The 506,496-nt window shown below is 40.8% G+C and overlaps 5 protein-coding genes and 2 long non-coding RNA genes across 10 annotated transcripts; 4 read left to right on the top strand and 3 right to left on the bottom strand.

Annotated features, from left to right (window-relative positions):
• Positions 1 to 452: 452 nt before the first annotated feature.
• Positions 453 to 40,340, top strand: LOC143177149 (uncharacterized). The gene is made up of 8 exons (XM_076374958.1): positions 453 to 619; positions 13,468 to 13,651; positions 14,896 to 15,166; positions 37,302 to 37,524; positions 38,321 to 38,517; positions 38,698 to 38,915; positions 39,013 to 39,316; positions 39,569 to 40,340. Exons 1-8 carry the CDS (start codon positions 453 to 455, stop codon positions 40,090 to 40,092), a joined length of 2,088 nt encoding a protein of 695 aa, XP_076231073.1. The 3' UTR covers positions 40,093 to 40,340.
• Positions 40,341 to 44,871: 4,531 nt separating this feature from the next.
• On the bottom strand, positions 44,872 to 46,366 carry Oaf (BRICHOS-like domain-containing protein out at first). The gene is made up of 4 exons (XM_076374959.1): positions 46,134 to 46,366; positions 45,828 to 45,941; positions 45,429 to 45,747; positions 44,872 to 45,192 (listed from the first exon to the last, which is right to left on the bottom strand). The coding sequence occupies exons 1-4, from the start codon at positions 46,248 to 46,250 to the stop codon at positions 44,885 to 44,887; spliced, it is 858 nt and encodes a 285-aa protein (XP_076231074.1). The 5' UTR covers positions 46,251 to 46,366; the 3' UTR covers positions 44,872 to 44,884.
• Positions 46,367 to 79,416: 33,050 nt separating this feature from the next.
• Positions 79,417 to 447,806, bottom strand: LOC143177146 (zwei Ig domain protein zig-8). Of its 3 annotated transcripts, none has more exons than XM_076374955.1 (7): positions 447,163 to 447,806; positions 440,890 to 441,016; positions 227,180 to 227,370; positions 173,091 to 173,313; positions 91,955 to 92,082; positions 81,673 to 81,841; positions 79,417 to 79,641 (listed from the first exon to the last, which is right to left on the bottom strand). In XM_076374955.1, exons 2-7 carry the CDS (start codon positions 440,951 to 440,953, stop codon positions 79,550 to 79,552), a joined length of 867 nt encoding a protein of 288 aa, XP_076231070.1. In that variant the 5' UTR covers positions 440,954 to 441,016; positions 447,163 to 447,806; the 3' UTR covers positions 79,417 to 79,549. The 3 variants fall into 3 exon arrangements, with proteins under 3 accessions (XP_076231070.1, XP_076231071.1, XP_076231072.1); XM_076374956.1 differs by having other exon boundaries at positions 79,417 to 79,638; positions 447,163 to 447,802; XM_076374957.1 differs by lacking the exons at positions 440,890 to 441,016; positions 447,163 to 447,806 and adding an exon at positions 370,875 to 370,910.
• Positions 99,061 to 227,259, top strand: LOC143177148 (uncharacterized). Its single transcript, XR_013001540.1, has 4 exons — positions 99,061 to 99,125; positions 147,487 to 147,581; positions 186,059 to 186,167; positions 227,195 to 227,259. It is a non-coding gene; the product is annotated as an uncharacterized LOC143177148 (long non-coding RNA).
• Positions 241,424 to 242,325, top strand: LOC143177188 (uncharacterized). Its single transcript, XR_013001544.1, has 2 exons — positions 241,424 to 241,584; positions 242,094 to 242,325. It is a non-coding gene; the product is annotated as an uncharacterized LOC143177188 (long non-coding RNA).
• On the top strand, positions 242,234 to 329,326 carry LOC143177186 (uncharacterized). Of its 2 annotated transcripts, XM_076375010.1 has the most exons (3): positions 242,234 to 243,383; positions 276,430 to 276,491; positions 276,575 to 276,911. In XM_076375010.1, the coding sequence occupies exons 1-3, from the start codon at positions 242,353 to 242,355 to the stop codon at positions 276,658 to 276,660; spliced, it is 1,179 nt and encodes a 392-aa protein (XP_076231125.1). In that variant the 5' UTR covers positions 242,234 to 242,352; the 3' UTR covers positions 276,661 to 276,911. The 2 variants fall into 2 exon arrangements, with proteins under 2 accessions (XP_076231125.1, XP_076231126.1); XM_076375011.1 differs by lacking the exons at positions 276,430 to 276,491; positions 276,575 to 276,911 and adding an exon at positions 329,169 to 329,326.
• A 47,563-nt stretch (positions 447,807 to 495,369) lies between the features above and the next one.
• On the bottom strand, positions 495,370 to 499,704 carry LOC143189009 (uncharacterized). Its single transcript, XM_076393597.1, has 2 exons — positions 498,531 to 499,704; positions 495,370 to 496,263 (listed from the first exon to the last, which is right to left on the bottom strand). Exons 1-2 carry the CDS (start codon positions 499,127 to 499,129, stop codon positions 495,780 to 495,782), a joined length of 1,083 nt encoding a protein of 360 aa, XP_076249712.1. The 5' UTR covers positions 499,130 to 499,704; the 3' UTR covers positions 495,370 to 495,779.
• Between the last annotated feature and the right edge of the window lie 6,792 nt (positions 499,705 to 506,496).

Below are 506,496 nucleotides of genomic sequence, written 5' to 3'. Positions count from 1 at the left end.
GTTATCTTTCTTAGATACGTTATTTCGAAAATAAACTGACTAAAGTAATTAAGACATGTAACTTCATAATATTATTTTTTATTTTCACATCGCAAACTCTAGCCTACACATATGTGTCTATTAATCGTTACTAAAAATTCTACTTTCTCCATCGATTCCTGCCATTTCTAATTTCACGCACTAACATAAACTGTTCTCTGTTTTGTTGGCATCAAAGCTGCGGTGACGGCGTTAGAAGAGGACCCAGGGGTACCAATTCGAGTGCAATGTTTCGGGTTTCGTGCGACGATCGCGCGAGTGTTCCTCTTCGCGCTGGCTCACCTGTGACCGACCGCACCGAGAAGTGAATCGAGAAAAAGAAAAAACGTACGATAGGAGGAGCAAGAAGAGGGAGTGTCACAACGCGTGTGAAATGGATGGTACGCCAAAGAAAAGCGAAGCAGTGTTAATATATGGATGCCCATGGGTGGAACTTGGCCGAAATGTGCCAGCGCTACCATCACGCTGTACCGGCAGCGCAAAATTCATCTCCGGCTAGGGATCCCTCAGCTGCCATCGTGCAAGGCTTGTCGACGGCTACGCACATCGAACAGGCCAGCCCTTCTTATTCCCACTACACGTGAGTACACGACTTTCTAAATTCTAAACATTCTATTTTACTATATAACGATATTCAGTCGAACATTGGTGACTATACTGTAGGACGTAGGATGACTATTTAACCCTCGGAACGCGATTGGTTTTCAGCGGCCGCGGGAATGCAGGGTCATTTTGACCCATAATAGAGTTTCTGTTGTAGACTATTTTGGGGGGTATATAAAAATGTAGTTTGAACTTCATATACTTCATTTTTGTTTAGTTTTCTGTACATCTGGTACATGAAATAAGCGTATTTTTTTGTATGATTCTTGTGAATAAATTTATTACAGTTTTGACATCTTGTACTCTATTCAGGGTTAAAGTGACACTGCATTTGTCGTGTGAGGGTTAACTCCTTGGGGTTTTCATTCCGTTTGCAATACGGTAAAAATATCGCGATTCAGACGTGTCATAGAAATTCAAGGGGTGAAGTGGTTAGGTTTTTAACCCTCTGTGTGCAACTTTGTTTTTAGTGACGCCATCTATGTACGATATTTGAAAAAAATCCAAAATGATTCTTCACCCTTTTAATGTCAGAGTCAATCAGTAATTTAGCATTGCGACTTAATATCGATAGATCGATGTCTTGATAGTAGAAGGATTAAGTAGTCTTCCAAGTTCTTAGTATATCAAACAGTAGTGTTTATTGCTGTGTGTTATCTTAATTATTGGAAACAAGGCAGGAAAAAATTTTAAAATAAGAATGTTCGGGATCTTAAATGGCATAGATTGCTGGCGAACGGTTAAGAAAAATGAATATTTGCGATTAGATAGTGGACATTAAGTATATTTCGACTGTTTCGTTTGGAAAGTTGGTGTAGATTACTATAAACTAATAATGACTCATTTCCCTCGCGGTTCCTTCAGCTGATGATAGTGTGAAAGATGTCTTTGGAAAAGGGAGAGGAGCTGTCTTAAGTATCTTTGATGAGTTTATGCAGGCGATTCGTTATGCATAACCTCTATAAAATACAGATTCCTCTAACATCTCGTCAAAAGATTATGCGTAGAAATAAACGCTTCTGATGCTACACGCGATTTCTTAATGCTAACTACGCAGTGTCTTAGGAAAGTGATTAAAATATGTGGGTTAGAGGTGGTGAATTTATACGCGTAGGTTATGTAGAATTAGAAGTAGAAGCAAGTAAAACTGGAAATTATATTATTGAAGAACTTGTATTTCCTAAGTTATACAAAAAAATTGTACTGTATAGAACTGTGCCAGAGTGTATTCTACATTACAATGATACATAAAAAATAGAAGTTGTATGACACGCAGATAACTTCCTTGGAAGGTTAACGATTTAATGAGATCTGAAACTTAGTTAAATCTGAATCAGAATTTCAATCTGAATCTCTTTTCTGACATTGGAAAGGAAGAGATTAAGTATTTTAGGAAACTTTAGTAGAATAGAGAGAAATTGGTGTTCTCAATTTCGCTTTATGTTGAAATATAAATGCGTTGATAATTTGACCAATCGGAGGAATCGAAAGAACGCGTGGAACCAATCAGAGGTTACGTTACTATTCAGCAATGCATTTGCAATAGAGCGTGAGGTATCTGTTGGTTGACTTTACCTTCTGTTTTTACGTGTGATTCGTATAGTTTCTTATAGGTGCAAATATTGTAAAGTTGTTTAGAAAATAACTCTAGGTGTGATTTGTTTTTAGTCTTATTCCTCTTTTCTTGAATAAAATATGACGAAATGAGGTTTTTGTGAAGCTTTTCTGATGAGTAGTTTCATTTTTTTGGGATTCTATTAATATGAATGACTAATGGGAAAAAGTAAGCAGTTTTTTGTCACAATCTCGTGTAAGCTGTCTATTAGCGATGATTTGTGATGATTTTTTTATCAGATTTTTGTGAAACTGCCCACAAAAGAAAAGGTTCTTATTATGATCTCCTCAGTTTTAGAACGATAATAATCTATTCCACTCAGTGAACCTCCAAACACTAATTACTTGCACGAAATATTCGATCCAAACAACAATATCCAAAATGATCTAAAATATATTCTACCCTGTGCAACTTAAACACCATGCAACTCTACTGAACCTACAGAATCAGATTAACTTGGAAAAAAAAATCAATCAATCCCCGTTACGAATCTCGCTCATCGCATCTCGCTCGCTTATTGATTCGTAATTGCAAAGAGAGCGGTACGAGGATCGAGGTCTGAAATTCGCGGAAAATTGATGGCCCGTCTCTCGTGGTCTTTCCAGTGTTTTCGCACGTGCCTCTCGACCGCGCGCCGTCATTTTATCGCAGCACGAGACGTTCTCAATTGTATTATATATATTAATAACGATACAGCGAATTAGGGATAAGTATACGATTCGTTGGCCAGGGCTCGGTAATCCTGTTATTAGCGCGGCGATTAGGGGAAGATGATCCTCAGGCAAATTGCAGGGGCGTATACCGCGGTGTTTGGTTAACGTAATCGCCAATCGCTATCGTTGATCCGCGGCGCAACATTCACGAACAGGGTCGATGCGTTCTTCGGAGGGGACCCCTCGGCGTATTTCCCTTCTTCGAGAATTTTCTCGTTTATACGGGCCTTCTAGCGCGGTTATAGATCCTCCTGTAACGTATTCTCGAGACGTTCATGCGGAGAGCCGATTAAATTGCAGTTTGCGCTCGGATTCAATGTTTCACTATTATTACGTGGAAGTGGCGTAACGAAACCGGAGAAAAGTCGACTCTTTAAACATTCCTGACTGACAGGGGGACGATGGGATATTCTATTCTGCTCGACGATAAGACAGGGATAATTTGACGATACTTTGCTGGCTTGGCTTCTACGCTTCCACGTCTTTGACCATCGAGTTCTCGCAGAGTTGGGTGAAAGATAGTTTCAAATAAAGTGAAGTCCAACGTTTCTAGCCCTGGAATGGCTCACTGGGGTTTTTCATAACTTCAGTGAAATACTGATTTCTGTTACTGTACTGCAAAATAATTGTAAATTATTTTCAAGTTGCATAGCTACGTGGCTGAACATTTTTTATGCATATTGTTTAATTTATTTAGCATTCTTTCTAGGTTTCAATAATTGTGGTTAAAAACAGACTGAACGTAATATATGAATATTTGGCAACGCTATGCCTGCATTAGATGTACGTTTGGCATTTCTGCATTTATATAATCTGCCATTATTGCTTTAGGTAATGACTCCTACAAAAGTAACTAGGAATCTTGAACATGTACTGCTCCCATGAGGAGAACGGGCAGAAATGATTCATAGAATATTATGAAAGTATTTACAAAGTCAGAGAGGTCACACACGAGGAGTGAAGCATTGATAATAAACAGCTGAGTGAAATCGGCTACGCTAGATTAGTTTGAGATGAGAGTTATTGAAATATAAAAGTGTCAGCACTTCAAAAGTGAAATGAAATACGTAGAAACAAGTTTTATAGAAACTTCTCCAATTATTCTCCTAAACCCATTGTAGCCTCTTTAATGATATCCATATATTTTGAAACACCAAGTGCTTCAACAGACTGAACAAATAAAAATTTCTAGGAAAATTACTGCCATATAAAACTCGTTATAGGACCAAGATTTTAGCTTACGATTTAGCATCTGCGTAATAATTATCTGGTTCAAGTTGCGGAACCTTTCAGAAGTTTTTGCAGCTCTTTTAAGAGTTTTTAAAAGTAGAGGTTTTTTAACGCGAAAAAAATGTGAGAAAGAAATGAAATTATTTCAAGATTGATATTTCAAGTGCTGATGGCGCTTCCTGGCGGCGAAAATCATCTTCATTAAAACTGTTCCGGTCGGTTCCATCCGTTGCTCGCGGCCGTCGCACGGATCGCAAACCATGTCACGATATTCAGTCACATGTCTCGGCGAGTAACCCTCGTAGCCTAGATTTAAAGTGTCAAGAAATGATGGCATATTTTCATCGCCTCGTCTTTGACGCATCCCTTTCGAAAATATATTCCATTCTCCGTTAATTATACCAACTACACGTTCTCGCCACTGTGTACTTGGATAGCTAAGGTTAGAAACAGTATAATTTAGTTTCAAATACTTCTGCTGTTTTTGCAATCATATGATGTATTTAATCTTTAGCATAGTAATTTTCAAATCTTAAAATATTATAATACAAACTTCTCATTTCTTAAATTTTTGAACGTTCAAACGTCAAAAGATTTGAAATATTCAAATATTTAAATATTCAAATTTTCAAATATTTAAATTTTCAAATTTTCAAATATTCAAATTTTCAAATATTTAAATTTTCAAATATTCAAATTTTCAAATCTTCAAATTTTCATGTCTGCAAAATATCTGTACGTATTTGTTCCTATTTCTGATTTCTAATTTTCAAAATACTCTCTATCTGAGCTCTGAAAGCTTAATTAAGGTAACTTCACCTTGATATTATAAGGGTTAAACATGTGTACGTGATTCATTGATAACTCAATTTTGAGAAAAATAATTGATGTACTCACGTTGTTTCCGACTTCCTCGACCCAATTGTATTCGGATTCATTACTACAAAAGAGGTATCAATACCGTCATTACAGTATTCCCACATTATAAGCTCGTAACTATCCAATGTCTTTTGTCCTAATTATTACCCTATTGTCATAGTCCTCGTTTTCATAAGGCAAATTCGACTTAACATTTCACTGACGTTTTACAACTTCATCTTCACAAATGAGTCACGAGACTACAATGAATACTAACAGTAAATCAAATCAATTTTCTCAAATTTCTTTTTTCTCTTCTTCATCCATCCCCCTAGATCTTCTACCACACAGTAACAAAAATAGCCTCAGTATCGAAAAATCACTCTTAAATTAGCAGTTTTCTTCTTTCCTCATTTTTTTACACATCAATTTACCATTATTACATTGTCTCCTCAAAGTACCGTTATGGGAAAAAAAAGAGAAAAAGATTGAGCATGTCTGATCAACCTGAAAGATAGTCAGAGTGGCTGAGTCGGCGAGCTTGATTTGCAAACATCAATTATATCGTCGATACGTCGATAATTCTGTGAACGACACACTACTCGTTGCGCGTCGGTTTTTCTTGGTAGCCGAGTCGCGTTCAGCTCCGTGAAGCTTCTCTATACGCTGCTGCGACGGACAATACCCAGGTTTCCCCCGAATTTCGAACGGTTCCTGAAGTCTTTCGACGAAGCTTTCCGAACGACCAACTCGCTGAATAAGCCAGGAGTTTAAATAAGACGACACATTGGACTGTTCCCATGCGTCAGCATGGGCCCAGTAATTTCTGCAATCGCAGTGACTCAGATCAATGATTTGACGAGTGGACGATGACTACCTGCTAATTACGGATAAAAATCAATTATGGTAATTTCAAGAGAAACCCTCGTGTCGTGACTCCTGCGGGCACACTTTTTTCTTTTTTTTGTATGATGCTTCTGTGAATCGTATTTCTAACGTTCTTGAGGAGTTTCGGTGAATCTATCGATTTAGTTTCGTAAGAGGATTTTGTGGGAGCTTGTATTGGGATTGTTAGAGAGGGAAATTTGAATAGAATCATGAATTCTGGAAATTGTTAATTATTTGGAGTGGTTAAAGAAAATCGATATAAGCTCATGACTGTATTACGACTACTATGAACTCTACCATGAGTACAAGTTAATTCAGTATAGACTCTTCGGTGGATCGTGAGCAAATATCGAGAAGACACTACATTTTCTCTTCTTTAACAAAAAATTGAAAAAAGTCGTTAGCCAAATTTAATTTCATCCTTTTTTTTCTTCCTTTTATATTCCATACTTCAGAATCAAAAACAGATTTCCGCAGAGTCATACTCACGTCCATATTCATAAAAAAATATTTGCAAGAGTGACAAGCACTTAAAAAAAATTATTCAATTTTCCTGGACTACCTGTTACAGTTGACACCAAGTTAATTCTTATGCGATTCGAAGCAACAGTGTACGCGTCATCGTTTGTCCGATTACGTGAATATGGATACGTGTACGCGTATAATAATTACGAAAAAAAAAAGAAATCGTGCATTACAGGCGAAAGAGTAATTCGCATACGCGACGGTGGTGGCTAGGCCACGCGAGATTCAGGATAATTTTAAAAGGCCGACGGTGACGCGGTCAGACAGTGACAGCGATTTATTAACGAATCAAAATTCACTTGTGGAAATTTGCTTTTATTGAAAACAATGGAGGTGAGAGCTAATGAATTGAAGTGTTTAAACGTCGTGGCCGGAAACCGGATATTACTTCTTGCGAGCGTTCCTTTGACAAAAGACGTGGAAGTATGCGGACTGAGGGTCTCGTGATAAACCTCTCTCTGTATAATTTGTTTCTATGCTCGTATAATTATTTTTTAGTTCCTCGCGTGGAGAACTGAACCGTCTTGCGAAGTAATGAATACCAATTTTTTACTTTGGGTGGTGATGTGTTCATAATTTAAATTTCCCGTATGAATAGTTACTGCGAATATGTTAGACGAAGAGAGAATGGGAAGACGTAATTAACATTTGGAAAAGTAAAAATCATCTTGAGATATACTAAGTTGAAACGAGACATTAAGTTTTTTATTGACTTTTTAGTGTTCGATATTGGTGAAGAGTTGAATACTTTCAATATAAGATTATTTTTTGTTTAAAATACTCGAATGATAGTGTTAAAATTTAGAAAGCAGTTAAAAAAATAGAAAGAAAAACACATACAAAAATTACAAATACACAAGGAATATAAAAGAAATATCTAGTAAAATTTGCCAGCAGAATTTCTACATTTGTCTAATGTTTACCTACTAAATATAATTCTTTACTTGTGTTCAAAATGACACATAATATAACTTAGGCCAAATGGGCCAAACATGAGCTACCCCAGCCTTCTAATGCCTTTGATATATCACATAAGGTTAATACCTTCATTAGCGATCATATTCCTCGCATTAATCAGTTAAGCTTAGAAATACTTTATCTCAAAATACTCCTACATTTAACTGAGAAATATTTAAGTTTCATTACAGAAAGAAGGACTCAGTTTTCCACGAAAAAAAAAAATCAGGAAAATCGTTCCACTCGTCAGTGGACGTCGACTAGCCAGTAATGGCGAGAATCTCGCGGCAAGAAGTTTTCGATTCCTCTTTTACTCGGGCGCAGGAAGTCGTACGTAATGGCCGTACGGTCTGAGGTCAGAAGAAGGTGTATAGCGGGGTACAACGCCGACGACGTCCGTTCCGCAGCCTTAAGCCCGTAAAGGTTTCGGGGATGCGCTTTCTTCGTTCTCAAATCTGAAACGCGCCGGAGCGTTAGTAGTGCAGAGGTGAGCGGTTGGGGTCGTCACTTCCGCTTACCAAGTGAACCGCGTTGGCCATTTGATTTAAAAGTTTAATCAGAGGCCTATAAAATTACGAGTTCCTCCGTTCGCGTTTCTCTGTTCGATCGATGGCCCAACGCAATAGCTGCCAGACCTTAGATGCACACCGTGTGCTTAAAATATCTGATTCGTATTTCTAAAGTTTTGTCTTTTACGCGATATCGTCTGTCCCTTCGTTTAGTGTCCATTTCTAATATGGCGGTGGGTGAAGTAAGGTTATATATAGAGATATCTCTGAATTTCACTTCATTTCTTTCATCTTTTATAATATCGTGTAGAGGAGGAGGTAGAAACGTGAGATACCAAGGCTTTTACTTATACACGATACTGATACTTTAATAATTATTGGAAACTCAGTACGAGGAAGATTATTATGCTCTCCTACAGCAACTCTTTTGTTATTTATCATTATTCTTTTGCTTTATTCTTTGTTTAGGCCGCAACAAAAAGCTTCTGCATGTGATAATTAAGTACAGCCTCGAAATATCAGTGAAATCTTAACCTTTTCAATACTACCAATAGATATATTCGTCAATGTGTATTATTACCCATTTCCTAAAAGGTTAAGTTATTATTCTACCTATATTGGGCTTTGAAGTGTGATTCAATGACAAAAAGTAAAATGTCTAGTTGGTAGTATATCTAATGAGACGCTAACATTTCATTAAAATATTCAGATGTTCGATCGTCCGTACAGGTGGATTCACAGGTGCATAGCGAAGATAAATACTCCAAGTCTCAGCCAGAGCCATAGAAACTAACCTATTTAATAGCTTCAATATGCTTCAAATAATACACAAAATCTCTAACCAAATGCCTCATACGTCTCTAAATTGCATGAAGCAATGCCCTTTCGATTTTTCCTTATATTTTCCCCCACGGCTATAGCTTAAAGGCTTCAATAATTTATCGTCCATCTACGTGCTCCCAGCGGGCTCTGTTTCGCCTGACGCGTGCAATCGCGGTGTCGCCACTTTTAAGGTCGCGGCGCGGCGTTTCGTCGAGCAATGCAAGGGTGTGTTCGGTCGTCGCGATTATTTGAATAAAATGCGCCACTACGTCAACCGTCAGGCGTGCGTCCGCCACGGCTCGAAAGCTTTCTCCGCTTCTCTGCCAGCGGCTGCCTCGCCGTGGGGGGAAAGAGGGGGGGAATAATTTACTCGGGGGAACGCAACAAGTGTGTCGCGTTGACGGAGCCCCGATTCTTTCGTCCCATTGCCCGGTTGCCTCATGCCTGTTCTCAGCTTGCCCTATACGTATCGAACCGTGCATGGATTTTCTCTGTTTCGCCCGAGATTCATGAGCCTCCGATAGACGGGCCGATTTAGAGGACCTTTCGTTCGTTCGTTCCCCGTGTCCTTTGTCTCGGGCCAGTCGCATGTCTCGCCACTGACCGAGCTTATGTGTGGAACTGTGCAGTGCAACGAATATTTGGATGGCGCCACTGGTCGTAATTCGCGTTTTCGATGTGGCTGTTGGAAAATTTAGGGGCTTGTAGCGAAAACGATGCTTGTCAGTGTTAATTTCTGCTCTCTTTTAAGCGAGTGAAAGAATACTGTAGTATCTGGAATTCGTGTACACATGGATTACAGGTTTTTTAATGGTATTAGACGTATTCAGTTTTGGATGGTGTAGGCTTCACTGTGATGTGAGTTTTATTTTTCATTACTAGAATTAATGTGTTTTAATAGAAGGAATTGTAGAGTTTTATGGGGATTATTTTTGTTAAATTTGATTTGAAATGAAGGTAAAAATGATTTTGAAGTAATGAAACGTTTTAATTATATTACAGTATTTTTATGTAATTTTCAAATACTTCTTTATTTGAGATAATTCATGGAAATGAAATAGCAGGCAATCTCAGTATAATCTCTCGCGGTGAGATTAGAAATACGAGTCGCTAGCGCGGATTGGATCTTACTCTGGCCAGGAGGCTTGATCGAGTGAAATCTGCAATTGGTACTACACGTTTCCAATCATGTGATTGGTTGTATTCTAAATAGGTTAGGTTTCTGGTGGTACAACATTATTCCACTGTAGATTGCTCTTTACCAGTGACTCGTTTTAACCCTCATGCCGTGGTAGAGTTATCTTAACTGAGATCTTAGAATTTAGATATAGAGTTACAAAAATTGCCAACTAGAAATAGAAACAAATACATGAAAAGGCTTCTAAGTCTTCTAACCAGTGAATAGTTATAAAGCTTTCAGTGAAATATCATTTCGAATGAACGATAATAGCTTCCTTCTGATGGTATGGCTTTGAAATGTGCGATTCACATATGTTAGGCAGACAGAGGCCTTCGATGACACCGACAGGATTAATATTTCCGATACGGCAGAGGCTCATTGCATTTTCAGTTGGAAACTGCTTCCTCTACTCTTGATACAATCACCCCATATGAATCATTAAAGAAACAATGCTGAAAGCAGTGGCGTATCTATCATATGCGTAGGTGTTGCAGCTGTACCGACGCGGGTTGAACCCTTTGGAATCTTGACCGTGAGTTTTAATAGCTTTTTCGATACTGTTATGACCATCCTACTCCTTTACATAAATGTTCGCAATACAAGCGGGGAACCATGTCTGGTGTCTTTCAATATCTTTACTTATGGACTTTGTTGCTTTGTACGTACATATATTGTGAAATTCCATATTTCATTGAAAACAGTGGATATGCTATAAATCTCAAAGAAGTTTTATTAGCACGTTCACTGCTATGATAGTTATCCATGAACGCTAGACTATGAATATTTTTTTAAAATATTGTACCTCAGGGTTAATTACTACCCAAAATAATTAGCAAAAATTGTCCATTCAATTAGTTTGAAAGTAAGTTAATTCACTAATCTGAACAAGGCACATCCCGTGCAGGTACTTACATTCGATAAGAATATTTCTAATACAGCTAAACTTTCATAATTAAGCACACGAAATTTTTCGGTATTAGTTCCACAGAATCGACTTTCCCAAATATCAATTCACTCGATCACAGCGATACTTATTACCGCGGCTCGATTCTTGATAAACGTGGAAGGAAGTCCATTCTGTTTGAACGGAACTCGGTCGTTGCCTCGGCATCCTACATGGAAACGAGCCTTCCCGCCGCCCAGCTATTTATCGCGACCGAAGTACGCGATATTAAAACGACACCTCGTATCGATCTCACTTATCGATGCTATAGCTCAGACGGCGAACAGTAGCGCGTTTCGAGCGCGGTATCGCGAGGTGCTGTGTGCCCTGAGTAACGGAGGACTACTATACACTGTGAGTTACGCGATTGGGAAGGGTTATAGCCCTTGTTTCACGAAAAAAAAAATTCACAGCAACTCTCATCTCGTCATTAGATTGTGAATCTACTAAAGTGTGCGGATGTTCGCACATTTGAAATGTAGAAAAAATGTAGAAGGCACATAATATGTGAAGTATTAGAAATATCTTAAAGTAATTATATATATATATATAGAATTTAGAATATTCGAAAGTCAAAATAAATCTCTATTTCAAGGTCTAGTTCCTTAGATAGTTGGGTTTAGAAAAATATAAATTTGTATAAACATAAGCTGTGGATTTATGTTCTTACTCAAAGAAATCGAGTGTTCGGGACAGTTTCCTGGTTGTCCTACTGGTTCTAGATGCATAAACACTCATAGTGAATTTATCATCTACTCAGAAAATCAAGTGTATAGAACATTTTCCTAGTTGCCCTAGTTGTTTTAGGTGTCTTAGTTACCCTTGCTGTTCTAGTTGTCCAAATTGTCTTACTCGTTGTAGTCGCCTTAGCCATCCTAGTTATCCTAGTTGTCCTAGTCCTCCAAGTCGTGTTGTTTGTCCTAGTTATTCCAGCTAGTCTACTTATCCTAGCTATCCTAATCATCCAAGTTGACTCAGGTCACGTCGTCCAGTTTCCCCTCTACTACTTCTTTTTCCATGTTCAATGAAACCACAGAGCCACAGTCCCCCCGAATCGCGTGACTCAGGCCGCGTGGCAAAAAGCCAGCTAGTAGCCAGGGCGAACTTTATTGAATGAAAATGCCGGTGCGTTTTTGCAGGGCCGTCAGCATCCCAGCGCGGACCGAATGAAACAATGGCCATTATGTGGAACACTCGCGTGTCCATATACATATATGCATGTGGACACGTGTGTATTACATGTTTTTCAATTTATACACGTACACAGAAACGCGCGGGCGCGCACCGCCGCGCAGTGTGACGCACGCGTCAAACACACTCACACACTCACACACAGGTACACGTACACGCATCTTTACTATGCGCATCTCCCTGTATACGCCTGTAAATGTATAAACATGTGTGAGGCTTGCACGGGGGACAGCTGTTCGTACTATTATACCTGGTACAGTCGCATTATGCCTTAAGGACAATCGTGGGAATTCCATTAAGTGGCCTTGAATGGTTCATTCATGTCGATCAACTCTCTTCCTAACGAGGTTGACAGATCAATCGGGCTCGGGCACGAGCGACCCACGGGATTTCTCCCGCTGCGTTCCTCTCCCGTTGCTCGCCCCATCCTCTCCAGACGAAACAGAGACGCCAAAGTCAATTACCTCCTGTGCACGCCGTACGAATCGATCTTTTGTTCTTGCCTGCTGCTCTCTCGCTGCTTGCCCCGGTATCGAACCGATCGAATGCTATTCTATCCGCATCGTTTCGAGCCCTCCTCGCGCGTCCCTCATCCTCTCCTGGCGTCGCGTCGCGGCTCCCTCCGACGGTGTCATCGTGCAAAGGGGGAATAATTGACTTTTACTTAATCGGAATATGTATCGCTCTGAGACGGTCGAGGATGCACGTTTTTATGGAGAACTTCTTTTTACTGGGAAATAGTCTCGTAATTGGTTGAATTCACGGATCACTATGGTATCGCGGAGTTTGAGGTTCGAGGTGGTAGGGATTTGTTGGTAACGTGAAGGGAAACTTATTGATGGGATTCTTGGTTTTTGGTTGGAAACTGATATCGATTTCGATTTTTCAGACAGCTATGAAGAACTTTTATTGTGAATTAACTGTTATGGAGAACATTAGAATTCATTAGCTGTAGGAACGTTTGGTGTGTTTTGATGCACTTCGGTGGAGTGGAAACTCGGTTGTCTGTTTAAAGACGGGGCTCTTTCACTTGCAGAGACAGTCTGCAAATTGAAATTAAAATTACTGAAATATTATTTGGAAAAATTCTTGTACACAGAGCCTTAGTGCAATGCATGGCCATATTTTTATTTGAAGCTGGTGCATGAAAAAATGAATGTCACAGAAAATAATACACCTATTACCTATGTGTACCTATTTACGAATGAATTGGAGTCTACGAAATAGTGTCTGTATTTTTAATAAATTAAGAAACCTTCTTTGGGCGTTCGCGAAAAACGATACACTGCGCCTTTTTATTGCGCGCGTGCGAATTCGACCGGATGCGTATCGATTTTACCGTTAACCAGGCATAAACGGCGCTAATGATTAATAAATCATCGTTGAATTTATAGGATGCTGGATAATTATGACAGGGGTGAGGTAACACCACCACCAGTGAGCAGTTATGGCAGTTCCCCTGGACTCTTGGCACTTCATTCCTCGTTTTATGCGACTCCCACGTCGAGGGCCTACGACATCGAGTCGAACATCGACGGCAATGACAGTTCCATGCCCATCGATACTCAAATCATTTCGGTGAGTGTCCCCGTTTGGCTTGCGCAGAAAATTCCTCCTGCAATAGGCTCGCATATCTTTCATTTACGGACGGTTGTCTCCACTTCAACGTGACATGGACACCTACGTTCCGACTGTTTTACAGCGTTCCACGCGTTCTCCGTGTGACCGTAGGAAATCGAAGGGAAGAAAGTGACGCTGTGCAGGCGACGATCGCGGGGACTGGAAACGAAGTTGAATGTTTGGGGTGACATGACGGTCTTTTTGGGGCATTTTGATCCCTTTTTACAGTCTTTAAAAGTTATTTATAGACACAAGTAGCTTTCATTATCATACGGGAGAGTTAGAGTCACTTGCAGTTATTTTTTAGTTATGAGGCTTTAAAAGTGCTTCAAGTCTGCTTTAAGAGACTGAGATGGAATTTATATTTTTGTCAGAAGCAGATTAAATGAATTAGTAGTAGGAGGGAAACTTTTAGTTCCCTCAAGGTAGGATCATTCAGATATCCTAGAAATCTTTAAACATTTATATCTCTAATACACAAAATTTCAAAGTCTTTTTATATATTTATCTTCTACCCCTTGCCCTTACAATTCTTCTAAAAAAGTACAAATCAGCTACATGAAATATAAATGAATAGAAAAGGGTCTTTCTATTTCTCCCTTTTAGTCAAGTTTTATTACCACGACTCTTGCCTCGATAGTTGCACCACAATCTCCCTTACCTTAATTCACCAAACTAAGGTGCTAACAAATAGACACACTCATTCACGATCATGAGTCATTATCACATTACACAAGGCAGGGGGTTAATTCCAACTCACTTTATCTTCACCTACACGACTTTCAACGCCACCACCAAGAATCTTCCACCTTTTTGCCTCTCCTTGAAAAACGACTCGCTTTCCTGATCATGTTTCAGCTCATCAGACGCGTCTACTATACGCATCAATCCCACGTAGTCGTAATTATACCGCGATAAATCATTTCCACGTTTCCACCGATCGCTCGGGCATTATTCATTTTATTATATTACAATATAAGCGTGCCAGTCTCGGCTTTTACCACAGCCATTGTTGCCGTGCCCCGTTCCATGCCACTACCGCTCATTAGCCAGCCGATTAATATCGCCCAAGTAATTACGTATTAATGGAATCGCAAGTATCGAGTCGTAACTTTCACTCGTTTCGGGCTAACAAGCGGTTAATTATCGGGAACGATCGTCGCTTGGCTGGGTGGCGGCTGACCACGTATGAAATGCTTCAGATACCGGGAATGTTGAGCGGTCCTGCGCAACAGCGGCTGGAGGACATGTCTTGGCTGGCTTCTGGCCCGTCACTCGAGTATCAACAAGGCATCTCGCCCATCCCCGCCGGAGTAAAGATGTGCCATCCTGGCAGCACGGCCCAGAGGAGCCTCAAGGAGCAGCGGATACGTCGACCCATGAACGCGTTCATGGTTTGGGCGAAGGTCGAGCGGAAGAAATTGGCTGACGAAAATCCTGATCTTCACAATGCTGATCTCAGTAAGATGCTGGGTGAGTCTGCTGACGATGCTTCTTTTTTAAGTAGATCTGTTTTTGGTCTCGTTTCTTGAGTTATGTCTTCAGTGAAGTAACGAGGAACTTTTTGTGGCTGTTTTATGGGACTTGCAAGAGTCGCTGGAATAGTGAAACGAAATGATTGCTCTTTGGATGATGTTGCTTCAGCGTGGATAGGCGATAAGATTGTTCCTCGTTGTTGCTTCAGTGGAGATGTAACTTTAGGGTATGTGTCCATCTGGAAGTTTTCTACCAATTTTTTGCTCTCAAGAGTAATTTTATATTGTGTGTCAGTTTGTGTGATAGTTGCTCTCTGTGAATAGTTTCAATAGTTGTTGTGTACATAGATAAATTTGATTGTCAAGACACAGAGTGATAGTCGAGGTCCTAGGTGGACATATACCCTAATTATGAAATATTACTTGTTATAGAAGGTTCCTTAAGGTTTCTAGGGTAATTTAAATATCAATTAAACGTAGCTATATTTATTATTCATACTCTGAGGAGTTGTATCATGAATGAGTTAATAATATTATAGTCTGCCAAAATGTATGTCTAGAGAAGAAAGGTTTTGTAATAGTGGGTCTAGTGTATTGTAGAGGTGACTCATTTGAGTCTGGTATGATGGCAGATAGACAGAACTTATCCTTACTTAGGTAGGTGTCGACTTCACAATGATGCAATTTGTCGATGCTGTACAGTACCATAATCTGGAGCCATCTAATAACAATTATACTATGCTATTAAATGGCGACTGAAGTGTTTTTTTTACAAAATATTAAAGAAATAGAAAGATTTTTGACTCTTTTATTTCTTTAAATTTCTGGAACAAATACGTAAGCCACATTTAACGATACCACAAAATTATCTATGACCTTTCTTGCATACATCACTATGCAGCTGGTATAGACTGTTCCTTGTTTCGTACTGTTTCAACTCAAAACCAAATAGATACTATGCACTCTGCGTGTATCTATGTGTTTAATAATTTTACAATATCAATACCTCATCAACTGAGCGTGAACATTTGTTTACCCGAGCGTTGTTGAACGCCTCGAAACCGGGTTAGCACGTATTAACAAGTCAGAGAATCGTTGCAAATAGAAACTAAATAAGCAGACCGGCAGAAAAACCTTTTCCACTTGAAAAGGGGTCAGGAGACAGCCCTGGGAATAAGAAAGTCGGAAAACTCTCTTCTCGCTGTTATTAGTTTAATTACTCCGTGTCACGTGATCAGTGTGAACGAGGAATCGTGGAGAAACGGAAAGTTAATCAACGGCCTACCAGCGAATTTTCTTCCTTGCTCTCTATTAAGAAGTGCGTGGATCATGGTTTTAATTCGTCCGTCGTGATTCGTTAATTACGCCGCGTGAGAAGTTCGATCGCAGCGACAGCATACTAAAATAGTCGAGCGAAGAAAAAATTAGGTCTGTCGGATGGTCGTACCATCAGGTTTAATTAGAACCTTGAAAGTCGAATCCTTCCGGTGGTGGCACCCTTCCATCGTAAGCACGTAGTTTTAATGTCTGTCTCAGAAAATTACAAAGATATCGAGTAGCGCAATTTAATACGTCGTAAATTCACCGTTGCGACTCGGGGTACAGTCACTTCCTTACGTAGGTGCCAACGCAGTGCATTAATATTAAAAGGCATATGCACGATTGAATGTCAAGAGGTTGAGTCCTCTATCGCCGTCGCCGTTTTCCGATTAAATCGTTTGCTGATATTTTGTTTCTTTCTTTCTATGTTGCTTCCTGAAGGGAAGTCACCAATGTCAGTACACATGCTGCTTGGTAATACACGCGAAGTCGAAGTCAAGGCAGTAATTGACTAAGGACAATCCCACTGCGTCACTTTTTGAAGAAATGATTGCAAGCTGGTGGTGGTGGTTCAGTATTAGTCAATTTTGAGTGCAGTAGAGCTTTGATTAATGGGCTTTCAAGGGTAACATACTGTTTAGGTACTTGGTATTATGAGTGGACACTGGTTTTGGGGTATACCCCTGATGCTCTAGAGAAGTGACTTTGCTTCTATTTTAATATTCTTATTAATAAATTGTAATAAACTCTTTAATAAATTGTACTCAACACTTTTTTTTAATTGAGCGATACTATTCCTCATTAGCTGAGGTCTTACCATTTGAATATTTTCATATCTACAAGAATGTTATCAGCCACTTGGGAGTGTTTCCAGAAAAACATCTTTCTTAAATGTGCTAATCCCATGAGTTCACAAAAGAACTAAGAATATAGAGAAGCTTGCATTAATTTCACTCTTTCAAGTGAATCCAACATAAACTCCCCATTAGAGCTACACGTATGCATACTCAGTCAATCTACTCTGACAAAATTGAACCTATCTACTACTCCAAGATGACTGCTACCAGCATACCAATTTTTCTACCCACAATTTCGCTAGATTCAATAGAACAACCAAGATCATTTTCATAACCGGTCACCTATCATCGACATTCAACATTCTCCAACCAGGACGACTCAAAATATTGACCCTTGAAGCATACCCTATGTTCGAAGCGCAGTTGTATCAGTACCCAGCAATCTGTCAGCATCGTACGTTATATCGTGGGTAGGTACATCTTGAATTATCGTCAATTGGCATCCGCAACGTTACTGGCATTCGAACGAGCGTCGTGTAGAAAATTGTAAACTCTGTCCGTGTAAGCCACCTACCCGCGCCCGTTTTAGCACGGCCATTCGCGCGCGTGTTCGTACTCGCCACACGCGTCTGTCTCTGCACCCTTCCTCTTTCTCCTGCAGCTCGATCTTTTTTCCTATCAATCTATCTCTGCATCTCTTTCCCTCTTTTTCTATCTCGCGAAACTTTGAAACGCAGCGCGACTGCGAGTGAAGATCTAAATTGGGCTTGATAGCGGTCGAGAAAATGTGATTTGAAAGATGGAGGATTTTGGGAGGAAGGATTTGGGATTTTAACTGTACAGTGTTAGTTTTGTATTATATTGTTGGGACCAGAATTCATTTAGTTAAAGAGAAAGGAGTAGATGCGTATCTAGACACGAAAGGAATTAATTTTGAATAATTTTATGATGTCTTCCTTGTAACTAGTAAGTACTTATGTACTGCTAAAATCCAAGTTTTGTTGAAAATTGTAAATATATCGCAGCCCTCAGAAATGAATCCTCAAATCCTCAATTCTTCAACTCTTCCTGTTACATCAGTGCACTGGCAAGTCACTATAAACTCCTCTCAGACTCTGTTACTGCTCAATGTCGAACTTCTTTCAGCAGGAGTCTCTAGTCTCGCTTCTCACGAAGGTAGATCTCGACGTTCCAGGTTAAGAAACTCAAGTACTCTCTAAAAAATCAACATTTAGCATTACATTTCAGGTAGCAATTTAAGGATCTGTACATGAAAGGGTTAACGAACCACATACTTGCATCTACACCGCAGCGCTCCTTCTCAGAAGACACAATATCCCGACGTTTCTCTGGCAACTCAATTTCGCTGAAAGCGCGCTCCAGGCCCTCGTCCCGCGGTTGCGCTTCATTATCAGCGAAGTGATCGGGCGCTTATCGCCATCCGTCCAACGGAAACTCGTCGAGGTTTATCGATCGAACATTAGGCGATCGGTGCACGATGTTATTGGCATGACGCGGCTCCGATTACTATGCACGTCGAGTCTTTGCCGCCCCCACTTTTCCTCGTCTTTTTTTCCAGACATCCTACATATTCATGCGCGCGTGCTGTGTGTCGATCCGTCCGTCCGTCTGTCCATCCATCCGTTGGCCCATCCGTACCTCAGCACGGGGCCGTGGATTGCCCATGCGAGCCTGTTTTATGTCCGACTTATACATGTGGTCTTGGACGCGCGTCCACTTCATTGTGTATACGTATTATTCCTCGGGATAGAGAGAACGAGAGATGAACGAGAGAGAAGGAGAGAGAGGATGCCACGAGCACGCGTCCCAACCGCGCACACCGGTTCACCCACCGCGGCCCTATGCTCGTCTGCGTCGTGTTTTCCTCTGTAGTTGGCGAGAATAAGGTGATACAGGGACGCGATCGTACGTACACGTCGGGCCCTGGGCCTGTATGGGTCTTATATCCGGTGGAGCGCGTGCCCGCGCATCTTTATTAATCATTCCCTAACCGTTAGTCTCTTTTTGGACCTCGTATGTCAACAATGGAAATTGACGCGACTGGTCGCATTGTTGAGGGAGGTTTCGCGGGATTCTTGGGTTGGATAAATGTCCTAGTTGGTGAGCATGTCCTGGTGCCTGAACATTGATGCTAATTTTGTTTGATTTTGAGGTTAGATTCTTATGTGATTAAGAAAACAGAATAGTATCAGAGCATGCGTTATTAGGTGTATTAGATTGGGTCTGCAACTCGTCAGTAGTAGTATGGGAAGTTAGGAAAGAGGATCGAATTGAAACTGAGAAGTGAAGAACCTAGTCGAGGTAAAAGTCAATTAACATTGATTTATATTTCCTTGCTTGCTATTCAGTAGGTTTAATATGAGAGCGGAGTATCAAGTATGCGATGGTATTTCATCTCAACACTAAAATCATTAAGGATCTATAATTAATACTGACAAGACTATTCTGTGAAGTATTATATATCCTAGTTATTCAGCTATATCCAGAACGTACGTAATATCTTCTTTCACAAAATAATTGGTTCAATGAGAGTTGAACTTCTAGTTGCCAATTTTTTGGAATTCCTTAAAATCATCTGTCTGTTCAATGAAACCAGTCACAACTATAACTCGATCGATCACGGGAGAGGGTTCCCAGCGTCTCGGCTGTAGCTCGAAGCGGTCAAATACTTAGTACCTGACTCAACGGAAGATCTACTTTCATCGCGGCTTGCGAAATAGTTCAAGCTACGTAGGAGTTTCGCGGGAGGAAGCGTGTTCGATTGTACGTAACCTCCACTCCCATCGACGCTCTTTACTCCGCCATCAATCTCGTCCAGCAGTTATGACGGACGCAGCGATCCGATACCTTCCGCTCATCCATTATCATTCTCAACCTTCGAACCCTATACCTTCCACGATAACAACCTCTGCATAGCCTCTATACAAAACTTCAAAATTCCACATATAGAACTTGGATCCAATTTCACTGATTCCTCCACCCTTCCCTTAGTGTGTCCCAAAACAGATACTGTTCGAATTCCACAAGATGTCTCGGGGAACAGTACAAAGACAAGGCTTTCCAGGGGACTTTTCATGAAACACGAAGAGTGCACTGTCTTCTGGCTATAATCTCATGACTCGTTAACTGTTAGCCCACTCTAGTCTTCCTAACGAAACAAATGACGACCTATAACAGAACAGAGCTCATTTATCCTAAATAATGTCAAGCTAGAAATGAATATATCAGCGAGCTTACATCGAAAAGCCGCTACACCAATTCCCCCTGCAAAGTCCATAATGCAGGAATTAGTTACCACCGATAAATCCCCTCGTGGACGTCCCATAAGCCTCAATCCTCGTTAATTTTCTCGTTAATCAGTCACGGAGTCCGCCAACGGGAGTCGGTCATGGGGAGAGAGGGGATGCCGAGCGGAATGAAGGGGGACCCTCTCTCTTTCTCTCTCGGTGTTCGTTATCCGCGATCGCTGGCGGCGGAGAACCACGGTGCTCACCGTCTCTCGACGGCGTCGTTTACACGGGCCGCGCGACGCCACTGTCGCAAGACCACCTACGACAAATGTGGCAGCCTGCAAATAATACCGGGCGTGTTGTACCACCAACGACAGAAGAGATAGAGGCCTCTAACTGCCAGCCACGGTATCGTGGTTTAGTGCCTCTGATTACCTGCACCCCCTCCTCCGATCTCCTCTCCCTATCCACCCTCGGACACGGCTCCTCCCCCGCGATATGCCGCGACGCGCGCGTGCGCTCATTCGCACGGAGAAAATGCGCTTCGCGGGACGCGCTGTCTCTCTCTCTCTCTCCTCTCCTCCACTGACTGATTCATTCGTTCTTTCTCTTGCTCTTTCACTCACTCACTTACGTATTCGTTCATTCATTCATTCATTCGTTCATTTATTTATTCAGTCACTTTCATTCTACTTCATCTATTTGTTTATTTTTCACCCTTTCCCCCCCCTCAATCCCTTACTCACTGACTCACTCGCTTATCTCTCTTTCACTTGTTCACTCACTCATTCACTCACTGTCGTACACACTCACTCATTCATTTATTCACTTATTTACTGACTTACTCTATCATTGTCTCATTCTTTCATTGAGTTACTCACTCTTTCATTGTCTCATTCCTTCTTTCATTCTCTTACTCGCTTTCTCACTGTCGCACTCACTCATTGTCTCACGCACTTATGCTTTCTCTCTCTCTCTCTTACACGCTCATTCACTCATTGACTCACTCATTCTGTCTCACTCTATTTTGCTTGGTTCTCCTCCTATGTTTTATCCTCTGCCTTTTCCTTTCTCTCTCTCTCTCTCTCTCTCTGTCTCTGCATCTGTGTCTGTATGTCTCTCCGTCTCTCTGATTCTCTGACTCTGGTTTCTCCGTCTCTGTCTCTTGTTGCTCTCGCGCAGGAAACGGAGAACCGCCCGCCGAACGCGTGAGATTCGCGGCCTGGATAGGGCTCTAAACGGCGGATCAGGACGTACAGTATCTCACAATAATGGCGCACGGTGGAAGGTCCCCGATAAGGTCGGCCTCGTTGCTAGATTTAAGGGACACCGCGAGCAGGGGCCCCGTTGCGAGCGCTCCACACGGCGATTGAGAATTATTGGGCCGTGTACGGACCTCTACAGGGTGTAGCAAATACACGGTGAGGTATTGGCGAGGGTGCTAGGGGAGCTCGTGTGGAACGTACTGTGTTCCACGCTGGAATGCTCGATCTGCCTCCGTTTTGCGGTAATAACGGCGCGAAGTTGGTAGCAGGGTCTTGAGGCTCTGTTGCTTGCTTGTATCGTTGGGGATATGTAGCGTTTGAGAAAATGTATTTCTAGGCGCTTGGTTTACTATTGAACCCCATTAGAGACGTGGAAGTACAGAGCCCTTCACGGTTTTCAAGGGTGATTTTTATGTAAAGTTTGTGATTGCATCTTGCGTCCTTTAGGACTTCCCTGAGAATTTGAAGGTGCTATTAGTATACAGTGAAGGAAAATCGAAGATTGTGTCATAGAATTTCTATTTTTCTTTTGGAGATCTCTACCATTCCTAAATATTTCCACAAGTGTATGTATTATACGTGTTCTATGAGAAGTCCCCTGGAAAATATTACTTTCAATACGTTCCCAAGGATTTTCTCATGGGACACGAATAGTAGCTATATTTACGACTTGGAACTCCTCTATTCCACGTATAGATACATTTATCAAAACCTTCTGTACACAAGAATCTTATTAAACATACAATACCTACATGACAGAGTACTCTCACCAAGTGTTCCTAGAATCAGAGAGTAACTTACATATTCCTTAATTTACAAAATCTATCCAAACTTTTAGCCAGTAGTACACACACTATCGTTTTACAAAATGGAAGAGATATCGAAAATCCAAGAAATAAAATTTCTAATACCTTTGAACAGGGGAGTATGTAATTATACCTAGGTATGTACACACGCACACGTATCGTCATTCGCGATTAGTGCACAACCTTCCGACAGCACGATGCCTCCCTATTGCACGATGCCGCACAGTGTACATGTTCATACAGATATGTAGGTTCATCGTTCGATTGGTTCTCTTGTAAATCATGGGGCGTCGTTGTGCCAGCAAACGACGAAAAATCGCCGGACAAAAGGCGTTTCTTGTCCAGCCTGTTGCTCGTTACACCCGGGGCGAACGATCGGTTTTGATAACCGCGGCCCAGGTGGGCGTGCGATGTTCCTTAATCGCCGGAAACAGGGATATCCGGGCCGACGATGATTGTTATTGGATCGTTCGGTAAATCGACGAGTACGATTGACGCAGGGCTGAAGGGGAGGGAATCTAGTTGGTATCGCAGCTGGAGAAAGCGGAGGTTGGGCTATGGGCAACGTGCTTTCACGCGGTGCGCCGTTTCCGTGGCCCGAGTTGATAGTCACGGGTGAATCGTGGACGAGCGGAAGTAAAGGGAATGGGTTACGAAACTGGAAGAGGCGTCTTTGACCCTTCGTGGTAGAATTCTGTAATCAGATGGCGAAACCTGATACGTCAGGAGTTTCGAACTTTTTAGTGGAGTGATTTTAAAATTGGGTAGACCCATAGGTGAGCTTACATGCTACGAATTGACAGTTTGCTTTTTTTTTTAAAGTAGCTTGTGCGATGTACAGGTATCATTTGTAAATTGATAAATTTCGTCTAGATATGCATGGAGAAGTAAATATCTCGAGTTTGGAAAAATAGTCACATTTCGGGTTTGGTCATCTGATTATAGAGTTAGAGGTTTTTGTAATTAAAGAGCTTCATAATTTTATTTCTAGTGCTTCCCTTTTGTTTTCAGTCGAAACAAAATTTTCTCAGGTCTAATCTTAAGAAACTATTCATTTCCTATACATAATAGGTAAGTGCTTTCTACTCTTTATAGGTACCTAATGTTTTTCTTAATTCATTTCACCTATGTTTTTTCCTGAAGTGATGCTAAATGAATTATTATATTTCGTGATTTAATGGTCTGAAATGAGGCAGTTGAATTTAAGTGCCCATAAAGCGGTACTATTTTTAGAACTGGATACTTAACTTTTTACATTAGGTTTGGTTTAGGTGTTACATTAGGTAGTTGAAGTTTGAGTGGTGTTTACCAGGTCGTGAAACGAAGAGGTCATGTACCTTGTGTCAGTTTTCATCCATCATTGACACGCCTAGTACATACCTTATTGACCTCACTGACTATTTGTAAACACTTACATAGTATCTATTCCATGAGTCATTTCAATCCATTCTCTTAATGAGAGCAGTTCACTTCGTAACTATTATGTATATAAATACAAAAACTTTTGTACAACTCGATCAAGGAGGTATAGATACATGTATACATTGCCCATTTTTATTATCTTAGCATTCTAATCTACTCTTCAGATGATGTCCACATTTTCTGAAATATTCTGTATCACATAGTTATTTGAACGATTCTTCTAAATCAAGGAATGACTCAACTCTTAAGTCAACTCAATGACACTATAAGTAACCAAGTTGAAACAAAGTTCATCTAGCACCTAATTTTCCATTTCTTGTATGTCCACCTTTCAAGACACCCTGTACCTAAAATATTCCCTCACTATAGTCTCGCATTCTAATCGAAAGGAAGTCTCCGAGACCAAACATATACACGTGTTCCACATAAGAGCAAATCTCGTCCAATCGAACTCGACTCAAGATACAGAATATATAACGAGCTTATAACGAGGGAATACAGTACAATTCACAATCTTCTAATCCCCCTATCGCAATCCAAAAAGTGAACGACTCCAAAACATAAACCTCCATTAACCATCGCTTAAAAACGCGAGAACGATAACGATCTCGATAACTATCGCGAATCTCGCGAGATAACCTTTGCATCTTGCGAAATAGACTGTAACGAAAAGTTTGCACCGACGATTGAAATTAACTTGCACGCCGCCGGTGCGTAAGGATCGTTCGAACTCCAAGAGAGAAAGGCCCGCTTTTCTTCGGTGCGCGCACGCACACACACACTCTCTAAATATACGTGCGCGCGTATATGTAAGTACAGCTCTTTCCCGATACCATCCTCCTCCACCTCGTCCGCTGGCTCTCCTCCTCGTCTCCGTCGGCTAGCTCTCGAACAATAGCACCTCGGCCATACAGCGGATGAACTTCTGAGGCTGGAATCGGGCTCTGCCCACTCTGTGAATTTCGTTTCCGTAAAAAATGGCCATAGAGAAAAGAGGTCGGTCCGATCTAAAAGGCAACCTACATCCTGCGCCGTGGTAAGTCTACTAAAGTACAGGCCTCTTCGATAATGCATCGCTTGCTCTGCCGCGCGCGTATTGCTCAAAAATAGAATGTAAATAAGCGTTTTCAGCGGCTACGTCGGAGGAAAGGAGGGATACGTGCCTGGGCTCTCGCGGTGAAATGTCGAACGTGAATTATTCGTACCGCGGCCTCTGATAAAGTCTAGATAATCTCCCAGGAACTTCAATGCCCGAACGGTGTCCTAGACGGTGGTCGCTGGGCTGTCTCGATGAGATACTGTCGCGAATTAATGCGTATTAAGTCTTCCTGGACGGGAGGACTGATTTTTCGAGCTGACTTGAAACTCGATGCATTGTTTATGCACTTGTTCTCTGGTGTGGGAACTGTGCTTTCGTTTGGAGGCTCAAGAGAGAGTGGAAGAAATTATAAAATTGGCTTATTAGGTTGCAATAAGATATATATACATGTTCACGTGTATGATCCTTTATCTTTGTTTTTAGGTGTTGTATCAGTACCTAAAATATCGCCCACGTGTTATGGGACACCGTATACAGAATCCCATTTCGATAGAATCAGACATGTCTCACGCTAGCCTCAAAAGTGACACAACTCAGTAATCATGATTTCCGAATTATGACCATGAAGTATAGTTTTTGCGACGTTCAAATGGGGTCAGCAAGTGACCACCAGGCCTATGCCCTGTTCAGTGTTACACAGAGTCAGGGCTTACACATTCCCCTAGAACACTTCTCTCCTTCCATATCGCGACGCCCAACCAATCCTTGTCTACCGATATCGCGTCAGTCCCCCATGGTCCCCCTGTCCCATGTTTCCACCGCGGAACGAATATGTATATTCTCGTAGCTGCGAGCACAATTCTCGCGGCCTCTTACCTCCTCGTAAACAATGCATTGGCCGTGGAACGAAGTCTCGTACAACTTAATCCCATCACGATAGAAAAGGTCCACGGAGGGTACCATTGGCGTAGCGAAAAGGGTACAGGGTACGGGGTGGGGCAGGGTGTGAGCGTGGGGGGACGAGGAGGAGGCAGGCGCACGGTATACTTAGCATAATGCAAAAGTTTGTCCTCTGACTCTTCAAATCGGACGCGTAACATCATTCACCCTTGTCATTTTTCGTCCCGCACGCGATCGACCGCGGTCGATTCACCCCGCGAGAGACAGCTAACCGTCTCCTTCTCTTTCTTTCTACTCTCTTGCTTTCTCGTTCTGTTCGTTTTCTGCGGCGTTGCTCGATTAACCTAAGACAAGATCGGGCCCTGGTACGATCACGAAACTCATTTGTTCCTTTATATCGTCTGCACACTGCGCCTTCGCCTGCATTACTTACGTCCGTTTAGATCTCTACCTGCTGAGCCTTGTTTCTCCTCTCTATCGGAGCTTAGGATCTTTTCGGGGAATATAGCGATTATGCGTTCGTGGAAACTGTTATTGACAGAAACGTTCGCCACAGTGACTGGTGGAGACGTGGGTGGACGAAGTCTCTGGGGGACAAAGGGCTCTATTAAAGTGGAGGTGGTGTTTTGGGATATGCATACGAGTATTGAAATATCGCGGAGGATTGTTTAGGGATAATGGCCTGTGAGGGAGAGCGCTTTAATGGATGGAATTTAGAGCTGAGGCATTTGCCTTGATGACAGAAAGTTAGTTTGCGTGGTTGGCGCTTGTCGAAGGAGATTTTTAAAGTGTCTGGAATTTATTTGTTAAAAATTACGTAGGGGAGTCTTTATACGAATACATTAAATACGAATGAATTGTCACTGAAGCTCACCTCACTTAACCATTAATTTATTCATTTATATTGCCACAGCGGCGGCAGCGCAGCCCAAAGGATCAAACTGCCACAGAATAATGCTAATTGTAAGTTGTTATTTCGAATGAGCCGTTAATCGTGCAAGAAAGACTGCTTGGGGCGATCTTCAGCGCAGGGAGACCTTCACGATATTCCGGTGGTCGCGATATCGAGGGTTAAATCTCCATTGGTCCTGTTTTTACCGAGCCACCAGGCGTCCAGCGAGCAAATAATACCGACAAAGTAGTACCAAGGGCATTACGCACAACCAGAGACGCACAAGCACAGTGAACACGCCTGGTACCTAAGCGAAGAAACGTAACGAACCTTCAGACAAGATCGGGACCCAATAATTGCGCGCGTACATACGAAATGAGAACCGAAGGTGGGGATTGATGCTGCGCGGACCGACGGCTGGGTTGAATCGTTGAGAAAAAATGAATCCAAGAGCAGATTCGAATGGGATATTAAAACAGAGGGATTTTGAGCTTGATATATAATTTTCTAAAAAATGACGATAACAAAGCAAATGTAGTATCTTTACTCTACAAGAAGTTCCCTGGAAAGCATCGCCCCTAATACTTTCGAGAGGATTTCTCACAGGACCTATATAGTCCTATTTTAAAACGACCATTAAATTAGTCCTCCAGAGATGGCAAAGTGAATGGTTCAAGATTATCAGCCAGGTGCCTACTTTCCCTATTGCTCTTGAATATTGCAAAAAAGTTAATAGCTGATATTCGTATTTGCTGCAGGCTATTATTAACTTAGAGCTCGAATTTGATCTAAACTCTGCTATACTCTTATTATTAATATCAATAACTTGAAAAACCTGACTACGAACGGGTATAAAATCATAAGTAGCTACACCTGACTCGATCAAAATTCTACTGTACCTATATCCATATAAAATCTACAGTACGATAAGGACAAGTAATATCACCGACAGAAATATCACGAAAAATATCATCAAAAATCACCTTCCAATAGTCATTAGCCCCGCCCTCCCCGCTTAATAAACCAGCCTCCAAATTTCCACGCACTTCCCCCCAAAAACTCCACGTAGGTGTCCTCGCCGGATATTTCTCCCCCTCCCCACGCCCTCGTCCCCAATCAGCGCCTCATTCGAAGGCAAAAATTTCCATAGGACATTTTTTCCCCTCGTCACGGCAGAAAAATCGCGCGGATCGTTACAATGTTCGTCCCGTGGCCATGTCGAGGGCCCCACACAATCGGAAGACGGTGACGGTGCCTCGTGTACGCTCGCACGCAGACACGGGCTCGCACGAAGAGCTGAGGAACCGACGGGTTGGCTAAGCTAAAGCAATAATAAGCCATAAGCGCAGTCTCTGCATAGAATGCCGGGTAATGAGGTGGAGTCGAGAGCGGAGTCTGGCCGCACCCTTACCTTACCTTACCTTCTGACGAGTGCGCTCTCGCGCCCGACCCACCTATCTCCGAACGACGAGCGCGCGAGGACAGGACAGGATGACGACGAGGACGACCACGGGGATTACAACATCCTCCGTGTGTGGATTTACCTCCGGAGAGAAATAAATTATTATATTTATGAAAATACACGCGCGAGGGAGCGAGAGAGCGCGGCGAGGCTGGGCCTGCTGGAGGATCGGGCCCAGGTTGTACGGAGGTGGGACCCCTCGAGCGTCGACGACCACGTTCCACCGACAACTCCGACTTTTGTCCCTCCTGATCGCCGGTCTGCATTGCACCACGCCTGTACAGCTCCGATCAGAAGTGACGGGTGCGATCGACCCGTTCGAAGGAAAGTTTCCGGCTCGGATCGAAGGGGACGGGGAGATTTTGTCGGGGTTTGGCACTGATCTCTATATAACAGTCGATAGGGCATAGGTTCAACTTGGTGGCCCCATTTCAACGTCGCCATGACGGGCAGAATTGAGGATTTGTGTCGAAGTCGATATGGCGATATGGGTCAACCTAGGCTCACGATAGCGGATTCTTTCTATTTGTATATTGTCTAGTTATACAAATAATAATAATACACGTAGTGTAAATTTTTAATTGTAAACCTTGCATTTGGTATGTCAAAAATTATGATTATTCATGCTGTGAACTGGAGCACAAGATCTTTGGTTTTAATTGCAATCTTTGAGATCTGGAATATTACGCATATTTTTTCAAATTTTTTTGGCAAGGAGGCTTGGGTGATTGAAATTTCGTGCTAAACGTGGACGCAAGTCCTCAGTTTTAGGTGTCGTGGCTATCTTTCAATTGGGGGTCAACCTCAGTATAGCGATGGGTGACTATGCCCTATCCAGTGTTAAGTAGAGATCGGTGGGGCTTGGGATTGGATCGATGATAGGGTGAGATAGAGTTTTGTGATTAACTTTGGGTCAGTTGATTAGTAATGAGTGAGTAGACAGAGGACCTGATTGTGGAGCATGTTTAGAAGTTAATATTAATATTAGTATTACTCTATCATTGGCGGCATTCTAATTTACTTTAAGTCACTTTTGGGCAAATGACCAAGTCAATCCATCTCACGTTGATCAACTGAAAGTATTACACTTGACTGAAACGCTGTTTCGATAGACTTTACACGACTTGGGCTTACCTAACCCAGAACTAATGTAAACATGGTATTAGGTAATTTTTGTCGGATGACTGATTCGGTTCACCTCAACTTGGCGAGTGACTTTGAATAACTCGAGGTCGGTCAAGTCGGTCATCTGATTAAGTTGCTTAATGTAAACACGGTTTATGTGTACAATAGAATATCCAATGAACATAAAATTAAACTATAATTCAATCATCGTCTTTAACAAATAATAAAATTAAGTATCAAAAGGATTCTTTAAGCATGAGTCTCTTAAGCAGCTGGTTAACCTTTCAGCTCCCAATGTTGCTTTGGTGCAACATTCACTTTAAACATGTCTCAGACACTGTTGCTAGTGAATATCCAACTTCTTTTGGGAGGAATCTTTAGTTTCACCTGTTATGGAGTAGATCTCTGCACACTTTACATTAAGAAACTAAAGTATTCTCTTGAAAATCAACATTCAATGTCATTACATTTCAGATAACGATTTAAGAGTCTGATGGTTAAAGAACTAATCAAGTATCAACCCCACTATGTGTTCATTGTATTCTTAAACTATAATCAGTCTACAAGATTCCTCACTCGGGTTTCCAATAACGCTGGTCAGCTCGATAATAATTAATTTCCCAAGAATCTGTCCCAGATCCAGACGCGACTATTCCCCCCAAAGATAAATCGTTCAAGCAGTCGCCAGTCCTGGTCGCTTTTAATGAAAACCATTGTTTTGTTTCGTTAAAATTCCTCGACAGGACAAGAGAACGTCTCCCGGTCGTTCGTTACTCGAACCAGTAATATCTCGTTTTTATCCGAACCACCCGTACCGGACAGCATTGTATTACGTGAGAGAATTTTATTGGCTAGTTCGAAATAGGTTTTCTCTTCGTAGGTTTCTTGCCGCGGCAGGACGCGTTAGAGAAATTGACAAACGCGTCGCCTCCTATTGTGAATTCTCAGGGGACTGTTCAGAAAGCGAGGAACGACGTCCCCTGCAGCCGAGGAACAGTTTTCGTCGTGCAATGGTCGCTTCTCGCGCTTCGAAGATATATATGCATGTGGAAGTACAAGCATAACGCGGTGCAACAATCGCAGTTTCGCGCTGCGATATTTCTCGCTTCGAGACATTCAAGGTAACCAGTGCCGACTGTGTCAAAGAATGATTTTCTAGAATCGATTTTCTAGAGAAGGCACTCGATGCTGCACCTTAGCCTGCTGGGTAATTATTCATGGTCTCGATGTTACATTTGTCACGAGGAGTTTTTATTGCATGGCCATCGAGATCTTGGAAGCAGTCTTTTGTTGTAGTTATTTGTAACGAGAGGTGCAACAGAGAGGAAAAATGGTTGACGTAGGTATATCACATCCCAGTGAGAAAACAGTCATAAGTCATGCTTTGGTAATTTTAAGTGATCAATTCTTTAGTTAATTTAAGCTAACGCGTATTTTGTGATGGTGCAGTTAAGAATTTTCTTTTCAAGAAGTTTCAAGAATTTCGTGTTTCTTGACCTGTAACAGGTTTATACAGGAGTATGATACTGTCTGCAAATAATGTCCAGAAACTTCTTCATTGTCATACACAATTGATGCACAAAAATTCGTCTTACTGTCCATAATCCTACAATTCTTACTGTTCTAAATTCTATCCCATACAAATGGCAGTGCATAGAAGCACTCTTCAGCGTGAAAAGAATCCCCAGCGGTTTGTCCCGAGTCATTCATAAGCTACCACGAAACCGATTGCAGCTACCGAACGAATTTGAACGCATCAGATAATCCATTAAGATCAAGGGAGCTCGAGGAGAGCTGGCTGATCGCCGGGGACAGATTACTTTTCCATCGGATGAAACACGGGAGCCACGAATCCATTCGACAAGATCGTCGAGGGGCACACACGAGGGTCCACTCGTTTTGTCCACGTGCCTCGGTGCTTATCTAGCTGACGTTACCAGACGCCGAGCCAAGTGAAGAGTTCGTATTTCTATCGACACGTTGCGACGGCCAGACTGCTGTTTCACAGTCTTGTCACAAATGTTCTCCTGAGTGCTTGACAAAGGTTCTTTTTTCAGAGCTTCTGTTGGTAGAAAATCGTAGGTTCTTTTATAGGCTGGTATTGAGATATGTTCAATTAATAGTAGCTCAGTAAGGGTACTGATCACTGGTTCTTAGGTTCTGACTAATGACTGTAGCTAGTAGCTAGCTGATCATGTTCAAAATAAATTAGTCGGAACCACTCATAAATCACAATTATACATAAGATTCAAATATCTACTGATTGACAATTAATCACCCTGTAACTAAGAGCTATTACTGTCATCTTCTGCACCCCATTAATGTGAATACCTGTGGATTATATTGTTTAAGTAAATAGAGTTCATTTACTCGCAGTATATTAAATGCTCAACGAAAACGTGGCGCTGTCACAACTGAAGACATCTTTGTCCCGAAAAGCGTCATTCTGCGTATCGACACGCGCCGTGTCATCGTCATTGCACGCGACATGCATCGACATCTCGATGATCTTTTGTGCGCGTACAACCCTTGCCAGGATTTGCGCGGGTGTGCTCGCGTGAATACCAACACGCGCGCTTATCCACGTGAACGTGTTACACTGGCGACGAGACCGAATAAAAGAACGAAATTATGACTAGAAAGGATAACTGTATAATTAATTATAGAAGTATTTAATAACAATCTATTTTAACACATTCGAGTCCGACGACCCCACCCATTGGGCCAAAGGATAGCTCCCCTCATTAGCCAAGGACACAACATGTAAGTCATTTTTGTGCTGAAAAGACTGTTGCCGACTGCTGAGGACAGTCTTGGCAGAATACACTAGTCTCGAATATGTAAATCTCTTGAGTATAGAAATGAAAATGTTCGACACCTGAAGGGTTTGGAAATTGTCTTCTCATATTTTGAGTAAAATAAGTAGCTTAAACTCAAATAACTTGATTAATCTGAAGAAGCCTCAGCGTACATACTACTACATTTATACAGCACATAAAATTATGAAAAATCAATTGTGTAGCTACTGAGGCAAGAGTGAATAAAAGAAAGTTGAAACAAAATAATTAGGACCAGACTATTAAAATTGAGAAGTAAAGAAAAATAAATTACACTGCAAAGGATTAAGTACTCAGCGTAAGGGTTAAAACTGTGCGCCAGTTCGTTTCGGGGCCCGTTTTGCGCGCGCGTGAGCGTGCGGGTCGCGCGCACAACGATGGCTAAACACCGACACGACAGGACACAGGGCATAACGCACGACGCCAACGGAGATGAGATACATCACGGGACGGGAGACGTATTATTAATGGTGACAGTGGGCGACCCAGGTTGGGCGGGGTGCACGATGCGGTCCCACCGATCCGTGGGCTCCGCTTTCGACCCCCTCTCCTCCTCTCCCATCTTATCCGTTCCCTTCGTCCTCTTCTTCTGGCCGCCGCCTATATTAACTATTATGCTATGCAGACACGCTGCATCAAGGGAGAGAGTAAATGAACGGATTTTCTGCTTCGTAACGTTGATCGGCCGAGTGTATCTGATTCGGACGATTCGACGCGGAGTTTCGGCGTTTAGCGCTAATCCGTTCCTCGATGGTAACGAGAGCTAACGAAAGTGTTGGCTTTCGATGAGTCATGGGTCATGGAGCGAGATTTGTGGAAGGAAGGATATTGGGAGTAGGTTTCTCACGTTTGGGGTATTTTTAATTATTTTTTGGAGGACAGAGGGTTGAAAGTTGGAAATGGGATTCGTGTCTGGATTACTTTCAGATGTAGATTAGTGTTAGATGGAGACTGGACTGACCTGTCACATGTGGGTGACTGTTTTGTGAAAAATTTGATTGTGAATAACAGTAAGTTGTTATATGGGGCGATATTAATGAAAGCGTTATTAATGTCTTGAAAGAAGTCTTGTGAAATGTATAACAAGCTATACTTTCCAGGAGATTTCTTTTGAGACTGGAACAGTACCTGTTTTGGATAAATCGTGGGTCATGAAGGTAAGTTAGTGACTAGGAGCTTCTATTACAAAATTTTCAAAATTTTGAATTTGAAAATTCAAATATTTAAATATTTGAATTTTCAAATATTCAAAAAATATTCAAATATTTAAATATTTGAATTTTCAAATCCTTAGACTTTCGAATTTACAAGTTTTCAAATTTTCAGTTCCTCATTTCTTAGTATCTACAACACATACAAAGTTTCTTAATAATTATAACCCCATTTGACAATAACGTTTCACTAACTATTGCAAGAACGACCTGACCCACTCCTGACCTTCTCGCCCCAAGACACCACCCTCTCAACACCTCCTCCAGAAGAATCTCATTCCTCTCCAAAGAATCTCCCACAGATCCTCGAAAGGGTGAAAACGGTATAGATCCCAGTGGCGTGCAGAGATTTATCGCGCATTCTACGCGCAATTAAAGCTGGTCAGGCGTTAGGGCGAGGAGGGAGGGGGCACGTGGTAAGTGCTAACTAATTCCCGATGGTATTCTAAATGCCGGGGCGAGCGGTTTCTCGCTCGATTCTGGAAATGTCACGTTCCAGAGACAGCATATCTACGAGCGCAGCGAAATTCCCCGAGTGCCTCGGTCTATCCAGCTGCCGCGTATCGAGGGGGAGCCCGCGGTTTAATCGACGATCGGGATCGGTTGAATCGGCAGCGCGAACAGCCACGTGCGTAAATCACCGCGGAATCGTTAATTAGCGGGACGATCGAGCTTTCTTGAAAATGTCACCGATCCTCGCCGCCGTACCTCCTCCCAGTGACAGACGCGAAAAGAACGTTTTGGCACGAGCCGATCCCCGTTGGTGGGCAACCGTCGATACGCGCGACGTAATTTGTCGCGATCTCTCTTCCGTTAATTTATCACGCTTCGCAGAATCCACCGGTCGCTCGAGACCGCTGGCCACAGATTAGGCGGCGAGGATAAGGCAGCCTATTAGCATCGGTTCAAATGAGATTTCCGAGTATGCACCGAGAGCTGATCGGCTTATTGCGATTCGCATGTGTTTTGCATATACAGTGGGTGATTAAATTGTTGTGAACGCTTCGAAATTATCATTCATTTGAAGTTTGAGCAAGAATGGAACTTAAAATGATAGCTTTTTTATTGTGAAATATTGTTGTGTAATGTTGTTATGTGTTAATAACATGTGACAATGATTACAAAGCTTTAATCGTTTCTTTAAGGATATGCATGTGCATGAGTATTTTCTTTTATGAGGATATATTTCACTAAAATTATTGAAGCTATAATACCGTCAAAAACGGAAAGTTTTTGTGCCTGTAATAATTTAAGCATTCACTGTATTTCAACGTGGTAGATCGCAACTTGTGGTTGGAGGGCGTTTTTTGTGAGCGGGATTTTGAGATTAGGTTTTCATTTTTGTATTCGTTATGGATAATTATGATGATAGAATTAATATTTTTAATATTATTTTAGAATTATGAAAAGGCGGAGTTTTAGTGCATTAGAAATTAAGTATGTATGTTAAAATTCTTTGAGTTTATAAGACATTATAAGATCTTTTACTTACACTTAGGTTAGTACTCGCTTTTTGCAAAAGAGGGCGCTTTGCTTCTTTGGTGGGCGTAACTTTGAGGTTAGGTTTCGCTTTTATGGCCCATTTTAGATAATTATACTAACTTAGAGTTATGGCATTTATGAAATGTGGTATACGAACAGTGGGCGGCTCATAAATATGCATTCCGATACAATTGCAGATTTCACTCTTTGAAGTTCCTATATTCGATAGACTTTCGACTTGATACTAGCAAGTTCATGAAGCATAATGCACATTTCTGAAATTCATTGATTCAATGAGAGTTCATGTTTGTATTTTTACAAGTGAAGCTAAATAAAAAATAATATGTGAGTAATGTTAACAAATGATAATAATAGCGATGAATTAATAACTGCAGGACCAGCAAGTATTCCTGACAAAAGTCGAAGATAATTTCTCGATAGTCAATCCTGTTAAAATCCTGGACACTACTGGCCCAAACTCTGACTTCGGACAGAAGCATTGAAATTAATGAAGTCGTCGGACTAGGGCCCAGAGCAGGGTAAATTAGAGATACATGGCAACCATTAGAATACTTAACGAGGACGTCATGGTGGGAAGCAGTGCGCGGGTGTGATGATGAATCACTGTCGGCTAGCTCACCGCGGAGCGCGCCCAAGAATATTAAATTAAGTTTACTTATTGTTAACCAAAAAGTTTTGGGCGCCGTCTCCCTGTCTTTTCCTCTCTTCCCTTCCTGCGGCTAACATAGCCTTGGCTTGATGATTTCACTTTTTTCTACGAAACGCACGGAAGCAGTTGAGGATTTCTAACCGCGGCGGGGGTAGAAAGTTCGAAGGATGAGTCAAAGAGAATTCGAGAGATACTTCTATCTTCCTTTTTTTATTCAATCGGCAAAAGCTTTCTTTCTGTGTATAGATATACATGCATGTATATGCATTTAAATTTGCAACCTGTTAAAATTGAAGATGAGAACGAATTGTTAATGTGGAGATCATTTCAGTTCAAACACTAATTTAAAAACTCCCATTTATGAGAATCATTTGTAAGTGTCAAAGACCATCTCCCAAAATCCAAACGATGGAAGAGATTCCTCGGTTCATTTTAACGAATTGCAATGAACAAATTTCTATTTCCTACATCCCCTGTACCTTCCTCGTAGTTAAAAAAAAAAGAACAGTTCGAAAGAGGAGCAGAGCGAAAACATACCGTAGAGAACGCAAGAGAACTCGGGGCGACAAAAATGGACTTTCAGGGAGATAGAGGTCCTCCACCTCTTTTTTCCCCCTTTCTCTCTCTCTCTCTCTTTCTCTCCACCCGCTTGTTTTCTCTTATTCCCTTCCTCTCCCCCACAGCGTCGTCGAAGTCCTTCGGGTTAACGTGTCCTCCGGAGTTGAAATATACAAAATGAAATATGAAATAATGGTTCGTGCCTTGTGGCTGGCTGAAGGCACGGGCGCACCCATATCTACGCCCCCATGCGCCTATGTACCTATACGAGCCTCGTTGTATGTACGCCGATTCCGCATACATATGTACACGGCCATCATATACGTCTGCTTCGCTCAAGTTTTTCGTACTTGCCCTGAACACTTTACGTTCAGGTATTAACCATTCCTACTTGGCTAATGACACTGCTTATAAACGAAGATTGACTATTCAGAGCAATTGTTGAACGTAACGGTCGGATAATGGAAGTTTTTTGGGTTGCGTTTGAATTTGCTCGAAGTATTTTATTAGGGTTAATAATAAACGGGAGTGAAAGTAATGTTCTTGTTTTCTTCTCTTTTCATGAGTTTGAAATCTGAAGCATTGTAACTAAAATTGATGGAGGAAACTAAGGTGCTAACCACTGCATACTGTATACTTAGTACTTAGAAGTAAATACTGAGGCAAAACTAAAACCAAAATTTTAGAGACAAGTGACTCCGCTTTTTAATACGTCAAAATTGGATCTTGTACGATGAATTCTATCGTATCTCTAGTAATTAACCATACTCTCTCACAATTCTTATCCGCGCCATCCTTTCACTCATTAATCCACTTTCTCCAGTCATAATAAAACAAATATCTCCACTACTCCTCGCATCCCCCAAAATAAGACTATCTTAAGTCTCTCACATGAAGGTAAAATTTGTACTCATCAATTTCTCCATTATTCATACGATTCTTCTTCCTTTTCACGCTGCCCGTTAAATCCAGGAGCCCTGGTAAGCATTCGATCACCTTAGTCGTTCAGTGTGTGCCACTTAGAGAACGTAAAAGCGGTTCCGTGGAAAAACTGTGGAACGGTCGCCCACTAACAGCTAGGCCACGTGCATTTCAGGGAAAAAATGGCGAGGTTTGACCCCGCAGGACAGGAGGCCGTACGTCGAGGAGGCCGAGAGGCTCCGAGTCATACACATGCAGGAGCATCCGAACTACAAGTACAGGCCACGGCGTAGGAAGCACGCGAAACGGACTCCGGGGGCACCCTCTTCTCCTCCGTCCGCAACCAACACCACGGGCAATAGGTCTAACCCCGCTGGTACCCCGATTAATCATTCCATGTAAGTCGATATCTTCTCTCGGTTCGTATCGATTTCTCAAGATCATCCGGCCACAGCCAGCGAATTAATCGCAACCACAAGGCGTACGCTCGAACGAGGATCCGGCGAGGCTGATATTCAGATTAATTCCGCGCCGCGTAAATTTTACGGGGTTGGTGCTCGTCTTATCACTGTGTTCGATGATAGGTGGGGTTAATTCATGGGGCTGGTCAAATATCGAGAGAAAATGATATTTGGCGTTAGGTGAAGTACAGAGACGAGAAGAACTAATGCAGGAGGACACTTCGTTTTGATGGCAAGTTGAGAAATGGGCTATGAGGAGATTGTAATAGGAGGGTAGCTAGGATTATTAGGGTATTTAGAATAACTAGGATGATTTGAGTATCTAAGTTAACTAGGGTAATTGGAGTAGCTAAGGTATGTAGGGTAACTAGGAGGGTGTCTAGGAAAAGTGAAGTGACTAGGACAACTAGGATAACCAGAGTAACTAGCATGACTAGGGTATATAGGATATCTAGGGTGTTTAGGGCAATAAGGGTATCCAGGATAAATAAGGTAACTAGAACAACTGGGGTAAGTGACGTAACTAGCTCGGCTAAGACAGCTAGGATAATTAGAGTAACTAGCGCAACAAGGGAAGGTAGGAAATTAGTGCAACTAGAATAACTAAAACAACTAGGACCAATCTGACACGCATTCTTCTCGCTGGACTTCTCATCTCTGTACAGTACATGAAGATATAGGTTCTCGTAATTACTTCCTATAGGAATGACGAAATGTTCAATGCTCATTTTAGGTCCAAGATGGATAACTACCAAGGCATTCCTCAGATCCCGTGGGGTGGCCATTCACCGATCTCATCCCTGTATCATCAGCAGCAGCAACAAGGTATTCAGGAATACAAATCGGAGAACAATTCCTTGTACGGTAGCCCTTACACACCAATCATCCACACGCCGGAGATATCACCAGTTGCCAGTCCAGAGCCTGATGGTGAGATCCTGAACTTGTCTCATTAGTATGCGAACAGATATTCGTCTCTTCAGCACTTCAGAAAATCAGACCTCCAAGCTAGAAGTCTTAAATTACATTTTACAGAAAATTATGATCTTTTAGATATGTAGCGATTGTGTTCAGAGATTCACATGTGAATGAAAAATTTCTGTTAATCAGGCGATGGAACGCATTTGTCATCCAACCAGAATCCAGATCCAGAACGAGACCTGCTGGAGGGTACTTCGAAACAGCATGGGGAAATGAGCGAGCAAACGAAACGGTACTCTTTCATGAATACCGATAATCAGTTGCATACGGGCCATGCTAGCAGTACTAACATATCGTCGTGTCAGAATTCTGGTGCTTACACGGATACCCTGACATATAAGAAATCAGTGAGTATCACATAAATACAAGCATTCAAACCCATAGAAAATGCTTGCACAGTGTTCGATTTGTCAAAATGACTCGTTTGTCTTTAACACTTTTCAGGTGAGTTACTTAAACTTCGAAAGACAACCTTCAAGCATAGCAGCGGTAGGTATCGCAAATGGTATGATGGTGTCATGTAACAAACTGCGCTCTGGATTCGAAAACGTTGGCTCCGTCACCGGCACTTTTTACCCACCTGTCGCATCTCCACACGATCAGTCGCTGCAGCATTATACTAGTGCTCAAACCTCGAAGACTGCCAACTATTCAATGCAGTCCACCGTTGAAGGCAACTACAACCCTGTCCAGTGTGCCAATCGACAGCAGTCCATGGGGATTCGCGGGGCTGCTGAAGGCTGTTCTGGTAATGCTGCATTCACTTCTACTAGCTTATCATCGATCCCACTCTTTCTGCTTATTTTCTTTTACCACTTACGTTTGTAGTAATAGTGTACCCTTTTACAGAGATGTAAGTATTTAAGAGTAGTAATAGTTTGCGATTTTTTGCATCCATATTTTTTCCCCACTTTGTCACCTACCTTTTTTTAGATCAGTTTTTGAAGCTGAGTTTGCGGAGTGAACTTTGCTTTTAAAATAACCACCGACTACCTTCCAGGTGTCTCACACCGGTATCAAATAGGCCATCACCAAGAGTACCAAACCGAAACAACCGCCAACACGGGTCAGCAGCATTCGATACTTGGACACATGGACCCTGGCATGACCGCAGAAGAGGAGCAGCAGCAGGCGATGCAGCTGGAGAAGTACTTTAAATACTCGCACCCCACAAGCGTGACCCACACGAGCATGTCCTCGCAGAACTTGCTCGACAGTAATCACAATTACGCCAGTGACCTGCGTTACTATGCCCCTCAGCAGACGCAGATAGACATGTCGAACTCTCAGTGTATTGTCGACGATCAAAACAAAGACACGCGATGCTCCAACGTGGGCATTGGACACACGATGGAGCAGTATCATCAGGGTATGGATGTCGCGAAGTATTCGGAGCATTCGTCGCAGCAACAGGCCCAGCAGCAACAACCTCAGCAGTCTCAGAGCCTCGAACACGTGGCAAAGGCCGAGGACGACTTCAGTGTTATACTTGCCGATGTGCGCAAGACATGTTACAGTAGCTAGTGTTCCCTTTAGACAGTTTTTTTTCGATAATCGGCCGACTTACTTTATGGCTGTAGTACCAAGAACGTTCAGCGTGCGATCAGGGGCGGATTTAAATTTTTTATATCCTAGGCTATCATATTTTTGCTGCCACGTAATGAAAGGAGAATAGAAGGAGTAGAGAAGAGGGGGATTATAAGTACTTAAGGTACCAAAGTCGAAAGTGTTTTTTATGAAAGTTGAATATACAGGGTGATCAAGGACAGATGTCAGAAATTGTAGGAGGTGATTCTACACGGTAAAATGAGACGAAATTGTATTTCAGCTTTCGTTTTCGAGTTATTAATTCTTAGGAGAGTGTCTAAAATACGAGTGGATTGTGTCTGACTGAGGACTTACTCTACTGACTTCGCTGTGTACAAGGTAATGCACATTGGCAGTAGAGTAACTCTTAAATCAGACACTTCACGCGATTTTTAGATATTTAAAACTCTGAAACGAAGTCCCAAACGCAATTTCGTCATTCTTGATATATTCTTTTAAATTTTTTATATTTATTACTTATTATTTTAAATCTTTTTAGGTCTACATAAAATTTTGCAAGTTTATTGACGAATTAATTTAAATGAATGGAATTTAAAATGCCAATGCATTTAAGCACTCTTGATTTATATATTTGTACGTATATAATTTTTTATATAAATTTTTCCCTAAAAATGCCGCCCCCTAAAACTTGCCGCGCTAGGTTATAGCCTATTCAATTTATACATAAATCCGCCTCTGCGTATGGTAGCGTTTTACGGAAAATTCTGTGCTTATACACATTTTATACTGTGTATATGTTTCTGGTGCTAATGTCCAGAGCTTTAGCGGATTTTTATAGATAGTGATCTTTTTTAAAGAATTTTAATCGTGGACTTTGAATACCATGAGTTTTATACATAGTAGAATTATTTAATTTATACCACGGTTATTGGCGTGTTCAGTAACGAAATCATTGAGACCAAGAACTTTACTGTTAAGCTACTTTTTATCCACCTTTGTACCCATGGTACGACATGGCACTGTATACTTAGAACATATCACTACATATCTATCCACGAGAATAGATCGTTCGAACATGTTTAGTAGCGAATTAATATAGTATTGAGAAATTTTATTCTGTCTTCTGTCGGTGATTATAAACATGTGTATAAGCACGATTTCTTTTATTTTTCTCTGTTCAGCTGACTGAATGAAATTCATTGTAAATGTAGCGTAAATAGCGAAACGACTTCTCTTTATTCTTTACTCACATAAGCTTCTATTTTCATAGATCTACTATCCTACCTAGCATACAGTTATGTGTAGCGTGGCAATAAACGTGGATATTTTATCGTCTGATATTAAATTTGGAGTACGTTGTAAAGAACACTGGTGAGTACTAAATTATTATGATTATTGTATCGTACTTAATAGAGACAATTATGAACGTTCAGCTGAATTGTCGCGGATATTGTCCAGTCGAATTTCCGTTTAATTGTTACTAGGTTAATTAATTATACTTGTTATGGTGAACCATTGGATCGTGCAACAGTGATTCGTGTTTGAAATATGTTAATTTAAAGGTATGAGCGATTACTGCTATGGACATAATCAAACATGATTATTATTTATTCGTTCTTTTTATTAAATATATATAAAAAATATGTGTATAAGTTACAATGTCATGTGTAAAGTTGAAATTATACACGATGAGTTACGTAGAGTTCCGATTCGAAGTGTCGATAGAAAAACGTCTAAATCTTAAAAGTTACGTACACCTCTCCTTTCATTCTTATTATACAATCCTTATCCTATTCTTCAGAAACAAAATCTCACGCAGTAACGGGTCACGTGTTGGTAAATCAGTCCATTTGCTTTTTGGGAGTAGCATCCCAGCATTGAGTGACACTGTTTCGAACAGGAACAATCGTTTCAAATACTCCCCACATTTTGGACCATATTAGAGTATTAAACTATACGCCCTCCTTGGTTTTTGTGTACAGGATGGCTCGTAAGTCATGGTTCAAATGGATTCAAGGAGATTCTAAGATTTAAAGTAAGACGAAATTGTATTGGAGGCTTCGTTTTCGAATAAAATATATTTGAAAATTAGTCGAGTACGTATGCACCTAGTAACTGATGCTATGAATTTCACTACAGACCGCTGCTTAATTTGTGATACAATCTTAATACAACGATATCATAAAAGGACTTATTTACTATCAGAATACTACTATTGCCGACTCGTATCGGTCATAGCAGCGATCTATGTATAGTGAAATTCGTAATATCAATTATTGGTTGGGTGCAAGTGTACTCAACTGATTATCAAGTGCATTTTTTTCAAAAATTTCATTATTCTTGATTTTCGTCTAATTTCGAGTCGTAAAATTGAACCATCCTGTATAGTAAGCTCTTAAAAGTATTCGAATACTTGACTGAAACGTTATCAACGTTTTATTAAATTGACTATTTAAAAACTGACTATATTTCAACCTAGTTTTCGAATACTTTCACGAACTACTGTATGTTTCCCATAGCATTTTGTACATGCACGTATAATGACACATATAATTCATCGAAGTGCTAAAACGATAACGTCTCGTCAGCGATTTGCCTATGCTCTGTAACTATGTATACACCTATTTCGTACTTATGTACAGATGTACAAATGTGTCGGTGTTCCGTATATCTGACTTGTTACAGTCGTACAAGTTATTCATTCAAGTGTCGTACTTGCTTACACGTAGATGTTTCAACAAAGTTCGAGACAAACTGTATGCCGTTTCATTTTCTTTTCTATTAATATGCGTAACTGTTAGTAATGCAAACGTATCGGCAAGCCAGTGACATCAGTGGCTGCCTTTTTGACGCTTGTACAGTATAAATTGCATAAATATCTGACGACAGGCGTAAGTATGTGCAATATTTTTTCCTCTACGTTAAAGGTCTCGTTTACATGCGATCTTTTGTTCGCGAAAAAATGCAGAGAACTGCATTATGTGCGCGCACGAGCATACACACATACATACACGCGATACATTTCGTATTAAATTGGACAGATATTGCAGTCTTCTTTATAGTGATTCACCATTAAATATATACCCTCATTTCGTTCTCTTAAATATAAAGCAATCTCTTTATACAAATTGATAACTTCATCCACCAGGTATTTGCAAAACTTATGCTACATACTGTACACAATTCGATTGATAACTAGAGTATATACAAGTATAATTTAATTACACTTCACTTTTTGCATTTACAACATACCATGGAAGTATTTAAATGCTTGTGATTATGAGTTCCAATCCATAAAACATAAAAGTCAAATAAAAAAGTTCAGAAATCTATTTCAAAAATATTTGAAGTTGTGTGCGATGTTATATAATTGTGAAACACTTGTTTGTTGTTCGCAAAGATAAATTATGCGAAGATCACAAAAAATTATATGCAAATGTTTGTTCTATATTTGAATACGAGCATTTGGAATACTTTCATGATTAACTATACATCAGAACGTATTCCCTACATTATGTACATTTAAATTTCACTTATGCTTATAATTGGCAGCTTTACAAAGTCATGTACAAAATTCTTCGTAGACGCACGTGTCATTATACACGAGTAAATTACATCCCGAGATTTTCACGTTACCCTGCCTGGATTATTTGCAACCCACGATGCCTTAACAGTGTACATACGGACATTTATTATCGACTATTGCCAGTTCCATTTTATAAGTGTAAGCAGGAAGAACGAGTGTTGATTTTCACCGAGGAACTATACTTTTGACAAGGTATGTGAATTTGATATTTTGCTTAAATTGCACGTGTACTGCCTGTGACAATATACGTATGTATATATAAATTATTATGCGTGAAATCAACATTAGGGATGGTTTCGTACTCAATATTCTATACATATGTAAACAGAACTGAATAACCGTGTTCAAAACTCGGAAACGAGCTCGAAATTTGAGAAAACTCGAGGCACGATGGAATATGATCCATACCCATGTTGATCTGCACATTTTATGTTACATTCTGTTAACAATTTGACGATACATTGTGCATTTTGTGAGCTACACCAGGAATTATTAAATGCATTTTTAATAAATACAGTAAAGTTTGAGAATTCGATGACTGAGGCATCAAAGTGGAACATAAATATTTTAAGATATGATTTAGATCTCTCAGGATTATAGTTCCGTTTCCCCAAATTTTTTTTTTGATTTGCTGTATCTTTTATAATACAATATTTAAAGTGTTATATTAAGGGAATATAAATATTGCTGTTATCTATAAAATCTATAAAAATGAAAATATATCTAAAACCTTTAACTTTATATTAACTAACCCAGACCCATGCTATACAGTTCGATTTGTGAAGGTGTCAAGATAAAAGTCCAAGTATATTGATAATTTTTTTAAATATTTTTGTGATAGATAAAATAGTTTACCTTTTTAAAATTGAGCACTGTGAGAAGCTCGTAATTATTACAGTAAATTATGTGCATGTATGCAGCGGAAGAATCTTGGAAAGTTTATAACATCAATAATACCTTAGCACGTGCGAATAAATTGTAAAAATATTCTGAGCAAATGCTTACTATTGCAGCATTGAAAGATTAATTTCAAATAAATATAACTTTTAAAAAGAGATGAAATTTGAAAACATTATTAATTATGTGCTATTCATGGATCTTGTGAGTATAGAAATTTCTATATTGAATGACAATATTATTTTTTATAAATCAGGGCCTACATATCTACAATGTTCTCATATGTCATTCATCCCATATACAATTTTGTTTCATTTTAGAGTAATATGTGAATATAAAACATTTCCTACAAGTTTTAATGCCACATTTATATGGAGTGGCCACCTTTTTACCATCACTTTTACTTTTACAGAATTTTAAACCACATGGATACCACCCAATGCATAATTCTAAAGAGCATGTGCAAGGTGTCCACATGTTAGATGTGTCTGCACATCTTGTTCCAAATAATGATTTAGAGTCATTCGTACCTTGTACTATTGAATTTGTGCTGGTGTTGTATACAGCTGCCATAAGTGCAAGTTCTGAAGAACCTATTGATATCACACCAATTATAATATCACTCTATTATATTATATACAGGGTGATCCTCTCGCTTGGAGGCTCAAAGACAGTGCCACTACAAAAATATTGCAGTAGGATTCTATTGTGATTTAAGAGGCTCACAACTTTCTTGTGCATTTCTTGACAGAAAATGTGGTGACTGTCTTTGAGATTACAAGCAATAGAATTACCTTACATAATGTTATTATTAGTTCGTAGAACTTACCAGGCCTCTGAATCCACTGTTTTATATCTTCATTTCTGGTGTACGCAGATCCAGCTGCTTCACCACAAAGTGTGGCGATGTGTTTAGAGATATCCTTAGATTCTGACACATCCAAAAACAAGTCCATAGTATAATTCACATGACCCTTGTCTTCTTCTGCCACACGAACAGTGCCTGGATTTTTCTGCCTCAATTTCGACATTGCATCAGAGGATATAAAATCCACTTTGAAAAAGTGATTCACAAAGCACAAGACTTGATACTGATTCTGCCCACGTTCTTCTTCACCAAGGACCAAAGCTTTTATAATTTGTACTTCCTAAAGGAAACATCACAGTCTTATCTCACTGTTCTCAGAATATATTAATAGGACAAGAAATTTAAAAAGAATATAATTACATTTTTGAAGTCAATCAGCTGTGTAACCAAAGTACCATCTGAGCACTGAAATTCCAGGGTAATTACATCTTCCGTAACATTGGATGAAATTGTTTCCGATAAAATATCTCCACCCTAAGAGGGAACAAAACAATAATGCTATATATAAACATCTATTATTAAATTGTTATCCAGCATCGTTTTCTTTTCTGGAGGTTAGTGTAGTGAATTGTCACGAAATGCAACTGCACTTTTGGAATGATCGTTCTCACGATTATACACTATGTTTATTATTAATGATGAAATGTACGCGAAACTGGTTCCTACCTGATTTCTGACATTTATGAGCAAATGAGTTGTACAAACACCGTACAAATATTGCAACAAGAGGCAGATAGAGAGTAATTCGTTGAGTTTCTTCATTGTCGCATGTTGTAATTGCATTTATGCTGATATCAACCACTGCTGCAATTAACTTCGATGAATCGACATTTGCCTGGTTGATAAATATTTTAAATATAACCTATTAAAAAGAATCTCCTACTCCAGAAGCTCCATCATGGCCGAAGTGTGGTTGGCTCACTGACAACGAGACTGATCTGTATATGTGTGTTGGATACAGTATGGTCACAGACGAGTATACAGGATAGACTGGACAAGAAATGCTTTTTTCTGTCCCTCGCTTTTGGGGCTCTACAGCCCCATTACCATTTTTGTGTCACGCCCAACGTTAGCGGCTGTGCTTGAAATAAGAGCGCAGCGCTACAAGTAGTAAGAATTAAAATTATAATACCGACGGGAAATAAATACAGGGTATCCTGACACCAACCAGATAATAATTATTACCTAGTCAGTGGTGGGACACTCTGTGTATTGGATGGTATGGTAGGAATATTTTCTCGTCTGCTGACATTACCAGCGTCAGTGATTAAAACAATGCAGTTCCTACATTCACCGCCTGAAGTTGCTGAGGGCGCTCGAAGGCAGTGATTTTTTGAGAAGTCGGTATTACAGAATGTGAGGCACGAAAGTCCATTACATGTCCGGTCTATCCTGTGTATTTGTTGTGTTCAGACTGTTTAACAGGTTTAACTCATGATTTAACTAATTATTATTTTTTATCACACTACTGTTGCGAGATGCGAGTATCATATCACATGTTCCAAAATACCGTCTCTCGATAACCTCCTTTCAAAATTGTCACCATAATTTAGTTCTAATATTTACCGCTGGGGGCGTAAGAATCTTTTTTCAAGTCAAATTAAAATTGTTTCTGAACTCATATACTCTCTTCGAGTCTTCGAATTGTAATAGAAGTTAAAGCAGAGAAAGTCCTCAAGTATTTCAATTGAACGATTATTAATATAGGTATATTTTTATTCTATTGAATCTATATTCAATCATTTCGTATACATGCACACATGTATGTAAAGAAATATACACATTTGTACATCGAATCATTTTTAATGTATCGAAGCTTACAATCAGTCTATACCTTGTAGTAAAACATAGAGTTATGAATTCGAACTATATCATGTGATTCGCTGAAATATATGGGAAGGTTTGTTTCAATCATAGATAGAGATCGTGTCATCAAGTTATACAGGGAGCACGTGAAATTGTGCGTCAACCGCTCGTGATAACCTCGTCAAGTGGAATGATTCATCCAAGTATACACTAGGTATGTACACCCAAAACAATGCTGCGTTATGGCTGTAACTAGAGACATAACTCATCTCGTATCCGTAACTGATACAAAGGTCTCGCTGCGCTACTATTGAGGTTTTGTTCCCACTGGTAATTTATTTCTGTCATTACCGAAAGCTGTAAACTCATTGTTAAATACTAAGATCTACAACTGTTAACCCCATATCCCATTATAAGTTTTTCCGTAGAATATTATAGTACATATATGATATCCTAGGCATGGTTATCAAACGCAGAATCTACTATAATATTCTACATCTAACGTTGTAACAGTACACGAGTAGTGCAGTAGCTATCGTAATAAGGAAAGGTGATAACAGGTGCTGTAGTTTAGGATTGCAATGCGAGCTTTAGGGGGAGTTGATATCTTACATCAACAAACTACTGTGACCGTCTGGCGTGTAATAGATACATTCTTTCGTGCATTATTGTTTGTATATACGTATCAAATGATAAAATTTATAGAATTTGCTCGATTCTACATTTATTCTTTGATATCGAATCTCGAAGTCTTATCTACTTTTATTGTCACACTGCAATTGAAATATTTTATTAACAAGTAACGACTAGACTAATATAGAATTATTTTTCTTATTGAGTGAAAATTATTTACTATGCTAGACCTAATTAACTTTCTATAATAATCAATATGCAAAGTGTTCAAATTGTGGAATATGTAAACGATATCAACGGCTCCTAGCGTAAAACGCAAGAATTTAGGTTAGTCGCCATTTTAGTTACTCATATTGTTTTAGTTAGCGACCCTTCTTAGTTATTTCGAACGATTCAAATCGAAAGTATCGCGCGCCATTTAGTGGTCAGCGCCATGAAGGAAGACGCCTTATGCGTCGACTGCCTAGTAATCATTTAAAAGAACGATATTAAAGATTCAGTGCAAGTATCTATATCATTCACAGACGCAGCGTGGTTATTTAAGTGAAGAAGGAGTGAAATAAGACGAGACAGTAGAACTGATATGCTAAAAACAGAAAATGATGGTAGGGGACGAAGGTGCAGCAAGAGGGATGTAAATCAGTGGTTCTCAGTCGCCCTAATATCGTGTATGTACGTACTTTTAACCTTTCTAACGAAGTTTAAACATTGCTCAGATTACTAAATTGTTCTAAATAACATTAACTGTAACACAATTCTACTTTTCTTAAATAATTTCATATCTAAGCGAAACTTAAGGTTATCAAAGAGCTGTTATATTTAGTATTATACATATTTTAGTTTCAGGGTTAAGTGACCGATCAGTAACAGTTCATCACAGTACTCCACCGCGGGCAGGAAGGCTGCACAACTTCAGGACACGAGCAGTGAGCGGGATCTCATCATCCAGGTGACTAAAATAAGCTTTCAAAGTTTGGCTGCTCGTTTCTAGGACAAGCCGCGTACAAGTGTCATGATTACTCCCGTTACCTGCTTTGGGAACCGCTTGCACAAAGGGTCAGAGAAAGAGACACGGAAAGAGGGAGGGAAACGGGCAAAAGAAAAGACACATGGCAGAAGAGAGAGGGAAAACAGTTGTGAAGCACGAACAGGGAAAAACGACGACAGAGTTGGAGGTCGCTTCGGGGTGGGGGGCTGCACACGCAAGTATGAAGAAGAGGACGGACGTTATTAACACTATGCATCATGCACCCGGCCCAGACGGGGGCGTAGCGAGGCTTTTTATTGCTCTGTAGATAAATCACAACGAAATACTGCAACTTGACGACTCTCCTCCGCACGCTTTATTCTGATTAAACTTCGGTACATCCAGGTGTCGGGTTATTTCCACTTTAAGATCTCGTCGAGCTCCTGTTTTGTTCGGTTCTCGTCCGAGCCTTGAACCAATCTAGGGCTGGGATGGTCTCGTTTGGTATTCTTTAAACTTTTTCCCCGTGGATGGGGAAATATGACTCATCGAATTCTTATAATGACCAGAAACATTGTGAAAAGTTTGTGCCCAGTCTTTTTGTGAGAATATACATGTGTATGTAAAACTCTACATTATAATCGAAGTATCAACCTACGTGACAAAATTTGCGAGAGTGAGTAGACGAACGCTCGTTACGAGGACACGACGTGGAGTCGCACATGGGATACGCAGGATATGTGTGCCGATTTTTTCCTAATGGGAAAAGACGAGACGGTTAAAAAGTAGTTATAAAATTCTCGCTACAATTATTCTTTTAGTTTACTATAAAGTAGTAAGACTGCATTTGTATCATATATGCACATTATCTGACTGCACATCCATTGTGCCGTGTGTTCGATCCAAATATATTCTACACTTTTGTATCATCAAGTTATTTGTAAATTCTAATGATTGAGCATAGAGGAATTGAGGAAATCCTGCAGCGTTTTAAAGGAGAAACAAGCTAGAAATTTTTAACAGAAAGAATTTGCGCTATGAATTGAGCTCTTGAAAGGGAATTGAAAGGTTCTTTCCTATATGAACTTTCAAAGTACTCTCGACGTATTTCAGACGCTCAATCTTCTTTTATCGAATTCTCCGATTTTCTTGGGCTATCCTCGTATTCAATGTAAATCCTTTTCATGCTTCGCGATGCCTTCTGTTGTTTATTTTAACGACTTTAACGGGACGGCCAATAGAATTGTATCTGTTTTTGTGAACGTTGCGTCCGTACCGAGTCCCCAGTGTCTACAGATATTCCAGCGACCGTAAACATAAATCGGTCCTCGCAGAATCGATCGCCGTGCCGGCACACAATACATTTCTCCTCGTTCAGCGGCGTAACGCGTTAGCAGCTGCTAGCCTCCATTTGTACGTCTACCAAATTTCATTTCCAATTCCAATAGCCGCCAATCTCCGAATTGATCGGAATAAGGTGAACAGGGACACCAGGAATCGCTGTCTAGTCCGAAGTTACGCTGTCGCGAATTTTAGGATTCGCTACAGAATCCCTAACGTAGCTACAGAGAAGGTAGTTATCTATTCAACCCACAGTCTTGAAATATAAACTTTGACTGGGATGGAAATGGACCTGGATTCGAGGGATCCAGTTAGAGTATATATTTCGTTTCATTATTGAACACTTCTGAGTGTACTTCCTATTCTACTGATCATTACAGCAGCCAAGAAATTGAAGCTGCGATTATTTAAGTAGATAGAATAGTATTAATACATTTATTTCATTCCTTTCTTTCAATAACTATATTCTTCTTGATACTTGTACGCAGTACAGCTTTTTCTACATTTTTAACACTATCTTTAATTATCTAGTTTCATGTGTAACAATATGGCACCAAAGAAATTAAGCAAATCTTTACTCATATGAAAATTCTAATATTTTTTATTTCGCGTGGAATAACACAAAACAGCAATCAACTCTTGGAATTTCCTAATGTACATGCATCTTAACGTCTGTCTAATTTTTTCCAGAGTTTCCATTACGACGACAAATCGTTGCATCTGTGACTTCAAGTGATCTATCGACTTCATAGTCAGACGTTCGGAAAAAGGGTCACAGACAGGAGTCCACGTCTCTCCATGCGAGTTTCTGTTGGGTACAGCTGCGCCTCGGTTGACAGGAATTGTCCAGGGTATCGCGTTCCGTTTGTTAGCAAGCTGAAACAGATAAGGACGCCGTGATCTTCCACTGGCTTCTGTGAGTAGGCAAATGTAAATTCGAGGTAAGTCACTTTGGAAGTTGGTATACTGGGTGTATGGGGGCCACGGCAGTTTACACGACCGCAGCGGCGCAGCGTAGAACAAAATGGCTTAGTCCTGATATCTGACTGTACGGTTCTGTCGCGTTATCCTCCTCGGAAGTTGGCTAATTTCGCTTTAAACCCTGTCCCATGGTTGCGTCTCTACGGTCACGCTGAAAGTTGCTGAGCGCATTAAGTGACGGAGTGAATGTGGATTAATAAGAATCGAGCTTTCGATTACAATTGCTTACCATCTATTACATTGGGAATTGACTAACCCTCTGTTAAGTAGAGCAATAGAACATGGTAAATTCTGGTTCCCTACGTGGGAATATGTAGGACTTCATGTAACAAAAGGTTGCAAAATTAAAATGGATAGACGGATGTTGCAAGTTTTTTAAAATATGAATTTTAAAGGTTTCCACCCAGATAATTATTTCGGTAAAATATTTTTGTAGTATGTTATTATACAGTTCTGTGATCGTTTAATTATTTTTGCCTTATGAACACTTTTCAATGTTTTATATTTAAAATGCTTTATCGAAAAATTTTTAGTGAAATTATTGTTGTGGTATAATTAAAAGCTTCCAAAGAACGTAATTTCTAGTCTAGTTTTTCTATTAAAAGGAAGTTTTTGTATACTGCTCAATTTCGGATTTTAATTTTTACGTTGGCCTCAAGCTGAAGTTCTCATTCAATTTTCCATAGAAATTGTATGGTTTAAGAGCAGTCGCAAGGGTGGACGGCGCTTATTCATTCTTTTCAATGAATTTCGCGCACGCCCGCGCGCGAAAGCGACAAAAACATTGAGAGAGCAGTAGACTACATTTTAATTTACTCCGTACTTTAGATAGTGAACACGTACCACTGTGGAACAAGTTATTTCGACCTTGGTACTTAGGACTTCCTTATCGCGTCTCGCTTACATTAGTGATAGTGGGGGTGTAAATTCGTGTCGAGATAATACTCGAGCATTTTATCCAGTGCAACTGCGTACCTTCGTTATTTTCTGTTAAAGGGCTTACCTGCACCATAAGCAGCAATTTCTCATTTCACTCTAATATCATTTCACATATTTTTGTGAAAAAAAAGTTTTACTCCGATAGCTCGTGAAATCATTTTGCAAATTACTATATTTGACATTAAAATTAAAGCTCTGTGACATTTTCCATATCTTTTGTGAAACATGTTACGCTTTTCGATATAACGAGCATAGGATTATCAAGAAACAATTTAATTAGTAAATTCCGCGTTGCTTTATTACTTTGCCTCGCATAAATATGAAGTTTTTATAGGGAGTTCATATGTAAAACGAATCTTACGCTGATTAATTCCATTCTGTACATCCCCTCATCGGGGGTGAAGAGGGTCACCATTGTGATGGTCGAGATAATACCGCGGTGGAGCAAAATAGGTTAGTCTTCCCGATATTCCAGTCGACTCTATACTGCAATAACCTGTCGAGTTTGCTAATTTCGCCTTAGGTATTGTGGTATTTACAGTCCTGCGCTCGGTCAAAGTTATTTCGTCTCTCTCAGGCATTACAGCAGTCCTTATCGTTTCACGTAGAAGTACTATTAGACACAAATGATGGATTCGTTTAGTAGTTAGTGAAATATTCTTGTTCACCCATATGCACCTATGAGATCCATTCTTATAGTCATACTAAACATTTAATTTTTTCGCTACTTTTCGATTTTTACGAAGATAGACGAAATTGTGTTCGAGGCTTCGTTTCTAAGTTATTAATTGTTAAAGAAGCACTTGAAATATGAAGTGTGTCTGATTATGGACTGATTCTACTGCCTGCATGCATTAGACAGGTTAGATATAGCGAAATCAGTAGATCAAGCCTCAGGATCAGACATAGCGAAGTAAATAGAATATGTTTTGTGTCAGGCACAGCGAAATCAGTAGAATAAGCCCCAGGCTCAGGCATATCGAAGTCAGTATAATACGTTCTATGTCAGACACAGCGAAATCAGTAGAATATATCCCCAGTCAGACACATTTCACGCGTATTTTACGCGTCCTCTCACCAGTCAGTCATCCAGGAATAAAACCCCGAACGCAATTTCGTCTATCTTCATTTTCATCTTATCTTAACAGGTAGAAATCACATTTTAAAATTCCTGCCATCTGTCGTCGAAAAGCCTCTATATTCTAAAAGTAAATCCTTTCATAAGGATAATATTTCTAAAAGAGTAACAAGATTATTTAATCTTAAATTATATTTTTATGATCGTCAGAAATTCCACGGTTTATATACGATAAAAAGAAAGCATTAGGGATAATTCATATACACTGATTGATAGCAGGGGCACAGAATTTCAAGGCACCCAGCTTTCAGCCAAGCAAGGATACACGGTCTCGTACAGCCATTAAAGTATCCTGAATATCTCAAAGCATCGCGCAGAGCAGAGCCACTTAAATATGAAACGCGCTGTCAGCAGTCTCGTTTCGGTTCATCGTTTAAAGGATCCCGTAAAACCGGTTAAAACTTAAGCCCCGTGGGCGCGAAAATCCTACGCTTAATAGCATCGCGAGCATAACACGAATTATCCATACGACGGTATCTATTATGCACAGATTGTAACCGCGGCGATAAATGACGCTGATAATAGCGAAAGCTTGTCCCGATTTGATATTTATAACGTCGCGATGCCGGCCCGCCAGCTGTCTCCGCGGATCCGAAGAAAGTCTTCAGTATGCACGCGTCACGTACACGTATATTTCCGCTGCCTTTTTCTCACAGACGATCGTCTTGGGGAACATGTTGTCAAATATTCTGGGAGTGCCCCTTGAGGCCTGTTCCTCTTCAGTCAGGAGTTTGGATTCATCTCTCGACCGCTCGTTTCCTTCCGTCCCCGAAGAACTTTCGCGACGGTCACGATGGCCGCGACGACAACGACGACAGACTTTTTGACTTGGGCAGACGTTTCGCTCAGCCATTCGCAGAATATCTTAAATCTTGCCTCGTAAGATGTAGACATGTCTGTAGAATATCTAAAGTCTTGCTTCGGCAGATGTAGCACAGTTACGTTTTAACATGACTGATGACATCACGCGTTTATTTTTTGGTTATCAGATTTGGGTATCTGCGTAAGTAACAGAGTTTTTCTTACTGTAAAAAGCGGAATTAACTCTAGGAAGGGATTAGTGTAGTGATATTACAGATGTCAGCGTTGTTTTTGTTACATAATTTTATTAGGGGAAACTTGTATTGAAAATATATTTAGAAGGTGTTTGACAATAGGTGTTAGAAATTTTAAGGGGTTATTTTACAAATTTAAATATGATGAAAATGTTTGATAGCATTGTGGAAGAAACGTCTAAAATACACTTAGAATATGTCTGACTTGGGGACTTATTCTACTGGCAGTACTCTGCCTGACCCAATGAATTCAGTATAATAAGTCTTCAGTAGAACAACACTACCAGTAGAATAAGTCTCCAAGTCAGACACATTTCACTCTCCCTGTATCTTTAACAAGTAGTAACTAGAAAACGAAACCTCAAACACAATTTTATTATTCTTGATTTTCGATTTACTGTGGCAGGTAAATTCACCCTTTAAAATTTCGGACACATATTATTAGCATTCTCGTAGTAAAACCAGTTTCATTTTAACGAAGAAGTTAAAACAAGTAGGTGGAGTAACTTTTAACGTGAGCATGGTGTCAAGTTCTCTAGTTTGGCTAGTTAGCAAATGTTATATCATTTCTGAAGAGCATAAAGGTTTGACCTTATTTGAGGATAATTTATCCAGCGCGGAAGAATAAATGTTCCTTTCAGAAATTCAAACAGAAACTGGTGTCGACGGTGGAGTTCAAAATTACATATCAAGTAGAATAAAGTCCGTCCGAACAATTTTTCATAGCAACGTGAAATTTCGATGGACCAAAGCACCACAGAGGCAACGCTTCGAATATCAATAAACAGTTTGCTTCCTTTCTGGAAGAATTGAACTTCTGCGCATCGTACTTTGATCAAAGATGACCTTTGATAAACTTATTACTTTGAAAAATTGTTCTGACGGAATGTATTCTGTTTGATCTCGAGTCTCTGATTCTACTCTCGAAGATGCTTTTCCTACTTAAATTTTTATACTGAGTAGAAATAATATTAAGTGCAATATTAGCGAAGTCATCGATTTCCCTCTTTTAATTACCTACCTTGTTCCATGGAACTTCATTCAGTAATTTTTATTCGATGCGATACGATTCTCAATTAAATGGTAGTAAGTGAAGACAAACCCGAAGTTGAAAGCAATATGTCAAGTAGCATCAGGAGTGTAATTAGCACAGAGTAAAACAGATTAGCTAAGGAAGCCAAGAGGATTCGATCGTTTCGCTAACTGATTGAACCTGGCATTCAGTGATTGCAGAGTTGATGTTGCGGTTGTCTGTCATTCGCAACCGCGTACGATAGGCGATGATGTATCGAGCACAACCGCAAAGACAGCCAGTCGCTGACTAGGACAACGTTTGTGTCATAGGTTCTAATAGAATCGGAACTTGTTGTGATTTGATGCAGTTAAACAGTTCTGAAAAAGGAATACGAGATAAGATACTTTAACGAGCTATTAGGAAAGTTTATTTCATAATGAATACAGACTAAAGTAAAGATGATGATATCACTGCAAATGGGATTTTATTCCTTTATGTTTCATCTACTTCTGGGAATCAGGGATCCTTTTATGGATGATTTCATTTCTTTTATCGACGTTATACTTTGTTCTTTGTTCTTTATAGACTGGTACATCATTTCATTCCAGTGTTCATTACTGTGAGTTTCTTTGTGCGAGGGATCGTCGAACTCATTTGAAAGAGACTTACGTTTCCGTAGAGTGGAAGATATATCGTTTCATTTAAAAAGCGAAATTAACTTTAAGAAGTTTTTGAAGCCTCCGCTTACAAACTTTCCTGCGCGAAATTATAATGGCTCGTTTAATTCCTCGTACTGATCGAGCATAGTTACTTGTAAATTAAAATGAGACGTTGCGTATACGTGTTACTGGTAAATGTAATGTAACATGTTTTAAAGCTTCAATAGAATGACAAACTACTGTAATTTTTATTATACTTTCATGGTAATCTGACAGGCGATTAAAAAACACAGAAACAACAGAGACTACAGCTTCTACATCAAGGGGGGATTTAATAAAAAACGTTATGGATAAATTGATTTATCCATAAATTTATTATTTTAACTTTAGTAAATATATTATATAGAAACATTTACTGTTTAAATTGTAGATGAAACAAAAATTCGAATATACCTGATATTGTATTTTTCTTGCTGCTTTAAATTTTACTTTTTTGCTATCGATACGCTTTAATCCATTGGCTACTCCGTTACATCGATTTTTTTACACTTTTTGTTGCATCCCTCCACCGTTCAACATCACGTTTTATGTTCGTAATACATCAGCTGAACTATTACTGACGCGAAAGTGCAATATTCGAATTGAACGCATCCATGTATACAGCTATGTAAGCATCGTTTCTGTTTAATACTAACTTTACTTACATTTACGTTTAAATATTTATACTCAAAATATGATATACGCGTGGATATTACTCTACAAGCCATCACAGGATACAAAAAGCAGCATAGGATATTTATATACATCGATTATTGAAATTTCAGAAATTTCTATATATATAAAAATTTGAAAATTCGAAAATTATGAACACTTCTTCGAATTCACTCCATACAACTGAACATCCTCGCCATTTTGAACAATGAATCTCATAGCCTCCCTAAATTGCCAATAGGGTTCGACACCCTTGTCAGCCGCCACTGAAATAGCGCTAGATTGCCCCGCTGAAAAGGAAAGACGACAGACGTCAGACAAAGATAAGGAATAAGCAAGGACCTGTGAGAACCCATGACTAAGTATTCGTGGATAATTGGTTAAGGCCTAACGAGTAGGGCGCGCGTCGCGTGGGAGAAGCACCATGCACGAGTTACAGAAGCGACAAAATCGCAAGTTAGAGGACCCGATTGCCAGGTCTCAGCTCCAGAAAATCGGACTGTAATCAAGTCGTTTGACATCAATCTTAACCTGCAGCGATCGAGGGATCGTTTTTACGCGAAACCTCGACAGCTGCGAGTCAATCTTTCTAAAACTGAAGCATAAAAAGCCGTGTGTCGGTACATAATCAACGAATGAATATTTAGAAAAAAATGGTGTCACATCGCATTGAAACGCTGGCTAAAAATTTAACCCTCGAACGTATGTCGTCTCGGCCGCGCAGAAAATGAAGCTGCAAACGGAAATATTGATCGGCCTCGAAATTTACTCGGTGCCATTTTTTCATTTGCTCGCCCCGACACTTGTACGTTATCTGTTCCCCAATTTTTTTTTATCGCGCGTTTGAAGAATCGGCGACATCGGTGCATGCAAGGTGTGCGAGGGGTTGCAACGGTTGCGTGCATCGGTGTCGTTGCCCGTGTGCGCGTGTGCATATAAAAGGAGAGTTCATAGAGCGGTGAAAAGAAAGACAGAGTGGGGCTCGCGGAAGAGAGAAAGCACGATAGATGAGTGGGAAGCTGAAAGAGCGGTAGATGGAACGGGCAAATGGTAAATATTTCAGTCGGCAGCATACTCGACGAAACGAACTCTGGAGCTTAGGTGGCATAGGTCAGGGTTCGGCTTAACCAGACTTCGCTAGAACTAACGGTGTAAAATATACAATGTGAGGGAGCTCAGCTTCCTGTTTTCTTTCGCCCCCGATATCTCGATACCTTCCTGCTGCTTCTGCAGCATTATCAAGTACTTGTTTGCATATTGTAATTCTAATAATCAACAGTCGATGCCTTGTTATGAGACTTAAGTAAATACTCGAGTTTAAGTTACGTCGATTGGTATTCTGATGATATTATTGATAGAGTTAAAAATTTGTCCATAGGAATGAAAGCATCGTCTAACTATTCACAAAAGAAACTTTATTGGCGGGAGTAGTTGAATTAAAATAAATATCACAGTAATTAAACATGTCTCAATACCTAAACACTCACGTTAATTTTATCCAATCTTTGACTTAAATTTTATTTTAGTGCCATAAGATAGTATTCTCAGTTTCTGAGACCTCCTAATTAAAGTATCGAGACATATAGTTTAGAGTGTTTACTTACTAGCGCGTTTGACATCTTAAGCGTTTAAGTATTGGGATATTTACCTTGAGCACACCTTTCTCGCATTCACGTTGGTCCTATCTTTCTCGTACTGGCGCCCTGCGCTCACATTGCTCGCGGCATTAGTTTCGCCTATGGCGGGGGATCCCCACCCCAAATCTGGTTTCCTTCGCGTACATCTAACACTATCCTGCTTCCTCTCGTCCTCAAGCTCTAATAAGGAAAGTGGATGGGAAAGTATGAGATTTGACAAAACCAAGATTGTAAGTTCCATCCTGGGGACTTAATAACCGTTGCATTAAAGGAAATCGACTTTGGAGGAACGTATTAAAGTTGGAAGCCATTAAAGAAATGAAGTGGACTGTCGCAGTCGTTAAGGTTGCCCTGAGAAGTTTGAACTCTACGTTTGATTAAAGGTAGATAGAGGACTGTGCCACTGGTCGCAGATATCGCGAGTGATATCGAGCGTGAGGCGATGTGTTCGTTTAATATGAATGAGAGATTTTTCTCTTAGCGCACGTTGAAATATTCACTCACCAAATACCATTAGTTTCAAGAATCTTCTGCTTGCACTCCGAGTATAACTTTTTCCGTCCCTTTTCTGTACATCAAACGAAGTGCCGCGTATCAGGAACGTTACAGTCGATATAAAAGGATTAGAGGAGTTTTCTTTTCCAATCGTGAAATCCCAAGAATCAGTTACTTCTCGAAAACCACGAGCACAGATATCTTTCCTGTCATAGCCCGACGTTGAGCGATGTATTCGGGGATTGACGCGTTTCTATTGTGCCCCTCGGCTCAGCACCGTTATTTTTTAACCCGTTCCTTTTTTTTTCCCCACCGCGAGCTCTTAATTTATCGGGTGCATTGACGTGGAAGCCGGAGGAGCGTAAAATCACTCAACGTGATGCGATGCTATTACCTGAGGGGCCACCGTCGCCATCGCGTCGAAGAGTGGAAAGTGCAAAAGTGGTGGGCGCATCTACACAGAGCGTTATCCGCGAAATACACGCCCCGAGCGAACGACCCGTGTTGTTGTCGATTCCTTGGGCGACGATAAGGACAAGGGTTTCCGCCCGTATAATCTCAGACGACAGGAAAATGAATAATTAACGCGGCGAAACGGAGAGGGAAAAACAACATCGAGTATTTCCATGATTACGTTGCATTTGGCGGGTGGAATATTTGTTAATTTTCTGTAACCGAGCGTCGAAGCGTTCGCAGGTATTTTCGTTAAAAATTTTTAAGCGACAAGCGCTACGTTTGTGGAGAGCAAAGAACGACGATGATATTTGTACGATGATACGAAGTTTTGCAATGCAAATTGGACAGAAATTTCCACTTTATATTCCGTATTTTATAAATATTTTTAGTTCGTCCTTTTTTTTTTTTTTAAATAAGTATATGTATTACCCCCTGCTCCTTTCGTGACGATCCTTACAATTTGTACGGACAAAGAGCGAAGGACTCGTTTGCACGAAAGGAAATTCATAATGTACACTGTGTGTAATTAAACTCCCTTATGTCTCCAGCGTCTGGAAGTTTGCTTAAAAGGCGCGCTTCTGAAAGTTCCATTTCATCTCTCGGGTATTTCGTATTTTTCTTCTTTAATGAAACAGCCCCCCGTTACGTTTCTCGCAACATTGCTGCCTTCCATGGCTTTCGCCCTTTTTCTCGCATCAAGTTCACTTTAACGTTCGGAATCCAGTGTATCGTTCAAACACAATTCTGTAATTCAATTTCGAGATGGAAAATTTTGCAAAATCCTCAGTTCAGATATCGAAGAATGTATCACCCTTTACCATCCACGTGTTATTAATTTCAGCTAAGTTAGAATTGCAGCGCAGGCACAGTATTCATTCGCATTGGCTATCGATTTCCTTTCCTACCTAAAAACACTTGCATTGAAATTTTAAATACCAGGTTGTTCAAGGCTCGGCAAAAAATTCAGGTTACAAGGGAACGCGCGAGCCAGGTTAATATCGCGTTTCACTGACACAGAATTAACGGCAACAGCGCCGATATTTTTTCCCAACTTGAGCACTGGTATAATAAATCCCGCGTTTCGCGTCGAGCGGTCTCTAAAGAGAGATACGCGTGATCCACTAGAGTTGTTTGCATTCCCAATCGATAGCTCGTCGAGGATGCATCGAGTGGAGTTTTGGTAATGTTTTCGGCGATGGGACATTTTCATAGCGATTAAATAGATCTTCCGAGGTCGGGAGTAGGATTCCTGTCTCGAGGGCAGCTGGACTGCGCCTCGCCTGGAAATAGGTCGACCGAGGCGGGCCAAGATAAAATACAAAGAGCAGAAACGCGACACAGCGGCGGTACATCAAAAGGCATATGAATCACGGTTGCTAGTAGTGCATTGTCTGAACGATAAATTTTGTTGACATCTCGACGTGACGAATGGGTACCTGGTCATCCCAATTTGCCCTATAGTGATACAGCATCGCTCGATGACTCACTGAGTTCCCGTGGTGGACGACGAGATATATCGAATACATCCACTTGAAAATGCAAAACATTCCAGGTGTGAGGGTTGATGATTCGATAGAAGGCACACTAAACTTAATAGGGTCATGGCAGGAATTTGTCATACTCAGGAGACTCGATACATGGTACGATTACCACCATCTATCCCATTACCAGAGACGATATCTCGGTTTTGGTTACTAGGGGGATAATATGAATCGATTTAGGATTAAAGCGTGCTATAGCGAGCACTCTTGGCTAAATTTGTGGTCACTTAGAAAATTCTTCGACTCTGACAATACGCTAAGCTAACAATAGTCAGGATATGACAATTCTCGTACACGACAAGTGCTTTCTAACGTTGAAGTCTTTGAGATTCGGTTACCTATACATCCCCATGGTCTCTGGAGCATTCGTGGATTCTTAGCTCATTGTAGTCATTATCTCGCGGATTTTAGAGAATGCTAAACACCTGCGGGCTCTAACCACTCGATGACCTCAAGAATTCTGTACACCTTGATAACCTGAGGGATCTCATCTCCCCCAAGAACGAAGCAAGGTCTTCAGAGACCTCGTCGACATTGGGTACCAAGCGACTCTGCATGCTTGAAGAACCTCAGCGTCCGCATTTACTTCCGAGTCCCAAAGCAACTTGTGTCGCTTCTGACGAGTTCGATCGTACCTGTCGAATTCAACGTCATCCGTATTGCATGACTCGAGCTCGCAGGCGTCAATTTCAGTCCACCCAATCCCTAGACCATCGTTATGAGGACCCACACCTGCTGCCGTCTTTATCGAATTTTACGAGGTCAGGATTGTCACTATGAAATCTCACGAGTTCGATACCATTCGTATTAAGTTTCACCCCCCGGAAACTGTTGGTATCGTATTGTACACGTGAGTGTCAGTTGCGTTCGTGTTGAATTCTATATGTCTAGAATCCTTTGTATAGTATACAGGGTGTTCCATATCAAAACCGACAAACTTTGCCAACATGTTTGAGAGGCCATTCTAATACCATATTATAAATTTAGTTCTAATAGTTTAAAATTTAGGCAAAGTTCGTCAGTTTCCACCTGGGACATTCTGTATAGAGTTCTTTGAAATCTCCACCGTTTGTACACCTTATCAATTATTCTATACTAGTCATAGGTGGACTCGCCTATCAGACGTCATAGATAAACTCTGCGACATTAATTTCCCATTCAGACTTTTCTTCGTAATTGAAGACCCTCAGAGGAACCTATGACGAAACAAATCCGAAACGTATTTTTCGGGAGGTTATGCATTATTAACGATGCTTGAGCGCTGCTTTCGTTTACGAGCAACTTAGCCCCGCCTTGTACCCAATGGGGATTTCCGTAATGGGAGAAATAGAACCCAAAGGCACTGTAACTGTTTCCCGCAGGAAACGATGTTATCGATTGTTTGCGGCTCGTTCGGGTTTTTGCAGCACGCTTAAACCGCTCGTTTGGCCACGCTAGATCGCGTATCGAGCGAGCCATTATGGTCCTATGGTTGCAAGGTAAATTGCATTTGCCCGCCGCATAAATTGATTTGCACCACTTGAAGTAATAATTGTCGCGCGATCATAGATACTATTTTATTCGGGGAAAATTACTGTCTTGCCGTTTCTAGTGATCCATGGGAGAATCGACGTGCATTTTTGGGGTGCAATGGCAACAGGGGTAGGGTGTCGTATCGCTGAATTCGACGGACACGCGTATAGTATAATGTGATCATTAATATTGGACGTGCTTTGCAGTACAATGTTCTATCGATTATCTCCTTGTTTATAATACGCGATGCACTGCGTACATAGTTTGTAATATTATATCTCGTTACCATGTTATGTACTCGAAGTCGTATTAAGCAAACTGCTGGCTGTAGGATAAACATTTCATTAATCGTTAGCAAATGCACAATGTGCGGTCATGTAGTTATGTTGCAAATATTGCTGTTAAACTAGAATGGCCCCAAATGAGAAACATATTTGTGGAAGCATCTTTATACTTACGAGAGATCTTTGTTGCTCTGATTATGGATAAATTGGAACCAGATGCAGTTATTTTAGTGTTTATTTGTAACATAAAAAAATAGTGGTTTACCTTGAACTATTTTTTTTTTAATATGATTCATAACTTGTCTGACTATTGACAAGTAATTTCTACTGACTACTGAGAGAATATGAAAGTTAGATAAATATTTCGATTTTCATAGCATTTTTGCATATATATCTTTCTCTAGTGACTACAGTAATTTACAAAATATGACGAAATTAATTTTTTATCGATTTAGTGGTTATTTTTGGGTCTGTCGCAGTATTCATATGGTCGTTCTACTCACGATTGGGAAGTTCAATATTTCTGGAAGACTATAGTCAGGTAATTCTTACTAAATGACAAAATTTATTATGAGCACTGTACGCAATAACTTTTAGCTTAAAATGTATTAAAACTCCTAAATTTTCCAAAAACGTCCGCCTAATTACAGATTACTTCTACTGCCTGTCGCGCTGGTCTATAGAATGTAATTTCCGTACTTATTTACAGAGTATAATTACATGCTTAAGTACTGGAAGTATAATTATGAGTCTACTGAATGAAATATTACGAACAAAAACTGGTAGTATGCGCGTAATTAACACGCTATTTTCTTTACTTGTTACTTGCTACGGTCTATTTAACTTCTACGTATACTTACTCATTAAAGCAAAGTAATCAGGTCCTTGTCTGAAGGCTATTATCAGTCTATTATCGCGTTACACAGTAGGACTGCATTCCATTGTCTGCGCATTATTAAAATTTGTAATCCATGTAGAAACTATCGAGTAACGCAGCCTCGATGCAATCAACGTATCTGATTACGTGTTGAAAAGCGACGCACAAGTTCCTATCTTCGTGGAGAGCCTCGAGCTTTCTCGCCGCGTTAATCCATGAAAGAAGGTGAAGGGATACCATTGAGTACGGTTTAAGTGGCAGCTCGACGTCGACGAGTTGCAGGGGTACCGATCGATCCTGTTGAGAATCAGGTGATCTCGGTACGAAACGAGGACGAATCGATTGACTCGTCCTTGCTTGTCAACTTGACTAAGAGTCCCGAAAACGACCTTGCCGCTGATCCAGATATATCGCCCTCTGCGCCAGCAGCCCTCGAATCACGAAGATTTAGAGAAAAAAACGGGGACGCTGTGCCGGGCCGACGTATCCCATTGTTTCTGCGATGGTAAATCATTAGCTTTGTCGAAAGCAGGCTTCTATCCTTCACCGTCACAGCTTCACTTATTCCTATTCCTCTATTTTTCAAATCTGTCGAACGATGAACCTGTGATCAACTCGTTAAAACTGGATTTCTCTGAGAGACGAAATCACGCTGTGAACCCAACTAGGTACAAGCTCTTTTCGTTCCTCCTGTACGCAATTATCGGGAAGTAAGGTGGGTTAATACGACCTTCGTTTTCGCTTGCCGCATTCATGCGAGTCCACAGGAGAAGGTACCGCGAAGAAGTAACAGAGAAGGAAAGGGGAATGGAGGACGTACTAACAGAAGGAAGAAAAAAACGTAGAAATGAGATAGAGGGTGAAAACGGGCAGAGAGAGAAGAGAGGTCGTTGGCTAGGGAGGGCAGGAGGAAATGGAAAAGGGAGGAAGGAGCAGACGTGGCGGTGGAGAGAGGGGTAGGTTTGACCCTGCTTGTGCACCTGGATAGGAGGCTGTAATCAATACCACAGAAAGCGCGCGCTGCGCCAGGCTCACCCCTTATCCGCCTACCGATACCTGAATAACGGTCGCGTAGGTCCTCCACAGGTGCATATCGAAATCTCTCTCGTCTCCCTTTCAAGGAGACCTTTAGCCTTGTCTCGAATATTACGTACGCGCTGTTGATCAATTTTTATGAAATTTTTTATCTTCCGTAGACCTGTACAGGGTGAGTCACGTAACTGTATCACCTGAATTTTCTCGTAAACTGTTTATTACATTAACAAACGTTTGAAACGAAAGTTGCTTTGTACCTGGAGAAGTATACCAGAAAAGAGCATACCCTCGACACTAAACAACTTTTGTTTGAAACATCTTTTCATGCAGTACGTAATTTACAAGAAAATTAACGTGATACAATTACGTGACGTGTACAAGGCTCTGCTCGATATTCTAAATATATTAATTTTCTGTACAAAAAATGTTATATTCTTCTGCAGTTTTATTCCTTCACAAGGGAGGAAAGCGATTTCCTTTCCTTTTCTATTGAGACGACAGATTTCAGGGGATTTGTCGTAGAAATCGACGGCTCGTTCAGAGTGTTGGTGGCTCGATGCTCCCAGATATTTATATCTATCGCGTTCCATTGTATCACCCTTCCACTCTGTCACTTTGATTCTTCCCACAAGCGGGAATTTCGACGTACTGTGCTGCTTGTTGGCAAGTGGTCGGATATTATCGCGCTACTGTCGTTCTTTTTTTCGAACGCTACTTTTGTGTGGCGCTAGAGGAAGAAAGTCACGGTTGGTGGAATTGGGCGTCAATGAAGTTTGCATACTAAGGAGCTTTTCAAAGAAGTTTTAACCGCGGCATAGCCTTTTTACAACAACTGCCGTTTCTTCCTTCTCTACCGAGTGAACTTCTTTTACTTCTTGCTTCGAGACTGTGGTAGATTATTTAGGGTTAGGTAACAGCTAGTTTTAATTAGAAATTTGGTCAGAAAGTTTAGTTAGAAAAGTTAGCATTAACTGGCATAAGATACTATGTAAATTAGATGCAGCAATTACCGTGGATAATGTAAAATAACTTGTCTTTAATTATCTTTAAGTGTACAGTTTCTAGCGAAGAGATGACCTAGTTAATACAAGTTTATTCAAAGAACTATGGTCTCCATTTTTCCTGTATTTTATTCACAGAACTTCAATTGTTCTACGTATCGATAAAATCTCTCAAATGGACGACAAATCACCACTTGAAGACAAATTGAAAGGTTTAGGAGACCTCGGCGGAGGTGGAGCAGATAATCTCGAAGATCAGCCGAGGGCAAACCGCAGGTGGTCTAATTGCAAGCAGGCTTGGCTTCGGTAATCGAGGGGTGGGAATGTCACATTACACGTGTAGATAATGCATCGTCCATGCAAATTCGTATGTCGCGTGTCTAACGTTTATCCTTCAACCAGTCAATCCCAGAGGGTTTCGACCACCTATCAAGCTTTGTAATTCTGTCCACTTTAATTAGGCCGTGTCCATTGGTGGCTCTATTGTTCGCTGATTTACGTGTCTCGTGCGTAGGAAGAATTCCTTGGGGTAAACAATCTATTACAGATAGCTGTTTCTATTATAGATACCATTATTTTATACATTATTTTGAAGACATGAAACCAAGAGTACTCCTGGGACACGAAGATTTATAGGATGTCACTGGATATCTAAGGAAAGAGAGGAAGAATCCCATTTGTTGAATCGACAGTTTCGCTATGAAGCATCCATATTTTGTTACAACATTGAAAACACAATTATCAACTTTTTCGTGTTCCACAGATATTATTTTGAAAACATGAATCTGAGAGTACTCCTGGAACACGAAGATTTATAGGGTGTCACTGGTTGCCTAAGGGAAGGAAAGGAGAATCCCATTTGTTGAATCGAATAATACAAAAAAGTAATCCCACCGATATTGGAGCGCTGCGGGTACACTGAACCGCCAAGTGCTGGCAATAAATAGTACTCTACTTACCCTAAGCCCCGTGATTATCAATAACCTGTCAAAGACGCAGCGTTCCCTCGTTCGATAAACGATATCACCTTTGTCCCGCGTTATTCCATGGAATAGCGCCTTCTTCGGTCAAAGGTGGAACGCTGAAAATTTCAATATCATCCAACATTCCTATTCCGATTATATCCCCGCTTGTACCGACTGAAAACGCGATCTTGTCGTACGGTCGATAATTTATTTCTGATTATAGATACAATATACATCGTAGTCTAGACGAAACACTTATTAGGTATATTTTAGCCTATCTATGAAACGTGGTACGGCGTGTCTGGAACGCAAACAGTTGGGGATGTAAAACGGGGTGCAGGTCGTATCGGTGTGTCATTTTAGTCGCCGTGCCTAGGGTTGGCAGTCGAATGAGAGTAACGGAACATAAAATGATAGATGCACGAGTGGATTCTCATCCTCCATATTTCTTCTCCCGGCTGTTCGACGTAGTTCGACCGCATTGCGTCGTATCGCTTAGTCTCGTTACACTTAAGTGAATGGGTTGCTCGATCGAGCCTTAGATAATCGAAGTAATTCGACAGTATTTACACGCGCGCACACTTTTCCTCTCATCCCTCGTCCCCTCTCGCTCGTCTGTCGCTCGCTCGCGTCCATTCTCGCGTCCAGATGCGGCTCACGTCGAATGGGACTGACAGTCGGACGAAATTCATACAATACGGTCGCTCTTTATGCGATTTATTGGCTATTCAAAGACACAGACTCGCGCAACACCAACGCCGAAGTTGAAACGCGTATTTCAGAGGTTAGGACGTGTTTTGACGTTCCTCGGGCATCGCTGCCGCCATAAATCCCGTCTCGCTGATCGATATCAACTTAATGCCAAATGCAGTCGCGGCACAAAGGGTGAATATAATGTAACAAATGCTGAGAGGCGGCATTGTGAGGGGGCTACAAAAGTTCATTCTTCGCTTGCGGGAGGAAAATACGAGCGCATCGGAGCGTCGGTAATAAAAGGGCTCAGTACTTGATTCTGGTTCGGTCGTTTCAAAGTTGACCTATAAATAATTATGACTGGACAGAGATTGATACAGCACTTTCTCGTTGCAAAACTCTCGTTAGCCCCTTCTGGAATTATTCCTGCCTTCCGTTCGTTTGTGAGATAAAAATTCAGAAAGGTCTTCTTATTTCCTATAAGCTCATTGCTTGTACCCAGTCGGAGTATCACAGCGAGGAAATGCTCTATCTTGGTATGAAGTCGATCGGTGGAAAACGAGGTATGCTCGAATAGGAATCGCAAATACAAATAGATCGTTACAATTATCGATTGCACTATCAAAAGTACAGTGAAAAGATTCGGCGAAAAGATTGCTCGTTTTGAGAGACAGCAGTGGCCTTGGGGGAAAAAATCGTGGCGGTCGAAGACGCGGCCAGAGCGTGGAAAGTCTTTAGAAAGTTTTGCACGGAGGGTCAGTTCGGTTCGCTTCTCTCCCTTCTTCGTTCCCCTCGCGATCCCCTTTCGTTTCTCTCTTTATTTCACACTTTCCCTGCGCCTCCTCCAACCGCCGCCTGTTTCTTTCTACTTCCTCGCGTTTTTTGCACTTGAAAGCGAACGGCGCGATTGAACGAATTAAGTCCGCCTCTCCAGGCTTTCTTACTCCTCGTAATCCTCCCGATCAAGCCCCTTAATCCCCTCGAATAAAATTCACTTTAACGCGCCGCTTTCCTCTACTTACTTACATATTCACAATTATAACTCTATTCGAGCCGGCGGGAAAAGCTGTCGCGTCGCGATGAAAACTTTACGCCGCGGCTCGATTTCCTTTCCGTCGCCCGACGATCCATTATTCTCTCTAAAATCGGCGAAACTTCTTCGCGGGTCCGCTCGGGATTCAACCCCGACTTCTCTTTCATCTCGACGCGTCAAGCGTTCGTTTTAACGACTATATACACGTGCATCTTGCTTCTTCGCTTTCCTCAGACTATACGGGGCGTTTGTTCACTAGAGACGATGTCTCTTCACACAATTAATATTTTAATAATTGAAGTCTTAAATCAACTTTAAAGCTACTATTGATTAATGCACAATTTTCATTCAAAATTTCGAATTCTCAGTTTTTGTTAAATATGTACTCTTTGAGTTAATTCTTTCACCAATTGAACAGAGATTTGAAAAGTGAAATAGTGGGAGTAGACTCTCATAGTCCTATTACACAGTTACTTTTCTTCTGATTATATGTATACGCGAGGAACATATTTATTCTTTTTGTATTTGGACTTCATGTGCTTAGTATGAGTGTGTTCTCCCACCTTTTTTTATATCGAAATCAAAGTACGTGTTCATACAGAAATATTTTGCCCTGTACATCACGGGAACCCTGCGATCTTATACTCGTACGATACCAACGTAGCAACACGATTTTTAACTAGTTTTAATATTACTCTTCTCTCGAAAGATTTTTCTGACCGTATCCGTACATAGTTTCACGAAGGATTGACGAAAGCCACGATCACAGACACGCCTCTCTTACTCCTTCCTCGTAGAATTACTCTGGATGACGTATCACGCATACTCTCGCACACATACGCATAAACAGGCACGCGTGCACGCAGAAAAGTCGATTGATATACAGGTAATATATTCACACTTCCTCTGAAATTCGCTCGCGATTAGGTTCCTCTCTCATCACTTCTGTTCTCCCTTTTTTTTTTCTTTTTTTTTACACTGACTAGGCGATAACGTTACAACGACAGTAATGTTGCGTTACAGTAATTTGGGGTGTATACTTTACGCATATCGATATAATTGTTAGACGTAATCTTTTACACTCGATTTATCAAACTACTAGGGCTCTTATGTTACACGGTATCGTGGTTATACTGTGACGCGACGCAAGTTGTTCTCCTCTCGTCGACGTTTAATAGTTAATAGTATCCTTCGTGTTTTTAACGTTCATACTGAATTCACGTATTATGTATAATATCATCCTTTTTCTTCAACGATTATGATAATCTCGTCCGTTGGTCAAAATATACATGTACAGCGTATGATACAAAATGAATCGTCAGTGTAACGGCCATGCAGTTTGTGTCATCGTCGTTAGATATTGTCCGAAGCCAACTAAACAACTAAACGGTATTTTAAATACATATTTACACTCGAGGAAAGTACACTGATCGTTAGTCACCGTCGGTTAGACTAGTTAAAATCTCGTCGATACAGACGCGAAGTAAGTGGAAGTGAAACATCTCTGTTTTATCTGCAACCCCTTCACGTGTGTGAACGTCTGGTCACCTCAGACCTGGGCATAAATAAGGAATAAGAAAAAATACCACGACTAACACAAAATATATTTGAATTCTGAAATAACAACTTCGTTCTGAAATTTAATACTTACTCCAAGGAAAAATTCTTATAATCACTTGAAAATGATTTTTTATTAAATCATATATATTGTTTCCTATTCCTATAATCATCTGTAAATAATCGAATTGAAATGATACCCAGGTCTGTGTGACCCAAACTTAGAAAATCCTAAATTTCAATAGAAGCATTTATTTGAAGTTAGTACTCGAATGATATTCAAGAATAAAAAGTGGAAATCACGATCTCGATGAATTTATCAAAATTGTGCTAGTATACGATCCTTAGTAATATTTCCTTTATTACGCTTTCCTGCACGTGAAGGTTCGCATCGTAGGAAGTGGTACGCGTCGCGCGATGCAGCACGTTTCGCACGACGATTTATAAAATTAGGAAGGAAGTCACACGGCCTGCCGTCGCCGTTTACATTTCACGCATACGCAGGCAGCGTCGCCGATATCGCTATCGTTTGCTGAAATTTGATTTTGGAACATATTCGACGGCAAGTTGTCCCGAAATCGTATACGATCGATCGTGTTATTACGGCGCTGGGAACGCATCCCCTTCGAAACCGTGGAAATTCTGCACGCATTCTCGGTACAGAAAGGTTAATGGAGAGTAATATAAAAATGTAAATTACGATTATAAGCTGCGGTCAACAATGGATACAGAAATTCCATTGGCGTTTTGATGCAACGAATTGTAACTTTACAATAAAACAGGCTAATTGCTTTGGTGCTACTATAAAGTGATGTTCGATGAATATTTCAGTCACTTTCCATTCGACGCACGATGCGCGGACTTCATAAAACGACACGTAGATTTCTCTTGCCCGCTCCTGTGGCGCGGTGAATACTAATCCACCCTGGGAACACATGTGAACGAGCACATGCACGTTTGGCACGCCACTCTCTCTCTGATTTACCTATTGAAAGTGCAAACCAAAATGTACAGAAAAAAATTTGTATTTCAGATCGACCTGCATGCGATATTAAAAATGTTTCTGAGCTCAATATAATTCGTTATTTTCCTCCGCGTACAGGCACTTTTGCTTTTTTTCTCGGTTGGAAAAGTTCATTTGGGTTGCTTGAAAATTTGTTGCATTCGCTTGCGGAGAAAATTCTGTTTAATGAAGATGTTAATTGAGTGTATCAAATACGGGGCATGGGAAGTTATTCGCAGGGGTTTTCAAGATTGAGGGCTCGCGTAATTTGTATTAATGCTTCGGGAGTAAGTAGTTATGGTCGTTTATGGCCAGACACTGACGGATTTGACACTGAGAAATGGATGTTCATAGCCCTTCAGTTTCATGGAGTATTAAAAAGTATTTATGTTGCATTGAATAGAAGGTTCCACTCAGACATATCAGAAATAATACAAGCAATTTTTCCTTGACATTAAATTGTTATATGTTTACTAAGTAGCATGTGCTTTAGCGAGTAATGACATCAATGCATACTGAGACCTACAGAATTTACATCAATTATGTTCACGACGCGACGCTTTTTTCCATTGAAAATAATATCGTTAGTAGCTATGACGGTCTGATCTTGTCATGGCAAAAGAAGAATTTAAATTGAATTACTTTAGACTACGAGACCACACTAGAATTCGGGAGACGTTTAAAAAATATTTAAATGAGCTCGAATAAAGAAGTAATTAAATGCAATTATATTTGTAGAAATAATTTAATGTCTCTTAGTCAATATATCGGTCGTATAAATTATAAATTATGGAATATCGATCCCAGTCCAGAGTGCAAAACGAATTAGTATTCATTCGATGGCAGTTATGGATGCACATTGAGCTACTCATTAAATTAAATGTCCCCTCGAATATTTGACTCATCCCAGGTTCATTAAAAAATATTATGTCGAGTGGAATACTAAATTTAAATATTGAAAATAAACAAGATCGAACATTGAATTAAAATGTCAGTAAAACTTTATTTCACGGTAAGAATCTAGTCTTGACAAGACATCTGTTTAACTTCAGCACCCTATTGCACGAAATAAGTGAATTCTCTAAATTATCTGTATCAGTGAACAACTGTCCTGAATTTCGTTTATTTCTTGCCAACTTATCGCAAAAAATTTCCTCAGCCCTTGTCTCTCAAAAGAAAATTCAACCTCTCGGTTTGCAGTATCTGCAATCATGTTTCTTTATTAAATTACTGATGTTGCAAATTAAAACTTGACATATTTGTAAATAACCAGCAGCTTCTGACGAATGTGCGCAAGAGAATTGCAAGTTGAATTTCAATTTTTATTACACGATTTCTTATGAGGCTGATTTTTCCAATTACGAGACCTCTTTTATAATCATTGTTCTTTGAGTTTGAAAACACGATCTTCAAAGTTTTTTAATTAACCTAATATTCAATTTATTAATTTTTTCACAGACTTTTTTCACAGAAACCCTGTATACTAAAATCCATAATTAAGAATCAAGTTTAGTTGTTTGGGCCTGCTTTACAGGAAATTGTCAGGAAGACACGAACCCAATAGAATAATTGTCAAATTTGTTTTACATTCACTGTCCTTTGCTTCTGCCACCATATTCATCGCCAGCAAAATGATCATCTGGCATCTTCGCTGTTCGTCAACACTGTTTACAATTATTTCTCGGAGCACAACGAAAGACGAATATATTTCTTCTGTGCTATCTTGCTTCTCCGTGAAATAAATGATCCGACGAGCGTGACGCGGTGAATGGTCGTTAAGCACGGGAAGCGTTATCTTTCTTTCTTTGGACCAGACATCTCATTTTCCTACGGTTTCTGTACTTTTCTGTCTCTGCTCCGTATCGTTCCTTTTACGAGTAACGCGTTTTCGACTAAGATTTTTCAGCTCTTCTTAATCCACCTCGCTCTGTATTTCAGAACTTCTTTAAAAAAGGTCTCGATATCAAATCCAATAGAAATGGAGACATTTGCAAGAGTCTACGTCTTGTTGTTAGCTTTTATATTTCAGCTGTTGCAGAAGTATCTTTTTTGATACTATATTTCAAGCTGAATTTTATATAGTTTTAGTTATGAATCAATTTAATATTTATACCACACTTGAGAAGCCTCTGTATTTTCTAAAACATTTCAATTTGTGATATCTGTGTAAGCTCCTTCAGAACTTATCGTAGATTGCATTCTCTATCAAATGACCTGCTATCAAAATTCCTTTTCACGGATGCTCCCAGGTTCTATTTTTCAGAGGTATACTCGAAGCTCATCGTTCGATTGACGTAAAGCTTTCACGATCGTTCACCGAGAAGATAAGTATTCTGGTCGCTGTCGCGTTAACGAGAACCGATCAATAAGGGTTCGCTCGTATTATCTTTGTTTGTCCAGCCGACTGTCCCTCTCTCTCTCTCTCTCACTCTCTTTTCCACTCTTCCATTATTTTCTTTTCCCTTTCCATCCTGCCGAGCTTCCTTTCCTTCATATTTGTCGCTGACAGAAATAAATGTTATTTTTAGTATCAGCTCGCGGGAACAACAATCTCGAGCCACGACAACGCTTTCAATATTAATCCTCGCGCAGCCTCAGTTATTCCAAAGCTCGGAATTACAGGAACGCAAAGTTTAGACGTTCTCGTATGATGCACGGGAGTGTATATAATTGTGGTCTGACCGTTCTCCCACAACGATGATTAAAACTGTATACATAATTCAAGCTGGGAGTCCGATGAATTTTTATTACGAACCAACTCGAACACCGCGAACTGACCGTCGTTAAACGAAGGGAACAGAATAATCTTCCCTCAGAACGATATCCTCCTCGTATTTATCTACTCGTTTTTTCTCGCGAAGATCATCCTCCATGTTTATACCCTTCGACCAGCAAAGGTACGTTCGTTTTCGAGTTCGGTATCGTAGAGCAAATATTTTCATTGTAACTTCAGCAAACTAGATCTACCTCTCAATTAAAACGAATTCCGTGACGCTGAAACGAGAGGAGCGTCCGCGTGCCAGAAATTGTGTCGTTTAATATTCATGAAAAGTGGTGGCGATGTTTGGAAAAAGGGAACGCGAATGGAAACATCGATGGATGCTGGTTGCATGTCGTGAATCATTTTATTTCTTATCGCCGCTGTTTGATCCCCCTTTTATCGGTGGAATCTCTTACTCTCCAACGAATGGAATTATTCTTTTCGATATTGCGGAGATATTGTAATAGTTAAATGAGAGCGAAATAACTCGAATATCTGGCGGTGGTGAATTCTTTGAAGTAATTACAGTATTGCTGCGAAGGGCAGCTTAAAGTGTGACGGGGATCAGTAAAATTTTTATTTTATTCATGACATCGTTTGTTGGTCGTTGGCACACGAATTTCATGCATAATAGATCGTAGATTTAATTGGGAATTTATGATTATATCGTATGGAACTTTAAAATATCATTTTTGCAACACTCGAAAACATGAATTTTAATATTCGTGGAGTGTATTTTGCTTTTAGTATAATTTTTTTAAAAAGCAGTCAATGATAAGTAATATGCAGAATTAATTTATGCAATGTTGAGATATATCCATATCTGATAGCACGGAACGACATTTTTTCACGGTAACGTGATATCCCGCAATTTCACGAACTGTGATATTATACTCCACATTACGCCATCTGTTTAACGACCATAACAATCAAAAATTTATCAAAGTACATATTTTTATAAAAAAAAGGTCGCCCCCTATTTAGCATTATCTTTGAAAATGGCAGCAATTAACTGATTAACAGAATATATGGTATAATTGTCATATTCATAAATCTCTTCTAATATACAACATGAAATATCAGTCATACAATTAAAATGGTAAAGATTATCTGATACCAATAGAAAGATATTCGCTATATTTGGTTATATTATCTTAAATCTATATACTGTGAAATATTTGTCAACGAGAAGTTTTATGAACATACATTTGTATGTGAGTATTATAAAAAATATATTTAAATTACTACAAAAATTTTACTGCTTTATAACGTATCCTGTTACGTTAGCTGGAAAATATTGTCGGAGTTTTCTGTTAGAAATTACCACTCATTTTTTAGAACTCCTATAGAAACAAATGAACTATATGAAAAGTTATAAAAGACTGGCATAAAAAATCGCGGAGACTATTGAACAGATTAACCCTGACAGCCTCCATATATCGTGCAAATTTCTACTTTTTTTTCCTACTTTTTCATTCCATATAGTCTATAGGTATAGTACCCAGACACTGTTTAGAATAATTTTTGCCAATTATTTCTTCAACAATTGTAAATTGCATTTGTACCATTCAAATTAGAAATCACAAACTTTCTACTGATATAATTTTCATTTCCCTTTACACAGTACTTCTGCAGATAAAACTGCGCCTTCTTCGAACACCTAAGAAACATTACTATTACCAATTATAAGCTGACTTCTCACTAAAGAATTCAATCCAATTTTCTTTCACATTACATCACCCTCGTGCTGCCTTTTAATTTTAACACCAAAAGTACATCTCACCACAAATGCAATCAAGAAGATAAAACTTGAACAATCACAACTTATCCCCAAAGCCCCTCCTATTCACCTAGAATCAACTCCACAGTTAAAACATCAGAATATACAACAGCTAACCGCCCCATAGCAGTTAATTAATTTACGAGAAGTTGACCCATATCGGATCTCAGGAAACACCGACATCGATGACAGGCAGCTAACGCGACAGAGGACGAGCAATCTCGAAGGGGTCAACACGACTGTCAAAGGTGCAATCCTAATCGGTCACTGTTTGATCGGCCGTAATCCAAACGCTTTTGGGGAAGTCAGAGAGTGAGGGGGACAGAGAGTCAGAGGGAGGGCAAGGGAGAGACAGAGAGGTAGTCCTAGGGCCACCGAGATCGCGCAAGGGCGGTGGTATAGATGAATTTCTGTGGCGATGCACGGGGTGCAGCGCGGAACGCAGGCGCTTCTACGGTCGAGGGTGGAGAACCTCGGCGCGAACATTATGCGGTGCACCTCGCGTTTAGCTTGATAAATGGCGGCAGAGCAGTGGCGAATGCTCGCGTTGTTGCACCCGTCTTTGCCCTTGTTCTCCTTTTTCCCCCTCGCGCCTTTTTTTTTTTTCGTTCGTTTATTTCGACCGCTTTTTCTCCCCACTCTCCTTCCTCTTCTTCGCAGGGAAACCAGATTTTCAGCAGGAGAGGGGACAGGGTGAAAAAGTGCGCTGCGATCGCGCGAGCCACGCTCTGGGGTGAGTGGTGGCCCAGCGTAAAGCAAAAGGGAAGGAAGGATCATTATTTCCTTCGTGGTTTCCCTAATGTCGCGGACGTTATGGGGATGCTATTATTCACACGGCGAAGAGGTGCTTTCTTACGCGTAATCGGGACCATTGTGTTAAACCCCCTCCACATTGGACCAGGGGAAACTTTTTTAATCACGTTCGCTCGCTAGTAGATATTACTTCGACTTCCGCTCGCGGTCGCGTTCGCATCGAGTCTTTGGATTAAAGTGTTCGCCTGGTTTTCATTCATTATTCATATTTCCGTTTGTTTTTTCTTCCCCCCGCGTTTACTGCCCGTCTGAAGTTTCATTAATCGTGGCGGAACCAATGGTATGGAGAAGGATACCGCGACCCTCGATATAATTCTTAGAAGTTTTTGAATTTACGGGTTTTTTTATCTTGTCTTTAGTTTATGGTGCTCGAAGGAGATTAGATTTAGGGGTCGATATGGAGTGGTGAATTTTATTTGTGAATGGGAATGGGGAATGTTGGTTTTTGGTGACATTGTGATATCTTGTGAGTGTGTTAAGGATACGAATACATTAGGGTGCGAACATATTATTATTACGTCGCGTGAACTCACGTTACATGTTATAGTAAAATAGGTCTAAAACAAGGGAAAAGCCTTGGCTCATACTATGGATTTGCTATAATGTGTGATGTGATTTTGCATGACGTGAAAATAATCTGTCTGCACTCTTAACAGTATAATCAAATAGTATTACATATATATTTTTGATAGTTGTGTGTTTTTAAGCGCTGCGAATATACAGTAGTTACACGCATTATATGTGTATTGAGATCGTGAAAGTGTGAAGAGTGGAAAGAAATTCCTGGTTCGAGGTTTAGCATGAAATGAGGGAAATCTGTTATATTTTCATTTTTGCTCTTCATACTGCCTTTTAACGTTAAAAGAACGGATCTTCTCGCGGAGCCCTTTCACCCATTAAATTGCCATTAAATTCAATACACTCGTCAAAGGAGATATTATTTGCATGGAATTTATTATTCCCTGCTTGCATTGCAAACGATTTCCAAAGGCTTCCTCAGCAAGCACCGTTTCCAATTTATTTTGCATTTCTTTAGAATCGTTCGATTGTTCGTTTCTAACTTCAGTGAAGAGGAATCGACGTAAAATCTGCCTTGCACGAAAATGGGAAACCTGTGAAAGTTTACGGGTATCAGAATTGAAAATAGAAACAGGAGTTGGGGTCTTCGAAATTCTTATATGCCTCTGCTTGTTTAGCCAATAATTTTCCATTACCTTATAGAGTATCATAACGTGTAAAATAATAAATTACTAAGGTCACGGTACTAATGATTCCTACATATATCTTTATTATTAATTTCTCAGTTTGGAGAGTAGGGCGGCCAAACGTCGGACTATACTACTGCGCGGAGTTCGCATTGTTCTCCCTCAAAAGGTCCCGCATTCCCACGAGGATATTAACTGGTGTTTGACATCACAAGCATCATTACGCAAAGCACTATATACGAAATACAACATACAAACGTAATCTCTCCACGTAGTATTGTGAATAATGCATTATGATTAATATCATGATTCGTTACTGTTAATCGTATACTGGACATAATTTCCTGAATTCGTATCTATTTAACCCTTGACTAATATGATGCGGGTCATAGCATTTATATTAACCCAAATTTCAGTTTTCGATATGAAAAATATTGTGGGATAATTTACAGTAAATTAATGAAGCGAAAGCTGTGACTTTTCTATACACTTGTATTAGTCAGTTTTTATTGTAGAGTCCAGTGATTTTGTCAGATTATGTTGCAACTAGGCTGCGCATGTTTACGCAAATTCCTCTTTTCATATCTTTACAAAATTAAAGAAGGAACATAATTAAAGTCTTATTTCAGCTTTTAAATATTAGAAACTGTATTTATTTTTTTTGCAATTTCTGTATTTTTCCTTATTATGTGAATTCTGTATTTTCTGGAAAATTGGAATTTCCCACGAATGCAAAAGATTCGCAGTCTAGTTATAATATTAACACTAAAACTACCGTGGTTAATCTCCGTCCATTTTTAACAATGTGCCCCAATCACAAATGTCTGAAAAGGTACGTAATTTACAGAAATAACACATATTCATTTTCTATTCCTGAACATTAATTGAAAAAAGAATAAACTTTGTAAAATATAAAATACGTATAAGGAACAATCATATCTATCATTTTGACAAGCACGATAGTCCTAGTGTTAATACCGCACCAGTCAAGGGTTAAATCTCAACATCTCCATAGATCAAGGCATACCAGAAAGAATGAACCTAAAACCCTGAAAGCAACACGTGGAAACGTCCTAGCGCCGTAATGTTCCCGACACGAAACGAAAAAGTCCCCGAACTCGTAGATTAGAAAAACGGTAGATCCGCGGCGGGAAGTGAGTTAATTCGAGACCGACCTTACGCACCTAGGGTTTACTTATCGCCAGGCTTCCTTACGCAAGAGATCACGAGCTTGCCCTGTCTCCATCGAAAGCGTCGTATAAATACCGATATTACGAGGGCTAGGGTTCCGAAAGTGGGTGGCGCGCGGTTCGCGCGAGGATCGAACAGTTATTTTCAGTCGTTGGTCTAGAACGGCGAAGGGGATCATCGGGTCCAGGTCGTCGCGGCTCGACGAGGCACGATCGAAACGGGCGACTGCACGGCAACTGTGCCTGCCCTTCTCGGCGCCGCGACGTATCACGCGTCGCTCCACGGAAAACGGATCCGGCTGTCGATCGGTGTTCCGGTTTCTCCTCTCTGTGTCACCGCCCCCCGTTCCTCCGCCTCGCGTCCCGTCGATGTGGCTGAATAATTGCGGAGGAAAGGCGATCCTTTGTACTCTGATCCTCGCCTTTGTCCCAGGCGTTCCGTGCTCCCTGCCTTCCATCGCCTCGTCTCCCCCCCGCCCTTCCCTCTTTCGCCGTCTCAATTTCCGTTTGTCCCGCGACCGTCTCGGGTTTAATCGTCGCTCGGCAGCGACGCGCGTTATTCCCGCGCTGCGTCGCCGCGCTTTCGCCGTGTTCACTCGCGATTACGATCAGTCACTTTGTCGCGTCGCTGAGCAACGCTGCATCGATTTCTGCTCCCTTTCGGTGGCTCCTCTTCGCGGTGGATCCAGCGCCGCCGTGTTTTCACGCCGACTGGCTAATTGGCAGCGTGTCCGCGTCAGTTCGGCCGAACGATGACGCGAATCGCTCGCAACTGGCACAGGTTCTCTATTTTTTTTCTCTTTCTTTTTTTTTTTCGGTACACGCGATCACTGGGGCGCGCGCGTTCTTGCGTGCCGCTGTCACTCGCACTACCGTCATTTCCGCTCGCACGAACGCGCGTACTTTTCTTCGACGCCGCGTCCAGCGTCCCACGAACGCTCGATACCGCGGAAGTTGACGCTCGAGGGGACGGGGTTCAGGTGCTCTCGGGCGAGACGGTTAGTAGAGCAGCAGACACAGGCAGAGTAGGAGGGAGTACAGCCTCGGTTGCTTGGCTTGACCGCCGTGCTGCATTGCCGCGGGATACTCTCCTGAAACAGGGGACAACACTTAAATTTTCTGAAGACGCCGCGGCGAACTTATAGTACCGCTTGGGAGTCTTCGAGCGATTTTAGAAGTTTGATGAGTTACAGATTTATTGGTAGTAACCGATATTTTTTTATTAGATCAGGACTGGGAGGAGTGTCTACTTTTCGCTATACTTTCGCCTACTGTTGCTCGTTACTCGAATTGTTTTGCAGTATTTTGGCTTCTTGCGAGGATGTAAGACGATCGGAGCTTGGGGGTGATTAGATAAAAATCGTATGGGTGATTTTCAGCACGTAAAATAAGAGAAATGATCGAGCAGAGTTTTAAAAAAGGTGGATCGAATAGTACCTCCAGGATGATGCGGAAATATATTGCATTTAAGTGTAGTATACACTGCCTGATCGTTTCTCTTATTTATTACGACAAAATATCGCTCGTGTGCATTGATCTTTACTCGCTGAGGAATCTAGGGAAATTGGAATTATGGTTTTGCTATTCGTAGCGAGGTGTTTGTCGTAAAGTTTTTACGAGGCGAATTCGAAATTAAATTTTTTATGGGTAATGGTGAAAAGAAAGTTCGATAATGAATATACGAAAATATTACTGTAGAAGCGAGGGTATAATGATTTGCGTGAAACAGAGAGTATACTGTACACAACTTTGCATATTTGTTCGAAGAATTAGTAAGTTTATATGTTCATTTCTCGGCATAGTAAATGTTTTTTAGAAGAATTGAGAAGTAGAGGTAGTGAATAAGAGGGAAAGTTATTGAAATATTGAGTAAATCAAAGTATACATACAGGATATTCGATATAGGACAATAGGTTCAGAAATTGTAAGGAGTAATTTTACAGACTTAAATAAGTTGAAAATCTAGAGGGTTGACATTGTATTTGAACCTTTGTTTGTGATTTATTAATTGTGAAAAATGTGCTTCACAATTCTAGATTGCGCGTGAAATATGTCTGACAATGCGTTGAGTTATACTACTGAAATGACTGTGTCTGACTTGGCTCGTGCACAGCGGCAGTAGAATAAATCCTGAGTCAGACACACTTCTCACGAGCTATACGTGATCTATAACAATAACTATTTTGGCATATCTAGTATTTAGAATCGCTTCTGGAAATTTCTGAGACTTGTCTGGAGAGCACCTTGCATATTAAAATTTTTACCTACACTTATTTTTATTACTAGGCTACAAATTCCTTGTCTTTAATTTTTTTCATTTATCTATACTCTCCTTCCTTTCTTTTGTAATCAGAGGGTCTTCACCCATGAAATAAATAAATAAATAAAATAAATTCTTCAAGCCATTCTCAATAACTCAGCCTAGTCCAAATCTGAACGTAAATCGTACAGACTGAAAAGCCTTATTCTAACTAACCTCAGAAGGAATTATACCCTTGATTCCAGCATGTATTTGAGTTGAACCGCGACCCGATCTCTTCCACGACACAAAGACGCACGACTGGAGTTAGCTAGGGCCTTGGCCGCGCTTTAATTTCACCGAGCCGAGCTAATTACGGTAGCAAACTGGCTTTACTGCTACACCAGAGCTACTATGTCGACAATTCAATGTACAGGGACACGTACGTACGCATACACATATTTGGACATCTGAATTGCACGTTATACAGGAACATCATGGCATACTGGGAACGATGCCTCCAGATGCGTTACGGCTTTACACGGGAATTCTGTTAATCAGCGCGATGAAGGGGATCCATTAATTAAAATTGTGCATCGAAGCTGCATTGTTCCATTTGCCTGCCCGACTTTGTTCCCTTTATTTGCTCTACGTCAATTTAAAACTAATATCCAAGAAAGGGGTCGCCCTTCCCCGTTGTTATATTAATTTTAATCGTTTCGATAAAGAAAAAAGTGCTTTTGAAGAGGCGACGCGTATATTAATTTTCCCGCCGTCGTCAGCAAAACCTGATAATGCCTCGTTGAGAAAAGAACGCTCGGCTGTGCCGATCTGATAACGAGGCGGCGAAGAAATCGGTCGCAATTAAGTCGAGACCACTCACCATTGAGTACGTGCACGGTGATCGATTTCGGTTGAGCATTACTGGGATTACAAGTGTACCGTCCAGAGTCGGAGGGTTTCGCTTCCTGGACGAGCAGGAAGCTCGTGGTGCTGTCGCCCTTCTCCGTGACCACAGATACGCCGCCTCTGGTCGAGTCGTAGCTGATTATCTGCAACAAAGATCGGAAGAGCGCTTTGAGTGGAGCTGTGCGAACATCACGGCTGCGGTATCCTCGAGATGAGAAGACAGACGCGAGGGGAGGGCAGAGGACGAATGGAGGACGACCTTCGCTAGGAACGTCCCCTTTATTCGCCAGCTGCAAGTTCGAGCTGGCTCGAGGACCGAGGGAGATAAGCCTTCGAGACTACGCCTCGACATCCATCGCCATTGAATGAGCGTCTATACGAGAAAAAAGGGAAAATTCTCACTCTTCCTCTCGGCGGATCCCCTTTTTCTGCGACTGGCTTCCGCTAATCGGGAGCTCGTAAAATGTAGAGGGTTACACGTGTGCCAGCTAGGTGTACGCACGAAACAATTTCTGATGTGCAAATGGTTAATACAGTTTATGTAGTATGTGTGTAGTGTTCTGTCAAGAGTCCTTTGCTTTAACCCTTCAAGGATGGTACAAGGAGATGGTCCCTCTCTAAGCGAAGGGAAATTAAAATTACATTAGAGGACTTGGGTTTTCTAAGTTACATTCATGTGTATTTTATATTTACGCATCGGAACATTTTATTGAAATTCTGTCAAATAGAATTGTGGTGCGTTGTATAGTAGCTTCATGCATTCGGTAGTCGTGTAGAAAGAAATAGGAGTTAGTCGCTGAAGGGTTAATCCCAAGGATTTTTGCTTTGAATGGATTCGCTGAGTTATTAAAAGTGTCTGTTGTTTTTTTAAATGTTTTAACTTTGAAAAATGTCGAAACTTGTGTAGATTCCTTTTATGTCCGACGTTCCAGCAGAGATTACTGCCTTTATCTCTGAAAATAGTGAAATTCCTGACTCGAGGAAAATCTATTAGTGTATATCCTGAAGAAGTCTGTACTGAATTGAGACTTCCTTAGAATGTGGTTCCTCCTAATTAGGTCTTCCCTAGAACTGGGCTTCTCTTTGTTAGGATATTCTTGCAGTTTCTTGCAGTTGCATCACCTAATTAGAATTTTCCTGAAACCTAGTCTCCCTTAATTGGAATTGTTCCAGAATTTGTTTTCATAGGGTTGATGCATGGACGAGCGGAAGGATAACCGTAACAGGGTTTAGGATTAGCAAGTTAGTCTTTCTTTAATTAGGACCCTGAGCTAGGTTTCTGCTCTGCATACTTGACCATTAGACGAAGCAGGTTTTATGCCAGGAATACGTAATACACAAGCAGTTTCTCAAAGCTTCTAACTACAAGTTTATTGGATTCTAGTTTACTTGTACGTCTGAAACTTTGAAAGATTATACAAGGAGAGACATTAATTTACTTTAATTACTCTACCCGCTTAGTGCTACGCAGAGCTGGTAAGGTTGCACTCGGGACACACTTTGACATTATGAGTGACATGAGTAGTTATGATTAGTTTGGCCAATAATACGCTACATCAGAAAGTGTATGTGAAATCAGACGACTCTATCTACTGTAACCACTTGGATCCACATTTTCTCCAGATACAACCTCAGTTCTGTACAGTAGGTACCTACTCAACAGTAGTCTGTCACAAAAAATTTGGCAAGACAGTAATTTCTAAACACCCATGTTCAAGCCCAAGCTAATTACCCACTTTGATCACCTCCGCTGAAAAGAATCTTGCACGAAGATAACGCGCAAGGACTCGCAATTTGGAAACGAGGCTAGACGGCGCGTTTACACGAATCTTTTTCTATTATTTTGGAAGGTTGAATTCATCCCCGGAGTTACGCTCGCTAATGACGAAACGCCCTGTAGATTCAGAAGGGGTGACACGGAGCAACGTCCGAACGTGGAACGGTACACAGTGTCGGCCCCTGCGAACGTCGTGTTTATCCTGTGCCTGTTCCACTTGACGTTCCTCGCGAGTGTCTCTTTAGCAGGGGTCGTAAAGGGTCGACGTACGCTCTGGAGTTGGAGGGAGCCAGAGGCGGGAGCTACTGTCGTCAGAGTTGAGACGGATTTCTAAATAAATGATCTCGCAGCTGGAGCCTTCGGTCCGTTGGTCTTACAGCCGTCTTGAAGTCGCGTTAACGGAGGACACCCTTCGCGAAATTTCGAGAAACTCAACCCCTGGGTTCCTTCTTCCTCTGCGACCTCCCTACAATCTTGACCTTTTTGGAATTTCTCATTAAGAGGGTCTTCTAGTTGAGAGGTCGTAACACAGGGACTTCTTTGAGAATTTTTTACAAAAAAACCAGGAGACTGTTTAATACAAGGGTTTCGCTCACTTCTTTCCTTATGTTTAGAGAATAATCGACAATTTTTTCAATACGCAATAATAAAAATTGCAAAAGTTATGTAATAATACATTGTATAGGCAGTTTCGATAATCGTGTTCTATGAGAAGTCCTCTGGAAAGCATTAGTGGCAGTGCTTTCCAGGGGGCTTCTCGTAAAACACGAATAGTACATGCTCGTAGTCCAAGCCTAGGAGAATCTTAACGGATTATCTTTTAGTTTTGAGTAATATGAGTAGTTATAAGATCATAAAAATGATAAAGGGATAAGTTTGCACAACTTAACGCGAGCTTGTTCGAACGATTCATGACGTGGTTAGTTAGACGAGAAAGTTGAGTTTGATAAGCGGTCTCATGCTTTCCGGTTTGTTATCTACTCTAAGATGTGCAGAATAATATGCGAAACTTTCATCTCGAAGTATACGGCTAAGTCGAGCACAGGAGTAGGATGACCCATATGTCTTCCTTTTGCTTCTGCGTTTGTGGAATACTGTTAAATTTTCGTCTCACAGGAAAGTCACGACAATGTTTTGTAATCATTTATTATATAATAATTCACGAATTGAAATCTCTATAAATTCGTAATCCTAGGTGTTCTTAATTTTATAAGCAGCAAATATACTTATCTGTTCTTAATATAATACATTAAAAATAATTTGAGGAATTATAGAATCATTTGTCCTATTAAAACTTATTTTCATGTTATAAGAGATTTCACAGGCAATAGTCGACTTATTCACTCATTCTTGAAAGGATGGGAATTAAAAATATAGATACACAATATAAGTAATATATATGGACATGGATTTTGTAATAGCAACACTTCTTCCACTTTCATATATCTAGATTTGCAGAGTAACCTCCGTACAGAGATTGAAACTGCTAACAAAAAGAAAAAACCCAATGTCTCACATATTTCGAAGCATCCTGTGCATAGCTCATATTTAATAACTCCAACGTACGAGGTACGAAATAGAATAAATTCCAAGAAATTTCGCTTCTCCTTTACCAAGCGCATATAGACGTCTTTCCACTCTAATTTCCTCAAAGACTAAAGCGACATAAAATTCACATGGCGTTTAAGAAAACGGCTCGGCCCGTATCGCGTGGAGGCAATAAAAACGGAGGCAAAAATTTCGCAATCGGTTCGCTGGAGATGGGAAAAAGAGCGAAGTCGTAAGGCGAAATCAGGATTTCAGTGTTTCGGAACCGCGGCACTCGGATTTCCCAAGATCTTAATTCGCTGGTGGCGAACGGAACGCGGCAGTTCACCGAACTAGATAATCTCGCTGCGTTGTGGAGTTCGTAATTTGGCCAAGTTTTAAACGCGAGCGCGCGCACACCGAGGAGGGTTGCACAGGAACGGTTCGAGAAAATGGAAATGGGTGGAAGCGAGGAGAGTCTCGTCAGCCTCATTACGCGTTCATAGGAGAAATCGGCGTCCCACGGGAACCCTGGCGTGCCCGATGGAACATCTTGGACTCAATGGCCCATCGGAATGGTTTCCACCCAGCGCGTTACTACTTTTGTCTTATCAGTCTTTTCCCGTGCCCCGATAACGACTCCCTTGTCTCCCGTCTTTCTACATTTTTCCCTCGACTTATGTCCCCGCCCCTCGCGTTTCCGATTCTTCCTCGCTTCCGACTGATCTTAATTTATCTACTTCGTTCAAATCGATAGCCCTTCAGCTTTGATTGAATCCTTTAAGATCGCTGAACGAGTCGCATTATTATAGGAGCTCGACTTCGAACGATGGAAATCGTGCCACTTGAGGTTCCATTTCACTTGACACGTATTGTACGGAATAAACGTTATTCAAATTGATATACTATAGGGAGTTTCGAGTACATGGTGAAATACAGGGTGATCAGTTTATATAGAAACCCTTTCATGAGTGTTGGTAGCACTTATGGTGCTAACAGAAATTGAAATAAATTCTGCCAACACTCAGAAGGGTTTCAGATGAACTGATCACCCTGTGAAAACTGTGATAAAGTGTTTAATATACTTGCTTGGATTTTTGAAATAATTAGGTGTAAGAGTTGACGATACAACAACAGTTTGTGTATATTGATTAGTGAAATATATTGTAGTCATTTATAATTTTTGTGGAGGGTGAAAAAATTGGAATGTCTCAAATATATGTAGATACTCTACAAACTATAATAGATTATACCTGTTAAGATTTTTCTGTTCTATTATTCTACTTTACTGAATCTAGAAAAATATATTTATAATTTTTCGATAATTAATACAGCATATACTCAAGCTAACTTTAAGGTGTTATTACACTACAAAGCCAAAGTAGATCATCGCATCAAAGAAGACTTTAATTTGACTAAAGTTTCCCCGCTATCCTGATAAATATTTCAGCATCTACCAAAACCACACAGCACATAAGAGAAAGGATAAAGTCGTGAATCAATTGAAATTATTCAAACAAACAGAGAAGATCCTGAGATCCATACATTAGCATTTTCGAGCATCTCATTCTCTTACGCAAACCGTGGAATGGATTTCTACTTTACAAAAGCCTCGTATGGTCCTGTAAATGATGAAAACCAGGTCGTTCTCTACTCTGGCTGCATTTCCCTCATGCTCGTTTCATTTTCTACAAAACATGTTTTCCAATTCGAGCTTAGAGATATTCTCGTTCCGTGGTGCAATTGTTTCCTCGTTTGCTACTGGGGAACAGAGATAGCTGTCCGCCGTTGCGCTGCGAAATTGGCATTTATTTCGCGATTTCTCGCTGGCCTCTGAGTATTGTTCGCAAAGCGAACGTCGAACTAAAAAATACGATTTTCCTGAAAATCGACCGCTGCTGGTAATGTTGTTATCGGTACGGGGCTCTTATTACAGTTACAGCCGTGTTCGTATCCTAGCAACGTTCCAGTTACGAGCATTGTAGTACCAGCACAACTCGCCATTAATATAAAAATGAGTCTGAGATTTTCTGTCCGCGAGACAGGGCATCTTTTCGAGTTCTATACAATGTATGGATCGACCTATTATACCGAGTACGTACAGAATAATTTCTATCTTTTTCCTCCAGCAACATGATTAAATGAAACATATTATTCAAATGAAATAATCGATGATTTTAACGAATATAATATCGGGAACGTTTAATTCAAATTTATAATGCAACGGTAAACAGGTATCCCATTTGAATTTTTCTCCGCAGGGGATATGCTAATACGCATGCAAGTCAATGATCGTATTTTGCGTTTAATAAGGAGTTCCATGATACTATTCGCATAATGCCAAACGATATTACGAAGTCGATGTTTACGAAGGCAGATATGTAACCGTCACCTCGGTACGCCTGAGGTTTCGTGCCCGCGAGTCGTTTCGTTTCCCGAGGAAACTCTCAATAAACCTTGTTAACCGTGTTATTTGGTGCCCACATATGTTTCGACCTCGTTGCTCCTTCTTTTTACGTGTTCAGGAGTTTCAGTCCAATCTTCGGTGCTCAGAGAGGAGAACTTTCGTCTGGACAACGCCTGGGAGCTTAAATAAACGATTTCCCTCGGTTCTATTGCAAAATTTCACTCGCCGTTTAAACTTCTGCCACTTTTTGTTTAACGACCGTGAAGTCGTCGTTTCCGCGGAATTTTACGTCGTCACGAGTAACGCAGCACCGTCGTTACGACGTTTTTCCTGGGGAAAATTGAAGTTAAAGTTACATCATCGCGGCAACAAAAGCAACAAACTGTGTCCATCGTTGCTCGCGAGAAATGGCAATCCTTTCGCTCGAAATCGTACGTAAAGGTGACACGTGCTTTGATATGGTCTTTCGAGGACTTGTTTGCAACTTTATATGGATCCATGGGCTGGAAATAGTAGCTAATGAACAAAGGTAGTAAATAAAGTAGATCACGTGTTAATATAAGAAACGTTATATTTTTTAATAGATATAAATATTGTTCGCTATGCTTCTTTGAAGTCGAAAATATATTTATTAAATAAGTCCTCTTCACTAAATATTTATTTTAGTGAAGAATGTTCTATTTTGCTTGTGCTCTTAAAAATCCTTTTTTGCGAAGGGTTAGAAATGTTAAAATAGTAATAATTTTAAGCAAGATTGTTTCATAGTGAACGTGACATCGATATCCTAATTGCCTTAGTCATAGAGAACAAGTTGACAAAATTGAAAGTGACCTGAAATTAACATTATGTATCTACTCTCTGAACTGTAGAGTTTTAATTGCGGATAAATATTGTAAAAGTCAATATTTATAAATGACGTCGAAACAGATCGATTTCTATTATTCATTGATCTATTATTCATTGACCATTGATTTTGATGTCATGGAAAGTGGATATTCCAAATTTACTAATTCACATGCCTAGGTATATTTATATAGAAAGCAAACATTAGACGCATTAACGATGCAAATCGGGTTTACATTAAGAGGATCAACAAGTTTCTAATACTGGCATGCAAAATTTACCAATAAAAGTTGCACGAAATCGAAATCGCAACGAGCTTGAAGTTTAATCACATTAATTTAAGTTTTCCGAGCTCTGGAGGTGTAGCGAACCAATGAAACTTAAACGATTAACAAATATTGATTGCAACAGTCCAGGAAGTTCGTATTACTTCATAGCGTGTTCATTCGCTATGTCGATGTAATAGTTGAAGCGGTTTCCTTAGCAGTTACATCTTTGAAAAACCATTTCGCTTGTAGAACACTTTCATTGGTTTTAGTAACTTCATCGCAGGATATGAAAATTTTTTTCTTTCAAAGTAGTTAAGTCGTCAAAGTGACACTGACTCTTAAAGAGGCTTGACGAAGTTACCCATTTACTAAAGGAATGTTTCGACAACAGAGGTTAAAACCTATTGACCAGGATTGGTTCACTGTAACCGTTATTGTGAACAAATGGGGGTTACAAATCCGCGAAATGTGCTTTTATTTCTGTCGTCGTAATGCCGTGGAAACCGATTTGGCAACGTCTTCGCCTCGTCCTTCTGGCAACCGTCCATGATCGACACATAAATAAGGCTCGATATTGTATCTCGTTTAACGATTCCTTAATAGGATTTCATTCATGTAAACCCGCTGATCCGATCAGCTTGGATCAATCCCTTCATCTTTACTAGGTATAGTCGAAGATTATGTCTACTATAACACAAATAAACCCAATTATTTCACAAATATACTTTTGAAAAATTAAAATAAAAAGAATTTTTCAAATTTCGTGATACTATAATAGCTCACCAAGTGGAAAAGTCGATGATTGTACCGACGATATGAAGGATATTACAAAAATACTTCAAAAATTAATAAGTAACTAATTCTCAAAGTAAATTTATTCTATCGATACAATATTCCCCATAAAAACATGAAGAATCATTTTAGTTGAATAACAAGTTTATTACTAGCTGAATTATTTCTGGATAGCAGTGCTACCTCGTAAAGTGAGAAAACTAGAGATCAGACCGACGACACAAAAGTAACGCGTCACGTCTCGGGCAGGTTCGAGTGAAAAGGCAACCGACAAATTGTTGAGTCAATTTAATTGCGACCAGTTCGATCTTCTCTATTTACAAACGCCTACGTATACAGAGAAGTATACGGACCGGATGAGGCTGCACACTTACACGGGACTGTCGCGCAGGCAGACAGATAGTGAGGGAGTGGAAGAGGGAGATAAATCTGCAGGTACAACCCGGACAAAACACACGTTCCTGACTTGCACGCGGCACGGAACAGAGAGACGCTGTCTCGAAATTCAATCGAAATCAAAGGGATGAGGTTTATTGGAGCGTAAGGGGAAACCCCAGCAAACTTCGTGGATTCCTTGCGGCTGGCGAATGTTTCGTGGCGTGGATCGATCGATCCAGCGACCTTATCATCGAAGGATTGCAATTTCGGCTCGTTCCTCCCTTCTTCAGCGACGATTCGAACTCGCCCCTTTATCGGTCCAACCAGCGACGACGTAGAAAACTTTCTTTGCCGCTTTTCATGGAACTGCGCCTTTCTCTCCATGCTACGAATCATTGCGTCTGTACGGATTCGTGACTTTACCGAGTGCCGTTTTATTTTTTCCCTCCCTCGACTGCTACCCCGAGGGATTCGCGGATTGAGATGCGGATGTTGATGAATTTGGAGGTGATTGTAACGCTCTGGGTAAGGGACTTGTGTGTAGGGAATCGAGGAGTCTTTTGATGGACATGGAACAGTTAGTCAAATTTTCAGTTAAAGAATTTAAAATTCTTCAATTTTCAAATTTTCAAACTTTCAAATTTTCAAATATCCAAATTTTTAAATTTTCAAATTTTCAAATTTTCAAACTTTCAAATTTTCAAATTTTCGAAACTTAAAAAGGTCAAGTTTTCAAATTTTAAATTTCAAATATTCAGAGATCGTTTCGTTACAATACATTTCCAGCTTCTGTCACCCACTACATATTACCATATTAACTGAGAATTACTTCCAACTCTGTATCTTAGAGCCTGACTAACTCAAATCCATTTTTGTTATTTTTTAAAAGAGCCTATTACTATTAAATTTCTTTCACTCATAACGTAGCTTCACTAAATTCCTATTATTCCAATAAAATGAAGAAAAATCAATAAGATCCTTTAAAAAACTTAATTAAAAAAGAATAGACTTTTAGTCTGGCTCTGAGGTACAGAAATGTTCTATGACAATACCAGCTGCCTCATTCAAGTCCTCAAGTTCTGGAAGTACATGAAGTCGGTAAGGGCTGGATACACCATTCATTTAAATATCTGGAAATGTAAGGGAACGTTGCTTCAATTAATGTGCAGTCACGCTATCGTTTTGCAAATTACTTGAGTCCCCGTTGTCTCATTAACAGTTCCAGGGTGTTTAGTTTGCGCGCGTTAGTCACGTGCCATGGAATTCATCTTAAGGCTCGGCTGGTCCCGTTTCGTATTCGCGGCAGGGGAATCCCAAGGCTCTTGGTCAGACTTAATGCGCCTAATGGTGTCTCCCATGCGCCATTATCAGCTGCGCTACCGCTGACAATTTAGCAGTTGTTAACGTCGACATTATCAAAATTTATCGGCCTTTCCTACGCGAACGTTACACAGCACTGAGGTATTTTATAGCCTTCTTTTACAGCCACGCGTGCTTAGTTATCTGGTAGAGGAAAACACTTTCTCTTGACATGGGATGAAACCACGTGACTAAACGAAACGTTAATTGCAGTCAATATTTGTTCTTCTGCGATGCATTAGAATTACCTGCATCGAGATTATTATTTATTCTAAATAAATTAGAGAATATTCTTCAGTGTAGTTCCAGGAAGAAATGCTGAAAGGTTCAGTCTTCCTGTACCTGTAGAAATTAATAAAACTTCGTGATAGCTTTTCTCGAGAATGAAGAAGACGTGGTAGGAAAAAGATCGAAAAGGTGATCGCAGGAAACAAAATACGCTTCAGACGACGTCGAAAATTTCGAAGTAACTTCATTAGACGGGAAGCGGAAATTTACCCGACGAGCGGCCAGGATGTAAGTTTCATGATATCATACAGCAAGACTCTCAAGAACTACTGTCGCCATCAATTATCCTCGTACAAAGTTGACGCCGGTGCAAGCTGTCCTCAGTTATGAATTACGGTTTCTCCGCGTCTTCGTATTTGCACTTGTTTGTGCAGCTCGAAGCTCGTACGTTTTATTAGACATTTTTCTGGACTAGCAGTGAAAGAACGTCTACAGTGGTTATGAGTTAGAACTGTATCATAATTTATAAGATGCAATATCTGACGAGATGCTCGAGAATTTTATCTAATTTACTAACTGACGATAAAATTCTCAGTGTAACATTTTGTACGATTTTAACAAATGAAGAATATACCTTGTAAGATAGCAGGCATTTTAAATAGATACTGGTACTTACGGCATCATTATGATTCCAAAATATGTAGGATGGAGGCTCTGGACTTTGCAGGACTACGCATGTGAGGTTAATAGTGCTGCCTCGATTAATATACAAATCTGGCGCACCTAGGATTTCAGTTTTTGGTTCTGCAACAGAAAAATTTCGAACATTCTTTAGCTACATTCTGTAGATTGTTTCATGGTAGCAAATACCTCAAATATTTGCTTACAATCTTTCATTTTATTTGATACGATAAATATGAGTACAATCGACTTATGAAATTAATATTAAAAGTAATAGAGCTTCATACAACCCTGAAGATAACAGAATAAAACTTAAAGAAACGGTTCCTAAGTTACTGAACCAAGCTCCACGATAAAAAACCTAATAAAATCCAGGGAACAACGCATATACCCTGGAACACGTGACGCAACTCATTATCCATAACTCCAATAACGCACAGCAGTATCATATTCCTCTGAAGCATCTCAAATATATCTCAAACAGGCAGTGCCTCAATAGCCCCGAACAGGAACACAGAACTTCTCTTCCCTCGATAAAGGATACTCTGAATAATTCTCGAAAATCTGCTCCTCACCACGCTACCTAACCTAGACCTAAAGAATGCACCCTTTGACCAAGTGTCCCACGCGTGGATCGCTTCATGAACGATCTTCGAGCTTCCCCCTTCGCGATAATAGTCCCCGTCGACGAATAATCGTCGGGGACTATATTTATCACGTCGAAAAATGTCAGCCCCATGGACGAGGCGGTATTTATAGTCGATTCGGTTCGCCGATCCGTTTTGTGTCCTTTCGCGGGGCCGAAGAGCGATGCGGTTGACCTGGCTCTTATACGCGGTTCAAAAGAGCACTTTGAGGTGGCTCATATAGAGTATCCACTATCGTGTGTGCCATCAAAGAGAGAAAAAGAGACACGGGAAGAGCGAGCTACGGGGGACAGCGGTGGTACGAGACGGGATGAAGAGGAGGGAGGGGGGTGAAGAGGCGGCGAGACGAGGGATGGAAGGGGAATGCAGGAAGTAGAAAAGGAAGAGAGCGAACGAAGGGAGTTCGACGAAAAAGAGAGACTCGCGAGGGATGCAGAGGGAAAAAGAGTTTTTGGTCAGGGTGAACGAATCTGTAGGATTGTGTAGGGGGTGCGTGTGTGCATGTGCGACCGTATGTTGTGCGACTAGGGGAAGATAGGAAAGTGAGGGAGGTCACTCGGTATAGATCGATGTGAATATTTTCCGGACGGCCTCCTCTTCGAGGATTGACCGAAATAACCGGGCACCGTACTTTACGGGCTTTGTGCAGCAGATGATACCAGAGACGACAGTTATGCCCCCGCTGGTAACCTTTCGCCCTCCTTTCTTCGTTCACTCGGTTGCTCCTATCGTGAATTCACTTTTGAACGCTCTCGCCCGCTCGCGTTCATCTGCTTTCGTTTCGTGCGCGATTCTCGCGTTTCAACCGTGGTATTGATTTGTTTAAAAATTGCTTCTGCCGATGGAAATGCCTGATACAAATCGACGATGGTTTTGTAAAGCCGACGGATGTGTTTCGACGCGATTTAAAAGTTTGATTTTTTATTCATAATTCTGTCGGCGTGTGTTGCTCTTTGAGTATGTTGAAAGGTTGAAACGAGGAAAATGGTTGTTTGGCGTTCCAGTCGGCAAGGTAATGAAGCTTGAAGAGAGCTCCATTAAGAATCATTTTTTCATCGATCGAAATAACTTTGTACCTTTCAGGAAAAATACTGTCACGTTAATGTAACAGTTAGAGGAGAGTTATCTGCTCATCTAAATAAAGCTTCTCTGGACAATACGAATTAACTTGTGACAGTTTAATAATTCAGGCTGCACAAAAGGCTAAATATGGCATTGTGTCAAATATAGGTAGCATCTACTGCGAGCACAATATCGTTCACCTGTATTCATTTGAAATACTCAGGGAACGTTCCAGTTAGCTATTATTATTAATATGATTTACGTCGTATTTGCTATTCTTTCTTCAAAAGCGCTGCATCTGGGTTCATATTGTATTTTGTTCCTTTTTCTTAAACAATTACTGACATGAATGATTTCATATTTACTCGGCTTACCTATTATATTTAAAATCATCTGAAACTTGCAAAAAGTAATATAAGTCCATTATTCTGACTCATTTTTTTTCTTTCAATTACCACGTTTCTTTCACCCACTCTTTTCCTTATTGTTTCATCTTTTTTTTCTTCTTTTAGTTCACGTAGATTTTGTCTTTCCATCATTTTGCTCGACTTTTTGCCAACGAGATCGCTCATCGGGCTTATAGCAAAAGCTGGCCAACGCCGCCTACGTGTCGATCGATATCAGGAATATACGCGAAACGCTTTAACGTGGGTTAACCGCAGATGAAAGCCGAACTGGCTGGACGACGCCGACCGTTCGTACTGAAATCACGTATTGGCTCTCCAATACGGTTTCAGCCTTGGAAACGTGTACCATCCCCTTCAAATTCTAATCAGTGGCTACGAGTGCCTTTGGAAAGGCGAACTGTACGTCCACACGGGACGTCAGGTACCACTGATCTGTCCTTTAACTTGTTATCCAGCAAAATCACAGGAGACCATTATTGGTACAACGAACGTTCAATATTTAGGAACTTCTGGTCTCTGGAGGAAGTATTAACGATGAGAACTGCATATGCATTATGCAGAAGTATAAAGGCAGGGGATGAAGATTGAAAATTGATCATTATCTGAAGCTCCTTGTTCGAAGCAGCAAATATTTTTCCATCTCTGTAAGTATATGTTGATGAACCTCAATGTACGAATTTCCATCCACGCGAATACCTTCTGTTCGCGCTTTATTGATACAAATCTAGATGGGACATTAATCTTCCCGCGACATTGAATAATCTGCTATAATACAGCGGCGGGGTGGCCAGCATTGGCACGAGCGAAATATGGACCTGTTCCTTTCCAGAGAATAATAATCACGTCGGATTTTCGGCAATGACTTATTCTATACATTTTCTGTTCATTACATTTAAGATCCCTCCATTGTAGCAAATACAGTTTTGACTTTGACATACTATCAGGTAATTAAATATGAAGATAGTTATGCTTTAATATTCGAATCAGTAGATATGTGTACTAAAAGTACTTCAGATCCTCAGAAAGCGCATACACCGTAACCTCAGCCTAAATAAAAACCTTCCCAAGCCGAAACTAAGCATTATGAGCCGCGCCATAGAAGAAGAAGGGGTTGGACCGCTTTGGCATAGTTCGCCGCTAGGGTTTCGACCACTTCCGGATTAATTTCGTCGAGGGGTACGCTGGAAAGGAGAAGAGGCTCGAATGTCGATCGCAGAATTCCGGTTGCGCTCGACGATCGATCGGTCGTCAGGCTTGTATCGGTGATCCTTCGAGTTTCACGGCACGGTGCTTTTGTAGTTTCCCGTGGTATTTGTTGAGAAATCCACAAAGCATACTTGCACGCTTCCCTGTTGACACTCGACCTAAATAAACCGCCGATCACAATGACGGCGATACCTATACTTACCTCCCGTTCCACGCGACACGCTTTCTGGCTGTCACGCAGGGGAAGACTGGACACACAAATACGAGCAAGGAAGGGAGTGGGGGGGATGGAAAGAGTGGGATCAATCGGACCGATTGACGATTGTGCCCTGGTCTACACGGTAAATTGCGTCAGATGATACGATTCTGCGACGGCGTACGTACGCGCCTGTCCCGAATACGGCTATTTGCTGGGAATACAGACTGATTTCGAGCGAAATGGAAACTAGAGTCATACGAGAAGAAAGAAAAGACCATTGGGAGGCGCGCGGTTCTCGGTGCCCGATGTGGCATCCACATACGAACAAAACGATCGCAATTTCAACGCGGCAGGTGATTTCTTTCGAATGACCCACCAGGGGAGACATGTTAAGCGTCGTGAGTTCGTGTTTGGAAATGTTGGCGTTGAATTTTGTATGACAGGGTGAAGTTACTTGAATCCAGAACGTTTATAGCGTTTCATTTAGGTGTTGTATATTAAAGGGGGATCTATATTACATGTTATGTAACGAAGTTATAAAACAGAAAAGAGAGATATCACGTAATGTCACTTTTCTGTTTTCTACAAAGTCATATAACTTTGTTATACTTTGTTATATAATATGTAGTGCAGACCCACCTTCAATTATATAAGTTAAAAAGAATTCTATGTAACCGGGGAATATCTGTAACTTAACTCGAGTCTAATTTCGAGGAGACTTCGATCTTGTCTTACTTTGGTCGGTATCTATTTTTACATTTGAGCTCGATTGAATTTTGATTTTATTCTGATACGATCACGATTTGAACTTAAATGGGTTCGAGGTGATTATGACTTAATTCAGAGTGCTGAAAATTTGCCAAGTTCAACATACTTAATATGGGGGTAAACTGAAATTGGATTTGGAGTAAAAAAGATTTCATTATTCATCGTTCATTTCATCCGATGAACATCTATTGATATTTTACATAATCAATAGTTTTGTAGTTCATATGCATAAAAACAGCTTAATAAATTTAATCCTTCATGACGAAGCTAATTGGAACGAGATGGTGCTTATACCATTACACATAACTTCAACTTAATTAACGTTGCATTAATTTGATATAAGTTCAATTAACATCCTGTTCGTTATGCTTTCCACGATGAAGCCACTGAAAATAATATTGCATTAATAACATTATGAATTCTATGTGCGTTATCCCGACGCAGTTAATTAAACTAATTTAGTTTAGGACATTACGCGCGATATACACTTACCGTTTCGGACATTACATTGTTATTATTGTTGCCATTACTGTAATATAAAATTATCCTCAATGATGTCAAAGATCTCCGTATGCAAGCTAAACACGCTATTAGTATTAATACTTCCCCTAATTTCGTTTCGAAATAATCTAAACAACAACCCTGCATTTCACCGTAGAAAAAAATCGAATTAATTCTTCTAATCGCTTAATAGCTTAATTTCAATGCTAGTTTTGCTTTTCACGAATCAATGCCCTTGCACACCTAAATACATTTTCGTCCCAACAATCTTTGTCAACAGACACACACTGTTATCGCCCTGAATTCAGCACGATTACAGAACGAGGGATAAAAATTTACAGTAACAAATAATCCCGTTGATAAATGGCAGGAACTTCGGGTATCTAACCGAAGGTAATTTCTCAAGAAGAATAAAGTTCTGGTTCGGGTACGTCGCGTACGAGAACCCACCGCGCTTCAATGGATCGCATCCATCGCTCGGAATCGCTTTAAGATATTCCGTCCAAGTATCGTGCTGCCACGGAAACGCGGGGAAGAAACATTCGCGACTACCCGGTTTGAATAAAATTTATTAGTCGAAGTATAGCCCTCTCCAACATGATGGAGGATCTTATCCTAAGGAATATCTCGCGAGAGAACTCTCGGCTCGGGAGAACTGGGTCACCAAGATTTCTCTCGGGCAAAGTGATTCGAGGAAGCGGAGAGGGAGAAGACGCTCGAGGAGACGCACAAAAACACACCCGGATGCAAATTGCTGTTCTTCTTTCCCTGTTTTCCCCGCGACTCTCGGCGTGAAAGTTTACTCTCGAGCGATCGTAAACGTTCCCGCCTTCGCGCGCGCTCGCACGTGAGCGCGCACCACCGAAAAAGAACGACCTCTTGTCAGTCGGTTTGCCTCTGGCGCGAATGGATTGCAAACCGGACGCTTCTGCATCTCTCCCTTTCGGTTCCCTCGCGGTGCCGCTGACAAAGCATCCGCCAACTTCTCACGAACTTTTTTCTCATGATCTTCCGCGTCTTCTATGACCACAAGGTCACTTTTGAAATCAGCGGGACAGATTTTGCGATTGGTTGCGTCGAGCTACTGCTTAGAGAAGGGTAGAATGCGTTTGAAGGGATTTCAAGTGTTTTCTCCTGCTTCCTTAATGATGTTTTTCTGTAATTACTGTCTCGTCGTTTAACGAGTAATTCGTGTTTCCTTGCAGTGGTTCACACATTGGCACACGAGCGTGACGTTGGCTCACTGTTTTAATTTATTTAACTCAAATATGAATCTCGTTCAGCAGAACGACTGATTTTGAACAAAAAATTGATTCTTGATGATGTATATTAACGTGTCCATGTCTCTTGGCGTCTGAGGGGCATAAATACAAAAGATGAGAGCTCTCATCGAACGCACCACGTAGCGCTGCGTATCCAATTGCCACTGGATTGGCGGGTCGCTCAAATGAGTACAATGCCAAGCAATTACTATTATTTATTCATTGGAGAACAGTTATAAGCATAGTACTGCTTCGCTTACAAGATAAGTCTTGGCAATAATACAGACCTATTGCTTTTGGGGCTCATCTTATCAGTGTAACAGTACATTGAATGCAAAATAAATTCTGCCTATAAATGCTAGATAAATGTAAGAATTTATGTTTAATACTTTCTACCTTATTACATTTTTTGTGTTAGTATGTTGTAGAGAGTCAGGTATCTCGGAATTTTTGGGTTAGCTAGGAATGGTAGCGTAGTTTTACAAATTTTAGTAAAATATGTAACGAGTACCTACCCACGTAAACTGAAAAAATATGTTATCTCTGGAAATAAATTTATTAGAGTTGGAACTATGTCTGTCGTTTGTTTGGTGAGAAATTTTGCGAGGAATATATTCTCGACTCCCTTACGGTTGATTATATTTCTCCCAACAATATCTGAACGAGGAAGGAAACGTAAATATTGAAAGAAAAAATATTTAGACTCTAGACAGAGTTTATGTAATAATAAGATACTATAGAATAACTTAAAAATTATTTACAAAATATTTACACCTATACTTTTTATAAACTCGCTGTCATAATGTTCCCTTACCTCCTATTATGTGTGTAACATTACCTGTCCAACCTCAGGTCATCAACAAGGCACGTTATTGCGGCTGACAGTTCAATCTTTTCTAAGAAATTGCGGTTAACAATTTTTTGTGCTCACTCGATTAGCCTGCACACTGTCCCCTACCAATAAGCACTCCTAATGTTTGACATATTTCCCTTTCAGTATTAACTCGACATTCGCGTGTGACGGACTGCTTTCGTGAGTGCTGTGTGTGATTAACCCTTTGGTGACTCTGTTGGATGCTTGATGGATCGTCGAAGATTTCTCATTCCCCTATATGTAAGTAAAAGTCAGTAACTGTAACTGCGCTGTTATTATCTACGCATACAGGCTAGCACTGGGAATTAAATTTTCTCGTAAGAACTGTTTACATTTACCTTCTAAGTTATTGTTACAAAATGTTATTACTGATACTCTCATAACTCGTGTGATAGTTTCACTTAAGAGACTATAAAAATTGAAAAAAGAAGAATTTTTTCTTTGACTTCGGTGTGGATAGAATTAGTCTTCCTGTTTTTCTATTTACTCTGCATCCTCTTTCTCGTACTGTGCCTCTACTGCATCATCTACACGAGAGCAATTTAAAAAGCCTCGATCTGAAGCCTCTAGCTCAAGTGCCTAGACGACCCTTATTGCCTCTTGTTTATTGTCCAAACGATTGGAGTCTGCTATGCAGATATAACCGACACAATTTTCCACCTAGAGACAGAACACATACGATCGCTAGAAAACAAAAGGGTTCTTTCATCTTTCCCTACCACTTCGCTCAATTGATCCTGAACTCTGAATCACTCTGTATTATACGCAGAATTCGAGTGGAACGTCCACGTTAGTACCTCTCCAGTTCTAATCCTAAAGTAAATGACTGAATTGAGAAACGTGGTTGCATTAGTTTCCATTTCGTTGAGAGCATCGCGATTCATTTCCTTCGTACCGCCCTGTTTTGATACTTCTCGCATATACTTCACTGTCGAACCTGTATACAGGGGTCCCGCGAGGAAGCTCGAAATTTCATTTGGCGAAAGGTATCCCGAAGTCAAAGACGTGTTTGACTCTGGTAAATATTATGATCACAAACCGGACAAAGTTTCCAGCTCTCCTGGTTTTGAACCGGATAAGATCTTCCAAAGGAAGAATGCTTACCCGTATAAAGGCAGCTCCTCGTTCGGCATTGGTCCCTGCGCGAGCAAAATATAGGGGGAAGTAGTTACCTCTCGTTCGTGTCCGCGAGCTTGCGCGATTGAGAACGCGGTCGAACACTTTCCCGCGAGTTTCCTGCAACTTTTCCCGTTTATGTATGTCATTTGCACCGGTAGCTTTTTCCTTGGTCGTCAGGAACCGAAGCAAGACGGCGTTAACGCGAGGGGTAAGGAACGTTTCCTTTTTGTTGGGGGCTGGTCGGAGAGATGTGGTTCGAGATTAACTGGGAATGGAAAGTACTAATTTCGCGATAGATTAATGGTTATTTCGTCCTGGTAAACTTGGGAGTTCCAAGAAGTCTAGAACCACTTATGGCTACACGTCTCTCGTTCTATTGTAAGTCTGATGTCTTAAAAATTGTAGGTTCGAGGTAATTAGAAGTAATTGTACTTTTTATTACAGAAGCTGCCTCTCAATTTATATAAATTTTAGAATATTTATAGTAATTCTGTACCTGAGGACCAGACGAACCCAAGTCTATGATTTTCAAAATTGACCTCTTTACGGGATCTTACTGCTTTTTATTTTTTATTCCTGAAAAATAAGAAAAAGAACTTGGGTTAGTGTGGCTCTCAGGTTCAGAGTTATGAAGCTTGTTCTGAAATGTGTAGTAAGTTTCATTAACTAATTGTCTTTAGAAATTTTGCAATAATCCAATATGAATCTTGCAGTGTTGTAACACTGTTTACAGTGTCCTTAAAAATGTAATTCCTCTCACTATCGCTTTAAACTACAAGCCACGAAATTATGAGATTAGAAGATAGATCTCCGCGCCAACAGGACGACAAATAGGTTCATTGCCAAAGTTCCTGTAGTTCTTATCAGCGAGTCGTCGCGTTCAACTAGTTTATCCGCGTTGCACGAGCACGGTGTTCATATCTCATCCAACTTCTTATTAGTTTTCCCGGGGAATTTATCACGTTCGCCGCGCTCTAACCATCGTCGTCGGGCCCGTTTCCACGCTTCAATTCCGAAAACACGCAAACAAGCAGGAAATCCTGACCCCCGGGAACTTTGATCTCGATATTAACTTTATTCGTCACGGAGTCCTCCTTCTGCTCCTCTTCGCTCATATCGTAAAAACGTTTCGCTTGGGAAAATATTTGCTCGAGTTTCTCGACGACTGCCGGTTGGAGTGTCTCTACGTCAGTAATTCGGTCCTCCATAAAATCTACACGCTCGTGCAGGTCCCCGAGTAAAAATTCTGTTTCGCGAATTACACTTTCCGTTTTACCCCTTTTTAGTCTACAGGCGCACTTTGAGCCATAAAATGAATTTAAATTATTTCTGTTTCTGTTGGCTGGTTCTAGGAACTAAAGCGTGCGACAGTAATCCCAGAGAAGAGCTTATGCGATTAGGAATACTGATTTAGTAACAGTGATAGTACTCATTGTTATCTTTGTTATTCTACTGTAGTACTTACTGTTACTGTCACTAGTTTAGGTTTTAGTATCTAGTATACGTGTCCTAGGATAAGTCCCCTGGAAAGTATTGTCTTTAATGCTTTCTAGAAGACTTCTAATGAGACACGTATAGTACTGCGTAGAGCTAGTAAGGTTGCACAGGAGACACAAGTTGACGTAGTACTTTTTCATATATAAGGGATACGTCGATTCAATTGATAGCTATAATCTACAGTAACCATATAGACCACATTTTTTCCAGACGCCAATCTTACCAGCTCTGTACAGTACGATCTCGAAACTCAGTGGCAAAGTATTTTCTCACGCATCTAGCGTTAACTATTTATTCCACGAAGCTTCAAAGATTCAGATCAGCGTCAGTATTAAAGTCACTTCATCGAAACACTATCCACAGACGATTTGTATTATCCCCAATATTATTGACCATGGAAAGCCCTTTTCAGAGTTTCCTAAATACCAGCAAATTTTGTCCTAGTACCTCTCGATTCAATCCCTGATCGCCTTCCACTCTGTCAACGACATCACATTCTATTTACTCTGAGTTATCGATCATCAGAAAATTCACCTATCTAAGGAGTCCCCGTCGGTTTCCGATAATCGACGTTCCAGCGCATTTCGACGTACAATTCTCGACGGACGTCTCCCTCCGAGCGGCAGAATCCCTTTCGATACATCGCGAGAGGGCTAGACACAAGATCCTCTCTGCGTTCAGAAGACGATTTGCTTCTTCTCGGGCATCGATGGTGCTCGAGTATCCGAGCATTCAGAATAACGCTCCCCAATGACCGACGGTCTTTCGCTTGGACGGCCAGAATTTTCAAGCGCGGAGAGCTAAGCACATCCTAGACGCTTCGCGAAGCGCGAACGATCGCGATGAAACAAAATTATATGGTCGCGTCAATATTCTCGGTTGATTGTACAGCCGAGCGTGACAGCGCGGGATCTCGTGGAAACTGTAGCCGAGAATAGGTGCCACACGTGGGTTTCTATGGCGAGCACTTTGCATAAGAAGCGGTAGGGTGCTAGTATTGGTTCAGTGTCTTGAGAAATAGGCTATTTTGTTTGTTAGACAAGTTTATTGGAGAATCTTATATATTTTTTAATTTAAACGAATGTCCTTTTTCTGGGCCTGCCATGTGCAACACAATGTTGTATAGTGTTTGGTGATCATTTGTTAGGGTTAAAATTGTGATATCTTGTATCATGGATAACAGTAGCGATTACCATTCCAAACTGTTTTAGAAATACTTGAAGCTGTTTCATTAAAAAATATGATCACTCTATTTTAATATAAATTTTGTTGTATCGTGGCAGTCAACGTATTAAAAAATTGTAGCAACTTGTTCTGGAACGTATCATTTTTATTGTAATCATTTAGAAGCTAAGAAATATTCACGAAGTACCCTCTTTAGATGCAAATCCTGTAGCAAGAGAAATATCGCACTACTTAAGTAGTATAAGTACATCACAGTCGCCCATTTAATATTCTACTGTTCTAGGTTTCTACGTTCAGTTTTCCCACTTTGCCGATCCTGTTTTTTATATTTCAAAATATATTCTATTTCAGTCACGTGTGACTCTGAATGGCAAGCTCTGTACCCTTTTTTCTGCTAGAGTACCATGATTCAAACTCCATTGAAAATTTTCCCTCGAACATGTGACCCACATCCAGCCACCCATTGAACTCTTGCGAAGCCTAGAACAAACTTCCACCCTCGGCGAGAAAACCGTGGCACTTTTTTCAGGAATATATACGCCAAAGTGATAATCTTCTTTCAGGATATTAGATATAAATTCCCCAAGTGCGGCTAGTTCCGATGGAAATGTAATAAGATCGAAGTGCATGTATCTATTCTCGGTCGCCTTATATTTTTGCCAAACTGTAGGCAAGGGTGCGAGCGAAAGGAATAGGGGATCGCATTTTACACAGGCTTTCTTGAGTCAAAAGTTCCGTCGTCGCATATGGAAATACGAGGGGACCCTCTACATCGGGCGGCTGGTTATATTTCAGGAAATTGAAATTTGCTCGTCCTGCTTTTATCGAATCAGGAGATTGAACGTAGCCTCGATTTTTGAACGAGCGTGATATCCCGTAATCTTTCCTGAAAAATATATCAGGGTCACGTTGCGCAGGCGTTTCGTCCGCGAAATTGTTGCTTCCTCTATCACGTCGGTGTACACAGAGTGACAAATATCTTTTATATTTTTTTCGCCAACGTTTCAATGGATATTCTTGCTAGCCCTCGGTGGCAGGAACGCGAACAGGAGCGTTTAACCGAGTCAGATCAATTGAAATTTTTATCGCGTTGGAAGTTTCGCGAAAGTTCGAAACGGGCTAGAAGCACGGGAAACGAGCGTAAATTTCCTATTTCCGTCTCCTTTAATTCTCGTTTTATATCAACACAATTTGCACGATTAAATATCCAGGAAATCAACTGGCTTTTATTGGTTAGAAACGACGAATGGTTATTAACGAGCAACTGCAGCCATTGTAGAACGAAAATGTGGACTTAAAGTAGCCGTAACTTTGATGTCCATAAACAGAGCCTTCGTTGAATCAAACCGTGAAAGAGAAAAGAATTATACTGAGCTTCTAATTAGGCATAATTCACTCCTTTTATAACTAGCATCTATGGTAACCTGTTATTCACAAGTTGATTCTTCTTAAAGCGAATGTTTGATGAATTATTAAAACGTGTTCTGTTATTTGTTAACCTTTGTTTTTCGAGGTCCATTTTTCATTCTTTTTTATTCCGAAAAAGTTTACTCGATAAAGAAATACTCCAATTTTAATACACAAGGTTTTTATATACCATTAACAATTTCATTAATATAGTTTGCGAGAGTAATTGAAATATTTCTCGGATTTATTTCAAAGCGTAATAGCTTTCTCCACGCTTTCAGTATAATTACAAAATGTTCTTGCCTGTATAAAGAGCACAACTTTACCAAGGCGAGAATATACTAACTTCTCCATTCACTTGCAAATTTCAACTCTTACACCTATGGATATTCGCGTCTAATGTTTCAAGAAAAAATGTATCAAGAAACAATACGCAGGCTGTCTATACATCTTTCTCTGCACAATACGACCAAGTTTAATCCAGAGCAAACGGGGAGGAAGGGTACGTTCTGGTATACAGTCTTTTCCCAGTTTAAAGCGAGGCCCTCTTTGAGCTCCGACGACACGTATAGAGACGCTCCTGTCGCGAAATCCCCGAAGGGCAGTTACGTGGGTGCATACCTAATCAGAGAGACGTCCCGTAGAATGCTTGAAAGCCTGGAATCTCGTGATTCTTCCTATCTCGTGCCAAGACATTCGAATACTTTTGTCAGACACGTTTCTAGAGGACAACGCAGGCTGCCATTCTACTCTGGCACTTAGTACAACTTCTTGCAATTCATGAGGAACAAAATTTAACTCCTAGAAGTACTAATTCTTCCATTACTCCATTTTTAAAGTATTGAGTGCCATTGTGGAGTCTTTAAATTTCTAATTTCTTTTGCAAGTTACTACTTGTAATTTTTTAGCTACTATCATAGTCTTATTTTGAAAGTATTGAGTGTTATTATGGAATTCTTAAATTTCTAATTGTTTTTCAAGTTATTATTACTAATTTTTTAGTTGTAATCTCAAAATTAGCAATAGGGAAACCTGATTGAAAACGAAACTCATTCGCTCGAAGTATATGATTATATGAAATAATTGTCGGAGAACAGCTAGCTTATGACGCAGTTTATACTATCTATTCTCTACTATTATAATGTTCGATGGCAGGATGAGATACAATCTGCTCTGAATAATTGGAGGATTGTCTATTTGATCTACAATTCCGTTCAAGCGCAGATATATTATGTTTACAATATCCTGTGTAATGATCCGAAATTAATCCTGGCAAATTACGCTATTCTAATGTTACTATCCAGTACTATTATTAGTTTGATTCAGCGAAGACAACGTAGAGTGAATTTTACGTTAAAGAGGTTTGTAAACCGAAAATCTGATTGGAGGTTTTTCAGCCATTGCATTTTTACTATCAGTCTGCAACGTCAGTAGTGATATAGTAGTAGTGATATGCCTCGAAGCGACTGTATCCCCTTTTTCACGATTTTCGCGACTTGACAAAAGTTTTTTGTTCGGGGTCACGATTGATGGTGCTCGAAAATACTGCCTGTGAGGTGCAATGATACGCATAGAAAAATAGCCTTGGGAAGATAAGATTCTCGGATGACGTTGACATGCATATCTAATGGAGGATATAGACGTACCTATCTCGAGAGTTTAATCTACTTACTATGTTTGCGCAGCTTTAAGAACTGTCAGATTATTTTAGCAAACAAATAGTGAATATCTCGTTTGAAAGTCGCTGAGAGCTTAAGATGACACTAAATTCTTTAATACTTAAATAATACCCTAAATGTGCCTGTAAAAGTTGGCAGGAAACTTTCATTACTTACTATCCTTTTAGTAAGTATGTTCCTAAAGAGAGAGAATGCCATTTAATATTATAATTAAATATTTTGAATCCAATTAAATCCTGCTCTAATTACTGTTAATATTTTTCTCCATTTAGTATTTTGATACCGTTATATAAATCGCTCCTAAAATATTCAATTGAAGTTTATTGTTCCACGCAATATTCATTTAATTGTACGTTTCTTTCTGAAAGAGAGAAACGAGTCAATTTTTGTCCTGCTGGGATATGGAATGTCACTAACACACTCCGTCAATCTCGCTATTTAACGATCAACGCGATACTAACGGGGATCAGCGCGATGGAATGCAAACGTTGGATTACTATTACGCATAATTGACAAGCGGATGGTTTTGGTTAAAGCTTGATCACAAAACAGAAATCACGTGTTCTCGAACAGATAATGATTTCGATCAATAATCCACGTCACTTTGAAAATGTTCCAATGACGTGCACTATGAATGATGAATTAGATCATCGACCAGGATTATATGTTATTACTGAAAAAACTAGTGGAAAGAGAATTGAGTAGACAGACAGAAGGATGTTTAGAAAAACAGAAATAGAAACCAGTTTTGCAGGTAAAAATCGGTTAAGGACCTAGAAAAGAGGTTAGGGACCAGAGGAAAAATAGGGACTGAGAGAAAGAACTAGAAAGTCGGACCCGTGGGTCGTGCGTCAGAAATAGAGGTCAAGTCCCCTGGGATATTCCTGGGGTCGACAGGTCGCTGAAGTACTTACCTGAGGCTCTCCAGGGGAGATCCGTCTTTTCACCAGCTTTGCACTTTTTGTTGCATTACAGATATCATCTGCCTTGTAGCACACATTTACCTCTATACTTCTTTCTTTCTCGAAACAAAGTCTCCCATCGAAACCACTCGAAAATCGTACTCTACACATTCATAGGGTGACCAGATCGATGGAACTAAAAAACATGACACAGAATATGACTATAATACAGACTATAATAAAAAGTAAATTTGGTCACCCTACGCTATCAACCCTAATTTTTCTCGATAAATCCAAGCAAAAGTCAAACTCGCCGCTCCCTCGCGAGGAAACAACCACGAGTCCAGGTTCAACGAACGCGATACGAATCTGGCGTCGCAAATTTCTTTCCGCGAGCCGTTTAACCGGAAACACGACAACTTAGTAACTTGGGTTCGCGAGTTGCCTGCGCATAAGGGGAATTTAATATTTGTCAATGCGGTTAAGAAACTTCGTTCATTAGGGCGAAAGCAGCACGCCGCCGCGGCCTAGTCACGCATAAGAGGAGTTAGGAACACTTGTTACCAGCCTCAGAGAATTCGTTTCTGTTTGACAGCGCGGAAGACAAAGGCCGCGTTTCCTCGTGAAATGTTACGCGAGGAGAGGGAAGGTTGGATGGCTATCGCGATTCTTCTGTTTAGAAAAGGTCTGAAGGAGAGCGGGTTGGTAAGTGGAAATCGCGAATGACTGATAAAGCTGGACTGGCTCGTTCTTTGTTCGCAGGGACGCTCTACTCTTTCTCCCCAGCTTTGTTGCCATCGTCTCTTAGTCGTCTGAGTTTGTGAAGGTTCGTCTTATCAGCGGACGTGCTCATCTTCTAGTCGTTAGGCATTCTTCTCCGCTTGTAACCGCGCGTTCCTTTTTACGTTCTTCTCGCTTCCCGTGCTCGTTACGCCTTGACTGGATTCAAGATTTCGTCAGTGTACATTGCAAAGTATGCGCGGCTTTTGTGTTATAACACACTTATCATTCTTAACACGCTCGAGGGAGGGAGGCTGTACTGCGATAATGCAAAGGGCGGCTTCGAACGAGTAAGAAACTCACTATTTTTCGACTTCGTTGTGTTTAACACGTTCCGTGCTGGAACGAAACTTCAGGTTTATGGTAGAATATGAGAAATAACAGTGAAATATTCGTTTAATAAGGTAGATAGCGTGTAATGAGGTAAAGGGTGTTAAATTCTTCGTAATTTTCATCTTGGATCTTTCATCTTATATCAACTTGGGGTACTTACCAGAATGTGTTTTGCCAATCGATAAGTTTCATCATGTTTCATGAGCTTCATAAATAGGTGGCTAGTAGCTCATTGAGCACCGAAGGTGTCGAGAAGTATCTTCGAACCAAAAATACCGCGACTTGAATAAAACTTTCAATAGCAGTAATTTAAGATCCTTTCGAATTCAAGATAAGCTACGGTCGATTTAATTCGATATTCCCCTAATCGCCTCATTGCTCGTTAACTAAATTAATTAACTAAACTTGTTCGAGCGGAAAATAAGGAACTTCAGTAAGTCACTGAGAAGAATTCAGACTCTCTGAAGAAGAAATAATTTCGCGTTACACTGCGCCACGTGGCTGTAAAACATCCCCTCCCCAAGGTGTGACAGAAATCGTGCTCAACTTCAATTAGGGCTCGAGATCTTCCCGAGGACTTCTAGAAACAGAGCAATCATTGCTTTCAGAACTTTCGCGTATCTTCGCGAAGCGTTACTGAATATTTTCCTCTTTCAACGATTTCCTTCTTTCACCCTCTGCTTCCGGATTCTATCGAAACTTTCCCATTTCTTGCAGTCATATCCCATGCCGAGCTATTTCCTGAGGAGGGAACAATAACACGAGAGAGCACAGGTTTCCAAAGCGTTCAAAGACTCGAAAACAAAAAATACTTGAACTACTATGTACTCGAACTTTTACTTCTCCTTATGCAATTAATAAATCTGTCGTCGATCATCACCTCGCGATCAGCGCCTTAGACCATATCCACAGAGTGATTCTTTCGCTAGTGGACTCAAAAGCGGTGCAACCATCTAAACATAACAGAGACCCTGGCTACTGCAGCGAAGACTGCGCGTGAGTGTCCTGTAAACATTTCTCAGTGATTTCTTCTGTTTCTTAAACATTTAACATTTGAAACTTTACACATTTGATAGCTTATCGAAATGAGGAACAGAGTCTCTGTTTAGGCGGCTGCACCGTTTTCGAGTCCATTAGCGAAAAAATCACCCTGTGCTACTAAACGCGGCCTGTGTACAGCGTGTGTACAGGAAACTCAGGAATCGAGTGGAGCAAAGATAACGCAGAGAATGTAATGTCACATTCGTTCACAACTTCGTTCGACTTGCCCTCCTCGAGCATTCCAATTGCACAGGTGTAATTGGTTAGTTCCACGTCGAACACGGCCGAAAGTGGCGGATAGTCGTCAGCGACTATCGCGACGCTGCGCTTCGCTTAATCGGCAACTATCATCTCGTGGAAAGCGTACGGTCCACGGTAATTGCGTTCCTCGCTGGTCGAAGTTATTCGCTCGATAAGACAAAGCGGACGGTCCCCCTAATGGCGGTACGTGTCGCGATATCTGTGTTACGATTAACTCGGCCACCGGTGTAATTGTTTCAGAATGTTGCCTCGATAAAACCCGAATCCTGGCCAGAACTGTTGCACGAGTTCGTCTCGTACGCTATATTAAAGTTTTTTCCTGAGGTATAAACGAATATTAAGATAATCGGATAAGTTTACACAGCTTTTTATACCGAAATTGAAATATAAATTTGAAATGAGTTTGTTTATGGAAATACGTCGCTTCGTATTAAAGTATCCTATTTTAACGAGATGACGATTCACGTGTCTCATTTTTAAAAACGTTTGATACTATATTTTGAAAAAATTGAAGATCTTCTAGTCTTATAATTAATACAGGACCATATCGTTGGCCCTTAATTTGGTTTTGTAGACATCCTTGGTGAAATAATGATCAACAAATTCTATCCAATCCTTTTTCAAAATCGATCTCCGCCAGAAAAATTAACATCGACTACCCTCTCCATAAAGCCAACCTCAGTTGAAGGGTTAAAGTATTCAGAGGAATATTCATATCTTCAGAAGAGTTTCTTTTCACAGTTGGCTCGTTCTTTCAAAGTGAAAATTAATTCATCGTTTGAAGTTTAAACGAGTCTTTTCTCTGTACGGAAGATTATATCGCAGTCTGGATCGCAAATTTTTGCAGAGCACTGGCGGTACTCGCGTGAACGTTATTGTACCGTAGCTTGTCGTTAACCCGTGGCAACTTGTACACGCAAGCGTACCGAACTTTGTTGCTGTAAAGTTTGATGGATCCGTCGACGAAGAGAGTATTAGTGTAGTTTGCCAAGACACGAAGTACCGCAGCATAAGTGGTGCATTAATGAGGGGAACAAACCGCATTGTTCGCGACACGGTTAACGATCAAATTGCTAATTAGCAGGGACCCGTGTAAACGTCTGGATATCGTTGATCCGAGCGTGAGTTATGTTAACGATCCCGAAAGCTCGAAACGTGAATTCTCCGCGATCCTCTCCCCTTGTTCCATTATTCGGGAATTCGATTTCACGGAATTCACGTGATCGACGGAATTTTTCTCTTCAGCTCGTACGAAATGGCACGGCAACAGTAGAAATTGGGGATCAATAGTACCTGCTTCGTAGACAACATTCGTGATTTCTGTAGAATATTCTTCCACGTTTTAACAGCAAGCTGCACGGCAGAAAGTGGAACGCATCAAACCCTTGCTCTCGATTTTTCGCTCGATCGGAAGGATCCCGGAACAATGCTGGCAATAACATTTCCTGGGGCTTCGTTTGATACGAACAGTGACAGTGCTATGCGATGACTAAATTCCCTTCAAATTCAGGAATTTATTGAGCCATTTTCTGAACCAATTTCTAAACTAAAAACGCGAAAAGTGTATTCTATTTTTGATATCTAATTCTTTACGAGCAAATGTTGTTAACTAAAATATGCTTTCCACAGAATCTTTCAGAGAGGAAACAAGAGGACTCGTTGGATTGCAAAATCAAATCATTTCGTTCGAGTTTTATCTCTGATGGGGTTAACAGCATGAACATAAAAATACCTATTTCGCATTTAACTGATTGTGAGGTTTATAATATTGAAATGTTTCGCTTTAAAGGCTTCCGATGGTATCATCATTTTATTGTCATTTTATCTTCTTTGAAAAAGTCCTGGCCAGCATGCTGATACTTTGACGATCAACATGTCGATATAATACGCAGTTTCAGCGATAACATGTGGACATATTGCAATAATGGTAAACGAAAAAACGGAAACGATGGTCGTATCGACAGCTTCCGCGCAAATTAATTCTCGCCATAGGGGAACAAGAAGGCGAGGAATATTATGGAAATGAAAAAGCTGAGCGAATTGATAATTGAAATTCATCAACCACGAAGCGAATATCCAGCAAATATTCGCTCCATGGATAAATAGTTGCACACTCACAGCGTATGCCTGTTTTATTTGAAAAAGTCAGCGAGTATGGTATCAGTCCTGTCTGTCTTCTATTGGGAGATCGTGATGGGGATGCTCCTCCCTGTTAGCTGAATGCCGCAGGGCCCTCTTCTCGTCCATTTCATGTTAAATTTGAACAAAGTAAAAACTTGTAATAAATACGCTTATTATCACAGACCTGTGGTAGTGAGGAAAGATAATGCTGCAGCGTTTCACGCAATGTAAATTTGATAACTGTCGACTGTACGAAACACCCTCATCCCTCTGTTTAAAGTCGCTTCAATTCCTCGAGGATTTAATTAGAATTTTAGCAGTGGCTCGAGTTAACGAGTAGCAGGAGTTCGTGCTATTTCGCGTTTAAATTTTCACTTAATTACCGAAAGCAAACGCTAGAATTTACGTGAAGGGATTTATGACAAGTATTCTTGCTCCCTAGCGGTCTGCCTCGATAGATTCGCGATGTCTTTTAAAATATTAAACTGCTCTTCGTTGGGCTGCCTTAGACAACGGTAGACTCGATCTACTTTGTACTCTGCACGATAAAGCTTGTAAGAACTTCACCCAGGTAGGTTTGTCGTAAAGCTGAGACATCGCGTTTGTCGACGTTTACGTCCTTTGTATGGTTTGCAGTTCGCGTTGCACAACCGCTTCTTGAACGCGTTATACGATCGCGATGAAGCTATAAAACAGAAAAAAGGAGAGAGGCGATAGAGGTGGGAATGGAGCAAGATGATGTATAAGAAATAAACCAAGGACATGAAAATGGAGGAATTTAATTTGCTGTTTGAAATTGTCTTGGAACCCTAAAAAACAGTTTCTCCGAATTGAAATTGTCTCGAATCCTTAATAATAACGAGATGAAGCTAAACATAAATGAATTCACTTTGGAACGAATTTCGGAACGTTTCTGGCGACTTTGTCAAGAATCAAGACACATGGGTTCTCAGAAATCCCAAAGACTCGAGAAGCACATTGACCCTAGCAACCCTTAAGATCCACCGACCCTAAAAATGTAATGGATCACAGCAACCTCGGTAATCCCAGGGACTCCAGTGACTCCGAAAACATCGCGATTCATGGGTCATAGTAATCCTAAAAAGTCTAGAGATTCCACTGACTCCAAGTGTCCTAAGAACCTCACAAACCCTAGAAATTTCACGATTCTTGAAAATCTTGAAACTGAGAAAGTCCCTGGGTCGAAATCACTACTTTCTATGGCAGTCCCATCCAAGCAAAGGCTCGCGATCCCTATGGACTCTCCCACTTCAGCTTCTGTCATCAAGGAAATCTTGCGACGCTATGAAGTCCCACACAATATGTTAATATCTCTGTTTATAAGAAATCTCCAATACTACGAACGACGTATGTGTTGGCAAAGCACACCAGATCGATCGAAAGGGAAGCAGGCAAGTGAGAGGTCCCTATGCTGGACAGCGCTGTTCCACGGTGACGTTCATTTAATCAAACACCCTTCGTGCTACATCCATAGAACACATTACTATTTCTGTGTCTGCCGGCAGTACAATCAAGCTGCCTGAATAGGCAATCAAGTTTCGAGGGATTTTACGCGATCTCCCAGCGTCTCGCGAATGAAATTGTTGCTACCTTGTCAGGTGGTTTTGCGTGGCTGGTTCCGCGGCACGTATTAATCAAAACCAAAGGGAAGATCCCGCGTCGCGAGGAAGCCACGTCACGAGTTTCGAACGTCGCAGTTTCCCGAGGCGCGCTTATATCCGCTCGCGAGTTGTGTGCTCGCGAGTGACGGTACGCTCTCGAGAGCAGGGCAATATAGAATGAACGGCGAAACGAGCACACACAGGCCCTCGAGAACGAGGATGGCGACGTAGCAAAAGGGGCAGGCCCGAGGAGGACGAGACGGAAGTGCTCCTCGTACGTGCGCAACCCTCCCCCCCCCCCCCGTGCCTTCGTCCGCGGCGTTTTATCTTTTTGGCACGGAATATAGGTAATCGCGCCTTATATTACTCCGAGAAGCTCTCGTAAAGGCTGGTTTAAAGTGTTTTATCATCGTCGGACCGAGAGAGTGCTATTACTCCGCGACGAGCCCCCTAAACCCCTGTTCTATCTTGACCCGCTCCCTTGCGACTTTTCTCCCCCTTCTTCCCTCGACAAGCGTGCTCGTTTCGCTTTCAGGGACGTTCGACGCTAAGAAGCTCACGATGAGAAATTGTCTGGCTATGTTCTGTCTCCTTCCACTCGGTCAACCGTGCCTCACCTCGCGTTACGTGTCCCGTCGTTGTTACGTGTTGGATACGCGGATCACTGTAAACAGGGGACCCTAACGCGGGCGCCCTGATCCCGATCGCTTTCGACCCGACGAGGCGGAGATTATTTCGAGCCTGTGCTGCTTAACCCTTCGTTCCGTGAAACTGCTGATTTATCGAGCTCGTCGCAGCTGGGTCGGTTCGAAGGATTTCGATTCTCGCGGAGGATCTTTATCTCCGCTTGACCTTTCTCTGCTCTCCTCGACGCTGTTGCTTCATGTTTAAAACATGGCTGGAGAGGAGTGGGGAGTTTTGTTAACAGCGGAGCTTTCGTTGATCTGAGTAATTTATTATCTTAGGTCGACGCGCGGGAATCGATGCGCTGGATTGGTGCACGTGAGTTTGCCCTCTTAAGAGGGGAGTTTGGGGCGAATGGGATTGCTCTGTTTTTGTGTCAGTAATTGTTAATATCGGACAGGTGTATTACCTGGTGGAGGTTCTTATCTTTTGATTAAGCAAAGGAATTCTACTGTACTAATAACTGGCAATTTTGTATGCACGAATCTAATGGAGATTATTATAAAAGCTGTAAAGTTGGATCCTGTCGCTGATAATTATTGTTAATTAACTCTACTCGTGGGCAGCCCGCACGATAACTCGCAGTGTAATTGAATAGCCTTGTGATCACATAAAACGAAGGGAAATCATTTATTGCGACTGTATATCCATTAGTAATATTCTGTATTATCAGTCGTATTCGAAGTTGATTAAAGATATCGACGTTAAAACAGTTTCTCCTCTGCAGTCAATTTTACGTTTATTCTTCGTAACAGTTTTTATCTCCTTCGCGATGTAAAGCCTAAAACATCTCGGCGAAGTGAAGTGTCTTCCATTTACAAAAGTATACATTTATATTCGCCAATAATACGCAGAAACACGTGCATTTTTCATCAATGGCGTTATCGATAAGTCTTCCAGAGAATTAGGACAGGGGTCTTATTACGATATCGAAAAATCGTAATCCGTTATACAGAAATTGATGAAAATTGTTATTTTCCAATGAAAAGATTTTTTTCTGCTCAGATTTAAGGTAAATGTCTCAGTAGTTACACACGTCCCAATACTTGAACACTAACGTTAATTTTATCCAGTTTTAGGTTTAAATTCTAATGTATTAGGTAACATTATTCAAAATAAAAACTAGTGTCATAAAATAGAATCCACAGTTTCTAGAACCTCATAGTTAAAATATCAGGACATACATAGTATGTATAGGACATAGTTTAATTACTGGGACATTTGACATCTTAAGCGTTTAGGCATTGGGACATTTACTCTACGTTGGACGAGCGTAAGCGCAACTGAAAGAAGATAATCTAAAATGGGACGATCTTATGGAACATCTCCCAACACGCTCGGTAGACCCGTCGTAAGTGGAGGACAATTTAGACGGTGTTATCGCTGACCTTAAAGCATGCGTTTTACTGTTTCGGCGGTCAGGGGAAGAATTTTCAGCAATACCCTTTGGGGACGTCGGATGACCGCTATTTAATTACGTCGTGGTATCTCGCGCACACCTAAAGAAGTCGTTTTTACAGGATTACGCTTGGCAGATTATAGGCGTGTAAATTTGCGCGCGTTAGCTGCCTCATGGAGCGCACAAAGTGCTCTATTTTCAGGTATTTTGTAGCGGTTGGACGGAGACGCAATATTACAGTCTAAAATATTCTCTAATCTGGCGTTCCAGCTTGCAACTATGGTGTCTTATTCTCTTGCTTTTTGATTTTAATTTTTTTAGTAGAATTCCGGGGAAAGATAAACTTAATGTTTCAGAAAGAGATAATAGTGGAAAGGAGTTTTATTATTGTTAGTTTTCACGCTATATTTGTTATATTTTATGTCTATCTAAATCTTTAATTCCTTCTCAAGCCGAGATTCACCTACAGAATTATTTTCCATTAACTTCTTTATTCCTTCCTCTACATTCTTCGTTCTCTTCTAGTGACTAACATTGAAAATTCTGTCTAATATTATCTGTAATATTATAATTTAATATTGTTCATATTCGTGCAAACGAGATTGTCGACCACGAAGTAGGATTATGTAACATGAAAGTTCATTCAGTTTTCAGCTTCTCAGGAATCCACAATTTTCTCAGTCTTAATTTTATATTCATTTTATGAAAGTACATCGGGCTCCATGTTCAACTACTCGCCAGAAACTCGACCCTCTGTTATACTTTCCATATCATACCAGAAACAAGGGAAAAAGGTCGCATTATTAAATGCACATCGGTGATGCGGTGGCTCAGACTAGATGCAGAATATTCCGCAAAAGTTCACACGGTGCAGGGAAACCCTCCTGGCGGGCAGGCTGCAAACAGATTTTGCATATGCAAAAGCACGTAATTGCTGATTCTGCAAGCAGTTTACTGGTCGACCATAGATAGACCGAGTATCAAAGTATTCATTCTGGTCCCGACTCGTAGACAGTTCGCGTATTGTTTCCCTTTCAAGATAGATTGAATCGTTCTCAACGTTTCGTTAAATAAATTCTTAGTGAATACCCGCTTTAAAATGTTTTAGCACACGAGCGAGAATAGTCCGCCACATTTTCGCGTGCACTTAATTACGTAGGACTTAATGAAGAAAGCACGCGGGATAATTACTAGAATGCAGAGTTTTTTTTGTTGAAAATTATGGAATGAATTTTAGACATGGACGTAGCACAGTTATTTTGCAATTATGTAATGGACGCCAGCTGACCTTTGCCTCCGTGCCAGTGAATATTGCAAGCATGCCTCCAGCTATTGTCGTTAACAATTAGACATTTATCCACCATAGCTCGCAATAAAAGAGCGATTCATTTTAATTTACAAACCGTTTAACTGCCATTGGATTTAGGGGTGGACGTTGCACTACTAAAATAATTAACTCCATTATATTGCACGTCACATTCTAATAAATAAAGAAAGATATCCCGAACAGAAATGAAACAACCGAATCCAGGAAACGTTCGCTTGTTCGTTACAGTGGGACAAAGTTTTCGCTTTACACTATTGACTTCTGTTGTTCCATTATGCCATACATGTTTCTGTCCAGCGTTTGTTACATAACAGCAATTACGTCAAAATACGTCACGTCGTCACCACGGCTTTTGGGGTTCGTTTTGAACGTTTGTCAAAACGTGATTCGAAAGCAATTGTCCCAAATGAAGTATCGTTCATTTGATATGCTCTATAATGTCCAGAAAAGCGTGCACAGATTGTCCTTTTACACTCTATCCATCGAATTTGCTTACACAGGTACAAGGTGTTTCATAACACGTCGGACCATTTCAGGGGTTGTTTGTATGCCTGCTCGTTCTTTGGATTTGATTCCATTAGATTTTCATTTGTGGGGAATGATAGAGTAACCAGATCGATGACAAGACGAGTGCAGCCTTCGAATACAAAGTAGTCATTTTGAGCATCTTCTCTAAAGGTAATTAAAACAGAAAATTCATTATATCTCATAAACGAAGACAGATAGAACATGTGTTTACACGACCCTTTTTCACTGTTTTTAAGCATACAATTAATTCCCGAAGTGAGTTCCACATGTTATGAAACACTCTGTAATTACCAACTCTGTTATAACACAGAGTCCATACAGTTACAAACAACATCGTTTTTAAACCCACGTTGAACCTCTGTCTGACATATACGCGAAGCTTCTACTTTGACCGCGGTTAAGCGCGCTGCTGTTACGTCTTTGTAAACGATTCATGGGGATCGTTTGCCCGCTGTGTTAAGCCAGCCTCTCTGGTTTAATGCCGTATCATTGTAACGACTCGTGTATTCTGAATAAGTAGAGGATTTGTCTTAAACTCCAACTGCGGCAGGGTTTGTTCTTACGTCGTTCCACGGGCGTGATTAACGCCAACTCACGATTTCTGTTAATATCACAGAGAGAAATGAAAATTCTCCCTCCCTTTCCTCTTCTCCGCAACGTTTCTTCGCGCGTTGCCCGCTTTCAGCCATAAACTTCCGCGAAACAGGGAACGTTCGAATCCCGACAAAGTAATAATTAATCTCTACTTAGTTTAACGCGCCGCTTCGACCGTTCTTGGACTGGGAAAGACGTTCGGCTGTGTTATAGCGTCGCGTTATAGGTGTAGGGAACGCAGTGCCGCGAAACTTGCGTTATTAAATCCAACTACGCGGCGCGGAACGAAGCCGAGTGCAGGCCAGAGCGACCGACGCTGAAGATCCCTGGCTGCCACCGCTGGCAAAGCTGACTTCGCGAGCGAGGATGCGAGGCAGTCTGCCAGATATCGTCTTGCTTCCTCCGAAACGCTCTACCCGTAACTTTGCCCGCCTTTGCGTGGCCTGTGTGCACGCCATCCCTGTTTACAGCACTCCGCGATCTCACCACCACCAGGGGAAAAGATATTGCGTCTGTGTGGAGCGAAGGCAGCGCGCGCTGCAGTGGCTCTTAATGCTTACGTAAATATTTATTTATTGGGCATTATTTATTTGTTGGTGTGAGATGGATTTAGAGCAATGTAGGTGAGTGAATTTTTGTATAGAGTGAGGCTGATGCTGTATAGTGTGATTCTAGAGTGGGTGATTGGAATTTTCAAATTTTCAAATATTTGAAATATTTCAAATTTTCAAATTTTCAAATATTCAAATATTCAAATATTCAAATATTCAAATATTCAAATATTCAAATATTCAAATATTCAAATATTCAAATATTCAAATATTCAAATATTCAAATATTCAAATATTCAAATTTTCAAATATTCAAATATTTAAATTACTAGATTCTAAAATAACTTCTTATTGTGGGGTCTGATAAAAAACTTGGTGCCAGTGAAGGCATCAAAGAAATAGGTAATTCCAAGAACGAGTAAAGTTCACGATTCTTAGCTCGTTTAACAATTGTTTCACGAATTCCCACCGTTGCCCTGAAAGGTGCCCATACGTACATTCGCGTGATCCACAGCGAAGTTTCGATGGTCCAGTTTCGTTATATTTTAAGTAGAGAACGTTGCATTCGAATCGATCGGGACAATGGACTCTGGAAACTGGAACAAGGTTTCCGCGTAAAGGCCGACCGATTCCAGCCCTAAATTGTAGACTGCATTGAAATTTCATCGCTACTTTGATACGTGTCAAACAGACGAGGCATTTTTGCGCCTAAAAAAAAAAGCATAAAGGGAAGAAGAAATAAAGGAAATATCCGACTTGGTACCGCGATATCGTGCGATGGAAACGTTTCATTCGTTTATTCTCCGGACAAAGAGGAAACGAGAACGGCGTATCGCGGAACAAAAGCAACGTTCCGCGATTTTTCGTGCAACCGATCGCAAAAGCGGGACCCGAAGGAAAGAAGGGGGGATGGAAAGAAAAATAATATTGTGCCAGCCCGTGCAAAGATCCGGTCCGCTTTCGTTCCAAGCGGAATGCTATTTAGTCTGACTACGAGGTCCCTATTATTGTGCCCTCCGTTCGTTTTATAATGCTACGATATTTCTGAATGCCTTGCCGACCAAGTGAGCAGCAATTGTTCCAGCGGCTCGCGCTCTCGCAATTTCCTTTTGAACACGATCGCCGGACATATATCGCGATCGCAGGAGTGGCGGCTGCTAAAACGATGCGGTTCGTGTCAGTAATGATTCGGGTCGGTAGTCACGCGATCAGCGATACCTACGCTGCTGTTGCACGCGGCTTTAATTATTTTTACCTGCCCTTTGTCGTGGCCAATTCGCATCGCGGAACTCCTAAGTTAATTCCCTTCCTCCTGCTCGTGAATTAGCTTGTTCACGGCTCGTGTTCAACATCCATCGCCGAGAGCGTTTCGTGTCTCGTTAAATGGAAATCTATCGGTGTGATTAGCCACGAAATGGGATTGCTTTTCGAAAGGCTGGAAAGCTCCTTGCCCGATCGCTGGGATCTAGTCGAGACTATTTCTGGAACGAAATTGATCTTCCTTCGTGTGTGGGGTGGTTTTAGCTGGAGTCTAGAGTTAAGAATTATACCTACTGTTTCGTTATACTATTTATCTTGAAAGCGGGTGCGAATTTTTCACTGGAGTTCAGGGAGAATAAAATGATACCGAACTGGATAATTTATAGGTGATACATCAAGTTGCACTCTTAAATCTCTTAAAAAAGAAGAGATAGGTATTTTGTCTTTGTAATGCATAAATAGTGTTGAAAAACAGAAAAGAGTCGTATGTATTACATTCCTCATTTCTGTTTTCTAGAAAGTTATATACGTTGTCCAAGCTTAAATGGTTTCGAAAGAGATACATCATAGAAGAATAATCTTTTGCGTACAATCATCTTTTTCAGTTTTCTAGATTTTCGTGTTATTAAAAACAGAAAAGGTATTTAGGTAGCCTGCTTCAGCTTGGACACCCTGTGTAATTTTGTTACATAAGATGCAGTATAGATCCACCTTCATACGTCATCGTTAAAAGGTAGAAAAACCTCGTTCTCCCAAGCCACAGCTACACAAGATTCAAATTACAATTACGGTTAACTATGCAGATCAACAAATTCGATCTCTATCGCAAACCTTCTGTCCCATAAACTTAAACAGCCCTCACCTCCCACTAAATACACATTTTTCGTCGCGTTAGTCGACTGAAGGGAAAAAAGGAGTCCTCGCTGCCAGAAGTAACGTGCACGAGTCTCATATTTTTCTGACGTGGAACGTGGCATAAGTGACGGTATCGCGCGGATGCAAATCCGTCGCAAACGCCTTCAGCACACTACTCAGACCCTATAAGCACAAGCTACCTCTGTTCCATAAAGGTCTCGTAATACTCTCGGACTCGCGTTCGACTTGTTCACGTAAAACGCGTCATCGTCTCGCCAGCGACGCGAGTTCACGCGGCAGTCTGTTCAATCGGCCAATGCACGCGCGGCAACATAAAAAATATCGTTGTAATTTTATTACGATCGCGTGAAAGAAATGTATTGTTCAGATACGTCAGTTCAATTCGCAGCAGCACGAAGCGAGACCTTTAACCAACTCGGTGGCTTTTAGATCGCCTCCTTTAATTAGACACGGGACGATAATAATTGTTTCCGTGCCACATTTCACGTTTCTATTAGCAATAAATTCAGCTGAACCGAGTTATCGCGAGATCGTACTGTTTCGGTGGAGAGAAAAAAAGAGACCAGTGCACATACGACGTATTATCGAACCGAGATCAACGAATGCAAATTCACGGGCCATATTGCTTAATCCTGGCTTCGTCGGAACGAGCAATGCTCGGGCAGAACATAATTAGGCGAACGAGAAAAAGGCTGATGGGACATGCACTCAGCGTACGTTTGTTCGCGTGCTTTCTGTACATTTTTTGGTATTCTTAAATGGGATTCATGAATTCTTTTACTGTTTTCTACTAGTTACGTTCGTTTGGCACGTAATAGTGGTACCTTCGTGAATTTGGTGGTCAGGAACTCGTTTGCTGGAACGTAGAACGGTAGAAGTGCTTCGCGGAATCTTGTTACGATGCTGGTCGAGACTTCCACTGATTTTCCTGTTTCTTCCTTGTACAGTTGGAAAATTGTAAACGATCCCCGTAAATTCTTTGGACCGAGGGAGGCGCGTAGGATCGCGAAGCCCTGATGACCCGTGGTACGGTTTGTACACAAGTACGAAACTGGCAAAAAGGTTAGCCCGACTGGAGTTCGAAAGCGCTGTCGTCTAAAAGCCAACGAAGTCGTTTGGACGAGTGCCCGATCGCGAGGATCGTCTGGAATCTAACGTTTTGTCGAACACAGAACGAGAAAGTTAGGAAAGATTCTGAACGCTCGGTACACCTGCCTTAACGATCGATTCTCTTCGTGTAGTTTAAGCGTAATCGGTTCGCGTAGCCTGCGAGTGACGCGCGAAGAGAGCACGGCTCAAAGTTGATTGAAACGATGATCCCACCTATAAAAGTTTGATTTGAATGGTCGTCGATAGAACTTTCTTTCGATCGAAATAAATGGTGACAAATGGCAGACATTTGAGCTCTGTCCTCGATGATCCGATCAGTTTGCTGCACTAAAATTCGAATCCATATTTTTCGCCTATTTCAAATTTTTCAACTGGAAATTCTGGTATGTAGATTAAAACGTTGTTACGTGATCTCTTTTCACATTCCTCTTATTTGTCCATCTATATGAAAGTATTTCACTAAAAATAACTATTTTGTGGTTTAATAGTGCAATTATTATCCTCTCTATCGTCTTTTATAATATCGCCGATTATGTAACATTGATAATTGTTCAGATATTTAAAATTATCCAGTTTTCAAATTTTAAATATTCAAAATTTCAAAAATTCCCTTCACGAGTCTCTGAAATCCTCAGAATTAATGATCCATATTCGATATAGTCAATACATTAAATTTCACAGGGCAAAATATAACAATTTTTTCGAATAGTTTATAGTTTCATGGATATGTGTTTTACAGTATACTTAATACGGTTACTTATTGCAAGTTCCATGTTGTATGTGTTTGATGTATAGCATTCCCGTGAATTCATGACCATGCGAATTCCATACAATGGCGTAAATCATTCCAAAATCTGTTTCACTGCCAGATTACCATAGAAATCGATCGATTATCTATACACCGTTGCTGGTTGATTATAATCTAGTTCCTCGGCATCGGATGCTGAGGCACAGGGGGAATTTAGCCTGCGATCCAGTCGTTGGAGATAGCGTTATGACAGTACGACGGGGATCACTCCAGTTGGATTGCTAATTGCTAATAGAACTATGACCGAACTACGGAACAGTGTCACACATACGTTCACGTTGCAACATGCTCAAAGGCATCAGCTTGGGCCACCTTGACCACTTGATAAATATTTAACGTCCGATTAATATTCAATGTTGCAGGGAGTAGAAGAGTGTTTCACCCTTAATAATGTAACTGTTGCATTAAGCCTTCTTCAGATTAGTCAAGTTACTTCATATCAAGCCACTTGTATTCAAGCAGCCCGATGTCAAGTTTGCATTCACAGAAGTCAAGTTACTAGGATTCAAGTGGTTCGAATTCTAAAGTAACTTGAATTCAAGCTGTTAGACAAAAATAATAGAAATGGTGTCGAAAGCAGGGGTGCATCCTAATTATTTGGTTATGTATGTGTACTCTATGGCATACATCAATCAATGTGTATTTCAAGGCAAGGAAAAGTTGGGAAGATGTCAATTTTACTTGAACCTTGAAGGATATTTCAAGTCAAGTAATATAATACATTCAAATTCGTCATATTACCCCAAATCATTTGCATTCAAGCCACTTGAATTGAAGTAACTCGACTAATCTGAACAAGGCTTTAGCCTTTTTACCAGAATACCACATTCAATTAAAAACATTCTAAAGCATATATAATCCTATTCTGTCTGATTCTACACTTCTACTTATGTAGAAAATCCTTTAAGACCCACAAATTCGATTTATCTAAAAGTTTTTGGATTTACAGTTCCGCCACACTTTCCTCCTTCCCAATTCACAAACTTCGTAATCTCCTTCCTCGAATTCGTGTCTCCACGAGTCCAAAAATTACGTCACTGTAAGCTACCGAGGAGCGCTGCTCGTTACACGAATAAATCGAGCGAGTGGGAGAAAGGTCAGGTCCACAGGAGGCAGGGGAAGCACAGTTAATTAGCGCCGACACGATGAAGAGACGCTACTTTCTGATGTCACGTGGCGCCGCGTAACCCAATTTACCTTGCGAAAGATAGAAAAGAGACCGCTTCGGGGGAAGCTCGGTCACGCGGGGACGAGACGCGAGGGTATAGAACGCGAAGGGGGTCGAAAGAGGGCCGTGAGGGGGAGAGAAGAAAAATGAAAAATAAATGCGCCTAGGGCAGCACGCTGCACCGAGCTTGCGATGCTTTTAACTTTCCCCATAAATTTATTTACCCTCTCTTTCTCTCTCATCACCTCGTTCTTAGCTTATACTTCCTTTCCTCTGTTCCAGACTACTCGCTGAACTTTCGTCAAGAAACAGTGTTTCCTCTTCCCTCGACCCCTTTTCCTCGCTTCCCTTCTATTCTGTTTATCTCTTGACCATCTGTCTCCTCTCTCCATCGCCTCGAATTCTCATACTTCTATTGGCCTTCCTCGCTCCACGGGGGGTCCCGAACACTCGAATTAACCTGGGATTCTTCGACACAGTTGCTCGAAAGCTTAAAGCTGCATGGACTAAGACAACTCTGATAGTCGCTCCGTCCAAGATAAACAGAATCTTCTTGACCGAGCGGTGACGGCCACGCTGGAGGTACGGCATGGCCACGTGGTCTGAATTGTCTCTGGGATATTCTACTGAAAGCCGTGCCAGATCAGTAGATCAAGTGCCTTTAAACACAGACAGTGTACAGTGGCGGGGATCTCAGACAAGTTTGGCAAACTTATGCACTGCTGCATTTGCTGTACATTTACATAGTTTACTGTACGTAATATGTCATAGAAGTTGACTATTGATTTTCCACTAGGCATTATAATACCTAATAATATTATATCTAAGTACAGGAGACGCAGTAATTCAGACCTGGTTGGACGAGGTACTCAACGCAATTTTTATGGGAAGTTAAGTGTACGTAGATTTTAGTGCACGTGATTTCGAGTATATATGGGCTCTAGTAAGTACGTATGCGCTGATAATTACGAGAGTAGTCTAAGTCAATAATCGAAGAAAACTACAAAGTAAGTGATAAATTCAATTCCTTTAGTTCTTTTACTTAGACCACTTTCATTACTAAACCCAACAATACGAAGTCTACGATACGAAATACTATCATACCAAATATATTCTATATGTGTTCTATTTTCTATGTTCTATATTCATATGATAGCATTTTTCATTTGACAAATTACAATATTTTTACATAACTTCACACAGTTGTCTTTGATCGAAAATTTTTTGCCAGGGTTAGTATAACATGAAAACTTAACCATACATCTTCGAACTTCAGTACAAGTGAACTTTTGCACACATAGACTTCCGTGCTCATAAACTTCGATACAAGTAGATATCACTACACCTATGTAGATTTCTGTACATGTAGACTTTGGTACGCCTAGACTTCAGTACAGATGAATTTCGGTACACAGACTCAAGTACACACGTAGTTATACTAAGTACCAATCCACAAACCCTACATGTCACAACTGAATTTCGTCTCACAGAATAACTCTCTCTAGATGCATTAAGACACAAGCATTTTCCACGCTTTTAGATCCATTCTCTTGAGCGTGGTCCGATAGGAAGCCAGTTGCAGCCGGATCGAAAAGTTCAAGCTGTCTATTCTATCCCGACGTGGAGGCTTCCGCGTAATTTCTAGTGCGAATCTTTCCGTGGTGCCTTTTACACGACTTTTCACTTAGCTCGAAAACCGAGGAAGTTTAAAAGGCCAGACGTTCCCCGGTCGTGGTCGCTTCCGCACGCTCGCGCTCCTTTTTTCTTGTATTTCGTTCGAGTAAACCGAGGGGCATACGCGAGGACAGAGGTAAACCCGCACCGGATTACTCAGGATCCCGTCCCGTTTCCGGCTGCGCCCTTCGTGACCGGAGAGATCGCATCGGCGCGAGGAAGCTCGCTCGGCTGCTTCCCCAACCAGGTCACGTCCGCCTCTTCTGACGTCTGCGATACCACTCTAACGCAATAAAGCGAATAGCTTCCGAATACAATGGTTTTTTATCAAACCCTTTCGAGAGGATCAATTAAGTCTCTCTTGCTGGATGTCACGTTTTATTTGCTGTCCGATCACGCGTTTCGTACGCTGATGTCTGGTCACGTGTAAGGGAGAGCTGTATAGTTGAGTGAAACTGTATACCGTGCTTTTTTCAAGAAGTAATTCAAAAAATTCGATGATCACCTGGTAATGGCTTTCTTCTTTATTTAAGGCCTGCTACAGATGAAAGGTTTTTTAATACACAGTGTGATATTTCTATAATCTAGGAGAATTTAATTCCGATGTTGAATGTTGTTGGAAAATTTCCTGATCATTCTTCATTTGAAAGCAATAACTCAGTTATCCTATAATGAGTAGTATCTTTAATATTATATTATAGATCAAATTTGAATTTTACAATTGTACAAATTTACAATTAGTCGGAAGATGATGTGGAGATAATAAAAAGTGTACAAACATAAAATAACAATGAAATGATAATAGAGACGTTGTATGTATTCCTGAAGAGATGTAGTTGACGTTGAAGAAATTATATTCATTTAAAAAGAAGTACAAATTTAACCGCCAGTGTCAATACTTCTAATTGGACGCTCTACGTTTCGACATCCTAATGTGATGGGCCAGAGGAAGAGAGAGCTCTTGAAGGTTTTTCAGGCCTTGAGGGAGTAGCTGCGTGTCGAGATGATTATATCGTGGATGGTAGCTATTTTCTTGTTCTTCCTCTTCCTTTTCGTCTTCCATCAGAAAGTGTTTCTTTTTGAGGGGAGATACCGAGGTACAGGGCTGGAGGTAGGACGCTGTTCGATCTTCCCTGGCGATGCACCCGCTGCTCTTACGATGGATTAATATCGTAAGAGCTTTCAGGTTCTATGTGTTATAACGATGTTTGGTTTGAGAGTCCTGTAACGGGATTCGTATGTGTTCGTGGGTAACGAGTAAAGGAACGAGGCAAGAGTGTGGTCTTAACGTTTGATTGTTCGCCTAATTACTTGTTTTAGTATATGGATCTTCTTTCTATTGATGTTTCCTTTTATTATAGCCGTGAAGTGTTAACACATTTTTAAAAGCACTTTCCTCTTATTACGGAAATATGCAAAGTAGATATGGAAGTGATTGGAAAATACCGAGAGACTGAGCGTGTTTGGTAGACGACCTGAATAGCAAACTCTTTTCAGTGCTTTCAAGAATACGACACGTGCTCCGAATTTTTTCTCGGGAAATTTGGCTCAAGTTTAAAAGTTGCCTACAGCAATTAAGACACACTTATATAAGAACTCCACTCGTGTCTTCGTCGTATAAGCAAGTTCTACATCCCAAGTTTATTCAGAGTAATCGATTAGCCTGCTTATCGTGCTGTGCTTGCTCATCTTGTGTAATCTCGAGCATCGTCCCCAAAATGAAGGACTCTCTGGCTCATTAAAATTTCCACTTCCAAGTGACAAAATTTCGCGAGTATGTGAGAACTATTAATATTATATTCGTATCAAATTTGAGGCACACGAGAACAATAAGAATCATGTCTCCTTAAAATTAGAAAAAAGAAGCCTCGATTAGGTAACACTGTCTCAACAATAGTCTAAAAATACTACACATAAAATTTTACTACCTTCATCAGCATACTACTTAATTTGCTAATTAACTTTAGCATGTCATTCATACAATGTTGTCACCATATTGGCCATTGTATTTCAATCCCCTCTCTTCACAGTCAGTTCGAATACTTGCCATTTTCACTTATTGATTTCAAGCTCGAACACTTTCAATTTTTCCTAGTAGTGAGTGCCTTTGAAATACATTTCACACCTGAATGATTAAAAAAGTTTAGTGCGTTTCATTCGACGAACGACGGTAAGCTGTAATCCTGCGGCACTTCGCGCGACGTGTTTAAGCTCTTCAGAAGTTACTGATTATTTTAATATTCATGAAGACGCGCTGGACAACAGCGCGAACAGTCGTAGCCTCGTGACGGAATTACCGCGCGTAAAGCTGCGTTTCATCCGCGCAACGTACAGGTAAAGCATTAAAAAATCATGCGGCTAATCCCAGCTGCTTTCGTTACCGCGCGCAAAGTAGCTTTCCTCTCGCTTATAAGCGCCTGCCATGCTCCCTGCTACGCCATAACGATTTTCGTCGAATCGTTCCACTAAACCGTCGAAACGGTTGCAATATTTATTCCCCTCTTTGCAGCGACACATTTCTCGCAGCCAGGGCTTTTTCGAAGAATATTAAAATGGACGAATGTCACCTAGCATTTAATGCTATGGCATTTAATGTTTCTTGCAACTGTTTTTCGAGTTTCGTTTTTTGCTGTACTTTATACAGCGAAATTATCGTTTGACCCATATCGCTATAATTACGTTTTCACTTTTTTTATAGTGTTAACGCTATCGTGTTGCTGGCTACTTTAGAGAACACGACAGGAAATTCGCCTTTGAATTTCAGTGTGCGACCGTAGAAGGTTATGGACACATAGAAGTAAAGGAAATTAATTTTTAACACGATTCTTTGTAAGCTGGGCGGTATTTATTAAGCTTATGCCAACGCTCTGCTGTGAGATGTTTTTACGAGAGGGTTGCGATAGCTAAATGATTTCCTAAAAGGAATATTAAATTAAACAGAATCTTATATACATTCCCCTCTAAAAATAATAGGACACTTGCTCAGTCACATCATACACATTTGGGAAAAGTTCTGGAATCAGTAACGAATTGTCCTTGCAACGCTTAAAACTTGTCCGAAATGTGTCTGATTTATTCTATTACCGACGTGGACTAGACTAGTGAAACAGAGCGAATTCAGTAGAATCTGCCCCAAATTGGACATAGTAACCCCAGTAGAATAAGTTCTAAGACAGACATAGTAATTTCAGTAGAATAAGTTCCAAGTCAGGATACAAAAGAGACAAGTAGAATGAGGCTTCGGCTAGATACAGAGAAATCAGTAGAATAAGTCAGACACAGCGAAATCTCGTCTTATTTTGGTATGTAAAATGATCCCTTAAAATTTCTGATCATTGACTATTTATATTGTAAAATGAAAGTACATTGAAGACAGTAGGCGTCTCAATACTTTTGGATGGACGTGTATGTATTTGATCCATACATTTACGAATACAGACGCTTAGTCAACATGACTTGCAAACTCTAAGGAGATTATCCTAGTCACTAGCATGACTTGCAAATGCATCTGAAAATACTTTCCAATTTTTTCATCGTTTTCCCCTTAACTGGCTCCAGATTAAAAAATATATTCTTATTTCACCGAACACGAAATGTGATAACGATGGCTCGAAAAGTGCTTTGCCTGAGTCTTCTTTCAAATTACGCGAGTTTCGGTCAATTTCGCGCATCACGATGCCGCATAAAATCACTTTCGCATAATACTTTATTTCATCGTTACTCATCAGACATGAAATATCAATTTTTTGCCCTGCGGGGGATATCGTTCGATATCACCCCGTGGCGCTTAAGCTTCGAGTCCCCTCATACGTCGTTGTCGTAAATTCGACTCTTGAAACGCCTTCGTCGTGATATCAATTACCATTTCTGACCTTCGATCGTCGTACATATGGGGCCTGGCCAGCTGAATGAGATTTACGATTGCTGCTTGAAGGAACTGACTAGCTATGTACACGCGAATAAAGGCTTGCTGTGTATTTACCATTTTCCACTTAAACGTACACCTGCTACAACGCAGGGTATTATGGTTGGAAAGACGCTGCGCGCTTTATCTTTGTTAACCCGACAGCGGAGGTCGCAATGGGCTCAGGTGGTGTCGATAAAGTGGTCGATATGGTGCTGCGAATTTCTCTTCCTTTCGTGTTTGCTCGTGCCACCTGAAGGGTGCTCACTGGGATCTACCTGCTGGGCTTAACATTTTCAATGGAGGTGGACTTGCGTTGGTGATAGTATAAGGTATTTTATAATATTAGCTTATTTGTATAAGGACAGACGAGGAAGAGTGACATCTGATCACTAAATTGTGTGTCGTTGATTTATTTCGGAATTTTTGTAACTTTTGGACGATTTGTTTGGGTCATGATACTTCGCCAATGTGATTTTATTGTACTTTTATGTTTCTTGTAGGTGTGTATTGGGTTTGCCACTATTTTTGCTTTTTTGTTTGACCCATATAGTGTTGATCAATACCCCTCAATAGACGGCACCTTCATTCTGACCTTTGTTTGCTGTCCCTTTCTGCGTTCGTTCAGTAATTCTATAGGGTACGTTATGAATCTGGTTAATGTACCTATTATTTTCCTTTGGGAACCTTTCTCCTGAAGGATACAGGTCTTCTGTATTGACTGTAGCTGATAAAATACAGAAAATAGGAGAACAGAAATATTAATAACTTCTGATCCATACACCGTACGTCACATTGATTTCAATAAAAGCCTTCACATCAACTTAGATTAACATCATATCGCATGACCCAGAGTCCTAACACAATCAGAACAACATCTGAAATCCAATTTTCTCCAGTGTCACGGAATAAGAACCTTTCAGACACCTCTGTCCTTATTTCCCTAATTTCCATGCCTCGTCACTTGACTCCCGTCGTCAAAGGAATTACAAAACCGCGCGCAATTTTTCCCCCAAAATCTAATAACAATAATAGTCTCACGAACATTTAAAACGAGCTCCCTGGATATTGTCCCCTTGTTCCACAAGGGAAAAATAGTCGAAATTAGTGGCGTAACGGATCCCAGGCTTCGTTACTCGCGAAATTTACGCCGATAATGGGACGAGTCAGTTACGCCCTGGCCAATTCGCCTCCCACCGATAAGCTAATTAAGTGGTGTCATTTAATTTTAATCGAAATCATTGTTTCTTGCCCGTTTCAGTCGGCAGCGCGCTAATGACGGACGTTTTGCTTATTAAAGTCGGCTCGCTCAGTTGCCGACCAATTATACGGGGGTGTCTGCTCGTTTATTGGCTTATTGTGAATCGACTGATACAATCATGACGGTTGTTACACGTGCATTGAACGTGCATCGCGTAACATCCAGCCATTTGCATTCCGAAAACAATCGGGTAGATTGCGCACAGTGTTCTAGGCTAGCTCTGCTCGCGAAGATAACATTCGCCATTAGCCCCGTGTCTGAGGATGGTCAACGCTCAGTCCGACGATATTAATTAATGATAGAGAGGGAGGGGGCAGGAGAGCTACAGCGCGATCAAGCAACCCAATTTCCGGCGAAAAATCAATAGCGCGCGACCGTGTCACAGTGGTCTGAAGTCAATATTTGGAGTTCCAGGTTTTTAAGTAATTCAAGCAATATTAATACTTTAGGATACTCTGTGTGTCCACTATTGTAATTTCGCTTTGTTTCCTGAAAAGTTACTCGTAGCGTAATGTTGAAAATGAAAAGTTATTATAAACAGGCAAACAGATTCCACTTACGAAAAAGGCGGAAGCACTGCATAATATGACCCCCTAAATCATGCAATTTTCGTATACAAAATTTTTTCCTACAATGTATACTATAGAAATTGTAGAGGTGTGCAAGTTTCGTGATCCACTCTGTAGAGTTTCAAATCCTAATCAGTTTGTTTGTTACTTATTTGACCAAAACTTACTAACCCAGAGTTTCGATTTATTTGGCTTCAAACCATGTGGACCATTAAATCCAGATTTGGGACCGCTGTGCGTGCATGGTCGAATCGTTCCGCGAGTTCTCGCGCTTTTTCGAAAATAATAATTTTAGCTCGCTTCAAAGCGGAATCTTGGCAGCCCCATGTTCTCCCCACCTCCTCTACCGATCCTCCCTTGAGCGGCAGCTAACGAAGATTTAATTGCTTTTACGGCCGGAAGGTGGTCGGAGCTGACATATTTTTTATCCTCGACGAATGAAATTCCCCTGAAAATTTATTCCACGCTCCCTTTGATACGTTGTGTCTCGGCTACGTGTAATTTTCGTCGAGCGCATATTTCGCCCTCACGATATTAGCGGTCGGCCGCGTTCCGCACGCCAGTCATCGTCTGCTGCCTCTCGACTGGCTTGTTTCTCTCTTGGATTCGCCATACGCACTATCTCGTTCGCGAATTAAACGAAATTTTTTCTTATTACCTTCGGGGATGAAATCGTTTTGGGGTAATGCGCAACTTTGCTATGATATCGCGCTCGGTGAGTTACGTTTTATCGAATTGACCCTCTTGCTGTGGAGCACGTGTGTACAGAAGGTTCGACAACAGGTGGGAGACAAGTTAAGGAGTGATTCTGTGCGATGAAATAGTTTTCTATGTGATACAATTTGTTGGTAGTTACGTTGCAGAGTTTCGCGCGAGTTCTCTAGGTATTAGTTGCTTTATTTAGAGTGTAATTTCGGACAATGAAAGTAGTTAGAGCTCGACCAGAGTAACTACCCGTGAAGAGAGAATCAAGCATCTCTTAAAGACCATTTAACACGTTGAGTTTCATGGATGGTGATGTTCGTCCTAGTTCCTAAAAACTGTGACTTCAATTTGCATGCATCTGTGCATACGTATGTGCAATCCTCTATGGAAATAAACTACGACAAAATAAACTACTGCATCAGATACTTGACAGTCAGTGGAAAATGTGAATACGAAAATACTCGGGCGTTGCTGCAACAAATATTCCTATTCGTATCTTTTGTATCGCAATCACTGAATTTTACGGATTGTAAATCCGCGAGGGAAGATAGGAATTCTGCCAAAGTTCTAAAATTCTAAGTAACTTTATAACTTCGTGCAGTTCTCGAATAAGTAGTCATGATCCAAGTTTAAATGTTCTCTCAATCATAATCGCGAACGTGTTAATATTTCTCTCCTCCAGAATTATTGGCAATCCAAAGCAACCGCAGTTTCGAAGTGAAACCAAGCCCGAGCGCAAATCATTTCGAATTCCCCGTCCCAGGAGGTTCTCTACGCCAAGTCCACATCCACCGAAGTTAACCAAGTTAGATCGTCTTGTCTGACAAACATATCTCAGTGTTCTCATTAACCGATCCTTTCGCCCGACCGCGCGCTAGTCACACGGAGGAACAAATAACCATAATTTTTCGGTAGAAAAGGACCGCGACGGCAGAGCAGAGGCTAATTAAGGGCAACGGGAGGTAAAGACGTTCCCAAGACGCGGGCGTAACCTAATAGTCCGCGTGAGTAATGTCGCCTCGTAGGCACGATTACGAAGTTTCCCTTGACGAAAGTAGCCGGTTAAATAAATTACGTTTCGCTGCTTTGCCGCGGGTTGGCTGGCGGGCCGAGGTACGCGGAAACAAGATTGCAGCAGACAGTGGTATCGGCCACGGAATTAGTTTCGTTGGTCCGCCACGGGGGCGGAGATTTTACGTTCTCGCGGAAGCGTGTCTCCGCGCGGGATAGCGCTACGTGACCGAAATTTGCGATGCGGTTCGCTCATAAATTTCCCCACGATTATTCAGTGAATCCTCCTTTGTCCTGCCACCATCGTGGACGTTGGAGCTGGTCGGCTGGATACTGATAAAATAAAATTGTTTACCTATATGCCAAAGAGTGTTCGTTGGAAAAATAAGAGGTTCTATTGACGAGGTTCATCGATCCAATATAGATGTATGGTTGCTGCAGTCATTTTTCTTTTGGGTTGGTGATTTAAGAGGTGAATTGAAGACATTGGCTGAAAGTATCTTTCATTTCATCACCTGGTATCTTTTATTTTAGGATATAAATCGTCAATGATCAGAAATTTTAAGAGTGATTCTACAGGCTAAAATAGGAAGAGATTTCGTAGTATCTGACTTGGGACTTATTCTACTGATTTCTCTGTGTCTGGCTTAAACCTCATTCTACTTATCTCTTGGTCCGACTCGGAACTTATTCTGCTGAGTTTGTTGTGTCTGACTCGGGATTTATTCTACTAGTTCTATTATGTCTGACTTGAGACATGTTCTATTGATTTCAGTGTGTCTAATCAGGCCAGTGCACATCAATAGTAGAATAAGTTTTCAGTAAAACATATTTCATGTAAATTTTAAGCGTTTTAAGTCCAGTTCATTACAGATTTTAATAGTTTAACCTAATACATATGATGTGACCAAGCAAGTGTCCTAATACTGTGTGCTATACTGTGTACTGTGTATTTAGCTTGTCTTCTTTGGGTACCTTAAGGTTGAAAACGTTACTGTTGGTAGATGTGCACATTAAAGACCAATTTACAAGAATTCTAAAGGCAGCCCAAAGTGGAAATAGAGTTCCTGTAGTTTGGCACATTTGGGTACCAAATTCAGGAAACTAACGAATTACCGCGAAGTTAGCAACGAAACCACGGTTACCCTACATTCTGTACATTCTGAACACATTTACACTAACTCATGGATTATAGACACTTCACTGGCTCATAAATTACAGATATTTCTCACATTCACGAATACTTGAGCAGAACTTACTTGTGCTTACCTCGGACGTAAGGACTAGCAAGAACAGAATTCGGAATAAATTATCACCTCTTGAAATCATAGAAAGAAAACAAATAAAATTCTCAATAGCACAGAAATTTAACTAGAATCGTTTAAAATAATTTTCTAATATGTCAAACCAGCTAAAAACACATTCGTAGTATACAGAAGTCACTTGTAATGGGTTTAAAACATATGCAGATTATAATTCAGTGTTTTTTACATGTTTGTGTTGGTCATTGTATAAATATGCATACACGCAGAGTAATAAAATGAATCTTTATTATTTATTAATATACGTAAAGCGGTTAATCCTTAAATTACAAGCTTAAAAAAAATATGGAAAACAACAGAGACTCTGTAGCCTTTTGTTTCAACTACTATTTTTTTTTTATCATACCAAGGAGAGTGACACAGCAGTGAGCACATGTCGCCAGGATTAATTCGGTGTTTGAGTCAGTACAAACGTGACAGGCAGGCGAAGCCAGCATCAGATATCATTTCGTTGCTCAAACGAAGTGCTTCACCGATCCAATAAAAATAACTTGGTCGCGCACGGGAAAGCTTTTAGCCCGAAGAGCTTTTTGCTTCCGTGCCGCGATATAGATTTCTTTGTGCGGTGGTCAGCCGCTGTGATTCGTCTCGAAGCCAGCGCATAAAGCTTTTCAGGGTAACCACGTTGAACTTCGTTCGAACTCAGCCTCGATCTTTGTACATAGAGCTTTCTACAGGGAGGTAAATCTTGCGCTGTGGGAAACGCCCTTTATCCAAGCTTAACCCGTTAATCCATTATTACGAGAACAATAGCATTTAGCACTGGCAATGCAAGTATTCAGGCCAGCGAAAAACAATTTTACTCTTCTTACGTTACTCGAACCTCCATTTTTGGAAACTGAATGTGGAGTACTGCTCATAAGTAATCGAATGATTTCAGAAACTTGGAAAAGTACAGATTTATTTACTGCTAAAATTACTGTAATTATTATATACTTAATTTTAAGATGTAATAGAAATAGGAAATAAATGTGAAGGATATACATCAGTTACTGTAAAGAAACCTGTATTTTTCCAAACATGTGACATCGTTCGAATACTTATGAGCGGTACTGTAACTGTTCAGTGTGACACGTGCTCTATTTTAGCGAATGTCGGTCATAATTTGCTCAGAAAGATTTCTCCCCTCGTTTCAACTGTTTTAATTGCACGTTTTTCGTGCTGTCGGATCGTTGACGGGAGTTCTCGGTGGACATGGGAACAGGGACAGTAGTTTTTGGGGAAAAATGTGACGTTGAAACCGTAAACACTATTCGGCACTGACAATCGTTGTAGAGGGTACACTGTTTTAATTTTCCATGAGAATTTCGCGGGTAAAAGTAATACGAAGTTTCTAGATAAAGATTCATACAATATTTGCTTTTCTACGGTTGAATAATCCCGCTGAATTCACTTGTGCTTCTACCATTCTACTCTATAATTCTCTCTACATAGATATTTCAAAGCTATTTCCCCGTTGCGAAAATCAAACGAGTTGCCAACGTAAAATGATAGAAGCAGAGCATCAAAACTGTTATAATATTGGTTTCAGTTCCTGAAACAGTTATAAAGTATTCTTATTCTGAATAACTGCTATAAAGAACCGAAATTTCGGACTACATCTGTTTCAATTATAATAATATTCTAAAAAATACACTTATGTACTTGTAGATTAATCTACATCTAGAGTCGTAACCTGCAACACATGATTTCATCTACTATAATTCTATAGAGAGTTACACAGCTTAATAAAAAAAGAAGAAGAAGAAGAAGACACAAGTCCATAAGACAGCGCTGAAGCTGAAACCTTCAAACGCCAATATTTCGAGAACAGAAACATGTGACTGAAGTCGTTCCGCCTTACAACCGCAGAACTGTTTCCGTCAATACATCTATATAACAGTTTAAAACAGTTACTTCCAGAATGATTTCAAGCCCTGGATAAAAGCTCTCTTAGGGAAAGATTTTCGTAGCTCGATATTGGATTCCAAGTACCTCGGGGACGGATGTTTTACACTTCACCGTCTCGAAACAACATTTCTCCGAGCGCCTAAGGATGTTAATAACCCTCGACGTGGCTCGACTGATAACTTATCGGATTCGGTCGCGTCGTCGTTCTCGGTTGGTACGGATCTACCCTTTCGATTCAGCCACGGCACGTCAAAGTCGACATAATTTCATCGGTTCGGGGAAAACTGCGGAAGCACTCGAGACAGAGGGAAAGAGAGGGAACTCGAAACCCGGTTATAGGAGGAGGTTTTCACTTAGTAAATTGAACTCCAGGAAAGTTCCCGTCTAAAGCCGCCATTCCGGGACAGTGGAGAGGACTGTTTCGCCGAGCGCAATAGGCGTCGGTGGAAAGGGGACAGTGGTATTTCTCGAGGATGTCCAAATCATTTTATATCGAGCCGCGGCAACCGCTCGACGATGCGCCTTTGAATTCCGTATCAAAAGTATTTCGTTACGAGATGGGGCTGCATAATTCATTGTCTGAATGTTTCATCAGCGGGATTACTCATCCCATTCGCCACAATGTTCCCGTGTGTGTACGCGATGCGTTCCGCCCGAGTCATTAATTATTCATTCGGCTCGAGGAATTTTTGATATCGCGTCCTCTTTTATCGCTCTTATGTTTCGCTCCCGCTTTTCACGTGATTCGAGGGCTCCGTCAAGCCGACGGTAGGAACAGGAGGGACGAGAGAACGGGGGAGGGCGTGACGACGGGTCCAACTTGAAATTTCCAGCGTGGCAATCAGGCTGTTGCGATTTCTGATTGTGCGGAGGGCGTCGAAGGAGAGCGTCCCCGAATTTAAGAGGCGCGGGCACGAGGCGGAGAGGCGAAACTGCCTTCCAAACTTCCACTTGTCCCGATGCTATCTTGGGAACTGTCTCGAAAGCGGGGAAACTCTTTTCAGACAAAATGTTCTGCTTCCCTTCTTCATTATGTAAATCAGCCTACGGGCGCTGATGTTACTTCTGGGAGGCTTGTATCCGCTGTGTATCACGTGAAAACAGTGATATTATTGCTAGGATCTTCTTAATTAATTCTTCTACTGTTTTTACGCGACTCGCTGGATGATGAATGGTTCTGAAAATATTTAGTGTTTCTGACGTGGTAGGAATAAGGGATGCTTGGGGAGGATTTGACAGTTCTCCATAGGTTTACTGTAGGGACCTACAATGGAAGAGAGCAATGGCAACGTCCACGTGGACGATGATGGATCGCTGGAAGCGTGATGGATTGCTCAGGGTAGGCCTATTCAACGATGTTCCTATGAGTAAGTAGCGTCGCCCAGTATAAAAGAATTAGGTGGATACTATTAGGTTTGAGGGGTTCCAGTCTCATAGAAAAATACTTCTCTAATTCACAAGAATAACTCGGTGTATCAAACACCGCCATATTTTAATTTTTCAAGTATTCTAGTCTGGAAACTTAAAACAGTCGATTTCTTTTAATCTCATTCTCTGAAAGTATATGCCCTCGACAATATCTGATACAAAATCTGATATAAAAATGTGTAAAAATCTGATACAAAAGAAATATACCAAAGAACACTAAAAAACCTAGCGGTCTAGACTAGAACACCCCTTCGGAATTAAAAGTTCCAGTCCAAAAGAATTTAGTCATAAAGTAAAAATATCGAGAGTGCCTTCTAATAATAAGAACCACGAGGTCGAGGTTTAAAGCATTTCCAGGAACATTATTTATACTGCCACGTTCATTGGACGCGAACAATAAGTGTTCATTATTAATTGTCGCTATAAAAAGCGGACACAGGGCAGCAACGGCGTTGAAACGAAAATTTTATTTATAAGCGACTGCTCTCGAATAGCACCTCCCCTGGATCGCTGACCCGCGCAATTTATTTCCTCGAGGACGACGAAAACAGAGAACAATTTACATCTCCTCTCGCGGAATGATACGCCTCATTGGTAGCGACAGGTGTACCGTGAACTTTTCAAAAGAACACCAGGCAGAACAGTGTGCGGCTGCTTTCCAAGCAGCCTTTGTGCTCGTTCCCTGCAGTGTCCTTCCGCTGCTGACACTCTGGAAATGAAATTTAAAGAGAAAAAGCGCTTATTTCATTAGCACGGGCACGCGTGGAATCGTAATGCGTGTGTTTCGCCGGCGGCCAGCGAGAACTCTCGTACAAACGAAACAGCAGACTGTTTCCAGAAAGTAAGGGCCGGCCGAGTGTAAAAAGCGCGGGCAAAATTTTTTCAAGGAAACCTTGTTACAACATGTTGCTACATATTTTAAATTATTCCGCTACTTGAGAGGAACATCCGCCAAGTGTCCTTCATAAGGGACACGTATTCTTTCCAGCTAACTCGAGTTTAAAAGGTGAAACTACCCTCCAGAATTTCGCTCTTTTAATAATTGTTCAAGATGGCAGGAAGATTAAAAAAGAAACGGTTTAAGCGCCGTTTAAAGGAATAGTGTCGAGAACAGTTTTTGGAAAATTTAATTTACCGCTTTTCTTCTTCTATTCTCTCGTAGCTTGGAGTTTTCAGAAAATAGTTCTGAAGAATTTCATTGAAATTCCCTAGAATCAACGAACCTGCATTCTCATACATTCTGCAGCTTATTTTGTTAGAATTAGTAAGTGAATCGTCGTCTAATTTTATATTCTTTATATTTTATATTATTAGATTTCTTTTTACAACTGAATTTACGGAAAATATGTCATTTTTGCATGTACCTACGTATTCTGTAAGCATTAAAGTTAGAAACTACTATCTATGTCATAAAATAGGTACGACTTCCTTGAGTCTCTGCAATAGTATTAATTTCTTATACATTTCATATTTACCTGGTATGTCATCAAATTTTAACGCATTTTCTCTTGTACATACATTGCCCTATCCTCTCAGGAGTCTGTTACATCGATTTTTACTTTCTATCCATACTTCGCTAGGCTCGCTCGACCATCACTGTAAAAATCGTTGGCAGTGATCATAAAATTGGAAAAACTAGAAATTACTGGCGCAGATAGGAAGAAAAAACATTCCACCAGTATGTTCCGTATCTCTCGATCCCCAGTCGCGTACGAATTTATTTACCAATTAATTCCAGATTTTCACGGTGTTTTTGCCAGGTCGAAGATGGAACTTCCGTACGAATTTCGACAATACTTTCCATCATTACTGCCGAATTCGCATACTGAAACATTTCCTATAGATCGTTTTTCACGTATCTCGTTTTCCAGCGATATTGGAATTAAACTGACTCCCAGGTATACTAGAATTTTTTTCCAAAAACTTTCTTTCACCTTAATGGTCCTGCTCTTTTATAGGGTGACAGGGGCGTTTGATAGATTAAATGGATCATTTCCGTGCGACGGAGCGCGATTTAAGGAGGTCTGTAAATTCAGTCCTTTGAGGAAACTTAACGGAAGGATTGATCGCCACTGCTGGAAAGAAGGACGCTTGAATTTATTTCGAGCGAGTTTATCCTCCTCAGATTTTAATCACGGGATGAATTTCAGCCGAGTCCAGGTCGGAACAGAAGTTCCGCTGGAACACGAACCGCTCGCGTAATTCAACTCTCTCCTTTGATTAGCTTCATTGAAGAAAGACGTCCGAAAAATTTTTGCGGAGCCGCGATTGTTTGAACTACGGACAACTGCCCGATGAATAATGCAGCTGACGGGCTTGCGGTATGATTTTCAATGAAATAGGACGGAGATATGCTTCAACGAATTACCTTTTGATATAGAGCGACCCAGAAGAATGAGGATAATCATAGACAGAAGGACAGTAGAAAATGAATATTATACAGGGTGTTTCAGATTTTAACGAATAAACTTTGTCAGTGTCTTCTATGGGTCTAAATCAGAAAAAAATGTTATATAAATATAGGTCGTTTACTTTATCGTGTAGTTTTAGTGACAAAATTATAAGAGGAATAGGAAATATGAAAGAAACATAACTTGTGGTTACTGTGATACAATGTAGTAATATATCAATAACAATATTTACATTTAGTCTGCGTTTATTTACATTGACAAAGTTTGGGTATTAAAATCTGGGACACCCTTACATATAGTTAATCATGTAGAGAATTCAGAAGCTCTATTAACTGAATATTCTACCAGAATATTCTACCCTGATATCTTCTACCGAATTAGCGTGAAATTAACCAACGCCCATAACTCTTTAATCGCAACCTCGTAATTAATAGTCAGGGACAACAGGAGACTCTGAATGCATTCATCACCTCGAAAAGAGTGCATCGATGGTTATTAAGTTTCCAACTACCAATCAATACAGAACATTAGTCCGTACATTGTAGAACAGTCCCCACAAATCATTTTAACGAGCCTTTGTTTGTAACGCAGTCGCAATCAGCGATTCGCCAATCCTATTATTCGAAACGTGAGGTCGCCCCTTTTGCTCTCTAAATTCGATTTCACGCAATTCTTGGCATTGTCATCGAAAATGCAATTTCCCGGATTCAGGGATTACCCTCTCCCCCCTCCCGCCGCCGCGAGAGGGCCGAAAATGGATCGTCCGAGTAGCAAAATGCGGTCAACTTATTTCATGTCCGTTCGAGGGACAACGAAAGAACAAAAGGATCGGAGGATCCGATACATTCGTAACATATTTAATCGCATTAACGGCGATACTGATGAGCCCATCGGGTCCGACTTACGTGCTTTATAATCGGTAACAAATAGGCCACGGTAATATCTTGCACTTTGTCGGGATCAAGTAATTTCAGAGATAATAATTCTCCAAAGCATCGGTCCGTGAAGGGAGAAGCCGCGATGCATTTATCTCAAAATTGGATTGATTATAAGTTCCTCGTGGAGGCAGGCGGCTCGGTTCAGCCGTTGCAGGACACCAATACGGAAGGGGGAAGGGGGAGACTGGTTATTTCGAGGCTCATAGAGCACGGGAGCGCGGGGAGGGAGGGAATATGTTACGAGGCCAACTTTATCGTCGACATACACCACTGTGCCCCGATGTTATCCCATCGCTGGAGACCAGCTCATGAGCGACGTACCAATTTTTTATGGACATTCTCGTCTTTGCACTCCCTTTTTTGCTTTCAGTTTTTCTCTACCGAATGCCGTGGCGTTCCTCATTAATTAAGGCCCCTCTGTTGACGAATAATGCGCGTGGACGGGTATTTAGAACATTAAGTAATGGCAATTTATTTGGGGCGAACATCGGGCTGCTATTATTCGAGGATACTTACTGGAAGTATTTCTGGAGTCTACGTTCATTTTTTTGGGTGGGTGGTAACATGATAATGAAAGGATAGCAGGTTGATAATACGTATCACGAAATACACTGGTTGCTTATTTGCAAACACGATGTAGAAATTGGCGAGGATGCACTGATACCCTCTTATGTGTGTTTGAATAGTTCATTGTGCTTTAGCAGGTAAAGTAGCTTTCGACTATTCACCTTCTTCAAAGATGTACAAATTTGGGGGATTGAAAATTTAAAAGTAGGAAAATTTGTAAGTTTTAAAGTTTCAAACTTTGAAAATTTGAAAATTTGGAAGTTCGAAACTTTAAAAATTTGAAATTTTGAAAGTTTGAAACTTGGAAACTTTAAAAATTTGAAATTTTGAAAGTTTGAAAATTTGAAAATTTGAAAATTTAAAAATCTTCAATTTTATCAAGGCAATACTGTGCGCCAGGAAACATTAATTAGCACACACAAAAGGGGATAAGATGAAAATTTCTCATATTCCCTTAAACACCGTATCTATCGCAAGAGCAATCGAAGGATGCATGACGCAACGAACCGTTCGCTTGACATTTTCAAAGTTACCCCGTAATCGCATAAATCCAACAGCCTGCAGCCGTCGTTTCCCCATTAAATACATCTTCCTTGCGTCGACAGTCGATTACACCTGTCAGCCGGCTATTTATCCGAAGTTTAATTGACATCGGTGCGCTTGTTTCCTTAAGCCGATCCGCGCGTCATCGCGGAGAGCCGAAGGCGACTAATCGAGAACACTGGATCCCGTGTCAGGCCGATAATTAAACGACGACTGGCTCGTTTATGAAGCTGGACCGCGTGATGCATCGTTCGACGATGTCCACCGAGAGATTATCGACGACAACGGCGTGGAATCGATTCGCGGTGTGTTTTTATTTCCTGCTCCTGCGTGATAAATGAGCTCTGGCCCTGGATGAACGCGGTATAACGTGGTTAAGAGATATCGTGATGTATCGCGGAGACGGACGGGTCACGGGTACACTTGTCAGTTTTCATTCCGCGTTAGGATTACGTTCTCGAGTGGATAAAGAAACGACCACCGCTCGCTGCGTCGCTGTTTCCTTTTTCCACGATCAACAGCGACGAACTTTTACATTCGCAGCGACGCTAATAACGTACCTAGAAAATGAATACATAGACCGGGGGGGAGAGAAGATTAATGGTTCGCCTGCCCAGTCCGAGAGGAATTTTAAATTTCTTATACCGGAATTGCGAAAGGATCTTTACAACGTTTGGGAAAGACGTTGGGTAGAATTCTAATATCCAGAAGCTTGTGGACTGTCTTTCAGATTGCTGGACAGCGCAGCTATAAATTTGATGTAAGTGTAATTCGAATGTTATACGCTTGAGTCGTTTGGGAACACATTACATCGCGATACATTCGTGCTAGAAATATTAGACAGTTCTAGAAAACAAATCTCTCACAAAATCCAGTCACAGACCGCCACGCAAAATTCACATCGTTTACTCAGGACGCCACGAAAGTATTTTAATAATCAGACACTCTGATCACTGATGACCACCGTGGCGCCATAGACAAAACAATCTGCGGTCACATGTGACCAACGTGACGGTCTATATGTTAATAATATCTAGTCTAAGATAGAAACTTTGGCGTATTAACTATATTCCCAGTAATAGGAACTGTATTTCAGACGTAATTCTCCATCGAGATAGCAAGTTGCGATTAAATCATCCCACGTAACAAGTTGCTCTATCTAGTGGACGCAGCAGGCTCAAACACGAACAAACTACTCCTGAATAGAAGCGATCCAAGGAATTAGTTTCATCGACAGCGATGGCTAAACTACCCGTTAGGGTCGCGAGTGCTCGCTGCTCGGACTGGACATCGTTAATCGCAGTGGCGAGCCGACGTTCCCCGTTAATCATCTGTTCGAACGACGAATGTCGCCGTGCCAGTAACGCAGTAACGCTCTTGGACCAAAGCCATTCGTCTCTTTATCCATTAGTCCGCGTCCCGTTCCCGAAGCTTGACGTTCGCCTAGCTTTGACCGCGAACGCCAATTTGCGGCAATACCGAGATCTGAAGCCGTTATTTACTGTTGCGAGTTTTTATGGGTTCGGGATCGCCCTTTCGGCAATTACCCACGCCAGCTTTAAGCTTCGTTTTCACGGGCGCAACACGTGTGTGACGTGCGAGGCTCAGTTGGATAGTGGATTCTGGAGCTTCGTGCAAGGGGAAGGGCGAGAGTGGTTCGTGGACCAGAGTTGCCAAGGTAGACAAGCGAAGGTATTAAGATGTTATCTTAAGAGAAATCAATTATTGTTTTTCTTTTATGTTGTTTTTCAGTCCTCCATTTAACAGTAATATTAATGCTACATTTATCACTGAAATAAGTCCTCTGTGTTATAAAATAATTTTCATTGTTTTTACATTGGATTCTAATCCTTCACTTGCTACTGATATAGTGCTCAAAACAATGATGGCACAGAAAAATTTTGGACAAAAGTTGGCCAATTTTGACTAATGATAACTCCGCGAAAAGTCATCGTAGGAACATAATCTTTTTTTTAAATTACAGCTTGAAGTCTTGACTGTAATATACTATACCTTGATTTTAAATTTAGTGCACCTCTATTACTGTAGCGCTTTAAATCTGAAGGCATGTTTAACGTATTGAAAATTCCAAAGTTTGACGGAATATACGGACTTCCTAGAATTTTTTTCGAGGATGTCGCTTACAGGAGCATAAAATTCGATCCTTCCCCTTTAATTTAAAAAAAAGTTCAAGTCGCTGCGATTTTTTTTCGCAAAGTTACAGCACTTTAAAGAAACCCTTGCATTTTTACAGCACATCGGATAGTGCCAACACATGACAAAATGCAGGGGTTACTTTGAAGTCCTGTAACTTTGCGAAAAAAAATCGTAGGTACTTGATTTTTTTTGTAAATGAAAGAGGAAGGATCAAATTTTATGCTACTCTGAAATGCATTTCCAAAAAAAATTTTCCAAGTCAGTGCAATCACGTCAAAGTTGGTAATTTTCAATACGACAAACTGCAAAGTTTGGCAAAATGCAGGACCTTGGTAAAATTTTTTTCGGCGATATCGTTTACAGTGGCATAAAATTGAGACCTTCCTGTTCAATTTAAAAAAAAGATCAAGTCGCTACGATTTTTTCTCGCAAAGTTACAGCACTTCAAAGTAACCCTTGCATTTCTGCCATATACGACTACTATCCGTTCTGCTGTAAAAATGTAAGGGTTACTTTGAAGTGCTGTAACTTTGCGAAAAAAAATCGTAGCGACTTGATCTTTTTTTTAGCTCAAAGAAGAAGGTCTCAGGTTCATGCCACTGTAAACGATATTTCCGAAAAAAATTTTAACGAGTCCCTGTATTTTGCCAAACTTTGCAATTTGTCGTATCGAAAACTGTCAACTTTGATGAAATGTACGGACTTGGACAAATTTTTTTCGGAGATTCTGTTTACAGGAGCATAAAACTAGAATCTTTGCCTTTAATTTAGAAGAAGAAGGAAGTTGCTACGATTTTTTCTCACAAAGTTACAGGACTTCAAAGTAACCCTTGCATTTTGCCATGTATTGGCACTACCCGATGTACTGTAGAAATTCAAGGGTTACTTTGAAGTGCTGTAACTTTGTAAAAAAAAATCGCAGCGACTTGATTCTTTTTTTAATTTAAAGGGGAAGATTCCAATTTTATGCCCCCGTAAACAGTATCTCCATTTCTTCTCCAAATTCGACTTCTACCTTTTCAACATATTGTCGCTCATGAAGAATAGTTATTCATTATTTTATTATTACTTCACTGTCTTTTTTCTGTACACATATCGAATAAATGGCTCCCTAAAAAGAGCACCGAACAAGCCGTTAACGAGCGAATCGCACGGTCGATGATGGAATGAAATTTCCATCGACGATCGTTATTTTTATCGGAGATTAAACGATATCGACGCGTTCCAGCGATGAAGCGCGTCACTAGTAGCGGGCCGGTAATTTCGTGATTACAAAAATTTTGATCGCGCGAGGAAGCATTCTCTGCTCTCCAACGCCCAGGCTGATTATATCATATTGAAAATAGCTGCTCGGTTGGCGCCGCTCGTGGAACTGGGTCGTTCGAAAATTACGCAAATGTTTCTGGAAAGGTACGAGCCTCTCTTCCTCGTCTAGACGATGCTCCAGAAAGTGTTCCATTCTAGTGTGAATTTTCATTAGACCGTTCTCGTCCCGCTTTTTGAAACTCCGCGGATGAATATTTTGTAATTGAAGTTCCTCCTTCTGTAACATCCCTGGCACAATGCGGTAGAATTTCATTCCCAGAATAACATTTTCTACGAAACGTTTATATTTCCCTCGAAATCTGCTTTCAGTTTATCTTGTAAGTCGGGCAACATAGAATTTAAATTTGCATCATCGCGAGGTTTCAAGCATCCACTGTCGACTCGTGAATTCATGCATCGAACTCCTGCATCGCGGTTTCGCGTTCGACATTTGCTTTCGGAAGTTCCGCCTCCTCGATTTCGCGAATGTTTGCGAAGTTGCAGTGGCACGCGTGAAAGCGTTCAGATAGGGACAGGAAAGTCTGCGTGTGTACGTCGGTGGATCGAGGGCAGGAGCCAAGGGTTTTACTTAAATCCACAGGGGAGAGGGATGGTCGAATGAGCTCCAATCTCGGACCACCGCGTAAACACGGCCATAGATTTCCTTTATCTCGTCGAATGGAATCTTTCCTCTCTTTCTTCTCGTTTCGAACGACTTGCCACGATGTTGGTACGCTTCTTATACTGTCCACCCGAATGCACTTCTTTGAGATTGCGCGAGGACATGTCTTCAAGATATCCGAGGAATCCTCTGGCGAACGTCAATCGACTACGACCGCCTAACTACCCAAGGTGAAACTGTTCCTTCAGGATTTACTTCTGTAACGGAGATATCCGATTAAAAGTGTCTCCTTTCTTCGGTGAAATATCAGTGGACAGAATTTGATGAAAATCATATGATGCTTAGCGATTGTTAATTTATAGTTCTTCGATTTACATTAATAATTCTCCATATCATCAGTTTTTAAAATTATATCTGCGAGTATTGATATTCGTTTACGAAGAATTTTTTACCCAATAATTAGTTTGAAGAAACTTGCTAGTTTTATATTCATGGACTGTTCCTATATTCATAATGTATTCATAAAAAATTCTATCAGAATTTATATTCTATTTTAAATAATGTTCCTCTTTTTCCAGTGGTCTTTATTAAATATTCTTAATATTATTCGCACAGTTACACGAAGGTCATTTCTCATTCAAGAATTTTCTTTTGGAACGGACGAACGTATGTCACGTGACAAATTATGAACGCGTCGAGCAGCTCTGACGTTCCTCGCGAGGTTCGAATTAAAAATTCTCTAAGTTTTAAGTTCCCTCGTTCTGCATATTTACTGAAGCGAAAGAGAATGGTCGTGGGGGAGGAATCGTCGTATCTGATAGGAGGCTTGTTACCCTAATTGTAGCCCCTCTCTTTCTCTCTTACTCTCGAGCTCCTCTTCACGCAGATGAAGAGGCGGTAGAGAGTTTTAATTGTGATCCGCTGGCTTAACGTGGATACTTTGCCTGGACGTGTTCGAGCGCCGCTGCAAACAGTTTTAGGTACGGGGACCATCCCTGGAAAGTAAATTAACTAATGGAAATACAATCCCGCCTGCGCTATCATCGCTTCCACTCCTCCTCCTCTTCTTAACGATATACTTTCGCATCAAACTTACTTGATTCGCTTACAATTCATCGCTGAAGAGAGGAGTCAGTTGGAAATAATCAGTCTTCTGTTAGGGTGTTCCACAAAGGAGCCTAAATTAGGAAAGTACTTTTAATTACTTCTAAACGACTTCTACTTCTCATTCTACTTTCCATCATTTTGATAATTCTGATATTTGAATAACTATGCAACTAGGAAAATTGAGGAAACATTATGCGCTGGTATATATTTAGAACGTTAAAAAATATAATATGTAGGGATGGTTGTAAAGATTGATTGAAGATATGTATTTGTTTTGTTTTTATATGTATTCATTACATGGAGTAAACCCTGTAGAGTATAAAGATAGGTAGATTTGAATGTAGGAATTTAAAGAACGAAACAATTGACGTTTAAAGCTCACGGAAATAGAAGATACAAAAACAGTGATCGAAAAAGATAATATCTGGTAGAACAAATTTGTTTAAGACCTTCATGGTTTCTACCTATTTTTTTGTACACATATTCTGGAATATTATATATGTATTTTGTATTATAATACAACTCAAAAAATAGTCAAACATTCTGTAAGTAGTATAGTCTTTACCATAATCTGATATCAAGTAAGTAGTATAACCACACACAGAGCCAGACATACTGTCAGTAGTATAACCTCCTATAACATCAAACAGGGACTGAGTATACATATAGGTATATGAATGCACATATAGTATTTTACTTTTCAGTAGCCTCTTAAATACATATCTCCAATTCACTTGTGATTCAAGAGTCTTTCACTAATCCACGAACCACTTCAAAGCACCATATTTATTCAAGTATAAACTACACACCACTCATTTCAAAAATAAGCTACACGCCTGAAAATAACCATTTCAGAAGAGATATCTGTACTTAAGAATAGAATCCAATATTTCGCATCTTCACACGCCCATACTTTTCACTTTCCCCTGTTACAGTCCGCCACAGGAAGCTTCTTCAAGGCAAAAGCCGTATAAAGGTGTCACCGAAACCGAGGCTTGGCAAAAATCGCAGATCCATCGAGCGCGTCGCGGTAAGTGCAACCAACCGTTCGAAAGTAATTGTTGGCTTCCTGCTAATCTCGTAAAAGTGATTAAGACAGGTCCCGTATCGGAAATTGAATTAAAACCGATACCGATGAACCCGCGACTGTATTCTTGGCTCTAAAGCTCAACTGGTCCCCCTCCCCTTTCTCTCTTTATTTCCTATTTCTTCTCGTTTTTTAGCCCATCCTTTCTCCGACGAAAAAAATTCTTTTATTCGCCCCTTTGAAAGTTAGCTGCGAGCTTCGCTGGGACATGTTCGCGAGGAGCGAATCGCGGCCAATAGGGAGTCGCGTTAGAGGAAGAATATACGACTGGTTATAACGATAGGGATTCAAACCGGCGCTTCGTGCCACTGAGAAATTTAATTTTCTGGAAGGTAGCGGAGGCAAATTCATTGCCCCTAATTATTTCGCTCGCTCCTAGCGCGGCTCGCTGTTAATTGAAGGCTATTCACTGGAAAAATCGTGGCCATGCAACGGTGCAGCTCGGTTTTCGTTTTGACGTTGTCTTTCCCGCTCATTACCCCGACGAACGATAGCTCTGTTCGAACAGAGCAAAACTGGACCTCTGATATCTGCACCCTGGACGCGATCCTTCATTGTCCTTACGAGAGCTCATGGGCGGGGAAATCGCTTTTAGGATAAAACTGGGTATAATTTGTAGCATCGAAAAAGGACTGTATTATTGGAAGGATATTACGGTCTATACAAAATGTGATTAGCAAGGAACAATTTTGCTGCTTAATAATCCAACGTTTCGATCCATGCTGGGACTATTTTCAAGGAAAAATGTAAGATACACTTCTTCTGCAGAAGGAAGCCAAGAAAGTTGATGAGTAGGTCTTCTTCAAAAAATATATACTTAATGTTATAACCACAGTGTTTATGCGCAACATTGCCTATATTTATAATGAAACTTTAAAGTGGAATTTCTAAAAAACGGAAGCTCATTTTAACGAAGTATATGAGACTTTTAATACACGATGTCTATGCTACAAATTATACCCAGGCTTATCCTAAAAGCAACTTTCATGCCCGTGGGCTGTCCTTGCTAGATTAGCCACGTTGGTAGAATCGTTGCTCCGTGGAAGACTGATCGACTCTCGAAGCACCCTGCGTAGATTCGCTTCAACCCTGTCGCGAGCCTGAAATATCCTTACGCATTTGTTTGGAAAATTATGCCCTTCATATTTCATCGGCCATCCTTTCTGAGGGCTCCCTCGCAGTGGCTTCGGATCCTTCATATATCAGGGCCTTTATCTTTCCTGGGGGTCACTTAGCATCGATTCTGGGGATGAAATTTTTCTTCGTTGCCCACGGGCCTAGGAACTTTTTCGAGCATTATTTTTATCGGTGCGCAACGATTGAAGGGAGCGGAGTAACGATCGTCGAGAGTGGCGGAATTGTTGTATCTTAGGAGGGAAGGTTCTTAGCAAGAAACTGACGTGTTAGGTAAGTATACAGGGTGGTCCACTTAAGGAAGGCCATCTATATGTATATCTTCTCCAATTTTGATGACACAGCAAATTTTTTGCGTGCAATTTCAATGGTATCTGGAGTGCAATGTCTTCTCAAGCAGTTCAGAATTAAAATTAGCACAAACTCTAATTATTCGAGATTAAATATTTTTTATACAATAAATGGCTTACAAGAAAATTCAGGTGGTACAGTTACGTGACTCGCTCTGTATACTTAAATACCCAGTAGTTGACATATTCAGCAACATTATTTACATTTGACTTTTCTCCATTTGATTTCTTAATCGAGATGTCTATTCCTTTCTAAAAATGTTCCCTCATTAGCCACCTGAAACAGAGATGTCTACTGCTTTTTAGCGTCCAGATACAGAATGCTTCGTGTCAATGATTCATAGCCTGGAACAGACACGTTTCCCTCCATAAAATTTTGTAGCGACCATCGAGAGCTAAAAACGATTTCGAATCAGCCAGAGGAAAGGGGTGAGTGTTATTTATTGGCGCTTGTGTGCGCCATTAGTTGGGAAAATATCCGGGAACAATGGCCTCTCGCTGTTCTTTTTTTTTCTTTTTTAATGTCCCGTTCGTTATCGACGTCATGCAATCGAGAAAAAGTGTCAATGGCAATAAACAGCGAACTCATTGCCATATCGATCCATCGTGAAATCCTTTCGACGTTGTTCCGCGTCGCGGCTAACCAACGACGCAAATGTGATCGCAATCTCTGGCATTTATACGAAAATATCTGATGGCGTTCAGTTACGACGCACCGCCGAGAGTGAAATATTTTTAGGAAAGGGTCGAAGAAGGGGATGGAAACAAAAACCAGATGGGAAAGGGTTGCTTTCGTCAATCGTCGCTAATGCGGTCACGGCTCGGTGAAATATCGCGCACGAGCCGAGAATAATATTGTCGATTAATCATTGCTGACCTGTGAAACGCGACGTTCGATTATTGCGGTCGATAAAGTTCCAAAGACGTGAATGCGTGTTTCGAACGATTTATGTAGTACGAGGTACTCCATTCCTTTTTCTACTGCGCGCTCACTTTAGATGTGTACAGTGAATCACTCTTAACAGCGCTTTTCAATTTCATGGGGAGCATAAGAGAGGAATATGATTTTTTCCGCGGAGATTTTAATTTGTAAAATATAAGGAATATACGGTGGAGGTTGCGTTGTAGCGCGAGATCAATATTTAGTTAGCTGTAATACTTAAAAGCTGGACGTTGTGTATTCTATTGAATTATATATTGGACCTTGAAATGGGTTTTTGATAGTACAGCTGTGAATAATAGAACTATTTTTGTATCTGAAATCGTAATGTAATACAGATTATAGTTCCCCGTGGAATCATGTGAAAAATGTGAAACAATTCTACCTACAAGAGCTGTGCTTGAACATCGATTTCGTTGCTTCCGCCCAAATTGATATAGTTTTTACAAAAGCGATAGAAGACTAAATAAAGTACGCTTTTCGAATTGCAGCATTTTCAGTCCTTAAAAAGTTGAGCAGGAGTAAACAAAACAGTTTAATAAATCAATTCGATGGGGTCCGCGTTTAATTCTCGTTTTTATTTGAAGAGAGTAAAAAGGTTTCGTTGAAATGATATTTACAAACTGAAGTGAAATTGACAGTTACATAGTCCATTGTTCTGTTTGCGTTTGTCGCTTAAATAATCGGACTGCACGCTCTCGTAGCCACGTTACATATTCCACGGGAGCGACATTCGTGATAACTAAATATGACGTACTCGCCGTGATTACATGTTAAAGATTTCTCGAATTAAAATGAACGCCAAGTCGCTGTGGAACACGTGACAGAATCGATCGAAAATGTTTCCAGAAATACAAATTTTCAACGATCAAAATAAATGAACCATCGTTCAGCTAAACGTACTAAAAATTGTTAAATTCAACTCGCCGGCTGTCCTGTCACTGTACAACCCATAAAAAATGCGAATTAGCAGAGAAATATGATGCCAGACGAAAAAGCCGTGCTCCAAACGAATCCTGCACGCTTCCGTTCCTATTTTACGACTGAACTGTTTTTCCGTATTCCCTTTCATTACACGGAGAGTTTGCGTTGCGGCCTGGAGACGGTAAAAAGGCGCAGCTATTTCATTCTTCCTAGCGTGTGCACTTTTTATGCATTCACCGCGCGACGTCACGAATAGAAAAGACAACAATCTCAGAGTCGTTATTTTCCCCTCCAACAGTCAGCCGGCACAGAATAATCGAACTTCGTTTGTCTCGTCACGTGAATACCTCACGAATTTGATCTTTATCGGGCTTGGAGATAAGTCGCTACTTCAGTATTTCAGACACTTGGCGTCTGACCATACGTGGGGTTATACTACTCAAGGAGCGTCTGACCGAGAATACGAAACCATTTCGTACTACTTTTGGTCGCCTTTCCAGTTCTTGTTTTTGTATTCTAAAAATAGATGAAATATTTAAGTGCCCTGTTTCAGCTTGGACACCCTATACTCCAAATTTCATGCACATATGTTCGTTTGCTAATAATCCTATACAAGATTACACAGCTTACTAAACAAATTTTTAAAACTCAGAGTGCACAGTATTTCTCAGCCAGTGTTTATTTTAAAAAAGGATCGTTCTACCAGAAACCTCAAAAAAGCCCAAAAGCAATGATGTCGCGAATCAGAGATGTAGAAAGGGATGCTTTCAACGCAGCAGGTCGCGTATCGTAAATTACACAGCTGAATAAAAACGAATCAGACTGTAGAATATTTCTCAGCCAGTGTCCATTTGAAAAAAGAATCGTTCTACCAGAAGCCTCGAGTAAGTCGAAAGGCAATGATGCCGCAAATCGTAGACGTGGAAAGGGTTGCCTTCAGCGCAGCAGGTCGCATATCGTAAATTCAACCAGCTGGGAACACTCGACAACGCTCGAAATTCCCCTGTCGGCGGATTACTTTCCGCACCGCGCGACAACAGACACGTCGTTTCGGCTCGCGACAGCGTCAGCAGTAAACCAATTTGCCGGGCGTGATTCGATGAACGCGCATAGGTGGACCGAATAAGGGGAAGCAACGAATCGTGAATCCGAAACGCGAACCGGGTCGAAGGTGGCTGTCGTCCAGGGGCGTTTTTCAGCCGCGAATAATACGACAGAAATTAATTGTGTCGCGAGCTGAAGAGGGAGCCACGCCGTGGTATCGGTGACCGAACCATTTATCACTCGTCCCGATAATGGATACGCTCGGTTTATCATGGCACGCACGGAAAAAAGGGACGATCTCGAAAGTGTCCCGACTATCTGCCCTCTTGTTCTCCGCTTCTCATTCACGCGCCCGAACATATTCGCCACGTTTAATGGTGATGTATAGTTTTGAGCACGAGCAAGATTTACGCGCGCTGCATACAAATTGCCTGCAAACGTAATCTGTTTACTCCTGGCTCGGTTTCGATCCTGACTTTTTAGTACATACTTGAACGAGGGATCATCTAAGGAATATATACTGTTCGTTAATGAATTGTTCGATATTCATCGAAAACTTCACGTTTTCCTCTAATAGTGTCCCAATAACTCAGATGAATTAACGTTAGATTTTCAATGCTGAAATAAAGAAATTTAAACTTTGAACTGTGAAATTTTGTTTGGAAACTGTGTATCTGCAAGCGCAGAGTAAATACACTTACTGTGAATTTGAAATAACTATACTAAAATAGCAAGCTCTACAAGCGATATTTTATTTCTTCCTGTGACGAGTGTACTCTTCATAATAGAACTTATCGAACGCCCCATCACGTGAAAGAAGGAACTTATCGAGACACCAGACCGTAGAAACGAATCGTGTAAAACTTGCTCGAAATTGGATTCGTCGAACATTTCCATATTCTAATAACGTCAGGTCAGCGTGGACTTTGGCTACGCAGACCGGGTGGAAATTAAAGGAATATAAATAACGATGATCAGTAGCCAGGCTAGTCGCGCGGAAATTGGATCGCGGGTAATTACTCTACAACAACGCCTGTCCAAATGTGATTTTCAGTTGCAGCCATTGCCCGGAATTAACCCATTTTATCGAGCGCCATTCGATGACAGTACGAACAGACAGATGAACTTAAGCGACGAGAGAATAGGCTGACCGACAAGGGGGTGAGGAATGACAGACGATCGTCTCTCGACCGCAAATAACGTGAAATATTTGAAATAATTGCCGACGGAAATTAATTAAAATACCGCGTGCCAGAACGTGACGTCGAAACGCATTAATCGTCGCGCGGGACAAAAGCGCGCCAACTCTTCTGTGACAGTTTACATCTTCCGTTTTCCGGGTGGAATTAAAAAATGCGGTCGACGACAGCGAGGAGTTTATAAATCGTCGCGTTCGGTGTCGCGTCGCTATCGAAGCAGCACGTTATTGCGCGTGACGGAAACGTGCGTACAAAGAGCAGTGTTATTTCGCCGTGAAACACTGTGCAGACACTTACTAGAATTAATATCGTATATTTCGCGGAAGGAACGTCAACGACCCACATTCCTATATTAACAAGTTTCGGAGTAATATATTATTTGCCATGTTGTCTCGAAAATATTGCAATATCGATATGACACGTGGTGAAATATTCTATTAGCTATCGTTCAGTTATGGAAAATAGAGTGAGCTTTACTTGAGTGTTGATTTTTTGTTCACGTTTCAATTATGAGCTGGATACTTTGATATTAAATGGAAGTCGAATTTTTGATAAATGTTGTGACGTATGAGACTCGTGACATGTTTGTATTTCATTTAGAATTCCCATTGATCGATAGGATTTTAAAATGACAAACATTGAAAAGTTTTTGGCTATAAATTTAAATAAATCTATTGTGGAATTTAGTTTTGCATTTCGACTGCATTTGTCTGTCAGTGATAGATGGAAATTTCGAACTGCTATAAGAATAATTACTAGAGCGTTCATACAAGTTAAATTCGCGAAACTGATGCGATTATCGTTGCCATTGTATCATGATCAGAAAGAAACATGGATAAAATTGTTTCTGAATTCAATAAGCCATCCGTGAAAGGTAATTATCACGATCGATCATGAAATTTTCGAATAATTCCAGCGCAAAAACGGCAGCGCTAGTTTCGTATCCAGGTTAATTCCAAATTAACTGGGAATCGCTAGGGCATTAATCGATGACGGATGCTCTGGACGTATACCAGGGCTTCAGAATAGTAGATTAACGTCGATGGACGAGGGAGTTACGATTCGCGTCTCTGGATCGCAATTAATCGAAAACACCACGAGATTACATATGGTAGCTGTCGAGTGTTCGACTGTAAAGATTTTACAGTCGACTGGTCGATGGTATATGTACGTGCCAATTCATTATACGTTCGTTACGAGTATTTATGTAAATTTCGTGATCCCTTTAATTGAGTTTTATCGATTTGTTACGGACAAAGCCGTGTTTCGCTTCGCCTATGCGAACATATTGACAGAGGGAACAGGTAACGAGTGTTTTTCAACTTCTGGAATTCCAGGGCAGTCACGAGTTTTCTCTTGTTAGTTACTTTCCACGAAATTTCGCCAACAAGAGTATTATTGGTTTCCTCGTATAGAATTTTAAGACCAGTCACTGGCACAATAAATTGTATAGTTAAGGAGTGAGTACTTACAGTTCTCGAGTCATGGAGCAGTAGTTAATTAATAGTAGATTTATTAAAAATAGAATACATTGCAAATTGCAATTGATACTTTATCTTGTCTTAAGTAATGAACAATTCAATATATGTAAGCACATATTGGTGATTTTAGACTTTCTGGAGGATAAGTTAGAAACTAATCGTAAGATACCACATAAGTTCTAATTTAGAAGAAATTCGACTTCAATTTTTAGGCTTTTTAGAATTAAACAGAGAACAAAGTTTCCATTTGCAATTAGAGAGAAGATGTTAGTCACAATAACAATGGAATCCTAGAATAATTAATTCATACTCTGAGTAAGAAATCAATCCAATTTCAAGTAAATTTTTTTAGTTTGTCAACATATTAAAGTTAGAAGTGAAACAGACCAATTTGTGGTCCTTTTGTGCAGCGATCGATCAGTTCGATAGAAAATTTTGTTCTCTGTTTCTTCGGTTTATCGATAAATTCGCATCGATAGAGGAAAAATCGTCACGTTCGCGATGGAACGACAATCTTTCCACCTCGCAAGGTAACTCGTGTTCCCGTGATTTTCCAAAGCGACAAATAAACAGCGTCAGTCGAATGCCAAGAAATAATTTATCCGATTAGCTTTTTCGCTCGCTGTGTCGAGCGAAGGGACAATCTCATTACAGAGAGTCGGAAACGTGTTCGAAGTTCACGAAGGTCCCCATGGAGCCTGTTTTCTTGTTCAACCGTAATATTTTCCGCGGGGAAGTAAGCTTATTTCGAAGTTGGATATTTATGCAATGAAATGCTCGCAGAGTGCTCTTCAAGCACGCGGTCAGAGTTTAACAAAAAAACCTTGAGGTTTTTCATTCCTGTGGAACTAATTAGAGAGATATACCTTGGCTGTGATATCATTTTTAAAGATATAAAGATTGAATGTAAAGATGAATTTATTCAGGAACAGAAGCGAGAATAATTTTTTACGCAAATTTAGAAATCATTGTAAACCTGATATCTATAAATTCCTTGGAAAGACAATCTTTGTATTACATTCTCATAGAAAATTGCTCCGCTGCAGTGCAAAACTGTTCAATTTTCCATGGATTCGAAAGTTTCAAGTCGAAAGTCAATAAGACAGACTTCGATTTCAGGGAAAACTGTTCAAGATCAAGACTGTTCGTATTCTATTTAAAACTCCTTCAATCTTTAATCGAGGCCAACTTGTGTTCGAGAAAGAACTCCTATTTTAGCTACCGAGGGAGAATATATTTATTGATCGAGGTTAAAGATTTCATTTCGCATCGCTCGAAAGTGGTTTTCTTCTCGTTTCAAACTTTGGGCTTCTCTTGTCTGGGAGAAGTCGACGTCTAGTAACGTTGGGGAATCCTTGGGGCTGCACTGCAGAGCTGCGAAGTAACCTTTGCACTTTCGACGAACCTTTTGTCAAGCTGCAGAGGATGGGCCCCTGTTACATTTTCGATGCAACATTAAGTCGCAAAGTAGAGTGAATTCAGCTTGTTTCTGCTTTGGGGGATGAAAATTTGCGGGAGCAGCGACCTCTGCCAGATTTCCACGTACCTTGCACGTGCATGTTCTCTCGGTTTCAAGTCTAGCCATAAGGAGAATAAATTCTGTATTTTATTTTCTAGAAAAGGTACGCCTGGAATTCGCGGAAGATGCATATTTCTAACTTACTAGATGTGTAAAATAAAGTTTTAATTAAAAATTTCGGAATATTCCACATTTCTCGTCCTGATGTGAAATTGTTAATTTTGTTTTAACTTGGAGGATTGTTTCCACCACCTATGGGCGAAGCAAAAATAAATGTGAAATATTTCTATTCTATGCAATCGCAAAATTTTATTAAAATTTATGTATTCACTCCTTGTAAGAGTAAATCGTGAATATTTTAATAAGTTGTACTGCTGTCAGCTGACTGTAATTTCGTGGAAAATCGATTCGCCAGGTGCAACCACGAGATTTATAAGAATAACTAAATTTGTTCGTATTCTATGGAAGGAGCATAAAATTTTTATAGTAAATGCGGAAGAAACAGAGGGAATGAAAAGAATACAACTGCATAGCTCATTTCATTGTCGAAGAAAAACGCGTATTCCTATCTCGGGGGACCGTATGCTCCACGCGTTTATGTCAAATAATATCCCATTTCGAAAAATAAACCGAACAGTCACCTGAAAGTTGAAGAACAATTTTATACAGTTGCTTCGTTCGAAATATCAAAATATGAGACGTATTGTTTTCCCCGCCGATCAAATTCAAACAGAAGGGAAGCCCCAAATAACATGGATTTTCATTTCAAATAACAAACGACATCAGTGGGTGGGCGGGTGGTAGCGCCGCAGCGCGGGTCATAAACTAGAGTGCAGCGATAAAAATGATAGTCGCGCAATAGGCCAAAGTTCAGGGGTTCAGTGTATAGAACATTCGGAAGCTGCGGCGTATTAACCTCTTGCTCTATACAGTAATTTATATTTTATTTACGACGCTTCAAAGTATGAAGATAACGCAAAAATAATTTCTATATATTTCGAAAATCAACACTTTCCATTTTCATAAACTAAAAGAGTAACCATGAAAATAAAAAGAAGCTCCAATACAATCTACAATATTCCTAGAAGACACACGCAAGAATTATAAACCCATCAAAAGTCAAGGAAAACAAGTCTTCACTCCATGCTTTGTACAATCCCGAAACAAAACCCAGCCAACATTCTGTGATTATAAGACAAAATGACCTAAGTCACATGTTTCGGTTTTCTAAACATCGGCGTTTAAAATTTTCAGCTTCAATACTGTCTAATGAATTTGTCTCCTTGAACCCTTATTTTTAGCTGAACAATTTTTTTAATATCTTTGTTCCTTTCCAAAAATACAAATTCTATACTCTAGATGTCCACTCAGTTCTTACCTTAAATTTTTGGAAAATGTAACATAAGTTGCTTTGCCTTACAACCTTACAAGCATTACTCTCAAGAGTATTGTTTCACACCCCTCTTACCCTAAGAATGCCTCAAGTTCCATATAACACCCCCACACCCCCAGCCAAAGAGTCAGCGATAGAAAGAACGACAGACGCAACCAGAGCCAAAGGCAAAGAGTATCCGTTCCTATCAGCGTTAATCGATAATGCATCGAGAGCGAGCGTCAGTGGGGCCCCAGCTTTCCAACATTCTTGGAGCGAAAGCGGCTTAACAAATATTATCATAAAACCCGCAGGAATCCGACATATTTGCTCAGAGAAGGGTGGGATACGCCGCGGCGATAACTCGTCCTTCTTTTTAACTCGGTCCGCAAACGGGTCGGTTTTATCGCGCAAGCCACGAGACAAAATACTTTTCATACGGCGTAACAGTTTCATCCACTCGACTCCCTGAATGAAATAACCAAACGGTTGTTCCGACCCGCTGAGTTTAGCAGCTCGCGAGGGGACGAGGTGCCTCTGCACAGGGTGGAAGGGAGTGGAAGGAAAAAGGGGCGCCAGCTTGCTCGAAAGAGACTGCATAATAGCTGGTACTCGAAGTTAGCCGTGTCTCGCGGTAGGATCGCCCTGTCCAGTCCACCAGTCGCTTGAACAGTTTGTCGACGCTCCCTCGTTTCGCCTCCTGCTGGAATCACCAGACGTCACGGCATATTTATTGGCTGCGCTGTCTGCTCTCACCCTCGATCCCTGATTCGCTCTTAACCCATTTGCATCACACGGAGAAGTAAAAAATATGTTATTATATCTATACGATAATAGGGAGCAAGAAAATTTCGCGTATGCAGGATGTTTCATAACACGTAGTGTCCACTTCGTGTTTGTATGACCTTTTTTCATTGTTTTTAATGGATCCCATGTGTTATGAACCACCCTGTATGGAGAGTGTTCGATGACAGGTGTTCGATGACAGAAACTTTAAGCGGTGATTCTGCATGGTACAAGAAGATGAAAATTAAAAATGGTGAAATTGAATTGAAGCTTTTATTTCCGAATGAATGATTGCTAAAAGTATATCTAAAATATGTCTGATTTGGCTTTTTCTAGTTCTAATTGTCCCTTGTGCACAGATCCCCTTCACCGATCACAGTGTTTATAAAACACTGTAACGAGGTCTCAGACGAGTACTCAGCCTGTCCATTATGAAACAGTACTGCCTTCGCTGCGCGCACGTGACGTATTCCAACCGAGAGCGAAGGTACGCGGATGATTGCGCAAGAATGGAAATCAAGCAGGCGAGATAGAGGGGTTTGTCGCCCATGAGGATGGTTGCGCGATGCTTTCGAGGTCTCTGAAGTCAAATTGACGTTCCTCTAAATAGCATAATCTTGACGCGTCAGAAGGAACGGGTTCTCGCGCGTGAACAATTGCACGCGCCGAAAGTTCCTGCGAGAATTGGATGGAATTCGCGACGTTAAGAACGACGGAGCGTGTTACTCGAGTTTCTCGTCGTTTTGAGGCCGCGTACAGGAAACAGTAGCGAGTGTCTAAACGGGGAGCTTCCTCTCGGAGCTTTTGTGCTCGCAAGATTCGTCTGACTTACAAATTGCGTATCGCGTCAGCTCGAATAACGCTGTTCTAATTGCGCGAAGAAAGAGGGAACGCGAGGGGATCGTAAATCGGCTTTGCGGATGCTGCGTGCCGACTAATGAAAACACGTGTCTCTTTCCTCTCGCTTCTATTTTTTTCGCATCGATCAATTGGTAATCCGTCCGTAGAAAATTGGAAGTTTATACGGACTGCAGTGCGGTCTGATGAAAGCGCTTTTGAGCCTGGACACGATAGGCGAAAACAATGTTGCGTCTGTATTTTTACTAACACACGTGTTACAGCGGAGGCAAAGAGAGTTGCTCTGGACGTTTCGTTTCTTTGACGTTTCGCAGTCAGCGGATGGCTGTATACTGTTTGTTACGTTTGAGTAAAGAATTTGGAAAGCAAACGGGCTAATTAGTGAAGCTGCATTCAAAGTGTACTATACAAATTTTAGTCGCTACTTGGATCTTAAATTCAAGTATTTTTGGTTGTGGCATCAGTGAGGGGTATCTCAAAAAATTTCAAACGAGCTTTTCTGTAGTATTTTGCAAACTTCTGTCATTTCAATATATATAATTCACTTTTTTAAGATTGTATCACAGGCTTTTATAGAAATTTATAAAATCCCATAGAAATTGAACTTTTTAGAAATCAACTTCTGTAAACTCTTAGCAAAACTGAGGAAGCTTATAAACATTTTTTAATAATAAAATCGGTATTAAGATTCATGCAGTTGGTACAAATGGAACACCTGATGTCTCAATTTCCTTTCACTAGTTTTACTTTCGGCCGTAGCTGACCGAAATTAACGGACCATGGAATCACTGGTAACGACATTAACGTACAATTATGACGACCAATTTGTGAGTCATCGAGTTTCGAAGTGCAAGAGTGAATTAACCGCATGGTTTGGTTCTGCTCGCACGCTTTCGAACTTGCCACTACACATTGCTCTTCGAAACTCCGATAATTCACGATCAGTTTGTAGACAATAATACACCATCTGCCTGTTCGATCCGTAATCCATTCGTGAACTAGGAGCGTTCATCTTCTTCAGCAAATACAGCCCGAGCTTCCGTCGATTACTATACTTCATTTTCTCGAAAACTTTTAATCAGACTTCCAATCTTGGACTTTTGTCAACCTTTTTAGGATGAAGAAAATCCTATCTTTTTTAATCTTTCCATCTAGTTAGCGTGTTATAAATATTCAATTTTTCACACTGTCCACAAGTTTTCTATTAAATAACTCTTAAAGTTTTAACAATCTATTCTCAAGACTCGACATCAATAGCTTCAGTATCTCAAAGTTTATCTCGCCGCAAAAATTCCCTCAAAACTCTAGCTAGGGTAATTCTGTGTGAGATGATCTACTTTCTTTTAGTGTGCCACTACATAATAAATACAATTATTATTGCAAATACCAAAATATATTTCTAAAGGACAATAGGTCCATGTAGAATTAGAATGTGCATGTACAAATAAAAAATAATCTTTGGTTTAAGAAAAAAGAAGAAGTTACAATATATTATAATAAATTATAATTATTAATTAATAGAGCTTATTGCATAATGATATCAATATTATCATATCGTAACAATTGAAATACAATTTCTACAGAGAGTACAATAGATATTTCCAAACTGCCAGCTCCGCAGCTCGCCATTAACTCAACACAGAAGCTTCACGCGATAGCGCGTGGTCGGCACTGAACGATTCTAAAAAGTGACGTGGGCGTTACGGGGTTAAAACAAATCAAGAAACATCATCTCAGCGTAGTACTTTCATTCCTGAAAGAGTTAATTTCGCTCGAATCCCAGGTTACAAAAGGAAGCTACACAGAAAAGTACATCACGTTGCGAAGTAGATAAATGCAATGCAGCAGTCGCCGCCAGTAGCTTCTCTTTTAAGAATCCCAGCAACTCGTGAGTGATAGCACAATACGATAATACCGTCCTTTCCAATGTGTCCCCCGCACTGGAGAGAATCCAGGTAACTGCGTTATCTCCGCAGAAACAGGTCGCGCTTCCGCGAGCAGGACAAGACACGAGGGGAAAACGTTCGCGACAATGGCGCACGGTGGAACAGTTTCCTATCGCGGCGGCGTCGATACGAATCTTCGGTGTTCCTTTTCAAAGGTGCCCCTTCTCGAATGAGCACCTTTTCACGGGGCATAATGAACGCGGTCGATCGAGCACCGATGGACTCGCTCTCACGTGCGGCCCCATACGATCACGCGCCGAGCCTCTGAACACGTGTCGACGTTTCTCCCACGTGCATGCGTCAACCTGGCATTATATCAGTTTGAATGGCGTTTTCGTCGACGTGGCTTGATCGTGCAGCGTGAAAGCCAGTGTCAATGGCAGCGGAGAGAAAGCGTGCTTTCGATCGAGCGGAAATAACGGCCGAAGAATCGCTGAACCTCTTCGACTTGTCCATCGAGGAGCCTTTCTTTCTCCCTATTCTGTCCCCCGTGGCTTGCGCACCACACTTCCGTTTTGAGAATTCTATGGTCATGGGGTGCGAGCCTCGAGGGTCGCGGAGGATACACGCGTATTCAACAGGCTGAATTGTTGAAGGGAATTCTTGGGGTTGAAAACATCGAGAGGGTTGCTGGAGAATGGAGGGGGTGGTGAATTTTGTTGGGTTCTGAGTGCTTTTAACGGGATGGGGAATTAAAGATTTGTGAGACATAAAGTAGGGTATTAAATAGGGTGAAAGTCTGGACTGGTTTTGGAAAGTAGTATATGGAGTTTTAAGTAGTATAAACTAGCTTATCGTGTACTTATACGTATGAGACTTTGGGTTCATTCTAGATCAGGTCTGCGAGAAGCTTCAACTTTTCGTTATACTTTTGGGAATACGACCTAAGGTAAATGTCCCAGTAGTTGACTATGTCACGATACTTAAACACTAACGTTAATTTTATTTATTTTCAGGCATAAATTCTAATGTATTAGGTACACCTAATTAAAGCTAAAACTAGTGTCATAAAATGGTATCCTCAGTTTATGGAACCTCACGATTAACGAAACGATTCGAGTGGCGAACAGCAATAGGCTATACTCCTGAGAGTATAGCGACAATTTGAATCTCTCCGCAGGCCTGCTCTAGATTATGTTTGAATTAGATTGTTTATCTAATCTATTACTTTATCATATAATATACACCACTTTTCATTAATTTTTCATTAATTGGTCAATTTTGCATGCCCCTCACGTGGATTTATTTTGCACAAAAACAGGGAGGTCAGACATAGGTTGGCGATAATTAAAAAAGGTATTAATACTTGTTTGAAAATTTGCTAGTCGGAAACAACTTTGCTTATTAGCAATTGAAGTGGTTGTGGAAAACAGAGTACGTCGAGTTCTCGTGTCACGTCGTGAATTAATTATATTCCCCGAGATATTACTCATCGCAATAAGCTTCGAAAAACGAACAAAGAGAATGTTTCGGCTTTATCTTCCTGCACTATCACTTCCTTCGTTTTTGCGTCGCTTTTTCATGTCCAGCAAGTCGATGTGTAACAAATATGGTATGATTAATTCTTTCGGTATTACCACGCTCATTTCTTTTGTAATCTTCTTTCTTAAGTAACCTAATGATGAAAGAAATACATAAAGCTATTAAACCCATTCGACGTACAACTTTGTCCATACCTCCATTTTTTAATTAAACCATTCATCATTCATTTATTAATAAAGCCTCTCTCAATTGATTTTAATTGAAATCAACATTCTTTGAACATACAGTAATACAATCACCATACCTCTAACCACAAATCTAACCACTCACTAATACTATAGATCTGAATTATTTGTTGCACAAAGCTTCCAAATAATCTAATACGCGAAATCTCATAAACATCCACTTCTAACTCTGAATTCCACCACGAGCAAGAATGGAAGTTTGAATGAGAATTTATAAAGAGGTTTTTCATTATGTTATGCTATGTTACGATTTGTTCATTAATCGCGTGTTCAGTGGCACTTTAGGTTCAGCTGCTAACGAGATGCTTTTAAATTCGAGTGGCTGCCGAATTAGGATTTATGTGCGCCGATTACACCGATGAGAAGAGCAGATATCGGAAATGGTAACGCGTCACGGGAATTTCGCAGTTGCTATCGCGTGTGAATTGCGAGGGCAGGACATCAAAAGGTTGAACCGTGATAAAATTTCAATTCGTCGAGCGACGCGCGCGTGGGGCACAGCAGTCCCACAGTGTAACTGTCGAACAAAAAGCGAGGGTAGCGCTGGTGGTTCATTGTAGATGTTAAAGGCGTTCGTTGTGTACTTTCCTTGCTAAAATATTAGGGGATCTTTTACGAGAAAGAAGGTAATAAAGCAGCGGAAGATTTTTAAATTAAGTTAATTTCGTGGCTATGTGTAGAAGGCAGTAATAACGACCGATGGTAGTTTGAGTAAGCGACCTACTTCCGTGTTACCCTTTATTACGGTCATTACGATGTCAAAAACTTTTCCTGCAATTTATTTCCAGACACGTGAGCCTCGATCACGTCAAACTATTGTTATTATTATCGCACCGTGAAATTTTGTGCCAGCTGGAAGATATACGATGGAGAAGATTAGGGTTAAATATTCTCTAGTCTTAGAAAGACGTCTTTATTAAGTTGCATTAGGGTGCTGTGCACAAAATCGCCGAAGAAATACTAATTTGTACTGTTTACTCAGCACAGTGAGTCTCGTGGTAATTTGATCACTCAAAAGAATATAATATAAACTGACAATTTTATATAGACCAGTTTCCTAGGTTAAATACTTAAGCAAAGAAAAGTTCGAGAAGCTTAAATGCTCCTTCAATCGAATTTTGAATATCTTAAATATACCAAGCAGCCTTGAGGACATTTCTATTCTGAAACTCATTGAAATTGCTAGTCTCGAGATACAATACAAAGTGCTTCGAAAAGTGGTTTAAAAAGAGTTTTGAAAAGTGCTTCCCTAGTGCCAGTTATAGAAGTCCTTCGAACAGCTCAGAACAGAACGCCACACCATGAGAGCACGTAGAATTTCGTCCCGAGTCCTGGCTGAAACGTTAAATCTCGGCAAGTAGGGAACGATTTTAGGGATTTCCATTAAGTTGTGCGGGCGTAGCAACTAGAGTGCGCGCGATTCGGCCTAAAGCTGAAAGAAGCAGCGGTCCCGAGCTTTTAAGGCTCGCGATCCATTATAATGCTTCCCCAGTGGCGGTATTACTTCCGTGCTTTTAATATCATTGTCTTCCCTGACCCCAGCCAATTCGAGTATTTTCAGACGGCGTTCTTGGTCAAAATTAAAATCTGCTTTGTTCGAGCAATTCCTCGTGTACCAGTCTCCAGCTAGATCTTAGAGCTCGGCTACTCGGATAATAGCCTCGAAACGTTGAAGAAATTCGCTCTTTCTCTCGGCCCCTACCCCCTATCTCACTATCTTCGCCTCTTCTCTCATTATCGTCGAACAAAGCTTCGTTTAAGCGTCAGTCGCAACATTTGCGAGGCAGCGTACGAACATAGCCCAGCCACTTCCTGAGAAGGGATGAGAAGCTAACGTGGCAGCCATGAAGATTCGCTCTAACGCCCGCCCCTCGAGCGGCACTGCTAATTAGAACCTGTTCCCTTGATCACGCATCGCGCGAATCGCACGATTGCTGGCTTTCGGGGCTTTTGGGGCACAGAAACCACAGAGGCGCTGTTCTATTGTCCCGATACGCTTACGCAGTGTTATTGGAGTGGATCGACTAGAGAATTTAAAGTTAATTGTCTCGAAAACGAAACGTGATATCAAACATTTGTATTGTGTACTTTCGGTTTATTTTTTCATGTGGTGTGTGCTATTCTCTTTAAGGTCTTACTAGTTCCATATTCTACATTTTTAACTTATTTTTCTATGTAGAATCACCCTTTATTCTTGTACCATCAGTTCTGGGACACCCTGTATTTGGCAGTGTTAGGTAACTGCACTTAGACTCTTATTTGCGCATTTATGAGAAATTTAAGTGTATGAAATAACACAGAAGACACTGCATCTGTGAAAATAGATAAAATACTCGTTGTTTCTTGAATTGGACGAGTGTGAAACTTTATGAAATCCTTGGAGAATGTTTGAAAATGAAATGGAACTAGCGAGGCGCCAGTAAAGGACTATGAATTCTCGGAGAAATCTAATGTGAAATGTATTCATTTAGAAATTAAAAGTTAATCGAGGATTTAGAATTCATATTTGGAATCTGCAGCAAGCTTAAGTGTATTATACTAGCAGAGTATGCGATAAAATATTTTTTATGGATTGCAGGGATTACAAAGTCCTAGAAAAGTAAGTTCATGAATTATCGGGGATCATCAGGAAAAAAGGGATGTTTAATTTAGCGGGAACGCGCCACGTCACTAAAGTCCATCCAGATAGATCAGCACGACGAAGGATGCTTAATCTCCATTGGGAATAACGAAGTCTTCGGGGACTGTTTTCATCCCAAACTTTCACAGTTGAATGGCACATTTTACTTTCGAGCGGATTTTACGTTAACACAAGATATCTCGTGATTGTCGTGAGCATATCACACTTTAGAAATGGAAGAGATTTAACACAGATCACACGAAAGCGACGTGACAGGTTTTAGAACGAAATTTTCAAATACTCTGCTAACGCATATATTCTCATTACTTTGAAAATTGAAGTTTGACCCTTAGCAATTTAAAATGAGGTCACTACCATTTTCCCTAGAACTAGTTTCACTATCAAATTTTTGGGTTTTTAAAGTTTCAAATCTCAAATTTCCAGCTCTTGAAATTTTTGAATAGGTATTCAAATCTTTAATGTAACAAACTTTTAAAGTAAAAGCATTTCAATTTTGAGTGACCCTACGTTGGTTTGATAAAATACCAGCAAAATATCAATCTATCATGAGGGGAAATTCTATAGCTTTATAAAGCTCTTGAAATTCAATTTCCAAGCACTGAATAAAATAACGTTAAATAATGGTGAATATACTGAATGCTTCTCTTTACTCTATAATTATGTCAGCCAGTTCGACGTGCATTAAAGCCCTTGATTAATCTTCGATGCTGTCAGGGATGCACGCTACGCGAATCATGGTTTCAGCGGCGCTGCATCATGATTGCAAGGTGTCCCTTCGCAAAGATTTGAGTGAAGCATAAACAGAATCCAAAGGAGCCTTTAATGTTTCATGCTGAATGCATCGCTGTACGTAGACTTCAGAATTCTCCGCGTCAAGCTCAGTGTGATGGGTTACATTAGTTGATAATTAGTGTGTCACAGACATGACACGAGAATGACAGTGGGAATGGAGACCTTGACACCGCGAAGATTGGAGGACTGAGTTAGAAGTACATTTCGCTTAATTCGTTTATATAAGGGATTTGCAAATCAGGGGAACGCGACGACGTCGCGTGCCAGGAATTCGATAACGATTGTCGACGGCGATGGCGAAGTCTTTGTGATAATTGTGTTAAGTATGCGTAGGTCGTTGAGCTCTAGAAGTGATTCTGAAATTTATTGACAATTTGATAGTTCTCAGGAACTCGGAAATAGTTGGAATCAAAAAATTAAAGCAAATAAAAAGGCAAAAATGTAGGAAAGTAATGATTTAAAAATTTTAGAAATTAAGAAATTTGAAAATTTGAATATTTAAATATTTGAAAATTTGAATATTTGAATATTTGAATATTTGAATATTTGAATATTTGAATATTTGAATATTTGAATATTTGAATATTTGAAAATTTGAAAATTTGAAAATTTGAAAATTTGAATATTTGAAAACCTGAAAATAATTAACGAACTCCTTTCTTCATGTTTTCTAATCTTGCAAAGTATGAAGTACAAATTTCTCTACTATAAATTCTGTTGAACTCAAAATTGAAATTAACTAATTCAATTTATAATGTAAAACCCTGCCGTCATGCTTTCCAAGGAAGAGGTTTTCCCATTCAGATTTCCTTACTGGTACTGAATACAGAATGGTCGACGGAGTATCAAGTTTCAGCAGTGTTCTGCAAGTGGTTCGAGTCGACCAATGCTTCGTCGGTGTAAAGCCCTGACAGTAGAACAACTCGACCTAATGCCCGACCATGAAGGAGCCTTGTTCGCCCGCAGATGTTGCACTTTGTCACTGTCACTTAGCTACCAGATATTTACAAGTTGTTAACGGCCGAGGATCCGCCAAAATTCGGATGTTCTCGTCACCGTGATCGAAGTCATTCAAGGATATAGTTACACGACATGAAGCAAACGAAGAGCAAACAAGAGAGAACCGCAGATAAGGGAAACGAGAAACTTCAGCAGCAAAAATATAAAAATATAAATACTCTGTTGAATATTTTTAAATGTCTAGCGGAGTTTTTACTTTTTTAAAACGACAGGAAATGGAAATTTCTAACCATTGTTTGAATTTAAATATTTTAAATCTTTTTAAATGTTTTATACTGGAAATAGAATATGTGCGTATTACTACAGAAGCTGGTATTTAAAAATGTATTAGTCATAACGAAAACATGAAAACTTTTACATGAAAAGTTTGCACCATTAAATTCAGTATCAGTAACTCCATCAAGCTTTTAAATAATACACCTATATTACTATTCAGAAGTTTTAACACGCTCAACTACCATAATATAATTCCATCCACAATTAGAACTGTAATACCATGAGCGGTACCATCTGAAATGAAAAAATCCCAGAACAGTGTCTAAAAACATCCACGAATATCATTTCCATGGTCGCAAAGTAAAGAAAGATCCTCAGCTATAAAACACAGCTATTACGCGTAGGGTGCAAAATGAGCGTTAACACTCGCAAGCAGAATTTGAACGCAATGACTCCCATGACGATTATTCTCTATTAATTAACAAGTCGAATCGAGCAAACGACTCGCAATATCCGTACCCTCACCGCCGCCGCGAAAGTAGTTCAGGAGCAGGCAACGACGTCGCCATTACAAGCTTTTACGCGGTCGTAAAGTCAGAAATGGAGTGACACAGGAGACGTTGACCAGGAAGACACGCGGGTTGGATGGGACGAGAACGACGGAATGGTATGGATATTGCAAATTTGCGGGTGACTTGAAAAGGTGGGGGATGAAGGCAGGCTTTTGTCAGGTCGCTAGGGGTGCGAACGATGAAATACGAGCCGCGGGCATCGCGCACGCGACCGTCCATCGCGTTGGAATCGAGCTTAACGCGTTAATAAAGGTTAGAAACGGCAGTTTATTGGAGGGTCGTTATTCAGACGGTAATGATTCCTCGATGTCCGAGGCCTCGCGCTACTCTTTCCCCGCTTTTCATTGCCCCGCTGCCTCCCCTTTCGTTCTGCTTTATTTTTCCGAGGCGAGACGGCCGCGGCTATTAAATGGCTCGTAATTGCAGCGGCGAACCTAGACGACCAACCCCATTTCGCGCGTTCTTTGATAAAAGGAACTCGTTATTAGAAAATCGAAGCTCTCTGGAATATCCATTGGGCGGAGCCGATAAAGGCAGCGGCCGAACGAGGCCAAGAAAATTAAAATGACAAAGGAAACAATTAAACGGAAACCAGTAAAACGGTGTATCGGAGACGGGCAAACAATTTGCAGAAGCGACTGCAACAGATGCTGAGAATCGCTCCTGTTCCACCGACAATCGAAATTGTCTTTCCCTGTCAATCGAGGCAAACGCGCCGACTAGGGAAAGGGGAAAGCTAAACAAGAAGATAATGGGAAGTTGAATGCCTATTAACTTTCTGGAGATGCTCGACCTTTTCGTTTTGAAGCGCGGTGCGCCAATTATTCTCTTCGCGAAGGGGGGCAATAAATTGTTCAGATGTGGTTACAAATAGTTGCTCTTCCAGGGAGGAGGGAAACAATGCAGAAATTATTATTCTGCAAATTAGTATTCTGAAAATGTAATTATTGCAAAGCATTCTTGCGAGAGTTTAATTATGGAATCCACGATTTACATTGTTCCTATGTGTGTATGATCCTGTTTTGTATCAATTATTTTATTTATTCCTCTTAATATAATTTATAGTTATACACTACCCTGCAGAAATATTTGGATACTTTCATATTACTGCAATATGTAATACATCAAGTAAAATTATATAATATAGCTTCGGCTATGAACATTATCTCAGACGATTATATAAAGTTCACAAATAATGATGAGAATAACATTTCATAGCAGTTAGTATAAATAAAAAAGTGTAAGTATTTTATGAATTTGCAATAACGTGAAAATGTACAAATACCTATGCACACATTCATCGAAAGAATAATTCAAGCATTGTATCACTGAATATCACATCTGTACAAAGATTGTTCACTTTGGATACAAAAAGGGAGTCTAAACTGAATAGCACAATTAGAACACAGTATTTTTGGAGTATCTTTAAATCAAGTAAAACGAAATTTCCAGCGTCATTAGGCAATCGTGTCGAAGATACGCAAGAAAGTTGTTCCTCAGGGTATCGCAACCAAACGTCTCGTATCGAAGTTCGCCGGATCTTTCGTGCAGCGATTGCACAGTTTTAAACCGCGAAGACGCTCGCAAAGATGTTCGGGGGCTTCAATAATGGTGTGTAAACAGGAGCACGGTTTCTTGTATAAGCACCGAACCACGGAGGAAGTGGAAATATTTGCAGACTGGTTCGGCACCGAAAGTTCGGAATCTATCTGCCTGAAGGTAGTACCAAGCAATATTTACCCATCTGCAATCAATTTACTGATTTCCTAGGGAATTACATCGAACCCCGTGGTCAAACATTTACCGATACACGATTTCTTCGATCTAATTACGCCTTCGTAACCTTAGTAATCGGTAGCTTCAAACTCCCTTCTACTAGACATGGTGTGAATTGATATTAGAAATTAACAGTCGTAATGGCCAAGGGATGTTGCTTGTTATTAAAATAGTTTATGGTCAGTGAAACATAAGTAATGAATTCATTCTTGATTTAACTCTGAATAAGTGTCACTGACAAGGAAGTAAACACTGAAAAAGTTAACAAGGCGTTAAAAGAGTTAATTAAGTAATCTTTTGCTCATTCTTCTGCTATTCTTATTTATTTCATAAATTTTAGATCACTGCACATACGCGTACAGACATGCAAATAATAATTTCCTTTGACAATGTTCGCTAAGGATAATTTCATAGTGTAAACGCACTTCATTTCGGCTCAGTGTATCTTTGTTCATATTTTCACCGTAGGGTCACGTAACCAGAATTAGGGAAATGAGACGACGCTTGCAACTCCGCGACAGTAATAAAGGTTAATGGAAACGTTAATAAGAACCTCTGGCGCTATTTTTTATCAACGTGACTTACAACCTGATGTTTTTTAAGCTTTTTCTAAATTTCAACCCGTTTCCCACTCATCTCTGTCCTGGGTAAATCTCTTATTCATTCATGCAAATCTTGATAATGAAGAAAAAAACAGTCTCCTAATTCTTCTGAAGCAGAACAAACAACCTTTCCACGTGAAAAGAAAAATGTGAATCGAGCGTGGATTCTAATGCAATTGTTTCTGCCTAAGATAACTGATAATACCTTCCTGCATGTCTATGATGTTTCTCTAGCTGCTTGAGTAAAGGCATTAGTTCTGAAAGAAGGAGAAACGTTTTCTTTATCGAACGTTGTCTTAACCGAGGATAACCGTATGTTTTCGTTAAACGGATAAAGAGAGCCCTGCTTTGAAAATGCACTCTTCAGTGGATGAATAATGCAACTCCCCATTGGTAGGACTCCTTTCGCGTATTCAAACGTGTCACGCTGAAAGTTGTTCCTACTCGCATTGAAACGAGCGTCGAATTTTGTCGTGCAGGTAGATTTCCTGTATAATTCAGCTCGTGTTGTTCGTTTACAGTAGCACTCGCTATCGTTATCGCGATAAAGGATTAATAGCCTCGGTGCCAAGAGAAATTTACGAGAAATTTCAACTCGATCAGTATTCCATTTCTGCGCGAATATATCAAAGAATATCAACTGGGGAAGTAGTCCACTTTATCCCAAGTTTTCGTTTGCATATAGAAAGGCGAGAAGATTTTATTAATAGAAGGTTTAAAGGGACTAGGCTATTCATCATCGTTAGCGGAAGTTTCGAGGGGTCATCAGATTGTGAGTAATTGCACGAGAAAGAAAGGAATTACATAGTCGAGTACGCGGAATCGCCGTTTCCCAAAATCGTTTGTTCCCTCGATCCTTAAATGATGAACGGTTACAGAATGATAAACGATCTTTCCATACATCTTTCCAGTGATTTTGTTTTTCCTACATAAAACGAGAGGGGAACAGTAGCGTCGTTTCTGTCTTTAGATAAATTTTAAGCGTCCACGCAAATTTTAAATACAGAGACTGCGTGGGTGTATCAAGGGAAATATAAAATATCCGAGGATAACTTTCCTCCCTTCTCATAGGGGATTTCAATCAATTTATTTCGTATCAATAAATTTCGCCCTCGAAGTTTAAGTGACTTTTAACTTTTCTACATCCCTAGGGGCGTCAGGTTATCTCGAGTGATCATGGTAAAATTTTGCTAACGAGTTCTTGAACTTTAAGTTGGCAGTAGGCACCGTTCTCTTCTTTTTGAAATCTTCTATCGCAATGATAATATTAAACATGACATTTCGATATAAAATATAGATATTTAAGAATAAAAAAAATAATCAATCTCTTTGTGCCCATTAATCAAGATTAAAGGTAATTATTTTTTTCTCCATATTAAAGAAGCATATAGTAGTAGACATTTTTCGGATTTAGAGTGTATTAAAAACGATACAGCAGACAAGAACAGATTAAAGTTTAAGGAACTTGGTATATAGAACTGTATGCTAATAATTATCGTGATGTTTCGAGTTCGTACCACATTCTCTAAGAATAAAAGCCAGTCGGGATTCAAGTTGGCCAAGTAATCTCGCGTAATCAAACCCTTGTTCGACGCCGCGGCTTAGCTCGAAATCAGTATCAACCAATCCCAGGTGTTCAATTGGCGCCGCGCCAACATTTAAGCATGGCTTAAATTTCGTGCAACGGTCGCGGAATTGGGGCAGATTCAGATTAGAATTAACTAATTGTTGCGTAGGGTCTAGTAATTAGACGTGTGTTCTTCCACCGTGCTAATTATTAATAAGAACCATGGAGTAGGTTGCGACATTTCGCCTTGGAACCACTGCCTTCGTTACACTTCTGCATTCAACATGAGGAATAGTTGCAAGTAACACTTCCTACGTGTGAGTGGAGTTTCAAACTCAGGTTAAGAATTCAGAGTGACTAGAATTGTATACTATTATCTGTAGAAAGAAGATTGGTGTTCGATACAAATAAGTTTCGGATGCATAAGATGTCAGAAATATTATCTGAGCTTCTGAGACCTGGCACAAGCGAACTCTGACGCATAAAATTGGAAACAAGCATCAAGGTGTATGCAGTATAGAATACAAGCAAGTTTAGTATCATGAAATAGGGAATACAGTGACCTCAGATTTATAAAATCAGGAACAAGTAACTTCAGAACACACAGAACTATATTCTCCCATTTTTGTCTTCGATAAGACGAAGTCGAGCTAACAATGTAGAAAATACAGTCTCACAAACTACTGCTTTTTACGTCCTATTACCTATAACAAGTACTACTACACACACTCTTCTCACCTGTTACCAGTCACTCATCACAAATACAGGGTGAGTCACGCAACTGTTCCATATGAATTTTCTCATAAACTATTTGTTATTTCATATCGAGAGGAGAATACCAAAGAACATACTCCCAATACCAAACAACATTCGTTTGAAACAGTTTCTCACGTGACAAATAATTTCCAAGAAAATTCAGGTCCTACAATCGCGTGACTCACCTTCTAAACTATTGAACCACAAAAAATCGTTAATCGAAAACTCACCAACTACATTCAAATATACGATGTGGCTCATGTGCGGCGTCGTAGAGACTTGACACTCATAATAGCCACTGTCTCGAAGCTGTGGATACTTAATCTGAAGCATCCAGTCGTCCGTGTGGTCGTTGTGGATCGCCTTGAACCGCTGGTCGTTCGTGTACGTGTAACGACCATTGGTAAGCAAATGAATGTCCCTGTGCCGAACCCAGGAAACCTGTACCGTCATCTGCAAAAAGAAAACGCTCTGGGTTAATCGCATAATTGATTCCCATATTAACCACGCTCAGTGGCTCTACACAAACAGAGTACAACCACGCAGAAAGAAGCACGCGATAACCGCGGAAAAATTTAAACGGTTTCGCGAAGCGAGTCTCGCAGGCCGAATCTTTTGTCCTTCGTTAAGGGTTTCCCATTAAGCGGGACCGCGTAATTAGAAGTAGCTCGTTTGCGTGTTGCGCTGGCAATTAACGAAACACCGCAGACGACATTCGCCGAGGGATTCCCAGCCGATCCCCTCGACCGTGCTTTCGAGTCTCGCGCCTTCTTTTGCCCTTTTTGCCTCGATAGAGAGTTCCCGGGCGCATTTTTTCGGCGCTCGGGAACTGTGCCACCGCGAGACTCGGGAGGCTGCAGCGAAAAAGAGGAAGGAGAGAGAGAAAGAACGAGAGAAAGAAAAAGAGAGTCTACAAGGAGAGCCCACGGGCATGGAAATCGCTTTCAGGATAAGACTGGGTATAATTTGTAGTATAGATACAGTACACTGCTCGAAAAAATTATGGTATAGAAAAATTTTGAGCAAAAATCGGCCAATTTTGACTGATGATAACTCCGCGAAATATTATCGTAGGAACATAATCTTTTTTTAAAATTATAGCTTGAAGTCATGACTGTAAGATACTATAACTTAATCTTAAATTTAGTGCACTTCTACTACTGTAGCGCTTTAAATCTGAAGGCATGTTTATCGTGTTGAAAATTCCAAAGTTTGACGGCATATACGGACTTCCTAGAATTTTTTTCGAGGATGCCACTTACAGGAGCATAAAATTCTATCCTTCCCCTTCAATTTAAAAAAAAGATCAAGTCGCTGCGATTTTTTTTCGCAAAGTTACAGCACTTTAAAGTAACCCTTGCATTTGTACAGCACATCGGGTAGTGCCAACATATGGCAAAAAGCAGGGGTCACTTTGAAGTCTTGCAACTTTGCGAAAAAAAATCGTAGCTACTTGATTCTTCTTTTAAATCAAAGAGGAAGGATCAGATTTTGTTCTAGTGAAAACGGTATCTCCGAAAAAAATTTTTTCAAGTCTGTGCATCATGTCAAAGTTGGTTATTTTTATTACGACAAATTGCAAAGTTTGGCAAAATGCAGGGACTCGGTAAAATTTTTTTCGGGGATATCGTTTACAGTGCCATAAAGTTAAGACCTTCCTGTTCAGTTTAAAAAAAAGGTCAAGTCGCTGCGAATTTTTTTCGCAAAGTTATAGTACTTTAAAGAAACTCTTGCATTTTTACAGCAGAACGGATAGTAGTGCTATATGCCAGAAATACAAGGGTTACTTTGAAGTGCTGTAACTTTGCAAGAAAAAATCGTAGCGACTTGATCTTTTTTTAAGTTAAAGAGGAAGGTCTCAGCTTTATGCTACTGTAAACGATATCCCCAAAAAAAATTTTAACAAGACCCTGTATTTTGCCAAACTTTGCAATTTGTCGTATTGAAAATTGCCAATTTTGACGTGATTGCACTGACTTGGAAAATTTTTTTTGGAAATACCGTTTATAGTAGCATAAAACTCGATCCTTCCCCTTTCATTTACAAAAAAAATCAAGTAACTACGATTTTTTTTCGCAAAGTTACAGGACTTCAAAGTAACCCCTGCATTTTGCCACATATTGGCACTACCCGATGTGCTGTAGAAATGCAAGGATTACTTTGAAGTGCTGTAACTTTGCGAAAAAAAATCGCAGCGACTTGATTCTTGTTTTAAGTTGAAGGGGAAGGTTCCAATTTTACGCTTCTGTAAGCAGCATCTTCAAAAAAAATTTTTCCGAGTCTGTCAAGCTTATTCAGTCAAATCAATTTTGACGAATGGTATGAGGATTCTATTACACTACATGTATATCAAAAATTGTATCCAGTTGTATTCTAAAAATAATTTTCAACCCCTTGGGCTCTCCTTATTAGAGCTCCCCTTCTTCGTTGGAGCTCTTAGTCGCTAAAACTGCGGATAATTTGCGATGCAGAGGAATTCAGTGGTGTGAAATTGTTCTCATAGAAATCGAGGGATGTTTCGCCGCGCCAAGGTTTTTCAGGGCAACCGCTGAACAACCCTGGCGGTTGTGGAAAAGCAGCGGGGCCAAAAGTTAATAACGTTCGCTGTTTATGCTAACGGGCACGCGCGAGTTTAAAGCGTGCGCTGGCGCGCGTTCACGCTGGCGAGTCTCGGTGGTGGTCCGCTGCCGCTTGTAATCCTCCATTAAAAATTAATTGAAACGCGTTCCATAATGCACGAGATATGAATTTTCATTCGCGAACCGGCGAAGCTGCAAAATTCAAGGGTATACAGACGTTCCTCGTCCTCGGTCGTTCCGCGGGCGTAGTGGAAAATTAATAGAGCCGCTTTGCATATCGTCGGGAAGTTAGCGCGCGAGATAAAACGCCCCGGGACGCGATAATTGGACATCCCGAGTCAGCGACGTGTAAATATTTGCTCCCTTTGTAACGGCTGACACGCATATCCCGTGGAAAATGTCTCGACGTGACGCGCCGATGCTTAACGCTCGTGGCGAGCTGGCCTCACTGTCTGCTGGATCGCGGAAAGCTGGCGGGAAGATTAGAAGGAAGAGGCAATCCTCTTTGCGCCTTCCACTTTCCTCGAGCGTTCCTCTTTTTGGCAGGAGGAATATTTCCGAGAAGGCAGCGCGAAGAAGGGTCGGAAATCTGCGAAATTAGTCACTGCGGGGGATGAAGTTTCCTCTTTTCGAAGAGGGAGAAAAGGAAGGGGAAATAAACAGACGATGTGTTGTGGGTAAGAATGATTTTGTGTGGGTGTTAGAATCTTGCTGAGCAACGCGTGATGACTTCTATCGTATTGAACTTGTTAGGGACAACGTATTTTTAAATATTTCAAATTTTCAAATTTTCAAATTTTTAAATATTTCAAATTTTTAGATATTTCAAATTTTCAAATATTTCAAATTTTTAAATATCTATTTCAAATTTTCATATACTTCAAATACTCAAATATCAATTACTCAAATACCAAAATAAATATTTTGGAATTGCTGTTAGCTACGACGTAAACGCTCATTTTGACATAAATTTGACCATTTATACATAGCTACGTGAAGCATGGCGCAATAAATTTCATGTTTAATCAGAGTATCGATGGGGACGAACTACATAAATACATTGGTCACTAATAAACATTGAAAATATTGGAAAAAAGCTTATACTGCGAATTAGTTTTCACATATGCTCCAGAAATATTTTCAAACGTCGAAAGAAATTTGTTCCATTTTCTGCGTCATAGAATATATAACAATCAAGTGTAGTTTAGGTTCGAAAGCAATGAATACATACATTATTCCGAAATCTCTCGTTCTATCGCTTTGAACCATTGCAAGCCTTTATTTGTGCTAAAAACACGTTTTTCGTAATCTCCCTGTTGTGGCGTTGCGTAATAAATACCGTAACCTTTCACATTTATATTGGAATATCTATCCAATCGAAAATACGCCCACCGCTCAAAGAGAATGATTCAAACCTTTACCCTCTGAACGACAAAACTCCGATTGTAACAAGCTTACAAATTATCCAGTAAAACTCACGAGCGGTCATATAATATTTAAAACCTCCAATATTTTCATATTTCAGAGCATCGTTATCTCACTTTCTTTTCAAACTCAATTCTCGGTTCAAAAAACAAACAGTTTCACATCCCTGCAGTTATAAGACAAAATTCCCTCAATAAAATACTCAGCCTCCATACCGAACCCTTATTTTCAACTAAAAAAAGTCTCCTAACACTCTTCCTCCTTTCTGCAAGTACAAATTCTGTATCCTAGATCTCAATTAAGGCCTCAACTGAATTTCTTTAAAAATCTGGCACAGGTCGCTTTAACAGCCACAGAGCTATCGCTCTTACTCGCGCTTTCAGCTCGCAGTCTGTAATCCTGCAAAAACCTCCGCTTCCTCAGGAAATGTTTCCCACGTCAGTCGAGGTTGTAATCAATATATGCATCGGTCAAGGGATAACAGAGACCTTCAGTCCTCGCTGGGTGTCCCCCGATATCGAATTCGAACGCTTGCCTTTCGACGTCGTCAGGAATCGGCGGTGAGCTAGGACACGCTCGTTTACGCGTATCCCTCGTCGTGCCGACGTGGCAGGGATCCTGCTCCAGCATTCGGATCGTTCGACCCGATTCTTATCGCGTTTCCATCGAAATTTCCCGACGAACGTTTCTCGAAGCGAGAATGCGAGTTGTCGCCGAAATTCGAGTCGGACCGTTTCTAAAAGATACTTCTTGTTCGCTGAGCCGTCGCGAGATATCCGAGACGATAAGGGGAGCGGGACGATGGACTGATAACACGAATGGATGAGAGGCGACCCTCGAAGGAAACGGTAAGTGGAAGTGGCCAGAACGACGAAGCGATGTCAGCTTCTTAACCGACCTGCTCCACTGCGTATCGCTCCGACACTGCGTGTTTACGATACGCACGTGGACGTGTGTTCTGCAGTCGTTTCATGGTGTGGTTGGACTGTGTGGAATATGGGAAACTGTGTCAAGTGTGTCCACAAGAGGTCCTGGGAGATGAATATCTTGTATAGAGGAGATTTAAGATATTCCTTCGTAGGATTTCAGAAAAATGAGGGCGATATGATACGCGGAGGGGATTGTTAAAAATTATGTTAATATACTTTGCTTTGAATATGTCGGTGGATTTGGGCTTCTGGAGAATGTAGATTAACCTCTTTGCTACTGAACGCCACTATAGTGGCTTTCACGCAGATTATCTTTTTCAACGAGACGCCACTGTAGTGGCTTTTGCATGTATCATCTTTTTGAACGGTGCGCCACTATAGTGGCTTTCATGGGTGTTATGTTTTTTAATGTGCGTGAAGCTTTAGGAGAATGAAGAGCGCGTGGGTTTGGGGTCAGTTGTTGAATGTCTGTAGTCGAGTGTAGTTTATACTCGAAACGTGTTGTACAATTATTTTTATATATTGAATATCTTCTGCTCTTACAGCGTCAAACACCTGTTTATTTTTCATATAGTATTGTAGGGGTTTAAGTAATTTTTTAAGGTTAAGTTTGGAAGTTAATATATTCTTAGACTTTTCTTTCTTTTATGTTCTACAATACGCGAATCAAGGCTGACAGTTTTTGTCGTTTATTTAAAGAGATCCACCCTCTTAAGACATTGCGTGACTTCGAACCCTCCCGATCCACCACGCTATCGCCTTGAAATATAAGTCAGACTCCATAGAGCCTCAATCAAGCCTCGTACCTGCAATTATAGTAAATTATTAGATTAGTCGGCTACTACGGCAGATTAGTATCTAGTATTTTCGGAGAAATTTTCAGAATAAATTCACGTCTATGAATGTAAATGTAATGAGCGTATATTTTGCATATGCTAGTAACGTTTGCCAACATTGGCTGCATTTGGAGCCAGTTTAGCACAAAGGACGACAAACTTCGTTACGCGAATAAACCATTAAAAGAAACTTATGTGCAGAAGTTTTTGAAGAACACAGACGCTCACATAGAGCGTAGAGGTATTCTAATTAAATTTTATTCAGTCTCAAAGGATGAGGTCGAGAGATAACATTTCTCTTCTTTTACATCGTGCAGGAGCATTTCTGCACACACGTCTATCTATATGAATGAATATTCTATCGTGCATGCATTATCGCACAGTAATATCGTCCGGGAAGGGTGCCACAACTTGCAGACAGTTTTCTCTTTTCTTTGTGACCGCTTCCCTTATTTCATGCAATTCATTCTCGTTTCTGTATTCCATGTATCTAATGTCCTCCCTCTCTCTCTCTCCCTTTTCACTTTCAGGCCACTCCCCTTTTGTCTCTCTCTCAGCTGTATTCCCACCGCGTCTGTTTTCATTTTTCACTTCCTTTCCTCGCTCCATTTCTCTACTTTTCCACTCGCCTTTCTTTTCCCTTTGTTTCTTTAATATAACAGTCTCAACCCTCCTGCTTTCCTTCCACCAAAGCACGTCAAGAAAAACGGTTCTGACGTAAAAGAAATTCACCTCCCCCCTCCATTGATGCAGCAGTACATTCAGTGTTTACCAGTCGGAGACCTGTGCATTATGATAAAAGTTCCAGTTTTTCGTGACTTTTGTTTATTTAATTACTGCTACCTGTTCAGAAATCTTTTTCCTGTATGTTCATTATTATCCCATACATGAGTTACCCTATTCAGCTTTGGTTTACAGACTACAGATAACTTTTAGTTCCCATTTTAATTTCCGCTGTCAGGAACTTAAATATCTTTTAAATTACTTTTAAACACTGATCATTGAAGACTAATGTTAACTATTGTTTTGCACTCAATAAGTTTCTCTTCTCATACTAACCCTCTTATCTGTTATCAGCTACGACATCTCAATTCTTGTCCTTGCGTTCCTTCTTTTATCCTCGTACAATGTTCCTCTGCATATGCTCTATGGCCAAGGTCCTTCATGCGTTCCAGCGTCTGCATACGTCATCGTGAACGCACACAACGCCTATAATTTATGATGCATGACCAACGTAAGCTACCATAGTTGAGCCGCCGTAAGGTTCCGGTGTCGTGTCCGCGTCGGACCCGCCAACAGCGTCTCTGACACCCCTTGGTTTGTGGTCCCTCTTGTCACCCCCCACAGTTACCCTTTGCATACCAATATTGTTGTTCTATGCAAACGATTTACGCCCAGAAACCCATAGGCGTTTCCTCTGCTTTACTAGCGTCGCAAATCTGCTGGACAGGAAGTCCCTTGGGTAAGATCCCACAGGAACTTCGTTTGTTCCTTGGGTATGTATGTACACTCTGTCCAAGAGTATTAGAATACTGGGTCGGTCACATCACACGTATTTGGATACTGTTTTAAAATCAGTAACGAGTTGCACGTAAAGCGCTTCAAATTGGCGTGAAATGTGTCTGATTTGGCACTTATTCTACTACTGTAGGAGTCTGATTAAGGAAATCGAAATTAGTGGAATATGTCTCAAGTCAGACACAGTCAAACCAGTGGAATAAGTTCTAAAGCAGACCCACTAAAATCAGTAGAATAAGTCCCAAGTCAGGACACAGAGAGATAAGTAGAATGAGGTTTCAACCAGACATAAAGATGTCGTTAGGATAAGTTCCAAGTCAGATACAGAGAAATCTCCTCATATTTTAATACTTTTGAACGAGGGTGTGCATATCAGAGTGAGCATTTTACTGTTTGTTGTAAACGAATGCAAAGTTAATTATAATTGGAGCTTTTCGAGGAAATTAGAGGACTGTTCTTTGTCACAAATTTTTTACAATTCCATTCTGACGGTTTCGTTTCACAGTGTACTGTATTATGTTTAAAATTTTAATTAAGAATATTTCGCTTTCGAATTCTCGGCTTTCTTAGGTTTAGCTTTTAACGTAGTTCCAGTAGTGTTCCTTATTCGCTTAGAAATATTAAATGAATTATTTTAACGGAGTCAGGTTGTTAATTACTGGGGAAAACAGTGGAATTAGTGTGAATAGTATTATCATTTTAGGGGTAGTACTGCAATCCAGCTAGCGTGACCGAATTATCGGGGAGGAAATTTTCTACAGTCTCCCAACGTTGGTTATCAAATTACTGGGCAATTATTCGCCGTAAACAAATCCCGTGTAAGAAGATACTGACCCAATTTCGCGCAGGGCTCGGGGTGAGATCGTGATGCAAAAACGAAAGTTGGAGATTACTTTGCAGAGTTATGGAATAACAGTGAAGTGAGAGACAGTGCTACAAGAAATGTCATTCTTTAAAACAGAATATTGTTATCTTAGTAAAGTGCAATTAAAATATATAATACAATTTTCTTATTTTTTCACAAATAATTATTATATTATATGAACCATTAAACGAGCCAATTAATTGGTATAGCTTTCATATTAAAGTTTTGGTAACACCAGTGATAGTTAAGCGAATCCGTGTGTGAAACAAAAATAATTGCCAATACTAACCAGAGACGCCTTCACAAAGCTTTTCGCCTCTCATTATTTTCGTTTCAATGCACTCGCAATCTCTCATCGTGAATTTAATCTTTGCGGGTGAAAGAACCGAAAACGATCATGAAAATTAACAAACAATTGCGATCATGCGTTAAATTTGTGCGGAGTGGAATATAAAGTCCAGTTAAATTATTTCATGCCATGGAACACGCCAATTGACTCGAGCAATTAAAATTTCACATTGCACTAGTCTTTGTGTTTGTATGTTATGTTGTTGCTTTTCGAGAACACTTTACAGAAAATTCTATTAATGGCAGAAATCCTTAGATTCGCAAGTAGTATCGTATTGGAAATATTTCCATTTTCTGTATCTTCTTAGCACATAAATTTTCAAATTTTCAAATTTTCAAATATTGAAATCTTCAAATTTTCAATTTTTTAAGTATTAGAATTTTCAAATTCTTAAATATTCAAATTTTTAAACTTTTAAATATTCAAATTATCAGATTCAAATATTACAAGTTATCATATTTTGTTTAGTATTCAAATTTGTTTAATCAACTCCCATTGAATTTCTGAATTCCAGTTTTTAGAAGCGATCTGCTTATCTCATAAATAATTTCGCCTGAGGTGAAAAACCGCAACGATAACCAGGCGCCTCTGCACGAATTTTTCCCAACGCCTGCGGTGGTAACAACAAAATTAGCATTCTTGTGAACAGGCCACCTCTACAGTGTCGAACAGGGTAAGTGCGTTTGTTTTGTCTAGCTATGGAACAGTAACTGCGGCGTTAGGGGATGAATCGACGAGGGTGCACCCACAAAGTAAACGCAGATGCGGTAGTGGCAGTGCGTTGCCTCGCCCAATACGCTACTCACGAATACCACAATGTTCGTAAACACTTTGCTAGGCCATCCCTTTTTTGCTTGCAGTGCTGGTCCTCTTTTTCCTTACTTCGTGACGTTTCGCATCGGCAGGGGAGCCTGGTGGACTGGTCAACAGCAGCGTTCCCTTGCTTTCCTCGTTTTTTGCCACGGGGATTTAGCTGGTGCAACAGCTGGGTTATTTAATACACGGGCACAGAATACATTATCGCGTTTGTTATCTCGGTGCAAGTTAACAATTTCCCTGGCTTATCTTTTTGCTTCACACTTGCTGTAATAGAGGGTTCATCTCGTGTACGTTTCTTCAAAATTACCTTTCTATTTACCCTCCTACTTCATTCGCAAATCGTGGCTGCTTCGAATGAACATTTATCATTTGTAGATCTGTTTCAGCTCATACACAATAACTGCGCTTGTAAACACGCGTGTGCAATCATACACACGTGTAAATAGGATTACGTGTACACATATTGACTGCGTCCGTTGCTTTCCCATGTTTACTGTCACTCTCTCGCCTGTGTGCCTTGTAATAGTATTAGGTACCTTCTATGAGGAAGTGCACACGTAATTCATAATGGTAGTTCATGCATTTTTCTACGTCGAGGCGTCCATTCAGGTGCTTCCTTTGAATACGTGTATATTTTGAGTGACTCGGATTAGCGAGGTCCTTCGTTCAAGCTACAAACTTATGGCGACTACGAAGCTTGAAATATCGATGACGTTCCCATAACCCGAGAAGTTTGCTAGGGTATATAACCGATGTCTTTTGAACTTTCAATTTGAAAGCTTGACGCTAGAAGAGTTAAGACGTTTAGCTAACCTAGTTAAGTAACAGGATTTTACAGTTTTAATCAAGAATGTTGCCCTCCTTAACTTCCTTCGGCAAATATATTATCTATTCTTGGTATCTTCTTCTTGAGAATCCTTGATTTTCGATTCCACGTTTTCTCATTTATAAATGACATAGAAAAGTCTGCCTCATGAATATCCACTCTTAATGTTAGTCTACATCTGTCCACTTCAGTATTTGAAGAGAAAGAATAATAATCTTCTCATAGAACTTATTTATATTGTGTAATGTGTACTGCAGAAACTTGACTCCTCTTCTGCATATAAATTCTTTTCACTGTTTGAAGTTTGTTAAGACTCTTAAAAAAATCTCCCACATTTCTTCATCATATTTATTAGGTATCACGTAGAATATACTCCAACATGTGTAATTTAATTAATTTCAGATCTCCTATCTTTTGGCTATATTTTGTTATCTTATCAGAGCTGGTGCCTTTTTAGTCCAGTTCATGGTATGTGCATAGAAAACTAAAACCAAATTTAACAGAACCAGCACCAAGCCTCAAAGAGCTTGAAATCAAGCTCACCCGAGCTTTTTACATGCACGAAAATGTTCATTCGGGATCCAAAGGTTCAGTTACATCAATGTTTATGGGTCGCGATCCGATTTTCGGATTTATCGCCATGACTGTTCGCCCGCGAATATATATGACAGATATTCAACGTTTCCACAGAATATATCCCTTTGGTAATCCGAGTTCTACTTCCACGTTCAGAGTAATATCTCGCATCGTTCGCAAGCTGTACGTGTCCCTCCTTTTCATTCCGCTCGCGTCGTCCCACGTTCTTTGTGTATTGTGAAACGGGAGGCAGAAGGAAGTAATAGAGCTGGCAAACACGCTTAATTCGCTGGCGGAACGTAATTTTGTGTCATACTTCAGGAAAAATTGGGGAACACTGCAAATTGAGCGCAAACAGAGCCCTTCAGACACGTTACACTTATAGAAATTATTATTCCACCCACAAATACAAATATTCCAATTAATACAGTGTTCATATTTTCTGAAGTTTCCAGATAAAGGCCATGAATATACACAAAAGTTTCACTAACATTATTTCTATCTAGAATAATAAAATATATCCACAGTAAAGGTAAAAACCTTAGAAAAGCTAGAAAAGTTAGAATAAAAATTTGATTCATACAATACCTATCAATATCGATTAAAACCAAAGCAACTACTAAGTCTCAAACTCCTAAATCTCAAAGAAGATTTCAGCGAAACTTTTCTCCCCGAAATGTCGCACCAGATCATCCCCAGATTTTCACAGCCCCTGAAATATTATCAATAGGTATTATCGTTATACCAGACTCGAACGAAAGCAATTATTCAGCCAGCTTCCAAACAGATTTCCTCGTTGCCTCGGTCCAGCCGGGTGCACGCGCGCGAAATCTCGACGCACGCACTCGGCGGTCGTGTAAATGGGCCGATTAAGGGAACGAGGTTACGTTAATTTCGTTGCGTTCACAGCCGAATAAACGGATAGAGGCGTTGTCAGCGGAATCCCCAACGCGTTCACCGAAAAACACGATAAAATCGCGCCTGATGCTCCCCATGATTTTCATCTGAGTGGTAAGGGAAGGGGCGCGGGCTCGCGCTCGGTGAAAGCGACGAATGGTATAAAATTTGTTAAAGGACTGGTATAATTAATTGCTCGCCCACTGTTTCTGTGATTAATTCGCGCGATGAAATATTTTCGTAGAGAACGCGCGATACGAGTTGAAACGGCGGTGTGAAAAAAAAAAATAGGGGGTGGGAGAACGAGCTCGACTGGCGACGTGGCCGTGTGATTTTTCGGGGATTCTGAAAAATAGACGACCGAGGGCAGGGGATCGCGGTGAATATTCGATGTTTCGCGCGATGAAAAAGCGTGTCAACAGATAACCGAGACCGGGAGCCAGCGTGATATTATCGCGCGCAGCTATGCCGCGCGAAGTGCTATTAAAATATAATTAACGTCGCTATAAATTATATCTACTGGCACTCCTACGTACGCGTGACCCGTAATTCGACTGCCGCGGCGACACTGTAGACGGCGAGTTTTATACGGGTTTTAATAAACGAGTATTAATAAAGGATGCCTGTGACGCCAGTGCACGCGATGCATTAAATGGAACTTATCGAACTTCTTTCTTCGCGCGGAACCGCTCAAGTGGTTGAGACGTTGACCGTGTTAGTCGTGAGAAACTGTGTCTGAATAGAGAACTTATCCATATTTCTGTGCTTGTATTTCATTCTGTGACTTCGTATAAAAGTGATTTATAAAAAAAGAACTTTTCCACGTGAACTGAGGAATTTTGTTTTTATTTGAGCTTACTCGTTAACATGTAAGATTAAAAAAAAGTTCGACAGTTTTAATTAAAATTCATTTTTAATATGAATAGGAACACTGGTGTGAGTGTACCCATAGATACATGTACGTCAAGTGACAAATTTGGTTTTTATTCCAGTATTCTGGTATGAGAATATTTTAATTTTTCAGGGTAGTACTACCTCAATACTTCAATATCCAATTTTAATAACCAGGTAGTCTAATTTATGAATACCCTAGTGCTTCAGTGTCTCATGACACATTATTGTTCGATGATTTATTACTCCATTACTCCATTACTTATTACCCTAATACCTTCATGCCTCTAAATCACAATGCACCCATATTCCAACATTATCTAAATAGATTCATTAATTCCATGAATTAAAGCTTCAATATTTTACGTAGTACTTAATGCCTTAATGTCTCAGTGATCCAGTAACCTGTTGCCCAATACTCTTACCCCCCATCGTAAAACTACAAATAATTATTCATAGATATATGATAACTGTTGGACGTTTCTCTATATTCTACATTTGTGACAAATGATTTGAACCAAGTATACTTTCCGAGATTTATGAGCTTCCCTCATGTTCAGGAGTTTAGATAACTAACGAAGTGGATAATTCAACACAAACAGTTTCGAACGTATCATGAATCACCGACGCGTTTGCAGCTACGAACTCGCTACCGTTTCACTGATATGTATTATTTTTCTTGTTTCAGTTTCCGCTAACTTCCTCCGACTATTTGGAGCTAGAAAAACCATCAGTCACGAGAGAAGCATTTCCTGAAGCGTTTCCCTATACTTTATTGGTCTCCTCGCGCAGCAATGGTGAGTACAACCAATTTTTGAATTACCATTAATTAAAAAACATATTTCATGTTTTATTTAATACAAAAACAAAATATATTTTTATATTAAATGAAAATCTCCGATTCGTTAATCCTTTGACTCGGTGGCCATATGGAAATTGGATTTCAAGCATTTTATAAAATATTGCTTAATATAAATGAAAAAATCACTAAAATACCTATTTTCTTATTTATTAAATCTGGTTTATATTTTAGTAATATCTGTAACGTTTAAAGTGAATCTAAATAACAAATAAAATAGGTATTGGCTTACAGAAAATTCGAAAAATCGTCTGTGATTAAAGAATTCAATTCTTAAAAGATTCACTAATAAGTCGTGACAGTGGTATGTTAACACACAATTTCCTTATGACACGAACGTCGAACCTCATTGATGCTTGATCTCTTTCGAACATCGCCATAATAGGATGCTTCCAAAAAATATCACGCAACCGTGCAAAAGTCAAAACCATCAAATAAACTCGAGTACAAACTAACTGGACATGTTTGTCCCAGTGCAACGCGTCGTGACGCCTGATCGGCACCACTAAAATGGCATCGAGGAACAGTTAAACGCTGGACGTTTCACCTGTTGATACTTTTTTACACGTCATCGTTTGACAGTGTTTCTCGCGATCACCAAAGAAGCGAAACATTTTTGCCAAGCTTACATCAAAACTATTTACTACCAATTTGTCGTCTGAGCCATGCTGGATATGAAAATCATCTACGTTAACAATAACGCTAGTGATTCTTTAGTGGCAGCAGCATTTACTGCTATCGTAAAGCGTTTATCGGGAGTTGATGGCAGTGTAACATGAAAACGGTAGCTGGTGTTGGAAATGGTTGGTATTAATTATTGGTGGGCTTTGAGTGGTTCACTTTAAACCGAGCGCGACGTAAAGAGTAAATGGTTATTAGGGGTCGCTGTCGACTTTGGGAGTTGGTAAAACGCGCGAAGCCTCTGGGGGGATAAAAATTTGTCGAACGCGCAAAATCAAGATCGAAATTTTCGCGTATAAAGCCCTTGATTGAACGAGAAGCTTCTCCTAATTCACGTAAAATCATGTACGCGAATAATTGCGCTTTGTCGACGCTATGACAGTGACAAGTGGCTCCTTGTCGAGCAACGTGAATCGAATTTCGCTTGATCCTCAACGAAAGCTTATTATTTAACGACACGCGGACGGCTGACCGTAAAACATCGACGTGCTCGTGAATCTATTTCGGTCCTGTGACGATAATCTCTGATTAACCGTGCCGCTTAATTAAGCACGCAATTTGTGTAACGCAAGAGACAGGGACGACTGTGATCCATGGGACGTCGATGGGGATTGATACGACACGCAGGACTCGAGAGAAATGGGAAATGTATTGATGTTTATGTTTATTTAGAATTCTGTTTACTTAAATTAGTCTCGTAGCAATTCTATTTTTACCATCCAGCCCAGGCTCGTAAAATGTAGCGACTCTCGCTTTATCGTATTCAATTTATATTGCCTGTTAAAAAGTACTAATGGCTTCTAAATGGGTCGTAAATGTATGGAAAACGTTGATTACGTCGACAATTAAATGATTTATGGCCAAAATGCATCAAGTTGGAAATTAACTTGGACATTTGTATTGTTAATAGGTCGGCAATGATCAAAATTCACTTCTCATTTAGCGCAGCTAACTGAGCTGACAGTAGACTCGGCATTATTTCGCCATTGCGAAATGCAATAATGTCTGGATAGGACGTTTTGAAATCTAGTGCGTTTTTGTGTTCAATATGGATGGAAACTGTGAAAAAAGAGTGTTTTGCGTGCAATACGCTTTTATTTTTTCATCGACGGAATTTTTCTGAAAGTGTAAAACAATAGCTAGTAAGTTTATCGGATTATAATTGCAAATCATATAATGTCGATGATAGTCTAAATTTAAGCTTAATTCTATTTTGCGCTGAACACGAACTGTCGAGTTCGAAACCATGAATGGCTGCTTCATCATTGACGCGTTCCACTGTTATTTAATACTTTAGCACCCTGGCGGTGTGCAATGAAACCAGGCGTTAATTCCGCTAGAGGAAATGTGACATTTAAATCTCATCGTTCTCTGATTTGGTAAATTAATAACCTCCGATGGGGATCGTGTATTTATCAATACACTTCATCAATTTATTGACTCACTGTTATCAAAATTAATAGAAAGAATCTTGATTACTAACTTCCTACCCTTCCAATTAAATGAGTCAATATTTCATGTGCCGACGATGGGTACATTGAATACCTGATTATTCCGTACCTTTTATTGGGTAGTTTATACGCAAGTAATTTTGATTGATGAATCCTGTTTTAATATTGTAGTAACTTTGTCAATTTGACATTTATTGAAGTAAAGCTATTCTATTTTCCTCCATAAACTCCTTCATAACTAATTGTATGCAAGACAAAATGATTTCTGTGCCTTTTGAAATCTGTGTTAAAGGAGACTTACTAAAAAGACTAAGTACAAAGTGGTACTTGAATACACAACTCATTGAGCAATTCCATGAGAGTATTCGGCTTAAACACGATGTATTAATGGAAACAAATGTTTGGAGCAATTGCGTCCTAATGGTAGTCGGTACCCCTTCTGAAATTAAGGGGGCGTTAATACCCAGAGAGTAATACCTAATTAACGTCGACACTTAATTAAGTATTCATACCGATCACGGCCGACAAAGCAGTGTATCGTGCTTCCACGCATTCTTGATTCTGTACAATATCTCTCGAGTTTGGGCATAGTTCCATTATCAGCAATCATCGAACTGATAAGCTGTAAGCAGTTTCCAGGTGACTGCTTTCAAATTCACCGAGCATGATATCGATTGTATTACACCAATCGTTCGCAACTAAAATTCACAGCGCGTCCTTTTTTTATCCTATCTCTAATTCGTGTCATTTCCCAGTTTTCAATTTTTTTATCCCAGAGCCTTCGAAATTGTAAATGAGACTGTATTAAAAGGTTTATAATTCCAAGAGCTAATAAGAAATTAATGAATCTCTAAGTTGTTCAAATAATTGAGACTTCCAAGCTCTATAATGTGACAGGATATAATTTCAAAATGATCAATAATACAGCACAAATGAAAGTAAATTGATATTCACAATACTGAATTCTAAAAAAATAGTAAATTCTATGCGTATGTATGATAATCATGAATCTGAAATTATCCAACATACAAATAGGATTTCAACGAAGTATCTACATGGATCATTAATGCATTCGAGATTAGAGGCCATAGCCATAAATGCGCATAATTAATGCCTCCAGTTGATAACCTGCAATAATTCCTTAAATCTTGGAAATCCCCTTCACAACGTCAAAATTTCATCTCACTCAAAAGGCACCTACATTAAATAACAATAGATACGTGAATCCTGCTAAACCAATTTTCACAAGCACCCACTCCCCATTTTTATCATTAATGCAACCACGAACGCATCCCAGAAACTATTCACAGTATCTCGAAAAAATCTGCAGACGCAGTCTCCGGGGTTGCATGTTCAGCGTTTTCGATCAGACGCAGAAGAAAGGAGTCGAGAACCTCAGAAACGCGAACGGAAGGGAGGGCAGGGGGTGAAAGTTAGCGAGAGGGGCAGGTTGCATGTCACGGTCCAGTTTGTCTGCGCGCGTGCTATCGGTTAACCATTCGTCTTGGCCGCTGCAGTGTGCTATGGTCCTCCGTGACGCTTCCACCCCCGCAAAGAAGCCTTCTGTTTGCTCCCCGCAGGGAAGACCAGCGTTCCCATGGCTCTTTCACGCCGCTGCTAGACGGCCAAAGTAAACCCCTCTGCGGACCCGTCGAGAAATTCGATTCTTAAGAGGTGTCTCCGGTTCTGGACATCTCCTGTGGTCCTCTGGGAAACTGTCTAGTAAGAATTCACGGGACAGTATGCTCCTGTGTATCGCGTTATAAATATATGGAGATGATAGTGGGAACCAGTGACTGTGGTATTCATCCTTTTGGGTCTGTGTTTAAATGTAAAAGTGGGTCTACACTACATGATGTATAACTCTGGAAACCAGAAAAGAGATATATGTATAACATGTCTCTTTTCTGTTCAGTGAGTGTCTATAAATTATACAGGTGGGTCTACACTACGTGTTATGTAACCTTTTAGTGAACAGAAAAGGTTTAAAAAGTACTAACGATGAGGTATTGATGAAAAGTATTAATGATGAGGAACGAGATCAAATTTATGGAGAAATTTTAATTTCTCCATGTATGGGAAAATAGATATATGTAGTATAGATGGTTTTTGACGACGCATTGAAATTGATAGATTAATCCTTCAATTAAATTGTAGTAATCAGAAAGAGATTTACCCTATATTAAAGCAAATACTCTCACAGAGCTGTATTTCGGGTAATATTATTATTCCGCAATTTTCGAACAGTAAATACAATTTCAGGGCAATTACAATACTGCAGCGTTCCCCATGGAATCCAATGCCATTATTTCATGACCTGGTTTGTTCTTTTTACTAAAGTTATATTGCGTCAACATACCGGCCATTGCTTAATGAATGTAAATTGACAATTAAACCATAATCGGTTAATATCTAATATAAAACACGTAGGAATAAAAAACGCAGAAATTCCAATTAAAAACTCCAGAAGCCACCAACACCAGCCTGACCCATCAGTACCATTCAATATCAATTCTCCCATTTTCCTAACCCCACATTTAATCCTCCCCTGAGAGTTAATCCAGAGCGAAATAACCTGAAGTCGATCCCAAGAATTTCACGCAAGATTCAATGTTTTTAATCATTATTACTACCGTTATCGTAAATTACCGGGAGAGTGGCTAGGCAGGTTGTATCAGGTCCGATCTCAGGAGATGAAAGGTACACTCTCTGCTCCCTTCGTCGGTTCTCCCGTTCCTCGCGATTTCTCCTATCGATATTTAATGAATTTCCTCCGGGCAAACAGCGACGGGGAATTGAAAAATTACCCGAGCAGAGGAGATACGGAATACGGGAGACGGCGAGAACTCAGTGAACCGTTCCTCCGCGCTCTATCTCGTATTACCCGAGTAAATCTCCTATCCGATACAATGTTTTCTCCCGATTTCCGTCGCGTTCCCGCCGTGCCCGCGCACCCAGCGTCGCGAAGACCGATCCAGCCGCCGCTGAGAGCCCTTTTTTCACCTCCCCTTTTACGCTCGGGACACTGCGCGGAGGTCCGTTTCGTAATTAGCGCGAAATTGAACGCGCACGGTCGGGCTTCAAGTATCAGATGGAATTCCGCGTAATTAAAAGGTCGGAAGTGAAACAGCTGCGCCTAGACCGAGAAGATATATGCGGCGAATTTTCACTCGCACCCTCCTTCTGACCCCCTCGCGTGGATTCAACTTCGGCGGAACGTCGCGTTATTATCTGCTGTAGCGCTTTAATTAGGCGCACAATTTTTTCCTTCGTCGACGACCCGTGAATATCTCGCGTAGGAGACTCGGGTTCCCTACTTATTGCGCCGCCGCGAGGCGAAAGTGAAATAACGTGGGGCATAAATAAGTGAAACTCGAGGAACGAGCCTCTTAATATCGTCTTCTAGGATTGCTATATCCTCGGTGGACCATTCGGCTCTTCCTTTATTAAAGGGAGCTTTTGAAGTGATTCTGTCTGGACTTTGTGAGTATTTAATGAAGCTTTCGGGCTGCAGCTGCGACGTGTCATCAGTGCTGCGGGTATTATGGACTGTGGGGTTAATGACTCTGTAATTTCCTTAAGTTGTTGAGTGGTTATTTGGGCGTTTTGTGGATTTAGTATAACTAGGAGAACTGGCTTCGAGTGAGATTGAAATAGTATAGTTATTGTAGAGAAAAAGAGATTAGGAGTGAAATAGATTAATTTGTTTTTGACTGAACAGAGCTGAAAAACTGATAATTTTTATAAGGGAAAGGTACTTGTGGCTTGCAATTCTTTTGTATGAGAAAACTAACCTCAATTTAAAAACTATGATTTTTCTTTCACAACGAATTGTAAATTTTAACAATTTCGTTCACCCTTCCTTTGTTACTCCAGTTCGAAAGAAAGGACTCAGATTTCCAATGCAGTTAATTTAAAACCGTTTAAAAATAAGTACCGAAACGGGGAAGTAAAATAATTGCCGACACAGAGCTGTGCATTGAAAAGATAAAAGTTGACGGTAGTTCGAAGCGAGTTTTCTGTCACGAAGGTCTGTTTTCGTCGTCCGATGGGCAAAGGGAAGAAATCCTCAGAATACTTTGTGGCACAGGCAGCGGCCATCGATCAATCCGCATTTCTATTCCGGCTTAACGCAGAGGAACGAAAGAGCTGAATGCAAGGGTCGAAAAGGCGCTCCATCGTGAATACCAAATAGCTTTTTGGTTACATTCCGCGGCCTGGTACACTGACCTTTTCTTTTTCCTTCCCGATAGCCCCGATTCACTGGAGAACCTACACGATCCACTGCGGATCTTATCCAAGAAAAACGTGAGGTACAAACCCCTACCACTGTCTCTTTACCATACTCTTCTAAAAGTGTGACATCACTGAAGTCCTCTTTCGTATGTTAAAAAAAAGTAAACAAGAAAAAGCGAAAACGTAATGCAAATTTCTTTGGAAACTCCTGGATGATTCTTGTCTCCCTAATGACAGGCTATACTACTTAAAGCTAGATATTCGTATCATACCTGATTAGAAATCTAAAATCACTGAAGCTCCTTATACCAAGTACAGGGTAATCAGATTAATTGGAAACCCTCTAACGAGTGTTAGCACCACTTACAATGTTACAGCATTCACAGTAAATGCTGCCAGCACTCGGAGGGTTTCCAGTTAAACTGACCACCCTCTATATGTATATTAAGTGTAGAAAGTAACCAATGAAAAGAGAATGAAGTTCCAAACGAAAGCAATCCTGTCCCTCGAATGGCAGATTATACTACTTAACGCGAGTCAGAACTATTCTACAGATTCACCACTAGCAGCACCTGTTCCAAGTGGATGCCCCTGAATATCTGAAACAGAAATGTCCCACCTCTCTTCTTCAACACTTAGCAACGCTGAAAACAGCAGTAATTGTAAACGTTCACCTGATCTCTCGTATCAAATTGAACCCCCACCGCTTTGTACCCAAAACCAAGCGTCTTCGCTCGAGTCCCCGTTTCGCTCTCTGTCTTCCGTGAAAGTAAATTAAACTTTTACCGAACTCCTTGTCCCTTTTTGTTTCCCCGGGCCGCTGTGAGTGCCTCTTCCAGCTACCGAAATTCCAGGACGTCCGCATTTGAAACGTAGAGGAACCCAGCAGCTATGTGCACTCGACGTGACCTCGCGGAGGCCGTAAAAAATATAGCTGCAAGAGCTGCGAGCGAGTATCGGGCTCGAGGACGTCCCCGCATGCAACCTGCTTCGACCTCACCGAAACGCCTATCGTCCTCCGTAAATCTTGCCCGCTTTGTGCTCCCGAGGTACGTCGTTATCGTCGCCGTCATTACTTTCGTTTGCGCGAATTTCAATATATTCCGAGCCAACGTGACTGGGCTGGATGAAACATGTGCACCGTCGGATATCGCCTCTGACCTGACTCGTCTTGTATTGATCACGGCTCGACGAGGAAATCGCTGTATTCCTGTATTGAGAAGCATAAAGTGCCTGTAAAGGGGAGATTATACGAGATTGGCAACTGGACTTTGAGGATTTGTTTGTGTTTTAAAAGAAGAATATTTTGACAAGAGAAGAATTTATTATAACTCAAATTCAGTATTTCTCGAGGCGAGTCTCTTTTAGTATTATGTAGATTATAGAATAACTACTCACTGAATTATATCGCCTACGTATGGAAAATTACTACTATATAAAAATGTGTTCAGGTGCAAGCTCACCAGCTCTGCACAGTATCAATTTAGAATATGATAAAAATAGTTAACAGAAGAGTACTTCAGATTTGTCAGGGTCCTATTACACTCAAGTACATTCTATTATTTGTGTCTACCTAAACCTATGCTTTATATGCATTACAGTAGATTTTTATGCATTTTCTGTCTCTCCTGATTTTACATTTACATGGGAAGTTTTCTTCAGTTTCGAATCACATCTCAAGAAACTAGAGCAATTTTTGGTACAATGGTATATGCATCACGTATCTTATGGAGCATCTGCTACGGAAAGAAAACATTTTCTTTATATAATAGAGTAATCAATATTAAGGATGATAGAAAGGATGATAATTATCTAGTTTTGTAGAATATAGTTTTCCGCTGACGTGAGTCGAATGCAGTCCAGCAATTCCGATCCTCTATGATAAAGTAAACTTCCTTTCCCGGGGAAGTCCCTGCAGTTTTGAAAATCTACTTTCCAAACGATACGAGATTTCCCCTTATCCCTGGGAACAGAAAAGCGGAATCTTTTTGCCGTGGCGAATCGAATCTCCGAGCGGGCGAGGAAAGCTCCAGTTACGTGGCTGAAAGATAAAATTTTTGCTATTCTGCCTCTTGTAGTTGACGTGGTTAGAGGCTGCATTATTGCATGGGACAAATTAAAATCTAATATCAGCGCATCGGTTTTGCTTGCAGGTTGGCAAAGGTTGGAGAAAGAATTTCATAAAGAGCGTAGATGCGTGCGTTTGTACGCCTTTTCCCTTTTGTCCTGCGCTTTCTATATCTGGGCCAGGCTTTCGCTTCTCTGCAGTGTTTTTCTTTCAGATTTTTTTACTGTACCTCATATGCATTGTGCGATTTCGCGTTAAATTAGCCGCGTTGCTTGAAAAAGTGCCCTTTGCCACGTCGACTTCAGCCACCTCTTTGCTTCTCGTTTTCACTCACTTTGTTCATTGCGTTAATGAAACCGTGGCTGTGCAGCAAACTGTCTCGAAGAGCATGACAAGAGAAAATTCAGTTGTTATCAGTAACAAGTTTCATTTTCTGCAAACTCTTTGTAATCGCAGACTTTCAGGAAGTTCCTTGCCGAGTGTCACATGATAATGACATTCTAGTTTCTTGTGACAGACGGATGTCACGTGTAAGAGACATTGTTAAATATGAAATGTTTCTTCTAACTATTCTCCTGACATTAAAATTACGAAAAGTTCGAGCAACCCCTTTTACATCGTTCCTCTCTCTACGTTTAAATTCTTAACATTACTTGCAACAAAGTTATACCATCAATTTTGAAGCCAGACCACAGATAACGCAATAACCTTTTAAATAGATTCTAGCAAACATGTTTCATATTTCTTTTAGTATCCTATGTGCTACAGTAGCACTATAAAATTAACTAACACTTCAGTCGATTAACTGCATTTTTTGCATACATACTAAAAAATATACACGACACACGCTATAACGTGATAGTAGAGGTGTCAATAATAATCCTCATAAAAATAAAATTTGAATTTGACATACTGAATTACCGAGTGGTCACGTCTCTTGTGGAACGACTTCACTCAGTACTTCAAGTTTTAATTCCCAAAGAGAGAGGTTCGTGACAGAACTTTCCGCGTCGTTTCGGGTGATTAACGTGCTAATTCAACGTCGTCCAACTACAACATCCTCACGCATACCAATGGGACCGCGGGTTGCAAATCGAATTTTGTAAATCGCGATTCGTTTCATCGAGAAGTGAGTCATCGAATCGGATCTACTGACCGGAATTAAACGTAACGAGCTATCACAAGTGAAAGCGAGCGACATAATCTTCTTATTCCCCCATGCAGCACAGATTTCGTTTATTCGTAACAGACAGTGAACCATAATTCCAGTGAATATTTCGAATCTGTTTTGTTAGTAGTGAATTTTCAATACCAATCAGCATTAATTTTAAGTAATTACGAATAGCTACTGAGCCTTGTGTTATCACAGGGAAGTTTAATCTTTGAATATTGACTTGAAGCTTGACAGACTCTACGATTTTTTAATATTAAACTTATCAGGCTGTAGGGTAGTAAATTTTTGGGGAATTTCTTACAGCTAGGAAATAGCTCAGATATACTATTTTTCAAGTTGAAAATTCAAGGAACCCCTCTTTTAGTAAACTCTAAATTAAACTTCATTCGGATAGACAAATATTAATTTCTATATTCTAGTACCTATAACTAAAAAGAAACAATAACTTTCTACTTCTACCTTTACTATTATCCATTATCTCGGCTTTCAGGCCTCTATGGCTGATTCCAAACAGCAGCTTCCATAAATTGGCACAGGCGTAGACTCTACGCTTTCTGTATTCTACGCGCTATGATTAATGCACGCAGAGGTTTACCAATAAGCACACCGACCGTATTTAACGCGGTATTCATCGAATTGTATTGTGCATCGTAGAGAGTGAGAGATATTACCGCGAATTTCGAGTTTCATTAATGTTGGCCATTTTCTCAGTATCAACACGTGTTATACAACGTCGAAAATTCTTTCACATTGCAATAACAATCATTCCTGTCATTCTCTGGTTAAAACTGGGAATTCTGTAAAAAGATTTGCCGCTTTGAACGAGAATTTTTAGTCAAGTTTCCGTTTTAAAAGAGCAGTGCCATCAATCGTTTAACATCGATATTCACTGAAATATTGACTTTTACGTTATTGGCTTTTAGGTTGCAAATTTTTTCATGTTTTACCACCATCTCTTTTGCCTTTGTCGGTTTTTAGCTGCTTTTTACACAGCTCGGCCTTTTTCCACTTTTTCTTCTCAAATAAATGAATAGTAATTAATGTTTTCATTTCTGTACTTTTGACTCACTCCAATTTTATTCCTAGTTCGACTGAGCTATTTTAGAACTAATTTCCTAGAAGAATTATTAATTAACTTAGCTACTCATAGCTGTGTTTATAATCACTGTCACGTCTAACGCGTAGGTGCGAGTTTACAAGTACCAAGAGTGATTAACACATTGATGAGACACTGATTCGAGAGTGTCTTCGACTGCACCTCGCGATATTGGGAGGGTATACACATTACACACGTATGGTGGTGTGCGTGCTCTTAACACCTAATAGTGTGTATCGAGGGCTTTGACAGGTGAGCATCGAGAGGATGAGCCTATGAAGTGATAACAGACAGTAAGTGCTTCAATGTACTTTAGGACTACGCGTATCTATACACTAAAGTGATGTTCCTCAGACGATTATATAAGGTTCACAAATACCGATGAGAATACTATTAAATATCAATTACTATAAATAAAAAACTACAAATATCTCATACACTTCTAATAATATGAAAGTATCCAAACACTTACGCACAGTAGTCTATATATATCCAAGTGTAAAAACTACTTTAAATTTGCTTTCAGTCGTACCATTACCAAGACTCCACAGTATCACAATATTTATAAAACATCTACTCTTCATAGCTTTCTCTTTTCCTCTCGCGTCTCTTCTCGACAGCTCCCTTCCCCATTTCTCTCTGGCCGTCCCTCAATCTATCCACCGCCTTGTTTTATGTTTATCGCTCCGCGGGGAACGTCGGCGTCGCAACTTTCGACCGAGGACAAGCGGCATTTAAATGCATGATACGAACTTCGCCCTCAAGACCCCCGAGCGTCAGTATTAAGCCGAGGTTCGACTAGTATTACAAGCGTGTTGGTCGAGCGGATTCCTCGTTGAACGAAACTCGCTGCTGAGGGCAAGAAAATTATGATAGGATCAGGCTTTGGCGGGATATCGATGGGAAGGCGCGAGGGCCGCGGACAGGATTCGTGTCCCGATTCCAGCTAGAGGAGCGCGCGCGGGACTCCAGATGTGCGAGGAAAGAATCGGCCCCCGCCAGAGCAGATTCTTTCCAATTTTCTCGCGAGCAGCTGTGCCACGACTCTGGTCAGACGTGTCCAAGGAGACGAAAGGCTGTTTGGCGGTGCTCGCTGCCAGCCGAACGTTTCTCACTGGTGAATGGAGAACGAACGTGGCGAGAGATTGTTGGGTCATGCTGGATTTCGTGAATCCACGGATTTGAGTTCCCCTGCTACGTGGTCGACCGTCGACGTGACCCTTGTTGCGTGCAGCTGGGATATTCAACGTCTTGGTCAGGGCTGTCCTACTGAGCTCCCGTGAGCATTCGGTTGGTCGTGGACAGAGGTATGAGGAAACGGTGTTGCAGGACAGGATGGAGGAAATACTTCATCTCCATGTACAGGGTGTTCCAAAACAGGTGGGACATTTTTAGGTATGTTCTAGGATAGGTTTTAGGAATACAGATGATGAGAAAACTTCGTTGGCATATATGCTTAGAATCACCTGGTTTTGTAGTTATACGCTGTTTTGTGTTGGGTCAAGCGCTAGCTTAGGATCCTTAGAAAATAATAAGAACAAGGGACACTTTTGGAGAATAAGTTCTAGACACAAGGGAAATGAAACAATTTCAAATGCATGTCTGCTTGAAAATGTATATAGCATAGTTTTTTAGTTGTACAGTATTTAATACAGCTCATTACTTGGCAGCAAGATGTGTTATCCTTTTTAAGGTCCTACTAGTCCCAGAGATATTTCAAGTCCATGATTGAGTGGAATATAGAAACTAAACATTTCTAGATATGAATGTATAAGGAGTGTTTTCATTGTGTTTGTATTTAGAATCTACCCTCCACAAATGTCTCACATGTTTGGAAACACCTGTACAGTCCATGAAACTTCCATTTTGCATGGTTAGATATAGTATCTTGGTATCATCTTATAGCACCTTAGAGAACTATATACGAGGAATGAGGATTTATAAGTTCAGCTAAGATTCTAAGTCTACTGGGTTTATGATAGTGGCATGGCATTACTATTTATTGCAAAAACATCTTAAACTGCCATGAAATATGTCTGATTTGCGACTTATTTTACTGTGGACGTGAATAAGCTAGGTCAAACGCAACAGTGTCAGTAGAGTAAGTCAAATAAGACACATTTCACGTGTCAGACATATTTTAGATATATTCTTAGCAATCATAAACCCTGAAATAAAGTCTTAAATTAAATCTTACCATTTTTAATTTTCATCTTCTTTTACCATTCTTTTTACATCATTATTTAAATCCTAAAACAGTGCAACCTTCCACATTTCCAGCCATAAGCACTCGAATAATCCAGTGCCCCAATTAATTTCGAGTCCAGAAAATCCAAACACTGAATCTCCTGGAGCTTCGCTATTAAATCGAGTGGCCAATACCTAGTCGGATACGGTCATCGTGAATTATTCGTGAAAGTGGAGTATCGGCCGGCTGCTTGGCCTGTAATGCACTGGCCGTGATTTATCGGTGAAAACGGTGACGCGGTAATTTACTCCCGACGTTTTCCCGAATTGCACCATCTGCACGTTGCGTACGGTGCAACGCGACGAACTCCCGCAACTTTCCCCGATGGAATACCAGCAGGCCACGCTCGCGTCGAGACGCTCGTACGCTGCGCGGTGTCCGTAATTGATTCGTTCATCAAACTCTGTGTCGTTTTACCACGGGGAGCCGTTTGTCTCGGTTTGTCGGTTGTTCCTCACTCGCGTGCCATCACGCGACTAACTTGCGCTGCTGATGACAGGGGCCATTGCAGTGCTAATTGGAAGTATGGGAAAAATAACTGAGAGGGGATTAATGACGTAAACACTGGTTCTTTAGAAACTTGAAAATGATCATCAGAGAGGGAATTAAGCTGAAAAAGAAAGGCATCTGTTGTGTGTGAAGTGGTCGAGTTACCTTGTGACGTATGAAAGAGAAAGTGGTGAAGCATGGAGTTATAGTTTCTCACCTGCTCCATAATTCTATGTATAATTGAAAGCCAAGTATCAAGTCTGTGATTACATTTGTTAGTCCTAGTCAAATTAGTTTATACAATTAACTTCTTTTTTTATTAAGTACTGTAAATAGATTCAATAAGATGTTGTATGAATCTTAATTTTGAAAATAAATTTTCAGGAACTTTTAGTATTACTGGTTATGCAAGACAGATAAAATTCTCTTTTTAAAATTGAAAAGCTAACAGTGTAGCGACTCAACGATGGAAAACTTTACTTTAGTTCATCAAATGGGAATTGAAAAGTGTAACTGTCTCAAGTCAAAGTGTACCACCCTCTTTATTCCCTCGAAAAAAGCGAGAAAGAATTACCGAACGCAGTTTCCATAAATCCCAGCGGAAGGTCGCGTCATGAGCATCGGCGAGCAGAAGACGAAAATATCCAAGGCTCGGTAGCCAGCAATTAAGTGTGGCAAAACTAACGACAGCCGAAGCCAAGATTCCACGAGCGGCATTAAGTTGAGTGCCCCTAATAATTCCAGTGGCGTGGACGCTAACTCGTTAAAGGGTTACTCGAAAAAAGTTGCGGCCGCTTTTTGCCCTGGGCTACGTTTGGAACGTGGCTAAGACCAGCGTCAGTCCCCCGATGCCGAGGCATCGATCGACGAATCTGCCACGGGCTGCCAGCTTCCCATCTCTTTCTTCCGTTGCGCGTTCTACCTTAATTAGTGGCCGCGATAAATTGTTGGTATCGGGTGGAAAAAGTCCGCAGCCAACAAAAAAAAGCTAATTAAATGGGCCACTTATTGCGACGAAGTGGCTGCAGGCTCTGGCATACTGAGAAAGAAGATTTTGACCGCTCCGCTTGGCTCCGTCGTATTTGCGATTTTCCCACGTTTCCGCTGAGGAAAACGGTCTAGGAGGATCCCGATGCATTCGACTGTTCGCAATTGCCACGGCAGATGCTTTCAGGGATGTGAGAAGGATTGCAAATCGATAGCGGGAGGTGTTTTCTTTTGAAAGTGAGTCAAATGATCTGTTTATGGCTGATTCGTTTCACCTGAACATTCTTCAATTTATCGCACGCGATATTTTTAAGACTGCTTCTGTAAGAGTCGTGAAGTCCTGCTATAAAGCGAATCGAGAATTCATTTTAAGAAATTTAGAAGATGGCTTTCCAAATGTTACGTTTGTTTTCTAATGAATCTTTGTCAGTTTGTAGAATTTGTTCTGGTGAGTGTACCAAGAGCACTTTTAAGTCTCTATGGCCTAGGGTTTGTGAATTGTTAATAGTAAATTAAGATAGTTTCCTACAGCTCATATTTTTTATTGATTTATTTATTTAATGAGGCTAGATGAGTACATAATAGTTATTATATACAGCAGAAGAAAATTATTTTTAACGAGAATATAATAACGAAACGGAATTCACGTAACAAGTACTTAATTAGTGTGTACCTAATAGTTGTATTAAGAACCAGAAAAAAGTTTAATTTATGAATCATACAGTGCGCAAGATTGCAAGTTCTCCTCGTTGGATCACGATGATTTTTTAAAGTTTTAAAAATTTGAAAATTCGAATATTCAAAAGTTAGAAATTGAAATATTTGAAAATTTCGAAATTTGAATATTTGAAATATTTGAAAATTCAGAATATCTGTTTCTTCCCTCTCAAGCTAAATGACTGACAGTCTAGTCTCCCTGCAATTTAGCTACGATTCACAGTAACAAGTACGACAAATACCTAGGAAACAGTCGTCAGGCAAATAGTGGGCCCTTCATCCTCGCACCCAACAAACAGTTCCAGGTTATTATCTTCCCACTTACGATCTTCCGAGTAACACAGCGCAGAGCAACGATCTCTGCAGGTTCACGAGAACCGCGTGACAATTCACCTTCTTAATCCCTCTTTTAAAGCCTCTAGAAATCCCGACCGCCGCCGCAGTCCCAGATGGCATTAAATCCGTACAGAATATAATTATATCATCCGATCCACTTATCGACGAAAGTTTGATCATTCCAGGCATCAAACTGCCAGAAATTCCGACATTCGTATGCCACCGATGAAGTGAAAATTCTACTGCGAAGCAGAACGAGGGAAGCGCCAGTATCTCCAGTAACCGTCATAAAGTTTATTAGCTCGTCGTAAAGTTTATCGTTCCCTGTCCTCCGTTTCTGTCTCGAAATTCCCCGAATTGGATTACTTCGAATCCCGAGGAGCGATCCCCGATATAGGCTAGAAGTATCTCCCAGTCAGCGCGCTCGTTCTCCTCGTTCCTGTTCAATTTTTCCGCCACCGCTGGGGCGTTTTTCGCGCGCAACTCGATTCGCGACGGGTGGCCGCGCTCTTTTTTTTTTCCCTCGTCATACATAAACATAGACGTTTTATCATAAGTTACAGGCAACGTCGCGGCACATGCGCGTCGAATGCTCGCGGTTGCAGTTTCCGGGAGAGTAAATCAATAGCATTGCGTACGGTTCGCGCGTGAATCGGGTTAGAGCAACGCGTTGTGCACTTGGAGGGAAACGAAAAGGCGAAGGGGCACGCTCGGCGAACGGGGCAAAGCGAATCCCATCGGACACGAATGCCCGTTACCACCTCGCCAGCTAAACAACTCGATCCCTCTGACAGTGGTGTACGATTCAATTTAGAGCTGTTCCACGCGCGAGCCGACCTCTAATAAATCATGACTAGCAGTAGCCGACATGCACCCGGTTGATCGCGAACTCTGCTCTGTGCGTTCGTAACGGTCGCAGTACTGACTGTTTACCCATTCAAAGGTACCCCCTTGTCGGGCTAATTACTCGCGGAGTGTGCTGTAAAGGTTTAGTGATCTCTGGATCGCGTGAAGCTACGCTTTCCCGCGTAGCACGCGAGCTTGAGTGCTTGTTAAAGGAAGGAAAGAAATGCGATAGGCCTGGGGGTTGTCAGTGGCTAAGCTGGTTTTTGAGTTCGCTGAGGCTTGGATTTCGGTTTTAGAAATGGGAGGAAAGTTATTATTGGGCGTTTTTTAGGCGAAAGGGAATCTAGGATTATGAGGTAATGTTAAATGTCCCAGTGGTTGATCTTGTCTCAATACCTGAATACTAACCTTAATTTTATCTAATTTTAGGTTTCAATTCTAATGTATTAAGTAACCTAATTAAAAATAGAAACTAGTGTCATGAAATAGTATCCACAGTTTCTGGAACCTCATAGTTAAAATATCAGGACATACAGTTTTAGGTTGTTTACTTACTGGGACATTTGACATCTTAAGCGGTTAGGTATTGGGACATTTATCTTACTAAGACGAAAAGTTTTCGATCAAATGATACGAAGTTAGTTTCAAATACCGTAGTTTCTAAAAATGTAAAACACTACCAAATCCATTTAATTCATAAGGCAAAGTCAGATGTTGCCGCCACAAATATTTCTTCATGGAAGCTGTATTATGAATACCAAGGAATCCTAAAGGTCTATCGAAGTTTACCGTGCATCAGATTTTCAATCTTATTTTATGTCAGAGCGCCTGCATAAACAATCTTTCGGAAGCTCATCTTCTTGTTCGTCATCTCTGCACAAGTATCCGCCGCGAAGAAAAGTACTCGCGCCTTCAGCACGCTCCATTTCTGTCGACCAGGCGCAACTCGAGCGAGCGATTCGGTACGGGGACAGCCAGCTACCGATCTGGAAAAGCTGATTACTTTTCACTTCGCCTCGAACCTAGTCATTTGCGAAGCGAAAGGGGTTACGAAGCTTACCGTCACCCTCCACTCTTGCCGATAATCGCTCCCACGCCTCACCCTGCCCGATAAGGTTAATTTCGTGTGGTACTCGCAAATCGGGTTGGTCCGCTTAAGACCTCTGGATGGGGGTGGCAGGGAAAGCGGACGGTCGACGACTTAAAAGATTTTCTCTAATGCATCGTCGTTATGGCGGGAAGAGGGCTACGGGGGAAATAGAAGCTTCGAGGAATTTGATAAATAGAACAGAAATAGGAGCAGGGTGGACAGTATATATGTGAAGTGCAGCTCAAGAAGTAGTCCGATTCTTCTGTACTATAGAACTTCAGATAAGTGGCTTAACATGAGAGTTAAGCTTCAAGTGTACTCCTGAAGAGTAGCTTTATTATTTTTTATAGAATTATTATTCGTACGCTGAATAGTTGTGACTGAATGAAATAGACTGTGAATAATTGAGAATTGAATAATCAATGTCCTACTGTGCAGTTGAGTATCTGAGTAGTTAAGTAGTATTGAGTTCTGTCTTAGCAAGTAAAAAGATGGTAAATAAGACAGACAGGAGACATAATAGTAGAGGCTGAATTAAGTAGAATAGTAACATCTTTAGTCAGTCCGAGAGTGTACAATACAAGTACCAATGTTTTCCTGAGAAATAAGATACAAGGAGACAGAAGTGCAACAAATTTCATCGCTAACACTTTTTCAACTCCACTCTTACCTACAAATAAACAACAAAATTTTTCTCTAAAATCTACTTATAAAAAAAGAAGTTAATACCTTCCTCAAGCTCTACCCAATAACAGGATTTAAACCAAGGAATCAGCATGTATAGGTATTCCCAGCAAGATTAAAAAGTATCGACGAAGTCATAAGAACAAGGGAATTAAGAAAAAAACGCGACATCAGCATCAAAGTCGTAAAAATCGAAGAAACTGATCGCGGCGTCGCAGCGCTCAGCTGGCAAACGTTAGCTCGTGTCAATGGCTAGCTCGTGATACAGGCAATGTTGCCAGCCACTAAATAGCAAGAATAAGGGGAGCGTACAACCGGGGCAGCACTTTTATGAGGGCCTCGTTAAAAGCTCAGGAAATGCACTAAAGCGTGCCACGGTCGTAGCGCGGCACGGGCGCGCGGGCGAGTTGCCTCTTGAAGGTGCTGTTTAAAGAGCTTCGGAAAAGAGGCGGAAAAAACGTGAAGCACGGCGCGGCCGTGTGTACTCCTTAATGGTTTGCGCCGGAGAATCGGCGCATCGAGCAAAGGAAGGGGCAAGGACGGAAAAAGGAAAAAACATCTCGAGGCGTAGTGGAGAAACGCGAACAAAGAGCGGCCGCGTTAATGCGAGAGCTTCGAGACGTCAGACAACGCCGAAATCTCAATCAGGAAGGTACAAATACCTATTTCTTAGGGACAACATATTTACAAAGAGAATTTGAAGAAAGATGATCGAAAGATGCTTGGTCTTTTATGGATTTGAGACGGTATTCAGGGTATACAGGGTGTTTCATAACATGTGGGAAAAGTCATATAAACACATGTCCTGTCTGTCTTCATTTATGAGATATAATGAATGAAAAGCACTAGAGAAAGAAGAGAACTAAATAGCTAATATACCTAGTCACAAATGTACTAATAGAGCAGCACTCTGAAGAGTACTTTAGCACACGTGCATTTCGCTGACACTCGTACTATGGTACAGGTGTAGTGGAAGTACTTTAGCTGCCACAGATTTATAATAGAGTCTTAGGATGCGAGTGAGCCTAAACACAGTCCTGGCGACATGCGATGGCTGATGACCACGTTGAATCTCCCAGTTATCGCGTGTCGTTACATTGACTGTTTGCGTTTGGAAAATATGTTTAGAGATGGCAAGTGGTGCCACATTGTAAAGAATAGGGACTCTGTTCCTGGAGGATTTGGCCACAGAGTGGGGAAAGCTATGCCTTTTGGTAATTTTATGGTAGTTTTAATGGAATTCTATGCTTGTCTTGTCTGACAGAAGACTGGGTTATTCTACTTGCCACCTTAGGCGATTTCTGGTTCCCTCGGCTGATTAGTCGTTGGCTTATACTACTTACTGGGGTGAGGTTTGATTTCATTTAACCGATCAGATGTTCTTATGCTAGATTTTTATTTTTATCTATCATTATCTGTTAGCTAGTCAAATATCTGTCAGTTGGTACGTTAAAAAGATGAGGCTCCGTGGTAAACGTCATAAATGAAGCGAATTGTATATCGAATTTTAAGCTTCTTTCCTCCTCATAATGGGAATTTATAATAACACAGTGAATTTCTGTAGTTTTCGAAGTTAACGAGGACTCGTAATACGGATCGAAAATTCCGGGACTTCTTTGGCAGCCCAATCAAGCTTTTTGTCGAGATCTAACGAAGGAACTACAGAAATTGCAGATGTCGAAAAGAAAACGTCAAAAGAGTAGAAGATGGAACATGTGCTTAATTGCCGCTGAGAAAACCTTTTGAAGCGTCACGTCCACCTTTTCCATCTTCCTCAGTATCCTTTCCCATGTCATTTGTCTCTTTGACGTTTCCCTTTTCATTCTGTCAATGATCATAATCACTTCGCCGTGGGTCCTCTTAATAGACTGCAGCTCTATTCAACTTCTCCTAGCTCGGCAGCCACGGAACACTCTGACCCGCTGTTTAGATAATTTGCAAACGTCGCACGGGAGAGGAGGAGGAGCCGAAATACTCTGAAAAGAGATCTTTACCGCGCTGTCTCGAGAACACTCAGGCAAGAACGATACCCTCGACTTTGGAGGAAGGAAAAAGACAAATTGTGAACGTGACGTTCAAGATAAGAAGCGGAGAGCGCTTCTTCTCGACAGGCGGGGCTCGGGAAATAGGGAACACGATCTCCAAGAAAAACCTATGGTCACCGTTCAAAGAATCATTGGTACGCGAGTGGATAGACGCTGCATGATGAATACCACCGTACTCAACTGTTAGATGTTTTCGCAAATTCAATGATAACATAAATGGAACAGTATTTCATTCTGAATTGGAGTAATACGTGTTGTAAAAATTCTTTTGCAATGAGCAATTTGTTTTCAATTTTATTACCATGATGATTTTGTTAAAAGCCCATTTCTGTGATCAACCATAGTAACTACAGATTAATAGTCATTCATTTGCCATAGTTACCTAATTATTCACGCATTCTTCAATCATCAACTTTCTACAGCGAACAATTAATCCTCTCGAATTCTCTCCAATCATTACCGCGTTTCCAGATCTAAGAAATGTAATTGAATGAGCGTTTGAACTTAAAGATAGCGACAGATCGGCCAGCTAGCTAATTGCTGATCAGAAAACATTCGACAGCTGTTCGTCTTCTTTTCCTCTCTAATTTTGCTTTATTACTTCAGTCAAGAGCGCAGCCCTGCAGCTCTATTCTTTTTCTAAGGTTCAGTCGTCAGTCGTCGATTCCTCGTGCACACCCACGCCTCTTCTTACCTCGCCTGGCAAGGTCTGAGTCTCAACGACTGTCGAATCTGATTCCAAAGCGGCGGCGAGGCGACGCCCTCCGGAAGCCACCTCGAGGATTACCCTGCAGATCCCTCTTGGTTAGACGCCGCTCCTAAGATCCAATTTCCAGCAAAGCGTGCAGTGCACCTATAAGTATCGCGCTACTAGCCACTTCGCTTCGACTAGGAACGCTGGAATCCTTCAGAGCACGGAAGAGTTCACTGCGTGAAGTTGGGTTAGGTCTGGTGCCATATTCTGTGTCACAGGTTGGATGTACAAAATAGAAGAAAAATTTATTTACACAATTTACTTAATACGCTATAAAATAGATGTGGTATATAATTTACTCAAATATCTATTATTTAAAATTATAGATAATAGTGAAGCTATAAATGAAAAGACACTCTATGTATTTAGATGAAAATTGAAAATTCTTTAGTTTTTATAGTTTTCTTGGCAGGGTGTAGCATATAAAATAATGCACAACGAGGACTGTCGTGCGTTTTCGCTTTTAATAATTCACTCCATCATAGCTCACAATGACGGCTGGATACTGATACAATCATTCGCCTATGTTATTGCGTTATAATAAGTTAATATCGTTAAAGTAGTTCAAGGATGCGATTTCTGAGGCGATGTCAGATTGCGTGTGAGTGTCAACGATTGAGTCACGAAATGACAGTGAAATGAGAGATCAAGAATGAAATGGTAGATAATTAAATGAAGACTACTTGCTGCACCACAGAATGCTATATTGTGAGGATGGAAAGCGAGAATTAGGTAATTTTGAAGATTACTTGAAACGAAATTTGATTTGTGAGCTTTCCTATCTTTGGAGAAGCTCTAGTTTAGAAGCACGAACTTGTCTTCAAATGATTTGTGACAATGTTTGGACTTAGTGTATGTCTTTGGGACTCTATCCTCGAGATAGTGTCTGAGACGTCCTTAATCTGTGAGTGTACCAGCTTAGATCAAAGGTCCTGGCTTACAGGTGTTAGGGGTGTTGACTTTTCGAATACTGAAACACTTCGGACAGTGTTTCAGCTTGGTTCCTCCAGCTTTCCAACAGCCTTTCACGGACGTATGAATTTAAAATTCGTTATTCCGCAATTCCAAAAGTTTTGGTAAAAATTAGGAAAGTATCGTCTATTTTCAGCTATTTTCCTCCATCACAGCTACCCCTTTTGCTTTCCAGCTTCCACGCTTTCTACTTCCATTAAATCTTTACTTTATTCCAGACTCACCAATCTCGTTCGCGCACTCAATATTAGCCGAACCGATTTTCTTCTCGAATGCGCTTCCAGAGACATCCTGTCTCGTTAATTTCCGCTAGAAGATCCGATGAATTTTTGAACGGCTCGATATTGCGACAGTTGGCTCCAACTGCACGCTCGTGAAAACTTTTTTCACGTAATCGTGCAGAAGAGCTCGGTACTCTAGAAACGATTAAACTGGCTAGAGCTCGCTGAACAGTCGACTTTTCAAAGAGAATTATACTTTTATTTGTATTTGCCGATAGCTGATGAAACCTTTGAGGATGACTAACAAGTTTTATCGTTGCGAGTGCTTAAACTATCTAACTTGAACCTTCATTCATTTTTTCTTCTATGGCTGCTGTATCATTTGACTAAAAAACAAGAGATTACTTCAAGTCAAATAAAATAACAGGTTCACATTGGTCAAACTACCCCAAATCACTTGAATTCAACTAACTTGACTGATCTGTAAGTATCTATATAAAATAGAAACTTGAAGAGATGTTTCAAGCCAAGTACAATAACAGGTTCACATTGGTCAAGTTGCTTCAAATCACTTACATTTCATTAACTTCCATTAACTAAGAATTCCACTAACTTGATTAATCTGAACAAGGCTTTAGTGTTCGTGATCGAATGGGGGATATTTCCCGCGGAAAGAAACCTCTCGAGGAGCGAAAGGTGGGGGAAAAACGAGGACCACGAGAGGAAATATTTACCTCGTTAGTCCCGAAGGAGCAGTTCGTGTGTCGCGAGGAATCGGGACGATCGACGATCGTCTTCGTTCCAGCGCGAATGCTCTGTCGGACAATTTTCGCAGCGGTGCTGAATTTATCGAGGCACGGAGCTGCCACGGAATTTTCAATCTCCCGGCAATTATACGTCTTCTCGCCATCCCGCCGCTTTTTCACGTTCCATCCTTTGTAAGGTTTGGCATCGATACGACAACGCGGCCGCCATTCCTCCCCAACGAACCTGGGGGCTGGCTGAGAAAGATGCGTGGAATTCTGAAGCGGCTGGTAAAAAACAACGCGAAATTCTCCTGACGCTGTCGCTGGAGACCAAATCCGTCGGATTTATGGGAAATCATTAAAATTCCTCGGCGATATCGCGCAGTTCCAGCGCGCAATTATGTGCCGTGAGTCTTCGTTGAACGTTTCGCCAAATTGATGGGATTCGAGGGTGGAATTTTTCTCTTGGGTCTGAGTCGTAATTTTGTTACTATTGTCGCAAATAATTGTAGGAAGTATATTACTGAGCTTGTTAATACGAAGGAATGTAGAACTCATTGTGAATACTTCTGTCTTGGTCAGATTAATTAAGTTGCTTGATTGCAACTTAAACTGAGACCTGTTGCTTATTTTTTCTGAAGTATCCTTTCGAGATTGAAGTGACTTCTCACACCATTTTGTGTGTCTACTGCATTAAATTAAATTAAATGGGTTGAGGTTACTTGACTAATCTGAACGAGGCATTAGTATTGGTAAGATAACACTTCAAGACGTTCCATCAGAAAAGCCACTTTTTCTATAAAAAAATTATGAAATAATTAACATTCCATGCAACTACCTTCAGTCGGTCAAATTTAACGAAAGTTTAGTCAAAGGGCAGCACTATAAAAGTATACAGAAAAGTCTACGCGACGTAGATTGCGTAGATAGATGGGAGTTCTAGAAGCAAGCGCCTTGTAAACAGAGCAATAGAAATGAAATATCCATCTCTGATGCATGTTGCGCCAACCTGAGCGATAGAACTGTGATGTTACGCGATCAAACTTTCGAGAGGAAGAGCAAAGACACGAATTTGGATATGCTGGACAAGAGGAGAAGCTCGAGATGAAAGACAAGGAGCGCAAACCACGTCAATATAGCCAAAAATGGATATTAGTAACTACTTCCATGACGAAAGTTTAGTACCAGTTTGCGGAGTATGAAAAAACTGATGTACAGCAAGCTGAATTTTTGGGGACAAGTAGTTTAGGTAACCTAGATTGAGGAGAAAAGATGATACCAATATTACAATAGAAATATCGAACATTGTGACTTCATCGTTAAGGTATTTCAACAGTTTTATATGTATGTGAACTGTTTATAAAATTAATATCGTACAACGAGTTGTTTAGAAATCTATATTCATTTTTCCATCGATACGAACATCCCTGCGGATATCACAAGTATTCGGTTCGAAGGTTGAGCGAAATCTGACTGTTACGCAAGAATATGTACAAAGATGAAGTATGGCCGAATTCTATTGACTAATTTAGTGTGAAGGAGGATAGGCTAAAAATGTACTATTGCTGGAGTTACAAGAGGTAGGCGGTGACATTACTGTGCTTCGAAATTTCAGCGTAAAACAAGAAAGGGACAGTTTCTGGACATGTTCACAGAAATTGCTTTCTACTAAACGCGTAGCCTCAACATCTGAAGTGCAGTTGTCCAGGATCCTGCATTCTTACCTAAATTTACGACCCTTTGACTGATCAACGAGAAAACCTATACAATGGAATGCAAGATGCGCGACATGGACCATAAATAATAAATTTAGTATTAAATGAATGGAGTATTGACTTCACCATACCAGAATTTTATATCAGTCTATTCTACCCTGCGAAACGCCAAAAGTATTTCCCACTCAGAATCATCTCACAGTCGTATCACGGCCACCAAATTAACACTATCAGTAAAGAAAAACGCAGGTGAACCGAGTGGTCTCGTCAACCTCAATCCTTCCCCCAAAACGTAGCGTTATCAGTTTGTTCCCGAACACGTTCGCCAGAGCTGACGTATCAAAAAGAAACGTCGATACTCCTCCAACTTTCAATATTACTCCCGTCGTGCAGTATCGGCGATAAATCATCGTTATCCCCCACCTGGAAGCAAAGCCCGTAACAAGCCATAAGCCTGACGGAAGTTACTCGGAGTCAGATAAATCGGGAGCAGCAATAAATTTGGCGTCGCTGGAACGCTGAATTATTGAATCGCGATCTGTTGGCCGAAAATGATCAGGGAAGGGTCCGACAAGCGCAGCGTCGCTCAGCTACGAACCCTTTCGGGGGTGCGCACGAATCCTGCTCTCGAAGTTTCCCCTGTGTACACGTATTCAGCGTGGCTGGCCAGTGCATGCCGGAAAATAAACAAGATTATCGAGAAAGCTCGGCGCGCTGCAAGTTGCTCTGCACCGTCCACCTGTCGAATATATACGGTTTCTGCGGTGCACGACCACCAACCAGCGTATGTGCACGTTCAACACGTACACTCGCGCGCCGCTGGTAAACACACGCCCGCGCGAGTACACATATTTGCACTTATGGTTAGCCGTGTAGGTACAGCGACGAACGGCAGTTCTCGGGCGCAAACTTTGTGCCCTGCTTTCTTCCCTTGGAGCGACTGCTCGCTGGACAGATTATTTTTCGTCCTGACTTCCTACGAATTCAGTAGTCCTGTTGGATGAATAGGTAGAACAGAGCTGGATAGTAGGTATGATATTTTCATCGAATGATTTCGAACTTTTGGTAACGAATACGTAGTAGCATTCTGTTGTTGCTTATAATGGTTTTGGTATAGTGGTATTAAGTATTCGGTTGTACGTATTCAATGTGTATTAATAATTGTGTATTGAACAGTAATGGGGATTCAGTTATTAATATGCAGCAGCGTTGAATGGACAATATTCTGCGGAATACTGAGCAAAAGTGCATTGATGACGTACAATTGTGACCTTTATGGTATTATATTTTGACAAATGTTAGGTAAAAGGCAGCGAGGGAGGGAATGAGGAAAGTTTTGATTAATTTGTTAGGAGGAAAGTGACGCGCGAACGGAGTCGAAGATTGGTCAAAGAATATGAGGTACGGTTGGAAATATTAAATCCAGAAATATTAGATACTTGTTAATAAGGAAAGCGAAATTGAATTTTTTTGTGACGTTAAAATAAACTATTTTAATTATATTCTTGACAGAACTTCTGGAAAGTTCAACCATTTACATAATTGATATCGAGATGGCTATGTTATCGTCGCAGTCATTTCTGTTTCTTCTTTTTCCGCTTCGTTTAATATTATTTCAGAATTACTTTCAACCAGGCTAGTTGCGAGCTTCCTTCCCTTCCCACCTTCTTCTTTCTTTCCAAGGTTTCGCTTCGATTCATTCAATACCATAGACGTTATAGGATCAGAGAAACGCCATTTTGAAACTCGATACTTTTCATAGCCTTCTCCAAATGCTTCCCATTTTCAATCTTATTCCTTCTTAACGAGAAAAGAAAATTAATCTCCAGATTAAGAAACATAATTAAATTATCAGGCAACACGTAACTAAGGTGCAACAAGATACAATAATTTCTCTAGAGAAAATCAAAGCCCAGTTACTAAGCTCACAATAAAAGAAAATATTTTCTATTCAAGGTGGTGTCACTGCCAAAGTGACAGAATTTTTAATGAATTTAGTGTGGCAGTCACCGTACTAAAAAAATTCTTTTAATGTCTTTTCTTCCTGAAAATATAGGTTCTACATTCTAGATCTGAATTAACCTCTCAGCGGCGGAATCTGCATTTCGTATTGACTCTCATTTTACCCTACATCATTTTTAAATATGTACAAAATTAACCATACTAAGGGTTCATTCAGGAAGATTCTTTTAAACAATCCTTTATACATTATAACACACGTACGAATCATTTCACTTAGAAAACGTATGCTATATGCACACTGCTTTGATTTACACACTGCTCTTCCAAGCAAAAATACATCGTCGTTGCTCGTGAGCTATGACCAGAGATCTGGAGACCGTCATTCAGGTATTCCAGACATCTGCTCGCCATTCGAGCTCGTCCAACGCCAGGCCCGAAAATCGTCGGTTCCTGCCTCGAAACTGTAGGAATAATAGAGCCATAAAAGGCGCCTCCCCTTGGGAGACTGACGGACTGAGCGCGGTCAAGTGGACCCACGCGAGTCAGCTGTCCCGAGGGGAGGATTTCCACCACTGTACGAAGTGTGGAAATCTAAAGGCGTTCCCTCAGGACACTGACCAATCACGATCAAAAACAACCCCAACGTCGCGAGAGGGGATGACTATCTTCGAACGCGCAAGAAGACAGAATCGATCCAGCGTTCGGCCTAGATCGATCGAAAAATAGCTCATCGTGTCAGAGCATCGTAACTCAATTACACTCACTCATTCGAGGTCCATTCAAAGCAACAAACATCGAATCGTCACGTCGAACAACATTAACACAAACTGCCATAAATATACTACAGTCGTTGAGGGGTTAAAGTCTTCCCTCGAATTTGCTGAAAATGTGACACAGGTCATTAAGCCTTACAGCCACAGAACTGCTAGAACTTCCTAAACCTTTCCAACCTGGCAGACTCCTAAACAGCTCGAGAATTCACAACAGAAGAATACAAGCCGATCGGTCTCGAAACTCTTGTTCTCCTATGAGCCCGAACACACCGAATCGACCGAAAAGTTCGATCTCGATAGGAGTCGCAGGAAATGGGAGTGGCGCAGAGAGGAAGGTAAACCGCGAGGGACAGTAATGCGTATTTACTATAGCGCGTCTAACTGCTGGCTGGCCGTCGACTTTGCCGCGCTGTCGTCCGACGCGCACACGTACGAATCGCGTGCACCGGATGCAGCCAGTTCGAGGGTGGCGGCTGGGAAACCCGCTCGCTACAGCGTTCGGAAGGATGTGCTCCCTGAATTAATGAAGCCACGGATGCATTCGCCCGTGTGACTGGTAATCCTCTTTCGGTATTTCCTGAAGCGGCGCTTGGGATTGCACATACGATAAATAGAGATAATCCAACCGACGCGCATATACGCCACGAAATATGTGGCCCGAGTACGCAGAGCACGTATGGGTATTTGGTAATCGTTACAGGATCGTTCGTAAACGCCCGAGCCACGGTGGGATGCGATGAGCACCGCCTGCGCCTAGCGCAATCCTTTCATTCGCGGAATATCGTGGGACGCTTGGGGGCATGTTCAAGGGGGATGCTTCGATAGTGTGCGAGGTGCAGACCTGATGGAATAGAGATTTCGAGGCTGTTTGCCTGAAACGTTTGATTCAATCTTATTAGACCCTGCTAGTCGTCACGATGGAGAGGTATTTCGACCGATTGAGTGGAGGAGGATGGAGACACGAATTTCAAGTCCAGAACTTGTCTCATTTGCAATAATGATATTTAGTGAAACGCGGATAATTAATCCTTAATATAACAGATGGGGTTTCTGAGTTTCTGTGGATCTCAAGCACAGTGCCGTGTAGTTTTTTTTACTGAGTCTAAGATTGTGCTGTGCCAGGTTCCATATAATGAAAGAAATGCTCCATTAAGGAAGAAGAAATTTCTCTTGTAACAATCGCGAGACGAATAACCTGTGACATAGCATCCATATTAATTTAGTGTAATTAATCCTAGTATATTCTAGTGATTAAGTCACGCGATTACCTTCTACAGCAATGAATAATTCCCACTTTTTCTCTGTCCCGCCGTTTTCGAATCACCGTCTCGATCCTATTAATCGTTCGCTCAAAACAGGGATGCAAAAGGAAAGAGAAACGACAGGCGAGCGGTGCTTGGTTTAACGAGGCCGCTAAGTAGATTGTAACCAAAGTGATTTCTGTAGGATGAAAAAGAGAAAGGGCGGGGGCGAGGAGGGGGCGGCGAGAAAAATGGCCGACGATTAGGGTGAAAGATAATCCATAAATTATTAAAGGAAGCGGATCGCGGGAATTTTCAAAAGCGGAGGGAGAGACGCGCCATTACGTCGATTTTTCTTTCACGCGAAGACCCTTTTTCAGGATACATTATGGGATTATTAGAGCGCCGCGGCGAACTAATCTTTCCTGGGGCGAAATTGTTCGCCCTCGTTCCCGTGCCAAGCTCGTTTAATAAACTTTCCCGCGCGCTTTGCGGACGCCGCCGCGGCAGTAATTTCTTTAAGGCGCTGCCCATTACGCGGTGAATTCTGGACGAAAGGACGAGCCGTTTTTTCGACTCCTTAATTATTCCGTGTCTAACGACACCGACGATCCCAAGCGAGATCAAAGTCTCGACGATAGAGGAGAAGAAATTCGTGGGAGGTTCAAAGACACCGAGCTTTCGACGTAAAGACACTCGCTTCGCGGTGCCTTCTACGTGAAATTATTCGACCGTTTTGCGGCTACTATTGTGTTCAGCTTCTATATTAAATTCTATTTTTCAGAGAATGCAAGCACAGTATTTTTTAATCATAAATTCGCTACTGCTTTCTTCATTTCTTGGAGTTATTTGAAATATACAGGGTGTAACGCGTATACGCTTCAATGTTTTAAGGGGTGGTAGGGGATCTGAGAGGGGTCACAAACTGTTCTATAACATAGTATCAGATCTGCTTACATTTTGCAATAATAATGCTTCAATGTTAACAAAGTGAACAGTATTTTGTGTTCTGCGAAGTAGCTTATGAAGTAACTATTTGAAACGAGTCTATATTGAGAAGATATTGCATTCTAAAATCTGTTCACGCTGACTTCACTATGCTATAGTATTATTATCACGTGCAGTTTATATTTCATCTATCATATGTATTAAAGGATTCACAGGAGTAGATAGTATCCTAACATGACATTAAAAACCTAATTAAATTTGATAATTGCCATACGTGATTCCGCGCTGCGAAGTGTGTACTCCGCTGTGGACTGTAGCTTAAATTTTTGTGTTATGCGTCGGAGTGTCTAATAGGTAGAATTTACAGAGCAAAAGGTGAACATTTTAATTGTCTGCTAACATACTCGATCAAGCTATTTAATCTGATCCTTGTGATACGAACGCTCAGATAAACGCGAGACGAGAACAATCCAGAGATAAATACACGCGAGATAGATTACCCCTCGCGATTGGTATAACAGTTATTAAGACAGCATCGATAAGACAGCGCACGCGAGCCAGAGAATTACTAATTATGGGCACGATAAATCGGGCACACGTCCATTTATCATCGGAGAATATTAAAACGCGCGGTCGACCTGCTGGAAAATATACGCGATTGTTTCCTCGATCGAGAATCAAGGTATCCGAGATTCAGTTTGTGACATCACTTTTCTAATGGACAAGTATCTTCTCATTTTCTAAGTACTATTTGATACTTCAGTTGGAGACAGTCGTTCAATAGACCGCTGTTCCTCTTCTTTTCTTTATTCAAGTTTTTTAGCAGTATCTCTTGAGTAATTATACATGAATGAATTGTTTCAATGACCTACGAGATTTAGATGAGATTTCAGTATTATCAGAGACTTACAATATTAGCTCTTTATCTTCTCAAGAAATTTGGAGATCATTAAAGAACCCATGGCTCCTTGTGATATGATATATCAAGCATCACACAATTTTGGATATTGTACAGAATTATATAAGTCTTATAAATTGTTTCCAACAAGTTGTTTCAAAATGTGTTCTACATAGGAAATAAGTTTCGCATAAATCTATTTTAATTAATTCTAATCCTAGCAATGAGAACTCAAAAACCACAGTGTATAGAATAGCTGTAACATATCATCTTTTGTTCTATATTTTATACTACTGCTACAGTAATTCACTTCCATGTAATAATTTTTCTGTACAATAGAAATACCCAGTTTACTGACTAACTGAACGCGATCGTTTGAACAAGTGCCTATTCTCTGACCGAATCAAGTCCACGGAATATAGCATAAAATCAGCGAGGTTCGCCAACGCAAAGGGAAAGAAGAAGAGCACACAAAGAGACGCAGACGATCCGCGAGTCGTCGCATCGGGAGCGGCTCTTATCGAGAATCGAAGATAAAGGGAAGAAGGGAAGCGGAAAATCTCGTGGAACTTACGACAACTTTATACGTAATAGTTCCAAGTTCCGCGGCGCAGGGGGTATTTCGTAAGACGAGAGCAATATCCCTGGACGTTCGGCCTCGCCTCGCCAGGAGGATGAATCCCTTTGGAATGTCTTTTCAACATTCCAGCAAACTAACTCGACCCAATTTGCCGCGAGACGCGATGAATTGCCTGCTGTCCAAACGGTGACGTTGTTCCCTGTCGTCGGAATGAAACAACGCTGAGTGGAAATTTCAACGAGCCAGTGCCCCTAACGAGCATCGTTAGCATTAATAAGTCATTAACATTGGGACGGGACACGGAATACGGTTCTTTATCAAATCCAAAGTCCCTCGAACGGTAACGCGACACCTCCTATCAGCTCTGCCCCTTTATTAACGTAATAACGGCTCCATTAAGCTGTTTAAAAATCAATAAGTCGAATCTTCCCTTGCATCTTCCCTCCTGAGTGGTCGTTAAAACTTTCCCCGAGAGTGTTAATAATAACGCGCCTCTTAAAATAACGAGTCCTGGTTTTGTCAAGAAAGGATATCTAAACTTTATAACGATGGATTGTTGAAGATGACGGAGAAAGGAATACCGTGCCATCAAAGACCCAATTCCTGATCACTAGATTGCGGATCTTTGTGCAGTTATGGGAAGTTTTAATACGTGGAAACGTACAACCTTCAAAGGATATGCAACAATATAGAAAAATTTGTTATTTAAATAAGTGCGAAAATAGTAATAATTGAATCATAATTAAGTTCTTAAAGTAAAATATATGAAGAGTGCAATAGCTGATTACTGAAATTATGTCTCACTACTAGGTATTAAATTTTACAATCATTTACTAATTTTTTATAAGAAAGTTTTATCGAAACAAATTTCGTATATGTATTTATATACTAAATTGATCAGGAATTGTGTTCTGATCGGTAACTGGGTCCTTGACAGTAGTGGTCCATTTTATCGTGACGTACAGTGGATTACAGTTTTCATGTAATGACAATTTCGTAGTATTTCGGTTTTGTTCGATACCAATTTCTGACTGATTCGCGTGCAAATTTTCCGAGTTGATTGTTTCATAGTTGAATCTTCGTTTGCAAAATGGGAACGAAATGCAACTTCTCGAATTTTTAGTTAGTTTTGCAACTTCAGTGTTGTATTCTGTAGAACTAATTGTAGTTTATTCAGAGTACAGTTATACATATAAGTCGCGTTATGCAATAGATATTAAATCTAGAATTGTTTGTCAAGGTCTGTCCAACTGAAAAAAACAATACAAAAGATATGAAATTGGAAAATGGAAAGGTGAGGGTATCTCAAGTTCAGAGTTTAGTAAAAGACGATTCAGTGAGGTCGGGATTCGAATAAGTAATAGGATGAGTACAAATAAAGTCACTGGTTATTGAAGAAGAATTTCTTCTTGAAATTCTATCTTGAAGAGAAGTTGGAGGTCTACCTGATATGTACAAAGAATAAATGTTGACATACATCAATATTTCAGGAAAATAGAAGAATGTGAGTACTTGCACACATAATGCACATATATTAATAATTGTTTTGAAATTGAATGTTACTTAAAGCCACACTGTACAAAATTTCAAACGACATTTCTGTGAACTGTGTAGAAACATGGAACTAGATTTTAATAATCATACAAATGTTTCATAATTCATGGTTGCAACAGTTCGTTACGAGGATTTTTGAAAAGAAAAAAATAGAACAGTACTTATTTTCTGATCAATCTTTGAAACCTCTTTAAAAAAGTACACGTTACAAAGATACGATAGAATTTACATTTTGCAATACTCTATAATTTACAACCGCCATCCATCAACTTATTTCCGTGCCATTTTCCAGTGTTTAATGGCAGATTTACGGAACGTACGGAAGAGTAATTGGGGGCAAATGTTTCATGATTTCCCAGATTTCTTTTCAAAGAGTCCACGGTAAGGAAACACAGCAGATTATATTGTTCCATGTTCATTAACGTTCACTAAAGAACGTTCGTGGCTAAGGAGAATTTAAACTGTTCTCTGAGAAATCTGATGAAAGCGTGTCAATAACTGGGTGCACCGCATTATCGGACAAGAGCAGATGAAAGCCTCTTGTGAACAATGGAACGGTCTGAATATTGTATCGGTATCAATTCATTCATCTCTCTTGCAACCAATATTAATTGTCGCTGAAGACTGGCAAGAAAATTAAATTATCGAAGCTATTTATTGGGCACTTATTTCTTATTTTTCAACCCCTAAAAAGATTTCAATAGGATAGTTGCCTCTAGTTTCTATCATTAAGCCATCATCTTTAAGCCACTAGTCAACCACGAGTCAACACTTGTCAACCACGAACTAAAATCGTGATTGTGGTGAAAGACGAACTCACATCGTAAACATTTCAATGTGATATGTGGTTTGTTTCACCGAGTAGACGATCAGCTGACTAAGAGGAATTTTACTTACATTACAGAATTGCTGCACGTAGTCGTGAACACAGTAGGCCAGACGCGTGTGCCTACGTAAAGCGTCTCTGATAAGATATCGAAAGATATTTAAAGATTCATAGTGAAACAGAGCTCCACTGAATTTCCGTGCCAAGGTCTCTTGAACGGATCTGCAACTTTTCGTTAACTATTTTTTAATTTACAATTTTTCAGTCGAGCGATAAAGGAATTAAGCTGTGAACAACAGGGCATAAGTGGATTATTATGTCATAAATATATTTCCAATGGCGAGAATTAATCATTTAGTTTGCGTAATTCTTCCACGATAAATGAGTTGCTATACAAGTGTATATTGTCAGATGTAAATTAGCGTCACTACACGCGCTGTTATCTTTTCATCAGTTTACAATGACTTCTTCGTTACGCGATGTTTCGACACTATGCACGCATGCGGCTCATATCAGAGAAATATTTAATCTTGTGAATTATTCGGTTGAAAGAATGAAACGAATCATCAAATAAATACGACGAGGACGATATGAAACGATGTGAGAGATTACAAATTTTATTTGTGGTTTAACAGAGTGATAAATTTAATTTGTTTGTACAGTGCTTTCGTCTTAATCATCTGATCACAATGGAAAATTATGAGCTACTGTAATTGTTATTGTTTCAGTTGCTGAATTAGGAAGGAAACTTTGTTGGTTTATAATAAGCCTTAATTTCCAGTGTGACATCAGCGATTAAGTTGAACTCGAGAACATCGAAGACATTCGAATTTCGCTAACTTCGTGACATTTGTAGGATAATAAGACTCTATTAAACTTTTGCAACTTGTGAAACGTAGGTACTAGTGGTACTTTGCTAACTAGCTAAGTCGCACTCTTAGCAGCTCGAAGTTCTGTAATTCCTTTACCACATGAAGCAAGCAAATAAGGCCACAGAATCTTAAAATATCACTAATTCATCATTAATAGTGGAAGTGTACAAGAGAGGAATGCTCGAATGTTAAGGGCAAAAGCTACAGACAGTCCAAAGAGTAACTGCATTTGAAAATTCTTTTAATTTTTAAATTTCATTTAGAAGTTGTTTCAATATACTCTCCATGTGCAAAGGAATCTTCTATAGCAGTTCTGAAAGTTAAAAAATGATGAAATTAAAAATTCTGTTTAATCTAAACTGCTCTGTAGTTTCTATAATCCACCTGCACAAACATAATTTCACTTCTTGAAACTGTATTTAACAACCATTCTACAACCTCCACCTGCAAATACGAACTTATCCAAGCAATATATTCTCGTAAATACAAAATTAAACGTACCTCGCGATAAGTCCAGCTTAATGGGCGAGCGTAGAATCGAATCGGCGAAGAAAGCCAGCTGCATCTCCACTAACACCCAGTGATGGCTGAGAATGCAATAGAATCGGTAGCAGCCCCTCTTTTTTCTTGCATTTGATCGAATGCCCGCTCTTACGAATCGACTTTCCTATCACGTTGATAGCAGAATTGCGTGTGCCGCCTAGCAATACCGAAAGCCTCGAGAACAGTAAGCTAGCAGGACAAGCCGATCCTCTAAATAAATAGAAACGTTCGTCTGGACAATGTACCCCGAGGCTGGATACAATAGAAAATTAATGACGAACGAGACATGGCATACTGATGGATCTCTATGGGACTCTTCTCGACTTTGCCCCAAGTTAAGGCTAAACACTTTATTCTTTCATGGGTTTCGCTGCGTTTACTCTTAGGTTGCTGAATGTATCTTGCATTGTTTCATACTGCAATCTCTTTTATACCTCTCTTCTACGAATCTCCAAGCGTTACCCAAAGCCAGCAAAACCGAACGCAATGTTAGAACGCAAACGACCGAATGAATGCTCAGAACCTGGCTCAGCAACCTTATTGACTACGAACTTCGACTTCCACAACGTTCGAGTTCATTAAGTCCATTTAACTTCCTAAGACTTTCGAAACTTGTGGGAAGCTGCGAATAATATTCGCAGCGAGTCTTATCTCCCTCTGATTGTATCGCTCGAAAATGTTTGGGGCGTAGTATTTCTTCCTCGCGGAATTGAACTCGCTCTTGAGGTAAGGGGCTCCGCCGTTCATAACTTCGCAAATAATTAAGCTGGGCAGCAGCCACCGCTTCCCATAGCGCGCTACCTCGCGATTAGAGATTACACGCGACGTTGTTCCCTTCGTGCATAAACAAGCCTAAATCAATAATGCCGCAGGATTAAGTTCGCATGATTCCTTTCGATTAAGGGGTTGCATGTACCTAAAAGCCTGACAAAGTTACATAAGTTCTGGAATTTTTTTTTTTAATTATGAATAAAAATGACGTGAATGTTTTTGCTGTAGAAGAAACTTTTAGCTGTATTATTCTAAATTTTCACGAAGAAATGTTAAGTAACAGTAGAACTGTATTATAAGGAAAATGAAATATGGAACTTCGCTTAAAAAATCGTACTTTTTTCAATTATTGAAAAGTTCAAAATAAAATTAGCTTCTCGTATTTAAGTAGCAGCACTCAACATCACTAATTTTCGTAATTTTCGAAGCTTTCGAAATCTGTAAAAAAACGAAAAATCGATTTCTTTTGACCCATCTTAGTATATACATATAACCCCTTAAGCGATCAGCCTTACCCTCTTCCCTCGCACAGGGCACGCCAATGTAATTTTCACCTTTCCGTCTGGCTTCGCCGCTGCTGTCGGATCGATGCCGATCGGGGAACGCTTCGTTGCCCATACAGACGTCTCAATTTCTCGCGTACGCAAGATAGGTGTGTAGCTGCGCGAGAGGATACATGGACGAGCTGATCGGCCGAGTAACAGGAAAGGTACCGCTGTACTTTATCGGCTGGAAGCCATACGCTGAGGTAAACGACTTCGAGGGAAAGGGAAACGAGGAAGGGTTCCAGGAGGAAGGGTCAGAAACGTGTCGGAACAGGCGTGGGTTAGGCATTGCCTCGAGTCTCGTTGTTCGCACGTGCTCCGCGAAAACTGCACCGCCGAGGAATCGCTGAGGGAAGCGACGTCAGGTAAATTAGTTTCGCTAGAGACACTGATGTGTGCTGCGTGAGAATTTTTGTCTGAGGCATTTCTTTCCTTCGGTAGGAAGAATAATCTGGGAGCTATTTCTTGAGGGTTTGTCGATCCTCTGTCTTCAGTCAAGAGCGATTTAGGTTAAACTGTTCGGTCAAAACTGAGCTTTCTACTGTGCTCCACTCAAGAGATGATCCCCAGGACGGCACAGGCGCAAGAGGGGTCTTTCTTGATCTACACTGTGTCTGTGGCTGTCGTGACGAATCGTCAGCTACTTAAAATTGAATACACTGCAAGTGGTTATGAGTAGTAATCCATGAATCACAGAGCTTGTAATTACATACAAGTTTAAATCGAAAACTGGCTATAAAGTAGATGCAAAATCGCTTTTCAAACATTTAACATTGTCCTGCGCGCAGCTACGTTACCGAGAATCAGAGGAACAAACGTTTGCTCGATTTTCAAACAGCCAAAGGGCCCTCGTGCATCCCGATAGTTCCACAGTAATACGTTTGTCGTTCGAAAATCATGTTACCAGAGAAATTCCTGGATTAACAAAGGTATCGGGGTCGCCTTTGGAACGTCGCAGTAAATCGTAACCGATGAAATTTCACTCGTACCCTCCGTAGCCCTAGCGCGCTCATTACAGGTTTCCGCAGTGCTACAAAGGATTTCACCTTCTTACGTAACACTGTCCTCCGCTCGTCTCTTGGGATCGACTATCCTCTGCCCCTCTGCTCTCGAATTCTCTCCTTCGATCTCGCGCAGACATTTCTGATCGTGGAAATACTCGGACGCTTTGATCTTGGATTAATTGTGAGTCGGATTAATGCTCGTGTCTCGAGCTCGTTTCTAGACTCGTCGATGATCAGGATTAGATATGAAGAATTGATTTTTGTCGACGCAGTGCTGAGGAGTGCAGAGTTTTTGCGCGGCTTGGCGAGAAATTTAGCTCACGTTTTGGTGGTAAAAAGCCCTGCAGAAGAAAGTCCTGGGACCTGTCGTTGTTAAAGGAATACAGGATTTGTCGTTTAGGTTTTGAGACGAGTGAAATGATTTATGGTGCTAGAGAGAGGATTGTATTATTTGATGCTTTTTATCATCTGTTTTTATTGTTTCATCGATATTTAATAATGAAAATTGTTTGAGGTGAAATGTTGGCTTCCTCTTTTATCTTTAAATTAGGTATGTATTTTTGTGCAATAAATTTTCCACTTTATATATGGGAAATAAATTGTTTTCAAATATATGTATTCGAGTCCAGCTTGAAATACGTATTTGAAATGTATAAACTCAGAATTTTTATGTTTATTTCTTACTGATAGAAGCCCGCCGCGTATCAAATTTCAAACTCTTTCAAACTTTTAATGAATAAGAGCATAAATATGATCCTGAAATCAAATATGGAAACTCGATTGCAATTACAGGAACGTACTTCGCCAAATAAACTTAGTTGCGCCAAGGGTATATCGATGAGTCTTCCGACTAGAATTACGTAGAATTTTATGCGAAATATAAGTTCGAAGTTCATTTTCTCTCAAAGAAATTTATTTCTCTTCACCTTATTTAATATTGAAAATTCTATCCAAACAACAAAATTATTATTTTCTCCTTATTTACTCCTCCATGTCAATTTCATAATACTAAAACGAACACATATAATCATCTTACCATTAATAAAAATGTAACATAAATATTGGAGTACCAGGTGCATTAAAACCACCAAGCTACAACTCTCAAATAAATAAATAAATAAATAAATAAAAGCACTTAGAATTTCTCGCGGGACAAAATGTCTGTCAATCGGAGCCACCCCTCATCCACGATTATTCACTGTCTAGCAGCAGGTATCCAACTACAAACAGAGTTTCGATTGCTCTCGTGCGTGTTCCTCGTTACGTTGTTTTGCCTCTCGTTTTATTTCCCCGTTAATTGCCGCGAGAAGAAAGGCAGGGAACGAGGCTCGAACTTTCCCGAGCGAGAGACCGCGCGCGTGTAATTACTCGAGTCAATTTCACAGAGTTTCCGCGGCCGCTCCAGTCGATTCTACTCGACGTCATTAAAATTTCACGAACAGTCCGCGAGGATAAAAAAACTGATCGCATCTGCGGCTCAGATTTCGAGTCAGGCTATGGGCCGCGTCATACATATGAATGATCGCATCTTTTCGTCGGCAAACACGGAACCCCGCGATCGCGAGCGCCCGATTTGTGGATTAACCGAGGCGAGTTCGCGTCAAGACACTTTCGTCGTCGACTAGTGGACGCGGGTTTTTCGATTACGGACGCAAATCCGATTACGATCGGGCAGCGTGTGGACCCTGAGCCGCCAGATGTTTCGTTCCGAGCACTGACTGTCGACCAGCTCCGATTCACGAGATGTTGGACACGAAAAGCACGTGGACCGACAGATATTTCCAATGGGAGTCGTCGATTGTGCTTTCTCGATAATCTTTCGAGGCACTGTCCACTGTTGTTATGTTGGAAAAGGACTGTCTGATTTAATAAGTGTTACTAAGAGGAAATTCGTCTTTATTCTAGTCCCTGTTAAGATCGGTCTATACTATATGTTACATATGTAACAAGGTTATATAACTTTTTAAAAGACAGAAAAGAGGCAGAAAACATCTGTCTTTTCTGTTTCTTAAAAAGATATGTAACTTTGTTATTTAGTATGTAATGTAGACTCAGCTTATGTCTATTCTAATGGTTTTATGATAAAGGAGAACATGGAATCGTGTAAATGTTCATGCTAGTCATTTCGTGAGTCTTGATAGCTATGAATCGTGAAACAGGCCGTGAATAATTCAGACAATCTAATCTTTCCTGGTAAGGTGACGACGACAAAAAGTCTCATAAAATCTTGTTACATGAATTACGATCGTCGAATCTTCTCATCCTTTACTTTTCTATATATACGTCTAATTTTCATGCATAAATTTGCCCCTGAAAAATAACTTGCACGGATTAGAGTAAAAGGACCGACGTGCCACAGGAGATTTATTCTTGTGCCCACCTTTTGCATTCTTCTTTCACGAAAAACTGCTTTGAAAATGTTACAAGTGCCTCTTTGACACGATTCTACAATCCCGATTCTAATTTCTAAAAGTAGATTCGACGTACCAACTTACAATTAGTAACTTATCAAGTATTGACATTAGTTTTTCAAACAGAAAAGTGATCTCTCAGTTTCTAAAGATTTTCGACGAGTTTCATGTGACCACGTATCGACTATAGTGATTTAAAAAAATTCACAAATAAGCAAGTATATTCACTTACCTCTTCGCCAGACTAAATTATTCTTCCACAATATTACTTAATAGAGGAATAAATTCTACAAAAGACATTTCTGAGATGTTCAAATCTCAAGAAAACCTGAATGTTTCATTTTTCCCGCAGCAGCGCTGTCGACTACAAAAATCCAAAAACATTAGCTCAAACTTAATATGTATTCCGTGTTTCTTTTCTGTATGTCGACTTTATATATATGTATAAAATACGTATGCACATATGTATATGTACACGTAGCACTGGCGCACTTTGTTCAATGGCATTGTGGAGAGCCCGACGGCGCCCAAGTGCACTTCCGATGCATCCCCTGCAGTTTGCTACAGACAGGTGACGATCCATTGTGCCGGTAAAATATTGACACTCGATATTTTCCTGCACTCAGCACGGAGGGAAAAACGTTTACACGTAAGCCTTCATCTCCGTGATGGAGGTCCACGCTTTTTGCCGAGGTCTCCGACGACGCTTTCATCGATATTAATTTTCCCCCGTTATCCCTTTAGGCACGAACGCGAAGCCAGCAATCATTTTAATTTCCACACTTTCCAGAAACCGACTGTTTATCGTTCGCCTCGCGCTTCGAACTTCTACCAATTTCGAAATTCATCGAGGAACCTGAGATCTAATTTTCTTCCTTGAACGAAGAAAATTCTATACCTTCGATAACTATGGGGGTACAGTGTTTGAACTACTGTTCTATAATAAGTAGACGAAGCAAGAAGGGTTGAATGGTACAGAGAGGAGGTTGTATAATTAATTCTTGTATTAAATATTAATAATAGTATTACAAGAGTTGAGTTTGCATGTTGATTTAAGTTGAATAGAATTAACACAGGAATGAGTCTGAATTATAAAAGCACTGAATTTTTAAGCTAGTAGAATAAGTCGAGTATAACTCCTCCAGTGTAAAAGGATAAGATTTATTGAAATAGATGTGAGAAGATTCACTTTCATGAGCCATGAGTCGAAAGTTGGTAGCTTCTAGAGATACTCGATGTTTCGTGAAAGCTATGAATCATAATGCTTTGAATATTCATAGAAAGATAAAACAAATAAAGGCTACATCCTCTTACACCTAGAAGTCTCTCTCAGTATGCAACAAGTGCTTCACTTCACTCTGTCATTAGAAAATAAAAAAGAAATGTCCCTAACCTCAGAAGATACCGTTTTCGTTTCTTAAATATCAAAAAGAACTAGTAATTGAAACATGAACAATTTCACTTACCGTTTTGTTTCCCAGGTTTTTGACGCGGCAGTGTAAGAACGTGGTCTTGCCCAGCAAAGCAGTCACGTTCTTCGAAGCGGATATGTCGAAGTATGGACCTGACCGTGTCGTACTACTGTCGGTCAGGCTGTTCTGGTGAGTATTGCCATTTTTCCCGCTGCCTCCTTGTAGCATGGTATAACAATGCGCGCCTGAAAATAGAAAGACAAAATTTTATTTCGAAATCAAGATTTCACACGTCAAATGAGAGCAAGTTAAGCGCACTTAAATAATATTTTCACGTGGTCTCGCGTACAGTAAACCCTCCTCTAATAAGGTACTCTCATAACGCGGAGCAAAAATTGCGACACTCAAACTATAACACGGTACTCTTAAAACGCAGTTTCCATATAACGCGGTAGTCTTAAAACGCAATTTCCATATAACTCGGTAGTCTTAAAACGCGATGTCTCCATAATAAGTACATTTTTACGGTTGAAATTAATGGGGAATTCCCATTTTCATGCACATGCATCACCATTTGCACCAAATGTAGAAATATGCAGCATTGCTTTGTTTTTGTGGCAACTTGACGATGCTCTCGCGTGCTCAGGTGATTTTCTTTATTCAACATTAATTCTGAGTTTCTTGTAACGCGGTACGAATTAATTGTGTTACAGGAGGGTTGACTGTATTCGATTAAAACGTCAGTCAAACAGCATTGAGGCTCGCCAGGTCGTCAGTAATAAGTGTCCACGTTTTTATCTTTACGCGTGACGGTCGCGAAGTAAACTTCCCAGGCGAATCAGTTCAACCAGAGACTCTCGCGAACAGACAAAGCCATTTGCTCGCAACAATCGCTGGCATCGTCTATTATTCCGCGGAGACCGCCACGGCGAGAGCTCGATTCGTCCTGCTCGTTTATCGCGCGAGTTCGCTGATGAATTTATTAATGCTCCCCGATAGGAAGATAAATTGAACCGATAGAACACAACTTGCTACGCGCCATCGAACGTCAGCGCTGCGTTAAATTATCGCGATCTAGGAGACGTTACGAGCTGAGATGTGGGTGTTGAACTGGTGTCGGGCCTGTTTGGGTTTGCGTTTGACAGGTGCTCGAATGGGGAAGCTTAGTACTGGAAGATTTCGTACTTTCGTGTAACAGAGATGAGTCAGATGAATATTTTAGGAACAATGACAAATTGAATGGTATTTAATGGAGATGATACTTGATAAGAGATCAAGAGATCATGCTAGTGTCGAGAGCAATACGCAGAAAGCCATGTGAGGTTTTTTATGACCTGTTTCAGGGAAATTTATGAAATGTTTGTATAAAATTGAGGTGATGGAATTATGAGGCGTTTCTGGTTTTAGTAGATGAAGTAGCGTCGAGAATATTTTATCTTTGCTGATGAAAACGTTTATTCGCGTGATTATCTTCTGTACAAATAGACCCTTGAGTTCATTGCATACCGAGAATCCCAATCTTTAGAGACATTCCAAAGATTGTTATATGTATGACATCATACAAGACAATAGTCATACAACTCTGTAACATTTTACATTTGAGATATTTAACTTTGAATATCCTTGTATTTTTCTTCTCCTTAAAATAAATTTAAATCAATGATCTCCAACCTTCAATCTCGAAACGTGAGCGAAAGATTCTCGGTAAGACGGGAAAAGTGTTCCTAAAAACGAGCTGGGATACTGTTTCTAACCGATCTCGCGCTTGTCGAGTTGTCGAGCAAACTTTCGGAATGAACCTTAACGCAGTACAGCGAACTTTGATAGAAAAAGAAGAAACGTTGACTTCGTCGCTGTACCAAGCAATTACGGAACGTGTTTATTATTTTGATATGGAATTCTCGAGCGTCTTCTATGGTACTCCATACTCCAGGTCATTGGAAATTGAATCGAATGACAGTGAAAATATACGCAAGTAACAACGTCATTTATCTCGAGAAAATAATACCATGTATAATAATAAGGAGTGTTAGAAAATTATTTATAGTAAACAGAAAGAATTGTACGTAAGTAAGTCTGAAGTCACGATTGACGGAACTCGATATTTTCAATTTACTTTGATTGAAGGCTATTGAAGATTATGCAGAGCAAAAAAAAATCGCGCCAGGAAAGAGAATGAGCTGCTGGCCAGTTATCACCTTTGAGAGAGAACACAATGACGATGTAATCCGTGAAGATATTCTGACGGAACGATGACTCGGTAATAGAGGCTGCAATGAAAGCGGCATTTTCCTCGTTGGCTACATTATAACAATCAAAGATAATTGTTACTAGAATTACGTGATCATTACATCGAAAGGATGACTAATTAACAATGATTCTCAGTAGTTCTCTTGCAATTCTAGCAATTAGACTGCGGATCTTTATGTAATTTATGAGAAATTTCGCTGATTATATTTATTTACGAAGATTTCTCTAGTTTTACTTACAAAGATGAGAAATTGCATAAAAATCTACAGTATATTAGTAACATCTGAAGACGATATCTGATGATATCTAAGAAGTACTTTTAGAATAAAGTTAATATTCGTGAACCATTCAACAAATGAGCTTCCGCGTAAACGGAGGATCGTTTTCATAATTGTCTGGCATCAAGAAGTAAAGTAGGAGCGATTTTGCAATCAGATATTGTTCCGCGGAACAGGTGAAGCTCGTAGAGCGGTCGAGAAAAGGGCAGAACGCAGGTCATAATTGGCTTGTTATCGCTTTGGCAGACGTTCCAACCGCACGATTCGTTTTCTACAGGTTTCGCCGCTAATTACAGCCCACTGCTGAGAACCGTGCAAGTACATAATCGAATTTCGCTGCTCTTAATTGCGACACGATTACAAGCGCGGACGACTTGCGTAAATATTGAATACCTCTACGTTTGCACGGCTAATCTCGATTCTACGTCGATTGGATCTTCAGATTACAGCTTGATATTAATAGCGTTTTCCACTTATAGATGATTAATTGTAGGTACTTGAAAACGGGTCAATGATCTCCAAAATCTGTGTTGTTATTCACAGGCAATGTATAATAATCATAGCTTCCAAAGAAGAGCTTTTTCTAGTAAAAAGAGATTCAAAAATAATGACAAATAAGTATATGAATTTAGCCTATAGGAACCAGAACATTGTTCTAGACATTCTAGCACAGAAGAGATGATTCTTGATAAGACACGAAGTTTCCATGCATTTGAAATTTCTAAAGAGTCGACGAGCTCTGAGAGATGTGTGGAAGCTAGGGCTTGGATGGAAAGGGATCTAAGCAAAGAAATAGTTTTTGATTCGAGATGCTTCTTTGTGCAAGTGCTTCTTCGCGAATAACGATCAGAAGTTTGAATTGTTTCAAGAAGAGCCTTCGACATTTCCCTTTGACTGCTTGTTGTTTCAACATGTTCTGTCTTGCAGCACAGTGTTATGCAAAACTTCGAACACTGCTCTGCAATCAATTCAATTTCGATCTGATCGCGATTGCAAGCCCCAAAGCTACGTATCAAGACCCTTTTTACAGAAAGAATCTAAGAGGAAAGCTGCCTATAGAAAACAGGAGAGAAAAGAACAGTCAATTTTTGTCTCGACAAATTTTACGTTAAACTGAAATTAATATATGTGTCTATATTAGTTAAAGACAAAGATCCAAGTAAAAGTTTCATTTACTCATCATGCTCCATTCTATTGCCGTGTTTTTGTTTCAATTTTACGCGAACATAAACTTCGCCACCACTTTTTAAACTACCCCGAGTATCGTTTACCGTGGCTTTTATTTCAGCCTCAAAATTATGGCCACCCAGATAGAGGTTCGAGCTCGAAACAGCGAATTGAAGCCAGTTCAGCTAGCCATCGCGTATCTTTTCTTTATTAAATTCTGTGAAAGTGACACGCGATTATTCCGCGACAAAGCGATCGAGTTTTCGCGTTGACCAACCGGATGATTGAAGTTAACATGGTTCAGTAGGTTGGTTCACGAGCACCCACAATGAACTCGAATTAATTTAATTATAGAACAGTCCACCTACTGAGCGTGTTTCATCGCTAGCCAACCTTTTTCTTTATTCTTCCAGGGTTTTGCGATCCTGCTCGCCCTACGGGACGCCCTAGGGGCGCTTTGTTCTCCCCGCGATATTTCCTTTGATACGTCTCGTCGCGTACAAACGAAATTATGATTCGAAGGTGAAGAAAGAAAAAAAGGAAGCAGGGCTTGCGTGGATTTATTACTGAGATGGTGCAAAATGACGCAAACACGAGGGTGAAAACACGAAAACGGGAAGGGTGAAAACACTCATTCGTGATAATTAAGAATAGAACCATAGGTAATTATAGTTGCTTATTGATCTATCGCCTTTAGGAAACTCTGAAGAATTATTCTAGAGATAGGAAACTTGGTACATCGATTATTTGAGTGTTAATCAAGAGTGCCAGGATAAGAAAAGTGTATTTTTTTAATGCAAATATTTTACATTTCTTGCATAACTCAGTAAGTACTGTTGTCAGATCAGAAGAAGGCAAGTCTACTGGGCTACAGCCAATTAGATTCCACTGTCACCCTCTCATCGTTTAACAGTAGATTACTCAGACATTTCATCTTCTTGCAACAAGAGGAATTATTTTAGAAATTTTATATTATATCTTTTGAACAGAGATGATTTTACTCAGTTTTTGAATTTCTAAGAAATCCAAAGTGTTAAAATGTATTGCTTCCTAAGGAATTCCTTCCTCTATGAACGCTAAAATTATTCCTACGTAAATTCTGTGCCGCTCATCTTATCGCTCGAAATTTGCCTTTCATGCGTAAATGCGCGGCGATCACGCACAGACGAATGAAAATTGATTCACTCGTGGATGCCAGCCTTTTCGAAGCAGGAGTTTAATCGCGATACTTGTACCGCGTTTATCTCCATCGACGGTCCATTAAATCCGCCTGTGCGAGGATAATATCGTTTCATAACAGATGAGCCACGAACCATGCGTGTTAGCGATTTTCACGGAATTTTGAATTTAGTCTGAACCGTTCCTATTTGCACCCTTCCTTCCTTCCTTCCTTCCTAATTTCCTCCCTTTCTTCTGTTTAACCCGTATCAGGTTTTGTCCCCGATTTTGACGGTGTTATCGGTTCTCTCTGACAACGAGTCAATTATTGACATTTTCATTAGTACTGCGAAATTGAAGGATGGAAAATTGGGCTATTTAAAATTAACGATGCTTTACGTAATAATTAAATTCAAACTTAATCAATGAAATGTCTGTATGTATTCCATAATTTATAGATTCTTAAATCTCTCAACATCTAAATTTCTAAATTCCAATATAGACACCTACAGATTTATTCATGAAGATGGAATGGAGATAGACAGGTAACTATAAAAGATGATTATAAAAGTTATGAAACTAGACAGACGATTTGAATCCTCTTTAATTTCATATAGAGTACATGCAGTACGTCTTTAAGACATCCACATAGTGTGTCTTTAAGACGTCTTGTGCACGTAAATTTCGCAAGTCTTTAAAACGCACACTGGATGTTTCTAACGCGTCCAAATAATGTCGTAAGGCGTTCAGGCATAAAATGGACATAAAATAGACGTCCTCAAGACATCGCGTGCTATCTGGGATCTATATCGTTTATAATCCTATACAAAGCTGATAGCTTAATAAATAAACCAAAAAACCTCGACGACGTCCCCCTTGTCTCGATACCACCACGACGCGCACGAAGCACCGCGCAAGGTGCTTCCACGACCTCTTCGCACGTTCGCGGTTCGAGCAGGGGTGAAATTTCGTCGCGCCCTTCCTTCCTTTCACCCGTGTCACCGTGGGGTAGGCGAGAAGATTCTCTCTTAAATTTTCAGATTTTACGGCTTGCAGCTCGAAGCCAGCTCGTAAAACATTCGCGTCGCCGAGAGAAACACGGACGTGGAGGCGCGCGAGGAGCGTAGGGGTTTGTCGGGGGCGGAAAGGGAGGTGCCGTAGGAGGATCTTTCAATCTAGCCTCGGTGCACCGCGCTCGTCGAAGAAAGAGCAGGAAGTCGGCTGCTTGGGCGGCGGGGGTCTAGGTCTGCTTTAAAATTCAAATTCACAACTTTTGCTTAAACGTCTCTTAGATAGCCGAGATGGCTGCGCTAGTCCCTTCAGAACCTCAGACCCCGCTGTTCCCCTGCCCCCTCCGAAACTATTCGATTTTGCGCCCTGAACCGCGCAGCGCGATATAAAAACGGCCCGTCGAGGGAAGGGCGCTGGTGGCAGAGGGGGAGCAGGCCAGGAGAGGGAGAAACGTGTGTGGCAAGTTCGAATTCGGGCCAATCTTCGATAAGTAAATTGGCCAGGGCATTAGGAGTCTCCGGCGCAATGCAATTTCGATAGCCCACTTTACGTTACAAGACGCACGCCCAGCGAACTTTCTACCCTCGTTATTGGCGAGTTCGAGATTGCGGGGGCAGGCTGGGGGGCATCGATTGCTGCTGAAAAATTCTACGCGGTATACTGTGTAGAGAAACTCGCAGATGTAAGGGCTTCTTGTTTTGCTGGGACTGAAGTTCCTTGCTTTTTATTTCTTAATCTATTGTCAGTGTTGGTACAGATTTTTGTATACCCTAGAACTTTGGTTAACTGACTTGACAGAGACTTAAAGTTGAAGGAGTCTATTAATGACTAATTTTATTATTTTTAGTAGACTACTAACTTGTACAATAGTTTAAGTCTCAATTACTATTCATAATAATAAAAATAATAATTAGATGATTGAATAAATTTGATATTAGAAAGAATAATTGAAACTCGGTTAATTCTATTGTATTTCAAAGTAGTTGCAGTTATTGGTGAAGTCACTGTCACTCTCACCACCGTTGGAGCATGTATCCTTTTACTGTCTGAGAGAGGGTAAGAAGGGTGTCCACGAAGGGCTTAGGCTCGTAGAAACCGTTTATTGTTTTGTAAGGCTTCTAGACGTCTACTGAGAAGTCTGTGTCTGAGAGACAAGTATCTCATGTCGCAAATCTTCTTTATTAGCTTATCAGCCATATGTCTGCCTAACTCTAGAAACTATAATGTCTCTAAGAGTCATTTTAAAAGATGTGAACGAGATACTATTGAAAATCGATAAGGTTGATCCCCAAGAATACTGTGTGCTAAGAGAAACGTTAAAAATGATAAATTTTCAAATTTTCCAGTTTTTCGATCAGTGATCCCTGAATTTCCAACAGTGCAGTATAACAAATACATCCAATAACCATACATGTAACATCAAACTCTTAGACTAAGGGAAATTGTATATCAAACACTCTCGAAATCTAGTACATCCAAGAACAACTACACTCCTAAGGACAAGCACCCTTAATCAAGGGTGTGGAATTGGTTATATGTATGCATGTGAGATTATGGTGTGAGTGATGAGCTACGTATGAACGCGTGTATTCGTATGACCATGTGGTGGCGTGAGAGATGACCTAAACATATTTGTCTCTAGAATAAGTATTTAGAAAGATAAGTAATGAGAGGTTGGTAATGAGACTGAGAGCCATCTTAAGGTGTGAAAAGAAGGTACTGAGAAAACATGATTTGGGCATTGTTTCAGATGTGTGACATGATATGAGAGAGGACAGACACATGTCTAGAAAGACAAATAGAGAGAGAGGGAGAATACCACAACAGTAGAGAAAGAATGAGAAGTGCGAGTTGTTATTTCCATATTTACCCTTTATACGTATCTATACGTTTGCTAAGACATTCCCTGCCACGTGTACCATTTATGATACATGTCAAAAATTTCGCAAGTGCTGTCCACGCGGTGTCGTGTGGTATCGCGCGGTATATCATAAGACAACTGTATTCAGTAAACAGCGAGCTGCACTGCTGGCAGTCTTCCGATGGAGCGTCAGTTTCCTCTCAACAGGGACCATGTTAAATCTACTTTCGTCTCGTCAAATTATTCATCTTCGCTTGATTCCCTCGCAAAGGGACTGATCCAAACCACTAGAAGAAACAAAAAGCTCCACCGAACGCTGAAGTCTCAGGGGCCAGGAACGCGAGAATTAATTCAATCGGGCGCAAGGAAAATCAATTCACTGATAAATCTTCCGACGAATCGTGAACGATGCTACGGTAGATAGCATCCTGACACCGCAACACGACAAAAGAAATATGATAGCCTCAGTGTCGAGCTTATTTATCGAGGGAACCGTCCCGCGTTGAATGGAGCACGGTTTTCTTCGCCCCGATCCTCCTCCGCCAGGGGGAATTCATCGACTGGCCATTTTACATTTTCCCCTCCAGCTGCTCCTCTTTTTATCCTTATCCAGTCGACCGGCGGAACCAGCTCGCCGATTTCCACGGGCTCGTCGTCCTTCCGGGGGTTTTGACGAGTTCGCTCGTAAACTTTTTACTGCAATTCCCCGTACAATATGCCTGGTACGGTCCCGAGACGGGGGCCGAGCCGATCCCCGATCGAGCCGTCTGCGTCCTCTCCCTTCCGACTCGGCAACCGAACGACGAAGCGACAAAACGACCGTCTCTATCTTCGAGAATCTAGAATTACGAGTGCCCGCGCGATATCCTGCCAGCTTGGATGTAGAAATACTCGTATCGATTCGGCGAAGAGCGCTGGGAAGGCTGGAGCACCAACGCCGAATGGCGTTATTTATGATGCCGACTTCGACGGTGTATTTATCTCCTCTTGGCGGGCTCCCCGTCGATCCTTTGATTTCCAGGATCCATGGAGCCACGAGAGTCTACTTGCGCCTGAATTCCAGCCGATGTGTTTTTCCATTCGGTCGAGCCGATTCCGCGAGGGAAAGTCGCTCGTATAGGGGTTTCCAAGTAGCAGGGTGGAGGGAAGGGAAGGGGATGTGGATGGTTGGGTACTTAGGAGTTACTCGACTGCTCTATTGAGACCTGAAAATATTTGCGATCGGAAATTAACGAGGCCGCTGTAGGGTACAAGTGTAGCATCTAGGTCTTAAGCTGGGTCTACGCTAGGGGACGATCTGTGAACACGGTTCGCAAGTAATGTTTGCAAACAGATCACAAACTTTTTATTATCTGTAATTGATTTTTTCACGAACACTAAGGTCTGGAAAAAGTTCTGAAAAAGTTCTAGAAGTTCTAGAAAATTGAATGTATTTATTGTTCGCGAACAGATCGCGAACTCTGGTCCTTTAGGTTGCGAACACACTATTAATACTATATTATATTACATTATATTATAGTAACACTATAATATATTACATACTATAGCAAATCCATGTTATGAACTGTGGGTTTTGCCTTGGTTTAGACCTATTTTGCTATGATATGAAACTTTGCTATTGTGTGTAACGTGATTTCACACGACGTGATAAGGTGTAAGCTGTTTGTACCCTTAATGAGTCTGCCAGGTTGTAAACCTCTTTAGCACTTTCAATGTAGCTGACGTGGACATATGTGCCATGGGGACTTCCTATCGTATGTCCGTGTCAAGAATCCTTTGTAAACGACTATTGCCGCCATCAGATAGGACCCTTGATTTCTGGTGCCGCATTGAATGTGTTAAATATAATACTCCAGTGTATATTCTCTTTTGGAGGTATATCGCTATTGTAATAGTTTACAGTAGGTAACTAGATTAAGAACCAACATTGCTACACGCATTTTATCTTCTTGAGAGATTTGAATATGTGAATAGTCAAAAATTTAAATATTTAAATTTTTAAATATTCAAATTCAAATATTTGAATTTAAATTTTTAAATATTCAAATTCAAATATTTGAAAATTTGAATATTTAAACACTGAACGAACGTGTGCAGTAATAGATTGATACAATTAATTTCTATTGTCCAAAAACGAAATGTAACTAATAAAACAGATATAAAAAAATTCTTAAATTACAGAAAAGGAGTCACAACTCCAAACAGCTATCATAAATCACAATTTCAAGTAAACACAATGTCTGATATCCATCTCATATCCAGTAGCTTGTAAATACATATTCCAAAATGAAGCAAATATTTCTTTTCCGGAATTATTAACCGCTTACACAGCACCATATCAGACACACAGCAGAACCTAATCACAAACAACAAATGATCTTAAGAAGGGCAAAGTTCGAGCAGAGTTTGCGACGAGTTGATGAGCAGGTATGACGTTCGAGGTCCCCTGATCCCTATCTGTGACGAGCCAAATCGTATCAAGAAGTATTTTAGGGTGCTCGTTACCTTAATGAGTGTCGCACTCGAAGCGTGTAACGCTAATCGGTAACGGGGCTTCTCGTTATCGTTCGTTCTCCAGGAAACTAGATCGTTATGGCTGGCGACTAATTTCATTCGCTGGCGGGGGTGGTTTCCACCTGTAAGAAGAATTCGCAAAAACCATCGGCTGTTTTTTGTACCATTGGAAAAACTTCCTGTTCCGTGAAGAGAGATAGGTGAGTGGCTGAGTATAATGCCTCGAGCGAGTCGAATTAAACGGCGCAGTTAAATGGAAATTTTTGTTTCCGATTTCCACTCGCGATGAATCGCTGTTTCGCATTTCAAAAAATCCCACGGATTTTGTATTGTGCCTGCAATAAATACATACGTTGAGCTTGTGTCGCGAGGCAGACAATAACAGTTGCAATAACAGGAAAGAATCGTGAGATGAAAATTTTATGAATCGTTTGCGCGGCAAACACAGTTAATATCATTTTCCTTGTGCTATGAATAGAAGAATTAAGCGATATCGAATATTTGTCATGGCTTAGTTTTGTATTAATAAGAAAGAGATATGAAGAAGAGGGGCTTTTACGATTAAAGAAAGAAAATGTTTTGTTCAGTCTTCATTGTTCATTATACTCCCTGATTATCCTTATCTAAGTATATTGCTATCCGACTCTCTCTTCTGATTTTTATTTCTGAATAATAGTATCGTCATAATTCACACAGCATCTTCCAAATGAGAAAACGAACTATTTTTTATTGAAAATTATCCAATAATAGTGACCAAGAGAAAACATTAAAATGCAATTTACAGCAGCCGACAATACTCGAAAAGTTAAATTACAGGAAAAATATCTACTATTGAAAATAGATAATTTAAAACTGAAGAAATATATATTCACAAGTCTTGCATTAGTTATCCCATAGATTGTTGCAGAATGATCAACCTTTCTTATTCCCCAAGAGGAAATCAGAAAGCTGGGTAGAAAATGTCAGTGTTGCATCTCATAAAAAATGAATCGGCTTACACCAGAAGACCTTGATAACCCATAATTCCCACAATCTTGAAGACGAATTATTAAGAAACGCCTTTCCCAGCCCTTGGAGAATGTATAACGAGGCTAAACCGCTCTTCAACGTCTCGCTAACGCGAGTCTCATGCGCCAGCAGTCTGCCGGTCCGATGGGCTGATTATGGCACGACCATCCTCAAGGAAGCTCTAGGAGAATTTTGACGCGTATTACTTTCCGCCTCGGAGCCATCGGCGCGTTTCGTCGCGCGCTGCATAAATGAAAGACAGCGTCGGGGGGATGAGGGTGAATCGTCACGTCGCTGAAGAGCCGTATCGAATGAAATTTGCAATGGAAATTTAATCTGCCTCGGTTTGTACCGAAGCACTGGGCCGCTCCTTCTTAACATCGTCCGCCTCGATGTCTCGCGGCGCTTTCGATGGAAAATACCAGGGCGTCCGAAGGCACGGTGACACGTAAGAGTTGTCCTTGGTGAAGAGCGCCTAATTGCGAGGGATGATAGCGCCGGAGGACTCTCAGCAAAAGCAGCGCACGAACCTTTTATTCAAGGATTAATCACTTTAGCTGGGAAAAGGAAGTTCAATCTTGTCTCTTAAATTATAAAGACTTATAAAGACGCAGGTCCGCTGAGGCAATGATAGGCGACTTGTAGCATGCCACGATATTTCTATGGTTCTATGGCAAAGTGATCTAAATCCTCGTTCAGGTTAGTCAAGTTAGTTGAGTGGAAGCCATTTTTATTATTATATTTTTATGTAGCTTGATGTCAAATTTATGTCCACAGAAGTCAACTTACTTGATTTCAAGAGGTAAGTAAGTTGAATTGAAGTTGTAAGTAACTTGAATTAAAGAATACTTTGGTATGCTACGAGGCGCCTGGTGTTGCCTCAGTGGAATTACGCCTTTGTATCTACTTTCCTTAAAACTCAGCGAGTTCTTACTGAAAGCACATGTGGCGACGGGGGATCGAGGAAGGATTTTGGAAATCAACATCCGCGAAAGAAGAATCTTCCTGGCGAGCGGACGCGAAAGGATAATTTATTTGAATATCAAATTCTCCCACAAAGCACGGTTCCTCGATGTTTGATGTAAAATTCATAAGCGCCCCGCGAGCGAGCTTTCGCCCTCGAGTTCCTCCAAAATTTTATAAATTTCATTCAAGGGCCGTGGGAGTGTTTCAAGCTCGATGCCGATCGAATTTGCATTTCCACCGTGTTAAGGTACAACGCGCCACAGCGTTGGGTTACATCGCAACTCGAGTGGCCGCAAAACCACTTAAAAAGGCAACGTCAACCGCGATTATGCAAAATTCCCGCTTCCTGGGGCCGAAGGAATCACGAGAAATATTTTCGTCCTCCCTAAAACACTGACTTTCGTGTTTTTCTTTCGAAGCTTCTTCGGCGGTCGAATGTCCCGCGTAAACACAGAGGAAGAGAATTATGGCGGTTTTTTAGTTAAACGTCCTCTTTCCACGCTTCCTCGCGTACAAACAGGACGCCTTGAAGTTGCATTTTCGTATTCAGCGAAATTACAGGGCCCTCGGAAACAGTCACTTTGATGAACTGCTTAAAGGGTACTATAAATTTCATCGTATGAGTTCTTTTTCTGTGGTCCATCACTGGATGTGACGTTAGTGCTATAATGGAAGTAGTATAGTAAAACTACTATGAGTTACTATAAAAATAATAGAATTTAAAGTTTTTCTTGTTCCTATTTCCTTTAGTGCATTTGTAATATGTGGATCATAAGTTAAGCGCTAAGTACGTACATTCTAAGTATACACAGCAAGTAGATAGTATCAGTAACCATTTAACTTCTGAACTGTACAAACTTGAATTTGAAAATCTCGAAATCCTGACAAATTTACTGACGCTTTTAATTGTAAAAGCGTTTAAATTTTAAGAATAAAAATTTCCCTTAATATTTGAACTTGAAAAATGTTTAATTCAACATTGAAAGAAGAGAGCAGAAAAGGGTAAGAAACCCTAGGGTGTATGCGCGCGCAGTAGCAACGTCAGACAAGCCCGCGATTTCCGCTCCAAGGTTCTGGCGGATGTGCTTCGGCGGTTCAAAAAGAATGACCGTGTTATTTGCATATATTGTCGGAAGAAAGGGGTGGAATTTATGTGGCAGCGTCGGTTCACTCGCGAACGCTCTTTAAGCGTCTCCACTCGAGGCCGTTTCCCGTCGCATCCCCCGTTTTCATTCTACCTCGTACGTCACGAGGGTCCACTCGTGCGCAGCCAATTCAGTTAATTTCGTCTCGCGAGCCAAGAAGACGATTTCGCGCTGCTTGCCTTTCTGGATCGCGGCTTCCGCTTCTTCGAGCGTGTCCCGTTGCTCCCCTAACCCACCCCCGCAGCGCGTTTCTTCCTCTACCGTATTGTTCGGGGAAATTCCACTCGAGGTCCCTTTTTGTCGATATCATCGCGCCTTTCGAGGAGCGAATTTCAAGAACGAAAAAAAAAAAACCACCGGGAGCCGCGATGAGAGATAAAATTGCGGGTGACGTGGAGCGAGGGTAACCAAAATTCGTCGTTTGTCATTCTGAATAACGCTTTGTCGTGAATGAATATCTCGGGAAGAATTTTTAGAGGAAATCTTCCAGAGTTTATTCTACGTTTTCGACTCACTTTTAAGGGGCTCGAGATTGTTCCTTTTTTCAGTAATTACTGGATTAAAAAATAGGTAAAGGTCTGTATCTGAGATTTCACTCTGTAGAGGTTTTAAGAGTGACTTTAATCGTTCTGTAAACCTTCAGTCAAGCTTGTACATACACTCGAGAAATATCTGCGGTGTGTTAGTCATAGTCAGCTGTAATTTTTCAATTAATAAGCCATGACGGGACAATGAAGGTTATCTAGCTAGTCACGCTATGTGTGCACACTAACAATGAAGCAGGCGCAAAGAGTGTTACGCAATCTAGTGGCAATATGATGCTATGAGTTGCGAAAAGTAAGCCAAGAGCGAAGACAGAAATAAAGTCAGCTTAGGTGGGTCTTTAGAATAGACGCATTCTTCTATAATCTATTTGAAGTGCCAAGGTTTAACTCGAGGATGGATCTTTAACTACTGCTCAGTAACATAACAAATATTTATCTTAAAACAATGTTCATTGAGTTTGAGACTATAAAACTAGAAAAGTGAGATTTCGTACCATAATCGAACGCCTCGATGGAAGCTCTGAAGTGTTCGAATATTTGCTCCAATGGAAACAGCGTAAGTACAAATGTACCTCCCAAATTAGTACAGGGAAGAAACAAAGTTTGATAAAGGCATCAATTATCACATGCTCGTAAAACTATTTTTCTTGCGTCATGTGCACGTCCCATTTTTCCTACCGTCCGCTGTTATTGAATCGTTCTTTACGCGTCAGTCGGGAATTGAGTTTGAAGCGCACGTAATTACGTATCACTCCATTAAGTCTCGTACACAGCCGCCCTAGAGAACGGCGAGCCAAGCGTCAAACGAAATGACAAATCGAGAAGCGAGTGGTTAACTGTGGAGGTTAACAAAAACCCAAAGAAATCAGCAAAGCAGAAATTCCGTTTGCCCCTTTCCTTCATTTTTTCCCTGACAACCATGACGATGAACAAAACTTCCTCCAGAATCCCATCGCGTTGTCTATTCTTAATGAATGGCTCGAAGAAATGAAAGATAACAGAAAGCAAACGTTTACTTTTAGAATGAGAAGCGACAAAAATGATTGGTGTTTTCCTCTGATTAAGGACTAGACAGCGCTATTGCACTATCTTCCGAAAGTCTTCGATGCTCTCTGTCAACATTCCCCTTATCTTTACGTCGCTCTGCACTGCTATTAAGGCCGTTCGCCAGCAACGATTCGCCACAGTACGATGCGGTTCCCACTCGCTCGCTTCAATCTTCTGCTACAGTCAATGTTATCGTGAGTGCAGCGAGCATAGGCTGTTTCCAGTTACCACAGTCACGTCAATCGCCTAGCCACTGCCTCGTTTACTGGCAAGAATCATGGGGAACCTAACCGTGTCCAAGGAATTTGATTGTCGCACTTGGTTGGAAGCTCTGGTGGCTAAAATACCTGAGAGTCTCGGTAAAGAGTTCACCAATGCGTCCTACGACATATCGTCACCGACCGATTGCTTCTTCGTCTCGACAATGTTCTTCGTGAACCTCACCGCGAACTCGAGCAGCGAGAACGAGGAGAAGAAGACTGTCAGCATGGTGGTGAAGAAACCGTCAATGACAGAAGACACGAGGGAGTTGGTTCGGTCCGATTTCCAGTTTCACAACGAGATATTATTCTATAACAGGTTCGCCAAGTACCACGAGAACCTGCCTCGCTGCATCTACTCAGAAGAGAAACCACCGACAGACTCAGTGATCATCCTCGAGAACATCAGTCATCGTGGGTACGAGCTGTGTCAGTACAAGTACCGAGTTCCCTTAGAATACATCGTGGCAGCGATTCAAGAGATCGCGCGTTTCCACACGAAAGGCTACGTAATGAAAGAGCGCAATAAAGAGGAGTTCTTCGACTTCGTTCGGGACTTGTTGGAGGTCAGGTACGATCTTGACCCAGAGAATCGGCTGAAAGTTGTGACGAACCTGGCGACGAGCAGGGGTGTTGATTATCTGCGTGACCAGGGTTACGACAGGGACTTCTGTGAAAAAGTGCATACGAAGTTTGAGAATGCGTATCAGAACGTGGTGCTGCCGGCTGTGGAGCCTGAGGAGCCGCTTGCAACGCTCTGTCATGGTGATTTCACGCTGAACAACACTTTTTTCAAGAGAGAAGGTGGGAAGCTGAAGACAATGTTCATCGATTTCGCCCTGACGAGGTATGGATCGCCTGTCATTGACCTGTCCACCTTTCTGTGTCTCCACTGCGCGGAGGAGCTCGACAAGGACATGCTCGACAGCCTTCTGAAAGCGTATCACGACGCCTTGAAACAGAGCCTCATGGAGAATGGTATGAGCGATTGCGAGAAGTACTCGTACGAGGCTCTGTACGAGGATTATAAGAGGAGAGGTCTTTTTGGGTACGTTATCGCATCATTCTTCCTGGGTACATTGATGGGCAAGGACGAAATGGCACTAGAAGATATGGTAAAGTTAGATATATACGAGTGGGGTAAAATAATACGCGAGATGGGCGGAGACGAGCTTTCGGAGATCCTGGCGAACTTGTTGTTGAGATTGAAGGAATTTGGTTGCTTGGACCATCTGATATAGTGTATCGTTTGAGATTTGGGGATCTCGTGAGATCTACAATAGAACGATCTTGCTTTGAGATTTGTAAAGTGGATCGAGGGTGCAGAAGGCAATTTGATGACGAAGCGTGGATATAAATCGACTGTATAGTTGCATCAGGGAAAATGTACTCAAGAATCGTAGAGTGGGAATTTAATTGTCATGGCTGTTACATGATTTTCCACGACTTTATCTTGATCTAAGTTTATCAAGTACTTAGTCAGCCACTTCTGTTGACTGTAGATGTGCTATGCATTCAAGAATACGCTTAACTGAATTATTAGATAAGTTACTACTACGACACACATTGAGTTACGTACCACGCATAGACTGTATTATGTCTATCGCTGATTGCCATCCTCTATACGAACAATAAATCGAGGCCTTCTGTCACTCGAGTCATTTAGATAAAGATTTTTTCGGTGAATCAGTGGCAATATGTTCTACGAGGGAAAATAAGGAAAAGATGTCATATAAACGTGGGTTAGAAAATGAGTGATTAAAAAATTAGAAAAAAAATAGGAAATAACAATAGACTGAGATCATATCACAGAATATCATAGATAAATTAGAAATATTTATCTATGATACTTCCACTTCAATGTGTCGCCCATTTTTGAAAATAGAGCATTGATATCTATGAAAAATTGAACGTACTATGTTGCGAATTTTTTCTTCATTTCCTTTTATTTCTTCATATGACACTTTTTCCTTATTTTTTCTCGTAGAATAAACTGACACCATTTGGCCAAAAAAAACCTATATATAATAAGCTTCTTGGAAGCTAAATTGATCAATTTTACTTTCCCGCGCATTTCTTAATTCTAGAAATTACATTCTACGATACATTCTACATCTGTATTATGTATTGATTATTTTCTATTTATCTATTTTCAGAGTTAGTCAATTGTGTTCCAAGCAACCAATGTCTAAAATTCCTATTCAAGACAGTTCTAAAATATTAAAATATTAAAGCTAATTAAGGGAACCAGTTGCTCCGAAAGCTAGCTGCTGCTATATGCCTTATCAAAAACTATTTATCTCTTCACTTCTACCATCAAGTCATTTCAAAAACCTTCATATATATTAATCTAAAAAAAAAAGTCGTCTATATCTTTATAGTCCATACTTTGTGAAAAAACCTACAAAAAAGAAGACCTTTGAAAAGACTTGACATGGCATTAGCTCTGAGTGCGTGAATTATGTTGAAAGCTGTCATTAGCGAACGATTAGACCCAGTTGCTACTCTACCGCGCAAGTATTCGTGACGTGGAGTTCCAGCGCTAGTGATAAAGCGCTATCAGGGAATTTGTTGACGCGGAAATGGTCCCATTTTCAAAGGGCGTGTGGCGCGGGAGGGCGACGAGTGTAACAGCGCGAGTAAACGGCTGTTTGGAAGGGTGCGTACGTGGGTTGCTGTTCCATGCCCAGCAAAATAAAGCTCGCTGGCAGGGGGCGCCAGGACGATGCGCGAAATTATTCTTTCGCCTATGCAACCACGGATCTGCCTTTCAAATCGGGCCGCTCGCGTGCGCCCGCGCGCAGAAAAACTTTGTCATTTCCATATATTTTCTTTGGGCCGGCAGCGACGTCTCTCGGGAAATTCACTTACGCTCTAACCTGAATTTTAAGCCCGTTAAATTTCGTTCGTTGCGCGTGCCTTCGCGTAAGTAAGAAAAAAAAAAAAAAGGGAACGAACGACGTCGACTTGGACTGAGTATACTTTCGCGCTCGAAATGGAGCTGGCACACGCAACCCGCGGCTAGGATTACGCTCGACGTGTAACGATCGCGGAAAGAAACTCGAACCGTGGCGAAGTAGAGAAAGGATGTAAGAGCGAAACGTCTCAGTCGAGTTCTGTGATTAGAAGTGGCGCAGATGCGCGTTAAAGGTATTTCTGACTGGAACGAAAGAAACGTACCGTTTCCTTTCTTTCTTTATGGCTGAGAATCACTCGGATTCGTTCTTGTTTGTTATAGTATTTTTCTGTACTTTAAGAGACAGCTGTAATCATTGAGGATGCAAGTATTTAAACACGAAGAAAAATAAATGCTCGTTTTGCAAAAAGTTTTCATCCGTAAACGTTATTTGGCGCCTTCACACTTGATTAAATCACGCTCACAATTAAATGCGTGTAGCCCAATTTAAAGTGTCGTACCTCAGTGGAAATTTTCACTTGTACAAAGAATGAATTTTAATTTCAATGTAATGCATTTTCCAGTGCTTGGTACGCAATGGTATATTAAAAATGAACCAACACGTTATGTTAGAATTAATATTTTGAAACCTTAAATTTATTGTAATATTTATCGCATAATGTTTGAGTGGAAACATATTTGGATTGAAATTCAATAAAGAGGAAAAGCAAACTTGAGACTAAAACATATGGGGTATTACGTTTATTATGTCCATTTTCTCTATCACGTTTGATTACGTAACAGAATTAATAAAATATTAATAAAATGATTCGTTTCATTCAGTCCATCGAATATTCTTGTTAATGGTTTTAATTTGCAGTGGAATAATATGAAAGATATTATTTTTCCACGTTTAATACACCGCTTTGCATACGGCACTGTCCATTCAAAGATTTTACAAAGGTTATTAATTAAATTCGAAGTCAGATCAAATTCATCGCGACACAATATTGGCTCGACTGATTCCAGGCACGGTGTAATAAAAGCCTCGATATCTCTAATGAAACAATATTTACAAAATCGAATGAAACCTTCCGTAGGTGCGTGCAGAGCACATAGTATATCGCTTTACATAACACAAGATCTACTACATGTTTACGTTCGTCCACGATATACACAGCTGGTACTATATATTGTCGAAGCGAATGAACTCTCGTTATATTCACGTCACTCTGTTCGTTTCGATCGCGCCAAAGTCATTTGGCTTATGTAAATCCTTCGATTCGCGTTAATGAAAATTATACGTCCCTGTATTCCGCGATTTAAAGCGCGACTACTCCATATAAGTAATAACGCCGATTCTCCACGAGGATTTTAATTATAAACATGGTTACGCTTTCGCGCTGCCCTATTTTCCCTGACAATCGAACAAGTAATTTTTTATGGACTTCGCGTTATCGACAAGTAACAAGAGGCAGTGGTTAATTGGTTTTCCACGTGATACGTAGCCTTTTATTTCCAGATAAACTGCCATTATATTAATTACGACAATCCATTATATTTTAATCGCCGTGGAAAAAGTTCCCCGCCTCGATATTGCGTTTTATCGAAACAATTCATGCTTTTTCTATGAGTTTTGTAAGTTGCGTTGACACAGTGTTAATGAAATGTAGATGTAGTCGAGAGCATGCGAGAAATTTGAATACGAAAGAAAGTGTAAGGTTTAGAAGTTAAATGTCGACTTGAAGTGTCTGGGCAATCAGTGTCGCTTTCGTAATCGGTGACGTCGCGCGACGTGTCTTGTTGGATTGGCTTTTATTGAAGCGCGTCATTTGTGCAAATACGGAAATATGTCAAAAAATATGAATCTCGATGGCTCTATCTTCTATCTGTAGGTACACGTTTGGATGAATGCCAGAGCATCTATTTAAATGAATGCAGTGACAATTTGGCTTTTAGTACTTTCTTTATTACATTTGCTTTAACTATCTCTCTTTCATTATTCTATGCGCCAAAAATGTAAAATTTAATAATAAAACGTATGAAGCTTTATCTCTTATGCGATTTTAATACTTCCAAATCATTTTGATAACAATCGCATTAAATCATGGGGCAGCAGGAAATACATATTAATGTGAGCCATGCAATGCATAAACTATGAAAAAGGATTTTAGAGTTAATAGTACTCATCAATGTTTGTAAAGCTGTGTACAATGGTAGGAATTAATGTTTGATATAGCCTTCATTCAAAGGATAATACAATTTTATTAATAACTCGGAAAACTCTTTGGTGGCTGGAAACCATTATACATAATTTAACACTTTGAAAATATATTTATTATCTATTCACTAGAAACATTCAAACGAAAATTGTTTGGTTTCGAGAAGAACATACTAAAGAAGAGCATGCTCTCGATACCAAACAACTTTCATTTGCAACACTTTTTTATACACTCAATAATTTACAAAAAAAACCAGATACGTCGACCTGACTCGCCCTGTATATCTACCAAAAAATCCAGCATCCCTCTTAAAAAAAAGCACACGTCGAAAGTGTCTCGAAACACACACAACGAAGTAAAGCACCCAATTCCCACGTAACTAGTTTCTGAGAAACCCGAACTATCTATAAAACTAACAGAACAATACATGAAATACGTTCCACGAGGCCATCGCGGGACCACGAACGATCGTTTACGGTCAAACGAGCCGCAAATTGCCCGTTCGTAATGGAACGGTCTCGTCGTTCGCATAGTTATCTCCCAGCGAGCAAGTTCGCCTGTTAAGATCGAAGAATGCGGACTTACAGAGGGTGCAAGACTCGCGGTCGAACTTTTGGAACGCTTGAAGCGGGTCTTAACGATTGTCGAGGCGGAACAATGTTCGAGGGGCGAAATGGGAACAGGTAGAGTCAGCGAGGAGTGCTTCGGCGTACTTAAATCGGCCGAAACGAGCGCGCAATCCAAGACGTGCGGGGACATTTTAATCGGACTCTGCTAGTTACGAGTTCGAGCCGAGGATCCTGTGCTCGACAGAGTTTTCTAATAGTCGAGGACTCGGGCAGAGGATCCTCGCTATAGGAACGAAGCAGTCTCAGTTCGACTCGTAAACAGCCACTCGACTGTCCCCACTGGGTGCCCAACTTTCCACGAAATTAAGAATTCGATAATGGGATCCCGAGATTGCTGACCGTTCGAGGGTGGAAAATGAGATTTAACGCGATTCGATGGGGTCGATGAGGATATCTAATAACGAGGGGTAGTGAGGATAGGAGAGAAAGAAATTGGATTTAATTTTACGGAGTGGAAGGAAACAGGGGTTGATTACATGTTTCTTTTTGTGGAGAAGTTTTGATACGCTTGGGAGGGAGATTCCTGCAATAATGGAAGAGCGACAAAAGTGTTAGGCGCGATGGTAATGGCGAATGAGAACCAAAGTGGTGATGGAGAAGTTCAAAGGGTATTGTAGGAAGTTCAAACTGTTTAGGCTGTAATATCTGGAATAGGGAAGTTTGAAGTGCGAGGGTGTGATAATCCAAGTAGGGAAGTATGAATGTTTATGTACTTAGAGTTCTATGGTACGCTAAAGCGTAATTTCGAAAGAGACTACTTCAGAATTTACAAGATTCTGGAACTTCAGTCTCTGTCGATGTATTAACAGAAGAAGAGTTAACTCACTCGTATAATTTTTAATATACACCTAAAGACACATAGGAATTTAAAGAATGACCCAGTTTGATAGATAAAATTCTAACGAGTCTTGATCCACATCGGTGTGATGTCAACGCAGATCCATGATAAAAAATGATTAATGGTACTACAACAGAAAACTCACAACTTTCTAAAACTTTCTATGAAATATCAAAAGTTGTGTAACTTAGTATAAATGCTGTGACCCCAATTATGTCAGCCAAGAGTTACCATCTTATTAGTCACGTAAAGATTAAAACTAATTCGCCCGTCAACCCAATTCTTTCCTACTGTTCTTCAGACTTTATCCACCAGCCAGTCCAAGGAACTGGAAAATGTATTCACAGAGGTAAAATGACACGAATTTCACCGTTCGATTTCGCAGCCTAGCTTAACAAATCGATACTTGTGTATCTCGCGAATTTATGTCCGTGCTCGCACCTCAGAGGAATCCTATCTTCGATTTCGACCAGCTGAAATATTCATCAGCGGTGTCGTCGACACGGCGACAGTGGCGGGCTCGTAACCGGGTCACGAAAGCCAGGCACTCGCAGATAGGCGATTCGTTCTGATAATGAAAGGCGTAGCTCGATCGGACAAATAAATCCATCCAGCCGCGTATCCCGAAAAGGAGTGTCCCACGAGGATTCTGCTGCGGTTCGTCGACAACGCACATTTGTCTCCAACGAAAACTCCATCCTGGTCTTTGGTGTTATTTGTGCCATTCGATTCAGTTGTATGGCCGCGGGTATCCTTGCTCCATGGAGTCTGAAATATACCTCGTCTGCTGCTAATGGATCCAAATGGTCGTTTTGATAGCTTTAGGTGAACTTAAATATCATTCCAGAGTGGAGTCATATCTTGAAGATGTTATAAAAGTCTTGAGAAATTAAGGATTTTTAAGATGTTCATGTCTGGAATATAGATACCTATTCTGTTTTGGTTTCTTTGGATCTGAAATTGCATCCTTTTATTGTATTTTTTTTAATTTTAATTTAATTTATTAATTTTAGTGTTCAAAGAACTATAAAGATTATAACTATAAGAAAGGTCCTAGATAGTTTCCAGATGCTTAGGAATGTCTAAGCAAGTAACTATATTTTGTAGGAGTTAACCTTGTAATCTTTGGACCCAGATTGACCTATGTCAGACGTCAGAAATATTAGAAGGTAATTCTACTTGCTACAATTATACAAAAATATGGCCTAAAAAAATGCGTTCGAGGCTCTCTTTCCAAGTTATCAATTGCTAAAGCTATACCTAAAATGTGTCTGGCTTGACCTATTCTACAGACATCGCTGCGTCTGACCTGGCTAATACACTGGGGCAGTAGAATAGGTCCCAAGTCAGACACAGAATCACGAACTTCTGCTGTTACTCCAACAATTTAGTTCAATTTGGTCATGGATTTAGATCACTCCTTAAAATTCCTGACACCTGTTGTCCAATACCCTGCATACAGATCCTCGCAAGAAAATAACAGTGACCTTCAAGTGAAAATAGCACGACCTTCCTCAAAGTCTGCAATTTCCACCATACAAACTAAGATATTTCAGGTATGCATGCTAAGCGGGACACGTTCTCTATTGAGAACCATTCGCACAGACATCATTCGCAAGGTCTGCCATGCGAGTCCATTCCACTAGCCCCGACAAACTGCGCGGAAGTGGCGTGGAAGCAAGTTATTCCTTACAAGAATAGGTACACGTGCCCCTGGCGAGGGGATTAACGCTTCGAAGGACATAAATAGATGCAGTCTCGGGAAGGGAATTTATCGCCATAACACGGGCCACCCCTTCGCGCAAGAAAACCGAACCGCTGCCAAAATGTGCTCGCGACTCGAGGGTATCCGTGAATGCATTTCGTGTTTCCCATGAATCTCTAATAAACTCGCAGCAACCTATCCCCTCGTAGATTCCCTCGAAACTGAAAACTCGCTGGTATCGATCGCGAACGACACCGCGACAAATAATACCATTTACCAGTGGATCGCGGGAAACAGCGTCCCGCGGGACATCCGGAACTCGATTCGCCTCCGGTGCGGCTTTCGAGGTCGGCTTCCGGTGCGTCGTTAGCGTTGTTGTCTTTCACTTGACCAGCAGAGTTTGCAGCTACCTTGTTCACCTCTGACGTCCCTATCTTCTGTCCATAATTGAATCCACCTGAAGGTGACGTGAATTAGACCTACTTTGGTTAATAGTAATGAATAGGAATAGCAAGGGTTCTAAGAATAAGCCTGTCGTAAGGTTAACTGAGACTGATTATAGTTTTGGATATATTGAGAAACATTTCGAGATAAATTTAGGAATGATTTCTAGGGATAAACCTGTGTGACTTATTTCCGTAGAGGACAGAGGACATGAAATCAATGAAAGCAGCTATGCTAAATGTAGCAGAAGCTGAGATAAATAGAGACAAATAGATATATGTACTGGGATATTGAAATAGTTATAACTGGGGAGGGAAGGTCAGAAGATCACATATGTGAGTTCGTATAAACATTTTTCCATCGCCTGTCCTTCCTAGCTAACCTTTCAACCTTCAACTACTGCTACCCATTTTTGGATAACAATCCTGACCTAGAATCTCTCAGATTCCAAATTAAAACAGATTGCTATCAAATATTTATACCAAAGTACAGCATAACACTAGTTGCCACATAGAAACGAGAACACAACCTATAGAGAGAAGAATGTATGTGGGTCCAAACAAGAAGCAGAATCTCTTGGCCTCTAAATTACTGTTTAACGATTAAAGACTCTCCCACTTGTTACGAAACACGCTGTATACAATTTTCTACTATATGTTCGCGAAGGCTTCCTGGAAGACGAAGCGACTCGCGTATCGCGAGGATTGGACGCACGCGGATATAGAATCTGAAAAGGAGCGAACACCGGGAGGATATGGAGGCCGAGGGCGAGAGGTAACTATGCAAATGCAAGAGTACATTTATCTCGGCACCACGCCCATGTATTTCCTGGGAGCTTCCGGACGCATTGTCGGGGGCGAATCGAATCCCCATACCCTCGCAGCCTCACCCCACCCTTTCTCTCTTTCACCTTCCTCGCTCGCTGTGGTCTCCCTCTTTCTGTCTCTCTCCCTTCCTCCTACCCTTCCCCCTGTTTCTCTCTCTCCGCCTCACTCAGAGTGTTCGTGCGTGCGTGTGCACGTGTGTACGTGTTTGCGTGTACATGTTCCGTGTGTATGCGTGTGTGCGTGTATGCCACTGCCGAAGCCGATACTCCAGAGATTTACGAGCAAACTAGCCCAGTCCCCAGGGCTAATAGACCGACAAGTTATGGGCCAATTCAATTTAATTTCGAAAATAAACAACCGCCAACGGCGACGTTGGTCAATTTATTCCGAAATCCCGCGAGCAGATCGCGATACACCGCGGTGGGAGCGTCGTAGGTCAAGATCCTCGCCGTCGATCGTCTCGAGCGGGTCGGCTGTACGTCTCGAGGTCTCGCGACGCGCCATAGATCACCAGCTAATTCACGTCACGGCCCCCCGCTAAATTGCTAACGTTAAACAAACCATTTAGCCAGCTGAAGCGTATATTTACGTGAAAATTGTCTACACTGGCCGCGGGCCAACTGTATTTTTACACGCGCACGCCACAGACTCGAACACGGTCAAATATTTTACGCGACCGAATGTAGGTTTCCATTATGTTCCTCTTTTCTCGTTTATTTTTCGGCCGAAATTGCAGCCCGCTGCTGCGGATGGTCTTAAACCACTTCGGGCAAGAAATTTGGAAAGTGGGCAAGCTGGCCAGCGTGGCTGGGTACGCTGCCCTGTGGGCTGAAAGCAGCTGTCTAGGAGAGTGTGCTTGCAAAGGGCAGACATGCATTTTCGAGTCGATGGAACTTTTAATGCGCTCTTCTGGTCGAAGTGCTTTCGATTGGCGGAGGGTGAATTTATGTGAGCAATTTTTATGACAATTTTAAGCGAACTGAATTGAGTTACTGTTCGTTTACTACGAGAGTGACATAATTAAAAAATCGTGGCTTCTCAAAAAATGAGGAAATTTAGAGCTGTGTCGTAGCTGTAGCAAATGAGTGGCGTGTGACTTTATAATATCATCAAAATTGAAATCTATCTATAACATACGACCATTAAAAAATAGCGAAAACAGAGGTACATATTTCACGCAGAAGATGAATTCTACTAGTTCTACTAACACGCAAAAATTGAAGCAAAGAAGAGACTTGTTCACTAAATACATTTTCACAAAACATGACCCACATAACTTGTATTCAACTCAGTAATTTACAACCCTTCAAAACTTTCAACTTCCATTTTACCTTCACATTAGAAGCAGCATCTAAACTACTATCCGTGTATATATGACGTTATTAAGCCGGTTGCGCGATTATCGTTTCGCAACCGATGCAACGTCGCATTGTTATCGCGAACAGGGAAACGCCTGCATCCCGTTCGATCGCGTTTCATTTCCGAGCAACACTTTTCAAAGTGCAGCATCTTCGCGTTCGAGTTCGATCAGGGATTACGGGAAACCGATTTTCGACGCGGCTGCTGCATAGCGTTTACATGCACGCAGTCATCGGGCGAGTCGGTCGAAGCGTGCGCCGTGTGCGCCACACTCGCGACTCGAATGTTAACAGTAACTGTACTCGCGCCTTTCCGTTCCTCCACGATAAAAAGGATATTGCGCGTTGGAATGCAACGATGAATTTAGAAACGGTGGATATTTACCTACACTCGCACAGAGACGATGACCGCGCATCTGCATTGGATAGCTTTCCATCCATTCCGACGCGGAATGATCTCCCTTGCGCGAGCTCGAGTTCATTTCTAAGTACATAAGGCGATACAGAGGGTCTACTGTCTGCAATTTTTCTGCGCGACTACGTAGGCAGTACTCGTGAAGTTGAATGAAATTGTAGCACTTTTCACTGAGGAATGATCCTTGTTTCGTTTCGATGAACATGTATCTTATTCTACTCAATTGAAATTTGTATTATTGGTATATTCGTCGAGTCTGGTTCAAGTGTGGTTTCTATTTCTTTTAACAACTGTGTTAACGTACAAAAATAGATTTAGAGTTCTTCAATATCTTTGCGATACCTGTATCGCTTACCTGAATGTAGAAGAGAATTAGTACCTTTCCAGAGAACTGAGGCTGTCTTAAATAATAGAGCAAAAGAAATTCTTCGAAGCTCTCGCTATAGGTCATTGAATCCCCAGTGAATCACCGCGCATCAATGTTTCCACGATAAACGGGTGCAACGAACCATTGCGACACATTCACTGGAATCTTTTCCTTTATCATACTGTCCAGCAGCAAAGGCCATGCTATTATCGGACGGCGATGTTCGTCGCCGCTGGCTGTCGATAGGCGGACAGCATTTCGCTGGCGTAGACCATATCCCCCTAATCATGCCGTTATAGCGGCGTGTTGATCATCACACGTGTAATTGGGTCTGTGAAACCCTGTGTAATCGTGTCGCCTAGCTCGATTCCCGCCCCCTCGATTGCGACGCAGCGCAAATTTGCATTTCTATCAACGCGCCGATACGCCATCGCGCGACATTCTTCGACCTTTCCGCCAGGCTGACACGGAGCCAGCGTAAAAAATTCCCGATCCACTAGCGACTGTATCCTTCTTCCTCTGTTCTCCTTCCCGCGGCCTGCTCCCTTTCTTTCTTCACTGCTGATCGTCTGGGTGTATCCCCAGGTCGTAAATCGCGACACTGTCCACCCACGGATTTCCGGATTTCGCGGTATAAATCAGCGAGGTTTTCGATTAATCAGTTGCGCCGATCCTAAGAGATTGCGGGGCATTAAGCGTCCTAGTGGCCAGTCGAGCGATGAAATAATCGTTTAAGTCGGCGGAACGGCGATCGATCGGCGCATCTAGGCGTTTCATCGACGACAAGGGCTTTCGTTGAAGCTCGAACGAGCCCGAGGAAGCAGTTGCTCGCTCGAACACGCGAAATTTCGTTTCTGCGGCGTTCCGTGGCCGCAGACGGCGCGCGACCGCACACGAGCCAGCTTTTGTCGAGGGCGCTTTACGACGGCGATGTTTACCAGAAGCACGCCGCCGCAAATATCCAGCCAGTCGATACGATCGACCGAATGATCCGCGAGGCAGCAGCCCTGGCGTTCGTTCCCTCGTCACGAGACACGCTCGCCACAAAGTGGCGTTGAAGGATCGATAGCCGACGACGCGTGGCCGCCAGTCCACAACTTCCTGGCCTCTCTTTTGAGGTCGTGGCTTATGTGCACGTGGTTGTTGCACGGCTGCGAACCGTCTTGTGACGAAACGCTGGCCGACGCTGTGACAAGGTTTAGAATTTGGTTTTTTAAAGTGTTTCTACACAGGGTGATTCACGTAACTGTATCGCCTGAATTTTCTTGGAAACTGTTTATTGTATGAGAGAATGTTTGAAATGAAAGTTGCTTGGTATTGTGAGTATGCTTCTCTTTGGTATCCTTCTATTAAAACATTTTTTCGTAGAATGAATAGTGTACGAGAAAATTCAGATGATACAGTTGCGTGAATCACCCTGTATAATACAGCATAGAGTGGTGAAGGTGAGGGAATGTGAGATAAAGAAAGGAGAGGAGTAGTGATGCAATTGCCATGTTTTACAAGTCACTAATTCTCGTGACATTGGATAACGTCTCATTCAGTAAATTATGTTCCTTGGATTTTGCATCGTGATCAATAGAATCAGATTAAAAGTCCTGTGCTTCCGACTGTAGGTATGCATTAGTGAAGTTGGTGAGGAGAAAATGGGGTGGAAAAAGAGAGAAGCAAGGAAAGCTTTGAGAAGGGAGTTGGTGCTTGCGCGTGTGTAGAGGTGTTCCTGTGCTATCTACTCTTTTTACATGTCCTCCTTTAACTCGATCTTCTGCTTTTGCTACACGGTGTTGTATTTCTCCTCTGCCCTCTGATTCATCTTTTTTAGCTTGCTTCTTCGACTGTTGCCTGCCCCTAAATTTTCCTTTTTTCCCTTAAATTTCTTCTCTTCCTACTCTTAACTGATTTCTTTTTTTCCCTTGACTGTCCTAACTTTTTCTGCATCGTCGTTCTTTTCTTTCAGCAAAGAGCACAAGGTAAAACACAGATATGATTGTGAGAATAAGATTAAAGAAACAGGAAGGAAGTAACATAGACGCGTTCAATAATGACAAAGTAGAATCGACAAGGAAATAGAAAGAATGGTTTCTGTCTTTGTATATGCGAGCGGATATCGATTCAATATTTTTCGAGTTTTCCTCCAAGGTTTTCCTTTCCGAGCGATATCTTCACATAAAGCGAAGACTGCGCGTGAACGAAAGATCAGAAATGTTGGGAAGCTTGGCTGAAACAAATGAAATCCGACTGCTTCTTTGTTACAAGAATTTTAGTATACATTGTACATCAGAATTATTCATTAAAACTTTTCTAGGAAAAATATTTATACAGATACCAATAAATTATCTTAACTTTATCAAGTTCCATAGAAGACACTGGCGCTTTAGGAATACTATCGAGAAGACTGTTCAGGTATCATTGAAATTACTGCAAGAAACTCTTCTGTAAGTCCCTACATTAATAAAAGGGACTCAGACTGGCTAACTTCCCGTTAGCAGGCAGCTAAATTCAAGAAGTCATTTAACTCTTTCTGGAGGATAATCATGTAACTCTCCTGTCCTAATCGCAAAACTTTCATACACCTATTTATTAATTGCCAGGCCGTGCATCACTTGTACCCTCCCCTAAAACTTTTTCGTCATCATTAAGAACAAGAACTTCCTAGCAACTTATATCTCCCTCCATCGATCTATCAGTGTACTCCACTTTCAACCAACGAATAATAATCTCTGTTACTACCTACTATCACCTTGTCTCCAAACTTCAAAAAAAGAGAAACAATTAAAAAATTCGATCTCTCTTTACCTCCACTTGAATCTTCTCACCCTATTTTCAATTTTCAATGAAAATAATAACAACACAACTTTGCTAGACGCAAACATCCAGAAACTTCACGAAATCTCCATCAGCTCACGTATCTGGCACGCCAAATCTACGCTTCCTAACAAACCCTGCAATCATGCCCGATAGCGACCAGTCAGTCTCTACTTGTCTCACTTCTAGGTCAATCTAGACCCTTCAGCTGCATCAGAAGTCTTCATCCCGACCCCAAGACACCTCGAGGTTGGATTATACCTTCCCACGCGTTGCTCCCCCTGCGTCGAAGCTTACATCGGCTGGCTTACATCCATTATTCTGTCCGCTTAATTTCTTTAAACTGCAAGCGGAGACGTTCGTCGAAAAGCGCGGGCACGTGAAGAGGCTGCGGGTTGTGGGGAAACCTACGTGGTACGAGATTAGCCTATATCTGGTTACAGCCCTTTCGACGTGCTACACGTAGACGACGCTGGTTTCGCGTACGGCTTCGTATTGTTGTGCGTTATCGTTGTTAACTATCGAGAGAAACGCGCTCCTCGATTATTCGCGGCGCGAATGCGACAAAACGCGTTTCATGCTCGTTTAGAGTCGGTGGAAGGCTATTCCAGAAGAAATTATGGCTTAGACGTTACTGGGGGGTGCACTTGAAACTGGTCGAGACAAGCGAGTTCCTTTGTAGGTAACAAGAGAAGCGCGCACCTTCCTCGCCTTCGATTTTGACGTACTTTTGTGGAATGGTAGTGCACCCTCGACTGTTACCATCAGTTGAGTGTTAGGTAAAGGGTTCAAGATCTATAGCCCTTGAACATTTTTTTTTAGTACAATTTATTGAAAGTGAAATTAAGGAAAGATCTGTAGATCATAGGTTATACTATATTATAGCGAAAGGAGTTTGTAAATTCTGCATATGAGTCAGAGTAACTCGAGTCTATTTTTTTCGAAATTAAGTTTTTTAAGGAAATTTAATAGTATGAACTACTTCAAATACTATGTTAAGAAATAGGTAATCGTATTTATTTTTTAGCTCCCCTGAAAAATAACAAAAATGAACTTGAGTTAGTCTGGCTCTGAGGGACAGAATTATTATTTTACGGTTCAGGAAATACAGAATATAGGATCACTATTTTTGTAATATTTCATATTCTAAGTACTTGATTATGTTATCTGAAATATTTTAAAAATTATGCATGCTTTGTTTGAAGTAAGCTGGGAAAATTTTCGACCATTGATTTTAATTGTATTTAATATTTAAGCGTCACTTAGAACGACATTAGCGCGACTGTTGAGTCGCGTCTAGGAAATCGCAGTCTCGAAGAGCGAAATGTCCCTGCTTTTTCACAGCATTTTTTCGCGCTGAACGCGAAAAAGTGATATTTTTCTTTTCCGGAATTAACGTCCGTACAATGGAACAGTATTTCCAGCGGCCATTACGCGTTTGCACGGCTCATTATTCGTCCCCCTGTGAACCACAAATGGATAGGAATAAAAAGGAACAGTCGAATCTTTTTTAATCGTGGCAAGGGTGTTGAAATAGATTTCACGTTATCACGGTTCGAGTCACAGAATGAATCTAATTTCCTGCTGTCAGTTGTGACAAAAGCTTCTACGGTTTAACTGAAAAAATATAATCTTACTTTTGTTCTTTGTGAATCTTTGACCGAAGAATGGAATACTCTCGTAGAGAAAAGATACCGTTATCTCAACACTTCTTCGTTCTTTTTCAGCCATGAATTATTTTTAAAATTTTGACATCGAGTTTTCTGTTATGTCAATGTTATTAATCGCCAGAGCAGTTTTAATTCTGAAATATCATCAGACATTTAAAACGAAAAACCTTCATAACTCTCATAACTCATGACTATTACATTCGTTCGCTTTATCAGCCAAAATTGGGGTGTCATCGCGATGCAGTCTATTCTTCTGTGAGAGTGGAAGTGATTGGGCTGATCTGAAACTATGATATCCAGGTATTACGCGCAATATTCGAGTAGTAGATAATCAACGGGGCCGATATTAGCGATCGATCAAAGGAAGTTCGCATGCATATGGATCTCGTGTGAACAGCAAAAACCTCCTTGTTAATACCGATCGTGCATTGTTCGGTGGGACCATGCAGTCGAAGAGCTGTTTTTCCTTTGGTAAAACCTGGATTCGCAGATTCGAATCGAATTCGGGTTCGCTATCGTCGCGAATAATATTTCCTTTCATTCCTTTTGTCCTGTGAATGCTTCAAGCTCTATTCCATTTCTAGCACATATATTTGTTTGCAGGATGAGACAGGAAACCTTTAACCAAGAGTTTAATAAGAATGAAACATACACTACATTAGTAGGATAATGAAACTCTCATATAACATCATTATTTTTCCCCTGATAAAATAGGAGGAAAAAAAGATTGTGTCAAGAGTGCAAAAGGAAGGTGATTTTTGTTTCGCTGACAATTAAGACTCGTTTGGTAAAGTCGATCGAGGATTCATTACAGTGTAATCAGTTGACAGGAGTTTTCCCTTGCAAAGAATCGAACTTTTCAGAATGCCAGTTGCGCAATAATTTCGTTAATTATCGCGACCCCATTAAGCCATTTTACGTGCAATGGAACACTTTCCTTCCAATAGTATACGTAATCGTTCATTATCATAAATTCAGCGTGCAGCTAGTCAATCAATTAGTCGCGACATTTATGGTGCAATAAATATGGCTACATACACGTCAACGATTTATGAAATTATTCTGTACATATATAGGACACGGCAATAATTTATTTCTGGAATAATCACAAAAGGAAACTCTGAAATAATTTTCGTGCAGGCTGCATTTTTCCAGATTGATTGAATCGCTTCAACTTTCACGATTAATAACTGAGATTTGCACGAAACGCAACTTGCGAACTAATATGAATGCATAACTGAAAAAATTTTAACGAGAATTCAAATATTATTCTATTTTCAGTGGATAAATTTAATAGTGTTAACAATACAATTACATAACGCATAGTTCTAATATTTTGCATATTTCAGCTGTAAAAAAAAAAGACAACAGTAACACGACCATAAAAAAATTGTAAAAGAAATACGATTAAGTAGAATCGGCGGTTCATAGACAGACGATCATAAAATCTCGCCAATGATTTTCTCAGAAAATAAAGCCTCGCACCAAATACGCTATTTCAAGATTTTGATTTGTTCTTTATTAGAAGGAAAGATTGATATCTCGACGGTCGTCGTAATAATACTCGTCGAAGCACGCTAGCCCGTTCGTTGAAACGTTTCCTGCAGTATTCTGTACAACCGAGATTTCATAGACGACTGAAATACCTCGTATTGTTTCGAAAGAGGCTTTATCGCTTCAGCCAACTAAAAGACTGCGGCCGACAGGTCGCATAATTTAAAAGTTCCTTCCACTCACGCTATTTTGCATGCTGTCTCGTCCAAGCGACGGACATTGTGCCTTCCGTAACGAAGATTGCGCTTTTTTTTGCCTCCCTGTGATTGGTATCGACAGTCTGTTATATTCCAGCTAAAAGGAATCGTGAATGTTTCATCGACATAGATTGAGTTGCTTAAACTTTCAAAGTATTTCCACTGATGATAAGCAACGTTTGTGTGTGCAAGTTCCATAAATCAGATACCTGACTAATAGCGAAATTAAATTTTCTGGGAAGCGAAATATAGGTTTTACGCTTAGCTGATGTAGTACTTAATTTGTTTCGCTTACTGTGTTAAAAACAGAAATTAGTCACTACTAATACTTGATATCTTTGATTGACAATTTTTAGATATGCTGTCTTATAAATTTAGATCTTTCTATAAATGCAGAAAAAGGTTTTGTACAATTTGTCCAGGTTAAAATGGAAGCCTCGACCATTGTTGGCCGTTGATATGAATAGTTGCTGATTGCATGGTGAGACGAACAACGAGGGATAGGATATTTCTGAGTTCGATTCAAAGTGCATGGAGTACTCTAACAAATATTATTTACAATACTGTGTAAATTATACCGAAAATTTAAAATAAAGCAATCAGAGAGTAGTATAGAGTAATACAGAGTTCACACGTTTGTACAATTCCTAAGTTGGTTTTGGTTCAACATGCACGTCTATGAAAAGTACACAATAATTTGATACTTAATTGTAATACATAATAATTTCTAAAATATTTCAAGTTTTCAAATTGTAAAATTTTTAAGTACTCAGACTTTTTTCGAATATTTTTATTTATATACGACTCAACTAGAATGAAATAAGCTTAGTCGTCTGTACATGACGCGCGTCCAGATTTCGTTAAACCACCCCGCGTATGTATTGCTCTCAATTGATACGCTTTATGTGTGACAGAAACCTACAAAGTCGTTCTGTAATACACTTCTGTTCTCATTGCATTCGAAAGTCACTTGAGTGGCTTCGTTTTTCTGATTCTTCTCTACGATTCTCTATGAGATAAAACGATCACCGAGAATTCGGTTTATAGTATTCAATAAATTGTGTTTAAAATCCACGAACGTAGAAAGCAGATGCGCTAGAATAGTTACGCTGCAACGTTACCATTTATCTCATTGAATTTATGCACGCTATAAAACATTTAGTAATTTCCATAATTGAATTTCGTTCATTTTACCCCAGACAATAAGGGTGGAAAATCAATAATTGTCAGATTAGAATAATTATCAACCGTGAAATTCAGGCAATGTTTGTATAACAAACACAATATATATTTAAAGGAATTTACGCGTCCGCTGGGTATTAAGGATCGGCATGCTTAACCGAAGGAAATACGAGCTAACGAACATTTGTTTGCTATATTATGTTAAACTTGTACTTAACAACGTCAATATTATAAATCCGTAATTGTGAAACGACTACGAATCGAAAGTAATTTTATTTACTGGATATTTACTGATGTTGGATAGCAGACTTCTTTATTCCTTTCAAGCTTGCAAAACAAATGCTGTTGCATATTCAAACACTTTGCACTCGATTGGCAGTAGCCAATAAACTGGAAAAGAATCCTGGTCGATACTTGCTTCAGGTGTCCAGAGGACCTAGATTTTTATATTTAAATTAGAAATTTCAATTTTCTGAGGATGAATGGACATTCCACTGACAAAGACTCAACTTATGGAAATTCACGACACATCTCGAATTCCTACATTTGTTAGAATTAATCTTGTCCCTCAACTTGGAATTCAGAGGGTTATTGGGGGTTACGCTACAAGACTACAGCTGTTGTATATTGCATCAAATCTATTTAGGGTTGTCTGTATCAAAGCCCATGGATCTAAAATCACTGTACTGAATCCCATAAGTCCGGAATCATCTTGATCGGATTCCTCAAGTTCTGTGGCACTTGTAACGAGCTTGGCAAACTCAATGCCATCTGTATCGTATTTGATGAATGTGGCAATATAATCTTGGGAGATTCAACTAATGAACAAATTGTACCAATAACGAAAGGAAGACTGAAAATTCCAAAGGATTCCATCACTTTAAATTTCCATATAGAGTTTGGAGTTTTTAATTTTGAAATATTCAAATCTTTAAAATGGTATTCTAAATTTAAACTCTTCAAGTATTTAAATTTTCAAATATTCCAATCTTTAAATTTTCAAGTTTTTGAATCTTTAAATTTTCAAATATTTTGAATTTTCCAATTTTGAAGCCGTTAAATTTTCAAATTTTCAAATCTTTGAATTTTCATATTTTCCAAATTTTGAATTTTTCAATTTTCAAATATTCAAATCTTTAAATTTTCAAATTTTCAAACTTTTGTCGCGGTCTCATCGAGTGGCAGATTTTGAGACTGTTTCCCTTCAACCTCGAGGAGTTCCGGCTGGCTCTCAGGTTCCGTTCGCGGCGGGCAGAGGCTCGCGTGTCCCGCAGAATGCGCCAAGAGGTTTTTAACATTCGTCGCGTGTCGTGTACCGTCGTTCGCGTACATGAAAGGCGAATTGCCGTCCTGTGTCGGAAATATGCAGACGTACGGAGCATTATGCACGCGATGCCAAACGAGAGGTCGCCGCGGGACCGAGAGCTAGCGGAGGACGTACACATCGCTGAAATTTCGCTGGCCACGATCGATACGAATTCGTCGAATACCGACGACAGGGACGGGGGACAAGTATCGAGCCGCGATCGCGGTATTTCTTGCCTGCGTGCAACACGTCGTCTGAGTCGACAAATTACTTCGATCCGAATTCTCCGACGAATTTCAGGAAAACGTTTGGAATAGCCGACGCCGATTGAATCTTCATCGAACTAATGACTCTGGAACCATAAGAAGTTTCTTCTAAAAAGAAAGAAGTTTCTTCAAAAAGTAAGAGATACTGTGAATATTCCACATCTTTGTCACAGTTTCCTTGGGTCGTGTAGTATACATGTCATAGTTGATTTAAGTCTGTGAGAAGTATAGATTTGTAATGGAATTCTGCCTTCACTAATTGTTCATTTTCCAGTACTTTAATATGTCTATTTCTATATCCAGGATATCGCTGTTCGTAACAGAAGAGAGAAGTGAATACGTGACGAAGTATAGAAAATTGAATGGAACGTTGGAAGAGATATTGGAATTGCTATTCAGTGCTTCATTCATTAATATAACTTTTCCATCAGTCCTCTATAGTCAATGAAGTTAATGTGTTCATACAGATATAGTAACTTTCATAATAGGCCTTTACAATTCGTGATATGGGTCAATTGTCTCCTTGGCCTATTGTTAGTACTTTCGATCTACTTCACTGTTTCTCTCTCTAACAACTTAAAATTGTTTTTTAATTTTTTAGAAAATGATAAATATACCATAAAGATCCCTAGTTACCAGATAACGATAGTTCAATAACATGTCGGCTAGGTATGTCTGTACGATGTAGGATATGTACACTGACATTACTGATAAGAGAAACGTAATGCTCACCAGTTAGCTAATAAAATAGTTCCTAAACGAGATGACCAACTTACATTGTGTCAGTAGATAAGATCCAGCAGCTAGATGAGACACATAATGTTAGAGAAACGTACGCTGCCTATAGTACAAGTAAACACCCTTCCTCGTTTAAGCTCCCTGTTTACTCTTTCTCGACCAAGTCAGCACTTTCCCAACTCCACCCCCTTCGTTCGAAGGAACGAAAAAGCCTGCACGTTAATCCGGAAGTTCCTCAAACAGAGTCACGAGAGAATGTGTTCAGACTGAGGCAGCTGGCAGGAATTTCAACAGTAAACGATAAAAACTGATTGGGTGATTCTTATATTAATAATCGTGTACTTTTAAATAAAACGGAGGCTGACAGTTTCAACTTTTTATGCTGGAAACTTAAACGCGAAGGAGAACTCAAATAGTATCATAGATTGTGTCGTAAAGTCCTTCAGTTATGAAGTATCAAACGAGAGTCCTTCTAGCAATTATGAGAAATTACTTCCTGAATTGTTTCCTGAACAATTTATCGCTGATTAAGAGTAGAACAAGATCAAGAACACTAAGCTATGCTTCCAAGAACAACACCTCCTTGCTAAGTGTAATTCAAGTACATAGAAACTCAGTCTCCTCAAAGCAAGTTCCACGGAACAAAGCATTTGTATTACAATTCTCTTACCCTCTTTTATGGCCTGCGACGTCACCTGCTCTTAGCTCCCCTCGCAAGCAGTTATCCACGTCTTAGCTCTTTCGAACCCAGTTAAATAACTCTAGTTTATAGAATAGTAAACAGCTGCATTGTCTAAAGAATCGGAATACTATCCTCGAAGGAGCTGGCTGCGAAACAACAAAGATACAACCACCATCCAGCGAACTATAACGAACCCCTAAACAATCACCCCTGACGATAACATTCAGAATTCACTCGCGTTCCCCGCCACGTCCATTCGAGAGCAGAACGAACAGTAAATCTTATCGCGGTACAGGCCTTGAAAAACGGCAATTTCCTGTATAAGACTTAAGCAAAGAGAACGCCTTCATAAACTGCTCGTTTCTGCTGTACGTTATTGCCCGAGCGTGTCCATTCTCCGCGTCGCGATTATCTAGCCAGATTGCGAGCGGGGAAGGCGTTTTTGCGACGCGAAAGTACAGCTTCCAGGGAACGCAGAAAAAGGCAGGGGCAACGCACGCATAATTTCGCTCGAACACGGACACGGGGTGGCAACCCCTGCCACGTTACTGCCAATAAACTTCGCGACCACGTTCCTCGCGTGCGGCTACACGTGGCGGGACACACATGCACCTCGAGGCCCTGGCACGCGGTCGTTCGGGCTTCCGCGCGGGCCACGACCCTTAACTCCGACACGAATTCGCGTCTCGGTTGGATAAAACGCGCGGTAAATAAACAGGCTAACGCTATTATCTACGACAAGAAACATCGAATTGATGGCGAACGGCGCCCCGTTAAATTGCGAAAGTTTACGAGCCTGTGGATAGTCTCTGTCGGTGCGGTCGCTGGGAGATTGTTTAATGGTGTGTTCGTTCTCTTGCGGTCCCGTTTTATTCTTCGCCGATTACGATGAATTTTCGAAGTATGCGCTGGCTCGTTCACTTGCGCGAAAATGAGGGAGAGAAGTTCTCAGCTTTAAGATACCAGCGCAGAGTCACTGAAGAACCAGAATAACATGGAAATTGAAGTTGGAGATTTTCGGGACAGGAAATTCCCGACTTCTCAAACCTTTGAGTAAGGTAGTTGACCTAGTAGGCAACTTAGAGATGTCGATGATTTTAATGGAAAAATACGTTTAAAGTGAAGATAAAGGAAGGGCGCCTTTTAGTAGCTGTATCTAAGGAAGTTGACTCGATACTCGATCGCATCAATAAATAAGCTATTTTGTATTTTGAAGTGAGTTTCTTTAACGCGAGCGTAAAGCTACAAAATAATCCAAGGGTTTAAGAGTTTACGATTGAATAGATTTGAAGATTACAGGGCTTTGCGAAGCATGGGGTTCAGAAAACAGTGAAATAAGACTGGAAGGTAGATCGAAGATAGTAAGAGGAAAGTGAAGATAGAATGGTGAAACGGTGCTATATGTGGCATGGAAAATATTGAACACTTAACGTCACTACAAGACTATCCTAATACTACAGATTGAAGACGCCCTCCTAATCCTGCTTCTCACCTTCGGAAGCTCTCCGCAGTACTTCAACAGACACGTCTACACGATGTAACGTAACTTGGAGAGTGAATAATGTAACATCCTCTTATCCAAATTCTCAGAGGAGGATTAATTGTACACCTAACTACTCTCTGGGGCGATAATCATATTTTATGACGAAGAAACTGTAGCTACTCACTTGCGATTAAACATTCTTTTTGCTTTAATACTGTTGAGTCAACGAAACTGTATACACTCTCAAAGAAAACAGGATCTGTTATTCCAGATTATAAGGGTTCTGAAAAAATGATTAAAAACCAATAGTACACTATCGAGACAAGCAATACGCGTACCTTTTTGCAAATAAACAGCTCAAACGTCTGCGTATAGACGAAAGCTCATAGCGATACTGTTTGCGCAGCACGGATATGGAGGATTATGGATCGGGGCATTCGTGTGTGTTTGCCTGAGCTTGCAACCCGTTGTACGCGTTACGCAAACAAGGAAGAAGGAACTAACTCCAGTGTTCGTGTAACGGAGGTTGTATACGTAGGGATGTAAAAATTATCAGATCATGCCAGTTCGAATGTAAACAAGCTTGTAAACTGTAACTTCAGCACGGGGTAAAATACGACTGATAAGGGATTTCGGGGTTATCCTGCGACGTCCTTGAGGATGGCGCGGTGAACTTTAATTTCGTGCCCTCTCCTATCGCCAGAGAAATAGTGGAACGAAGTTCGAGCTTCGGAATTGGAAGCTTAAATCGAACAGATGCTTCCAAGGAGGTAGATTCTGTGAGCACGAATTTGCTTGAAAAATTGTTGGGGATTAGGCTTTCGTTTTTAATCCTCAGGCTTGGCTCGTTTCAAGTCTTGTCATTTGTGACTCTTCGAGCGTCAAATTCCCCAAGGAAATGGCAAAGTAAAAAAGCAAGGAAATTTTCCGAGTGACTAATATCTGCGACACCCCTCCGCCGCGATTTACAGTCTGAAAATACATCCTAAAAGTAGGACAATGCTCTTAAGGATTCAGCATTCTCAGAAATAGACGATTTGTCAGGACTCCCTTTTACACATACAAACTCGGCAACGCTGTCTCTAAGCAGCAAAAATAGACGAGAAACACACACAGCCATCTGTGAAACCAAATACCCTCGATTTTGTATAAAACTATACAGGGTGCATTATTTTAGGGAAGCTTCTCATTCACGAAAAAACTCCAAGACTTCCACGAAATAAATACCAAACAAAAGAGATTGGCGACTGCTGTTAGGCGCACATATTGAATAACAAAAATGCCCTACTTTAATTCTTCGACCTCCATTAATTATCGCCAGACAAGAGTGGTAACATTATCCAACACAAAACCATAAATGTTACACACGAAACATTATTCCACGTTACCTGAACATGTTCATAGATTACATCACGCTGTAGCACACGAGAAGCCCCCAGGACCCAACACGTGTACACTCATCATCCATCCTATTTGCCCGCGTACACAAACGTGGGAACGAATCGTCGTTAAGCATGTGTAACGATGCACAGGCGCGTTAGTGGATGCGCGGGTGCGAGCGAACCAGCGCGCGTCTAGAACAGCACATCGCGCAGCGATAGCATAGAAGATAGATGGTACGTGCACGTGAGATCTTGTCGCCGATATCGAGCAGCTTCCGGTTTACAGGTCTCATTATTTTCGCGTTAGACCTGCCGTCAGACACGGTTCTGGGTCACTTCTCCCACCCCCTCCTTCACCCCCCCTTCGAACTCGAGAGCCCTTTGAACCGTGAAGTCCTATCTGTTCGATATCGCCGCGGGAACCCGACTATTCTCGCCCCGTTAACGTATTCGCGCGGCCTTCGTCGCTCTGTCGGAATCATTTTATCTGATGACTCCGTTCGTAACCTTATCAGCCAGGGAATTCGCAGCGCGCCGTATGGATGGCTGGGAATGCTCCCCCTGTTACTGCCTCTCCCTGTTCCACGTGTATCGTGGAATTCGCTGCCCTCCAGTTGAGAGATTCTTGACTACTCGGTGAAATTGAAATCTACTGAGGGTGGCTTGAACTCTGGGCCCCTTGCTTTGTGAATGAGGAATGTGTTGTTACTTTTTGGGAGTCTTGGGACCTTCTTGAGTCGAGTGGATGAGTTACAGTAAACACTTTCTAATCTTGTATTTGAGTTCCGTCTTGTATTGAGTTCCTAATCTTGTATTTGGTTAATATCTACAGCTGTAGATCACAGAATGCTAAATAATAAATAGTATCCTACCAAATAAAAATTCTTTATTTCTATGACAATCCCACTTGCCAGATTCTCCTTACATCAACTTAAATGGCTACCACATAGTTCCAAAAAGAGGACTAGCCTCCTCTGACGATCGATCATCGTAAGATCCATGGTAAACCAGGTAAGAACGAAAGCTTGAAGGTAGATCGATGAATGAGAATTAAATTAAAAGGTTCTGTCGAACACAGGTCGCGCGATATCGGGCTGCTGAACCGGCAGAATCAATGAGCGCGAAGTTTTCAGGTCGATAGAGCGCGTAAGAGTGGCCCCGCCGAAGACATCGGTCAGAAGACCGAGACGTAAGAGAATGGGAGAGGAGAGGGGGTGATGCGCCCTCGAGACGAGGCGAGGGGTCGGAGGGACAATTGAATCAGCGAAATCAAGCCCCCACGGTCGAAAGGAGCGGCAGGGAAGTCGCGACCCGCCGCGAATTTAAATGTTCTAAGTCCGAGGACATTTGCTGCAGGGAAGGAACAATAGCGGAAGTCACGGCCCAAAGATGGGAAATCTAATGTCGTGCACTCTATATGGATATCAAAAGGTGGCTGATAGGATTGAAAGGGCGAGTTGGTCGTGCCATACATTCTGAAACAGAGGATGGCGCGATGTGCTCGTGCGAACGCTAAATCGCGCCATCGAACCAGGAATCTTAACCCTCTTTATCGTTGCTTCCTCAGGGGGCTAAGTGAAGGATATCGATTTCTGTATCTGACTTGGACTAAGGGAGGAAGAGACAACAGTTAACCCTTTGCTGGCGAGGGACGTGTATTTGAGTCTTAACAGACTCGATGTTCTTGTTTTCCTGGCAGGAGAATGTCTACAATGTTCCTTACGGAATTTAGTTACGTGTTTCATTATGTTGTAACAGGAAAGCGTATATGGAACATGGTAAGTGGGTCAGAGAGATAATCTGTAAAATAGAAAGTTTCGTCTGTTCTACAGTCATCTGACGCATCAATTAATTCAGTTTCCCCTTGGCTCAGCTTTCCTCATTATAGAGCAAGGGTGGATAAATCGCGGCTCTTTTATGGTACACATGTACGTATTTTGATTCCTTACTTCTGACTATCAATATTAGAATTAATTAAACTAAATTCATGGTAAATCTATCTTCTTAAAATATATTTTGTTTAATACCTGTTTTTAAATAACCCCATAAAGTGATATTTACTGCAATATTTTATCTCAAGTATTTGTGATAGATGCGCCATGGCTCTCATTATGATAAAATTCGACTATCACTAGCTGTGAAATTATGGAAACTGTATTATAGCTGTCGAATTATTTAAGCTCGAGTATAACTAGCAATTTAACGATACTGTAAGTACTTTAACTACGGAGTTATGCAATAATACGACAGCGTCGATGCATTTATATCCATGGCGAGTCAAGTTTTGCTCACACGAGCGCCGACAGAAAAACGAGACGATTTCTGTTTAGCCATGGCCGAAGGATTGAGTGTAATTGAAAATTTCATGGGCGTGGACGTGGACGTTGCAAATTTTACGAAAGAGCACGTCGACAGCGGGCTTTACGTCTTCATAACTTTGGAAAGTTTGCGATATTTTAAAACTTATGTTGGTTCAAATTGCGTGCACGGAGTGTTGATCGTTGGGGCTGACTGCCGTAAGTATTTCACTCCACTTTGTCCCAGCTTTTATGGGAAATTTAGTATCCAGTAGGAGTGAACGTAACACTAAAACGTATTAAAATTTCATCTACTTCCGTCCGCCTGTACCGTGATGACTTTACAACATTGACTTTTACGACGATCCACGGAAATTTTCTTTATTGAACAGTGGAACAAATCGGACATTCTGTTTCCAAATTATTCATTCTAACATAATTACTATAAGGAACAATATAATCCACAGGTTTTATTATTTCGGGTTTACTACTATAGAAAATCTATGACAATTTGATTAAATATCGAAGGGTTGGAAATTGAATGTTCTAGCTCCCAGTGTACTAAAAAAAAAAAAAGGAATTTGAAGCCACAATTTCGTACAAAATAGAGTTCATTATTTTTTACTACCTCCATATTTTTCCAAAAATTCTGATTAATTCTTCTGACCGAAACAAAAATAAAATCTCTGAGATTTACATACAAGAATATCCATGGCCCAATTTACTCTAATTAAAATTCAGGTCCACGCTGCGATAAATCAGAAAAGGGGACAGAAGAAAAATTATTACACAGCATTTAAATATTCCGCAGAAATAAACTCCATAATCGGAGCATCAGCATACAACGGCGGCTACCACGTTCAACGAAACGAACGTGAGAGCTGCCGCTATTGTAAAATATGAAAAGCATCCAGTGGAACTAGATTCCCCTCTCTGTCCAGTTTTCGATGCATGAAATATCAAACGTAGGTAGAAACGAAACAGGTTTACGAAACGGTACCCATAAACGCGAGGACATTCTCAAAAAGCGTTCCTTTCATCCCTCATTGATACTGGACACGTGAATAACGTGTTTTCCCCTGCTGTTGTTTTCCAAAGCACCATTCTTTCGCGTTCGTGGCTTTGGGCGGTATTGCCAGGAAAGGTGCGATACTTTTTGCTTTGAAAACAGGAGGAAATTGTCACGTTCATGGATCGTAGCTTACGGTGGTCTGTCAGCCTTCGTCCTGGATGAACGTGTTGCAAGCACCAGCACGTTTTCATTGCTCAAAGACGTTTCAGGAAATCGTGTTCCGCGCAAGTAGAGCGTGGCATATGCCTTTTTAAAATGTCCTTTCTGGTGCTACAATAAAACACGGGGATAATTTTTTCCAGCGTGGTTGCTCTATCTAGCGATAACTGATTCTTAAGCGAGACTTAAGACGAATAATGCTACTTCGTTGTGATGAGGACCCACAGTGGAAGAGGTACGTTATAACACCGACTATAAAGTTAACGACGGCGATTGACTCTACTGCTGTAGAGAGATTAACTCCTTAATCTTACGTATACTTTCATTCATCCTTCCTTAATTTTGACGACGTAGCATTTGTTGGAATACTTAAGACATAGTTTGTATCACGATGTGATTCTTTATAAGATAAGAGATTAAGACAATATCTGAGTGTTCAGTATCTTTATAATTGAATGCTAGTATAAAGAATCCTTAAACTAAACGTGTTCCTCTTCAGCGGAACATTTCTCTGAAAATTCTTGCCAATAAAAGAAAAAGTAAGTTTAACCTCCCCTCAACCAGCGAAGCTCTTCTCCCGTTAATGCTTTGATGTTCCGATTCAATCGAACTCTCGAGATGTACAGTGTGCGCGAATAAGCTGGCTTTGTTTTCGCATCTTCGGCTGGCCTTTGTCAACGTCGCAGAGGAAACAATACAATTTTCTGTTCTACTAAGACGAGTGACCTGCCTTGTCTAAAAGGAGGCTGCCTCGCGGAAAGGAAAGAGCACAATTTTCCTTTCGGCTTGGCCCAAGGTCTCCACTTTAAAGGAAATTGTTTTCTTAGACGACTGTAAGTTGTCCACTAGATTCTATGCCTACAATTCGCGACTAGCGTTTGAGTATGGAGTTAAGAGAGCAAAATGTTTCAGATGGTGCAAAGCTTTTGAATATATCTTTTCATTAGCGTTTCCCAAGTTTTCCAGCACGCGAAGGCTAGGTTTATCTTTGATGATATTGAAGTTTCTTAATTTTCTGAGAAACGTGGAAAATATTCCTTTTCATCGTGCTAGCCGCAATCGAAGCGAATTTCAGGGAACGTACGAGACATTTACGCAATATTTCAACGAGGTTAAGACTCCTTTGCTACTGTTTATTTGCAGCGCAGACGTCTGATATTCATTTCATTCGATATTAACACGATATAATTGGCTTTTCTCATCGGTCTACGCACACTGTCGCATGTTTTCGGGACCGTCAGGTATGGGAGACCTCGTTCTTCTATTTGAGCCAAAAATTTGGATTTTAATGAAGCTTCATTGCAATATGAGGGATATATTCTCTACAAAAGGGTCCTTTTCTACGGTCATATTCAAGTGGAGAGATGTCCGAATTTTTCCTTTTATCATGGATGTCCGTTAGAAAGAATTTTTAATAAAGTCTAAAAGCCAGTAGAAATAAGGGAATTTTAATAATTCAATAACAGAATTTTTAACAGTTTCGAGCTTTCTAGCAAATCCATATTCCGAGTTACAAAAATGTCTCGTTTCATTTTTACTAAAGAATTCTACGTTTAAAAATTTAATATATTCGATTCTATCTATTACAATAAGAAATTAATTGAAATTGTCCCTTTAAAGTGTAACGAACAAATATACCTAGATAACACACGATGTCTTGAAGACGTCTATTTTATGTCCATTTTATGCCTGAACGTCTTATGGACTTAACTTCGACATCTTTAAGAGGTCTTATGAATGTCTTTTAAAACGTTCTAAAAACATACTGATTTTTAGAACTTTATTGGAGGGAACAGAATTTTTTAGGACTTTCACACGTCTCTGTGCTATACAGGTATCTGACGCGTAGTTTTTTTGCTGTGTTAATTTATTAGTAAAGAGAACCAATCCACAGAACTGTAGAATCCACCAATGCATGCACGTATTCAGTAGAAGTGTTTCAGATTCCACGAACTTCTCGTAGAACTTCGATTAAGTCGTTCTACCATCGAGGAACGAAGTACGGTGACACACTTGCGTTTTCAAGAGAAAGTTCGCAAGGAATACACGCGCACGCAGCCGTGCAAAGGGCTCAGCATCCCATTTACATGGGTATTAAGATTTAATAGAGAAACTTCACGTCGAATGCAGTTAGAATTAGCGTGAACGCGAGAATATCGTCGTTTTAAGCGGCGTTTCATGGTATTGCCTCTAGTGCCAAATTACCATGTCGAACAACAACGGAGCACGCATACTGAATGAAGTGGATCTGAAGGGTCTGCACGGTGGTTCGGCTTACTGCTGTGCTGGCGGGTACCATGGCTGAGTGTGTCAGCAGTTTTCGCGATGAACTGTGATCTTAATTCTCGGACCGGATAATTAAAGACCGCCACGAAGCGGGAGTGGAATTGGAGTGGTCGAAAGAGGTGCATCTACGCTCGAAAGTCATTTAGAAGTTCGGAAATTCTACCAAGATTGTTCTTCATCGACTTTTTTTTTCCCACGAATTTTTTAACGTCGCGTCAACTGCATTTTAGTTATTAGTGACGATTGTTGTAGATGGTAATGTGACTGTTAGAACTTATTACAGAGTGAGGGATATTTTAGGAATGAAATAATATTAGATGTTTGTTCGCTGCTGTTGAGGTTGCTTTCTAGAGTTTGGTTCATCTGAAATTTTGTACGAGGGTCTGTATATTCAGAACAGTTCAAGAGGATATGTTCTACTGAAATTTGAAAGCTGCAAATATCACAAATTGGAGGGTCAGATATTGAAATTAAATAAGGATGAGTTAATTTTGAATGACTTATTTTAAGTCTGTTAATTACTATTTTCGTTGACTTGCTGGTGAGAGTTAATCGATTATTTAATGGATTCTTATGGATCAAGAGGCAAGTTGTTTTACTTGAATTCCCTCTTATCTAAAATGATTCAGCGAAGATCGGAGGGTTTATTCTGTTTATATAATCATTGATGAAGTGATGATGCTATAGAGAATATAAACACACATGAAACACTCAAAGGCTAAATGACATCATTCCTACATGTGTATTTATAATTTTACATTTGTCTGTCTATGATTGATCAAAGGTTATAGTCAACCCATTCAATGATTACACACAGTATTCCTTTCAGATTGATTTTCCCAGATAGCATTGGTGAATGGAAACACAAACGGACCAGCGAATTTGCATTTGGGACATTTGAGTTATCTCTGATGCGCTACATATGACTTCTAAAGCTCAGCTCTGAAAAGCGCCACTGCGTATAGTGTCGAGTTGTAGCAAAGGGTTTTAATTAAAAAACCGGCCACACGAATCCTAAAATCCTTTACAGTTACCTTGTCTGTTGACAAGTCTGTGACAAATTACATTCATTATTTTTAATAATAAATTTTGACGAAAGTCTTTTTCTACAAAAGTCTCATTTAAGTTAGAATTCTTACGAGTTATAAAATAATAATTAACCTAAATGTTGCAAATACAAGAGAATCCTAACACGCCAAAGAATAAATAAAAATACTACGTCGAAAGTTTTAGTTAAGCAGAATCATTATAAATGGTATATAAGAGTCGACGGAACAGCAGAAACAGTTTCACTTTGAGTTAGACTTTGCAGATCCAACTTGAGGTAGAAGTAAAAGACCAAGTTGTAAGTTTCCTGGAAGGTAAACGTTTTCTTGAAACTCGAGTTCATTATTCTGAATGAGCATCATGAAAAGCTTGACAGAAACCAAGAAATCGACCCACTATTTATGACATACCAATCATAAGTCTCAATCGAAAAATGGTACCTGTATCGACCGATAGCCTTAAACATATTAAAGGGACATTCCTATTTGGACTTCCACTTATAAAGGGAACTTCTTCAAAACCTCCAAGTGCATTGAACTTCCAAGTCTTCCGTATAAATTCATATACATCAATAACACGATATTTGGAACATATATTTTGAAAATAACTTCACAAAATTTCCCCTCACGACTAAAACACAACCAGAAACTTATAGTTTTTTAGAGACCTACTCCACAGCGCATAATTTTCTCCCAGTAAAAGAGAGAAACGAATATTTCAAAACAATTACTTTTTCTTCGCGCAGAGTGATGAATGGAACAAAAGAAGTGTAAGAAGACCTTCGCGACGAGTGTCGACGAAGATTCACGAAGAGGGACGAGAAATTCCTTAAGCGGCTTTAAAGTTCGTCAAAGTGCGCAGAATACGAGTTTTTCATTGTAGTGCGTTAGTGTCTTCTCGGGACTTTAGGCGCGCAGCGATTTTCTTTTCATCGTCCTCGCAAAGACGCTCCACCCTCGCTTCTTAAAACGAACGCCACCGAATGGTATGTAGGTCGCCACTCACCCCAAGGAAGACACTACACCTATGGACTTTTCCTTTCGCAGCGAGCATTCCGCGAGCACAATATCTCATCTCCGGGAGAACGCGAACGAATGAATTGGTTTTGGTTTCCGCTACCAGGGATTATTCAACAACTTTTATAACCGATGCATCAAATGAAAGGGACTGAAAAAAGAGGAAGTCTCTCTTAAAGGTCCATTTGTGCAACCGACGAGCCGAGCACGAGTTGAACAAATGTACATACTAGCAAGAAAACGCAAATGCACAATTACAAATGATAAAACACTATCAATACGTGTTTCGTTCGTGTAATCGTTCGGTTCAGCTCGTACTGAGCTCGTCGATTGCATAAAAGGATCTTAAGAGTATGAAGACATTAGGGTACGAACATATTACTGTCACGTCACGTGGAATCATGTTACATATTATAGCAAATTTATAGCAAAATAGGTCTAAAATAGAGGAAGAATCATAGGTCGCATTATGAATCTGCTATAGTATGTAACGTAACACATTAACGACAGTAATGTCTTCGCACCTTGAAGGTCCATTTATGTAACGACGTGTTGATAGTGTTTTACCATTTGTAATTGTGTATTTATGATTTTTCCCTGCTTATGTGTAACATTTGCTCAGCTCGTGCTCGATTCATCCGTTGCATAAATGTACCTTAATTCATGCTCCATCTCACGTGAAACGAAAGGTGAATACGTTTTCCATGCGACGAGACGAGAAAGAAACACGAATCGCTGGGACAGAACTCTCTGCCTGTAAAAAAACTAAATTTTATGCCCGTAAGCGTTTCGTGTTTCGAGATTTTATAACTTATACTTCAAAGAAACATACCTGCGCGGAATTACGACTTCGTTTTCTTTTACCGACTCTAGCTCTACCTTTGCTACTAGTTGGATCGATCGATGCGTAAAACCCGAGCGCTTTCGATAATGGGAATGAACGGTTCAAGCAGTTTCCAGATTGTGTAGCTCTGAATGTTTCAAAGCACGTGACTCTTAAAGAGACGATGGTTCGTCCGACGGTTTAAAGACCGACCTTTACTACTGGCGGCGCAAATTCAAGAAACCACGAGCTCGGTGACCGAGCAACGCGCGCAATTTCCGCTAGTAGCTCGACGGAATTCCTGTGACTGAAACAAATGTTTCGTTGAATTGCGCGACAGTTGTTAAATCTATGTCTCCTTTTCTTTAGTGCTATTTAATGTAGCTTGTATGTAGTGTGATTATTCTTCAATTTATTTTTATTTGCAGAATGTTGAAACACGGTTTAAATCATTCGACTCTGAAGTGCCTTGTAGAATTTTCCTTCCGCGGTAAGTACACTCATATTTCCACGTTTTCCATGACGTTTGACGTGTAATTTGCTGTATTCGAAGTACCCTAACGTGTTCTCTAGTATGCGTCCTCATTTATTACGAGAGGATGAGCTTGGTGAATTCTTGGTGGAATCATCCTGTTCTATGTATCTCACTCGTGAAATAGGGTGGGATTGTAGGCGTTCCTCGATTCTACGCGTCTCTAATGGAACACGCGTACATTGCGAATAGTTACGACGGACATTTGCTGCTGGAATGAAATGTCGTCTATAAAGCTAGGCAATCGTAATGGTAATACTATACAAGGAGAGTAAGAGAAGCGAATAGGGTTCTGTAAATTGCGCAAACATCCCATTGACGCCGAAGCTAACGAGAGCTCGAAGAATCAAATGTCGCTTTGGTATGAGAGATATTGCAAAAATTTGTGGTGATTTCTATATCAGAAACATTAAATATAATATTTCTTATTGAAACTAGGTACAAAAGATTTTTGAATAAAAATTGTAACATTATCACGTTCCTCTAAATTTTCCAGATTCCTAATTTTTGCAGGTTATCTAATTTCCATACTTTTTAGCCCTCCACTCTTCTAATTTCTCTATTTTTCTGGCTCATCTAATTTCCCAGTTTTCTCAGTTTCCCTAAATCCCTCACTGTCCTACTTCCCTTCTTTTTTAGCTGCCCTATTCCCCTCCCTCTCTTACTCCCTCACTTTCCCTTACTCCGTCTCTTCTATCCTCCTCCCTTAAAACCTTCAAGTACCAACCCCATATTTTATTCTTCCTCTTCTTGCCTCCCTCAGCCCCTTCACGTTAGCTAATTCCCTTCCTCCTTTAATCACCTACAAATGTTTTTCTCCTCCCTGAAAAATCTACGCGAAGTAGATACCCTTAACAAATGTACTAAGGGAATTATTTCAGCTTCTTCAGTATCCTGAAGCTTCCTTCGACTATCCCGACCGAAGACTGCATCGTCTAACCCATAAAACCAGTTTCACGCAAATCGGGAACAAGCAACGAATTCGAGGGTTGGGAGCTCGCTCGTTCTTGGCACCGTCCTGTTTCCAGCATTTCGGTCAGTTGCCGGTGGCGTGCAAACGGCCTGCAATTAGCCCGCTTTCTAATTTGGTTCTGGCTTGCCTAACGTCCACGATCTGACGATCAAATCACGTGACCTCCGGTTAGGGTCGAAGTTGAAGCAAGTAAGCGCGCCGTAACTCGATAGCTTCCCTTACCCCGTTACGTTGCTGGAACCGTTTTACGATTTGTTCTCGATTATATTCCGTGGCGTCGACGCCAGTTATCGACTCTACACCTGAAATGCATCGCCATTAAACTGATTTCTTATTATTGGAGCTACGATGAAAATAAGCTGAAAATGTAGAATACATTTTTTTTGATTTCATATTTCGTTTCTCAGAATATTAATTTTTATTTTAACCAAGGACGAGTGTGCTGAAGTACAGTTTTAGATATTTGAGGAATAAATGTGGAAAGGGGAATATTCTTAGCTTGGTGTAGAAACAATGGTCAGACCGTGAGTGTTCCCTTTATTCCGTGTACCGTTCAAGCACCCAAAACTGTATTTCTGTGCACTTGTACTCCATCGAAATTGAAACTCAATTTTCTCGAAAACCGAGCACGATATCACAGAATTTTATTCAATATTTTCGACTTATTTTTTCATATAGAATCACTACATTTTCGATTGTACCATCAATTCTGTGACACCCTGTTAAAATTGCTGTCTATTCTTCATTTCTGTTCAGAGTAGTATATACCAAAGAAATATAGTGTGATGGTTGATGAAACTGTGAAAGAGAAAGGAAAAGAAGAGTAAAGAAAAGCATTCTGTCCTGAGCCTGCTAGTAGACTCATCAGTAAGACTACCTAAGCATCCCCTGCCTTCGACACGAGAATGGTCAAGTGATCTCAGAGGGTTGTATTTATAGATAAGATTAGCTAAGTGACTACTTTCAAGAAAATGGTAAATATGATATACTACTAAGCATAAGTTCCTCTAAAGACAAAGTATTTTATGAAGAACGTGCTACCACTATAACAAACTGAAGGTATCCAAATTTTCTCAGCAAGGGATAACAAATCACAAAGAACAGAAGATGAATGCATTCGTTGGAGTCACGTAGCTTTATGTTAAGTGGAGTTTAAAAATTGATAGTGAATTTTCGAGTCGCGCAGACGCGAGCTGATCCACTCAGTAAGGAACGATTCGCCGAGCATCATCGAGCGTGCTTCAATCCGATCGCCTTAAAAATTTGATGAAATCTCGTCCACTCTCGGGCGAAGGCAATCTGAAATTCTTTAATCTTGACGGCGGAAGAATACGCCAGCAAAGGAACGCTTTATTTCGTGGGCGAGGAAAGTAAACTCCATCCTTGGCGGGCGTTTCTTTCCAGGGGACAGCGGGGCGGCTCGTGCTTCGATCGTGATTCCCTACGTGGACATTGAAGTTTTACGGAGCGTGAACGAAATACGTAGGAGAATCCAAATGGAAAGGGGTTTTGTCGGGAAGCGATATTACGGATTCTCCTTGAATCGCGTCGGTGAATGAAGTTCGTCTAAGAGAAGCGAAAGAGAATTTCCATTCCCGTAACAACGAACGGGATGCAAAGGATTATCGGAGGAGGATGGTGGCGAAACGGAGAGGCAGAAATATTCATGACTAAAAGTGGTGACTGCAATTGGCAAGAAAAATAGAGGGAATCCTTGTTATACCTCATCTTGTTCTCTCATAAATAAAAGTTCCAATGAGAGATAAATATTTACTAGTTTCAGCGATTAATAATAATAATAACAACAAATTTGTAGAAGTTCTTCGGTATCTAGTATTCACCTATGAACTCTTTTTATTGTTATATGATCTGTATTGTCGTATTATTTGGTGTTGAGCGAAACTGTGGGTCATTATCGTTACCATTTATCGGGAAACGAATTTATTGACGAAGTGTTCTCTATCGCAATGCGCATTCAAGCCGTCTCACGCCGTTACATGGAACAGCCGAAGTTTCCAGTATCTCGTAATCCTGAAACGCGAGTTGAGAAGCGTGTTTCCGAAGCGCACGCGATCCAGGATCTTCGTCTCTCTAACCGGAACGAAAATTCCTGAACGAACAATACACACTGTTTCGAGCGCTCCGACGATCACTGTTGTTGCTTGCAGACAGTATAGCCGTGATCAATTACAAGATCCTTTCAACAGTCACGCAAATCCATCGGCCTGGAAATCTTGAGAAATTTAAAGAACTTCAATACATGGAGTTATTAAATTTTGTGTGCTTCATGTGCTTCAAGACTCTGAAAACTGTTATTGGTCAAGCATCATTTTCGCTTGTGCAACAAGGCTAGAGTGTTCATGCAACTAATTAACCCCTCAATTTGAGTCTTACTCGTTACAGAAAAAATGGATCCAAGCATAGAATGATGAGTCCAGCTCGTCAAGGCATTTGGAGTGGAGGTGTAGCGAAAGCAGTTGGGCCCAACGTCTATTGGGACAAGGCGTATGTACAGAGTGATCAGTTTAAGTGGAAACCCTCTAATGGGTATTGGAAGGGTGAGGGTTTCCAGATAAATTGATCACCCTGTATTTTGACTCCGTCTGCACATTTATTTTTCCAGCGAGACGACTAATGGTTCTGAAGTGTGACTATACTTTCCCAAATAGAGAATAATACTCAAATATGCCAATACTTTCCCAGACCGACTACATAGTGACAGCCTCGAAGGAGGGTCCAGCTTTTCCACCAATTGGAAATTACATGCAGCATTACACTACTGTTGGGCAGACTGCTCCCACGTTGAGGGGTTATGCTTCATTCACATAAGAGCCTTGAAAGCTCTCTACAATCTCCACGTCTTTATGTTTTGTGATGTGTTTCATCAGTGTCTCGAATAATAATATTCGATACAATAGCGTCATGAAAGTTATCTCCAGGTGATCTTAAAGAGCCAACTGTGGACATTCGTTCCAGCTGTAATCTTGAGAGTACTAATCACAGGTGTTCCAAAGTCTTTAGTGGTTCTAAAATTGTCTCGAAGGATACTTTGCGCTCTGTTAAATTAGCTATAACATTCACTTTACTTTCTACTTACCCACGAACTCAGCAGAAAACTGAATTACAGTGTACTTTTTTCCTCCCTCATTCCTAGCTAGAGAGACTACTCGCACATTTGTTCTTACATAGCTGAGATACGAAATATTTCCTTTACGACGAGTCGCGGGTGTAACGACGACGTAGCCCATCAAAAGAGTTTACAACCCAAAAGAGGGGATACCTCGTATCCATAAACTGCTGGAATCGTGAAAATTCGCTAGCCTCCCTGCCGACCTGCGCAAATACGAGCAGCACGCCGACCCCCTCAAGTGAAAAATACTAAAAAAGGAATTTATTCATGACGCTCATCTATAAAGTAACATCTTCAGAGTTCGCCGCGGCGCACGCGAACACTTTTCGCGGTACGTCGCGTAAAGACGATCGATCTATGAGAATCCTTCGCTGGGTATCGTTTCGTGAACTATTCATGAATATTCACGACTACAGTTTTTCGCATCGTTTGCTCTCAGTGGTTCTTTTCTCGTCGCTGATAGAGAATAGAAGGAGCTGGGAAGAAAAAGTTGAAGTCGATCGAGCACGCGATACTGCTTCATTCGAGGAGCAATTATTCATAGGGAATTTAATTGTACGCGTTCGCGGCGCGAGTCGCACAGAATGTGCAGTTTTCCCTTCCAGCTCGTTTCCCTTCTTTACAAGGCGGGAACTTTGTAACGAAGCGTCGTAACGGTAATTAAAACTCGATTACGAGTTTTTTAATGGGTTCGTGAGGCGAAGGAATAAATCGACGTACGACGACTATGAATCGTTGAGCAACGTCCCCGATCCTTGTAATCTAATCTTGGTTATTCGTAATGAGAAATATTGCTTCACGGAGTTGTGGTGTACTCTTGAAACTTTTTATCCCTTGACCAAGTGAGAATGAAAAGAGGAAGTTTCTGATCCTGACACTCTAGGTTGTAGATCTTCGAAATCTACAGAGTGTCCACGCTGAAGCAGGTCACTTGAATATCTTTTCTCTTTTCAATGACACGAAAATTATCCATAATTTGAATGGTCATAATTTGAATGGTTTCGAAGGGAGAAATATTATGAAAGAATAATCTTTTTTTTAGTTTGTTAAAATTTCGTGTTATTAAAAGCAAAGGAGGTACTCAGGTGACCTGCTTCAACTTGAATACTCTGTCTATATTTTCTTGCTGTACAGAAGGTTTAGATCTCCATCTAATTTAATGCTAGAGCTCGTGCCAAGAATAGGTAATTATTATTGACGCAATCGACTATTGCATCAATAATTACGATCACCGTTCAAATAAGTACGATTGTCAGAAGGGTTTCGACTTCCAAGACACCGCTGCTGACAGTGTCTAACCGTCTAACTTCAATTTTACACGTAACACGTGCCAGTCTTCTGGTTCTGCCAGCCTCAGTTCTTCACCTCACTCGGTGCAATCCTAGTTACCTACACTATTTTCTACTTATCGATTAAGCTGCCACACGCTCGTCGAAATAATCGACACGCCGTCACGCAAACACCTCGGCAGTGGAAACTTCTTCCCAAGCCACTTTTGATTTTCTAAAGTTCCCGCGGCAAAGAAAAAACCTAACTGAATGTACGCCACCTGCGACCAAGCAGCGTTTCCGATGCTCCGAGGGAAACTAAAAACTCGACCCGAGTCGGAGGTCAATCCCACCGCGAGACGCTGGATCGCCCTTCGAGACCCCACTCCCTTGGCCTTAAGAGATTTACGAGCCTCAGGGTAAACTGTATTATCCGTGACAATAGGGGGCAAATTCGTACCTTAGGACGTAATACCGACGTCATCGGGTAATCGAATCGCGTCTAGACTGCAATCGAGGCAGTTAGCGTTGCCCCGCGCAGCATCCACTTCCTGAGTACCTCTGCTGTCTATTGGAGTCCAAAACCAATTATCAGATGACCAAAGGCATGGTTGCTGAGATTGTCGGACGCTTTCATTGTCTTGGCCTAGTTTTGGGGATTGAGATATATCTATCAAAAATTGTTCTGAAGTCAATGGGGAATATTATAGAGGACTCTTTAATGCTCTACTGACTAAACCACAGCGAGGAATGATGAAAAGCATGGTAAAAGTATTCAGAAGCTATCAGTTGGATCCACCCTCTAGTGTAAGAACCAGCTTCTGAATATGTTAGATCTCAGGTTCTCAGATCTCATATCTAGACTCTAGAGTGAGAGTGTATTAAGTCCACTTTTTTTAGACACATTTTACATGTTTCTCGCATCAAATTTTTCTAGGTCGTTTAGGTTTCGAAACGGCGGTGTACAAAATGATATTAAAGCCATATCTTTCTCCTCTATGTCCAATTTTATGATATTAAGCCACACGAGAAGGGATATCATATTGTAACCAGGCTGTATCAAGTCAAACTTACTTTTTTTATTTCTAGAAGCAACAATATCCAGTATACTATTTCACTTCCAAGCGCTGGAATATTTTTTTCCATGCTACAAAATTGTGTATAAAACATACTTTTAGAGTATTATAATATGCGCTTCTAAAATCACAATTTTTTGCACCTCTGATTTACTGTTCTCTACACCTTGCAAAACCCAATTTATAACAGTCTGATTCTCATGAAATGCAGAGTCCAGATAATAGTACCCATCTCAAACTCTAAAGGTGAGAAAGAATTAATATGTTCAATCTTCTCAACATAAAAAGGAATTAAGAACATCTCTCTAACACTTAAAATACCCTAGAATAAAACACTAAAAAAATCTGCATAAAGTACACTCTAAGAGCTTCTCAATGCCACAACTTCGATTCCTTCATAGCCCCAATAATAGTAGCAACATTAATCTTCATCCAATTACCATCTAGTCTAACGTAGCCCTCAAGCTCTGTAGAACACGATCACAGGACTCAGGTTCAAGGAACCAGTGTTTTCGACCTGGTCGAGCAAATAATTGTAGCAACAGACGTGTGTGCGCCAGCTGACGCGTTGTCGTCAGCCGAATATTAATCGCTTTATGTCGCCACTGGTAGCTGTGAATCGTTTATGCAAATCTTATCACGCACGCCGGCCCGCCGAAAGTTCTTCGACCACTGGCTGCGATTTTCCAGCACGCTTTCCAAACCCGCGAGTCGCTGCGATTCGGAACTTTATACTCCCAGCGGGCGAATCGACAATAAACGTCGTTTATCGACGCGTTAACTGGCAATTCGAAAGTCCCTATATGGTGGGCTCCCTCGAGTCATCGCGACCATTCTCCGCCCCCGCTTCCACGGGCCAGACGCTCGTAATTAGTTATTGGCTTTAATATAGCAAACTGACGTTTACGTCGTTGTGGTATAACAAGTATAATAACATTATTCGAAGGTGTGCAGGTGACGCTACGTTACCAGGCGAATGTTAATTAAAGATTGTCACTTCTGAGCGGTGGAAATTAATTGTAAAAGGTGTCACGGTCTCCCAGGTGAAGAAATAATGCATGATATGGATAATAAGAAGACATAAATGAGAGATTTCAGAAATAAGCTATATAGATCATATTGATCATGAATCTAGTTTAATAAGTGGTGTTTATTTTCTGGTATTTTTCTTATATTTAATCCTACTACGTTCATTGGGTCCTTTTTTGCTCAATCGTGGTTCTTGTTTTTTTTACAATTTCTTACTTTTGAAAAAAATATAAAATAAATATTGTTTACTCGTGAAGACCTAAAGTTGCGTAAACACAATATTTATACTATTGCATTTTTCCTTTTTTTAAGTGAATTTATATATTGAACGTTGTTTCATCATGTTACTGTTATGAAACAAATACCGAAAATTGGCTTAATATTTTTTTTGTTATTATTTCTCTTCTCTTACCTGGCTTCCACAATATTCTGAAAATTTTAAAAATTCAAATTTTTGTAACACTAGAACACAACAGTTTTTTGTAAATCATAAACTTGTTTGGATCTTTTTTCATTTACTGTGTATCTATACAGTATAGTGTTTGTTAGTAAAATGATTCTTTTTTTTTCTTAATAATGCTCCATTTACGCAACTTTGGGCTTATAACTTTGAATTAATTTCTGACTTCTTGATACTATATTAAAATCTCATTAGCAGCATTCATAACAATGTGCAATACCTGAACGTTATTTCATACAAGACTTACATAAGATGACAGAATTAAGTAGAACAGAAGTACAGATAAAAATTGATGTTTACAAGATGTGACAATATTCTTAGTTTCTGCCATGTATATCTTTGATGGCTGAAACAGAAGACAATCCTCGACCACGCAATAAAATTAGATAGTCGTTGCTCCCATACTATAAACACTCCCGATGAATCGTAAACAAGGCTCAAGTACGATAAATATTTAACAAAATTCATGCTACGTTATTTCTCACATGTCGAAGAGCGTGTGAACGACTTGGGACAAAAAAAGTTTACCACGAGACATTCATAGTGTATCGAGCAGTTTCAAAGCGATTTACGACCGCGGTAAATTATGGGCTACTAAATCGTGGTTTGTCAATATACATGCAGAGATGTAGGCGGAATCGAAACGCTGTTGTTCTCGCGGTTACTGCCATGCAACAATGCTTTGGTGCAATTTAACTCGGTATTTACATAAACAACCCAGCAGGGCACATTAAAATGGTTACGTGGAATATTGTCGAGCAGCACAAAAGCATATCCTCAGTATAAACGAAAGCCTATTAAAGATTCAGAAATTGATTTAAATTCCACCTCTCCGTGGAAAAAGAAAAATTTGGTTTGCGTTATAAGTTCAATCTTCTGAAGCAGTAAAAGTATTCAAAATACGCTACATGTAGAAAGAATTTAATAATACCGAGAAAAGTGAAAGCCATAAAGTGAATTACTCTGTGCTATATTCTGTATTCTTAATGTACTTCCTCTTAACGCTACATTATAATATTCATTCACTACTTGCGCCTATAGAAGCAAGTTTCCATAGCAGGGGATCCACTTCAGGGATTAGTCGACTTCTACACTCGTTCTTGAAACAATACAGATTAAAAATATAGATACCTACGACTATTTTAATCTAACATAAGTAATACTTGCTAAATATGATTTAACTGAATAACAGATTCGGGCATCAAGACTGTATCAACAACACACCTTATACACTTATGTACCTAGACTTGCAGAGACACCTCCGTATAAAAGCTAAACCTGCTAATAAAAAGAAAAAACAGATATATTAATATCACTGACTAAGCTGTCTTCTAACACGTGACTGACTATGCCAATAATATGAATATGTCTCGAGTCAGAGCATCGCTCTTATTTTTCAGTGAAGCTAACAAACGATTCCTTTACCCCTGGCTGTTTCAGTTTAAAGGCACACGAGCCAATATCTCATCACTCTACAGTACACCACCCCTGAAAATCACAGACCTCTAAATCGAATCTGTTCGGTCCTACAGAAGACAGAGGCTCCATAACTGTACCATGCTCGCAGCCCTGGAAAATAATAATCGCAAATAATTTGATCCTGTCGGCGCAGGCTCGTAATTTCGGCGAATCGCGAGATACCATTGCCTACGTGGAGGTCGGTGTAACGTGTAGCCGCTTCGTGCACGGAGGTCGGCTTAACTGCATCTGTTACCGCGAAACAAACTGAATACTAATAACCGTCCGCGGTGTAGGTACTACGCAGCCATCATATTACAACATTGAGTGCCAACTGTGCCTATCTCGTGGGGGTACGCCTGTGCGTGTACACACCTATCCGTCGTTCCCTTGGATTCAATATCGAACTAGGTTGCAACAGTCACCCGCCGCGGCCGTGTCACGTCGATGCTCCCTGCCGAATTAATTTCATATGTAACTATGCAACATTGTGCCCGATTAGCGAGTACGTGCTCGCTGGAGCCGTGGCCTAGGCTTGCCTGGCGGCCACGATCGCGGCTGAAAGCCTGATGAGATCCCCACGATTCGAATGATCGCGCAATTGGGTATACATCGATGCAGATAGTATTAGCGTTTCGAGTACTTTGACTCTTGTCGATGTGTCCCCTGCGGGGACGTGTTTACAGGTTATAGTTACTTTCATTTCATGAGTAGTATATTGGTTTTGATGGAGATTTAGGTTTGGGAGGTTTAGGATATCAGATTTAGGTTTAATTTATATGGATGTTATAGGGGGAGCTTGATAACGAATTGTGGATCTTGATTATTGGGTTATAGTTATTGATCCAATTTTCAGTGGCGTTTGTAGAGTATTTCTGTAGGTGAAATGGTTACAGTATTGAAAGGGTGTATCTAACTTTAAGGTTTAAGCAAGATCCTACTATATAGTGTCTTCTTTTTCTTGTGGATTAAGATACAAGGATCCATAATGGTATGTCTAAAATAATATACCTAGTGTGGAGGAATAAAAGTGTTAAGAAAATCGAAGATATGTGTCTCACCTAGTTTTAAGATGGAAGCTTTCATGGCAGAAGCCCAGAGTCTGGACTTAACGAGGCGACTAGAGTGCAGCTAATAACTGTAGGTATCCTCACTCGCTTGTCATGGTTCACACACTTCTAGAACCACTACAGAGTATCAGTAACTAGCCCCTCTCGACACTCTCACATCTCCATGAAGTCTGGGTGATACACTCGCAGAATTCTCCTCCCAGTTGAGTCTCTTTCGTGGTTTAAACACTGAGAAGCTAACTCGAGATTGTTGGTCCCTAACATTGAGAAATGCATTTCTAGGAAAACCTTTGCAGGAGCATGTCCCTCGAGCAAGGTGTACACACAGTTTGTTATTAATGCCATTTGTCTAATGTAGTACTATGCAATATTGCAACACTAAATGTAGACGCTGGTTTATGTGTTTGAGACTCAATTTATGGATGCCTTGGGTAACCGAGGAGTAGTGAAACAGGAAAGTAGACTATCCAAGTTAAATTAATTGAATTAAGATTGCTACTGTGAGGGTTTAGAGTTCAAATCCACTTCTGGGTTTCTCTTGTCGTCATAGAAAATCTGAGGTCAGTGAACAGCCGATATTGTTATAGTTCAAAGTAAATTCTTGTTTCGCTGGCTAGTATTATAATTGATAATTGTATATAAAAATAGAACTTATATCTTTTTTATTGAAAATTTCGTCTCTACCGAGGCTAGGTCCTAAGTGAATTAAACTATCCTATGATGATGTAGTTCATGCGATATAGCTTAAATTATCCTTTACGCGGTCAATTTCACAATTATGACGCGGTTAGCTGGTTGAGTAAATTAGAAACAAATCGTTCTTCGTTGATCGAATTAAATACACTTGCTTAATTTAATCACATTGAGGTAAAATCGAAACACGATGCCTGCTGTTTAAATTATGTCGTACTCATTCTACAGTTACGCTTGTGGTTAACCGTGCGCATTGAGTGATTAGTTTAACCGAGTAGTTAACTCGTTAAATGGGTCACACATTGATTAGGAAACCTCCACTATTTCCGAAATTTTTAATTCCAAAATGATAAAAGCGAATTAATTCTGTATTCTCGTCTCTCGTGCTGAAATTCACATTATTATACATTTTCACAGCGAATGAATTTATGCTCGATGCGGAGGAATTTCCATGTAACCAGTGAAACATAATTTTCTTCGATTAACTCGTCAAATATATCAAATTTAATTCAATTATTTGCTTAATCCTCTTTTGATACTGCCAGTACTACATAAATGCCCTTCCAACCATTACTTTATATTCTATTGCGTTACCCTATTACTTACCACAGTATTCCAAAGCAGACACTCGGATCTTTCTATCTCGTTAACACTGGTTACGATGTAATCGCTTACCTGCAACAGAAAATGAAAGATTTCCCATTAATACCTCTCCTCTCGTGTGCGTACTCGAATTTACGATTACACGGTTCCGCAATTTCAATCTATGGTGATTGCTATCGCGACCCCCGTAAATTTATGGCAGTTTAATCATTGTAACGCAAACGCAATATCGGTGGCCAGCAGATCGGTGTTTCCCCTTGGCACTGCCCATGGAAACAGAATGCATTCACCTTCCCCCATCCATCCTCGCCCCGTTTCAGCACGAAATCTCTTGAAATTATGCTGTCCAACCTCCGAGAGCTTCGAATGCAAGTTTCTCGCTCCTATCCAAAAAAATGGTTATCGCGTTGAAAATAAAATTCACAATCTCTCCTTCACAGAGCTTTTCCCGATTCCTATAAGAAGATTAACCCCCCACTTGTGATACCTGAACGTATTCGACGTATATCTATAAGGATGTCGAGGGTCCGAAAATCGTCTTTCGAACGTAGAATTCTATTCGAAATCCGTATCCAGGGAGATTCTACCGAATTGAAGCGGAACTGGTGCGGGGCAACGTAACTCCGTCGAGGATCCTGGACAGGAACTTCCCCCAGCACGCGTTTTAATCCGAAACGCGAGCTCGTTCTTCGACACGCCGCGTCCCAGGTCGATCGTCGAGCACCAGGTTCGCGAGAGGCACGAGCAGCCCACTTTCCACGTCCTTCCTGAAGAGAAATTTCTAGTCTGGAGCGGCGAGGCGCGCGTGAATCCATCCTATCGCGAGCGGCATCGCTCGAATTTCAAATTTATCGCTCGGGAAGTCGGCGTGATCGATTCCTGATGGTTTTCGGCGCATCTCCTCCTGCCGCGCGTGCTAGCACATAAATCCGTTCGCGGCAATTACGGTAAAAGGACGGTTAATAATTGACTGAGTTGGAGGGGTTCGAATATTTCGAGGCTGCGAGTATCGCCTCTCGTGAGAGCCTCTGCCCGCTCCCCTCTTCTGCCGAGAGAGCCAGAGAGGATCTGCTTCACAAATATCACTCGAAACGAAGAATTCTTGAGAAGTTTTAAAGATCGTGGATGACTTAAGCACTTTAATAAATCTCGAGGGCCCTCGAACGAGGGGAATATCCTCGCTGAAATTTTCTGGACAGCTTTTTCGGGGCTGTATTAATGTTTAAATTGAGGAATAAGGTGGATGTAATTATACGTGAGCTACTTCGACGATTTACATTTCAAACCTGTTTTATGTTTTTAGGAATAGCTTTGGGAACTTCTGTGGACACTGTCGGCGATGAAAATTTACCTTAGACTTAAGTACAGAGGCTTTTGAAGTCTAAGATTGGTCAGCGGGAAATCTTAATTTCGAACTGAGGTTTTTATTTCATTTCCAGACGTCGGGAAGGGCTGCAATCTACTTGACCAGATTTCCAGATATTTTTCTTTCTAATATGCGGGGAATGCTTTGGAAAGGGTAATGAGAGGCTTCTAGATTTTCAGGCTTCCAAAGTTTGAAACTTTTAAATTTTCAAATATTTAAATTTTCGAATTTTCAAATATTCAACTGTTAAAATTTTCGAATTTTCACTTTTTCAAACATTTAAATTTTCAAATTTTCATATTTTCAAATATTTGAATCCTCAACTATCTAAATTTTCAAATAATTAAATATATAAACTTGTGTAGACTCAAGAACCAAACATTAATAGCAATAATGAAGCATTCCTATACCAATACCTATAAATCATACTTCTCCAGAAGCAACACCAGCACCTATACTGAAATCTCACGACTGTCGGGCTTGGGACGTCTGACTCTAAACGTACAATTCCACTGGATCATCGGTGAAAAATCTCGTAAAGCAGAGGAACACAAACGAGGGCAATTGGATCAGTACAATAGGCCGAATTGCAATTAAAGCAAACTAGGATGGAGTGTAGGCCACTCGTGGCGTAGAGTAGCCAGGGTTAAATTGAGTGGCGCGACGCGCGCGCCTTGCGAGGACCGCATAATGTGGCGTGACCCGTTGGGACCTCGCGTGTAAAAGCCATAACTAACCTACAAATATCCCTGGGAAACTTCTATCCTGACCTCCGTTGGCATCCACGGAGGACAGGGGACCGCATTACCATTGGAACGGCAGCTCGTGAACGGACACTGCTAGACGTCCGACTCACTCTGCTTTGGAACTTTTCGAGCAATTTTGCTGTGCGAGAAACCGTGAAACTTTCCCCCCCGAAGACTTAAGGCGTTAGCTCGACGACGAAGATTTTAAGTATCCTGTTTTCTGTGCAAGAAACCAAACATCTATATGTGTATGATATGTACTTTATGAATTTATGTGTGAACATGATACTCCCTCGGTTGGATGTGGCCTTTGACTCTCGAAGATCACCTAATCCTGTGAAGCTCTACAGTACAGTAGAGCCTCAATAATCGACTTCAAACCACAGCTGAAACTCTAGGACCCACCACATGGATCAGTTTCATAGCTAAAAGAACATGGTGGAGTACTGGAGTCAGGCTTGTTAAAATACGTCGGTCTAGAATGTGTTCAAATACTTTACTATTATCTGCTGAATTTTGCTTCCCATTGATGGCTTTTTTGGAGCAAAATTCAGAGAATTGCAGCTACATAGAGCGTAGTATAATATTATTTTTCTGTTTTTATTAATATTGTACCCAATCTAAAGGTAGCTATTAAATTCAGAATAAACAGTTAAGAGAGATGAGATTAACTACAATGTTGATGGGTAGAAAGTAAGGAAATGGAGAAATAAGCTAAAAAACAGGGGAAACGTAGTATAGGTTACACTGCAGAACTTTTAATGATCCACGAACGAGAACATAGCGCAGATACCAAATTAACATGGGAGCTGCTTGAAGTTCTGAACAAAAATAATATAGGGAATGATCGAATACGAGACTGCAGTAAAAAGAAGTAACTCATGAAAACGAATCACAGAAATCGAAATATGGTAAACAAGAACGAACAGAGCAGGGATTTCGTCTAATTCACCATTGTTAACACGTAGTTGTTACATTTGCAAAATTTATTAAGCTTAATGGATCTGTTATACCGAAACCGCAGTTGTTTACTAGAACTGTTATCGTTTAATCAATTCCATATTTTTGGCAGAATTTCATTACACGCTGAATAACCAATTCCCTGAATTCTGCGGTGCCCCAATACCGAATTCTGCGCTGCTCGATTTAATCGGCTAAGCGACAATTTACTTGCCCCCAGGACGAACATACGCGTTCGTACACACGCGCTAGGGTATTTGTTTTGTAAATTACAGGCCTCGTGTTTTACTAATACGAGCGTTTTTATCGTGACGCGACTTGGCGCACTGAATGGCAAGGGAGTGGCTGCGCTGCCGTATCACGAGAGAGAGTTAATAAATGCCCAATAGCTGTAAAGCTTTTCCCTTGTCGCGCGTTGCTCCCAGCGTCGATAAAAGTTGCATTTATGTCAGAACTCGCGTGAACGACGTTGCACGCACCGAAAGAAGCGTCGTTCGACGCGATTTCATCGTTGGCCCTTTAAACGTGACAAATTTTATAACAGGCTCGTAGGGTATGTTTATGATAGCGTGGGTGATGTTAGTAGAAAATTATTCCAAGTACGGGGAACATTTGTTCAATTCAAAGTTTCGTGAGTAAGTACCTTGAATCTGGATCACGCTACATTATTTTATTCAAAGATAAAAGTTTCTTGATATTGTATACCAGAGAGACAGGAAGAAATTTTGCCGAAAGTGAAAATTCAGAAATTCCTGAAAGCAATAGCGCGAAAATTATCGCGTAGAAAACTATTCTGCGATGGAATTCTCACGCGAGGTGGTATTTAAATTTTAAAATAAGTAAGAGTTTAAGCGGTTGATAATACCAGTACTTGCGACTAACTATTTCAATAACTTTCCTAATAAAAATTCAACATGGTTTTGTAATTGGTGGTACAGTGTCGTGTACTTCGCGTGAAATATGCGGTCACTTTAATTTGAATTTTTCAGAGAGAAGCGTAGGCCGTCAGAGTAACTTTTGTAAAAAACTTAAGTGCAGTCTTCCATGCTCTGTGTGTATAACATTTCTATTCACTCTGTTATGGTAACATTAAAATGTTTTTAAACTCCAGAGAAAATACACTATCGTTTGCACCTTTTACTTGTTTCGTAACAAGTTTTACACTCTGAGGTAATTACATTTAATTATACTCTCTACTTAAATTCAGTAAATGAGGAATGAAAATTGTCATTACAGCTCGTCAGTGATCTAAATGACCTATCAATTCAAAGCTTTCTAACCACTCACGATCAGCGACATAGCTCCAGTTAACTCGATTTCAAATATCTCCAGATCCTCGAGCAACATTCCATCGAACACAGAAGACTCGTTGCATTATCGACACGTAACAGTATTTCACCGTCCATCATGGATTCATGTCATCCATCATTACCACGCGAAACGATCAAAGGGAATTCAGGCAACGATACCGAAACCATGCGTCGGGTGTCGCGTCTTCGTGTCCGTTAATCATGCCACGGGAATAGGCTTTGCCCCGCATGCAAACCGAATTTCATATCGAACGAATGCTACGGTGTCCTTTGATCCGTGATTGACCCTGGCTGGCAACACTCGTAAGTGCGGCGTCTGTGTTAGACTTCATATGCAAGGGGATCGATGCACCCAGCCGAACACCCTCAGAAAGTCATAAAACTCTACGTACTCGGTGGCTTGTGCTCTCAGCTAGCAGCGAACGACGAGTCTCTCTGGCAATATTTGCCCAGGATGTTGAGGGTCCGCTTTAACCTGTTATCTGGGTATGACGAAATATTTCGTTGTGAAACGAGTTGAACAAAAGCCAGTTCCCTGGTTAACAGGTTAACAAACACAACACAAGAGTCCGTTTTCGGGCGTAGTTCAAACAGAACTCGAACATCGGCCGAGCATCGGGTTCGAAATGGGCCGAACTCGAAATTGCATGCGTCTCTAATACAGACGCTGGTGAAATGGGCACTTTGGAACATTTTCAGTTAATTTCGTTAACGATGTGCTGCGGCTGTCTCTAGAGTCGCTCTAAGGAGTTCCGTGAAGTTGTTAGTTTTGATGGAAATTTTCAACTTTGAATTACCTAGCTAACTTCTAACTCCACAATATGCTACCTTCCCTCTTCGTTTAAAATACACCTCTGAAAAAGAGGGCAAGAAGAAGAACGCGTGTTTAGCTTCAAGTTTGCCAGAACACTCATCCACTTAACCACTTAGGAAAGCAATCTATCCGAAGGGGACGATGATTAATCGCGAGAGCAAAGACCTCTTAGGTATAACTGAAATCTCCAACTAGTTTTCCAAGAAGATTCGTCAAAAGTCTGAACGGGTGGCGGGGAAGTGACTTTTGAGCGGGAGGGTCGTAAATAAAGTCAACAAACTCGTAAAATTGTTTACGTCCCGAGATCTCCAAGCAAGATAGAGCCGGGTACAGGAGAGCCTGGAATGTCAAAAGGGATTCTTCAATTTCAATTCAATCTCGGTCCAATCTCAGTTCTACGCTGCCATTAATTGTCCCAGATTCGAGTCTACCCTCGAACGTAAAACATTTAATAATACCACCAATACCGCTGTGTGTGTAATTAAAATGGATTCCAGAGCTCGGCGGGTGAACAAACGAGCAACGCCACCAGAAATCCCATGATGGCGTGGCTTGAATTTTAAAAACCTCCGCCGCTCCCGTGGATTCGACAACAAACTCTAGTCCACTTCCGGCCGTACACCTCGCCGTTCTCCATTAGGGACGCGTATAAATTCGTCCTGTAATTACGAAGAAATCTTCCGGCTCCCTTCCGGGCACCGAGTTTCCGATGTTTCATGGAACTCGGACAGAAACTAGGCACGTTCTCCTTGGCCGTGTAATTTATGACCGAGGGATTGCAGCTGGGTAACACAGAAACTGTAAAAGGGCAGAAGTCTCCCGTTTCGGTCGTTTCATTAACGTTTAGTTTGATACATATTCGGTGGTTCCTCAGTTTCGCTCAGCTTCGATGTCGTTCAGTGGATACTTCGCGAAGTTCGATAGGAAACTGATAGGAAACAAATGGAAGTGACTCTGGCGTACAATTTGCTGGTGGAATAGGCTGCATAGATATTCCTGACGATTCTTCGTGCTGGGATCGAGAAAGAGGAGGAAGGATAATCTACTTGACCTCTCCTTGCGTGTAGACTTCTAGGCTTCTGTGGAAACGTGGTGCATTAAAGTCGATGTCGAGTTTATTAGTTTTGTTGTACCTCAAAGTGTGGGAAGGTTGTTGAAAGAGATAATGGAATTTGAAAATTCCAGTAGGCGTGTGTGGTAGAGCGACTCCTAAGTGGGTCTCTTGAAGGAAGGAGCTTCGAGGAGTAAAATGCTTCTCCACATTTTTCCATTTTGTCGGCAGCAATTGCCTCCATTTCGGTCGCATCACGAATTACGGGAGAGTAGATTATAACAGGCGACAACGTTAACGACCGTGCAAGAGTGCGATATAAACGTGCCAGTAGAAATTCCCAACGTAGGTAAGCCGATTTAGGTGGACCCTGGCCTGAGAACGCAATTAGTTTCTGAAATCGATATTAAAAGACGAAAATTCGCTAAGTACCTGACTACTAGTCTCGAATCCTAAGTCTTCTTTTTAATTACGTATATCTCCGAAGGACTAGTTCGACTTTAACCAAATATTAACCCAGTTCCAGGATTAACGGTTGTTCAGTGGTAGACCAAAAGTTTGGCCAAGCGATGGTCCAAGGACTATACCAAAGGCTTGACCAAGACATAGTCCAAGGACTAGACCAAGGGCTTGATCAAGAGATGGTCCAAGGGCTAGTCTAAGAACTAGACCACTGAATTGAACTCAGCTTCGGTATCACTAGTGGGGGATGAATGGACCTGAAGATGTGGTCTGATCCAGGATGGTGGTCTAGGGTACAGTCGAAGGGTACAGTCGAAGGGTACAGTCGAAGGGTACAGTCGAAGGGTACAGTCGAAGGGTACAGTCGAAGGGTACAGTCGAAGGGTACAGTCGAAGGGTACAGTCGAAGGGTACAGTCGAAGGGTACAGTCGAAGGGTACAGTCGAAGGGGGTAGACCAGGACCATCCCGACTCGCCGGAGACCCCGGCGCGAATGACAGTCTCGAGCTCCTCCAGAGATATTTATACCTCCCTGACTAGAAGTGGGGCGACCAATGAAATAAGTCTTTCAGTGGTGGAAATTGCAAGATTGATCAAACGAAGAATGATTTGTGAAATATGAATATTTCGCATCAAATAATCATTGAAGCAACAATTTCTCCTATATATATTGTTAATAACAATTAAATCGTATATATTAATAACATTTGCAATCGTTAGATAACGAATTATAAAGGAATTTGAAAATTTCGAATAATTCTTCTGTCCTGCAACATTTTATACTTCCCGCAATTTTTATTCATATGTTATATTTTTAATAAACATACTTTTTGGTGAGTTAATATTATATTATTTCAATTATGTTATTTTATAATTAAAAGTATTGCGAGGAAATATTGTGGATATTTGTGGAAATAGTTTAATGAGGGATGTCATTTCAATTGAGATATAATATTTCATCATTGATTTCGATTTCACAACAATTATTTCTCTATTATTAATTTATACAAACAATACTCGGCATTAAATTGCAATTATTTCTTATTCGTATGAATACGAGATTCCACCCTCTCCCCGACCACGTTATTAAATCATATTATCTTCTCGTTATTAGCATTACATACACAACAAATTAAAACGCCATTGATGGATTGCACTAATAAAATTTATACTTTTTAATTTCTCCAGATTTAAATAAGTAGTAGACATACCTAGATCCCTGGTCTGACTTGGCTTATTCTACTAGCTTATCATACTAACATTGCTCTCTCAAACCTGCTGAGCGCACAACAGTAGGAAAATACGTCTCAAGTCAGACAAATATATTTCAACACGCGCAAATAATTTTATTCAAAATTCTGAAACCACATTCTGTTTTATACATTATGTTAACATATCGTATACCCTGAATATTAACCTACCCCAATGTATAAGTTATTCCAATGCATACAATACATCTAACAATATTTACTACCACACTGTTAATTATTCCTCGCATATGATACAACACAGCAACAAATGGCAATGATCATCCTCCACCTCATGCATATCCTGAATTCTCACCTCACCCTTCATCCCCTCTTCCTCGCCTAACTCAAAATCGCCATAATCTGTCTACACAGAAACACATCGTTCAAACATTATTACACATTAAGCCAAGTACGGACGTGAAACTTTTTTCCATGTACGAAACACGTGTCAACAAGCCATTCCGAAGTTCTCCCCAAGTTCCAGACGTCGCTGACAAATTCGTCGCAGAGAAGTTCGCGCAAATTGCAAGATCGTTAGCGGGAAAGGGAACGAGTCCAGGACCGAGGGGAAGTGGCGTTCTCAGAATCAAGCGAGTTAACCCGATTCGCATCAGCGTCTTTCAGCACGTAGCCTAGATTCGCCGAACGTTCGATCCGCTATTAAGATAACCGGTAAGATAGGAGAAATCCCGATTTGTGTACAATCGATACAGGAGCAAGGGGCCCCGAAATTAGCGAGATAATTTAGATCGGCAATCAAGATAGCTGGCGAGAGGGGGAGCGTACGAAGCAGAGGATAGATTTCAACTCGGGCAAGGAACCGAGAAAGGGAGCCGTGACACCTTGACCTCCTTCCGCCTCCGCCGCGATTCGTTCGCGTGTACAGGATCGAACGTCGTTCACGAAACTCTACAGTGCCGCGACGATTTTTCATACACTCGATAACGCTGAAACGAACCACGGAATTTCGCGCTTGCGGTTTCTGGACTGTTGGTTTACGAGGCCGATCGGTGGCGTAGATAATCCTGCGACCGGCACGAACTTTCTTCGTTTTATCGCGCTCGACATTAACCCCTTCCCCTATACAATTTTCTTTCGTAATGTTATCACCTTCGCTGCCGATATAAAACGTGTGACCGTCGCAAACTGCCAATAACTGAGTTCCCATTGAACGAACATAGACCCCTCACGCGATAGTGCGTGATCGGTTACATGCGAAAAATCCGTAGCACGCGTTTTCGCGTAACTGGCAGCGAAGATACTGTAAAAAGTGCTCGTGTCAGATTCGTCAAAGTATGGCGAGGGGTTAAAAATCCAATCGCGAAAGGAAAGAGGAAAGGGCGGAGTGTTCGAAGCCGGACGTCGACTAGGCGGGTTCATAAGGGGAAGCAGACGTTCCAAGCAGCCCGAGGCTTTCTGCTCGGGCAAATGCTACGAGCTAAGGGGATAGGCCACGATTTACATCAGCCTTGGCTATAGAACGGGGCCAGAGCCAGGAAATCGACGCTTCCTTCTGGAAAGAATAGCCCCCGTTTTTCGATGGACCGGCTGGAATCTGTTCGTGAGTGGGACAGATTTGAATGACGTTGCAGGGTCCTCTTTGTCGATGCCATCTCGTACGGTGATTCGTTCTCGGGATTGCTGAGGGGAAACGGGTTTCTGTGGAAAACGGATCTAATAAACATCCTGGTTACTCGGTTCTAATACTCTTTCATTTGGTTCGATAATAATCGTAGTTAAATTTGTTGAGGTAGTATTACAGCATCGAGTCAAGGTTTTTTCAAGTTGAGACGTTGTTGAAGTTGATGATCCCTTCTAATGGGTCTCAAAGTAGTAATGAGTATAATAAAAGACACTTGTAAAATGTTTAACATTCAGTTGACAGTCAGTACTATGAACACGATTTTTTATACTACTTAAGCTAAATGAACCGATCTTTGCAATCATCAGCGACAGAATTGTGGAAGATTCTTATTTTCAGTAGTAAATGTTTGCATAAACGAAAGGGTGTAAAGATTGTAAAAATAATCACGTGCAAACACTCGTATAAAATTGTTGTTACTCAACTGTGAGACTTAACGAGAATCCACTGGCCAGCAGAAGCAGTAGCGTAGCCACTAAAAAAGCATATCAGTAGTATAAGTCGACTATATGGCGTACCCAACAAACATTTGTCAGCGCTTCCTCTTGCTCGAGGCATCACATCGTACATTTAATTAAAATTTCCTGTGTTCTCCAGGAAAGCGGATGTTGTCATATCCGCGGCGACTTTTTGAAAACTTTATACGAACAATTGTTACATATCCACTTCATAGAATAAAATAAAATAGATTTAGGTCGGAGAGAACTGCGTTGAGGACTAGTTAAATTTAGAAGCGCGAATGTCAAGAATTTTGAACAATTGAATAACATGTTTTCGTTGTGGTTCCTTCTTACTCAACAAGTAAATAGCCACTCTGTGAGAGAATAGAAGCTGTAGTGTTAAGAGAGTGTCCTCAGGGCAACAAAGAAGTCCTGGTTCTTTTGTTTAAGCCGTGAATAGGTGATTCTGGAGCGCCAGCATCTTACACATCGCTTGATACTTCCCTTACAGTACTTATTTAACCCTATTACTGTTTTAAAAACTTTTTGTCTAGCTATACAAAATTTATATTAACGTTAAAATAATTTAACACTTAATAGTATACAAGTAACGATCATTTACACCCTCTATTCTTCTATAAATTAGAGAAATGCAAGAGTGAAAAAATTAATAAATCTAAAAGAAATCCTAATCTCTAAGTTCGATAGAAATCCTAAGTATATGTACTAATCGAGCCAATTAAATCCCCTTTTATATTCAACACCTAATCCTCCTTCTCAACACGTTACGAATGTCTAAATATTTGATGACGTAGAAAAGAAAAGTTAATAAAAGCGATTTCATTCACTTTTTCAGCATAATGTCCCCTCTAGAAGAGTACAGTGGCAGCGTAATAAAGCCTCTAAAGCTCTGCACGTTAATTCCTTTCAATATTTCCTCTGAAGCCATGCTTCAAAGCGATAGACTTTCATCTCCCATTGCGCGTGACCATTATGCGCTCTAACATCGCCCAGCAATTCATTTATCGCGTGGAAATCTCATTGTCCTTCTCCCGAGCCCGAGTGGTAGGATACAAATGAAAATCCCGCGGTAAACTCGGATCCCTGTTGCGATCGCTGCTCAACTGGTCCATGCTTTGTATAATTCATTCTATATTTGAACGGCACGTACAAGCGTTTACGATACCCGAGCATGTCGCTCCGATGGATGCACGTAAAAGGACCATTGAATGGGTGCAATTAACTAAACGAACGATCGCGTGCTCCCGTTCACTATGAATCGTACTGGTCCTTGGACAATAGACTTTCCGAGGAGTAATAGATCGCGTTAATGAAGCGAGAAATTGGTGTTATCTAACCGTTCCAGATACGCCCAAGTTTTATTGTAACAGAGGGTCTTTCACTTTTTCGCGATAACTGTTTCGCGAAAACTAGGTTTCCGTCGATACTCGTGGAAGCCAGTGTCCCAATAACCCGATACTTCAGCACTACAATACTCTCACACTTTTGCACTTCAGTAGAATTAACATGTCAAAGTTCTAGTATTCTGCCCCCCTATTACTTTAATTATCTAGAGATTTAACACTGCGATACTCTAAGAATTCAAAGGTGGAATACTGTAAAAGGCTAATGCCTCAGTCACTTACTTCATTATATTTTAAAATCTCAGCTTTCATCTTCAGAAGCACTTTACAAACGAGAGTGATTATACTACATAGAAAGCTTGCATTCTATGTACAAACATATTTTACAATTATAAAAAATTATTTCGATGAGTTCCTATTAATGAAACTGTATTATAGACTTCAGTGCTATACATTTGATGGACTCTAGGATGTGACGTGCACAGCTCCTCGCTAAGTGATTCATCGTCCCACTCTCTACCATTTCAATATTCTAATTATTCACCACCACAGCAGTCAACACTTGAACGCCCCAATGCACCAATATTCCAACACACTAATTCGCGACGAATCAGAATGCAATATGATTGGAGAGCCCACCTGGCAAAATAAATTGTTGAATGTGAAATTCGAGCAGGCCGCAGTATCCGACGAGGTATCACGAGTTTTCAAATGAAATGCCTTCGGCCCATACATGGAAAAAGCAAACAAACGTATGCGTGGCGACAGGGCGCAGCGAAACGTCCAAATATGATCGAAGACAGAGAAAAAATGCGCGCAATTCTGACACCGCGCACTCGAAAACATGTTGCACGATGCACTTCAACCCTATTGCGGGCGACACTGTACAACGACGTGTACGCGTGTTTGTCGAACATGAACTACACGTAGTGTCCCCTATGCCCATAAAATCTCGCGACAGTCAGAGGTCTAGTATTTCACTGTTCTAACGGTTCGGAAGTCCGCTGCACCAGGGCGACACTTTATTTCGCTGCGACGCAGTATACCAAACGGAACATCCTTGCTCGCATTTTTCAGACGCAAAATGTTGCTCGTTCGCCAGTGACACGCTCGTTAAAGTAAACAACCTGCACGGCCAGGATCGGTAATTGAATCAGTGCAGCCTCGCCTTCGGTGGATCGAAAAACATCTTGTAGCTGGGTAGCAGGGCTCGGTGGCGCCTTTTCGCAGACGTGAGACTTCAGCGCAGGGTTGAGAGGGGTGATGATGTAAAACACGTGGCCTAGATTGTGGATTGCGAGGCTGAACGAAAAGGAGACATGTGAGCAACCGAGAGCAGGTGAAGTTTGAAGACCTAAGGATACGAAGTGAGAGTGCTAAATATCACTGTACTAATACCTTTTTCTGTAGTTTTATGTCATTTCTTTCGAAGTATAGTCGAACCTCGGTAACTCGAATCTCAAGGGAAGAGCTAAAATCTTGGAGTTACAGAGGTGTCGACTTATCGAAGTTTTCGAGTAAGAGGAGTTTAATATACCTACGAAAATTTAATTTACTGAGGGTTTATACTAGAGTTAACAATGTGTTGATTGTAATAATAGGAAGAAAAATGCACCTAAATGTATGAGAAATAATTCGAGTTAAAGTAAGTTTTATTTCGTTTTATAGAGGTTTTCGAGGTTCAACTGTAATTCCAAATCGATAAATTACTAATAGACAAATTTGAAGTAAAGAAATTTGTTAGATTCTGTTTCAGTTCTAAATGAGTCTGAGGATTCTTTCACTGATGCAAACATCTCACGAGCTTCCCATTCTTTGCAGAAAATCTGGGAAATTCGAAAAACGTGGCGGTATATCGCAATGACCACGTTCAATCGCTTCCATGATTACCGTGCATCGTCCACCGAGGAACACGATTCGTATCGTCCAACGTTGATTACCGCATTGATCAAACGCCGAGGAAGTTACACATTACGCTGCTCGCGTGCTCTTCGAGTCAATAGCTATTGTACGTGGCATAGCGCGTCTATTTCGCGTTTCCTGGCAAATCTAAATAAGTTCAACTATTGATATTAGTTCAACAATGGGGGCTAGGAACAGTTTATAACGAATTTTTCTCGGCTAATGAACGAAAGCCGCGAACAAGGCCCTCTTTATTGACTGTTCAACGAGAACTCTAGTTAATTACGCGCATTCAACGCGAAACAAATATTTTCGTCCACAGAGGAGATCATTGAGCTGCAATCCGAGTTGCAGCGCCGCGAACGCATCGCGCTGCGAGTGTATCTTTCCTTGTTTGGCCGATTCAAAAGCTCTATCGATTTAGTGCTAATTCGATAGTCATCGATTATCGAGAGCCAATGTGAGAATATCTCGTTAAATGCGCGTTGCTCAGTATCTGTGCCTAAGTGGAAAGGTGAGAACTTTGGAAGCTATTCGAGAAACGTGTAGGATTCGATACTGGCGTGAATGAGAGAGAACTGGGGAGGAATTAGATTCTCTGTACACAACGTTTTGGTTTTTAATCGTATCACCTTGCATCGTGTGCATAGTTATATTGGCTGTGTACCTACTGTTTCTCTTGGGAATTATTTTTCAAATTTGCTATTACGTTTCTTCGTTTTGACTCTTTTTATGGAAGGAACGAGATTTACAGCCATGAAGACGTTAAAAAATTGATGGAAAACTTCTTTTATCGCTAGAATACAAACGTTTTAAGTGAATTCTTATTGAAAAGATCAAACATGCATACATGAATATTTATAAGAGGATTTATTTCCATAAATAGTGAGTAGGTATAAATCTTTCGAAATTATACGTAGTAAATTCTAAGACCAAGTACCCACTAATTGTGCAGAATAGTGAAACACGACAGTTTATTACATACTATATGCATACCCTAATTGAAAGATTAATATCTTTCATAACCTGCCAACAATATTAACACTCTTCGTGCCACGATACACTAAAATTTCCACTTTCCAATTCTCCTAATTAAAACCAAGATAAAATTGTCCCTAGAAAAATCAATTCTATTAAACATTTCACAGTTTCATTTCACTTTCTATCTTATCACGCATTTCATCCAATTTCCCCAAAATTCCATCTCCGATAAATGTCCATCGCGAAACGTGCCAAAATCGTTCAATCTAATATCGCAAGTAAAATAATTCCATCTGACGTTCCCTTAGATTAATCTCCACTGCCAAGTGCTCCACCGTATCAGAGTCACAAGACCATCCCCTCCATATGTTGAAAGTAATCCTTTTCCCGAACGCAAATCCGTTTTTCAAACAATCCTCTTTCGTGGCCTCCCATTTTTCAATATTCATGAATCTTATTTTCTCCTGGATTTCTCCCCCATTCGGCGCAAGAAAAGCGAACAGCGAAACGCTCGCATTCTCGTGAGTGCTGAAACTCTCCTTCACCCAACTGCTTGCAGTTCTCGCCAAAATAACGCCATTCTTACACACGATGCGTGGATAATAGTCGGCCGTGCAATAATGTGAAAAGTTCCTTAATGCTGGCAAGTTTCTCAAATTCGCTGCAGTGTACCGCGGCAATGTAGGCAATTAAGAAGTTTTCTGTTAATTCCATAACGCCGCCGTGGTGCAAAAATCTAGAAACGCGTCGTGGAGAAAATAGGATTGCTTGTGCATTGGTATGATTATGATGAAGAATTATGATAATCAGAAACTACTATTTATCAAAAACCACGATATTTTTAACTAACTTCGTATCGTTGCATTTGATCGAAAACTTTTCGCCAGGGGTACTATCTAACAAAGTTGTTCGTTGTAATTCTGCCTTGGATTGAGTATACTTTCGTGTTTAACTAAACGCTAAGCCCTTTGTGACGGCAGAGAATTCTGGCTTCCCGCTAAATGATTAGTCTGAATTGTTGGGAGGTCTCAAAGTTTCTGTGGCAAGCATATTATTTAGCATAGTACTCGCGGTGTACCTCCCAGAAACAATATGCGTGGTGTATCGTACGAAGTGTTTCCTCCAACAGTGTTGGAGAGAAATGATTTATTAAATTAGGGAAATCCTTTCTGTAGGGTTTATGGTTTTGCTGAGACTTCTTAAATGACAATGCTACATAGCCCTAGGTCTTGTGAAGATTGGAAAGAACTCTATGCATTTTCTTTTAGACGAGATGGCAATTTAACAAGATTTAGACTACTAAATAGTGTACGATTTTTATGTAATTGTAAATAAAAGTTTGATCACTACATATTGCTCTAGCTCTAAGAAAGTTATATGTACTCTAAATTGTAAAGGTTAAGGAATAATTTTCATAACTTGAAAGTCTTATCTTATTAACACTCATATTTTTTCGCTCCTCCTAGGATCCACATAACTACCCAACGATGTTCCTACGCCCACGCCAGACATTTTATTAACTCATAAACCTCGTTGCCTGAAATAAATCACACCGAATGAGTTTCTAATGCACGAACATCTGTAGAATCTGACTCAGAGTTTTGATAGGTATCATCAGTGCATAGTTATGATCATGAGTTGATCAGACGCATAAATCATCGCTCCTCAGGAAGTCGACAATATTACAACTACTGTAGCAGTTCGAATTTTTTAAATTAAACCTAATAAAATGAAGATTTCGAAAAAACAGTGGATAGAAATTTTCGTTCATTTCATCCTTTCCTCCCTTTTCAATTTCTGAACAGATTTAAGTCGCCCAAGTTAGCAAGGAGACATCGATCTCAATGCCCCGCCGCAGATAAAAAGGGGACCGAAGAAGCGCCATCGGTCTTGCTTCAATTAAAGGAAGTTCACGTTTTCCGGATAGTTAAGCAATTTCGCGTAACGATCCCCGATAGAAAGCAGATTCTTGTCGTTCCCCCCATCGATCAAAAGGGGCTGAAGCACGTTAACAAACCAAGTTGAAGATTGCGTTTCCTGGGTGATTCTCCAACAATATTATGATTCATGGCAAGGAACAAAGCACCTTTAGATTCCTTATTCATTAGAATAAGCTTCGGCGATGCTCAAGTAGCTTTTAATTACAGCGCTCGAGGCTGGAAGCACGTTTATTCTCGTAGACTTGTGGAACGACGTCGAACGAGTGAAACTAAGCTGCGATAACTATCGATATCAAAGGTTCGATTGAAAATTATGAGTCACAGCAGCAGTTGTTCCCTCATTGGCTGTTTTCATTCGACATCGTTTGATCCAAGCCATTCGTTTGCTATTGTTCAGTGGCTGTAAACGCACCTCAAGGAAAGCGCCGTTCAGAATCTTCGCCATTTGGTAGCGGCGCATCGCGTTTCATAAAATTCACTCGAGCCATCCGTAGAACGACGAAAACGATTGGCTCGCGCATACACATAGCTCGAGAGCGATTATTTACTATCGATTTAGTTTTACGTGGCGGAGCTCGTAAAAGAAAACGCTGTTGTTGCAAAGGTGGCGCGAGAACGAACGTCGTCTATCGTGAACCAGTCGTAGAACTTAAAAGGCACACCTGCGACGTTCACTCGCGTACAGAGCTCCAAAATGTTTGGCTCGGGCATAAATTCTGAGCATCGAGACAAGATCAGTTTTCGAAATGTTGTCTGCGAAAACCTGGGAATTTATGGGAGATTATGGATATACGTATGTATATTATCTATGTTTCAGCTGCGCGCATAATTTAGGTTCTCAGGTACCTCGGTAAATTTCGATGCAGTTTAAGTGAAACAAGTATGTGTATTAACTTTCATGACGAGTTGTAACTGGATACTAAGTTGTCTCCAATAACCATTTTACTGTAGGCAACCACACGTTTGTATGTAATGGATTAAAACAGTATTTGTACACTTAGTTTTAGCATAATAACATTTCAAGGAAAAATAGTATATTTCATTTTATAGGACACTGCATATGAACCTGATGCTTCTGTCTGAAACTCTGAATATATGTTGCATAATAAAAAAATAATAAAAGAAACTGATAATTCTATACCTAAGAGCCAATATGACCCAAGTCCTTTTTTATTATTTTTCAGGAAAGCCGAAAAATAAACGTGATTATTCATGTCTTAACGTAGTGTTTCAAGTAGTTTTGTACTATTAAATTTCCTTCACTTATAACGTAACTTAACTAAATTTCTATTAGTCTAACAAAATGATGAAAAAGTAATAAGATCCCATAAAAAACTGAAGTTTGGAAAAAGTGGACTAGTCAGGTTCTCAGACACAGAATTGCAGACTGGGTGAACAAATACTTGTGTAACTCATTGTAAATCTTCACCCTCCACACGACTTACGCAACCCGAAGGAGCAGACGAACAAGAGAAGCTTCCCAGGTCGTTGCACTTTAAACACAGTCGAGTTCGAATTTCTGTAGATCGATAATTAGAACCTCCTCCTCCTCTTCCCACTGTTACCTCCACTTTGTTCAAGTCAATCATGTTCCCCCCTGAAACGATACCACCACGTACCCCCCATACATCTAACTCCCTCCACAATAGCTCGTGAACTTTCGCCACTAATCGACTTTTACGATTCCATGTAGGTTACCCCCTCGAAGAACGTTCGAAAAGGTCGCCACCTTTCTTCGTTAAGAAGCCCAAGGGTGCTTCGATATCTGGCAGTCGTGTTCCAGAAATTGAACGCCCGCCGCTGGTCGATAATGGGTCAGGATGAAAGTGAAACGGAGACGTAGACGCGAGAGGAGCGTTTAATTTGCTAAATGCACTCGAGCGACACTGGCTGGATTCAGTTAAATGAAATGGGGTTAGACTGGCCCTAGCCAGCGATTACAACCGTCCCTTTTCATCCTTTAGCGCGACCCGTCCCCTTTCACCTAGGATCGCCAGCAGCGGCAACGCAGCCAGGGTGCTCGATGCCCTAAAGTTTTAATGCCCGAATCACTGAGCGCAAGTTTAATAGATGGTCGAGCTACTCAGCCGGCCATTGCGCTTTATAGCGTAACCGAGGGCCTTTGAGAATGTTGCACGTGTTTATGTACGTTCACTGGCCGTTCCGTAAATGATTTATCGACCAGAAACAAAGAGTATTAACGTTGGATAGATCCGACGCTACGCTCCTTATTAATTTACAGCGGACGTCGAAGGACTTTAGCCGCTCCCAGAGGAAGGAAGCTCAGGTGGGCTGGATCGATTACCATTCGCGTGGATGTTTCTTTCGCTCCAGCGAAGGATTCTAGTGGTTAGGAACAAGTCCTTGTGAAAATGAAGTTAGGAGCCACACAGTTGAGGTGTGCTCTACATTCTCTCTGGAGGCTTATAGCGTGAGGTCCTCTGCGCGAAAATTCGAGAATTATTGGGGATATAATAGGAGGAAGTTGCAGGTTGTGATAAATGACGCGACACGAGGGATAACCTATCATTTTCGCTGCGAATCGTTTGTTATCTCCATCTGAGAGCTGCTTCTCATACGCTTCTCTTGAACAGGAGTCACTTTTTACCTTTGAAGTTAGGTTGCTAGTGTTTCGGCTAGTCGAACAAGTTCGAGGAATTCTTTAGTACGACCTCTGGCAAAAAGTTTTCGATCAAACCCAACGATACGAAGTTATTTAAAAATGTAGTAATTTTTGAAATGTAAAATGCTATTGTATGAATATTAAATGGTTTGGTGCAGTAATACTACATTTTCAAAAACTACGATGTTTCTAACTAACTTCGTATTGTTGAGTATGATCGAAAACTTCTTGCCAGGGGTAGTGTAATAAAACTGAACAGGTTCAGAAATTTGGAGTCCTCCATTTAAGTAAGTACCTTCACAATCTACAATTCTGTCTGAATGAGATGCAAGTCTGGAAATCTCGTCTTCATAAAACATTGCGTTTTCAAAAGCAAAAGGCTAGTAGTCCACCACTCTTAAGCATAATCTTCTGAAGACGAAATAGGTCCTTTGAAGTTGTACTCCCTCTTTTTATGATAATTCATGATAATTCATACTATAGAACAGGAGATACTTATCTTCTATATTCTTCTGTAATTCTGCAAGTAATTATCACGTTTCCTTGGCGCTAAGTAATTACATACGAAACAGGTATGCAGTAAAACAGATTGAAAAGAGGGTTGCTGAAATCTAAGCTAAAATAAATTTATTCTACAAAAGACTTCTGCACTTGTTCCACTTTTGTCATAATGAATAATTAAAAAACTGCGTAAAATATCACGATGCAATTTATTTTAGTTCAAACAGAGCTTGAATAGCTCAGAATCTTGGGGCCTAATTTCCAGGATACTCCTCTCGTCGCAGCCTCCCTCGTTTCCCAGGGTATACCTCGCTCGCCACTAATTTTCCCTCCGACAAGAGCGTCTATTTAAAGACGACCACCATAAAAAACAGCGTTTTAAAATAACTACGCCGTAGCGAGGCAGGCCGCGGCCGTTTCAAGGCTAACGATCAAAGGAAGAACGTCTAGATAATTCTCCTCGGGCAAACACTCCCCGTCGCTATCTGCTCGCAATTATCTGGCTGATAATCAACGCGGGTCGTAAAAGCTCGTGATCGTGTTTCGTGGGATCCGCAAAGCGGGTTACAGGTCTCCCAGGAGCTGCAGCGCGAACAATGGCCGCGCCGAGCGCTGCATCTTAATTACAAGGGACTGCCTCACTTACGATGATTAGTGCGTTTAGTTTCCGAGACGCGGCAATACGTATCGCTGCACCGACGACTAACCAGAAGCGATCCCTTTGCCCACGTAATATGCCTTTACAGCACGACGGCAGTCGGACTGGCGTTAATTGTGTCGACAATCGACGCTGGGCATAATTACCAGCGTTTAAATCTCTGAATTGAGAATGGTTGTGGACCTAGACCATATATACTTACAAACACGGCTTCGGATAACTTCCTTTTGGCAAAGACAAAATGGTCTACGTGACGTCACACACGAGTAAGATGTATAAGCTGTGCTAGGATGACATATCTGCAATTTCGAAAGCATGACACCTCTTTCGAAAGCAATGCAAATAGATTCCTATTAGTGGAGCAGAATGAGGAGAAGGTTTAAGATGATGCATAAAACTGAATTTAGAATAAAGAGACTTGGGTCAATCTGGGTGTCAGATATAAAGTTGTGATACGCGTGTCGACTGATATGGGTCAGATCAAAATTGGAAAACAAATTGGGTTTAATTCTATCTTCAGTTTACATTCTTCAGATTTTAGTCACTCGTTTGAAGGGATTCGACCTGTCTCGACCCCACTGTTAAGAGGATGTCTAATGATACTGGAATAAATGTCGGTCGATAAAGGTGTAATCCAGGTGTGGAGTTCATCAGTGATAACGCATCAATTTATTCCGGCCTGTACGCAAGGCGATACGACACCGTAATTCGTTTATTTATTGTTCAATGGTTTTCCAGCAGAGTCGCGCGCGAAATAATTTCGCATAAAATAAATGGAGTCTAAAAACAATAAAAAAAGTGGAAAATACCCTGTGCTGGATCGCGAGCGACCTCGGGAAAGCCCCGAGCCGGATTTCGGCGACAATTTTCGATGAGCAGGTGCTCCAGCCCCCACGCTGCAAGTCAATTTGGAAAACATTGAAAAATTTCGCTACTGACACTTTCGTCTTCATTTGGCGCAGAGTAGCAGTCACATTTATGAATATCTTGTTGGATTGACTGATACGAAACGCTTACTGGTTACAAGTAAATATTAAGCTAATCGATGTAATAACACGTAGTGTCAGACAACTGTTAGTGAAATAGTTAATGGCTTTTGCTTTTCTTTTCATATCAGTCTTTTAAGTTTCATTAAGCTCATGTCTTTCCTTGAATTTTTTCTAGATGGACAGGTGGATAATTTTGGCAATAAATTGTAAACTGAAACAGGCCACGATTACATATCGATCTGTTCTACTGCTGATATACATGCTATTGCGCGACAGAAAATTATTGTTACGACCCAGTTCGAGATTTGACACCGGAACTGGCCGATCCCTGTTCCGTAACGCTAATTGGAAACGGCGCTTTGATATGCATTCAGGCGACATAATGGTTTAACAGAGATCGCTAGTAGTCACGTTGCATTATTGATACACCAACTGGTGGTTGTAATAAAGCTGGCGGTTATTACAAGACGCAAGCAAAATCGATAACTTAATAACACAGCAGCCTCGCGATGCTTCTAGGCGATCTTAAACCTACTAAATCGTTTACACTATCTAATGAGATACTAAACTGTCGTTTACCTATTTCCTGCATCAAGTACAGAAATACAGACCCAAGTAATCGAATTCTATAATTTCAATTTAAATTCGAATCCATCGCTTCTTTAGTGATATTTCGAAACATCAATTAAATTACAAATGGAAACGCTACAGTGCATATATTTTAAATTAAAATACAATTAAAACCTAAATTCAGCCGATCCAAAAATTACTCAGCATATAAATGCTTACACGTTCGAATCTAAAATGATTCCATTTCGTTTTAATTTAATTCGACTGTTCCATTTTCCTCGAACTTAGAATGTAAATCAACAGAGAATACCAATTTTTCGGTGACAAGAGATCGACAGTTCACGTACGAACGTCAAAATGTCAGATTACCTGGCTCGTTTGTGGCGCAGCGCATTGGCTGTCGCTGTACTAACAATTTTCAATAACATACTGCCGATACAGGTTTACGAGCACGTGTGAACGCGCAGTTTTGTCGCGTCGTCGCGTAGATCCGCGTTATGAAACACCGCTGCACCCGCTTGGATCGTTTTATTATGCACACATGACAGAGGAGTGCGACGTATACAGCATGCTCTGCTATTCTCTCTACCTAGACGCAAGACTACACAAGCATGCGAGGCGTTTAATGAAATATGGCAAGTATAGAGTGGAGAAGGCTCATTTGAGTAATGTTTATGCCTCTAGTCGCTTCTGGAATGGGAACGAAACGATTCAGCGATTTACCTTATTGCACCCATCGGATAAAAAACACCCTGTGACCTGCCCTCAAGCGCTATCACCCTTCTGGTGTATCGATTCACCCTACATCCGAATACCAATAACTTTTACTTGTTTTTCACGGTACTGTGTTTCCTCGAAACTTCATGACAGATTCATGTTTTCTAGGAACTATTTTTTAATTTTACCTGTACCTCGATTTTTAGAAAATTCAGATTCAAATATCTATGCTACAAATGAGTTTTTTAAATATTTCTTTTACCTTTCTGTATTAGGTAGGATTTTTTAGCGTAATTGAAAATTATGTCTACTTGGTACCATTATAATAAGAGTTACAGTAAAATCTCAGTTGAGACTTAAAGTATAGTTTAATATTTAGTGGTTTACTGAAAATAATAAAAGTAGGTATAAAAAGGGTACTTCATATGTGACTCTCATCCTATTAGAATTAATCCAAGGAAGTTAATTTAGTAAAAGAAAAAAATTAGATCACACAGAATTAAGTTCCTGATTCCACATCGTAAACTTGTAACCAGAGAATACTGCAAAATGTTCTCCTTATAACTGCTGCATTACATAGGTTGCAGTTACAAGTGAAGCTAGTAGTCGCGTCGAAGAATATCGCTACAGTTATGATACCCCTCAAGTTAATTTTCGCGTGGTTTCCGCTTAAGTTATACCGTGGTTCTAAGTGGAGCTAGTAGTAAATGTCGGAGATTACGCCGACACGGTGATATCTTCGTACTAACTAAATTTAATATTTGGAGGAATTAACTATCACGAAATCTTATTTACTCAGGAATGCTGTCCCACTAGTGCTTCCAGAAAACTATTTAAAGTAACTGTTTCAACTATACAGAACTATAAAAAAGGAAGATTAATTGATCATTAATGAACACTCCAAGAAACCATGAGACATCTACTATACTCTCCTACATAAAACCTACCTAATCACAAGTGAACCAGAGAACCAGAATCTCTTCCAAACATCCACTTCCATCATAATCCTCCCAACTCAAACAAAAAATCGCAGAATATCCTTCCTCCATTTTCAAGATCTCGCTGCCTCAGCCACGAATCTCCTACACCTTCATTCCCCAGTCCAGGTTACCCAAAACGAGGTCAATGGCCCTGTCCGACCACTTTCAATTAACGACGAAGTATCAATAAAGAAGGCGACAGGATCCCCAGATGATCCCAGACGATTTCGTTCCCCTGTCGTGCAGGGGTCCAGCGTTAACCACCAACGAAATGAACCGTGACTGATGAGAATTGGAGCGGCACGCGTTGCGGCGCATTTGCAGCGACCGAAACTCAATTAGCCAGCGACACACTGATCCGTATCTCGGACACGGAAGCTTCTGCGCGGGCAGCTCCCAAAAACGAGGGCGTAAATTGCGACGAGGTTCGTTTCACGTGCCGCGGGCTCGGCTCCCTCGGCGGGAGGGCACGATCGCGACTACGAGCTCATGGAAAAACGATTAGGACCCTTGGCGTGAGCTTTATCGCGCCGCGCGATTTACTGCTGGCCGTTGGGCAGATAGGGGAGGACTCGGCGACCCTGGGAAACGAGTTCCTCCTTTAAGCGGACGTTCAACCACCGCCAACCTCTCCCTCGGAGACTCTTTCATTCGTGCCCATGGAGCGGAACTGTCTTCGACGATGAATCCAGCGGGGAAGGAAGAATTTTTAGGAACGACCGAGGGCTCGTGGCAGAGGTCTTTCCTGAAAGAGGTGACTCGACGAAACGTTTGCGAATTTTGAAGACTGCTGCCCTACGGTCCGCGGGGATTTCAGTTTGTTCTTGGTCTGGTAAACTCGTGGCACGGGGAAGGTTGAGGACATAATAGGCTCGTTTACATGGACGCTACGATCCAATGGCTTGATATGCCCCTCCAGAGAGGCAGTCTGTTTGGATGTAAAAATATTCAACACTTCAGATCTGTAGGTATTGTTAACTTTCTATCTTTTTGACGAGTCTGAGTCGTGCACTTTTTACAATACAGTATATGTAAATATCATTAAATAAAACGAGGAGATATCTGCATGTCATACTGTAGATTTGGAGTGACCGATTCAAGACCTGAAATTTATGAATCAAGATTGTGAAGTGCACCTGTAAAAGAACGAGCATTGACACTGACAGTTATATACTGTCGAAAACGCTGTTCATGCAAATGAGCCTAATAATAAATGTTACGAGTTAAGGTCGGCAGAAAGCGGTCAATTATGGATGATGAAAGGAGGATAAGGGTCGAGGGTAAATAATGTGGTAAAATTTAATTAATGGGGTCGTGTAAATGAATCGTAATTTGTTTTGCCTCGGTTTAAATTGCGGTTGAAGGCGATTGCGCTGAAGTAACTTGTACTGATACTTTAAGAAATTGAGGTTGAAGCTCTTATGAATCGGAAAAGCGACCGATTCAGGTCGGGCGAAAGTGCAGCAAATTTACTTCACGAGGATGCAAGCGGGATCCTGGCATTCGGTCAGGTAAGAGGATCGGGAACTTTCAGGGAACCAGGCGGGGGCTATAAGAAATGGAATTTGGAAAATCTGAAGGGTTGATGAGAACGCTGTATTGAGGGCACACTGGATGAGGTCTTATTCAGCTTTTTCTGAAATACGAGGCTGGAAATACGTGTCGTGTTCGCTCTAATTCCCTCGTTTCATACATAACAAATATGTACAAAAATTCGCAATTGCTGTAAGCTCACAATTTTTCTGTATCTGTTAATTAGAAGAAGCTGCTCGATAAAACTTTCTCTCAAGCAGTGACACAGACTTAATTCGTGTGCACATCGAAAGCCCATTTTAACAAATTATTGATAATTGAAACTTTACAGAAATGTGTGTAAATAAAATTTATCTGCGAGGCAATTACTACTACAATTATAATAAACCTACAAAATCGTAATCTGAGTTGCCATCAAGCTTTTATACCTACATTTTATACAGAATAGGCAACATACTATTATAAAACTGATCATCAAATTTTTAGAACATGCAATACCTCGTCGAGTAAATAGAAGATCCCGAGTGGTGATAAAGCCTGTAAACTTGTAACAGTTCGAGAATAAATGTATTCGCTGTAGGCACATAACGCGAGACCATCCATGGCGAGGGATAATGGAGGGTGATAGGAAAACTGAGCGAAGGGTTTTACTGGAACGCTTAACAGCGAGTTCCACGCGAGAGATTATAGCGTGTTAATAGTTCGGATGACTAAAGCGCGGGAGTGCGCAACATCGACGTGTCGCGTGAAGAGGCTATCCAATATCTTACAAGTAATCTACTCTATACTGCTATTCGCTAAGAGCTTAAAGAATTTCAATAATTTTAGTTTCCAATCTCGGCTGGTATCCTGCTCATCAAATTTTTAAACCCCATAGAAATTTCTCACAGCGTTTACGTTAGATCCTAGTTCTTTCTACATCTTCGCTAAAACATCATCTAGAAAAACTGATCAAAATTGACACACTTCTAAATTTCTAGACCTGTAAGTCCACTGTAAATATTCCAACCTATTTGTCTAGACTCGACATTAAAACTAAAATAAGCTGAACAGATAAAAAGAAAAGATTTGTTTCTTTGCTACCCCTCAACAAAAGACTAGAAGTCTACAAACCACGCAACACTAAATCCCATCCCTCAGAATCCGGCGATCTTGAAAACTCTATTACTTCAGGAGCACTTGTGAAGTTCCACCTCGTTTTAATCTCCTTTTCTGAATGAACAACGCTGCACGTCATATTACACATGGCAGACGTATCCGAAAGCAAGGTTTTTTTCTGAATTACGACGCGCAGGAAGATGAAGTTCCTGGCTCTCTCGTCAGTCGTGCACCAACACCGCGGCTCGATCGTACACCGTCGGGCTAGATTATATACGACCACCAGCACACAGGAAACGTAGCTGCGCTTCAGGCTGATGCGAGAATATAACCGTATATAACGTAACGTGCACCCGTAACCCATGCAACGTAGGCAATATGTATGTAGGTGCCTCTCCGCCCTCGTTGCTCCACGATGATGCGGGGGCGGCTACGTCGGACTCTGCACGAACACCGTTTTCGTAGAATCCAATTTTCCAAGATTCTCAACGCCTTAACCGTCGCTGGGCCAGCTATTATGCCTTAAGCACGCTTGTACCCTAATGGTCTCGCTAGCTTTGGGACACTGTCGCTTAGTAAACACAGCTATTTCGTAGTCGTGAATCCTCGTCGTAAAATACGAGGGGGGACACATCTAGATCGGAGTCGAAATATTGCGGATATTCTTCTTCGCTCCTGTGCTGTTAGTCAAGGAGGACGTAACGTAACGTCGCTGCCCGTAACTACGAACCATTCCTTCTTATCTCGCCTTCGCTGACACTTTTGCACCCCTTGTTGAACTAGGAAGGCACGCCGAGTCGAAGTCGTTGATTCAGTAGAGATCGGTTCTTGAGTTCTTGAGATTTATCTTCTTGAATCATTTGAAGGTTTAGAAACGTTCAAATTTGCATCTGTAGTTTGAGTATTATAATATCCATGTTTTCAGGTAGGAAAATATTTAATTTTTTCAAACTTCTGAAACTTCTTAATTTTTGAATATTGAAGCTTAATAGAGATCGGGTCTTGAATTCTTGAGATTATCTTCTTGGATGATTTGAAGGTTTAGAAATGTTCACATTTGCACCCGAAAAAGTTCTTTTCCTACAGTCAATTTAACACAGAAAATCCTTTGAAACTATTTCTTTAAAACTTCTCCATTACTTACACTTCTCGCAAGTAATCTCTCTTTTCAGAAAAACCTCCAAAAACCTTCCACAGAAAATGAAACATTCTTTCACTATTTCATCTGCAACACCACCAACCGCCCATATTTTCATTCCAATCAATAAAAGAATTATCGGCGCCAATAATTCCACGCTTCCTCCACACAAACGCGTTCAACTCCAATTAAACCGAGTCGAGCCACAGCGTTTGACCCGCGCGTAATCTCGTAGCTTATTGACCACGTTTAATCTCGGCGAACGCGAGTTTGACTTTCTCGAGCGGGATGTACGTCAGTTGCAAAACGAAAACGTAATTTTCGGTCCCGTCGGCGGTCCCGATGTCTCGTGGCCAGCTTTCACAAATATTCGACGCACGCGAGCGCGAGCTGCAGCATCCGCTGCGACGGCAGGGATAGCTGGGAGTTAGAAAGCGCCTCCCTAAAAGATTCATCGGAATCCTCACTGTTTGCCACTCCATCCCGCCAGGTTTTTCCTTTTTCTGGTCGTCTTCGACCGCGAGAAATTCAGGACATTCGGGAAACTCGCATGAAGAGTTTTACCACGACTCAGCGTGTCCCGCATTACGTCGTTTAATCCACACGCAAACGCTGCCTGGAGGATCGATATTGCGCCGCGGCGGGATTATGCACTTTAAATCGCCAGGGTCGACGTATTTTAAATACTTGCGCGAACGACGATAGATTTTGCCACGTAAAATGGAACGATAGGCTTGTTAATGGTTTCAATGATTTCCATACGGCGTGTGTTTACTCACAAATTTTTATGCAATGCTGTTACGAGACGGGTATTTGGAACGTGGATAGGATTTCAACCCCTTTGAACTTGTACGTGGGTGAAACAGATACGATCTTCTTTTCTGATGCGTATCAAATGGCATGATATAGAATTATTCCTTGCATTAGGGTATGAAACATTCAGGATTCGAGTGAAATAGTAGATCTGAATGTTATTACTGATACTTTCATTTGGAACTTAATGGATCGTTCTAAATATGAAATACGGTATGCTGAATTTATGTAATAATGTATAAAAGGAAAATAGAGTCATTGTATAATAATAGTACTTGGAAAGGAACTTGGAAATGAGTCTTGGAAATGAAACATTGACTATAAAGGGATGATGGATATTTTGAGCTATAGGAAATATAATATTTTAAGATGATTATGTATTCTGAATATTTCATATTAATATACACAATGGATTATTCCTTCTAAAGAGTGTAAATATGGACGTAATTGTCAGATTTTAATTTAATATGCAGCGAAATGAATATAAATCTGATAGATTTTACAGCAGAACAGGTTTATCAATAAATTATTAGAAGCTTTCACTGTACGTTCTTTCCTGAGAATGTACCCTGCTGTGACTATCGGTAATTTTACTTATTCAGCAGAACTTATCTAAAATTTACGAGTGACTACACGCCTCAGAGTCGTCGTGAATGAGTGAATAGAGAATGAATGCAGACGTCTCTTGGCAATCGTTAGGTTACATAAAAATAACGTGGATCTGGAGTTAATTTCCAGAAAAGCTTCTGCAATTTGCTGGTCATAAAAACGACTGTAATTACATTCGGACGGGCTCGTAAAACTTTATCCTGTGTTTTAGTTCCTGGAAAGGGGTGGCATTTCGATTCCTTTCACGCTGTGTTTTCCTTCGACGCGATCAGAAAAGAAAACTCAAGTCACGTCGAGAAAGTGTCCTGAAAACACTTACTCCCTAACGACGTTATCTTATAATGGGCAGAGGTCGTGATCAAAAAGTTATGATACGTCAACCTTTGATATCCGTAACAGGACTTGAACGACAAAAGTACGAGGGTGGAGAAGCTGATGCACGCTACGTAGCTTTTTTTACCTGGAATGTTGTTCCAAACGGAAGTACCCATCAAAAGTGATAACAAGAATGCTTATCAAATTATACGTAATTGGAGATCGCTATATATTCGCGAGCTTCCACGGGATATATGCAACCTGGAACACTAGGGAAATTATTGGAGATAGTGAAAAGAAGGATATTGAAGGGATTCATCTGTCTGGAACTGTGAAAGTAAAATGTTGAATGCGTAATGAATCAGCTTTGTTCCCGTACATTGAAAAAATTAATTAATTAAATAAGCCACTGAATTTTTTTTTATCTACAAGTGCGGTCTATATTGTTTCCAGCTTACACGATTGTTCCTTTGAAAACAATAGAATTCAATTATTTTATTAATGAGTTAAAATACGTGGTTACAAGCTTCTAAAAATAGGACAAAAATATAAAATAATTAGTTTTAAATGAAATAATGCTGATTTACAAACAACTGGATATAATAATCTGTGGGACACTATATAATTCATGTATAATTACTCAACATTTGTTAAATCCTGCCCCTAAACCCTTACGTGATTTACATATACGAAAACTAATAATCGATTGGATCATAAAATTGTAAGAGTAATCAAGAAAGTGAGAAATAGAGTGACAAGGTAGGCAAATATGTGTACACGAAGCATGTAATTTTCATGTGAATGGATATGTGAATATATTCGTAGTCATTGCAACACAGGCCAAGATTTCATTCAGAACAAATTACTATGATCGGAATTGTACACATTGTCGTATAATTACCTTACTAAAACAGAAAGATTTGTTAGAGCTATGATACAATGGAGATAATGGATCCTGTGAGAGACGAATCATTTAGTTATTCCTCTTATATTATACAATTGAAACCTAATATTTGGAAGAATAACTGAAGCTTCCTTCCTATAAAATAATAGAGTCTACGAATCAGAGCTTCGCTTAACATCGAAGAAAAAATTGCTGAGTACACTGCGCAGCGACCGCTTAATTTTGTATTTTAATGGCGTTCCACAACTAATCTTCCTCGTATTTTCTAATTCCATAATCGATACACAATAAACCGTTGCTGTTTGCGCATAAATGTAACAGTGATTATATACACTCGGTCCGTAAACACCTATAAAGCTGCGACGTAAAGCTTGGATTAAGAAGCGACGCTAAACATCCCCGTAAAAGTTGCGTCGATTAAGAGATCAAGCAGAAAGCATGAAATCAAGAATCACAAATAGGAATACAAACTTAAACGTCTTTCTAGACGTCTATCCACAACATCCTATAAAGAAACAAAATAAAAATACGAAATAAATCCTACAGGAAGACTTAATAAAGAATTAACCCCATGAACGCCCTCAGATAAACAAAATTCGATAACTTGATTAAGCATTAATAATCTCCATAGACCCACTTTCAGAGAGACAATTTTTTCCCTTCGATGTTACTTTCAGAATTGTACCAACCAATTTGACGATATCACCAAGGACCTCTCTCGATCGAGGCACTAGGATGGATACACTGGAATTGTCGCTAAACCACCAGAGGCCTATAGCAGTGGTCACAGAAGCGTTAACTTTACAGATTACGGCCTTGGGACGAGGTCTGTCCGACATTCGACCATTTCCGACTTCGTCTATGCACCATCGACCACGGCGAACGCACGTATCTATTTTACGGACCGTTTCCTCTTCGAGAATCGTGCGTTTCACGACGATCGGAGGAATCGTTCGGTTCGTTGCGGCTGAAGTCTAAAAGAAGAAAACAATTTCGTTCCGAAAGGCTTCCTCGATTCCCATCGACGAGGCAGTGGCACGCGAATTGCGAATTCTCTCGCCTGGGGCACCCATCGACAACAGTTCGCGATTAATTCCATTATGCTGAATGACGGGAATCTTTGTCGGTAGCCACGGTGCGAGATTATGTTCGTTGAATGTGGCGATGGTAATGCGGCGATAACGTTTCATCGCGTAATCTTTGTTAACTTCAGGGAATATGTGACTTGGGAATTCTTTTTAGATCTTTTTGCGCGTTTTGTCAATCAGATCAGATTTTACTGATAGTCCTAAGGTAGTCGAGAAAATTGTGTGCAGTAGAAGTACCTTAAAATACTTTAAATACTATAGTAGAAGTACCATATAGCATAAACTACTTTAAATATTATATTAATAAACGGATAATCGCATTTGTTTCCCCTGTCTTCATAAAAATAACAAAAAAACGCTTGGTTTACTCTGGCTCTGAGGTTCAAAATCATTCCTGCACTCGTTCCCCGCGGACTATCGCCATATCGACAGACAGTGGTTCATCTGAACGTGAGCCCGCTGGTGAATCGCGCTGGCGAAACTTTTGACAAGGCAGGCGGATCGCGCAGTTTATTTCCAACACGTTGCCTGGAGGATGAACGTTAACTCGTTACACGGTTTTGCTCTAAAACGAGCAACAACAGGCCAGGCCTGAAACGGTGCGCATGACAAGGACGCCGTGGTTCTTGCTGGGTCCTCCGCGACGCGTGCTCCGCAATTACTTGCAGCCACCGACGAGTATGCTCGTCCAGAACAATGAGCCTTCTCTGTCCTGTGTACCAGGCGTGAACGCAAAAACTGACGCGGTCGAAGTCGCTCGTCGCGTCCGATTTACCCGCGGTGCTTCCGTCTCGCCCCCCCCCAAAGCGTTGTTAATCTGAAGTGCTGTGCTTTTACGAAACGCCCCGCGCCGCGAATAAAAGAAGCTAATTACGTTTTGCTCGAGCAATTAATTACGTTTTCGTTCTACCCTGGAACGTTTTCACCAGGCGCCTGTCGCCCGGGGCGCATCTGTACGTTAAATTAAATAGACACACCGTCGCGGTAACCTACGCCCGGGGTGTCAACTTAATGCCGCGGCGAATGAAGTTAATCAATATGCCAAATAAAAGTAATTCGCTGGGGCGTGGTGCAGGGGACGAGGAAAGTTGGTTAGGTAACTTTCCTTGAGAGGGAAAAATATTGGACGATTTTTGTGGAGCGCTGAATGAAAAATAAATTGATACACTAGTCACTGTGTGTTTTAATTAAGCCCGAATACGTAACAACGTGATGACCCAGTTACTTCGATATTTCGTGCAGAGCTTGTTGCATGAATAGGATTCTTTATTAGAGGAGGTAAGTATGGATGAACCTTTGTTTTCATATAGAGGGGGTGGAAAATCGTAATACAAACGGGGGTAATTCTATGTAAAAAAAAAAAAGGAAGAAATATGGTATGCAATTTTCCATCCGAGGTTTCGTTTTCGTGAAGCAAACTTCAAATTTGATTTCTTCGAAAACGAAGCATCAAATGGAAAAATTGTATACCATATTTTTTCCTTATTTTTATTACGTAGAATAATCCCCTGATCGGTTGCACTACTATTTTTCACCCACCTTGTATAATTTTGAAGAGAAGAATTCTATGAGAAAATGTGTTACACATTTCGTACAAATGAAGCACACGTAAATACTAAATCCGCGAGAATCTAGGTTTCATACCGACTCATTCGAGTGCTACAATACGTAAATTGTGGTTTCGCGTTGGAATTCAGCAACAAATCCTTGACAGCAACATTGCGGCAGAATGGAGGAAATCGATAGTGAAATACATCCCTTTAATCTGGTTAATTTTTGGACTTAGGGGCAATAATTCCAGCATCCGCCACTTTACAATACTCGGTATCGCCAGGAATTGTACGTATTCCTGAGCGAAAGCGCGAGCGAATCGGAAATGCGATTAAACGCGTTGTGCCAAACTTCCAATTTAGTTCTGTAGCCACAATTGTTTATAAATCTGTTAGGGACCAGACGCACAGCTGCGCTATATTTCTATCTACATGGCGGCACTGTTCGCCACAAAATTCACCAAAATTTTTTACCCGCGACGACTTGAGCATGAGCATACATCGTGCGTAGAGGAACAGAGAGAAAAGTGAACGTAAAACGCAAATGTTACAACTGTGCAAGCGTGGCTTTGCTGCCAGAGGAAATTGTTAACGCCTGTTTGACGCAGGTCGCCGAAAAAAAAGCAGACCATCGGAATGCCAAAGCATAAAGCGTTGAACACACGACGCTATCAAGTTTCATGCGTTCATTCTCGTGGCGCTATATTCGAGGGATGCAATCACTTCACGAGAAACACTACGACCGTAACATTCCGTCTTCTGCAATTTTGAATTATGCCTCTATTTACGTCCGCGTATGATGTTCCCAAGCGGCGTGATACGGTTTATGGAGCCTGTTTATGGTGTCGCGTTAGACCGAAGAAAGATTACCTTGGATTTCGCTGGCTTCCGTGAATCATGTGTAGGTACAGCACATCATCGCGAAACAACGTTGCAAAATGAGGTATCTTTGTCACGTTTTTATCGTAAAACTTGCCATTTCTTCTGCGTAATTTAAATGTTCCTACAATTGAATCATTTTGAAATGTATAGATTCCATCGCGTGACGAATTCACGTGAATATACATAAGCTGGTTTAGAATTAAAAGTCGTGGATGTTGAGAGAAACATTTTTTGTGGAATCAATGAAAAACCATCTGCTCGAGTAACCTGCAGTTTTTAACCAGCTTCTATAATAGGACTGAACAGAAACGTCACGGTAGGCAAGGCAAATTCTTCCATTGTTTTGCAGCCTCGACAGAATCGATCTACTGGCTTTTTACGTGGCAAATAGCATGACTCGCTCTTAAAGGAACTAACCCCTTCTGGAGGAATTAACCCTTCGATCGATCTGGTTCTACGCTCGCACGTCAGCCCTTAATGCATGGCAGTTTCTCGTGAAAGAAGACCATAAGTGAGCACGAGCTTACATCAGAAAATAGTTAATGAGATTACGGAGTAATTAATTGAAACCTTTGAATTTGCGTGAAATTTGACGTTGGTGTATCTTTGATCAGTAAATTAGTAAACGTGATTACGTCAGCCTTAGTGTGAAACACAATCTCGTGAAAAAAGAAGCAAAAACGTTTCAATTTTCACTTAATTACGTGGAATATTTTTTAATACCAACTTTTCTTATCATATTTCAATTTCAGACTTCTCAGTTAATTTCAGCTAATGAATCTCAGAAGCTATCGGTAACCACTTTCGCAAGAGTTTCATAGAAAATCGATTTCTTAAAACAGGACACTTGGAAGATTGAAATTTCGTAATGAAAACACAGCTTCGATAAACGTAGACGCGAACTATAACCACTTGTTTCATAACTTCCCTCAGATCGGTCACCAGGCAACTCCTTATCGCCAATCGGCGAATCTTCCCGCCGTATCTTTATCGACGCGCGACTTTTTGAAAAGAATTCACGGCCCATCAAATATCAATCATAATAAAACTCGAATAAAGCCGGACCATCCAGACGTAATATTCTTTTTTACCTTAACGCGCCACCTTCGAGCGTTCATAAGCCGGATCATCGTTCCCTTCCTCCTTCCATGGTCCTCGTCACCGTTCTCACTGAACCCAGTATTACACGGTTCATAAAAGAGCGAGGAGTTCGCGGCGTAAACCTTGGAATTCGTCGCGATCCGCGAGCACAGAGAGACAAAACCGAAGGCGAGCTCCAAGGAGCTTCACGATCCGACCGTCGTCCTTTACTGACAAATCGTGAAGATAGGTCGCCCACCATGGGAATAGAAGCGAAAGCTCTCGGAAGAATTACGGGAACCAAACGATGTCGTAGACAGAGACACGCCGTTCCGATATCTCTTGTAGCCGAGATAAAAACGTTCGTCTCTTCGCGTCGGATATAGGGTGAGAGATGAGGAAACGGGTCGAGCCATGAGGAATCCATGGAGCAACTATTTTTAAGATCGTTTCGATGAACTTGTCGGATCGAAATTTCCTCACGAACTGAGATGACATGGGTTAGCCTATTGTTGAATTGCTGTTGCGATTGGATTAATCGGTGATTGTATTTTAATTGCACTGAAGAGAGGATCGTATTTGGAGACTACTACCCCCAAATTTAGGGGGTAGTTGAGAAGATTAACCACTTTGACAAGTTGAAAAGTATTTTTTTTTTTTTTTTACTTTATACCTAAAACCACTAGGTATACAGTAGCTGGCACAGACCTTGACAAGTCTAGATTATGACTATTAAATTGCAATTCCCTTGTGTGTAAAATTGTCTGAAAAATAAGACACTCTAAGTGATTTTCGAAAATATAGTAACATGAAATAAAAAATTCCAATTGGATAGAAGTCTTTGGAGTGGGGCAGAATTCTAAGTAAAAGGCACAGGAAACGATCGGAGAGATGTTTAAAGAATATTTCAAAGCGGACGTATCGTTCCCAGCTTTCTAATACATGATATCCTTAAGAGTTGCACATCTGGTATACAGAACGTCAGGAAATATCCTAGAGAATAGTATACACGCTCTGTTTTTGCGCTTCAACGCATATATCTCCCTCGCTTTCCGTATCACCCTAGTTTCACCATCTTTATGTCATCGTATACCTCTTCAACGTCACATATATCTTCTGCGCTATCGTAATACTTGCAATCATGCTCATAAATTCAGTCAACTTCAAGTATTTGTCTAACCCCTTCAACGCTAAATTAATATACCTATGTTTTTACTGTTTGCGCAGCTTGAAACGAAACTGGCAGTTAGACACCGTGTAATTAACGTCTCAACCTTTCGCTTTCGGTGTGCCCCATATGAAAACACTGATACGCTTCCCCTTAATTGAATGTTTCCCATATGGAGGCGTCATCAGTGTTGTTCCTTGTTATTACGAGGCGTCTTGTTACGAGGAAAAAATAATCAAAGGGTTAAATGTCATAAATAAGAGGGTTGTTTTTTCCACCTATTTCCACCCACTTGCTCTCAGCAAAAGTCAGAAAAAGTCCTCATAGCAAGTCATAGCTACTGTTAGGAGCTCAGAAGTTGTCAGTGGATCTGATTGGCTCCGCAGAAAAGTACACAGAGATGGCAAACACGCATTTCCCTTATTGGCTGAATTGGTCACACCCATTACTACTACTTGCAGCGAACCAAGCACTCCTCTCGTCCCTGTGCCCTTTCACAGACAACTTCTGAGTTCCCAACACTACGATATCATCTACTTGCTTCCTTCCAAAAGTCTTCTCCTCACAGATTGCTCTATCATGTATTTCCTTAGACGTAAAAAAAGCGTGTCTTGTGGAAACAGCGACTGCTGCGACGCTATAACGACACAAACGTCTAACCTCGGCCAAGTGAAAAAGTTATAGAGCCTTCTCCCGCTGAGAACGTCAACGAAGGAGCAGTCCCTTACTGTTCCGACAGTCTCGACGAATTCCGCCCGAGTGTCCTGGCGAAAAGTGGAAAGAAGACGAGGAGAAAGGAGGAGAGGAAGAGTAATGCCTCGGTCGTAGATAGCTGCTCTTGCTTGTGCCACCAATTCGCGGAGATTGAATTGTCTAGCTGGTAAGCGACTTATCGTTACGCGGCTCACTGTCACGCGGTCGTGATTGTACGCCGAGAAATCTTGGCTCTCGCGGATGGTAAATCACCAGGATTTGTATTCGCATTGGCTCTTGCGCGATTTGAGGTTTTTAGATGGTTGACGAGTTTCTAACAGTCTGAGGCCTGGGGATCATTCGTTGCTTAAGTAAAAAGATAGTTTGTATTCACGTTTAAAGGAGATTATATTTTTATAAAGAGGACTAAAAAAATTGAACGTTAGTGGAAATCTATTTTATCCCGTGAATATAACATGAATGATGTGTATTCTACTTTGTTTATTTTGTACATTTTTGCATAAACATCCGCGGTCTATTCATCGCGTGCAAAACATAGAGCACTCATGTATCGTAGCCGAAAGACATCGTATACTCTGCATGTTACCATAAATGCCTCACCACATTAACCAACAGACTTGTTGGAACTAAACCTACGATTTAGTCTACGTGCCTTTGGCTACGTGCTATTAGTCAAATTGGTAATGCATTTGTGATACCAATCCAAGCTATTCTGTGGACAGTATTCAAAGTGGTGTAGGAATAGGTGACCAAGCTTTGAAAATATACTTCAGTAGAGTGATAGTTGAAATGTGGAATTAGAAGTGGTCCAGCGAACTTAAATAGATCCAGGTCCACACGTTGCAATCTGAATCCTATTTCCAAAAGGTGTATCAGTAGACACCTCTATACAACAAGACCAACGTGACTAAATTTTATTGATAAGAGTAAACATACTACACTCACGCAGTTCCGAGATGTTTTTGCTAAAAATGATTAACCTTTGCACTAGGAGGTTCTGATGGACAATCGAATGCAAAGGTTTAATAATTTTTAACAAAAGTATCTCGAAATTGTGTGAGTGTAACATGTAATACACTAGTCTGACTAATTATACGCTCGTACTACTAGCTAGAAATCTGAAATTACCCATTTCTTAACACAGTATTTGAAGTAATTGGTAATATTAAATTCTCATCGCATATAACGTAACTAAATTCCTATTATTCTGATAAAACAAAGAGAAAGCAATAAGCTCCTGTAAAAAGCTTAATTTTGAAAAAATAGATTTGCGTTAGTCTACCTCTCAACTACAGAATTACGAGCTATCATAAACTACATAATGCAATTGTTTACTACTACTTACTGTGTATATTTACCAAAGCAACCCCCATGTTCCTTAATCTTAAAAATAATTCTAAACTTTCGTTCGCCGCTATGCCTCACAGACCAGAACTGCTCACCCTGTATAATCAATAATTTGGAAAGATAGCAGGGAACGTTTCCTCTGAAGCGATAACGATATACACCTACGTGTGTTCGTAGAATTCCCGTCGGTTCACCGCGCAAACTCCCATTAAGCTCCACTCATTCGTCAAGGATAGATGTCTCGGGGTATGAAGCGCGACTCGGTAAAGGTCGACGTCGTCGGCGATACGATCTTCGTTACGAGAAACGTCGGCGGAATGGAGCTTTGTGGGGAAAAAGGAGGACACGGAAGAAAGGAGGGATCCCCTCGATCGCAAGAGAAATACGGAAACACGCGATACACGGCAAGAATATTGGGACGTGTATAACCGTCCGAGTATGGTACGGCGAGCACTCGAGACGCTCAGACGCCAGTAGCAAAGCAATTTTTTGATAGGATCAGTGCTCGAACGGGTCGCCCTGTGTTTCTTCGGCTCGCCCGCGCGCACGACCAGATATGGAACGTCGCAAATGGACCGCAGTCTTTCCTTTCACCGGGAAAACTATCGAGAATTTTCCTGCAATGCAGCTGCAGGAAGACAGCTTAAATGCTCTCGCTTCCTCGGCCCCATCTCCCTAGACGTCCTATATAAACGCGCAGTTCCGCGCGTTCGCAGCGCGTCGAAGGGTAAATGCTTTTTATTATCGAATAATGTTGCGCCCGATGGGCACACTGCGATGCTGTTACTGTTGAATGCAGCCACGAAGATGAATCGGGAACACGCGAGCCCAGACCACGCACGCGACGCTCGCATTTCCTCTTCGGCGAATCGAGCTTGCGTTTCCTCGGCCAATCTTGTGCCATAGGGATGATTCATTTCATTCAATGGACTTAAATGCCCGCTCCTTTCAGTATTTACTGAGCTGAATGTCGGTAATATGTTGAGGGGAGAAGTTTTTTGTCTGATTCTTGGCTATTTTCTGTGGTTAAATACCTGTTGTTTGAGAAAGAAAAAAGTTCTTTGTGCAATCTTCGTGAGGTTAGAAATTGATAGTGTATGGTACAGTGGTTCCGTGTTAATTGGACATGGTTTGGGACCAGATCTGGCTGACTATCTTGGGAGGTTTAATTCTAGAAATTCCCGAGTGTTTTCTTTCCCTGAGTCGTTCGTCTCGGAATGGGTAAATAGGAAGAGTAGTAAGAATGAGTGGAAGTGAAATATCGATACATGACATATTGAGTAAAGGGTCTCCTTCAGGGAGGTCACGTTTATTTACTTTCAATTCGTCACGGTGAAGACACTTAGCGAAGTCACTTCCAAGAAGTGACGAGGGTAGCGACGGCCAGCTATCCTAGGGAAATTTCGGTCAACTAACCTGGAGCCACTGTGTCAAGTGGTAGAACAAGTACTGTATATATTATTAATAGAATGCGTTTAACGATCCCTGTATTTCATTCACAGTTGATATTTCTGGCCCTGTGCAATGAAAGAAGATATTGATTATTCAAGGTCAACCCCTACTATAAATCATGTGAGGGAGCGACCCCGCTTTTACACCGTGTCAACACGCCTCCCTCTTTGAGAAACAGAGTACGTATCGCTTCGATAAATTCGATACAGGGGCGATCACTTTTCACGCGTGCCTGCAACAAGATACTGCAAATTATTAACTTCTATGCGCACAGTTTACCCGCGCGCGATGTGAAATGCGTTAGATGCTGCTCGTTCGTCTATGTAAAATATTACTGCACCCGATTCTCATCTGGAACTAAAATTCTCTCCTACATCGTTCGTTACTTTTTTAATGCAATAGGAGTTTGATTTAACGTTTTCTCGATCCCTTATGAAACAAAAGATACAATTTTTCGTAATTTATACCCTCTATGCGAGCGCACAGGATTTCACTGGAATTTTCAATGACTCTGTAGCAGAAATTCAAACGAGTTTTCGTTCTGTCTTGCTTTGTTGAAAATGCTCTGTCGAGGGTATCGCTTTAAAACAAAGGGGCCAAAATCGAACGATTCTGAGAGATCAGACCACTATCAATATTCCCTGTGGTTGCAGTCGTGACAAAGCACGCCCTCAAACGCGTCTATTCAAACGATCACAAATCTGCTTCTACACTTTAAAAACGGGATTCTATTGCACTTCAACTTTCAATGAAGTATCGTATTCGGTTCTATGTGCATAGTTCGGTATTCACTTATCTGATCGATTTGAAGCAATTGCCTAGTCATTGTGCTGTTTCGGATTTGTTTCCAATATTTTGGATATTTTCGTATGTAGGATGTTTGCACATTTTCAAATTTTTAAATATTCAAAAATTCAAGAATTCAAAAATTCAAAAATTCAAAAATTCAAAAATTCAAAAATTCAAAAATTCAAAAATTCAAAAATTCAAAAATTCAAAAATTCAAAAATTCAAAAATTCAAATATTCAAATATTCAAATATTCAAAAATTCAAATACTAAAACTCTTCAATTTTTTAAATTTTCTAACAGTAAGTTTATTATTTAGCCTATCTCGTCAATTATTATTTGAAGTGCACAGTTGCACGCCCAATCAACGTAACGACAATCGATCTCTATAATACAATAAAAAGAATGACCAACTCGACTATGCAATGAGCTAACTCGCGTAACAAGTTAGCGACACGTTGAGAATACTACAAAAGTAGCAGAGTTCTACTTAAGAGGGATCGATCGCGGCTTAACCGCGACACGTTCCAATTTCGCAAGGATACCGCTCGAATTCTTTCCTTTGTCGCCCTGTATCAGACGAGCTGGCGATCTCGACGAGGTGGGTGATTCGATCGAAATGTGGTTAAGCTCGTAGTCCAGCCATCGCTACGCTGTAATCGAACCGAAATCCTGTATAGAAGTTTAATCGGTACAATCAGTGTTCGTTCCAATATTCGAAGGGGTGATTAATAATGGGTAATTAGCATTCCCATATCTAGTTACTCGGTGTGTTACGTCTGTTGGCATCGAAATGAGACTGAAACGAGATAAAGAAGAAATGAGAATACGTTGAATCTACCGACTTTGAGATGTCTGAATTTTCCTTCTGGTTCTATCCGTTATACTAGATTTAATGCGTTGCAAAAGATCGAGGGTTTCTTTGGAAAACCTTTCCAACACTTTCTTCCATCCATTTCTTTTCGGCAACGCGTTTGGCTCGTCTTGACGGATCATTAATTACGAGTGGTACGAACATGACGCGGAATTTATAGATTTCGAGACCTAATTCGCTGTCTATATTTTGATGGAGTAGTTACTTGAGGTTACTCAATTTCTGATGACTTTGATGTCTTTCTTTTCTTCAGCAGGAAGCCTAGGGAAGTGGGATTCAGTGACATGAGTTTCCTGGTTTTTATGAAAGAAGAAATCGACCTTGAGACGAACCTTCCTCGAGAGTCTGTATCGCATTAAGTGGATGAGATGAAAAGCTGATTTTTAATCTTGATATGCGTGGAATATAAGAGTATATTCACGACTTTGACAAAGAATATTGCAACTTTGGAATAACCGACTTGTTTTAATATTATGATAGCTGAAAAATACGTGGAAAATATATTATGTGAACCAGTAAAATGTTTCTTATTTTAAAATACAAGTGGTGTGTACTGTTCCTACACTCTCTGTTCGCTTGATAACATTTGGTACGAAACATGGACCTTATGCTTCTCGTTACTTGTACAAATATGTAAATTAGAAGGAACAACAGCAATTGCTGATACGCAAACACTTCAGGATTGTGTACATCTTGCTGTCTTCATTTTTACAGATACCATACCGCTGTTTTGGTCTAATTTGCATCTACCTTAAAATTAACCGAATAAATTAGCCACTGTACATACGTATTAACTTATTTATAAAATTGTCTTTCAAATAAAAAAAAGTACCTACTTTATAAATGAGTCACTTATTATTTCATCAATCAAAGACTAGTGAAATAGCAGAAAATAATTGCTTTAAAAAAATTAACTGATCTACCATATTAACACTAACAATTTTCAATAATTCCTAACATCAACCTATATTAAACAATTTCCGAAAACTGACCGAGTTTAATTCGCCTAACTTTCCAACTATATAGCTCCAGAAGCCAACATTAGTCGACGCAACGCAGAACAAAAAGGAAACAAGCGATACTGACCCCAACTAAGTAGCTGTTCAAGTTTTCGCAGAACCGAACGCTCTCTCGAATTTCCAAGCGATAGGAAGACCGAGGAGGGCACTTGCTCTGAAAATGGACCGATCGTTCGGAACTCATTCGTTCTCCATTGTCTGGCGATCCATGCGCTACGCTGCTGCCCAAAGACTGCGATATCAAACTATTCGCTATCGTCGAGCCTTGAACGTGGTCAATGGCGAGAGAGAAATTCGTGGCTGGCATCTCTTGCAAACAGAAACTGGAACCTGACGTTTCGTTGAGAGTTTTCGCGTGTTTCTCACGAAAAGAAGACTTACACTGACACTGTGGCGATTTAGAACACTGATTCATGTACGCGCTTAATGGAAGAGTAATTAATAGAACATAGAGGCCTCTTAACCTTTTCACTGATACCTTCTGGCGTACTGTACGGAGCTTGAAAAAAGCATTTTGAAAAAATGTGTGTCTATATGGTTACAGTAGATAGAATTACCTGACTTCACATGCACTTTCAGACGTAGCGTGTTATTGGTCAAGATAGTCATAACTGCTAACTGAATCGATGTGTCTCTTATACTACAGGGTGGTCCATTTAAATGAGGCTACCTATATATCTATTTCAACTGTGATGATATAAAAAATATTTTATTTGAGACTTTGAAAAAAACATTCCTTACAGTATAGTGATCCCTCGATACCATTCGAATTAAATGTAAAATATTTGTTGTATCATCAAAAAATCGACAGCTTTTCAAATTATTATTATCTATAAGTAATTCCTTTTTTTACACATCGGGCATTAAAAGTGAAGTAGTACAAATGCTGTGAGCCCACTACGTCAAATACCATATTGCTGTACTTCTAATCCCTACACGGTATCTGCTACTGCGAATTCACCTCTAGCAGACGGAATACGAGAAGCTAGAACGCTATAGGAATGGATGAACGTAAACGTTCAGGATACCCTTTCTGAATAGCGATATTCACGATCCTAGGACGCATGCTTTCATGAATCTTTGATAAGAATCTTCGACACGGTGTTACTGATTGGAGACGATTGCCCCGAGGGTCGTTAGTGGGTTCTTTGATGCTGGGAAGAATTCGATGGTCTTGAAAAGTGAGAGAGGAGAACGAAATTTATCATCCCGAATGGACAGACTTCGATACTTTGAAAACTGATATATGGACCAGTGTCGATCGAGGACGATTGAATATGATACGAAAAGCCCGAGTTTCAAACTATTGAACTAATCTTTCGAGATGGAAAAGGGACTATGGAAAGCGGAGCTTTGAACATTTTAATTCATAATGTCACTCATACGAGACATTACAAAATAACTGCACTCTCTGGCATTAATAAACCTCTGTAATAAATTAACTGCCGCGTTAGATGTATACGGCTGACAATTTCATTAACATGGTTATAAAGTACTATTAATTTATTATTAATTTATTAATTTATACCGCTATGGATTTAATTATAAAGGATTTCTATAGAAATACTCTTAATTAAAATTATTGGAAATGAGAACCATTATGAAAGGCCTGGCATAAATTCTAATGTGACTATATCTACTGCTCCAAGCACTTTCCAATTTATTAACCCTCAGCCAGCATAATATTCGTATTACTCTCTACCAAAAAAAAAAAAAAAAAATGTAAGATACCCTCCGAAAAAATTCACAATTCCTCAATTTATTCTGCAAATTATTCCTTAATATTTTACATAATACATATTAAAATCTCAGTTAATAGAAATACCATAATCCCACTATACCTGCTCAGGGTTGAAACTCATCCTCAACGACCATCAAATCAGCATAAATCGTGTCTGAAAAATAGCTTCGACGTCGATCCCCACCAGAGATCGAATCACGCCAAGGGCTGACGACGTCGTCGCCCGAATTTGAAGGGCGATAACGTCATCGAACGGGCAGTGAAACGCCGTCGGTTCTCTTACGTTATCGTCGACGTTAGGTTGCCAGCTGCCCGGTCAAGGGAGACGATAGCGCAACGAATCGATAAACTGCGGTCGAACTTTATAGACGGTCGTATTTCGGCTCGCAAAAATATTTTTGCCACGGCTACGCTTCCCTACCCATCGTTCCGCGCGGGAATTTATGGCACCGTAAAAAAAATCTGCATCGGCTGGCACCGATCTCGATCACCGATCCCCGATACAACTTAGAAATGTCCAGACCGTGTCTACAGAAATTCGTTAATCTGCCGCTGTAATTTATCCGTTTCGCTTTGACGATCCCGCGAGATAATGCCGCGGTCGCAAAGGTTCGCTATAACCGGCTGACCACTGGCTTAATTAAATCCTACTTGCAGTTAGTTGCATGGCTAATTCATGAACGCTATTCCTCGGATGCAGCTGGGGGATCGTTCGTCGACGCTAAGTTTATATTTAGGCGGTGCCTTTTAATGACACTGCTGAGACTGGAGAATACTGAGGTGCCTGGTATTGTTGGGACGTGAAAGCTTAGCTATAAGTTATCGACTGGGAGTGAATTTTGAGAGATTTGTCTGTGGAGTTCAGTGGGTGAGACTATTGTAGGAAGGATTGCCTTCTGTGGGTTCAACTTTAATGGTTTATGAATTGTGTAATATTTAACTCTGAAACTATTATGGTTAATCTATGTCTATTTTTAACGATGTGCTGCAATTACAAATGTTTGAGAAGATTTGTAATTTACAGAAGTAATGTTTATTCATATATTCTTTTTCAATTCTTCAGCATTAATTGAGAAAGAAATAAAGTTTGTATAAAGAATAATCATACCTGTCACTTTGACAGGTTTGGCAGTTCTAGTCTTAAGAAGAAATGGTACAGGGGAGATCCTTTCGGTTGAAGAGTCAAAGACAGGGTAGCCACAAAAACATCACAGCACGAATACCGTGTTTGTACGTAGGGCTTGTCGATTTTCAGATAAGAAGCGCAGAAGAGGCTCTGTGGGCCTCTTAAGACGCAATAAAATCCCTCTCCCATGTTTCCACAGAAGCACTGCTTTGAGTTAGCAAGCTAGCGGGATGATCATCCTCCAACTCACATCGAGTCCCAACCCCCAAAACCAATCGCAAATCAGAAACTCGGTATCGAGGACGCGCAGAAACTATGGAAATAAATTGTCCATCTCCCCAGCTAATTTAACTGTAACAAGATCTTGGAGGCCGAGTTTCCGTGGGAAATCGTAGGAAGCACGAGCGAACCAGCTGTCCCAGTAGTTCCTGAGGCAGAACTTTCCCTTTAATTGGACGGACGCTCGGGGCAGATAAAAAACCGCGAACAAAGGAGGTCGATCAGGTTTTCTTCCCCGCTGCCAGAACCGGCACAAGGAAGGGTGACGTATCTAGTAGAGAGGAAACGAAAAAATAGTCGCAGCGGTGAACGAAGGAAAGAGGAAAGAAAAGTGGAAAAAGGGTTGGCGGCGTGACATTGTAAGCTAGACATTTTCCGCTCAATCTGCCAGCCAATCGCTCCGAACTCGGAGCTTTCTGCTCCACGGGCCGACGCGGCGTTGCCTCTTCCGTCTCGGAGACGAGAAACCGAAACAATGGTCGGATGGGAAAACACGAAACGGAGGAGCGTGTTCGCGCGTCCGCAAAGGATCTGCACGATCAGTCAGCCGCCGAGGGGCAATGGGACGAAATGATATGCACGGGGAGAGCAGCGAGAGCCCTATCCAATGAAAAGAATAACGAGCCCGCGGCGAGTCCACCGTGGCCGTGCCAAAACGGAACGATCGTCCCAGATCCATCCTCGCGAACAATGGGCGCGACGATTTATCGGAGCCACCGGATCCTCTCGGGGGCTCCTGATGTCAAAACCTGCCGCGGATCGATTCACGCGCACAAAGTGCGCCTGATGTACCGCGAAGCCTGGCGTGTACAATCGATGGAGCCCAGCGCGATGATTCAATGCGGAAGACGCGACGCGCGAAACCGAAGCGGCCGTGACGCGTCGCGGAATTACGGGTGAACCGAGTGAATGGCGGATCAAAGGACTCGCTCGGGATGGGCTGCGAATGGGCCGCGGGATTTCTGCGACGGATATTTCTGTCAATTCGACGACCGGATATTCTGTCAATTCTTTGCGCTCCGCAGCTTTTTGCGTCGCTCTGGGGAAATTAATTGAAGAGCGGGTTACTGAGTTACGGAGGAGTTAAGGAATTATGGATTTATACAGGGTGTTTCTAAATAAATGGGACATTTTTGGAGAATAGATTTCACGTAGGTAGCAAATAGAAGTTCATATACGCAATAATTTAACATTTACATCGCTATCAGAACTGAGGTCCCGTCTAAAACCACGTAAATCAAGATGCAAATACATTCAGCTTTCCCATAAACAAGAATTTCTATAACTGATTCACTTCTACCTCGGCATAATAAAGTAAATAAGGAAAACGTGAAGTCCCAGTATATCCTACTTACAAATGGAAACTTTTCATACTCTGGAAGATGGCGCAGGAGCTTCCTCCTTGAAATAAACCCACTTCCATTCAATATCCTGACCACCGAGGCGCAAGACGCGAGTCAACGAACGAAAGTTCATATTTCTTGGAGAGCACTCGTTACGCTCGCGATCGCGAACCATTTGCTTGTCAGATAAAAATGTCCCGAGAGCGGGCATTGTCAGACGGAAGCATCCGCGGGGATAAGCAAGTCCTCCCCCCTCCTCCGTCTCTGGTTTTATCGTTCTTGCAAATGACGCAGGTATACGGCGGGGCGGCCGAGAGGACAGTGGCTGAAAAGTCCGCGCGCGCGAGTGGGCTCTCTTTAATTGCATCGCTTGCACGTCGCAACCAACGCCCGCTGGGTTTATACGCCGCTATTATTTGCTATTCAGGAGATACGGCCGCGACCGTAATTTAAAACTGCCGCGCGGCCACAATGCGTGGCGACATTAACGTCCGTATTAAAAGCTCCGAGGAGAACGGAACTCGCGCGCGTTAAGTAACACGCGCCATCCACCCGCGATGAAGCTGAAAGCTCTCCGCGCGAAACTTCTAACTTTAAAGGGTTATGTACACCTTCAAGGCTAAAAACAGCGACAACATTACCATTTTTCTTATGATCGATTACATGCTTTTTCCATCTTATTTCGTTCTATTTTTGGTTAAATAAACTAGTGTCGGTACGAGTTATACATTTTCGTACCTCTTTGCTTTTACAATTGCTTTGTTTTTTATTTAGGAGTTTTATGAAACGCACTTTTTAAATTTTATTTTTGTTAGTCGAATTGTTGATGTAGTACGTTCATGAGTACGAGAAACATAGTTTTGAGAAAGTTTTGGGACGCTGTATTACCAGTTGCTAAATTCCATTATCTCTAACTGTGTATGCTTCTATGTTAAATACTGTTTTTATTTGTAGTTTATGGTATGAACCATTTGGTATAATTTAATTACTAAACTGAAGTAGAATTCTGTTGCGCCATTGCTTGTAAAAATTGCAAGTTTTCTACTAGAAATAGTTGAAGAGATCATAAATTCATTTTTTCTACCCATTGACAATATAAATGAGTTCCATAACCCACAATTAATCAACCCTATATTGTATATTTAATAATCATAGCACGTGGAATGAACTTTAATCACGAGGGAAAGACGAAATATATTTCTTGCTAGTAGCTTTGGCCACGCTGAGTTTAATGACGTGTGCTTTTAAGTCAGACAGTGGAACGAGAATCTTAACTAGATTCTCGACAAGGACATTGGCACGTAATTGGCATAGGCTAAGCGTTTCTCTTTAATTTATCATGCCATTCTGTTGGCTAATCGGCACGTTTAATCAAAGTGACTTTTCAGCCGCGTAGTCACGTAGATAAACAAACCCCTATTTCCCTAGTGGTAATTCGATGACAACGAAAAAGGGAAGGCAGGCTAAGGCGCGTTGCGTTGGGGTATATCGACGCTTCAATTTCTTAGACGCTTCTCCTTGGGAGTTCTCTGGCTTGCGAGGCTAGCAATTACTTGAAATTTGATGAGGTAGCAATTAGTCTCAGGATCAGTAAATATTGTAACGAATTTAGAAGAAGAGATTTTCAACATTGTATTCGTAAATTTTGAAATTTTCAATTATAGTAGAAATAACATTAACATCTAGTCACAGTCAACAGTTAATGATCTCGGTGTAAATACGTGAATTTATTGTATTTATCTCCTATAATACAATGTTATAATCTTATTACATCTAAATCCAATGTACACATCCGAACATAGTCAATATTTAGTACCATAATTATTACTAGCATTGTGTAAAGCACGTATGCATGCATTCTCTTTCGTATTACACGCGATGTAACACGTTAACGATCCTACCCTCAAAATGAAGTAACTGCCACCTGCAATATTTGTTAACATCCATGAGTGAAATGGTACTTAAAATAATGAATAATAAATAAATAAGCTACACTTTTATTCAAACTGTGTTAACTAATTCAAACACCAAATACATCTTCGCTGTGACGCTTTAAAAATGTGGTTACTCTAAAAATTTATCCTTTAATACCACCGTATGTACAGAACTTCAACATTAAACAAATGATATGATATCCCAGAGAGTCAGCTACTTTTTATCACCAGAATCAGTCATCGAACCAATTTTCTGAAACGAGCTGTAAGCTGTTTGAAAAACAAACCCAACCGCTTTGATGGATATTCACGTTGAAAAACAAACGACGACATAGGTCAACAACATTGGATTATTTATTACAGCGTATCGGAAACAGACGAACAATCTATAGACAATGGCTCACGATGATTTACATGATTCCCGGTAGTTTCGAACTAGAGAGGAAAAGAGAAAGGACTAAGCGAGACGAACCACGTGCGATTTAGGATGCCAGTTGATCGTCGTTTCGCTATTGCGAGAACGTGGTAACACGTCCGACGAGTAATTCGCTAAACCTGTCGGGGACCAGGTATTAAATCGCTTCCACCAAGTTTCGACGTTTTGAAATAGCTGACTAGAACAAGTTCCTGCCTGCCGACCCTCGACGTGTTTACCGACGCGAGCTCTGGGGAACGTGGGGTTCGTCAACGTTTGGTTCGTCGCGTTTTCACAGAAAAGATTTGACACTGGCTTTGGAGCCCTTTCGTCCCCAAATAGGGCAACAGTGAATCGATAAATTGGTAGTGGAATGTGTTATTCTAGTGAACAGCTTTTAAGCAATAACTAACTTTAGATTATTACCAGATGTAAATTCCCTACAAAGTAGTAATTATGTAGAATTGTATTTTTATGAAATTACTGAATTCTCAAAAGACTTCTAAATAATAAGTTCCTGAACGATATAATTTCTAAGAGAGTTTGCTATGGTACAGTGAGTTAAAAATCTGTGAAATAGTTCGTTGGAAAGAGTTCTGGATAGAGTTCAAATAACTGTATAATCTGATAAAAGTTGGATCGAATATAAAGTGGTAATCAATGAGGAATTTTGAACAAGCTTACCGATAAATGTGCATGCGTTATGGAAGCTTTTATTAAAGTGGAAAATATTCACTTGCAACAGCTTTCAAAATAATGCACATATGAAATGATTGCAGATACACGTATTGCCTGAGGTACGACGTTCGAGCGATGTCTGACTATAATCACTCTTCTACTACTTACGAATTCAAATTACATATCTCTTCTCTCTCTTACTCAGTCTTCCTTTTTCCAACTCTAGTCACATCTTCCGATAACATTTCACATATTCGATACTGAGAAAATCTAATAACTTCAATATATTTGTTTTATCATATCTGATGTACGATAGATTAATGATTAAATTCATTGCGTTCTGTTATCGAAACAATTGCATACAAATTCTCTAGTGATCTTACTGAAGTAACATTCTGAAGTGGATTCAAACAGAATTCAGCAAGAAATTTAACCTCGATGCGAAAAGATGAATTAATTATAACTGAAACTCAGATTACTTCACGACAACGCGAGACAGAGGAAGGGGAGAAAGTTACGAGAAAGAAAGTGGAACACGAATTTTCGGGTCGATAAACTTCTACACCTGGGAGGATAGATGTCTTATTTAATTAAACCGACAATGCAGTTACTGCCGACGCTTCACTTGCTCGTCACGAATCGCGAGACGATATTATGAATTAAATTCCTTGGGTCAGGTTACACGGTCTAACGAATTTCAAGCCCGTTTCATCAGCTAATTGAATAATATTTTTGGCTCTCTGCCTTTTTTCTCCCTGTCCTCGCCTAGGTTGAACCGATTGGAATTGACGCGCGCGTCGAACAAACACCACGCTCTAGTCAGACTTCCTTCCTGCAAAATATGTAGTAGGACTGAGAAAAACAAGCAATATTTTTTTTTCAATCGTCCGCCTCTATATTCCTTTGTGATAAAACTACTTTTTCTAAGCCTTTACGAATCAGGAAAATCTCATGTTGACGCGAAGTGTCTCCCTATAAACTACAACTTACTGTATTCCAAATTCCGGCACACAACATCAGTCAGCTATGCTGTCAGGAGTCGAGCACAATTTCTGGAATCTACCACTCACAATTCCAAGAATCCCCAACTCGTTGCCCTTAAAGTGTTCCCCTCGACCACCGAGAAGATTGGATGAGTTACTTTTCCTAGCGTCGGAATTTCACCTTTTATCTGACCAACGTTTCAAGAAAACAATTGTAGAAAACTTGGTAACTACTTTTCCTCTTAGCACTGTTTCTACTATCTAGCATGCAAACAACTGATTTTTCCTTCACGACTTACGAAATTATAACTCATCGCCACTTTAGTCTACTGCTACTTCTACAAAGTTGCCTTCATTTTTCTTTATTTAAAAATTAAGTAGTCTTCAACTCAGTAATGTTATACTTCTACAGTGATCATCGATTATTGTATCGAAAACCTCTCGATTTCTATTAATAATCTAAAAAGTGTTATTAATTCTATAATTAGAAACACGAAATTTAGGAATGTAAGTAAAGAAGAGTGCATGGAAAAATCACCAAGAAAGTATCGCTTAAAGTTTTAAATCTGGTGTGTTCAGTGAATTTGTGCTATCGACACCAGTGGGAGCTTCTTATCGCGGCTCTGGTAAAGCCGCGAGCGGTAATACAATGCAGATTACGGTGCACTTTCAGCCTACCATCCCGACCAAGATTCTTGGCGCGGATCCCATTGAAATTATTTTCCAGCGGCGTTAACGGGACGCGACGCCTGGAATCTGATGCACGGCACCGCGTCCCTCGGCCTGATAACGAAACAATTTTCTACTGGCAGTAAAAGGACACGTTGGACTGCACTCCACTGGAGAGCAATCGCGAAGTGTGTCGCGCTAAATTTGGAAGGTCCTTTGTCCTAATTAACGGGCGAATTAAGTCGAGCGAGAAGTCGGGGAATAAATTTCCGCAAATTTGTCTTGGGCGAAGTTCCGAGCGTAAATTTTCTGGAATTAAGTCTTCCTGGGGTTCAATCTGAACGTTGATGGTAGATCTGGAAATAACAATTCTCTGAGTGAAATATATCGTGGCCTAATAATCCTGTTATAATAAAAGGTTATGATATAAAGATATAAAACTTCACTTATTTATGTATCTCTGTAAATAATATTTCCATTAAGCCCACGTTACAGTTCTCTATCAAGAACGCCAGAGCTTTGACAACTCGCCTGGAAAGTGGTCGATTCATTTCCTCAAAGGTCCACGTCACATCCTTCCCTTCCCTTCGAACGAGTCGATCTACGACCGACATATTTCAATCGACACTGCGTGCGAAAGACCTTCTCGAAACTGTTCAACCTTCCCAGGAACTCGTTCATAAATGACAACCACGGCGACGTGGAAAAGAAAGAAAAGCAGTAACGCGGCGTTTGTAAACGGCGCGTCATTTAAAATTTCCAGCCGACGACCCTTGCGATTCGACCACCCCACGGGATCGCAACTCCAGCAGTGATTCCTTGTCTCAAAGGAGCCACCACTACATCAGATTCCTGTCCCCCTTTTTTTCCACGTTTCGTCAATCTGAGGACCGAGCTACAAGAAGAGGGTGCACCTCGGTTGGATCTGGCCGTTTCATCCCCCATCGGTTCATCATACCATGCCCACGGGGCTTCGTTCAATTTGCGATCACCATCGCTCGTTCCCTCCATCGTCGAGCCGACCAGCATCGACTTGGGCCACCCTAGCCGCAGCCTCGACTGCCTGACCGTCTCGTTTCGCCTCGTTCTCCTTCTTAACGAGTGCAGGTTAATGCTTCGAGCGGTTTCCGTGGAGATATCGAAGTCAGCGGGCTGGAGGGTAGCCTCGGGTGTCCCTTAAGAGTCCACTTCACGATAACCAGTGGAAGTTTCCAGCGAGCAGCGTCCAGAGAAGAGAGATTCATAAGGGCCGCTGGGACGCGATCGAACGAGAAGAAATCGTTCAGATAAGTTGCAGATAGCGCCACGAAAGTGGCGGTGCCGATGGCGATGGCGCGGCTGATCGACCGGAAGTGCTCCAAGTGAGATTACCCGGGATAAGATCGCCGTGGCTCCCTCGAAAAATAGGTGGGGAGTAGTAACTGCTCCCTCCTTCCTCGGCTCTGCGATTTTTAACAAGCTGAGGGTAATGGTGAAAAATAAATTTCGAAAGTTTGTAGATCGTCGAAAATTAAAGTATGGAAATTTATAGATGATATTTCTGTGGTATATGAACGAGCTCGTATGCTTGTCCATAAGAATCATTGTTGCTAGATGAACGATTTCAGTGAGTGAAGTGCGAATGAAATGTATTTGAGTGAATGTTGAAGAGTGTCGTGTGTAATCGAGTGTAGTTCATAGTCGAGTACAGCTTACAAACTTGTATCTCTATTTTTATATACTAAATATTCTTTAACAGTAAAGCACCAAACACCTGTTTATTTCCCCTACATTTCTAGTTCTCCTTTGGAAATCTATATCAAAAATGTTTCGTTACTACTCACATTTCGACAGGATACATCAGGATACAGTGAACAGTGTCCTAATATTAATTAAACATTGATAATAGATCTATTTCAAGAGCACTGTGATTTTTCCCTCGATCGACAGCCTTTATTGTATTCTTTTAAAATATTAAAAATTGATCGGATTGAAAGCACGTAACTCCATCAAGGTAGGCTGTTTATCGAGACAAGAATCAATGGAACGGAGGAAATGAAAGGGGCGACTAAATGGCCATGACCATCTTATGAACGGATGCCACTTGTGATTTTAGTCACAGGTTTTCAATTATTCCTCTGGTGGTCGTTCATTTGATCTCTCAATTCAGCCGGAAACCGCGATGTCATTTCGTCGCCGTATTATGAGCGGTTGGACGCCAGTAGAAGTGGTTCTCGGAATTCAATGCGGCTGTTGCTAACGACGTTTCGAACGTATCGATTCTCGCAACCCATTAACTCCTTAAAAATATTCCATCCCAGCCACCCTGAAGCAAGCGATGACGCAACTGATTCGAAGATTGCAAGGATGAAAGCATTATCAAGGATCAGATTGTTTATCGTTTTAGATGCTACTCAGGGCACTACAGCGGAAAATAAAAAGGCAATTTCCGTGGCTGTTAACCCCGTTTCTTCGAGTAGTTATAAACCATGCTACACTGATTTTGATTCTTCATAACATCATATTAGCCGAGAATCGCGTACCGTGTTGGCGAAAGAAAGATTGAAAGATTGAAAAAATGAAGGAGCTTGCATAATCTAGCAAGCAAAAATTGAATTTATATTAAAAATTAGAGAAATTCTCTGGTACAGATGAATATCATTCACAGGCTCGATGAAAGGTAACTTTGACTCATGAATATTTACAGAAATATATGTTTCAGATTTCCTTCAAAACTTCGCAAGAACATATTTATAAAAGGGCACTTAATTAATTAAAATTCAACGAACAACGTTTGTCATACGCCTGTTCCATGAATCTGTTACCACCAGCAAGCACAGTCAAAGAAAGTTAATTATCGTTTTTTCACCAGGTAATTTTCTCTTTCAATTTTCATGGTGTCACGACCCTCTTTGACCCAAAAACAAAAAGGAGCAAGGAACTTCAGAAGCGAGCACTATCCTTGGGAGAAGTTTCTTTGGCTCGACTCTATTATAGAAATAAACGATGTTAAGCTTTTGTGCTCGGGATATCAACACACTGTGAACATTCAACTCGGACTGCCGGCTCGACTGGCCGCGGCATTGTTTGCACATACATTCGTGTCCTCCTTATCTCTATGTTGATTCTGTAAATTAATTTCCCCTTGACAAAAGGATTACGCGCAATAAAGGAACGCGAAAGGTGGTAATTTCTGGGGGACGATCGGAATTCGGTTAAACGCTGAATTCGTTCAACGGATTTCGTGGGCCAGCGATCAACCTTTGCGCAATTTTCCACGTTTCGTTTGCGAATTCGAAGCCGCGCGCCATTGTTTTAGGTTGAAATTCACTTCGATTCGCGTGCAATTTTATTTCTCCCCCTTTTTTTTAGAGAACACCTTTTTTCTTCGGTCCTTTCTGTTTCAATTTCGCCGAAATTGCTCGAAAAATCGTTCGCGCCCCCGATTCGCGGGGACGAATCCTTTTTCAGCGAATTAACGCGGTCGAGGCGAGTGAAATTTCTAATTTCGAGCCGCGTTCTTCGCGGAGAACGCGCTTGGTCAAACCACAGGGGTAGTAAATTGAAACTGGCATAGCTTTGCCCGCCTTTGAGAAAAATATTGAAATGCTACGAGCGAATGGTACAAACTATTGCACCCTGACAGAACGTGGTTGAAATATTGATACGCATCACCGTGTGATCCCTTTACACAGAACGATGAGAACAGTATTTTCGTCAGCACGTCATCACGCGAAAGTGTATGAGTGAAACGCAACATGAAACGGGTCGATAAACACGATATTTCTTCAAAGCTAATTGCAGATGATCGAAGAGGAACAGAGAAAATTGAAAGGTGAATCGAATCTCAGATTTGATATAGAGATACAGCGACTCATCGATGCACAGTGAACGTCAGTTAACTGTGAAAACTATTTTTGTTCTTGATTCTACTTTAGTAGGATCTATTTCTAGTGTCCGTTGTTTTAATGCAAAAGCTGATATATTTTCAGAATCTGGACTGCAATGTGCTCCACATGTGTGTAACGCTATAGATACAGAGTGTCAGAGATTTTGAAAGAATGGTTCTACATGATAATATAAGACCAAAAGCAATGGTCTTCATTTTCTAGTTATTAATTATTGAGAAGTTACTTGAAATACGTCTGAAGTATGTCTGACTAGACTTATTCTACTGGCATAGTTACGTCTGACCAGGCCAGTATCGCGACAGTAGAATAAGCCGCCAAGTCAGACATATTTCACAGTTACTTTAGGTAGATTTTAAACGAAATTCTTATTTTGGCAATCCTGCTTTCAATCTTCTAAAGCTATAATGACTTAAAAATCCACCATATTCATTAAATATTCCGCGTCTGACTGTTCTCAGATTAAATAGCGAATAACAAGCTACCCTATCTACGTATTATACGATACGTGGTTTATGTAAAACACCTAGGAGTTGAAACGTATATATAGATAATAAAATCCCGCGAAAATTCCACCATCCTCTGCTTTGTTTGCTAAAAAAGATTCAAGAATTTTGACTATCTGACGTAGATACGGTCACATATGTATGATAACGTTTCGAGGCAGTAGTACCCTAATCCCAGATGCATACGAGCATATAAATAGGAAATTTCGCCCTCGGAAGGCATCGAAATCTCCTCGTAAACGATCTTATCCGAGGGGCGTTGAAGAACGCAGTTACACGCGTCATTCACGCCTCCCGATTCGACGCTATTCTAGATTTAACCAAAGATCGTAAGGTCTGTTAGCCTCCTTCCAACCCTTCTTCAACCGTCACTTCCCTCTTCGTTGTGTGTCGGGAGAATATAAATAGCGAATTTAGCGTTTCCAAACGATTTCATGGGAAATGCAGTTTAGGAAGAATTGCCAAGCGGAACTGCGTTCTTCGAATTCCGCGGAACAAGTGTTTGCACAGCTCTATTTTCGTATTGGCTGAAATCTCGATTGTGTACTGAGGAAAGGCAAACATTAAACATTATCGATGGCCAGTCGACCGGCGAAAATGATTTTGTTAATCTGCGCGAAATGCTCAGTGTCAATACGAATCTAATGGGAATTAATTAACTTGTATTGCTCTGTTTTCATAGTATTGATATCTCCGGTGAAATTGAGTTACAAACAATTTTCGTGATTTTTCAGAGCAAAAGTAGGACGCGTAGAATTTTATAATCGATATTTCAGAAATATTCAGATTAGCGTGTACTCACGGAAAGTATCGCTCTTTTGTTCCAGTGGAACGGATGCTGACGTTGAAAATTCAGGACTTACCTGAAAGCAAAAATAAATTCACTTAAATTAATAATCGTAGTTAAAGCTGTTGCTAAATGTGTTTGTTCTACAAATTATCAGTCAACCACAAATGGCAAACTTATTCTGTGAAAATTTTCTTCTCGCTATAGTTGCTTCAATACACGAAGTACTTTTTCACTGTGTAATAAAAAAAATTTACAAAGCTATAACTTTTTTCAACAGATAAAAGAAAAGGGGATTCGCAAGCTTCACGACAAATACGATTTTTAATTGAATCTGCTAATAGAAGGATTTCTCTCTTTTTTTTTTTCAATCGAACAGTTTGCCCTAGTTCTTTGCCTCGATCCTCGGGGAGTGCAATTTCTCTTGGCTCTTTACCGAAACATATTCAACCTGGTGCTATTTCGCCATTTATTGCTTTCCAACTTATTGTCGACAAAGAAACCGCCGACCTTATTGCAGTCAAAATACCGCGGCAATCTCGATGCATCCGTCGAGGAATTGAATGAAAGAAAGTTTTCTCTATCTTTCGTTCGGCCATATCGATGTAAGACTGACGAGCACTTACAGCGTTGAGCTCGTTATTTTTTATTACCACAAGAATGCATTGCTACGTTCAGAAAAGTTCGGTCAACCCTCCTTTTTCAGCGATATTCCATTCTATTTAAGTTCTCGATATTTACTTCATGGCACAATTTCGGATAATTTCAACCCTTAGGTGATATGCTGGGGTGACAGTATCTATATTAATTGAATTTTTAATATTTAGTATGAATATTATATTTAAATAGCTTACAGAGGTTAGTAAACTCATAACTTATAACTTTTTTTCATACTACTATTAATCAAATTTCTAGTGGAATTATAGTGGTACAATTCTATTATGTTACAGAATAGATACCCTACTAATTTAGAGTTAATGTCTATCATTGCCTTAGTAAACATTTATCTAACAATTTTGGTTCTGACAAGGTAAATGTGAATTATGAATTCTTGAAGTGGTAAAAAGGTGATAATTAATTCATGCATCTCGCATGAAAAAAAGAGATTTAATCATAGTATCGTAGCAAGCAATCAGTAAAAATGTTCATGATATTTCTCCCGAAGCTTTTATCACAGCTATAATTGTAAATATCGAGGCATCAAATCGTTAACAAACATCGTAAATTATTGTGAATTCTGGTTGGATTACCGAAAACCATAAAGTTACAAACGATGAGGGAAAGGCTGCACACGGAACAGGAAAAATGGAGTACTAAAACAGAGTTATGATACATCCATGAAATATCGCAGAAACGTTTTAATACATCACCGTTCGCCATATCAGCGTCGCTTTAGCGAGATTCAACGCAAACAATAATTTTATTCTCATTATCTATCGGCTACGTCGGGACTGCTCATCGTTCAAACATTCATTATTTTTCTTATCAATGCGTCGAATAAATGGTGGACCGATGGACCAAATAAAAGCCACACATGTTCTGATTAAAATCCCATCAAAACCTTCGACAATGAATATCATTCTGCTGGCACAGCGTCACTAATTAATTCAATATGCAAAATTACTTTATAATTAATATACTGTATAATTAAATTTATGTATACGCTAAAAATAAAATAACACTACGCGTAAGAATACGTTTCCTGAACCATGGTTCAAAGGTAAGTGCCCTGAGGTTCATCAGGCAACCACTGCTCGAGGCCTCCACGCGAGCTCAGTTTTGGTGGCTTCCAAAAATTCTTTAGACGCTTATAACTAACAAACGAAGCCTCAGACACGAAACCTTTATTCTTAATTTTCGTTTTATATTAATATCTAGAATCACCCCTTAAAGTTACGCCGTGTTGTTCAGAAACACCCTGTATAGACGACCCCAGTAACCACAAGATTAAATTAGAATCAAGCACAATTACTTGCATCAACTGCAACAAGGAATCCATGAAAGTCAAAGGAATCAGTATTTTAAGATGCACGAGAAACGCAGTCGTTATCAATTCGTCGATAGTCTTTCGCACGGGTGGCCGAGCAGCTCGCCGCAGATACTCTTTGACTGGAAATAAGGGCATCTCGGAGTACGCATATTGATGTTCGTAAGCACAATGTATCTCGCTCTCATCCCTCCCGATATGAATAATGCATAGACGTGACTCCTATACCGTCAAAATGGTGTGAACGAAGTTCGAACGGCAGCGCCGCTATCCAAGTTTCCGTTTCCGATATTTCAAACCAACAAGTGTAGCAGAGGAGTCGGTGCACGCACCGTATTATCGAGCCGTGCAGTAATAACGAAATGCAGCTGCGCATTGTGCCCCGCAAAAATGTCACGCGACAGTTCGACCGAAAAATGTTGACGCGTTCGCTAAAGAAATTCTCTCGTTTAAACGAACGACGCGAGCGAGGGAGCGATAACATTGAAAAGTCAAACAAGAGAGGGGCATGCTCCGAGATAATCTTCGTAATGAATAGCAATCCCGGTAATGGAACAGAATTTTAGCAAATTCAAGGATCTCTTAAATTGAATTTTTTCCGCCAGTTTTGTCCCTTCGGTTCCTTTCATCTTGTTCTAGATTCTAGATTCTAGGTGTTCTGCGTGAAGTAAGTCGGCTAACCTTAGTGTGGATTTTAACCCTTGATTTGTGGACTCTGGAGGACTGTGTCTGGGTCATTTGTGAGTTAAGGCAGGTGTCTCAGTAGCTAGCTGTGTCGAGATACTTAGACACTAACGCTAATTTTATATATCTAATAGTAGATTTTAAGTGTTGGATGGACTAGCCTTAGTGGCTATCTTAACCCTCGAATTATGGACTGTGGAGGACTGTGTCTAGGTTAGTTGTTTATTTAATCTTGAGCCTAAATTCTATAAACCTATCTAATAAAAACGAAAAATAGTATATTTTATACTGAGTATAAAAATACTCAGTAAATGTTGTCCACTTACAGGGACGTTTGACATACGCATCCAAATATTAAAACGTTTACCTCATATTGATCTGTATCATAGTGTTTGTTCACAGAAAGAAGTTGAATACAGATGAGAGGAAAGGGAAGAAGAAAATAGCGAGAATCTCTGTGCAGATTCAAAGAAGAAATGAATAAGAGTATACGTTCGGTAGAAATACTGAATATAAACCACAAGCAATGAAACTCGAGTAAATTGGCCTAGCGGTATGCAGTCATATCTAAGTACCGCGAAAACAGAGACTCGAACGTGACTGTTATTCCCTTTACTACCGATTCCCCTGTATTTTAGAGTACCACTACAACCTTACAGATATCACAGACGATCCAAATCGCAAGAACTGAACTCCTTCGAGGAAACGCTTGATCTCCCTTTCTCTCTTTCTAAGGAACGCTTTCATCCATTGTCCGAAACAAAGGTGGAAGAAAGCGGAAACAAAGAAGATTCTAAGCGTCCCACTTGCCAGGACGGCGGCGTTTAGTCCCCTAACTCTGGTAACCGAGCCTCGATAATGCCACGAACAGACCGAGAAGTTTTCGTAGGTGGCCCCCCCCGATCCCCAGGGTGCTTTCACCGTCGATTCCAACGACGCACTCAATTTCCGAGATCGCGGGTCGGTTGTGGGAATCGCGAGGAATCTCCGAGGGGGTCGAGCACCGAGGAGGAAAAGCCAGGGAAAGCGCACAAGCACAGCAAAGAGTCTGGTTGGTGTTCGCAGCGTATGTCGGTGGCTGGGCCGCCTAAATAAGAGGCAACGTCCTGCAGCCACGCCACAAAGGAACAAGGGAAAAGGGTTTTCCAACCTCTTTAATCTTTCTGGCTGGTTAATTACGAGGCCGGCATGTTTCCCAGCGCGCTCGTATTTTTCGGCCGGTCTTCGCCCCAAGCAAGAGAAGCACGCCGCAAACTGCCACTAAACGCGCCGCACAGCCTCACGGATTTAATGAAATTGCCAATAGGAGGTCGGCTCTGAGGAAGTTTAATGCGAGTGACGAGGAAAGACTGCGGTTAGTTGTGCGTTTCAGAGGATTCATTTTGTTTAATCTTGCCTGTCAGGGAGTTTGCAGATGCACAGGGCTGAGTCGAGGTTTAGAAGAATAACGGACGGAAAAATAATAATTTCCACGTTTGCTAACTGATAACTACAAGCTATTGTTTGGAAAACGGTACGTGTACCGTTTAATATTTCGCAAAATATTGCTCGTTAGATTAATCTTGAAATTCCTACCACCAGATGATCTTTTCTGATTGGTACTCTTCTTCCACGAGAGAGTATAAATACCTCTGCAGGAACATGAGTGTCTCACTCGGCGTGGGTCCTCTGGCAGGTGTGGACCCTCCTTGGGATCCTGGAAGGACCCCTGCACCCAACCTACACCCACCCTACATCCACCCTGGACTCCTCTGACCAGTGGGCAGCTGATCGATGACCAGTGGTCATCATTAGTGACCAATGATTTTTTTCTCAACTTTTAAATTTGTTTTTTCTGTTGCCCCTATTTTGTACGTGCCCTGCCCTCTCTCTTCTGCTTTCAAGATTTTATTTGATTGTTTTAATTGATTATCAGGCAGACAACGAAATATATTTTAATTTTTTTTCCATTTTACGTTGTTTCTAATTAATCGAAAAAATTCGTTTGTCAATACGCCCTGTTTCAACTTATCAAATATGTGTATTTTAGTTTCGAAGTACCACCAGTTTACGTAAGAGATTTTAGAGGTAAATCAGAGAGGTACAACTTTGGTCAATCGATTAGAAAAACAGGATTTTTCTATTGGCTTTCCATGCTGACGGAACAAATTGTGCACAAGAAAAAGTTCAGAAACGTTGTCATACTTTCCACGTAAAAACCTTACGTTTGCACAGTTTTTTTTTAGAAACGGATGCTGTCTATTGCAAAGGTTCCAAATTGATTGGTAAAATGGCAAAAACACTCTCGCATCTTTGCCAATATTGCTTCGCGAGCGTCGCTGAACACGCTTACAAAGTTGTCGATTGCGTTTGCAATATTTTGCCAACGGAAGGAAATTCCTTTCTCTTTCCTCTTCTGGAGCCTGCCATCTGTTACTCGCTGCAAATTTCAGTGGAAACTGTTAACAATGGCCCGTTTCCTTCAAGGGGAAGTCTCGCGTCTTGTTTTCTTGGATGGCGTTTCTATCGCAAACTACTTCCAAATGCATGCATTTCGAGTTTCAAGTTTCATGGTTTAGATATGTACAGAGTACCAGACGTTCTGATATACCTGAAAATTGACTGCTTCCTTGAAACACTATTAATATACCTAAAATTTCTAATTTAATAAACTAAAAAAATTCAGAAATGCTCAAATATTCCAACGTTCAAATTTATAAATTTTTTTAAACCTTCAAAGTTGAAAATGCAAAAGAAATTGATTGTTTAAATTCCAAACTAGAAAGTGTCATGATTGAAGTGTTATTAAAAAATACCAAGCAACGCCTTTAACATGAACTTTTTAATCCTTTGCCAGTCTCTTAACAGCAGGTTTTATGCAACGCTACGACCATCTGCGATCAAGTGACTAGAATCCAGAGGAAGGTGTTTGAAAAAATGCGAAATAGGCGACGTCGAGCAGAGAAAGGAGAAGTGAAAAAGAAGAAGTACAGCTCGCTAAAGCGACCGAAATAAAGGCAAACCCTTCTTTTTTTCTGTCGAGCGAAAAATGTTCGCGATGAGGTATCTTGACTTCGCGAAACTCACGGTACAGGATTAATTGCAGCTTTCATTATCGGCGTTTCCACTGACAAAGCCAGACGCGCCGTCGCGTTTGCGCCACAGACAGCGGTATATATTTTGCGGTGGTAAAATAAGCCGCTGTTTCGAGTCAAAGGCTGCGGGTTTGTGGGCTCTCTGTAAAGGAAACGTACACGCTCGCCCTGTTAAATGCTCGTCGCTTGGAATCTCGCGAAATTTTCACTGATTCTGTTTGACCATTTTTGTGCGTCGGCTACTAGTTCAGTTTATTTTCTGTTCGTGTACTCTTCATTCCTTTTTTTAGCTTATTCTTTCAAGATCCATATTTAAACGAGTTTTATGTTCGAAATATTTTTGAAAAATTCCACAGCACTATCTTTTTGAGTTCAGCGAGGAGAAGGTTGCTCTAAATATTGTTATAGCTCGCGCGGGCTAAACGATTCACACACAGTCGTGTTATTCTTCAAAGAATGCATGTAGAACTCGTCCAGTGATACTTGAAATTCGTGCAACTTCAATCGAACACGCAACTTAATTTAATTTCGCTATCGTGGTGATCGAAGTTAGTCCGATAGGTCTGCGATTACCTCAGCCGCTATCGAGTTCCAGCTTGGTTGTTTCACGAACGAAATTCCAGTCCTGACTAAGATTAGAATTCAACTTGGATATCTTGGATTCCCAGATTACAAGATTTACGTGCATACGGTACCTCGCCTCGTGGGACACTTGAGGAGGAAACTTCGTCCGAATCAGCCACGTGCAATAGCCCAACTATGGTCAAATTTCGGAAGAAACTCAGAATGGCACGAGAGCGTGACGGACAAGCTGCATTAGCGATTAGAATCTCACTCGGGATGGCCGCCAGCTAAAGGATGCAATTTCCAAATAAGCCGCGCTGTAGATTAGAATCTTGCCCGCAGCATGGTGGACACTGCGCGTGGGGGCGTAAATTTCAATTACCTTAGTGGCCTGTGTCTCGTCCTTTTTAGCACCCGAGGAACATCATCTCGTATTTTTTACACCTACTACCCTGACTTGATACAGCCACTGAGGGAATTTCATTTTAGCACGGGGTAAAGGGAAAACTTGTTATATCATTTGCCAGATTTAAGGAAAATGGATAAAATGTACCATTCTGTAATTAAGAGTTGCAGTGAAGTTAATTATACAATTAACTGAATACAAGTTGTATATAAAACCAGGAATTAACCTGTTCCTTCGATTACTGCATTTTAACAATATATGTTATTCTAAATGCTTGAATATTAGAGGGTTTCCAGTTAACTGATCACCCTGTAGATACCTATTCTTTAAAAAGCTTAAAAACTCAAGATATAGAAAATCTAAAAGTGTTAAAATTGAAACACTCAAAAATTCATCCATCACTAAAACCTCTTCTACATACTACAATAGGTACACAGATAGTTCCACTCAGAAGAACAATCTAAATTTCGTCGTTTTGCCCGTCCCTCGATATCCCGAAATCAAGCCCCGAGATCCAGCTGTTCCGATTTCCACGATCTGATAACGGAGAAGCTAACGAGAGGGGGTAGAGCACGTTGATTACAGTATCATGCGTCGCGGGAGCCAGTGTTCCATGGAATGGAAAATCACGTAATGAGAAGCGATTCTTTTCCCGGTTAAAGCGCGCTCATCGGCCAGAAGGAAAAATCAAGGAAGGCGATCAACTTTTAACCCCGGCAAGGAGATTCGTTTCGAGCTTTAACGAGCGCTCGGAGAGAGGCTTCTCATCCGCGAACGATTCGACGATAGGAGGTAGGAGTGAAGTGAAACGGGAGGCTGTTGAAATTCCCGTGGGGTCAGATACAGCAGGGGTTCCTTCAAGGATCCGCGACGCAGCTGGCCTCGTAAATTTAATTCCCAGAAAATCGCGGGCGCGGCGCTTGGCGTTTTTTTTCCCCCTTCTGTTGCATCGCGATGCAGCGGATGCGACGCACGTGGAGCCAACGCGTTACCTTCCGGTGTGGCGAGTGGAAACGAGTAGAGGCGTGCAAAACGAGCAAGAACGAGAGCGGCACTTCGCGCGCGCGCCTTTTCTCGTCGTTCTCGAAACCACTTCGCTCTTTTTCGAGCGCGATTTTAAGTTAGACGCGGCGCTAAGACCTTTACCCAGGCAACGTGTGAATTGGAGCGGCGTCGAGTCGCGGATCGAAGGTCCTACCTCTGGCAATGGTTATCGCCGTTTCGGATTAAGGGATACTAGTTTCAATTAGTAATTTCTGTACTGGATAGCTGTATGTAATTTCTACACTGAGATATCTCCTTATTCTATGTGACATAGATGTTCTGGAGTCCTTTCTTGTAAAATTATAGTATTTTTTGCTTAGCTTCCCTTTTTAAGCTTTCATTTGTCAGGCATGATTTTAATTTTGTTTGAGAGTAAGTAGATTCTGATGTGAAATACAGACATCTTCTGTTAAGGTTTTTAGGAGAATTTGCTGTACATAGGGATTAAGAAAGGTGCAAAGCCTTCTGAAGCTATCCTTAAAAGTGTCCCAGGAAGGTGTGGTCTAACGAATACTAGCGAGTACCAATAAAGATTGTTCTTAGTATTACGTTCTTTTGTTTCCTGACAAAGCATTATAAATGTTATAAAGTATCAAAACAGCAGAGTAAAATATCTGTTTTTATTTACGTTAGAGAGGATGACTTCGCCACCTGTTTGGTTGCAGTAACAAGTGTACGAAATAACCGTAAGACAGCGTACGATCCTTGGGGCGCACTTTAAACTTAGCCTCCGCGCAAGCTACATGTATTTTTATCGCGTCGTGAAAAATTACTGACCGAGAATTCGTTAGCGCAAGTGTGGGAACAGTTTCAGCTTCGCCGTTACTTTGATCCTCAGAAATGACTAAACTCTTCGAGTACCTCGATCCACTCCTTCATATTTGCTTATTGCTGCTATTTTATTAATCGTTAACTACACCATCGAAAACTAATCAGAAACCAATTTTAGTAAATAACTAGATTAAGTAAAGCTTGACGTTTTCTCGTGCATAAGATAGTCTGAGGTTTTTAATTGACTTTTCTACTTTTGACTCTCTAATTGATTTTGAAATCTTGTGATTTCTTATGATTTATGAAGAAGTATATGCGAGAAGCTAATTATAACCTAATATGATCAGGAAAACTACTTAAGTATTTGAGATGATCCTGAAAGTAGAAAAAACACGTTGCTCGACATATTTTCTATCATTTCTGATTTTGAAAAATCCTCTTGCATAAGGCATTGATCGTGGAACTTGTGAAAAGCAAGTGTGATTGCAAATCCTTCATGGACGATCGACTAGCTCCAAGTTCCTCCTTCATCTACCATCAGAAGGCTCCTCATCATCATCACAAAATCTTCATTTCCCGCAGATTCCCTAGCTAACCCTCTCCCAATACTCTTTTCTATCTAATATCGAACCTACTGGTATGCGAGGCTTGTTTCCTCAACGAACCCTCAACGATCACTTCGCCAACAAGTTTTCTTTCTATAGCTCCTTCTATCCTACATCTTCCACAAAAAATTCTACAAATACTACCTCTCTAGTTACTCTGCTACTCATAGATATATAAACGCCTTCATTTCTCGTATCACTCAAGCTTTCGTTTTTCTTAGAAACTGGAAATATCTAAACCAGTTTTTAGAAAGAGCGAGAATATCCTATCAATTAATTCTTCTTCTCCTCTGCACTTCTGTGACTTTAAATTCCAACTCTGGCAAAAAACGACCAACCGTGAAGCTTGAAACAACCATTGCAACCACAGGAATCTTGCAAACCAACTAAATCACCGAACGAGAAAGAATGTAACGCGAGACAAAAGGTCAAACGTCCACCTCGCTGCAGCGATCTTCAGCGAAGAACGCGAGCAAACAAACATCCCTCGTCTTTCTTCGTCGTTCGAGTTATTCACACGGTTACATTTCGCTGCGTGCCGTGGATATTTCGCCGACAGTACAGACAGGAAAAAGAAGCTGCGATAGTCACGTTTTATAGAGTTCACCGTTAGCATTCTTTCGACCGCGAGTCTCGATATCTACGAGAATTTCTGCAGGCCAGTCTTCCAGAAAACGAAACAGAATTGTTCACCTGATAAATTCAAGCCTCGCATTCTCTGAATTCCAATCTGACTGACTAATGACCAGTCGATTTGGAAGTTGAATCCAATTTTACGCGAAACACAGACTCAAAGCGTGATAGATGCATTCCTGTGTTTGTGGAAATGCGTGGGTGGAGATTCCCCGCAAGGCAAATATTTGTGAAATTTTCCGATGCTGTGGGTAAGTTCAGAAACCGGAGGAAGTTCCCCCAGCTCGTGCACACTTCATTTTTTCCTCTTTTCAACCCTTCATCTTTGTTTCAGTACCGCGTTGGTATATTGCGAGCGTTCATTCTCGAGACTTGATGTATTAAGAATTTGAAACGATCCAAAGAGTTTAAAATTTTAATTTGTAGAGTTTGAGAAACTAGAAAACGCTTCGAGCTACCAATACCTTGCTCTTGTACGGAAATTTTGTTACAGTCACGGTATATTACAAAATTTATTTATCAGAAAACGTTATCAGATTTTTCACCGAGAAGTGCCTTATTATTTATACAGAAACTATTATTATACATGGTGTTTCATAATTCATGGTACAAATTGGATCACGTAGATTCTATGCCTGGAAGTAAGACGAAAATCAAGAATAACGAAATTGCGTGGGAGGTTCCATTTTCGAGAAAATTGAATTCAAATATCAATCGAGTACACGCGTAGTTAATAATATTAATAATATTATATTATAACAAAATAGGTCCAAAACAGGAAAAATCACGACTCACATTATGGATCTGCTATAGTATGTAACGTAAGTTCACGTGACGAAAATAAAGCCTCCCACGCAATTTCATTACTCTTGGTTTTCGTCTTACTTCCAGGCATAGAATCTACTTGACCCAATTTGTACCATGAATTATGAAACACCCTGTATAGTACCCTTAACAATCACCGAAAATCATACAAATTATCCCTCTTTCCTTTCAGACTCCCCTTTTCGCGGGAATTTCGAATTGACGTCGCTCGATCATCGAAGCTAACCGGTTAGTTTCGCAGCAAATCGTCCGACTTTTCCGATGATAAACGTCGATTCGAACCGTCCATGGCAACATTGACCGATCGTTTTATTAACCTGATCCTCGACAGCGTTATAGTCATTTTTCTACGGCCGAGAGTTAGGGCGAGGTGGAAAGGTGCACAGAGAGCTGTCCAACGACCCCGATCCATTATCTTTCGGTTGACAGCGCAAACAGCCTCGTCGTCTCCGTGACGGCCAATGCATTTCAAATAGAGGCGTTTACGTTGCCTGTACACAGCGTCCTCGGGCCCCGTGAGAAGAAAAGTTGGGGGAAGAGCCTCCAATCGAGGAGTAAGAAGATGAGAAGCTGTGAACAAGCTAGGAAAGGTGGGGAAACATGGGAAAGGCTGGAAGGAGCGAGAAAACCTTGGAACGACTGAACAAACGGCTGGGGGATGTCGAGGGTGTCCAACTCATGGGCTGAGGTAAACAGTTCGACGTTGACAGCTGTAGAACAAGCCTGGATTCGGTTAGGAAACACCCTGTGATAATGACGTTTATACTTGGATCAGAAATGTCTTGTCTCTGGTTATTAAGGGTAAATGTAGAAGGGGTGGTTGGAGAAATAAAGGTGTTTAGAAAGCTGAAATTCTGACACGTTCATTGTGCGTACTTTTAACATGGAATCCACAATTTTTTGTGTGTTAATGTTTGTTAATGAGTTGTCTATGTTATTTTAGTATTTTTACGCGAAATTTGTGTGGAAGTGGGTGTCAAGACTAGTCGATAGAGGAACGTTTCTTGAATTTGATTAAATATCAAGGTAACTGTAACACGGATGTGTAAAGTAGGTCGATAACTAAAAGTGTTGATCTAAATGGAATAAGGCACTTCACGTTTACAATGCTTGGAGAGTTTGCAAGGCAAAAGGTACTAAACTTAGAAGCTTGCTGCTCCATTTATAGCAAGAAACAGGGACATATGACCAGCCAATTAGTGAAGTACACAATACTGGTGCCAATAAGTAAAGGACATTTACAATACTCGTTATACAATACAACGTCGTCAGTTTCGAAACGTCAGAATAGTATTCATTAGCGTCTCGTTAAGATGTACACTCAAATGGACAACTAGTTTCAATTAACAGAATAACTTTACTGAGACTTAAGGGATTACGGTTGTTCGAGGTAATTATACTAAAATCTAACCGTATGGGTACTTGGACTTAAGATCGATACTAAATGCAACAGTATCAAGATAGAATTAAATGAACTGAAGTGTGTTAAGTCGAACATCTCATGCAGAACACATCCTGGAAGCACTGCAGATTTACACCTACCCTTATTTAACCCAATCCACTTATTCAAACATGGAATTTTCCTCACGGACGCAATTCCCAAAGTGCAATCACATTTTCTTTGACGTAGGACGTGAATCCCAAAAAGGTTACTAAAGAAGAACCCCTGGCTCGAATCTCGCTGGCCGCAATATCGAAAATTCGAGGAAATTCAAGAGAAGGGAAATCCAAGGCATCGATGCTCGCCCTTTTCTTCCTAGTGAAAGGAACAAGTCCCGGATTGGGTAGCAATGCGACGACGTGAGTGACAGAGGGTTGGCAGAAGATTAACTCTTAGTGGACTTTTATTTTCTCTCGGCCATGGTAACTTCTGAGACTGTTCTTTAAGACTAAGCCTTTGGTGATCTGTCGAAAGCTTCGTATGCGTGACTCGAATACGCCGCTCGAGTAGTGGTCGAGTTCCTTGCGTTCATTTCTGTCCAAGATTTCCCAGTTTTAAATCCCCGTCGTCGTATTCGTGAAAACGACTGCATAAATTGAAAGTGCTTTGAAGTATTATCAAACCTAGAGAATTTTAAGATAACGATTGAAACAGGACATTTTTTAAGTATCACTAACTTATCACAAAATTTATGTATAAATTAGGAAATAGAAAATCATGAAATACAATATATTGCACGAGTAAATGGAAGTCATAAATTGGAACGATTTCATTTAGGAAACATTTTTTGAATATTTCTTTGAGGATTTTATGCAAGTATTCACCAGTTTGACATGAATTCGTTATCAATACAGTATAGAAGGCAAATGTACTCAATAGATGCGACCTGGGCTAATTGCGCTTGAAACATTACTATTACACAGCGAATATCAAACAAATTCAATGGTCCCTATTGAATGCAACTGAATTATATTGCAAGTGTAGCGAGGGGCAAACGAAACAGGGTTTTGCATCTGCTACACTTTGTATAGTTACCATAAACTTACCATTTCGCATATTCAGGAGTTATACCTATAACTCATTACGCAATTGCAACACCAGTGTTCGTTTTACCATTTCCTTGCGATTATATCACTCATTAAATCTATTTATATCAATGGATCCCGTAATAAAATGTCGGTGACGATCACAATTAATGGGAGATAATAACGAGTACGAGAGTATGATCAAATAACAATTATATACATTCATTTGTACAAATTCATGGATGAGGATTTGCCAGCATTAAATGGTTTTCGGTAAAATTATTATAAATGCATATCGCGTTGCAACAGGATTTGCAAGTTCAGAAACTACATTCGTCATTTCGAAGGCTTCTGTACATTTAATACATTTTCTGAAGATTCAATGCAGCTAAATTTCACAATCCAGTTAGTATACTAACTAAATATATACATATATTGGCAATGAGAAGGACAATTATTCCTAATAAATAAGTAACAAAATAAGTCTAACACTAGACTTTATAATATAAGACAGTAGGGCATCCTTAGATTGAGAAACGTATTCTTCTCCAATTTCTCGATATAATACCGAAAAATGATTCCTTCAGCCTGAAGAATTCCAAAACCCCTAAAATTATGAAAACCTTGATTCCTTCTAATTTGCAAGGATTTTGAAGAGACCAGTTGCCAGCCAGAAGCCAACCGCAAGACCACTTTCCCAGAAAGCTTCGTCGTTCTGACTACTCTCGTCGTCTCCAAGATTCGATCTTCCATGCCCACAAGTCCATCACGAAACTCGATATTTCCGCGAGGATCGCGCCGCGGAAGTAACATCAGCCGAGGTAGTTCGAGGCGATGGCAAACGCGCGTCGAAGGATCCGATATCCGAAGGAAGGCAGCTCGTTAAACGTTCCCTCAGCGAAACTGCCACGGGTCACTAAGCAATCCTTGCGAGGGATCGTCGACACGCACGATTTGCGAGGTGTATTAATTACAGCGCGAACGTCGTAACACAATCTAACGTCTTAGCTCGCTTAGCTAGAAGTCGATGTTTGAGTTAGAGTGGCAGCTTGTTCGAGGTTGGATAACGCGTCTAATCACCCGACGACTAATGCCGCAAGTTTGATTAGCAGCAACCCCGCATTACCGCCACTCTCGATAATCTGTAATCCATTTATTGAGTGTTACTGAGCGCGGTGATAGTCGGCAGGCGGATTCATTACACGTGTCCTCGAAATTTCGGCTCACGCGTTAATTTCCATCTGCCTGCTCCTTGGCTGGCGCTGGCTGACCCTTGGAACGTTCGTCTGCGAATCGATGAAAGGTTGCTAACTTGAGAAATAAAGTACTGGGGACGTGGAGACCTCGAGGGAGACTATCGAATACCCAGTGATTGTAGTAAGAGCTATTACATGGAGTCTAAAGCTATTTTTAGCTAACTTTAAAGGGTAGCAAATATTTATATGAGTATTAAAAGAGTATCAACTTTGATATTTTCGCTTGCATAACATGTCAACTACATGGGTACTTTATTTCATTTTTGTGGTAACTGGTCAGTTTCTATTTGTCGCTTACAGCGAGACTTGGGATAGAAAATGCATGGAAGTGTCGGAGATCACGTTAATAAAATTAATTATTCTCGTTACTATACGATTTTGGCAACCCCCTGTTGACAAAATCGCGCGAGTCGAGATTCACTTGCAAGTGTCCGAGGTTGCAACTACCGAAATCCTGTCGTAGTGAACCACAAGTTACAAGAGCATAAAGTCATGTGAAGAGCGACATAAAAACTTTACGTTTTCCTCGAACTACATTCCCGACAAGAAAGTCTGAAAGAAGTTTTCCGAAATATCTGTGCAACTGATTAACGCGACAAGTTTGTCTATGGTGCATTTTAAACTTGGAAAATATGAAGCTACAGAATTGTAAAATTGTCTACGTAAAGGCTTGTTCGTCACTTGCAAGTGGGCTTTAAAAGTAGCAACTCAACGTAGCTTAAAATGTACAACTTTTTCAAAGAATGACACAGTTGCTTCTCGTCCTCGAACAGGGAGCACTGGAGGAAACTTATCCAAAGAAGCTTTGTCGCTCTTTTACATAGCCAAATGCCACGTAACATGGGAAATTGTAAAGATTGGCAATTGGGAAAAATCGATCGACCACTGTTACAAATCGAGAAACGTATAAACAGAAGGAAGAGCATCGATTCGTCGTTCAATCGACGCAGCTGCGACCAGGGAATTGAAAAAAGTCGCCAAAGACTTTGAAACACCGATATTACCTGTAAGAAGGGTACGGGCGGGAAAAAAAGCTCGCGGGAGTACAAACTCGGCCAAACTAAAATTGCTGTGCTTGTCGTTCGAGCATTTAGCGAATTGCCTGCGGTAAGCAGCGGCAGCTTATCCTCGGCGCATTAAAACTTTAAGACTTAAAACTGGAGGGAAGCCGAGAAGGTGAGAGGAACGAATGAAATTCATGGTCTCGGTACGTGAAATCACCAGCAATATAGTCGAATCTTGCCCTTCTTTTCTCCCTTAATTAAAAACTTGCAGTCCTTGAGAGCACAATGACCCTTTCTTCAAATGCTTAGAGATATCGGCTGAAATCGGTCAATACAGATTCCATCAACGAAAGAACGCGCAGCTTTTCAAATTTTTAAATTTACAAATTTTCGAATTTTCAAATGTTTAATAATTCAAATTTCCAAATGTCCAAGTTTTTACTTTTAAGCATTACACTTCGAAAGCTTTCTCTCTAAACTTATCTCACACAGTCTCATTGATTCCCTTCACTCAACGCCTTCACATGAGAACATTAATTAACGTCACACGTGCCATTGAACGAGTCAACGTCAAATTATGTTCCACTTAGCGGGAACAATCGTACGAGATTCGCAGCGGCGCCTCAGAAGCATCATAAAGGGAGTGAAAAATTATAGAAGTCTGTCCTTCGAGCACCGAGCAAGTTCGATTATCCCGCGCTCCGATTTATGGCCAGGTAACTATTTTCCTTCTTCCTTATCGAAAGAAAGGGAGAAAAAAAGATGGTAGCTGTACAGTGAGACAACCATTATGGAAAATCGAGTGGCCGCGATGCAACGATAGTCTTTGCCGATGACGTGCGAAACGAGCGACCAGGAATAGAAGCGACTCGTGTTTATAAAGGGACTGACGACCGTGCGAGGGGATACGGTGAGAAGAGGGCAAGGATGAGGGGGTTCAATAATGATCGATCACACGTTACGTCGTCAGTTACGAGTGTCCTATCCCCTAGACGAACCTGGGGAGACAGTCATTTGCGAGAGGGCTCGATCATAACGAAACAAGAAAAACGCTTTGGGAAAGAACAACGACATTATTTGGACATGATACCACGTCCACTTTCTTGCTCGAGCCTATAGTATCTGGGGTTCGTAATTCTTCTGTCTGTAGATCTTGGAGAAGATAATTTATATGTATATACACTATCCATAAAAAACTTGGAATCGCTTTCTAAATTAACTTTAAATTAACTCTAAATTAACTTCTAAATTAACCTGTAGTATACGTTACACGTAGGTATGTTCTGAAAAGAAGGCTTTCACGAAGGAAATTATTCGAGATTATTTCTCACAACACTCTTACATAAAAGTGCCCATCGTCATGGACGTTAGGAAATTAGTATCTGTAACATCGACGAATTCCATGGAGCAGAACCGCCCTCTTCCCCCAGTCCTGAATTGTCGCTAGACCTTCCCATTCTTCGACTTTTCCTTCTCCTCTTGCTCCAATGAATCCAATCCCTTGGCATTCTTCGCTCATTCCATAGTTACGCCCCCGTCCTTAGTGCTTTACCTTCTGCCGTTTCTGACAAAAAGCCACTGTCTGTTCCCTTCTTTCAACGACATCCAAAGAAACGACGTCTCCCGCGGCAATTTCACGATGACAATTAACGGAATCATAAGACAAGAGGGAAAAAGAATTCAATTAGTCGAATCCTCGTTCGCCATCGTCCACGTGATCAGGGCTCGATCAGACTTTCGTCCCGGGAATATCGCGATAACAATCATTGACCGAGCGTATTAACTGCAGCCCCTCGAACGCGAGCACACCTTGTTATGGGCCACTTTTATCGAACTCCTCGCTGGCCATCATTTATCACTGGCCAGAGTCGGGGCAGCTTCTGCACAGTCAGTTACGATACGCGAACGCTTAATCATCTGCGGGGACGTCGACGTCAGAGGACGCTGGAAGGACAGGGGGGCTCTTTGAATTTCGTCTAAGGACCGACTACTACTTGCTGAACTCGTCAATTTCCATAATTGAATTTACATTCGTATGGAAGGACGCGGGAAGGCATGTAAACCAGCGATTCGATGGCGCGTCTGGGGGATTCAGTTCGTTCGAGGAATCAGTCTTCTGCAATTCAAAAACGCTGGCCTGTTATAGTCACGGGGAAGCTCCTCCACTTGACATTGTTTGAAATATCGAGACCTTTTGCTTCCCTGCCGACCAGGGCCTCGTTATCCCTCGCAAAAACATTCTCGTAGTATCTGGCGGCATTGATTGTAACGCCCTGTATCGTTCATTGATTATTGCCGATACTGAACTCGTGTGCGCGCACGGTGAATGTTATGGGAACGGTGTAAAGCAAAGCGAACGTAAATTGGTATTGGAATCCCATTGTTGCCCTGGGCTCGACTGCTCTGCACAGAATCGTTCTAATTCGATCAAAATGATCTTTAAACAGAGTTTATAGGGTCCTTAGAATCTCTATGAATACAAGGGACAGGAATGCCAGGAAGAGAGTGGAAGTGCTTTAGGAGCCCTGAATTCCTGCTACGACCCCAGCTGACCTTATTCGCAAAGGTATGTGTAACGACCAACTGTAGTATCGATGCTCTGGACGTGAACATCCAAGCTGCCACTAGACGCGATACATTTTTTAAATGTTATCGATAAAACGACAGAAAAGGGTAGATTGTATGCAGGAGAGCTAGAAAAAGTCGAAGTTGTAATAATCGTAATCTTCAGGGATCACCGACGAATATCAGGACGTGTTGAAACGCCTTAAAGAGTTCCTCGAACTGGAACTTTATTTAAAATAAGATTACAAGGTCTTTTGGTAAATGGTTATTCTCTCCGATTCATTTAGAGTCCACTGAAATTCCATCGGGTCCAGGCGAGTTTAATAGGATGTTCTAGATTCATCTGACTTCTATTGGGCTTAGTGGAATACTCTCTAACACATTTGGATTCAATGAGAACTTGTAAGGTTCCTTGAAAGTCACTCAGATTCCGTCAGATTGTTAGGTTGTACGTAAAGTGAGTCTAGTCCTCGGAACCCAGCAAGGCCTCTTGAATTCTCGGCTCTGGGTTAGGCTCGAGATGAAACACAGGATTCGATACAAAGCGTATCAAGTCAATTAAGACTAATCTGTTTTATTAGGCCAAGTTAGTCATGCGCAAATCTAACCTCGGTCGGACTTGGCGCAGTTCTAAGTCTTCCTTTCAAGTTATTCAGACTGATACGGTCTAAACCTTTGTAATACTGAGTACAATTCTGAGCTCTATCAATGTCTCTGAAATAATTTTTAAAGAACAACAGACTAGATTCCTCCAAACTTGAAGGATCCTTTTGATAGCTAGCTTTACTTCACCAAATTACTATTAATACATTATTCAAATCTTAATCGATGTTCTATTGTACTTTTATTGTTATTACACCCAATATGCGCAAACCTAAGCAACACAAATTTTATCGAGGTTCTACTGTATCTAATTTTTTAGCAAGGTCGGAGTCTAAACTTAATAGAAGTCTTAACTTAATGAATCGTCTCATATGACAGTCACTATACAGTTATAAAGTTCCTATATAAACCCTCATAAGTGGACTACTAAACTAGCAATAGCCATGCCGAGAAAATTTCGGTCAACTAACCCAGAGCCACTGTATAATCAGAAATTTTATTATTCACGCGTAAAAAGCTGCCTCAAACCGTCCTCTCGTTAATTACCGCATTTCCAGAGTGCCGCGATGACAATGGCGCCTCCGAAAAGTGTTCCAGCGGACACGCGTCGCGCAAAGAGCGACTGGCCAGACCGAGCAGCGACGAAAATCGTGAACCTGTCCCAGCATTGTCATATCGTAAGAGGCGCGGGGGACGCGATGCAAGGCAACTCGTAATTATGGCGCCATTATCCTCGCGCCAGGGGCGCTTAATTATACGGCGTTAACACCTGGGGCGTACGTTGCGAACCGAGTTTACGTTAAGATGCTCGCGGGAATACTTGTTGGGGCCTGAGAGGACGCCAAGGAGCCTGAAAGGACGGCCGCCGTTGCCTGAGGAGGAAGCAAACAGAACGAAGACCTAACATAACTTTAACCTGCCGGCTCTTGTTAATTAGAGAACGCGTTGGGTACGTGTACCATGTTCTGATCATCGTGGACCTAACCCAGGGACCCAGCCGAGTCTGCGTGCATGCTCGGCGTCAGGGCAAACATCCTACGGAAGGATTCCTGAATGGGTAACCGGGGGAAAGGATATGGTAACCGTCCACCTAGAATTATAGTAAATGCAAGGATACACGATACGGGGACCGAGTAGCCCTAGGAGCGCACGATAATACATTAATTATACAACCGACGTCGAGGGTATTTTACGGTGAATTACGACCTTTGCGTTCTAGTACGAAGACAGGCACGTGGTGTAGCTGAGAGGAGTTGCTTCTGAGAGATATTTGCATGTACAAAGTAAAGGTGGGTCTACGCTGTATGTAATTCTGTTATATAATATTTTAGGAAAGAGAAAAGAAACGTATGTATAACATCTTTGTTGTCTCTTTTCTGAAGGGTTATATAACTTTGTTGTAGAAGTAGTGTAGACCGACTTTAAGGAGCCTTTGCTGGGTTAAGGTGGGTCTACGCTATGTTATATAAGAGTTATGAAACTTTTTAATAAACAGAAAATAGAGAGATGGTATACATATGTCTCTTTTCTGTTTTCTAGAAAGTTATATGACATGTAGAATAGACCCACCTTTATATTGCTGGAAGCTAGTAAATGTTAGAAATGTATATCTTTGGACTATTGTTAAGAGAGGAACACAGTTTGGTTGGGTTCAGACTCTATGCTTAATAAAAATAGAAGTCAGTTTAGTCCTAAAATCTACTTCTATGCCTCCACCAAGTAAACTGAATGCACTATAATAGTATTATAGTATATAATTATATATATAATAGTATATAATTATATAGTATATAATTATATAATACTATAATAGTATTCTCTCTATGTATCAGGACATTGCAAAGTCTCCCAGCGTTTCCAAACGAAACAGGCGTACCTACTGCATACTTCATCTCTTTCACTCGAATTAGGTTACTCTCCGAGCCAAGTTCTACCAGATAGAAATACAACGCAGTTTTGCATCCAGGACCAGCTCGCGAAAAGCCACTACGCGACAATTAGCTCGTACCATCGGCAGTACATGCGCCAGAGTCTTCGCTGGAACGATCTAACAAGCACGGAACCTTAATACATTGCGCCTTGCCAGACAGAATGCAACGACCACGTGCGCCACGTTCTAGTCATTCCTCCAGCATATGTGCCTTGAAAGGGCAAACAGCGTCGCGGAGCGCTGCAGCGTGGAGAAACAAAAGGATACGAGCAACACTTTGCAGCGAACGGGGATGAGGATGAGTCAGCAAACAGCCGTAGCATACGCTCTTAATACACCGACCGATATGCAAACGCAAACATGAATCAGCTCATAAACGCGTCTGACGCGCGGTCAACCGATCCTGAAGTCCTCTGGTAGCGCCGGAGACGCGACTATTTACCCGACAATGCTCCATTCTCCGTGCAATCTATCGATCCCTTCTGACAGGAACGCCGACAAAATACGCCAACGCCTCTGTTTATTATTTCGCTTCTGCAGCATCCGTGAAAACTGGAGCGCGCGTTTATTTCGATGCACGCAGTTTTACGTTCCCTGCGCGACAGATAAACAGACTGATTCCATCTTCAATCGTTTAATCGCGATTCGTCCGAGCGCAACGACAAACACGCAGATCGAGATGCGAAAACTTGCGGACGCGTCCTACTCGACGTGGAGGAATATAAAGTCCATCGTTACGGCTGTAAAACGCGAGCGTTGATGTTTTGCGTGAACGGTCGTCAAAGGTTCGTGTTATCGACTCGCTTCGATTGATTTTACCGCAGGCAATATTTTAGATAGGTCAGCCCTTGACGATAACTGCTCACGTTTGCTAGGGACGTAAATGTCATTATACCTGGACACTTAACCCTTCACTGCTATACCTATTAAAAGTTACGTAACTAATATTGGCGATTGCAGAGAATTGAACAAATGATGTTTATTGCGTTATTGTTAATATAAAAGTGGTAAATACAAAATCAAAATCAATTGTTGTCGCTTTGCACGTTAATAATGAAGAAAGGGAAATAGATATAAATAAGTAGTTAGTAGCAGCCTGATAGACCAAGAATAGTAGTTGAGGGTTAAGATGTCAAATTTCTCAGTAAGTGCACGACCAAAAAATTCATATATCAACACTTCGACTGTGTCTCGATAACTGTATATACTATTTTAATATTCTTCGTTTTTGATCAGTAAAATAAATGTTTCAGTAGTTGACTATGTCCCGATACCTGAACACTAACGTTAATTTTATTCAATTTTAGGCTTCAATTTTTATATGAAATATCCAGATACTTGAATTGCGTCTCAGTAACTGAATATACAGGGTGCTCCTGGGTTAAATAGTCAAACTTTAGATGTGAATTTAGGATCGTAAAACAAACAAATTTTTCTTCTGGAAGTATGCTTGCAAACGCTTTCTTCAAGAAATATGTGTTCTAATATTGAATATGCCGATATCGACCACTCGGCCATCGGCCGCTTATTCTGTCATTGATAGCTACATTGCTTGTATCCAAGATGGAGGCAGTCATTTTGATTAAATAATATAGCAACCATATTCTTCTTTATCAACAAACGAATAAACCTAGACTATTTCGATGTCATTTGTTTCTGTATTCTCATAACTTTAAAAATAAATATCTCATAAAGCAAGCGTTTGCGAGCGTAGTTCCAGAGGAAAAATTTGTTCGTTTTACGGTCCTAAATTCATATCTAAACTTTGACCATTTAACTCGGGAACACCCTGTATACTATTTTAATATTCCTCATTTTTTATTATTACGGTAGATGCCCCAGTAGTTGACCATGGCCTGATACCCGAATTCTAATACCTTATGCATACCTCATTAAAAATAAAAACTAGTGTTATAAAATAATATCCTTATTTACTGGGACCTTTAAGTATCGAAACATGTAGTCTCAGATTATTCACTTACTAGAACATTTGACATCTTAAGCGTTCTAGTACCGAGACATTTACCTTAACACCAGATTTTTCTTAAAACTTAAGGCTCCCACAGCCAACCCTAGTTTACCGCTACAGCAGCGAATTCGCGAGAAATTTTTCTTGACATCCTCCTCGCGCCAATATCAATTCGAATGTCTGTTTTCTAAATTCGCTGCGAATTCGCTACAGCTACAGAAAATTCGCGTCGGTCTGTGGAAGTCTTTAAGCTGAAAATGAAATAAAATTGGCGCTAATGTCCAAACAGCGGGACACAGTCGGCTGTTGGGACATGTACCTTATCGCTGAAAGAATGGGTATCTCGTGGCAGATGATTTTTGATCCCCGTCCCGCCCCGAGAAGAATACATTAGAGGGAGCAGGTGCACAGGTGTGCGCGCGGGCGCGGGTGCCGCTCAAACGGAGTAGTTAGCTCGCACACAAACGAGCCACCTTCGTGGGGGGGCTCTTTCGTTAACGATCGCACTCCAAATTACACCAAATCTAGGGCAGAGCCGCAATACGGCTTTTCGGCCCCGGGAATATAAGACAGGTTAAAGAGTCTTTGTTATAGAATATTTGCCTGGCGCAGGGACGCGAAATACCAGCCGACCCCGACCTCAGGTTACGAGGATAATTAACTCTGAAAGGACTTTAAACTCGTTCTACCCGCCGCGCGAATAATGCACCGTGGAGAATTTCAACCATTTCGCTTGATACACGACCGAAATGATACGGAAAATAAAATTCCCCTAGCCTTTGGAAATTTCGAGATGGAATGGGGCACTGCTCGAGTTTATTAAGCATAGTTTATCGCTGTTGCTTTCCTGCTATCGTGGAATCAATGCACTTAGGGAAATAGAATGGGGACTCGTGCCCGTGAAACTTAGGGGTCAGAGACGATCGAGGGTACCCTCGCCATCGGGATAGAGAGAATTGTTGGTCGATCAATTTCGAAAGAGAGTAGACCTGCTTTCGCTCTATCCATGTAGAGTACACGAAAAAACGAACGCTGCATCTGACAGCAAGACAGATCCTATCTCCCGCTAATCAATCTCTAGGATTCAATCTGTACAAGTCAGACTATGCACGTCCAATGGGGAAATCAATTTTTGAATCTTTCTGAAAAATCGACAATATTTGGGCAACCACTCGGAAGAGGTTATTCGTGTCAGTTTTTATTCGTTTAACAGGTCACACGCATATTCAAAGAAATGAGCTGTTCTAAAAACGAACTTGCAAAATGTAAGGGATTAAGAAGTGTTCGTGTTGGAATTTTGAAGTCGTAAAAGTTGCAGAAATTTTCAAGTTGCAAGAGGTAGAATTTTATACCCTGGGAATGTACAGTGACTAGTTCTAACTCGTTAAAAATAAGACTGACAAGGAGTAGGAGAATAATTTGAAAAAAATGGTGAAGGTAACTACGAGTCTGTAAAATACTCTATTTCTTATTTCGATAGACCAGCTAAATGTCGACGCTACAGTGTTTCGAAGTCAAAGCGAAATAGACGTGTGTAATTATTCGCCTTCGCATTATGCAGTATTAAGTAGAATATAAATCGTGGGGCGCGGTAAATTATCGCAGTGGTGCGTTTTCGTTTAATTGCTGCCGTGCTACGCCACAGCGACGATAGAGACGTCGAGGTTGATAATTCTGGCGTGTAATTCGCGAAATTTCGCGGCGGATACCCGCACGTTACACCGCTCAGGGAACGTAACTGGCGACCGACCAGCAATTTCTGTCGTTATAAAATCGAATTAAAGCGGTCGTCGAGTCGTACGTTTCCGTGTTTCTATAAATTCGACTGTTCCGCTAGCGACGATAAGCAGCTTAGATGTTCGGGGTATATGCGGGACCGCATGTAACGTTTCATTTAATTAGAACTTTAAATAAAAACGTAACGCCATTCCATTTCCGTGGACTTCGTGCCACGTTTGCTGAACTTGTGGCAAGCGGAATACCTTCGGTGTGATGTATATTTATGGATTAGTCCATGAAGTAAAAGAATCATGGAAAAATATTTCTCATCCTGTAAGCGAAGAATTGTGTTACATGATTCGATAATTTTAATTGTTAAGAGTGTAGGTACGTACATATACAACTCGAAGATATAATTCCATGTTTCTGAAGATAATATACAGGGTTTCCATACTCTAGCAGGCTATATCAATATCTCTTCTGTTTTTAAGAACACGAAAATCGTCCATATTATAATTTGAACGATTAAAAAAGAAAAATATCATTAAAAAACAGTCTTTTGTGTAAGATTATCTTTTTTAATTTTTAAAAACTTCGTGTTATTAAAAACACAGGAGATATTTAAGTGCCTTACTTCAGCTTGAATCTCCTGTATATGAATACAGTCCTTCCATTACTTTTATGTCCCCAAATCGCTCCAGAGACTCCTAAATCGTTCTGCTCGCATATTTCGAAGTACCTAACGAAGTTTTAAAACAGGAAGAAACGGTCGGAAAGCCGCTTCCTTTCTCATTGTAAAGTAGAATGAGCCGAATTATGGCACCTTTGCCGCTTCCATGAACATATTTCGCGGGCAGTCGATTTAAAGTTCAGAGAGAGGCTGACAGAGTTCAGATTCCCCGCCGATCGGGATCGCGGAGCGCTGAGGTTGCAGAATCCCCGGGCAACATCGTACTTTCAATGAACGTCGATAAAACTCCGATTGATAACAAAGTGAAGTACGTCGAGTGCGATTCACCATTCGCCGCGCTCAAATTAGGTCAGGTGCTTTCCTCCAAACAGTCGAGCTTCCGTGATTAATGGCTGAAAATGGACTGGAAAGGCCGTGAACAGGAGAGAAAAAACCGCGCCGATTCCATTCGGCCGCATTATTCCTAACACAACTTATTTGGAACGGGATTGAACACCGTTTACTTTCCTCGAGCCCACTTTCCATCCATGGGGCTTATTATAATAGAAACGGAGATTCAGTAATAATTAACTATTCTCTTGATAATTAGAGCGTCGAAAGCTGATACAACTAAGGGAAGTAATTCTTTCAGGTAACCAGATCGATATTTTTTATGGTAAAAAAGTTTGCTCTTTGCGATCTGACTTTTTAGATAAAACTGGCTCAGTCTAAAAATTCATTTTTGCAGATATTTTAACCCTTGGACGGCGAACAGTGGATCAAAAGTGACACTGAGTCCGCTCGCTCTATCCGAGGGTTAAAACTGACAAGTTTTGAGAGATTTTACCATTTTACAAACGAAGATGTATAGAAGCTATTTTAATATGTAGTGAATTTACTTATTTATGAATATTTGTGCAAGAATATATGGGGTAGGCTTATAAATTTTGCCCCAAAAGTTTGTACAAAACCATAAGTTACTTTGAAACGAAATACATATATTTTAGGAAAAATGTAGGTTATAAATCACACCAGCTGTTACTAATTCAAAAAGTTACAGTACTGTATAATTTCTATTTGGTAAACTTGTGAGACATATGTCTGAGCAGAGATTGTACTACGTCCTATATGTCTGACTCAAAACGTATCTACTTCACTCGACTTCGGCAATGGTTTACTACAGGCGGAGTCATACTACTTAAAAGATATTTTAGTAGTAGCAGTCATAAAAATAAGAACTGTACTATTTTAGAAACATAAACATTTTTGGTTAAACTCGCACATAGGAGTCTACATGTTCAATAAATTGTATTTAAAGTGCAGTGCAATTTTATTGCCCACTACTCCATATTTTTGTGACATTTTTATAGAAGTGTACCCAAGTGAAAGAAATTTAATATTCAAACATCCAAAATAAGTTGTTAGTGATCTATCATACGTTTCAATGCACGGTCTTCGAGGAGTTATTTCACTCTTAAAGGCTCAAAACGAATACCACCGATAAAATATCTACGTACCCCACATTCCTGTGCACGAGATCAAAATTCTGCGTACCTTCGACGCGACACTTGTAATTCACATTTCAATAAAAATATTACTCTTGAAAAACGTGAATACCTCCGGTGCCCGAGAAAGATTCCCCAGTAAACGGTACATCGAGAAACGTATCCTATTCCAGGTGCATTCCGCGTCATAATTTGTCCCAGTGTACCCAGAATCTGAGAGCACCGTGTATCGCTTTCGCAATTCGCGCCGGTCGGCATATAAAATTGTTACAATTTCAAGCACGACCTCGAATTTACAACCTTAATAAACGTCACCTGTTGTTTTATTCCGTTTCAAGCAGCTCTCTGCACCTTGAATCCACGTTTCATTTCCTCCGGCAGCAATAACGTTCACGGATTCGCTTTCGCGTCATTGTTACGATCGAGCTCGCGCCCCTCGACTCGTCCCACCTTTTTCTCCGGCGACAACAACCATGCAGGGCGCCGTATGCACGCGAGTGGCCAGGACGAACGCGCGGCGAGTTAGAAATATTTACTAGCCGACGACGGAACAATGCGACGCTGGAGTACGAAACGATGGAGGGGGTGGAAAGGGGGTAGGTAGGAGTGGAGAGGGACGAAAACCCAGCGGAAAAGTTAGATAACAAAAGTGCCGTAAAGGGGGCGTAAAAATTCCGCTCCTCGGAGAAACAAGAGGACAAAGCTTCGATTCTACTAATTCACGGCTTGCGGATTCGTGCGCTACGAGGAGGGAACTAACTCAAACACGACAGGACGGCAAGTTCTTTAACCGTAACTTAGTGACCGCGCCCCGCGGCTCCAGCACGCCAACCGAGGGAATTTAAGTTCCGAAAGCCTCGAACTTCGCCTAATTACGGTTTGCACGGGTCGTGACGTCCGAACGTAGCCTGGTCGTACGTACTCGGCTGGGTCGAGTGTCCAACGTTAGTCTAACATAATTGGACCGCCGGCAGACCGCTCGATAATTCAAACAGCCGTCGATTCGGAATTCCCTGCGAAAGTGATCAACGGTGTTAACGCATTGCGTACGTAACTACTGGCTCGGCTAATTTAATCTTGGGAACTACTCTTATGCCAGCTTCGTGGGCCTTGGAGGATTGGTAGATACGCTGTCAGAGAACATTCTGGGAAGTTGTGGTATTCGAGAGTTTTTGGTGTAGAAGTTAGGCTTTTAGCTGTAGGTTTATTGTGTTCGTTATTATTTAACTCGTGGGTGATGTAGTGGGATTACAGAATTTATATTAACTCAAGTTTCAAAGAGAGAAATTGTGAGTATTCTTTATACTGGGTATTCTAAATAATTTTTCATGATAGTGATATTGCGATATTAGGTTCTGGTTACTGATGCCCTTATAAATTGAGGTTTAAGCTTGTGGGTTACTCTCATTAGTTCATGAATTTTTCGTGTACCCATCAATTCTAAAGTAAGTACTTACACATGAAATTTTCAAAATTGAAAATTCTTTCACAGAAGTGGTTATTAATGCGAAAATAATAAAATTTGAATCAGCTGATTGAGTACTCCATGAAAACATCGTCCATTCTTAAAAATGTCTTTCTAAATCTCCATATGCATAGAATATTCCTGGCACCGTCAAGTCGACATATTACATATCCTAAAATCAGTCTATTACACCTAGAAATACCTATTTAGTCACCGCTAAAATATGCTCAAAAACAGATTCCACTCGAAACCGTACGACTACTCGGCGTGATCCCAGCTTTTTACCATTGAACTGGAAGCCTCAAGATTCCCGTAATCTGAAAGCTGGACGACCCAGGTATTCCTGATTCACCGATGCCAATGCCAGCAGAATTTTCATTAGAGACGAATAATTACCGGTACGCGTGTCGATAGTCGGGGAATTTCCGACGAAGACGAGTCGGAGGCAAAAGGGCGAGCACGAAAGGAGAGAGAAGAGGGTTCGAAATACACAAAGAGATTAGAGAGAACCGGAGACACAGCTGATAAGGGGATTGAACGAGGTCGAGTGGCTTCCTTCGAATTCAGCCGCTCGATGGATCGAATATTGCGATATAATCATTCGTACTTTCCCGTCAGCCCGCCGATCCGTCCTTGTTTCGAGTGTCCCTCGATCTTTCGATGATTAGAGAGTCAAACGCATCTATCTTCGACAAGGGCCAGCTATTTTTCCATTAAAACTACTCACCAGCGTTCGAGCCCCTGAAAAGCACCATTTTATCCGCGTTTTTTTGAACGCTTGAGTTTTTTCAGCCAGAAGTTTACGTTTCATTACAGCGTTCCGTTTACTTTGTAATTGTATGAATTACAGGAAACTCGCCTGAATGGAGACTCCGTGGCAAAGAAATACGGGGTCGTGATGATGAGAACGTGACTTTATGTCTGCGCCGTGGAACCATCGCATCGGTTCACCGACAGACACGAGCGCATAGGAATGCAGCGGCAATACCCCTGGAGATTTCCGTGATAGAATGCATCAATATCTCGTCGCGAATCCCTATTTCCACATCTCCTGGCTATAAACCTGATCGATATTGGATTCGCGCAATCACGAATAGCGTGTCATTTTTTGTAATTACACAAGGGCTGCGACATAATTAGTAGCGTGCTGATTTCAGTACTGTGCAAAACTGGTAAGGCTGCACTCCAGTACAGTACTTTTTATTATAAGTCATTTAAACTTAGTTGAAGTTGAAATGAATTAAAGAAGAAAATTACACAATTTAATGTTATTATTTGAATTCTGTATAAGCTTTTACCAATTAAAAACTCCACTTTGGGTGAGTCAGAAGATACAGATAGAACATTTGAAAATAGGTTTCAAAATGTAGTGATGTGTGCTCTGTTTGATGTAGAAAACAGACCAGTGAAAATATTGAAAGCATTGAATCAGAGGTGATCAGCAAACCATGACAAATGCGGACCAAACCAGAAATGCAGTAAACTGCAGCTTCAAAGTGGACTAAAGAATACTTCAAAATGTTTTTGTCGAGCATTACGCACAATTTATCTGTGTTATAATTACCGTAGCACTAGAAATTGTATATGGTCCTTTATTTAACCGACAAACGATAAAAACACAGAGAATATGGTAAAATAGCAATAATACAGTAAGTTTATGATAGGTACTACCATTACCATAAAAATACCATCTTCAATTAATTCCACAATAGAAGGTACAAATAAACCTAGTCAAGCTTTGCCTAAATGAAAACACAACCCAAGCAAACTGGGTTAGTTTCTTTACCTTCTAGTTAACGTAAATGTCTTAATACCTAAACGCTTAAGATGTCACATGTCCCAGAAAGCAAACAACTTAAAACAATATATCCCGATACTTTAATTACGCGGTCCCAGAAACTGAGGATACTATTTCATACCAGTAGGTTTTATTTTTAATTAAGTACATCTAATACATTAGAATTTAAGTCTAAAATTGAATAAAATTAACGCGAGTGTTTAGGTATCGATACATATTCAACTACTGGAACATTTACCTTAAACGAACAATAAAAATCAATTCCATATTTGTCCAAACCTGTCTTCAGAAGCCATCTTTCCCATCAATAAAGTTTCAATTAATTCCCATCTATGAGACCAATCAATCGATAGGCATGAAGCAATTCTCTCTGCGGCGATAAATTCACCATTAACAAATTGCGCGATATTTCGTTGCCGGTTTCCCTATCTGGGCTCGCTCACCCTCTCTCGGTGGAGAGGGTCGGCTATAAACGTGGAAGGGTGGAGGCGTATATACGGTTATAGGGCGTCTCATCAACGCCCATACGTACATGTTCCACGTACGATCGAAACGGCAGATGGGGGAGGTTTCTGGTCGTATCGGCGTATTTAATTTCGAGATATTCACCGATAACAGCAATAAGGTCTGCTCCGGAATCCGGTATAAATACGGCCCGGCATCTTCCCCTATATTGCTTTACTATTGGCTGACTGCGAGCCGGAAAAATTCACGAGGGTTCGTCTCACGCTCAATATCCAACCCCCTACGCCAACTATAACTCGATCGGGCCGACCCCCCGAATCTAGAAAACTCTATCACCTTATTCCGCTCCTTTGAGATGGTTCCCTCTGACACTTGGCAGGGGTTGCAGCGGGGCAGGTCAAATGCTAGGGGGGTTACAGCTGATGGGTCAAACATAATTATTCGCCCCATTAGGTTTGAAGTTACGAAAACACGCGTGCAGATATCTCCTACCTTTACGAGCTTTCACAAATTCTTTGCTGAGCTTACTGAGCTTACTGAGATCGTGTTTACTGTTTACCCTGATCGAAAGACGATCGAGGGCATGGACCACTCTGGAATTCTTTCAATATGCCCTCGTCCTGGCCCGCTGGATAACGCCTCAGCGCTGCTGCCTTTTTTTCGACGGGTAAACATTTTCTTTTTCAGAGTTCTCGGAGCACCCTCGGAATTTTCTTGCATCGAGCGATCTCCCTCGTGTGCGGGGGAATCGCAATTACGGAGGGTGAAGGAGAACGTTTCTGGCTGATGTGAGTGAAGCTTGGGAAACAGCGTAATTGTAGATAAATGGTAATGTGAGGAGAGTTTTTGTTCTTACATTCGAGCTTATGGTTCAGTCGATTTTTCTATTGGATTCAAGGCTGCAGAAGCAGTTTCAGTTGTTTGCGATGTTGTTAGAATTTTTGCGAAATGGTAATTCAATTCGTTTTTTGAAGGCAAACTTTTTTTTTTAATTAAACTGTGATTATGATAAGTGATTAGAAAAATATAGGAAAGGGATACAGAAAAGAAAAATGGCGAAGTTACGTATGCTATTCGAGACTAACAGAAAGTACGGAAAACATTTCAGATCAGAGCAAGTAAGGAAAGAGGAAACTAAGTTTAGACTCTCAGGGGTCTGATTGGTAAATGATAAAACACTTCAAAAACAAAATAACACAAGATTCGACAAAAAATGAGCAAAGGGCTTCAAGAGATAAAAGTTAATTCTTCGAGGATACGTACTCAACCAATTTACTGAAATTTCAACTTCTTGTATTTCACTATAACTTGATGTTTACTCGATAAATTAGAATAGGTACATCCACTTTAACTATATTCAAAAATATAAGATAAAAAGCTGACAAGAAATTTTGAAATAAAAAAGAATTTTATCCTGCTTTACAACAACGATAGCCAAACTGAAATGCTACATGTACTATACATAGCTGATAAAGTTCCATCTGGAAAAAATTCGGATCTATGTGGTTACTGTAGACAGGACCGCCTAATTTGACATGCATTTTCGAACCTAGTGTATTATTGGCTAAAGTAGTCATAACTACTAATTGAATCAACGTATCCTCTATACACAACAAAATACTTCTATGTCAACCTGTATCTCAGGTGCAACTTTACCAGCTCTGCACAGTAGCTCTTGGTTTTAGAAATCCTTCTATAAAAATTTCCTAATAAAAGCTACCTTCTAATAACATGGCATTCTGCTAATACCACAAAATAAGCAAAGTATTTCAAATAAGCAAGATATGGCACCTGTAACGCCATGGCTCAGCTACCAGTGCTCCCTAATTACCATTATTCGAAACATCCCAAAAACACAAGTCACAGAACTCGAGCAAGAAGACATTACTCTTCCACTAATCAAAATCTACATCCTTCCCCTCCCGCTGCTCCAATGAATCGCATAATCCCGATCCTGGAACCACTCGTCCCACCTCTCACAATCCACACCCCAGAAGAGGCTCTAATTGCGCAATGACGCTGCGCCGAAGGAAGCCAATTATCCCAGGTTCGGCGGGAAGATTTCATTCTCGGCGGATACACCCAGCAAAAAGACGTCGCTCGTTTAACAGGACGCGTTTGAAACGGGCCAGTGTCTCGGTGTCCTGTGCAAATGACGAGCAGCGCGCGAGTGGTGGATAGCCCAGAAAAATTCGAGACCGATTCAACGTTTCGAGAGGGTGGAGAGGAACGTTTGGCCGAGTAACGCGGCAGCTCGCCCGGACCAAACTAAACAGAGCGAAAATACGGTATTCGTTACGAGTCCGAGCGAAACTTTTCTTTCGAACGGTAATTCGCTTCGGGCTGCGTCGACCGCGTTCCCATTGATTGCCAAGCCCGTCCCTATATCTCTCTTCCGCTCCTCCTCACCCTCTCACCCCGTTTCTCTCGTCGTCCTGTGCTTCTTCTTTCCGCTCTTTTTCGTCGACAAATCCGCGTGGGTTGGTTGATTCTTTACGCGGACATGGAAATGCATAATCGTCCTAATTTCGGCGTCCCATCTTCCACCCCCGCCCCTCATTATTCCACGACGTCGATGGAGTCGCAGGGAAAGGGAATTGCGACGCGTGTTTACGCTGACGAACGAACGACGCGCGTAACAACGTTACGATGCTGCAGCAAGGGAAGAACGTTTCAAATGCTGCACCAAGTGAAAAACGGAGGACGTTCCTCGGCGACGCGCGACGTCTGGCTCGACTGCACCGCGACGAAATTAAAACGCGCCCTTGTTCGCTTTGCCGCGGAATTTTCGCGGGATGGCTGCGCTCGAGCACGTTCCTCGACGCGGTCTGTTTCAACTCGTAATCGATGAAGCCCTCGTCGTGCCCCTGCCGCTCGTTAATGAGTTATTAATGCAATAAAATGCCTACTGTTGCGCTGTAAATCCACGACTAATGTGACTGAACAGGATCCCCTTGACAAAAAGTCGTTTGATGTAAACACAATGGGATCGTAATTACCTTGTCTGTGAACGCTTTGTGTAAATGAAAAACGAATGTTTCAGTGACCAGCAGTTGAAGTTTATTTTCCCTGTTGCAAATTTTGTGACTGAATCTTTGTAAATGGGAGATATTGGGAAACAATTTGTTGGTTTGTGTTGAACTCTGAAATGAGGTTTAAAGATAAAGAGAGAAATTATTTATGGAAACTTTTTTAAGTATAATCGTGGTAGGATTTACGAAGCTCGTCCCTGAGGGGTGAATAAAGTTAGTATTGGTACTCAAATTGCGTATGATGTACAATCTCCTACTTCGATATATGTCTTTTGTGGTATAACCTATTACACCTTTAAAGAGTCATAAAGAAGATACGAGATTTAAGTATCTAAATGATTTGATAAGGAATTGAACTTTTCATGTATCGAAAGACAACAGGGAATGGGAAAGTGAGGAAGAATGGAAAAGAGATCGTATAAAATTGGGTCAATTGCGAAACGAATTACATTTCAGGGAAATACAGTTACATACTGGTGCACTACGCGGGTCGACGACCGGGTGTCCTAATTTCTATGCGATATTTTATGTTGATTTTCACCGACGCTCCTACCAGATGGGACAGAAGAGCGAACCCATTTTTATTCCAAACGAAATGCAAGCAAATTATTTCGTATGAAAAGTTCAATTCGCATCTTGTTTTTCTCTCCTCGGATATGGTAAATTGGATGTAGAATGATTTATACATTTTAATTAGAATATCTGACTAGCAGTGTAGTTATTAATTTTCTGAAAGTAGGTATATGAAGCGACTACTAAATTCTATATGTATTGGGAAACCTTGTTTATAATGAAGTATTTCATACTATCAAATAAGCTTTTTTGTATTATTAATGATACTGAATCAATACAATCCCAAAACTGTTCTGTCATGTCTTCTCTGTTAAGTTACGAATCTGCAGTATATATTTAATAAGTACCATTCAACATAGACCTGCTGGAATTCAAGTGGCCGATTCTGTACGACACTTTTCACTCTTCACTGTCGACCTATTTATTACACTATATTTATTATTCACTGCATTTATTAATTCTTACCTAATTTTGACTCTTGTTAGAAGGTAGACTCCTAAAATTATACTAAACTTTACGAATCCTTCCAAACACAGTGCCCAACCAAATTTCCAACTTCATTACACAAACACTCAACCCCCCAGCACTACCAACTAGCACACTCGACACTACGAGAACGAATCAGACACCACCACTGTAAGATTAAATAACGGAGTACAGGAGAATTAGTTAGAGCGCAGCACAGAATTAACAGTATCACCCGAAACTCGTTTAATCACCGACAAGGCGACAGCTGACAGTACTGGGTCGCATCCATTGTTGCCCGTGCCCATTCGTTCTGCAAAGGATTAAAGAAACTTCCTGATGATAGTCTTTCGCGGACAGTTCACCAGAGCAGACGAGCCACTCGATGAATTCGTGTGCTGATCGTTCGCGAGAATGGGATACTGGCGACAATATGCTTTGGGGGGATCGATAGGAAACAATGGCGAGGTGTACTCCACCTCTGCAGAACGACACGGATACGGGGATGGTTTACGACGTCGTGTAAAATAATTGCCCGGATTTAATTAACAGTAGTCAACAGTAGTCGCTCGTCAGCGTGGGCTTTGGGCTAATAAATAGGGTGGGTTGAACAGCGACTTGGCTCGGTCGAGTCAGGGACACGTATTTCACCGAGATATATGCGTTCTGAATGTTGCAGCATGCTCGCAACCTGTTCGACGCTGACGACGTGCATGCTTGATCGCAGACACGCGCGAGCCTCTTGCACGGGGATTTTTAAAAATATTGAATTGGTAGGTATAGAAGTACCGCGATTAAATTAAGTCTGGAGATGATTTAAAATAAGAATTGAAAAATAGGGTATGGAATATTTTATTATTTTTATCTGGAAGTAATTAGGAGGAAAATATAATTTAGATTAAAAATAGGTTCATATTTTGCATGCAAGGATTTCAGTTGAAAATTGCTTAAAATTGAGTGAAAAATAAATAATAACTAAATAGTGAATTAACAGAGCAAAACTACCTAGCAATTATCTATTTTTTCTAATAACTATTTTTAAATAGTACTCAGCTTTGTGTGAAATAAAAAAAAATAAACTTTATCATTTAATTTTTCCCCTATCGACAATTTCCTACACAACTTAATAATTAATAAGACTCTGTATCGTCTTAATGGGTGATCATAATTTTTATTCGTTTACGAATTTATGTATACTAATTTCGAGTTTACTGCATGTGATCACTATCTTGGAATATTGTAGACTACGTTATTTGACGAGAAACCATATTGTAGGAAACTGTGCGCGGTATCTATATGGCACATGTTAATTAATGGTGGCTTACGAGTGCGACATAATATTGGCCGTCGTCGTTAAATGGATTTGATTAGTGTCTCCTGGGAACCCCGTTGGGAATGCAATTAAATTTCGCGAACGAATGAATGGGAAAGCCGTATTCTATGAAACTGTGTTTGTGTTTACATGTAAAATGTTAAAATTCTCGAAACTGAGCAGGAAGTACGAAAGAGAATGGCTTATGTTCTATTCATACCCCATTGGCTTTGTCATACTGTTCATTATTCGCCAATTTCCATCATTTTGTTATTCATTGTATACGAGAATGAATAGAATTGAAAGTTACAATGCAATATTTAAAGTCATATAAAGGAATAGTTTATTTCACACACCGTAACATGGCTATAGCCTATTTTATGTAGTGAAAAAATTTCGAGTACAGCATTGTGGAAACCTGGTAGTTCAGTTGCCACTTTAATTGAAATTTTGACAGCAACTCCAGAAAAATTTAGGTAGAATGTTAAAATTATCTTACATTATAAACTGCATAGAAGCACATCAAATTTTTAAATCTTTTTCATTTCATCATTGAAAACTAAAAATCCTGTTTGTGTGCGTTTTCTATCTTATGAGATAGATGAACTTACACTTCGCACGCCGAATTAACCTTGTGCGAATACTTTTAGCTCGATAGTGGACTGTATAAATTGCTGTTTGTAGCGATTCAAAACCTTTTCTCTAATGAACTTTATTCTCGTTTGTCGGACAAATACGAAGCAAAATCACCAATTCTCGCGGCAGTCTTCATATTTATACGTTAGGTTGTGCTGTTTCAAATTAAGCGTACATCTCATTGGTCTTTGTAAAAAAGAGGGGGTAACAAGAAAACAGAGTTCAAACGGAGTGGGGTTGACAGAATTAAGCTAGAAGTGGGAATTTCTGGGTTTTTCCAACGGTCATCGGAAGTTACCGACTGCATCCCCGATGACCCACGCCGCTAATCCGACTAATGCTTTACAGCTAGCAATAAAAAACCAAGGAGCACCTCGACTTGGAGTGAACATATGGAAAACATAAAAATTATGACTAAATTCAAACCCTGGTACAACGTGTCGACAGCTAATAAACTAAATTTTGGCAAGTAACGGTTCCTTGGATATTTACTGCTGCTACGACAAATAATGTAAGAGGGTTCGCTACGCGACATACCGCCCCCCTTGAACGGTCATGTTCAAAAGATTTAAACAATGAATGGTTTGCGGAAAGTCAAAACGAAAATCTTAATACTACCTTACAGTATATACTTATAGCAACGCGGTCTTAAATTCACGTGTACAATGTTATAGAAACAACTACTCTCTAATACCGCCTTTGTAACAAATTATGAATTAGTTTCTTATTACATGTACTCTATTGGTAATGGCGCCAGTTTCTTAACACTTCTTTTATAAATTCCTAATGGTGTTCTCACAGACACTACACGGATGATCTTGTCTTCTCCTGGGTGTAGCTCCATGATTCTGCCTAACTTCCACTGCAACGGGGCTAGATTGTCCTCGCGTATTAGGACCAGCATCCCTTCCTTGATGTTGTTGTTGGCATCGACATGCCACTTGCTTCTAGTGTGTAACTCATGTAGGTATTCCCTGTGCCATCTGTTCCAAAAATGCTGTTTAATTTTTTGGGTATGCTGCCACAGTGACAGCCTATTGTTTCGGATATCTGAGATTTCGTATTCTGGCAGAGTTTGTAACGAACCACCAATTAGGAAATGGGCAGGTGTTAATGCGATACAATCGTTCGGATCAGAGGATAAGGGAGTTAGTGGACGGGAATTTAAAATAGCTTCGATCTCGATTATAATACTATTAAATTGTTCGTAGGTAAACACAGTTTCTCCAATAGTAGCTCTTAAATGCTTTTTAAAGGATTTAACCGCGGCTTCCCATAGGCCTCCGAAATGCGGTGAACGAGGCGGAGAAAACGACCAATTGACCTGTTCATTTGTCAAATATCTGTTTAAATTTCCCTTATATTCCTCAGAATTTACAAATGCTTGAATTTCTATGATTTCGTTCCTCGCACCAACAAAGTTGCTACCGTTGTCGGAATATAAATTTCGAGACTTTCCCCTTCTTGCGAAAAAACGTTTAATCGCGGCTATACATGTTTCTGTAGTCAGATCTGTGACTAGTTCCAAATGAGTGGCTTTTGTAGCAAAACATACAAATACAACGACATAACTCTTAATCCTTTTCACATTTCTATGTTTCCTTTCTTTTATTAAGAATGGTCCACAATAATCAATACCTGCATTCTCGAATGGACGTGCTTGGGTCACCCGATCCCTTGGTAAATTCCCCATAATATATTCGGGTACCTTGGGATTAGCCTTGAAGCAGTTAATGCAACGATGAATTATCTTACGCGTAAAATTTTTTCCATCGATTGGCCAATATTTGTGTCTAACCGCATTTAACGTAGCCTGTATACCTGCATGCCAATTCTTCAAATGTTCTTCTCTAATTATTAATTCTGTAATGTAGTGCCGACGCGGTAATACAATCGGGTGTTTGTGTGAGTAGCTAATATGCGCGTGTTTTAATCGCCCGCCTACTCTTAATAAGCCATTTCCATCAATAAATGGCGCTAGGTTGAGCAACTTACTTTTTTTGTTAATTGGAGTGTTGTTTTTCAAATCCCTTATTTCTTGCTCAAAAGTATGCGCTTGAACTAGTTTCAAAATATATATATGTGCATTTGTAATTTCTATGTTTGTTAGTTCACCCGTAATTCTTAGGTTACCCTTACAATTGTTATAGAACCGTAATATGTATGCTAACACTCTATTAAGCTTATTTATTGACGAAAATCTATCTATGAAAAACGCCGTATCAAGGCTTGCTACTAAAACCTTAAAATTACGCGTTTCCGGGATATCGATATCAGGAAGATCTACGGACGGCCACGCGTCTTCATGTTTTGAAAGCCAATGCGGACCCTTTAACCACAATTGATTATTTAGGATCTGCACTGGCGTTAAACCTCTGGATATAAAATCCGCAGGGTTTTCTGGACTCGAAATATGTCGCCAGGCTTGAACATCCGTCTGTTCCTGAATCTCGCTGACCCTATTTGCTATAAATGTCTTTAACAGATGAGGCGATGTTTTAATCCAATGCAAAGTGATTGTAGAATCTGACCATAATACAGTCCTTTCAACCCGAATATGACTCAATGCGCTACGGCTCTCCTTAAGCAAATTAGCTAACAACTTAGCCGCACACAGTTCTAAGCGAGGCAATGATATGCTTTTTACCGGGGCAACTCGTGATTTGGCACACAATAAACTAACTTTACAGCTGCCTTGCTTATTGACTGATCGTAGGTAGATGCAAGCCCCATACGCCGCTTCACTAGCATCGGCAAACCCATGCAATTGAACCGTCACTGGGTCATCAATAACAGTCTTTCTTGGTATCGAAAATTTATTTAGATGCGGTAATTCCTTTCTAAATTCCAGCCACATAGTCAAAATTGCTTGTGGTACTGAATCATCCCAATTTATATTTGCTTTCCACAGTTCTTGCATAATTATTTTGGCTCTAACTATTACCGGCCCTAATAAACCTAAGGGATCAAATAATTGGGCTATTTGTGATAATATTGTACGCTTTGTCGATCTAGAATTGTTTTCGCTGCTCTTTATAGTATATAAAATTTCATCTATTCTTGGCTTCCAACAAATGCCTAATGCCTTCCTAGTTTCGTCGATGTCTAAAGAAAGAGTCCGTTCATGGTTGCTTGTATCTAAATCCTTAATTAATTCTGCATCATTCGATGTCCACTGTCTTAAATTAAACCCTCCTACTCTTGCTAATGCTATTGCTTCGTCCCGTATCTTTAAAGCTAAGTCGCGAGTGGCGGCTCCAGTTAACAAATCGTCCATGTAAAAATCCCTTTTGAATATAGCTGCTGCTCTGGGAAATTTGTTCTGTTCATCGTTAGCCAGCTGCTGTAAACAACGTACCGCTAAAAACGGAGCTGATGCTGTTCCGTAGGTTACAGTATTTAGTTCATATGTTTTGACAGGTTGATCTTGCGAATTGCGCCATAGGATCCTTTGGTAACTCCTATCCTCAGCATGTACTTTAACTTGTCTAAACATTTTTTCAATATCTGCTGTCAAAACATATGAGTACGAACGAAATCGGAGTAATAATTTATATAAAGTGTCCTGCAAATTAGGCCCAATTAATAGCGTTTCATTAAGTGAAACCCCAGTTGAACTTTTTGCGGAAGCGTCGAATACTACACGTACTTTAGTTGTTTCACTGGACTCTTTTACCACCGCGTGGTGCGGCAGGTAAAAGCCCTTGCTTGTTTCCTTTACACTGACCTGTGTCATGTGTCCCAGTTGCTCATATTCCTTCAAAAATTCACTATAACTATCTAGTAATCCTTTATTCAAATGTAATTTGCGTTCCAATGCATAAAATCTCTTAAGTGCTACTTCTCGCGAATTCCCTAAGAGCTGTTTTCGCTCATTAAAGGGCAGCCTGACACAATATCTGCCGTCTGTATCCCTTACGGTGCTTTGTTTGAATAATTCTTCCGCAGCTCTTTCCTCTGCTGACAAAAACTGCTTATCTACGAATGACTCTACTTCCCAAAATTTATTTAATGTTTTGTCTAACGATGTTGCTATGTGAAATGAATTTACCAAGGTGGGTGCTCTATATTTTGGTTGGATGTTGGATTCGCCCGTAACAATCCATCCTAGTAATGTTTTTTGCAGGATTACTGCACTATTGCTTAATCTAATTTGGCCAATACTTAATAATTTAAAAAATAATGTATTCCCTAGCAATGCATCTATTTTTCCGGGTTTATGAAATTCTGGATCTGCTAATTTAATGTTTCGCGGTACTTGCATGTTCGAGCGGTCAACTTGTCGTGAAGGTAACAGTCCTGTAAGAAACGGCAGAGTTATAAATGATACCTGACTTGTAAAAGAACTATGACGCGCCTTAACTACAGTTTTTACTAAATATTGTGCCTTGGTCGCTTGTTGCCCCAGGCCTGAGAAAGTTAAATTAACAGCCTGTTTTTGTAACTGTAATTTTTCCGCTAATTCTTCTGTAATAAAATGAGTTTGTGACCCTCCGTCTAATAACACACGACAATCATGTTCCTTATTGAATCTATCTAGTATTTTTATTTGAGCAGTACCCAATAATACTTCCGAACCGCAAGTGACCGTTAATGCATTTGCATTCGATCCGGAATTTCCTGCTTGATCTACTGCTTGTGTACTATTATTATTAAGATTGACTCTATTTTCATTATTGAAATGTAACAAAGTATTATGTTTCTGCTTACATTTCCGGCAACCTGTGGCCTGACAATTCTTAACTACATGGTTAGATCGAAAACAATTGATACACAATCTACTTCTTCTTATAACCTCTAACCGATCGCGAACGGCTGCCTTTAAGAACTGATTACATTGATATATTTCGTGATTCCCTTCACACATAACGCACTTATTACTATTTGCCGTCGCTACATAAGAATGACCTCTGGAACCGACATTATTGCGTTGAGAACGCTCCTGATACACGTTTCGCCTGTGTGAGCTAAGAACTTCTATTTCAATTTCTTCACCGCGCGCTTGCTTATTTATAAAATTCAATAATTGTTCGAATGTGGGCATGTCCTCATTTTCTAAAGTACGCTCCCACCCGCGCCTTGTAATTTTGTCCAATTTTTTACCTATCATATAAACTAAAATTGCATCCCATTGGCCTGTGGGTAGACCTAGTGTCGCTAGTGCCTTCACATGCATTTGCGCTTGTTCTGCAAGAGACCTTAAATTCGCAGGTGCGTCGCGCATTACTTCTGGCAATTCAAACAAAACCTTTAAATGAGATTGAACTATTTGACGCGGTTTATTGCACCGCTTTTGCAGCAAATCCCAAGCTACCAGGTAATTAGGCTCTGACGCATTCAAAGCGGAAACGACCGACGCGATTTCCCCGCGTAAAGCATTTTTCAATAAGTGAAATTTCTGCACCGATGGTATGTCTAGATTATCATGGACTAATGTTTTAAAGGTGTCGTGAAAACTATGCCACTCAATTGGATTGCCGTCGTATGGTTTGATCTCTATTTTTGGTAGAAGCGTGTTCTCTTGTTTTATCCTCACTGTATTTGGTGAATCCGCCTTTCTAACTGAACTTGTTGCTGCATTCGAAGGTCGCAATCCCTCAAGCTGTCTGTTAATTGTACTAACTATTTTGAAATAATTACGTTCAAACTGTTCTCTTTCGATGTCATGATTTGAAACTTCATCCTCTAGTTCTATACCCAGCTGAACTTCTTCAAACGATTTGCCCAACTCTACTACCCTTTCCTTACGAATTTGTAAGTCGTGTACCTCTACATGCTCGCCCTCCTTCAAATAGGTCTCTATACGTGTAAGCTGTCCCTTTATCGAAGCCCGCTGTCTCCTAAGACTCTTCAATTGCACTGATTCTTGCGTATTAGCCATGTTACACCGACAGTTAATATAACAAACGAAATCAAGATCGATGCTATTTATACGAAGGGAAATATGCTAAGGAAATGGTGATTCGTATACTAAACCTTCAGACTCTTGAACTTCTGGGACGGTTGCGATGTTGCTGCAGTTCCTCAACGACTTTGCGTTCTCTCGATGATGCTGTTACGATGCCTCGGTGATGCTTCGATGTGTCGCTCCTAAATGATCCGTTGTCCGGTGGCTGCTTCCCCGGTTAAGGTGTCCAAATAGACTGCTTCCTTGATTGAGGTGTCCTATAGGCTGCTTCCTTGGTTGAGGTGTCCTATAGGCTGCTTCCTTGGTTGAAGTATCCCATACGGTGATACTGCTGATCTGCCCTCTTTGCATAGAGACTAAGATCCAGACGTATCAAGTTGAAGCTTCTTGTTCTAAGCCAAACTCCAACACTAATAAGCAACGCTTTCGATAACCAAAGCTGATGCACTCCTTAGTGTTCACTGCACTGCACAAGTTCCTTTGTCACCAAGTATCCGGCTCGAAGGACCAAAATGTTTGTGTGCGTTTTCTATCTTATGAGATAGATGAACTTACACTTCGCACGCCGAATTAACCTTGTGCGAATACTTTTAGCTCGATAGTGGACTGTATAAATTGCTGTTTGTAGCGATTCAAAACCTTTTCTCTAATGAACTTTATTCTCGTTTGTCGGACAAATACGAAGCAAAATCACCAATTCTCGCGGCAGTCTTCATATTTATACGTTAGGTTGTGCTGTTTCAAATTAAGCGTACATCTCATTGGTCTTTGTAAAAAAGAGGGGGTAACAAGAAAACAGAGTTCAAACGGAGTGGGGTTGACAGAATTAAGCTAGAAGTGGGAATTTCTGGGTTTTTCCAACGGTCATCGGAAGTTACCGACTGCATCCCCGATGACCCACGCCGCTAATCCGACTAATGCTTTACAGCTAGCAATAAAAAACCAAGGAGCACCTCGACTTGGAGTGAACATATGGAAAACATAAAAATTATGACTAAATTCAAACCCTGGTACAACGTGTCGACAGCTAATAAACTAAATTTTGGCAAGTAACGGTTCCTTGGATATTTACTGCTGCTACGACAAATAATGTAAGAGGGTTCGCTACGCGACAAATCCTACTAGACAATTCACCTAAAACTATATAATCCTTACAAAAATGATCCCTAACATTCCTTTTTCAATATCCCCATATAATTATTTGAATCGTAAATACTTATCTGATCAAGCAGTCACAGGGACAATAAATATCCCACCTCTATAAAACATTCCGATTAAAAGGCGTACGTGTTACTTCGTTTGCCATACATATGTAACTGTTTAAAAATTTCATTGGAGCACATTTAAAAGCCATGGAAATTAATATTCCTTTACTGTCGCGACTGGTTGAACATCGCTACGCACACATTCACAAAAGCGTATGCATATGGATGATGTGCAGATGCATCAAATCACTGGATAGTCCGTTTGAAGAATGCAAAAAATAACGAAAAGTAGTATATGGATAGAGGGAGAAAGAACATCATCTATATTTTAATTGGTTGCCCCTCCGATTCCCGTTCAATCGCAATGCGCGCCTTTTTCTGCTTATCGAGAAGATACGAATGAAACTTTGTTTTTTCCAAAGCTTAAGCAACTCAGACCTGCTACCTTCTACCGCAACACTGATAACTCTTGCGATATTGAATGCAACGTGGCGTGAGGCACCGAAACTACAATACGGATACCAATATCCTTCCACTTCTTAATATCCGCTCGAAAAGCATGCGGGATACATAGAAAATTTCGATCTGGATTGACAGCGAAACGTTGCCGCTGAAATTTCCCGCTATCGACATCGGGGGAACGCAATTTCTTACTGCGTCTTCATATTCTATACAAAATTTCTTCGAATATGCAAGTCATTTTTGTTGTTAGGTAGTTTCGAAAACACAAGGACAATTAATGTAAGGATAGCTACCAAGATAGTTTTCTGGAAATATTCATCTTCTGTGAGAGTAATTTTATATAATTCCAGGATACGATCTTGTTTATAACACTCGTATGATATAGGTACATACTCTTGCCGACATAAGTAGAGATAGAGGTCTGCGAATTTCTACTGCGGACATTCGAGACTGAAGCATCCCCTGAGGTAGGAAATGACCCTTACTCTCTACCTTTCTTTTTCCCCACTTTTCTATTCTTCATTTCTCCGCTCCTACACTCCACTTTCCCACTCGTACTTTCCACTTCCCTTATTCCATTTCCCTGACTCCACTTTCTGTTTCCCTAACCTCACTCCCTGCTGTCTTAATCCTACTTCCCATTTCCCTGATTTTACTTCCAAGTTCTTCTACAGCGAGTTCCATTCCCCACTTCCCTAATCCTGTATCTACTAAGAGCACACCCGACAGTCGGTGGCTGACAATTTTGTTGGTCTATAGGCAGATTACAAATTTTATGTTTGTACGTGAGAGCCAGCATGACCCAAGTCCTTTTCTGTTATTTTTCAGGAGAACTCAAAGTTAAGAAGATTACCCATTCCTTCATATAGTATTTGAACTAATTTGAAGTAGTTTATAGTATTCAATTTCCTGCCCTTCATTCATGAAAAACTTAGCTTTGAAGAAAGTGGACTTGGGTTAGCCTATCCCTCAGATATACATATGTATATAATATGAGATACCTTGATTGTCTTCTTATCCATTAAACAGAAAAAGAGGAACTGCTCAGTCTGTAATCGATCTTTACACCGACAATATTGTCAGTAGATGTCACATTTCCCAAATTCCACATCCCACTTTCCAATTCCACCTTCCCAATTCCTTGGCCCAATTTCCCAGTTCCTCCATCTCTGCACCCCATTTTCCCTGCCATCAGCTTGAACTTCCTTCTCTTACCAATCTCTCACACCTGCAACTCTATGCAGGTAGATCAGTTTCCACTGCAAGACAAGAGCAATGTCTAGCCCAATGTGATTTCTTGACAAATAGCTAATGATTACACGCCGTCTCCATGGGCGGGCAGAGAGAGGAAAGAGGAAGTGAAACGTGTCGAATAACACGGTAAACGTTGTATCAAGAGCTACGATACTCGAATAAGATATTCCAGGGCGTCGGTATCTACATGCACACGCGGCATACATAATTCAACAGCACAGGTGACAAGTGAGGATGAGAAAACAGACATTTCCTTTTCCGTCGCGAAATGAAGATAAGTTACAGGCGCGGAACACACCAGACACCGTACATAAGTATCTATGGAGGATGTACTCGTAATGCGAACGTCGCGATTCCTCCGACCGCAACCACCTCAGGCTATTTGCCCTTTATCGACATGATAAATAATGGGAGGACAGGGAGCACCTCTGGGCCATGCGTTTCCCGAAACGAGCATGAAATTTTCATTTCGTGCAGCATACAACAATCACTTGTCTTGTTTGTGGGTCGAATACGCTACTTTGTTAAAATATTATTAAAACCCCTATTGTACGCCTTGACAGCTGTTGTTGTAGCAGTGATGTATGAATGCATGGGTGAGGAATATGGGTTGCAAATTATTGTATGGAAATGATCACTGTGATCACTTCTGATCTATTTATGAGTAGTTTACTGAAGACTGCCCCTTTTTAATTATATTGTGTGTAAAGGAACTAAGTAGGGTATGCTGTAATTATTGAAAGTTACTGTAATTTAGGAAATTTCTTTTATATATCTCTTTTAGTAGTTCCATTTTCTCTTTGGACATTAGAAACTAGTTGTGACAGTAATTTAGGAAACGAAAAATCTACCTTCAAGTCGCAATACCTCAAGTTTCAGAGCCTCTGGAACCCACGATACATCGTTCTGATAAACATTTATCACCCGTAAATAAAATGGTACGTAACAATTACAGTGGTTGGCTTGCATCAGCCTGCGGGATCGTAAAACGAAGATTTAGTTAAGGGATGCGCAAGAAAGGGTGAAGAGGAGCAAGCTTTCGGCAATGTGGACCCATATAAAACCCGCTGCTGTACGCGACATGGCAAAAGGTTTACGACTAACGGTAGAGTGGCTGCAGAAGTGCAACCAAGGATCGAGCGGAAGTGGGCTTTCACCCTGACCCACTCGACAAAGAAATTGAAATCTTCAACGTCAATGTTTCGCCATAATGGGTTCTCACGAGGAGAACCTCTGACTACGAGCGTAAGACGAAAGTGTGCCTTTTACACCGAAACACCGTTTCTCCTTGTTGGAAGTTTGCAAAATATACATGTCAGGCTTCCTTACCTTCCACAGTATACCAGTTGCGTTAGTGAAATATTTCCAACCTAACTCTACGATTCAGGTAAGTTATTTAAACTCCACTATACCATCATTAAACGATTAAGTATTTATCGACAAGGCATTAAGCTGCAATGTGGAAAATGATTCATACAATTGGAATATACATAAATAAGCATCATCGGGAGTTAATTAATAATTTTAGACCATCACGCTTGAGTAGCGAATCGAATCGCAGCAGCCAATTATATATTTATATGTAATGCGAAAGAATACGGATTATCTCCAACAAGTGGTGCCTCATTATTTCCAACAGTTAATAATGCCTATTAATATTTACGTTCTGTTGCATTATTCCCATTATGCTACCCTTACGTTAAAAGCAAGATTGTATAGTATTTGATCCGCTTCTCATATTACGTTATAAGACGTCGATATCGAGCAATCGGTTGATGTATCCGTGAGGAGCAACAGGCAATGGCCAATTAAGCCAAGCAATTTGCGGCATCTTCGCATACACCCTTACACATCGTGCGCGATTTCCGAACACGGGAAACGATAATCGAAGATTAAATATTATGCGTCATCTAAGCTTAACTGTTGGAGGAAGCTGCGAAATGGAGTATAATAGAATAACATTGCAATAAAAGAACGATTATTCACAACTAAAATAACGAAAAAAATGTTACTCATTATTTTGATATTAGTCATTAAATGAAAATTTATTAAAATCAGACGTATGTATATAAATATCAGTAAAGACTGCCGCTATCGATGCAGCTGGTAAAATTACTACCCCTGATTTTTTAGATTTAAGTGCTGCGATAACGCCAACCACGTTAAAATTATTTAACGATACATCTGTGCATTCACAAATTTTTCGCGCTGGCTAGAATCCAAGTACGTGCATATACCATCGCGCTGGTGTTTTGCACGTATTAAACAAGTTATGATCAAATTTATTGCGAGCGTATTTTTTCCAACTTTAGTTGCTACAAACTCTAATATGAAATACGAATGGCGTAAAAAATATTTCAGATTTGTGCGTGACTGAAATTCTAAATCGAATCGAAATTTAAGGAACGATTGTTATCAAAGTGAAGTAATGCGTGTATAATACGGCACTGTCTTTCGTATCATAAGTAGAATCGCTGCCAGTCTGTGTCCTTTTTCCCTGCGTATGATTCATCACCTTTCGATTGTTATTTATAACGTGACCTGGAGGACGTTCGTTTCCAAGCTCACCCACGTGCAATCGATAACATAAAATATGGGAGCATTAACGGTGCAGGGAGGATTCTCAGCTTTAAGCTGTACATGTGCGCGCTGGTTGCTATACTTTCACCTCTCAAGTAACGAAATTAATTCGTGCACTATCACTGTAAGATCTGAATTATTAATTTTGGTTCTATTAAAAAATTGATTCTTAGTTTAATATTCTATGTTTATGTTTTTACTAATCGAAAAAATTACCATAAGAATATTTCTATAAGAAATTACTAAAAGAAACTAGAATTTTTCCAACACGTAAAGCATAGAAGAAATTAGGTAATTTTATGAGTAACAACTTAATTTTTTGTTAAAACATGTGAACTTAGTAATGAAGAAGCATATTGTTTCAATATTGAAAATTATCTAAATTTTTATCTGACTGTAACGTAGTTGCAGGTATACAGTCGCAAAGAAAACGCAATTCACGTTGTTATTACGTCACTGCGAAAACACCCGATACCCTGGCAAACTCAATATCTGCTCGTCATATAGATTCTTCGATTCGCCGAGGTATTGTATCGGCTGTCCGTCAAAGGAAGCGGGCAACAGAAAGCAGCCAGTCGATATGGTTTATGTAAGCTGTCCACACATAAAATGACAAAACGCTTGGACTCTGCGAGATCAGCAGACAACTCTGACACGCCACGAGAAAGCCTCTTAGAAATTGGAGGAACGCGTTATCAGATGTCCGAAATACCCTTAGAAATGACAAGAATATGTCAAATTGGTCTGGAATCCTTCCTCAAATTACTATTCTCTCCACAACACTTTCTCTTCGCCGTTTACATTGCGAATAATTCGTTCTGAGTGATTGATATGAAAAATCAGTAACAAAGTGTAAGGTACTGGAGAATTTAAGTGTTGACAGTGGTAGCACTACTTGAAGATAAAAACACCTAAAATATGTGTGAAATATGTCTGACTTAGGACCTATTCTACTGTTGAGGTGTACTAGTCAGGTCAGACAGAGTGAAGATAGTAGAATAGGTCCCAAGTCAAACATAGGAAATTCAGTAGAATAGGTTTCAAGTCGGACACAGCGATTGTCAGTAGAATCAGCGCCAAGTCAGACGTAACAAAACTAGTAGAATAAGCCTGAAGTCAGACACAACGAAGTCAGTAGAATAAGTCTCAAGTCAGACACATTTCACGCAAATTTCAGGCATTCATGAAACCATTGGTAACTCTGAAATGAAACCTTAAACACAATTTGATCACTTTTAATTTTCGTTCTACTTTGACACATAGAATCTCCACTTACAATCTCTAACACCTGACGTCGAACACTCTATACATAGATTGTAATCCCAGAGAGAATACGCTAGCTAAAAAAATCTGAGAACCAGAATTTCAGTCACTACTCAAATAATTTAACCTGGTTACTGATATTCATAGACATCTATTTAACAAAATAACAGGCATTGAAAAAAAGAAAGAAAACTCTAAGAAATTATCCAGTTTTTACTATTATAACACTCTATTGCCAAAACCCTTAAGACACTTAAAACCCTCGAAACCCATATTTGCTCTAATTTCAAACCGACCAGCGCAAATCGATGCCCAGTTAATGATCCAAAATCTCCACTTAATCCGCCATTAATAAGCAAACACTGCTAATGAGCACCGACACTGTTTCTAGGAAAAACGATAGCCGTCCCCGCGGGATACCAAGAAGCGCGATGTCCGCTCCGAGCAAACAAACATAAACGTGCGTTAACGAGAAGCTGCCGGGGTAAATCTGCTTTGCCAATCGTGGCGAGTCGCGCGCGAAGAGTAGTGGTCGGGGTGCTCAATCTACGCAAAGTTGTCTCTGCGAAATGACGGTCCCGGAGATGGTGCATTATTAAGTCGTCGAGCTTCAAGTGCCTCGGGCCGGATAACTCTGGAACTGCTTCGAAGAGGGCAGGAGGGAACGAAGGAAGGCGAGCAAAAAGAAGAGACTGAGGTTCTGTCCCGAGTCTGACCGATCTTCCCCTTTTCCCTCGCGATTCCTTTTCCCCATCGATGCACCCAGTCCTATCCCGCACTTGGATCATCGGTTTTACATTTCGAACATTCTTTGCTCGATTGTTTCTTGATCGACCAGCTGCCGCGTTTCCTTCGTGACGCCTCTGCATACAATAGTGGAGCAAGCGCGCGATGCAGGGCGACCATCGGTTCTCCTCGAGGAGCAAGAGGGTGCAGTTTTTGGAGGAAATTTTCGTGACACTGAGCAATTTCGAAAAGTGATGGTAACTGAGGTGGAGGAAACTTTGAATCTTTTTCTCGTCAAATTTTGAGCTAGAAAGCGACGAAGCTTTCGCGTCTTAATTGTCCGTCGTTTGACTGAAGAGGCGCTGCCTTTCTATGGAACTAAAGCTCCCATGAATGGAGTGTCTCTATCTGTGTCGCTATAGTCCCTCGGACACTGAAAAGATAGTGCTTTCCTCTTTCGACGAGGTAATATTTGTCACACTATTTAAGGAGGCTTTGTTTCACTCACGTACTGCTGCGTCGAATAATATGCAGCAGAGATTTTAAACCTGCTCCTCTTATTCCCTTACTGTAAATGCCTCGGCATCGTTCTTTTCTTTAATAGTCGCTTCACTTAATCCTACAGGGAAGACTTTCTTCTTTGTTTCTTTGTTTAATGATTGAAAAGCAGGGCCTTATCGACTGGGACTGGCTCGCTGACTCTTTTTTGCTATAACTAATTTGCTGTAGACTACGTGGTCGAACATTCATTATACAGGTTTTTTGAACACTTTCGAATATTATATATTATTATATTAAAAGATAATGTTTGTAAGGGAAAATATGAGAGTTCCTTTCAACTCATTAATTGTTATCTTATACGTATTACAATATTTATTATGTAATACTGGTTTCTACCTTGGACGTTGAATATTCACTCTGATTAATTAATCTTTTAATTGGCTGCACAGTCCCTCTTTCGCAGAACACCTACTACCTACCAGAAGTAGTTCTTACAGTCGTGTAAATAAAACGACCATTAGTGTGAGCGCAATATAGCAGCCAAAGAGTCGGAAAGGAAATATATCTACCTTCGATTATCTAAGGAATCAGGTTCAATCAAAATATGAATTTTCCCCGGAGGCAATTCACAAAGGATAATCAATACCGACGTCTGTGACGAATAAAAGGAAGTTATTCTTCGCAACGTTTCCATTCACGAGGAGGAAACTATCCTCTCCTACGTACCGAATCAGCCGTTTTATGGCAATGCAATGTATTACGAGCATATCGGTTATCGGAGCCAATCGACCGATCCCATTCGACGACGTTTTCCTTGGACGACGTATAAAGTCCCGCGCGCGATTTTATCTATGCGATGGACAATCTTGCACACACGTCCCCTCAGAGGGAATAAATGCCACCCATATGCTGATTTTAAATCTATCAAGTAAATATCGTCGCTAATACGTTCGAGAAGCTACGCGATGATGCAGCTGCTGCCGAATTTACCTAACCAGGGGATGCTTGGGCGAGGCTTACGCTCAGCGAGATTTGCTCAGACTGAGCTTTGCGCCTCGTACACACCTCAACAGTGCAGCAGGTGCGATATTGTACTGGTCTGCCAGGCAGCACAATGTGTTCTACTAAGTAGGCATGACGGATTGGCGTTGATTGAGATTCTGCTTCGACTGATTTGAGACATAGATGATTTGTAAAATTTGAAAGGTTTGTAAGGATTAGTGAATCTGAAAATTTGGATACAGTAGAGTGTCGATTATTCGAGCTAGATTTTCCTAGATCTTTGTTATGTAGAATTTTCGGTAGTTGGATTAGTAACGATGAAACTATACGAAGACCTTCAGTAAACCTCAAACTATCACTTAGTAATAGTATTTAAAAATTACAAATTTCGAATGTTTTTCCTCATTAAATATTGAAATATTTGGATATTTGAATTATTGAATTTTTGAATATTTGAATTTTTGAATTTTTAAATATTTGAATTTTTGAATTTTTGAATATTTGAATATTTGAATATTTGAATATTTGAATTTTTGAATTTTTGAATTTTTGAATTTTTGAATTTTTGAATTTTTGAATTTTTGAATTTTTGAATTTTTGAATTTTTGAATTTTTGAATTTTTGAATTTTTGAATTTTTGAATTTTTGAATTTTTGAATTTTTGAATTTTTGAATTTTTGAATTTTTGAATTTTTGAATTTTTGAATTTTTGAATTTTTGAATTTTTGAATTTTTAAAATTTTTTAAATTTAATGTAAAATCTAATATAAATTTAAATTTGAAAGTTTGAGAGTTTGAAGTTTCGATCTCCCAATCTACACATGTAGAGTCAATTAGTACAATTTTCAATTTCTAACACGCAGATTAACTGTCCTAAATTTCCTCAAACGGGCCAGGAAATTCAGGCGATAATCTCCGAGTCATACCTCACAATACAAAAAGAAATCGGTTGAAAACACCCTCTGCATCAGAAACGAAATAGACTTCCCTTCCAGTATCATCCCTTCCACTGAAATTCTCTCAGCGGAGCTGTTGACCAGTGGCGGGTCGGAATATAACTAGCTGCCAGACAGAAAAACAAGAGCATAGGGTTGGAACGGAAGATATGTAGCACATATGTGAATGAGAGAAAGAATGAACGAGGAAGACAACGAGAGCTCTCCGAGGAACGCCGTTAGGGGACTAGCGTGGAAGATTGAAGGTAGTTACCTAGAACGATAAGCCCGACGGGTAGCATCAAAAATACAATCATAGGAATCTGTTGACGCGATAACACCTACGAGCTTCGATCCTCCTGTGTTTCTTTATTCCCAATCTGTTACTCTGGTTCTGTTGACGCAACTTCGACTACATAATCGAATCAAGCTACCAGTCTACTGACGATACTATGCATATACTCAGCATACAAACTGTGAAGTGGAGTTACGAATCCTATGAAAGAGTCATGCTTCTGAGAGACACCTAATAACGTACAGAGGCAGGAAGGAAATTATTTCCAATTGTATTACCTCCATCCATTATTCGAATCATTGAAATTGTATGCTTAAAAATAATGAAAAGTCGATTAAACTACCTTATTTACATTCAGTTCTATCTTTGATACATAATACAATGTTTCGTAGAAATCCTCTCTAGAAGGAACAATACTGCTAATTCTAGATTTGACGATTACTTCGCGAGTTTAATTTGATTTGAGAAAGAGTAGTTCTTTGAAGGAAATACCACTCTATATCCAATATTCTGCGCATAGTCTGACACAACATTGATCTCCACTACTGCACACTCAATAGAGTTTCAATTTACCACGTATTCGACACGAGGTATCGGATGTCCCTGTACCCTGTACGTATCGAATAGGGTAACATCCTCATCAACAGAGAGAATTTTTTGCGAAACCAAGACGAATTCTTAACATGAACAGCCTAGTGCAATTTCACGGTAACTCCTCGAGAAATATATAGGGTGTCCAAAAAACGGGTTCAAAACTTTAAGAACTTATAGTACTCAACGAGAGGAGCAAAAATGTCTGATCAAGATAGATCCTAAAATCAATTCTTTCTACGAAACATTGACTTTCATTATCTACATATATTTGATACTGCAAATGAGTTTCTACACGACGCGTTGAATGTAAATAGAGGAATTAATTCAGAAGTATCTTTCAGATTATCAAAACCAGATTATTAAACTAGCATCAACAAAGATTACTTCATAGCATCAAATGTAGCACAAATTTTCAGTTTTCATTTGCATTTCCTTGTACTTTCCGAGCTTTGCATTGCAACAAAAGGAAATCACATCGAACATTTACTGTAACAAAGAAGGTCTGTACTAAATTTGCATTTATTTATGAACTAATCCTTCTTGATGCTAATCTAATGATCTTGTATTGAGAACCTTGAACGTACTTCTGAATCTATTTACATTCTATGTATGTCGCAGAGAAACCTACTCACTTTATCCAATATTCTTACATACTAAAAGTCGATTTTCCATCGATTGACTTTTGGACCTATATTGACTGGACATTTTTACTCCTCTCGCTGAGTACTGTAAGTCCTTACAGTCTTGAAACACTTTTTTTCAACGCCCTGTACAAACACTGCGCTTAGTCACGCTTGTATGCCGTTAACAAAGCTTAATTTCGCCTCCGTTTGATATACTGGTCGGGATACGCTCGGAATGGTCGTACAGGCAGGGGAATAAAAGTCGTATCAGTCTCGATTTCCTGCGTCACGGGAAACTTTTTCCCCTTCGCGCCGATATCGTGAAGGAAACTACAGTTTCTTCACATTAATATCTGTAGCGGCGAGGTCCTGCGAGAAAGCTCTCATGTTGTGCTCGCGGAAAGAAAAACACGACGGTGATCATCCCTTTTTGTTTCTTTAGCGATGGTAAATTTATCGAGATGAATTTGTCGCGAGGTGCAACGTTATTGGACTCACGAGGAACTTCGATATATCTTAAGATCGGTGGACGATGCGGGACGTGTAACGAAGAACTGCTGCGACAAGTTTGCAAATATTGATTTCACAAAAATAGCGTGAAATTAAAGAAACTTTTTGAAGTTTTAAATCTACCTTCAGATCTGCGGATGGAAATGGGTTTCTTTGGACAGTGAACTACCTACCTGAGAATTAGAGCTCGGATGTTTGTGAAAATATTGAGTGCTTTCTATTTCTGATGAAAAAGTAGGTAAATATAATCGTTGAGATTACACTGAGGAATAATTAACAAGTAATTTTTATACTGAGGTAAAAAAATTGTATGGAAAGATATATACTATGAATTGAAACATTTCTATACTCAGTAATTAAAAATTGTTCTTCAAGCAGTGCTTCACATTTTACAGCAAAATCCATTGCCTCGTGAAAAGTAATTTCTCGGCTCTTAGAACACTGTTAACAAGTAGCAACGCTGACAGACGCACATTCGAAAAGTAACGCTGCTGCCCTGAACAAAAACATACTGCAATTACTTTTCGTTAAAAGAGACAAAAAGCAATTTCTCGTGTGTACGAGCGCGTGCACAGATTTTCCAAATAGAAAAGCAAAATGTAACGCGCACGGAGGAAAAACTAACCAACCCAGTTCTTTATTGCCGAGCTAACTAGCCCGGTTCCATGCATAATTTATGGGTCTCGACGCAAGGATCCTCCCCCACCACGATTCACGCGGCCAACGATAATTAATGAGCCGAATATTAAAGTCGTTATCCCTGCCTTACCGATGTCCCTGATCTGAATGAGGACTCTCCTCTTTCAGTCACCCTTCGACTCTTCAACGACCCTATTACATGACTCATAGACTTTCTAAGGACGTTTTTATTCGTCGATCGCATGAACCGACTCTATCAAAAACAAAGGTACTGGGGAACGTTTTATTAGAATCGAGCCTGACGGGTGCAATCTTTCTCGGAATCATCCCCCTTTCACGGTTATATCACGAATTACGAGAGGCCCTGTACGAGAATTTATATCACGCGAAGTAGGCCAAACGGGGAAACATCTGTCCAATAACTGAGGAAAGTACCAGCCAGGAGTAGTTCTTAACCAGAAAACATTCGCGTTCTTCTGTATGTGTAAAAACAATTACGTAAGTCGTAACTCATTCGTTTGTGTCATATCTGCTGAGAGCTTGGTACATTATTTAATTTTCCATAATATTGGAACATGATGTCATGAAATTGTACTGTTGAATTCTCAAAGGACAGAGGAAATGCTCGGAGTGAGCAAAAATTAACTCGTTTATATGAAGACAGGACTTTGGAATTAAATTGTGATCGTAGAAGTATGGAGTGACAAATACCCTTATAAATATTCATCCTATTTGACCTCAAAAACATTACAAATAAGCTTTCAAGACTTCTCACCGAGTGTCTTCGCGTATTTAAAAATTCAAGATATTTTAATCTCGTACCGTAATCTAAAGAGCTGAAGTGAAAAACCTCGTAAAAATAAAAATTCAATAAATGGAAGATTTACTAACTGCTGTGACCAGGTGGTATCAGTTATACTAAACCAGTTAGCAACGAGAATTATTGAAGTGCAAACCTACTTATAATCTAGAAACAAAGTGAAATAGAACAAATCTCTACACTAACTTTTGTTACTACTTTAGCATCCCTAATTCACCTCTCACGTTATTCCCACATATTTAGTAACACTCCGTTATACCCACACTACAACGATCAAAAAAACAACGTACATTATTCACAGAGTGTCAGGAATCCAGCTCATGAACGCGCATTTGTCTCAAGTCACGAATCACAAATCTTCTCACACAGGCCGCACGCGTCAAAGACAAATGCGCGGCCATTAAACTTCAGAAATAATCAGTCCTCCCCACTTAACGCGTCAAGCAATCAGCACCCTTTGCTCGTACCGCGAAATGCCACGCAACAGATTACGATAAACTTTCCGAACACGCTGCATTCACGATGAAAAGTGCGCCGACATCGTGTTCCTGGTGTCGTTAATCGTCGGCATTATGCAGCGTAATCGCAGCGAATGGGTGCGTGGAAAGGGCACACTTACGGAATTATTTCAAGATGGAAATTTTATCGAGCCCACTTTCCCGGAAATTACCCGAAAAATATGTTGCATCGTGAAATTCGAACGCACCGAGGCAGTTTTATCGATCGAAACGCGTTATTCTATGCTCGTGCAGCGCGCGGCAAGCGCGGCAATGTAATGGCTGGCGCGCACGCTATTAGACGTTACTGTGAATTACGCGTCGCCAGGAGTAACACGACCCATGGGACTACACCGAAGAAATATTCGAAAATCTGGACAGGGACGAGCACCTATCGGCGATCGAGCTGTCCCAGCGACGAGGAGCGTTATCGATGTCCGGCGATGCTGGAACCGTGTCGCGAGAGCTGACCCGAATTTCTCTTAGCCGAGCGTGTGTTTCGATTTAGGACGTTAAGCGGCGATTTCGTCATCGATACTCTCCACCTCGCAGCTCGTCGGTACGGGAAGTTTGACTTTTCAATCGGTGGGATAAGAACAGCGACAGGATCAGAGCTCGTAACGCAACGCTGGGACACTGCTAATGCCAGACTGACCTATATTTCAGGGACAGAAATTCTAAATTCGTGCGCCAGTGATTCTACGTCGGATTTTAGTGTGACGGATGTGCAAAGCATCGAGTGAATCAATCGGAGGCGATGGATTGATTTGAAAAATTTATGTGGATTTTTCGAACTGTAGGGAACCCACAAATTTTCAAATTTTCAAATGTTCAAATATTCAAGTTTTCAACATTTCAAATTTTTGAATTTTTAAATGTTCGAATATTCAAATTTTCAAATATTTGAATATTCAAAAATTCAAATGTTCAAACTTTCAAACTTTCAAATCTCCAAATATTCAAATATTGACGTTTTTATTAATAAAACGCATACCCAAGAAACTTGAATACGAGCACCTCTATATGCACTTATAACTATATTACTTTCAAACCGCATTTATAATTTGAAATTATTAAATATATAGTACACTAAAAACACCACTTATTGAACAAACACAGAAATTTGGAAACCGACCCTTCCATCAAGAACGATAACCATAGACGCGCGATAATTGGCTCAATAACCAGATTCCTTAATCGCTTATCAATACTATTAATATCAGGCCGACATCAGCCAGCGGAACGGGAACAAATATGCAGTATCCTGCATATAAATTACACAGACATGTCCCGTCACATGCAGTGCTCGGCGCACACTTTCCAATTAATCATCAACCTCATCTAGAATCACTGAGCCTCGATCAGACCGAGCTCCAACGACAAGCAGCGCTCACAAGTACGCGGCGATCGCGTGACACACATCATGGTGGGATCAGAAGATCAGAAATCCCCGGGATCGAGAGTTCTGCAAACGAATACGGGGCCACTTCGAATTCCGATCGCGGGAAACGGCGGACAAAGCGAAGGGCCAAGCGAGTAGGCCAACTGGACCAATTCGGGAATCAGCTGCCACTCGTGCTGCCAAGTCAGCTTCAAACGAGGGGACGAGGGGCGAGGAAATTAAATAACTTCGACGCTCGTGTCCGTCTTTCTGCGGCTGTTTGCTGCCTTCAAACCGCAACCTACAGGAGTCGACGGTTCACTTAGCCAGTACTTGATATTCCCTTGTCGTGCCACGGAGATCCCGCTCCATTTTCCTAATCCCCTTATCAAATAAGGAGCCGAACTAAGTTTCGTCAATTTTCAACGAACACGCTCTGGCAATTGTTTCAAACATTCCGCCTAGCAGCAGTTGCCCCGCAGAGATTAAACATATCCTGGACACATACACTAGACAACGATCGTTTGCTGTCTTAGAGGAAGCTCTTCACAGAGTCTGCCAAGGCGAGAAAAGAACCGTTCAGTGCATATGACGCTCGTCGTCGGGGCTAATAACGAAGAGACACGCCACGAAGAAACTAGACTCTGCTCCTTAATACAGGGTCCAAGGGACACGAGGGCCAAAGAACACGAGGGCCTCTGGTAAGCTCGAGGAGAGTGGATGGAAGGAGCCACTCATCGAGGAGCCACGTTCCACCACAGCTGAGGGTAACTGGCCAAGATTTCGCTGGTCGATCTGCTGCCTAGTTGAGACGGCAACGCGAACTCCTCGGGGAGTCGTGGTCTCCTATACTGGTTCTAGGTATAGAACACCAGGTCCGGTATTAGAAGCTAGCGCACGCGTGTGTACAGAGGCAGCGTACAGTACCGCTCATAAGTATTCGAATGGTGTCACGTGTGTTGAGAAAAATACAGTATTCTTTGTAGTAACTGATGTACATCCTTTACACTTGTTTCGTATTTCTAGTATTCCACTGATTGTACTGGGTCTCATTTGGGACTTATTCCACTGGTTTTACTATGTCTGACTCGAGACATATTCTACTGACTTCTCTCTGTCTGGTTGAAGCTGCATTCTGCTTATCTCTCTATGCCCTGACTTGGAACTTATTCTACTGGGATTACTATGTCTGACTTGATCCATATTCTACTGATTTTACTGAATCTGATTTAGGACTCATTCCACTGGTTTTACTATGTCTGACTTGAGACATATTCTACTGACTTCTCTCTGTCTGGTTGAAGCTGCATTCTGCTTATCTCTCTATGCCCTGACTTGGAACTTATTCTACTGGGATTACTATGTCTGACTTGATCCATATTCTACTGATTTTACTGAGTCTGATTTAGGATTTATTCCACTGGCTTTACTATGTCTGACTTGAGACATATTCTACTAATTTCACTGTGTCTCACCAGGCTACTCTACGTTGATAGTAAAATAAATCAGACACATTTCGCGGAAGTTTTAGGGGTTGTAAGTGCAGTTCGTTACTCATGTTAGAACTTTTCCCAAATATGATGTGGCCGAGCAAGTGTCCTAACACTTTTGGAGGGGAGTGTATGCAGGATCGCCATCCACCCCGCAGCACTTCCATCCGACTCCGTTTGAGCGTCTGGACACTCGCCAAGACCTCTATTACATTCCGTCTAATGTCCGATGCGGGGGCCGACGCTCCTATATCACGCGAACCGGACCGACCGAATTTACAGATGTTCGCTTACATGCATCTGCCGTTGTTTTATCGTCGGACGCCTCGTGATTCGTCACCGCTGGCCAAGCACTTTCGCGTGCCCTCGGCTGTGCCCTCGGCTGTGCCCTCGGCTCTCTCGCCGACACGAACACGCGAAAGGCTGCTATTCTCTCCGCCGCTGGGGAAAGTCGCACGTATCAGGCACGGTTACGAAGGCCGATCGTAAAAGCGGATCGAGCGTGATCCGGTGCTCCAGAGGAGAGCAGCGTCATCGGGAACGCTGATTCGCTCGGGAGGACCCGCGCCGTAAGCACAGTTTCCATTTGCCTTTTTAACGTCCGATACCTTTAAGTTGTCGTAACCCCTCGACCAGATTTCAGATTGCACCGGGCCCCTGCCTGCGAGGATTCTGCCCACTTGGATCGACCGAGGAGGATCCCATGATTTTTAAGATCTCCTGGACGATCGTGTTCTGCTATTCGATTGAGTCCTGGTATTGGGGACATGTCCGCGTTTATTGGATGAGGCTTTATACTCTTTATACGGAGCTGAACTACTGGATGGATTTAATGGATGCCTGGGAGGTAGGCTTGGAGACAGTATTTCTGTACGGGGTATTATTGTACAGAGCTGGTAGGGTTGCAACTGGAACAAATGAGGATCTGTGTGATTATAGTAGATAAGGTCGCTTGATTTCACATGTACTTTCAGATGTAATTTATTATTGGCTGAAGTGGTTATAAGTACTAATTACATCGATGTATCCCTTGTATAAAATTGAAATTATTGGTAGGTCTATTTACTAGTTGCTTGAAAATTACCAGCTCTACACAGTATGCTCAGTACACCTAGTGTGCAGAGCTGGTAAAGTTGCACCCCAAATACATTTTGACGTAGTAGTAATTTTCCTTATATAAGGGATAGGTCGATTCAGTTAGTAGTTACGATTAGTTTGGCCAATAATACGCTACATTCTATCTACTGTAGCCATATGGATCCACATATTTTCCAGATGAAAGCTTACCAACTCTGTACAGTACGCGTGTACCATGGAAACTAAATAACACAAAGGTACTTTTAGTTTCGTGTTTCTTGAGTGAGTTACTGTTTTGTGAGAAATTTCTAGTAAAGCTTCGGGGAAATTTCAATTATTAATTCTGAAAGGTCTGAAACAGGGTCACAAAATATCAATGAAGTTTTGAATTTTTTTTTTGCTTCTCCATGGTTCTCCAACTTGAGCAGATCGGTAAGAATTTGTTCTCATGTCAGATAGTAATTATATTTAAGGAAACCTAGAAACGAGCTCTGGCCATATTGAAAATTGCCGAAGTCCATGACCCATTTCCACTTGAAGCACTAGATCAATTTCAATCAAATTTTAGCTGAGTGCACTATCACTAGTGCTAAGTAAACAGAATGCGCGATTTATATAAAGCTTTCAGAAAATATGTTACGCGATGTTTAATCGAACATTTCACAAATAATAAGTCGTTTTGTTCTCCAAATAGAGACATTGTTTTCCCAAAATTTTTCAGTCATTATTTTGACGAACTTTATCAATTCCACCATAAAAATTTCATGGAATTTGTATGTTTAGATCCAGAGAAAATGAGACAGAATAAATGAAATACTAAATTTTAAATTGAAACTCGAGAAACAGTACTATCTTATATTCGACCACAATCAATTTCGAAGCAATCAGTATTCGATTCCAGTGAGCATTGCGTTACTTACTCAATAAAGATCTACGTGCAAAGTTTATAGTCCGCAGATTTTATTCGTCGGGAAAATGGTCTCCCTACGATTTCTTATCGGCCATTTGCGCTGGCTGGGAACTCCTCGATGCTTAATATTCCACGTGAGTTAGTGCTGTATGGAACGCAACGTACACGGAAGTATTCATTACCCACCATCAACTTATGCAGATTTTTACGTGCAAACCCGCTACACAATACTACCCTATATTTCAGCTATCGACTATTCTGAGGCGCGTGCTAGAATTTCGCTGACGGTTTTTATGTTTCCTACTTGACAATTAGCTTGGCATTTAATTTCCCACAATTACTGATAAGATGTTCGATACTCGAATCAGATTATTCTTTCATTTGAATTCGTCTCAATTTTGTTTCCGTAACAACTATGTAACTCTGAATTAAACGATGGAAAATTATGAAGAAATTTTCAACAACATTTTCATTTTTCCTTAATTATACTGATTTACGAAGAAATACAAAACATGTTACATTTTGCTAGAAATTTAGCTTCATGTTGCCTGTGAACTTGTGAATTATTATTTACGATTTTATTAACGCCAGTGCTACTCGCATTACTTAAAACTGAAAATGTAGCTCTTTCGTAAACGAGCTAAGTTCCAGGAAAACTAAAAATGTTCAGTTACAGACGCTCTTTTGTAAATAATTATACTTTGAGTTACCGTGAAGAGCAATACCAACATTTTTAATGAACGCGTAATTAAAGTACGAATAAAATGATGAAGTATATAGTCTTGAAAAGCTCCACAGATTTTCTGGAAAACTCTACCGGTCTCTAAATAAAGTATGTAGCCGTACCGTGGGATCGTTATTTGCGTAGAAGATTTGAGTTGGTAGACGATAGTAGACTTAGTAACCCACATAAATTTTCGGGGTACACAGCTTAAAGTATTACGAAACTCATGTCAAACACTCGACCTTTTACATGTAATATTCGCTGTTACCTCGTCTATCCTAAATTTTCATCGATATGCACACTTCTAGCAAAAAGCTAATAAACATGAATAAACATAGAACTAGATCCAGTTCTAATTTATATCAAATGAACTATCTTCAATTTAAACCAGTAAAAATGAAAAAATTAGAAACAGAGTGTATGATAAGAGCACGCGACAGAATTTTCAATTCCTACTGAATCTGTATCTCAGAGCCAGAGTAACCCATGTCCTTTCTTGTCATTTTTTATAAGAGCCAAAGAACAAATGCTATTACCCATTTATTAACATAGTATTCGAAGTAGTTTATACTATTAATTTATAAATTTAACTAAATTCCTATTATTCTAATAAAAAAAAGAGAAAGCAATAAGATCCTGTAAAAACCTTAATTTCGAAAAATGTACTTGAGTGACTGGCTCTGATGTACAGAAATAATATGATTCTCACTTACACAGACGAGTCATCAGTCCTGGTTTCAGAACAGAAAACTGGAAATCAGAAGACTCACCTGAAACAGAAAATAGGACAGCGCATTAGGCAAAATAAAGATCCAAAATGTAACCTCGTTTTATCTACACATGTGATGGCTACAGTCGAATGATGTTGCAAAGCGAGCAAGAGATTCGAGAACGGTCAACGGATCAAGGGGAAAGGCTGGCGTAAATATACTCGCATGGTAAATAAGAGGAAGAAGAAGCGTGCTTGTTTTTAGAAGATCAAAGCGTGTCAAAAGATAACGGGAGCTCTTCGAAGAAAGCTCTCGGGTCTCTAATCTCGGTCTCGTCTTTCGAATCTCCCGGAAAGTAGGGAAAGCCACGCCCGTCACCGACGTTATAAACCTGTTCGCTTTGAAATTCGACGATTCAGCCGTCTCCGTCCCCGCCATCGTCCCATTGAAAATTAGTAAGCATGAAAGATTTAATTTTATGCGCTCGTACAGATTGTTGCTGGAACGTCTGGCGGAGCTCGCTAGTCGACAGACGTCCGCGATGCAGCTTCACAATGCTTTGTACGCCCTTCTGACATTTATACGCTGGATATACTTAGAATCCATGATAAGTATCTTCCGTGTCGCATTATTATTCATAGGCTTTCAGCTTCGTTCTCCGCTAGACGTCTCAGCGTCCCTATTGATTTTCTTGGGCCAATTTTTCTTCTAGAGGAGAACTGCTGCGATTCGCGTGAAATCGCCGTGATAAAGAGGTTCGAGGTTCCTGAACTCGTAGGTATAGTCTGTGGCTCTGAATGCTTACTGTTTAGAAATAGAGGATTCTATGAATATCTGCTAAGATCTGGTAAAAGACGAATTAACTTGTCACATGAAAATCTGGGATAGATAAATCAGGTGTTTATGAAAATTTAACACATTATTATAATGTCTGAAGTCAATTGTTTATCAAGCCGAGATTTTTTGCACATATTCCAAATAATAAATTATATCTATATCTCTTCATTAACTTGCATGTTTTATTTTATCATCGTTTAAACCGATAGAAATTTGAACTAAAGTGACATAAGTAAATATATATATATAAGTCTTGAGACAAGAAGCCAGAGAATAATACATCGTTCTTGACACTCGAAAGGTTAACAAGTTAAGTGCCAAGTTTGACTGCTCTATAGTTCTATTACCCTCTGGTAGCTGTACACTTGCGGGCGATCCTAAAACTGATTTGAATACCACCCGAGGAAGTCTTCACTGGCGCGCTTATTCTCCTAGCCATCTTCTATAGCTGACCAAGAATATCTTAAACGAAGAAATTGGGAGCTTCAACTATGGATCAGCTTCGGAGATTAAAGGTAATCAAACTTGCGAACGAAACTGATCAAAGTAATTGAACTTCCTTAGATAACGGAACTCTGCTTAAGAACTCGAAAACTAAAAGAACTTCCGCGACACGAACTTTGAAATTCTGGAACTTATAACTGTGAACTCTGTGCGATTTTGGAACTTATCAACTTTTGAACCCTTCGAACTCCTACAAACATAAACTCCAGCTCTCTGTTATTGTTTAAATTCTGAACTACTCTGAACTACTTCGTTCAGATTCAACACACATTAACTCAACTAACCCTAGAGCAACTTCTAACCCATACTGCAAGTGCAAGTTGATATTTCAGTACTTCTCGATATAAGAAAAAAGGAACTGAATTCATAAAATCAGTCATGTCACCAAAGATCAAGTAATGTTTAAATCAAGTAATCTATATTAAAATCCCAAGCCAATAATTGCCACTAGACTACCACTTCAATCATGAACATCAACTATTAATTAGAAAATCAGAATACGAATGATTAATCGCAGAACACGGGACACCGAGAGAGCGCAATCTCTACTGAAAACTGGTGCGTAGGGCTAAAAAAAATCGTCAACGGGTTGCAGTACGACGAGAAAGCCAAGGAACTGTGCGATAACATCGCGCCCCATTTAATTAGCAAGCTCGAAAGCTTCATCTTGACCCGCAGCGAGTTTTCAGAATGCGCGCTATAAATAAAAAGCAACGAGACCTAGGTGGAAAGGTGAACCGAAACGCTGCTACTTTCGCGTGTCCCCGCCTCGCTGATAAACATATTAAAGAAGAATTAGTTCCGGCAGGTTGTAATAACCGCGAGCTCTGCATCGCAGGGGTTTTTTCGCCCCCGAAAAGGGTGACAGAGCATGAAAGCTTTTTATCAACGGCAATGGGTTTAACGGTGCGCTGAACTGCGAGTACCACGCTTTATTATGGGACCTTAAATTGCACGGAAGAATATAATTTGAATTCATTGCAAACAACTGGATAAGTTAAATCGCGTTCCGCGAGATCCAAACGTATAACGACCACTTTTACTACTTTCTCTTTTATCACTAGTTTATTTATTTCAGGCAAATATTATACGCTGCACTAAAATGTTAAATTTAAGTGTCTGATACATAAAAAGAAAGAAGTTCCTATTTGATGTGAAATAAATACTTATGGTAAAATTCAAATTCAGGTTAAATAGCTTGGAAGCAACGATGAAATAAGTATTACACAAGTATCCTTACTTTAAATTATTCGAACAGTTCAAGTACATTGAACGTATGAGAATACTCTAAGTGATTCGAATATTTGAAAATTTGAATATTCAAAAATTTCAAAATTTTAAAATTCAAATATTCGAAGACCCGGGAACTGAAAATTTTGAATATTTCTAAACGTCCATATTTCGCTATGTTTGACGAGAAAGCACGTAGCCAATTTCATAGTTAATATGTGACCGATATCCAATATTTAGCTAAACGTTTCCTAAGAAGCAATCACCCTGTACCTAGAAACACAGCCATGTGCATAATCCATAATCCAACGAAACAGTCACTTGACTATTCCCTCGCCGCGATGGCATCATTACAAAATGCCACATGTGTGGGGAGCACACGACAAATATGCTTTTCGAGGAAATCATCGTGCCCCGAGGACGATATTACGATGTCGTACGGTAAATAGGATATTACGGGCGCGATCAATCACGTCTCGTACGCGTAGCAGCTCGCGGCAGCATCGATTCCGCGTGTCATATTGAAACCCATGAGCCACGTTCGTTCCACGGTTCACAGACGGTGGCCCTACGATCGACAGCCAGCTAAATTTCGTTAGAATACGTTTCCCCGAGGTCGAAAGTTATGAGGAAAGAATGAACCAACAGGAATGGATGGAGCTCGAAAAATCTCGAGGCTTATAAAAGCGCCTTGAGTTCCCATTCGTCATCCGTCCAGGGCTGGCTGGCAAGCAGGCAGGAAGGAAGTGAAGGCTGACACAGATTGCTAACGCCGGGATAAATAAGCGAATTTAAAGCAAATAGGTTAAATAGCCCGAAGCGTATTGATTGTTCGGCTAGCTGCCACTTGCATTCGAGGCTCGTGCAATCTTTATGGGCTGACGCTATCGCTCGTCATCGATGCATCGACGATTACTCGCGTGTATGTGCGCCTACGTAAGTCTACAATCTGTGGGAACTACCCTCCGTTTCGTACTTACACTCCCTTGGGCGCACTGTGTAATTTTCATAGAGTATGCACTGTACGTTGCTTTGTGGCCACTTTGTCGAAGCGAGGGCTGATATTACGATCTCGTTATACATCTTGGAGGAAGGTATCGATGAAAGAATCGTCAGACTGACGAGAGAAATTACGGTGCTCTTAAGTTGTTCAAATCACGTTAGTTTTATTAGAATGTGGAAGCTTTTTGTAGAGGTTTGCGTGGGTGCTGGTTAACTGGACATTTTACCAAGTATTCTGAGGACTATTCGAAGAATATGCAGCATGACCTGTATTTCCTGGAAATGTTACATAAAATATTTCCGCGGTCGAGAGCGCTTAGAATAAGCGAGTATTTGATTAATTATGCGAAAACAAGATTCAAGAATATAAAGTGGTTGCAACTAGAAACACATCTACAAGCTGTATATTACAAATATTTAATTTCACAGAATAATTTAATTCAGTCGTATCGTTATGATATTCTGCACGATTTCAACAATTTATTGTAATAACAATCTCGTGTACTTCGGCTTTTCTCCCATCGCAATGCAGTAGCAGCATTATACTCGACATACAATAAAAAAAGTAAAACTAAGAGTTCTCATATGTCCTAAAAAAATACAATTTGTTTTTCATGTGAAACGCATAATTTTCACTTCCTGAAGCCCTACAAATGAATTTTTGAAATGGAATTCAGTAAATGAGCGCGATGAACCTCTCTATTAAGTCGAATAAAATGATTTTAAAATACACCGTACGTAAATACTAAATTGTGATTTCAGATTTCAATGGAAGCATTGAATAATACATATTATCGATTAAATATTATAATGGACAAAGAAACTCGGAAACGTTTATTCACTCTGCTGTATTAAAAGCTGTTCCTACAATTTCGATGACCGCATCTACTGACCACGTACTGACCACTTACACAAAATTCGAATATTTAAACATATGCAAGCAGAAAAATAAAAAAACAAATTTGGAAGTTCCTAAATCTTCCAGTGCTATTTCAAAGTAGCTGATCCACAAATTACGATCGCGAACGCGTCGAAAATGTCTCCTGGACTAGCTGAAAACATTTCACTGCCCCCCTGACCATATCCACGGCGTTTTTTCCACGAGGAAAATTGCCAAGCGTAAAAACTTCGCGCGCAAAAATTCATGGTTTAAGACGTCCCAAGAATTACGAGAGCAGGCGATATGTGCGCAGCAAAAGTTTGAATATAAAGTTGCGGAATAACAAGTGCACGGCGGCGCGTATTTCTTGAGAGACAGAATGCATCAGCTCGTCTTCCGCGAGCGGAAACAAGGGTCGAAGGAGGACGGGAAACTTATCAAAAACTTTTCCGTCCTTTCCTCCTCGACGTCGTCGAACCGTGCCTCATGGAAGAAACGAAGCTTACCCTCTCCAGCCTTCCATTCTGTCCGACCGATTCACCCAGGATACCTCGTCCCCCGAGGATCGAGAGGAAACGAATCTCTATCGAGGAATTGCGATAATAACATTCCACTCTAATTAATGAGCGATCAAATAAAAATGATCAAAAGATCGGGTGACTTGTAGTGAATGAAGAGAAAGCCGATTCGCAGGGGAGGCGAGCTGCCATTGGAATGTAAATTCATTGAAATGAATTCCAACGCGGTGTAAGACCGTCGTAATGCCCAGTGAGTGGAACGCTGAAGCGGAAAAGAGAGAAAGATCGCCACCAGCCACGCACTGTCTTCTTAGCGCCCTCCCTCGCTCGTTGCTGTCTTCCTTGTCCTTGCTTAGCCGCGACGAAGGAATTTTTCCGAGTTAATTTTCTCGACGCTCTCGGTAATACTCCCTGCGCGGATATTTACATTTTCATCGGCTCGTTTCCCTTCCCCACTTTCCCTCGCTCGTCTATGGTCCTTTTCAGAGCTGAACTCGCAATCTTCTGTCTGACGAATTACACGGGGAGAGGCGAGGCTCGATCTCGATGCTACTTTAGCGCGAATGCGTAACCCTATTTCGTTGTTATGTGTCGCGACGTATGCAACGAGAGAATACGTAATTGCGCTTGCAACGCACTGAGGGATAGTACTTGTGTTATGCAACTGGACCGGGTCAGCGAGGACCGTTTTGTTACGTAACAAAACAGAACATTCTCGGTCGAGAGCGCTGCTGCTTTCGAGCATCGATGGTGATCACGCTGTAACTCAGGCGACGATAACCAGTGCTCTTGAAACGTCGCTAGAAAATATTAAAGGGGTTTCAGGATTCAAAGGATCCTCTGTATAATCCAGCAGATATCTCAGGACTTTCTGAATGACTTGCTTGCAGGCTTATCTTTGGTAAGGTTTTTTACCTGTTTCTGAGTAGCCTATTAGTGGATAACGATTTGAATAGTTTTGTTTCGAGGCACTGCGTAATATTAGGTGATATGTACCTACATTTAGCCTTCGTCAGGTTTGACAATTTAAATTCATATAATAGAATTTTTGATTACATCAGAAATATTCTATAAAAGAAGATACCTTTAGAAGAAAACTTCGTATCCATCAACCAAACACTTCCATATATTATTCGTATCCCATGAGAAGTCCCCTGGAATGCATTGTCTTTAATGCATTTCAGGGGATTTCTCATGAGACACGAATAATACCTACTCACTTTCTCTATTTGCCCTATTTATAAAGAACATTTCCAAGTAACATATCTGCATCAAGACAAGGATTAATAAACGCCTTCCTCACCCTACACTCCATCAAGTTAGCAATGCACTCATGTAGCTCGACTATAATCCCCAGTAAGTAGTATAACCAATCACTAGACAGACCCTGGCGTCAAACACACTACCCTGAACACCAGTTGTCATATCAATTTCCACGGCAACAAAGGTGTTCACTTTTCGCATTTGTCCGATTAACCCTAAGCGTTGGCAGATTAAGTAGCGCAAGGTGACCCTTCTCATTCATTGACAGTAAACCGAGACATTAAATTAGCCACGTTTACGGCTCAATATCCACGGCTCGGGGATTATGCTTGCTGCCGACAAAGCTCTGCCAGAATAGATAGCCATGATCCCGGTGACCGCGAGTCGGAGCCTTTATGCAAATCATATTTCACAGAACGTAGGCATGGTCCATCTGCTGGATGAAGTTCTACGCTAGACCGTAGGGTGCACAGGGGGAGCGAAAATCCCTTATTTAATAGCAGTATCTGTCGTTCGGTGTTCATAGGGGAAATGTTCTTCATTGAAATGTAGAATGACGTCAAGGCAGTATTCTCAATTAAAAGAGAAATTTTTTGGAACAATTTCTATAGAATTTGTAACAGTATATCTTATAATTTTGTATGTGGATTTATATTAAGTATATATACACTGAAATTATTGAATGTTTTATGAAACTTAGAATCTTATCTGACACCTACAAGAAATTATTACCCATAAAAAGGATTTTTAATTATAATTTAGAACGAAATACTAAAAGGCTGCAACTTTGTCATATTATAGTGGAAAGGGTTACCAACTTGGTCTAAGAGAATTCTTTCTCAGAGTTTACTAGTTAAACTGAAAGGATTGTCTGCCCTAGTACCAAATTTACATACGAAACAAGACAAGTCTTACTAACGAGACAACTTCGTGTAAATCATCTTGAACCCCTCAGGCGATCGTGTCGCGTTCTCAAAAATGATTATTCATCAGCATATTGTAATTTTTGGTTGAATGTTCATTCTGTCTATAAATCTTACACCAGTGTTACTTTTCAATTTTAATTATGAATTAATAAATTTTCCATGGATGAAACTGAGGAAATTGGAGCCACTTATCTCATCTATTACTTTCGAAATCCAAAACCATCCCAAAATATATTACAAACGTAGGTAAATCTATATGAAGATCTCCAAGTGCTTCACATTATGGTTTTTCAGAATAAAAATTCCCGAAACCACCCCTTAGGATCGGGGCTCCTAAACGGGAATAGCGCCTTAAAAAAATTTATGTTATCCCCAACGGCAGTAGGCTTTTCTCATGGGCAACGTTGGTACGACACCCAGGGCCGTCCTTAATTCATGGATTACATTTCCCTACCCCGAACCCCTCGTTCGTCTTCATATCGTTCCATCTGCACCCCCGTGTTCCCCAGTTTCCACCGTGGCGACGCGTCTCGCCCTTATTTCGTCGCGATTCGCCACGCGTTGCATTTTAATTTCATTCGCTCTGTCGAATGAATAATTATTTAAATTCACGTTCGTCTTGTCGGTCACATCTGCTGCTGGCTCTGACTCTCTCGCGCAAGGACCTTAAAATTCATCGCAGTAGTGCGTTGGAAGGCTAGCGTTCCGATTTTAAACAGATTATGGTTACGATTAGAATTTTAAATAGAGGACCCCGTGATGTTCACCGACTTTGCTGAGAGAGTATATGATACTTGAAGCGACTGCAAGTGCAACTGTTGTATGATAGTGTGTATTTGCAGTTGTAGTTCGTGTACGTGAGTATATTTAATAAGATTTGGTAGATTTTTTGTTTCCTTAGATAGGCAAATACTGTTTGTGTCCCATGAGAAGTCTCATAGAAAGCATTACCTCTAATACTTCTCAAGAGACTTCTCATGAGATACGTATAGTAGGTATCAGTAGTTGTTACGAGTTTGTGATTTTATTTGTTATATAGAAAATACCATCTCCTCAGAAAAGATGAGTCAAGCTCAGCTCTGTTTCAGAGTCTCCTTATAAAGGAATCCTTGCAGAGTCATTAAAACAGAGGCAGAATGGAAATGGACAAGATTTTGGGTGCGAATCGTCTAAAAGGAAATCGTAGATAGTAGAAGACTAGAGAATGAATCAAAAATCGGCGGTGCCGCGACATTTTATCAATCACGAGCGTAAACAGAGCTCACTCGAGCGTTTTCATAAAATAAAACTGCTGCCGCAAAGGCGAATAAAAATCCGACCGGAAATCAATATTGTGTTCGACGCGATAGAAGTACCTGAAACGAATAAAACAAAAGCGAGGGAAAAATCCGCGGACCGTACACGCAGCGCTATTGAATGATTATTCAAAATCGAATGACGATACTGGCGTTGTATCGCTTTAAAGCCGCACGTGACATTCAATATTTTATTGAATCGTTCACTCACGAATCTTGGGAATCCAAGAGTGTTAAAAAGGACACTAAAAAATTTGAAGTTTTTAACATTTACTTCACCGAATGAAAAGTGTTTGATAAACAATTGAAGTTTTTATGACAATTTTCTAGTACTTAGTGTAGAAAACTATGTAACTATTGAACCTGGATACTAAACGTCCGAAATAACACCCTAAAAAATTGGAACACTTTATATCTAAAAGCTCAATTGACTTCAGTAACAAAATTGATTGAGATACAAGACCATACCTGGAAAACAGGTTGAAATGGGATAAATTTTTGTACAAACTTTTTCCATTATTTTCATGACCCCAATTCAGCCCTGAAGTTGATCCCATATGTTTTGAAACAGCTCGAATTAACTACTTTAGTTCAACAATTAAAATGATTGATATGAATAGAAAAATGTACCCTATGTAAAAATGACTGATTTACATACTCACACATCGACTAAACATTTTCTGTCATTCGATACTGTATGAAATTGTACATCAGCCAAATGTTTGCAAAGTTATGACCACGATATGACGAAGATTAATAGTGGCCTCCCAAAATCAACGTCCTGTTTATGAAAGCATGATAAGAATACCAGGCGTGAATACTCTGCGTCTAAGTATATGAATACTTTATTAACAGAATCATAAAGTTCTCCTTATTCAATAAAAATGAGCCAAGAGCAGGAAATTTTTCGCTCGACTAATAGCCTCAACGGTTCTTGATAACTTCGCTCGCCACGCGAGTCGGTAACTTCTGCAACTTTCCGCGGAACGCTTTATGAAAAAATCTCCCAGGCGGCGTGACGCAGATCGAGAATGACGTTGCGCATAATTCCTCGTTGAATATTCACCGCCTCGTTAATTTCTTTTAATGCACGGGCTATTATCTGGTCGTTTCGCTTCCCTGTCTCTTGGGAGAAGGAAGAGGAATCGCCTGGATTTAAAATTCACTGCAAGCTAAAAGACATCACGACCCGCCATTAAACCCAAAATCCAACAGTGTTCCACTTCTACTTGTAGAATCGAATTCGATAGCTCCACGATGACTGTTACATATCCGTCATGTACGAGGATTGTCACATTCTGGCTGTTGTCAGCTTAGTGTATTGTCAGAGTCGAAGGGTTTTCTAAGTGACCATAAATCTAATCAAGAGCGCAGGGTTACTGGGCAACTGCACCCCAAATGTCGAGGGAACACGTTTAAAAAGCGCAATTTCTGTAATAATATCCAGAATTCTGTTAGTTCACTTTCTCCTTCTCTGTAAAGATTTCGAACTGCATATATTATTACTGTCACCGCCTACACTCGTTGCAACTCCACCAATAGAAGATTTTTCAGCCCATCCACCTACAAACGTCTTCAACCAATACTTTTTAACCATAGATCAGCTCTGCTCAAGTTTCACGCAACAACGAGCACATCTCTTTCAAATTCTATCAAAAAACCATCAGCTAAGCATCTTCTTATACTTAAAGTAAAGTTTATATTTCGTGTATAGACTGTGTACAATTCGTACGCAACACTATCCACAAAAGAAATCTAATATTTCAAGAAGACAGTCGGGGTTTCGAGGTTCGAGTCCATGGAAAAACGAAGTTTCACAATATTCCCATTCGAAGCAGAGCCGACGCACTACCGGCGCCGAAGTGGACTCATTGCTGGCGCACGTAGGCGAAAGAAAGGAGCAACATAATGGCAGGCATGATAAGCTCGCTCGGTTGTATAGGCTTTATCTCGTTCCCGTGTTTTCACGGCGAAGAAAGGTTCAGACGGGTCAATGGTTCCGCGGATGCGACTGCAGTCTATAAGAGATCCTGTAAAATTAATGACGCAACTGACGTGTTGTAGGTACGGCTAACGTACGGGCTAGATATGAAGTATTCACGAGGTATGATAGACGCGCATCCAGCAAGAGACGGGATACGGGCAGCGCTTAAAAGGTGGCCGGCTATATATTTCGTGTGAGGAGCAGCGTATTGAGGGCAACGCCAGAATTTCCAAAGCGACGTAGGCATCAGGTGCGGTATTGGCTTATCGAGAATTACTCGTACAACGTCTGCTTTACGCCCGCGACCCCGATGCTTTCATTTAACCGCCAAGCATCGTTATCACTCGATGGCTACCGCTTATAATTCATCACGTGCGAGGTAGGTGTTCTGTGAGAACGTGGTAATCCTCAAGAGCTCCATTCTTTTAATCTTCATCCTTATTTCAATATTTGGTCGGTCATTTATCGATATGAAAAATATTTCAATCTATCTTTCTATTTCTCTATTGCTGTTTTCCTATATATTTTTCACGCTATCTTTGTTCCAAATTTCAATCACTCTGGTAGGTTGGTAATACGTGGTTGGTATCAGAAGCTTTAATTGAAATCTAGTACAAGATAGATGATAAGAATGTTAGAGATAAACTTCAAATGCAATGTGTCTGGTATGATATGTGTCTGATTTGACTCATTCTACTGACTCAGTTTACTGGCAGCGCAGAGCTGCGTCAGACTTGGGTAATGCACACTGGCAGTAGAATACATAACTCCAAAGTCAGACACATTTCACGCAAACTTTAACGACTTTGGAAACGATTAATATCTCTGAAATGAAGCCATATATGCAATTTCGTCACCTCTGTGTCTCCTTAAAATTTCAGACACTTGTCGAATGGCCTGAATAATTGTGAATATAACCTTTAGGAGTCAATTTACGAGCATCTAACCAATAGAGAATTTAAGTATTCATAATCCACTAATGATCGAGGTATATAATATAGAGACGGATTGTGCCTATATGTATAAGATCCACACAAATGGTACAGAGTGAAAATAGATCAGTTTGTATACCAGAGGTTGCTAAACTGCTTAACAAACAGCACAGTAAATTCATAAACTCCGTTCCAGCAACAACCAGATTAAGCATAATGTAACCACGGAACGAGTTCAGCAAATCTCGCTTCATATCGACATTAAATCATTCCCGATAACGCGAACATGTTAACAGTAATGCACAGCCATTAATAATTGGTTCAACGAAGATACATTAATGTCGTTTCCGAGGTCATTCCACAGCTAAAAATCTACGCTGCGGTAACAAAACGGCCTCTTGAAAATATATAGAGTAGGATATCCAGAGGAGAAAGCCCATAGGTTGGCTGGATATATCCTACATATAATACTTGGAGCTTCTTTCTACTTTCTGACCTATAAACCTTTTAATGGTCCTAGTTATCCCGCGAGACATCTGCGGTACATGGGTCTTATTATTTCGATCACGTGACCAACATTCTTTCCCATCATTGAGTTCTCCCCAGTAAATGACTGAAATAAATTTAGCAATAGCTTTAACATCTGCTTAGGTCCGAGAATCGCCAAATTGACACAATAAAATAGAAATAATTAAAAGAAATATAAATGTCGCTAAAGCATGTTGCAGAAAGAAAACACGCGCCACGTTTATATTCCCATGAAATTGAAAAATCATTAAAAAGTAACTGTAATTGAAACTCAACCACCGTCTCCTATTTTCATGGTACAATATGTCAGAATTATTATATCGTCCAATAACAGGAAATTTAATGCGGCTAGTCCAAGTTCATCGTGCTATTATTTCGCAATACTGACTTCCTTCGTCGCGCCACTCCAATACCTCTTTTACTGCGTTCCTCGTAATTGGACAAACGTGAAAATAACACGAAAAGACTGTCGTATCGTGCCCGACCGAGAGTCACCTCGGCGTTATCGTTCCATCGTATCGAGTAATGAGGATGGATTCAACTTTCGCCGAATCCGCAGCGAATGCATCGCCATCAAACACTTCGTTCCCCTATCCACCACTGAACGTTCATCCCTTCCAGATCGAGCAACATTTTTCTCGACGCTCCTCTTGGGATTTCATTACACTTCTCATTGTGCCTAGTCACATAATCCTGCAACATTTATTACCCAAAGTGTCGCATATTTCACTGAAGCTCTTTGCATGAATCATTTGCAAGATGAAGTTGAACGATACGCTTTAGAAAAGAGTGGTTTAGATTTTTAGAAACTGTTCAACACGTGATTGACGGGGAACGAAGAATCTATCTATCTATGAACTCTAGACTATTAAAGTATTTTTAGTGATTCCTTACACTATTAGCAATTCAGAAACTCTACTCGAGTCAAAGACACTCAAGTCGAGACAGATCCTCAGGTCGAACAAATTAATTAATATAAAAAGATTCCAGTAGAATGTAAAAATACCTAAGGAAAAATGCGTGAACCATCGACTTATGACGCAACGTTCGATAGTAATATCGGTACCGCGTACTTCACGCAAACAGCAGGGCGCAATACTTTCCCGAGAGAACAGAGGAAGTGTCACAAAGCTTAATAATTCTCCAGTATGCATTCAGCGAACCGAGGATCATACTAGCACCATGCCCAGCGCATCGGTGACAAAGTGCGAAACACCAGGGCGGTCCCCTTTTCCTCGAGCATGTGCGCCCGATTCCTTTGTCTTGCATACTCGCCGAGATCCTCCGGGCAGAAGCAAATCATCTTCTTTCGCGCGCGTAAAAGGTAAAAGGCGAGCCAATACCGAGATATGGACGAGAGACGCGAAATAACGAAGCATCCTTCCCCAACGACGAAGGATACACGAAAGTCGAGGGTCTCGTATTTCTGCGCGTCTTCGCTTCCTTAAGACGACGGTCTCGTAAAGTGCGTCCACTTTACGACTGTTTTACAACATGGAACGAAATCCTGACGTGCTACTGATACGTGGTAAAAATTGATCTCTCCGAGATTGCCTAAACGTGTCGATGCGACGGTATCACTGCAGAATATTCAACTGGGATTTATCTTCCTGGACGCTGGGAGGGTTAATAGCGAAGATCTGCATGATTTCTATACAGATGGTCTAGTGTCTGTTCAGTACTGCTTTATTCTCTGGTTGGTTCGAGACTACATTGTTCTCGATAATACAGACGCTTCTGAGGATAGGACTACCTGCAGATCATTATTACGTTCTGTGCCATTAGAGTGATTGATAATCCTCGATAATTATCTTAAGTCTGCTAACTATCCCTGCAGGAGCAAATTCTTCGATGAATATTTAAATAGAGAAAAGTTAAAGCTTCCCTGTAATCGACTGTTTCGTGATGAATTGCAGTATTCCTGTTGAAAATAGAAAATTCCACTATTCGACTGGAAATATTAGCTTCGGGTATTTTAAGAATTCTATTGACATCTTTCGTAGCAAACGTAGGAAGTAAAGTCGCTGAAAGCATTGGGGAGAATCGAGATTAGGGAAATGGGGAAAAATTGAGCTCCCTAAATAATAGCACTTACGAAATGACCCAATATATTACATAAAAACATTTCGAGGTAAAAAACTCTCTTCTCCCTTTTCCTATTTTCTACTCTTTCTCCCAGTTTCCCGCTCGCTGAAGTTATATTCTTAGCGACTTCTCCATCTGTAACTCCTGATATCTGCGGCGAAAGCAAAGTAAAACAAATAGCGGCAAGTTTCCTTCGGAACGGGAGAAGCATTTTTTCGCGGGGAATGCGTGTCCGTGGGAAACTTTCGGGCAAACTTTCACCCGCGTCCCAGGGAATCGACGTATCGAGTCATATCGCTTAAGTTAAACAAGTTTTCCCCTCTAAGCGAAGATATGCACGCTGGAGAAGAGTAGCGCGCAAGAATGAGGCGGAAGTGAAGTTCCAGGGAAAGAACAAACAAGATAAAGGAAGTTTTTAATAATCCTTTCCGTTATTAGCCACCATACCCGACGGGGGATCCCAGTATCAAGTGTATCAACCCGATAACGAAGTTAACCGAACAGTCGTGGTTCGATCACGAGCCCGATACTTTTATTGAATTATATTAATTTACCGAGGAGAAGTTGTGTTTGTGCTCGAGAAACTTTTCGATATTGGAAAAACACCCCCGAGTGTCTTGGATAATAACGCCGTAACGCTTCCTGTGCCCCGAGATCCATGGTAATTTTCTGTGGAATTATTATGCCCGTAAATCGTTGATTTTAATCTGTTAACTGGGTATGACGAAATATTTCGTTGTGAAACGAGTTTAACGAAAGATAATTCCCTGGTTAACAGGTTAACGATGTTAATATCAAGTCAGATCAATATGGTATATGCAGCATAGTTGAAATTATAGTTGAGTTGGAAATATGGAACACCCCCTAGTATATGTGTTTTATCTCTTGTTTTAAGTGGTCATAGAATTGTAATTGGTGGGTGAGAGGTTGCCTGCTGAAACTGAATATATTGGTATCTTTGATGGCAAGTAGTATGAGTAGTTCTTAATCAGACGCGTAGGAAGTAAAACGAATTTTGGAAGTTCCAGGAAGAAGAAGGTGTTTATATGTTTGAAAATAATTTGAAGCTGTTCAAATATTCTTTTTCTGTAACTTGCAGGAGAATCGTCTGGTACCTGACTAGACAAAGCAAAATCTCAATGGTCGAAAAAACTTATGCCACGCAAATTTCATCTCCCGATAATTCCTTTCCTTTCTCGCGCGCAGGAAGTTATAGACCGAGTTCATTAGCTCGTCGCAAATTTGCATATAAAACGATGCTCTCATCAGATACGGTTATGAGAGGCAAACTTCCATTTTATAACAGCAACTGTTCCTTGCACGCTGCATAATTTATGTATCTTGTTTAGGCTGTGTATCCCGCGCGATAGGATCTCCTTTTGATGGAAACCACCGCTGATCAGCATAATATGCGCACAACAACGCAAGATGATATTAATTCATAATAGATACAAAAGATGGTTAGGAATATTCTGAGCTTTTTTCCCTCTCCGCTGTTGCTTGTTAACGTCCCTGTAACCTCAGCGCCACAGGGTCGCGTGACTCAGATAGCGCGAAAAAAATGTTTACGTCAATATTTAAAGCTTTTTAACACACATTCAGGTGCAAATGCACTCGAGAGTACGTGTACTCAAATGTAACTCTATTTGAAGCAAAGAAATCTGTAATCAGATGACAGAACCTGATATGTCACTCTTTTCAAAATCGAGATACGTACTCTTCCATGTGGATCTAGATAAGATCTATCAGTTTAGAAAATATACCTATATATCGCTTAGATTTAAAAAAAGCAAAATGGTACTTTATGTGACCTGTGGGTCAACCTACTGGTTTATCTAACTTTAACCCTCAACTACGGACACTCAATTTTAAGATACAAAGTCCTATCGAAATTAAATATTTTAAAAATTATTATGGCGTTAATTGGAAACAAGGTTAGACATAGTTATATTCCCAAGTTTCATTATAAAGACTTTGTTACTCAACTGAGAGCAACAGGCAATATAAATCTAGTATATAAAGCCGACCAAACTCTGTCTCAATAATTAAGACTTAAAATCACTGTGCTGACAAATTAGAAAATCATGACATGATAGGATTTCCCATCTGACTACAATAATATTTCCTTAGATAAACCATCGCCATCTAGACTATGTCAGCTCTCACCCCAACTACTCCCCCTTCAATTTCTTCATTCCCTATCGCATTACCCGTAACGGGGGATGAAAGGAGATCGATCAAAACCACAGTGACGTCCCCTTTTCCGATCGCAATTCGAAACAATCCAACAATTATTTCAAGATGTGTCATTGTCTCGCGAGCGAAGATACCAGCGCAGGAATCGTCAAACGGGTCATTGTATATCGAGGTTGGCGAAGAAAGTAGGAGATCGAGCAGAAAAGGGTAAGAGCACACGAGCCTTCTTCGTTGCATCTAGCGAAAGGCTCTTGACACAGCGCGCCGATAAGGAAGTGGAAAGCACGAATTTCTACGTGCCCGACATACGCCCTGGGCCTGACCTCCTATCACGGAACTGGATGCCGAATTCCGTGATCTTATTGAATACCATGAGCTTTGTCATTCGTCACTGGGTCATATGTAAATTCGAAATAGGCTGCATATTAGCACGCGCGCGACTTCGTGCAATTTTAAGGGCATTCCGTGCCACGAATCTTGGGAACTGAGAAAAAGGTCATTGTTTGAGATAGCTCTAAAGTGTTTGTTTTTAGCTTAGGTTTTAAGATTCACGAGCTTGATAACTAATTACCATTGGTAGCTGAAAGGATTAAGTCCTAGTAAATAAAGGCAATAATTAAATAGGGAAATATAATCCTTCAGAGAAAATCTTGGTGTAAACTTCAAAATGAAGACTAAGTCTTAAGTCACTCGCTTCTATTTTTAAATATTTTCTGCGAATAATATATTAATGTAATACGATTAGAATCTTACTGAAAGCTTACTGAGTGAATAACAGATTTGAATAAACGATCCCACAGCTATCAGACCTACATAATAGACTTGTATAAAAGCTAACGCCTTGGGTTAGAGGCTAAATACGGCTCTTATTTCGTTATCTCACAAAGATATGGCCAAGTACAACTGAATTTCAAACTAACTCAGAACTTAGTTCTGACTAACAATAAGACCGAATTGAACTGAACTGAGCATTGGAGCTGTCATGAATAGGGAGCTGTTCAGAATTTTAGAAGCGTTTTAAAGCAGATGTGAGAGTAATAAGCTACAGTAAACTCGAACGTTTCCTCTTAACGTTTAAATCTAAGAGTTGAATGCGCGGTGAAAAATATTCAGCTGATTATTCTGCTCGAGATTGCATCCATAGAATAGTGCCGAAGGTGAGGGAAGCGGCATTAGTGGACTCATTAATAAGACCCTTGCCTCACGGTTGCGAGGGGTTAGAAAAGACAATCCACTTGGTCGGGCCATTAGCCAGATTTCTAACTTCCAAGGAGCAGAGATCTCGCGATGATAATGGAAATCTAGTGTAGGACCATAAAAGTGCAAAGGCGTGACAGAAAGAATAGCTGGGGAGTTTAACTGTAAACATATAACTTGCTAACTGAAAGAAAGGAAAACATACCTTTAATGAATACTTTACATTTCATACCGCGCTGTTGCATTTACATTTTGACATTCAATTATAGGAAAAAGGATACGAACGCAGATACGCTCGAAATATATGCAGCGAGAGACAAAACACGCCGTAATTAATTTTTTTCCCCGCGGATACGGCGTCACGGGCGAGATCAAAATGTAAATTATTCCGAGAAGTACGCTATCTATGCAACGTATCTCGTTGCAGGGGAGATAGAACGGACGACGGGGTTTACATTTATCTCGAAGGTTTCGCGGCAGAGGGTAAGTTAATAGCATTAATTGTAAAAAAGGGGGGGAGCGGCAGGATCGCGTAATTAAAACGATCCAAAATTTTTCGCGAAGCGAAGGACCCTTGAAACGATCGTTCAAATGTTTTCGACGATCTCTAATTTTTAATCCGCTCCCATTTCTTCTCTAGAGCCAGAATTAAGCTCCTCGCCTCTTCGCGGAGTGCCTTCAACAGTCTGTTTTACTTTCGTGAACACACGTTACCATGCCGCTTAAAATGTTGGCGTTACACTTACATTCCCTGTTTTCCATACTTAACGCCAGAGATACTATTCACTTGAATGTGTTTAAGGAGAGCAGAAGAAATGCAGATCGACCTTAATATCCAACTTCGGGATTCGTAAACTGCTAAAATTGAACCTAACATTCGACAGGGATGTATTTTTTAGAATCGATCAAAATTAATCTAATGAAAGAATTCATACACACTCGTTTCTAAGTTTTCTGACTACAGTAAAAAAAGAAAATAACAGAAAAGATAGTATACCTCAAAGTTATTAATATTCCTATACTGTCCCTACGCTATTTCTTTTATTAATTTCCCCATAGTAATATTCGAGGAAAGTAGAACACGTAACGTGTAGCAGTTATTAAAAATACCTATTTACATACATCAGCTGCTACTGTATTCTACTGTAGACGGTAGAAAATGCAAAACAGTGAATGACTAAAAGGTACAATAAAATATACCAAATGTGAGCATGGAATGATATTCTTAGAAGGACTACATGCTACAAATTTGAGTTCCCTCAGCATCTTCCTTCTTACCATCTTGTTAGCTATAAAGAACAAAAACCCATCGATAAAGACAGCACTAATTAAAGAAGCGTTTTACAGGTATTCAACTAATCGAGTCCATCCACCGACTATTCTCAGCTTTCTTCGACTTTGGTTGACCATTAATTAAAACACAAAAACCTAGCAAGTAGGGCGACTTCTTTGGGTCTCTCGTGCTTCATCGGTTCGTGACGTTAACAAAAAGCGGCACAGCAGCTTGGGAATGGTAGTTTACTTAATTAAGCCAGGAACGAGTCGTCAGTCCCTTGGCTTTAATTTCGTCCAGGATTGGAGGGAGCAAAGCAGCAAGGGAAGATAGAGCGAGAGGAACTTCTCTCTTGAAGGTATTCCTTTCTTAGGCAGGTGCGGTCAAGCGAATCACTCTTAGCGAGTTCAAGCCGCAAATGTCATTGAGAGAACTGGCTGGCTCAAACAGCGTGTGCATCGTTAACAAGGATACTAGCGCAACTTGGTTCGTGCAGGGCAATTTAAGTGCTTGTTCCATTAACTCTAAGTTCATCTTCATTCGTCTGCTCGATAGACCTTGCCGTACCGAAAACACTTAAACGCTTAAATTTAGGAACGTACACCCTTGGGAGTGCTCGAGTAAGGGTACTTTTAGAAGAGTTACCAATCGATACCCCCCCTGGAATGGACTACATCGTTGCTCGATAAAATTTAGCTACGGCGGCCTAGAAATGCTGTTCCGCCTACCAGAATTCTTGTCAAGGTGAAACACAAAACTATGAATCAGCGGCTCAGTAGTCCAACTCAGAGTTTCTTCGAACGTGAGGATGACTTAATCAATATTATGGCTATTTTCCTTGAAACACCACGTCAAACTAACACTGACGACACAGGAATAAGGTATACAACGTGGTACACTTAAAAAAGACCACCTAAATGTCTCTTCCACTTGCACATAAATTAGCTTTTGTGTCATGGCAATATTTTTCTGAATTTTTGAGTATTGTGAATATTAGGTGGTCTCACAATTACTGTTTTCCTGCATTTCATACCTAGACGATAAGAAAAGGAGATAAAAAATGCTATCTAAACATTGGAAGCTCAAACATGGTTCACATCAAATTGACGTCAACTAAAACGTGAAGGCAAAGAAGCCTCCTATGTTTCAGAAAGCACAATCTCATTGAAACACTCTTAAACAGTACTTTTAAACAAAAATGATCCAGGTGGCGTGGTATAACCCGGAGCCGAGACTGCTTAACAAGTGTCCAAGAAAAAGCTCGCCGATTCGCAGCCAGGGATTATTTCACCCGAGACTTTTACAGTGTGCGAAGTAATTCCACCATTACGATTTTACCCAGCGTAAATGAGAAAAGTTCTCCGCGCGAGGATTTCTTGCCTGTAAATATATGCAACGCACGACAATATTAAGATTATGCGTCGCGCGGTCGGTTTCCTTTCGCGGCGTATTTACCGAGGCAGTGGAATGCGCACACCTTAATAAGACAAAGTAAGAGAAACAGCAGTGTCCCGGTGAGAAAGTGCGCGGTGAGGTGGAAGCGTGGAATACGATTCATTTAATTCAAGAGTCGCCAACGAGGGACCACCTCTTCCTGGAACACGTGTCCACGAAAGGAGGAAGGTCGGGGGCGAGGGGAGCACGGTTGGAAAAAGAGAGGGTCGGACGAGGAGGGGAGGAGCGAAGAAGGGTAGCAGAGAAAGGGGTCGCTCGGAAGCAGAATAGCGAGAGACCAGTGTAGCTAAGTGCAGCAGTTACAGATTAAGCGCAACTAAACATCCCTTAAACAACTTGCCCATAAATTCAGCAGGAAGATTAAGACGCCCTCTGCTGCCCACCTCTCTCCTAAATACTCGTTTCCTTTTAGTGTATGCCCTCGAACTAAGAAGCGTCTGCAGAGACACAAACGTTGCAAGCTAGCTAGCCTTCCATCTCCCTCCATCTCCCGAATCGCCATTTTCTTTGCCTTTCCTTCTCCGCCCCTTTTTCTATCATTACCCCGTTCTCCAACTATGCACCCTTATCTGTTCCGTCCCACCCTCCTGTCCCTGTTCATCCCTGCCACTAACAATACAGCTCGCTCTGTCCCCGTTCTATCTACGCTACGAGAAAGATAGCTAGCTGTAACTAATGATCCCTGATTATTGCGGCCAGAAGATAAATTCACTTAATTTCACCCCCAGGCCTAGTTATGTCTCGGGCGGATACTCCCCTGCGCATCGCGATAGAAAGGCAGGGCGCTCTGAGGTTCTCGACGGCCGAAACGAAATCTTCCTTGTTTGAGTCGCTGGTACTATTGGTGTCCTATGAGAAGTCCCCTGGAAAGCATTAGCTCCAATGCTTTCCAGGGGACTTCTCATGAGACTCGTATAGGTACCTTCGACGTCCACACAGCTCCCTCTTAATGAAACGGCAGCCTGTTTCTTCCTGAGAATTTATGGGGGAAGGGAACAATGCACGAAACACGAGCCCTGTTATCCACTTCAACGAAGAAAAACTTTCCACTAAATCGAAAACGTCCGCAGCCTCCACGGATATTTATTTCGTGCGGCTTGCTTCGGGAACACCTGACAGGATTTTCGTGAAATTGTGGCCCCTGGATGCCGTTTCGCATTTCTTCGTAATACTTCACCGCGGGGCGTGAGTGCACTACACATCATCCCAATTATTACTTTCGAAGGAATGGAAAAGTTCGATATATGAAACAGTTATCGTTGGAGCCGACAAGTTTTGTATGATTTACAAGATCTTTAGTTCGAAGTTAGGACCACGGTTACTGGTGTCCTTCTTTATAAGTTTCCTGTCACGGAGCTTGAAATTAAGTACTTGAAACGAAAAGAAGTTTGGTCAAAGTGGTCCATCATGAAGATGAGCTAACTTAAAAATATATGTCCTCGGCTGTAAACCTATCAGTATTCTGTAAACCAATATCGAGAAAGCACTGCAGTGGTAAATCTCTATATTTACTTACTTGAAGTATTAATTACTGAATTTTCAATGAGATCCAAAAATCATTTCAAAGTAGAATTTGTATAAATTGCCACTGAAATTTACAGTATTTGAAATATTGTTCACTTAAGCAGCCACTACTTGAACGAATACTTTACTTACAACAATCCACTTTAAATACCCATTTTTCCCAATGCTGCTTTCGAGTAAGTGCTTCCGCTCAGAGATGCTCCTCCAATTATATTACTTCTGAATAGAGGTCGACGGCTTGTAATGGGACATCGATATTCCCGACTCGATCCTCAATTATTTCGTTTCTTTCGAATTGTTTCGGTACAAATAGACTGGCTCTTGAATTCAATAAGGAAACCGACGATACAGAAGACGCGGTGCGGGGGTGGGTTCAGCGGGCGTATCCCTTTTCACCCGTCCAGCGTGCATCGATTTTCCTTCAAAGCGCATTAAAGGTATTCGAATATACTTTCCACGCCGATGAGTAGCCACCCGAGGTGATGGGCTATTGAAAGCCGCTCTTGGTAAAGTATGGTAAAGTGCTCCCGGCAGATCAATGGAGGTAAACTCGCCGCGACGTTTAATTAAAGTCTTTCGCGAAATCTTACCAACGAAATATCGTTTCTGCGTCGATCGATCGACTCCCGCTGGGTTTCGTTTGTTATTCATCGAATCGCGAGATCGAAATGACGCAGCTTACGAGAAATAATTGAAACGCTATTGACCCGACCTTCGGGTTTTATCAAAGCGAAGCTTCGAATAAACACGGGGACAAAAGATAGTATAGAATTTTAACTGGGACAGAAGTTCCAGCGAAACAACTTTCGAAGATGCAAGAATAAATGAATTCCTCCTTAAAGAAATGAAAGTTCCAAGTTCACCGAGCGCATCGAGCTTACGAAATAACCGTATCGAGGATCGAAGACAGCGTTTATAAGACGTCGAAATATATCTGCAGGTTGGATTGAAAAATAACTCAGCCCCGATGGGACGGTGCCTAACAATTTGCATCGAGTTCGTTTGGAGCTGCGTTGCACGACCACGGCACTATTGGCTGACGGAAAGGGAGGACGATAATCAGAGATCGATCGCGAAGGGAATTTCACGAAAGACGACAGCCGTGCGAGACCCTAAGTGCCAATAACCTGTCATCGAAATAGGCGTCTTCGTTTCCTGTTTTCGACACAGTTTCGTTTCAACCGATGCGTTCAGAGTTACATCGCTTAATTTAACAATAAGATGCAGAGCGTTCCTTTGACGAATGTAATCGATCAGACATTGCTAGGTGCAAAAACGAATCGGCAGGTGGAGCAAAATACTCTACTGTCTGTGAAAAAAAATTGGTCTCGATTCTTTATAACACCTACGTCGTAGCATACGTGTATATAGAATAGAAAAGAAGAAAAATGATGAAATTGTAACGCCATGAAGTCAAGCATGGGCGCTCGAACAGAGAAACTCTTAATTAAAATTTTGCTACTATTTTTTAACAGGAAATCCAAACAACAATTCGGGAAGCAAAGTTTGCATTAAATTTTTTCGCGAAAGCTTCTTTCCTAGTTAGTGGATTTCGAAACCGAGGGAACCGCCTTGCCGAAATTGAAATGAAAAAGTACGCAACTGGATTAGCAGAGAACGCAACTTGTCCATTCGCGTGGGAAACTTCTCAAATAATCCTGAATTTTTAGACAGCAACAATGACGATAAATAGAAGAACTGGGTCGAGAACGTTATAGCTACTGCGACCTCATCGAAACGTAAAACATCGACGCGGTTGAACCGCGCTGCGCAACTTCAATAGGGCGTATTCAAGAATGGCGAGAAACCCCTGCGATAGCTATCACCCTAAGTACGGTCGCATCCGTCGTAGAGGTATTACTCAGTGATTTGTCGTGCTCCCTTCGAATCGTCTCCTTTTTTTCACCCGTATTCTCTCCTCTTGACTCGCATTCTCGCTTCCACGCCACGTGATTCTTTTCTCTTCGTCACAGCACGGTATCCAATTTATACGGTAAACCTTTCAGCATTTGTTTCTTTAAATAACGATTTGCATTCATCGATGTTTTTCAATTTTATATGTGCGGGATAAGTAGTAATCAGTAAAACACAATAGATAATACAGTTACAAATTTTTTAAAGGTTCCAAATTTTCAAATTTTCATGTTTCAAATATTCAAATATTCAAATTTTCAAATATTCAAATTTTCAAATTTTCAAATATTCAAATTTTCAAATTTTTAAATTTTCAAATATTCAAATATTCAAATTTTCAAATATTCAAATTTTCAAGTTTTCGAATTTTCGAATTTTCAAATTTTCAAATTTTCAAATTTTCAAATTTTCAAATTTTCAAATTTTCAAATATTCAAATATTCAAATTTTCAAATATTCAAATATTCAAATTTTCAAATATTCAAATCGTGAAATTCTCAATTCTTTAAATATTCAAACCTTAAATTGTTTAATTTTTTAAGTTTTAAATTTGAAATGAAGCAAATGTCAAGGAATCTCAGCAAATATTAGACGTTGTACATTTTACTTGCCTCTTCCCATCCTTGGTATTTGCAGAAGTAATATGAGCAAAATAAATAGCAATTACACCAGCAGGGGCAGAAGAACAATATTAGTAAGGTTAGGCGAAGTTAAAACAAACATTTACAACAATTGTAACAGTATGTAACACGTACAGCAGAAGTTCTGACTTTGGGTTTTGACCTCATCTAAAGTTGTGTCACGCTGAGGTTCAAAGACTGGAGGTCAAAACTTGTATTGCCCCCGTTACTCTCGTTATTACAACTGTCCCAAGTAGGAAGGAAGCTTAAATATTGTTTTTAACAATTAGAACTTAGAATAGATAAACTTGTATAGTATCCTTAATTTGTTCCTTGATTTAGTAATTACATACTATTGACATTCTTCGAATAATACTTGAAGAATATAAGACGCTTAACATTCACAATTTTTTAACACTGCCTAGAATTCAAATCACGTAAAATATTACGAGTCATTTTCGTCAGAGCTTTTAACAGTACCGACACAGTACTTTTCTGGTATTTTAAGGTTCGCCAGAGCTGCTTGCGTGATAAATGAGGCGCTACTGGGCACCCCGAGAACACAGAAAGCCAACCCTCTCGTTTTTTAAAACAAGACAATATTTCTGCGTTTCTGAACGAGAAGACAAATAATAAATAAAATGTTCCTGAAACGTATCAAGACAGACATGTTATTAAACGTTCGAAATGATATTCTCGTGAATATCACTCTCGCGTCTCGTTCCATTTCGATCACATTTCCGCCACTGCATAAAGCATGCAAAAATATAATCAAAGTGATTTTAATTGAAGAATATATTAACATGAACATCGATGGAAAACGAAACGAAGCGTGTCCCCTGAGCGTAGACATCTCTAACAATTGCGAGAAAACAGTTTCCCCGTTATACAGGACTCGTATTTCCATTACTCCTGCCTAAATAAATACCCTACACACATCGCGTATTGTTGAAACGGCACGCACCTGACACGAGCGGAAGCGTTAAAGTTTCCCCAAGCCTGACGAAAAGGTTGAACAAACACAAACGCGACAGAGCGAAGGTGTTCAGTCGGTATCGTAAAATATCACAAAGCGTGGCGATCCACCCTCTCGATCGTCAGCCATTGTTTCGAATTCATCGGACTTCTTCGAGTTTGTTCTTAAACTTCCCGTGCTTCGTTTTGATGTAAAAAGTTGGTCGACGGGAAAAACGTCCATCGATTTTTCACGCCCGCCTCAAGTGTTAAACCCCCCAGCCTCGAATCCTCGTCCCCGATATTTTATATTCCCTCGGTATGCTTTTATTTCGCGTGTACAGCCTCTTAAGACCGCGGCCACGCGACTACGTGTATGCAAGGAGCCCATTTCTGCGTTTCCACGGCCTTGGATTAGGCTAAGGAGAAATATCGCGTGTACCACGAGCGGAGCAATTTCCTTCCCAGCCGAATCGGACGCAGTTGGTTCCTCGTTTCGGTTAAACCGACCCGCTCTCTCCTTTTACTTCTATCGTGGAAAATCGGCGCTGGTATTACTCGTTGATTTGTCGTGCTCCTTTACCCTCCTCCTATTTTCCTTTTTTTTTTCTTCTCCTACTACTTTGGCCCCTGCTTCTACCCCTGCACCTCCTCGCCCGTCTTTGCGCTCTTCCGCTCCGCCTTGTACTCTCCTACGAAGCCCCTTTGTTCGTTTATGCTGAGAGATGTTCTCGGTGCATGCGCTGATCCAAGGATTTCAGAGAGAAGCTCAACCTGGTATAATGTGATCCGTTTCCCTGTTGCGCTACTAAATTCTCGATAAACATTCGCGAAGGGGCACGAACGACCATTGCTACTAACACGCGAGGAACGGGACGAATAAGGAACGTTATTCCTTTTTATCGGTGCAACGGCTGTACACAAGGAATGATCGAACAATTTCGATCGTACACAAAGGAATGATCGAACAATTTCGACGTTTACGACATTTGGAGGAGCAGTGGAGAATGTATTTATATGAAAGTTCGAGTTGTTTATTATTTTGGATTAAGTGGGATTTTTGTGAAATATTTGTAAAAGGGTTTTGCCCTGGAACATCGCTATTTTAATTTTATGATGCAATGGCGTCCATTTTATACGGAGCTTAATGAATAAAGAGTATTATTACATGACACAACTGTACTGCTTTCTAAAGTACATTTATTTATGAATTAAAAATGTTTCGAGAGAGCGCCGCGGGTTGAGCGGCGACAAACAACAAAGTTAAAATGGTACCCACAGTCCTGAGAAAGGTTTAACCTAATTTCTGGAGTTCGTTTTTCTCGAAAATGTACAACTTTGAATCGTACCACTTCTCTTTCTAACTACTACTACTGTATCTGTATCTCCTACCACGTTCCTCTAAGAACTTTTCTAAACATAGTTGTCATAATTGCACATACCTGTACAATCACAGACAAGTTTATAAAAATTGAAAATATTCTGTCGTACTAGATTTTTTATATTGTGTACCTTACTTTCTAAACGATTTTTATACCATTTTCAGTAGAATAAAGTACAAATCCCTTACATAAAATAGGGAAACACTGTAAAATAAGTAAAAAAATGTAACAATGAATTCCTATTATTATATACTGTCGATTCTACCGACTAAAAATTGTTAATTCAGGAAGCACCAGCGAAATTCTAGTTAAAATTCAACAGCAAAACCTAGGATCAACTTAAACCCCTGCACAGCAGCTGTACCCCCATTCCTCTGCGTTTAAAATCAAAATTATACAAGAGATAAATAGAAAATGAAATCACGAAAAGACGTAAAAATCGAAAGCTTCCATGCACGTAAAAACAATGAAATCTCAGAATGCGAGGAACGCGTCAGGATTGCGCCCCTTAAAATAAATCTCTTTCAGCCGCGCCAGACGAGGAGAGTCGAGAGAGTTTTCAGCCTGCGCGAAGTAGCCCAAAAGCGATAAGAGGTAAAATACAATAACACCCTCCAACCCTTGCCGCGTCGTTAAGAAACGTCCGACTTTTCAAACAAACTTGGGAGACACGGGTTTAAGTGAGTACGACGGCAAAAGGGAGAAGAAGAGAAGCTACCCCCAGCCCCCGAGTTACATCAATATTTTTTCCTCGCCGGCTATAATAACCGCCTAGTTAGCCACCTCTTCAGCAGAGAACAATACCGAAGGCGGCAGTTTATGCACCGACAACACTTTTATTCTCTGGCCGACCCCAAGCGCAAGCACGGTTCTAAAGGTTCGCGGCGGCATGGCCGGGTCGAACGATGAACGAGGTTCATTGTACCTCGAGGAAACCGTGGCGCGACCTTAAGAAAAGGCGTGCAAGGCGACGATCTAGATCGCGATGAGCCTTGACGCCTCGAGGCCCCCGCGTATCTTAAATTATGTATCTGTCTCCTCGATTAAGAAACCGCGATATATTGGGACTGATTTGTTTGAAGAATCTACCGATAAAGCTTCATTCACTCGACCAGGTTAATTATGCGCTTCTTTGGTTCACGTTCGTGTAGGGTGCTTGAAAGAGATCAAGACTTTGAGGGAATATACCTGCTCAGCGGGAGATATAAAGTGGTAGATCAGATCTTTGATGTGAGATATGGCTTTTTGTTTTAAGAACTCGAAGGATGGCTTTTTATCCTTCTTAGGTGTTATGATATTTTTGTTTTATGAATTTTATTATATCTTTACGAGTTTTAGAGATAATTTGTCGTGGAAGTATTTGTTATATGTTTAGATAGATGAGTATGTACTCATCAAAGATCGTGTGATTTATTTACTTGTAAACAGGCTAATTGCCCTTTTTGTACATAATACTTTAAACGTGATAACAGTAAATTGCACACAGTACATGTAAACGCAATATATATATAAATAATAGGATGCACATATGACTAAAATTGTTTGTGATCCCATTTTTCATAATTCTTCAGATCTCAATGACACTGAAAATAATTCATATATATGAAATAAATAATACGTGTCATAGAACTGAAAATAATACATACCTACATCCTACATCTAACTGTTCGTTTAAGTAGAAGCAACAACCACTACTCAGACACACCATCGAAGTCGAACTCAATACCTGCTCTCCCAAAAAGCCCAATAACATCATTACAGAAACGAAGTCTCCCAGAAATAATTTCTAACCCCGTCCAGCCGAAAAATTGCCCCAGCTTCTACATACAGTATTACGAATGGTGTCCTGTATACCAAACAAAGGGGGCCACTATACCAGGAAGCGAACCGCGACAGCAAAACAAAGTGGCTGGCTAGAACTGGAGCGAACACTCGACTAGGCCGAGAGAACAGACAGACAGGAGACGTACCAGTTGATCGAATGATCCTAACGAATGTTGGTAAAAACATCGAACTCGGCCGCGCAACAGCGAGAGCTCGTTACAAACTGGCTAAGGATTGACAATTAGGGTCGATCTGTTTTTGCAGATAGCGGTTCGCTGGCTGCTCCGGCAATGAAGTTCCGCAAACTAGAGAAAGGAGAACCTCGAGAGAGGGAGAGATGGAGACAGTGAGGAAGCTTTGGGACGGGTTGATTTAAGCCCTGCAGGAGGTGGTAGAAATCTTTGATAAGGCACGGCTAGCGCGAACGCTGATTGGTCGCCCCAGGCCTCGCGTCACCGTTCAAACAATGCGCTCCGTGCTAACAATGCAATCCCGACCGAGATAAAGATATATAGAACCCCCAGCAACCTATATCTGCCGGGGCCCAACTACATCGTCGCGCCGCGATCTTCTTACATCTCAGATACGCGGTGCTTTATCCTCAAAGGCTCGTGGATCCGTGTCGCGAAACAGGGGCAACGCGAGCCGACTCAAACTACGCTATCGCTACAAATCCTTGCGAACGGTTCCCGACTTTTTGGCTTTCTTTACACAACAATTCCGCTGGAACAAACTCCTGCCTGGCTGCCTACTTGCCTGCCTCTGCTGTTCGGGTAAATCGAGACTCTGGAGTCTGTGTACGCTGCCGAGCGCAACTTTCGGTGCAGCCCCCCTTGTAAGAGTTTGTGTTTGTCGAGGGATTGGGAAACGAAGCGAGCGTCGTCCAATCGCTTCCTAATTTATAAACAAGAGGAGGAAAAGGGAATTTTGTGAATTGAGAAACTTTTTACGATACAAATGATCTGTTAAGTGATTACACTTGGGAGTTGCGATATATTCGATATGAATTCTATCTTTAATAATTTATCCAACATTTTCGGAACAATACGTGCATTACCATTTCATAACGCTCACGTCATTGTTATTTTCGAGTAAAAATAAAGCACTGTTCGAAACTCGCGATACTCGTTATCAAAATTATTGATATGTAATAATGATAAGCACTCTGCGCCCATGGTAACAAAATTTTCATTCAGTTCCTGCAATTCTGCAGTTTGACAATAACAGGTAATTACAGAAAATACGAAACAGGCAAACTGTGTTCACAGGAACTCAATATTATCTTCATATCTAGGTACACCCTGGAAATACCAATACAACCATGAAACCATTTTTAGATACATCACACATGAAAGGGTCCTCGAAAATAGTTAAAAAGAACCTCCAATCAAAAAATATCGAAAATCGTCCAAAGGTATTCTAATAAATCTTTCCCAGTCCCGGTTGCATTTGCATTAGCTCCACTCCGCAACGCGATCGCGCGTTTTTCGAAAGGCAGTGAAGTTTAACGATCGGCCATCGACAGAAAAATCGGTACAGCAGAAATTCATTCGGCGACGCGCGACGGGGAAAAAGTGAATTTCATTCGCGGCTCGAGACTGACGACATCCATCAATCCGAAATTCAATTACGATATGCGAGCGAGTCTATTTTCGCGACGCGGTTAACTTTTACGCATCGTTCCTAACGCAAACTCGCCAATTAATTGGTTCGCCGATATCGAGATACGCGGAGCCACAGGGGGCCATCGGTCGTCGAATGGGGATCGTGGACAGCGGCGACCATCAATTAATGCGAAAATAATACAAACCCAAGTGCACGTTCGGCTCGCATTATTACTGGATAGCCGTGAGCGGTTCGTAATCCGCGCTTAACTCTCGCTATCTCGTCTTTAACGTCACGTCCAACAGTCGCTTCGTCAACGAACGTTCGGCAAATTGGTGATGTAATTACGAGTCCCTGCTTGGTCAACAGGCTTACCTGCCCAGTGGAATTGCTCGTAATGACCGATCGGACGCATCCCCTCATCTATCGCGAATTCACTCGATATACATCGTCACATTACTACTGCATACGCGCGCGAGCGCGACGGAACGAGCACAAGGGGTGTTTCGCGAAGTTTCGATATCGAAAACATTTCGGCTGCCGCGATATTTTCATGGCGCAAGACACTGAGCACCACGATTAAGGAATCGTAAATCACCCACGCTCGTGAACGTTTATGGTGGGTTAATGCTCAAGTTTTCCGCGCTTCATTGACTTTTATGATGGAACTGTTCGGGGAATATGAGAGAGATAGAGCGATGGACCGATAGCATGGGGGGAGCGGGGGTGAATGTGGGAGTGGAAATTTTTTTCTTCTTTATTTCTGGTTCGATATCTGCAAAAAATGCTGAGTAGGGATAGTGAAAACACTGTGAGTGGATAATACTATGGTCTCTATGGTCTCGTATGAAGTTTTGAAGGTTTGCAAGGGATATCTACAGACAGCGATATTCTTTTCAAAAAGTTCACTTTTAAAATAGAAATTAAATTTCTAAAATAATTAATTTTCTTCTTGGCGAGACGAATTTTCTCTCCAAAGCGACGTTAACATTAGACAGCTTTTGATAGGACAACCGAGTTGATTAATGAAATTAATTGGGCTGAAATTGGGTTTAAGTTGCGTTTACAGTACATGTTATAGAACCTTTTAGCAAAGAGAAGTGTAACACATACTCTCTTCGTTGCTCTCTCTCTCTATAAACTGTCTCCTCTGTATTCTAGAAAGTTATATGTCATGTAGTGTAGACCCACCTTTAGACGGACAACTCTGATCAACTTCAGATTAACCGACTCAGTTGCCCCTCCAAAATTTGCCTAATATAAACGTAGCTTAAGTAAATAGTACTTCGACTAAATACCTCAAAAAAAAAAAAGAAAGAGAAAAAAGATTCTCAGGACAAATGAACATTCCACGAAAAAGCCTGGGACACCCTGTATATTTTGGCGCACACGTCCCAATGATCCAGCGCACGGCCTGCACGAGTGCTCCCACAGAAGTAACCCAGAGGGTGGGAGGATACGGAGACGTAGGAGGGGATGGAAGGATGGAGATGAGTTTGAATTTGGCCCGCGCCTCGTTAATTTTTCGCCCCGTGTCACTGCATTGTTTGCCCAGGGAGAAAGAGTGTTTATTGCCCGCAGCTCGAAACGAAAGCCAACGGGTTTGCCTCTACGTGTTCTTTCCGTGCGCGTGTGCACGCGACCGTGCCAGCCACCTACACAATCGCGGCCTCCTCGAGCATTCTCGTTTTAATGATTTCGATCTAACAAGGCCGTCTAAGTCTCGCGAGCACAGGAAGAGGGGGGGAGGAAACGAGAGGAAACGAGAGGAAGCGTTCGAAACACCCGCGTACCACTGTCCGTGTTCGACGAGCGAGGGATGTATTCGATGAGGAAGGAAGGGGTTTGAAAAAAAAAAAGGGGGGGGGGGGGGGGGGGGGCAGAGGTTGCAGGCAACGATGAACAATTTGAACGTGCTCACGGTCCCATTGAAACGATAAGAACGGCCACCAAACACTCGGATACTGGAGCAAGAAGCTGATAACCCTTTTCCGTCAATTAGTGCATCGATTTGTCTTTCTCGATTGATGCGTATTCGATTGAGTACGCTCGCCTCGGTGGATTGAAATTTAACGAGAGGTTTACAGGGCCACTCTCGCGCACGACATTCGACATTCGACCTGGTCGTGTTACTTCTACTCCGTGTTTCTGTTTTATCCTGTTTTTCCTTCTCTTTTTTTAGGATGGCTCGCTATCGTGGGCAAATGAAAAGTTAGGTACAACTGGCATTCGGGTCAAGGCTATCGCGCAATCTGGAGAAATGGTTAATGTAAAAGAAACTCGGTAATCAGCCTCCCTTTTGCATTTATGTGAAGATGTGAAAGACGTTTCAAAGCATGTGGGCATAGCTTCAAGAGTGAATTGGGGGTGGAAGAGTAATGGAAATTGTTTGTGTAAATGTTTGTCTGGTTTGACCTTGTTGTGAAACTTTGAGTCCCCCAGTATCGCACACCCCTATGAGAAATCATAATCTAGTTGAGACAAGGAAACACTTTCCCATTGTAGTTGTACACTGGAGGCATAGTCTAAATACACTCTAAAAACTAGGAATATTTCTGTAACCTAAACATAGTAAAATTCACTGACAAACAGAATATCCTTCGATTCAAATTAAAATTAGACTCATCACATCATGTAAGCACAAGATATTGCAGAGCAATAAATCATAAAATTTTGGTTAAAAAAAGTGAAAAGAGATCGCGATGAATTATGGAACGTTCCAACATATCAGTCTCCAATTATGCAAGTTCTCGGGAATCCCAATAAATTTCAAACACATTCCAATAACCCTCCATCGATATGTGTACTTTCCCACCCTCATGACAGACCTAACGCGTGCAGATGTATGTTGTCAAACAGCCAGACGTATTTTCATTCGAGGATCATTGTGTGTGGCACCCCTTCATTCTCGACCCTCCAACGAAGCCCGAATTTCATATGCAAGCACACGAAATTCTCGTATAAAACGTTTCGTCGATATCCCAGTGAAATTACGAGCAACAGGGTGTACACGTTCATGTACAAAAATATTCTATTTACAATTAGTTAAGGCTCGTGAAACCAGGCTAGATCTGAAATCACGAAAGCAGGAGCACCGGTCGCCATGAAAAAGATTTTCTCCTGTTCTAGGTCAAGTCTGAATATTTGAATTGTAGATTGAATTTCTCTGTGGTTATTCGACAAGAACAAAGATAATAGGAACGATAGGAAAAAGCACGTTATTTCCCGCTGCAATCGTGACCTTATATCTATCGAACACTGAGGAGATTCAATTAGATAGTCATCAAGATTTCTCGCTGAGAGAAATGTTTGAGGAAATGATAACAGTTTCGTAACATAAGTCACTATCGCTAGAATATTGACGAATTCGTTATTTTCTATTATACAATAGCGATGGTACGCTAGTGGACTCTTCTTCGGCTGGAAATCACTTAGCAACTGTAACAGCGTCGATGCTAATTGCCGCCCTGCATTCGAAATGTCAGCGTTCTTCCGCTCGGTTTTGCCGACACGGATGCAGGAAAGGGAAAAGAAGTTGAAAGTTCGTTAACGACTTGAAAGAGCCATTCTTGAACCTAAGCTAAATGCGAATGACTCTGAGAGCGAAAGAAAAGTTTGACCGCTATGGAAACGCCCGGCAGACATACCCGACTAGCCTCTTTAACTGTTACTTCAATTATGCTCCAACTGAGATATCCTCGCAGCCTGGATATCATTCGATCGCGGCCATAAAGTAGAGACGAAACGAATTAACCAAATAAAAGCTGTGATCAAAGAATTCCATTACACAGTCTCGAGTATTATACAGACTTTATTGAGGTTTGATAAAACAATCGTTTGCTTTTACTTCCACTCTAGAGATTTTGCTGCCTAATTGTGACATTTAAATGCGACGGTGAAACGTATCGTTCGCATGTCGGCTTCCAATTAAAATCCACAGGGAACGTTTTCAAACAGGTGGCAAAGGAAACAGAGGTGTAATGACCAAAGAAAGTAGCGACACTGTAAAATAAACTGAATAAAAAATATCGATCCTGATTTGCGTTTCATCCTGGATTATTTACAAGTAACAGTTATACGTATAGCAAGTCTTCTAGAAAGGTACTCAATGTATTTCGTAGCAAACCTGAGCCACTGTTCGAAAAACATTATTTGAAAATGGTTATTTGAATGGTAGGTCATAGACCTAATACTTGATCAACAAAATATGGCGAAATAAGTGTAAGTTGAACTTATAAGCGAATTTCTTCTAATTTATTTCATAATTTCATATTTCTTCTAATTTATTTCTTATTTTCAGAAACTACAAATTAATAGTTTGAAATTCTAAGTTGCAAATCATGTTTCTGACTCATAAAAGCAAGCTAATTATTTTTCAAAGCTCGTCCAAAAAGATAAGAAACGTGACTTCAATATGACTATATTAATATACTATGTTAAGCATAAGATACGGATCTGGAATTTGCTAGAACGTCAGAGTTGACAAAAAGGTACACCTTCTTGCACACATGATTATGAACTCGCAATAAATGTCACATAATACGACTCACCGTTATTAATCGCTGCGAAGGCGACGGCGCTGAGGAGCCATGCAGCCACGCTGATGGTGGACATCTTCGTTTCCCTCGTTGCAGGTTTCACCTCACATAATACGTGCCTCTCGGACGTTGGGACGACCTGGAAAGGACATAGGACAACGTTGTATTAACCATGCACGTGCCACTCGAAGACGTTGCAAGTTCGCTCGTGCGACTATAATCTATGCAAGGTTTCACCGATATTTACTCGAATATGTTGCAATACGTAGAATACCTTCTGAAATTTCCTCCGAGTATTGATTTTCATTACAACAGTACTTTGTGAACACACGATGATATCTCTGCGACTAATTAATGAAATCAGACTACGTATTCAATATGTCGTATGAAAAGCGCGCATACAGAGTTTATTCATTATGGAACACAAACGAATTCACAAACGTATTTTATATATAAATATTTCCTACAACTTTTAAGCGTTAAATCCATTGCCTCGGTTTACATCGTCAACAGAAACATACTCCTGCATCATAATTTATTAACCACTAATTTACAACCCGCATAATTCATTACTCGCTAATTCATTATTCATGACGGCACACAGTGTTCATGACGGAGTCAGTTTTGCGTGAAACGACTGCAAAACAGAGACATAAGATGCTTCTCGGCCGAAAGAACCAACTCGAGAAACAGAAATCTACCTAAAACGACGAAATAAGACAAGAAAACAATCCCTTTAATTCGCATCTTCGTTCACCGAAAAAAGTGTTGGCGCGAGCATAAGTCGTCGTAAATTTTCCCTAAGAATTTCCACGGAAAACGCGGATGATTTCCGAGCCAGCGTTCTCCATCCCCCCTCGCCCCTCCCTCGTCCCCAGGACACGAAACGATCTCGAGAAGCTGCCCATTCGTCACGTCGAGATAGCGTCGCGCGCTCGAAGCGGGTCCGCAGGAGGCGTGATGTCCTGGTCGCTTCTTATGCCGCCGTTAGCGAAGTGGTCCACGGTGGCATCGCTCTGCACCCTCCCACGAGTCCTCCCCGCCACCCTCGACCCGTTTGCCTCGTCGCGCGGTCCATTTATTCAAATCACACGCGACGCTCGGCCGCGCCTCGGAAACGCGGCTCAGGAGCAGCCCCTTTGACGAGAGCGGCGAAGTCGAGGCGCAGGGTGGGATCGAGCAGACAAAGAACTAGAAACAGCGTGAGGGAGGACACAACAGCAGAAAGGAAATGTCGGTGAAGGAAAAAAGTGGAAACAGAGAATTAGAAGAAAGGGGAACGGATATGGCCGAAGGTCGTTGCGCGTAGAAGAGGGGAGGGGGAACAAAGGTAGAGAGAAAAAAAAAAAGATAGGGAGAAACAGGAATTTAGGGAGACGAAGGGGAAAGAGAAAGTAGAGACAAAGAGTCACGAAAAGGGAAAAGGAAGGGGGGAGGGAAAGCTATCACTCTATCCGCGCCGACTACTTTCGCAACCTGCACACAACTCAACCAACCCTTCAGACGCACGTTTCCCGCTGGTTCTCTGGCTCCTTTTATCCGGGTTCGCTTTTACTTTATGCACCGGTTGTGCATGGACTTTGTATGTGTATACCGTCGAGCACCGTATGCCATGAGAACCCGAAATTCCGCTTTTGCTACGGCTTCGAGAGACGTAGCCACCCTCCCCTTCGTTTTCGCGCGCCCGTCTTTCCGCGGAATTTCGACGAACCAACCCCTTCGCGCGGTTGACAAACTTCCTGCGATTCGGGACGAGGTTTTGTCGCGACGAACGTCTACTTCGGAAATTTTTGTGCTAAGGGTATTTTTAGAAAGACCCTAGAAATTAACACCAGCTGTAGTTCTTTGGAAGAGAAGATAGGGGAACATTGGGATTTTACTGATTTTGACTGTGTTTATTTTGCAGACTGAATAGTTTGCATGGTATTTTCTATTTTATAGGCAATAGTGATTTTTTTAACTAATCTCTGGTGTCTGAGCTATCTAAAGATACACAGATTGATGTACATATTATTCTACACCCCTGTGCAAAAGTGTTAAGACACCTACTATATTCAATGAACTTCCATTTTACATTGTGTCTGACTTGAGACCTTATCTACTCAATTCTCTGCACTTGGATTAAATCTTATTCTATTGAACTCTCTGTGCTGATTTGGGACTTATTCTACTGATTTCTCTGCACCTGGATGAAGTCCTTTTCTACTGATTTTTCTGTGTCTGATTTGGGACTTATTCTACTGATTTCTTTGCACGTGGATGAAGTCGTTTTCTACTGATTTCTCTGTGTCTGATTTGGGACTTATTCTACTGATTTCGCTGTGTATATCTGTAGTACATCACCATAACTAACAGTAACCATCTAAAAAATAATTTATAACTAGCTTTAATAATTTCACATGAAATAAATTAGAAAATCTGAATCAGGACATCCTAAGTACCTACTCTACCTAAGTACTAATAGATCTATATTGCTCCCAGGCCTCTTGCCAGCGAAATACTACATATCTACTACAAACAATTCAATAAAACAAATTGCAGAGTATCTCAGAAACCAAAATTCAAAGCCTGACGATATCGTCCACTGTATTCCTAATGATGTACCGAAGATTCAAAGAGGTAGTTATAAGATAAAACCGAGGCAAAAACGGATTCTTTGCCAACTATGGAAATAAAGTCGCAAGAATATTCCATTATCTTAGATCAACCCGATAGGAAAATTGTACGATTTCCTACTTCCATAATAAAGGAAGAAAATACAGTTCAAATACGCTGAAATGTACAGGAAGATCGTCATAGCGGCATACGTGGAACGCAAATTTCATTATATTTTTTTTTCTTCCGCGTATTCCCATATATTCGCACTTTGTCTTTGAAATAATTGAATCGCTGCATGCACCCTCGTAACGCGATTTCAACGTACGTACATACCGCGCGAATGATTCATACAATTCTACTGGAATATTTTATTACAGCAGCGTGACGAAAAGGAATTGCTTTCTACCACTGATACAAACTGAAATATCGATTTCATTATATAATAAATACTCAGTGTAACTCTTTCCACGAATTTTGCTCCAATAATATCGTGAATTTACAGTTGATTGGATTGAAGAGAGACAAAATTTTAAACGCGTTAAAAATAGTATTTCATCCAGATACGAGTTACATCGAGCTGGAAACCTATATTTATGATTTTATATCACAATTGATACAGATGGATTGCATTTCCAAAAAGTTCGTCTTAAATTTTCTGAAGAATTGAATATCACCAAATTACAGTTCGCGCGAAGAATAAACTCTCAGACGAAACAGAAATATCTTTGCAATTTCAAAAAGCTGTGAACTCGTGTAACGAGAAAAACGACCCACTTAGGGTAACCTGTTGTAATCCCCTAAATGTTTCATGTAATAGAAGCAGATAAAAGTGCGACCTGCTCAAGGTACGAGTAGTAGAATACACCAGTATCCAGAATAATTTAACCGCAGTACTGTTTCCAAAATGTAGCAACGGAATAACATTCGCGAAGAAAACACGTTTGTCGACGGGCACACTGGCACAAACACGAAATTATTTACGACGCTTCGGTCCAATTTAAATGCAGAAAAGCTGAGGTAGTTTCGCCGTCCTTCGTTTTAGCATGCACAGAAGAAATTCCAGTACAAAAGAAAGGGGTGAATTACTAAGAACGTTAATAGGAATGGATATCTGACGCTGAACTCGGCTTCGAGGAAAACAAGGACCGCAGAGTTCGCCAAAGGCTCGCCTTCATCCGTGTTTTTTTTGCGATAATGATATCAACCATAATTTAACCCGTGTGCACGACGAGCGCGCATGAAATAACGTTGCGAAAAATAATATGGCACTTCCATCACGGGACACGGAACTTTTTCGTCCATCAGTTTACTTTCCCTGCAGCGCGGGACATTTTGGCATCGTCTAGCCTTTCGTTTTTCCACTAATTTTGTGAACTTGTCCTACCTCTGACCGTACTAATTCGTTACCTCGAATCTACTAAAAAATCACCCCTAATTTTCGTCATTTCATTTACGTCCTATATATTTAATGGAAACTATCCACTCTACTTTTACACTGTCTGTTGAATCCTCTATTTTTTGTTCGTCAAAGAGGACGAAAAAAGAGGAAGCTGTATTTCTCCACTGTAGAATAGTACATTTCTCACTGAAGAATAGTCGTATGTAAAAAATTATTGCGAAACCTTTGTTCATCTGCTGTGAAATTTTACACAACTAACACACTATTTTCTTAACTGAAGTTTGAGTGACAAACTAGAATTTTACACTGTACTGAAATTTTAATTCTAATACAATTTGTTCAGTAGCATCCAGAAAATATTAAAAAGACGAAATGCTACTCGGTACATACTAATAATAATTAAATAAGTAGTAATTTCATGACAGTCCCGTGTGCTCGCAAAGTACGCATGGAAATAAAGAAAAATTGCCCAACACCATACGTATATGCTTTTCCAACTTTTTCACGCAATAGCCAGCATTTCCCATAACTCGGAGCGAAAAGTTAAATTACCTTAGCCGGAGCGAGCAAACAGCCAGGCATAATCCAGCGTCCGCTACGTTCGCTGGCAAAGAATGGCCGCGATATTCGTAATTAGTGTGTGGTAATTTCGTGTTTTCCGCGCAGTCCATGAAATTAACCGTGTTTCCGTTTTTAGACGCGACGACGGCACCGTGGATAGCGCATTAATGCACTCGGACATTTCCACGAATCGACAGTCCCGTAAACTAATTTTTCCAGCGGACGTTTTCACGCACAATGTGCTTATCAGTCGACTATCCAGACAAAGGTAACGCGTGTCCCACTAGGTTGGCCGTTTCAATGTTGTTTGACGTGTCACATTCGCGAATATCTGCCGCAAAATTTCACAGAAACGTACTTCTACCGCGCCTTCATTTCGCATTTATTGCTAATCCACTTCAACTGACGGTTCGTCATTTCTAGTGTTATATTATACTCGGCTGCATACGTCGTATCTCGCTTATGCATTATTTAATTTTGCAGAAACGAGCGGCAAAATTTATTGTCGACTGCTTGACGCATGATTGGAACCGAAATTCGTTTGAAACGTGATTTTATATTTCATTCGTTTGAAAAGAACTGTTCTATATCCTTTATAACCTGTTCTAGTATTCTAGTGATTTGATTTGTGAAATCATTATAGATGACAATTATATCTATTGTAGTGGTGTTAGTGGGAATAAAAGAAAATCGATGATCCAGTTAACCTACTCATCGCTGTGTTAATGATCAACCACTTCCTAACAGGCCGCGTAACATTCAAGCGCAGATATTTATCTGTTAGCAAACAGAGAGACAGCAAAGTTTACCGTGAACGCGAGTAAAGCTTAGAAGTGAAACGCTGCAACGAGGGAAGCGTCATTTATATGATAGACCGACCTACACACCATCAAATTCATGTGTATGTTTAGTGGTGTGTTACGTAGTCGTTAGATAATCAAACACATAGTCGTCGATACATAATACACGACGAGAAGAGCAATATTATATCGAAGCAATATTGTATTGATGGAACGATGTGAAAGTTACTAGGTTAATAGTCATCAGCAAATGACGCTCCTTTCAATGAAATTAAAATATTTCAAATTTCACGGGGAGTTACAGATATACCTCATATCCAATTTTTACGTTATTTCAATTTTCTCAATTTTTAGTAGAAAACATGGAAATACATATATTGAATTTAATAACCTTTCTGAATATCTTCGCGTGCCCCGAGGAAATTAATTTTCCTGAAACCTATTTCCCTGTAAATTCATAGTACTGTGCCCTGTGCTTGTGAATCATTAGTCCTCTCAATTACAAATTTACCATAACCCAAAAAGAGGCATTATGAGAACCTCTGTCCTCCTTAAACATGGCGGACAAAAATGAGCAACCGTATTGTATCTCTATACCGCGCAATTCAAATCTTAAAATGCTTCCATCATTGCTCACGACTGTGTTCAATAAGTCGAGCAACAAATTTGTCAGACAGCAAAGTTACGAAAACTGTCTCAAAATTACGAGAAATAAATTAGAAGCAATATAATACTATCCCCCATATCCCACTTGGAAATGAAAATATCGGACGACTGTGCAACGACGAAAGACGTGAATGGCGCGATCGAGTTTGACGTGCCGTAGCAATCGCGGTGAAAAAGAAATTGGCAATGAACATCCTCCCCTCCCATCGATCGTCTGGCATCGAGCCCCATCGAAAAGAAAGACGCGACAGTTCGTCTTACCTATTGCCGTTGCTACGCCGCTTTCATCACACCGACGCGACCAGGCGATCCAGAGAATTCCACTGAAAAGCTCCTCGCTCCTTCCTTCCCCACTTCTTTCCCCGGCTTACGTGCCGCTTCCGCACGCAACGACACTATTTGTCACTCGCGAAAGCCCCGTTTAACGAAAATCTGATCGAGCTCCCTCGTTAGCTCGTCTCACACGCGAATCAAACGACACGAGGCACGCCGGCTAGTCCCTTCGTTCCTCTTCCTTCTAACGACCCCGTACTCGATGTATCGAATCGTTCGATCACGCACTCACGTCGATGACGATACTACTCCTTTCGTATCTCCACCCACCTGCCGCCTGTGAACACAATATTCCTTGCTCACCTGCCGCGACCACTGTCTCTCCCGTTGCCAATTAATTTCGAACACTAACGCGACAATGGTCGATCCACCGAGGTGCTTCAATTCAAACCGAAAACTTCACGTCGCTTGCACGACGCACTTGACCTTCCTCGCGGCGAATCGAATCGAACCCCTGTCGAGAGGAAACCGCGACGGTTACGCGTACGCACGTCGATTAACCGTGCACACGTACGTCGCATGTTCGAACGTCGACCGCCAGCGGCATTCCAAAACCGAACGCTCTCTCCGTTTCGATCCTTCGAATCCACGCTACGATCGCTTCCCTCCTGGGTCACGTGACGGCTCCGATTCTCGAAGCGCGCCTTCGATTCTCGATCGCCCGCCGCTGGCCAATCGCAGCGCGCGTTACTCGGTATCCCGTGCCGTGGCGAAGTTGATCGACGCGTCGAGTCTTACCGCTCCAGAAAGTGTCTCCGAGGAACTGTTTCACTGTGTCCACCAACAAGTGTTATCCGAGCGTGCCGATGAAAAGAAACTGAGCGATAAGAAGCCGCTTCTAATCGCACTCGTGGTGGGCGACGATGCAATGGTTAGTTCGCGGTGTATTCGAGTGGTCGTTCCGCGTCGGGCACTGTTTCCGCCACGGGCCTCGACAGGTCGGCGTACGTCTCACGTGACACACACTTCGCGCACGAAACTCGCGATCCTTGTGTCTTTGGACGAGCACTCGAGAGGAGAGGAGCTTTCGGTCATCTCTCCTCAGTGATTCGCGTACGTTGCTCCCGCGGTCAGTGTCATCTCGCGATGGGTTGTAGCGGCGCAGAGTTTTCGCGGAGCAGACGTTCCCGCGGTCGCGTGGGCTGCCCCGTCACGGAGGACCTGCACGCGTGTGTACGTGTACGTGCGTGTAGGACGCGGCTGCGAGGCAAGATCCGACCGTGTCGCGGTGCGATAGCGAACTGACGTCCTGACGGGTTGCAGCGCCCCAACGACGGTCGTCCGGCGAACCATCCGCCACCGTTTCCCCGCAGGGGACCCACCACCAACCCATCACCTCGCTGCTCCCACCCTTCCACGCCCCACTACACCTGAAGCTTCTAATCCCAGCTGGCCTGTTGTACCACGCACGCGAAACTTCCCGAGCTTTTCTTTTCTTTGGGATCGCGCCCTTTGGAAGTGACGAACGCGGAGGAAGTGGATTCGGTTTGCTCGACTGGCTCTGGGTGAGTGGCACGATGAATTTTTAATGCATGTAAGCGTAGTGGTAGATTCTTGGGGGGAGCTTTGTGCGTTTATGGGTATGGGACCTTTGACTCCTTAAGGTAGGAGCAGTCTGCCGAAGAGCAGTGTCGTGCTTCGTGTAGTTTCCAATTGATGGAAAGCTGGGCCCTGCTTCAAGGCTGTTATTATGGAGTCGTTTTGGGAATGTATTTTGGCATATTTGAGTACTATCAGCGATTTGGGATAGTATTGTCGTAGTTGAGGATCGTTAGCTGTTTCGATGGAGAGATAAATAAAGCGGCGATAGGAACGCTTTTTGTGGTATGATGAACAAATCCGTTGTTGAATGTTGGAGAGTAATTTGCTTTGGGGAAAAAGAGAGGTTAATGTTTTAGAATTTTGATTTCCTCGGTGATGGTAATTTTGAAAGGAATTTTAAGGTATTGGGGTTTTTTAATTAAAGTGGGAAATATTGGAGAATTGGGAATTATTTAATTAAGAATGAAAATTATTGATTCGAGAATTAAGGATTTTTTTAATTAAAAAGGGTGAATTATTAAATAGATCGTTCGAGATCTATTTTTAATATCCATTATATTTCTGTATAGGTTAATTAGAGATTTTTAATAATTCATTTTATAGTTTCGTAGTACTTGTCTGATTATTATATGTCATGCAATGTTTTCAATTTTATATTCATACAATTAATGTTTTACCAATATTATTTCTATTAATACTAATTGACATATGAAATATCTCAACTCTTGAGACTGACGAATAACCTAACTTTTTCGTGTATTACATTATAAATTACACGTCTACAAATGTGATTGTAAGGCTGCAAGATATATCCATACATGCATTTTGATTCATACCTTTATGTGTTCTGGATTTGAATTATTGAGTAGACTGTAGTAAATTTATTATTCAGAATGGTTTTCGTGCCGAGTAAAACTATTTAATAAAACTGGTTTAGAGTATGGAAGATAATTTACATAATCTTAATTATTGCACTTTAAATCATACCCAGTGACAGAATAAGGCTCACCTGTAGATTTTCGAGCATGTTCTTGCAAATGATAAAATCAGGTTACTCGAGAACAACCCTTGTTTATCTTTGCTTCGCAAAATCGTGTGTTCCCTTTAAAAACCTCTACTATTGTAGTAGATTACACTCATTTATTATTCCTGTCACCTTCTCGCAGTACAATTATTATTAATCGTAAAAAGCAAGGTTCAGCATCTGTGTCATGATCTAGTTTCCAATTAAGACATTATTGATAACGATATCAAGGAAACTAGCTGTTGTATCTTACAGATTCTGTTACAATTTACGTTTGGATTTAGTCGTATATAGAAACTATTCCTGCAAATAGTCAATGGTTATTTTAAGATATTCTATAATAGTAGAAAGAATAATTGACATGATTTTATGAATTACGTTCAAGAAAATAGGAAACTATTTATTGACAAGTAATCAATTTAGTATACGTAGAAAAGTCGAAAAATTAAAAATTTTGTTTAAGCAAAAAACATATGAAACAGGAATCGTTAAAGGATTGGTCTAGGAAAGTCCTAGCCCCGTACACGTAATTTGATTGGTAAAGTTTAAAATCAGTCAATCAGTATTGGCTCACTTCAAGTTCTATTTACTCTTAGGAGAGCCAAACTTATTTAATAATAAAACAGAAATCGACGGAAACTAATTTAAAAAGGAAACGCTTCACGTATGCAGCTCTAACTTTCGTTTCCCTCACATTTTCCTGAATCCTCTGATCCAATCACATAACCGTACAGAACACAACAACATGTTTTCAGTGATGTCCATATCTATTTTCATTTTCACAACGCTGAATTTTCTCTATTTTAACGTGAACCTGCGTCTAACCAGTTAACTAAATCTTCCAAAAGGGAAAGGGAGAAGAAAAAGTTGTCAATGGGTATGTTTACTTAACAAGCGCGAAATTCATGGACACGAACGGTTTAGTCCGTTACCCTTGGGAGGGCTGAAAGGTGGAAGGAACAGAGGGTAGGTCGTTTCACACAGCAGCGCCTCGCTTAATTACTAGTTACTAGTAACAAGAGTTAGGAACGTTTAGCTCACAGTTCACGCCATCCAACAAAAGCTTATACCGTTACGACGAACTATTCCCATTGCTAGCTTAGATTCAGCAGTGAGGCTTCAACGTAGTGAGATTCCTATTACTTCGAAATCATATCACCCGACGAAACCACCTTCGAGTTAGTAGTTCCCGAACTGTAGCTAGCTTAGTTTACAACATAATTATCCGTGGCACTAACTCTCAGGTACGAATTAACAAAATATATCGACGCTGGAATATTATTATGTGTAACGCATAGCTAACTGTCCTGAGTATGTGAACATAATAACGAAACGTTACAAGGTTCCTACATCTGACAATTAACTTAATGAGTGAAGGAGATTCGACAATTTTAAGAGATTATTCTACATTTCAAAGTAGGAAGAAAATCAATTATTAGTGTTGCAAAAACGTCTGAAAGCGCGAAATATGTCTGCCCTGGTACTTATTCTACTGTCGTCGTGCATTAACCAGACCCAGCGGTATCAGTAGAATAAGTCTCGAGTCAGACACATTTCACGCGTATCTGACGAGATAAATTTCCTCCAAAAATCTCGAATTCTCAAAGCTTTATAAAAGATCAACCATAAGAGATACAACAAAATTTGTTAATACTCTTTTACCCTATTTCTCCTCCTCAGGTCATCTATAAAATCGCAAAATCCTCTGACTGTTACTTTAACACATAGGTATATTAACCTTAAGGCACAATTACTCCAAAACAGAGATAAATCAGACACCAAGTTACACGATTTTTTGTGTTTCACTTGAGCTCCCCTACCACCCCTCAGAATATTTCAACGTATACTCGTTACACCCTGTATAGGACTATAAAAAGGAAACAGAGAGTACAGCTGAAAAAGTTTGCCAGTGCCAATAATCCCGTGACGCGTGGCGAGTAAGAATGAGATATCCCGTAAGCAACAGCGGCAATTTAGGCGGAGTACATCCCTTGTCGCCTTTGGCGAGGTTTCCGTGCCCCGTGTGCTGTACCAGTGAACACAGCCTCCTCGGTCGGCTGTATCCACACGCGTACAGTTACATCGAGCTTTGCGCCGCCTACGCGTGCATGTAGATCGCAGGGAATGACGATACTACGTACACCAGGACGGTCAGACTGGGCTGGCATCCGTTAGCCGTGGACCATACACACGTAGATTGGATCGGACATTGCACGCCGTCAGCTCAGTTTCTGAACAAGGAAACTGCGTCCACCGCCACTATGCTGTCCAATAGGATACGGACTAACGCGACCACCCGTACATTCAGGCTATCGAGTTGTAATGTACAGTACGAAAGGCAATCTAGATTTCTCACTGACAAGATCGCCCTGGAATTTCTGTCAATTTCGACGCCCGAGGCCGATCAGCCGAGTCACGCGCCCCGATTAACAGAGATACGCCTCTGAACGCGGGAGTTTGTTATTGGCGACCCCTCGTTGAACCCCGAGAAAAAACTGTGTACGCTGAACTACCACGGAATTGAGAACAGTTATCTAGAGTTGAATATAGTAATGCACTAGTGATTCTAGGGATGAAATTTGTTACCCAATTGAGGGTGACAGGGTAGGCAAGGTCGATTTTGTGGAGGCCTGAGCTGGGAACAGGGGAGGGAGGAGTTAGTATAATACTTGAAATATGTTCCACTGTTTTAGAGGATTTTGCAGAGGTATTTGTAGAAATTTATTTTACTCTTACATGAAAGAATTAAGGCTCTTTAAATGATGAGATACAGGGCTATAGTTCACTCCTGTCCTCTTTCATCTGTGCCTACTGCCAGATTGCAGACATTATTCTCGATTCGTATAGTCGAAAGTAAAAGTTGCTGAATATAATAGACGCAGAATACTATGAATGTGTTAAAAATTCATCACCTTCTCTATTCAAAAAGTTGATCGATAAAAGTACTTCAGTTTTACTGAAATTACTTAAAATGCTGTTTTAAATAGTTTAGTCTATTAAACTCAGAAGTTCTTCGATGCATTTAGTAGATCCTTCCACTGTCCTAACCAGAATCGATATTTTTTTTTCGCTCTCTCGTTATCCGTTAATGGGTTGCGTAATTCAATCGCAGACGAACGCGAATCCCTGACGAAGTACTAAACGTCGTTCCGCTCGCTAATCCACTGCAGGTTGTACGCACGATCGTTAGATCCTGCAGTGGCGACAGTTGTGCCAAGAAGTGCAGATTTGCCATTTCCGCGAACACTGTTCGATCCATCGTACGTAACCGACCTGCGATGCTTTGAAGAGTAACAAGACCGCCAACCAGACGCTTCATTTGCATTTATTTCGAGTCGTGACACTACAACGAGAACTGTTTAACTACTTGCTGCCAGGGGGACAGTGATTAGTTGCCCAGGAAGGATCCTATCACAGGTTCGTCGAAGAAATCACGAGTTTCCTTTAGAAACTGAGTAAGATTAATTAAGAGAAAGTTAACGTCAGTTCGAACTCACTATCACGATTAAATATTGTCAATTAAAAATAATGCTGAAGCCAGAAGTTTCTAAATGGCTGATTGTAGAATCGTATGGTCATCGCATTCAATTCAAGATTCACTTGGGTTATTAAAGATTCATGAAAATGGGTTGGAGCAGCTCGAAACGGATTAAAATAGATTTAATAGACCCAAGAGTGTCAGAAAGCATCGGAAAGACATATCTCTGAAGTAGAATCGATAATGACTAGCATAGAAACAGTTGGGGCAAATTAGTGTAGGTTAAAAATGACCGACTTTTGTAATCTTTCAATTTTTTGAATAAGAGACAAGACCATATTTAAAAATGCAATTAAAGTGGAATCACAATGGGTCTTCTAGATCAAACATGGACGAGGGGATTAAGGGACGAGGGGAAGTGCCATTTGTCAACTTCGAAAGGAAACGAAGGATAGAAGAGAAACTGATGGAAGCAAAGCAGAGGTTTTAACCTTGTTCTACGAAGTACTAACAAGTACTTTGCATTAATACAAAAGACGTATTTCATAAATTACACAAAACAACCATATTAAAATTATTTGAAAGGTAAATAATTTTCATAAATTATAAACATTTTCTGCGCTGGCTTATAGAACTTCATACGTAAATCACACTTTATACGTGCAAAATATTTTCGATACATGTGTAACTCGTGGTACGTCGTGTTATCTGTAGACTTCACGTCTTTAATGAACGATACGGTATCTCATGAACACGACAGCTCATTAGTCTTCGCTAATTTTTGAAAGGAATGCGATTCCAGGGGAACTAAAACATTTTAAATTGCTCGCAATTTCTTTCGGCGTTTTACCTTAAAGTCTAATGAAAGCATCCACTAGCGGCGAATAAAGAATTTCGCATCCTTTTCACCGCAGGGTTATACCTAATACCAAAGCGAATTCGCGGGGGGTCGTTTAACTGAAAGAAGCGTCGGAATTACGTGCAAAAGGCGCCGTAACGCGGGTCGACCTTAGGATCCAGGCTCGTGGCTTTCAATTTCTCCCGAGGAAAAGCGCGAAAACCCGTGCGTTAAACTAAAAAGAACTAAGCGAACGAATGCATTCTGCAGCTACTTCCTATCATCACTTTTCTTTGATTTCCCATTGACCGCCAAGATCGCGCACATCAATGATCACCTTGTGTGAAGCAATCGAGCGCGTTTTTAGAACCATCATCATCCGATAATTTTCGAAAAATCAAACGAAGTAGAAGAGATTCAAAAATTGTGAATTCTGAGAATTTTCTTCACTTCGCTGTCTGCTGACGACCACTCAGCCATTATCGATTTTTCTATTTCCTTCAGAAATGCTATTTCCCAATTATATGAACTTTTTGAAACTACTGTAGGATTTGCGAATATTTTTCTTCTTCAGTAAGCGATATTTTATACTTCAAAAATAATAGATGTTGGTTTTCACGGATTTTGAACTAAAATATTCTGTATTTTTATTGGGATTGTAGTCTCTTCTTTAACATTAGCTGATCAATGCTAGTAAATCTATTAGAATTGCAATTCTTCAATCGAATTTCTTCGTTCGTCGATTGTATTTAAAAACAATAATAGTAACCACTTCTGCCTTTTGATACAAATTCTATTCCTGCTACAGAAAATATATTTCAAAGATTTGAAATTAATTTCGATTCGCAGAAAGTCCTCGACCTCCTTTTCTTAAAACAATCCCATTGTTATTAACTCCAAAACCAGATTTACTACTCTCTCCGTAATCAATAAGTACCTATTTACTCTACCATACACAAACCCTACCTTTTCCTGCAATTATCCAGCAGTGCCCAGTATTAACCAATTTTACAAATCAATTCGCTGCCATCCATTCTCCAAACCCTTCTGCGTCTCCATGATAGCAATCTTGTTTACCGCGACCGTGCATCAACGAACGATCGCTCACAATGTCAGTAACGTCCATCGTCAGCGTTGCAATCAATCGCTCAATACGGCTCGTCGATTAGTATCGCGGGCAAAGAACAATCGAACGTCGTTCTCTTGCGTCGTTCAAAACCAGTCGAATCCGCGCGTGTCGGACGTTAATTCGCGAATCAGATGCAAAATTAGCAACCAGCCAGTGCGCTGTCGGTGACGGATGACGCCATAAATTTCCTCATGTGTAGATCTCGCGTTCGTATGTGTGGCGTGGAAGGGGTTCGAAGCGGGTTGTAGGTGTAACGCGCGAGTTTCGTCGACGGCGGAACCGCGATGACTGCTTGTCACCTGCTGCCACAGCAATTGTCAGCTTACGCGGGTACGACCAGGTATTCTCATACGCGAGGCCTGCAACACTGTTAACTCTACCAAACACGTCGTAAACCGGCATATTATACGTGTGCACGTTGAAACGAACGACACGCCCTAACAGCCAGGAAATTAACAAGTGGGGGACCGAGCCGTAACACACGCTTTGTGCCTGGCTCGATCAGCCACTCGACGATCAAATTCCTTATCCTTAATTTTCGACGTTGGGAAATTCTGCGCGTTCCCTTACCGCGATGCACCGCGATGGATAATGAAATTCAACGTTACCTTCACGCTCGATAAAGCTCGCTCGCGCGCCGAATCTATGCGGGACGATCTTCACTGACGGAGTCTACGTCGAGCGATTCTTTCGGAATTCGGTTTCCGCTTCATCGAGCCCCGCCGAGATCCCAGGGTTCACTCGACTAACAAGAAACGAGATATGTCATTTGTAAATCGACGCGTCGCACAGTGTGACGAGTATATAGACGTTCGGGACAAAATTGATAACTTTTAAACTAATACGTTTTCGACTTAAGACCCTTAATACCTTTTTTAAAGAGAATTCAAAGATGCATCACTATCGAAAAGAAAATTTTACTGAAAAGAAATTAAGGTGATCTTAATTTTTTATTAATTAAAACATTGTTTATCAATTTTTTTGATTGCTATTTATTGTAACTTGATTATTGACTAAAGTTTAGTTGAAAAATATTTGTATTAGTTTATCGAGAACGCATAAAAATTCAAAACTGTTGTTGGGAGCATATAGATTTTAGGGATAGAAAGTAATTAATTGGAAGTAAGTAATTAATTGGAAAAATCAGTATAAACTGTGGGTAATAATAAAATCTACGTTCCTTTATTAGTATTTTAAGATATAATAAGCTATGAATTTTAGGCTTCAGTTTTTCGACTTTCGCTGGCTTTTTTGCTGGCTTGAATTTAATTAGGAACTATGCGTTTGTTTGTGATCTGGTCGTGCGTAGAATTGAATGAAACGGGCATAAAAGTTTCCTCGTTAGAGGGCCACACGTAGAGACGAGAGGAGCGAAATTCTCGTTATCTGTTGAATCTAAGAGGATTCGATCTTCAGGTGGTTGCGATTGCGTCTTCGTAACCTCTGGGAGTCGAGCCCTTTCCGCAAAGGACTTTGCATAATTTATGGTAGAAGCTGCAACCGAGGAATTTAAATCAGTGGCTGGTAATAGTAGAACGAGGAATGGCTAAGTTAGATTACTGTTGGTGAAACTTTTCATTGAAAGAAAGAAATTATGCTACGTAGGTATAAATCTCTTATGAGTTTTAGAGAATCTGAGAGGTCCCCAGTAGTGAATAGTGAAATCAAGGCAAAATAATTTTCGGTGAATGTTCACCTAGGTAGAGTGGAAAGCAGATGAGTTTTAATCCAAAGGTTTCACGAAACGAGGCAAACGCTTCTTAATCCGCTTATAGAAAGTGTTTGCATACAACACTCTGCTAATGTTCACTTGTGCGCCTGATGTTAGATAACACATTAGAGAGTACATCATACCTACTAATTTCCAGATCTTGTATTTTGATGAATGCATCCAGATAAAAACTCATCTGTTTTCTATTCTAACCATAGTATCACCTAATGAATTAAGGTCGAATAAAAAGCGCATACAAGATATCCAATCTTCAACTTATGTACATACATACAACCTTAGTATCATAAGACAGCATATCAACATTCAGAAATGACCTTAAGTGACCCTAAATACCTTTAACATGACCTCCGCGTCACCTTCACTATCTTCACTCTGCTACAACCCTGCTTTTAGCTTAATATTACATCAAGGTTACCTCACCTGAAGTCAAGGCCAGACCACCTGAGCCTGGGTCAGCTGAAACCCCCATGAACAGATTAGACCAAGTCTGAATAAGCTGGAGAGGGCAGGAAAGGTTCGGCGCGAATTGGATAGACTTGCAGCGTGCCAAAGTGGGTTGGAAAGGATTTGGAGTGGATTGTTGCTTAAGCACTGCGACTACGGGAACACACCTGAAACCTACAGAACCCTAGCTAAACTCCAATCCTCTCTTTCAAGTAATTAATCTCTTGAGTCTAATTCCAACTATTTTTGAGCACCTCCCCTGCCAGCCATTATCCTCGATTCATTTCCTTATTATTCAAACAATGAACGCGTGGAACAAGCAAGGTGCGTCTCCTGGATCCATTATACAACTGACAAAGTGCTCGGATCCCAGAGTGCATCAAGTGTCTTCGAGTGAATAAAACACTGTTATTACGGTCGCTCGTGCTATGTTGCTATCCAGGCACCGGCAATTTACAGGACTGGCAATAATCATTAGCCATTAACGGCGAGGATGGGGAACAGGGGAGAACAGGTAGAACGTTCGGTGCACTTTGTGGGGCGGGAAGGACACGAAGGATAGAGAAAGGCCACGGAGAACAGGACTGGCAGAGATACGAGAGTTTAAATAACTCGGTAGTAGCGGGGTAGATAAGGAAGCCCACGGCGAATCGAGCCCACGAAGTTGCGCGGCGCGAAGTTGGCGTGCTCGTAAGCACTATTGTTTCGCTTATTGCGTCGATCGCTTTGGATTTCGGCATAAGCGCGCACCCTCTGTATTTCTCTGCTACCGGTGCCGACCATTCTATCCAGGCAACCTTCCGCCATCCTCGACCCGCTCCGCTCCCTCTCTGGCTCTTTCTACCCGAGCTTTTCCCGAAATAGAAGGAGATCAGAGTGGAAACTGCATTTAACGCGGCATCCCTTCTGTTGTGGTTGTTCTCCCTGATTTAGAGGAAAACTTGGGGTTTCGCCACGCGAGAGACCTCGACCGAACAGTTCTCCGCGCTCGCATTCGAACCGGATAGAGATGAATAAATCAACGGGGTTAAATGTACACGGATATTGCCGCGCATATAGACGTCCACCTTTGCGAAGGATGTACCGAGATTGGCTCGTCGGAATAAACTATCAAAGGGCTTTCTTTATTAACTGCAGCGACTGTTTCTTTCGTTGCTTACACCTTGGTGCAATGCACAGTTAATATTTTGGGGATCAGTGGGATCTTGAAGTCATTTTATTACTGATGACGCGGACAGGGTGGATTCTTGGGTCATCGTTCGTTGTAGGTACTCGATAGTAGGCGAGTTACATTTGTATAATGTACAATGTTCAAGTTTAGGACTTCCAAGGATCTTCATCGAAATCAGAGCGTTATAGCGCTCTCTGGAAGTCATCGTACTAGCCCATAGTTCTCTTCCATCGCGTGGAATAATATTCCAGATGGCAGTTGAAGTGTACATACTCGCAAAGTACGAAACTTTGTCGGATTCCAGAACGCAGCAAGGTTACATTTCGTAATATCAGTCCGAGGCCGTGGATGTGCATTCGTATCGTCGCTGAACACGTGTGTACATCACGGTGAAACTTTTCACGCCTCGCGTCGCGTCGGCACGGAAGGGTGGGAAACTTGGTGACAATTATAAAGTTTGACCAGACGATGGATGCAATACCGCGCGTTTCCCCTTGCATGAGCGAGGAACTCGCGAGGAACTCGAGTTTCCTGGTTGCAGGAAAAATTTGTCGCGTACAGGTCGACGAACGTTGGCAGAAAACGCTTCGGCCAACATGGCGACGTTTAATTAGCGGTGGACACTTCGCAGCGCTATAGTGCCTGGCAAATCTATCGAACGTTAACGGTCGGATATCCGATACATCGTGGGATACACCGCAAAGCTGCATTGCGCGAGACCGCAGTGACGTTGCACCCGCCGCCTCGTATATATTCTCGATTTCCCCTGAAACACAAATCCGCGATTTCTCTGTTTGAAACAGCCGCTCTCTGCGTGACTGCGCGTGTCATTAGTCGACGTTCGACACGTGGCATAATGCGCGACGGAAAGAACTTATTTGGGTACCATTAGACATAGTTGGTCAAAATGTATCTAATCTAATTATTAATTACTAGCTATAATTGCATTATTTTTGTCAATCTAATTAAAGATTACTGTCTCCAATTGGACAGAGTAAGAATGATTGTAAAAGTATTCAAATATTCAAATATTCAAATATTCAAATTTTCAAATATTCAAATATTTTATGTCGTCTTAAGTTTGAGGAGCTCTAAACCTAGTAAAGGATCATTAAAAAATGTAGTTTAAATTATCGACTATTTAAGTATTCAGTCAGTCAATGGCTCACTTAAATCCTTGCATTTACTTTACGTGATTTTATTAAATATCTACTATAAAAATTATCGAGTGAGCGCATATAACATTTTACGCCTACTAGCAGGGAGTGCTGAAAACTGCTCACAAATTTTGTGCGAAAAAATGTTCGCGATATATTTCTACTTTTTATTTCTTTTCACCACCTCCATAAGAGTACAATAACTTTTGCAATATCTCCGATTCTTCGCAGGAGAAATTTGTTTTAATCGATTAATCATTCAGTTCGGCTATACCTCGTACACGAGTAAAATCAGCAGTTCTAATTGAAATGGCTTAACCGCTATCCTTCAATCAACGCCTGGCCAAAAGGAGCATACCTGCTATGCGTCACATGAAATGATATACGGCTTCGTATCGATAATTGCCGAATCGTACTCCATCTGCGTAATAATAGAGCTGAAAATTACCGAACAACTGCACGATCATCATTTCTCTAAATTTTCAGTGAGCGACTACATATTTAATCGCGAATGAAAGATTAGCTGCGATAAGAGACAGAAACGTCGACGAGAGAAGTTATATTCATTTTGAGACACGTGAAAGAGACATTTATATGTTTGTGAGTGCTTTTGGAATAATTTGTACACGCATAAGTTAGAAAAATTTGTAATTGCGAATATTTTGCTGGAAATACCTTAAAACGAGTTTTGATAGATTTGAAGTTTTTTATAAAATTTTAAATACATTCGTAGTTTGTTATTTTAAATAGTAATTCTATTGGCACTGTGGATAATGCCTCGCACTTGCTGAAACAGGAGCATAGAGAAGCCTACTTGTAACAGACAGTTGAAAGTGATGCCAAAAGTTACGCCAATAGGGTCAGAAAACAGTCGTTAAAGCAAAGAAGCTGTTCTAAAGCAAGCAGTGGAAGAGTTGAGAAAGGGGTTAAAGGAAAGACGGAGAGCCGTCGACTTCACCCTTTTGTTTCCTCCCTTGACAGTTCCCTTACCCTCTTTCGGCACCCGTGTCATAAACCACATCCATTTCACGAATGTTAAAATTCCCACGAACAAAATCTGCAATTCCCGCGCTGGATTCCTGTCTCTGGAACTATGATGAAGATAAATTCGAAATAAATGTAAAAACTGACAGGCGCTACGAACGAAGAAATCAGCACACACACTTGATGTAATTGATAACTAGCAAATGAAATTTAATCGCTGATTCAAACAGTATATAAATAAAGATGCAAGATATTTTAGATTTACGAGCATCAGTCACGAATATCCCAGTTGCATAAAACTACTTCCGCAAGATCAGTAAAAACACCGAAACAACCATTCGACTTTGCAAGTGGGAAAAAGCGCTATGCTCGCAAACGAAGGGCCACGTTGCGGTTGTTACGCCGCCATAGTGACGTTTAATTAAGATAAAAGCAGTCGTCTAAAGAAAAAATCGTCGACGTTTTCGCCCGAGATAAGAAATATCGCGTTCCATGCGTCTCTACGATGAGAAAAATTAATTTGCCTTCGCGTCGATGGCACGACTACCGAACAACAAGATACGTAAGCAGTACATGTATCCCGTTCGACAGCGTCTAAATCCGCAAAATATATTTCGCTTTCTGGTTACGCCTCATAAATAAATTAACGCAAAAAGCAGAGTCGAAGCTGCAGCGGAGCCCTTTGGGTAAAGTGATCTTAAACGAATATTAATTATCAGCGGACAAGAATGAAACAGGTATATACTGCAACAACAATATGCATGAAAACTTATTAAGTAATTTATCAAACGGGATCACTCGAGCATACGATCGTTTAATAACATCGGCTTCTCCGCGTTCATAAAAGGTCCGATTTTTCGTTTTATAAAACAGCGGCACGTCCTCCCTCTGCGATATCCCAGGCACTAGCGTTCTTTTACACCAGGGGAGCTCGTCCCCTTGAAAGGGCTCGCATTCAATAAACAAAAGCGATAAAAAGATCCATCCAGCGGAGGGGGTGGAGCAATAATATTCGACGGGCGCGGCGAAGAGATTTCCTTTTCCCTCGGAGCACAAAAGGTAGGCGGCACAGTGGCAAAAATAAAAACGCCTGCCGAATCCAGGTTTCGGTAGGCGGCGACGCGACGGTCGGTGTCATTAATTTCCACCTACGATCCAGGCCGATCTATTGGATCACAATCAGGGGCTTATCGCGCTATCCATTTCCGGTATCCTCTGTCGCCCCTGACCCTTGCTAACCCTCCCCAGCACTATTCTATCGGTAACGTCGTGCTTTTGTCCTCCCGCCGGCTAGTGCTAGCTGGAATTTCGCGTGTAAATCTGGCTAGCACGCAGCTTCCAATCGCTGCCACCCCCCCTCGCCACCCTCGTCGATCGAGGCCCTGGTCGCGTCCTGGACCGATACAATGGACAATTTGTCAACGAGCCTAACCGATGCCAGAGAATGGGTTCCGCGGGGTCTTCGTCGCCGCCACGCCAACGGTTTAAGCACGCCCGTTCCTGTAACTCGTAAATTAATTAATGTCATGCAAACGAGTGATATTTCATGTGGCGTCCAGCTTCGAATCGACGCGTATATTCCATTGATTATGGCCGATCGATTGATTACTCCCGTCGCGCGCGGTGAAACACACGTTTTCGAGAGGGCGACGTAGGAACCGAGGACAGAAGAGCTTTTCATCCCGTATCACGGGCCATGGCTGATTAAACGATAGTGATTACAGGCGGAAAAACAGAAATCGCATTGTTCGGTTTAACGGGGACGAACGAGAGACCGTGACCCGACTGGATGCGCGTTAAAAAGTTGATCAGCTGGTGAAATATACCTTTCGTTGCTCGTTGTTTAAGTTTTGCTCCGAGGTGACTTTTTTTTTCTTCGGAGCGTGCCGCATAATAAACGGAGAATCTGTTTCCCATGGCAATGTTAAATACCCCCCGACTCGGGGCCGTTTGAAAGAAAGACAAATACGCGATCGGCGTATTTACCTCGCTGGGAACAATTACACGCACCGTGCTCGCCTGGAAATGCGCTTTCACCGCGAAAAAAGCCCGCGGGAAATAGGAGTTCCTTTTCCCAGTAGCGAAGGAATTAAATAAAACAAAATACAATGGAAATCGTGGGGACGTTGACGGACGCGATAGGGAAAAAAAGAGAACTGTTTCCGTTTCAGGGAACTTATTACCGTGGAGCGACGACCGACAGGAGGGAAGAAGGATTCAGAGCAAACTCGTAGGAGCTGGACATTGTTTAATCGCCAGACGGGGTGAGAGAGGGGAGGAGAAAAAGAGGGATCGCGAGAAGAATTAATCAGAGCGAATCAACATCGTCGCAATTACGAGAAGGTAAAGAGTGGACCTCCGACGGAACGCGAAATTCGTGTAACGAATTTACGACGACAGACGTACGCGTCATGTAACGAAAGCTATGATACATAGGCGCAGACGCTCGGGCCCCGACGAGAGATAAATCGACGCGGGGATTCCCTTCTGCGCCGTCGCTCGCAATGCGCGTTGCCAGATGGCTTTCCATCAATTTCAATTTTCCCTGGTTCCGATGCAACAAATTTCGACCACTCGCTGGAGCTTGTGACAGAAGTACCTCGATGGTGTCCTATGGTACCTTTGTAACCGTCTCGACAGTCTCAACAGGAAGCGCGGCGTTTCGCGAGAACTTTCGACTGTCACCATACATTGTTACTGACAATGAGAGACCATGCATAATATATTTAAGCATTTAACTCCGGGGTGATCGTTGTTTCTTTGATATTTAATACACTTGAGTCGGACTTGGAAAAAATGTTACGCTCTGAATGTCGAAGATGCTGTTGCTATGTCTGACTATTTGCTGCAATAATGCCTTAGCTGAAAAAATAACTATTTTCGAGTTATTAGTATAAAGAAACCAAATCTTCTGTGAAATACAGCTATTACCTTATTTCTCGAAAAATTCAGATTTTTAAGTACGCCATTGTTGCAGCAAATGAGTGATATATAAAACCTCAAAAATGAGGCAATAATTCCAAAAAATAAGGAGAACCGTGAATTTATAACAATAAAATACTATAATAAGCAACTGCCAAAAGAAAGACTTCCAGGGAACAGATAAGCAAGTAGTACAATCGTCGATAACGCAGCCTTTCAATTCTTATCCATTCTTCAACAATAGGTATCTATTATTCCATCAACAGCTCCTTGCGAACGAAAAAACATTCTTCATCACCTGCTCCCTTGCTCTCCCTCCCCTTCCCTCGACTGCAGCCACTGTATAACCCATCGAAATAGCCGTGATTTATAAACGTGAGCATGATAGACGCGCGTCATCGTAAATCTTGGCGTCGCAGGCAAAACTAAACGGGTGTTAACGAACCGTCGTCTAGCGGCGCAAAAATATCGATTCCACGTGACACGGGCAAGCTAGCTGGATGGTTCCGCGCGGTTTTCGCCGAGGACTCGTTTAACAGGAGCACGATACCGCCGAGCGTATCGGGTCCCCCTATCTAAATAACGTAATCGACAGGATCGGGAAACTATTTCGATACGTGGACAGGTACATATCTGCCCTCGTATCGGCATTTCATGATGTATATCGTTGCGGTGGCGGGCCCGGGCATCCGCGGACGCGCGCAGTTACCCAAAATGCCTGCACGCAATCGAAACAATGGCCCAATTGCGATCGCCTGCCCCCGAAGCCTACAATTTCCATTTAACGCAGTTGTCTGTAAGCTTGAATGTAATTCGCCGGCGGTCGCGCGTGATTAGGTTTCAGCTGCACCAGCATTTCCAGAGTGGATTTCGCCGTCCGCGCGCCGCGTTGGTTAATACCGAGCCCTCCCTGCGTAATTATGCCCCTAAAGCTCGACGCGAGCACGAAAAATGGATTTCGTACGTTCCGCCGAAATTGTCCGCGTTGTTTCTGGCGATTTTGTTTCCGTCGAAGCATCGCGAATGGTCAGAGTGATTTATTTTTTTTTTTTTTATCGACTTTATTAGAATTTGACAGCGGTACGGTTGAATCGAAATTGTGTGGTTTGTTAGAATGATAGTTTCTTATGGTATGACAAGTTTCTAATTTTATGAACATGGTAGGGGAAGTAAAACAGTAAAGTTACATAGTAATTTAGTCGCTCACTGTACAGTAATTGCATGCAGTTTAAGTCTTCTATCTTCTGCCTTCTTGGGGAAATCGCTCGATGGTTGGGATGCCTTCAGTCTTGAGGTGAAGGAGGAACTGGCCAGTGGGAGCTGGTCAAGGGTCAGAGATGACTAGTGGAAGCTGGTCAGGAGTTAGGGATGACCAGTGGAAGCTGGTCAAGGATCAAGGTAACTAGTGGGAGCTAGAAGAGTTAGGGATGACCAGTGGGAACTGGTCAGAGGGTGGATGAGTCACCCTCTAGATAACGATCCCAGATTGGATAATATCCATCCAACCTGATCGAAGACTGAGGAGTGACTGATGCACAGGGTTACTTACAGGTCTGTGAGTAGGAAGTAGAGAGGGAATAAATTGGAGTCGTTGGTGGGGGAATGACCTTTGGTGTAGGGGTCACAAATGATCCAGAAGCAAATTATAAACAGCCAATGCTTCGAGGATTAATATGAATAGCTTTGATGAAAATCATCGTACCCTAAAATGGAATATGCGTAGTTAAGGATTAAGTGAAAGAAAATTAATTATATGGGACACAGTTCGAATACTTTATCCAACGTGCCCTTATGTTTGGAGAAGCTCACTGTCATCGAAAGACATGATTCAGGTAACGTCAGCATATTTTCATGTTTGAACAACGTCGAACCAAGGTTCAGATGAAACGTAATGCCCTTCTATTTTGCTTCTGCAACAGTGCACCATTCATTACAGTAGCTTTCGTGTTCGAGATGTGAAACGACGACGAACTGGTAAAACTTTCTGGACAGATTCGCTAATTAATACGTTTAGATATTCATGCCAGGAGATATCGGCGAAGTTCGTCGAACTTGTGGATTACAACGAGACGTTCCACCGGCAGAGTTGCGCATTAAAGTAAGAGAGAGTAGGGTGGAGAGGGAGGAGGGAGGCTAACATCGCGACGAAAGAACGATTGGCTCGTTGCCCGAAAATTTCCAAGATCAGATGAACAAAGAATCGCGTTTATCAGGGGGGTGGAATTTTTCATGTGTCCGTTAATGAGAGAATTTGATCCTGCGAGGAAGGATCATCAGGGCCTTTATTAAATCTGATATGAAAATTGGTAACTTATAAAATGGGGGATGTAAAGAGACACGATATGGAGACATCGATTTTCTGAGGAAGATAGTTGTGCAAAATAGTTGACCAACTTTTATGAAATTTCGAAAGAAACAAATTTTAATAAGAATACCTGGACGATACATATTTGTGTTTTTTATAATAAGTTATACTGTGTCTCTCCTATTAGGTACTTGTAAATTTTCTGTGTATAGAGACTAAAATTTATTACATAATGTTTCATAATAGATGTATAATTTTGAAAAAACTAATTAATTGAAAATGGAATATTCGAATATTTATCAGTATTCTACTGCTCCCTGGAGATTCATGCATCGCACAGATGAAATGATAAATTATACAGAGGTGTCCGGTTATAATTACATTTTTCGAATTCGAACGTGAAATTATTCGTGAGGTAGACAATTCTGCACCCTGAATGAAAACTCAAAACCTGGAATAAGCGACAAAATTGAAAACCTGTTTAAAATTATAGAATTTAATCATTTGAAATTACGAATAACTGAAAATGGAAATAGAAATTTGTATTCTATAGTACAGCTCCACAAAAGCGCAAATGTTCCACTCAGATCCTACCGTATCTACTAAACATTTTCCCTCGCGAGAAGCATTAAAAGCCAGAAATTAGCAGGACTATTAACCAAGAACTTTCCAGGTATTTTTCAAAACCGAGCAACTCCCCTCGATCCTCCGTTCGTTTTCCAAAGCCGACACGCTTCAAATGTCGCGATGAAACGTGCCTTTCAAAGAGGCGTCACATTTCCGCGCCACCAACCATGACACGATACAATCTGCATTCCTATCGCGTGATCCACGAATGAAAGTCGTTCGTTTAAACGGTCAAAAAGTAACTGCGACTGAAACGCGATAACGCAACCGTAGACCGTAGGCCCTCGATGGGGGTAAGTCGCGACGCGCGAGGGTTGGATCCATCCATTTGAGTGTTCCATCGAGCTTCCAGGGCTGTTCGAGGGGGTTACGACTCGGGAGGGGGTCGAAAAGAGTTTGAAATGGAGCGAGCCGTGACTGAAGCAGAGCTCAGCTGTCGCGCGCAGCCCGTCCGTGGAGAATCCTACATCGTACAGTCGTTGTTAAAAGTTTCACCGTACACACCGTTTCTCCGAGCTCTAATTACGCCTGTGAAACTTTCATTATAGCCACGGTCCGAGGCGGCGCGAAGTTTCACGTTTTCAGCCTGCCGGGCTGGATTCGTCGCGTTGAATAGCGATTCGTCGCTGGGAATTCGCCCGAGCTGAAATGAGAGAGGACTTTGCGGGAGTCGCGCGTTACAGGCGAAGTATTAATTTTAAAACTGCTCCTTGATGGAAACGCTGCGTCAAAAGAAAATTACGATGTTTCGAGTTTCTTTTATTGCATCTGTTAAGTAAATGTCCCAGTAGATGACCTTGTCTTCATCCCTGACGATGTCCCAGTAGTAGAGCATGTCTTGGTACATAAACACTAATGCTAATTTTATTTAACTAACTTTAAGCTTATATTTTAATCAAATTAAAAACAATAAATATTATTATAAAGTAGTAAGTATCTATATTCAACTATTAGGACGTATCAAATATCAGGATTTGCATTTTAAGTTGTTCACTTACTGGAATATTTGACATCTTAAGTGTGCAGGTATTAGGATATTCATCTTATAATTGAACGTTCCCCACGCTGGCTTATCCATTAACCTAAATTTTGATTTCGAATGTACGACCGTCGATCTCGCTCCTGCTACCCGCTTAGAAGGACCCTTCTCTACGCAATATGCATATACAGATCTGTGCCGCAACGTCCTTACGATTTGTTCCGCCGCTCTATCGTGTTTCGGGTAATGGCGTGTTGCTTAGAGAGCTTCAAATGAAAACGACGCACAGGCCCCCGTTACCAAACTCGTGCACCCACGATGAATGCTCGTAACATATCCTGTAGCCCACCCTTTTCCTGTTTGTACACCAGCCCGCGCTAACGTTTCGAACGATCAACGATTTACCCTAACTAAATATTCCAACCACCTTTGATCTGCATTTGAGGCGTGCCCTTTTGTAATTGGCTACGGGGGAGTTCCTACTGCAGGGTATCAGTCGATACGTGGCTGTAGAGAAGGTTCATGGTTGATATTGGAATGTAAATAATATTTACATATGCAACAAAGTGCTTTTTAATGTAATAAAGAGAGCTGAATTAAGGTATTTTGATGCCTATCGTTGGACATAGGAAGTGTTGATACGATACTGAAATATTTACTGTTGTTTAATAGGGTTTTATACAGGATGAGTGTTTTTAATCCTTGGAGCAAGGTAAACTCCAAAACTCCACAGTAGGTAAATGTAACTTCTGAAGAAAATCATTAATGATTCGAAAATACAAGATTCGGTCCTTAGAAGGTGAGACCCGAGGCCCTCCAGGTTTCTCTCTTAATTCAGGTCTAATAATAAAATACTTTTAGGGGTAATAGACAAGTTCAAGTAACATAACAAAATATTAGTCATTTTTCATTTTCTGAAAAGGTATTTGGAATTTCTTTCTATTAATCCACTTGCGCTACCTTACTACCCCTCTTCGATTCTATCTCCAATTCTAAGTCACCCTGTACTCTATAATAGACTACCTCGAATGTGACTACCTCAGAAACGATTACTAAGCCAGTTGAGTCAGAAACACCCTCCACTCGTCGTCTCGTCTAGAGGAAACAACATGCACGCAACCCCTAAATTTTTCCTTATTCCACTTCACCCTTATGAAGCTCCCATTCCACGTCTCCTCGATTCCCCGATCTGTCTGGGGAGGTAATTCCTCGCACGCAAAGTGCTCTCGTTGCAGCCTCGGTTTTCATTTGGCAGACCGAGCACGCACGATCCCCGCGCATTGTTTTCCCGCTCTCTCCGCGCGCGACTCTTTTGTAGTTCTCTGACTCTCGCCCCGGTTCTTTTTCTCTCGCCGCATTCATCCCCTGGCGCACGCATCTCCTCAACCTACAACCCCAACGACTCTGTGCGCACCGTAATCAGTACTTCATCAACGCCGTCGTAACCAGGCCGACCGATCAAAGAGTATCCCCAGACAGACAATGGGGACACCTTGCAGAAATACCCGTGACGGTCGGTCGACCGTCTTCGACGCCATGACAAACACTTTTCTTCTTTTATCTTTGAGGATGACCGAAGTCTCAGAGGCGATTCTTCCCTATAGCGTTGTCAGTTTTGTTAAGACTTTGCTTGGTTCTTTTTGCGAAGATTTTTGAGAGATGTAAGGGTAGGGAAATGATTAATTTGTGGAAGAGAAATATAGGGCTACATGCCAGCTGTGATATTAGTTAAAGTCTGCATACGTTTAATTGCAAAATGGTCAGAAGGTTCTTCGCACATATTGTGTTCCGCTCGATGAAGCAATCAGTTTATTTTATTACTGCCAGATGCGAGAATATTTCCTTTAAGAATCACTGTCGCTTAGAAATTCTAATTTGACAATTTTTGGAGGATCTGGCCACGAAGTAGGGAAGACTATGCCTTTTGGTAAGAGGATTATACTGAACCCCAGAACCCCATATTTTTTATTTCCCTAAACCAAAACTAAAATGATCGAAAACACAAAAATTCATATAAGCAATCCAAAGAAACGAGAAAAAAATGACCTCCATTTGAAATATTCAATCGCCATATATTCTTCCCTAGAACCTTCGTTCCAGATCGTTTTTCACCTCTTCCGCGCGAACACGGGCATATTTAATTTCTGCCTAACACACCGTCGCCTACCGTTAAATAACATTCATTAAACGTCATTTTATCGACGGGAAAAAGCGGCGGCGCGTTATCGTTTTATCATCCTTACCCAGCGGTGGCCATAAAACTGCGGGGGCGAAGGTGGCACAAAGCGTGGCCCGATAAAAGATGCAAGACTGATAAACGGTGAAAAACGGCTTAACGTTCGGGATTAACCGTGTATCCGTTTGAGAGGGGCTCGGTTGCACAAGCCGCAACCACCGCGAGGAATTAAATACCGGCATCCTTTGCCGCCTTTCAACCAGTTCGTTCGTTTTACCGACACGGCTCGCGATGGAAAATCGTCGCGATCTACGCGTGTTGCCTGCGGCGTGGCAATTCTCATAAGTTGCCGCGCCGGCAGTTTTACGGTCGCAAGGAGAACAGCTCGGTTTTGTGCCCGCCGAGGGTGGATATTCCGTCACGACATCGCACGAATACGCGTTCGCGCGATGCAATCGCGTCGCGAATACGGAACGACGATTTTCGTGTCTGTCTGGACAATATGCGACTGTTTAACACCACCGTTATTCTTTCATCCCTGACGCCTAATTAGGATTCACACGCGCCCTTTCTCCCAGGTTCTTTTCACCGAGGGACCCAGCCAGGCTCGCTGCGGGAGAGGTCCCCCAGTCCCTCGGAAACAAAGAATCGCGAAAGGAAGCTGGGGGATCCATAAATTACGAAAACGTGTTTCGCCATGGCGCGTTACGTAGGCGTCGAGTCCTCGTCCTGTTTACGGCAATAATACGCGTTTAATTGCGACGTCAACGTCACAGCCAACCGTACGTTTCAACTGCTGGAATAATAATTACGCGACAGCAGCCGGTTGGTTCCTCTGTTTTCCGTGGACGACTGTGCACTGTGCGCGGCAACGACAGTCGCTGGAAAGAAAGAAGGAAGGCGATTCGCGAACCTGCCGAGCCGTTAAACCGACGCATGCTGGAGTTATTTCAATGCGAGCGTTGCATCGCGGAGGCACGTTTTGCGATTCTTTCGTCCAATTGGAAATTGCAACGTGTCTCGTTTAACCGGAGCTTTGGTGTCTGTGGATGCGGTTTGAAAGGATTTGAACATTTTTTTAAACCAGGTGTTTGGATAGGTGGATTTTAAATGAGGATCGAATTCAAATTAAGTGATGGCGATTTAGTGATCTGTATTTGAAGAAGGACGTTTATATTACGTGGGATATTTAAAATGGACATTCAACTTTTTATTTGTAAGTGAGTTACTTGAGCGTCAGTTGAGTCAGGAAACAGTTAGACAAATTTACCACTGCATATAATAATAATAGTGAGAGGATCCTCACTTCCATTTTCCAAACATCCATTAAAATACCTACATCCATTCCCAGCCGAAAATTGAAATGAGTTTTAAACGAAGTTCCATCGCATCGTTTCTCGATTACTAGATGTTTATCTTTCATTAGCGGCTTTAATATTCAGAGGGTGTAAACAGTAACGGAGGTCCATGCATCGCGGTAAACGCAGCTGCAGAATCCACCGAAAAAGTTTTATGGCTCGATGGGCTTTTGATGTCTTTCTCAAACTACGTACTTAATATGCAGAAAACAAACGAAGTGTAAATTAACTGAGCCTATTATTGCACAGTGAAAGAAAGCTATTAATTACAGAGTACCTCAAATTGTTCCTCTATACCCTACAATTCTAATATTCAACAAAACTTGTAACATTCAATTCCAAATTATTACTCATATGACTCGTGTTACTCAATTCTGCCTAAAATTATTCGAGAACGATAATATAATAACTATATGACGATCAAACTGTTTCGGTTCGTTGCGGGGTTCATATTGTAATAGGCAATACGATATGCAAACTATAACATAGACTGCTCTCGAACACACTGATCGAAGCAAGTTAATCGCGAATGGTTATCGACAAACTGCCGCTGCCCATTTGCCACGCACAGTCGAATAACGCGATTGAATGACGGTTGTTAGTATTGTTACCTATGCGCGCATATTACATTGTGCATTAACAATCGCCACGGGGAGAAGGAAGGTTCGAAGTCTTTCGACGCACGCGGCATTGGAAAATACAGCTCTGTGATTAACTGCGGTGCTCTGTTTCAAAGTCGCAGCGTCGAAGGAATCGTATTTGCTTGGGTACGAAAAGGACGAGGACGAAAAAGGAGACGGGGAAACCGCTGAGCCAGAGAATTCGGTGAAACGAAGGGATGGACTTGTAAACAGGGTTCTTTCTCGAATTGGATCGATCACGGAAAGACCCCTTTCATACCGTTCAACTTGAATTTCCCATTGATTGCGACTGATAACGCTGGGGATACGCTTACGAACACTTTCTTCGCTTCAGTCGACGAACACAACAGGTGTACGTGTGTGTGGGAAATCGAACACGTTCGTAAAAAAGCGCAATGAGGAGAATTCAAGTTTGTAGAAATTACAGATTCATTTTCTTGGAATTTTATCTTTTTTACGTACACAGTTCTTCAAGAAATATTAGATTATTAAGAAGTAAGTGCATTATCAATCTGGGTATTTGCACACCTAGGAGGGACGTATAGGATCAATCTTCAGATTCGTGACTATTTAGTGATACATTTGTGTAACGTAAAATCTCATGAGAAAATATAGTCTGATATGTAGAAAAGGAACACATACAAAAATATTACCAATTTTCAGATACAACTCTGAATTTCAGTACTAATTTGAGGCTCATAGTTTCACTGAATCGCAGCTAAAATAATGTCTTCGGCCACAGCAAAAAGGTACGCGAAATGAATGCGAGAAAAAATTTCGTCGCTCGCCAAACATCAGCCAACAGGTGCTTCGATATTAAAAGCGTCTTCGGGAAACAAAAAGCACAAAGGAGACTCGAAAAAGCGAGCGAAGTGGAGCTGAAGCATTGTTCATCGAAGGAAAAAGTACTTCTTGTAAAAGTTCGCCCATGCTCGAAGATCGAGCACGGCCTGTTGATCGAGCAAAAAGGACGAGTTGTGTGGGTATGATAGAGCGCAGCAGGCAGAGGATTAAAGTCTCGATATCACTCGGAAGTATGTTTTAAGGCGAGACGAAGTGAAATATAACAGTGGCGTCGAGGCGGAAGTGGAAAAGTTTGAGGAAGACGCGGCGGGATTACCGTGACGAAATCGAACGACGCAACTCCCTGAAGTGAGCGGCGAGGCCAGCCTGATTACGCAGGTACGTGCGTTAATGGAAAACCGAATGATTTTTCCGATTAAACGGCTATGATCGGTGTCACGATGCTTGCTTCGCTAGATTAACCGCAGCTAGGATTGCGACGCTTTAATTTACGATTTTATTGACAAATCACCTACATTTCGCTAATGAAATATGTACCTATATGCTACGTAATAAACTAATATGGGATTTATAGCTGGGAGGGGGTCTCCAGATTATATGTGAAAATAAAATGAGAAATTAATCCGGTTTATGCATATATGTATGATATTAATAACATACAGGTGTCCCAGAAATAGATGGTCAAGCTTTGGTATTGTATTATACTCCTAAGGATGGGAGGAACTTCTTTTCTTCCTTTTCCAAAAATTAGCCATATATTTCTAGGATACGCTGTATGTATTATATTCAAATTGTCTTAGCGCGAATTCTTCTTAAATTGTCAAAACAAAACGAAATAATATAATGAAATTATTGCAATGGCTGATCGCAAACAGCCTCGTTTCATAATAATAATCATAGTGCAATACGTAGGAAAATTCGAAGGTAACTTTAAAATCTAATACCACATTGCAGGAAATTTGTAATCCAGAAAAGCTTAATTAACGCGCAGGGTAGAATTTAATTGAGAGATTTCACAAACCGTCAAGACAATTACACGAGTTTCGTGTTCCTGACGTGGCCGTCCGCATCTGTCAATTATCGTTAACACAATTCATATAAAATCCAACTAATTAAAATTGTTAGTGGTTGAAAGCGCGGAGGAAAAAGCGAAGGCACCAATTCCTAGAGAATTCGAATAATTGCAAAAATCGGGGCTAGTGCCGCCGATTCCAGTTGGTCGAAAAACGCTCGAATGAGAAGGGAAACTGAAAATCTTGTTCGTTACGTGAATTAATTAAAGCGTGTGTGCGTGCACGCGTTTAAGGCCCCCTTGAGGTCCAATTTTCTGTAAGGCCGCGCGCTCGCGCCTTTACACGCGCGTCAATTTCGGAATGCTCGTTATACGCGCGACGACCGACTAAGGAGTCGCCTTAATTAAAACGAAGGAGAAGGACGGAGAGGCGGCAGCCTGGGCTTGCCCTCGCGCCTTCAGAAAGTCAACACCTGCTGAAATTTCCTCCCGCCACTAATGATTCGTAATTACAGGACGGGCGTGTGTAAAAATGATTGCGGTGGAAATCTTGTTTGGCGGCATCGATCGTCCAAGTGGTCCCACCACCCGACCATCGTCCCTCCCTACCTCGGCCCCGTCCCATCCATTAACCTTTCCCGAGTTCACGGGGAACTCGCGACCCGTCTGTTCGTTATCCGAACGAGCAACTTTCATTTCCAAAAACTTTCCGCCCACCGACGCTGGCTGATTCAATGATCAACCCCCTGCTATCTCGCGTGCCTGGCTGTAATACAAAAACGGGCAACCAGCTGCGATACACCTCCCGCACCACCCTCCTTTCTCCTTCGTTTCCCTTGCTTCTTCCTCGTTAATACCTTAATTGCGTTCTGTGTTTCTGCGTTTGGGTTTCAGGTGAGGTGCAACAGTTGCTCATTACAGCTTCTCGTTATACGGTTGTGACGTGCTTTTGAGAGGAATAGGCGCTGTTAGGGGATGTAAGAAAAGGGGTGCCATATTTGTACGATGGAGTTTCATTTTTGTGGGTTTGCTTGTGGTTGGAGGTGTTGAAGCTGAGACACTGATATTTTGTTCTCGTTGTGTTCTGTCGTTTGGGGTTACCTGGTTACGACAGAGGGAGTCCAGGGAGGGGAGTTTCTACTTCACAATAGAGGCAGTGGTCTGACTGAAGTGTTTCCCTTATTCTGTTTACCTCCCAAGCGCCTAAAGTTGGACCTGTATACACTCGACGTGGTCAAAATTGAGCTTCAATTTTCGCCAGACGAAACTGGATACTGACCAATTTTATCCTCTTGTTTTTTTTTAGTGGAATAGTCTTTCCATTTGCATCAAACTTCGAACATTCTGTAGCATACACGAAGCCAAAAAAACCGCGACAATCAAACTCATTAACTGTGAATAACTCCAGAAAATCGTGGACACAGCAACCAGTTTACAACGAGAAACAACTAAATGTTTATCAGCATTGCATAACATACAAAACTAAATAGTAAAAAGGTTTCTACATAAACGTCTACCCAAATTGACTTTGTTTTCGACTTTCCCGCGACTCTTTTATTTTCCAGCACCGTAACTACTCCACTTGGCTCACTGTGTTACACCACACACAATTCTGAACTTCCGAAACAGTAATCAAATTAACGTGCACCAGGAAAAAGCGTTCTCCTTTATTTCTACTGCTCCCCTGTCCATTGATTCCCGCTGTTACCGCTAATCCTCCAATTTCTTTATTCCCCCGATGAATTGTTTTTTATGAAAGCAATTTCTCCTCTATCCCGCAACGAGCGACCGTGTCCCTTAGAGCGGACGTTTCTCTAAACGCAGAGCCAACCGTTTTACGTCCCGATTACTCTGGAATCGTCATCGTTAATTTACGGATTAACGAGAATCGTTGGGACAACTACGATCTCTCAGCCAAACCCTGCCCCGTTTCGAGTTCTCCTCTTTCAGCGATTTTCCGCTTCATTCATCGGCTATAGCACGCGCCTCATCCTGCCGACCCAAGTTCGCCGCGCGCCTCTGTGAATTCATCGCGTAACATTCATACGCGGGCTCGAAATAGCCGTCGCTGGTCTACGACATTTTTACGGCGAACAGCGTCGAATGAAAAACTAATTACGAGTTCCCTCGCGTGTACGGGGGATCAAGTGGCGTATATACGGCCGAGCGTGCAGCCGTGGAGCGGACCGCGTTAAAAGTTATCTATGTCACGTGCGCGAAGATGGAAAACGAGGCTGGGCAAAGTGCACACGGTCTCGCGCTCGCTTCACGCTTAAGCGTTACTTTATTTTTAAAGTTCGCCAGCCAAGTTCATTATAAATTTAACGCAATTACGCCGGGTGTTCTGTCCTTTCGAGCGTTCTGCCGCGCGCCGAGTGAGCGACCCACCTACCAAATAAATCGTCATTCAGACGACGGATGTTATAATTTGATCGTGACGCTGAAAAATGTTGTTCCGTTCCGCTATATACGGACTCAATTTCGAGAATTTGCGCTGTTATCTCACTTTGTCTCGTGGCTTTCGGACCCACACGCCGCTACCAGTTTGATTTAGTTAGCGTTTTAATAGACGAAATTGTCGTAATTAGACTGCGGATTTTTATGCTATTTCATATTTTTTAACAATATATGAACTGTGTAGTTTTTTACAAATTTAAAACGTTCATAAATGCATAAAAATCCGCAGTCGTAGCATCAAATACTCATTTAAAAATGTTGAAGATTTAGTTACCCAAATACGAAGCCTCGCAGTCGCAAAAACGAACTCCACCTTCTCTACTCTTCATTTCTATCTAAAGTATTCTAAAGAGACACTCTCTAAGCCCCACTAGAATTACGACCCCTTTATTTTCTTTTTCTCATTAACGAACACCCCCACGCTGTATTTTCGTGCAGGAACCAGTCCTCCCTATTATTCGTCCAAATGAAACGAACCCAGTTGAATCAGCCTGAAATCGTCCGCTGTACACACCTCGCCTCGCCGAGGCGTGTTAAGCGGCAGAAGCGCAGCCTGGTCCAAGGACTCTTTGCATATCGGTGGATAGGAACCTCGCTATCGTCTCCGAGCCGCCATTATTTTCCAGGCTGGTCGTCGACGATTTGTGCTCACCTTTTATTGGATCGTTACTCGGACAGAATGACAATGCTGCACAGTCGAGCGCCTCGCCGATGCCCCTAGGCGCGACGGATGTCACCATTTGTTCGAGCCGTCATTTTTCAGAACGTACCATTCGCGGAATTTATTCTTCATCGGTGACGAGTCGCGGCCTATTGCTGTTCCTCCAGTTCGTCGTTTCCGCGTGCTTTTCAACCGCGAATACGAATGACCAGATTCACCCGCCCCACCCACCCACCTTGGTTCAACGAGCCAAATTCAGATCGTTCGGCTCTCGTTTTAATTTACGTGCATCGATATCCTGGGGATCGCGCAGGGAAGATTCGTGCACGCAAAGTTTGGCTATTTCGAGAGTTTAGGGTCTCCCTTGAATCGGGTAGCGTTGTTCGTCGGGGAGATTGTGTTTTGTGCTTCAAAGGGCACGGGAAACTGAGCAGTGTATTAGAATGTGATAGATAGCTTTGGGATGTTGAAGTTGTAGGTGCTATAGAGTTTCATTGGAAAATACTAACTTTGAACTATGAGAGGAAGTCCAGTGGTACAGGGAATTGTTTATGAGATAGAAGTATTATTCGTTCTACAACTGCAGGCGACTTTCTTTAATTTTTTTAATAATATTCTGGACTAGTGTTATGTGTTTTTAAAGTTTGTCGTGTTCGATGACAGGTAGATTGAAATTTAGGAAGTAGATAGAAGCGTTATGGAAGCAGTGAAATTCAATTTCCACGTGGACAAAAACATTTTACTTTTTGTATGAAAATTTGAAAAAAGCTAGAGCCAAATATAGAGGCTGAAGATAAAATAGATAATCGAAAACAATACCACGGTAGTTATTATCGTTAACTACTATCCTAAATACGCGTGAGTGAATCTGTGAGTCGCTCTATACATGCACCGTGTCCAAACTGACAGTTTAATATACCAACTCTATACGTCCCACACACTCAAGCTATCGTCTATCGATGCTCCCTTCAGCAGAATTATCCTCCCCGCATTTCTGCAAGGTACATTTAATCTTGAAGTCGATTACGTGTCAATCTATTACAGCAACCGACTAGCAAGGGGAGAATCAGACTCAGATGAGTCGCGGAATCTTCCCTGCTGGTGGCTGACGTTGATCGTGTTTGGAAAAAGAGGGTGCTCGTCGATTTAACACGGCCAGGGCTATCTCAACGAAAATATTTAACCTTACAATTCAATACAGTGACTATTTATGCTGAATTTAGATGGGAGAGAATCATTTGGGTCATGAGACCAGCACAATAGCCGATTGCAACTACCTAAGCATGAAATCCAATTGAATAGGTAAACTCGTAGAGAGCAGCGGACCTTGGACGATATCGCGAGTCTGTGTATGCTCCTTTTCTCAGAGCTAACGCGATGCATTCAATTAAGACAGTTATGCTCGGAAGTCCTCTTGATCATGGGACACTATTAAAGCTATATTTTATAGTATGCGACGTATACGATTCATAGATATGGTTCGTAGATACAATAACTTAGATTGAGTAAATTTATGTAAGTGAAACATCCTGAATATTCACGAGGCATGCTTATCTATGCCAAACTAGAAGTGGTTTGAAAATGTTTAACGATATCATTTTGAACATGCAATTAATCTCAAAATTTCAGTAAAAGAGTTTCATATTTTAGAAGTGCTATTGTTGGATTCCCAATTTTTGAGTCCAACATTTGAGAATCGAGATAGCAGGCATCATTGAACCTAATTTGACGTACTACAGGTGATATCAAAGAATAATTTTATTCTGCTTTCATAATTATCCCCTTGAACTGTCTTGCAACTCACTATTTATTCTTTTCATTTAACTACATAAGTTCCCCTGAATTTCGGATATTTTTGAAGGGGAGCAATAATAGATGAGAATCGAAGAAATGAATAAGCTCTCGATTAATTCTATTCGTTCGTGATACTAGCAGTGCCACTCAAACGATCACCCATTCGATTAATGTTTTATCGTGTACACGTAAATAACGATCGCTATAATATGCACATGTAAATAAGTCACGTTCACGAATGACCCGCCTGAAAACCGATATGAGGCTAAAGCGTGTTCGTTTCCTGTCAGAACGATCGATAGGAATGTGAATATACGGAGTACGTATGAAGCTTAAATCGTGTGTAGTACGAGCAGAGAAGATATGAAAAGTGCCTCGAATCGATTTGCGTGACTACGCATGATAATCGAAGTTCACCCGCGATATTGCGCTGGTACACGAACGTCTGCGATCCCCACCTGAAGTTTCGTTCACTGCCCTGAGCCAACCACTGCAGCCTCCGAATAAAGAAGGTTCCTTATTCTTTTTTTATATCTCCTTTATTAGTTTTATCGTGTCTTTGGACATTACAAACTAGTTGTATCAATCTATTACTGCACACGCTCGTTTATTAGCTCACCCATTTATTCGCTCATTCCCAGGAAACCTCCTGGAAACTGTCACTCCAAGCTAGCGATGCTCGAGTATTCCCCAGGCTGTCGAAAATCTCCGAAATCAGTCGCGAGTGGTTTCAAGGCTGACTTCAGAACCAGAGTAGGGAGTCATCGAAACTATTCTAAAATCGTTCGTCAAGGAGTGGGAGAGGCGCTCGAGCCAGGCCCCTCGCAGCCACTTTTCCTGAGCATCACTGCTCTAAGCTATAGCCTAGTCTATACCTGGATCTGCCTCTCAGCAATCTAGCTTTCAATCAAAATCTCTAACTTATCTTTGATCTCACAAATCCTTACGCAATATTATACCAGTGCCACTTGATTATCACTGACACGCAAAATCACGAACGCAGCTCGTGCAAAAAGTTCGTCTGGGTACGTGCAGGGAATTGAATCAGCCGATACGGGTGCATAACTGCTGTATAAAACGCATAATTATTCAGTTGAGTGAGCGAACTATACGCTGGCGAACGTGTTGGCTGGCACGCGTGCGTATTTCTCATAGAATAATATGCTCATATTAATGCGGCACGGTATAAATTAGTCGGAAATTCGGCTAGGCGAGACGGCAGGGAAGGTAGTATCCTACGGTGAACACGTACCGCGATATTCGGCCTGAACGTGTGACGCACACAGTTGCAACGACAACATATGCGTATTTATAAATGCGACACAGTAGAACAATGAAAGCCGCGCGTTCTACGTGCTTCCTGGCAACCTCTGCTCTTGATTTATTCGACGCCCTTGTAACATCCACAAGTTGCACGAATGCGCACGGAAAGCGTTCTCTTTAAGCTTCATTTCATAATAGTAAATGTTTGGGAAAATTTCGAGGGAGATTTCGCGTTGGAATCTCAACGATAGGGGAATTGATAAAATTATGAGAACGTCTGAGGCAGAATATTTGCCTGAGTGAAAAAGTGAACTGCTGTTTCCGCGTGTTTGATCGATCTTTTGTAACTGTAAAGTGAAATATTATAATTGGTTTGAAAATATTTAAATTTCGATATTTGAATATTTGAATGTCACATAAATGAAATATTTGTACTGTATTTAATATCACGTGAAATATCATAATTCGTTCGAAAATTTTTAAATTTGAATATTTAAATATTTGAATCCTACGTAAATGAAATATTCGTACTATACTTAATATCATGAAATATAATTGGTTTAAAAATATTTAAATTTGAATATTTGCATTACACGTAAATAAAATATTTGCACAGTACTTAACAAGAAGTGAAATATAATAATTAGTTTGAAGACTTTTTAATTGAAATATTCGAATTCCATCATTTATAACTGTAATGAATCTTAGGAAATCTCGGTAAATCTTGTAGAATCTCGACAAATTGCAAACAAAAATGTGTCTTCTGTAAATTGTCGCTAATATCGGAAAACCGTCCGTTAGAAAAATACATAGTGCGACTGGGTAGGATTTATTATTGTGAAACATTGTATCCCATCATAAGCTGACACTTGCGTGCACTCAGTACACATATCAGCGCGCCAGCGTCGTAAAATAAAATTCGACATAAAATATGGTTTACTATCTACTTTAATAAATAATACAATTACCATTTTATTCAATGACCATTTCCATCCAGCTACCAACTTATAGCTCGCATTTTAGCGAAAAGAATTGCTTCCAAAATTAAAATACCACGAATTAGCATGAACGTCTTGCTTAATCTAGTATGTCGTTAAAAATATAATATTTAAGCCAGGCAATCGTAAAGGATGCGCGATATTATTTCACCGAATTGCCCGTCAGTGTGCCGCTGCTTACACTCGCTCTTCGTCCATTCTTATCGGAACAGCGTCAGTAGTAAACTCGAGGAATGACGATCCTCTGCTTCTTTCTCCTCGCATTTTAAGAGGCAGCAAATCGAGCCTAGGGTTCTGTCGCAGGCGCTTCTCCTCCACGTGATCTCTCTCTCTCTGCCCTCGAAGACTCATAACCAGATATCCTTCTTATCCAACTTGAAAAAAAAAAGATGTATTCTTGACGGGAACAAAGCGCGGCTAAATCTTGAGAAAGCATCGCATTAAAGAGCAAGAGTGTTACCGAATGAGATAGTATTACACCGAAACCAGCATCGTCGCTGAATCACAATCGTTTCCTCCTGCTTTGCATGCCGCGAGCTTAGTGGAAGCTCGTGAAGGCAGTCATTTCTATTGGTTATCTACGATGTTGGAATGTAGACTCTCTTGGCTGAATTACTGCCTAAGCGAACTGAAAACGCATTATACGCATTGTACTGTGGATATAGTTTTTTCTTCCTGTTTCATTGCAGATGACTCAAGCATATTATATTGCGTTATTAGGAGTGGTTAGTCTGTAATATTCAAAGCAAACCAAGTGAAAAAATTACCATAGCATTTATTGTAAGGCACAGTTCTTGAGGATACTGTTATGTATATCAGATCAGTAAACAGTCGTCGCGATACATTTACTTCATTATGTGTCAGCTTGATAAACATTAATAATGTTATTTCACCAATCAGCTATAATAACTAGATACACCAGTGTCCGCGTTTACTGTTCCGTGTTCTGACGATTTAGTAGCAACGCGTGAAATGAATATTCTGTGAACCCGCTGTGCATGGAGAAATAGGTTACGCCTCGTTAGCCTATTAATTCTGTTACATAATCAGCAAACACTATCGTTATTACATTAAGCAACCAAGAATTTGGTTAAACCCTGAATAATTCGATCAGTAGAATCATCCATCAATCAACGCTATTACTTCCGATAAGAGATTTAAATTCGAATTTCAAATCCACAGCTGCTTCGGTTCTTCGTCCCTTTACCCTAGAATCGCGATGTTTACTCTGAAAAATCACTTCTGTGCTGGTTTGCGCCTTGTTATCGGTGCTCCTGTAGTCATCCTTACCAGCGGCAGCGAAAGAGGAGCGAATAAAGAGGCAGACAGATGCCAGAGGCGAAATTGGTCGGCGGAAAGTTTGAGATAGCGCTCGGAACAAATGAACTCCTCGGCACCCGATCGATTATCTGCACAGGAAGTTCACGTACACGTCGGCAAGGACGAAATAATTAAAATTAACGAGTCAATTTTTGTCCCGGTTACACCCCGTGGCCACGTCGAGCGTGTGTTGATTAAAACTGAGCCATTAGACGGGCCTGGCTCGCATTTCCTTGACCTTATCACTTACCACAAATTGGCCCGTTCGCTTCTAATTAAGCTGTTAGCAACTTTTATGATGAAGCTCCACCGACCGATGGAATTTATGGCATCGTCTTTTATGGCATCTTGGCGAACGTTGTGCCGGGAAATATGTACGACGGTATATTGCATTAAATGGACGTAAAAGTGGCGCCATAAAAGTAAAATGGTAAATACACGATCATATGGAAATAAAAAGTAAAGTGCCAGAAAGCATGTTCGTGGATCATTAATGTGATAAGCGGATGAAGATTATTATTTGCGTGAGGAAATTAATTAGAATTTTTATCTTCGAATTAATGTTCGAATTGAGTAAATAGGTCGTTGCACAATGCCTCGGATACTGAGGGATCTCGAATTTAGAAATTTAATAATGGCTGTAATTAATGTATTCATCTGACGATATAGGTGAAACCGCGCAATTAAACAGAATTTCTGTTGGCATTGAACGCTTATTTATCGTAATTGTTATTATCTGTACACCTCTCGGTCGTTGTTTAATGCATCGAAACATTTGTAAATTACATACAACACTGACTTAAATATAAATGGGTAATTGAGTAACAGATTTTAGACACGGAAACGGATAAATGCGCTTGATTAATGATACGCGCGGCGCAGTGCAAGGATCACGTGTATTAACAATAACAGAAGGGGACCACAATATCGGCCACAGCTGTGAATAAAATTTCGCCATTCGAATCGATAGTGTATAGGAAAATAATCACAGCCAGAATTTTCCGCGATTGCGGTCTTATCCTGTTGCGGAGATGTATGATTTATTAGATACAATCTTTACATATTCGTGCTATCTATTTCGGGAAATATTTGAGCACAATAATTGAAAAAGCTCTTGAAGTGTTACGTAATTCGAATGAAAAATAAAAAAAAAAGATAGAAACTCGACACTGTGAATTTTTTCGGCCTCGTGCTAAAAACTGCTGTAGAAATAAAAAACAAATATAAAAATTGTTTCAATGCAGTGTTAATTGAATATATATTGAAAAAAATTTTGATAGTGCATGGTACTTTTTTACTGGATTGCGATGCTTCTTGCACTATGTATGTACGGTTCTCATAAATGGGCTATTGTTGTCCCTGAATATACATCTACCGCAGAAAAATTGATAAAAAATAAAACGATGCATACGAAATATTGAACTCCTCTATACAAACCATGAAAAATAAATTACCTACTGTCCACGACAAAATTTGAGTCCTTTATACCTATAAAATAGTGATGTATAAAGATATTATAGTGACCTATAAAAATAAAATATCTTTTACCCATGACAAAACTGAACCCTTTATATCTATAAAGTAGGGATAAGTAGAGATATTATAGAGGAATTATAGGAACCCATAGAATTAAAATATATACTATCCATAACAAAATTGAGTCCCTTATATCTATCAAATAAAGATAAATAGGAACAAATAGGAATACTATAGGAACTTATAAAATGAAAATAGCTCTATCTATGACAAAATCGAGTCCCTTATACCCATACAAATAAGGACATTATAAGGACCTATAAAATTAAAATAGTTACTATCCATGGCAAAATTTGAATCCCCCAAATCTCCACATCTTAGCTCTCACAACTTGCACTCCCCACAATAACGCAACACGAATACCAAACATTTAATGTTCCTTCCACGAGACTGCAGGAACACATGCAGCAAAGATTCAAATTGCCTCCGAAACTATGTAGCCTCCTCGGTGACTCGTAAATTTCACCGTTAAAACGTGCATCGTGTTTCCTCGCAAAACATATAACGCTCAAAGCGACGCAGACCTAAAACGACAAGCGCACGAACAGGCGATTATTTCAGATGAAAAAAATATTATCGAAGAACTCTAAGTTTCCGCTGCAATACTCGAGGAACTTTTAAGCCACGACAGTCACCGAAAGGTTTTAAAAATACAATCCCAAGGCGAGTTGCTGACAGTAGATCCCAAGGCACAGCCGAGGCTAAACAGCCTGGCTCTTCAACGATCACATCTTACTTCCGGCGCACGCGTTCGAATTCTTTGAAGCTGTTTGTATCGCAAACATTTGCGTCCTAGCTTTTGTTAAACATATTCAGACGCACGCGTCGCTTCCCATCACGCAACCAGTTCTTCAACCCCACACACTCGTCGCTAGCTCCGTTTCATCTCCTCCAACACAGTTGCAGCGATACCTGCACAGCTTTCAAGAAGTGCTGAATTAGTAAATGTGGCCTACTCGTGGGGAGAAGAAAAATGAAAAATAAAATGGCTGGTAAGAGGCGCGACGGGCAACGAAGCAGATGTGAAATATTGCCTCGCCATAAAATTCGAGATTCCAGAAGGGAAAAGAAAAAACCAAGGGAAACTTGATGGGTAGTAAAAATCACCGTCTACTGCATGTTTCCAAGTATCTTGCAGCGACGATGACAAAAATTCACTCGATACTTACTTAGCTCGGTGGAAAGGTTTATTGTCCCATTCTCTCGCGCGAAATTTCGCGGGAAAAATTTGGCAGCTTTGAGTGCAAGCACGAAGTAGCCAACGCTGATGGGAGAAAAAGATTAATTAACGCTGCTAGGAATGGGGATAAATAAGAAAGAAGACACGTTGCTGTTAGGTGGACGATGAAAGGGTGGAACGGAGGGTGAAACGGAAATAAGACAAATTCCGATTGATCATCCGGAGGAAAGTCCTCGGAACAGGGAATGGGAGAGCCTCGTAATTGAATTATGGTCGTTCAATTGTCGAATTCTGATAATGGCATGTGGTGTAATCAGTCTGGTCGAAAAAACTGTGGGAACTAGGGGATAAAAAATGTCCTTTATCTGGAGCGTACGAGCCATAAAATATAGCTGCATCCAAGGGTGACCGTGTTCTTCTAATGAATAAAAGAAATTTTCTACTTGAAGGAATAGTACTGTAAATAAGTCAGAGAAAGTATCTACTGGGTTAAGTGCATATCAAATTTCTATTTTTAATACAGAAGAAGTTACTCAACGAAGATTAGTATCTCCTAATAAAAGTAAAGAAACGTCACGCTATTTGCGATCACAATTTTCAAATGCACCACTCTACTAGATTCCATCCACTATTTCTAAAGAATTATCAAATGAAAAATTCTTATTAAGATGCAGAGACCAGCAAGAATTTTTAGTCGCAATACCCTACCATTAATTAATTCCACTCTCTCCATTAAACGTAACGCCCGTATTGCGTTTTAATTACATTGCTTCGGGGTCCCTTATCAACTAGCGTCGCTTAACAGCATCCGGTATTCTACGGGCCATCGTTATCGTGAAAAACGAAGAAATTCCTGAACGTGCAATGCTCCCGGACCAGCTATGTAATAAAGACATTCCACTGAATGACTGGAACGCAGATGCGGCTATCATTTATATCTTCAGAATGATTTTTCTCCTTTTTGCGGTTTTACGAGCAGAAACGTAGGTATATAAATACGTATTGTGAACTATCTTTGATCGATTATTGAATTTGCAGTTAGTATGCAGATGTAGAGTTACTTTCGTCTTTATTCGTTATCTTTTTCTCAAATTTTCTAGAAAATTACTTAGTGAAGCGTTTTTATGATAGGCAGTCTATCCAATATTAGAGTAAATTAATAGTACATACACGGTGTAAGTGTAAGTATTATAAATGGTTTACCCAGTAGTCAGTGTACGTATGTAGTCAGACAAGGAGATGATTCCTAAAAGAAATGATCACAATACGATAGAAATATCTTCAGTCCACAATAATTACAGCTACGCCAAATATACTAACATTACTCGCCACCTATGAATACCCCTAGCCCAAACCACCCTTTTCCAAGTTCTTACTTTAACCGCGCAAATAAGTCTTCGCTCCTTCCAGCCCTCAGGCTTCTCAATCAACAAATTAAAGCCTAAACATTCGCCAGGGCGAACAAATTCATTCGACAGCTTCCAAAGTAAGCAACGTCGACAAATAACACAGCCCGACGGGGTAGCACAGGGACGACCCTTTAATTAATGGTCAGGAATAATTAAAGAAACGCGGGACGGGTCGGCGCTGCATCCCGTTATTTAATTTCCGCCATCATTAATCAACGAGCTAATTGCCCGCGAAGCAGTTTAATATTCGATCGCAGAGTCGAATTCTGACCCGCGGGGGACTGGTTATTCGTGTAAATAGGAGGGACAGGTACCAGCATTTATTCGACGGCGTGTCTGTCTGCAAGGCATACACGCGATAACGTCATGGCTGGGACACGCCGCGGCGCAAGGGTCAAAGACAGCTGATACTATCAATTATTTTAATTAACGTCCCGCATCCGAAACCGGCAGAAGAGGGTGACGCGAATCAAAATGCAATTTCATCGTTGCGCGGTGCCTGCCGCCGATGAATGTTTGCAAACGAGTCAGAGCGAAGGGGGGGAAGGGGTGGAGAAAAAAAAAAACAAGAGGGAATATATATGGGATCGATCGACACTGTGACACGTGGCAGGAATAATTGACTGTTAACGCATCGATTGTCAACGATGTGAGTGGCAGCAGTCTGTTGTTTCGCGGTGTCGTCGAAACTGCTGGTCACCGTTCGTGTGCGTGTAAAAATCGGAACGGTTCTCTCGTGGAACGGCTGCGTCCTTGCGGATAGCCTCATTGCGGCGAAGGAGTAGGAGAACGTTCGCACGTGATTAATCACGCTGTTCGATAGTCACTTTGTCACGTGAGACGTTTTATGTGCTTTCGACCGTCGAATTGAGGGATGCAGGATTTTTTTTTTTCAGCCCTCTCGGTGTCGTGATTGCTATTCCAGCCCGTGAACGGGCGAAGTTATTTATTGATCGACAATGGTTTCTGCGTGCCCATAAATAGTAGGTACAGTGACTCGTAAATTCATTCACAGGTATTCGAAAAATTAGTTAACTATGAAAAATAGTATGATGTACCTTTTTCTTTCGAGTGATTTATTTGTTAAATTTTAATTTTCTCTCAGTTGTCATTGAAATAGAATAGAAGAACAGTGGGAAAAGTGCAGCTCTTGGGTTCACATTATTCAAATGAATTTATAATACACGCTCTAAGAAAGATATTGCTTCTATTCTACAACAAAACTAGTAGAATGAGTCTTAAATCAGACACAGCGAAGTTAGTAGAATATGTTCCGAGTGAGATACAGCGAAGTCAGTAAAATACGTCTGAAGTCAGACACAGGGAAGTTAGTAGAAACTGTTCCGGGTGAGATACAGTGGAGCCAGTAGAATATGTCTCAAGTCATACGTAACAAAATCAGTAGAATAAGTTCACTCATCTTCCTTTTCTATCCGATCGCTGTTCAACATCTTATCCTATAAATTCAAAGGAGTAAAAGCAAACAAACTGCCGAATTTTTCTCCCAAAAAATGGGCAAAATCTCACCCAAGTTGCTCATAAAAGAACAGAGGCACCATGATGAATGCGTTCTACAGCCACGACACGGTTTTTGTGCATTCCATCAGCAGCATGGTCACGGCAATCGTTGAATTACTCGAATTGAAAAACCGCCCGGGGTTTCATGAATCTCTCGATAATTTATCGATTAAACTCTGCACAGAATACGAATGCCAGTTTCGGCGAGGCCTCCCTCACTATCGCGTCGATTAAAATTCGCGTCACATTTGTCAGATTTCACGCGGCTCCAAGTAAACCTACCTCCTATTCGCGAAAATTTCGTAACTGTCTTTTAATTGCATCCCCCCTTCTTTTTCGTCCCTTTTCCTTGTAACGTGCTCTCTCCGAAGTTCTCGCGAATCCCGTAAAAATTAGCGCACAGAGCTAATCGAGATTCTCACTCTCGTTCCATCTTCTAATTGAATGCTGTTAGGATGCAATTCGGTTGAGCCTTCATGATTAGACGGCGAAAAAACGTTCACGGAGTTGCGTCGTTTCGAGGGAACACGTTCCACTGGATGATGCTCCGCTGTTCTGAAGACTTTTCAAAGACTCTTCGTCGGTCCTTTGTTACCGCGGCGAAACACGTTCGCTTTGGCGTGTAAACGGAAGTTAAGTCTTCTACAAAGCGTCTCTTCTGTTTCGAAAGTAGCCGACACTCGCTAGGGATTCGTAGCAGCGAAGCGGCGGCGAAATTCCATTTCTTGCCGTTCTGCGAATTCTTTCCAGCTGCAACATCGTGAAATCGAATAATCCAGCTACAGTTTGCTCGAATTTTCACTTAGCCAATTGAAATAAGAGGAAAATTCGAGAATTGGGAAACGTTTTGGAATATTCTTTGCTTTTTATTTCATATGTTGCTTTGAAGTGTTATTTGGTTATTTGGTAACATGTGTTCTTGCATCTTTTGTCTGATTCGATTTTATCTACTTGTGAGTTCCTGAAGTGTTTGTCGCACATTTCGGCAAATAGTCTTGAGATCTCTATCTATATATAACAAATATTCTATTATCAACTATTTTGTAATAGTCAGTAAGTCTTGCTTCTAGGCTTTTTAGACTAAATTTACAAAAAAGCTAAAATGACTTTTAAAGTATCGCAAGAGGCTTGAAATTTTAGTTCTTGGTTTCCCTAAATGCCACAGAATTTTGTATTAAAAAATAACCCTTCATGTTTCCTATTAAAACAGAATTTATTGTCTAGAGTGAGAAAGTAAAAACTATTTGTGAGCCTAGATACATTTTTTTAAAATTTATCACCGGTCCCCAAATTCCATAAAAATACTACTGTCTAGTTCATAAATTCTTATAAAATAGAAAAAATAAAATAAAATAAAGTCGTCAATTCAATGAAAACAATAATTTTTAGTCGCTTGCGGCATCTCAAAAAATTCGTTGACAAAATTCAGATTTTGACAGCTATAAAAAGTCACAGATAAACTGAAACTCTGTCCTCGTATTTTCTTCCATTTTAGTACAAAACCTTCAAGCTACTCAAACCCACACTTGATTCAGGCTTTAAACACGGTAACAAAAGAAAGTTAGCCCATCAGTACATCTCGAATAACTTGCATCTCTGATATGCAAAGTGACTGACAATTTTCAGAAGTCGTTAAAGCGAAGATTTTCAACGAATTTAATGGTGCTCACAAGACAGTCATGTTCTTAGAAGAGTTTGGCCTAAATGCGGAAGCTTGCAGGCAGCAGCAGCCATTTTAAAAAGTGCCGTAACACCGTGATACTCTGTCACGCTAGAAAAGCGGATAAGAAACCACCAGCCATCTCGACTCATTCGCGGAGATAATGCAGAGTCGCATTATTCCGCGAGCTATAAAGGATGCGGAAAATATACCGCACGTAATCTAAGATAAGAGGATATAGAAAAAGAACCTTGAGCGGGAGGAGATTAATTGCATGGATTATTTCTGACTGTGGTCAAGTAAAGACCGACCAGAGGAAGATAGGTTCACGGAAAGAAAGTAGAAGAGTAGATAGTTAAGCCTTGGAAATTTGTAATAAGGACGAGATTATACCATTGTTACGCAATCACGGGTTCATATTAATTCCCCTTGTGTAATAAAAATCAATAAGGATGTTCATTTCGAATCTGGAACTTTTTGTTGTCGAGTCTGATGGTCAGATGTTGTAAATTAATTATGAGGGTGAACAGAATTTTATTGTAAAAAAAAAATATTCTTTTGTCTTTGTCGAAGGACTATGTAAGAACGTTATCTTATAATTGATGACAAACCGATTCTGTGATTAGTTCCATTCTTCTGGTCGGACAGTATATATAGCCCTGCAGGACGACGAATGTTTCATTCGCTCCGGAGTCTCTGAGGGGTGCGGATTGTCTTGGGGATCCTCGGTGGGGACTCTCTGGCATTCAGACCATCTTGGTCCCAGGACTACACTTATCTCAGGACTACCCTTATCTCAGGACTACCCTTATCTCAGGACTACCCTTATCCCAGGAGTACACTCATCCCAGGACTACCCTCATCCCAGGACTACCCTCACCTCAGGACTACCCTCATCCCAGGGCTTCGCTTGTCTCAGAACTACCCTCATCCCAGGACTACCCTCATCCTAAGACTACTCTCATCTTAGGACTACCCTCATCTCAGGACTACCCTCATCTCAGGACTACCCTCATCTCAGGACTACCCTTATGCTAGGACTACCCTCATCTCAGGACTACCCTCATCTCAGTACTACCCTCATCCCAAGACTACACACTTATCCTAGGACTACCCTCATGCTAGGACTTCTGGGGTCTCAGAAGGTCTCTTCTCCCTATTTTCTTAGTTTCTATCTTTAAGAATAGACTTGATATTCTGCTTCGAAATTTTTGTTACATGTTCTGAAATCAGTGACAATATAATTTCCTTCATTGAAAAATGAAATATGGCCAAAGATACGTCCACCTCACTAATCATGAAGAGCTTTGCTTCCATGCTTCTCTGCTTCTTTGCTAAAAATTTTGAAGTGATCAACAAGAATACCACATTACAACTCGCAGGTAGCGTGAGAGTAATTAGCTAAGCGCACAATAGTCATTCAGGCTGGAAAAAAACACGTACCAAAACGAAGATCGCAGAGCGCAAGCACCACCTAAGATAATATACTTCTGCATACAAATAGACATATTAAACGGAAATCCGTAGATGTAGGAACGCATAAAGCACTGTCTACGCTGCTTGTCTGATTAGGCATGCAACCCCTAGCTTGAGGAGCTTTGGTGCTTTCACTAAAGTCACGAATTAGTTGTTAGCTCAAAGAACGACACGAGCTGCGTAAATTTTGCAATACACCACTTCGTTTTATCCCAACTGTGGAGTGCAACTATTTAGAAATATCTGCATATTTAATAGAACAGCATACTATCTACCAGGAAGTAGGTGAATTAATAATGTTGCAAGTCCAAGTTTCACAATTTTAGAAGTCATGAAAGACATTCTTCAGAAAATAATTCATAATGTATTTGTATTCTGTGTACCTACTCTGTAATAATAACAAACATTGAAAATTACAAGCTTTTAAAGCTATGCACAGGGAGCACTGAGAAAAGGATAAAGATCTCACCGCAGGACTTTCGTCTACAGCCAAAAATTCCACAGATGCTTATAAAGAATATTTGACGTATCTCCCGAAAGGATTCGAAATGCCTCCGCTATTTGCGGAATGGAATGTACACGCATTTGGTTGAGAAAAATCTCAGACGATGCACGAGCTGTTGGCATACACGTGAGGGTGAGAAACGAGCAAGATTTTATACGTGTTTCAGTCACATTCTTTTAGAAGAAAACGTTGGATGATAGCTCCAATTCCTTTGGAAAACATGTTCCCTCTTCTCTACGACCCTTTAAATTAGAAAAACCTGAAATAATTAATATTCACAGTTGAAAGCTATCCCTGATTAACTCTATTTTATTTTAATCACGCAAAGTGTGAATGATAAATTCATAGGAGTAGTCACATGATGGATAGTAAAATATTAAACACTTATTATAATACCTACCATCGTACTCTCTTTTTCATTGAAACCCAGTGACATGTCAGGAAAAATTACTCATCGTCACTGCTAGTCTGGTCAAAAGTTTATGAAAGCCACCCCATGGCGATTCCCGCGCAGAAGTTGAGAACGGGCAGCGGAAGAATAAGGAAGAGAAAACGTTTAACTCGTTCGGTGGTCCAGTCATCCGACATCACTGTCGGCTGTTAAGCAAGCTGCCGACCGACGAAACTATTTTCACCAGTGCCCATTGCTCTCGCGAAGAACTTGAAAACAGCGAGCTGTAAAAATAGTGGAGCACACAGGAAACACAGTTGGTTTCCATCGGTGAAATGTTTTCCGTGTTCTTCGGATAATGCAAGTTAAAGGGGAACGTGAACAGCAAAGTGAACCAAAGATCATAACTGTTCCACTGGTGTATTAGAAAATTACGGGAAACGATTTACCATGAAATAAGAAGGTCCAAGAAGTGTTTCTTGGACTTCATCGATCTTCAATCTTAGAACTCTGCTTAATGCTTTATAAGTAGTTTTAGACCCTTAGGTGTAGGCCATTTTTGCAATTTGTTGGGTGCATCTAAGCGTTGCAGTTTTATACATGAAAATACAAGGGTTTAGTACTTTAAATACTGTTATTTGATCAATGTTTCTAATTTACTTTTTATTAATTGAGTTTTAGAATTATGTGAAATTTTGCTTATAGTAATACTACCTACATGTAAAAATAAAAAAAGTAGGTGCATCTGAAAATATCGTGAGCTATTGACTACCATTATCAATTGAATTAAATCGAATGGGTGTAGGTATGAAATATACGTATTCATAGAAGTACAAGAAATTTTTGAGACGCATAGACGATATTCATAGTTCTTGCTGACGTACAATTAACTGACTACAAACATCCAATTCGCTTTACGGAATTAGACAAACGTTGAATCCATGGGTCTGAAACCATCAGGGAGTCGTCAACTATGTTCATAATCTAGGAGTTCCAGCTCCATTCGACCTGACTGCAAACGATTGGCGAGAGTACAGCTGCGATTCTCTGAACTTCAGGTTCCGTGAAATATGGGTCTTGTTTCTCGACCTTCGTTCCTCTAACATTACTAACAAGCTATATTAATGAGCCCTTGTGTTCAGTAGTCGACATTATTGAAGTACCAAATCGATAAAGTGGGTCCTCCTAACCATAATATATTATATCAGTTTAAAAGTCATTATGCAATTGTGAATATTAAAATTCCAGCATTTCCTTCTGATTCTCACATGTCGATACAAAGTTTATACATAGTTTGTGATACTACAAAAAATTGAAATTAGGCACTTTCATACTTTCAGAATTAGTACAAGTTTGTATAAAAATATTTTCCATATAAAGAACCAGGTTAAAATGCTCCACGAATGTTACATATTTAACAATCACGGACGAAAATAAATCCACATATCAAGATCTAAATCAAGTTTTTCAGACACTTCGTCAATCCACGTCGTTTGAACTTTGTGATTAAAATAATCCAAACTCCAAAGAGTTTGATATAAATAGAAAAGAATTCGCTCTCTGAAGATACTCTGGGAGGATACTCTGAAATACTCGGAAGCTACATCTTCTATTGGAACAGTATAACTTCGTTATACTTTTTAGAAAACAGAAAAGAAACATAAGTATGCATAACGTCTCTCTTTTCTATTTTCTAAAAAGTTATATAACATTGTTACATAACATGTCCTGTAGACCCACCTTTAATAATGTTTTTCTTCTCCACCACCAGACGTCGTGGCGTTTATGTCGAATCCCAATCCAATCGAAACCATAATATGTACGGCCGATTCAAACGATTCTGGCCACGTCGACATTTTCTACATGTACAATACATACATTTCTTATTCAATGGCTCCTATGTAAGAAAGAGATAGACACTATCAATACGGACAGAATCATCTGAGCTGCATACACAAGTGAACATATCGGCAAAAATCAGACGATCGACACCCATTCGCGGCGAAAGTAAAAATCCACCGTACACATCTCATTTGGCAGGTCCGTCCCGGGCCACAAAACCATCAAAATTACGAAAGCGTGAATGGGTGTGACCGCGGCGAAGGCCTTCTGCGACTGCAATGGCACCGGTGCCTCGTCCCACCAGACCCTGGAGTGTTACATCTCGTCGAAGGACTTCCTGCAGTCGTGCACGCCGCCCCTTAAGTCCAGATGTGGCCCTCGTCGCATGCTAATTTCCTTCATTATTTTGCTAATCATAATGGCCGTCGTCTACTTCACGTGCTCAACGAACCAGCGGGGAAATTTAGGAAACATAACGCGTAGATTACCCCTAAGTCGAGCACAGCCACCGCAACCTCCGCCAGAGCCAGAACCACTGCGACAGGAGTCCTCCATGGTCCCCGTCGAGGATATGTGTAAGAGTCTAAATAGATAGCAACGACAGACTCGCTGTTCCCTCGTTAATTAACCCCCATTGACAGCCCTGTAATTTTAATTCCTCGTCGGTGTAGGGAGACTTCATAAAAGATTCAGGGCTTCTTATTCGCGGGGCCCTGTTGGCAGCCACGCGCTTCCGTCTCGCGATGAAGGGAACGATCGACAACGTAGAAAATTCACGACGCCCTGGTACGGAGCCACGTCTGACGCACTTGTACATTTTTCAGTTTTAGAATAGAGGAGACCTAACCTCGGCTCACGGACGGAGGATTGGCAGCGAGCAGCGGAAGGGTACTCGATCAGGAGAGATCAGATTGTCCGAGAGGAGCGAGGCAACCGATACGAGCGAACGCGATCGAACGTGAGTGATTTGATTAAATTGCGCCTCGATCGAGTGCAAAGTCCACCCTGACCTGTTTTCGTCCTCTCCCCGCTGGAAAATCGGTTTTATTTGGTAGAGACGGAATTTGCAGAAAAGATTGATACGATGGTCGAGGGGTCGCATTATGGCAGCTTGGAGACGCTTGGGTCGAAGGAAACAGAAGGTTTGAGTCGGGGTAACGAATGTGTGAACCTTGCTGCACGGGAGTGTAACGTATGTACATAAATCCGTGTCCGAAAACTGTGTGCCTTGGACTACATTTTTCATCTGCAAACATTATTCGAGGGAAAGTAACGTTTCGTTTCGACGAACAATACCGATACTGGTCTCGAACGTAACAGCTGTGAAGCGATCGACCACGCTTCGTGATCTACATTTTAGACTTTCTGCTCGGTGGAGGGCTATTGTGAGGCTTATTATCTGCTTGAAAAGTCAAATTCAGGGAACTATGCGGTATTTGGAAATTGTCGATATGGGAATTATGGGAAATTAATGGTTGTACGCGAATTTATTGATATTTTTTAGGGAAAATAGTTTGAACTTGCGTTGAATGCATTATATGACCTGATTTAAATAAATGGCGACGGTCTGTGTGTGAGCATTATGAATTTCTTGTATACTAGTTAACTCTTAACTACTATTACATCTACTTCCCTTCCTGCAATACAGTTGACTTTGATTTTTTATTTGCCACTTTTATGTTCATAATAATGCAATAAAAATTAGTGGTCTGTGAGACTGGTAATAGTGGTTACATAAGTTTTAATAGGTGTAGTAGTTGAGGGTTAATTAGAAATTTAAATTTTTGCACATCAAATATTCGTATTCTTAAGTACTGTAAAATTTCAATATTTTTTAATTATTTCACTTTCTGGTACTTCAGTATACAGTCAATTTCACCTACGACAACTGACAGATTACCTCAACTATCATGCAAACTGTATTCAACTAATTAACTTTACTGCGGAGAAATCAGTGCATGCATATCACAAGACATAAACGCAAGCAATCATGCCACTTTTTAAGAAGACAAAAACCACATTACTTCCAAAGTCATTTATTAATAGCTACCTCCCTCCATACACCGCAAGTGGATCAACAGGAAACGTAATTAAGAAACCATATCAACAATTCTACGTTCAGTAAAAAAAAAAGAAAAAAATGTTCAGTCTCAACGTCACAACCTTGGCAAACTTGGAACGTGGAATCTAGTCACGTTGCAACGTGGATTTTCTAGAAAACATCGAGTCGGTCCAATTTTAAAATGATTCGCTTGAGTTCTTCGTCGCTTATGTGTTCCTGAAAAGATAGGATCAGGCAGGCGAACAGAAACTTGTCCAGGATGTCTTCCTTCAATCTTTCGCCGTCTACCTCTGGGTATTCCGACTTGACGGCGTTGACATACAGCGTCAGAATGCCCTGCAGATCCGACGGCCCACTTTGGTGGCTCATGTTATACAGTAGAATGGGCCCTAGATCGACAGCAGGCGAACAGTACCTCATCGTTTGCCAGTCGACCACCTTCGCCTCGATCGGCTTCTCGTTTTCGTATTTGAACATCAGATTATCGTGTGAAAAATGGCCATGGCATATCGTCGAGACCTCGTTCACTTCCGACGCGATGCTCATCACTGTCTCCATCGGGCTCTTGTTCAACCTCCTCCTCACCTTCTCGGCCAGCCTTGAATCCGCCATTGACTCGAGGATGTCCATCATTCTGCGATCAACAAGTTGTGAAGATTTAATCGGAGCCTGTCGAGAGATTATTGACGAGGCAATTTTGCATGGACGTGGAAAAAAAGTAAAGTTACTGTGAGATTATTAACACAGAAATTCGGATGCTTGGCTATACGATAATAATGATGTTAGGGGTACTCGTAAATGATTGATTATTTCAAAGATCAAAATATATGAGTACAAATTTTCTTTATTATTTATCTGATCGATTATATAATCTTCCATCATTATTTACAAGTTTTCGTTATATCTTTGGTAAAATTTCAATTCTTCTGTTATAAAAATATACTGGCTTAATTTATGTATTTGAAAAAGATTGACAAATGGGTACGATAGATACATGAAATAGTCCTGAAAGTAAGTTTAATGTGTTTCATTATCTAAAATGAAAAATGTGTGCAGATAATTGAACCATATGAATGCTTCTATCACTGGAACTGTAACGTAGATAAAACATATAAAAAATTGAGAACGTGGGATTTTAAAAAATACTGTTCTTATTTTCTAATGAAAGGTAGAATTATAATTCTTGAAAAAGTAAGTTAAGATAAATCCAGCTCATTTTCCACAGTTCAAGCTAAAAGGTGGCGTCAACTTTATACGTATGCAAAATTTAAAGCTATTCCATTAGTTTTTGCAGCATCCTGTGTGCAACCTCGAAAAACATGGTTCCAAGCGAAACGCGTTTAAAATTTGAAGTTACAGCACGCTACGGTAGCAGGATAACAAAACATCAAAAACTCTGTAATTTGTAGGAGCTGCAATGAAATTGAGCCAACCATCAAGCTGATATTCATTGCAACTCGACGATACACAAACTGCATGGCAACGATGTTTGTTGATTTTACAACAAATTGATGGAAAAGATAATCTGTTAATAAACTTGACCAATTTTGGCTAAAGTCCACCTCAATCGTCGTTCGATTATTATACTCGTATCGGAACCGCAATAGAACGACTGTTATTGAAATCGATAACGTCAATATTACTGTATCATTAAAATGTCATACAACAAAGAGATCGCAATCGCGTTCAACGACTCGTAAGTCGTGCTTTTCGCGACCTTTCGCCCACATTAAATCTAGCGAACGTTAATCCTCCGCGATAACGTTAATTTAACTCTGGTATCGTACATCTCGCGGAACGCTTGGCTGCTGTTTATTTAACCCTACGCTGGAATTAGTAACCGGAGTTAGTGATACTTAACTGGAATCAAGAAGATTCCAGGTGATACATTTCCTCTTCTATTATCTGCCGTGTAATCGTTTCCCTGCGTTTCCTGGCCGATTTTAAATCGCACTGAAGCGTTTTGTGGGATTCTTGGAAATCAAAACGTGACTGGAGAATGGAACGACCTTGTTCGGGCTTAAATGGGATGCAGGATTAACGTGGGATTATTTGATTGCAGATAGAATATACAAGGTTACAAAGTAGGCTTTTGAAGTTTTAATTTTAGATAAATGTTACGTGAACCGAATAACAGTTTGCAAAGTTGAGACCTGGAATGAATTAAATCTTGTTTACTGAAATAGTTAGAACGTAGAACTCATGTTGGCTTGAGATTCATTATAAGCGGCTTTATATTTTATGTAGAGAAGATACAAAATTGCAGAACAGGTAACAGTTTTTTCCTTAGAAAAGATTTTTCTTGGAAAAAATAAAATTGAAGATTAGCATTTTTATGGAAATTGAGAAAAGTAATTTAGAAAATAGGACACGGCTACAGCAATACCTATATTAAGTTATTCCGCGCCTTTATGACTTTCTTTTAGCAAATCGAATATAATATATATTCAAAAATAGTGTAGCTGTCACATCATCCAGCAACCCAATTTCACAGCTTCCAATTTCCAAAGAAAATTTGTCTAAAAAATATTCCTTTATAGAGCGAAATATTACAGGAAATATTGCCAACTATTCAGCACCTAAATTATCCAAGCTCATTATACCGCTATCAAAACCAATAAAAGCAAGCACGAAAGAATTAAGATACCCCAAATTGGAGTCTTAAGCGCACAAATATAAACTCCATTCGATAAACCGGCTTCATGACAACTACATTACGAGCCATCAGCCAAACTCCAGCCCGAAAGTTGCATCAGACGCTAGCTTTTACGATGATCGATTAAGCGATAAAATTCCAGGCCCAAACAGTGACGATAAAACCCGAATACTTAAATTCTAAATCTACACCGTTAATCTAAAGTCAGTTCTATCTTACACATTCACGGAAAAGGGACGAATTACCTGGACGACCTCTTCTCGTAACGCCTCATCGATTCCTCGCTAAGGGTAATCTCCAACAGTTTCGCCTCGAATTCCCTGAAGACGCTGGGCTCTGTCGCCTTCAATCTCAGGCCCCGACCGTGGAACTTCCCCAGAACTTCCACGCACAATTTCAAGTGATCCTCGTCCAACTCTCCATCGATCAGCTCGTACCCAGTCGCCTCGAGATCCTCCAGCACCACCACGGTCCTCCCATACCGACCCAAGTCGGCTAAATAACACTTTGGGACCAAATCTGACCCAAACTTGACTGTCATCTTCGAGTAGAACATCTCCTCATTTTGGTAGGCGTCGAACGCCGTCTGCGAGTGCCCTTTCCTCTCTGGGAGCAGCTTGACGAACAGAGGGAAGCAGCGAGGCTCGCCAGAGAACCTGACGACAGCCTCCGCTCGATAAATCTCGCTGGTCCGACTAAGCTCGTCGAGGTGGGCCGAGACCGACTCTAACTCGACGAACTCCCTTGAATTTGGCTCGCAGAAGCACCGAGAGTGCACCATCTCTGGGATCAACTCGCGCTCGATGAAGTCGACACCTTCCTCCAGAGGCTCCTGGGACTCCATGGTATCGAGGCGATTTATCGAGAAACAGTTGTAATGGGAGAGAATGGGGCTGGAATCAACAGGTATGGGTTTCGTTGAGCGTAACTACTGGCGAAGAACCAGTGGTTTCGGTGTAAAATAGGCTTGTGACGCGAGCTGTCCGATTCTCGATTATCTCAGACACTTAATCAGATACCATTGGAGCACTGATAACGGTGGAACGTTGTGGGTGATCGCCGAATGGCACGTCGCGATGGCTGATTCTTCGTTTCCACTTCAACTTCGATTCAGAGGCGCGTTTGGATTATGTTGAGAGAAAATTGGCGACCTGGCCATAAGAATTATTAATCAGATCAACACTTTAGATACACAGATATCCTGTAGAGTACGTAGCTTGCTTGAGGAACACAGTGAGTCTACAAGTTTAAGTCGTGTCAACCGTGAACTAATTGCTGATCGATGACGAGTTTAGTCTCCTTAAATACGAGGAGAGCTCCGCCAGTGTTACAAAGGGTATTGATCATGCAAACGCGTGTCAAAACGCCCACGATAACACCAGTTTATCGTTAACCTCTCGTAGCTAGTGTACGCGTCGCGACGGCCTGATCGCAAGTAACAAGTAAGAATTATTGGGGGGAATCATTATCGCGTGCCGACTTCCCTCGCTCCTCCCGCAGATAACGACTGTTTTATCTGTCAGTGACGTCACAAGCGAGTTTAAACTCCGATACTTGTCTCTGACAGTCGGAGAGGGCCGTCGACACTGTGAAGCAAGTTTCGTCGGATGAGTGACCTTCTGTTGTCCCTGATTTGCTAAAGGGTCTAAAGAATGCCACCTGATACGCACTTATAAAGCGTATTGTGTCGTACGAATACATTCACTTGATCGTTTTCCATTTCACGATCCCTTTCAAAGGTTATTCAATTTGCTCGGCCACTGGTTACGAATAGGGAACATCCTTTGCTGAATGCTTTTGGAATAACGAAAGTGATCTGGTGTGACTCAACTACGCGATAAGTACCTACAGTCTGACGACTGTGTCATCTTAAGTAGCTTGCATGTAACTCGAAGTTTAAAAACATCGAGTATCGCGGAATAATATTTATTCAACCTGCTTAGATCAGATATCTAATTTCTGAAGAGAGGTACGATAGTATAGCGCAGTTTTTAATACGTCTTCGTGAATCTGTTAAGAGGAATAGAGTAATGTCTACGTTAGGAGATATGTGATTAATAGTTTAGAAGGTATTAATAATTAAAGTTCCCATAGACCAACACGAAATATTCGCAGCGGATGTAAAGTGACCAAATGCATACGATGCAACGCAGGTACATAACTCTCTTGTGAATTTATCGTTGCGAAATATTCACGAAACCAACATATCATATTGATTTGGGGGACCCTTTGAAATTGCTTTGGGTGTTTTACTTTTTTGGAAACCTGACAATTTTAAAATATGAATATTTCCATATTTGGATTTTTGAAACTTTGAAGTTTTGAAATTTAACAAATTTTTAAATTTGAGAACGTGAAAATTTAAAAATTTGAGAATTTGAAAATTTAACATTTAAAAGTTTGAAAATTTAAAAATTTGAATATTTAAAAGTTTGAGAATTTGAAAATTTTAAAATTTGAATATTTAAAATTTTGAATATTTAAAAGTTTGAGGATTTAAAAATTTCAGTATTTAAATGTTTGAAAATGTGAAAATTTAAAAGCTTGACAATTTGAAAATGATGTATTGGAATATTTGAAAATTTCTGTATCTTGTATATACGTGGCTTGCCTAAAGCGTTATAAGCTGATTTATTGGACAACAGTTAGAGTAATTCAATACTAACACATGATCAACTGTCGGGATAGAGCAACCTGTTTCATGACGCGTCACCGAATGATTGAGCTGGTAGATTTTCTCCGTGCCACGCTGCATTATGTGCTTAGCATAATTACGATAAGTATCTATATCGCCATCACATTATACCTAGTGTATAATACTTGTAGCTCCTAAAACCGAAGATAACTTTTCTTCAAAAGCTGTTTTATCAGTCCTGAAATTTCAAATTTTTTCTCGACTAATCGACAACTAGAAACAGGAGCATCATTATCCTAGAGAATTAAATTTAATGAAAGGACCGCTTCACGTGTCGCGCAGCCTGTTGTTTCGTTTAATTAATTAAGCAAATCACTGGGACGAGATCGATGCTCGGTGGCATTCGAGCAAAGATGGAAAATTAGACAATGACGTTTGCACGCGGAGGCACTGCAATTATAATAATAGAGGAACCTTCTGGGGTACGACTCGTTCAGCTTCATGGGCACATCGCGGTACGTAACTGTTCCAGAGGAAGTTTTCGCCCTCGTTTCGACGCTGTTGAGGACCCTGGCGAAGTGATTTTAATTCTAACGCCTGGGACGACTTGGGTGTCGTCGCAAAATAATTATATGTCAAGATCTTTGAGACTTCTGGTTACATAAGACAGCAAAATTCTCTCCTATTCTTTCCGTGTGACAATTGAAATGCAAATTAATTCTATAAAAATAATTTAAGTAATCGTGAAACAATATTCCCTGATTTATTATCAAATAAATTCAAGGAAGATAGAAATACGAAGTTTATAATCTCGAGAATTCTGGAAGTTCAATTTTGTCTGCTAACTTTATCTCCTTTTCAATAATAATCAATTATAATACTTGGAGGATATTTTACCTAAAGAAAATCAGACAATTATAATTTTATTTTACTTATTCAGTATTCTTTAATTGGTATTTATGACTTTGTTACTTAGAATTCTTTCTACTCATTAATCTTTTTAAAGTTAATAGAATTGTATTGAACGTTCTACGAATGATTGCGACTAGTCGAACTATTATTTCGCTGGTATCGCTACAACTTCAAGCTTTGACAGGGTGGAATTAACCAGCGGGTTCCGCGGAATCCGTAAACCAATACCACATCCAACAATCCCTTCACGTTTCCCCAACTCAAAATTCCAAGTAACAGAAGTAGATTACCATAGAACGTACACAGCAAGTCAAATGTTGTACAAGAAAAATCTGTCGTAAAGTACTCCTGTAGCATCGGGAAAAAGAAATCTGGGATTAACCTACTTCATCGATGATTAATCTACCGTATAATATCCCTCTGATGTCACAGAGCGTACCAGTACAAACGAACCAGAGCAATTTTCCAGGGTTCCAGCAACCTCAAACGGTCACGCAACAGATGCAAACTCCTCCTTCAGTTCCTTATCCAGGGAACTTGCAAGGTACTCGCGCGTGTCACCAGAATGCTCGTGAGCGTTTCATGTTTTCAATTTACTTTATGACAGACAGTGATTCCTCTTAGTGAACAAGTCGAGAGATTGAAATTTTCTTGTGCTCTGTTTTTACTCGTATCGTTTTTTAAAGTTACACTCATGCAATATTTAAATATACAGTTATCTAGGGTCAGTTTCACTCAAAAACGTCACTATTGGTTTTCGATATTATCTTTAAAAATCAAAGAGTCCATATAAAAAATGACACTTGTCAATTTCTATCTTTTTCAAAAAGACCAAAAAGATACTCTGGAGTTTCTACTATTGATACTATTGGCTCTTCTATGTTACGAGTCTCACGTCCCGCTACAGTTCTCACAAAAAACATCGTAAAATCTGAAAAGAATCGTTTTTCCCATAAACCCTTCAATTCTAATAAAACATCTCACAAAATCTTCCTACCTAGATCCATACAAGCAGCCGATCTACCAACTCCACCAATCAGACGTGTTCGTGGCGAACCACCAGTACGTCCCAAACATGTTGCCCCCAAGGAACCCTTATCCCCCAGTTTTCCAAGCACCTCCCAACATCCCTCCAACAATGCAGGCCCAACCACAATATGGTCCCCTGCCTCCAAACGTTCTCGAGCAGATTCGCGGATACGCCAGCAACGTGCCACCCATATTTATATTACCAAACAGCTGCCAAGGGTCGAATCATTCTCCAGGGGCGGCCCAGCCACCAGGACCAACGACAGGTTTCAATTATCCGCCACCAGTGTATTGTCCACCCTCCTTCTTCCCCTACCCTGTCCCTCTCCCCATTTACGAGCCACCCACGGGTCAAGCGCCAGGCAGGGACAGAGGTATAAGTTGCGGATGCTGTCAGAGGAGGCAGGAATGCAGGGAATTGAAAAAGCACTTGCCGACGAGCTGCTGCTGCAGCGTCATGGAGCAAGAGGAGCATCAGTGCACGGCGACCAACGACGACACTATTTGCTCGAAGCGAAATTGTCCAGCCTCCATCAGCCTGCAAGCCCTAGCCTCGCAGTTCTTGTGCCTTCCTGGGATCATATCTTGCGCAGCCACCCGTCTGATTCTGAGAAAGGTGCCTGGATCGAACATAAACACCACCATGGAGGACACGATGGACAAAGCGCAGAGGTCCATCAGCGTGCTCACCAAAGATCAGCTGCTGACCGAGTCGAGGAACGCTCAGCAAGTGCACGCGCTGATCAACCTCCATATGACTACTAATCCACCAGCGAACATCATACCGCTGCTCACGTTGCTACAGATCAAGGTGAACGTGCTGAAAGCCCAGGTCGAGAGTCTGATTAACAAGAAAGTGATGGAGTGCCAGGGGTATGGGTTTGAAGTGAGTCTTGATTTTGGGGGACGGGTTTGAATACTCCTCTGTGAGCAATATTTAATCTCAGGCCCCGACCGTGTAATACACCTTGTACTCTACATTCATCTTACACGATCTTAAAATCATCATAATTCCACCTTTTCATCGTCAAACTAAAAGTACAATTAAGATAACAACTCTTTATCATTTTCTGGTCCTCGAGACCTTCAGAACCACAGCGAACTATCACCAAAACACATCCTTCGGTCAACCAGCGAATAGGGCGAGCGTCGTTCTCGCAGTTGCTTCATTTCCATTCGATTCGCGGGCCAAAACGTGCTCAGTTACGTTGAAATTTCCAGGTAGAAACCAGCGGCGCCATTGACCCCGCCGTGCTGGCTCTGAAGACGAACGCGGAGCTGCGACAGCTATTGTCCGCCCTGCGGCAGAAGGAGACCGACGAGAGGGTAAACGCGAACTTCTCGCCTTACAGTTCGCAGCGAGTAATCGCCGAGTCCCGTTTGAACAACGTTCAGGCGAAGATCCGTCAAGTGGAGGCGGAGTTCGAGAACAGAAGATGCGCCTCGCTGCCAGTCCCAACCCCAGCTCTGACCTCGCGAATCATCCAGCAGTTCGCCGAGTCACGGTGCACCTTTGGCTTCGCTCAAACTAAGTTGTTCGAGCCCTACACGCCAGAAACTGTGTTCGAGTCTCCAGACCCCTTCTCGATGGGTCCACGCAACCCTAGGAGACTGTACCTGAAGCCCCACGTGCCTGAGATGGTAGCGCAGAGGCAGAAGGATGAAAACAAGGCGACTAGCACCTCGGAGGATGGGGCCTCCAAGAACCAGGCAACTGGCGAAGACCAAGAAACCTCTAAAGAAGGGTCAGTGGAAAGGAAGTGTAGCGGTTGTTGTAATTGCGACAGGGGCTCGTCCAGTGAGAGCTTCGATGAAGATAAAAAAAAACTTCGAGTAAAGATTGATGGAAAGCAAACTGTGAGACCTGGTGTGTCTGAGGTGGAGATTATTCAAGTGGAGAAGATTGTATCGAGTACTTGGTCTCTGGTGATTGAGGAACCGGTTGCTGGGGAAGATCAGAGTGAATTTGATGAAACTGGGAAGACTGAGCGTTCGAGGATCAGGAGTGATAATTTTCGCTTTCCCAAAGAATCACGAGTATTAACATTAAAAGACGAGCCAGAAAACGTGGAAAATCTAGAAACTACGAATTTGCGAGAGTCTACTATTCAAACCATGCTTAAAGCAATCGAAACAGAATTTCCAGAAGACAACAAAGTACTAGAAGTAAAGACAATCTTTAAAGATCTCTTTAAGGACTTAGAAGTCGACAACGAACCTGTAATTAAAGGCAAAGTGTCTGCTCTTTGGAACCCAGACTTCAATACCAAGAATCAACAGACAAAAGAAACAACGAACAAAAGCAGTTCCAGCACGAATGAGATTAATCTCGTAGCCACTGAATCCAAAACTGAAAATGAAAAGGAAAATACACAAGTCGTTTCTATAATGACTAGTATTGAATATAATAAAAGCTTGAACTTTGGAAGCTGGATGGTAACAAGAAACTACTCTGATAAGGGAAACATTAATTATGAAGAAAACGTTATTGAGATCCCTTTAAGTAATACTACGAAGACAGACATACTTGAAGAGAATCATGTACATCCTTCCCTTCACAAAATGAATTCTTCAGTAAGAAAATCAGCTTTGACTAACACAGACAACGAAGAGCAGAAGATTGAAAGGAATACCTTTTTGAGGAGAATATTTCGAGTAAAATCAAACTTGATGAAAGATTGCCAACAGTACGGTGAGTAAATCATTTTCAGCTTCGGCGTTGAATTTGAAGGTACTCGGGGTTGCCTAGAAGGAGTTTCATCGCTCCGACGTCTAAAGGTACCTTTGACAATTTTGCTTTGTGACGCGGCGTTCACAGTACGCGCGTTTGATTTCCTACGCCACTATCATGAAACAAGTTCCTTGCTTTAACTACCTTAACCCTTCGCTAACGGGTGCACACTCGGTAAACTTTATTTCTACCCCGTTAACGACTTCTAGACAACACACAGAGCCTTTCCGATCTTTAATTGCCACGACGTGTGCCCGTTCACAATTCACCGAGTTCAATCGTAAAATTCTCTATCTAACTATAGCATTTATAGCAATCGTTACATCTCGGCATTCAGTGGTTTTGCTTATGAAGTAAACGCGACCTTTCGCCAGTTTTACTGCCCCTTTTACGACTCTCTTTACTTTGCTGCTCTAACCCCGCTTTCTCGGAATCGCTGCCTCGCTTACCGCTTTCGCCAGCTTCGAATAATATGCTGACTTAAAAAATATGACGCAGACGAGAAAGCCGAGATCAGGCGTTTTCCGCCCCTGGAACACGCGGCGAGCAGAGGAGCAACAACGATCGCCTCCTCGGAGAATGTATTCCATCAGAAAGAAATTGAATCGGATTCTTCGAGGACCGTTTACGATGCAAGCACCTCTTATCAACGTGACATGGCTATGGAGAGTGGCATTGTTTCCTCGATATATTCCGTGATCGAAAGTCGCCTTGTTTCTTTGGGGTCGCTTCTAGGTAATATTCCAAATTTGCAGAAGTTTCTGTTGAGCTTTCGCTGCGATAGACGACCGAGCGAAAGCAACGTTTCTGATGATAATATGAAACTAAATAAACGAGTATTTTCGCGAGAAGACTGGAGTTTGCTTCCTGATGACGATGATAAGAGAAACAGCGTTGGGAATTA

Source organism: Calliopsis andreniformis, chromosome 3, assembly GCF_051401765.1.
Source record: "Calliopsis andreniformis isolate RMS-2024a chromosome 3, iyCalAndr_principal, whole genome shotgun sequence".
Lineage (NCBI taxonomy): Eukaryota > Metazoa > Arthropoda > Insecta > Hymenoptera > Andrenidae > Calliopsis > Calliopsis andreniformis.
The sequence above is the reverse complement of the archived record's forward strand: the minus strand, read 5'-3'. Positions and strand labels throughout refer to the sequence as shown.

What these genes read in the sequence shown, in the direction of transcription:
- LOC143177149 (XM_076374958.1), top strand. Translation starts at nt 453, where the DNA reads ATGGATGCCCATGGGTGGAACTTGGCCGAAATGTGCCAGCGCTACCAT. An exon ending in CCTTCTTATTCCCACTACAC is followed by an intron (nt 620 to 13,467) that starts GTGAGTACACGA and finishes TTGAATTTATAG; the next exon opens with GATGCTGGATAATTATGACA. An exon ending in TGCCAGTCCAGAGCCTGATG is followed by an intron (nt 38,518 to 38,697) that starts GTGAGATCCTGA and finishes TCTGTTAATCAG; the next exon opens with GCGATGGAACGCATTTGTCA.
- Oaf (XM_076374959.1), bottom strand. Translation starts at nt 46,250, where the DNA reads ATGCAATTACAACATGCGACAATGAAGAAACTCAACGAATTACTCTCT. An exon ending in AGCTGATTGACTTCAAAAAT is followed by an intron (nt 45,748 to 45,827) that starts GTAATTATATTC and finishes TGTTTCCTTTAG; the next exon opens with GAAGTACAAATTATAAAAGC. An exon ending in ACAGTGGATTCAGAGGCCTG is followed by an intron (nt 45,193 to 45,428) that starts GTAAGTTCTACG and finishes TGATATCAATAG; the next exon opens with GTTCTTCAGAACTTGCACTT.
- LOC143177186 (XM_076375010.1), top strand. Translation starts at nt 242,353, where the DNA reads ATGGGGAACCTAACCGTGTCCAAGGAATTTGATTGTCGCACTTGGTTG. An exon ending in AAGAGGAGAGGTCTTTTTGG is followed by an intron (nt 243,384 to 276,429) that starts GTACGTTATCGC and finishes TTTTATTTGCAG; the next exon opens with AATGTTGAAACACGGTTTAA. An exon ending in TGTAGAATTTTCCTTCCGCG is followed by an intron (nt 276,492 to 276,574) that starts GTAAGTACACTC and finishes CGTGTTCTCTAG; the next exon opens with TATGCGTCCTCATTTATTAC.
- LOC143177146 (XM_076374955.1), bottom strand. Translation starts at nt 440,953, where the DNA reads ATGTCCACCATCAGCGTGGCTGCATGGCTCCTCAGCGCCGTCGCCTTC. An exon ending in CTTCGCAGCGATTAATAACG is followed by an intron (nt 227,371 to 440,889) that starts GTGAGTCGTATT and finishes TTCTATTTTCAG; the next exon opens with GCGCGCATTGTTATACCATG. An exon ending in AAAACCTGGGAAACAAAACG is followed by an intron (nt 173,314 to 227,179) that starts GTAAGTGAAATT and finishes TTCTTTTTGCAG; the next exon opens with ATGACGGTACAGGTTTCCTG.
- LOC143189009 (XM_076393597.1), bottom strand. Translation starts at nt 499,129, where the DNA reads ATGGAGTCCCAGGAGCCTCTGGAGGAAGGTGTCGACTTCATCGAGCGC. An exon ending in TACGAGAAGAGGTCGTCCAG is followed by an intron (nt 496,264 to 498,530) that starts GTAATTCGTCCC and finishes TGTTGATCGCAG; the next exon opens with AATGATGGACATCCTCGAGT.